At 40.0% G+C, this 467,269-nt stretch overlaps 3 protein-coding genes across 14 annotated transcripts; 2 read left to right on the top strand and 1 right to left on the bottom strand.

Moving 5' to 3' along the window:
• Positions 1-90,046: 90,046 nt before the first annotated feature.
• Positions 90,047-353,700, bottom strand: METTL21A (methyltransferase 21A, HSPA lysine). Of its 7 annotated transcripts, none has more exons than XM_073218226.1 (5): positions 352,926-353,276; positions 351,933-352,112; positions 350,223-350,334; positions 183,107-183,233; positions 90,047-90,116 (listed from the first exon to the last, which is right to left on the bottom strand). In XM_073218226.1, exons 2-5 carry the CDS (start codon positions 352,077-352,079, stop codon positions 90,062-90,064), a joined length of 441 nt encoding a protein of 146 aa, XP_073074327.1. In that variant the 5' UTR covers positions 352,080-352,112; positions 352,926-353,276; the 3' UTR covers positions 90,047-90,061. The 7 variants fall into 7 exon arrangements, with proteins under 7 accessions (XP_073074327.1, XP_073074326.1, XP_073074325.1 ...); XM_073218225.1 differs by lacking the exon at positions 90,047-90,116 and adding an exon at positions 96,541-96,668 and having other exon boundaries at positions 352,926-353,281; XM_073218224.1 differs by lacking the exon at positions 90,047-90,116 and adding an exon at positions 154,212-154,583 and having other exon boundaries at positions 352,926-353,700.
• CREB1 (cAMP responsive element binding protein 1) lies at positions 272,270-336,031 on the top strand. Of its 5 annotated transcripts, none has more exons than XM_036995000.2 (9): positions 272,271-272,789; positions 287,320-287,441; positions 293,887-294,033; positions 294,764-294,805; positions 300,516-300,616; positions 304,546-304,688; positions 314,429-314,611; positions 316,528-316,678; positions 329,903-336,031. In XM_036995000.2, exons 2-9 carry the CDS (start codon positions 287,328-287,330, stop codon positions 330,045-330,047), a joined length of 1,026 nt encoding a protein of 341 aa, XP_036850895.1. In that variant the 5' UTR covers positions 272,271-272,789; positions 287,320-287,327; the 3' UTR covers positions 330,048-336,031. The 5 variants fall into 5 exon arrangements, with proteins under 5 accessions (XP_073074323.1, XP_036850895.1, XP_036850894.1 ...); XM_036994999.2 differs by having other exon boundaries at positions 272,272-272,905; XM_036995001.2 differs by lacking the exon at positions 294,764-294,805 and having other exon boundaries at positions 272,274-272,905.
• Positions 353,701-426,133: 72,433 nt separating the features above from the next.
• CCNYL1 (cyclin Y like 1) lies at positions 426,134-461,535 on the top strand. Of its 2 annotated transcripts, XM_017658436.3 has the most exons (10): positions 426,134-426,605; positions 436,118-436,192; positions 437,855-437,889; positions 442,920-443,020; positions 446,239-446,274; positions 448,739-448,790; positions 449,644-449,763; positions 453,452-453,618; positions 459,449-459,611; positions 460,784-461,535. In XM_017658436.3, exons 1-10 carry the CDS (start codon positions 426,380-426,382, stop codon positions 460,898-460,900), a joined length of 1,092 nt encoding a protein of 363 aa, XP_017513925.2. In that variant the 5' UTR covers positions 426,134-426,379; the 3' UTR covers positions 460,901-461,535. The 2 variants fall into 2 exon arrangements, with proteins under 2 accessions (XP_017513925.2, XP_073074320.1); XM_073218219.1 differs by lacking the exons at positions 442,920-443,020; positions 448,739-448,790.
• The last annotated feature ends 5,734 nt before the right edge of the window (positions 461,536-467,269 follow it).

Raw genomic sequence — 467,269 nt, 5'->3', positions numbered from 1 at the left:
AAATATGATACTTAAGAGGAATAATTCTCCAGATTGTCTTTCTTCAAAATGTGTAAATCTAGTCAGCCCTGTTTCTAACACATTTACAGAATGTAAATGCGCTAATCTATGATTGGTAAATAAGGAAACCATGTTAATGAAACGTAAATGACCCGTTGGTTCACACCGTTTTCTGCCAGCATGTTAGCACCTTGGGTAGTAGAGTACGGCAGCTGGGTGCAAAGTGCCTGGGCCTGGCTGAATGCAGCAGGTCATGGAGGAAAACACTATCGCGCCTTCACCTGTTCTGTCTTAGAAGTGACTGTTTACATAGTTTCTCCCAATCTTTTTGTATTTTGTCCTTGTCTCCATCATCTGCAGATTCAATACTTCCTTTTACATCCCTCTTATTATGCCACCTTCACTCACTATAGTATATGTTCATTAAGAATGCATGACTTTGATTTATAAGATACTAGAATTTAATTTAAATTAGCATTTTCTTGGTACTCTGTTTACAAAGTTGCCCCTGTGTTGGTTGGCCTGCCTCAGTATTATTTTTTCCAAAAGCACTGTTATTTTTTGGTGTGGGTTTTTGCAGGACACAAGGTTTTGGTTTTTTTTTTTAATGTTTTTTTCAGGTATGCATATGTTGCATTAGAGCAAAAATATCACCCCTTGTTGAGATATGGATGTAGAATTTCAAGTTAGACCTTTTTACTAATTATTATCATAAAACCAGCCTTTCAATATATGATTCACTTTTGGCTAAGCCCTTTGGTCTTAGTCAGTTAGGGCTGCTATAATGCAAATGCCATAGACTGGGCAGCTTAAAACAAACATTTATTTCTCATGGTTCTGGAGGCAGAAAAGTCCAAAATCAAGGCACCAGCAGATCTGGTATCTGGTTTATGGACAAGTGCCTTCTTACTGTATCTTCACATGGCAGACGAAGAGGAGAGAGAGAGAGATTTGGTTTCTTCTTTGTAAGGACACTAATCCCATTGTGGGAGCTCCATGACCTCATCCAAACCCTTACCTCCCAAAGGCCCCATCTCCAAGTACCATCACATTGCAGGACAGGGCTTCAATGTATAGATTTTGAAGGACAAACATTCAGCCCATAGCACCTTTCCGTATATTATTTCATTTAATTTTCTAAACAAACTTGCCCATTCAGCAGCTACATACTGATTGCAACTGTGCCAGGCAGCCTGCTAGGCTCTGGGGACTGTGGGTAAATAAGACTTACTCTCACAGAGCTCCTTGGTCAAGTAGTTGTAATAATCACTATTGTAAACACTTACCTGCCTTGGGCCAAACGGTTGTCTATGTCAAGGGAGCACTCTAGTTCCCAGAGTCCAAGAGAATGAGGGAGCCAGCACTCAGAGGTGGGAGAGAAGATTCTCCCACACTACACACTTGCCAACACCCTCTCACTACCACTACCAGTAAAGGATGCTGTAAGCTGCCAGAGGCTCTTTGTTGATGACTTATTCTTGACTCACTCTGAACCCTCAGCTGTGTGACCCCTGCCTTCTGACCTCAGAACTGTTTGTTAGGATTTGGTCTTTCTGGGGCTTGACCCTCAGCTTTCCCTGTAATTTACTAGCTTAAATTGTTCCTCTGCTCATGGTCCTCAGCTTACTTTCTTGCCTGAGACAGGTATCCCTGTTTCTTTCTCAGCCCTACAGAACTTCTGTCTGTATTTGACCAAAGCAGGCTCCCTGCAAAGGGGGTGTTTGCACACTGGGCTCTGTTCTTGCCAAGTCTGGGACTCCTACACCTTTCCTCAGTCCTGCATGATTGCTCCTTACCAGGTTGTGGAACTGTGTCCCTGAGCCACAAAGTGTCTGCATGTCCAGCTAGTTCTTTCCATCACATTCAATTTATATTAGAGAAAAACCCTGTCCTTTGGAGGGTGTGACTTGGAAGGAAAAAAGAATGGGGCTTTTGAGCAGTGAGATACCTTCTGGCAAACCACAGAAGAGAAAGGAATGGACTTTACTTAAGAGAGAGCAGAGAATACAATGGAAGGAGAAATGTGGTGAATAGAGAGAGGGACAGAGAGAGGTTTAGTTGCAGTGAGAGGGTATTTGTAAGGGACATTGGTGTCACTGAAGACTGTGAGCCTCTGAAGGTAAGCAATAAGGAATTCCTGATGAGAGGAGTAACATGATGACTTCTCGGCTTGAGGACAGTTGCACTCCGGCTGGTTTTAGAAAGGTTTAGACCAAAGAAAGATGAAAATTAGGATAACCATCTAAGAGGCTGTTGCTATATAACTAACGAACTATCTATCTATCTATCTATCTATCCATCTATCGTCTACCTACCTACCTACCTACCTATCTATTGGTAAAGAGAACTCAAACAACTAGGGAGTTTTAGAACTATAGAGAAATATAATCTCAAGAGACATTGTGAGAGTTTTCAGGAAGGCATTAGAGGAATGTTGTCCATCCAGATCATCACTCCATCTTCAAAATGGAGACCTCAGTCTAGTGAACCTCCCAGCATTACTGCCATTTTGGAAGACCTCCAGAGAAAGGAGTGAGGGAACCACAGAATTTCCACAATGAATGAGACCCTTGGGCCCTCGCACTCTGTACCACTGGCCACAGTAACCTGGGGTTCTCTGAGAGTACCTGCTTTTCCAGATATCCAGATGTAGGGTCGAAGGACCACCACACGTCCATATGCACACAAAAAGTCTCAGGCTGTTGAGGTGCTGAACACAGAAAATGTCAGAATGCAGTTTAGGAAGTAATGTTAAAGAAAGAATTCACACACCAGTGACAAAACTCAACTGCAAATAATGTGAGTGTCTTGGTACTAAGTCTCCTGATATTGAGCAACATCCTCTCAGGAAGGAAATAGAGACCTGGTGCTGCCTTTTCCTGCATGCAGGAAGGTTGGTTCTCTCTAAGATCACTATCAATTCATGTCCTTTGCTTCCAGCATGTTATCTAAAATTCAATTCATCTAACAAACTTTCTAAGGTGACTCCTATACTTCATGTTTCTCTTGGCCTGGGAGCCCAAAGTATATTATCTACTTCAAGGAAGGAACAGAAAGATTCACAAACTTTAGAAATTTTAATATCACTAAGTTACACAATAAAGGAAATCACTATTTACCATGAAGGACCACTATACATAGCTATTTTTTTTCAATGCTTTACAAGATTCAATAACCATTCATCTTTTCAGGAGTTTAGTCTCTGCACTTTGTGATGCAACTGTGTATTAGTTTGGCACTTCCTGTTACTTTTTTTATAGTTACGCTTTTTAATCATTTTGTGATTTCCCTATTTTTTAAACTACGTTTTAAATTCCCCAGTATTACTTTTTTGGTGTTATTGCGTAATTGGTATACACTGGGCATGCAATAAATGCCCTTCCCATCAGATCAAGTTGTTAACTCAGAAGAGAAGTCAATGGTTTATAGTTAGCTCTAAACCCTTTGTGACTAGAGAAGAAAGGAAATGGGCAGGTATTTCAGCTTTAAAATGGCATGAGGGAAAAATTTTTTTTCTGTAGCAATTCAAGTAGATGATATTGGATTTACCATGTACAAGGATAATGGAAGTACAATACAAAACCCAGATGACAGTATGAAATGTATTTTGTGTGTATTCACAGAATTCCACAGAATCAATCACCATCCCTTTGATGGCACTAATATGAACTCCAATGGACATAACCCATGGACTGATGGGAAATAGCAACAGTTCTTACAGAGGCATTACCTTTCCGCTGGCTGTGATCTATGGATGACAGCCTCCCAGAAAACACATTGACACAATAGGCTGTAATGGCTCAGATGGGGCCTTTATATGATATCAGGCCAGTGATATGCAGACAATGTCTCTCTGGGAGGTTTCTCAATTGCCTTCTCCAAAGCTTTCTCTCCTGCTTTCAGGGCCTGTCCACGTGCTCTCCTGGGCTCAGGGATGTCTGCCTGTGCTCTAACGCTACCGATGCTTGCCTCAAGGCACCTCCATTACACTAACGAGCCACCACAAAGCCAATGAGAAAATGAAGAATAGCTACAGATAGAAGATTTTCTCCAATTTGCAATGATATAGGTGTAGATGTGCTGCTTATAAAGTGTAATTAAGCCCCAACAGTCATATTTGGGCTTTATTTCTTATCAAGCCCTGTTAAACAATTTGAAAACTACTTTGTCCACATCTAAAGAGACCCTGCTACCCCTGGGCCAGTTAGTTGGTCAGTCACTCAGTAAATATTTGTTAAATGTGATCATAATTATGCAAAGAATTATTATAGATGTAGAATAATAGGCTTCTACCCTCAAGGAGCTTCTGATAGTTAGAAGAGGTGAAACTGACCCATGTGTAATTATGGCTAAATTGCTAGTTTAGTGTATTTTATGTTATGGACTGTTCAATAATTACGCATTCAAAGCTGCTTAATAAACACCTATACTTCACTCATCATTGCTTTAATACAGTAGTAACACATGGCATATGACCTGGCATGGAGCAATAACTCAGGTAGTACATGGCAAGGGAAAGAGTAGATTCACCAGCAGATGATGAAACAAACAAACCTTCCTTAAATTCTTAGAAGGTCATGTGGGGAGGAGGACTGGGGAAAGAGAAAGGTAGGGAATCACTAACATTTACAAATACCAGCTATGCCCCAGACACTTCACAGGTTGCCTCATTTTCCCTTAACAAGGGCCCTATGAGGTACAGATTAACATTATCATTCTACACAGGAAGAAATGGCAGCTCAGAGATCGCCTATCTTGCCCCAGGTCACACAACCAGGAAATGACAGAGCCAAGCCTCAAACCCAGATCTGTCTGCTCCAAAGCCTACACCCTTTCCACCATTATATCTATGACACCTTCTATCATCTTGACCAAAAAAATGTATGACCACTGTCTTTTCCACCCTACTATTTAAATAGTCTTCTTCAGAATTGTCCCTGATTCTGGGCTGGATGTGAAAAGGGAGAGATCAAGCACAAGAAGACAAAAATGAAAAAGAGATTCAAGAGACTTCCTTTTGCCAATTCACAAAACTGAGGCTTGGGCTGGTCTTCTGCCAGGATCCCCAGTCTAGCACACCAGTCAGCATCCATCCTAACTGGTCAGTAGAAGCCATTGAGAATGGGACCTATTTTAAGAACACCATCCCTTATAATTCCTTAATGGAGCCCTAAATTTTGAGGACAGTAACTATTGGTTTTTGAGAAGAATAATGTTGAATTTGAATGCAGCTCTAAGTTAAAGGAAGGTAATATGATTAACATTTATTGCTGAGAGAAAACTTAAAATGAGAAAAATATCAATTCTTTCAGTTGTATTCTTTAAATATTTTTTAAATACCCTTTAGATTATTAGAAAATAGGTATAAGACTTTATGTAAAATTTTAAATACATATTATAATTGACTTGTGCTTTGGTCTAAACTTATGACATGGAGGACTTAGATTTTTGTTATATAGTTTAAAAAGATAATAACTATTCTTCTAGCTATCCCAATCCAATTCCAATATCTAACTCCTCAGAGATAAACGGCTTTAATAGTTTAGTGTGCATCTAGAATTTTTCTATTCATAGAAGAATATAAAACATATTTGAAATATGTATTTGTTTTATAAAAATTTAGTCATATGTACTACTCTGCAGCTTGCTTTTTTACATGATATACCAAGTGTATCACCCCTTATCAATATATAGGGATCCATTTTGTTCTTTCCAGTAAGTGCATGGTATTCTGTGTTTGGGTATATCTTAACTTCAAGCCTTATTGACATATATTTAGAGCATTTTCAATGTTTTGATATCTTAAATAATGCCACCAAAAACATCTTTGCTCATTTTTTCCCACTTGCATTAATATTTTAATAGCAAAAAGGTATTCTTTAAAGTGTCTTAGTCTCCTAAGGTATAATAATTATGTTAAATTATTACTTTGATATAATTAGCAACTTAATGGCAGGTAATCATCTGTTCCTATTTTATAGAAATTTATACATATATTAACTATTATTATGTATAATCTACTGACATATTACTATGTAAATATGATAAACTGGTATTATAATAATATATTTGGTGTACTTCCTGATCAGATCTAACCACCAAATATAACCCTGTATTTATAGCTCTATGGCCATTTACTTTTAGTCACAGTTGATGGGTACACCTTGCAGTGAAAATCAGCTACCATCCTAAAAGATTTCCTAAAGCACTGTCAGAACTCAGAACAGTAATTCAATATAGACTCTAGTCAGAGAAGGTTTAATGGAAGGGCTGGAAACAAGGAGGATTCAGAGAGCCTAAAAGCAGTGGAGCGGGGAGCCTAGAATGTGAACCTGAGAAATCAGGACCACGGACAGAGCAGAGATGGGCCAGTGGAAAAAAGGACACTTTGAGAGGAGTCTGAGAAAAGAGGTAGGAGAGACAAGGTTTTATGATGAGGATTTTGACAAACAGATCAAAACGTCTAGATTTGATGTAGAAATAGGAAATCAGAACCAATGCACAGTTTTCGACAATATTTAACAAAGTTGGTAGCCATATAAAGTGTGGCTTGAGGAAGAAAGAAAAGGTATTGAACCAGTAGTAAGTCCAGGGCCCACACTAGGATGATGACCCTGCAAATATAAATAAATAGTCAAGTGAGACATTCAATAGAAAAACTCAACATGATCCCAAATAATGGGCACTGCTTAATTAGAGCTTACTCTGTGCCAGGCCCTGTATAATGTGCTTTGGCAACATCATCTCATTTAATCCACCTTATGACCACCATTTGAGACTGCATAACTAACTTCATGAATGAGATATGCTGTGGCTCAGAGGGGTTAAAAGACTTGCCAAAATCACAGAGATGACAAATTTCAGAGTTGGGAACCTGACCCATGTCCAAATCACAGCCAGGAACCAGAACTGAAATGTAGGTTTCTATCACAAACATTATGGACCTTCCATTCTCCATTAGCTCATAGCTTTAAAAAGGAGAGAGTTCTTTTTCCACTGTGTTTTGCTCCTTCCATAAACTATGAAAAGGTAGTTTCCTTTAAAAAAATGACAGTTCAGTCACTTCTGGGATAGTTCCACCAGGCTTATGAAGTCCTTGGGAAGTAAATCACCTCAATACTAATACAGTACCAGTTTTGTCAGCTCACTGATGGCAACTCACACAATGTCACCTAAGTTCTTGGAACCTCACTCTTGTCATTCAAAAGGATGTAAAGTAGATGATAAACAGGTTCTTCCTAGCCCCTAAATACCACGCTGCTCTTATTCTTTGCATTTTTATTGCCAAATGACGCTGACTGGACGACTGGGCTAATGAAATCTAAATCTTACTTGTCCCCTAGGACTCAATATAATCACTTATATAATTCCCTTATGCATTCATTAAATTAATCATTTATAAATGATTAAAGACCTTGAGTACCTACTATGTGCCAGACACTTATTTAGATGCTGTAGATGTGGTAAGGAAACATTGAACTTAACTTTTAGTAGAATGATGATGCCTAACTTTTACAGAGTGTGCCCTTAGTACTTATATATAAGTTAAGCAGTAACTCATTTAATCTTTACACCAACTCTATGAGGTATTTCCTCATAAGAATGAGGCACAGTGAGAGTAAGTGACTCACCCAAGATTACACAGCTATATAGCAGAATCAGATTTTAAACCCAAGCAGTTACACTCCAGAGCCCCAACTCAACCTCAGTGCTTGGCTCAGTAATCCTCACATCTGTCCCCCAGAAAGTATGCCATTGCCTGTAAGTAGAGCCAATATTTGGCCAAGGCTGAAATGAAAGCCTTCAAGAGAGGTTATAGGTTGTGGGTTATACTTTAAAATTCAAAGGCTATGTTTAAAATCCATTTTTGACACATATTGGTCAAATTGGTGATCTTAATTTTTCTGAACTTTGGTTTCCTCATCTGTTACATGGGGATAATATAGTGTCCACCCCATGGGGCTGTCATAAGGCATAGGAAATGTCAAGTGCCACAAAGGAAGCCTAAGTACCCAAATTATTTTAAGAAAATACACTAGCCCTTTGGATGTTGGAAAGTATTTATAGATACAGAACCCATCTTGACTTCAGCCATCTAATCACCTACTTTGTTGGAGCTTCTAGAGTCTAAGATGTGCCAATTCAGAACTATAGGCATTAAAATACTGAAGTGCATTTTCATGGAATAGTAAATTCTTAGAGGATGTGGAGAAAGGGGAACCCTCCTACACTGCTGGTGGGAAGGTAAATTAGTTCAACCATTGTGCAAAGCAGTATGGAGGTTCCTCGAAAAACTCAAAATAGAAATACCATTTGACCCAGGAATTCCACTCCTAGGAATTTATCCTAAGAATGCAGCAGCCCAGTTTGAAAAAGACATATGCACCCCTATGTTTATCACAGCACTATTTACAATAGTCAAGAAATGGAAGCAACCTAAGTGTCCATCAGTAGATGAATGGATAAAGAAGATGTGGTACATATACACAATGGAATATTGTTCAGCCATAAGAAGAAAACAAATCCTACCATTTGCAACAACATGGATGGAATTAGAGGGTATTATGCTCAGTGAAATAAGCCAGGTGGAGAAAGACAAGTACCAAATGATTTCACTCATATGTGGAGTATAAGAACAAAGAAAAACTGAAGGAACAAAACAGCAGCAGAATCACAGAACCTAAGAATGGACTAACAGTTACCAAAGGGAAAGGGCCTGGGCAGGATGGGTGGGAAGGGAGGGATAAGGGGAGAAAAGGGGCATTACGATTAGCAGACATAATGTCAGGGGGGTGGTTGGCATGGGGGGCTGTACAACATAGAGAAGACAAGTAGTGATTTTACAGCATTTTACTACGCTGATGGACAGTGACTGTAATGGGGTATGTGGTGGGGACTTGATGGGGGGAGTCTAGTAACCATAATGTCACTCATATAATTGTAGATTAATGATACCAAAATTTTTAAAAAAGGAGTAAATTCTTAGGGGTCACTCATGCATCCTATAAACATTATAATCACTAGGAACAAGAGTGGAAATGTGAAAAACAATGAACATTCTATAACTATTCTCACTGAAGGGAGGCTAAGTTTCCTCTCCAATTGGGGCATGCTGAATAGTAAAGAGGCCTTGTGTTTTGTGTACCATTGGTTGTATAATGATCCTCAACACCTCAGGATCATTGTGTTGGCACCAGAACAGCCCCATAAGGGAGATTAACAGGGCTATTTTGCACTTTGATTGATTCCTTGAAACATTTCCTAGATGAGGCCATTATTTGTATTTTCCTGATGGCTAATCCAAATGTAGAAATTCAAATGGTTGGAATAAGACACATAACAAGTTTGTGACAATGAAAAGTAAAAACAAAGAGGAATCACAATACCTAGTCCCATTTTACTAAATACTAAACTACTTTCTCTTCTCAACAACTGTGCCTATATAAATAAATAAATATTCAGGCTCATGGAGCTGCAGTTTCAGCGTATGACAGAAATTCAATTAAACCTACATAGAAACAGGCAATAGATGAGAAATACTCAAAACTCCTTATAGTGGAATTATACAATGCAAGGCAGAATCCAAATCACAAACATGTCTGGTATTCACCTAAACCTCATAACTTAGCCTTTAGTAATACAGGATGTGGGCCAATAGATTAGGGTTTAAATCCTTATTTTCTTACTTTCTAGCTGGGGAAATCACTTCAACAAATTACTTCTCCAAGACTCAGTTTTCTTATCTGTCAAGTAGGAAATAAAAGTACTATTTACCTCCTCAGGCAATTATTAGAATCAAATGATAAAATGTATGTAAACTGTTCAACATGGGTCATGGCAGACAGTAAGACCTCAAATATGTTCTTATTACTTCACAGCACCTTGTATTCATTGTTTCTGATCTTATAAACAACATTTCAAGGCAGATGGTGTAAACTCCACTGTACAGATAGGGTAGCAGGACCACGGAAGTTCAGACCAACCATGTGACTTGCACCAAATTAAACAGCTGCTACATGGCAACGTGAGTCGGGCTCCAGAGCTCTGGTGTTTTGCACCACTACACTCTGCCTCTCAGAGTCACATTGGCCCCTGTGCAAGCCACAGCCCTGACTCAAATGTTAAAGTAACTCCATCCTGCCTCAGTTTCCCCTGGGCCTAGTACTCAGCTCTGAGGACAATACTCCAGCCAGACACCTTGACTAGACAAAGAAATGCTGACATAGACATGTTTACAAAATGTCTTTTGCCATAGAAACTGGCCACTTTGACAGGCATATTTTAGCAGGAAACGAGGTAGCTTGCTTTCCGAAGTGCTTACTCTTGCATCTCATAACGGAAGAAGAGCAGCATCTTTTTTTTTTATTGGCCCATAACCTTTTAGTTATGTGAGTTTGGCACAAAATGACAGCTGTTAACACAGCAGGCCACCTCTTGGCATTCCAGTGATGGCTATATTAGTGCCACCACAGGCCCAGGCCTGTCATAAGCCTTTCGTGAATCAAAGTGCCACTAATTTTCCCCTTATAAAGACCACAAGATGGTATCCAGGCTGTACCTTTCAATTTATATTGTTCTGCCATGCAGCAGCAAGATCATGAATTTTAAATGCCTACTGTGATTTGGTCCTATAACTGCACTGTGGGCCCAATGCCATTACTGAGAAAATAGTGCAAAGTAAGTATAATAGTATTTTTACAGTGAAATCTACTTACAATAAATCCTGAGGACTAAGAATAAATTCTATTCAGGATCCTCATTAAATACCAATTCCGACTTCTCCCCCTGCCCTCGCCCCCCACCCTTGTACATTATATAAGCCTTATCTGACTGTCCTCAGCATAGGACTGAAACAAGCACCCTACTGCCTTCCATACATGCTGGTAATAAAGGGAACAGATAATGGGGATAAGATAGGGGAGAAAGATAGAAGAAGAAAGAACTAGAGGCCAGTGTTGATTGTGGCTTCATTAATATTTCATTATCTGTCTCTCCAAACCAAGGCTTCCTCCTAACTTTCTTTCACAATGTTACCACAATTCTCCCAAACATCAAGCTTAGGCAATGAAACCAAACCTTTGCTTTGTCGACACTTGGCCATTCACATTCTGTGCAGGTCTATGGACACATCCTGTACAAAATCTCACATCTCCAACCTTCGTTTCCATTCCCACCGCTATCACTTTAATCAAGGTCTTTATAACTTAACCCCTGAATTATTGCAATCATTGGTTTTATCATAGAGTAGATAAGAATTCAACTCTGGGCGCCAACAAATCTGGGCTCAAATTCTGGCCCAGCCTCTTGCTAGCTGCGCGACCTTGGACAAGTTACTTAACATTTCCAAGCCCCACCTGAAAATTTGAGATAACAGTAAGTAAGTCCCTATAGGGTTGTTATAATAATCAAGATAATGCATGCAAAGTGCTTACATTATTTTTCAACTGCTTTGAATAATCCATTTCTTCCCTCTTTATTTCACTCTATATACCTAATTCAAGTTTCTTTTCTTAAAATAAGGCAGTGACCAGGACATCATCTGTTTCAAAACCTAAACCAGATCCCCAGTATTTAAGACAAACACCAAACATCTTGACCTCTTGTTCCAGGCCTTTTACTGTCAGACCCTAAGTTACTGTCCCATCCTACTTCCATTTCACCACTGTTCACAGGTCGAATCATCTTTCCCCTTTCATTTCTATCTCTTTTAAATAATCTAGATGTACACAAATTTTAAGGTCTACTTCAAAACCAGCATCCTTCATAAATGTCTTCTTGATATTTCAACCCAAACTAGTCTCCTTCCTCCATCAAACCCTGTAGTTGGCACCTCTTTCTAGTACCATGTTACAGAGTACAAATTGCCAAGTTGAGCTCCTTCTTTCATGTATTTATGTCCTATTTTTGTAATTAAATGAGATATCCTTTGGTGTTAAGCTAAGGGACCACCTTACAGGTGAAACTGACTCAGACAATGCCTTTTGATTCTTTAGTAACTAATTTCTTTTGGAAGCAGTCCAAGATATACACATCTCATATGACACCTAGGATGACAAATTTTGAAAGAAAATGCCTTTAGCCAGTTTGAACTTGGATCCACAAAAGACTAAGAAGATTTCCGTGTCCTTGATGCTGGCATGGTAGTAGCTGATGTGAGGCCAATGGTGAACAGCTCAGGCAGAGGCCCTTCTTCAAGGCAAAGGAGAGTTCTTGCCCTAGATGCCTGATGCAGGTCTCTGGAAACAGGGAAGGGCTCCCTGGGCTATGGCCATGTGTCAATGGGCAGATATAGAATCCTCATCTCATGGGGTACAGACCAAGGAGCCATTGCCCACCTTATGTGTTGAGGGACCAGAAGAAGGGAACTCCATCTGAGACAATATCCACAGTATTCCTGTTTCTGATAACAAAATTCATACCACAAAGCATGTTGTTTGAATGAAGCCTTTTTTGTATACAATGAATCACAATGAATAAGAAATAAGTAACGTACCAGTATGTGAATGTATTCTATTTTATAAGGAGATGAATTGTCCTCACCCTCCATGTCCTTCTTCCATCCTGACTAAGCAAGCCATCTGGTTTTTTCTCCAGCCAAATTGAACAATGGAGTCTTTGTCCCGATCCATTCAACAAGTAAAAAGACAAGTTCCTCATTCCCAGAAGCCACTAACTGTCGGGCATAGAGCAGCAGAGGGTGAGCAAAATCAAAGCTTCAGATGTACAGAGCAGTACCAGGAGCCAGGAGAAGGGGTAAAGGGTTCTCACAAACTGTGTGAGGAAACCAAGGAACAATATGGGGAAAACACTGGAAGATAAAGATGCCAAAACTCAAGAACCAAATATCATACCCAGGAGGAAGAAGCAAGCTAACAAGAGGCAAAGGCATTGTGACTGCTATCTTCCCCGTCTTCATATAGATCTAGAGCCCACCCTCCAAACCCCTTAGCGCTAGATGAGTTTTGGAATTCAGGACTTCCGGACTTTAGAGGTGCTGATTAAATTAGGTTTAATGCATTACTATTTCAGCAGCAAATCACATTAAGTGGGATTAAATAGAGCCAGTAAATAGTCTTATGTTACTTCAGGTAAGGCTTTGCCACCAAATGAGTTTTGACAACAATTCACAAACTAACAACTTGTTTCTTAGAATCTTGGGGGTTTTCAAATTACAAATAAGACCTATAGACAAAGAGAACACTTATAGACTAAGAAAATCCTCATGAAGTGTGAAGTTATGAAGCATGTGAGGAGCTCTCCGTACCTAGATGATTGAATCTTGGATGATGGATGATGGGCATCATCTCTACTGCAAAATGAGGGAAGTGAGGCCCCAGAAAGTTAACAATGCTCTCACAGTCATCATATAACATGCAGACCACAGCTACACGCAGGTTTAGGATTTGGGTATAGGGATTCTGCTATTTTTCACTATGAGAGTCACACTCCAAAACCATTTGTGTGCTGTGAACTCAGATTTCTAAGAAAATTTTTATTTGATGTAGATTTCACCTAACATATTCTGGAGACTGTATTGACCTTATATTACTGCTTTATTGGTGCTGCCATTTCTCTCAAATGTCTCTCACTTATTTTGTAATTCTCCCTCAATGACTTTGAGTTACATTGGAGTGACCAGGGTGTCTCATTCTGAAGCTGATCACTCACACCAGTTATTCTATTTTTTTCTAATGACCAATTTTAGGGAATGTAGCTAAGGTTATTTAAAAAGTCATTTGATTCCACAATATCACCAGCAATTAGCTGGACATAAGCTATCATAATGTTTGCAAGAGAACATTTTTTTTAAATAAAACTAATTGTAAAAAATAATTTGAGAAGAAAAGGAGATCAGGTTGTCCTCTCCTTAGTCTGCTGATGATATTTGTGTGTGAAGGTGCAATCAGGCAACTGATTGTCTACCCAACCCTGCAGTGGACAGCCTCACCGACAAACAGAACTGTCCTCATACACTGCACTGTGCTCTGTCATCTGATTCTCGCGTACTCCTGCAGCCACCCTTCTAGGCAGGGTGCAGCTGCAAAACAGAAGTACTGTGGCCTCATCAGATCAGTGACCTTGGCTCCCACTCCCAGCACCACCCTAAGGATGCCTCTCCTTTAGTCATCCTTTCGTGACCAACTCACCTGAAAGCATGTGGGGAGAAATAGGAGAGCAGAAAAGGGGAACAGAGACCACATGCCTCCCCTACCTTCTCCTCTATGACTACTTTCCCAGGCTCCCTGGGCCATCTCATTTATGACTGCACTTCTGTAACCAGGCACCATTCAGAACAATTTAAAAAGCCATGACCTCCTAGGGGATTCATCATCCAGAAGCTTCTCCAAATGTCATTGTGTCCAAAAGTGAACAGCCTCCCTAAAGTGGACAGACCCTTTTGGAAAATAAATACCTATTATTTGGGACTTGTTCTCCCCAAGTATTGGTTTTCCAGAACATAAATCATTAAGTCACTTGCCACATCTATTTCCCTTTGGATTTGAATGCTCTGAGAAGTTGGTTTCTCACACTTGATCCTATAAAAATAGTAGAGGCTGGTGTGTACCTAAGGCTGGGGGAAGAAGGAGCTGTCCTCTTGATGGCATGTGTGAAGATTTTCATTTGACTGCTATTAATAGTAATGAGGGTGATCTGCCAAAAGCTCTGTGCACCAAGATGAAAATATATGCTTTGGTATAGAGATTTCCTGTTACACTGTTGACAATTCATTGTATGATGTGATCAACTTATACTGTAATAATGGCGCTTATACATCACACTTTCAAGATGCTTTTTATTGACTTAATGTGAATATTATTGCCATCATTTATTACCAAGAAGTATCTTGTAGTAATTGAAATACAATATGGTGTCATTAATCATCCTGAATACAAAATGTTAACTTTAAACTGGTCACACTGTATTAAATGCTCCTCTAACCATAAAGCAATTTGATTTGCAAGTCTGTAAGAAAGCTGAATATTTAGGGTGTAGTGTAACTAACATTTGGAACACATTTCTCTGCTAGATTTCTCATCAGTTTGCTTTAACGAAAGTAAGTTTTATTGTTTTGTTTGGGTAGGTTTTCCCTTCCAATGTGTACTTCCCTGGATAAAATGATTGTTTGAAGTCATTTTTGCACAACATGAGAACAGGACTGTTTTCCTGTCTCTCTGTATTGACCCTGAGAACTATTTAACTACCTTATCCATATTTGGAAACACACTAGGACCTTAAATAAAGAAAGTGGTACTGTCAGACAGAAAACATCACTGAAAATGAAGTGGAGGGATGATTATAGATCTCCACCCACACATCACTCTAGCGTGTACTGCTCCAAAAGTCCCATTTGTTGTCTGGTAGTGACTGAGATTTTGTGCATTAAATGATTTGGGGGGGGATCTTCATTTCTTTTCACACACCAAAGTGTATCTAATTACAAAAATGGCTTACAACTGGTAAACACAGTAGAGGTAGAAATATTTCTTTTCTCCTCTCTGGGCTGAGTGATGCACAGTGAGAACTGCTGTTTGGTTTTGGATATGATATTTACCTTGCAGCTAAGAAACACTTCAGTCGATCTTTAATTCATCATTTACATCAGAAAATATTTCTGACATCTATCGATGTTATTAAACAGTTCAACTTTAAGAAGCAGCTTTCCTTAGCCCAGTCATTTATAAAAAATAATTCAGTGGGTAGTATTTTCATATTTTTAAAAATCTGTACTGTAATTCTATTTTTTGCTGAAAGTCTTTTTGTGGATTATAGAAGTAATGCATGCTCATTACAAATAATCTGCAAAATACAAAGACAAAATTAAGTCACACATAATACCTCCAGGCAATAATTTCAAAGGCCCATGTAACCGTTTGGAATGATATAGAGATGTTTAACACACTCATTGAAGACTTTTTCTTCTCCTTTTATTTGGAACAAATGGATGAGCATGTGGGAACTTCTGTGTGATGGGTAATAGTGATTCTATGTCATCTCCATCTGACTTTGGTCAATAGTACTTCTCTTCATAAGGGCATTTATTTTTGACCACTTTGCAAAGAGATTAAAATGAAAATGTATGAAGAGTCCCAGAACGTAGTCTGCTTTGAAAAGCTGTTTACTTGCCTTGAGCATGATTTGGGAGGGTAAAGGTCAAGGATGAGTCACAAGAAAGCCCCCCACCCCCCACCCCCACCCTCGGGCTGTCCATTCAGATGTACTCAATACTCTTTCATCTCCTTCTGTTTTTGTTGACACCAGCTGTGTCTACCTTAATCCTCCCTGTGAGTTTACATCTTTTTTCTTAATAATCTATAAGCAAACCGTAGAAAAGAGGCATGTGCTGACTAGCACGTAATGGTTGGGGAGCAGGTGATGGGAAGAAAAGGCAAAGGGAAAAGAAGTATAATGGGCAGTAAATTCCTTTTTATAAAATGTCAGAAACACATAGCATTTTTGACAAGACCTGATTTGACTTAGAGCATCAGAGGAAGCTATGATCCTTAAACCTTAACTGATACCTGAGACAAAGGAATGTCAATGAATTTCTCACAAGAGTCTCAAACTGCTTCTCACAAATTATCTTATTTGTAAGTATAATAGATGACAAATATGTTTCATGATTTTGACAGCTTTAGTAATCATAAACATTACATGCAATTTACCTAGTACATTACATGTAATGGTGGTATTTTGCACATAGGTGTCCAATAAAAAGCACTGCCTAAGTACAATGTTCTGCCTTTATTCCCCCTCGCTTTCCTAAAGCATAAAAGTAGGGATGAAATGGCATTTTGATGGGTTTCTGAATCCTTCAGTGTCTGAAGAATGGGAAGTAGGTAGTAAAAAGGAAATCAGTGCATCTTGGTCAAATCAGTTGGTCAAAAGGAATACGTAAATCATTGACAGGATAAAGAGGGGAAGGTTTAAATGAGGAAGAAAGGAAAACAAGAACAAAGACAGCAAAAATCCTGGAAATACACTCTCATGGCCAACAATCTGAAGAAGCCAATTAAGAACATACTCATTTCTTGACACCTAGATTGGTAGATTCTTTGATAGACAATGCCCAGTTGTGGCCCCACCTGCAGAAGGCAGCAGGTTGGAACCCTGCGATGAAGTTTATAGAAAAAGCGGTGTTGATGCTGTGATCTACAAGGGAGAACAGAGGGCAACAAAAGCATCAAAGGCAGAGAATACCCTAGGCGACATCTAGGGAATTTTCAGCATATTATTATTTCATTTCTCTTTCAAAGGAAAGAAAAATCTTTAATATGAACCACCAAGATGGGGGTGGGGCGGGGAAAAGAAGGGAAGGGTCACGTCTCGGGAGAGACAGGAGCCCAGGCTGGAAGTGATGGGTCGGGCTGAGATGCTGAGTGCTCTGCAGTTACCCGTGGCAACAGCCGTTCCCAGAACAGCTGTCAAGCAGTGACTTAAATGGATGACCCAAGTGCTGGGTTTGTTTTCGTTTGGTTGCTTGTTTTTTAACCCTGATATATGGCTCTGAACACTGAGGGACTCTCTTTTTTGGAAGAAATATGCTTGCAAATATTTTAGGTTCAGAATGCACCTTTTCTTAAATACCTGAGGGAAACAATTTTACCTCCAGAAGCTCTAAAGAATTGGTTAATATATTACCCTTAAAAGTCCAAGTCCCAAAATTTAGTACATCCTTGTACAAGTACTATCATTCTAATTAGTGCTTTCTGCCAGTTTTAAGAAAATAGTGCTGCATGCCCCATTTCTCCTCTCCTCTCCTAGCCTAGCAGAGGCACACTAGCTGGACCTAATTCCTCCACCAGTTATTAGCTACCTAACTCAAGGCAACCATGGACCTTCTCCATACCTCAGTTTGTACATCTACAAAATGAGGGTAATCACAGGACCTACCTCCTTGCAATGCCAGGAGAATTAAATGAGTTAGTGCAGGGAAACAACTTAGCACAATACATTGGCTCATGATTAACGTCCAGTAAAAGCTAGCTATTACTACCATTATTTTATCAAATGCAAAATGTCATCCATTGTACAATACACCATTCTTTTGTGTGCCACTAAGAAAGAAAAATTGATGCCAATAACCTATAACAATGCTTTCTTACAGTTTTTCATTTTATACTTTTGCAAAAGTTCTTTTAAACTTATTAGTATGTATTTTATCATATGTCACTCTTGTACATGCATTAGATGGGAAATGCAAGTTAGATAAATACTTTAAATGTATTCCTAAGACTTTTTAGCATTGGAGCCTGGATTCTATTGACTCTTTTTGAACTAGCGAAGGTCTGTACCAAGAACACCAGGGAACACTGCTGATCACACAAAACTGGGTTTATTAAACTTGCTGAGCAAGAGAAAGCATCACCTTGATAGAGTCTCAGCACTGTTCTCAAAAGGGGAGTCAGGGAAGGGTAGCTATAGGGTCTCAGGAAGTCTGTGGATAGTCATAGGGTGGTTGAGGGCAGAGAGTGGGGCTAGGCACGGGTAAGTCGGAATTTATAATGAGATGAGTTGCTGGAAGTCAGTTGTCTTACCTTGGAAGGATTGGTCTGAACAAGCTGGTATCAAAAGACTTTAAACTTGGTTTGCTGTGCCTACTGTGGTTTGTATAGTTTGACTGTTTTGTCAACCAGACTCCAGTTTTGCAAGCTGTGGTTTGTTTTATTTCTGACGCATTATTATCAATGTCCACCTTTATCTACCCAACATCATGCTCTGTGCCATTAGGATCACTGGTGGTGCAGTGTTTCTTACTGCCTCTAGGATTTTCTTTGCAATAGCTATGGCACCCATTCTGAACATTCCAGTGTCCATGAATGGTACAGACACACACAAGTCCTGCCCGGCTGATGGTGATCTTGATATGACTCCTAATTTCAGAATTGTCAAAATGTGAAAAAGTGGTACATTTTAGAATCAGTGAAATACAGTTATAATTGAAAACAATAAATTCTAATTCTCATCTTAGAGAGCGGAACCAACTCTATGTTTATACTCCCATAAGATAACCAGTCAATTGCGGGAGATTAGGAGAAAGATGTACCTTAAAGCAGCATAAGAGCACGTAGCCCTATAGACAGGCCCTGACACCCCCTTTATGAGCCTAAAGGGGGTTTTTATTGTTTGTTTTGTTCTGATCCTTATAAACTTAACGTTAATTTTATTTCTTCGATTTAACAATTCACTACTCTTTCAAATCTTTTTCTGCCGAGAAGGCATCTGGTCACAGAAGAAATCATCTGAATCACGCAGGCAGGAAAGGTTCAATGTATTTTGCTCTGAAATAGCTGCACCACCAAATGAGACTAGAGAGATAAAGAAAGACACTCGAAGTGGATTGGATTTTTAAGAATTGGATAGATTTGAGCTTTGTTCCATTGTAACTTTCCCAGCAGCAAAAACTAAAAATTAGCATAGTAGCTAGCAGTAAGGTGAGTCCCCAAGCAAACAGTTCATCAGGAACTTGACCTTTGAATTTGAACTCACTGTGATTTCCAAGAAGCAGTATGTGCTCATTCATGGGCTAGGTGGGGATGCAGAGGGAGAGAACAGAAAAATCTATTTCTGGTATCAATATTGGTAAATGACAGTGTCAGTCTCTGAAAGATTACCCAACGTGTCAGGAGTACAGGTCCTAGCTACATCACCTTACCACTGGTATGGGTCAAGGAAGAAATCTTGCATATTAGCAGGGCACACAAAGCCCTTTAGAGGCCCCAAACAGTGAATGATGTTGGACCTTCATCTCCCCCCACTCCTCATAGGAATTCAAATTAAAATAATACTAAGTCAAGAAATAAGTATAAAGAAACCCCAAAATGTTTTGATTTCTCCATGACAATTTTGATACTTTTTTTGAGATGTGAAAAATATGTTTTTTCTTTTTCAACAAAAGAAATGTGAGCTACCCCTGCATTGCTAATGTCCTGAACATATGCTTTGTCTGCCTGCTGGGTAATCCACACTGGGTGGCATCTTAGTTTGTTTCTGGATCAGGAAATGCTCTTGACTTTGGGCGTGCAAAATGGCGACATTTGAATAAAATGGTGAACTTTTTTGTGTTCATTTGTAAGTATTATCCCTCCCCTGCCCCTTTCCTAACCCAGTGTCAAATGGGTTGTTTCTCCAAGTATGATGCAGATTTTCTTCACTGCAGATTATTAACCCTGTTGGGTTTCTTTATCTGAAATTATCCTGGGGAACCTTTGTGTTTGAAGCACAAAATGATATGAAAAGTCAAGTTTAAAAAAAAAGAAAAGGCAAACCTGAAAGCCCAAGGCAGGCGTTGGAAGCAGGAAAATCATTCCTTGAACTCCCCAGGAGTTGATCAAAGAGACAGCCATAAATTGCAACAAAGGCAGAAATCTACTCTGCTCTGAAAGCCAGCCAGAAACACTGGAAATGTTTCATTATTTATTTCATTAATTCTGTGATAGCAATCTCTACTGACAAGAGTCACAAATCTAATCATTTATTAATGAAACGTGTCTGGTGGATTGTGCCCAAGATCTTCCTTCCGTCCCAGCCTTTGCATGGCTGAAGCCCTTTGCTAGTTGCCAGCTTATTCTCCTGCCACAGTATGACATTGGGATTTCCAAGTTCCTCACCAGGGACTTTCTCTCTGAGCTCACAGGCATATTCAAAGATGGCTGCCAGGCACAGCCCTGCTCCACGGATCAGTGTGATGGCCACTTTCCAGTACGAGTGTAGCTAACATGGTCACTTCTATTCGTAGAAAACATTCTCTGAGAATCGCAACGTGGTATGTGTGGTTTTAAGTCATGGTGTGGACAGGAACAAATTCTTCAAACTAAATTTGCATTGTCTACTCACCCTGATGCAGAGAAGGCTTAACCTGGCTCTTGACTAAGACATTGATTTTTCCTGGAAATTTCACTGTGGTTTTAGATATTTGAAAAATCTCAGTCTGTTTCCTTGGCAACTGTCTAAGCTCTATTCCTATGAACCAATGTGGCATGATTCATCAGTAAACAGGGAAGCAGCAGCCACCCAGCTTACAGGCTTCCTAAAGCTTTCCTGGAAAGCCATGCCTACCCTGAGCTGCTTCACAGGCACTGCTGTTGATATTTCACAGAGCACAGTTAAAAAAATAATAAAAGTCCCCTAACCGTGTGCATGGGGAACAACAGCGTTTATGGAGATAATGAAATGCAGAAATGAAAACCCCTCAGCAAAGCCCCCTTAGATGTGCCTAAGCTCTGTTCATTAATCTGTGATAATTAGACTTATTTGCAGAGGTTAACAGCAGTGGTACATGGTAATTAAGCCCTCCCTCTCTACCAGAGGGATTGAAGGTGCTTCTCATGTGACGCGTGTCCGGTCTTCAGGACATTTCGTGTTTGCTTTACAGCTCAGATTTCCTATAGGAGAAAGAAAGTGCATTCTATACAGCCACGACCAGATAATACTTTCTATAATGAGTGGCAGCATCAAATTTTAGTTATAAGCTCAGGACTGAGAGAGACATGTGGTTAGAATCATTGCCTCCAATCACTGACTGGCTGTATCAGCTTGGGCAAGTCGTTAAATCCTTTTGCCTCAGTTTCCCCTTTTATAAACTGGAGGTAAAAATGCCTTCTCCAGAGTGTTGTTGTGATGATTTAATTATGATAATAGCTAAGATTCATGGAACGGTTACATTATGCCATGCCCAGCTCTAAGCCACTTATTTATACCCACTAAATCTCATTCTACAGATGAGAAAATTAAAGCACAAGAAATTGAATAGCATACCCAAGACCAAGTTTTGAGAACAAATTATTTAATTCACTTTGAGATATCCCTCGTGAGAAAGTATCCTCCCAAATGGGTGTAGATTCACTGTTTTTAATAGTATATTTCCCTCTTTCCTCCAGAATAAGAATAATACTTATGCACTGAAACAACTTTATCCTCGGCAACAGTCATCATATGGGCTTAGGCTAGGTACAGTGGGATAAGCCTGTCTCTGAAGGAATCCATTAATAAAGAATTACTGGAATGCAGAAAAGAGAAGTTCCATGTCTCCCCAGTTTTAGTAATTGCATTAAATGAGTAAATATATGCAAAACTCTTAGTACAGTGCTTAGTGCATACCAAGTGCTCAATAAACAGTAGCTATTATAGAGGTGAATGTGCACAAGAGTTGCAGAAAGAGTGAACCAGATTTTTCACTTCACATATGCACATGAATATAGACATCCTCAATATTGCAGTCATCCCTAAATTCATGCCCAATGGGATTTAGATTCATTTCCCTCAAAAAATAGCTAGGTCGGTTATAGTGTTAAAAAGGAGGAAGGAATGAAATTGTATCCCTATCTTTTACTATACACAAAAATCAAATCAAAATGGATTAAAGATTTGAATGTTTAAATCTTTACATAAGACTTGAAACCATAAATCTCCTAGAAGAAAACAGGTGGTATGCTCCATGATACTGATCTTGGCAATGACTTTTTGGATTTGAAACCAAAAGCAAAAATAAACAAGTGGGACTACATCTAACTAACAAGCTTCCGCACAGCAAAGGACACCATCAGCAAAAGGGAAGGAAACCTATGGAATGGGAGAAAATGTTTGCAGGCCACATATGCAATAGATAAGGGGCTAATTTCCAAAATATACAAGGAATTCATACAATTCAATAGCAAACAAACAAACAAAAACACTAATAATCCAACAAAAATATGGGCAAAAGACCTGAATAGTCCTTTGACTATTCGGACTATTTGTATGTCAGAAGACATACAAACAGCCAACAGGTACATGAAAAGGTGTTCAACATCACTAATTGTCAGGGAAATGCAAACCCAAACCACAGTGAGATATCACCTCTCCCCTGTTAGGACGGCCATTACCAAAAAGACAAGAGACAGCAAATGCTGGCAAGGGTGTAGAGAAAAGGGAGCCCTTGCACACTGTGGGTGGGAATGCAAACGGTTACAATCACTGTGGAAAACAGTATGAAGTTTCCTCAAGAAATTAGAAAGAGAACTACAAGATGATCCAGCAATTTCACTTCTGAGCATATATCCAAAAGAAACAAAATCACTGTCTCAAAGATATCTGTACTCCCATATGAACTGCAGCATTATTCACAATAGCCAACATGTAGAAACAACTCAAGTGTCAGATGACAGACATATGAATGGGTAAATTGTTACACACACACACACACACACACACACACACACACACACACACACACACACGGATGCAGTGAAATATTATTTAGCCCTTAAAAAGAAGGAAATCTTGCCATTTTTTAACATTGCTAAAATTGGAGGGCATTTTGCTAAGTAAACTACACTGGAAAGAGAAAAACAAATGCTGCATGCTATCACTTATATGTGGAATATCCCCCTAAAAAATGTTGAACTCACAGAAACAAAGAGTAGAATGGTGGTTTTCTGTGGCTGGGCTGGAGAGTAGTGGGGAAAATAGGGAGAGGCTTTTAATTGTAAGGGTACAAACTTTCAGTTATGAGATGAATAAGGTCTGAAGAGCTAATGTATAACATGATGACTATAGTTGATAATACTGTATTGTGTCACTGAAATTTGCTAAGAGAACAGAATTCTTTTCCCAAAAGAAAAAAGAAAAGAAAGGAAAAGTATATGAGGAGATAGGTGTATTAACTCAATGGTGGGAACCCCTTCACAATGCATACATACATCAAATCATCACATTGTATATACTCTAAATATGATACAATTTTATTTATCAATTATACCTCAATAGACTGGAGGAAAATAAGGGAGGGAAGGAGGATGACACAGGGAGAGGTGAGGGAGGGGATTGGGAGGAGAGCCAGGAATGGGGCTGGGGAGAGACAGGAAAAGAGAGAGAGACAAAGGCAAAGAAAGAGAGAAACAGGAAGACCCCTTGAAAATGTAACCAAACTTTAAGTCCTGGAAAATGAAGTTTAAAAAGGTCTCAGGTCCTAAGAAGGAAAGAGGGCTTTTGCCTGTATTTTAAGATGTTACCAGACCATGTCAGATACAGTGGGACTGTAGCTGCTTAGCCTTAAGACAGTATTCATTTTTTACTAATATTATGAGATAGCCTCACCTTGGTTTCCCTTAGTCTCTATCCACGTTGTGGTTGAAGCCATGCTTATGTGTCTCATGGGCACTCTAGCATAAGGATCTCAACAGAGAAATGAAAGCCCAAAGCCTGAGCTTGGCTGATTTTCCACACACAGCTGGTACATTCATTAGCAGTTCCTGACTCCTCTCTCTGCACGAGTGTGCAAATGGGCAGCATGGCGCTTGTTTTTGCAAATCCTCTTTCTCACTTTTTTTTTTTTTTGGCTTTTGAAAGACAAGCATTGACACTTTCCACAAAGAAAGAAAATCCCTTGCAGCACCAAGGAAAGAATTCAAGGAGATTTAAGGAACGATCTGGGAAGTTCCATCAGTCCTCATTCATGTGGGAAATCAGTCCCACACCTTCCTGCCGCTGATGAGAACCGAAGGCAATCTCCAATTTGCTTTTGGTTTGCCCATACCTCACCTTTGTCATCTGACCTGAATGTGCCCTGCAAGATCAGCCTTATTCAACCTGTGGTTGCTGACAGTTATAGAACACAGGGCCACCCTGAAAGCAACACAGCCCTGATTGCTTTGGGTTTTTGGTGGGGTGGGAAAAGGAGGGTAATTTTCTAAACTGGCAACAAATGACATTTTTGGGTGGGGTTTTCCATTCATACACACACAGGAGACACAAGATTTAATTGCATCATTGTGGAAGAATAGGCCAGTTTATGCAACCATTCTGTGGTATTGAAAGAACTCCACATAGTGGTGCTTTCTAAAAAAAAAAAGTTTGTAGATCCCCACAGATTCTCAAATTTTCAGCACTGCAGATGCTTTCCACTTTCCTTAGTTGGACCAGATGGAATGTGAATTCTGGCCTTTACTTGATCTCTAACCCGTCTTTTCATGTGATAACCCTTTTCCTTAAAATTCTTTTCCCTCTAGTTAATGACAGTGGATCTAATGAAGTGAAATAAGAGATCTTCCTTCTGAGCCTTACAGAGAAGTTTCTAAGCACGATCACTAAAGTCATGTGTCTTGGGTTTGAATGTAGAGAATCTAACCTGAACAACAAAGATTGAAAGAGATAGGAAAGGATTCCTCTTGTTAAAGTAAATTAATTAGTTAGATTTATATAAGGAGACAGAAGGGAGGAAGCCAGGCTGTGTCCCACATTAATAACTCACTTGGGAGAAGCCAGATTGGATGGAAAGCAAAAGACAAGTTGGGGGTGGGCTGCCACGCCACCTCATAAGAGAAGGAGCTTCAGTTTTCCTCTCATTGCACTCTGTAACTCTTACATGCACAAACACACATCCTCATTCCTGACATGAAAATGATGTCATCGTTCTTTTTGACTCACCAACCAGACTACATTAATCCCCTACAGCGTGAGGGCCAGCAGGAGGCTGCTTAAGAGACTTCAGGCCTGTGAATAAATGATGACCCAGTGGTTAGGGGCGGCAGCCGGGAGATATTCAGGATGCATTAAAGCAATTAGCTGGAAGGGGAGTGAAAGCACAATTTCTAATCCCCAAGAAGGACCAAGCCATGCTTGGAACTGGGTGAGGAGCTCCACACCGAGGGCCGGTAAGAGCCACTCAGCAAATGGCCGCACGCGTTGGCCTGGCTTGATACTAGTGCCTTTGAGGGGGAGTTTCAGAATCATGGGAGCTCCGAAACCACAGTTGACCCCTGAACAACTCAGGGATTAGGGACTCCAACCCCCTTTGCAGTTGAAAATCTGCATGTAACTTTTGACTCCCCCAAAAACTTAATGACTAATAGTCTGCTTTGGACCAGAAACCTTACAGATAACATAAATAGTGGATTAACACATATTTTGAATGTTATATGTATTATATACTGCATTCTTACAAAAAGAACATGTTTTTCTCAAATCTATCTCCAAAACATTTTTTAGTATATTTATTGGAAAAGAACCCCTCATATTAGTGGACCTATGCAGCCCTAACCCATGTTCAAGGGTCAACTGTAATTATGTTTGCAAATCAGACTAGGACCACCCTTGTCACACATGATTCCAAATCATGGTTCGCAAACTGGGGTCCAACTGGCTAAATCTGTCCCATGGATGCTTTTTACTTGGCCAGACCATTCACTTTGGGTCAATATTAAAAAATCAAGAGACTTCACACAAAAAAAACAGCAAGTCTGGAAAAGCTGGTGTGGCATTCCGGTATGATACCAATCTGCTAGAGCTGAGTACCAGCTGTCCTCTTACACCAGCCATGTGCTCTTCAGTTTGCCACGGTCCTCAGCATCCCTTTTACTTTATACCCAACCCACTTCACTTATTTACTTACTCATTTGACATCTACCTGGACCCCTGTACTATTTGAGTTTTTGGCCTCTACTGCAAATGGCTTCTGAGTTAGGTTCAACCAGAAATAAAAGGTTAAATGCTGGAGCTCCTCAGCAGTTTGCTTACAGATACCTCTCACTTCCTGCTCCTGAGACATTTACCTCTAGCCTTGTGTGGCAGCCTAGAGTAAACATGCCCACAATTCTGTGAGGCTGTCACCTTCACAGATGCAGAAATGCCTCTCTGGCATGCATACACTCAGCTATTTCAACCTGGTCAAGAATGATGGGCATGAAGTGTCAATTAAAACAAAAGGGTAACACAACATGATTTGAAATTCAGTGATAACTGCAGGCTTGGGAAGCATGGATGCCACCAAAATAAGAACAGTCAAAAATGTCACAAACTAAGTAGAAGGCCAGCCAAAGCAACCTTAGAGATCCAGGAACTGCCTGGCATATTTTGTGACACCCACTTCACAGTGCAGCGAGATGTGAAAGACATGCCCCTACCATGCAAGAGCTGCCCAGCCAAGGTCCACAATTCTGATTTCTGTGAATAGGAACTAGCCTCTTCCATGCTGTTTCTGCTTATGTAAATCAATAAAGCTTTGTCTACACTTTTTTCTTGTTCATATGAACTTTCCATTAGAAATGTCATTTAAGACAAAGAGCTCTGATGACTTAAGGAAACCAAATCACGCATCTTCTATGAAACTTCCTCCTTCTTGCTTCTTCCCACCCTCCTCCAAACCCTCAGCTGCTTTCTCACTTCTTGCTTTTAATCTCTCTTCTTTTTCCCAGTTCTTCACCCCAAAGGGGAACTAAGTGCTAAGTGGCTACTCATGCCCTCCTCTCAGCTGGGCCATATTTCCACGCCCCTAAAAGGCATCTTCCAGACTGCTATTGGCATGAGAGCCCTATGTTAACAATCCCTTTGCTTAAAACTAGAGGACAAGGCATGCTTTAAAAATATGCCTGGGAAACCCTTGTGACTATAGTGCCCCAAAAGAGACTGCAACAGACTGCAGTAAAAAGTACCTGGGGCAGGGTCAGAAAATAAATAATTCAAACTTTCCTCACATGCTGAATTAACCTTGACTTATTTCATGCTTCCCAGCCCCCATAGCTCTGACTTTTGCTTCTTTCCAGGCTGAAGTTGGCTGGAGTCATTCAGGTGTACATTTTAATCCCTCTAGGACACTCCTTCTGCTCTATTTGGATCACATAAAATGCGAGCAGTTGGGTGAGCTTGTGCTCACCACCCTGCAGTAAGGGTTGTCGTGTGAAAGCCAACAGTGATGGGTCCTTGGGGCACCAGCCACACCCGTGGGAAATGACCACCACTGTCCTCCCACTGATATTGAAAGCCAGAGGCTGCAGCAATTTGGGATTAAGAAAATGCTCCCCTTCCCAATTTCAAACAATCATTTTTCTTTAAAGATTCTTTTTCCCAACTTCCTCACTCACATTATCCCCAAGAACAACAGCAAAAACTCTTTGCAAACTCAGCTTTTGGAAAGCAGGCAGGAATAGGGGCTCCTGTCTGCTTTCTCATGACCTCTTCTATCCCATGATACAATCACAGAGTGTGGCGTTACCTTCTCCCACATGTCGCAGGCACAAAGCCATATAGGGAAGCAAGATTTATGAAAGCTCAATTTTCACCTCAATTGTTCTTGCAGGCCTTTCTCTCTGATGAGCTTGGCAGGATGAGTGTAAGTTGATCAAGAGACACGGGTACACATGTGCGGGGCTAAAAGGAAGATGTGAGTGCACCTGTGTACATAGTATGTTTTCTTGGTCATGGTTTGAAATAAATATTGTGTGTCTTAAAGGCAGCACCATTGAAAGCAGATGGCACACAGCAAGGCAAAAGGCAATCTGGGTTTTGCCTTAAGAAATGTGTTCTTGTCATTATGATAATTTCTATAATAATTCCCTCAATATTGTCCAACAAAACTTTCCATAATGACGGAAATTCTCTTTATCAGTGTTTTCTAATATGTTAGCCACTAGCCACATGCAGCTATTGGACACTTGAATTGTCACTAGTGCAACTGAAAAGTTGCATTTCTTATTTGATTTTAATTAATTTAAATTTAAATAGCCACATGTGGCTTGTGGCTATAGTATTGGACAGTGCAGGACTAGATGTCATGTGAGAGCCTATTCTCTGTTCAATTCTCTTTTTTAGAAAACCAGTCTTAAGTAACTCTAACTCCAGATGCCTCCTCCAGAAATTCTTTCAGTGTTTTCCACAATGAGGAAGGAAGGGAGCAAACAGTGGATGAAGCCTCCTCTAGGTGCCCAGACCGGGGCAAGTGATTTCACACATGTTGGTGTGAGACTTTATAATTCTGTTGTAAATGATCTTATCCCCACTTTTAGCTGAGGAAGCTGAAGGTGATGGATTTCAGTGAATGATTTAAAGTCACTAGATGAATAGCTAGCAGAATGGGAATTTGACTCTCTGGATCCAGTCCAGTGGTCCTTCCATTTTAAATAAGCGGTGTTATTCCCAATACTATCTTCATTTCACAGAGAGGGAAAACACATCATTAATTAAAGAAGAAAGCCTAGGAATGATGGTAGCCATAGATGTTTACGGTCTTTCGCTACAAGTGTCTTTCAGGTTAAATGCACATTGAAAGTATTAAATGATGAAGCAGCCAATGAACTGGTACTTCTTGGTGCCAAGGGTGTGACAGACAGATCTGAAATGACCAGTTCGAAGCTACCGTTATTGCTGCTGAAAGATGTTTGACACCCACAGGAGGAAGAGGTGTATATTAGGTAAAACTAACACCCAAATCAAGAAATGGGAGACATTTCCAAAATTAAATGTCCAAAGAGTCAGGGAGAAGTCTCCCTTCATCCAGAATAACTCAGTACCTTGACTCTGGGTGAAAGTAGGAGAATTAACAAGGTTTGGACAGGTTGAAAGAGGCTTTTCTTCTTCCCAGGCAACAGCTGGAACCCCTGGCTTCAGTACTAACTGTGGGGCTGGTGGACAGATTTCTTTCCTCTGCTGGGTGCCACTCACCCAAGAAGTTTCCTAGAAGGTGATGTTGATTGTAATTACAGCCTCGTCTGTGAGGGGGGTAGGGGCTAGGGGTGTGTGGTCTCAATTCCCAGCCCTGCAAATGCAGCTGGTGGCTGGGAAGCTGCTGCCTGGCATTCTCTCCAGAGGGAGTCTCAGCTGGTCTTGCATCTAGAATTGTTACTTGGTTTAGTTTCCCAGGGTAGGGGCTGGGCATGGACAAGGATGAGGTGCTGGCCCTGAAAGGAGGCAATGACCATCCTACAGCCAGCTTTTCGCAGTGTGAGTCTGCCCCTACTTAGGCTGCAGAGTTCAGTTACTCCCTGGTCCCTTGCTGGCTGTTCACTTTCTACACCAATGGGCTCTGAGGTGACAAGTTCAATCCCAGTTCTGTCAAACCTGCATTTTCTTCCCTGACCTACTTTTCCCACTCTGCAGTGTTGGAACAATGCCTCCCTCTGTTCCCTGTTTAGACCCATATTTTGCCTGAGCTGGTGCAGAAGCCCAGGCCTTTGCCAGGCTTTTTGCTTTGAATCCCTGACAAGTGTTGATGGGAAAAGAAAAAAAAATCTTACAAAACAGAGTTCAGCTCTCCCACAGATGCCCAGATTCTGGTGGGACTAAATGCTCCTGTTGGTAAGGAAAAATTAAAAGGTCATGCTTCTCCAATCACACCTCTCCCCTTCACCCTCACCCCCACCTCCCAGGCACCGTGAAAAGCACTGAGGCTGCACCAAGCACACTCCTGACCCCATGAGCATCAAAGACGCCATGGCTGCATTTCCTGGCTCTAACAGCAGCCCCGTCCAAGGCTGTTCTCATCCGCACTCTGCAGAACCCCCCACCTCGGGTGAGCTGTTCTGTGAAAGGAGCACAGGCCAGCCTTTCACAAAGGCTCTTGAGTACTGTCTGTGGGACTGGCACCACTAAAAGGTTTCTCAGACTTAGGGCCACAAGGTGCTATGAAGAGAGTGCTGTGACCCAGGAGCCAACGAGGCAGCATGTGCAAAGAGTCTTTGTGATCTGTAAAAAGCAAATACAAGAGCTACAAATAAATATAGGACAATCTGACACAGAAAGAGGTGAGTGGTAGATAGTAACAATGAAATCATAGCCATCCTTTAGTTGATTGCTGTATGCAGGATTGCTCTGTGTGCTTTTACATGTATTAAATGTCTAAATGTCTATTTGTCCTGTAAGACAGGTGCTATGATCACCCTCATTTTATAAACCATGAGGTACAGGTCAGTGGCCAGGTTGAGATACACACCCACAGAGTTGGCCCAGAGCCAGTAGCTGCACTGGTGCCCTCCAGCTTGGACTCTGCGCCTCGCCCCTGTCAGCCCTCTCCTCCCGCAATCACCCTGCCCCCCTCACCTGACACTCTCAAGGACGACTTGGTCTGCTGTGTCCTTTCTGGCACTCCTGTAACCCTCCTCCCACCCCAGCAAACCCCAGCCTGGACTGCTCTGGCCCCTTCCTCCATGTGAGCCTGACACAACAGGCTCCTTCACAACACCCTCTCTACTTCAGTTATTCCACACATTTCCTCTCCAAAGAGGATCGTGGCAAGCATGTTATAAATAGCCCCTTGGGGGCAGTTTCCATGCTGGGCACAGACAGGGCCATGCCTGAGCTAACACCCTCCGGGCCTTCCTAGTCTAGCGGTGCACATCACATCACTCCCAGTCAGGGAAGCCCAAGAGGCAGAACTTCCTCCCCGATTAAAGAGCACTGTACAAGGAAAATGTTTGGAGGTGTATCCTCTTTCCTGCTTGGCCTGATGTTATGTGAGAACACAGAGCTTAGTGCTGTAGCATCTGAGGGAATTCACCTCTGATATGCTGAGCATAAAAGCATGGAAAGAAAAGTTCCATGAACGTGATGATGTCACTGAGCTGCTATACCAAGCCTGGAACTGACAACTTCCAGATATGTGGTTTGATGAAAAGCTTTTAAATTTGCATTATCAATGAAAAGTTAACTTTTCATTACTTACAGCCAGAAGCACGTAACTATAGAGGCACCTAAAAGTCATCCTGCAGAAAGGGTGCTGAGGGACTTCTTGTCCTCGGTGTTGGTCACTGCCTGCCCCACAATGACTCACACATCCTCGCTCCCTCCCCAGGAGGCCCCAGGAAAGCTAACCTGGCCATCATTTTGCCTCATTCCTTGCCCTTTGCTGTCATACTCCTTCTGCAGGGAAAACCTCTCCCAAGACCTTCCCAGGGCTGCTTTCTTCTCTTCACCCAATCAAATTCGCCTTGACAGAGAGAAGTCCCCTAACCACCCAACCTTGAATAGGCACCCAATAACTCTGTCCTGTACACCATGTGCTTCCTCATAGAACATCTCGCTCAGTTTAATTATCTTCAATGTTTAAAATATCTGTGCACTTGAGTTTGCCCATCTTTCTCACCTGGAACATCTCCTGGCTACAGCAAGGGTCCAGGCACTGGTGTGCAATCCCCTGTTGGATTTATCAAGGTGTCTCACAGCATGTCCTTCTCCTCTTCCTCTTTCTCCTCCTGTTCCTCCTTTCTCCTTCTCTTTCTCCTTTTTTCTTTTCTTCTTTCCCTTCCCCTTCTTCCTTCTCTTCCTTCCCCTCCTTCAGATCTAACTGATGCCCTTTTATTCCTCCATTGATGGTACAGATGAGCTCTTTTCCAAATTAATCTTCCCAAAGTGTTAGAATCACCGCCTGTGTTCAACAGCTGAAATCCCAGTTTGATCATTTCCAGTGAGGCTCAGTTTTTAGGATATCACTGTAAATAGGGATGCCTTTATTTTTTTTTGATGGAATGGCAATGTGAGGATGTTGTTAAGCTTCTCGTGTTAATTTCTCTGTATCTTTATGGTGGTTTTCCATCTTTCAGACATTTTAATCTATGTTTAATTATGCTCATTCCCAGAGGCTCCTTAAAAGCAAATGACACAATTTTTAAAAATCAAATAAATAGTACACATGAGGCCTGCTAAGACTTGATAGAAGCCTATCTGCTCAGAAGGAAAGAATAGCTATCATCAGAGGACCTGAGAAATAGACTTTGTGGAGAGTCATCACCTTCCCCTGTGGCATTTCTAGCCATTCAAGAAAAATCTTCAAAGCTGGAAAGGTAGAGACTTTGCCAACCTTTACCCTAGCCTCTCCTCTCAGCTGGGGTGGAATCTGCTAAACCTATTTTTCTTAGTGATCAGTTCACTGTGCAGGATAACTGTGGGTCATCTTCCCTCCAAAGGAGGCAACATGGAGTCCATTTGGTTTCTGGGAAAAGAAGAAAGAGGCTCTGTGATAGTCAGTCTGGGCAGCTAGAACAAGACTGTGTGGCTTAAACAACAAACATCTATTTTTCACAGTGTGGGAGAGTCCAGGGACGCTTCCAAGGAGCCTGAGAAGGCCAGGGTGAAGGCACCAGCAGAGGCGGAGTCCACGGAGTGCCCTCTTCCGGGTTTTCTGATGGCCATCCCCTCATACGTCCTCACACAGCCTTTCCTTTACGTATGCACGTGGGGAGAGAGAGAGGGATTTATTTCTGATCCTCATTTCATAAGAGCATTAATCCTATCAGGAGAGCCCTCCCCTCATGACCTAATCTAACCCTAATTATTTCCTAAAGGCTTCTTCTCCAAATATCACCACACTGGGGATAGGGCTTCACCATATACACTTGGGGTAGGAGCACATTCAGGCCATAGCAGGCTCTCCAGCCACTTAGTAATAATGAAGAGAGTTGACTTAAGATTGGGCATCGGACATCTCTTTCTAGGGCAATCGGGAACCTGTCAGCTTGTGTTGGCCATCTGCTGATTTAACCTGCCTGCAACCTAGTCACCCATCTTCTGTTTCACTTTGCATTCTGCCCAGGCTGTGAACAGCTTTAGGAAGACTATCAGTGAAGATACCTTACCCTTATCTCATCAAGAGTTTGGCATGAAGCTCAAGCTGGGTCAACCAGATTGCCATGGGACTTTTCATCTCCAGCAGAGCAAGGCCATAAAATGAAGACAACTTTCCTGAAGAGACTGTTACTTTCTGCTCCTCGGGTTCCAGTACTTTCTGATACTTGGTCTTCAGGTTTGGCTTTTCCTGAATGACTACCACATATCCTTCAATTAATTGCTTTTTTCCCCTTGTGGGTTGCCAGGTTAATATTTGTAACTTACAATAAAAGGACCCTAAATTACATACTTTTTAAACAATGAAGCTCAGAGCTCTACACCTGCTCCCACCACTGAGGCCTCAGGATATGTTTACGTTATATTTCCACTACTATCTCTGGTAATCAGTGTGAAAAGGCCCAAATATAGAAAAGAAAAGAAAAAAAACTGGGTCGCTCTCTCCCTGGTTTGCCATGTCATTCTCAAGTAAAAGACAAAAATGGTAGTTGCAGAAGCTAAAGGGAAAAGAGTCTTTTTAAAAAAATCTAATCTGTCTTAAAAGCCATGAATGAAATAAAGGAAACTGTGTTCATAGCACCTGACTCACATGATTACTGTGGGTCAGCCATCAATATGTAGATAGAAAGAAAATAATTGGCATAAGCTCCTTGAAATTTCTGCCTACAGCCTCCCCAAGGAGGCCTTGGGGAGAATCAGATAGCATTTGAACAGCCAGGGCTTAGTAATGAGAATTGACATTCTAGTGTGTAGTACAAAAGACACTTCCCTCCTGGAACCGTGGAAACTACTTTAATCAGCCCAAAAGTTGCTACTGTAAAAAAAGTGGGAGGGGATATAATAACCCGCTCACTTACTGTTTGTTTCTTCACCATTGCTATGTCTGGCTCCTACGGGCTGTCTGAGTCCTTGTGCCATCACCGGGGCCCACCTCATTAATGCCATTTACTCATTGCTATGCCAGAAAACCCAGCTGATTAACAGGAAGCCCTGAGCTGAAGGTTGCCTAGGTTTCAGGTTGCTTATGCACACAATTCACACTCCATGTGTTAGGAGCTCCCTCCTTTCCTCCATTCACTCAGTGATTCTGGAAAGTGGGAAATCGGCTTTGAATTGTCTCTGGCTCCTTTCTGCCGGGTCAAACCCCAGGGTGCCTATGGAATATTTGATTAGTTATAAACTCCAAACAACCATCACAAAGAAAGATAAAAGGTTAAAACCACAAGCAAGGCACCCCAGTGTGAACAGCCTGAAAGATTGGAAAAGGTAAACTGAGAAAATACTCACACCCCTCTAACAGAAGCTAAAGATAAAACAAGGCATGTTTCATGCCCAAGGCAGACAATTAAAAATTGAGTAGATTCCATTCTGAGAGGTGTATTGTAAGGTGAGGTCTCTTTCTCCATACCCCACCCCCAGTACCTGTCATCCTCTTGAGTCCAGTCTTACCTGCTGGCATGCTGCATTTTCCTTTGTCCCTTTGCTTCTAGCTGAGACAAATACCCTGTTACTAATAAGTGTGATTACCAATGCAGACAATATTTTCAAGGCAATAATCATAGAAACCTAGTGAGCCTTCAGATCCTGAGGGCTTCGGGTACTCACCTTTAGATATACATGCAAACCCCTTTGTACAAATGACCAAACACAGCTTTTAACAGTTTTAGAATCTGAAGACTGGTTGTAGGGGATTATAACCAAGGTTATGCCCCCTTCCTGAGGGCATCCTATATCAATTTACTGGTCCATATGGGGTATAAAGGCCTGGCCCTGATTCTGAGACATCTCTGAAAATCCATTCCAATTCCATAATGCCCTATGAAAAATGGTAGAAAATGCTGTGGCCACATTACAGTTCAACATCTCTTTCTGCTCAATCCTGTTTTATTTATTCCCTCAACAATGTTGATCTTCAGAATACCCCTCCCACCCATAAACTGACTGCATTAAATTTCTTTTTAAAAGCTGGAATAGACTAAAGTGGTCTTTAAACCTAACTTCCTACCCAGTCATGGTACAAATCCCCTCTGTGATATCCCTAGGAGAGAATCAAATGGCCTTCTACGGAAACTTCCCAGTGTTTGGGGCTCCACGTTCTCACACAGGAGCTAAGAGGAGGTGGTGCCACATTGGGGAGGCCAATCTCTGACCCCAGAGTAGCCATGGAACTGTGTAACGTGATAAACTAGGGACCAGAAAAAGAATAGCTTCTTCGAAGGGGCAAAGGAGTGGCATATAAAGGGATTAAAATGTGTGGTCCAATAAATATGAGTGTCTGAAAGCTATCAGAGAAGAACCATCAAAAGGTACCCTGGCATCCTTTTCCTTACAAAGTCATGCTAACAAAGTAGTAGAGTGGGCCATCCTGTCAAGAGTGGTATAGAAACAACCCAGGGAATTTATGATAAATGGCCAAGGAAATGGGCAAGAAAAAAAGGAGCTAAGAATCCAAGGACATGACAGAGAGAACCGTTAAACAAGCCTCATGCCCCTGGTTTATCTCCTTTGCACACTGAGCTCCCAGAGGCTTCCAACAGAGCTCAGCATGGTGAAGAATGACACAAAGAGAGTTTGGCTTGTCACGTATCTAGTGTGGCAGGGAAAAGTAGAAGGAGGGGCTCTGAAATATGCCAATGTCTAGTAGTTAATCAGGATGCTAATTTCTTCAGTTACTGTCTGTAGGCGCAGTCACCAGACTTTATCATGATGGCCTAAAATACTTGGGGCAATGCCAAGATGAAGAATAAGGGAGCTGGTGATGAGCGCGTGTTGGTTTTCTTTTGGTGGGAGAATCTCCATAGTTTCCACTGACATCAGAGTATGCATTGTTAGACTAAACTCCAAAAAGGGTCAGGCAACTTGCCCAAGTGTGCTACATTTCTGGCACAAGACAATAGAGAATGATGAGAACTATGGACCTCTCTCAGGCTTTACCTAGCAAAAACATGTTTAAACACTTTGCTGGCTAAACTATTGTTTGTGGCTGATGTTGACTCCCACATTGTCAATTTTCAATCCCCATTCTAAAAGATGAAGACCTATTCACATTATCTCCAGCAACCACCTGCTGTTATCATTGGTCACACTCACAATTGAACTGGTGGTCTCACAGTTAGGTCTATGTTTAATTCCATGTCAAAGAATAGCATCCCACACACCTCTCTCAGTGCCTTTGCGGCCACTGTCCCTATCACCATTTCTAGCTCAGAAAAGTAAGTCAATGTTACTGCCAAAATGGAGAAGAGACTGACCAAACAGAAAAAGAACAAAATTGAATAATATGAAGCAGAAAATGAAGGGCAAGGGGAAGACCCCCAAGATTGTTCAGATGTTATGTCCCAGCTCTGTGTAAAATCAGGCTTCAGCATCTAAGTTAGAGTCCTCATTCTTGAAGAAAAGGAAAGCATGAACATCTACTGAATACCTGGATTGTGCCAAGCAAATGCCATGTACCTTACCCAGAGGGGCCCAGAGGAAAGTGGGGTGGAGATGGGACTATAATCTGTATTTTTCCTTTTAGACCACACTGACGCTGATTCTCAGGCCACTTAAACTGCAGCTGCTCAGATGATTTTCATTATTTAACAAGTCATTAGCCCTATGAAAGCAGGAATGCAAGAACCAAAGGAACAAACCCATTCATTAAATGTTTGTAACTAAAGCTAACACAGAATAAAACGAAGAAAACGTAAGCTTAAACTGTGAAAATGTGGATGAGAAATTTACTTCTATTTCCAGTGCTCCTGAGCAAGGCTTTGTCTGACTGATGCCATATAGTGTTGGGTTCTCTGAGACTGTGATCAAAGGGCCATCCAGGCACTGAATGGAGTTAGAAGTGGAAGGAAAGGCAACAAATTCAAAATCAAAAGTAAATAGAGCCATTTCCAATGGGAACACCCAATCCTCAACACTGGAAGGTAAATGGAGGATATTTTTAAGCAGAAAGATCTTCTAGCTTGTTTCCCACTCACTTTACAGACAATGACACTGAAGTGCACAGTGGCTACAGCAGGAGACCAAGTTTATGTGCCAGTTATTACTTCAGAGGTCAGATATACTGAGCTATACCATAGCTTCCATTTCAAACACCATCTCCAATTCATTAAATAATTTTGCCTTGTTCCTGAGATTATTTGTGCCTCAGCCTCTCCCTCACTTTAAAACATTTTAAAACACTCCCTTCAATTCCTAAAACTCTACATTTATTTATTTCACAAATATGTATTGGGCACCTAATGTGCACCAAGCCCTGGGTGCTGGAGAAGGGTCGGTGGAGAACGAGGCAGATAAACGAGCTTATGTTTCAAAGGGAAAATATTTGGAAGCATTAGTTGGCCAAGAATATCAGATTTATTAATCTCCTTTCACTGAAGTTAATTTTTCCATGTAACTTAAAAGATCTTACTCTGTTAAATAGGCATTCTTACAAAAGGAACTCAGGCTTTCTTACAAACCAGATCCAAAGACTTAACGGGTTCTAATATATATCAGAATTGTTATTATCCCAGTATTACAAATAACAATGCTTAAAGCTGGTCCCAGTCACTGTTTGCACCTACCCCCTGACCTCTAGATGCCAGCCTACATTAGAATCTAACAACATGTGGAGCCCATCAGTAGAAGGGCATTAGAGATAGGCCAGGAAAGGGGAAAGGGAAAGAATGGAAGAGAAAGAATGGAGAGAAACAGCCAAGGGGAAGAAAATAATAATAAAAAGAGAAAGAGAGAGAAGAAGGAGCTAGAGAATGAAATAGAAACAGAGTATATGTGTCTGAGTAACAAGACCAGTAGAATGACGGGACGAGGTTGAGGACGCAGAGGCATCCAGAGCTCAAAGCTCAAGGAGTTCTCACCCTCAAAGTCATGCAAGAGCCGAGCCTCCTTGTTTTCCCTTCCCAAGCCCCGTGTGCACCCAGGGCTCCTAGGTAACCATATCAGTGCCACTGGTACCCAACACTGGCCTGTAACAGGTGTAATACCATCTTCACTTTACTCCTACCAGACACAGAGGCAGAACACCTACTGGGCCTCGGGTTCCTCACCTCTCATGCCATGTCTTCCCTGAAGCTGCTCTCTCATTCCAGGGCACTCTGAGCTCTCGCTCTTCTCTATTCAGGGTTGTTGAGCTGCTGTGCACATAGGGGATTGCTAATTGTTTCATGGGTGTCACTTCTGTTTCTCCAACTGGTGGGTGAGCAATGTGAGGACAGGCACCACGTCTAATGAGCCAAGGAAAGTGATGGGTACACAGTAGGTTCTGATTAAATGACTAAATGATTCATTGATTGGTTGTTTAGTTGTGATACTGCTGCTCAAGTGTAGAGCTAGAAACAGAGATAATAGCCTTTGGCTCCTTATCAGCGGGCCGCCCAAGTCATGTCCCTTCTCCTGAAGTACAGGACTTGCTCCTATCACATTTCGCCTGAGCGACTACACTGTCGCTCATACACAACAGGTGTTATGAGAAGAGCTGAGGATGATATTAAGGGGGTTTCAGCAGCCCCAGTGGACAAGAATACAGAACACAAGTGAAATACAAAGTAACTCTTGCTGTGGAAAGGAGAATGAGACTTGAGTAAACTAAAAAACTATTATCTTTGCTGCAGTAAGAGAATGCCCAGATTTCCAGAGACTTGCACTTATGGGAAGGAGAGGGGGAAGTGTGTGTATTGCAGCTGAAATTCAGAAGAACCCAATTTCCATAGAAAATTCCCATTTTCTAATCCAGTTAGATTATTGTTAGTTGAGATGTTAATCCCAACACTACAAAGGAATTACTGACATTGAATTCTCTTGAAGCCTATAAAAATAATCCTCTAAGCACAAGGAGGGAGTCAAACCACCGGTAACAGTGGGGCATGTGCTGCCTGCCCTAACCAAGCAAGCACAATGTAGCCTGTGCAGAGGAGTAGTGACCAATTGTGGGTGTTTAGGACAACCACCCTCAAACACCATTTACTTGATATCAACATCCCACATTTTGATCTAATCTTGGTATCCCCTTTGGACTGCTCCATCTGCAACCCTTTTTAAGCCATCCTCTTTAGACTCCTGTTTGGATGAGATATCACCAGTGCTTGATCCTCGGCTGCCCCTCCTCCGGCTTCCCAAGCTCTGTATTTCCTCCCACGGGCAACACAGCTCTTGTCCCAGCAAATGTGCCATGTGGCTGGTATCCTGACTGAGCCAATCCCAGTGGCCCTGTGAGTGCAGTGACTCAGCCACTAGGAAGCCATTTACAAACCAGCAACCAAAAATGCAGCACTCACCAAAATCTCCACTGGCCTGGAATGAGGTCTAAATGCGGCAGGCAGATGATGTGAGACAGACCCCTGTCCTTGCTATTATTTACTTTAACTGATTTAGCCGGGCCTGAGGGGACCATACAATTTCTGTGAAACACTGGGGCTCAACATTTGATGTATGGGAGGGAAGCGAGAAGGGGTGGCATCCTGAGTCAGGTGCAGGGAGGGGTGCCCCTTGCAAGGCGGGGCATCTGAGCAAGGCCCCACCATAGGGGAAAGAGCCTGGAGTGTGAACCGGGCTCAACAACAGACCCTGAAAGTTTGGGGAAGTCATGGTTCTGAATCAAACTGGTGGCAGATATTGGAATGCTCCCGTCGCAGCTCTGGGGCATAAACAAACCTGTGGGATCCCCACTCCCTGAACACAATACAGAGGAAGAAAGGCTCTCTTCTTTTTTTTTTTTTGGCCGAAGTTGTCAAGGCCTGTGCAATTGAGAAGGAGTGGTGGGTGCTAGGGCAGAGGCCAGCCTCTAGGCCAGAGGGTCACCTAGACCAGGAAAGAGTGGTGGCTCAGTGCACCAAAGGCCAGAGGGCTGGGGTGGTGTGCAGGCCCATGTAAGATACCCCTTGGGGACTCATAGGAATATACTTTGAAAGAGCACAGAACATGGAAGGAAACTTTGCAAACCTTTATGGAGCTAATGGAGATATGAATACCAAATATAATGGAAACTTATTCTTGCTCACCTGCTGGTAAAGCTTGGGAATCTTTTAGTTACACCAAAGGAGCAAATATTCTAGTCCCTTCTTAAGGGTGTCAGGCAATATCTAATCTACCGGACTAAGCTCTACTACCCTGTCTCTGTCCTAGGGATCAAGGGTCAGTAACTGGGGCACCATCAAGTCCCTAAGCCTCCACCATTACAGAGAAGTGGGCTCTCTCCATACAAAGAAATAGGAAGTGGTTTGTACCCACCATGTCCCCTTCACTGGCCCCCTCACCCCATCATGAAAGCCACCTCTGCTCTCCAAAGCCTTCACTGGCTCTATCAAAACTTACGGGAAGCCTTTATTCTACAGGTGTATCCAGTGCAAGCCTTGCCATCCAACAGACTCAAATGTCATCCTTATTGTGCTCTACACACTTCCAGCTAAAGCTGACAAGCAGACCTTACCGAGGTGACCTTTTCAGGTTTCTAATCATCTCAGACATGCCTCCAGTTTCCTCCCTGGCCCTCCAAGGTTGCAATCTGTTTCCTTCTGTGGTGAAGTTGGGCAAGTCCCATGGCTTGGGGTGGAGAACCATGAATCATGAAGGAGAGGCTGTGAGATCACTGAGTTTCCACTGCTTCACCCATGAGTCCCAAACAGCCTGGTGGGATCCGCTTCCTAGCCCAGAGGAGTCCTCGTCCATAACTGGTGACTTCAGGAATGTGTCTGGCAAGTGAAAAAAGTTTCAAATACAGTAGAATGGAGTGATTGATTTTTTTTCCTATGCTAGGTCGTGAAAGGGCCCTAAAGGCTGGCTGACTGTACAAATAAGTAAGCACAGAGACCCGCGTCCCACTTGCTGAGTCATTTCAATCTGCTTTAGATCCGATTTGCTTATGGTATGGAAAGGAACAAAGCTCCCAGTGGAGAGATCATGTAACTATGGACTAGAAGTCCTTTTAAATAGATGAAATTTAGAAAGAATTTGAGTATTTTATGCTGGAGAGGTAGGTTGCTGAGTGACATGGTTGGAAAGGAAACATTCCATTCAAGTGATTCCAAAGACATTTTACTAATCTAAATATTTGTAAAGCTGGATTGCTACACCTACTCTCTCACCTGCCTGAAATCAATATGTTCAAGTCAAACACAGTCATCTGCATCTGAGAGTATAGAAAGAACTTCTTAAACCTGAACTGGCAGCTGGGAAGGTACAAGAAGAATCAGACAGGGAGCCAGGACAGGGAAGCTCTTTTCCACAAAGTGAGGGACATGGAACAAGTTCTTGATCCCTTTTAGCTTCTAAATTCTGTGATTCTATGGCAAGCTTCAGATCGTCAAGATGTCATGAATAACTGTTAAATACTAAGAACAGTATATGCATCTTTTTAAAAAATATAAGCCCTTATCTGTTGAACAAATGCTCTCTGTTTCTGTTTCAGCCTTGAATTTTTCAAAATGTAGACATCACTACTGGGCCCAGAAGGCATGGGCAAGGCTGAGCATGCTGTTTTCCTCACTTTTTAAGAAGTTCCTTTGAGACACCTGTGTCAAGGCCTTTTCATTCTGAGTCATTTGAGTTTTATTAAAAAAAAATAAAACAGCACTTTAACTTTTTTTTTCCAGATACGTGCAAGTTGGGAGGCACCTAGTGCTTGGCTGGGGTGGGTCCACGGAGGCATGAGCATGTAACGTGGAAGGAGGTGCTGCCCTCTGAAAGTGCAGGAGAATCTGAAAGTCCTGGAGGTCCTGAAGCTCCCATTGGCCCAGAAGCATCTGCACATTTGTGTGGATAGCAGTATACCCAGGGGCCAATTTCTCTCAGTCCCCAGTCACTGCAGCTGGGCAACCAAGGACATGTTAGATCCTGTGGACTGACGGAAAGGCACTTCCAAGCCATGCACATGCTCTTCATGCCTCATCTGCTAAAATGGAATGTGGCAATGAACAGTGACCACTTTGGTTGTCATCCTTGATGGAGTAGATTGATTGCAAAAATGCCCCCAGTCCTGTGCCTTTTTCCCTGTAGCCACACCTTTGCAACATGACTTTGCACTTCCTCCCATCAATAGATAGAATTAATTTCCCCACCCTTTAAATCTGGGCTGGCCTTGTGACTCACTTTGACCAACAGAATACAGCATGAGTGATGGTGTGCCAGCCAATTCTAAGCCTCAGCCTCAAGAGGCTTTGACCATTTCCGCTCTTTTCTTGGACCTCATGATTAAGCTGCACTGCCAGGAAAAGGAGACACATGGCTCAGTCCCACTGTCACCCTTGTTGATAGTGAAACAACTGTCAGACTTCTGAGGAAGACCTCCCTGGGCCTCAGCCAACCTGCCACCTGCCCACAGATGCATGTGTGAGCCACACCAAGATCGACCAAATCATGCCCAAGTCAGCAGAACTGCCCAGCTGACCCGCAGACCTGTGAGCAATAATAAATGCTTGTTGTAAGTTTCCAAGCTTTGAAGAGACTTGTTACACAGCAAGAGCCAACTGATACACATACTGTAAGGGAGAGGGCACATACATGACAGGGTGGTATAACACCACCCCTTCAGGCATTCACATATTCCACAGATATTCCACATATATTCATTCATATATTCCACAGATATTGGTTGGACTCCTACCCTATAACACTTATTATTCTAGGTTCTGGCTATACCTGTCACTGAACTCTTAGAGTTTGCATTCCAATGGGTGAAGACAAACCACAAATAAATGAGTAAATAAACAGTAAAAATATCAGCCAGTAGTAAGCCAAATACAGACCATTTTAAAGGATATATGATAAAGAGTAACTGTGTGGTACTTTGGGTTTATGGCCAGGGAAGACTTATTGAAGAAATATTTAAACTGAGATCTGAATGGGGGTGTAGAACAAGCCCTGTAAAGACTGGGGGAAGAGCATTCTAAGCAGAGGGACGGGCAAGTGCAAAAGCCCTGAGGCTGGAATATGGGCTGTCTCAGGGACGGGAGAAAGACTGCAAGTCTGGAGGGGTGGGGATGGGCGGGAAACAGAGCCTAAAGACAGTGTGGGGTAGGACTGTTAAGCCAGGGAAAGAATTTGGACTTTATGCCAAATGCACTAAGCAAGCTATGGTCACCTTTTAAAACAAGGAAGGAACATAATATGATTAAATGAACCCTCTGTCTGACAGGCATTGAGTAGTTATTAAGGGGCACAGTGAAAGAAGGGAATCAGTTAAGAAGCTCCTGAAATAATGTAGCCTGGAGTTATAGCAATGGAGTTATAAGGGGAAGGAGTGACAGGACTTGGGATGAGGAAGTTAAAGGAGAAAGGAATCCAGGGTAATGCCCTGATCATTGTTCAGTAACTGACTGAGAGGAGATGGAAGACACTAGGGGAGGGGCAGCCTTGAGGGCTGGGCAACTCAAGTCTGGGAGTCTCTTAAGACAGGGAGAGGCCAAGAGTGTGGAGAGCCCCATGGGCCTGGATCCTGGAGAGGGGTCAGCACTGGAGAAGAGGTTGGGGGTCACTGGCACAAAGATGATAAAAACCCTGGACTAGATGAGGTCACCAGAAGACAGTGATCAGTAAATAGGGGTTCTCAGGACAGAGACCTGGGACAAGCCAATATTAATTGGGTGAGCAGTTGAGAAGGAGCCAGCAAAGGAGACCGAGAGGAACAGCCAGTAAAGGAAAGGGAAAATGAGGAGGTACATACTGGAACCAAGAGGGCAGACTGACCAAAAAGGAGCTTGTCGTCCATTGCGTTGAATGCTCCAGCCTGATACAAAGGACAGGAACCTTCCTGTAACCACTGAATCTGGCAATCATCCAAATATCTTCTGCCCTTTTCAGGGCAGTAGTGCATGCCAGGACCTAAAACAGATTGTACAGTTCTTTTCTGGGCTCTCTGTCCCTGCAGGATTCTGTCACTGGATAGCTAGAATTACTTAATACCAACTGTGCCCACCCCTCTTCATCCCTGTTCTTGTAGGCTCAGTTATTCCCCAAACTCCACACCTCTCCACAGGTCCAGAAATATAATAACCCTTCAGATCAGTCACTATAGATTCCCTGGAAAAAAAAAGATGGTGTCCACCTTGTTCATGCTGTATCCCAGCTCCTAGTACAGTGCCTACCCACAAATAAAGTCCTACAAACATTGAGTACATGAAAGACTGTTAAATTCTATTTGACCTCCTACCATCATTGCTGTACATGGCTAGTTATGTAACCAGACTACCACCACCTTATCCTCCTGTAGAGAGATATGAGGCATTTTTTTAACATTCTCCAAACTGAGGTTTCTTGGAGTTGGGGCCACATTTTGCTCTTCAGTCTTTATATGGTAGGATGCTGCTTCTAAAGCCAGTTCCTCTCTGCTGCTGTTGACTTCTCGGATATGGACTTCTCATTGGCTAGTAGGCCTGCCTGTCCCCATAGCTGTGACAAATCAAACCCTTACCAAGGGTCTCATCTCCCAGCACCTTGCTTTAAAATTTTGTAAGCATTTATCGTTGTAGAATTTTTTAGCTGCTTTGTAGTCATTTCACATATATGCATGGTCTGTATGGCTGGACACGAGGATGAGCCTGTCAGCTTGACGCAAAATGTTGTCTGTGCCTAAAAGTCAAGGTTAAAATACCTGGCATTAATGTCTGGAAACATCCAAATGACTTTCTAACCCCTCAAAAGGTATTACTTTTACCCTGCAATTCTGAGCTTGATGCTTGTGTGTGAATCAGTATCAAAGTTTGTACTTCCAGTAGGTCATATGGATCATCTCGCAAAGAAAGGCATTCAGTAACCATTCCAAATGAACATAGAACAACTCACCTGCTAATCAAGTGCAATTCAGTTTTCAGGGACAGTCAGGTGTTAGTAGGCGGAGCACTGAAAAGTTAACCTCATGAGACCTGAGCAGAAGGTCGTCCTTGTTCACTTTTTAAATGATTTCACCTTTAATCATTATGGTTTTTTTTCCAACTTCTAAAGACTTTAGTAAATATTCTGGGCTTACCCCTGTAACTATTCTGCTACCACCTTCTACTGTAAGGAGCTGATATTTGTTTGCCCTATGAAAGGAAATTATCACAGAAGCAAAATCAGATTTTAGCTGAAGTCAAGACACATATTAAATCTGATGCTTCTCAGATGAATAAAAGCCCCTCCACCTCTGGCAGTTTCTCCTAGCTCTGTGTAGACACTTAATAAATACTGTTGATGAAGGTTTCTCTGTCTTAAAAGGAAATTAGATTGTTCTGACAATATCTCCTCATCGCTAAACTGCTGGTTATTATCCAGCAGCCTGTGATTCTCTAGGTGTTTGCAAATTGATTGTTAATGTTTTGCATTCCTATATGTACACTGAGGTCCAGGGTCAGCAGTCACATCTACAGTCCCCAATGTAGATGATGTGCTTGTCATTTGCTGGTCTTTGGGCAGTTCATTGAATATGTACACACACACACACACACACACACACACACACACACACACACACACACAAACATACTTTTCGTTTCTGAACGATGTCCTAAGTTCTCCATTCATTCATTTCTGTATTTATTGAAATCAAACATTTATGGGCTAGCATTGGGCTAATCACTGGGGATACATCAGTATGCAAGACAGAGCAAATTCATGTCCTAATGGAGCTTAAAAATCTAGTGATTATGATTTCAGATTGTAGTTAGGACTGTGGGTAAAATAAGCAGGTAGTAGGATGAAAAGTAAGTGGGAAGGTCTCTCTAAGTAGGAAAATTTTAAGCTGAGATCTGAAGAATATGAGAGGGAGCGACAGCCTTAAAATGTGAGTGGGAAGAAGTGATGAATGCAAAGGTCCTCTGGTGAGAAAGTTTCATTTTATCTAGGACCTAATGGAAAGCAAATGGGAGTGGACTTTGGGAAGAGTTTAAAATGAAGGTGAGAGGTGTCCATCTATCAGGAGTCATACAGGTAAGGTTAACATACATCCCAGTTTGCCAAGAACAGTCCTGGTTCAGATTTTCTCCCTGTGTAATTATTGATGGAGCCACCTTTCACTCTCAAAGCATTCTAGTTTGTACAATAATTTGTATAATCACCCTACTTAAAGAGCATGTCAAAGAGTTGGGATTTTATAATATGTAAGATGGGAAATCATTAAAGGGTTATTAAGCAGAAGTATGACAGGACTGGATTTACATTTCCAGATGAATCGGCCTGCAGTCTGAAGGGGGCCAGGTGTGGCAGTGATAGAGCTATAGTGAGGCTATTGCAGTGGCCCAGGGAGAAGTGGATGCAGAGGATCCCAGTTAGAAAGTATCTTATGATTAGCAATATTCTACCATCTTTTCAAGCCCCCAGTGATGGTTCCAATAGACTAGACACTGTGCTGCTTTGCAGAAACTCCCACTCCTCCAGGACCCAGCCACTCATTCCCCCAGCAGCCAAAAATGTTAGCTTAGAGGCTCAGAGCTGAGTCTCTCCCCAGGCATTGCTGAAGGGACCTAACTTGCTCGAGGATATGCCCCCTCCCTGGTGGAAACACACATCTAATTAATTGGTCAACATAGGAGTACAAAGGCCCCACACCCTTGCCTCAATTCAGGGCATCTCTGAAGGGCCACCCCAGTTCTAGAGCTCTAGGTGGGACCCCTGAGACCTCTATTGTAGCCGCATCATAGTTCCATTTCCCCTCTGTCCCATCCTGCTTTCACAGGAGCTGTTCCCCAGAGCACTGGCCCCCAAATCACCTGCACACAAATACCCACTGCAGAATCTGTTGCCAGGGGAACCTTACCTACAATTCTGATATTAGAAGATCTGTCCATTAAAATGTGCCTTTGGTGTTATCTACCCTGACATCTCCACATCTAATAAGAGGTAAAGCTTCCTCTGGTGCTGTTCTGCTGGGTATACAAAGGATCTTTCCTATTGTCTTTTATGTCCTTTGTAAATTGAATCGCCTAGTTTGTTTTGACCTGGATAATTTTATCTGTAAATGGTTGTATTGGTTCATGATACCTGTTCTCTGTAAGCTGGCATCCTTCCTGCTTTTTATTGCATTCGAGTAGTTATTTCAGATCTTGTAAAACAACAGCTCTTCTTTTAACACCTTGATTTTTGATTACCTAAATTTAGTTTCTTCTTTTGGTACTTGAGTTATTTCCTTAGGGAATGTAAAGATCCCATAAATTCCTTTTTATTTCTTTTATTCATGAGATTATTCCTAGCATTTCTACATAATAATTTGAAATTTATTGAAATAAGTTACAAAAGGACGCCATTCTTTATAGCTCATTATTATCAAGAATGCAATATATAAGGAATTAAATCATGATCTCCCAAAACAACTACAACCAACAGAAGACAGATGCTGGGTCATTAGGGATATAATAGGAGAGAGAGCTGGTAATCTTTACAGTAACATGGCAAGTCTTCGCTCTCTCATAGGCAGAAGGATAAATGTGCGTGCAGGTATAGGGTATGGGGACAAGGAGAAGGTAGGGGCATGATCACATCCTTTGAATGCTGGGGCTTGCCGATGCATCCTGGTGAAGTCTCTTGACTGGGTTCTAGCCACCTAGCCCATCTCCAGCCTGCTCAGTGTAAAGGGCACATGGGTGGAGGGAAAGAGTACCTACATAGACTCCCATACTTTAATTCTCCCCATTCATTCACTCATTCAACAAGTATTCTTCAAGTGCCCGCCATGATGCTATGCCCTGGTAGCACTGTGGGTGGCATACAGCATCTTAGAAAACCATTTAAGAGCTGCCCCCTTGCTCCCACCACCACCGATCATGGCTTACAATATGTAAGCCTGATCCTGAATCCCAAAACAGTATAATACAAATATTCCTCTGTATTTTTCTCTTTTTAATAATTTTCCTTTTTCTAAAATTCAAAACTTCTTCTATTTCAGCTCATTTGCCCTAAGCATACTTTCTGTTGAAATCTTTAACCCTTCAATTAAATTTTCTAGCTATAGAAACATTAGTTCAAAAAGAATATCATCTTTAGTTGATCCAGAACTGAACATTGTTCATAATACTTTTCAATAACTTGCTTACACTCTAATTTCTAAAACGCTGGATATATTATGTACTCATCACCTCCAGCTTGTATTGTAGTAGAAAGTATGTGGAAAACAGAACTTTGGTCTGTCATTTAAGAACTGTTGAATCAGCCTCTTTATTTAGTTTCTCAGAGCTTCAGGTTCCTCATCTGCCAAATGGGAATTCAACCTAACTTAAAGGATTTTATGGGAATCAAAATGAATCCCAGTGGTAAAGGCTTGAATCATGCCTAACACGTCAGACACATTCTAACTGTAGGTTCCTTTTACGTTTTTGCCCCAGAACTCTTTATTCATTCATTCGACAAATATGCATCAATGGTTAAATTGTGCAAGGTCCTGCTTCAGACCCTACGGGTACCAACTGAGTAAGTAGGACAATGTACATGGTGTTATGCAGCTTCTGTTCTAATAGGAAGAGACAGAGAGTGGGTGAATACAAAGAGAGCAAGCAGTGATAAGTGCTAGGATTAAAATTAAGCAGGAAGATATGATAGGAAATAACGGGAAGGGGTCTGTTTTATGTTGAGTAATCAGAAAGGGTCTCCCTGGGAAAGTAAAATTTGAGCTGAGATCTAAATGACAAGAGGAAGTTAAGACAACTGGATATCTAAAAGAAGAGCTTTCTAGAAAGAGGGCAGAGCTAGTGAGAGCCTTAAGGCAGGAATGGACTTAGAGGGTTTTATACAAGCAGTCACTTACACGACTGAATACCATCAGGAAGGATAGTTTTTGGGGTAACAAGTGTATAGGGAGGAGGATCATTTAAGAGGCTATTATGATCATCCAGGTGAGAGATGTTGGTGGCCTGGACCACCAGGTGTGCCCCAGGGATAGTGAGGAGTAAACAGATGCCTGAGGAATCTTCCAGAAAGAATCAACAGGAACAGCAGCGGGGTTAAATGCAGGAGGAAAAGCAAGGGATCAAGGAGGATTCCTAGGTTTTCAGGTGAGCCACAGAGGTGCTATTTATTGAGAGAGAGAAAACAGGGGAAGTAGAACACTTATGGGAAAAAATACGGATTTCAGTTCTGGACATTAAAAGTTTGAGATGCCTATTAAACATCCAAATACCTATGACAAGAAGATAATATATAATTGGATATGTGAGGGTAGATTTCAGGGGAGGTATCATGGTTGAAGAAACAGAGACACAAGTTTGAGAGACATTAGCCAATGATGGCATTTAAAGCCATAGAACTAAATGAGAATCCCAGAAGTGAGGGTGTAGCTAGAGAAGAAAAGGGGTCAAAGTGTAAGTCCTTGAACAACCAACACTTGGGGTCCAGCAAAGGAGACTAAGGAAAAAAGGCCAGTATAGAAACACCAAGAGTATGAAAGTACAAAGGCCAAGGCAATGTTAAGCAATGAGGGTGTGATATACAACTGTTTTAGCCACTGGGCTTGCTTCACAAATCCCCTATCATCAGTAAACAAGCATTAAACCCAGTCACCAACCCATCAATTCAAGAGACATTTCAGTTTTCGCTTCACAAAGATATCCATATTATGGGTTAAACTGTGTTGACGGAACAAGTTATGTTGAAGTCCTCACCCCCAGTACCTCAACTTGACCTAATTTGGAGATAGGATCTTTACAGAGGTAAGCAAACTAAAACGGGGCAATTAAGATGGGTCCTAATCCAATATGACTGGTGTCTTATGACAAGAGGACACAAAGACACACTCATAGAGGGAGAAGACCCTGTGGAGAAGATGCAGGCAAAGATGGGGGTGATGGAGTAGAAGCCAAAGAACGCCAAAGATTGCTGACAAACTGCCAGAAGCTGGGAGAGAATCATGGGACAGATTTTCCCTTACGGGCTGAGAAGGAAACAACATCTTGATTTTGGACTGAGCCTCCTGAAATCTAGGATCCTAAATTTCTATTAAGCCACCCAGTTTATGTACTTCCAGGCAGCCCTAGCAAACTAATAGTCAGTCATCACACCGAAAGGGCAACCACGGGTCTTTAGTACTCTCTCATAGCTGGGTCCCCACAGGCAAAAGACAAACCGGATTTCTGGGACAGCATTAGCCACTGTGGGACACCCCCATGGGCTTTATTCTCAGTGTCTGAAAATGAAACTTTTCTGCTAGCCCTTGTAAAAGCATTTGGAACGGAATCACACAAGGTACACGCTGTCAGGTAGTGAGGTGATGCTGCAGGAATCCCGCTTTTGCCAAGAAGGGGAGGAAAGAAGGCTGCAGGCTTCATGGAAGACAGGAGACAACATGACAGAGGGAAGCAAAACCCGAGTGTGCTTATTCAGTGCAGAAGTAGCAAGGAGAACCTTCCACAAAGCAAAGTGTTTAGCCCCAAGAGGTAAACCTGCAGGAAGACAAGGTGCGGCTCTCCCCTGTTTACCCAAATTAGAGGTGACTTGCTTCCACCTTGTACACACTTTGCAAGGCTGCTCACTCACTCTGCCTATTTCTGTTCCCTCAAGGCATGTACTTTCTCTTTTTAGCCTAAATGTATATAATCCAAAAGAAAATAATGACTTTTTTTAGGTTCAAAATGTGCAAAATACCCTAAGGTGTTAGAATTCAGCTGTTTTCCATCATAAGAAGCAGATTATCCACAAATGTGTTCAACTCAGAGGGAAGGAGAGCAGTGACTATTGACTATTGTCAGGACTCCTGGGAGGTAGTAAGGAAGACATTCAGTTGAAATCAAAAGCTTTGGTAATAAAAATAGATCACATTTCCACAGTGTGTCGGGTACCCTCCTAAGTGCTTTACCTGTTAACACATTTGTTCCTCACAACATCCCTATGAGGCAGATACTGTACTTATGTCCATTTTACAGATGAGGAAAGTAAGGGACAGAGAGACTAAGTGACTTGGACAAGGAAGTGAGGACCAATGTTCTGAACCAAAATGAGCTGGCTCCAAGCAGTGTTCCTCTAAGTGCTGGTCTGTGCTACTCCACGGAACCTGAATGGAACTGATGCAGATTAGGGATTCTCCCTCTGCCCTACTTCCTTCTGCTCCCCCTCCACCCTTCTGCCTCCACCTCTGTGTCTCTCTCAGCACCTCTGTCGCCCCTCTTTTGTGTGTCTACTCTTTTCTCTTTTGACTACAGCCTATTCTTCCTGTGTGCTCTGTGTTGCCTTTCTTTGCTGAACAGCTCTCCCTACTCCTAATTTCTGCTCCCTTCAACCTGAACATGGCCCATCATAGCTATTCCATCTCCCATCAGTCACTGTCTCACTGGGATTTCTTAGTTCAGAATCCCAATGGACAAAATCCAACTGGATCTGTCCTTTGGGTGCCCCCAATCCAGTCGCCTGTGACTACATACTGCATCATAAGGAACTAAACATGGTGGCCTATGCATGCCGAGAATGTTGCCCAGCAAGCAGACTATCACCACCATGTTTGTCACAAAAAAATGGCTGCTGATCACTTCTGTCACAATAAGCCACCTACTCACCCTACCCCCAGCCAGAGTCTGAGCATACTACGTCCCTGGTGTAATAATGTTCATGCACATTGAGTGTCTCCGTGCGATGGCAATAGCTGATTACAAGTGAATAAATGAGAATCTTGTCTGGCTCCTCCAGGAGAAGACAAATGGGCTGGATTTGCAAGACATATCTGATCAACAGGGAGCCCAGGCATCAGGAGGAGGAAGGAGACAGAGGACCCCGTCATTCCACCGTGAAACTCAGCAGAGACTTGCTCTTTGATAAACCAGAGTCCTCTGTCCATTGAGGGTGAAAGCTAGAATCCAGAAGAGAAGCTGCCTGTGTAAAGAGACCAAAGGAACTGAGGCTAGGCCAGGGGCAAGTTCATCTATGACCCAGAAAGAGAATTTCAGCATCTCTGGGAGAAAAGGGAAAAGCTACCAGGAGGCTGGTCTCTTGGAGCGAGACTAAGCCACCTTGTTAGAGCGCATGGAGTCTCCACCTCAGGCTTCGGCAGTCACCAAACAAGGAACTGGGCTCTGCAACACATGCCTGCACTTGCTCACCTGAATTTATAAAGATGTTCAAAAGGCAAGGCTGCTAGCAGCTTCTTTTCTTTTAAGCTGACTCTATTCCAAATAAGGTATTTTGAAGGATACGTTACTCTGTTTCTGCATAATATCTTAACAGATTTTAACAGATATGCTATGGTGCTGGGTAGGTGTTAGTGTTGGTTTATCCCAGCCTTCTACACCTTCCAAGATCAGCTTTCCTTCTAGAAATTTTGCTCTCTTCTTTGATATACTGAATTGACTGAAAACAGGTTTCCACATGAACAAAAATAATTCTTGCATTAAAAATAGAATCACACAGGCACACAGACAGATATTTAAACAAAGGATATCAAATCTCCCATCCTGATAGCTAATTCATTTTTCAGGATGGGCAGAAACATGGAACAAATACCCTACCACTAAATCAGAATTTGTGGAACTAGTATAATGTGTTGGTGATTAACCTTGTCAGGCTATTTTTTAAATAACCCTCATTGTTTATGCCATAGTAGTAAAGGGTTCCCCACTCCCATGCAGGAAGTCCACAAGGCAATGGCTTGTTGCCATAGTAACAGAATACAAGGCAGAGAACTCTAGAGAAGGGGGAGGTCTCTATACTCAAGGCCACAGCCACAAGAAAACCCCAGGCCCCAGAGTGGTGGCAGCAAAGAGAAGCAACCTGCTATGACTTCACACTGCCAGATGGCCCCCTATTGACATAGGGTTCCCCACAACTGCTAATTATTTGCATAACTCTGGATCATTCATTTGGTAAAAAATAAAGAATTTACTTAAATATGCATTGATCTACTTATCAGACTATTTTTTTTCTTTGAATAGCCTGGTATTAGAAACTTTCTCCAAGCACTTAGCACAGTGCCTTACACATAGAAGCTACTTAAAAGGTGTGGGTTTAGCTATTTACCCATCCCTTCTTGAACCAGGTATTGCTCAAAACACAGAGGTGTAAAAGGTAGGTTCTGTCCTCAGAGAGCTCTCTGTTCATGGATAGGCAAGCATGTATCAAGATCCATATAACCTTACATGTAGCCTTAATGCTACAGCCTTGCCCAGGGGGAGAGAATTCAGAAGACAGGCACACCCTGGAGGAGAACGCAAGAAAGGGGAGCAAGGGGACAAGCTTTGTGCCACATGATCTGAGTCCCAAAGGACAGATAAGGAGCTATGGGTACTCCAGGTTTGTTTGTTTGTTGTTGTCTGCCTTCTTTGAGATGCTCCTGGCAGAGACCATTGCAAGAGCAAAGGCCCAGAGTAAACAGTAGCACCATCCATGTTGGGAAAATATATATAGTTTGCTCTTTCTAAGCAAGAATCTGTAAGACAGGGAACAGCAGGAGCTGAAGCGGGAGACATGGCGGCTTAGGGGTTAACAGAGCATGGAAGTCTCCCTCTCCTGGGAGAGCCTGATTGTATCTTCTGAGCCTTGGGAAGCCTGCTTTCTGGAAGGATTCTTAGTAGCAGGGTGGCGAATTGCTTAGCAGATAACACTGGAGTCAAGAGGACCAGTTCCAAGACTGCTTCAGACATCCAGGCAAGAGACAATAAGAGCCTGATTCTGAATGGGGTATTAGGGAGAGAAAGCGTGAGAAACATTCTAGAAACATTTAGTAAGTAAAATCACATAGCTCCTCAGCATGACTCACCATCCCAAACCCATAAGACTCAAATCTCCATCCCCCTCTCCAAATCAATTTTAATGCTAAGAAAAACCTGGTCAAGGAAGCATATGATAGGCAGGGACCAAGATGCTTCAATAGTACACTGCTTATGTACTCATTGAACCACTTAAAATGATTGTAGTCACTTTAAACCCTTTTGGCTGAGTTGATGGACAGGCAAAAATATTTCTTTCTTGGATTTATTCCAGTACACTGTTTCCCATCATCACTGGTCATGAGGGTCAGAAAAACGAAAGGAGATTTTTAGAAAGATTCTGAACAATATATCACTGCCAACTCAGAGTGGCAGGCAAAAACAAAACTGATAATGTTTCATATTGAGATAGGATCATTCCTCTGAGATTCTCCTGGTTTCACAGTGAATATTAATTTTTAGAGCATTCCTATAAAGTAGACAAGTGGCAAAGGGGGCTGGCTCTGTTTCAGTGGGGGCGGGGGGCCGGAGGAGGATACTAGGGCCTTGCAGGCATATTGGAGGCAAGCCTGAGGATAGAGTTTGGGCTTCTTGGTTTCTTCTGGTTTTATCATCTAAACCTACCCTAATGTAGTTATTATATTTAATATAGCCTCCAGATCTGCTCTGAAAAGAGGAAGCAAAGACCTGGGTAATTTTCCAGATAATTTCTTTAAAAGGAAAAAAGCAACCTCTCTTTCCTCCAAATTGTTTGTAATTGATGCGAGATAGGAAGTCTCACTGCTTTTTAATGAGTTCCCAAACTCAAATTCTGCCGTTTGATTTTTTTTTGAAATCTGCGTTTGCCTGAAATATCTCAGTAATTCCAGTGAAAGGGGAGGTTTTGCCAAAATTATGACAACGACCTCAATTTACTTCTTGGTGTAGCTACGGGAGAAGTGGGCACTGCGTGGTGTCTGGGCAGGAGGAACCAAGCCCTTCCTCTTGGCCAGGGGTACGTGGATCCCTTTTGGTGCTGGGATGGGGGTGGAGGGAAACCCCAGGCTGGAGGTGAACACCATGATCTGTTCTGTGTTCCTTTATAAATTTGTGTGTGTTCCTCATTTACACATTTTACATCTCCTCGGACTGCAGCAGACACCACCTGCTTTGTTTCATTTATACACAGGTGAAAATGTAGGACTTACACTAACAACTGGGAGAAATGACTCAATTCTTTCTAAAAGGTCAGCCTTGGACTCTGTTTATTTGTTAATATATTTATTTGAAGGGTAAATTGAGCAAGCAGTGAGGAAGCCAGGAAATAACTGCCTTCCTTGCTTTTTTGCCAAAGCACGTGTCCTAGTTCTTTGTCTGACCCTCCTCCTTGTTATGGGCTACGTTGCTTTTGTCTTTCCCTCATTTAACCACTCTTGTTCTACTCTTTTCTTCTGTGTCTCCCAGGAAGAGTCACACACCCCTGGATGCTTTAGTTTGATGAAAACCTTAGATTACAGTGTGGTCCCCGGGCAACAGTTCAGGTGCAAAGAAGTGGCTCTGTCCTGAAGCTGTGTGGGAGGGCAGCTGTGAGTCTACAGGGGAAGCCCAACAGTCTGCCTTCTCCCTGGGGCTCACAAAAGCTTCAGATCTCCAGGAGGAACAGAGGCAACTCCTCTGGGCTGGCGTGTGGGCTGCCCTGCTGTTCCTGGTGGTCCGAAGAGCCAGGAACAAAAGACGCTCACCAGGCCTCCCTGGTCTCCAGCCGCAGCTGCAGCCGCTGGGTGTCTTACACAGGCTGCTCCCCGTGCATATGCACCCCTCCACCTGGCATGGCTCCCTGCAGACGCACCCAGTGTGGAGTTCACTGTTGTCTGCGTGCACACATCTCCCCAAAGGAAAACCCCTTTCTAAGATTGAATCACTTCGTTTTTACACCTAAACAATTAGGTATGATTTCCCCAAATTAAGAGCAGTCAGTGGACTCTATCCAAATAATGGACTCTAAGAGGTAAAGGCAGGAGGAGAGAAGAGTGGGGGAGGAGAGAAATGAGTGGGGGAAGGATAGCAGAGGCTCCAGTGTCTTTGTTTCTCTCCCATCTGGCTGGAAGCCAGAGGCGAAGATCGAAGAGACCTACCCTTTGTCCACTGATCTGACAGTCATCCTGTGTTCCCACTCGTCAAAATCAAAGTGAAATGTATTCACACATTCGTGTCCTTCACTCAAAAGGTCGCTGAGAAATCAGTCTTCCTGTGCCTGGGAGAAGCAGGATTTCTCTGCAGGATTTCTGTTTTCAAGGTCACAATAAAATGAAGAGTTCCACTTTCTCTGCTATAGTCTGTCATTGTTAGCACTCTCCTAGTCCTCCAAGGAGACCAAAAGCATGTGCTCTGTGACTTTAAGGGAAGAGAGAATCCTCTGCAGGCCCTCTATCAAGTCTGGTTAGGTTTTAGCATGTAAAGTTCCAGGCCATAAATAATTCAAAAGGCATGAAGAAGATTTTCTTCATTCTCCATCTATCCCTGCCCACAACACCCCCCCCACCCGACCCCTTCCTTTCTGGCTTATAACAAATGCTAATTTAATCAACTGGCAGTAAATTGTACTGGTTGCTGACTCATGCCAGACACTGCCCCTATGGACTTCGCAGAGCTTGGCCATCTCGTTTGGAAATGAACAATAAAAAGTGCAGTCTACCTTCCTTCTTCTGTCCGCCTTTGTCTCCTCCTTTTCCTACCCACTCCCCCAAAAAGGATCCTCCACGAATGTCTGCCTGATGAACATGCAGGCAGTTCACTTGGTGGGGGCGCTGCCTGAAGGGTCTGTGCTCCGAGCAGGTCTGCGGCCTCCTGACCCCCGCACCCAGAGGTCCCCAGTGCTCCTGAAGGCTTCTCTCTGGATAAAGCCTGTCTGGCAGCGGGAAGGAAGGGGGTGCCTGGGAAGGAGAGCGGGAAGCTGAGTGAGGCAGAAAACCCTTGTTATCCAAGCTGTGAAAGCATGTGTGTCAGGCAGGCTCTTCGAAACCTCCCTGGGATGGAAGGGGATGAAGGGAGTGAGAAGCAGCTCCCATCGGAAAGCCCTTTTCCCCTCACCAAGCCAGTCAGAGTGGAGGCTCCTGGACCCCTGGGGGAAGCTGCCAAGGGAGGCCTGGAACGGAGGAATTTCCCTGGACACTAGGCAGGAGCAGCAAGCAGAGGGCTGGGATGGAGAAGATGGAAGGGAAAGGAATACCTCAAAAAGGAAAGGGCCAAGTGATAAGAATTATTCATAGGAAGCCCAGGGTCTATTTCCTTTTCCTTTTGTTCTTTTATTTTAACTAAAAATATTTATCTTATAAATAAGCATCCTCCATCCTCACCTTGGAGGGATTCCTTTCAAACCCTCTGCACCATGATCATCCAATATTTGCTGATTGCTAATATATAGGGAGGAAATGAGAGGTTGTTTACCCTCTTGTCTTCAAATGCCTGAAAGCACTTACAGCGTTCCAAGCACCATCATGCCCATTATTTTGTTTCCTCCTCCTGACCGCCTTGTAAAGTACACAGCTGACTGCATCAGGCCCAGGCCCCTGCTGCAGACAGTCTGGGCTCCGTGCAGAGGCTGCTAGATGGCACACTCACAGCCGGTGCCATCTCCACCACACACCCTGTCTCCGTGGACTCGCACACAGTAGGTATGAACACTCAGACATCAGACTTATTGATCATTAAGCAAATGGAGTAACAGCAAAACATCAGAACTTCTGGAAGGGCCTGTCTCATGTCATCACCAAACCCTAGGCATGGCGCTGACTGTCCATTCTTTTGGCCTTGAATTGTCAAAGAGTTGTTTTAATAATTGTACCCACCCCCTCAGTGGATTACAAACTCCTCCAGGCCAGGGACCTGGTGTGGGGAGTTTTTGTGTCTCCTACAAACCTAAGAAGGGGACTTGCTAACAGAGAACAAATTCAAATTTTCTGGTTGGTTGCAAGCACACCTTTAAGTGTTTTCAAGTGAGAAACCTTGCCACTGCCACCCTTAGTTTTAAATCTGCCCCCACGACCACCCCCAGTAATGTTGATTTCTTCTGTGGTCATTCCTCCAAAATGGCAGTCCTATCGCCATTGATTTGGGTCCTTTCTGGGTGTGTATGAAGGTGTGTGCATCCACACATACTTGTCTTAGATCAACTACATTATTTGGTGCCCCTCTTTGAGAGTTTTTTCTAGAAAACTCCCTGCTCACAAACCAGATACACAGTAAAGCTTCTTGGCCTTAGAACTATGAGAAGGCACAACTTCCTGCAGGAAGCCCAGAAAGGGGAACAAACAAGAAGGCCTCCTCTCCCCCAGCACCTTCAGTCTCTGCACAATATATTGCACTTTTTTCTTCTAACTCACAGCTCTACAATGTTGGGGTCATGGGGGAGCTAAGAAATATACTAGACCCCACAGCATTTTTAGCACACATTTTACTACCAAGAACGGAAGGTGTGGTTCACTCTGTCCTTATTTGACCAGAAGTCTCAGCATGGAATGCTGCCTCAGTGCCTGGGCTATAAACTCCTGGGGCGGTCGTAAATAAGCATGTGGCCTGGTATGGCTTCTTGGCTAAACGTTTGCATGATAACTCAAATGAGGCAGCAGACATGAGTCAGGAGGGAGAACTCAGCTGGAGGGGGGCAAGGGGATCTTGGGCTTCTCAAGCCCGTGAGATGGCACTTTAGCCAAAGACACTTGCTGTGTCTCCAGGGACAGACTGCAAGCCCTCCCCCCTACACTGCGCCACCTGCCAGAGCCATTTGCAAAGCAGCTTGTAAGAACAGCTAAGTGAGCGAGCCACTTGTCCATACGCCATGCATAAGGCTGACTAGGACCTTGCACATTGCTGAGAGGGACAATAAAAAGATGTTATATGTTTTATCTATTTTGAACATTCACAATTTGAATCAGGGCTATATACAAGTTGAGAACTTGAAGGTTAGAGATGACATGGTCTTGTTAGGTTAGGTCCAGGGAAACTATGAAGAGATAATAGTTATTTAATTCCAGTGATCATTGATACGTGGTCAATAATCAGTGGAGGGCCAGATTTATCCTTGCCTTCCAGAGACAGGCACCAGCAACCGGCCAGAGGTTATTAGGCCTATGTAATATGTTTTGTTTTCTCCACTGGAGGGAATGAAAGGAAGGGCTTCTTCCAGCTACTCTGTACTACCCTACATGGGTGTGAAATAAAGCTATGTGCTAATTGAATCAATGGATCCCTTCCTTTCTTCATTCATAACAAAACTCCTAGCTGCGCAGAAGTACTTCTCCATTTTAAGTCTGTGTGCCTCCGCTCCTTCTTAAGAATTATGTTAGCCTACTTGGGATGTCATAACAAAATACCATAGACTGGTGGCTTAAACAACAGAAACTTATTTCCCGCCAGTTCCGGAGGCTGGAAGTCCATGATTGAGCTGTCTACGTGGTTGGTTTATTCTAAGTCCTCTCCCTGTGTCCTCACATGGTATCCTCTTCCTATGAGGACCATAGTCACAGTGGATCAGGGCCCACTCATATGGCCTCACTTTACCTTAATTACCTACATAAAGGCCCTATATCCAAATGCAGTACATTGTGAGGTCCCAGAGGGTAGGACTTCAACACACAAATTGGGGGAGGATACAGTTCAGCATAACAACAATTATGACTTTTTTGTGTTACAGAACCAAATTCATTAGTCTCTGCATAAATGTTTTGGTAAACGTAGACCATCTGCTGACACAGGAAGCCTCGGGTCTGCCCCTGACTGTGTCTGCTTAACCCCAGGCACAACCATTCCCTGACTCACCAAAATGGGACCAAATAATTCCATTGCCTTTCAAATAGTAATAACAAAAACCTTTTTTTTTTTTTTTTTAAGTATTAGTTTTTCAGCCTGCTGTTCCACTGGGGAAGGAGGGAAGGTGGCAAGAGTAACTGTACTGGCGACTATTGACTCTGCCCTGTATTTGTTTCTGCCAGCAGATTCCCTCCCTTCGGTAGCCGGTCCCTCTGCACGAAAGCGGCTTTGGCCTAGCAGCCTCTCTATCAACACCTCATCTGAGCAGTCTATTTTGATCACAGAATGAGGTTCCATTTGTTTGGAACATAAACTGGGATTTAGCATTTGACCAACCCAAGTGTCAGGAAAACGCCAAGAGCCCAGTGTATGCCTAACTCTCTCCATTTTGTGTTGCTCTTGCTCCGGGCACCCCCAGATCCCATCAGGTGGCCTTATTGCCACTCCTCCACCCAAAAGTCACTTTAAGGAGCCTCTTTTCCTAATTCCCAAAGCATATGCCTATACCTCTTGAGACCTCTCCTTGCCAGGGAAGGCCCAGCCACAGACTTGCCCCGGAACAGGAGTGGGGGGCCTCTCAGGCAGTACTTTTGGCCTCATAACTTCACAATTGTTAAATGGCTAAGAGTCAACAATGAACACTCCTGTGACATTTTGTAATGTTTCAAAAACTTCCATTTAAAATTGTTCCAGCCCTAAACACATGTTTTGTGTGTATGTGTTGTTTTTGAAATCTTCCTCGGAGCCTGCATGTTGGAAACATTACAGATTTGGCATTTCAATCCATATGCCCGTTTGGATTCTAGGAATACACATTGGTGGGTTTTAAGAGCATTTCCTGGTAAATTAAGGCTGAGGTAGATATTGATGCTGATAATATACTCAGACAGGGAGATTAATTGGAAGCATGGGGTGGGGAAAATTCCATTTTCTTTCATTTCTCTTCTTCCTATCTCATAATTCAAATGTACATTACTAGAGATTTTGAATACTACAGTAAGCAAGTCTCAATTGACCAAGATTCCAAGCCAAAGAGGCTAACCCCAATGAATTAAGACTGTTTGTTTATCTGCTATGTATATGGCACAGAGCTATACACTGGGTGACTGGTGGATATACACTTTTCAGTCGTCTAGGATCACAGAATCAGAGTAAGGAGGCACAGACACATAAACCATAATCAATGACGGAAAGCCGGGAAAGCTGATCAGTTCCAACTAAGTGGGACAGACACTCAGTGCTATTGGGTTTCAGAGGCAGGAATGACGGCTGTAGGGAAGGGGTCTCAGAGGAGGTGATATCTGAGCCTGGATTACAGGCTTGGACCTGGTCCTAAAAGCAGTGCGGGCTCACTGAAGGCTTTGAGCAGGAAAATGACATTATAACAAAACTGGTGTCAGATGTGAGTGCCCTGGCATGGGGTCCAGGCAGTGCTGGAGCAGGTGAGAGGTGAGACTGGCTTGCAGGCTGGCGGTGGCCCAGGCACCAAGAGACTCACACCTGAGCTGAGGGTTGGCAGTGGTGAGAAGAGGAAAAGACAGAGGCTACAGGCACTCTGAAGAATGAGCAGAACTTGGAGTCTTACTGACGGTGAGGGACAGGGGACAGGGGACAGGGTCCAGGGTCCTGATCACTGGCTAGCTCTCAGAGAAGACAGCTGTCCAGAGGGGAAGGTCTAGGTCCTGGCTGGGCAGCCCCCTCACCTCCCTGCCCCTCCCCACAACCTAGATACAGTGGAATGGCCCCATATAGCAGGTCCCCAGTGGGGGTCCCAGGGCATCCCAATAAAGTAGCCCTGCCTTCTGAACAGACAGGAAGAATGTTCAGGGCACAGGGATTAATTACTTAAGGCCAGTTTTCAAACAAGAAGTCCCAGAGCTCCCTCTGGCTTTTGTAGTCCCCTCAGCTTCAACCCCAAAACCTGACTTCCACCTTGTGTGTACCAAAATGGATGTAGTCTGGCTGTGATCTTTGAGCATTCAGACTTCAGATCACATGCCTCTGTCCCCTTTTGGATTTTGTAGTGATTTGTTTGCTGGCCCTGTTAAGCATCCAGTGTCTTCTCTCCCACTTTCCAGTAACCCATATATTTATGAGTCTCATATATGATCCCTGGGGTCACAGGTCTAGGTCAAGCTCATCAGGGCACTCCATCCACCTTGCCCTTGTTGACATATTTAAGTTCCTGGTTCAAATATCCCCAAAGCCAGGCACCTCTAATAAACTCCACTTACATGAAATAACTTTCCTTTACTGTTTGAGATCTGTATTCTGGTCCTTGCATTTTAAAAGCCCCTGACACAGACTCCTTGTTTGTGTCATTGTGCAAAGGGCTCTGGGAAGGAAGGCAGAGCACTGCCTTTCTCAGCCCCACTCTTGCATGAACTGGCCAAATGACCTTTGTCAGCGGTTCATGTCTCTGGATTTCAGTTTCTTTATCAGTAACATGAGGGGTGGTACAAGGCAGCCTCTAACCATCCTTCCACTTGAGCAATCCACCATGCTGCCGAAGCCCTAGCTCCCGTGATCCTTCACCTCCTGATCTGACCTTCCAGACGGTCATGCCCCTCCCTCTGCCTGACCCCACACTGTGGCCTGCGAACACCAGCTGGACTGCCCCTTCCAAGGGGCTGAGGAACCGACTGTGGTTCCAGAGTTTTGAACACAGGTAGAAGCAGCAGAAACCGAGTCAGAGATTTCCTTCTCCAAGGGGGCCAGGGAGGGTGCTTGGGGGGGCGAGGGAGGCAGGGCTCACTTTGAGGCACACTGAAGTGCGGTGAGTAGGAGACAGCCAGGAAGGAACGTTCCCTTAACTGCTGGAGGTTCCACACTAGAGGTGAGGTCCCCAAACTTGAGCATAAAAACAGCCGGTGATTCTGAGGTGGGTGAGGATTAAGTAACACAGGGCGAGGGCTGGACATGGAGCTGAGAGCTGGTGCTGGGCAGGTGGGGAGAAGAGTCTGACCGACTTAACCCTGTCAGACAACCCTGTCTTGTGAGCAAAGGGAAGAGGTAAAGGGAAGGGCAGGAGAAGGTCCAGGCAGAAACAGAGAAGGGAACTGACCTCTCCTGGGCTGTGCTCGCTGGGTTCTTCACATCCATCAATGCATGGAGAGCCTTGAGTGTGAGCCTCATGAGTGATGGAGGAAAAGGCAGCCCCGGGAGGTGCCCTTGGGATGCAGTGGCAGGAAAGGGGTAAAAGAGGGGTCATGAGGCCAAGTCCCAGTCAGGTCAGCAGTTCCCAGAGCTCGGTGCACGCTGAGAATGATGGGCCTGGCCCTTCTGTGTGAGGGGTGGAACAGACACTTTGGATGCCCCGCATTGCACCCCGTCACCTGCACTCAGCGCACTCCTACACCTCGCTCTCCCTGCTCTTCTGCCTCAGGGCCTTTGCTGAAGCTGTGGGGGCTTCACACCAACAGAGGAGTTCATGCTCCCTGCAGCCACCTCCAGCTACTGAGAGGCAAGAGCCGGTGATCAACGCCCTGCCTCTTACTGAATACCTACAGCCGAGGTCTCCGTTATGCCTCAGTATGTTGGTTTTACCTCCTTCCCTGCCTCAGTCTCCCCATTCCCTCACTCCTGTTTCCTGGGATCAGATCCTAAATACCTGTCTCTACACTCAGTCCTTGACTGAGACTCTGATTCCCAGAGGACCCAGACCGAGACAGAGGTGAGTCAGCCTCATGGGTGTAGACCAAGAAATGCTGAGAGAACATATTTCCTTGCTGAATAAATAGAGCAGATTTCTTCTCATCTCCGTAATGACCAAAGGCTGAACCATGTCCTGGGAGGCAGGCAGGGATGCTATTTGGATGTGATCCACAGACTGTCTGTTGTAAATCCACCCGGAGAGGATGAACAGGCAGTGCTAGTTCTCAGGACTCCTTGTGGAAAACACAAACAGGAGTGACCCTTACCCACATCAGGGCAGAAGGCGCTTCCCCTTGGGAGGTTACCTTCCCCAGAACTGGGGCTGCAGCCCCGAAGCCTGAAGCAGTAGGAAGCCCAAGAAGGTGTTTTTGTTTCACTGTTTGACTCATCCTCACAATCTTTTAAAAGCCAACATAACTGGGCAGATGTAAAGTTAATTGCAGTAGGAGCTTGGCACTACGTTTACACTAAGTCAGCCCTCCAAAGCTAGAGGCCAGCACCCGTAGGCATTTTAATCAGCAGCTCCAACTAGTCCAGCACATTTGAGAGAAAGGGCCTTGTCTCAGCCACTCTTGCACTGGGTCCGGCAGCTGTGGCCTCTCTATTGCCTAGCTCCTAAGTTCTGAGCTCTGCTCCACCTTGGATGTCTCTGAGGGTCCAAAGATCACCTCCTTGGACCCGCAGCTACCATCTGTCTTCAGCATTGTGCTGCCTCCCTGCTTGAGGAGGGGCTCCTGGGAAGGTTAGGTGGCACTCCCCGCTTTCCCACCCCACCTTGGACTCTGACCCGTTGTAAACCCTGTCACACTGGGGCTGCAGCAGGTCACTGATAGGAACAAACACCAGAAAAGGAGAACAAGAGTCAAGGCCCAGCCCCTCCATCCCCCAAGTACATCAGGACTCGCGGGGCTGCTCTCCCCGCATCCGGCCATCATGCTCCTTAGGGCCTGTCCCTCCTGCCTCTCTCCTCCAGACTCCAGTGCTGGGCTGCTACCGAGATGTCCTTTTCTTCCCTTTTGAAAACTAACCAACTGACCATCTTACTATGGGTTGCATTTTTTATATTTTTTAAATTTAAAATGTAAGAAATTGTCTGAATACTTTGATAACTTAAATTGCCGTAATAAAACAACTTTAACTCTTCACTGAGCCAACACACTCTTTTTAGAGGATACCTAGGCCTTACCTTTACAAATCCACAGGATTATCTGAAGATTTTTCTTAAAGAACACAGAGGCGGAGGTACTACTTCAGAGTTGGATGCATCGCCACAACCCATTAACCCCCACAATAACAAACATGTCTTTTACCATCTATAAGGGTTGCTGAGGCTTAATCTTAAAGGGAATAAAGTAAAACCCATGACCCAATGAGAACACCTGGCATTCAATCAACTGTATTTCAATTAAAATTATATCTTTAAAAAGCACTAAAAAAACCACTTGACTTACTCTACCCAATGCTTATTCAAAGCTAGGGATTTGATAGATGCCTTAGAGGCACAATGGTCTCAAGGCCAGACATCTGCACCCAAATTTCCTTTCTGATTTTTCCTTTAACCTGGTGCTATGACTTTCAAATTTCAGCGTGAATAGAAACTAGAATTCAGTGTTGTATGTTTTATGGGTGATATAAGGGCTTTTCAAGGGTAATACTGAGTCTGTATGTTTACATTACATGTTGATTATAGAATCTAAAAATATCACTCCTAAGATGTGTCTGTTTCGTTTGTAAAGCTTTCTTCAACATGAAATCTGCTAACAGACTAGAATTTCTAAATGGCTGCAAAATTTTAAATAGTACTTCGTTTCTCTTTTGTTTTACTAGCCTTGGAAAAAGAACTCTGCCCCTTGGGCCTGGAGTTTCCTGTTGAAAGCAGTTCCTGGCCGTCAAGTTACCACTTAGCAGCTCCTCTGTGGTGCAATATAGGGAGAGAGATGGGGAGGGGGGCCTGGCTCCTTTATCAACTAGCCAGATGACTCGGGGCTACAGAACCCAAAACCACCCAGTTCACCTTGGCATTTGAAGGCAGAGATCTCCTTAGGCCCATCGTATGCATCCCTAATTTCCCAGCTTTATGTTGAGCCCTATTTCATCTTTCGCTGCTTATATCTCTTTCAGGTTCATGGTAAATGGTCTGTTTCTGTCAATGGCTTTTTCATCTATGTCAGGGAAAGGCCCATTAGACAAACCCAATGGGACAAGTTCAGAGATTTTGTCAGTTTCCGTCACTTTCAGGTCTGGCTGTGCAGTGGAGCACAGACGCGAAACAGACTTGTCAAGATGGGCTGCTTCTTCTGGAAGAAATTTATCTCAATGAGGAGAAACACGTGATGGGTGCAAAACATCAAAATACCAGCGCTTCAGCCTGGGAGCAGCGTAGGGAGCTGAAAAGAGCTGTCTGTCAATAAATTAAAAAAGGAGTCTCAATCCCCTGCGGACAAGAGGAAAGGGGAGACAAGGGTAGATATCCAAGAGTATTTGGGGGTGCTTAGCAAGCACCTGATACAAATAAGGAGGCTGTCATTTCTCATCAATAATTATTTTCAACTTAATGAGAAATTTGAAAAGCAGTATTTTATGTCTTTTTTTACCAAATAAGTGTATGTCCATATTTTCCCATTGCCAAATAAACTAAGACCCCTGCACCGCCTGCACTGCCTCCCCCGACCTTTCATATTCAACTCCCCTCTTCCTGCAGGGAGCATAACGTGCCAGTTACAGGGTCAGGCCAAATCCTCTTGAACCCGGAAGCCTCTTCTGTACGGTCTAGTCAAGCTCTCCCTCCAAGAGCTGTCCTCTGCCTTCTGCATTGTCAGTTCCTCTCTACTTGGTAATTCCTTTCAGTTTACAAACGTGCTGTAACAGCTCCCATTAAAAAACCCGAAAGCCTCTGAACTCCATATCCCCTTTTAGTTGCCACCCATTTTTCTGCTCGCCTAATAGACAAGTTCCTTTCTCAATTTCCTCTCCCATTCTCTCCAACAATCTACAAGGAATGAAAAATTGTTATCAAGGTTACCAATGATCCCCACATAACCAAATCCAGTACTCAGTTTCACATGTGCCCTAATTGGTCGCTCCATATAAAATATTATATAATATAATAAATATAATAAAGTATGACACATTTTCTTGCTTATCTGTTCATTATCTCCTCTGCCTCCCTATGATGTATGAGAAAGTCTCATCGGAAACCAGCAACTTTGCTCTGTTAACCATGTATCTCCAGCTCCTATGACATTATGTCTGGCACATGTTACAGTCTCAACAAATACCTGTTAAATACCTGAATGAGCAAATCAGTCAATCAATTAATCACCCTTAGGGGTTATAACAAGGAGGGTGGCTCTGCTGGTACCTGCACATTTATAAAGAGTAAGAATCAAAATTTATTCAAGACCTATCTGTGTTATTTCTTTAGCCTAGTATTTTGCAATGCTCTGGATGTGATGCTGTTCATTCTCAGAAATGGAGTAGTGAGGAAGAAATAGGAGGCTAATATTTATTGAGTGCCTACAACTTGGCAAGTACTGGACTTGCCGCTTCATATACATTTCCACACTTACTTCTCAACCTTATAAAATAGGTGCTATTATTATCTCCATTTTGCAGATTTAAAAAACTAAGGCAAAAGAGAGGTTAAATAGCTTGTCCACTTTCCCCCAAATATGAGTTCAGTGGTTTGGAACCAGGCAAGAACCAGGCAGTTATCTACTTCCTTAATGTGCAGCGAATTCACAGAAAATTCAAGAAACTGAGCTGATAAATATAAACATAAGTCAAAGTTTCCAAAGTGAAATACATATTCATCTGGGAATATTTGTGTTGTTGTTTTTATTGTCAAAAAACATCAAAATGTCACTAAGGTAAGTAAAACAACAGAATTTAAAGTGATTTTATTGTTTGTTTCCTTCTCCAGGAATACCCACAAGAGGCTTATACCATTATTCTTCGGATACACATAGTTGCAGAATAGCCATCTGACCAGGGGTGCCAGGAAAATACAGGGTGTCCAGTTAAATCTGAATCCCAGATGAAACAAAAATAATGGTTTAGCATAAGTATGTCCCAAATATTGCATAGGACATACTTCATATTAAAAAAATATGAATACAGTTTATCTTAAATTCAAAGGAACTTGTGCTTTTACATTTTCAATTGCCAGATCTGGCAACTCCACACCTGGCCAAACACTCGCTCACCCTTGAGATGCTTGTCTCCTCACCCAGTCAGGCAGGTTTCCTTGAGGCAGCAAGACAGAGAAAAGAAGGGAGAGAGGGCCACTTTGAAAAGACTTCGAAGTGAGAAAAGCTGAATGACCACTGCCGTGCTTCTCTGAGGGAGGGCTGGGGCTGCTTAGGGGTGCATCGTGGAAGAACTTAAGTTCACCTCCAGACCCTTTGAGCCCCACCCTCTGCCTCTCCAGCCTTCTCTCTGCTGCTCAGAGACTGAAAACTGCACACAACTCCCTTATATTCTCTGGCCTCATTTCCCCCTCTGCAAAACAGCAGTAATCATGGGTGCTGTAAAGCAAATAAAACAGGTGACGTGACTGGCTTCTGTAGATACGATGGTTAGTCAAGACCTCTCAGGCGTGTGAGGTGTGTGTGTGTTTATATCTGTGCAAACAGAGAGAGGATAGAGATGATGAGGGGAAGATGAGACAACACACACAAAATGTTTAATGGGGACACAAGATTCCATACTGACCTGTTTTTTAATGGAAATAAAAGAAACTGGATTTAGAGTGAAGTAAAAAACATGACAGCTGGGGCAAAGCAAGACTGATCTATAAATCACATTCCCTGAAGTTGATTTAAGTGGTGAACTAAAATGCACAAGAGGACGAACATATAAAGACTGGGCATAAACACAGGTTGGGGTTATGATCAAATTAAAATCACAACAAAATTAACCCTGTCAATGCCTCCTACCATGTATTTTGAAGCAGGGCAGTGCTCAGGACTAAACTGTGTCCTCCCCAAATGCCTGTGTGGAAGCCCCAAACCCCAGTGCAACTCTATTTAAGGGTGGGACCCCGAGGGAGGTAATTAGGCTAAATGAGGATGGGGTGGGATCCTAATCCCATAGGACTGGTGGTCTTATAACAGGAAGAGAGAAAGTTCTCTCTCCCCACTGCACACACTGAGGAAAAGACATGGGAGAACACAGTGGCCATCTGCAAGCTGGGAAGGGACTTCTCACCCTGACCCCAGGCTGCCAGCTTCCAGAACTGTGACAAAGTTTTCTGCTGTTCAAGCCACTCACTCAATGGTACATTGTTATAGCAATCTAAACAGACTAAGACAGACAGCAAGGAATTAAATTTGTTTGCGGGGAGCACTAACATGCATTTTTGGAGACTTATGATGTAACAAGACTACAGTTATTTAATGTCAAGTGGAATATGGAGCAAGGAAGAAAAATGCAGTCAGTGAGATAGACAAAAACAACCTAGCAACCGGAGGAGCCAAGATGGTGGCATGAGTAGCACAGCAGAAATCTCCTCCCAAAATCATATATATTTTTGAAACTACAACAAATACAACTATTCCTAAAAGAGAAACCAGAAGATACAGTACAACAGCAAGGCTACATCTACACCTGTGAGAACCCAGCAACTCACAAAGAGTGTAAGATACAAGTCGCGGCCTGGCAGGACCCAAGTATGGCCCCCACCCCAGCTCCCCAGCAGGAGGAGAGGAGTCAGAGCAGGGAGGGAGCCCAGGACTGCTAAATACCCAGCCCTAGCCATCCACACCGGGAGCGCAGACACACAGTGTGTGGTGTGCTGGATACTAGGGAAACGGAACAGTAAAACCTGTGAGCAGGTTCCCACAGCTGGTGCCCCTGGGACAAAAGAAAAGCAAGTGCCTTTTGAAAGTCTTAAAGGGACAGGAGATGCACAGCTGGACGGAAGCATCCCAGCACACTCAGCCCAGCAGCTGGGAATTCCGGGGAGCTACGGGCACCCTAACCCCCTGGGTGGCAGCACAGTTCTGAGGCCCCTCACGGTAATAAAAAGCCTCCCACCAGTTCCCCCTCCAGCGTGGCATCGCCATAGCAGAACAGCAGCCTGAGACCAGCCACACCCACAGCAGCTATGCAGATCTTCCTCCACAGCCTCCTGGACCAGAATCAGAGACCCCATCAGCACGCAGCTGCCCAGCACAAGCGGCTAGGGGTCGCCATACTCACAGGAGAGGAAGGCAATGAGCAAGCGGGAAGGGACTTTGTTCTCCCAGCTAACACACACGCCAACTGCCCACAACTACCTCTATCACCATGAAAAGGCAGAAGAATTTGATACAGACCAGAATCACACAGACATCCTCCCCTGAGAGGGTACCTGGGGAGATAGACTTAACCAATCTTCCTGAAAAAGAATTCAAAATAAATGGCATAACCATGCTGATGGAACTGCAGAGAAAAATGCAAGAGCTAATGGATAAAGTTGGGAGGGAGAATACAGAAATAAAACAATCTCTGGAAGGACTTAAAAGCAGAATGGATGAGATGCAAGAGGCCATTAATGGAATAGAAATCAGAGAACAGGAACACAGAGAAGCTGATACAGAGAGAGATAAAAGGATCTGCAGGAATGAAAGAATATTAAGAGAACTGTGCGACCAATCCAAATGGAACAATATTCGCATTATAAGGGTACCAGAAGAAGAAGAGAGAGAAAAAGGGATAGAAAGTGTCTTTGAAGAAATAATTGCTGAAAACTTCCCCAAACTGGGGGAGGAAATAGTCGTTCAGACCACGGAAGCACACAGAACTCCCAACAGAAGGGACCCAAGGAGGACAACACCAAGACACATAATAATTAAAATGGCAAAGATCAAGGACAAGGTCAGAGTATTAAAGGCAGCCAGAGAGAGAAAAAAGGTTACCTACAAAGGAAAACCCATCAGGCTATCATCAGACTTCTCAACAGAAACCTTACAGGCCAGAAGAGAATGGTATGATATATTTAATGCAATGAAACAGAAGGGTCTTGAACCAAGAATACTGTATCCAGCACGATTATCATTTAAATATGAAGGAGGGATTAAACAATTCCCAGACAAGCAAAAGTTGAGGGAATTTGCGTCCCACAAACCACCTCTACAGGGTATTTTAGAGGGACTGCTCTAGATGGAAGCACTCCTAAGGCTAAATAGATGTCACCAGAGAAAATAAAATCACAGCAAATAAAGTAGACCAACCAAATACTAACTAAAGGCAAAAAATAAAATCAACTACTCACAAAAGCCATCAAAAGAGCACAAAATAAAATACCTAACATATAAAGAAGGGAGGAGGAAGAATAAGAAGGGAGAGAAATAAAGAATCATCAGACTGCGTTTATAATAGCTCAATAACTGAGTTAAGTTAGATGGTAAGATAGTAAAGAAGCTAACCTTGAACCTTTGGTAACCATGAACCTAAAGCCTGCAAGGGTAATAAGTACATATCTTTCAATAATCACCCTAAATGTAAATGAACTAAATGCACCAATCAAAAGATGCAGAGTAATAGAATGGATAAAAAAGCAAGACCCATCTATATGCTGCTTACAAGAGACTCACCTCAAACCCAAAGACATGCACAGATTAAAAGTCAAGGGATGGAGAAAGATATTTCATGCAAACAACAGATAGAAAAAAGCAGGTGTTGCAATATTAGTATCAGACAAAATAGACTTCAAAGTAAAGAAAGTAACATGAGATAAAGAAGGACATTACATAATGATAAAGGGCTCAGTCCAGCAAGAGGATATAACCATTATAAACATATATGCACCCAATACAGGAGCACCAACATATGTGAAACAAATACTAACAGAATTAAAGGAGGAAATAGAATGCAATGCATTCATTTTAGGAGACTTCAACACACCACTCACTCCAAAGGAGAGATCCACCAGACAGAAAATAAATAAGGACACAGAAGCACTGAACAACACACTAGAACAGATGGAGCTAATAGACAGCTATAGAACTCTACACCCAAAAGCAACAGGATACACATTCTTCTCAAGTGCACATGGAACATTCTCCAGAATAGACCACAAACTAGGCCACAAAAAAGAGTCTCAGTAAATTCAGAAAGATTGAAAATTCTACCAACCAACTTCTCAAACCACAAAGGTATAAAACTAGAAATAAATTGTACAAAGAAAGCCAAAAGGCTCACAAACACATGGAGGCTTAACAACATGCTCCTAAATAATCAATGGATCAATGACCAAATTAAAATAGAGATCAAGCAATATATGGAAACAAATGACAACAACACAAAGCCCCAACTTCTGTGGCATGCAGTGAAATCAGTTTTAAGAAGAAAGTATATAGCAATCCAGGCATATTTAAAGAAGGAAGAACAATCCCAAATAAATAGTCTAACATCACAATTATTGAAACTGGAAAAAGAAGAACAAATGAGGCCTAAAGTCAGCAGAAGGAGAAACATAATAAAGATCAGAGAAGAAAAATATAAAATTGAGAAGAATAAAACAATAGAAAAAAATCAATGAAACCAAAAGCTGGTTCTTTGAGAAAATAAACAAAATAGATAAGCTTCTAGCCAGACTTATTAAGAGAAAAAGAGAATCAACACACATCAACAGAATCAGAAATGAGAAAGGAAACATCACGATGGACCCCACAGAAATACAAAGAATTATTAGAGAATGCTATGAAAACCTATATGCTAACAAGCTGGAAAACCTAGAAGAAATGGACAACTTCCTAGAAAAATACAACCTTCCAAGACTGACCATGGAAGAAACAGAACATCTAAACAGACCAATTACCAGCAACAAAATTGAATCAGTAAACAAAAAACTATCTAAGAGTAAACCCCTGGGCCAGATGGATTTACTGCGGAATTTATCAGACATACAGAGAAAACATAATACCCATTCTCCTTTAAGTTTTCCAAAAAATAGAAGAGGAGGGAATAACTCCCAAACTCATTCTATGATGCCAGCATCACCCTAATACCAAAACCAGGCAAAGACCCCACCAAAAAAGAAAATTACAGACCAATATCCCTGATGAACATAGGTGCAAAAATACTCAACAAAATATTAGCAAACCGAATTCAAATATACATCAAGAGGATCATACACCACGACCAAGTGGGCCAAGTGGGATTCATCCCACAGATGCAAGGATGGTACAACATTCGAAAATCCATCAACATCATCCACCACATCAACAAAAAGAAGGACAAAAATCATATGATCATCTCCATAGATGCTGAAAAAGCATTCGACAAAATTCAACATCCATTCATGATAAAAACTCTCAACAAAATGGGTATAGAGGGCATGTACCTCAACATAATAAAGGCCATATATGATAAACCCACAGCCAACATCATACTGAACAGCAAGAATCTGAATGCTTTTCCTCTAAGATCGGGAACAAGACAGGGATGCCCACTCTCCCCACTGTTATTTAACATAGTACTGGAGGTCCTAGCCATGGCAATTAGACAAAACAAAGAAATACAAGGAATCTAGATTGGTAAAGAAGAAGTCAAACTGTCACTATTTGCAGATGACATGATATTGTATATAAAAAACCCTTAAGGCTCCTCTCCAAAACTACTAGAACTAATATCAGAATTTAGCAAAGTTGCAGGATACAAACTTAATACACAGAAATCTGTGGCTTTCCTATACACTATCAATGAACTAATCGAAATCAGGAAAACAATTCCATTCACAATTGCATCAAAAAGAATAAAATACCTAGGAATAAACCTAACCAAGGAAGTGAAAAACCTATACCCTGAAAACTACAAGACACTCTTAAGATAAATTAAACAGGACACTAATAAATGGAAACTCATCCCATGCTCCTGGCTAGGAAGAATTAATATCATCAAAATGGCCATCCTGCCCAAAGCAATCTACAGATTCAATGCAATCCCTATCAAATTACCAATAGCATTCTTCAATGAACTGGAACTAATAGTACAAAAATTCATATGGAACCACCAAAGACCCTGAATAGCCAAAGCAATCCTGAGAAGGAAGAATAAAGGGGGGGATCTCACTCCCTAATAATTTCAAGCTCTACTACAAAGCCACAGTAATCAAGACAATTTGGTACTGGCACAAGAACAGAGCCACAGACCAGTGGAAAAGAATAGAGACTCCAGACATTAACCCAAACATATACGGTTAATTAGTATGTGATAAAGGAGTCATGGACATACAATGGGGAAATGACAACCTCTTCAACAGCTGGTGTTGGCAAAACTGGACAGCTACCATGTAAGAGAATGAAACTGGATCATTGTCTAACCCCATACACAAAAGTAAATTCGAAATGGATTAAAGACCTGAATGTAAGTTATGAAACCATAAAACTCTTAGAAAAAAACATAGGCAAAAATCTCTTGGACATAAATATGAGCAACTTCTTCATGAACATATCTCCCCAGGCAAGGGAAACAAAAGCAAAAATGAACAAGTGGGACTATATCAAGCTGAAAAGCTTCTGTATAGCAAAGAACACCATTAATAGAACAAAAAGGTATCCTACAGTATGAGAAAATATATTCATGAATGACAGATCCGATAAAGGGTTGACATACAAAATATATAAAGAGCTCACACACGTCAACAAACAAAAAGCAAATAATCCAATTAAAAAATGGGCAGAGGAGCTGAACAGACAGTTCTCCAAAGAAGAAATTCAGATGGCCAACAGACACATGAAAAGATGCTCCACATTGCTAGTCATCAGAGAAATGCAAATTAAAACCACAATAAGATATCACCTCACACCAGTAAGGATCACTACCATCCAAAAGACAAACAACAACAAATGTTGGCGAGGTTGTGGAGAAAGGGGAACCCTCCTACACTGCTGGTGTCAATGTAAATTAGATCAACCATTGTGGAAAGCAATATGGAGGTTCCTCAAAAAGCTCTAAATGGAAATACCATTTGACCCAGGAATTCCACTTATAGGAATTTACCCTAAGAATACAGCAGCCCAGTTTGAAAAAGATAGATACACCGCTATGTTTATCGTAGCACTATTTACAATAGTCAAGAAATGGAAGCAACCTAAGTGTTCCTCAGTAGATGAATGGATAAAGAAGATGTGGTACATATACACAATGGAATATTATTCAGCCATAAGAAGAAAACAAATCCTACCATTTGCAACAACATGGATGGAGTTAGAGGGTATTATGCTCAATGAAATAAGCCAGGCGGAGAAAGACAAGTACCAAATGATTTCACTCATCTGTGGAGTATAAGAAGAAAACTGAAGGAACAAAACAGCAGCAGACTCACAGAACCCAAGAATGCTTAACAGTTACCAAAGGGAAAGGGACTGGGAAGGATGGGTGGGTAGGGAGGGATGAGGGGGAAGAAAGGGGGCATTACAATTAGCATGTATAATGTTGCGGGGGAGGCATGGGGAGGGCTGTGCAACCAGAGAAGACAAGTAGTGACTCTACAGCATCATACTATGCTGATGGGCAGTGACTGTAATGGGGTTTGTGGGGGAACTTGGTGAAGGGGGAACCTAGTAAACATAATATTCCTCATGTAATTGTAGATTAATGAAACCAAATAAAAAATAAATATATAAATAAATAAAAAACATCTAAAACCACTAGTCAGTAGCATACCAAACAACGGAGTCATTTCATTACTCTCAGTGTCATTGAAGACTAGAGGTCTTCCTATTAAAAGCAATAATAAGACACAAATGCTCCTTCTACCTTTGTTGCTTTATTCTAGGATTTTTAAAAGTCTAATAATAGGGGATTGCTTAAAAACATATGTGTATATTATAAAATAAACATTAAAATGATGTAGATAATTTTTTAAAAAACCTAGCAATTAATGGAATAAATAATCAGGAACAAAGCATCTTGTCAAGTGTCAGGACCAGCATTGGGTTTTCAAGGTTTCAAACAGAAGGGATTGAGCCTAGCAGACCAGACATCTCACTTGGAGTACAAACAGAAGTTCACAGAGGCAGATGGGCTGCATGTAAGAGTATTGAGGATTGAGCACCTGTTAGAAAGGTTTGAATTCTAACACTAAAAAATCTGAAGCCTTTGATACATTAATTTATACATTCTCATTATCCTATCTCTTGGCTTATAAAGAAAAAGAACAAGGCACAATCTCTTCTTCAAAGTTCATTCATTCAAGGCATCATATTATGAATGGGAAGATTTGAGGTTTGATATGGTGGGGGTTCCTGCTCACAAAGAAGTTCAGTTCTATACAAGAAGTGCTCAGAAAAATCCAAGCAGTAGTAAGGTGGAAAAGAGGGACAAAACAAGCCAGAGTTGGGGGTGCCATGTCTAAAGGTGTGATCAGGAAAGACTTACCAGGAGGATAACCTGTGAGCAAAGCTGGAGGAGGCAGAGGCATGGCCCAGGAGGCTCTCCACGGGGAAGATGCTCCAGCCCAAGGGAAGAGTGAGGCTCTGCGGTGGGAGTGTGATTGGAATGAAAAGACAGTGATAAGCTGTTGCATCAGGATGGAGGGAGTGATGGGGACAGAAGGAAGATACAACAAGGAGACAAGGAAGAGAGTCCCGTGTAGGCTCCTGTAGGCTTTGGCAAGGTTTTTGGCTCTACTTTGAGCCACTGAGGGGTGATATGACCTGACATAGTTTTAACAGCCTTACTCTGGCTGCTGGGTTGAGACTGAGAAGTGTGTGTGGCAGGGGGTGGTGTGTGGGTGGTGGGGAGGGAGGCAGTCTCTGCTGGACAAAGGCAGAAGCAGGGAAACCAGCTAAGAGGTATTTTGGTAAAGCAAGTACAAGAGGATGGCGGCTCCCGCAGGTGTTAGTGGCAGAGCTGGTAAGAACATCCTATTTTCACTACTTTGGAACCACAGGAGTTGCTGTGGTTTGGGTGCAGGGTTTGAATGAGAAGACTGCATTGCCAAACACCCCAGTATCAATACTGGCATGGCTGCATGGCATCTTCTGCTGAGGGACCTCGATTAACTGTTTGGCCAGCCCTGTTTAAACTGGGACCCTTCCAGCACCCTCAGTCCCTCCCCCACCCCATGTAATTGTGACTTGGGTCAACGGTCACTCCATCCCTGCACCCTCCCCTCTTACCCAAGCCCAGCCCAGTGTCCACCCTGTAACCCTCCATGCCTACCCCTCCCTACATGCACTGAGGTTCCTGCCAGGATGGAAACCATGGGGATTGAAGGAAGAAAAGGCCTTACCAAGATGAGATGCATCTGTGTGGGGAGGTCAATTCCAAGCCTGGCTAACTATTAAGGGAAAGTACCGAACCACGTATTGTTGCTCTGGGATAATCAGAACCACAAGGCTGGACACTGAGAAGTAGTGCCTTTCTTGTTTTCTATGCAACACCATTTCCAGATTTCAAGACATTTTAGGTCAAAATGAGATTTATACAGTTGCCCTCTGAGAGCAAGAAGAAGTGAGGTATCTAAAGAGAGTGGTTCTCATAAACTGTTACTCTTAGTTATGATGGTTTAAACAGCAAAGAAAGGAAGAAGGAACAACAAAAAAGAGGGTACGTTCTTTCCCATTAGCTATTTTACAAAAACTGGCAATGGGATATTATCACATTCTACGCTATTTACCTGACTTTTAAAAAGAATCCAAGCCATCAACCTCCTGTGCATTATTTTCTAATTTAGAGCAGGACTTTTTTTAAGCAACACCTAAGAAGAAATCCTCTCAGGGAATGAGACTGAGCATGCTAAGTCTACCCAAACCATTTTTTGTATTAAAACACACACCATGTAAAAACTTTGGAACACAATTGATGTAATAGGTCCTGACTTCCTGCTTCTTGGACTCCTGATCAGGATTTCCAGACATGTAGAAATGCTGGGGGCTGTGTGTGCACGTGTTGTTGTTTTAAAGGATACAATACTATAATTCTCACATGAGGACATTTTCCACTGACTTCAGTTTTACTAGTATGAATCACCATCAAAGATTGTGCTAGGGCCAGTTGGAGGCATACTTCCAACCTCCTGGTGGAATAAATTATAAGATGCAATGAAGCAGTTATTTTCTAGGGCTTGGTGTGTCTTTATTCCTCCCACAAACAAAACACAAACCATCACAAATTAAATAGATTCCTCAAGGTTGAAAGAGGCTCCTTATGCTGTTTATTGTATACTCAGCAACAGATGTTAAAGGGCCAGGCTCAAGCAGAGACTTTTTCAGCGATAGGATATGAACAGGAAGCAAAAGACTTGAAGGCCTTACCCTCAAGAAATTTTGGTAGTGATGTGACATGGTGGGTGAGCATCAATTTCAGCCCCCTCCTAACTTTTTGTGTGTGTCCTCTGAGGTTTGCCAGTTGACTAAATTAATAGTTTCCCTAGAATGCTGGAGAACCTAGAACCCACCCACTGTCCTCCTGCCTTAATTACTGAAGCAGTCTTTGCAAACAACCACTGTGATGATGGACTGTCCCACCAGACACTGCGCATCACCTATGTCCCTGACGCGTACCTCTCACCTGATTTTTCCCGCACAGCTGCAGTGGCCAGATTCTCTGTCAACTAGAGTAGTTGGCCCTGCTCTTCCTATACTGAATTTCTGGAATGGAGATGTGGAGCTCAGAACTCTTGACACTGCATTTGGAAGCATCCCCAAGCAGGGCCCACTTACCTACTAGAAACAGCAGGCCCAGGGCCCAGGAAAGTCATAATGTGGCCTGGCTCCGCTTGCCTTCCCATTCTAGCCTTTGCTGTGAACAAGAGATGGAACCCCTCGGGACAGGCCCCCAGGCCACACTGCGTGCTGCACATAACTTGGAGGCCATAGGAAGAGGATGACCTCCTGACATCTGACATAGCTCTTAGAAAGTCCCTTCCTCTGTCATTTTGCCACCATCTGTCCAGCTCTGTTGCTGATCGTCATTTCACACTGTCTGATCAGAAGCAGGGTAGCAGTTGGCTTTGAGGATACCCATCCACCCACATGGCTTTTCTAGAATCTGCCCCTATCTCAAGGTCTGTTCTAAATGTCCATGTTTGAACATAACAAATAACTTCCTTAAAATTCAAAGTCTAGTTAGTGCGGCAACAAAAATTAAGAGGCTTCATATTCTTTAGCATACCTATGGCTAGAAATTTTAACTGAAGCCAGGAGTTACAAGCTTCAGTGAGCAGATTAATGGGAAATCTTGAACATTTGGAAGACAGTCAACACAGGTAGCGTGAGTAGACTAATCTTTCAGTTAGAAATTACACCTTGATAAATGGTTAAGAAAATTATTATTGAGCATTTACATACCAGTTACCATAATTTAAGTTGCATCTTATTTTAGAACTGTTTCAAAGTCTGTTTCTTACTGCAAAATGACTTCTTATGATATTAAAGTTTGTTTTAATAGTTCTAAGAACTGTTATCAGACAGCCTTGAAACTCTGAATGTCTGTTATGGGAAACTACATGCATTCTTGACTGTTGTGGTTTGTAGTAGAACCAGCACGTGTTTACTTGTTCTAATCTGTGTTTCTCATAGGAGGTTGACACAAACCAATAATCACCAATCTTGTGATATTAACTCCATTAGTTTACTGCTCCAGATCTAATCTACTCAGCCACTATGAAAGGGCTCTTAAAATTAAGAACATAGCAAAGGCATTCCTGCTCATAACAATTTATTTTATAAATATAATTAAAGTGTTGATAGCAGCGTATCTTTTAAACACAATGAGAACATGATTTGCCATATTAGTAACAAGATCCTAGGGATTCCACTGCTTTCAGTTCAGAGACGGGAACCTCTGCCTTTAGTTCTTACATAAACAAGTAAGGGAATTGAAATATGACAAGGGTAATTTTCATGACAAACTGACTAAGATGAGAGTATGGGCATGTGGACCTGCGCACAAAAATGGACCTTCAGCGGACCTCCTCCCCTGCAAGCATATGCAAGATCATCAATAAATGCGGGCTGAATCTGAATCTGATTTGCACTGAAGCTCCTTCATACAAAATGTAGCCCCTGCCAGAGACAGAGGTAACGAAGGTCCAGACCCAACTGTATCCTCTGGAATGTTATCTAACCCTACCCGAAGGCCCCAAATTCCCTTTTCTTCCTCAAGAGGAAGCTGTGAACAGGAAGCCTAACAGCAGGAGGGGTGTTCTGCCCTGACACACAGCCTTGCCCTGCTCCTTCAGGAGCCTTTCCAGGTCCCACTGCCATGAGCCTGGCTCCGGAGGCTTGCACTGCCCTCATTTGTGCCTTCTTCTAGGATCAGGGAGAATCAGTCTGCAGGCATTCCCTGCACCCCCGAATTCACATACCTGTTGTGTAGACCCACAGACGTGCTGCCCAGCTTCCCTTTCCAGGGAGGATCTGATAGGAAGAGCACCGGCAGCGACCCTTCCCAGCCGTCAGCTATTTCAGGGCCTGCCTCTGCTGCAGAGACCCTCAGCCCCAGCTGAACCCTCTTCCCTGACAGTCCACAAGGCTTGACTGACAGGAGTGCCACCTAGGACAGTGTTCGCTCCAGCTCTCCTGGCCCAGTGTTGGCCTTTTTGGGCCGTATCACAGCTGGGCTTCTTTCCCCACCCAATCCGCTTCCAGTTCCTTCCATTCACAGGTGTTGGACCTCAGGAGCATCTTTCTCAGGAAACTCCAGCTTAGCATCTGCTTCTAGAGAGTCCAACCTGGACAGCTGCTAAGTGTTCCAGTCTCTTCACATGATTACTGCCGAGTGATCAACGTGACAAATTCATTCAGATGAAGAGAAAGGAATGTCTGGGAGCTCATTAGACTACCCCAGTGGTCCTCAACACTTCAGCCTTTAGATGTGAGACCTTTCTTCAAATAAGACCTTTTGTGAAACCATAAAGCAGAATAAAGTGAAACATCTCATTTGAAACTTCTGTGGCAGGCCACAGAGTCCCAGAGAGATGAAAATCAATGGACTGAATACATCAGTGGTTCTCAACCCACATCAGGCAACAGAATCCATTGGGGGCATTTGAAAAATACAAATGTCTGGCCCTTGCCCCTGGGATTCCCTTCCAACAGTGTAAAATCCTCCAGGTGGATCTAATAGCTTGCACTGAGAACCTGTGGGCCCTCCGGCACTTCCACCCTCTGCAGGTGTCTGGCTCTTTAACACAAGATTGTCCTTTCTCCAGTATAAACATTCCAAACAGGGCCTCCACCATCCAAGGCTAGAGAACCAACTCCAGCCTTTACCTTAAAGGAGGGATTTATTTCTTAATTATTCATGTAATCCCATGGACTATATTCTCTTCCAAAAATCAAGCAAAGAAAATTAAAGATGAGCTAAAGCCCCCTCTAACTTCCCTCCACCTGGTGTTAAAGGGTTTCTCCTACTGCTCCTCAATACCATGTCTCCTCTGCTGCCAAACCTCCTAGAAATGCTAGGGGTCACAGGCCCCAAAGTTCTCCCAAAGAGAAGAGGCCACCTACCAGCAGGTAGATCCCATGCTGGCCTTTCCCACGGGAGACTTCAGCAGGACTACTGGCTTTGTTGTTACTCAAACCCTCATTTAAGGAGTCACATTGCTTAGGTTCCCTTCTACCCACCTGAAGAGGGAGACAGAGGCATTGAGAGCCCTTCTCAATTGGTTGTCCTGAATTTCCCTTTTTTCATAGGAAATTTTCATTTTCTAAATCTTATCACTAGAGGAACCAGCCAGATTTAGGCAGTTCTCAAATATGTATATTCTGGTCCCATGTTTATTCTGTCTAGCCTCCAACCTACCTGAATATTAGTATGACTGAATTTTCTCTAGTTATTTGTAAAAGAGCACCCATTTTTTAAGAATTTGGTTGGTCCTCTTTATAGATGCCCTTTTAAATAATTGATTTTGAATGGATTTTTAGTTAAAGTTGACAGCTAGTGTTAAAGTAGTATGCACAATGTTTGAGATTATTCATGGTCGACTGGTACTCAAGGGTCCTGCAGTTCTAGGTCAACTTAATTTCAGCTCCATTCAGTGCTTGGAAATTAGGAGCTTCCTAATCACCACTTTTGCTAAGAGTCCCCTCTTAGGAAACTTTGAAATACTCAATAATCTCATCTTCAATTCGATTACAAAATAATACCATCAGAATTGTGATGGAGTCAAATAAAATTGATTTGATTCTAGAGAGCCAACATAATACATTTATGCATATGTTTGTAAGAATATATGGTATTATTTTGTGGATACTATATAACAGCTTTTATTAATATAGATATATATTTCAGTAATTTGTGCTCAACTGTATATAAATATCTGATTCATTTTAGAGTAAATATTTATTGAAGTATCATGTATGTTAAGAGGACATGTTAGGAGGTTGACACAAACCAATAATCACCAATCTTGTGATATTAACTCCATTAGTTTACTGCTCCAAATCTAATCTACTCAGCCACTATGAAATCGTAAGTGTACAGCTCAAAGAATTTTTACAAGGTGAACATTTCCTCAGTAGCCAGCACCAAAATCAAGAAATAGGATGTCTTGCCAATTAGTTTCAGCCTAGGCAAGTTCACTATGAATTCAGTGAGACTGAGGAATGAATATTGAACATTCTTAGGGTAAAAGGGTTTATTACCCAGCTTGTTCTCCTGGTGATAGGTCAAGCACTGAAATTACATCTGCATACAACAGTCTGCAGGTCTGTAATCCTCCTTTGTCTCTGCCTTAGCCCAGAGCACTGAGCAGGGCTCTTTACATAGTGACTCAGTCAATAACAGCTTATTGCCTACGGGTGTGGAAGCAGTAGCCCAGAAGTAAGCTAGTTACATCATCGAGTAGTGCAGATTCAGGTGAGGATCCTGGCCATAGGAACTCCAATTTTCCCCACACAGACCAATTCCAGCACCAGAGCATCCCCCTTCGTGTCCTCCCTCCATGACCAGCCCTGACTCACTAACCTAACTTCCATCATCATCTATTTGTTCTGCCTGTTTGTATACTTTTTGTCAATGGAATTACAGTGTGTGCTCTTTTGTGTCTACTTTCTTCCAACATTATCCTTGTAAGATTCATTCATGCTTTGTATGTAGCAATAGTTAGTTCATTTTCATTGACTGAATATTAAGTATTGACTGGATATAAAATATAAAAAAATATAAATACAAGTTATTTACCCATACTATTATTGATGGACATTTGGTTGGGAGGATGCTATTATGAATACATCTGCTATGCATATTCTTGTATATATATTTTGGTAAAGATGTAAGCAATTCTGTTGTGTCTATGTCTAGGAATGGAGTTGCTAAGTGATGAGATATACATATATTCAGCTTGGTAAGTAATGCCAAACCCCTTTCCAAAATGACTGCACCAATATATATTCAGAAGCATATGAGATTTCCAGTTATTCCACATCCTCATCAATATCTGATATTTTTTTGTGAGTCTTTTTTAAATAAAATGTTCTGGTAGATAAAGAGTGGTACCTCATTAGGGTTTTAATATGTATTTCCCCTGACTATTAGTAAGGTTGAGCACTCTTGACTTTTGGACATCCTCTTTTATGAAGATTTTGTTCAAGTCTTTTGCTTAATGTGAAGCCTCAGTAAATTAAGACAATGTGTAATTGGCCTAAGGATAAAAAGATCAGTGGAAAAGAATAGAAATTCTGCACATAAATGATCACAGTGAACAGTGGGGGGGAAATGTCTTTACAGTAAATCATGCTGAGTCAAAAGAATATTCCTATGGAAAACAATTTGAACCCCTACCTCACACATTACTCAAAAAAAGAAAACTCTAGATGCACTGTAGATTTCAATATGAAAAATAAAACAAATTTTTTTGTAAAAAAGGATAATATCCTAATGATATGGGGAGGGAAAAGATTTCAAAACAAAATAGGAAAAGCACTAGGTATAAAGTAAAACAAGTGATAAATTGTAGTGCTTTAAACTTCTGTTTACAAAAGTCACCATTAAGCAAGTAAAAAGGCAAGTCACAAAAGATAGTGACAGTAAATACATTTTTAAAAGACTGATATCCAGAACAGATTCTTTTAACTGCCACATATTACTCCATAGTTTGTGTATCATTGTTTATGTTTATCCCCTAGCAATGATTGTTTACTGTTTCCAATTGTCCTAATTGTTCTAATACTCTATTTCTAATTCATGTATACTATCTAAAACAATATGGTAATGAATATACTTGCACATCTTTGATTGTTTTCCTAATGAATTACCCTGACATGGATTGCAGAGTCATGGGTAGATATAGCAGTTTCAAACCATAAAGGCCAATAGAAAGATGCTTTTTCCCAGATGGGTTTTCTCTCATCTTGCAAATTTCTGAAACTAATTGCCTGCACTTTTTGCCTGGGTCCTGCCCAATTCTTTCTCCTTTTGAGGACCTTGGCATAGCTTAACCATATTATAGAGGATTGAGGAGAAGATTTAAGAATTCTGATGTAGGGAAATAAAAGACTGAAGAAAATGTTCAGACAAGAAAACTCTAATATTCACTCAAAGATTTTCTTCTTGGTTTCTCAGGTTTCTAGAAGAAATTGTGTTTATGGCATAGTCATTGACTTTAGCAGTATGTCTTACATGCTGATGATAGGCAAGTATCCCGGGGTCTTTTGAAATAAGGAGTTTATCAAGCACAAACTTCAATTAACTGATTAAGTTTTTAGTTTACTGAGGAGAGGTCATACATCTCTACATTCTCAACATAATTTATTGAAAATGTTTTTCAAATATATCTTAATCTTCTTTCCTGCTTTGGTAAGTACAATATCCTGAATATAGCTGATGATTTCTTTCCAGGTGTAAAACTTTAAGATTTTCAGGGTCATAACTTGAACATTAATCTTATCATACATGACATTGATATAGAAGGCATGCCTGGAACATTTTGCCATCTAGTAGACCATAACTTCTTAAAGGCAAGGACTACATTCAAATGCTTATTCTTTCAAAAGAGGTGACACAGAGAATTCCAGCATCCTGAGATTTCTTATTATTGGGTTCACTTTAAAAATTAGGCAAACCTTCAGGCAGGCAACTTGACAACATGTATCACATTTCCTTTGCCCCAGCACCCCCATTCTACTAACTTATCCTAAGGAAATAACTGAGCATGAACAAAGAGTGAATGAACAAGGATATTCACTGTAAGTATGTTTATAATATTAAAACATCAGAAACAACCTAAATGTTCATTAATAAGAGATCATCAAAACACATTTTGGATCTCCATATAACAAAATGCTAAGAAATCTTGAGAAATAATGATGTAGCTTCATATATATAGATTTATATGATGTCCACAAGATTTTGAGTGGAAAAAGAAAATTACAAAATAGTATGTATTAAGTACTTTATTCCATTTTTGTCAAAAAGGTGTATATATGTATGTAGGCATAGAAGAAGTCTTGAAAAATACATGCCAATATGCTCATATGTTTATCTCCAAAGGATTGGATTATGGATGATTTTCTTTCATTTTAATACCTTTGTGTTTTAACTAAATTCCTTTACAATAAGCCTGTATTATTTGTATAATCAAAAATTAATAAAGTTATTTTTTTTTAATTTAATAAAATGTTTAAATTTTATTAATAAAATGTTTTAAATTTAGTTGCAAAAAAATGCCAACTGATAATTCTGTGCTAAGAAATCCTGAGACACCCAACTCTCTATGGACTTGATCTCATTCATCCTCACACAGAAGGGAAAAGTCTCATTATTCCTGTGTATGGCAGGGTTTCTCAACACTGGCACTATTGACATTTGGGGCTAGATAATTATTTGTTGTGGGAGATCATCACATGCCTTGTAAGATGTTTAGCAGCATCCCTGGCGTCTACCCACTAAATTCTGGTAATACAGGCCACTCCCTCCCCCCACCATGTTAGGACATCCAAAAATGTCTCCAGACATTGTCAGATGTCTCCCGAGGACTAAATTGTCCTTGTTGAGAACCACTGCTCTAAGGAAACTGGAGACCTGGAACTAAATCCCATGTTTGGCACTTACTAGCTGGGTGATTCAACTTCTCTGGGCTTCCATCTCCTCATCAACACAATGACTACATTGTCTGTAAGATATCTTGGTGCTGATATCTAGAGTTTCATGGGTTTGAAAATCATCTTGTCCAAAGAGAATGTGGTTGGTCCAGAGTCATTCAGAAAGCCAAAAGTAGAGACAAAAATGTAGCTAGGTCTCCTGGTTACAATCATACAGTTAGCCATTCATTTGTGCCTCAAATATTTATTGAGTGCCTACTATATCCCAGGAACTGTCATAGGCACTGAGAAGCAGTAATACAAATGAAAATGAGAACCCTACTTTCAAGGAGCTTATCTTTTGTTGAGAGAAGCAAACCACAATCATGTAGGTTAGTAAACAGGGGTAGTTTAGCTAGTGATAAGTGACATCAAGTAGTCAATAAGGCAATAGTTAACACTAGAATGGTGTAGGGGAGGGTTAGATAAAGTGAGGTGGAAAGACCCCCAGAGGAGTTGATACCTGAACCAAGATCTGAATGATAATAAGGACAGAGCTAAACAAAGACCAGTGGGGAGAATGCCAAGGCAGGGGGAAATGAAGTCAAAAGCAGTGAGAAGAAGACTGGGAACTGAATTAATGACACTGCAATAGCAACACAGCAATACACACATGAGACAGGAGTGCAAAGGAAACAATGTTAACTTTTATTATTAATAACATGAAGAAAGCAACATGGAGAAGTAATCTCTAATTTTATCATAGAGTGATCATAGTAGAAATTAAATCCAGAAAAAGCCCTCACATCATGGCCCTTTTCCATCATGCAATTGAAGAATTGTGTTTGGGGGAATTCTGGAAACCCCTGCCACCGAAAGCTCATCAGTGCCTTTCTATCACCATTTAGTACTAGAAGTGGGGGGTGCCAAGAAGATGTCTTGAATCGCTAAAGCAATAAATTGAGGGGATTATCTTTTTTATGGTTGGTATGCTCTGGAGGAATGGGTCCAGTAGATAAAATGACAACTAGATTTAGTTGGCAATTTGCTTTGAGTATAATGTTGAGCTTGTAAATAATTTAAAAATAGCCTGTCATTCAATTGCAGCATATCCTTTAAGAAATTTTAATCGATGCAAAACACATTTCTCAAATACAAGCTTCTAACCCCTGTGAAACCAGTCATCAGTCTAAACAAAAATCTGTGACATGGTCAGAAGAGTGTGTGTAATGGTTATGAAGGAGAGTGAATTGAGCTACAACCCCAGAATCCGATATTATGATAATATCCTGCAATTTAGGAATTAGCTATTGCGACAATATGCAATGTGGAAACAGAGCACTTGTTCAGCTTTCTGCTCAAGGGCACTGAGAAGCTGAGGTTTCAATCCACTCATCAGAAACAATCAACTTGAACATAAACTATGCATTTTGGCTGCAAATGGATTGTCTGTTTGTTATATTTGCCAAGTGCAGCACTACAAAGAGAAAGGGAGGGAAAGCTGGAAGGAGAGGAAAGACAACAACTGTCTGAATTTAGAGTATTAGTGTCACCTTGAGAAGATGAACTCAAGGACAAAGAGGCAGAACACAGGACTTGGGGGTGGGGGCTCTCTCCTGACTCCCACAGCTGCCACTGTGCTAAACTAAATGCCTTTGTACCCAGCCATCCATGTTGAAATGCAGGAAAATAGTGATCATTCCATTGTCAGAACAGGTCGCCCCTCTGCCAGGCCAGCTGCCTTCCCTCTTTGCAGCAGGAAACAGAGGTGGTGCCTTCTCTTTCTTTGCGCTTCTCCAGCACCACCCAAGCCCTCATTGCTGGGTCACATAGCCTGGTGGCCTTCTCTGACTCAGCTGTTCTTTGTCCATAGAACTTTTTCTCAAAGGAAACCAATCACGGTCCAACCTGCAGCGCCAGAAGATGCCACAGCGCAGCTCTAAGGACAATAGAAAGCTCTGTTCCTTTTGATTGACACTCCTGACGAAGACCTTTTATTTGTTCCCTGCTCAGATCTGGAGGTTTTACCTTTCTTCTTTTTTCTCTTTCCCAACATGGACATAGATTATGAAGACATCACCCTAAATCGGCAACATGGCAGCTACAGTTTGGGAAATAAACCAGCACAGTTGGAGAATAAGGACACTGTCTGAGGAAGTTAGGTAGATGTTTATTTTTACTGAACTAATTATCTTCGATTATCAAAACAAAGATGTATTAATTTTATCCCTTAAATCTTAGATGCTAAATAATCGCAAGGCTGTTAATCCTGGATAGATTTAAAGGTAATAGATAATGATGCATTATTCATAGATGTCGTACAGCAGGATATCCATTATGCAACTGTTAATCTCTAGCAATATCATTTTCATATTCATCTGTTATTATTTTATTTAAACAAAATTGTCAAAAAAATTTTGGTATGTTACCCATGTGACAAAATGTCAGTTCCTCCTTTCAGTCTAATGCATCCATGGAAACTGCATACAGATGTTGCTCCCTTCCCTCCAACCCTGGCCCAGTGTACACACACCCACTCTCAAAAGACGCGTGCATGCTGCTTGGCCGTGTTACTGACTGTTGAGTGGTTTCCAGCCTGTCTTTGTCCCAAGGTCAACCAGAATCAAGCTCCACTTTTTGTCTTCACGTAGGAAGATTTCTTCATTGGTAAGCTTATTTAAATTTCTTTTGCAGATATTGAACCAAATTGGCTCAGGCTGCAGCCTCCTGGGGCCTTTCACTCAGGGCTAAATATAAATAAGTGCTCATATAGGACAGCTTTTGACGAAACATTAAAGACGGCTCTGGTTATATGACTTCTAGATTCTCTATTTTCTCTATGAAAAATCCATGGCAGTAGAGAGAACCTTAGCCACAGGAAGGGAATAGATTTGTAAATTGCTGCCTGTGGACCCCCTGGGACTTAATGGCACAGGGCAAAGAAGCAGCTCATCTTGGCCAAGGAAACAAGATAAATAGAATTAGCCTCTAAATCAGCTCCCCTTAAAATACCAGCTGTCAACTCCCTCCTACGTTTATGAATTTGGGGGCATGTTCCTGTCACATTGTGTCTCACCCAGGATCAAGTAGCCTTGCTACTTTCAGTTGGAAAAGGGCCTTGGTTCCCCACACAGAGGCAAGGGCAAAAGCTTTGCCTTTTTCCCTTGTCGTATGTACACGAAAGAACCCAATCCAGGCCAACCAACAGTTACTGCTGTAAGCATTGTCATTGCTGCTTATTTTTAAGCTATGCTCGTAGTCATCCTTTCAAAGAACAGGGCTGCTGATTGCTGTAGGAGATTATGCACATGCCTTTTGGAAACTATCATCTGCTCCAAAAAGTGAATCTATTGATAGAGAGGGAGGGTGGGTCTCCAAGAGGAGAGAGAAGACAAAGATGGGAATTTTGCAAACCCAGGGGCAGGAGGTGGTGGTGATTTATCCCTCTCCTGTAGCCCCCAGTGGGGTCAGTCCTCTGTAGCTTCAAAAAGATTCTGGTGCTGCTTGAGGAGGGCACCAAAACTTCAAGACACAGCTCTCCATCCAGCCGAAAGTGGAGACATGCACCAACAACTTAACCTTACCCGACCCTCCACTAACTGGCCTTTTATGTGTCAGCTCACGGAGGGCGTGAAACAAACCCTCAAAATGGATAATATGGCAGCTCCACTTTTGAAATGAGCCAACAGAACAGTTAAGCAGTTGGCTCATGCTTCTGCCCTGAGAGGAAGCACCATGCAGCCTTGAAAGCAGTATGAGGCCCTCTGCTCCTGCTGGTGAGGGTGACTGGCAAACCAGTCATGTTCTCTGGTGTCAGTCATTCCTACCCAAGCTGAAAGTGGGAGCTTCAGCTGATACAGATCCTTTCAGCCTTGTGAGACTCCTCTGCACATTGCTCAGCAGGTCCTCAGGGAAAATCAGCTGGAATCATATGCAGCATGTGGGTCCTTAGGGAGAAAACATTGACAAGTTCTGCAAAGTCCTTCTCCTGGAACCCCACACACACCTTTTTGAAGCCAGAAGGAAGAACCTGAATGGAATCAAACACAGACTGGCTATTTTAGTTTTAATTTGCACCTAACTACATTGTTTGGCTGGAGGCCAGGTGAAATTCCTATTATACTTTATAGGAGCCAAACCATGAAGCTTTTTCTCCTATATTGTTGTTTCTTCTAAAAAAGAAGGCACATAAGGACCATGTGTTGGCTCATTAAAATAGTTTGTGGGGTTTTTTTTTTTTTGGCTATTGTTTGTTTAAAAATACACGAAGCTTTGCCATTGTGCCTAGATAAGAACACTGTATAATCTGTAGAAAACCACAATCTTTAGCATTCCAAAAACAGGCAAGATATCAGGATACAAACAGGCTAAATCCACACTCTACAAACTGAATAAAGGACCTCAAATGAATGAGCCAGAAAAGTTGGCACTATTCAGTCTGTAGAAAAAGAAAAATCTACTACTCACTCCAGTGTAGTAAAAAATCTAATGCTTTACTCTTACAAAGACCTTTCCAATGGTATTCTTTTCCTTGAGCTTCACAAGGGAGGTGTGATCACCCCCATTTCCAGACCTAGGCTGGCTATGGGGCTTGTCCAAGGTCATGGTCAACAGTGGACAGAACTCTGGGCTGCACATGGCCAATTATTTAACTAATCCAAGAAAATGGAAGTCATCAGAATTTTCCTGCTCGAATTCTCAGCACAAGAGCTGGCCACTCACACAAATTAAAACATACACCATAAATGACCTTGACTCCATCTGGGCCCAGGTGGAAGGAAATTATGTACGTTTATGTCTGCACTCCTCCGTCCATATTTTCAGTTTCTCTTGGGAGCTAGGGATGGAAGAGGGAGAATAAGTTGATGAGAGAAAATCAAGAAGGGCTACGTGATGAAAAGTGGGGTGGGGCAGTGATAAAGCAGGGCTGTTTCCCTCCCCCTCTGCCTCCTGGAGTAGAGGGTCTGCCTCTCCTCTAATGCTGCTTCGTTCCTCAGCAAATTTCCATGCTAGACACGTGGTGACAATATAGAAGGGTTTTCCATAAATTTGAGTTTAAAGGAGATAATATTCAATGTTAAATCATTAAATTAAATCATTCTTTACAAGACATTTTTACAATTTCAAGCTATTTTCCCATCTAGAGCTGCGTAGTAAATTAATTACTGCATTTACTGCATTAGTAGCTCATTGGTGACTCTTGTAAACATGCTTTTACTCAAAACAAATATACACAACTATTCTCTAAATGTTTGTTCACATATTTTGAATCCATTAAAAAGTACTTGTAATTTTAGGGGGAAAAGTATTCTTGGTAATTTTGTTGCTTGCCTCATTTTATCCTGGGAAGAGTTATGTTCATCCTCCAATCAGCCGATAGGATAATTTATCACAGCTACTTATGGGGTACTGGCTAATATAACTGAGGACTTTTTAGAAGTTAAGCAGGGCCAGAGAAGGAAAAGTATTAATCTAATAAAAATGACTTCAATATTTTAGTTTATATATATATATATATTAAGAAGAAAGATGAACTATTTTTTCATCCCAAATGGCTGAAAACATACCTGAAAGGTAAAATCTCATGTTAGATAAACATAAAACCATTAAGTCATATCCATTACATCTAGCTGTGATCTTTCCAAAAACATTTCACTTCACTTTTATAAACAAATGCTCAATCTGGCAAAATAATAAGAGGTAATGAAGAGAATATACTTTAGCAAGATGATGCCCAACTAAGATGGGTAGGAAGTATGATTTGGGCAAAAATGTTCCCTGTATCAGCCATCAAGAATGTGTTCCAATTCTATATGAGTAACTTTTTTGTATGTAACTTACACTTCAATAAAAAGCTTATTTAAAAAATAAAAATAAAAAGACAGCTAAGATAGCTCTCTTCCAAACACAGCTGACCCAAAGTGCTAGATAGGCTCTCCACACCTTCTGCCAAGAGAGCAGAGCCCTCTCATTTTCAGAGACTTGAGGGAATGGGCACTCACAATCCTAAGAGCCTTCATCTTCTCATACTGTTGTGGTAAACAGACATTTTTCTAAAAGAAGGGGAAAGCCTGTGGCCTCTCTAAGCCAACTATCCCTTTGTGTGTTTATATTCAGCTTGGCCATAACCCAGTCACACAAGGACAGGGATTGCTCAGAAGGGGCATCCATGGTTCTAGTTAGATGAACTGTTTGCCAAATGTGTGGATAGCCTCACTCCCTAGAAGAGATCGGGTTGGCTTTTCACAAAACAACCTGGTCGGGAAAGAGCTCACTCTGCCAACTGCTCCGAGCATCACTCAGATCTGAGAGAGTGTTGTAAAAGCAATATTACAGTGCTGCTGCCAGAATTAAGAAACACAGCCTTTAGGTTTGGTCTGAACTTTCTTCAAGAAATGCACCGAAGCTAATGCAGCCTGGTGTGATTCCATGGGGGAACCGTGGGGCTCTGCCACCTTCACCCCAACCATTGCTCCACTTGGAGCCCAGAACCTCCCCAGTAAGCAAGAAAGGGAATCTCACAAATGGGGAGATGATGGCCAACTCTGAAATGGGTGGGGGGCCCCAAATGCCAATATAAACATGGACAATCATAAGAGACAATAGATAAATGCCCTGCCACTGAGCAGGAACAGACCGGAGAACTGCAGTCCTTCCTGACTCTGGCTCTGCTGCCTCTTTATATCCGGTGTAAATTATTTCACCTTTCCCAGGAATGGGTTTGGAGTGCTCTCTGCAAGAGGAGAGGTGAGAAAGGCTGATGCTTGTGAGGGAAGACCGGCTTCTCCTGCCTCTCTGGACATGTGTCCATGCTGTGCCAGTGAGAAACATCTGTATCTAGCCTGACATCATTCACCACGACTGTGACCCTGGTTTCTGGCAAGTACATGCTACATCTGTAATCTCGAGTTCTTCTTCTAACCCTTTCACTTACTTGCAATGTCATCTTCAACTATTCATTTAACCTCTCTGGGCTGCAAATACTTCGTCAGCTAAAACTGCCCTTATTATTCTTCAAATCCTCCGAGGAGCAAGATAAAGGATGCCTGTATAAGGCTTCCAGCATTCACAAACTTAAGTGATCCTGAGAATGTCAACACCAGCCTTGCTTACTACACCCTCCCTTCTATCTCCACGTATAAGCTCCACCCATTCCACCAAGAGCATTGAGTCCTGCCTTCCAGAAGAGGTGAGGGCAGGCCATATAAAGCTCCTGAGTTAAGGAGAAGTTGGGTCACTCTCAACACCCTTTAATTTTGAATTTACCATCTCTAGCTGCTATCCACACTCCTCCCAGAGTTTTTGATCCTTTGGTATTTTCTCTTTCTTTGACTTAAACTTTAAAAACATCCTGTTAGACAAGTCCAGTATTTGAGGAAGTGATGATTGCTAAATCATAATAAAAACAAACTTTAATATACATTTTTATTATGCTTTTGCAAGGGAGGAAGGACAGTTGCGGCTACTGATGATTTAGGAAGAGAAACATAACTAAAGTGTTACAAGTTAGAGCTCAGAGAAGATCAATTAGAAATAAAAAGAGAAAGCATTGCTGAGATTATAATTTGAGCAAAGGGAAAAGCACAATTCAATTTCATCCCAAAAGGGTGGTTTTACACCAACATTTTTTAGGGAACATATCTGCGGTGAAAGTGAACTGCACCTATAGGTTGCATGCCGCCAGCACTCCCAGCAATTCCAACACAGAATTGAGAAAACACATGCTTCTCTTAGTCAAGCATGTCATTACATGTATCCAGATGAGAGGCACAAAAAAATGGTTAAAAGTTTGGGAAACTGGATCTGTACAGAAAGACTAATGGAACTGGCTTCCTACATCCTTGAGAAGAAAGAAAAGCTGGTAGAAATCGGGGCTCTCAGCCCTGAGTGTGAAGGACTCTGTGCAATAAGTGGTTTTATGAATTAACTGAAGGCAAAAGGAAAGTTATTAAAGAACAACTAGATACACTTTGCTTACATTTGAAAAATATTTTCAGCTCTTTGAGTTTTTAAGCTATAGATACTCAGAGCCATCTCTGACACATATCAAAAGAGGTACTGGGTCTGCATGGATACTTTGGAGCAAAGTAATACCTGGCTTCTGCTCTGGATTGGTTTGATTAAGAGCAAAGAAAAGACCAGGACTTTGAGGGGTACCTCTCAGAACTGCAGTTTTAAGAACTTGACTACCATTAGGCTCAGCCAGATAGAACAGTCTGATTAGAAAATAACAGTGACCTTCGATGTAGCTTCCTCAATGACCATCCAGATGTTGTCATGGGTCTGCATCATCTCAAACAACAGGGCTTTCCTGAGCTGTTAGGCTCCATAAAATAAGTTCTTCAGCCTGACTTTCCTATTTCTGTAAATGATGTCACCTTTTTTTTCAGTCATCCTGGTGTGACACCTCAGAGTCATTTAGATGCATCTGTCTCTCTTTCTCCTCCCTGGCAGTCTGTCAGCAATGCCTATTGGGGTCTTCCTTCTGTCTTTCTCATCTAATATCCATCCCTTCCTTCTGATTCTGAGGGCCAACCTCTTAGTTCTGGTGGTCATTAAGACATACCAGTAAGAAAATTAAATTTACTGTTCAGTTCTTATCTCCTAAATTCCAAATTCTTCCTTGGTTTTTCTCAAAGGGTGGCCCAAAAATCACCTGCAAGAAAATCACCAAGGGAGCTTGCTAAAAATGCAGAATTTCCAGGCCGTAGACTTCTCTCTTAGACTGTCTTGGGTTGGTTCTCAGAATTTGAACAAGGTTCCCCTGTGTGACACTTGTGTACCCTAAAGTTATAGAACCTTTCTGCTACCAGTCTAATCCAACTGCATCTTATTCATGCATATAACCAACACCACATGCCACAAACAGTTCTTTTCATTGAGCCATTCAATGTATTAAAGTCTTAAGTGTGTTCATCGATAGTAGAAAGTATATGTAAAATATGATGTACTCATACATTGGATTACTATACAACAGCAAAATGTACCAGCTGCTGTTCCACACAACAATATGGATAAATCTCATAGTCAATGATGAGCAAAAGAAACTAAAGATTAAAAAGAACCTACAGCATGATTCATTTATATGAAATGATGTAAGAACAGATTCTTCTATGGTGATAGATGAGATAATAGGGGCTACTTCTGGGGAGGGTATTGCTTGGGTAGAAACACAAAAGGCACTTTCTGGAATGCTGGAATTGTTTTATAGTCTAACCCAGGAGGTATTTCACATGGGTGTATACGTGTGCATGTATATGTGTGTTGAATAAAGATTTATTGAGGTTTGTGAACTTATCTATATGTAAGTTATTCCTCAGTTGATATAGTACAAATAAATAAATGCATTTACGGGCCACTGAAGGAGGAGAGAGAAAGAGCGCAGGAGAGAGAGACAGAAAGAAAAGGAAGGAAAGAAAAAGGAACGACTCCAAATGATTTATCACTGGCTGCAGGGTAAAATTCAAACTTCTTAGCATGTCTTAGAAGACCTTCCACAATATATCCATAACCTAATTTTTCAATGGAGGTCCCACTACTTTCCTTATGTAAAAACCCTTCTCTAATCAGATTGACATGCATGTGTTTGATTTTACCAAATAAAACTAATGGTTTCTTACCTTTCTCTTCTCCTTTTCCTGTCATTTTCTTTTCCTGTCACACTTTATCCACCTAGAATAATGTTATTCTTTGTCCACCCAAATCTTAAACATACATGAAAGTCCAATTCTGTTTCCTCATGATCCTCTTTCCTGATCATGTGTGCATGTCAACTGTGTTCTCCAAAAGCTACGTTGAGGTCCTAACCCTTGGTACCCTTATTTGGAAATAGAGTCTTTGCAGATGTAATTAGTTAATATGAGGTGATGCTGGATTAAGGTAACACTAATTCAATGACTGGTGTCCTTATAAAAAGGCCATGTGAAGATACAAGAGACACACAGAGACAGGAATACCACGTCAAGGTGGACACAGAGATTGGAGTGATGTATCCCTCAGAAGCTAGGAAAGAGGCAAACAAGGATTCTCCCCTAGAGCCTTCAAAGGAAACCCTGTAACACCTTGACTTTGGAGTTGTAGTCTCCAGAACTATGAGAGAATAAATTTCTGTTGTTTTAAAACACCCAGTCTGTGGTAATTTGTTAAGGCAGCACGAGCAAAAATAACACACCTCTCCTACCCTCGGTCACCCTCTTTGATACCTTGACTCCTAAATTCTAAACAAATCCTTAGACCCCTGTGGTAGTGAGCCTTCTGCATGGGCCACAGTGATGCCCACCTCATAGTATTAATGCCCTGTAGTCCCCTCCCATATTGATAGGACTGATCTATATTACCAATAGTGTGTTACAGAAACACCATGTGGTTTCTGAGGTCATGAAAGACATTGCTGCATTTGGCTTGCTTTCTAGACCACACACTCTGGGAGAAGCCAGGGGCCATGTCATTAGAACACTCAGGAAGCCCTGTGGAGAAGTGAACATGGTAAAAGCCATCACAACCCCTTCTTTATGAGAGTGAGCCAATTTAGGAGCATTTCCTCCAGCCCTAGTCAAGCCCTCAGATGACTAGTCCTGGCTGAGATCTTGACTGCAAGTGTGTAAGTCCTTGAACAGAACTACCTAGCTAATCCACTCCTAGATTCCAAACCCACAGAAACTATATGAGATAATAAATATCTATTGTTTTAGGGCACTAGGTAATAAGGTAATTTTTTCAATAGCAATAGATAAATAATACAACCCATATTATTCTATACTAGCTCATATTTCTTAACCATTCTTGAGAAGATTTTTATATCTCAACTAGATTGCAAACTTCTTGAGGGCAGGTATCATTTCTTGTGTCTCTCTGGTCCCCAACCATGCCCAATACTTTTATATATATATAAATTTTATATGTATATGTTATATATGTATATGTATAATATATAAATAAAAAATATAAAATTGTATATATTTATATATTGTATATAGCACATTGTACTTACATACACATACAATATACATATACAAATATACTATATATATCACATATGTGTATATATATACACACACAAAATGTGCTTCAGAAACACATGTGCATGTGAATGAATAAATGAGCACTGTGTATCCCATTAGATAAGTTTTCAGAATATTGAACTGAATCACAAACACATCTCTCATTTAAAAATAAAGTTTATGGAAACTTCTGTCACCAGTGAATCACTTAAGAAAAGCTGCATTTGAAGGCATTTTGAAGCCATTCTTTTTTCTCTCCCACCCATTTCCCTGAGTCTCTGTTGTTGCTTGTTGGCTTCTGAAATGTAGGTCACCTCCAGTGGCATGACCTAATTAGGAGATGTAATTTAACAGGAAAAAAAAAGAAGAAATCCTCTGAGATGGCAGATCTGAAACAAAGAAAAGTAGTTCTTTCATTTTATGTTTTTGGCAATAGCTTCCCTACTAAAGTTATCCCCTTTCCACCCCCAAGCTACACAATTTGTAAAAGCACAAAGAAGAAAGGTAGAAATTAGTTCAGGAGCAGCTGGAAATGATGAATTTATAATGATCACAGAAGGAGTAAGAGTAAGCTTTACTTCACTAAAGTGGCTCTGTGGGGCTGCTTCTTGGCAGTGACTGAGTGGGACTTTGGAGAAGGAAGTACTGATGGTGCTGATACAAAGAACCACACACTCTTAGGATGGGGAGAGACCTTACGGCTCATCTAATCCAAACCCTCAGGAAATGCCATGACACCTGTTGTGTTGGTACCATAATAAAATTTCATAAACAAAGCATCTAAACAATGTAAGTTTTTTCCTTCATACATTTGACACTCTTGTAGAAAAAAGGAAAAGGGTAAGGAAGCTAAGCAGAATTTGAGGGTCCATTACAAAATTAACTTCCGGCGGTTGTCTTTGGGCCAGGTTGGATTCAATCCATCTCCCTCACCTCTTCCTCTCAGAGGCATGATGCTGGGTTCCTGTAAAATGTTTAAGTGCTTTCTGAATCACCCAAGAAACACTAAACTACACTGATCACAATTGAATGCATTATTAATTATTTCTTTGAAAACTGATATTCTATGTTTGTCATTAGATGATTTCATTTATCTAATAAAATTCAAAAGCCTACTATGTGTATGACTTGCCTGATGACTGACATTTATTGAGGTGAAAACTATTATTACTTCCATTTTATAGAGGTACAGAAAGTTTAAATAACCTATGTAAAGTCAAACAATGAATAAAAGGTAAAGCCAAGCGGCAAGCCCTGGTAGTCTGATTATAGAACCTATGCTCTTAATTCTCTACATTACTTTAAATTAACTATAAAACTACATTCTTCGTCTATTTGGGATTGATGGGCATTAACTACATAGACAGCATATCTATTTCTTTCTGAAAGTACTTTCCTAATCATAGACAAGAACCCCAGTCATTTTCAGCCTCTTTCCATCCCAATGCACCCATGGGAGATGTCACACTACCACTGATACACATGGCGCATGTATTAGTTACTCTCCACATTATTAAACAGGGGATTCTGATGTGCCCGCCTACTGAGAATCACTACCCAAGAAGTGAGGGCTTCCACTTCTGGCATGACAGCATGAGAACTCTGCAGACCCACTCCTCAGCAAAGATGGTTAAAATTCTTTTTAAAACAATGATATAAATTCTGTGGAAATTATTTCTACTGATACAGCAAATAAGGAAGATTTTATTTGTGGAAATCACTAGAACTCAGGAAGAACTGTAAGAGCTAGTGGTCTTCACACCAAGAACCACACCTTCCTCCCCCACCCCTCCCCAATTCCCCACCCCCAGCTCCCAGCTCAGTGAGGCAGAGACTCTACTCCAAACCACTGCAGCCAAGAACACAGGCTCCTTCTGCTTCCGGCTACCAGTCAGAGAGCTATTTTCCCAGAAGACACTGTTACTGCTTTTCTTTCCTTCAGCTGCATGTTGTTGAAGCTGAGTACCAGGCGAGTATACCAAGGGGTGGAGGCTCCCCTCTTCTACCTGGTCCCCAGTCATAGGACAGAGGCTCTACCTTGGGAGCAGTGATGCTGAGAATACTGTGTCCCCAGTCATGCTTGCCTTTGCTTGTAGGACTGGCTTCCATGCCAAGAGAGGCAAGCTGAGGAGGCCAGGGTTGCTGGCGCTTCCCACTCACCAAGCATTCAGCTTCTAAAACAGGGGTATCACTCACAGAGGAGCACTCCATAGTCCTGGCCCAGCACCAGAACTGTGGCTCACGGATTTCACCGGGGAGAGTAGTAGTCCACAGGAAAAGAGCTCCAAATCTCTCCCCAAAGAAACAAATTATTTGCAATAGAGTGTGAAGAAATTCAAGCCTAAGGGTGCTCTCAGAAGTGTGAGTGGAGGTTATAGTGAAAGGAGTTTGGGAGGAGACTGGTAGTTATTGGAGATACATACTAAACTTCAGGAAAGCTAGTGTGCTGTAGAGAAATGGGTGAAAGAGATATCTTACTCCCCTGGGGCAAGAACAAACACCTGACCTCAGACTTTTCCCTGCAAAGGAGTCTGAATTTGATTGGATTACTCTGCAAAGTAATTTATGCCTAAAGGCACTGTTGAAAACAACAGAGCAATCAGACAGCAATTAATTGAATTTAATAGCTGGGTGGGATCAGGGAAAGAGAGAGTCAAGGGGAGCACAGTCAAAACTAAAGTCATCCCAGGGTAAGTGTGAGCACCGCACGCCTGAGGAGCAACATCAAGACTGTATGAGGGGTGGGATGGTGAGATGAAATCATCTTCACTAAAATAATCTAGCCAGTCACTAAGAAAGCAAACAAGCAAATAAAAACAACTCCTGGAGAGACTAGCACTCAGAGTTGCTACAATATATTATCTAAAATGCCCACTTTCTAATAAAAATTATGATATATGCACAGAAACAATAAAATATGAGCATTGGTGTGTTATGCAAAATAGGCATTAGAAATTGAATTTCAGAATGACAAGACATTGGATTTAATAGACACAGACTTCAAAGTATTCAATGTAAAGTATACTAAAAAAACTAAAGGAAACCATGGTTAAAGAAGTACAAGGAGGTATGATGATATGTTGCATTAGACAGAATATCAATAAAGGGATTAAAATATTTTTTTTAAAGAACAAAATAGAAATTCTGTAGTTGATAAGTATAATAACTGAAATGAAAATTTCACTAGAGAGGCTCAACAGTAGATTTGAACTGACAGAAGAAAGAATTAGCAAACTTAAAAATGAATTGATAGAGTTTATGCAATCTGAAAAAATAGAAAAAAATGAAGAAAAATGAACAGAGCATCACAGAAATGTGGATTCATTTCTTGCACCACCATATGCATAATAGGAGTACCAGAAGGGAAGGAGAGAAAAATAATCAGAAAAAAATATTTGAAGAAATAGTAGCTGAAAAACACTAATCTACACATCCAGAAAGCACAATGAAACCCTAGGATAAATACAAAGAGATCCACCAATAAATAGTAAAAATGCTGAAAGCTTAAGACAGAAAGTCTTATGAGCAGAAAGAGAAAAATAACATATTACTGATAAGAAAACTCCAATAAGACTAACAGCTGAGTTCTCCAAAGCACTAATGAAGTCTAGAAGGCAGTGGGATAACATATTCAAAGTATTCGAATAAAAATCTTCCAACCAAGAATCCTATATCCAGCAAAGCCACCTTTTTCAAAAATAAAAGTAAAATAAAGAAATTCTCACATAAACAATAATGGAGAATCTGTTGCTAGTAGACTTGCCTTATGACAAACACTACAAGGAAATTCTTGAGGCTGAAAGCAAGTGACCCCAGACAGTGATTCAAATTCACACTAGAAAATAAAGAGTACTGGTAAAAATAATTATGTAATTATAAAAGGCACCATAAAAATGCATATTTCTTGTTCTTTCTTCTCTTGACTGTTTTTAAACTCAATGTATAAAACAATATGCACATTGTGTATTGGTGCACCTATACCAGACAGAAAAGTAATACATTTGCCAATAACAGTGCAAAGGAAGTGGGTGAAAGCACAGCTTGTTTTAAGCTAAGGAAATGATTCCAGATGGTAACTCAAATACACAAGAATACACAAAAGCTAATATGACAAAGATTTTACAAATGTACATTCTCCCCTTTCTTCTCTTGGCTTCTTTAAAAAAATAATAAAATATTTATAAGTAAATAAACAAAAGAAGTGAAAAACATATCCTAAAAACTATAAAACATTATTATAAGAAATTAAAGATCTAAATAAGTGGGAAAACATCCCATGTTGATGAATCAGAAGACTTGATATTGTTACGATGGCAATACTCCCCCAAATCGATCTATAGTTTCAATGTAATTCACACCCTATTAGAATTCCATCTGTCTGTTTTGTAGAAATTGACAGGCTGATCCTAAGATTCATATGTAGTTGGAAAGGTCCTGAATAGACGACTCAATCTCAAAAAATAATAAGGTTGGAAGACTCACACTCTCCAATTTCAAAACTTGCTGCAAAGCAACAGTAATCAAAACAGTGTGATACTGACATGGATAGACACAGAGATCAATGGAATTGAACTGAAAGTTCAGAAATAAACCCATGTGTCTCTGATCAACTGATTTTGACAAGGGTGCCAAGACCATTCAATGGGAAATAAGTCTTGAACAAATGGTGCTGAGAAAACTGAACAGCCACATGGAGAAGGACAAAATATTGCCCTTACTTTACACCAAATACAAAAATTAACACAAAATGAATCACCAAAGACCTAAATGAAAAAACTACAATTATAAAATTTTAGAAGAAAATATAGGACTAAATCTGCATGACTTCAGATTTGGTAATGAAGTCTAAGATATGACACCAAAAGGATATGCAACCAAAGAAAAACACAGGTAAATTAGACTCCATCAAAAATTTAAATGTTTACACTTTAAAGCTCACTATCAAGAAAGTGAAAACACAACCCAAAGAGTGAAAGAAAGTATTTACAAATCATATCTGATAAGGAACTTGTATCCTGAATATATAAAGAATTCTTATTACTCATTAATAAAAAGACAGATAATCCAATTTTAAAATCAAAGGCAAAGGATTTGAACATTATCCAAAGAAGATACACAAAGGGTCAATAAACACGTGAAAAGATACTTAACCTTTTAGTCATCAGAGAAATGCAAATCAAAACCACAATGAAACACCACTTCACACCACTAGCATGGCTAGAATCACAAAGTTAGATAATAATAAGTGTTAGTGAGGATATGGCTAATTGGAATCCTCATTATACTACTAGTGGGAATTTTAAATGATGCAGCTACTTTGGAAAACTGGTTTTCCAAATGGTTAAACATAGAGTAGCTATATGACACAACAATTCTACTTGTAGGTATATACCTAAGAGATATGAAATGTATGTCCACACAAAAACTTGTATATGAATGTTTATAGTAGCATTATTCATAATAGTCAAAGGTGAAGATGACCCCAAATGTCCACCAACTGATGAATGGATAAATAAATGTGGTGTGGCCATACAATGGAATACTATTTGGCTATAAAAAAGTATTGATACATTCTACCACACAGATGAACCTTGACAACACTATGCTAAATGCAACAAGCCAATCACAGAAGACCATATATGATTCTATTTATATGAAATGTCCAAGTAGGTAAATCTAAGAATAACAGGAAATAGATTAGTGGTTGCTTAGGGTTAGGGAGAATGGGGACCTGGGAAGAATGGGGAACATGGGGTGGTGACAGCTAAAGGATATGGGCTTTTTTGGTGGTGATGAAAATATTCTAAAATTAACTGTGGTGATAGTTGCACATATCTTTGAATATACTAAAAAGGTATACTTTATTAGGTGAATTCTATGGTATGTAAATTATATCTCAGTAAAGCTTTCATTTCTAAAAAGTTGAGTAACACTCTACAAAAAATCTGATCAGTACTTCTCAAAACTGTCAAGGCCATCAGATACAAGGAAAGTCTGAGAAATTGTCACAAACCAAGACAGGTGAAGGAGACATGACAACTAACTGTTATGTAGTGTCCTAGATGGGATTCTGGAACAGAAATGACACAATAGGGGGAAAACTGAACATCCACATAAACTATTCAGTTTAATTAATAAGAAATTAATGTATGAACGCTAGTTCTTTAACAAGTGAAACTGGATGTGGGTGTATAACAACTCACTGGACTATTTTTACACCTTTTCTGTAAATCTAAAAATATTTGTTTAAACATTTACTTGAGTTTAAAAAAAAAGAATCACTACCCTAGATCAGTGTTTCCCAACTTCTCTTAATCCTAGGAGTTTGCCTCAGATGACTGAATTTGCCATGGCCCTTCTTTGGGGAGAAGCAATGAAGAGTGATGATTTTTAGGGGGAAAATGCTGCTGGAAAGGACAGAGGGAGGAGGCCTGATACTACTGGGCATCATTGAAAAGGGAAAAAAAAGTAGAAAAGTCTGGCAGAAATTGGTACCTGATTCTTGTGGCCGAAGTTGAGTCTTGCCTATAAACATTTCAGAGGTTAGAGGAAAGTGACTGGAGAATAGGGAGGGGACAGGCTGGCAGGTGGAGGGGACCAGAAAGCAGAAAAGGCTAAGGGTACAAAGAAAGTGCAGGACCCTCAACATTCCTTTCCAGATCTCAAATTGTCATTTTTCTCTCCACCAGACAATTCTTTACAACTGTCCACTCCTCACAAAGCACAAAAGAGAGTTAGATGGCCACAAACATCTTTTCTCCTGGTATTTCCCACTAGGCTAGTGTCCTGCTGGTCATAAGTACTTTGGGAAATGCTTTAGGACACAGTCTTACAGGAATATCTTACAGATGTAGAATGCATTTGCCAAAACAAGCCAACGTTCAGGAGACAGGATTGTAATAAAAATAGCAAGACCAGAGTTTGATCAGAATATAGAAAGGAGGTCACTTAAAAGACATTTATTGCACATTTATGATAAATCATATCCCAAGTCAGGAACTGGGGATAAGACATAAATGCACTTTGCCAACTGCTGAGAAACTCACAAAGTGAGTGTGTATGTGAGGCGAGGAGGTGAGGGAGGCAGTGGTCTGATACAGAACTCTAAAAGAAAGAAAAAGGAAAAAAACACACAATACAATACCAAAGAGCTGATAATACAGATCTAAGATGATCTCTTGCCCCTCCTTCAGAAGCTCAGGTCAAAAAATAAACAAACGTCCCCAAGACTGAGCAGAACGTAGAGGAGACACTCCCTGAGTATCAACTGTGTGCCTTTCAGAGCCATGCCTAAGACTTGACATGCATTAAATCATCTGATCACAAAACTCTTCAGGGAGGTACATTTTTAATCTCCATTTTCCAGACTGGATTGTGAAATTACAGTTTAAAGAGGTGAAGTGACTTGCCCAATGACACACAGACAGGAGAAAGTGGGATGCAGGTAGTCTTTCTCCAGATCCATGTGCTTAAACTACATGGCTGTGCAAAGGGATGAGGGTGCAAATAAACACACGGTTTTCTCATTTTACAACGAAACTTTGCCCAGAGATTTAAAAAAATAATACTGTCTAAGTCCTTCATCCTTAACTCTATCCTTACAAACAGGTCAGCCTCAGCTGACGAAGGAAGAGAGAAACAGGAGGAAAAAAGAAATGGTAAGTGTGCGTTTACCACGCTCCAGGGCAACCCTGCTCTTCCGCAAGAGGAAGGAGGAAGCAGCCTTAGCTCCCAGTTAGCACTTCCCGTGCCAGATACTGATTGAGTGAGACAGTGACACAGCGGAATGAATGAACGTGTCTTCAGAGCCATTCTTGCCGCAGAATAACTTATGCACCCACCTAGTGTGCATTTTAAGGTGGAGTAGGCATAGTGCATAGAAACAATTTCCCCGTGATAGTGCAAGGGGGGAGGGGGAATGTATGTTGAAAAATTGCCAAGGAGTCAGAGCAGTTCGTTCGTTTGGTAGAGCGGGGAGCTCCCAGCTCCTTTGGGCAGACGCCTTTCAGCTTCATCACTGCATCGGTCTTCTGGTTCGGAACATACATCTCTGAGTTCTGAACATATCCTACACAGTATGTAGAAACGGGCCCATCGAGAGTGAAGCGTAGAATTGTCTTGGCCATATTTCTGATCCAGAAGGTTTAGAGCAAAGTGGGAGTAAGTGTGGAGCCTGAGACACCTTCTAAGAGCTGCCAGTCAGCCTGGTATCACCCAGAGCTTTGGGGACCACAGGGTCTTATTCAACCCCTTATACTCAACTTCAGGCCTCACATCTCCATCTTATCCCACTGTGCCCATTCTAAAATCTAAACTGGCTCTTCTATTTGTCACCTAGGCATGTTGCTAATGTGGCCTCACATTACATTAACCTGAATATGTGAATTTTAAGAAATTATATATGAGGTGTGAATATCTTTACATAAATGTAATCCACTTGAGGAATCATTTTATAAAGTCACATTTTCTCACATTTACCAATAAAAATTCATGATAGGTTTTCTTTCTTAAGTGCCTCCCTAGTGTATATATACATTATGCACTCTGAATCAGAAAAACGTGACCTCCGACAGAAGCACATGTGTTGTGCAAATTGTGAGCCATCCGTTTTCTGAGATGGGACTTGAGGAGAGGATGTAGGATTGGATGCTCTTTAGGAAAGATGGCATACAGGGATCTAGTTACCACCGTGGATGATAATTACTACCAACAGTCCTCAGCTTATATGGGGAGTCCCTCTACTTCTGACTGTTAATGCTGAGTTCAGTTTCCAGTGGGAAAAGCACAGAACATTAGTTCAGGGGAGCAAACTAAAAAACATTGTGTCTGACCACTCTCAATTTACAAATGAAGAATCCAAAATCCAAAATGTTCAGTGGCTTATTTAAGATCATATGACTTTGCAAGTTTGGTAAACATCCTTAGACCCATAAACATTTTTAAACTTGAACTCAGCCTACAGGGCCCAATCCACTGATGACTTGAAGTGGTTATAATAATTTCCTGTCTTTCCCAACTTCAGCCGTGAAGGATATTGAATAAAAAATCAGGGTGCCAGGGGGCTGGTACAGGTTTTGTGGGACCTGAAGTTTCTAAAATTTGGAACCCTCTCTGAGAAAAGTAATGCTAAACTACAAATACAAAACTAGGTACTAAAGGAAAAGAATATTAATTTGGAATGAGGAAGTAAAACACAGCTAACTTTAAAAAAGCAAGTAAGTGCCACATCATGACACATACGAAAAAAGGAGTATTTTTATTAATTAACTTTCTTGCATGCCTCTGTAACACTTTTTCCTCTATATATTTGACTGCTTGCTCTTTGATGACCTCACAAGTGACAAAGATTTTGTCATCTTTCTTATAAAGAAAACAGATAATTCAGTCTTCCCTCTAATTTGGTTGGGCAAAATTTGTCTTTTTTTGTTGATAGTTGAGAGAAGTTTCTTCAGTTCCAGGACTCATCATGCATATTGTCATGTAAATTATTAGGATGGTTATCAAATCTGAGGACACCTTTATCAAGTTTTTTTCATGCATATGAGATACAGGATTTGGAAAAATTTTGCAGACTAGCCTGTAGCTCTGTGCATTTGCAATGCATTTTCCCCCTGCACATGCACGCACTCCTGATCCTAGGCATCTTATGGGGTTACTCTCAGAACCACCCTTAACCCAGGCAGGAGGGAATCTGCACTTGCGGAGCTATGTTCTGCCCCTCCTCCCCCTGTGTTTCCTACACGAGTCAAGGAGGCATGGGCTCTATGGGGTCTGGACGCGCGACTTTGCAAAGCCTACACCTCCCACTTCTTGATCTTGTTCCAAGTATATGGGACCCTAGAATTTCTTGCTCAAACTGGGCCTACCTAGACTTCTTCGTGGGGTATACCATACCTTCCTAAGGGTATTCTGTACTCCCAGTGTTAAGATTCCTTAGACACAGACAGAGCCTGCGCAAATGAGCGTCCCAAAGTTTAAACTTCACTAGCTTTTCAGCAAATCCACCTCTGCATGGCACCTGGAGTCTCTGTGATGAAGCTTTTTCTGCCTTGGCCCCCAGTCCAATCTGGAAGCTACTCCACCCACCAAAAGCACAGCCTATAAAAACCTCATCACCACCCTAGCATGGCAACCAGGCAGCGGAAGCAGACAGAAAAAGCTCAAGAGAGAAATGTCCATGTGTCTGAATGTAGTGAAATCTTCTCATATAGTGAAGTGGCAGCAGACGGATTGCCCGCCACCCCCTTGAGCCGCCACAGCTCCATATGGCGTCTCTCAGAGGACAGTCCCACTGTTCCCACTTGGCCGAAGCTGGGCGACTTTTCCCCAAACCTAACCCTTCCATGGTTTCTTCCGCCTTCTTAACCCCTCAGAAACACATCAGGTGCAAATCTCTCCGCCACCCCTCAACAGCCCAGGACATGGGCAAGGTGACCCCCTCTGGCCACTGTTAATGGACGGTTGACCTCCATTCTCTTCATGCATTATGCATCGGAGGCTGGGATGGCAGCGGCCGAGGAAGCTTGTCCACCCCAGTCTGAAACGACTTTGAAGACAAAACTTAAAGAGCACTTTTTAGGGGACTCTTCTGCACCAAATATTCATTTCCCAAGCAACCAGCCTCTCATTTTCTTCCCCTTCTAATCCTTTGGCCTCTGTGCCCATGCTTTCTTTCTAGCACAACCCCTCTGATGAACAAGGTGAATCCTCCTTATAAAAGGACTCGGGCAACCCTAGGTAAACCAGCAAAGTGGTCTAAGGCTTTTCCTAGCTTCCACTCCTCAGCCCCTGGCCCGTCGCATCCTCCTGGGGCCTTCAGGAGCTCTGGCTCTCTCCGCTGACCTCGGAGGTCCAACTTCCAGGCACCATTACTCAGTCATGTGTATGAGATGAACAACATCCTCAGTCTTAAGGCATGTGCCTTTAAACAGAGGACAAAGTCTTAAGCAGAAGATTTGAAGTCAATGAACTTTAGTAAAATGTCTAAAATATATTTAAGAAAAATTTCTAGGTATCTTAAAATAGGGTGTTGCATTTAATCATCAGAACACCCTGTAATGGGAAGCTATAAAGAAACCCAGAGCTTTGGGGGTAGTTAGCCAGGGTCGAGGGGGACCTGAGAGGGGGAGAGGTGACCTGTCACAAAGGTCAGAAGAGTAGGGGTGGGGGCTGGTGTGAATTCTATCTGGCTAGCTCCCCTCTCACACACACATCCCCCCGCCCCCACAAATGCCTTTGGAATGGAGGCAGTTACTGACATTGAGCCTCAGTCCAAGCCTCTCATTTTGTATTCCCTGCACTGTGAGGGGCAGCCACATGTAGGTGGGGGTTGGGAGGGGCATCTTGAAGGAAAAGGACAAATTTTAAAGGAAAGATTTACGAGGCCATGAAGATGTTTCTCCCAGACTCCTGAGTGCAGGGGTATGACTTATTTATTTTATTTTATTTTCATTTGTAACCAAAACCTTCCCCTGACTCCCATTGGCCCCAGCTGAGAGGGCGGCCCGTCAGGCGTTGATCACCGGGCCAACGGGAGACAGTGTGGTGTGATGCTGACGCAGCCCACTGACAAGCCGGCGAGAGGCCCAGGGGAGCAGCTCCGAGCCAGCAGCCAGAGCCAGGCAGGTAGGGAGCTGACAGCTGGGGAATTGCTAAGAGGCCCTGGGCTGGTGGGGGCAGGCTGCTGAAACCGTGGGCCCAGAGGTGTGATTCTGTGATGCACAAACACTGTGTTTACCCGCTTGCCTTTGAGCCTCTGCACTTCCTCAGCTCCATCAAGCTCTCCACCGTTCACATTTCCTCACCCACATGAGCCTTCTCCACCCACACAATCACCCGGTTAGTGTCCCCATTTCTATTCTGTAATGTTTCTCTCCCCCCACGCCTTTCAGAAGGAAGGGAGCAGATGAATGCACATTAAGGACAGCAAAATGTCTCTTAGTGGTCAGCTGGAGAGGAATGGTGTCTGTGCTGTGCTCAGGGCAGCCTACTGAATTAGGATCTGCAGAGCCAGAGGAAAGCACAGGCTGGGGGACTGAGGGGTGTCCCCGCCCCTCCTGGGGACTTGTGCATTCATGGTGCAAAGGCACAAGGTGCCTGAGCTATCAAGACCTCAGGTACTGACTTGTCCACAGTCTTGTGGGAGACATCCTGGGGAAAAGGGGAGCTGTGTCCCCAGGCTGGAGTTAATAGCTGTTGGGAGGGAAAGGAAGAAGCAAAGCTAAAGCCCGTGGATAAGTCCTGAATCCTCTTCAGAAAAGTGACACAGCACTGACACTTAGATGGCCACTTATTGAGATCACAGAATCCTTTCCTATACAGGAAAGCCTACCAGCCTTTTCACATAAGAACAACAAACAAAAGCAAAAGAAAATTTTACTAATCAGGTTGTATTCACCCATTTTCCCCTTTTTGTCCCTTTTCTGAATGATGGGCAAAATGATGTGAAACCCTGGCTGACTTCTCGCTTGTCACCACACAAACCATGAGCCCGCTCACACCAGACAAGGCAGTATCATAATTTTCACACCAGACAAGGCAGTATCATAATTTTCACTTATTAAATGAATAGGACAGACGCTGCCGACCTGACAGCTGTAGTACTGAGACAGATGTGGACCAGAGTGAGTCTCAGCAGTCCATGGTCACGTGCTCCCTGGTCTGGAAGCCTCATGGGTATTGCCCCTCCACCTACCTCCTGGATGAGAAGTGATAGCGTTCCCAGTCTACAGATGAAACAGCAAAGGCCCCCTTGAGAGGATGTGACCCGGTGTTGTTGTAACATCTGAGGAGATCATATTGTGAGCTGCCATTGCGAAGTGGCTTCACTTCACCACAGAAGTGGGAGCCTTAGAGATTAGCCTCTATTCCAAACTCTGACATCTGCTCCGTATAGAAGTACTTAGGCCCAGGACCAGAAGGCCTGAGTTCTACACCTAGAATTACCCTTTTAGCAACTGTGTTAATCACATCACTTAAAATCCTCCTGTGTCTCCTTATTAATTAACCCCTTGCTATGGTACCCAGGTCCCTGTATGATCTGGCTTTTGCCCATCTCTCCGAGGCGCATCTCATGCCCCATCCCTCTCACACGCTACTCCTCAGCCACCAGCCTTCTTTCTGTTCCTGAAGTCACTCAGGCTTGTTTACACTTCATTGTCTTTGTTCCTCCTGTTTCCTCTGCCTCTAATGTTCTAAAAGTGCCCAAAATCTACTAATCACTTTGCCCTTCATAAGAATTGGGTTAAGCAATAGGTTAAGACAAGTACAGGACAATAACACAATAGCACCTCCCCCCAAACAAAAAAAAGTTTTTCTGGGGAAAAGAATTTGAAATTTGATATAATTTCTTAAATACAAATGGTCATCATGAGAAAAATAAGAATCTCATTTAATGTTCATTCATTCATTCATTCAGTAGACACTTTTGGTACTGTCTCCCCTAATTAGAATTTAAGTTCCATGAAGGCAGGAACCTTGTCTGTCTTAGTCACTATCAGCACATAAAAGGTCTTAAGAAATGTCTGCTAAATGAATTAATTAATGAATGGACAAATGAATGGATGCAATTTCATGCTAATCACTTAACCTCTCTGAGCTTCAGTTCTCTCCTCTTTAAAGTATGACTAACAATAACATTCTTCCCTGCTTCAAAGTATTGGAGAGAGTCTGAAATAAAATACACAACAGAAATCCACCTTTCTAAGATACAGAGCCTGAGGCAAGGACTAAGTACTGGTGCTTTATTTGGAAGGTGCAGTCCCAGGACATTCAGAGTACAGGCAGAAGCAAAGGGACAAGAAGGACGGAAAGAAATGAAAAGTTGATGAGTTACCACATTGACCACTGCTTCATGTGACAGCACAGAGGGACCCCACCAATACTTGGCAGGAGCATCTGCAGGACGAAAGAGGACATCTTGTACAACAAAACTATACCTTGAAGAAATTCATCAAGGAAGGACAGAACATTGACCAATATTCACCCACTGGATAATTTATTGCCCCATACTTTCAGATTGCCTCATTCTGCCCCTTACTAAAGGAAGTCGTCTCCTCCTGTGTCCTTTAGTATGAAGTCGTCTCCTCCTGTGTCCTTTAGTATGGTATTTCATCCAAGTCTGGAAGTGGTGAAAGAGCCAGAATCTCCAGACCTGCGGCAGGTTGACCAAAAGTTGTGAAATCCTGTAACCCCACATAAAATTCTTTGGCTTCAGGAGGGGCAGCTACTTCAGAACAAGCAGCTGAGAGCCCAGGCCAGAGGGAGAGTAAAGATGAAAGAATCCAATGAGGGTGAGAGGATACACACAAGATATTTTTGATAAAATATCTGAAAGTGATTTGAAAATTGTAAAGCCCCAAACAATGGAAAGTGATGTTGTTTTACTAGTCTATTCCCACTTCATAGTCTCTTGAGTTGTATAAGTTTGATCAGCTTTCAACTAGTCACTATTTGAAACACACTTTTCCTTTTTCCACTGTTACTGTTGAAATAACACCTCTCTGAAATAAGCTACTTCATCTCCTCATAAAAATCTTTCTATCCAAAATAGAAACATAAATGTGTTCTGTTAAAGTGGGTTTTTTCTTGCTATGTTTAGTTTATATTATTGAAAGAAAACACAGCAAATATGAGCAATCTGTATGGAAGATAGTTTCAAATAAACCCCTTGCTTCTTGATTCTCCTTCCATCGCTCCTTTTTCACACCAGTCCTCTTACACCAGACAGTTTCAGCCTCCTTGAGCCCACTCTTATACTGCTATATTGTCTAGACAGTGAACAATTTTAACAGACCTCCAAAATGTCAGTAAATGTTAATAGCAGAGTCTGTATAATGGTCAGAACAGAAAGATTTCCTAACCTGAAATGTCTCCATCAGCAATTACATAACTTATTGACGTGAAGCCCCCTCATCAGGTTTTACCTACAAATCTGTGAACCTTACTATTTAGGGTCAGCCTGCATTGTGGTTAGCCTGAATTGAAGAGCCCATGTGTATTGGATTTTGATTGCATTCCAGAGTGTAGTAAAATGAAAGGCCTAGCACATAGTAGGATACATACACACACACCACACATACACACATAATTCATTAGTAAGTAGCTGAATGAATAGAGATAGTCTAGAGTAGAAATTAAAACATTAGAAGCATAGATTCTGGAACCAAAGTGTCTATGTTCAAATCCCACTTTATCAAAAGAAAGTTAGCATGACGTTGGCAGGTTTGCTTAACCTCTTTGTGCCTCAATTTGTCCCTTGGTTTTCTTACCTGTAAAATAGGGATAATATACTCATCACTACCTCAAAGTTGTGTTGTGATGTTTAAATGATGCATGAAATGTATGTCTCTTGCACATTGCCTAGTTCACAATGAATAGCAGAAAATATTAACTCTGATGGCAATTTTGAGTGTGCCATTAGCCCCCCACCCTGCCTATCTAAACTGCGGGAAGGAATGCTTTTCTATCATGCTATCTGCCTTCATTGGCTCAACCAACCCAGTTTACACACATGTCTAAAATTCAGTTTAAAACCTACCTTTAAAAATTTTTATAGCCAAAGGGAATCTCATACCAGGCATGGCATTTATGTTACTTTGTGATACACTGTGTTTTTAAACTGGTACTGTCAATTGATTTAAGTATTTTATTGGACAATTTTACTGTTCTTGTGCCCTGAGGCTTTTTAAAGCAGGGACCAATTTTTAAAATCAAATAGATGAATGTAAAGTTGTTGCACTTGAAATAGCAGCAGCAGAAGTGGTAGGGCCACAGTTTCCACTTGGGCTGTTTAATTATTTGCCTAATAGTCTGGAGGTTTTCCTAAAATTTAGGGGAAGAGCAGTAAGGGCTGGTAACTAAGCTCTACGTCCAACATCCTAAGGGCCCCACAGTCTACTTCCCTGAAGTTACTGCCAGGATCCTGGCCCCATGGGGGATTTGCTCATCCTCCTGGGGAGAGATAGTCTGACTTCAAGTATTTCTCAAGTCCCTTTGGCATCTAGTTGTGTCTCCCCAATCAGTGATAGAATCATGGATAATGAATCATCATTCTAGACTATTCCTGCAAACTGTTGCCTATTAACTATATTACAAGCTGCAAATCATCTTAATTTTAGTACAAAATAGCTCATTGTTCAAAATATAAATTGCTTTCTTATGGAAATAATGAAGTCATAGAACTTTAAGAGTTAGTATCATTAATAGTAGAACATTCCAACCTTGCAATGCAAATGGAGCACAAGGCATCACACTTGAAGAACTCATACCAAAAATGTTTAACCTTAATTGAACCAGAACTTGGACCTAATTTCCAGTTTACAAAAAATATAGAAGATAGAGGAGAAAATTCAATAAGCACAATAAAACAATAAGAAAAATAAGAATGTGGGAAGTGCTACAATGTAACTGGCCTAGTCCCTTAAAAAGTGAGATGTCATGAAAAAAAATGGAGGGGAGGAATCTGTCCCAGATTAAAAAAGACTAGAGATACCAAATGCAGTCATGACCTTGAATGAATCCTGGTTTGAAAAATAACAGATATAAAAGATATTTCAGAAACTACTGGGAAAATTTGAATTTAACTATCAGATGATATTAGAGAATACTGTGAATTGTCCTAAATGTGATTATAATGAAGAATGTTCTTTTTTATCCTAAAGAGATACATACTGAAGTATTTAAATATGAAGTATTACATTCAAATGACCAGTAAAACATTAACAATTTTTGAATGTAGGTAGTGAGGTATATAGGTAAACAACTGTACCATCTTTTCAACCATTTTGTGTATTTGAAAATGGTTACAATAAAAGAACTTTTGAAATGCAGATTTTCCTGTGTGAACTTCTAAAGTTGCTAACAATTTGGACCATTGAGAACTCATATCTGTACTTCAGGAATTGGAGGATGGGCATATCTTAAAATCTGGCTTCTATGTTCTGTTTGGTGAACTCTGGAATTTTTCTATATTCTTGGTCACAGCTTCAAAGGAAACATGTGATAATTATTCTTTATATGTAATCTTTCCTAAGAGTTTGGTGAGCAAACAGATCAGGTACACAATATTTCCTTTATGGAATATATCTGGTTTATTACTGATTAGACAGAGCCTATGTATTTCTCCCTCACTTCCCTGATCAAATACCATGTTTCCATGCCCTTCTGTAATGCACATTTCAAAGTCCTAGACCTGTTAAAACTAGGGTCAACTTCCTATATTTTCCACAAGCTTAGTTTCAAATCCAAGGTAAAAGAATTTCTTGGCAAAATAATTGATAAAGAAAATACATCTTGAAACCAAATACCTAGCTTAATCACTGTAGTGGGGGAGAGGACATTTATCTAAATGATGAAATAGAGGAGAGCCAGGATTTGTTTAAGTTGCCAGCATTATTGGGGTTTCTATGTCTTCTATAAGTCACAATCTTCAAAGTTGTTATTGCAATCATAACTATATGAGGTCAACAGTGGTGCTATCACTCTTAATGTGCCTGTACCCGAGTGTTACAGCCAAATCAAGAGGGTACAAGTACACATGAAATTATTCAGGCAGGGATGAAAGTGGAACTAAAAACCAGGACCTGAACAACTGAATATATTTTGAATTGTTCTTGTTTGAAGGATTTATTCCCCTGGAAAACACTTCAGTCTGCCACTTTCTGTTAAGCACCCTTCTGCTAGCAAAATGAGTCTCCACATAGCAAGACCTCAGCATGGAAACTCATCTAGGCCCCTCTTCTGAGACACCTCATCAAGAGAGTATTTTACTCCTTTCTTCAAAAAGAAAACTGGACAATCATTCCACACCATGTTTTCATTTTTCTTTTATTCTTTGGGTTTATTAAATTTTCTCTGGATGACAAGCACTGTTCTAGGTACTTAGAAAAGAGCAAATAACCAAAGAAAATCAAGATCCCTGCCTCTTGGAAATTACATTCTAGTGGGGAAGTAGAGGAAGGTTAATAGTGAATAGAGAACAGTGAAACCTAAGAGTGAGGGGGACTACCTTAGATACTGAAAGGTAGGTCCAGAAAGGCCTCTCTGAGGTGTCCTTGGAATTGAGACCATTGATGACAGGCAGCCATGTGGAGATCTGAGCAAGAGCATTCCAGGCAGAGGAACCAGCTAATGCAAAGGTCCTGGGGCAGGAGCAAGCCTGGGAGAACTGAAGAGCAGAAAGAAAGCCCGAGTGACTGCAGCAGGGTGAATGACGGAGAGTGAAATGAAATGTAGGTCTTCGTTAAGTAAATGGACTTTATTCTAATTGCGTTGGGCAGCCATTGGAGGGCTTGAAGAAGGTGAGTGGCATGATTTGATTTGCACTTGAAAAAGACCTCTCAGACTGAAGCTTTTGATCACAGACTATCTGCTCGCATTTAACCAAATTCCTCTGCTGCAATTGAAGTGCATTCTTTCTTCTTACAGCAAACAGATGCTACTTGATGCTGATATTAGTTCAGTGCCTAAGGAAACATCAGATGGCTCTACCAGGATCCCCAGAAGGCTAGAAGGAATGTAGGAAGAAAACCGGGTCATGATCATCAACCCAAATTACAATCAGAGGCCACTGATGAAAATAAAACCTATTTCCAGCACCCTTTCCCCACTGACGGCTATGCCAGCTCTTTCCTTAGTCCTCCTATAGGCTCTCATATTCTCCTCGGCTCTCAAATCTCAGCTCCCCACCAAGCAATCTGTAGTATCAGCAATTTTAACATCATGGAAGATTGTCTCTGGTATTCATAATAGGGAACATATTATTGGTTGTAAAAGGATATTAAAATAGGATGGGTGGGACTTCCCATGGACTCTCCCCAGCAAAACATCAATTTAAATGGTTATATTTGTAAGAGTAAAAATAAAGTCATTTAAATTTTCCGGAAATTGTCCTAAGGCCATAGAGCAAAAGGAGAAATATTATTCAAGATAATAAACTAAACCTCCTCAAACAAGCATCTATGACATTTCAGCCATGACCAGTTATTCCTTTAATTCCCCACTCCCAGTTCCATATTACAGAAACTGAATTTGGCATCCTCAGCTAAGAAGGTAAGGAGCTCCTAGCCCCAAAGTGCATGGCCTGAGGCTGTGTGTTCACTCCAGGTGGAGCACGTTGCCAGCAGCATTTCTCCTTCCCCTCCCCTGTCAGCCTAGTGTTGCAAAACCTCCGTTCCTAGCAGGAATGGCCTACCAGGTGTGGCTCCCTCCTCACGTCCTACACCAGTTGTAGCCTACTGAGAATACTGGGACCCTGACCACCCTTGCCCCAGGAACATCATAGAAGTTCCACATTGGGCAGGACAGTTGAGAAGGCCAGGGCTGGCACTGCCCACCCCCACAACCAGTGCCCACTCACAGAACTGGACTATAACTCCTAGCTCTGGTGCAGTGGCTCCTACCTAGGGGGTGAGGCAGACCCTAAGGATGAAGAGTTCTGCAGCTCGGCCTGAAGGGGTGGGCTGTTCGGAACAGAGAGTAGAGAACTCCAAGCCTAAGAGTGCTGTTGAAAACAATGCAGATCTTGGGAGAGGGTGATTAAAAGGAGTCTGATAGCTCCAGGATATAAGCAAAACAGCAGAGCAGCCAGAAGTGTAATAGAACCGGGGAAAGAGCAGCAGGGAAAAGCCCTCCTGGGACCACAGTCAACCTAGGGTGGAAGCCTTGCTGGCACAGGGGCTTACATGCAACCTCTGACCAGACAGTGAACAATAAGGTGTTCTGACCCAAGGAAGATTCCTAGGAAGACAGGTTTAATAATCAAATCACACTCACCCCCGACAAACTGAAAGATTATGAGCATGCTTAAGGCTGAGCCCTCTTAGGAACAATCAGAGAAAGAACCTCAGAGCTACTAGTCCTTGGCTGAATGTGAGGCAATAAACACAAATTCCCTGAACTGTGATACAGCCTGTAAGCTACACACATAGAGAGGTAGAGAGCAAAAATCTAACCGGATATGGCAGCTAAATACAACCTTGGAGCACTAAGTGGCTTATGCCAACTCAGAACGAGGGATAGCACTTAGGTAGCCAGGCTAAAAGATGAGAAGCAAGAAAGTAAAATGTGAGCATAGATACCAGAGGCTGCACACTGTGGGGGCAATAGATGTCACAGGATTTCTTCAGCCAAGCCACTAAATAAACAATTGACAAAGCCAATAACCACCACCACTCTCTAAACTATCTAGAGTTGCTTTAATATATTGTCAAAATGTCCAGTTTCAACAAAAAATTATGAGACATGAAAAACAGTAGTCAATAGCATCCAGATCTTGGTTTGCAATACCGTTCTCCAAAATGACCAATTCTAGGTCGGGGCAGGAAATATACAAGATGAGCCTGGAGCATCTTGTAATGACAGAAAATAAGCAAGTATGAAAAAAATTAAAACCCTATATTGATAAGGATATGCCAAAAGGATACAGGAGCCAACTGAAAGAGCCCTCACTGGCCAAAGTTGGAACAGTTTGAGCAAAAAAGTTAATCAAAGGCATTCGATTATAACCCATGGTATAAAATAAGTATCCATAAGTCCACACTAATACCAAAAAAAAAAAGATTGAATAATTCAATAAATGAGGGAGAAGAAACAAATTGCCTGGCAGGAGAATTTCAAATAATGTATGTAACATTTCACCCCTAATAAGGGGCCCATAACTCCTTAAACATGGACAGCTCATAGTGATGTCCTTTCAAAGAGTCAGTATGGAATGGTTTTGGGGGAGGGGGTGTTAGTAGGGAAAAGAAATTTTTGGTGGAGAAGCCTGAAAAACATTATCTCAGCCAAGTGATCAAGTTCAATAGCAATAATGATGTCATGCTGATGACAAGTACTCTTGATATGAGATCATAAAAATGGCATATGACCTCTGTGGTTCTCTTCCCCAAGTTCCAAAACAACAATATAAGCAGGAGAAAAACATGAGACAAATTCCAGTAGAGAAGAATCCTTCAAAATAGTTGACCACAGTTTTCTTCAAAATTATCAAAATCATCAAAAATAAGAGAAGTCTGAGAAACTGTCACAGCCGAAAGGAGCCTAAGGAGATGTGAAACTAAATAAAATATTGTACCATGGATGGGAGCCGAAAGGGAAAAAAAGACAATAAGTAAGAACTAAGAGAATATTGGATATATACCCAGAAGAATCAAAAGCAGGGACTCGAACAGATATTTATATGCCCATGTTCATAGCAGCATTATTCACAATAACCAAAAGGTGAAATCAACTCAACTTTCCATCAAAAGATAAAAAAGCAAAGTGTAAATGTACATGCAGTGGAATATTATTCACTCTTAGAAAGGAAAGAAATTCTGACAAATGCTGATGACATGGATGAAATTTGAAGACACAAAACTAAGTGAAAGAAATCAGACACAAAAAAACAGAATTGCTAGAGATGGATTGTGGTGATGGTTGCATAATAATGTGAATGCACAAAAGGCCACCAACTGGACATTTTTTAATGCATTAAAATAGTAATTTTTATGTGATATATATTTTATCACAAATTTTTTAAAAACTAAGGAAATCTGAATGAACTATGGTATTTAGTTAATAATAGTATATCAATACTGATTCTTTAATTATGACAAATGTACCATACTAATGTAATAAGTTAATAATAGGGAAAATTAGGGGTGGGATATATGGTAACTCTACTATCTTCTCAATTTTTTTATAAGTCTAAAAGTATTCTAAAAAATAAAACCTATTTTTTTTTTAATTAAGGTACCATTGATGTACAATTGTATGAAGGTTTCACATGAGCAACATTGTGGTTTCAACATTTGCCCATATTATCAAGTACCCCCCTAACTCCACTGCAGACACTGTCCATCAGCTTAGTAAGATGCTATAGAGTCATTACTTGTCTTCTCCATGCTATACTGCCTTCCCCATGACCTAACTATATTGTGAATTAAAGCCTAATTTTTTATAAAAATAAAATAGTGGAGAAATAGGAAACAACAAAAAGACATGAGACACAGAGAACAAAAAATCAAAATGTCAAATGTAAATCTGGTTGTATCAATAATAACATTAAATGTTAATGCATTAAATAACTCAATTAAAAGGAAGAGATTATCAGATTGGATTTAAAAAACAAGAAAGATCCAACTACATATTGTTTACAGGAGACATACTTTAGACTGAAAGATACAAATAAATCAAAAGTTAGATGGAAAAAGATACATCATGCAAACAATAGCGATAGAGTGCTAGAACAGGCTACACTAATATCAGACTAAATAGATGATGTGGTCACCCTGTTTGTTACACCAGTCTTTGTGGGACCCCATCAATTATTTCTATTTTATTGTGAGACAAAACAGAAAAGAACCAAGCCCTCTTCCTATCGCCCCTCATCCCTCATGCCAACTGAAAAATTTAACATTCCTAGGCTGCTTCCATAAAAGGAGGGCTAAGCCTTATGCCGTCTGAGGAGTGCATCTGCAGGAACTCAGAAGCAGGATGTGACCTAAAGAAGGAACGTGGCTGATGTGGCTGCCAAAACCAGGCCAAGCCAGTTTTCACCAAGATGTACCCCAACGCTGACCTTTCACCAATAATACTAAAAATCATTCCCCCAGGCAGAGATTTAATATGAACTCTCCATCTTGTCACCTTTTTTCCTGACACAGTCTTTCTAGAAACCCTCCTCCACCCACCTCATCTGGAAGAGCCAGCCCAAGGACTCATTCCCCTGTGCTGTGTGCTTCCTCCCTTGCGTGGGAGCATAAGCCCCTGTAAAGCCTTGCCCAGGCCAGACTGAGTCTGATGCTAACTCTTCTGGTATGTGGAGCTCAAGTACCCTAGGTCAGTAATACACCCACATGAAATTTGGTTCAGATGTGGAGACTAGTCACCCGTCAAGACCACACCTACACCTCGGGGGTGTGAAAAGGTTTATTACTTATATAATGAGGTTTTTTGAGGGGAGCAAAGCAGGCTTCCCAAGCTTGTCTGAAGCATGGCTGGAGAGAGCAGGAAAAGCTGAGTGACTGGGTTGTTTTCACTCTGGAGCCATGTTTGAGGGTTCCTGGGCAGTCACAACAGACATTCTTTCACTCATGGTAAGGGAACTCCAGGTAGGAGAACACCACCAGTACTCTCTCCGGAGAAAGCATGGAAGTGTCCAGCAGAGAAAGCGAGTGTTAAACATTAATAAGTCTTACTCTGAGCTTCCACACTTGAGGGGTCAGAAAAAAGGTTAGAAATATGGGGGATTAAGAGTAGAAAGGAAGCAGAAAGAGGACCACACCCCCTTTGAATAAGAGGAAATATGAAATAGGTCATTCATTGTCTTCTCTACTTGAGAGGCAAAATTATTTGCTTTGTATCAGGAAAATGTTGCAGTTGTTTTGGAAAAACTCAATTGGTTTGCTAGAGGACAGGGAACTTTTAGGGGATGCACATAGAACCAATCATAATACTTATTTTTATAACTGATATTTGCAGAGCTTGCTATATGCCAGGCATCCTGCTTACCTATGTGCACAGGAAAAACCTGACCATCTCATAACTATACCACACTGAGTAGATGGGGACGGGGGTGGAATTACAGAGAAGGTCAAAGAAGTTGAAGGAAATCCAGGCAGCATAAGCAAGGAAAGGAGAGCTTTAAGAAGAAGGATTTTAAGAAGTTGTCAGTACTGTCACATGACCCTGAGGGTGTGAGCCTTCTTAAATTTTGCACCCCACCCACTTCTCTTGCCTGTGGTAATCCTGTTCTGGGAAGGTGGGAGAAGTAGTGGGAGATGAGGACAGATAGGCTGTACCCTTGTAGGGCGAGGATCGCACAGGGTCTTGAGGGTTCTACAAAAAATGTTGATTTCTTCTCAGTGAGATGGGAAGTCACTGGAGGGTGCTGAAGAAACAGACGGCATGACCTGTTTAAAGCATGAAATTCTTTGGCTGCAGGTTGGTAACAGGGTGTAGGAGGATGAGGGCCAGAGTTTGGGGCACTGGTTAATGGGGCCCCATTGTGATAATCCAGGCAAGAAGTGATAGTAACTTGGATCAGGTGGTGGTGGGATGGAGAGAAGTAGTTGAATTCTAGATAGATTTCAAAAGTAGACTGGAAGAATTTGCTGTTGGACCAGATGTTGGAAGTGAGAGAAAGAGAGGAGTCAAGAATGACACCACAGACTTTACCCTGGGAAACTGCCCCAGGAGGTCAAGCAATGCAAGCCCTACCACACAGGCTGTCAGATTTGGAGTTCCAAAGAGGCTGGATGATCATGGTGAGAGCATTTCCTGGGGAGCAGTAGGAACCGGAGTGAGACTGAGCTAAGTTAAGTAATAAATGAAACATAAGGAAGGAGAAGTAATGGTATGAACTATTCTTGTGACTGTATGCAGAAAGGACAGTTATGGAAGCTAGGACACCCTAGGTCAAGGGAACATTGTATATGCCTCTATAAGATAGGTGAGAATTGAGTGTGTTTCTGTGCTGAGGACAAGAAGCCAATAGACGAAGAGTGATAAAAGCGCCCAGGAGAGTGCAGGTGATAATTGAGTGAGCCCCTGAATAGATGGGGGTGGGCAGGACTGCAGCCCAGAGCACATGTAGAGGGGCTGGGTCTGAACCAAGGAGGAGTTTCGAGGGCAGGAGGAAAGGAAGGACGCAGGAGTGTGGCTGTCACTGCTTCTAAGTGAAAGCAGCAAGAAATTGAGAGTTCTTGCTGGACAGGTTATGAGTTTTTTGTGAATTAGGAGATAATATCATAAGCTAAGGGTCAGGTTGCTCAGAATGAGAACAGTGAACATTTTGAATATTCTCCTGGGGAAATGTAGCATAGGATTATGGCTACAATGAAGTCCCAGCAAAACCTGGAGATCATAAATACGGTAGCTGAACATGGTTGTATGAAACAGACGTACATAGGCAGTAAGCAGCTTATGCAATAAAATTTGTTTCCAGGGACACAGTGGACCTCATCCCCATTTCTTAAGAGGTGATAAAACATGATCTACAAGGTCAAAGCCACAATTTCAACTATTTAAGAAAGAATGGTGTCCAAACTTTTCCATTTAAGTTATGCATAGACTACATCAAAGCCTGGTGCTAAAATAGTTTTAGGTCAACATCAAAGTTATCTCACTAAAGAACCCCAAATCCTCTGCCTTTTTCACACCTTATTTCGAAGACTGTATCAGCTTCAGTTTTTAGCCTTGTCCGTTTCCACATCCAATTTCTCTGATAGTAACAGATACCACACAATTATGATATGTTTAAATCTCAGCTTATTTTATTTTTTGTAATGGAGAGGATATTATTTGGTCTGTACCTAAACATAAATCTTAAAATTAAGCTATTTCATTCTTGAAACTTTTCCAGCATTCTTTAAGCTTTCTTAAAGTCTCTCTACTTAAGAAAGTCATAATTAAGGATAGTTGAAAACTGCCTCATCACTGCAGTAGTTGTATAATTTATTTTTTTTCCATTGGGCAATGGGCTTAGCAACTTTGCACATTAAGCCGTCTATTAAGATTATATTAATATCATAAATATGCAAAAAGGAAACCACTATGAAAGTTCAAAATAATAGCAACAACCATCCTCTCATATAAAACCTTTTATCTCAAGATCTCCATGCACTTTCCCAACAAGCATGAGTATCCTGCCCAACCACTTTTGCAAGGGGCCAATTAAAATGCCAGCCTCACTTTATTCCCTCACTCAACATGCTAGTAAGGGTTGCAATACAAACGCGCAATATATATAACCATGATTTTCATTCTTAATGTTTCCTATGGCAGTGTTTATAATCTTTAAGAGAACTGGACCTCTAATCTGTTAGAAGTCCCAAGTGGATGTCTCCTCCTTTGCTTTATTCTCTAGCCACAGGTGATGGGGTGCGATGGGGACGGGTGGAGGCAGGGGGCAGCTGTGGCAAACTCTTGCACATGTGACTGGAGAAATACCCGCATTTCTCACACAGAGACACACACATGTACACTGATGCAATCACGGCTAGAAATGAATCATGGCCCTTGAGGCAAGAGCCATGACTAATGCTCTCTGAGGAGCCATGGGCAGCCTGGAAAACCGGTTCTATCAGGACCATGACCAAACAAAGCACAGGTGAGCAGTGAGCGAAAGGGAAAGGGAGGAGCTGATGCATTTGGTTCCAGGGTTTGGAACACGTCCTCTTGAGATCATTCCCAGGTAATTATAGGGCGCCAGAAAGGGCACCTGAGCTCTGCTCTGAGTCACACACGATAACTCACTGTGAGACCCAGGGTGACTTCCTTTACTTTTCTGGGCCTCAGCTCTAAAAATGAGGAAATTATAAAATCGCATCAGGAAGACGCCTCTCTCTTCCAACACCCGATGAAATACTCATAGTGATTATTTCCTCAAGAGAAATAAAGAATAGTACAAAAAGTAGAGGAGGCAATTGTTCTTTGGAAAAGTGTTTTGGATTCTCAAGGAAGTATGGCAAGTTCCCCAGCATGTTTCAGCACTACTTCTCCCATTTGAAACAACAAACCAGCATAAACAGTGGCGAGGGAAAAGCATTTCTCTCCTCATCCTGAAGTCCTAAATGTCCGTGAAAGGCATTTTACACACACATATATACACTTCTGGGGACAGAATCAATAGGAGCATTTCCGACAACCTCCAGTATATCTCACCCAGGGGCTATTTCTGTCCAGTCACCACCTTCTGAAACATTATTCTTTAAAGTGTCTTTTTCCTGGCATCACGTTCCAATTAGAAGAGGTAATCAAGAGGATATGACCACTGGTGGACTTGGACCCAATTAGAAGCTCCTCACCTCTTCCCCTGTTCTGGGAATGTACTGGGAGCTGCTCCAAGAACATAGCTTTGAGAGAGTGAGGTGTTGTTGAGATCATGTGAATTGTAACCGAGTTAAGGCGTCCACTATATAAACTTAAGATTCTGGCAGGAGAGGGCAGAGATCTACTGGTCTTGCCACCACCTGAGACAAGCCCAGTAAGTTCCCTTGCTTATTAAACTGCCACCCACCAATCTGAGGTGGTCTGCCCTCTTTCTTTGGTCTCTTATTGTGCTGTGTGTACAGGGCCAGTTTGCAAATCAACAATCCCAGCGAGTCATTTATTAAAGAAGTAACAAAAATCCGTCTGTCAGCCTTGTTTGCCACTGGAAGGAGAGGTGAAAATAAATGAAAGATGATCTTCCCCAGCCTGGGTCAAGCCAAATTTAGGCCTTTAAAATAACTATAAGAACACTTCGGGGAGAACAGCCAAGGGAAGACCCTTGAGAGAGACCAGCAGATGCTTACACCCAGGCAGCGGCCGTGGTACATACAAATGTGCCAAGGTGTTCTTTCTGCTTTTGAAAACATGGGAAGAGGAGAGGGGGTGTCCCGATTTCTCCCTTTAATTGGTACCACTGGAAACCAAGTTTCTCCACTTGTAGAGGATGTCTGAGGTCTTAGTTCCTCTCTCCAGGTGGAAGAACAAAGGTCCGACTGAGTAACTGGATAAGAGAGAGCTGAGCTGCACTGAGCTGTAGGTTGATTGCATTTCAGGGTGTGCTGGTAACTGATACCACTTTGGTCACCATCACCCGCAGACCGTTACTGCAGGAGAAAACTCCTTACAGTATACTATCAAGATCCTACTCTGCTCCGCAGCCACTTCCTGGTGTTCTTCGAAAGCTGTAACAAAAAATAAAACCCCAGACACATCACATCAGAAAGAAGAGGCACTTAAAAAAAACCTTGTCAGTTAAGAGGAAGCAGGTGTCTGCACGGGGAGTTTTGGTGTGAGAGAGACAGCCATAGGAGAAAGGAGGTTGGATCTTTCTATTTCCAGAGACAACAGGAAATTGTTTTGTTGGAGATTAACCCATATCAGGGCAGAACCAGATCTGCCAATTTAGTATTACTCTTGAAGTTGATTGTTCCCCAAGTGTTCGCATAGGTATTTTCCACTTTCACTTAGCATAGTAACTGTATGTCTAAAACTGATGTTTCAAAACCAACCACATAAGGGGCTACATTGGCTCTACAAATGAACTTCCCTAATGCACTAAAAATATGATTTACAAAAATCTATGTTTTCATAGTACCTTTCAGAAGCACAGTTATTCAGAAGAAAGTGAATACTCCTGGACTCAGGCAAAAAAAAAAAATAGTCAAGGCATATAATTTAGCATGGTTCAGAGCAATTGCACATTCATAGAGAAAACAAGGACTTTATATTTAAAAACCTTACTGTTCACAGATTTTGCATTACCTAAAATCATATTATTTGCAATTGTGCTCATCCCACAAATATTGACACATAAACTACCTGCTCTTTATATATCAGGTCAACAATTATTCCATGTCTTTTATATGCCCAGAATTATACAGTCACTGTGAGAGGTGAAAAGACAGGATATACACAGTACACAGCAACCATTAAGACATAAATTTCAACTGCATCCCCCAATACATGTATTTTCAGGTCGTACATGGGTAGTCTTTGTTTTCTAGTAATCCATGTGACCTGTAGCAGAAATTTTCTTGATGATGGTCAACACAATGACCACCTATGCATGTTTGCCCAAGATTGAGGGAGTTTCTGGGATAATAGACTTTCAGTGTTAATACTGGGAAGGCTCCAGGTATACCTGGATAGGTTGGCCACCCAAAAGAGCTGAGGGGGAAATGAAGTTAGTAAATCATATTAATGTAATACTCACTGTAATTCTGTTCACCAATTCCAATGTGTGGTGGTTTTTCCCAGATAACCAAGCAATTCTCTGACACCAGCTGGGTGTCTTTCAATTTAACTTAATCCTGGCACTCTGCACCTGAAGATAGCATCACATCTCACTTAAGAGCTCAGTCCTGCAAGTCTTCTCCCTCATTTCAGATGCCAATCATAAGTCCAGGTTGTCACCTGTGCTTTTGACCAACTAGCCATAGATCAGAGGTTCCCATGACCTCCTCTTTGGTTTGATTCATTTGATAGAGCAGCTCACAGAACTCAGAGAAACATTTTACTTACTACATCATTGGTTTATTATAAAAGGGTGTAACTTCAGAACAGCCAGATGGAAGAGATGTATGGGGCAAGGTATGGGGAAAGGGTGCAGAGATTCTATGCCCCCTCTAAGCCACCACTCTCCCAGACTCTCCACGTGTTCACCAGTCTGAAAGCTCTCTACACCCCCTCCTTTTGGGTGTTTATGAAGGCTTCATTTCATGGGTGTAACTGATGAAATCATTGGCCAGTGGCAATTGATTGAACCTTCAGCCCCCACATCCCCAGAGGTCAGGGGGTGGGACTGACTGAGAGTTCCAGCTGTCTGATCTCAGCGTCGGCTCCACTGCCAGCCCTACATGCAGTCCGAAAGTCACCTCATTGGCACAACAAAAGACACCTTTATTGTTCTCATCACTTAGGAAATTCTCAGGGTTTTATAGGAGCTCTGTTCCAGAAACAGGGATGAAAACCAAATACATATCTCATATTATAAATCACAATATCACACACACATAATTGTCTTCTCGCTTCTTTCTCTCTTCTTGCTCTCTTAGGGTAGCTCTATGGTGCACTAAGATCTGGCTTTGCCTTGTCTTTTTTTTTGATCCTGAACAAATAATTAAATGCCTCCAGTACTGCCTCCTTATTTGTGAAATACCAGAAACTCTTAGATTGTAACGATTGAAAAAATGCATGCGAAGAGCCTACCACCATGCCTGATACCTGTGTCACCTTTTGTATATACAAAGCATTATTATTTCACAGATGGTGCAGTTATGGATACATCAGACTTCCAGTGTTCTGGTTACAGTGAGACTGATTTCAGAGCACACTATGGGCCAGCTGGGATTAAATCTTCCTCCACAGGGCATTGGCTGGGATCAATCGTTTGTCTTTCCATTAGTATGGCATCTAGAATTGGGTAGAGCTGAAGCAACGTCCTGTTTACCCAGAACTTTTCCAATTTTTCTCATCCAGCCTCTTCAACCAAAGTCCTTGCCTTATTATTTACATATACATCACACACACACACACACACACACACACACACACATACACACACACCATATAACATACCAGACACACACAGTCACACACACACAAAGGTTTTTATGCTGTTGAGATGGGAGAAGACTATAAACATTTTTCCCTTGGTTCCCTGACAACTGAGGAAGTATGAGGAAAATACTGTAGCCCTAAAGAGGAACTAAACAACCAGAGAGACAAGGCCAGGGGTGGAGGAGGAGAGGAAGTATTAGGAAGAGAATGTGCAGAAAGGAGTTTTTGTGTGTGGTGTGTGTATGTGTGTTTGTATTTTTTGTTTTGGTTTGGTTTGTGTGTTTTTTTTGCTACAGCGTTCCTACTAAAAGCAGCTAGGAAGCCCCCCCATTCAACGTGTATACCTCCGGGTAATTACCCTGGGGAGCCCCCCCTCAGAGAACCCTTACCCCCAGAAGCAGGAGGAAGCTGAGCTAGGTAAGTTCCCAGAGGTGGCCAGGTGGGCAATGAGCTAAAGACAGGCCGGACAAGTTTCCAGGCGGGTTTCCCCTTCCAGCTCTCACAGCCCTGAATGTGAGCTCAGCCAGGAAGAGGGGGACGCTGTGGCTGGGGATTGTTGCTGGCATTTTCTTTTGTCTCTCAGCTTCCTGTGTTTGAAATGAAGGCATCTAAGGCTTTCTGTGACCCCTCTTGTCTGGGATTCTTTCCTCAAGAGGTATTCGTGAATTTGTGAAGATTGCCAGGAAAGAGTATGAGTCATGGCTTCTGAGCAGACAGTATGAGGCTTTAGAAATTCCCAAGGATCTGACTTGTTTATAGGAAAGGAAACAGAGCTATTCTGAGCTGCCAGAGGAAGAGGAAAGCACTGCTCATTTTTTTAAAATGCTGTGTGGAAAGGTCATATAAGCAGCTGAAGTGCCAGCAAGAACCTGGGAGAGACTGTTAGCCGTTCGTCTGTCTGCACTTGAGAGGATATTTTAGGGCTTGGCATTTAAAATGCAAGACCCATGGCATTGAAATTCCACATTTAGTCTTAAACCCAGAGACTTTAGCAGGTTCCAAGTGGAGTCAGTAGGGTGGGGAGATGCGGCTGAAGGGCTCACTGGGCCTGGCCGAGGGGCCAAGGCCTGCACCTTCAGCTGGAGAGAGAGGCCCACATGCAGACATCACCTTTGACAACTTTGTCACTTCGTCTGTCATGAGCAGGCCACTGATTGTCATTCCTATGGTACAGGAAGTAAAATTTGCTCCAACCTTCTCCAATCTCCAGTTGAGACTGACATAACAGATTAACAGGAGAAACACATCCACATTGGATTTACACGTCCATGGGAGCCCTCACAGGAAAAATGAAGGCCCAAGAAAGTGACTAGGCCTAAGTGTTCATATACTAGGTTGAACAAAGGGTAGCCAGTGTGGAAAAGGAATTACGGCATAAAGGGAGAATGAGAACCAAGCCACTGCAACAAGGTCTGTTTGCACAGATTTCTCTCAGCCTGGACTCCCCATCTCGGGTGGCAAGAATGTTCCTTTCCCCTGGTACAGGAGGGCAACTGAATGTCATATCCTGCTTTTAGGAAGAAAAAGGAGGGTCAGATTACACTTCTTGCATCTACTGTTTTTTCAATCGTCTTGAACTCAAAGTAATGAATATGCCAGAGCCTGTGGCATGCCTGGACTCCTGGACTCCTTCACCACAATCCATGCTGCCTCCTACAATAGTGTTAACAACAGTGATGTCAGCTGTCATTACTTTACCTTAAAGAATTGCTCAAAGCCACCAACTTTGGAGAATGTGCCCAAGGAAAGGAACTCAGGGGGATTCCCTCCCACAGTCCTTGCTTGTGAATTGATTCACTTTCTCATGCAACTGAGTTTGGCCCTGAGATAGTCACACTCATAAAGTCACCATTTACACAATTGTTACTGTTAGCAGTGCCAGGCAGCTGACCACAGAGGTTGGTTTCCAAGGAAAAAATAATGTACTGATTATTCACTGATTTGACAGTAATTAACCTATGTGATAATTTCATAGATACTACATTTGATAAAATCAACACCTTTTCCTAATTATAAAGTTAGCATTTAAACAGAACTAGAAGGATGCCCCTTTAGGGTATAAAGGTGCTCCTGGCTTAAAATAAATAAAGATTATATTTAATGGGTAAACACTGGAAATGTTCAAAATCAGAAACAAATACAAAGAATGTCCTTTAATATCTTTACCCCTGTAGATTGTCTTGTTAAGGCAATATGTCACAAAACAAAAAGAATCAGTTTTATGAACTAAGATACTGAGGTACTTGAAAATCACATGTACATATCTGGAAAAAGTACATGAATTACCTAAAAGCTTTCATAATAAAAAGCCATAGAGTGTCTGGGAATTTACCCAAAGAAAACAAAATCACTAATTCAAAAAGATATAGGCACCCTTATGTTTATTGCCACATTATTTACAATAGCTAAAATAGGGAAGCAACCTGAGTGTCCATCAGTAGTGAATGGGTAAGGAAGATGTGGTATATATATATATATATATATATACACAAGGGAATATTATTCAGCCATAAAAAAGAAAGAAATTCTGCCATTTACATGGATGGACCTAGAGGGTACTATGCTAAGTGAAATAAGTCAGTCAAAGAAAGACAAATACCATATGATTTCCCTTTTAAGTGTAATCTAAAAAACAAAACAAACAAGCAAACAAATAAAACAGAAACAGACTCATAAACACAGGGAACAGACTGGTGGTTGCCATAAGGGAGGGCATTCTGGAGTGGGACAGTAGTAGGTGAAGATAAAGAGGGACAAACTTCCAATTATAATTAAATCAAGGGATAAAAGTATAGCGTGGGAATATAGTCAATAATACAATATTAGTATAATCACACATGGTAACTACACTTATCATGGTGAGCACTTAATTATGTATATAATTGTCAGATCACTATATTGTACACCTGAAACCAATATGATATTGTTTATCAACTACTTGAATAAAAAAGAAAAAGAAAAAAAAACATAGAGTGGCTTGAAATAAGATAAATACTATAAAGCAATAGTATTCCTTATAAACTGGCAATAGCCAGATAGAAATAACAGAAAAGGAAAGTTTTTCAAACAGCAAGAAATAAAAAGTACCTACAAAGTCAATGAGAGAGTATTATAACACTAAAAACCTTGATTGAGAGGTACAATTTTGATAATTAATGGGAAGAGATAGTTTTATTAAATGGAAATTTTCAACATAAAGATGTCAAGGCTTCTAAAACTTATTAAAATAATTCTATCCAAAAATATAACAGGACTTTTCTTGGAAGTCATTAGAATTAGCACTGACTAATTGCTAAGCTTGGTTCTTATTACAAGGGCTCAAAATTCTAAACAGGGAAAACTAGCAAAAAATATTCTTAGGGATCAATTGTGTCAGATATCAGAACATACTATAAAACATCAATAATTAAAACTGTGAGTTTCATATAAATGTAAAATTATAAACCAAAGGAAATTAACAAACACCTTGAAACAGACACTGTTTATACATATATGTCATATTTATAGATGATTTTATAGCTTACAAAGCTTTCTATCTGTATTATCTTTTGTGCTTCAAAATCATGCAGTGCAACAAGTATTATTATCTGTATTTTTTTATGAAGCAATGACTCTCAGAAATTGACTTTCCCAGTGTAATAAACCTAAGATGAACACAGACCCAAACCAGATTTTCCGACCCACCCCCAAAGCAGGCCTCTTTTTACTATGTTGTTCTCACAAAGCAATGGAGAAGGAACCTTTTTTTTTTTCGGTGGTGTTGACATTCAGAAAAAAATCAGTAGGTAGACTCACCCATTATACAATATGCCCCTGCTAAAAATAAACAAAAACCTGTAATTCTTTAAAGATTTCAATACTAAAAATCAAATTATAGAAACCTTGGCAAAAAGCAGGTCTGCTACACAGAGAAATGAGACTGACCTGGTGCCTGTGAGGGCTCCTCACTGAGCCAACTCAGGAATTAGGGAGCTAGAGCATTTCCCACCCGTGCCTGCTCCCCAGGCTCCACAACACCCAGCCACTCCAGATGATTTCCCATTATTACAAAGATGTCAAGTCCCCAAATGAAGTTGAAACATTCCAGTAAATAAGGGTTGAAAGAAAGTGTGGTCTGTTTCTAGGGAGGGACAGGGTGGTCAGAGAGTGACCAATTAGGAGCACATGTTTAGGAGTAAGACCCAACCTGAAACGAACAAAAAGGCATAAACAATAATACAGAGGACATGCTTAGTAGACGTGGCAACCATTCAACTCTGATATGGTTGCCAAAAAGTGGCCGTAGGTAGACAGCAAACAGAAGCTTTAAATGAATGGATATGACTGTTCCAATAAAACTTTATTTCTGCAAATAGGCAGCAAGAAGACCATACTGTGACAATTCCTGTGGTAGACTACTTAAAATAAGCCCAGTAAGTTATCCTAAATGCCCTTTAGATAAGAAATCAGAGGCCAAAAGAGGCTGTTCAACTTGCCCGCTTGACAGAACAAGACAGGCACAGGTATTTTCTTTAATAATTGGGCAGAGCTACAAGAGGAACTCAGGTCTTGTGACTCAAAAACCGGAAGGTGGGTAGTCTTCTCATTGGACAATCCCCTGTGACTTGAAGGCATTACTTGGTTTTGTAGATGTGGAACCTCAGGAGGTAGAATAGAACCCTAAACAGGTTGAGGTTAATGAAACATCCATTTGTTGCCTTGAACCATGAGGCGACAGTGTGGGTGATTTGTGCTGTGATCATTTCAGGAGGCAGGAAGCCACGGGCTATCTCCTTCTCAGACATCCATTCCTCCTTCCCAGACATTAAATCTCCTCCTCTGAACACGGTGTAGCAGAGTCAAGAGAGGTGTGTGTGCGGATGTGTGTGAGAGGGGCCGACAGATTGGTGGTTGTTTACGGAAGCCAGGAAATCCCCAAAACTGAAGTGATCTAGAGCAGTTCATTAAACTTCTCTGAGTCCAAGCTTCCCTGTGGGTAGAATGGAAATGTCTTTCCTCAACCTTCTTTTTTTTTTTTTAATTCAGGATGTCAAAATAATAAATAAAATTTAAAAAAAAGAAAAACTCTGTGTAAAGTACATTGGTACTTCAGGGATGCATGCGATAGAATGACATAGTCTTACCGTCACCTGGTATCCCATGACTTAGGCTGGCTCCAGTTCTCTGCATTTCCCTTTTGGCGGGGATCCTTGCCATCTTTACATTTAACACATCTCTGTTGAGGGCCCGGCACTATTAAGCTGGCGCTTTGACAACCACCTCGACAAGAGACCAGGATATATGACATGTAAAGGTGAAAGGACAGTGACTAAGGGGAGCAAATGAGCTTTTAAACAAGCCTGACACGGTCCTGCTAGTTTTCATATTGCCTCCTGTGAAAAATCTTGACATACTGGTACATTGCAATGAGTTATTTCTTCATATAACTGGGGATAGTGGCCTAACATTATTTGATCTTGTAGAGTGTTATCTGAGACTACAAACTTATTTCAGTTTAAGCTCAATGACATTTCATCAGCAGTTAACACAGCATGAGTAGCTAAAACTCGCTTCAGCATAATACATTGAGACCCCCAGGATTTTGTCGCTTTATTTTTGTTTGAATAGACAGCTCTCTGACTTCCTCTACCTTTGATGTTTCTGTTTTTGCCCAGCTTTGTGTGTTTTGAGCCATATTTTTTAATCCATTATTTCACCGTAAGATGTATTTTTTATCCGTAACCATGAAAGTGAATTCACTTCATTTACCCATGTTAGCTACGTCGAAAAAGGGAAGGCATTTCTCTCCTGGTCATGCTTATGGGAGTAGAATGGAAAGATGGAGACAGTCCTTAAGGAATCTCTGGGATTGTTCCACCCTGGCTCACCTCTGCTCTGGGTTAGGAGAACAGGGCAAACCCCCAGGCAGGGTTCATGTTGAACCCTCAGGGAATTCTCCCACTACTGAGACTGAGACCCCCATAGTACCTAGAATTTTATAATGCTTTCTTGAAACTCAGAAAGTATCAGTCCTGATCTCAATTCAGCTACTGACTCTCTGGTCTTTTCTACTTAAAGCCATGCAATTGTTTATTTTCTAGTTATAGTTTAATTTTGTGTTGTGTTAAGCTCTCCTACTTGATTTCAGCCCAATCAATAAGATCAGCCATACATTTAATCTACTTCTATTCATCGAGACAGCTGAAAAACCCCCTTGTTCTTCAATCTACTGTGAGTGAGTTCAGCCTGTATGTAAACCCAGCCCACTTTTAACCAGCTCTGTGACAGCTGTCTCACCTGTAACAGAAGAAAATACCCACCTAGGTCATAGAGTCACTGGAAGAATTATATAATAAACAAGACTGCACTGTATTTGGTGATTGACAAAATACATTTTCTGAATAAAACACAACACATGCCTCCAAAAAGAGAAGCATTAGATTTCTTGGGTGCTCTGACTCTGGCAAGCACTTTGCTGGTGCTTGGCAAGAATTCATCAGTCAGGGCAATCACATTAATAAGGATAAGCACTGGGTTTTGCAGTTCTGTACTGATTATAATTTAGCCTCCTTTTTTTAAAAAAGCTTTTTATGGAAGGATTACATGCATACAGAAAAGAGGGAAAAGTGTTACAGTGTGATGAATTTTCACAAAATGAACACACCTGGGTAACTACAATTTCCATGCAGAAACAGAATATTTTGAATATCCCAGAAGTGCCCCCATGTGTCCCATTCCAGGCTCTAGAAAACCCCCCAAAAAACTATGATCCTAACTTCTAACACTGTAGATCAGTTTTGTCTGTTTTATAATTTTGTTCTATATGGAATTACACAGTATTGGCTCAGGCCTCTCTGAAGCTTAAGCTTACCATGTAAAGAAGGTCTAAAGTTGGAGAAGTTTGTCTTTTCTAGGTTGACTTGATGAAAGAGAGCTGGAGGAGGAGAGGGAGAAGTCGAGAAACCATATAATTTGTCATTCAAACTGGGACACCTTTGAGAGGAAGGGTGGTAGTATTCATAATGATGCTGGGACAAAAGGCATAAACAGTGGCCGTGCCCAGCAAAACAGGACATGTGGCCACCTTGGTGAGAAGGGACAGTAGAAGGCAACACGGACACACAGGCAAGCCAAATCTATCTTGAAGGCCATAAAAGAGAATCCACTCACATTGCCAATGTGAGACTGGGGGCTAAGGGGCACATTCCCATAGAGTGCCTTCCTGGTACAACTCAGGTTTATTTACCTTACTGAGTTCCAGCTATGTGCAAGTTAACACAATGACACAGAGATAGCTCAGGCACTGTCCCCACCCACAAGAAGCTCACAGTCTAAGAGTGGCAGTAAGACAAGATCCCAAATAGGTAAAGTGTGGGGAAGCTGCCAATGGAAATACACAAAGTACTAATGGGTTCCAAGGAAATATACAAATTGTTCTATGGTTTCCAAGGAAGGAGAGATCAGGCCATAGGAAGACATGGAAAAAGCATGATGGGGAAGGTAGCAGGTCATACAAATTTAGATTCTGTTCCAGTGGTTCTCAGCCCCGACTGCACATTAGAATCACCTAGCAAATTTTTCAAATTTCCCATGCCTAGGCAGTACCCCCAGACCAATTAAATCAGAATCTCTGGGAACAGAATCCAGGCATAAGTGTTTTAAAAGCTCTCCCAGGTAATTCCAGCAAAGAGCCAAGTTTGAGAACCACTATTCTAAAAAGATGAGTAGGCATTAGCAGGCAGGAAAGGTGGAGAAGAGAGGAGACCGTGGAGAGAGCAACTGTTAGTTAGTATATCCCATCTCTGGTAGGCACACAGAAGAGAATCATCTACTGGGAATTAGATATGGAGGAAAAGCAGCAGGGCAAAAATAATTCAACCCCCTTCAGGAAAAAAATTAATTAATTATGAAACCATTTGCTAAGGCCAATAACAGGGATGGATGGGGAAAGGATGCGCTGGACATCAAGGGAACTCGGAGTGGTAATAAATCCATCATAAATCGTACAAGCCATCTGATAACTTCTGTTCCTCACATTAGCATCCCATTAAGCCGCCATTAGGGAGAGCAAGGAAACTGAATGAAAACAGCTTCCTGAGTTAGCACTAGCAGCTGGGAGAGAGTTAACAAGCTGGAGTCTTTCTCTGGCACCTTTAAGGCCCTGAGCTCCATTTGTAAAGGATGCTTGGAGACCCCAAACCTTGACCTATCACACTGATGCTGCAGAAATTTGGGGGGGCTAGAATTAATCACAGCAGGGACACAATTTACCGATCAATACTAGCCAATTAGAAGGCTCCCTACTGCAGAGAGTTCCCTTGGAACGCCAGAAGACCTTTGCACTTGACTTTCCACTGGGGCAGATGTTGCTGATAAAGATGGAATTAGGGATGTGTAGCTCATTTCACATCATGCCAGCCCCACCAGGGCATCCTGAGGCTGAACATTTTGGGGACTTATGCATGAGCCACCTACCAGTGGAGGCTAAAGCAAGACAGGGATGGAAATTATATCAACAATTAATTCACAGCCAATGTGCCACTTTTTCTGTGAACTTGGCCGTGACCTTCAAGAAGTCTGACAACAGAAAGTAGGAAACTGAATCTTTTCAGTGAATTCACTACTGTGTCGCTCTCAAACTCTATTGCTTTTGTTAAGTGTTGGGGGAGAAAGGAGATTCTGAGCCGTGGAGCACAGCCGGGGTGGCTGGATTTTTATCACATCAGTTTCTCCAATAGACTACCATAAAATCACCTAGAGGAAAAAGTCCTGGTAGCCCCTACTGCATCCTACAATCTGGCTCAAGGACTTGAGAGTGGGCCCCAGGACCTCCCATTCCCCATGAACTGAGGTGATATCTGTTTGACATTATTGATTACAGTTAGGCCAATATTTTTTAAATCTATTTTCTGAGTTCTTTTCATAGAGGTAATATGCCCCAGTAGACAGAAGTTTAGAAGAAAAAAATTAACTAGACAGTTCTGGAATGCAAAGTTAATTGTTCATTTTTCTATCATTTACTTTCTTATTTTTACCTTAAAAACAATATATTATTTACAGCCCTTCCAGCAGACTCTAGGACTTCAGGCATTTGGACCTAATCTCCAATTTGTTTTGTCTCCTCTTGAAAGATTTTAGTCATGGTTTCTTCAGACACCTGCTTAAGGAACACTCCTCAGCTCTTCTCTTCAGTAATCCTCTGCCCCCTGCCGCTAGGGAATCGTGCTTTTAAAATGAAAGACAAAACAAAGTTTTGGGCTGAATTTAGTAAGTAAAAGGCCTGTATCAAATCATCCTGGGATTGCCTCCCCTACCCTTACCCCAATCCACAAACCTTCTTATTTAAGTCAAACTTGATATAAATGACTATCAAACATATCCTTGAAGGGAAAAACAAACTTTTGGAAAGGCACCCTAGGAGCTATGAGTGGATATGGTAGAAACAACACCTTAGATTTTGCCATGGAAATGTAGAAGGAGGGGAAATGTTTCATGAACAGTAACATACATATATTAGACTCAAGGGGAGAATATTGGAATAATTAAATGCACCACTTGGCAGGAGCTCCCTTCTCGCTGTTCTGTCCTTCTCATCTACTCAATCCCCCGAGTGACTGACTCTCCAAGCCCCTCCCCGCCTCAAATGTGCAAGAGTCACACCGTGCACGTGACCCAAGGGATGACTCCCCACCTTCGTTGCTTACATAGAATGGAGCGATCATCACCTCCGACTTCATCTAAAAGCTTTGAACCCTCTGCTACGTTGCAGTCTGGCCAAAAATGTTTAGCCTGAATCTTATCACAAAGAAGAAATTCAAATAAATTCAAATCAAGGGACATAATATGTTGTTGTTTATGCATCCATGACAGTGGCAAAATGTTAAAGCAGTCATTGAGTCTGGTAAAGACTATCAGGATTATACTGGTTTTTCAATTTTTCTGTGGGTTAAACGTTTTTTCAAAAAACACAAGGTGCACCTCTTAATGACACAGTGATCAATCTGTTGGGTTTAGCAGTCCTCGGATTAACTATGATAATCAAAAAAAACTTTCACACTAATACTTGGCACAAGAAATGAAACAGATTATTAAACCAGTTTTTAACAAATTTGGAGATTCTTTATGAAAAGCCAAAATTCCTTTATCAGGAACAGTCCCTCAAAGGAAAATAATACTAACTTCACGGTACCAACTTCCTCATGAAGAGAATTCAGAGAAAGTTCTTCCTTCCATGATAATAAGTCTTGTTTAAATTACCTTATCAAAAGTCAAAGAGTTCTGACCATTACTGAATCATAGCACTCAAATGACCAAATGGCAAAACTTCAGGGGAAAGCCACTCCTCTAGATAGGGGAAAATCACAGAAATAATTATATTAACTACATTAACTATTAAATATATTTTCTGCAATGTGAATGACATCAACAAGGGATAATCCATTTGTTTTTGTCTAAAAAAATTGTAGCTTAAATTATATTTTAAATGTCTTGATTTAAGGTGGCCAGTTACATAATTTATATGCCTACCTACATTCCCTTACACATAAATACAGGCAGGCAGCGTGGCAAATGGACTAATCTACACAGATCGTTAGCTTTATTTACCACATGGTTTACACTTTGGTGCCCAAAGAAAGATGCTAATCAACTTACAGTTTCTGTAAAGAGATGTGTTTGATGCAATCAACAAAAATAATAGGCAAGCTTGATAAATTTTCATATTCTAATGCAAGTATATCTAGTTATATATATTTACTAACATTTTAATATTATACATTACATATTTTGTTATATTTATACTTATTTTATTTGTATATAAAATTGCCTAGCCCATATCATAAGAGAGCATTATAAAGACTAAGAAGGAAAAGATAATCATTAAGACCATCACAACTGTGTATCTATAAAAGGAAATATTCAGCATTATCATGTATTTCCAATGTGATTAACAAAGCTACTTACCTGCATTCAGGAGCATGTAGTCCATGTAGTATGCAGTACATACAGGCTCTTGGACTAATGATCAAATTAATAATTATGAGTAACTTCTCCTGAATGTTTATCTAGTGCTAGGCACTACATTATGTGCTTTGCATATGTTATGTGTTTCATTCAATCCTCATTTTGCAGAGGAAGCTCCTGAGACTCAGAAAAGTTGAATTACCCACCCAAGGTCCCACCTTTGACAGGAGGTGAAGCTGAAGTTCAAACCCAGGTTCCTAACTTCAGACCCCACACCCATGGTCATTCTAGGTGCTAGCTCAAAGTTCTACTGACATTTGGCAATGAGTGGCCCAGGACACAAGAGGGAGTGAGGACACCTCATGTACAAAAGCCACATCACAACACGACAAAATGGTATAATTTTTATGTTCTCCAGGTGTTTTCCAGACAGAAAGCTCAAATACAAGAAAGTAACTGCCCAGGACTGTCTACACAGGGTTTGCACCATTTGAGGAGTGAGTCTTGTGCCCAGGCCAGCCTCTGGCCACTGCTCTGCAGGACACTAACCCGCAGGCTGGCACTGAGCTAGCAGCCTGAGGCTCCCACCCCACCTACCCACTGTCGGCTTGACCATGAGGAAAGGCCTTTGCCCAAGCTTAGAAAGGCCCTGCTGACAGGGAAACAGATCAACCGGAAGTCTGAAAAGGAAAGTCTTTCTCTTCCACAATGGGAAGTTCAGCTAATGACGTCGGTTTTGCCTGACTTGTGAGGTTGAGGGATAATGAAGAATGAATAAACCAGGTATCGTGCCTGACACACATGAAACATGATACTAGTGGGATCATATTGTTGTTGTACAGTTTTTGTCCCTGTGATCTCTGCAATGAAGTCCAGTCATATACCTAAAATATCTCTGTGTTAATTCTGGTGCTGGGAAGAGGGGAAGATCACCACTAATACAGCCTTAAGAGTGGCAGACAGACACTATGGACCCGAGGGCCAACATCGTGCTGGGAGAAACCCCAATTATTTCTGCCCTTAAAGTAATGGTACATAGCAGAAAAGTGAAATCAATCAGACATCTTGATTAGAACATGTGACTTGTATCCGTGGGATCTTTGCCATCACAGTCTATACTGAACCAGGCATATGAAAGCCATTACATCACAAAATTTTTATTTTAACCTGTAACTCAGGTACCAAGGTCCTCAAGCTACACATTCCCCCTCTCCTACAGTATCATCAGTTTGACGCTGTATGTATGAAAAGAGTTATTCTTTAAGCTGAGATATCATTTCCAACATACTGTCTACATAAAGTTGTTGTTTCAGAAGTTATTTAGGTTTCTTAATCTGTCAGAAAGAAAAAGCTAATGTAATATTTTTGGACAGTTCAAACTACTTTTTCTTTTTTTGATGATGTTCTTGCCTTCTTTTCTCCTCTTACTTTTATATCACTCAAAAGCAAAATTTTAAATCCTTTAAGTAGAAATTGAAATCACTTCTCGGTTTTGCACAGCAAAGCTCCTCAGGATACTCCTCATTCTGTTTTTCAATGTACATTTTTTAAAGTAATAGTATAATAAACTTTGGCCTTTAAAATCTTCAAATAAATCAGTTAGCAAGAAAAAGGACTATATAATGAGCAGAACGGAAAAATCAAACAGGGATGGGAAGTCATAGAAATGTCCTAAAGTGGAGTGTGTGTATGTGTGTGTTATTCTTTTGCATTCAAGCAAGCAAATTTTGAGTAAAAATCTAAGAAATGAGGAAAATGGTAAGCTGCTTTTGAGTTTTTTTATAAGGCAAAGGTTTGTAAAGCAAAGGAAGGGAGAAAGGAGTTGTAAAAACCGGTGTCGTTCCCTGTGGCACGCATGTACACCAGCGAGCTCTAACTTGTGCTGGCCTGCTTGTCTCCATATCGTGACATATTGTCGCGGTCTGGGTCTTACTTGGCCGGAGCAGGTGGTGATGCTTCTCTATTTCTCTTCGTTCTCCTCTTTCTGCCCCTTCGCTTGTCCTCCTCCTTCCTTCTCTGTTTTCTCCTAACTCTCCTTCCTTTGCTTTTATTTTCCATTTGGGATAAAGGGCTGCTCTTGATTTGCTTACACTGTCCCTTTTCCTGGTACAGATGACATTTTGTTTAATCAAAATAAAATCAGTTAATTAAAACTGCTTCTGTGACCAAAGTTCCTTCCATGCGGCATCACCCTGAAATCTGCCACAGAGTCCCTGACACTGTTTTCACGCTCTAACGAACATAACAGCAAAGTCAAAGCCTACAGAAGATGTATCCAATGGCCACAGGTATTTGGGGCTAAGGGGAAATTACTTCTGAGAGAAGTAACGTGCTGGCTTAAATTCACTATGAAATATAGATGACTAATGTCAAGTCTTTTGCTGAAGCAGGAATTGATGTAGGGGAGGGAAGAGATTGGAAAAGAAGAGCCCTTTAAGAAAGGAGCTCTCAGCAGAAGGGAAACAACAGGCAGAAGGAAGGAGGCTAAACACAGGTCTCTTCTGTGCCTTGAATTTGCTCTACCCTTCAGTTCATAGATGTGCCAAAGTGTCCTGTCATATTCAAGGTCAAACAGAAAATAAACACCTATCTCAGAAAAATGGGAAGCAGCTACAGAATGCCAGGCAGTCATGGCCTAATTGAGTCTCAGGTTTGGGGCAGCCTACAGCGCCTGACCCCAAACTGGAACCCCCACCTATTTCCACCTCACCGAGGAGGTTGGGCAGAGCTGGAATTTCCAAGACCGTCGCAGGACAGGTGTTTGGGGGCTCACACATCCACCGCTCCCCGACAAGCCAGCCTTCTTGTACTGGCTTTGTTGTTTTACAGAACTTCAACAGTCTCAGAAATTTAAGAGTCCTAATTTTGACTCTTCCTGTCTAACTCCAAAAGTCCATGACAAGAAGCAGTTTGTCATTTGCTGAGCACTAATTTGAATGTTGCCCTTTCTAAGATGGAGAGTTGGTTTATGAAACTAGAATTTTTCAGAGACTTAGTTACCCCTTCTTCCTAAAGGTAGTAATGTACAGGAAGTAAAGAAAATTTTGCTCCCAAAGTCGTATGTTGCATTATTCCCAAATTTGGGATTACCAAAGTCCTCCTGACATATATCTTCTCCAATAATATCAATACTCTATGGTATTTATATTTATAAAGATAATCATCACTCCATTTATTGAATGCTTATTATGAATCTGGCACTTTACATGTATCAGCTCATTTTTGGTCAAAATAATCCTACATAAAATGGGAATAATTATTCCCATTTTATAAATGATAAAATTGAGATTCGGTGAGCTTGAGCTACAAATTAGTGAAAGTAAGATATGAACCTAGGCAGCCTGATGTCACAGGCCTATGAGCCTAATCACTCCACTATAATGCCTCTGTATGTACCTCTAACCACTAATTCCTCCACATGAATCTTTCACAAAAGATCAGAAGCTCCTCCCTTGCAACTTGTGTCCAGATGTACAAGACTTCATAATCTTAGCACCAAGGACACACATATAGGAAAATGGTCAACATATTTGTAAGTAATGCATGGAAGAGCCTTCCCGGACACAGAACACCGCCTCCGTTCCTTCCCATTCTATACCTGGGTCATGGCCATGTACAATGCCATAGGACAGACACGCTAAGCAAGGCTCTAAAATATGATTTACAATAGATAAAAGTTCCATTCTTCATATCTGGATCTTATGCTGACTCAAGAATTCTTTGTTAGTATTTACCTAGAGCTAATAGGTCTGTTCCAGTGGCTTTTAGACCATTAAATGGATGGCTTATCTCACCTTAACCAGAAAGACTCTCTCTCTCACACACACACATATGCACATATACGCACTCTATCTGCTTCCTTCTTGATTAGAATTAGACTATACTAGGTGTAGTTCCCAAATTTTGTAACCAGACCACTGACCCAACACTTTCCCCAGAAGCCTGCATTCTTACTGCTTCGACAGAACAAAATTTGGAGAGAAAATGGGAGCCCCTCTCCTCCGCTCCCCATATTCCTACCCTTGCAGACTGCTCTGGTTCCAAACATAAACGTTGCTCATTCTGGTCATTTCTGAAGCCCAGGTGAATTTTACCCAAAAAGGAAGTTACAGTGTTACCTTTTCAACATCAGAAAGGCAATCTTGATTGCTATTCAGTTGGTTACACCTGGTGATGATGCTTTTAAAAATGGCTAGAGGCTCTTTAGGTAATTTCAAGTGTATTTGGAATACAACAACAGTACATTTTGTAAAATTGTGTATAACAAAGCCATTTCCCTACTGGCTATTTCAGTGGACTGGAGTCTGCTTATTTCAGAAGCCCCAGGATGCCTTAAGAATATTTGTCTCATTATCTCCATTATTTTCCCCTCCAGGGAACTGTCCCTAATAAACTTTGCTATGTCTCTTCTCCTGGCTAGTTTTAATATGAGCCAAGGGAAAGATTTCAGAGAAGCACGAGTTCTTTTCTGCCTGGGCTTGCAAAATTGTCTTTTGCTGCAGATGCATCTGTTAGTAATGATTGAGACAATCTGTGCAGTGTTAAGACAACTTGTTGAGAGATTACTCTAAAAAGATCCTCTTCCAAGGAACATTTAATCTCTTAGTACTTTTTCATGACAACAGGATCTTCAATTTAACAGCCACAGAAGATCAGATGATGCTCACTCAGTAGCTTGGCCATCTTAAAGTAACCCTTGTACCTTGAGAACTTCAGGGGCCCCAAGACTATAAATACTACCTGAAAAGATACTTCAGGTTCAAGTACTGTTTCAAGTTCTCACCCTTTCTGATGGGGCACAGGATGACTGGGTTTGATAAAGACACTCTCTGAGAGGACTAAGAATCCTCTGGCATTCTTCACATGGCCAAGAAGACCTCAAATCTAAAGCCAAATTGTCTGGAAGTTGAGACATCAGCAAACCCCTAAATTAGTTCTCTAACCCACTTCCTTCATTATCTTTTTTTGCCTCAGTCTGAGAATAAAATCAGCATGGTTTCTAGCTAGAGATTTAGAGCAGCCTGGAAAGGAGTATCAGGCCCAACGAGCCCAAGACAAAACTGGAGTCATCTTTGGGTGTCCCATTTCATTGCAGCTTTATATGCCACCCTGCTCAACGTAAGGATTACAGACTCTGAGGAGTACATGGCAAAATGCTAGGAGAGCAGGAAGCCACAGGATAAACATGGTACATTTTTCTTGGAGTGTCAATAATAGGGAAATGCCATTGTTTTAGAGCATTACAAACTAGAGCAGAGCGCAAACTTGGAGTAAAATGCAAAATTCATGGACTTTTTAAATAAATCTTAAAACTGCAAATAAATTTTGAGCTCAAGGCAAGAGCTTCTAACTCCTTCCCTAGAGCTCAGGGACTCTAAATGTATATATTCCTCCTCCGTTATGTGCATTTTGATGGGTTTTTGAAAAAAAAATTCTTAATGTACCTCTCCCAGAGGCACTAGCATTTTTTAAATAAACTCTTAATAAAAAAAAATCTGTTACCAAAAGAAAAAAATAATTAAGGAAAAAGTGAAAACAAAAAGAAGTATTTATAAGAATCTTATGACATTAGCCCTCAGTACACCCCATTTTATGAAGGTGGAATCTGAGGTCCAGAAAGGTTGAGTAATTTGCCCAACATCACGTAACTCTGAAGTGGCAAAGCCAAGGCAGGCAAAGAGTAGAAATACTTGAGCAAGGAGAGCCTCGCCCAAAGCCCATGTCTTTGCCCACAGTCAACTCTCCACTCCACCATGTGAAAGGGCCCTAGCCCTCTGGGTTTCCCTGCTCTGGTGTGTATCTACAGCACTGCCAGCTGCTCTAGGAAGGATACTTTCCATGTCCCTAACAGCACAACAGTGCCCTGCCAGAGTCAGAAAAGGAGAGTGAGCTTAGGTTTATTCCTTCAAGAGACATTTCTCTTCTTTTTTTTCCCCCCAGTTTTATTCGGATACGATTGACATATAACATTTTACTAGTGTTAGGTGTACAACAGGATGATTTGATACATGAATATATTGCAAAATGGTTATCAAAATAATTTTAGTGAACATCCATCACCATACATAATTACAATTTCTTTTCTTTCTAGAACTTTTAAGATACTCTCTTTGCAACTTACAGATATATGATACAGTGTCGGTAACTCTTAATTACAATGCTATTCATCATATCCCCAGAATTTATTTATCTGATAACTGGAAGTTTGTACATTTTGACCACCTTCCCTGCTTATATAAATCTTTAATGTTAACATGTGAGGCATAATTTTTCTTGAGATCTGCTTTGTTTCATAGTCCTGCTACCTTCAAAGGATTCTGAGAAGGAACCTGAGCAGAGCTGGTACAGTGACAGAACCCTGCACTAATCGGCTGTGATGGGGCTCTAAGCTCCCCATTGCTACCACCAATTACTTGTAGGACTTTGGGCAAGTCATTTAGTCTGCTGGGTCTCAATTTTTGCGTCTGTAAACAGAATAATTACTTCCTTACAAGCGCCTCCTGAGTTTCAGAAGTTATTACTCCGAGAAGTTGCTGCTTTGCTTTTGGGTTACCTCACAACTTTAAAATGCTCTACCTTCTTTCTTTTAATTATTGGAGATTACACTTTTCATAGGTTATAGCTTTATTAAGATATAATTCACATGCCACATAATTCAAACATTTAGTATACAATTCAATGGGTTTTAGTATATTCATAGAATTATACAATCACTACCACATTTAATTTTAGAACACTTTATCACCCCAAAAAGAAACCCCATATTATTTAGCTATCACTCTCTAATCTCCCCACCCACATTCCCCCACCACCTGGCAACTGCTAATCTACTTTATGTCTCAATGCCTATCCTGCATATTTCATATAAATGACACCACACAATATGTGGACCTCTGTGATCTCCTTCTTCCACCTTGTACAATGTTTCCAAAGTTTACCCATGCTGTAGTATGTCTCAGTACTTCAATCCTTTTTATGGCCAAATAATATTCCATTGTGTGGATATAAAACATTTTAGTCATTCATACATCAGTTGATGAACATTTGGTCTATTTCTACCTTTCAGTTATTATAGGTAACATAGCTGTGAACATTTCATGTACAAGTTTTTGTGTGGACATATACTTTCATTTATCTTGAGTATATACCTAAGAGTAGATTGGCAGGGTTCTACTCCCTGGAGTATTCCTATGTTTATTCTTTTGAGGAATGACTAGAGTGTCTTCCAAAATGACTGCAACATTTTACATTCTCACCAGCAATGCATGAGGATTCCAATTTCTCCATATCCTGACAATATTTTTTATCATCTGTCTTTTATTTTAGTGGGAATGAGGTAGTATCTCATTGTGGTTTTGATATGTATTTCCCCAAGAGCTAAGGATGTTTAGCATCTTTTCTTGGCTTTTGGTCTTTTGGTTCTCTTCTTTGGAAAGATGTTTTTCTTTGCAAAGGACATTTACCTACTCTTAAATCTGGTTGTCTATTATTGAGCCATAAGAATTATTTATGTAGTCTAAGTACAAGTCCCATATCAGATATATGATTTGGAAATATTTTCTCCATTCTGAGAGTTGTCTTTTTACTTTCTTGACAGTGTACTTTGAAGAATAAAAGTTTATTGTAAGAGAAATCCAATTTATCTATTTTTTTCCTTTTGTTGCTTGTGCTTTTGATGTCATGTCTAAGAATTAATTGCCAAACCCAAGATTTAATCCTATTGTTTCTTCTAAGAGTCTCTTGGTTGCAGCTTTTACACTTAGGCCTCTGATGCATTTTGAGCTAATTTTTATATGTGGTGTAAGGTAAAGCGGCACCTTCATTCTTTTGCGTGGAGCTATCCAGTTGTACCAGCACCATTTGCTGAAAAGTCTATTCTTTCTCCATTGAATGATCTTGGCACTTTTATCAAAAATCAGTTTACCACACAGATGTGTAGGTTTTCTTCAGGACTCTCATTTCTATTTTATTGATCAATATATGTACCTTTATCCCAGTAGTCCACTGTCTTGCTTACTGCTGCTTTGTTGAAATTGAGAAGTATGAGTCTTCCAACTTTGTTCCTCTTTGTTAAGATTGTTTTGATTATTCCGGGTCCTTTGCATTTCCCTATGAACTTTCAACTCCTTTTTAAAATTTCAGAAAGGAAAGCTCTTCCAGTGTTTGTGGGCTGTAACATCTACAAATGGGTTTTGTTTTTTGCCCCCCAGGATTTAAAAGCAAAGAAATCTGAAATTTCTATGGTTCTGTGGCTTCCATATAGAAGGAATTTCCCCAGAACAAGTTAATCCAACTGAACATACTTTAAATTTGCTCTTGCTCTGTCCTCCCCTTTCCCTAATGAGAGATCCTTTAAAACTGTGCAGCTTGAGAAGCTTTGCCTGCTAAGGATGGTCTCAGACACAGAGCCGCATATTGCTTAATTCCAAGCTCTGGAGGTTGTCACTGGTTAGTCAGAAAGCAGAGGCAATGAACAAGAATTAGCCCCGTATCAAGTCAGTGATCTGAAGAAAAAAACCTTTCAAGAAACGTTCTCTGAAACCACTCTCTTATTTAAATTCTTGATCCAAGCATGACCTAACAAGAAGCTGTGTGCCCTTACCCACCCTCTTCACCCTATTGTGTGATGCAACCGTCTCAAGAATTCGCATAAAACGAGCTCATTGAGAATCAATGAAATGGTGTTGAAAGCACCTGCTGAGAGAGGAGAGGAAAGGATAGAGAGCAAGATAAGGGCAGAAAACCAATAGGAAAAGAGAACAGAAGAAAATGAAGAGGGGAAGGAAAACGGGTGCTCAGAAAGGGAGAGAGAAGCATATGGCAGGTATCAATTATTTACCATTTATGAACAATAAAAAAAATGCACTTTAACTACAGGAAGAGCACCAAATCCACTCAATAACCATTTAAAAGAATATGGAAATAAAGCACAGTCATTTAAAGGGCTGCAATAAATGTGCAATGCTCTTCGGAATGCCCCTAAAAGAATACAAGTGTTAAGCCTTGGTAAATTACACTTAAACGTAAGTGTAACATAAAAACGAAATTAGGCATACAAATAACCTCACACTTAGGAATTTTTTAAGTCTCTTCCAACAGTTAATTAGAAAAGCCTCCAAGGAGCATAACTTTTCTTCTCTCATATTCACTTCTTTAAACAATAGAGCCAAGCAAATGGCAGGAGCAAATAAACAGCTCCAGAGTGCCCAGAAGGTCTGCATTAAGTCATTTGCCCTGGAGAAAAAGAAAAAGGGGAAGAGAATAAATAGAAGGAATTGTCAGAACGGTTCCTTCACTTATTAGAGAACTGAGTGAAACCCTTTAAACAAGGCTCACAAAAATATATAGATGGCATCATAGTCTCTTTTTCCCAATTGCACATTTTAATAGCTCCAGTGTTCTCTGTGGAAGGCCGTAAGCCAATCAAAAAGTGCTCTAAAACTCCTGTGCCCATTCTTCATTAACATCCTCTGTATAACACTGTTATGTTTCCAGAACAGGCCCAACCTTTAAGGTTCCAGCCTTAAAGGGGAGAGAATCAAAAGAGTCTGGCTCCCAGGGAACGGGTATCGATACCAGACTAAAGCAGGGGACCGGGGGTAGGGTGTGGCTACTGACAGAGACTGCTGTGTTCCAGCCTGCAAATTCCACATAAAAGTTTGAGCACAAACAGGAGTTCCCTCTCATCAATCAATGAGTAGAACATGGTTTCTTCACCCTACCCACTTGGCCCCCAATCTCTTCCACTTTGGGGGCACAACACATGACACCTACATAATGTCATCAAGGTTGCAGCACAGGTGCCCCAGGACCAACGCTGAAACAGAGATTAGCATGCAGCACATTTTTAGGGAGCGCTCTGGGATCCAGCACCTGCGGGAGGGAAGGAAGCGAAATTTGGCCAGGGAGAAGTTGGGGTGCAATGCAGTCTCAATGGACATCTCAGCCAACCCTCTGGGGAGTTTTGAAGATGGACTGTCCCAAACACTATCCCAGTTAGGTGACAGGGCTGGGTCTCACTTCTCTTCTTCAGTCGCTCACTGGACGCAGCTGCCCCGGGAGGAGGGTGTAACCTTGGTGCGGCTACTCTGCTCAGCTGAGCCAACCTATGGGCGGGCAGCCCAGGGGTGTCAGACCGTCTGTCCCCAACGAGGTTCTCTGGGTCCATCGCAGTTGAGCAAACAGAATAAGTTTTTTGGGGTTCATCTATTCATTTGGGAAATATTTGTTGCATAATTTTAATGGGCATGGCCCTGATCTCTGATGACTGGGTTCTATTGATATTTCCAGCCTGTCTTCAGACACAAAACGCTAGGAGTTTTACAGTCATTGCTTCTCCCAAATTTTCTGTGAACCAGTACTATACCAAGGACTCATCTGCCCATATTACACAGAGGAAAACTGACAATGGCAGGAGCCATCAGCCAACGTCTTTTACAGGCCAGTCCTCCAGTATTTAAAAGAAAAAAGTCACCTTGGGGAGTTGATAGCAAACCTTGCCTAGAAATGTAGGTAATTTGTGGACACAGAGTTACAGATGGACAGAAAAAGGAGAGATGTAGCTAATGAGAAATTTCCTGGAGCTTTGGATTTTCTCCCCCTCTCTGTCTTCTTTCTATCTTAGTGGATGCCAGAGGGCAAGACTTAGTCCATAAATTATACTCTGACCCCATTTTCTAAATTTCATTAAAAACATTTTTTTTTCTCCTTTATCTGAAAATTCCTCTTTCAACTCTTGCAAAGACACTCCTGGGTCTGTCTTATTACCCAATAAGTAACCAGCTACTGTTCCCACTGACTGTAATCAAGCTTATACTGCTGTCCTAACAGTACACCTAAATGGGCCACAGACCGCCAGTGCTCACCCTCTTGTGTCAATTTACTTAATTAATAAGCAGAACAAAGATTTCAGAAAAGGGAAAAATTTGATTATGCAGCACCATAATGGCACTCAAGTCTCCTGTAAAGACTGAGTGGGGTCTGCCCCCTTAAAATCTCCATTTGCTCCACGACTGTACCATGGAAATGTCAGCTTGACTTCCCCCGCGCCCCCACCCCGAGGTGACCTTTAGCTGCATCTCTCAGAAATACTAAACCATTAGTCATGCCTGGGTCAGTGATGTGTCAATAACAGAATAATTATTGAAGAAAGCCTGAAGAGGAAGACGGCAGCCTCGATTCAGAATTAGCTCCACCCAAACCGGCACCACTGCGTGTTGAATAAATGAATGGCTGTCGAATAAATGGCCCCTTTGCATCTGGAGACCTAAAGACTGTTGATTCCATTTATCCAGGGGGTTATTTGTAGCTGCTAAACACCTTTTTAGACCAATAAGTGGCATGGCTTTTACTCCTGCTGACTGCAGCCCACCCTTCTCTAGTAGAACAAATTTACTGTACTTAATGGTTCTGGCATTTTGAGAGGAAGTCAGTCGGTATGGCTGTTCAGAGCACCTGCATCTTTTGCAGGACACTGGATGCAGAGAAGGACCTCTCCCCACTCCGCAGAGAGACAATCCTGAAATTCTGAAATGAGAGAATCCTCCAAACTCTACGCTAAACCTCTGGCAGAAACCAAACGGCAAGGTGCGGATAAAAGGAAAGAGGGACGGTGAGAGGCAGTGTGCCCTAACAGTGAAAGTCAGGAATGCAAGAGACACATGCACACAGAGAGGACAGGATGCCACGGGATGTGGGGAGTTACGCTGCCGCAGCCGAAGCACTACGAGAAGTGAGGAGAAAGGCCTGCAACAGATCCTTCCTCGGCACCTTCAGACAGAGCACTGCCCTGTGGACAACTGATCTTGGACGGGTAGCCTCCATGTCTGTGAGACAGTACATTTCTGTTATTTAAGCCACTCGGTTTGTGGTGCTTTATGGCAGCTGCTCTAACAAACTAATACACTGGGGTGACAACTGCAACCAGGAGCCCTCACAAGGAGTCTGGCCTCATCATCCACTTGTGTCTTCTTGAGCAAACTACTTAAAACTCCTTGCTATTTCCTATAAAACCAGAGAATAATACATGGTTTACCTACCTAACAAATATATCATGGAGTCAGAACTTTACATATGCTAAAGCACCTTCCAAACTCTCACAGAGCATTATGCACATTACATAAGCTATTAATGTGCCCAATACAGCCTTCTGTATGATAGTCACCTTCTGCCCCTAAGTTATGTACAAATTAGGGTCTTCAGCACCCCATAGAGAGCTCAAAAGGTGTTCAGAAAATAAACAAACTAACTGACATAAAATTTCCTCTTCCCAGCCTTCTGGGCAGGCAAGATAGATTTGAGTATGGAATGGGGGGCCTTTTGAGGCTATATCTAAGGTTTCCTCTTCCTAATATTACAGCACAGATGAACACTACGGCAAAACAAGGGATGTAACATACTACGTAGGCTCCAACCAAGGCCTGGTACCCAAAGTCCTTCCCACAGAGGTTCAGGGGCCCAGAGACGGAGAGAGCTGAAGCTCGGCCATGTAGGGTAAACGCTCCGTGGCAGCTTCTGTCCTGTGACAGTCTTCATTAGAAGCCATATATAATATTAATTCCCATAATGCTTGTTTTATTTTTTTAATAAGTGTGTGTTTCTACTATGCTCACTTGCAACCAGAATAGACTCTCTGGTCCCATAGGTCAAGCTATTACATGGAGCTGCATCTGAAATAAAAAAAGAAAAAAAGTCCAAGAAACAAAATAAAAAGCGAATCATTGATAATATGTACCCTCGATATGATACAGTGAAAATGGCACTTAACTTCTGTGGTCTTCCACCCAAAAACCTATACTCCTGATCTAATCCTAAGAAAAACATCAGACAAATTCCAATAGAGGGACATTCTTCACAGTACCTGCCCAGGACTCCTCAGAACTGGCAAGGTCACCAAAAATAAGGAAAGCCTGAGGAACTGTCACAGCCGAAAGGCATCTGAAGTTGTCTATATCTATGACAACTAAATGTCGTGTGGCATCCCAGGTGGGATCCTGGGACAGCGAAAGGACATTTGGTGAAAACTAAGGAAATCTAAATATGGATTTTAATTAATAACAATCTATTGACACTGGTTCATTAATTGTAACAAATGTACCACTCTAATGGAAGGCCTAGGAAAACTGAGTAAGGAATATGGGAACTTTCTGTGCCATTGTCTGGGTTTTTTTATAAATCTAAAACTTTTTTAAAAATGAAGTTTGTTAAAAAAATAAATAGGCAATCCAAATTTTGCTTTTCTTTTTTGAAGAATATTAGAGGACATCAAATTTATCACTCACAAAAACACTTCTTTAAAATCCCCTTTCCCCTTCTCTCCAACCTAAAACTTTCTCCAGAGCCTCTTGCTCTCTCAAATCTCCACACACATATATGCATGTGCACATGTGCATACACACACACACATACACACACACACACACACACACACAAGCTGCCTCATACCCAGGAAGCATGGCTTTTGTCTCTTGTCCTCCTGTGCTGACACAAGCCTATCTCCACTGCCACCATTCCCACCTGCAAGCCCTGCCCAAATGTCACCAGCAAGACTTCCACTCCAGCCAGCCAGCCACGCCCCTCTAAAGCCCAGATGACCCAGTAGTTTCCTGTGTCTGTCTTCCCCTGCTGCTCCTGGAAAAAAAGCATGAGGCATTCCCTGGAATGTGTACTTGTTCTCCAGGTCCTTCAGATTTCCATACAAGCCATTCTCACAGAGAATTTTTAGTAAGTAAAATTCTCTACCACAATATATGATAAATACTTCAGAAGTCAGAAAGCAGATATATCAGTAATTTCATTCTCTTACTACCTTAGATGTATGAAAGTGTTGACTTCAAAAAACAAATAGCAAGTCTCAAAAGACTGTATACAAAACTGGTACTATTTTGATAAAACTTAAAAATAAGCAAAACTGAGGATTGCATTGTACAGACATACCTGGACATGGAACAAAACTATTTTTTTTAAGAAGCAAAGCAGTAATAAAGACAAAATCCAGGATAGTGGTTATCTCCTGGGGAATGGGGTATGTCCTAGTGAGACAGGGGCCATGGGCTTAGACAGAGTAGGGTGAGGGCCTCCGGAAAAAAACAAAGCAAGATAATTCATTGTAGAATTTGCTTTCACCTGCTGGGGGTCCAGCTTGTTTTTTTGACTTTACCCAGGTGCTGCTTTTCTTCCTCCAGCCCTAAACAAGTTATTTGCAACCTGGGCAATGTAGCAAGCAAGCCCAAAACAATGTAGTAAAAACAGGGAGGATTTCATCTTGAAAATAAGATTGCATCTTAAAACACAATTGTGGGGGCCCGGCCTACGGCCGAGGCTGAGCCCCACTCCAGCTGGACAATGCCCTAAAGATGGCGCCTGCTTCCCTGTTGGGGATTGGCCCAGCAGACTTCCGTACCCGTGCACAGCTCGTGCTGCCCGGAGTGGCGCGTGACACCTATCCGCTTAAAGGTCACGCATGATACTGTCCCGGATTGGTTGGGTGACTGAATATAAGGGAGCCCACCGGGAGGGAAAAAGAGCTTCCCGACAACTGCTGTAACCACCGTGAGAGATTAGACAATAAAGCCTAGAGAAGAATCAAGACCTTGGGCGTGTTGCTTCGGTCCCTGAAGGGTCACGACAAGTGGTGCTGAACCCCGGGAATCGCTAAACCTCGTCGCGACCTGAGCCGCTGACCCTGGTGCCTGCCGATGAACGTCGCTGGACACCGTTCGGTCGGCTGGCCAGACCGGGAGAGGGAACCGAGGAGGGTGAGTGGATCGGCGAGTAAACTGAAAGTATACGTGGCAGGGCAGACGGCAGGCAGTTGCGGTGGGTGTTTATGTGTAGTGTGTGTGTCCTGTTAGTGTTTGTGACATTGTTTATTATAATATATGGAATGAGGAGGCGCCAGTGAAGGTTCGCAGAGCGGCGACGAAATCAAAAGGTTCGCGGAATTAGCGACGTAGTCCATCTAAATCATAACTAGGATACTTCCCCCTTTAGAGAGAGGATGGGGACGGAGGACCAGGATTGGGTTTTTCTTCGGGGCCACTGAGGGAAAACAGCCTAAAAAGGCCTGTGTGGGTACCTCAGTGGCCCCTCACCAAAGTAAAGAAGGAAGCAGCCCACACTTTAGTACAAGAACAGATAGCAGCTGGTCACCTCCAGCCCTCTACCTCGCCATAGAACACACCTATTTTTGTAATTAGGAAAAAGTCTGGCAAGTGGAGATTATCAAAGACTGTTTCTTCTCCATCCCGCTTCACCCCAGAGACTGTCAAAGGTTTATTGCCACAGGGCATGGCTAATAGCCCCACCATGTGTATGTAAAGAAGGCCTTACAAACTGTCAGGAAACAGTTTCCCCTGATAATCATCTATCATTATATGGATGACATCCTTTTGTGTCATGAGAGCAGCAGGGAGCTAGAGACAACCCTCAGGGTCAGGGTATGGTGGAACGCACCCACCTCACCCTCAAGAATGCCTTATATAAACAAAAAGGGGGAATAGGAGAAGACTTTAGAACACTGGACAAAAATGGCCGCAGTGCAGCAGAGTGGCACGGCCAACAATCCAATCCAAAACACATGCCTAAAGTTTTGTGGAAGGATATGTTGGAAGGAACATGGAAAGGCCCAGACCCAGTGATAATCTGGACCCGAGGCTAGGTTTGTATTTTTCCACAGGACCAGCAGAACCCCGTTTGGGTGCCTGAACGTCTGATACGCAGAGTGGAAAACCCCGGAGCAGAGGTACAAGATGATCGCACTGCTTCTGCTCCTGCCGTGGATCCTATCACCATTCCTACGGCAGAGACGCTGAATGGTCTGTCCCAGGCCACTGCCTCGGCAATGACAACGCAGAACGCAACCAGCGCATGAACCTTCTTCAAGAACAATTGGAACTCTTGGGGGAGGTTTTGTCTGTAGGCTGCGTCCATTCTTATACGGGGGTGTATTACTGGTATTCCTTTTCATAATTATTCTAAAGCTGCCAACTTGTCTAGACAGTTAGGCAAGATGTTAAACGCCACCAAAGCCTGGTCAGGTGTAGGTGTCATAGGAATATTGCTAATTGTGGGCCTCCTCATGCTTGGGAGGAAAGTCTGTTCCATACAAAAACAGCAATGGGGAGAACGGAAGGTCCTGTTGCAGGCCATGGCAGTGCTAGAGGAAGGCATCTCCCCTAGAGTATGGCTTAATATGCTGGATCAGTAGTCAAGGACGGGTAAGATCGGGAGCTGCACATATCAACCTAAGACAGGGCGCAGACCTAAGCTGTCTGTTGCCTGAGGACGGGTAAGAATGCCGCAGACTCCGGACAACCTAAGAGAGGCATGATCCCGACAGCCCCCTTTTGTCTCTCAACCACCTAGAAAACCCCTAGACAATGCACCACCCCAGGATTTTCTTGTCCCCTCCTGCCCTGAGCCAGGAGCTCTGTCCTTTTGTTTTGTCTCTAAAAAAGCCTCTGCCTTGCTCTCTTACCTTGAGTGTTTGTGAAGTTCGTTCTTCGACTCTGTGAATAAGAAGAACCCCGGCATCACTAGGTCTTACTTTAGACGACAATTTTATAACTTATATATATACATTACACATTCTTTGGTATGTAGCAAATGAAAATAGGTATTGTTAAAAGATAATAAGAATCCTAATTAGAGTACTGCATCAGTCAGATTCTTGCAGGCAGGGAAACCAGCTCTGGCTTATTTAAAGAGAAAATGAAATTATTAGTAAGATACTAGGTGGCTCACAGAGTAACCAGGATGAGACAACCAGGTGGGGGAGTCAGCCTTGAGCTCAGGCAGCAGAGCCCTGGGAGAGCCCCGCTGAACATAGACAGCACGGCTTACAGTGGCAAGAGTTCTTAATTGGAGTCTCCAGGGTGGGCGTACTGTCATGAGCATATTAGGTTTCTAGGGCTCTGCTGTAACAAATTACCATAAATTTGGTGGCTTAAAACAACAGAAATTTAGTCCCTCGCAGTTCCAGAGATTGTGCAGGCCTTTTCTGGAGGTGTCGGAAATCACAAGATTGGCAGCACTGTGCGCAGGGCTGTGCTCTTTCCAAAGCTTCCTTGACTCTTCCAGCTTCTGCGGGTTCCAGGTGTTGCTGGGTTTATGGCAGCATAACACCATCTCTGCCTCTGTCTTCACACGGCCCTGCATGTCTCCAGATCTTGACTCTTCTTATTTCTCTTAAAAGGACATCAGTCATTGGCTTTAGGGCCCACTCAAGTCCAGGATGACCTTTTCTTGAGATCTTTAACTTGCACTCGTGAAGACCCTTTTTCCACATAAGGTCATAGTCACAGCCACTCAGAGTTAGGACTCGGACCTGTCTTTTGAGGGACACAATTCAAAATCCAATGAGCATCCACATAGGACACACTAATTCTCTAACTCTGGGCTCATTCTGAGATTTCCAGGCCAACTATCTTCCATTCTCCTTCCATGTTCCCACCCAACCTACAAACCATCAGACCTACCCACAATTAGGGTAGATCCTGATCTCAGGCTTTTTCACTGGGACAAACTAGGCAGTGAGATGTAATGAGCAGAAGTTGAGGTATACATATCGGATCTTTGCCTCCAGAAGGAGTGGGGCCATGAAAAGGAGCTGCTCTAACCTTGCTGTAGCTCAAAATAGGTGAAACTACTGATATCCCATACATGATGTCATTCGGGATGCCCTAACCCAGTCAGTGATTGTAGCACATTAATATCTATAAGCTGTTCAGCTTTGGGACAATTACATGCTGAAGTGGGTATTTGGTTTGAGACATAAAACTAGCATATATCCGTCTCTATGGAATCTGACTTTTTTTTAATATAACAAATGCTTCTGCTATTAACCATTCTGAAAAGAAGCCCATCCTCTGGCCTTGAATGGTTGAAGGGTGGATTTCAATTTCCAAATACAACCCATTTTCTATTACACTGCATTGCTCTATACAAGGAGAAATGTAGCCCACCCCCAAAATACATGTTGGGCCATATTCAAGTGTCACATAATTATGCATGGAGAAAATATTTAACCACACTTTTCAGGTTAGTATTTTTCTTCTTATCCTCACAGATTATATAAATTTGAGAAAAGTGAGACCAAGAATAGAACTGAACCTTTTTTATTCCATTATTTCTGAATTAGGAAGAGCTTACTATCCTCTGTCTTTGTATTCCTTTTTTCTTTACTAAGAAAGTTGTCACTCATGCTGTTTCTCTGACAATCAATTCATTGATCTTCACTAAACCACTCCAGGAATATTTGAAATGCAAATAAGGTCACAGGTCTCTTTTCCATTAAAAAAGGGTCATTCAAAACAGTGAAATAATGCAGTTCTATAAATCCCCCATCTTTCTAATATGTGCATACACCAACCTTTCTTTGTCTTTAGTTTTCCTCTTTGTCGAACCAGAAAAATAAACTGCTAGCAAAAGCATATACTTATTAATCTTCCAAAACACAGGAAATCACTATACTGGAAGGATCTTTATTCACTTGACTGAAACCCCTCAATTTCTTAGACACTAAACATCACCAGACTTAGCAAAGCTCTTTGTATCTATCACCTAATCATGCATCATTCATGTAAAAGGTGACCTGGGTCCCATTAGTTGACTAGCTGATCTGAATCTTTTGGGTTACTCAGATAACTCATTTCTAGTGGTCCTCCTTTTAAAATTAATGGAATAGAACAGAATACATGCTACTTAAAAGAATAACCTGCTGGGAATTTCTCACTCAAGTAAAGCTAATTCTTTTCTATATTCCCCCCTTATTTCTCACCCTTATTTTTTCTTTCATTCCAAAGGACTGTATTTCTGAATTTATTTCAGATCCAGGAGTACAGAAGATCAATGTCAAGGCCCCAGCTGGGACTCAACACACATGAATTTGAATCAGCAACCACCCTCTGGCACACAGCTTCCTTCTCTCAAAGTGCTGTCTTTCTGCTCAAGGCCTTTGACTAAGCCCCATGGGAATAATGACCCAGTCACCCCTTGGAAGTCCTGTTGATCACAGCCTCATAGATAGTCAAGGCTTTCCCTATAACACCCTACAGATCGATGTAATCGTTCATTTCCTTATTTGCCATGCAATTATAACTAACTCCAGGTGCAGTCATAGCCTGAAAACATATCTTAGGAGACTTAAATAAATGGGCACTATCCTGTTTCAAAATTCTTCAATGATACCCCATAAATTTCTGCCAGAGTTCAAATTCTGAAGCTTAACACCTGAAGTCCCCAATGGTTGCCCCCTGCCTACCTTTCTACTGTCATCTCCCACCTCTCCCACATATACATTTTGTTTCCACCATCCTGAGCTTCTTAGTTCAACCCATGCCTCTGCATGGGTGGTGCACGAGATGTCCTCAACCCCTCCATCGCCTAGCTAACTCTCCATCCTCTAACATCAGTTTGACCTTATCCCCCAGTAATCCTTCAAAACTCACACCAGCTCTTTGCCTTCAATGACCTTGTGCTTACCCCTAAAATAATGTTTACCAAACTGCCAAGCAGGAAATGGAAATGCACTTACCTGTCCCCCATACCAGTTCACAGCTGCTTCTTTCACTTGTCAATAAGAGCATAATTTTCTACTAACTCAAGTTTAAGTATTAAAGAAATGGCCATGGGGGTTGCCTAGTATCTAAAATGAGGATGGTCAAGATGAGTAAGAATTGATGTCATATTTATCAATATCCTCAATAATAGCATCTTTAAATTAACTACAGGACTTATTGCATGATATAGGCCTAAGAATAAATCACACTATTCGAGTAAATCTTTATGTATGCAAGTTATTTTAAAGTATCAAAAATTATTTTGATTTTCCTATGTGGATTCTTTAAATCTCAATTGAAACTCTGAAACACTGCTTCTATCTATCTCATGATTTGAGCACCTCAACCAGTAGCAAAAACACCACGCTACTGAGGAATTGTTTCAGTGTTCCTGTTTTGTGCTATAATGTCTTCCTTATGTCTCCAAACACAATAGTATTTGCTTTGTTTCAGCCCCCTGTATAATCATAATCTTTCCTATTTCTTCACTGGTTTCCTGCTCAATTCCTTAGTTAGTCAAAACTTAGTTGCAAGTTTTAGAAAATACAGGCCAAACCATCTTAAGCAGAAAAACTAAAAAAAATGGGGGTGATTTTCCTGGGACATGTAAGTGAACAGTTCAGGGCACACAACTAGATCTGGTTGAAATAATGTCATCAGGAATCTGCCTCCTTTCTTTTTTTATTGATTTAATTCTCAGTCAGCCCTTTAACAAGGCATAGAGAAAACCCCATCCACAGCTCTAACTTTACATTGCCCTGTCAGCAAGCAATTCCATAATACACTGCCACATTCCTAAGAACTGAAGCAGAAGTCCCAAAGGGAATCTTATTGGCCCAACTTGAATCACATGCCCATCCCTAATGTCATCACTGGGCTAATGAGATACATTATTTTGATTGCCTAGGCTGGGTCAAGGGCCAATCCCTAGAGTAAAAGAAGGTCAGACTCATTCAAAGTACAGGGACAAGAGTCCCCATAAGACAGAAAAAGTATATTACCAGAAAAAAGGAGGAAAGAAAAGCTTGCTGGGTAAACCAAAACCAGAGACACATCCTGTCTCCTCTCCTTGTACTTTTGAAAAACAAAAAGGAAAAGCAGTCCTTAGCATCTGCAAACGTTTCTACTGAAGAGCTCCTCATAAAGGGGGCAGAGTGTACCAGTCAGGGTTCTACCAAAGACACAGCATCAATAGTGTATATGGCGATTAGATAAATAGACACACATATGTCTGTGTATATATGCATGTATATATCTACAGGTTTCCCCCACTATCTGAAAGTTTGCTTTACACCTCTTCACTTTTATGAAGAACCTGTTTTCACTAACCAAAATAAATCCAAAGAGGATTATTGTTTTTATGAAATGGTGATTGCTTCTTTGCTTTACACAATTTTGTCTTACAAAAGCTTTCACAGACCACTCAACTTTTAGACAACAGGGGAAACCCGTACACATATCCCATGTCTCGTGAAGACCCTCTTCCTGGCCTGAAGGTGGCCATCGTCTTGCTGGGCCTCACGTGGCAGAGAACAGGCAGGATAAGCTCTTTGGTGTCTCACAACTGCACTGATCCCGTTGCTAAGGGTGCAGCCATCGTGAATTAATCACCTACCAAAGGCCCCACCTCTCATAGCAGCACACTGGGACTTAGGATTCCAGCATATGAATTTGGGAGGGACACAAACATTCAGCCCATCCTAGGTTCCCATGCTCTTTTATCTCCCCTTACTCAATTCTTCCCTCCCTGACACACCCAAGAGCCTAATACCATGCCCACAGTAAATATTCAGAAATATGTGTGGACTAAATGAGCAAGTTGCATTTTAGGCATCTTACTTGCTTCACTAAATATAAATGATTAGTATTTTTCTTTTTATGTAGTTTTTACTACATCAAGTAAAATACTGAGAAAAAAATTTTGAACAATGCAAAACATCTAGCAATCTATAATACAATTTTTTCATGGATAAAAATATAGGTATTACAGCAATTTATATGCTCAATGTTGTGGACAGAATTCCCACTTGCAGTAAAATTTGTAATTTTAATTAATTTATAGGCTTTTCTATATAGCACTGCACCAGGTGCTTCTAATGTTTTCTCAGGAGACTAGCTTAACCAGGGGGAGACTGATTCAGTTATGATAGCAAACAGGATAGCCTGTAGAGTAAAATACCTTAAGACTAGATTTGAGGATTATTGTAATGGTCCAGGGCTGAAGCAGGATGGTGACAGAGAAATCAGAAAGGGAGAAGGGCTTAAAAAGATATGCGAGGGAAGAATCTAGAAGATTTGGGTTAATCCATGGTGGAATGGGGAGAAAATTCCAATGTTTGATGGCTTGAATGAGAGAATGATGATACCCTAATGAGGCCAGAGAAGGAGCTAGGGGGGTGGTATTTTGATGAGTTCATTTCACACTCATTAAGTTTAAAGTATAGAAACACCCAAGTTGGTGATGTCCATTAGACAGTTGATAACGTAGTAATGATACTCAGAAGTCAACTAGAGATTCCAGAGATTCTGATGTGGACATTGCCGCATGACAGGTACCAGCAAAATCCAATTTCCTTCACATCTTGGACTCTATGTCTGTGTGATCAGATGCATCATCTCCAGAGCATCCCCCAAAGGGAAGGTTCCTTCAGTCTAGGTTCTTGTGACTTTTACCTGAGACACTGTCTTTTGCCATAACCTGGACAGGTTTAAAAAATCAGGGAGAAAGTGGATACTATCTTTGAACCAACCATGCTTCTTCCGTTACTACTGTTTTCATCCCCCGTTCACTAGAGGTACACATTCCTCGGCAAACCCACAACAGCACACTCACACCACTCACACAGTCTCCATCTGTGTTCCAGCTTGAGGGGTCATTACGTAGGGGCAATAAATATTTATTGGGCATATAATACAGTGCAGGAACTGTGCTTACATTGAGGAAATAAAGATGATTAAGACCTACTCTCTGGCCTGAAGGAACGAGTCTGTTAGGAAGATGCAATAACAAGTAGGACAGTATGTGGGATAAAGAAAGAAGAGACGGACTCTGCGTATAGGGTTTAGGGAAGATTTATTTTTAAAAAAAAAGAAGTGCCTAAAAGGAGACCTAGAAGACTACCAGGAGGAGAAGGTGCGAAGAAACAAGGCCCTCCAGGCAAGAGGAAGATGACATGGGAAGCATAGGGTCTATGAACCACATGGTCCACTAAAGAAACTGTAAGAGACTCAGTTGGAGGTTGGCTGGCACATAGGACATGGGGCAGCAGACGGCTGGAACTGAGTCTTACAAATAAGGACCAGAAGATGGTAGGCCTTGTTTGGTGGGATTTTTGAACTGCAGGGCAACTACTATGTACAGCTAAAGCCCATTATAAGTAAATCCCATGTCACTCAACAGACTACAAGCTTGGAGTACCAAAGACTATTGCTAATCACTAAAGGTTTCTGTGACCCTTCTGGCTACAAACCACTGCCCCAGCCTCAGCCCTTGGAATTGGGGTCACTATGCTTTTCTTGTTCGTCTAACCTGCTTTCCCTCTAAGACCTCATTAGTTTCCATTCTATCTGTTCTATACCCTTTAGGTATATACTAGGGTTGTTTAATTGCAAGTAACAAAAACCTATTCAGATTAGTTTAAACCAAAAAGTTGAGTTTGTGGCCAGTTGGGCCAGCTGAGGAGTTCATCTGAACTGAGCAAATCCTCTATGGCAGTATCCACAACACATCACAAATCCTAACATCACTGTCACCTAAGCAACTAATGCAGAGAGGATTCCCCAGCCTGCCCCACACAGATTTCCTGACTGGCCTTCTTCTTCTGCATAATGCCCTAATTTTTCTGAGCTGAACCTCCCTATCAAACACTATTACCAACATTCTTTCTCTGGTCTTCAACCTGTTTTCTCCACCTAATTCTGATTTTAAACTAGGTCTGTCCACCCTTCCCTCACCGTACCTTTCCTTCACCTTCCCCAGCACAGAATTCTCCTCTTCCTCCCATCATGGATCCACTTGTAGTAAGCGTCATTTAAATCTTTTGCATTCATATTTCCATCAACTCCACTGCTCTCAATCTGATAAATCTCAGGTTAACAAAGATTTGGAGGAAGGAGTTATTTTCAGTAGCCTATGGCAGTTCTTGCTTTTCATGGCAGCGTGTTAACCCGTGTCCTCTCTTTCATGCAATTCCATGGTAACAGTCTTGGTTACTTCTGAACTGTGTAAAAACAATGACACAGTTCCGATATGCCCACATTTCAGTTAACAGTATTGTGCAAGATGAGGCCTGCCTGCGTTCTAATTTGATTAGTGGACAAAAGATTATTTCATATAGTCATACATCCAACACTCCTAGAGTCCCCCTATTCTGTTCAGCTCTCTCCTCAAGACTTTAGCATCAGAAATTAGAGAGGTTAGTGGGTGGCAGGGCTGAGAAGTTTCTCAAGGTACCTTTCTTCCTCATTTATCCTGTCAATTTTCATTGTTACTCTTTTACTGTTATCAAGTTTATGGGAGAAAAAGATGGCATCATATTAAGGCATAATTAGGATAATAAACGGGAGCTGTGGTTTGTTTTTGGACTGATTCCAGTTGGGCAGCACACATAATCTCCCCTAGCTGACTGCTTGATGATTATGACTTTGACAAAGTGGCATTATTTACTGCTAATGGATGAGATGATGATTTATTACTAATTACTCTGTTTTTCTACAATTTTTATATTACGTTAAATGAAGGATTATGGTTGGGTAATAAATATTCACTAGAAAAAATGTCTAGCAGCAGAGTTCCTGAAAGTAGACCCGGAATCCAGGGTGATGTTAATTCCTCAGGACCAGATGTTAGAGGAAACTGGGGACTAGACAGCAGGCTGCTCACCCTCCCTGCCACCTCTGCCTGGAGCTCCTCTTTCCTCCCTTCAGGAGTCCGCCCCCCATTCAAGGGTCTTCCAAACCCTCCATCCTCCTACTTTTAGTTTCACTCTTCCTCTCTCCTTAAGACACTAATGAAACTCAGGCCAAAGAGCTTAACACAGCCCTTCCCCATGGGGCATTTGGACTTTAAGAGTCTTCAGGAGGGGGACAGAAGAAGAAAACAAAGGTTTCTAGATGTAAAGAACTAAAGATAGTATTAAGATCCATTCCTTGCCAGAAATGAGGAATGTGCAGAGAAAGTCAGAGTAACAGAAGTGAATGTAATTAGATGTAAATGAAGGATCCTAACTCTTACAAACAGTAGTGAGACCTCTGAGGCAAAATGTAGGTAACATTAACCAGCTGAAAATGTCCCCTTTGGAAGAGGGACTGGTGCAGACCAGGGTGGTCCTCACTGGAGTGTGAGACTTGATGAGCTGATTTGAAAAGTGCAAGAACCATGTGCTGTTTCAGTGCAGAAGAAAGGAGTGGATATAGACAATGTTCATTAATAAAAGTCTTGAATGCTAGTTAAGGAGAGGGGATCAGAGATGAGGCAAAGATGAGCAAAAGAATAAATTGAAAGCCCTTTAAGGATGGGAACTACCTCTTTATACATCCTTATAACCTCCACAATGCCTAGTACAGTGTCCAGAGCACAGAAAATGCTCCAAAAATGTTTGCTGATTGATTTTTGTTGGCTGATTGACTAAAGTAGCAAAGAGCAATATTCAATTAACAACTAAGTTATATAAAATTTGTGGACCACATTTGTGAAAGATGCTGCGTTTTTATTACCAGGAAATGCAGTATCATCAACTTAAGCATTATTCTTTTATTTCTCTTTCACTAGAGATTTTCATTGTAGGCTAGAATTTCATATACTTCATAATTAGCGCACACAGCAGTATCTGACTTTAATGTTGTACCTATGATCAAATTTTATTGTTGAGTAAGTTGCTTTTGAGGTTTATGTTATTTTTTCTTGAGTTAATCTGTAGATCTGTTATTACAAAATGCAGTTTCTTATAGAATCTTTTAATATCTTACACTTTGGTTTGAATTCTATTTTCAGATTGTAAACATATCAATTGCTTTATTAAGTAACATAATGTAAAATGAGTTTAATAATATTTTGAATTTAATGGAATGTTTATGGGTCATTACTAGGTTGTCAGCAGAAGGGACCCCCACCCTCCACCCCAGTCCTTAGGATCTACTAGATAAGCCTATACTCTAGCAGTGGACACAAAACTGGACTCTCACCAATGCTACATGCTCAGTAGATCTGAAGAAGTGATATGTGACCTGGGTCCTGAAGGATGAGTAGGAGTTCACCAAGCAGACAGGAGAGGGTAGGATATCCTTGATAGAGAAAAATACTTTTCAAGGCAGAAAGGCTTATAGACAGAGTGACTGGGCAATAATGAAAAAAGTTACTCTAATAAGAATGTACAGTGGGTGAGTGTAGAAAGGAAGAAAAGTTAGTTAGTAAGGTTGTTTAGAGATAAACCATGCTATTATTTGCATGGAAAAACTTAAACCTATGAGCAACTGAACACTCAGAAGCTATATTTGCCAGGTTTCTCTGGAGAAACAGAACCAATAGGAGAGGAAATAAAGATAGAGATATACTATAGCTATATATCTGTACTTTTATATGAGGAATGTATATTATTTTATGTATTATATGAAAAATTGGTCATGTGATTATGGAGGCTAAGAAGTCTCCAAATCTTCTGTCTGTAAGCTGGAGACCCAGTGGTATAGTTCTGTCCAAACCCAAAAGCCTGAGAACTGATGACCCTTTGATATAAGTCCCAGTCTATGGGCAAGAAAAGACCAAGATCCATCTCAGCAGTTAGGCAGAGAGAGAGAATTCTCCCTTCCTCCACCTTTTTGTTCTATTCGGGCTCAATAGATTGGATGAGGCCCACCCAGGACAATTTGCTTGACTGAGTCTACTGATTCCAGTGTTAATGTCATCAATAAACATCCTCATAGACATAGCCAGAAGTAGTATTTAACCAGATATTTGGGCATCCTGCGACTCAGTCATATTGACACTTAAAATTAACCATCACAGAGGCTTAAGAAAGAAATATAATTATACCTGTATTTTAGAAAAATGATGCTGACACATGAGGGGATAGATGTGAAAAAGAAGACAGCTAAAGACACCAGTTGGGAGTTATCCTAGTGAGAAAGTCAGCGATGAAGTGGATGGCCTCCAGGAATAATTCAAGAGTAGAATCCACACCACTTTTAACTTAATATGTGATCGAGAGAGAAAGAAATGACTCCAACATTTCTAATCTGACCCTGGGTGTATGTGAGAAATTTTGGGTGAAATTGTTTCATTTATTTTTTGAACAATTGCCCCACCAGGCTTTGTCTTCTAAAGAACTTTGGGCTAAATTGAGTAAAGAAGTATTTATATATCATAAGGGAAGAAAAACTAACACTCTTTGAGTGCCGACTAAGTGCAAGCTTTAGGCTCAACATTCACATTTAGTTCTCACAAAAGCTCTGTGAAGTAGTTATTATACTTTTTTTTAGATTGAGAAACTAATGCACAGAAAAAAGTAATAAACTATGCAAGGGCTCATAGCAGGCATATGGCAGACCTGAAAAATTCAAACTCAGGGTTTTGGCTTTGAAAGAAATATTTTTCCCACCCTCTAATGTTGCTTCTCAGGAGAATAAAATACATCTTTCTAAAATTACATACATGTGAGTAATTTTATCAAAGAGAACTCAAAAGAGCTTTGAATTTCCATCCTGGAAATCATAGGGAAAGGAATTAAATTCTCATACTAAAATTCTGAATGCACACAAAACTCGAATGTCTCAGGATCCATTAGTAGCTTTAAAACTGGCTGGTGGAGTGGCCGTTAGAATTGTTCTGTGTTGGTTCATTTGTATTCCCTAGTAGTAGTATTAGTAGTGATAAGAGTTAGAAAGTTTATCACTCGTAATGTATATTAACCTGTAGTCAGAAAAGGACAATCTTTACAATTTCAAAAGGCTTAAGTACATTTTTTAAAAACTTGCAGAAATGGATTTCTAACAAGATATATAGATTTATTAGTTTGTCAGATTAACATATCCCACCCAGTTCTTCCAGGATGGTACAATGAGAATTTAATGCAGCAGCAATGGTTGATTTTACTTGTTGAATGATTGATTAGCACAACTGAATCCTAGTGACTGAAAATGTGGTGTGGTACCAGCCTTCCCATATCAACCCTATTTTATGGGTTTTTGAAGCCCCCAGGACTAGAAGATTCTATTCATTCATTCAATAAATATGTATTGAGCGGCTTCTGTGTGCCACTCATATTCTGTGTGCTGGCAATATATACAACAGTAAGTAAGATAGTCAGGCATCATTTACATTACACAGATGGAGAGTGGGGAGAAAAATGGGTATAACTAAGTAAACAAATATAGATAGTTCCAGATAGTTGATTCATACTGTGAAGAACTAAAACTGGTGACATGGAAGAGGACCACTATGTTGGGTAGGCAGTCAGGAACTTTTGGGATGGTTTATAAACTAAGATTTGGGAGTTAAAGACAACTACCCAGGAAATGATTTGGAATAAAAGATCTGGATAAAACTTTTCAGGAAGAAATAAGAGAATACAAACATCCTAAGGCAAGGGTGAGATGAGGAGAGGAGCTGGAACAGTGCTGCTGGAACATCACCAGGGGAAAGTGAGAGGTGGCTGGAGAGCTGGGCAGGGGCAAGTCATGGAGGGCTTTGAAGACTGTGACAACAAGGCTAGCTGTCCCCCATGGATTAATGCTTCCCTTTCGAGAATGCAAAGTTGTGCCTGGGAAGTGTCTTCCTGCCAAAGACTACATTTCCCAGCCCCCTTGGTTTCTAGGCAGGCCATCTGATCAAGTCTCACCAATGGATTGTGTGCGTTTGCATATGGTCATATTAGTGCCACAGCAATTAAGAAGTGGACGTGCCTTCTCCACCCACTCCTTCCAACCCACCACCATCTGCCAGCTGGATGAAGAAGATGCTGAGGCAGCTAGTGAGTGGCAGGACCACATGACTAAAAACTGGGTCCCTGAATCATCACATGGAGGAAAATTGCTCAAAACCAGAGTCACTTGCACTGAACATGAGTTGGAGGTAAATTTTCATATGTTAAGCTGCTGAAATTTGGAGTTTTACTTATAATCACAGCTAGACTCACCTTAATATACCATAAGGAGCTTGGATTTCATTCTAACTGCAAATGAATGCTGCTGGAAGTTTTTAGGGAGAGGATGAAAGTGATCTGTTATGTATTTAAAGATCACTGTGGCAGCCTAGGGTCAAAACCAGCTGAGAAAATATGGAAGATGTATCTACCTTAACCTGGGCAAGAACCGACAGAATTGGTAGTAACAGCAGAGGTGAAGAATGGACAAATTTAAGATCAGCTTTGGAGGTTGTGCTAAGGATTTACTAGCTGACTGGCTGTCAAGAGTGAGGGAAAGAAGAGTCAGAGAGACTCCTGGCTTGCGGCGTGGCATCCCATCCTGTTCGGACAGCCCGAGGAGCACATTTACAGGAGACATGCTGTGCTGTGGTTTGGGGTGTTATTGCACCCATTGTCTATATGAGAAAATTAAATCTCATATTTAGTAGTTGTACAAAATAAATAAATCCACAACTTACTTATTTATAGTATACGATCCAAAGGAAACCCTAAGTAACTTGTTTTGTAACCAGTGAAGGGAAAATGCTAGTACTAGATTAAGTGTTTAATTAAAGTCACTGATCATTAAACTTTCCATTATTGAAAACACAGCAAAATTAAATAATAAAACTGAAGGCTATATGAATTATATGGTGAATGATGAGATCCTGCCTAACAACACTATTGTCAGTGTGAATGTTGAGTTGGATATTTTTAAAAAGAAGTTACCATTTTTTTAAGCCATTCCCTTTCAATTCACACTGGTGTGAATGTATCTTACCTAAGTCTTGCAAATTATTGGAGATGTGAAGGATTTTTTTAATTACCCAGTAAAATCTTCTCAATTTAAAAATAATACAACCTAGTCCTGTAAAAATGCCTTGTCCAAAGGCAACAAAGTTAAGCAGTTTGACTGACTTGAAATCTAATGCTGCCAGTCCAACCTCAGACAGCCTGAAACAATGTCAGAAACCAGAATCTCAAAAGCCAAAAATCACAGGCAATCTGTTTTACTCTAGAGTAGGTTTTCTCAACCAAATAATATTTCAATGAAAATAACTGACTGTTCAACTGAAAAAGGAGTCAACATAAAGAACACTTAGTTCAAACGTTATTCAACAAATTACACTCTAATTTTTATCTATCTAATTCCTGTTTCCTTAATCATATGCTTTGAATTTGGTAATAATAGGTGTGATATTGGATTAGAAAACAAACATCTGGGCTTTCAAAGTGCCTTGCTTCAACTGTAGGAGCTGAAAAGAAGAATCTGGAATAAACATGAAAGAATATACACTCATACTTCATTTTTCATTAGATAAACATAAGACTTTTAATGCTATTTTTTTTTCATAATATGATGTTAATTGGAACTTCATCTGATGAACCAGAGCTGAGAACAGGAGCTACACACTCCATATTCCAAAGACATTCCCTGCAGAACGAACTAAGAAATGGCCAATGCCTGTTCTGGGACCTTTAGCCCATCACCCACAGACTGCTCACATAAAAGAGAGCAGATTCTTTAGAGAAATTCATGGGAGTGGATTATCTAATCCCTGTCCCATGGAGAAGGAAATGGGTGTGCTCTGCCTCCATCTCCATCTAAACAAAACACCGCACCAACTGGAAGGCGCTTCAGCACAACCACTTTCATACAGAAAGACCAGAATCTTAGTCCATGACTGAATGATCTTAGGAAATGAGGCGAAAAAGAGTTTTTGAGAGAACCTAAACTGTCCTCCAAGAGAGCAGCTGTCCCTGGAGAATAAGCAAACTGAGAAGACGACAGAGTGAGCAAGCTGCCCTTCTTGCAACCCACAGCAAGATAAAGTTATCCAGGACCTTGTGAATACCACAGAGGGGAGCCTGGCTGGCACCATCTTGAAAGGACTCTGCCTGCAGGACAATGGGGCCCCAGCACAAGAAGGCTCTGTAGGATGTAAAGCCAGAGCAAAGACTGGCAGGGTGTCGCCAGAGATCAGCCAGAGGATGCATTCCCTGTGCAAGAGAAAGATCCAACAAAACGCTCCTCAAAGAAACCCAGCTTTGGGGCATCTGCGCAGAGAGCACTGGCACCACCTCAGACACTGTCACCATCTCCTTCCTCCTTGTCAACCCGACTCTTATAAGAGTCCAGAAGCAGCATCCCTCTGAGTGGAGACTTGGAATGAAAACAAAGTGGAGACCTGGAGGGAGACCAGGCCACGTCTCACTGCCTAGTGACCTCACTGAGGGATCTTGTCTTCACTAAGCATTGGGATATCGAGCGAGTGTTGGGGAAGGAGCTGCAGTTAGATGAGAGATGAAAGACTGAAGTATTTATAATACGTTGGCCTGTGCTATTTAATACTTGAAACTGAGAGTACTTTTAACACTTTGAAATTGACTGAGAAGTTATGAGATCTTCCCTGAGAAGGTAAATCTAACCAGGTACAATTTGGACAGTCATGGCAGAAAAATAAATGTTGTTCCTTGGTTAACCCCTACCAAGTTTAGCACATTTAATAAACCAGTTAGAATAGTAATGATGAAAAAAACCACCTATGAGATGCTAAATTAAATATAAGGGACATATCCACTCACAGTCCATACATAATAATATTCCTTTGCAGTCAATCCTGTTTTAATATATCTGCAACCAGGTGACATGAATTTATAAGGGGCTGAGACTGGCTTACAATTTAAATATTAATTATGAAAAATGAACTTGAGGGATTTTTAAGGGAAAGCAAACTAATGCAAATGAGGCTAAGACCAGGAAATTGGTGTTACCAGGGAAGCATATTTATTAGCCATCTTCAATGTGCTAAGTGGTATTTAGAGGCATAAGAAGAATTAGAAGACATCATTCCTATTCTTGGAATCATCTGGACAAAATTAATCCATGCTTAAAAGAAAAAGGAACACTAGAAATGAGAATAGCAGAGCAAAGTATGATCAAGTACTATAATAAGAACAAGAGGATATACTTTTATATGGAAGTGCACGTGAAGGTAGAAGCACAGTGAAGAGGATTTGTATAATTACAAGAGGAAAAACAGACCACCCAGAAAGACAGAGGGTATTGAAAATGTTTTCCTAATGCAGTTTACAATGCTAGGATACGAGACGCAGATCCACAGTAGTCAATGGAGATTTCCACTATACAGGTATCTGTTGGCAGTCTCATTATGGAAAAAAAATGGGCATGTAAGAAATTGTTACATAGCCTTACTGAGCATTTTACTGATGGGAAGGATACCACGGGGAAATGGTTAATAGGAATTTTGTTTTTCTGATCAAAAAAGGAAAAGTCAGTTGGCAACCTAAACCTGTCAGGATGCTTCAGGAGAAGTGGCAATAGTATGATGGTGCTTGGGACTTCTAAAGTCTAAGGGAAATACATGGAGATAGCCTGGAATTTAAGAAAGTAAGTGCACCTAAAGCTACATTAATGAAATAATGAAGACTGAAATGCAACCCCATCAGAGAAATTACGGAAAATTTAGTTGGCAAAAGGATTTCTTTGAATTCAAGCTGAACCAGGACAAGAAGCCCTTTGTTTGAAACCCCAGCAGGCTCTTTGCTCTCCACAATAACCCATGGCCCTGGATTTAGGTCTACCTGTAAGACAATTACTTGGTCTGATTTCTTTTCAAACAACCTTTGAGATTCCGGGAAGACATGACATGGTGTATGGGTGGGGTTGGTGGTATAAATAACAAACCTTTGGGGAGAAATCTTTCTGCCTTATTCTCAGATGCTTCATTCCTTGCATGACTACCCTGCTACTTTGAAACCTGCTATAATTTGGTCTCGCTGTCCATAGTCAGGCCACATTCTGAGATGTTCTCCCATTCTTTGAATATAACAAAGCATTTGAAGGAGAGGAAGCACTCTAAACACTGGGGAAGGCTGTCCAGGTTAGATTTTCATCAGTTACTGCACATGAAGTTATGCTGACACAGAAATTCTGATTGCAACGTTTTTCCACACCCACTAGAAAATCCTGATATCAGCAAGCATGTGGTCTGGCAAGCTGGGAGTATTAACCTGCGGTCCCATTGGGATTCTTCACCGTTTTGACATGGTTCGGCTGTAGTTAGCAGGGCTATACTCTTCTATCACTTCTATCACAGTGAGACTCTTGCCGGTGCTTCCACCTCTAACAGATGCAAGTGACACCTGCCCATGGCTACAGCCCTCTCTGTCTTGATTTCTTTAATCTGGCAGTTTCCAGTTAGAAAGATGATATTCTTTTACATGTCAGAGGGGCAATGCTGAGATGTAAAACATACCTCTAGATCTGCTTACTCACTGGAGAAAATAACATTGTGTTTCAGTGAAATGAATTAGTCTGTCCTTTTACCACAAGATGTGAGCTGCAGATTATAATGGATCCCTGTAAAATTCAAACCAAAATTATAACTTCTGATTAAGTAGTATGGCCTGGGGTGCTGAATTCCCAGTGTGGAAACCCATCCTTGAAGAATGTGTTGGAGCCCAAGATGAAGAGGTCACATTGTTTGTGAGAACAGCACGATTTTTTTTCTTTTCATTTAACTCTTAAGCAACTAAACTCAGTCTTCCAAATTCCACAGAACCTCAAGGCAATCAAGGAGGTGTGACCAGTCAGGAAATAATCAGATAAGGGATGGGGAGCAATCAGCAGTACTTATGGATTCATCTCACATGCATGCACCATGTACCAGGCAATGAAAAAGAGCAGTGAATTACACCTATGAGACTGTTGTATCTGACATATCCAGGACTAAAGTGCACTGCCAAACTTCAGAAAGATGTCTGTATTACCTGTATAATCTAGGAACATTAACCCTTGAATGACCTCAGGTGCTATGAAAACCAATTAAGTGAATTGTTTAGGATATTTTGTTGTTAGGTAATAGAAAACTCAATTCAAACTGGAATTAATAATAAAGTTCATTTTTTGGCCCACATAGCTAAAAAGCCCAGAAATTATATAAACTTTGAAGACACTTTGATTGTGGTTTTGGCTCCAATTATGGCTAGTCTCTGGGCTATTCCTTCAAGTGTCAGCTTTATTTTCAAGCACATAATATTATGTGTCAATCTAACTGACCGTGAGGAGCCCAGATTAACCATTATTCTTGGGCATATCTGTGAGGGTGTTCCTGGATAAGATTAGCTTTTGAATTAGTAGACTTGGTAAAGTAGACTGCCCTCCCCAGTGTGAGTGGGCATCATACAATCCACAAAGGCAAAAGAAGGAGGAATTTGTCTTTTTTTGCTGCCTCGCTGTTGAGCTGGGACATTTCATCTCACTTTCTCCTGCCCTCAGACTGAGACTTACACAGTAACATCCCTGGCTCTCAGGCCTTTGAACTCAGACTGAATTACACCACCAGCTTTTCTGGGTCTCTATCTTGTAGATGGTAGATCATGGAACTTCTTAGCCTCCAAAATCACATGAGCCAATTCCTCATAATGAACATATATATATATATATGCTAAGGTTTTATATACATATATATGTAAATACATCCTCCCAGTTCAATGTATATATATTATATATAAACATGTATCTAGGATATGTTTCATAGTAACATTGTTGTGTAGTATATTGTATGTTATATAGTAACATTGTTATATAGAGTAACTGAGACATATATATATATATATATATAATTTATACCATATATATATATATATCATATCTCATATTGGTTATTTATCTTTGGAGAACTCTGACTAACACATTGACAATAGTTTGGGGTTCACATTTCCAATACCAGGCCATACAGAAAAAGAGAGAGTGCTTTCCAAGCAATGCCCCAAAGTCATAGGGCTCCCTCTGTATCAATGACACTGGCAAAGGCTGATTGATTTAGGCCAGTCAGGGGCCAGGCCTGAACCTGGAAGTGGAGGTCATCCCAGCCAACCACACAGCTGCTCTTCCAGTGATGGAATAAACACTGTGAAAGAAACTCTAGAGTGAACATTTATTTCCAATATCCAGTATTAGGAACACAGAAACTTACCAAATGCTTCCTCTTTAGGCAGAGAACTGGTAAGTTGCAGACAATGCATACATTCATCTCTGCTCACAAAAATCTCAGAATATGCAAGAGAGTTGAGGTAAAATAACTATTCCTCAATAATATCTCCTTGGACAGTTTACAAAAGGTGAAAGTTACGATTTCTGCTTCTGAGAACTTTAAAGGATTTGCTAAGCTCACAGCCCTTCTTAATAAGTTCCTGTCCCTCATTCACTGGCCCCAATGTTTGAGCAAAGTGACCTTGAAAAGTTGGCCACAGATGGCTGGTCCAAAAATGAGTACCTGATCTAATCTATTGAATAATAGCTGGGATCTACTGACGAGCCTATAAAATGGTCTAGCATAAAAAGCTCAGGGCTACAGGGGTCCTCTCGACTGGATGGTGACTAACTGACTCAGTCAGATACTCTCAGGGAGTTTAGATGTAAGAAAACATATGTCAAGTATGAAGAAATCTAACCTTCCTTACAAGCTAACAATTGAGCCTAATGAACTTTCATGGATGCTGGCAGAAGAAACATGGGTCAGAGACTAAGGAGTTATTACCCACAACGCAGGCAGCATGAGCATCATATTTGCCCCAGTTCCCCTCATCCCCTGACCCCCCTAAGTCCAAAAGGGTGACACAGAGCAGCCATGTGATGTGGTAGGTGTGCATAACAGCTAAGCAATATCAAACTTAGGAAATCTAATTTTTTATTATGGGTTACTAGCAAATCTGCCCTACCTTTGTCCTAAGAGAGACATTTTTATACCAAACAACAAATAAAGCTGCCCTCAGGTCTGGAGGGAGATAATTTGACTGGCTTCCAAATCTGTTCACTGTACTAACATCCATGAAAATCCAGACCAGAACAAAAGCTGTCAATGCCTCTGTCCACAAGACATGCAGAAATTGCATGCAGAAAATGCAAGAGACCCCAATTGTCTCCAAACAACAACAATAATGGAAAGTTGTAGAAACACAAAGGGTGGGCAGCCAGCACTACCATGAGGCAGCAGAAGTCAGAAGGTAGAGAGAAAGGAAATAGGTATGAAAACTATTTCATGGGAGCAGGAGTGAGAAAGGACATAGCATCTTCATGCCAGTGGAAGCCTTGCGGTATTTCTGAGCTCAGACTAGAATCATATTCCCTTACTGAAAGAGAATCATGCAAAATTTGTATAGAAGTTATCAGTGAATGGGGGCTGCAAACAACTGTGGGGATCATTTGGTTTGAGAATGAGAATTTCACACATTGTCCCCTGACATAGTTAACATAAATCAAGCTAGAATCTCTGGCAGTGTCAGGATTATGGGGTTTGTGGGAGATTGTGTCATGTAGCTTTGGGCTAAATACTGGAGGTGATTCACCTCAGAGAGTTAAGCACTGGGAAACCATCTCTATCACAGTAGCCATTTATGCTAAAGAAATTGATTTTGCACTGCTTTTAGCTTCCTGCATTTTATCTCTTACTTTGCATCTTAATCCAACCTTCTTCTCTAGACAAGAGGTGTTTCTTGTTATTTGTCAGTGGTAATAATAGCCAGATGATTCTAGATATATCTTTGTTAAAGTGAACACAGCAATTATCTCAAAAGAGAATACATATTTATTTTAGACACTAACTTCGCCCCTATTATTTTATTTGTCTCGTGATGGTTAGCTTATTGCACTTTATCTACAAAAACACAAATATCTCACATTTTTTGCATTGTCTGTACACTCCAAGCAGGCATCTTAAGTTATTACTACCTCTTACATCACATTAAGTATTTTATTCACTCCCACAACAACAACAATAAAAAAATACTTCCTGTTCATTGATAATTAGATGTTTTGCTTCATTTGGATTTCCCCCAACAATCCTCTGTTCAGATTCAGCTCTTATAATTAATTATCCCCTTGCTGAACAACTGAAAACTGAAGTCTGACCAAAGTGCATCTCATCCCACACAGATGTCCTAGTTACTCCACAAAAGGTTAATTAATCATAAGAGGTGCTTTAGAGCAGGAGGCGCTGGAAGAAATTCAGACCTAGTTTCTGGCAACATAGAAACACCACCATCGTGCCCGTTGCATTCGAGCTCACACTGAGAGAATCCTTTCAATGGAACAAAAATTCAACTGCACAGAATAGCTGGTGGATATAATATCATGCCTCAGATAATGGAGCATGCCACTTCCCAGTCACTGATGATTCAGAAGCCCAGACTGCCTGTGAGGGAAGTCAGCCCTGTTTATCCTCATTTAACAAAGGTATCTGAAACTCCCGAATCACAACAATGGCACAAGCAGTCTTCATTGTTCTCCTCTCTCTGGCTGGGTGCCATTCCATTATATGAATGAACCCTCCTTTCCAGCCAAACCAGTCTCCATGCCGGCTTCCAAATACACCTTCCACTTGCCCAAACTGTGGTTTTTAGTCACACTACTCCTCTCAGTCCAGGAATAGCCTTGCCTTCTTCTACTGTCTAGCCAAATCCTATAATTCAGTCAAGAGCCCGTTTAAACACCTCCTCCAAGCCTGCCCCTAGAACATTCCAGCCCACAGAAAGGGCTTCCTCGATTCACCTAGCAGCAGCTGCGGTATGGAAGAAAGAATGCTGGCCGGGGAAGCAGAAAATGTATGCAATATTGGCACTATTAAATGTATTGCTAAGAACAAGTTGTTTGTTTAATTACCTCACTCTCAGCTTTATGTTCAATAAAATGGGAAGAGAAACAACAACTCTGCAGGTTTTGTCATGGAAATTAAATAGAATAAAGTATATGAAACTGTTTGTCATTTTGTTGTTGCTCAGCACATATTTCCCCATTTACTTGATATTTGACCATTCTTGCGTTTTCATTTTCTTTGCCTTTCTTCCCTTTAACACAAGCTGTGATAGAAGATTACCTTGGTGGTTCTTAAGATAGTAACCGTCATCCAAGCAGCTGCTCTTAGGAGGAGAATAGGAAGATGGGTTCAGTTTTCCAGGAACATGGATGCATAAATCGACTATGAGATCTATGAGAAGACGTTTACAGATCGTGGGGAGGAAACTTCTGGGAAAGTGCAGAAGGAAAAGAGGTCAGGCAGGACCTGAGGCCGACAGTCTGAACCCATCACGTCCAAGCCTTGGGGGGCTATTTGGAAGCGGCTATGAATTGAAGAGGGAGAGTCCACTGCCATGGATCGTGCTGCCAGGGGTAGCACCCACAAGAGATGGCTCAGATTCTGGACCCCTTCATCAGGGCACAGTATGCTTCTGCCAACAACTCTACTGGACAGTAAGAGAGGCTGCATGTGGGTTTCTGTGTCCCCTTGGGAGCCAGGAGAGGGGGCTCCATACTCCAGTGATGCAGGCAGGCCCTCTGATGACAGCCATACATTGCCTCAGCATGTCAGCATGTCTCATAAACTATTAGCATGCCTTTTATCCCCAGCTGGACTCTAAGCTCTGGGGACTAAAAACCAATTTGAAGATTTGTTGTTTTCCTCAGGACCTAGACCCGAGTGCAGAATGCACTCAGTGGGTTCCAGCTCGGTTCTGTGGGCCTTACTAAAGGAGCCACTTCTCGCTTTCCCTCAGGTCGCCCGTCCCCTGTTTGTTGTCTAGTCATGATTTAAATCATATTAAAACAGATTCTAAATCAATGGTGAGGATTCTGAATGGTTATTCTCTCCTTGCTGAATGATTCACTCCATTTCCCTTGGAAGCTCCCACTGAAACAGGGACTCAGTGAGCTTGAGAGAAGAAGAGCGTGATATGTGCCTGTGCATTGGGGGCAAAGAGCGCAGCTTGTCTTTCAAGAAAAAGGTTCTGTGAGAAGAAGATGGCAGTTCTAGTGTATGGGGACAGTGTGGTGGCAGTACTGCTTCTGGAGAAAGAGTTTCCCACTTTCCTTGTCAACCATGTTTATTTCGTTCTCATTTGGAAGACAGTCTTGGACAGACAGCATAGAGAAGACTTCATTCCTACTCAAGATGTGAACCTGTAAGAGACACTGAAATAAATAACAATTTGCATTCGGAGCACATTCATTCAAGGGTTCAAATCTCTTTTCAAGCATGATTGTGCCCAGTCTTCAGAGATAACAGGGTACCTATCAATTATCTTCACTTTAAAGATGCCAAAACTGGAGTCAGTAAAGTCAAATATCAAGTTCAACTGAATAGAACTGGAACCCAATTCCATCCTTTTTGTATATAATTATTATAATTATTATCATTCAATGGCAATTCTGATGCTAACACAACCCACTGTGCAGAATTGAGCCAGCACCTGAAATGCAGCCAGGGAGACAATGTTTAATAAAAAATAATTCTGAGACCACAGCACCCCCAGTTTTTGAAAGCCTTAAAATAAATCCCAAATTTATTCATAATAGAAATAAATCACAGAATCCAAGGTACAAAATTATTTCCACAGCTGCTCCAGTAAATATCAGAAAAGGCCTTGCCAACTCCTCACTATTCGAGCTACGGCTGTGTAAAAGAGGACTTTTTTTAAAAAAAAAGAATAACCTTATCTGTCTTCATGAAAAGCCAATAAGCAGGCATTATCAGATTCTAAAAAGAACACATTCAATTCCAAGTCTTCTCCAACCTCCTGATTATAGTTACTTACTTTCTCAATTAGCAGGTGTTTGAAGCCCTGAAAAATGTTCTCACTGCTCTAATTTTATAATCAATGACATATATACAGATATGGATACAGATATCTAAAGAGACATAGAGACAGATACACATCTTTTCTAACTCCCTAACTAGATTGTTAAGCTGCTTATGAATCGTAACTATAGCTAGAGTCTTCCCATATCTCCCAGGTAGATAACTACTGTGGTTTGCTCATGAAGCGGCCTTCAGAAATGCATGTTGATTGATCACTCCATGTAAATATACAAGCTAATTCTGAATGGATAGAAAAGTAATGGTGAGCTTGGAACATCATCCCATATCCTTACCCTTCCAACTGTTAAAAAACACAGGACTCCAAACTACAAAGACAGTAAGATCAGTGGTTTCCAGGGCCTAGGGGTGGCAGTGGGAAGCAAGGAGGGAATGTGAATAGGGGGAGCACCTAGGATTTTTAGTTAGGGCAGGGAAAACACTCCGTATTATACTGTAATTGTGGAGACATGTCATTATATGTTTGTCCCAAACCATAGAATGTATGGAAACTGTGAACTCTGGGTGCCAGTGATCCATCAAAGCAGGTTCATCAATTGCAGCAAATGTGCCCGTCTGGTGGGGATGTGGATGATGGGGAGGCTGTGCATGTGTGAGGTCAGGTGGTATATGGGAACTCTCCCTACCTTCCCCACAATTTGGCTATGAACCTAAAACTGCTCTAAAAAATAGTTTAAAAAAAAAACAGTGCTCCTTCTGAATTCTGGGTAAAGGATACATGCTGGTGCCATGCACAACTCCAAAGGGAAGGAAGGCCTGCCTTACTCGGGAAGCCCCTGGAGCTACCCAGCAGTGAGGGTGCTCTGGAAGGCAGGAGACAGGCAGACAAGGGAGCAAAGACGCTGTAATGAGTTGGGACAGCAATTCCAGGGCCCACACTTGTGCAGACTGTAGATTTTTTGCACCCCAAATGATTTAAAGTGATGTAATTGGAGCTATATTTGGCATTAGAGAAATCTGGGTTCAAATCCTAAATCTGTCTCCTACCAGATAGGTGTACTTGAGCAAGCTACTTAATCTCTCTAATCCTCATCTTCCTTGTCCCTCAATAGGAGGAATAGCAGCCTTGTTGTGAAGATTAAATATGCTGATTCACTCAAAGCACACTGACATGAACTGAGCATTCAATAATGTTAGTTTCTTTGCCTTTCTGATTTCCTTCTCCACCAACGCATAGTTTTTCCGTAAAAGTGAGGACTGGATAGATTACTAAATGACCCCATTTCTCTTTGTCACTGTATTTCTCAACTTTTAAAAATCCACATGTCCCTTGACATGCAAAGTTTCACATTCCCACACCCCCACTGACATTTCTAACCTAAAATGTGTTGGAAAATTAAAAAGGAAAATAATCCATGAATATCCCCCAACTCTCTCTCTCCAAACCACAGAGAGCACTGTGGACAAGCCCACATGCCTGCGTGGGGGTGACTGGGTGTGTTTCCAAGTGAAATTTTCATTTGCTGCTCTCCAGTTACTTAGTCCCCACCATGAGAATTCAATTCCCAGAAGTCAGAGACGAGTCAGCTGTTTTGCTTAAAGAAATAAGACACAAATCCCCAAACAGAAAACTGGGGAAAAAAGAAATTGTTAGGTGGCTAGGTAATCACCAACATTCTTACCAGTGGCCCAAGGCAAGGTCTCACCACCTGATCGTTTTCAAGAAAAAATGCAAATGCACATGCATCTGCTTTGTGATCCAGCTCTAAGCCAACTTGCCTGGTGCTTGCTAAGCCTCTGCATAGGACAATGTGGACCCAGCCTTGGGAGGGGCAGCGAGGAAGTGAAATCCTTTGCTTCTTGTTCTATCTGCATCCTGGCAGGAATCCACCAGACTTGTTCAAATGCATTACCGAATTTGTACCATTGTTAGACAAAGGGAGCTTTGAGGCTCAAGGTGCCTATGGCATTAAAGGGCTAAGAAATGGCAGGAGAATATTTCTACACTTACCTGTTAGACTAACAGAAAGAAGGGAGCCAACAACATTTGTGTATCATACCTCTAGAGAGGTCTCATGTGAGCTGTCAGGGAAACTTTGAAAAACAAGTTTTTTAAAGAAAGGGGGAGAAAAGATGTGATGTGCAAAATAATTTTAATAAATGCAAAAAATTCAAGATCTCTACAACCTACCTGCAAATACATATCCTGGGTTACTTTTTTCATATTCTGCAATTTCATATTCTTGATATAAGCTACATCCTTCTAAATTGGTTTGGCCCATCGCCAATCACATATACACATTTATATAACCATATTCAAAGAGACTAGAAAATCCTTTTGAGTCATAAAATCTGGGCTACAGTAGATATCAGACATCTCAGGGTAACCTTCTAGGATTTGCAACTTTTCTTTTTCTGATACATACCATTATGACATATATAGGTCATAAGAAAGCAGAGATCAGCAGCTGCTTTATCACAAGAACTCACAGGCATTATAACAAAGCTAACCCATCCTTGAGCTTGGTAACACAATACACCCAGACACCCACCTGGGCATGTGCAGGCACACACACACACATTCACACTCACTCACACTCTGCAGTTCTGCTCTATCAGCTTCTAGTCCTTCCTGCCTGCCTCTGGAAGAAAGAGACGAAACATGATCCCTCAGTTACAATTTCTGTACTTGAACAACCTGATTAGAACCACAGTCTCACTTTTCATTCTGTGCTTTGAGCCATCTTCCAAAAAACTCCACTTGTGCAGGGAAAATGTCTAGAAATAGATCCTGGGGCTAAATAAACACTTAGCCTTTGACCTGAATTAAAGGCAGCAACAAGCGAAATTGGGAAACAGGTGGGCTCCCTCTCTATACCATGGCTGGCTATCATCTCTCCATGTTCAGTGCTAAGGATACAAGATGAATCACACAGACCTGCTCTCACTGAATTTACAGAACAGTGGCAGAAACAGAGAGGTCAAGAGGCAATTTCAGGACAGTGTGGCAAGTGTTAAAAGAGGAGTCAGCACAGGATTCCCTTGAGGTGCAGAGGGGAACCTCTAACTCTGGAGGGTGATTAGGGGCTAACTGGGGAGGGACAGGAAAGCAGAGCCACGGTCCACAAGGAGAGCCCAGCAGGAGCCCCTGGTCTTCTCTTGGGGGTATGAAGAATTCCACAGGGGCGTGGTGAGTCTGGCAGGAGAGCGACAAGATCAAATTTGCTATTTAGAAAAAGCACTTTGGCTGCAGTAGAAAGAATGAATGGGCAGGAAGTACAGTTAGAAGTGGGGAGAGCCAGCAGAAGGCAGTTGCAGGAGTCCAGCGGAGAGCCGATGGTGGCCTGGCTTACAGACTCGGCAGTCAGATGGAGAGAAGTGGGTGAATTCGAAGATAATGAGGAAGCAGAACCTGGACCTTCCTTCAGACAGGTGAACACAAATGGTACACCGTGTGGGGGAGGGGGACACGAGACATTCGCCTAATGCTCTTCAAAGATAAATCATCATTCTATATTTTCTCTTAGAAAATCACCATCTCTCATCCACCTTCTTCACTGAAATTCTTAATAAAAAGAAACGTGGAATCTGTCATTTATTTTGTGACCCAGAATGGTCACACAGTTCTGACCAATACGAGTGGTTTGTTTTGCAGTCATCCAACCCACATTTTCCACAGGACCTGCGCAGCTACTATTTCACTCCTGGCACTTGTTCATCATTCCACTTTCTCAAAGTGAATGGGTGAGCAAATGGCAATCAATGTTCCCAATAAAAGTTTCAGGAGATAATTACAGTGATGGGAAATGTAGTCACTACAATAGTCATGCTGGGTTTGTTGTGATGCTAGTAATCATTCCAAGTTTTCTGATTTCATGTAAATTGCAGGTACCTTTACTCCTGTAGGAATCTCTATTAATAGATAATATCATTATGCTAATAGCTGCTTAAAGTATAAGTTGAGAATTTCAAGTGATCTAAGCCAGATATTTAAAAATACTATAATAACCTAACAGATATAAGCCAAAAAAAAAATCTTATCATACTTAAGAAAATTATTTTTAAAGAGAAACACCTGCAATTTACCCATTAAAAAATATAGTTATACTACTTGGGGCTAAGTAACTAAATGTATGCACATTTTTTTCAGTTACTCAACAAAACAGAAGGTCTAAAATATTCCACCATCTGAGCTCCAGTGTATTGCTAATCTATGAGTGTTTATACATACACACTACAATTATGAAATTGTATGCATAGGTATATAGCCACTTATTCACTTATTCAATAAACATTTACTTAGCGTGTATCTTTTGTTTAAAACACTCTTCTAGGCACTGAGCAGCCAAGAATAGAATATGCTCACAGGGTAGAAGGGGCAACTTATATTTAAATAAATATGATGTTGAAATACATGCCAAACAGAGACAAGAACAATGCGCTATAATGCAATAGAGGAAGATACCCCTAACTCAATCATGGAAGGCTTCCTAGAAGAGGTGAGGACCTTAGCAGAAAAGCCAAGAGCTTGACAGGCATATCTAAACAGTGAATGGATAATCCAGGAACAAAAGGGGAGACTCTTCAAGAATACAGAGGTCCCAAAGGGAATGGTGTTGAGTTGTAAAGGCAAGAGCTCAAGGCATGTTAGGAAAGAGTCAGGAGAAGACTGAAGAGGGCTTGGTGTTCTACAGGAAGGCCACTGGAGCAGGGAAGAAGCATAGATAGGCTATCTTTGGCTTGTTCTTCAGAAAAAAAGAATTTTTGAAGCCAAGACACCATTTATGCATTTAGTGTATTACAGCTACTGGTATGGTGACCATGTTATCCAAATCATGACTTGGGGTAGACTATTAAAAAATAGACTCTCCTTAGAAATGCAGGAACCATCCCCCTTCCCTCTAAGCCCGTTATCTTGTTAACTCAGACTTACCCTCAGCTTCAGCATCACTTCCTTAAGAAGTACTCCTTGACCAGTCCCATTAGTCATTGATCCACATTCATGCTTAGCCATGCTGGGAGTACACGCGCAGGCTGCTCAAAGGCACCCTTCCCTTCCCTCCACTCTCTGTATGCCCAAATGAGCACACACACACATGAAGTGCTGAAAAGTCCCAACACTTGCGAAGGGCTGGTCAGTATTACCTGCAAGATTCAGTCAAATATCTGGCTTATAGTTTTCATAGGAAATAATGTATCCAACTAAGTCTAGCTGCACGGTCCTTGCCTAAAACCAGGGCACTGAGACTCCTTTTGACTAGGAGTGGTGAGGAGTGGCACCGGGAATGTGGGGAGCAGTAGGGGAGCAGGAGAGATACCGCGTGAGGGGCCCAAGTGGAAGGACAGTGGAGGGAGAAAAGGGAGCCCCAGGAGAGGGGAACACTGCAGAGGAAGGGGCAAGGGCACTGGGTCTGTCTGTCTGACGGCACAGAGCTCCAAGTTCCACATGGAGAAAATTCAGAGATGGCCAGCGGCCTGGCAAAATAAAAGCCATAGAAGAATTTCCTGTCCGAGTCTGGTTTTTCAGCTCCATCGGGAAGTAATGCCGTTTTAACATTATCACAGTTCTTCCACCTGCATCACCCTTCAAGTCCTAGAAATCAGTCCTGCCCCTACTGAATCCGCAGCTTCCTCACAGGGGAGTTGGCAAATATCTGAAGCCCCACTCAATCAAGGCAGCACCAGTCATCCATATTTAGGGATTTTAATCTTTCCACATAAATCACTCCCTCAGACTCCTTAATCATGGGTGACAACTTGCAGTGACTGCATCTCCTGCTCTGATTTCCCTGAAAGGTTTTGCAAGCTAAGCAGGGTTAAGCTGAGTCAGTAACTTAGACTGGAAGATGCGAGAACCACACAGGAAACGCACAAAGTGAGTCATCAGACAGCATACATCTCTTTGAACCTCCGCTTCTCTCTGTCTCCCTGGGTCTAGGAGCCCACTGTTTTCTGAATGAGGACAGCCCACCAGTACTACCATGAGCACCCCTGGCCTGCAGAAACGGGAAGTTAGAGTAGGATCCCAAAGCCCTTTCAGCTTTAGTATCCTCTGTGTGCGCTTATGCTCCCAACTTCCTTTAAGGGGAATATTGCATATCTGATTGCATATAATCAGAATTATATCAGAACCAGTCAAGTTAGTATGGCAGGAGGACATTGCATCAAACTGGGAAGAATTCTAGATTTTAGAGTCCTCAGCCATAGCTACTGGGAATGAAGCTCTGTTCCAGCCCTTTATTATTCTGAATTTAACCTACTATAGTCGGATACTTCCTCATCTATTAAGCAAGTCCTTTTGGTGATAACCTCTGTTTCCTCGGCCTCTGATTGTGATGTTAAGATCTATGTAATTCTGTGTCTTCCTTAGATCCACAGATACAGGACAAGAGAGAGATCTGCACATGCCCATTCTGGTACTAATAAGTAACACTTACCTGAGTGTTTAATTATAATAGGCACTCTTCTAAGAACTTTATTCATAATAACGCGCTTTATACTTCTTGAGAACCCTACAGGGGGATGAGAAATTGAGACACAGAGAGGTTAAGGAACTTACCCAACGTCACACAGAGAGCAAGAGGCAATGCTGGGATTCGAACCCCAGTATTCTGATGTCAGAGCCCATGATAGCCACTCTGCTGCTGCTACCCCGGGACTGCATGGTATCACTGAAGTTTCTGTCTCTGAAAGAAAATTGGGAACATGATAAGAGTTGACAAGGAAATGATTTTAATTTTTTTAAAATTAAGACAATAGAAGATGATAATCTCTAAAGTGAGAGCAAAAGCCACTGGATCTTCACAGGTCACACAGGTCTCACTTTCTCAGTGAATTAGAGCAAAAGTCAATTGCCAAGGTGTCTAATCCTGTAGGGGTAGAGCTGGGCTACCACTAAGATGCTGGCATATCTGAGGCACGTATTGTGCTGGACCCCCTGCCAACAAATGCCAGTAATACTCAGCAGCTCTGGGGGCCCTTTCTGAGCTTAGGTTATCTTTATGATGAAACCGTTTGCCCAGATTTTGTGATTTCCTCCAGCAATGGGGAAGTACAATAGAATTAAAGTAAATAACTGGGGACTTTCCTCAGGCTGGGGGCTGCTTGCAAACTCATAAATGATCCAGACTAGAAAAATTAACCCATTCCTTCACAAAAGTAAAAATTGGAGGGCCGGTAATCCATACAGTGAAAGACCAAGGCACATGGAACCTGAAGTTTGGCCTGGTAATTAGTGGTTCAGATGCAGGCCTCGTGCTTGGATTCAGGACCCACTGGTGCCCCTTGCTAGCTGATGACCATGGATAAATCACTTAACCATTCTCCACCTCCATTTTTTATCTGTAAAGTGGAGTATTACTTGAGCTTACTTCATAAGGTTGTTGTGAGATTAAACAAAACATGTAAAGCACTTAGCACAGTGTGTAAGATGTAATAAATGGTCAATAAATGTTAACTTTTATTAAGGCTCAAACAAGGACTCCCCTGATTCTTCTAGCTGCCCACTGTCCTCACTGATCAGCATTCACTACTAGAAGTGCTTCTAGTAGCAGGTACTTCACTGCTCACTATACGCATCTCATGCATATACATGTATGCACTAAATCATATGACAGACTAGAATTTCCCAGCCAGTGCTAATGCTTTAAATTGTCCAGCTGTGCTGACGAGTCCTCATTTCCAGATATAAGCAAAATGGTGGCGTAATGAACTATGAGTTTGCTCCTAGGGAGAGTAGCCAACTGTTGCCCTATTTAATGCCAATAAGACCTTGACATTTCCTGCTTCTGTACAGCCTTGCTCTCATAAAGCAAACCCAGACCACAAGTCTAGCCTAGCTAGAGAGTAGATATTAAATTAAACCTAGAATTTTAAAACACTGCCCAGGTCTTTCTCAACAATTACAATCCTTTTAAAGCATTAGATTTTCTGTATGAGCTCCCCAGAAGTTGCAGAATACAACTAGGATTGTTGATCCTTTTTCTAAATCTCTACAGTCTCTTTGGCATCGTTTTCTGTTTACATTCTCTCAGGTATAAATAATACTTGTTGCCTGGGATGGGGTTCTTATTTTGCACAACAAAAGGGTTTTCTGGAAAATGTGACTAGAATATAGATGTCTTATACACTTAGATGTATTAAACAGCTACATTCTAAATTTCCTAAGAACTTCCTTTTCATGAAAGAGAAATGTTTTTTCTCTTTTTCTGAAAAAACAGAAGCAATTAAATACAGAAGCCTAATGACTAAGAGTACCAATGACATCCCTTTCTCTGAATTCTTCTGTTGACCTGTGGTCTTTTCTAGGCTATATTTCAAATTGTTGAACATGTTACTCTCTTCTTCATTTGGATGGGAATACCTTTTGCTCCTCCCACAGCACCTAACAATCTCATAAAAGTAGAGAAGTGACCCAATAAAAACTTCTTGATTGCCTAAAAGTAATTTTTGTTTAATTAATTCATAGAATGGAGGACCAGACAGGTAATTGAATAATGAAGCAAGATGGGTGTGAGACAATATGGAGTAGTGGGGCCTGGGGTAATATGAAAAATACATGTCCCATGTAAGGGGATAGCAGGAGCTCAGCTCCAGCTCATTCTTGCCATGTAGCAATGTAAGCCTTGTGTTACTCAATGTTCCAATTGTTAGAGGAAGATAGATGCTTAATGTGAAATCTTCCAGCTTTTATATGCTGGCAAACAACTTTTTAAAAAACTTAATATAATACATGCTCAATATAATGCATCTATGGGCCAGGTTCAGCCTGGAACCAATAGTTTGCAATATCTTTGTTAAAGGAAATTCCTGAACCAGGTTCATTCCAAGACCAACAGCTTGCAATATCTTAATTAAAGGAAATCCTTAAAAATTTTCATTATTAATTTAGACTTCCCTTTATCTATCTTCTACACCAGACCCACCTTCAAGCAACTCAGTAACTATGGCCTCCGTCTCCTCCTATTGCCAGTCACGGCTGGGCTGGCTCTCATAGCACGACTCATCCCTGAGTCAGTACAGAATGGCACAAACCACACATTCACACAGCTCACTGAACCCTTTGATGGCATCGTACAAAACTGAAATGATCGTAATTGGCAGAGAAGGTGTCCAGGTTAAATGTTATGACAAACCTTTTAAAGGCCTGGATGATTTCATGACTCTAGTGTAGCCCCTGCAAAGCCACCTAGAGAAATGACATGGATAATCAAGTGTCATGCTTCAGATGTCAGCTGATTGTCTGCAATGGGAGAGGCAGAGTGGGAAGGAATATTCCATTCTCTCCACCAGCTCCAAATTAGTTGGTATATAGTAAAGATTCCTTCTGTCCTATGGAGCCCAAAAACATATTTCTGCTACCAATAATAGGTTTATATTCTTACCAGAATTTATCAATTTTCCTTTGGCATAAAACCCTGTCTTCATTCACACCTTGGAGCCTGGATGAGGCTCAACACTTTTTCTAAAATGAAATACTACTGAAATTCCCTAAAGATGGACCCCAGGTCATATCAACTTTTCTATCTCCAGCACCTGGCACAATACCAGCCACAGAATTAAGACTTGACAAATATTTATTTAGTCAATCAATTAATGATGGAATAATTGAGCTCAATCCCTGACTCAAAACAGCCATGCTTTATAGGCATGCTGGGGAAGGGGATGAAAGAGGAGCAAGAAGATCAGCATCTTTAAATGCAATATGCACTGCTTTGTCTTTGTTTTTAAAATACTGTAGAGAATTGTGTGGTAATTTATCTAATCCACCCTGTCAGGAAGAATCTGAAGACAGAATCTCTGCCTCCCTGCTAAGTCTTAGCATGTGCTGATTTGAGGTGGCTCCAGAAATGAAGCTACAACAATCAATTGCACTATTAAATCAAAACTTTATGTTCCCTCGAAAACCTTTAACAAGAGCCTCAGTGTCAGAGGAAAAGATGCTGAGACATCAGAACCATGAAAGAGACATTAAATTTCTTCCCACCTGCAGCCCTGTAGATTCCGGTGTCTGCTCCCCAACCCTGCCAAGTTTACAGCTCTTTAACATGACACTGAGCTTGACAGAGAAATTGCAGGTACTCCAGTACATATCTGCATTGCAACAGATGTTGGCATCACGTTTAGAAGGAAATTGAATTACAGATGAAAAGAGCTTGGGAGCTGAGAGCATCTGTTATAGGAATCTGGATTTCAGAGAATGCATTTGAAAAATAAGTCTCCTCAACTTCCGAATGAACTAAAATTGTTCATGATTCTCATTTGCCATTTCCTCTCTCTCTCTCTGTCTCTCCTTCCCCCACTCCCTCCCTTTAGAAAGAGTGAGAGGAGACAGAAGTTTTTCCACACTGTCAAGGTGAAGAATACATTAAAAACACTTCAGAGAGTAATATGTGGTTTCTATAAGTAATGGAGTGCCAATTAGAAATGTTAGGATATTCTTGAGATTCTTTTCAAATCATCTTAACATCCATGCCCGAATAAAATGCACCATGTTGTCTGGGGATTTTTAGAAGTGACCTATCATGCTTGGTCATCCTAAAACACCAGAACATGCCATGTGACCATTTTTGTTGCCTTTGTCCATTTTGTTTTAGTTAACATGAAAAGGAACCATGCAATCCAGCTAATTATTATCATTACACTCAACAAAGACGTCACTCTTTGAGCAGCCACCGCTGCTCCTGGAGGTGTCCTGTAGGATTCACAAAGGATAGTTAATGGCTCTAAATAAAACTTCCTAATAAATAGGACCCTTCAACAACATACAGGACACAGCTCACTCCTTACCAATCATACTTCAACTATGACTCAACTCATACCTGACGGAACCAGTTGCAGTTACATGGACTGTAGGCTGCAAAGGAAATGACTGAAGGAACACACACATTTTTTACACAGGTCCAACAGCAGCTTCCAGGTTCTCACACCTTCCATTATCCCGTCTCACCTCAATTGTGAAAGATGGATGACTGATAGGCTCTAATCCACAGGACAGTATAATCTGTGGCCTCTTAGGCTCACTTGGAGACCTGCTCATGCCTAGCCCAGGGTAACTGTACCTAAGTGCCCATAAGCCTGCTCTGGGACTTTAGTCCAGCCTGCCCACCGTCCTCCATGACCACTACCATGAATTGGTTCATGTTCTCTAAAAAACTAGTGGATATCCAAGGTCTTTCCGTGTTGCCCTCAATATAATTCCACACCAACGGGGCCAATTCAAGCTTTCCACAAACCAAAAGTGGATGGAAGAGAGAAGAGAGGAAAGTGGCAGGCTTTACTCCAAGACAGAAAGCAATTCAGCAAGGACAGTTTCTGTACCAAGGAGGCAGGACCGCTAGAGGACCAGGGGTAGCTGCTTAAATACAGTTGTGCAAAGAGCGTTTTCAATGACCTAATGGAAATCATTGGAACTGAGAGCTGGGATCAGTTATCCACAAAAATAAAATTTATACTTCCTTTTATAGGAATACTGAAGAGGCTTCACCAGAACTCCCTGCCCCCTGTGCAGTGACTCCCCACTTGGGAGGCAGTCTCCCTGTGCAAACGAGCAGAAATCAGGATTCCTCCGGATGACTGGTATGATACTTGCCCACCCCTCTAATCATGATGGATGTGGCAGTTTGGGCACATCTGGCTCAAGTCAGGAGTATGAGGCAGTCACATCTGGAGGCTGGCATTATTTCATCTCTAACTTAATAGCTGACTTCCTAGTTCTGAAGCTGACAAAAGACTTGAGCGCAGAAGGATGAAGGGATGATCACTAAACTTTGTTGGCTTCCAAGCACTCGCTCCTGCCTTGGGGAAATTTATATCCTATTCCATTGAAGACACTGCTCAAGTGACAGTCATAACTCAATAATAGAGCTCACAAGGTTTTCTAAAGATTGGCATTCTTACTATTCTTACTGATATTCCTTTAAGCTACAGTTTGGGTCAAACCTATACTGCAGAAATTTCCCCGTTATGCCACCGGCTCAAGGTCATCAGTTCACTAACGAAAAAAATACCCACTCCCACTTTCAAAATTCACAATCCACTTTCATTTCCTTTGTCTTCATTACCTTTATTGATCCTCCCACTTCTATTGCACTGTTCCGAGATCATTTTTTTAATTTATTTAGTTTTTTTCGCTTAGTTTTTAACTAGGACAGTCACAAGAGGTCTCTGCTAAAATTTTTCTTTGAGCCACTGCCATTATAATACCTTACTTTTTACCATCTTTTTTTTGAATAACATTGTCTGTTAGGCATATCTTTATCTTCTTCATATATAAACCCCTCATTTTAAGACCCTTGTTCTCAGTGTTTACAATTTAATTTCATAATCTTTGCACAAAGCTTGATGAACCAAAAAAATTCACTGCAAGACTCAGTGCCTGTTTATTTATCTTTGAAATGGAATATTCTTTATGGGGATCTAATATGACTTTATTAAATATGAAACTTGGAAAGTATAAAATGAAACACTATGAAACTGCTCCCTGTACAATAACTTTAAATGAATTTAGCCCATGCCTCTATAGATGGCACCAAGGGTAGCTACTCACGGACAATAGTAGCTGGATAACAGAAGACGTTACGTGACAGCCTGAGGCTCCCAACAAACTGTATTCATTACCTGTGGAAACATCTAATAAGCTCCTACTATGTGCAAACCATGAGGCAAGGCTCCAAAGGGGTGAAAAAGGAGCTTCCAGACTATCCTTGCCCTCCTCGTGGCTAATCATCTGTGTGAAAAAGCAGACCCCCAGATGTAATATCAGAGAGCAGACCCAAGGCCAGAGGGAATGTGGAGAAAGTTAAGTTTGAGCCAACCCTGAAAAATCAGATTCAAAGCAGACTACGAGTATTGGTTGTGTAGGATTTGAAGCCTGCTACCCAGGTCTGCAGCTAGGGAAGGGGACCTTATGGTTGGGGACCATCCGTTACAATTTTCTGTATTTCTGTATGAAGAAATGCAGGTGAGAATACTCCTGCTGGTCACCTCTACAAAATACAGACAGAGTAGGTGAGCCTTGAAAAGTGTTTATTATTTTATTAGTCCAGGTCTCGCAGAGGGAAAGTCAGAGAGCCATGACGCCAGTGGCCAAGTTCTGAGAGTGGGCAGGCAGGAGGGGCAGCTGGCCGGCTGCGCGGCCCATTTCATCGCACTGGCCAGGGGCCTGGAGCCCCAGCTGCAGGGGTCAGGAGCCGACGGGAAACCCAGCGCCTTGCCGCTGACCGCGCCGAGCGGTCTCCGATCCCCTTCGGTCACTCTTCAGACCCAGCAACCCCTCCCGCAGCATTTCCAACAATCCACTTCCGACTACCTTTTTATGACTTTACAACACAGTTTTTCCTCGAATTTTATGGCATTTCATTAAAGCCGCCAGAAGGTGATACTGCCCCTTTTCTAGGAGCGAAATAAATTCAAGTTTTATCGCTTCTGGAAATGCCTGAACAGCTGTCAGGACATTTGATAGATTTTCTCAATTACAGGACTTGTGGAGCATTTTATACTTACATCTGCACCAAGGCCCAATATAGTAGATACTCGTCTTGCCTCCCTTGCTTTTATCTCGTGCATCTTTTTCCTTTTAATGACCAATTTGTTATTTTTTCCCTTTTATTTCTGCATACCTTTTTTCTTCTGCATTTGTTCCTCTTTTTGCTGTTTGTTTCAGGGAATGATGTATTTCACATATAAACTTGCATTCTTTGTAAAAGAAAAGGGATGAGAAAAAAAAACCCTAACTATGATCTATAGAAGAAAAAAAAGTAAATTAAAATTTAAAAGCAAATTAATGTTCCATGGAGGAATTTACTGTTAATACAAGGTACACTTTGCACATGCAGTATTTATTAATGTGACATGACATATGTCGAGTTTTTTTCCTAATGGGATAGAAGCTTTGAACTGTGTGACTTTTTACACTAATAAGGCTGTTCATTGGTGTTTTTCTTCATTATCAACATAGAGAATATCAGCTTTCAGTGACAACAATTTTATGGATTATTCAAACTGCAGAACCATTGTCCCAATGGATGCTAAATAAATAAATAGCTAATGTGTAACATAGACTGTGCCGATAGAATATACAGACTGTCGTTATGGTGATAAAATTTATTTCACAGACTTTGAATGTATCATCTTGTGGGCAGAGCAGAAGTTTCAGAAAGTGAATGGATGATCAAAATGTCTTTTCTTCATAGAAATGGTTTCACTTATATAACATTTTAAAACATTGCAGTACTTCTGCAAACATTACCAAGTATAACCTCCCCGACAATGCTGGAGGGTAGGCAAGAGAAATGTTATTATCCCCACATCAGAGATAAGAAGAGAGGCTCACAAAGGAACAGTGTTTTGCCCAAAGTCGAAAGGAGCGTCTTATGATCAGTCCAGATCTTCTAAATCCAGAGCTGTTCCTCTGCTGTTGATCTTCCACAGTATTTGACTGTCTCAATAAGAAACAGTTAATTCCTCAGTTTCTATATAGAGCACCCTAAGAAGACCTTCCATGTGACTTGAAAGTCTTCAAAATGCGTCCACATCAGGCTCTCTGAATTTTCCTATTCTTTATACCATCACCCTGTTTAATTTCTTATAGCCTAAATCACACTACAAAATAGCATCCCTTCTTCATTTTCTCATCCATTTTTTTTTCATCTGTTTCAGTTACCAAATGCTGTGTAATAAACCACCCCCAAAAGGTAGTGGTTTTCAAAAACAACAGTGTATTATTTCTCTCAAGTCTGTGGTTGACTGGGCTCAGCTGGGTGGTTTTTTGCCCAGCCCAATGTAGCTGAGGTCACTTGTGTGGTTTTGTTGAGCTAGGGGATTGGCTGGGACTGAAGCATTCTAGACAGATTGATCCTTCAGGTACTTTCTCGATGTGGCTTTTCAACATTCAGCCATGGAGTCCAAGCTTTTTTACAAGCACTGCAGCTGGTTTCCAGAAAGGAACATTCCAAGGGCTAGAGCCACAATGTGCAAGCACTTGTCAAAGCTTCTGCATGCATCCTGCTAATAATGTCTCATTGACTATAGCAGGTCACATGGCAAATCCAGAATCAATGTGCGACAGGCCTACCCAAGGATGTGAATGTCATATGGCTGTTGCAACAAATTACACATATTTGGTTGCTTAAAACAACATAACTTTATTCACTCACAGTTCTGGAGGCCAGAGTCTGAAATCAAGGTGTCAGCAGGGCTGTACTCCATCTACAGGCTTTAGGAGAAAATGCATTTCTTGACTCTTCCAGCTTCTGGTGGATGCTGGCATTCCTTAGCTTGTGGCTGCAACACTCCAACCTCTGCTTCTCTTTGTGTGTCACATTTTCTGTGTGTGTGTCTGGGACAAAACTCCCTCTGTCCTCTCTTATAAGAACACAAGTAATTGCACATAGGGTTCATAGGATATCTTTTGCCATATAGGTAATATTGACAGGTTCTGGGGATTAAGAAGTGAATTTGGGGGGTCATTTCTTCAGCTTACAGGTAGGTGCCTTTTAATTTACATGTCCTTTTTAGTGGTGTGCCTGCTGTTTTGTCCACTTTTCTATTGAGTGGTCTGCCTTTTTCTTATTTGCTTCTTTATTATTCTGAATGCAAATCCTTTGTCAGATAGAAGTATTGCGGATTCTTCTGTCACTCTGTGGCTTGCCTTCCCACTCTTCTAATAGTGTCTAGTTCTTACTTTAATGTAGTACAATTTATCTCACTTTTAAATAAATTAGTAAATAGGTTCAGAGAAGCCCAGTGACTTTTCCAGGATGTGTGTCTAACTAAAGGGAAGTGCTTTTGCTCAATCTTGTGTTCATGTTAACAAAGTTCAATAATGAATGAATAGGGCTTTTTAGTGCTATAAAACCATAGTGTATGTCTAAATGTTTCCTTTGGCATTTAGAGTTTTTTTTTAATAATGGAATAATACATTTTTAAATTCAATTTTAAAAATTTGGTTTCTCAAAATTCCTGCTGGCTTCCTTACAGAAATTGACAATCTGATCTTAAAAGTCTTGATTAAGAAAAGCAAAGTAGGTGGACTCACACTTTCTGATTTTAAAACTCATTATAAAACTACAGTAAATAAGACAGTGTGGTATTGCCATAAAGATCAATCAATGAACTATAGACCAATGGATTAAATTTTAGAGCCCCAAAATAAACCCACATATATTGGTCAACTGATTTTCAACAAGGATGCCAAGACATTCCATGGGGAAAGAATAGTCTTTTTAAAAAATGGTGCTAGGACACTGAAAACCATTGAATTGTACACTTTAAATATGGGAAGATGGACAAACATATTCTGTCTTATTGTTTTACAGTAAACCATCTTTAAATCACATTCTATTCATTTGAAATTTATGATAAATTTAGCAGGATATTATCTGACATAAAAGGTTTATCGTGTAAAATGAATAGTGTAAACATAAAGTTTTATGAAAAATGTTGAAGAAAACTAATTATACTTTTATAAAATGAAACTTTTGTCTACCTCTATAGTTTACTTACCAGTTTGCATTATAACTGTCTATCTATGAGTCTCTTCCTAGACAAAAATCCTGCCATAGAGAGCTCAGAACTTCCTTATTTGTATATTTCCAGTGCCCAGTGGAGTACCTGGCAAATAGTATGCATTCCTTCAATAAATATTTACCAAAGGCTCACTGTTTCAAATACCATACTCTGAATATTTCTGAATCCATTTACCTGAAAGCAACTAGTATGCATATCAAAATTCATTCTTTTTGATATGCTTTTTAAAAATGGCTTTATTTCATGTTTCTGTAAGTTACTAAACTTCATAACCACACATTTTTACAAAATGTATAATTTAGACTTTTCACTAAAAAAGTTTAGTCTTTTTAAAAGTTTGTTTCACTGTAGTGTTTTCAATTTTGGTTTTAAATACGCATATTCTTAGATGCAGACTTCTCAACCACCATAAATTCACTACTGGATTGGTCATTAAGACCCAAAAAATGTATGAGTTGGAAGTAAATGTAAATAAACTATTGGTATTATTTGCTTTAGAATTATGGTTAGTGCTTGTTTGGGGTAGAAGATACACAGATGTTTGTTAGAATATCTTTTGTATTTCCTGCATATTCTTTTATTTTTTTGTAAATTAAAAAAGGAGAGAACATTGGGAAACTGCCTTGATGGTATTGAGTAAGAAGCTGTTCTGGACTGAACAGTCAGGATGATCTGGCAGCAGGAAAGCCAAGGACGAGTGGGCCAAACATACAGCAAGGACATCAGTGAAAGACATTGATGAGAGGTCTAGCACAGTGAAGGCCAGCATTGGGCTCACCTTTTAATTGCATGTCATAGCGAGTTGGTGGTGTTTTTCATTGATGGATTTTTTTTTAATGGTTGGTTTTTATATCTGTTAAATACCTGGAAATCACCTTTCAATTCAGTCTTAAATACATTCTCTATAAAAAGACAGACACACACATAAAAGATGAGCTTGCTGTATCAAGCTAGACTCCCAGTTCTTCTACAGCCTTCTTTGTGTTTATGTCTTCTGAACTTTCTCCCAATAGTTCTTAAATTGCTTAGAATGTTGCAAGGAAAAAATACATAGATGGATAGGTAGAAATTTTTATAATACCCAGGGCAAGAGCAAAAAAAAAAGAGAAGTCCTTCTTGATGGTAATTAGCTTTATTCTGCACATGAGATTGTATTACCCTTGTCTTGGCAGGCAAAGGTTACCCTTCTTCATAAATTTTATCCCACCCACAGACCAATCTAATAATAGTAAATAATTTTCTCAATTCACAATTCTGCTTTTCTCCAACCGGCCCATTATTTCTATATTTTGCAATAAGCTACTACAAAACTGCATGTTTCATTACCAATTCAACGTCTCTGAAAATGTTGCAGCCCTAAGTCAATTCCTTCCCCACCCTGCATCAAGAGTGCTATATTCCTCAGTCTTTCACACCATAAAATCTCTATTCAATAAAGAGTGGTTAATTTTTGATCAGGGAAGTGGGGGTTGTAACATTTTTACAACACTGGCAATATTGCCAAAGCAGAGAAGCAATATTTTATTTGTCAGTGCGGGATGGTAGAAAAAACATCAGACTGGGAGACAGAGGATCTAAAGTCCTATTAGCTGTGCAACTTCGGGCAAGTCCCTTCATCTTTCTGAGCTTCAGGTTCATCATCTATGAAAATATCACCTATCTTCTAAGGTTATTTTGGGGCACAAATAAAGAAGTAAAAGTATTTGAAAACTGTTAACAGCTACACAGACATGGACAAATATTTTAAATTACATGTAACTTTTTAAAGGCCCAGCTTGCATTCTATTGGTATGTGGTTCTACAAACCTAAAGAAAACCCCCAAACTGAGCCTGCAGTATGCACAACCCTTATTTCCCATTTGTCCCCAAAGAAGTTCTCCTGCTATCTCGTTGCATGGGTTGTCTTTGTTTTTGTTTGTGTTTGGAATTTGGGGTTCATGTTGTCTTGTTTGGTATTTTGTTTTGTTTTTTTGTTTTGCTACCTGAGTTATTGCTCTCGTAGCTTTCTTCAATAAAGAGAAGTGAAAATTTTCATAGGCAGAAATTCATCTCCATGCATGCTATCATTCCATCATTTCCCTGCACTCACTAGGGAGGCAGCCTACAGAACCTTAAACCTTTTTTTAAAGACCCAAGTGATGTATGAACATTCATTTCCAAGCGCTCCCACTAGAGCCATTCTAATCCGGGGAGCTCTGGGGACTGTTTGAATGCAGTCTATATGAAGTCGTTTCTCAGGCACTTCTCCTCACTGTCATGTAGCCAACAGGCTGAATCAACCACATGCAGTAATGAAAACATCCTGTATTTATAGGAGTATTTCTCCAAGGAACATCCTTCAGCAGGAATGCCTGAAAGAGTTCTAAGAATTGAAGGACATATTTCAGACATGTCTAACCTGTCTCCAAACCCCTATAAAAATGGTCAGGATACCAAATTGTGCCTTTCCCCGCCTTGTGCTGTAAAATGAAATGGGAGTTGTTTGGCTTTATGGCTCTCCATGTCATTGTGTCTTTTTGCTATTACATGGGTGTAAAAAAATAAATAAAAATAAGCTATATTAAGCATTATGCCCTGTCACCACCTCACCAAGCAGCTACATAACTTCAGCTGTGACTTTGTTTCATATTAAGGAATTTTTCTAAACATCAGTCTGTACAAAATAGTCTACACACATATAATTTTACAATTTTTTTCCCGTGACCAAGCTCTTGGCATCCAGAAACACTGTAAGGAGGAAGAAAAAGATATGGAGGATTCATTGCAAGCCAAAATTTACACCTTCTTCTCCTTAAAGGGAAGGGGAGTTAGACTACATTTGCTTTAAGATCCTTACAGAGTTTAAATTCTTGAAATATATAAACAAAGAGCAAACTCAGTAGTTAATCATTTCATAAGAAGATAAAATAGTTATTTTTCCAAAGCTTTCCTACAGGGATCCTTTATTTAAAGTAGGCTAAATGCAGAAAGGTGCCCAGGATTTCTGGGACAAGTGATTGTCCATTTCTCTCGTCATAAGCAGGAGAGCAGGGGTGCTGAATTCTCCCAGGGGAAGGTGTGCACACACTAATGGCCCTCAAAATAGGCATATATTCAGAAAGGTAGATAATATATCAAACTCCACTTGGAGATAGATAGAGATAGAGTTAATCCATTGACCTGGATCTTTGCCCAAGGGTTGGTGCTGACCCACATAGTGTAATTGTCAACCATCTTCTTTGCTATCCTAGCCAGGTTTGGAGGCTTGTTCACAATTCTGGACTTCTTTTCTCAAAACACAAGTTTAAAGAAGTGAAGCAAGTAGAGATACAGAGTGTGCCTTAATCATTATCTAACACCATGAAGACTGAACAGAGCCACTACATCTTGAATATCTGCTATGTGACAGGGGCTGGAAAGATGTATGTATTGCCATAGTGCCATGTGGCTGAAAGTGGTTCTCTGTTCTTTCCATGCCCTTTGTCCCTTCCTACCTTCACCTGAAGAAGGGACTTCAGCATAGTTTCTCAAAGCCATATTACAAGAATTGGAAATATGAGCTAAAGGATTCCTGCTCTGAATAATTATGGCTTGGGGAACACCATGCCTATACCATGGAGGACCTTGAGAACCATTCCAGTGATCCACCATCATCACCTTCTAAAGATGGAGACAGGGACAAAATTTCACCAACCTTGGCCAATCCTACTGCCAGGAAAATGCAGCAATAGCATGGGTGGAATTGGGGGAGATGACAAAGGAAAAAAAAAAAAGAGAGAGAGAGAGATCAGGAAAAAAAGTCTGCTTTGGTACCCAACAAAGACTAAGCCCAAAAGGTGACCCAGTGGAGAGAGTTCTGCATGTCACTTTGGACTTTGTGTGTATTCATGATGGTGATCTTACACTGGGCTCTTTTAAGTAATATACTGTTTCTCAAGTCTTTCTAGATGTTGCTGAGTTACAAGATCCTTTTTGCAACCTATAAGGTCCAGAAGAAGAAACTGAAGCCCAGAGAGGTTTGTAATTTGCATAAGTGCACAAAGCTAGCAAGTAGCAGAGCTAGGATTCTAGCCCAGAGCTGCCTGACTCTGAAGGCTGTGTATGTGTCAGTAGCCACACAACACACCTTCTCACTAATGGCAACACTCCTGCTATGCTTCTGCTGTCCCACTAATGTACACGGGTCAGATAAAAATTCAGTTTTTGTCACTCTTTAAAACAGTTATTTGTGTTGATGGTATATTTATTCACATATTCCTAGGTGCACCATAGTATTTGAAATAACCTCTTTCACTATTCATTTCACATTTTTCCAGCACATAGCTCCTGAGTTCCTAAGCTAAGCCAGGCATTGTGCTGGGTGCTTTAGGAAGTCACAGTCCAGTGGAAGAGATCACATTAAAATGAAAATAAGTACTTGGTTTCCCATGGTACAGTAAGGCATAACCAAGAAATTAGAGCTTGCTTATTGAGCTGCAATCCAAAACCACATTATTGGGCTATAACTTCCTATTTGATTGACAAGAAAGGACTGAGCAACTGTCCCAAGGTCAAGCATCTAGTCAGCAGTAGTTCACTTCACTTACTTTATTGTCTCTGACATACCATGTTTTTATGATTCACCCTCTTTTAATAGCCTTATGCAATGTTCAAAACATATTTTATGTTTTACAGACATTTTTAAAATTTAAGGCCAAAGAAGCAAAAGCATCAAAGGCTAACATTGGGTTAGATCACATTCTGACTGCCAGCTTTAAGGACAGAAGACAGCCTACAAGGTTTGGCTTCCCCCCAAGCATGTTTCCAGGCTGTGGATGCAGTTAATTCTGCCCTAAATGCATGCTGTGTCCTCATCTCCTCAGTAGCCCTCTATCTGCGCTAAGACTTAATTGGTTCGGGTTGGGTAATTCATAGTGCCTCATTAGGGCATCAAAACACATACTAGGCTCTCTAGTAATTTTCTCCCCTGAAAGAACATTGATTGGCTCCTTCATTGGGAAAGGAATTAGCTAAAGGACTCTTGGGTTTGTGCAAAGAGATTAAGTCCACAATGGATAATTTCAAAGTGTATTCTACAATCAGATTTCTTCAAGCCTATCTGTCGATCAAATTCCTCCTCTTGCTAAAACTTCTTGCACACTTACCCAGCAGCAGTTATCTTGCAGAAATTATACAAGCTATATGTATCTCAGAGTTTCACTTGCCAATCTCTCAGTTTTCTTTTGTCTGAGATGAAGTTTGTTAATGCACTGATAGGAAAACCACCAAAAGATGGCTTTTCTGCTGATCCTGATTATCAACAACTCTGCCTCTTGCACTGGCTATAACAGTTTCAGTCAATGCCCTGTCCGTATCCACTCACCTCTACACACCAAAGGATGCTAACTGTGAACACCTACAATTCTCTGCTTATGTTTTCTGGCTTCAAGAGACGCGTCAGCCTTCCTACAGGGCAACTGGAAGTGCTGGGGTGTTGATGGCCCTGGAATCAAACAATGACAGAGGGTGTTTGGTGGAAAAAGATCCCAGCTTCCTCAGCTCTCAGCTGAGAAAAGTCTAAGGTTTGTTCTGTACTCTCTTCTAGAGCTCCTGGACAGAATAAGTGCCAGTTGCCTGAAGTGGTACCTCGCAGGATAACATACCCTCTATCGGCTTCTTTCCTTCCCTGTCTCACTGCTTCCCTCCACTGCAAGTGTTTCCTGGCATCGTCACCCAAAAATATCACTTCGACTTGAACCCTTGTCTCAAGGTCTGCTCCTGAGCAACTTAAAAGAAAATACTTAGCATGGTCCAGTCAACCCTTGACTGTCACCATCTGACATTTAAATCTTGAGATCATTGAGACAACTTTCCTGCTGCGGTGAGGGCACAGATTTCTCAAGTGACTCTGTGTCTGCCCTACAGACCGTATACATCTGGTTGGATCTAGGGAACAATGGAGTAAACTCACTGGGGAGCCTGTTTTCATTACGGTTTCCCAAACTTCCTGGGAAATACCTTATCTAAAAAGAAGAAAATGTTGAGATCTACCAACCTGGTCCAAAGACTTTGGTCAGTATTAGTGGAAGGAGAAGATCTGGGTTGGGACAGTTCTGAGTAGTGTATTAATATACCTTCTACATACTTTTATTCAGGATATTGTTACTTAACACCCATGAGTTTCTGAAGGCCCTCTAGTGGAGAATGGTGGAGACGAGGAGAGGGAGTAATGAAAAAGAAGCAAAATAAATTAGAATAAATGAAATGGTTTGCGTTCCTCACACACAGAAACTTGCTCCTTTTTTTTGATATCCTACCCATGTGTCATGGGGAAACATTAGTAAAACTTTTATCAGCATCCCATAAATACAATGTCCCTGACAGTAGCCTGCCTTGGTACAGTCAAGACATCCAATGCCTAAAAACCTGCAAACTCTTTTCTCAAAATTACATTCTGGGACTTTCCCACTGAGAAACAAAACAAAGCCATTCCTTTTTCTCCAATCATAGAAAATATGCATTAGGCAAATTGCCACGGACAGTCTTGAGCAGGCTGACCTGCTGGTTCTCTTTCTTATCCCTTGCTTTCTTATAAAACTGATATGACCCCTTAGTATCAGCATGAACAGAATTGTGAATGGGACCTACTCATGGGATTATGGATTCTGAATCCTCCAGAATTGTCCCATAATGCCCCTGTCAGTTGGTTTTGCCCTTGGGTATCTAATTTAACTGACAAATCTGAAGAATCACATGGAGGAAGCCACTTCCCCAGAGACTTCACAGATGGGAACCCTGCAGTGAGTAAGTTCTTCCAGCGAGTTTGACATTAGCTTATGTTGAACAGTCTCCTGACAGGTCTGCTCATTTCTTAACAGCATAAAACAACTCACTGTTATTAGGCATGAGTCTCTCTTGGCTTGATAAATACCATGGCCCCATTTCTGGCTGTTTTTATGGCCATCCTAAAGGCATCTGAATATGGCATTTTACATTTGGCAGATGTGGACCAACAATTTTTTCTAATTAATCTTGGAAGCCTCAGCCTTAAATGCACAGGGTCAAATACACCAACAAGTGAAGGATATCCAACTCTCTGGACAAGTGCACTTCTGAGGGTGAATGGAGGTAGAGAGGGCATTCATATACTGCCTGAGCACATGTGGGCATATTTTGCAAAATCAACTTAGCTGCAAATTTAACCTGAAATCGAATCATGCCTTGGCATTATGCCTAGCAGGCTTTATATAGTTGTTAGTTTCAATCACAAGAACAATTACTTCAAGTTATGGTGCAAATCGGTTTTAAAAGTCCTCAAGCCAGCAAAGTCTTCCCAGAATCCAGCTAGCTACAAAAATCAGTAGATAAAAGAAATGTAATATTTCACACTTTTCAGCTTTTATTAATATTTTTTCAGTCAACTGGCAACAGGCACGGAGCCCTGGCACCACACCAAACACCATATGTATGGTACTGGGAGAGCACAAATGAATAAGGAAGACATGACCCCATGGGCTCAGAAAACATGAAGTCTACAGGGAGAGGCAGACCATTCTGAATCAGCATGCCCAAAACTGAAGAGAAAATAAAGAACTCTGTGTAAAGATGAGATAATCAATGCAAAGTACTTAGTTCTGCGCCAAGGAGGCCCAGAGTAAACACTAAGTAAGGAGTAGTTATTATTTTATCAGAAAACTGACATTCATAATTGCATAAATATTGAGAGAGAACAAGCTCAGGTTGGAGGGGATGAGTTCAAAGCAGATTATAAAGGCTTGGAAAGTCACATTGGAGCAGAGAAAACACAGGGCCCATTCCTACCAGAGAGAGCTGCTTAAACCACAGCCTAGTGGGCAGAAGTGGGTTGATTGCATGGAAGGGCAGCAGATCTGGCTAACCTCAAAGATTCCATCAGGGAAAAGTTAAGATAACAGGTTATCAGACTAGGAAGGTGGGCGTTCGCCTTAGCAGCTCGGCAAAGAAGTTTAGATTTAATAGAGTCAGAAAATAAGGCTCTACTGTCGGTTCTTTAGGTAGGCATAATTTTCAGAGCCCAGTGCAAAACAAAAATGTGGGGGACCCTTGTTCAAAAATTATTAAGAATTTTAAGACAATGACAGGAGCGCATTAAACCAAGCGTAGGGCTCTCCTAAGGTAAATGCACAAATCACATGCTGAGAAACCAGCCCGTCTTTCAGAGTGTGGTGGTAAAAATACTTCCTAAAGATTATGATTCCAGCATCTATTCATGAGATGCATTGGAAATGGGAAATAGCTGCGGTAAAGATACCCACAAGGTATCTTGTAATTGGGGTCTGGTATTTTGACAAGAGCCAATGCAGAGAAACCTCTGGGAGATGTTGACAACAGAAAAGATGAAAGGCATAAGGGAGAAAGAGGGTTCAACATCACCTCAAAAAGTAAAAGAGAAAATACAGTAAGAGTGCTCAACTTATTTCATTAACCAATGATATCATTCCCTCTTTAAAACTGGCTGACTAATGTCCCAGCACACTGAATGCTAGCACTAGGTGGGAGCTCCAGAAGGGCAAAGGTTTTTGTCAGTTTTCTTCATTTTTTGTATACCCAGGTGCTTGGCATAGAGTAATTACCAAACAAATATTGAATGAATAAATGAGCCTGTTACTAGACTCCTAAGAGACTCTGTTTCTATCATAAATTAAACTCCTTTATCCTTACCTAAAGTCAGTTACTTTCCCAAACCTGTTAATGCCATTTGTATTTGTTATTGTAATCATATGACTTAATCAGTTATGGAAAACAATAAGTATATAAATGTGAAGAGAGTTGTTTTTATTAAACTTGGTTGAGTCACTGAAAAGACTCAATAAAGGCAGGGTATTGGTGAAAATGCTATCAATTAGATGTGGAAAACACAACCATAAAAGAATAGGGGAGAATAAAATTTTAGAATTCGTGTCCCAGATTGCTTTGCAAGGAACTCTTAAGTTCTTATTCCACTTTAAACAGACTAAAACTGGAAACTGCAGCCTATTGGGGGTGTGTTTAATGCAAGGAAGACATGCACATGTCACCCAGCAGACTCACTCAAACAAAAGGCTTCGGCCCCACATCAAAAGATAGGTAAAGGCTATAATGTATATGTCACGTTTGAGCAATGTATTTATCATTTCCTTGCTATTTCTACTTCAACTGAGATTTTTGTTGTTGTTACTTATTGTTCCCATTTATTGAGCACCTACTACATGTCAGGCATAGTAATACCTGCTCTACTCATATTATCATGGACTTGAGTGGCAACCCTGCCAGATACCATCTTTAGTCCCATTTCCTAAACAAAGAATCTGATGCTCAGTGGCTTAGTTAGTTTGTTACTTGCCTCAAGGCTCACAGAAGGTGCCAGAGCTGGATATAAACCCAACATCCTTTGGCTCCAAATCCCCAGGGTCTTTCTACCATATCACACATAAGTGATTTGCTCAAAGTAACTGAGGTCTTCCTACTATAAACCTCACTTTCCAATACATCAACTAAATATTTTAATAAACCGACCAACCACTGGGTCTGATCACATCAGACAAGAATAAACCAAAATAAAATTGAATAAATCAATGAATACATAAGCAAAGTTAAAGGAAATAAACTGAAATGTCTGCATTTTAAGCCAATGGCCTAATTTGGGGTTACATATATAATATAGCTTATAGGCAGCTTATCTGTAATATTACAGGTAATTAATCTATAACATAGATTACAGATAGTTATAGATAATTATATAGATTATAACTAAATGTTACATAACTTAGTTATAAATAATAGATATATATTTATATTTTATATTTATACTTTAATTTCTTTATTATTTTACCCTTATATTTAAGATATATTTTACTTTCTACTGATCTTACTATTTATAGTTCATCTCCTAGGAAGTCCCTTCCTAATATTAAGTTACCTGGGAGGTGAATTTTAATCAGAATGCTGATTGATAAGCACAAGTAAAAATTACTGTGGGAGGATGTTTTATGCAAATTCTAGAAAAGCCCAGTGAGATATTTCTAATCCATAAATCAAATACACTGCTCTGATGACCAGATAATGAAAATCCCAAATGCATTTTTACATCAAAAGTATAAAGTTCACTGGGATGTAAAAAGTGATAGGAACAAAACTGATAAGCTACATGTAACAGGCAGATGGCCTCCTACAGATGTCCAAGCCCTGCTCCCTGGAATCTGTAAATATGTTTCTTTACATAGCAAAATGGGCTTTGCAGATGTAGTTAAGGTTATGGGCATACATTATCAAGGCAAGCCCAACCTAACACATGAACCCTTAGAAGCAATGAATTGTATTTTCTGTCATATACCTGTTTGCATTTTCTACATCTCAACACTGAACATTTATTTCTTGTATAGTTGGTGTGGGGGGGAATGTAAATTTACATAAAAGTAAAAAAGGGAAGTAGAAAATAACTCCTCAAACTATTCGACCTGGACATAGAGCAGGGTGGCTGAGGTGGGCAGAGGAGGAGGTCGCAGAAACTTTGTCAGGACTATTTAGGTTGCAAGTGACAGAAACCAACTTGGGTCATGTGCCCATTCCTGGGCCAATCACAGTTTCCAGAAGGGTGGTACACCAACAGTGAGTAGAGAGCCACCAAATCCACACAGAGCATGGGAGAGGCAGACACCCAAAGAAGGAACGGGACCCTTCTTAACAGAAGAAGGAGAAAAGAAATGCATTCTAGTCAAAACATGCTCCCTTTCCATGTCCTCAACCCTAATAGAAAAAGAGGCATGGTCAAAGTGCAGGGGGGAGGGGCAAAAAGAATGTGAGTAGGAGCAGTAAAAATCAGGATGAGCTCAGTTTTAAACACATTCAAGTCTTTGTGTCAGAAGCTGATCCCAGTGCAGATGCTCTAAAGGCAACTGGAGTAGGTTACTAGGAAGTAAGGAGATTTGCAGATCTCCTGTGACTGAAACAGTTTTGTTAAGATTCTTTCTATATCAAAGGACCAAAATCCACCCCCACCTGCTTTAAATCAAGCCACAAAAAGGTCTAGGGTGAAGAGACTCAGCTGGATTACCTCCTCAGGGCTGCTTTCCCTGGGCCGCTTCATCCCCAGATGAGAGGACCACCAAGACCTGGGCACCCAAACTACCCTGTCAGCAGTGCCGTGACAAAGACCTCTGCCTTTGTAACAGTCCCAGAAACAGTCCTGGTGCTCTTTGGACTGCCTTTAGCCACATCCTGAACCAATCTCTATGGTGAGAAAGAAAAAACGCCATGGATGGGGCCAGCCCTGAATCATATGCTCAGCCCTGGAGCCAAGAGGAGAAGCCAGCGAAAGTGTGTCAAATGAAGGTGAACAACAGACTTAAAAATCGGGCCCAGAGAAAAGTTCTTCTCTCCTCTTTTTTTTTTAACCTCACCCCAGTTCCAGTTTCCACCCAGTATATTGATTGAGGTGCCTGTACCTTCTGCTAACCACTCCATGACTGCTCACTTACACACCCAAATTAAATTTGTACCTCCTTGTCATTTCTGTACTACTTCCTTGTTGTTACAATCTAGGGAGTAGTCCAGTGTCTTGGACCTCAGTTTGACACCGGTTCTTCCATAATGAAAATCCTAATGCAGCTGGTTTTCCTCCAAAGGTGTGCAAAATATATTATGCTCCTTTGATCAAAATTATGCAAAGAACCAGATGTTTACTTTTCATTATCTTACAAATAACAGTCAATGTGTGAATGACCTACCTGGCATTTCACTGTCCTTGTCCTTTGAAATGAATGTGTTATTTTTCTCAGATTATTTTCTTAGATGGAATTTGAACATACTAACACAGTGTTTGGTTTTTTATTGCTACAGTAACAAATTACCACAAGTTTAAAGGCTTAAAACAACCCTCACATTTTATTTCACAATTTCCATGGGTCAGAAGTCAGGGCAAAGTGTGACTCATCTGGTTCTCTGGCTTCAAGCCTCGCAAGACTGAGTCAAGGTGTGGGCAGAGCTGCATTCCTTTCTGGAAGCTCTAGGAAAGAATCTGGTTGTTGTCAGAATTTCATTCCTTATGGGTGTAGGACTGAGGTCCCATTTGCTTGATTGCTGTCGGCCGACCGCTGCCCTTAGCTCCTAACGTCCCCTCCTCAGCCCTTGCAGGTGACTCCCCCACCCACACTCAAACACTCCCCACACATGCTTCCTGTGCAGATGCTCTCTTCTGCCTCCTATGCCACGGCACGTCTCCCACACCAACTAGAGAAAATTCTGTTTTGCAGGGCTTCTGTGATTACATTGGGCCTGTTTAGCTAATCTCCATCCATAATCTTAACTGCAGATGCAAAATCCCTTTGCCATGCAAGGGAACATAGTCACAGTTTCCAGGGATCAGGGCTTGGACCCCTTTGGGGAGCTGCTCTGCCTAGCACATATGGCTTATCAGCTTTGTTCCTCATCACTTCCTCTCCTCCAAAGGAACTCATACTTATGATAATAAAGGACACTGAGTGTGGGGACTCCATTATCTGGTCACAGCAGTATATTCAGTTGTGGGGTAAGGATATTCCATTGGATTTTTCTATTGTTTACATAAAACACCCTCCTAAGGCAATTTTTACCCTATGCTCACCAATCAGCATTCTGATTAAAATCACATTCAGGTAATACAAATAATTAAATTAATAGAAATTAAAATATGTTAAATGTAAGTATGAATTAATATAAGTTATATTATTAACATAAGTTAATAATATAACTTACATATAAATGTAAGTTACAAACCCATATTAAGATAAATTAAATATAAATTCAAATGATAGCATTCTGGTGTCAACTGGAATTGGTAATATGATCAAAAGAATAATCATAGTAGGAGATCTTAAAATGATCTAGGAGAACTTAAAACGTCCAGTGTCCCCACTCCAATCTGGTGGCTCCAGTGAGGTCACGCCCTGAGAGAATGTGTCACCAGAGCCGTGCATGCAGGGGCCTCACCACAGTCCTTCTCACCACAAAGTCACCACTGAAGAGAGAAGTTGAAAAACCACATTTATCCCAATGTTGATTGCTATAGCATGAGCATAGGAGCTTCTCCAAGAATGTCTATCAAGACAGAAGAGCCAGTAGCCCAGGAATTGTGAGAAGACACTGGTTATTAGTAGGTAGGGATGAAGAGATGGTAATGGACATCACATCCAGGGAAGACAGAGGCATTCTGTAAGAGGTGCTCCTTAACTAGCCTGCCTCTCTCAGCTTCTTGGCTGTAATAGAGACCCACACGGCATCTCATACAATTCCCTGAATGTTATTTATCAACAAATTTATAAATATAAGTAAAGGATCCTGCACTGCAGAAGGGGTACCAAACCCATCTACATATATGTATGCATATACATGTATACACATAGTATGCTTGTGTGCATTATGTAAGTAGATTCTATGGGGACTTGGAGTTAATGTACTACCCCTTAGAGCTCTGCGGCATCCCCTGACATCTGTGTGGCCACTGGGTCTGCATCAGAGTCCTCAACCCTCCTCCCTTTTATATCCCTGCCATCTTGGTTTTTAAGCAACCATATTTTTATATTACCTTATGACACTAGAGGGACGGAAAAAAATTTCTCTTCCTCCCCTTTAGGTCCTTTGGCTGGTCTAATAATTAAGTTGACATACAACAGAGTAACAGGAGAAAAACAAATTTAATTTTGTATGTATGAGAGCCTCACAGGCAGTCAGGCAGTTGAGGAACGCACACCATCCTGAGCTAAGGAATGGGATTAGAGGTCTGGGCTTCAGAGGGCAGAAGGTGATTCACAGGAAGATAACCAGAGTGGACTTGGGGTAATCAGATGTTTTCCCTGCCATGTGGGTAAGTCTTTCAGATTTTTAAAAAAAAAAATGGTTTTCTCTGGTAATATAGCTCTCTTCCTAGGCCAGGCCTTATCTATCTAAATTCTTTTAAGCAGTTAAGACAGAGGCAAAAGATTTTCCTGAGTCTCCTGGGACTTGATTGCCTTCAGCTCAAAATATTTCACATGCCAAAGTGGCACATTTTGGGGTAGCATATTCTGCTCTCCTTTGACACCAAATATTACTTTTCCTTATTTATTACTGCTAAACTCCAAGAATGGGTACTCCCCCCTCCACTGCTTCTTCATCACATCACATCAGAATTCTTGGAATTGTATTTTTATCACTGTATTATTTTCTTCTGTATTTTTTTAACCTTTTCTGTACTTGTTTGGTTTATAGTTTTTTATTACTGGATTATTTTTGTCCCTGTGCTAGAATTCATGCACTCTCTGTAGACTCGTAAACCACTAGTTCAGGAACAGAACCAGGAGGTCAAAGAGGAAATAAGAGCCACTCACCAAACCCCAGCTGCAGCTGGACCCCATGAAAATATCATAGAACAGGTCTGACTGCCTAGGACTTTCATAAAAGCTTGATTTGCATTAGATTCCCCTCCAACTTTTTCATAATCTAAGCTTCCTGCCCTGTGTTAATTATATTTCTGACCCAAAACCAACAAACTAAGAGGCTGCATGTTGTGATGGAAAGTGTACTAGACCAGACGCCAAAATCTGTGAGATTTAGGGCCAGCTCTGGAGCTAACCAGCTGTGCGACCTTGAACAAATCACTTCAGCTCAGAACTGTTGTCCCCTCCCTTCTCCAATGAACAGTTAATAAAATTATGTTTATGATTCCTTCCCAAAGTTATACCATTCTCTTGTCCTGATTCCCTTTCTCCTATTAATACACTACATAAACAACATAGTCTACAATTGTTATAAACCAGGATAATTTTATTACTATTTATTACTGAACATAAATTACCAATCACGAACTATATAACACTAAACACGAACACTACATGCAATTTCAAAAACAACTTTGTTAAATTTATTTGAGGTCGGATTCAGCAAATGAGGTATCTAACATGCCATAGTGGAAGTCAACTTTGATTTTAAAACCCAGCAAATAAAAACTGGATCTGAAAAACTGGAGCTATGAATTGCTGGGGTCCATCATCTTTATGAAAGTAGAGGGACTTAGAAGTACCATTTGCCTAAGAACTGGGCAGACAATCTGGAGCAAGAGGGCGGGGGCAGGTAAATTTTTGTGAAAAATTAAAGATACATTTTCCACAGCTGTTTGATTTTTCACACTGTTGAGTTTTGAGGTTACAGTATTTAACTCAAATATGAAACATCACTAGGAAGGAGGGAATTCATTTAATATTATGTTAGTTGTAGAATTATAACTAGGTGTAAAGCAAAGAAAGTAGTTATCTATTATTCATTCCTTCTGAATAGACATTTCCTGTCTGTGAATATAAAGCATGACTAGAATTCATCTGCTGAAACTCAGAGGTATTATGAGAGAACATCTCATTCTCATTTGATCTGACCTTGTGTACAGTAATGGAACTCTTTTAAAACATGATCCTCGTCTGTTCGCCTTACTTTGCACCCCTGAGAATTGTTCCTACCCCTGGCCTCGCGGGAGAGAAAACTAACCATAAAGGGTTTCAGTGACTTGCCTGAGTCATCCCAAGGCTATCTCTTTAGCCAGTCCTGAACAGATCTGGCCACAGATTAGTCAAGTCAGTTTTCTGTATAGCTATATGTGATTGCCTTTATTTCATGAAGAATTTCTCTCAACTGATATCTGAGCCCACCCAGCCAGCATGTCAGCTTGACAAGAAATCAACATACCTCCTTGTTCATTCCAAGTGTCTCTAGCTGCTGAGTGGACCTGTGAAGATGGCCTCTCTTTAGCTTGGTGACAGAAAAAAGAAGTGTCCTGGCTAGAGACATTGTACTGAACATAGGGGTACTGGACGTCGGACATACATGAGCCTCGGGGTCAGCCACTAAATCGAGTGCCCTGTCTACTGACCAAGGCCTTGATCTGGCCCAAAACATAAACCCCAAGCTGCAAAGAACCTCAATAAGCAAAGATAAGACTCCCCTTGGTTTTCTTCTTTTGTTTTCTCCAATTATGCACTAAATCAACTTTAAAATTCAGTCAGATTTGACCTAGAATCTAATCAGACAGCCAGTTTTGACCCAGAATCTAATCTACTCATTTTCTAAAAATTATTAAATCAAAACATTATCTCATTGAATTGTGCCATCTAGTTCAAGCACTCCAAAAATGGATGGCTAGATGAATGGCTAGATGGGGGAATAGATGGGTGGGTGGGAGGGTGCACAGATAGATGGATGGCTGGATAGATGGGTGAGTGGATGGATGGATGGATGGATGGATGGATGGATGGATGGATGGATGGATGGATGGATGGATGGACAGACGGACAAATGGATGAAAGCTGGATAGATAAAATGGATAAATTTCCTTTCCTGGACTCTGGTTACTGGCTCCAACCTCTAAAAGCTCATAAAGTACCTTTTCTTGTAGATACCCCCTTGTTAACATCCTGCACTGATTAAAAAGTGAATGTAAATTGTCTCTGAGAAGCATTTTATCATGTTCATAAAAAGTCTGATATAAAGTAGTAAAACAAGAGTAAACAAACCTATAATTTGGAGTAGCCACCTTGGGACAATAACAAGGTTTTCCAATCTCCCAGATCATAATTAACAGTATAAAGAATTAAAGGGGAGTTCAGGAAGGAGTGCTTACACCTTTTTGTAAATTTAAAAACAAGTAATGTTCTCCATTGCTGTTCTCCAGGTTTATTCAAATTTGGACAATTAGGACAATTAAACATAAACAGAGACAGTTCTAAAGAGGGAGCTGCAACAAAGCAGAATAATTGCTGGTACTGGGCTATCAAATTTACATAAAAAAAGATTAAAAAGCTGATTTACATTTAAAAAACAAGATCAGGCAACATCTAAAATAGATAACACAACCCGCTGAGAAAAGCTGTTTTCATCAATAAAGGAGAAGCAAAGGTGATTATATATAACAAAACTAATCTCCTATATTGCTTTAATCACCTAAAACCACTTTAACTGTTTATTTGGGAACTGTTAGGTGAAAAAAAATATTGCATGTAAAAGTGTCTAATTTCCAGGTTGTAATGAAACAGACACCATCAAGATCCTGCTCACACATCCTCCATCACCTGCTTTCTTCGCTAGATCCTGTCTTCTCTTGGTTGTCAAATTTTTCACCAATAGCAAATCTTCTCTTTCTAGAACTTGAAAGTTTGCCATGTAATTGGCTTAACAGATGCTTCCAGAATAGCAGCTCTGTTTATTGTTATAACATCTCAAGAACAAAGTATATTGCAGAGCTTCTTCCTTCCTGGAGTGAGTATCCACATGGCATTTTAACATTTTTTAAAAAACATAGGAAGAACCTAATTACCTGAATTTTAACATGTGCTATCACCAGATCCTTTGTTAATATTTACTATTGTGTGTGTTTTTTCAAGAATAGTTATTTATTCATTAGTTCGGCACATTCATGAGTTGAGCTGGAGGAATCAAAACACTTAAACAGATCTCAAATTTGGGGAATCAATTACCATTAATATATATTGTTGTTCTTAAAGCTTCTTGTTAAATCACCCTAGAAGGTAAGAAGAAAATTACCATTATCCCAGTCATGAATTTGAGTTAAGAAAAACAAAAAGGGAGAACAGAAAGGAAAAAGAATTTAGAGAAATTGCCATTTCAGTACATTTATAAAGAAGCAATAAAATGTGATATCAAAAGCTTTCAATACACCAAATGACAGGGTTCAGGACATGCTATCCAAAATATGTCACCTTATTACAGCAAATATTTAAGCTGAAGGGGTTTGAGAAATAGCAGGTACAAGAAACACTCTTGGTCTTCCCCATCTCCCCTGACGAAGGTCCTAAGACCCTCAGCTGAGAGGTGCCCTCACTATACGTGGAGGAGAGGAGCTCCCTTACTTCCTGAAATGGACGGATGCCTGAAGAATCTGAATAAACACACCTTGCTATGTTCACCTCAGTTAACTACCCTTAGCCTGCACCCCTTTGTCCTAGCACATTTTCCCACAACTTTCTACTCCTCATCAAATCTAGTATAAAAACACTCAGGTTTAAATGTTTCTTCAGGTCCTCATTTCTTTATGAAGGCTCCCACATTGTATCAACTTATATTAATAGTTAAAGAAAAGTATATGCTTTTCTTTTGTTGCCCTGTCTTTTCTTACAAGGGCCCCAGCCTAAAACCTAAAAAGGTAGAAGGAAAAGATATTTTTCCTCCCATATGCAATAAACCACAGATCAAAGAGGAATTAAAAAAAACCTCAAATTTAGGGCAAGAAAGAAGACAGATCTGACTTCATATTGTTTAACAAATTCTGCCCAAACTTGTCCATACACTTCTCTAGACCCTATGTCTCAAAATTCTTCATATGAAAAGAACCCACCCTGTTATTTACATGGAACAGTTTCAATTCCATGTATTTGTGAAGCAGGTAGAAAGTATGTGGATGTTATAAAAGACTTCAACTATTTGGCTAAATTGGGCATCACTTTTTTTTTTCTGTATCAAATGAGTCCTGTTTTCCTTTCATTCCTATTGTAAATGGGAAATGTGATCCCATAAGAAACAAAAAAGAGGGAGCTTGTGGTCAATATATATATATAAATATATATGGTAAGAAGGTAGTCAGCACTGTAGCCTCTCCTGCATTGTCATCCCAAGTATATTGAAATCCCCAGAAGCTAAAAGTATCTTGTACTGTGAAAAGGCATAGATCAACACCTCCCTCTATAATGTCTATAAATTTGTGACTTCCAACATCTGATTTATTTAAAACACCTATAAAAAGTATTATAAAACGTAAAGGACAAACAAATTTAAAGACAAGCCTTCAATCCTCATATACAAGAATGAAAAAAATAGCAAAACAAGAAGTGATATAATAACAGGATTCCAAAACTTTAAACCTCTCCTAATATTTGTGGTTGTACTAAGGATGTCCTTCCATGGGAATAGTCCTTTCTAGGGACGAGAGAAGCCTGGGATTGAATCCAAGAGAAAGAATGAGCTAAAACTAGATTATACCTTCAGTTTTGCCACTAATGTTCTCCAGGACTTGGGGTCAGTAGCTTAACCTCAGAGTATCTTAGCTTACCCATTGGCAAAAGGACCTCTGTGGCTTTCCTGCCAATTCTAAGAGGAAATAAAAAGATGAACTAGAAACTGCAAGTCACTCTGAATCCCTTGAACAAAAGTCCTATAAATATTTATTACTATTGTTATTATTACAGTAAAACATGCTTCAGCCCCAGACACAACTATCTCAGCTACACATGCAATGCAACCAGAGAGAGGAGACAAAAGCTTACTTTCACTAAGTAGCCGTATTAACTGGGATCTAGTCTGCATTCACCTGTGTGATATTTTTAAATGTCCACTGTATGCTAATGTCTGAAATATATAAAAGACAAAACCTGTACTTGAAGAGATATGCAAAGTAAAAGGGAAGACAGGGCAAAAACATACAGAATTATAAGACATAAAAACCGATAACAAGAAATGCTATAAACAAAAGAACAAACAATGCGGATGCATCTCACAGATATCACTGAGTGAAAGAGGCCAGATACAAAGGAATACACACTGTATGCTTCTGTTTGTGTGAAGTTCAAGAGTGGGCATGACTAATCTGTTTTTGGAGGTTAAATAGTCGGTTACCTCTTACCAGTAGGTAGATGAGAGCGGACTGAGGATCACGGGTCCTGAAAATATTCTAGATCTTGATCCAGGTTGTGGTTTCCTGGGAAAACACATATGTAAAAATCCATCAACCTGCACACGTACAATGTGGGCCCTTTATGTAGGTAATACACAAAAGGGTTTTTCTTAAGTTTTAAATAAAGAAAAGCTTGATTGAGCATAGGTCTGTGGAATTATAATGCATAAATGTCAGAGGGATGAAGGAATGACTGGCATGGGCAGAGAGGGGCAGGGTTCCTCCGAGAATGTTTTAGGAGTGTGGTTTCTGTGTGATGAGGGACTTGATTAGGCGAAGAGGAAAGGGGGCAAGCATTCCTCACAAAGGAATATCAAGAGGTTCCCAGATTGTCCAAGACCATGTTTCCAAGCCATCAGAAATACGCTGGGCCTTCAGCTACAGTGGAAGGTTCAAGACGGAAAGATCTGGCCAAATGCTCTCAACAGAACAAATGGCGAATTGTTTCTGTGACTCAAGAATTTTGGTGATATAAACTACCCCAATGGGGCTTAGGGCCAGGATATCTGAAGTTTTCCACAGCTGATGAAATTCAGAACTCTAACAACTGTTTACACCCACAGCCGCCTCTGATGCAGCCACCCAAATGGCATCTATTTATTCCAAGAGCATTCTGAGGGCCAATACCCAGCCGGCTGCACGCACATACGAGGAACCATCTCTCTCCTCCATCTCTCACACTTACCACTTCTTCAACAATAAGATCAGGGGAAGGGCTCGGCTCCCTGAAGCAGAGCCTGAGACAGGGATTGGGGTTCATGATTTACTGAGGTTGTGCTTGGAAGAAAAATGCTGTCAGGAGGTGAGGGAAGCAGGGTGGAGAACAGCAGGGATCAAGAGTGGAGGTGGGGAGGCTCCTGCGGAGGTGTACCCTTGTAGGCAAGGAATTTGTCCATCATTTACTACAGGCTGCGTGAAGAGGACTATAACCTTCTACAGAGAGGTTCCTGTTTGCCCTGCCAATTCTTTGGAGAAAGAAACTATATGATTTTAGCAACCAACACTCCCAGAATCTGGGGATGGTGTGCCAGCCTGGTAGAGGGATCTAGGCTGGGCAGTGTCCACTACACCAGTCTTTAAATTAGCAGTTCATGTTGACAGTCCAGCCAGCCCATTACTTCCACACTGTCCTCATGATTTGCAGAGCCAATATCTTAAAAAAAAAAATCATTGAGTTTTCCTGCAAAAGAAATCTCATTCCATACAAAAGATGGAAGTTGGTTTTGTGATACTTGATACTTGCTGACTCCTGAGTTAGCAACAAGAGTAAAACAAAGTGATTATAATTAGCACTAGTCCGTGGCAACAGGCACAAATTTGTCTTCAGAAGTGAATTTCCTTCAGATTCAGATCCCAGGAAATCTGGGAATAAGAAACAGAATGAAAGTTTGGGAGGGAGATATAAAATGTCTTCTCTCAAGCCATAAATCATAGAAATTGAATTAGATCATCTCAAATTGAGGGACAGAAAGCCCATTGTCGATCCATTTTATGACACTGGCTGACACGGGTTCCATCTGTGACTTGCTGAGTAGTGTGACTTTGAGTGCTGCTCAGACAACACACGCACTTAACATGAAGACGCGCATAGCAATCCCGGAGGATGAAGGAAGGAGTGAACAATGATTCTGCCTAGAAAGTAAACTCTCAGGCACAAGCATAGACATTTCTGAAGCCTGCTCTCTGTGTCTCTGTTAAATTTTGCTTTTTGCATAGCTTAAAATTTATCAGATCCTATTCTCTTCCCAGCCACCATCAACACAATCAAATCATTTTTATCAGAGCCATAGATCAACACTGGAGACTAACCGTGGTAACTGGATCAGTCAGGGTCTAGGTAGGGTAATGGAGGAGACGTTAGTGAAGGGTTTATCTGTGGGTATGAGTAGGGTTAAAAGAAACCAGAGAGGAGGGTGAAGCACCCTAGGGGCTAGCAACAGCAGAGCTGTCTCCAGCCAGGGCAGGGGGACTGAAGCTGCAGAGAGGGGCTCCGAGAGGGCACCGCAGCCTCTGGGAAGCAAACTGGGTGCATAAATACCCCAACCACTCTTCTGATTACCTGTCCTTGCCCCCTTGTCCAAATCCATCCAGAAGCCAGGGAACCCATGTATTCCTCACAGGGCACAGAGCAGGTTGGAGGGGAGTGGATGTGGGGCAGCACACAGATAACATCGAGCACGTATCCAACAGTCCTAAGCATGGAGTTGCTACCTTTTACAAACAGGTTGAAAGTTATAGTCTTAAGGGGTAAGAAAACATAGCTCCCTTCAATTTATTCCTCGTGGGAAGCACTTCATGTATTATTGATAATAACAACTGCCATATGTCAGGCGCTGTACCGGATGCTTTCCTGTTAGTTATTTCATGTTATTCAATCCTCATGATAACTCTGTGTGGTGGATAAAATGAGCTTCATTGTATAAATGATCAACTTGAAGCTTAGAGGGGCCAAGTACCTGGCTTCACATCCACGGGGAAGTGCAGGGGTCCAGGTGAGACCAAGAACGCCCTGATGTCGTTACCACGTGCTGTGCTGACCTTCCCTGTCATCACAGGTGCTGCCCTTGTTCAACACACTTAGAAGCTCTCTTACTAGTTGCTTTTAGGAACCTTATCCCCACCCTAAAACCAGTTGCATTGTTTTATAGTGACACATGTTTAACAACAAAGGAAGATGGTGATGATTCACCCTCATCATGCTCACCAGATGTTAAGGCCAGAGGACATTTGACTACTTCCAAAAGTCAAATTAGATTCACCCTCAAAGGACTAAGGATATTAAAAATAGGCTTTTAAAGATAATTTCAAGAGAGAAGTCTCAAAAACAGCATCTATCATGCTGGACATCGATTCAGAAAGTGGTCCTTTAAAACCAACAGCGGTTTTCCAATGGGAGAATCCCAGGCCTCCAAAAGAGGCCCACGGCTTATTTATAGGCACTGGAAAAGTGGAAACAACCTAAATCTCCAGAAATAAAGCAACGAGTGAATAATTGTGTTTGTGTACTCCCTACCTCCTCCTCGCCCTATCCTTCATCAGATGGAAGCTGACACAGGGACCAGAATCTGCGTCTGTTGAAGGAATGGTGGAAAGAAGGAATGAATAGAATTCCTTTTCCTCCCTAGAGCATAACCTTTGTGCAAATATCCCACACCTTTGGTGTCCTTTGCATGCAGAGGAACTGGTAATGAAAACACACAGTGCTTTTTCCCTCACATGAGGCCAGCAAATCACCTACGAAAAAATAAGAAAATAAATAGTCCCTACTCCTTTCATCATCTCCACCACACCCCCCTGCCAGCCTCCCGGTCTCCTCACACACTCAAGCATCAGAACAATCACCAGCTCTGTCTGGCACAGACCTAGCATCCTTTCCTTGCAAGGCCATCCAAAAACTAATGAGTATTATTACATCTCCTCCACAGCCGTATAATCGCCTAATACTACAAGTGCTAAGAGAGATGGCGTTTTGCTGGTTCACATCTAAAATTTAGACAATCAACCATGAATGCCTCAGGCTGATAACATGCTGGGAGAAGCAATAATAATACGTCTGGCCAGATTTCCGTGCCAACTGGAAGGCCCAGGTTGGGGAGCAGATGTGCTGTGGAGGTGATACATTTGGTTTTCAGTGGGGAGGGTCTGCGGGTCTCATCTGTCTTCCGCACCCCTACTGGTCAGCTCAGAGCTCAGTGCGAAGACCAGCTGCTTAAGGACCTGCTCCTGTGCGTATCCTCCAGTCAGGGGGAAAGAAGTGTGCCCAAGGAGGAGACAGCCCCAAAGGGTTCTGTGCCCCTGTGGCACTCTCAGACTTTGCTCACCGGCTCCTCTTTGTGGTATGGAGTCAACCCTTCCTTCCCCCACAGCCTGAGTTCGGTGGCATTCTTTTAGGTGACATCAGTGTTCCCCCGCTGTGTGGGGAAGTCAGCTCCTGCCTATGGACTCAGCCTACAGATTCCATGTCTGCTGGAAGCCACAGATGACCAACTGCAGAAGCAATAGGCCTCTGTGGCTGCCAGGCTGCCATGTGAGGGGGACCCTGAGCTTATCAGCAGCATCAGGCATGATAAGTACCTATTTGCCTGACATCTCAATCAATAACTTTGTTATTGTTTGCATTATCTGATTATAAGTTTGGTCAATATACACAGCTAATAGGTAACATGAGCTGGGATTGCATTTCAATTATTTTTTTAATTTAACTCTCTCTGTGCCAGGTAGGAGTCACTAAGTAAACCTCAACAACCCCATTTCTTTTGCTGAGTTTTATAGAATCTCTCCAAGACGTGGGCTGCTTTGAGACAAGGAAATTAATGTTGCCCCTGTCTAAACCAAATTAAATAAACCCTGCCTTTCTTTGCTATTATTTTTATTAGGTTTTCACAGGGATGGGCAAGTGGTTGTGTGTGTGTGTTTCCTTAATGCACCAGAGAGAAGAGAATGAATGTGTTAGTGGGTGGATCAAAATGCACAATGCATACGGTGTTAGCTGAGTGGAAAATGTGTTTGGGTCTGGAGAGGTTCTGAGTCCCTCTACATGATTAGCCTACAATATATATGGCAACATTGTACTAAAAATAAATATTCTTGAATCAAGTCACAAATCAGCTCCATGCACCCTATCAGAAGGGCCCTGGCTGTTGTCGTGTGAATTACTAGCAGATGGCCCGGCACGCGGAGATGGCTCCAGCTGGCCTGTCACCCTTCTCGGGATTACACAGTGCTCCCCAATGAGATCAGGCCCAAAAGGTTATGGCTAATAATAAAATAAAAGAAATAAAACTTGTAGTAACAACAGTGTGCCATGCACAGAATGCTTTGATTTTCTTGTCACATTAAAAATATTTACTGGTTTCTCCAGTCCAGATTTAGTGGCAACCCCAAGGATAGCAGGAATAAACAAATTACTCACCAGAATCTGCCTGGGAGTATCCTCACGTACTTCATCATTCTGCCTTTTTGGTGCTTTTTTATTTTTCTCTTTTGATTGGTTCTAATGAGTTATTCATCAATAACTGCATTGGCAATGGGGTATAAACACACAGATCACAGGAAGATATCTTTTGCAAGAAATTAACTTTAAAAGCGTGCTACAGAATTTTCAAATTGCAAGCTGCTGCTTCATGCACTCCCAGAACCCCAGAGCCAGCCTTGGAGGGCGTCCAGTCCGGGCCCCTGACTTCACAGCTGAGGCCCAGAGAGGTGCGGGACTGACTGCCCACGTCAAACATCTCGGCATCTCGGCCCTGGGTCTTAACTCCCTGCCCCTAGCTTGCCTGCTCTGCTGGTTTCCATGCACCTTTTAATTCTGGTGTCTGTACTTTTCCTCTTCAAAGCTCTCATCAATTTCAGAGAGGGCCTACGAGAATCAGGGCGGCTGCTTGCAGGGTGACAAATGCTTGACCTTCATCACAGGCCCTGACTATGCTGCTCAGACCCGCTTGGTCATTTGTAAGGGAGAGGAAAGCAGGAGGAGAGGGGCGGAAAGCAAGGAGCCTGAGAGGAAAAGAGATAAAAAGGAGAGGGGAGTGGCTTGTGTCTTCCTTCTCAGACACAGGAGATGTGAATAAACGCATCCCCACAAAGCCTCGTTCCCTGACTATTAACTTAACCTTAAGCCCTAACAAGAGGTGATCCAGCTAACAAACAGACCCAAAGGGGCTAACAGGGCTGAAATGGATGCAGCATGGGAAATAAGAGTCACAGAAAATTATGAATGAAAAACAAGTGTGATCAATATATGACCATAGATGTAAGGGGGTGGGTCATGAATCCTTTGTCTCACAGCACGGCTGAGGGGGTCAAGAGGCACTGCCTCCACAGAGGGCCCCCTGGAAGTCCTGACTGTTCTAAGCCGAGGGAGTGTGAGAAAGCAGGTGCAGGAAGGACTCTCTGACCTTCCTTCCCTCCACCTTGCTACCCTGATGCAGGTCATGAGAGCCTCATGTGAAAGGTGCGCTCCCCACACCTGGAGGAAAGAGGGTGCCTCCAGATCTCCCAAGACAGACGACACTCAGGAGGATCCCAACCTATAGGCTTGGCTAAGTTTCCCCTGGAATAACACATTCAGCTCATACGCTGTCCTGCCCTATCTTCCCACACCCCTCCGCTCTCCATCAAGCCCAGCATGAAAACACTCAATTTTAACCCCTTCTCCAGGTCTTCATTTCCTTATGATGGCTGTGTGATTTACAGGAAACTTAGATTAAATAAAGGCATATGCTTTTCTCTTGCTCACCTGTCTTTGCGTTAGTGTGGTTTTCAGGCCCAGCTGGGGACCCCAAGAGGGCTGAGGAAAACTTTTTTCCTCCCCACATCACATTCATCACCAGAACCTGCCTGCTCTCGACTGGACCGTAAGATTATGACCAGGCCCAGCACCAACGCTGATGGGCTTGACTGAATTGAAGGGACTTCTCCAGCCTTTCTGTCTTCTGGCTAAAACAAAATACCAGGGGGTCTTATTTATGTCCTACTCTTTTTCTTCCAGTCGTGGGTTCCTATTATTAAATTTGGGGAGGCGAGGAGAGATAAGGTTCTTGAGAGGTGGTCATGTAAGCCCATGAAGTTCAGAAGGAATGCTCCGAGAGATGAGGGTCCAGCCGGGTTGTGTGGGGCGCCTGGCATCCTCGGCACCCAGCCTTGCTAACAGCCTGCTCATTGTCCCTCCATGGAGGCCTGCTTTCATTACTGCATTCTCCACAGGCTAGAACCCCAAATTCTCACCAGGTTCCCCCAGTCAGGAACTGGTAGGTTTTAGTTAATGACTTACCCTTTCAAATACAGAATTCTGATGTAGGACTACCTGCAGGCTTCCCAAAATCTTGCAGCAAATAACAGGATTATGCAGAAATTAAGCTCTTTTAAGAAAGGCTGTCCTTTGCACTATAATCTGAAACACAGCAGTTCAGACATTCTGGTCATCTTCATACACATGTTTCTTACACACAGAATGGAGCTGGGAGGTCAGAGCTGCTGTCTGTCTCTACACCCGATTTCTCACTTTTTAGGCTGGCAGAGAAGTGCCTGATTCTGGTATATTTACATTTATCCTACTCACACACTTCCAAGTTCTCTGGCTGCCACATTACTTGAACCGGGTCAGCTCTGGGAGGGAGAGGTTTGCATTTCCTTCCTGTAACCTCAGGACTGATTTAATTAAGCATCTCCTCCAGCTCTGATTTATAGGTTGAAAAGTGTTCTCGCAGCAGCCCCATCTATGCGCTGTGTTTTTCAATGAGCTGAAATGCAGTTAGTTAAATTGAAACACCATTCCGAGTGTCTGCTGCCACCCTGAGAGCAGTTTCACAAGCACATTCATCTCTGAACATTTAACTGCAAAGAGCTGCATAAATGATGGTTGTTCTCCTTGGTAACTTAGCATAGTCTTAGAAATCAGATGAGAGGATGGTGAACACCCCCTCCCACTTCTACCCCAGGTTCTGGAAGGGCAAAGCTTTCTCCCCAGCCTCCTGCAGTGAAGAAATAACCTTTAAACTTATTTTATAAATCACAAATTCTTTTTTTCTCAAGATTAAAGCTAAATATAAAAAGCCCTCCCATGTAGCCATGGGAAGGGCTGAAGAAAGTAAGGGGCAGAGAGGAGAAAGAATGTCACACATCATTGTCCTAAGTCTGTCCCAAGTGACTTTTGTTCTACCATCAGGCCCCAGATGTCCTCCTGATCCCCAGCCTGCCACCTAGTAATGAATGAAACCAAATTTCCCAAAGGAAATGCCCTCTCCTAGTCTCTCTAAACTGTCAACCTCAAAATGAAATCTGACCAAAGAAACAAATTAGATAAATTGCAGCACTAAGGGCTTTAGATTGTTCAGATTTGTTAGCACTGAGCACAGTCACCTGCAACCTGGGACAAAATACAAAGGCTTCCTTCCTTCAGCTGTTCCTGCTCCATGTGGTAGAGTTTGTACCATCATCTGAAGATAATGGTAAGAGGCTGTGGGAGACACAAGTACTCCATCAAGGGCATCAACCCATTGCCCACAGAAGCCAGGCGAGTAGCATGCATGAATGGAACTGGGTAGGTGAGAAGTCTTATGTGATCTCTTTGGATTATTAACATAGGCAATTCATTCAATTAAAAACAAAATAAAAACCCTACCACTGTTCCCTTTGATATTTATTGAGCACCTTCTATGTGCCAGGCTTTTTAGAAATCCATTTTAAAGAACATCCCACAACAGCCCTGTGAAGTAGATGGATGCTCTTGTTACCTTCAGTTCCCTGAAGAGGAAAAGTGAGCCTCTAAGTGAAAGAACCACCGCCTGCCCACAGGTGAGGCCACATTTTATCCACCACCCAGCCTGCCTGGGAGTTTCATAGGTGAGAAACTGAGGTTCACTAGAGTTAAGTAATATGGCCAGGGCCATAAAAGAGCAGGGAGATTTTTAAAAATAAATCACCAAACTACAGAAACTGAGAGTAGAATGTGAGAGAGATGGGAGAAATGTAAGAAAAAACAGGTATGAGGTAATAACAGCCTTGTCCTAATGGGCGCCTAGACAAAGAGATAAAGATGTTTTGTTGAAAAATTTGTGAATTTTCAAGCATAAGTTATGCTGCTTCTATTATTATTCCTTGTGTTTGAAACCAAATTGTGCGAGAACCTCAAAATCACATCTGCGAGGTTTAATTTAGCCTCCATTATTTGATTTGTGTAGGCAATGCTGCCCTCTCACGGCCAACTTTTTAATGACATGATCCTGAGTTTAAAATCAGAACGTTTTCATGTTCCTAGTTTTCCCAAAGTACTCAGAAGAATTTTGCATCCATTTAGCATCACGTGTGAATATAACATATTATTTACATAGCATAATGCCCTCTTCACATTTTTATATCTAACCTGGGATTGAGATTGAAATATTTTTACATGTGTTTTGTAGAATATTGGAGGAGATGAATGGAAAACAATTAGTGCTACTGGGCTCTGAACTTTCAGGATTCAGTTCCTCAGGGAGGAAATGTTTTTCTCATAACAAAACTTAGAAAAGCTCCAGAACAGAAAAGGTTTAGGGTCTCTAATCTGAATACAATCTAACAATCTCCTTAATCCATTCCAGGGAGAAGGGTTTGTTATAAGGAAGCAACAGATCAGTTCATAAATATATTTTTAGGAAAAAAAACAACTCTTTGTGATTGTGAATAGAAAATAACCTTCTGGTTTCCTGCAGGAACAGATCACCTGTAATTATATAGAAATCACAGACCTGGAGGAGGCTGTCAGATAAGTTTCCATACGAAGGGCGGACATTGCAAAGCAATTTTTCGGACCTGAGTTGTAACAGTCCTAAGAACCACCTAACAGAAGCCTGTTGCGTATGAGCCTGTGCCATCAGCACCTGTCCCAGGAGAGGGCACATCTGTTTGGGAGCCATGACATGCACAATAGGTAAACAGTGGCCCAAAGGAGAGGAGATGCCTTTTATGGAAATGGTGAGGGGTTGGGGAATGGTGGGGAGCATTTTGAAAACAGGAAGGACTCGGGCCATTCTCAAGGACCCTTTTGAGGAATATTTTCAAGTGAGAGGAAAATTTTCACCCACCACGTCAATTGTTCTTCTTAGTAGAATTCTAAATCAGAAAAATATTTCAAGGCCAACAATCAAATATGCCAAAAGCTGACCAAGCCCTTCAAGGCACTCTTCACTTGCTAATATGCTAGGGTGGGCTATACTGTATTTCTATTTAATCAAAATATTTTATTTAAAAATCCAAGTTTTGATTTTTCAGTAAAATCAGAAGACAGGCACCAGTGGGCCGTTTTCCACCAAAGTTGAGCAGTGGCTGCCCCTTTCAATGGAGCATGCCCACTATGATTTAAGCACAGTCCCCCCCAGTCCCTTACAAACACCCAGCCCATCTCATTGATTTACAACAGTTGCCTGTGGTTTCTAGGCCTTTCAGTTATACACTTTTTTCCTCTTGCTTGGAGAGTTTATGAGAGCACACATTTATTCCCTAACAGAAAGAACGTCTATTCTACAGAACTCAGCAAATTTAAGTAACACTGCACGATGAGGTCAAGGGAGGTGAAGTTTATGAGCACAAGTTCCGATTTACCTCTTTTTGTTTCCCTTACACTTTTCCTCCATTGTCTCTTTTCATCATTATAATTCTCCATACAGGTTTTAGGCATTATTTGAGTTAAAAGTTATCTCTAAAGCACCTAAAGTTTTGATAAAGAAAGTTTTTATATAAATCTATATTTGAAATAATTAAAGCAGACTAATGGAAAGCACATTGAATTAGGAAGCAGAAGACCCAGGATCTTATTCAAACATTTTCCCCTGATAAACTCTGTGGCATTAAGTAATCCAATTAAACCCTCTTTACCTTTTAATACTCCATAAATAAGAGAGAATAATACTTGTTCCTTCTGCCTCGCCAGGATTTGGCAACTGTAACCATAAATCAGAAGGCATCTGATTCTACAAAAGAAATGTATCCTGTAAAGACTATGATAGATTTACCGTGATGCAACATTAGAAAGAAAGTAAATACTAAAACGTTATCCAAAGTGGACTTTACGTAAAAGGAATCTGTTGCTACATAATCGTATCTTTGGAGAATACACATAGAAATGTTAATACCAATTATATCTAGGAAATGGGATTTGGAATGATTTTTACCCTTTTGGCTTTTACCTATTCTTTTACTTTCTCCATAATGAACATGCATTAGCTGTGTAATAAGAAATACATATAACAAATAATAATAATAAAGACAGATTGGGAGTCAGAAAATAAACCTTACACTTTCAGTTTTAATGGACTTGAATAATCAGTGATTTCTACTGCAACCCTTTCTAAAATTTCTTCTTTTATAGTTAGTATAGCTCTTATGTTAGAAATCTAAACATTCGAATACTCCTGGGAAATAGCCTCTAATATATGGCTAGCTAGCAAGCAAACAGGACTATGAGTCAAAGTGAAGTTTAAGTATCTGTTTTACGCCCTCTCCTTACTAGTAGTCATCTAACGAGAATCAATTAGGTGGATGGATCCAAACACTGCAGGAAGTTAACTCTCTGATTTCACCTTTTATTGCAGATAAGATGTATATAAACCTGTGCCTGGGTTTCTACATCAGTAGGGAGGGAGATGTTCCCCAGACGGGGCCCATCTGACATGTGGGGTCACAGTTTTGGTAGTCACGCTGGAGGAGGGCTGCTAACTGGCATCTGGAGGGTAGGGACCAGGGACACTACTGAACATCGTGTTATGCCCAGGACAGCCCCTACAACAAGAATTAGCAGTGCTGGGGTTGAGAAGTCTTGCCTAAATGAAAAATGCTCCAAGTTCCTATATAAGTGTCATGAGGGTCTTCCTGGAGTAACACGGATGAAGGTTATCAACTCGGTGCCTAATAATCAAAATGGGTGTGGCACATCCAGCAAATTTAAATAACCCAATAATTTTATTTCACACATTGTTCATCATACAGTCCATTTCATAACAGCAATTGCTTGCTATTGAATGAGATTGTTTCTTCTTAAATTCCCACATATTTGAACGGTATAGAAGCTAACACCACAGAAGACAAATCAAGGGAAGAATTGGAAAGAGCTCTGTTTGTCACTAATTTACATTCTCCCTACCCAGGAAGATGAGAGAGAGAATAAGCTAAATGCTTTGCTGGAATAAAATAAAAGCCACACCCACAATATCAAATATGCTGATGAGACACCACTCCCTTGAAATTCAGAAAGAAAAATATTCTCAAGAAATGTGGAAGCCCAGGGCTGTACAAATAAAAAAAGAATTTAAAAAAAAAACATATTCTGAAAAGCTGTGTCAGTAACAAAGAAAGAACAACTCTACACAAGAATTTTTAAAACTCTTAGGTTGAAGCAGAACAAAAGCAAAAAGATATATTTAGACACAAATGCTGTAATTATTTTCCTTTGAAAAATTACTCTCCAGAAATTTCTCTTATTGGGCAAATAAAGGGATTTTAAATGCATTCTCAGATTTGTTTATTAGTTTGGATTATTGTTCCACTTTTGTTTGCAAACAGTGTAAGACAAAACTGGGCTTCATCATTCAAGGAATTCTATAGGATAAAAACTAGCAAATTATTTTTTGGTTAAAAAATTTTACTCACTTTTAAAAATCCTGTCAGCACACAACCTAGATATAAGTCATAAAATAAGAATTGGACATAAGGAGAGAGAAAAGTTTCATGGATCCTTTGCCTTTATTGTCTTTGAGCTAAACCCTTGATATTCATTATTTATATGTTATGTTCATAATAGATATTATGATCAAAATTCATTTGCCTCATTATTCCCTTTTTGACCCATAGGTCACAGAATATCCTATTTATAATTCTGGCTCAGAAAGAAATTCAAAAAGGGGAAGAACACAAAACAGCCTCACTGCTTCACTGATTAACAAGCTGAATTGGGCCTCCAAACCCCTGACCTCATTCTGGTTTTGATACAACAGAGAGAGAGAGCTGGACATTCAGGAGAGGTCTGGGTAGAATGTGGGCCAAGCATGTGCTACCAGCTCTCACGCAGTTTAGATACCAGATACCGAGCGAAAAAAATAGATACAAGGATTAATGACAGGCCTAATAAAATCCATTTCAAACCGCTGCAGGGGTAGGGTCAAGAGTCCCGAGGAGAGTCCAAAAAGGGACATGTGACAGCTGAAATCAACATCTCTCCTGGCAGGTCCCCTTGCTTCACTTAGGCACCCAGCTCAAGAACCCATCAGACTGGTTCAAGGCATTCAGCTCATGGGGCTGTTTCTCCCAGCCTCCAAAGCTGTCTTAGCTGCCCCCTTTGTCCCCTCTGGCCCAGTCACAGATGTCAGCTCAGACATAGGCAAAATATGTGACGAGGGGGAGGGGGGGAAGGAGGAGTCAGGGATGGAGGCACACATGAAAACATGCACAGGAGAAAAACAAGCCCATGTTTCTATACTGAATTTTTACTTCTAAATTAACAACTGAAACACCATATAATAGTAGCTAACTTTTATTAAGTGTTTACTATGTGCGAAGTTCTTTCTAAACAATTTACATATATTAACTCACTTAATCTCCACATCAGAGCTCTGTAGTTTATGCCACCACCACCCATGTTACAGATAGGGAAACCGAGGCACATACCCCTGGTTACACAGCTAATAAATGGCAGACCTGGAAGAGGAATCCAGGCAATGCTCCTTACTGTCTTACATAGCCTCCCACCTATCCAAAACCTAACTGGATGACTGTCGGTATATCCTGTATTTCATAGAGTAACTGAGAAGCAGAAAATCTATGCAACCTCCCCACAAATCCTTATGCCATAAGAATCCAAGTGTCCAACACCTCCGTTATGTTTTTCTGAACCACTGATCACATATAACCAAATAATTTGATGAAAACATCCCTGGAACCAAGTCCAGTTCAACAGGTACTTTAACATTATGAATGAATAGAAAACAAAACACAAATGAAGATAACATACCCTTTGTATCAGTTGGATTGTTCTTTAATTATTTCATGTTTATGAATGCCTAAAATTGCAACTATAAGCCCCTCAAAGGCAAGAGCATATATTTCCTTTGTAAATACCCTACTATATTTATGTGAAGTATGCGTGACAATTATTAGTAAAATGAGTCAACCAATCTATCAATCAACCGCGTTTGTTTAATATAGTAGATATAGGAGATGAAAGTCATAAGAGAAATAGATGAATCTTAACTTCTATTGAATTTGGCAAAATGGATAAAGTAAATACTTTTAAAATCAAGAATCAAAGCATTCTCCCCTTCTTATCAAGAGAATTCAATTCTATTTGGGGTGACAGAGTACTGTTTAACTCCCCATTCCCCAACCCCCACTTCCTATAGATTCCCTTTGGTTAGAGGTGACCATGGCTGGTAGCGAATGGAGGCAAAATTCACATGGTGGAGCCTCCAGGGGACCATCTTCACAGACCTCAGCCATTCACCGGGGTGCCTCTTCCTCCTCCTTTTTGTTGCCTGGAGCATTAACACAGTGCCTGCCGGTGGCGGAGCCCACGTGACTGGAGCAGCTGAAGGAGCCTCAGGTCTGGATCGCCCCACCCAAGATCCCCGGTCCTGGGAGGAAAACACCCAAGTTCCTCGTGTAAGGCAAAGAAGACAGTCTCTCTGCTGAACAGAATCCTAACTGCCGGGGACTGCTTCCTGGGTCTGTCCCTTCTCTCCCCTGACTGGTTTTGAGGAGAACCTGTCTTCTAATTCTGCCTCTATGTCCACAAGCAAGAAGTATGAGAAAAAAGAAAAGAAAAACTAAACAAGATACAATAAAGCATTACTAATTGCACATTATGTAACTCTTACAGGTTTGATTATTTTTGGAAATTATTTGGAAGGGAAACAGTAGATTTGTTATAACATTTCCTCTTGGCATGTCCCCCCATCTGTTTATTTTTTACACCTTTTGATGAAATCACTGTTTGTGTTATTTTCCTCTTAAAGTCTCTTTAGTATGAAGCTTTCTCCCACTAGACTTTTCCAGTTAATTTTAACTACCATTTCTTGCTCCAAAACTAAACTCTACCATGGCATCTAGGATCTTCTAGACCACAAATGGATTTGAAAGGTTATGTACTTTATTAGAGTTGAAATGTATATCATTCTGAGTCATAGTTTGTTCCCCTAAAAAGTGAGACAAAAGTTTTTCTTCATAAAATTGCAGAAGTATCACTAAAGGAATCAGCATGTCCTTTCAGATATTCAAATACTAACCTAGTCATCACTTAGCCTTAGACTCACATAACAGGAAAAAAATTTTAGTCAAGCTCAATATTTTTTAAAACCGCATATTTATTTTGACTTCAGAGAAGTTTAAAAACAGTTCAGAAGTTTAAAGAAGTCAAAAAAGGTTAAGGAAGGTACTTTAAAAATTAAAAGTTAATACATCAAAATGTCTCAAATCTGCAGTCACAGTTATTCATAAATCTCAAATGAAAATACCATTTCACGTTGTTTAATTGACTGATTATTGTGAGAAAAGTTGGTTTGAGATTATCAGTTACCAGAATGACTGCTTGATTTACTCTAAACATCAATACTCCTCATCTTCTGGTGTGTGGACCTAACTTAGTCATAGGAAAAAATATTCCAAAATAAACTTACTAAATGAAGAACCAAACTCAGAAAAACTTGTCTGGACCCTATTCAAGTTATATAAACTCATAAATAACCAGGAGATGAAGTCTGGGACTGATGGATTGCTGCACAGCATGGCAAATCTATTTTCCAGGACCGTCTCTGGCTTTCAGAAGCCTGAATTGCGTACATCTCTTAAATACAAATGACTGCACCAGCCAGTCGGCTCCAAAAACTCCCCCGTCCTCTCCACTGTCATGATTAGGGATTTCTTTCTCCTTTTGTCTCTTCTCTCCCCTTCTCCCCAACTCTAACCTTTGTGCTGTTTCAGGACAAATCTGTAGGAGCAACAGAGGAGACAGCAAAGGAAAATGTGAGAAAGAAAGGGGAAATCTTCATCAGCCATTTCTCCTGTCCCTTAATAACTCCATATAACCACTGCTTGGGGTGGGGCGGAGGAGGGCACCCTCCTATCACGGCACACAAGGTCCTTCATGATCTAGTCCCCACGTTGTCTAATGTTACATAATTGCCCAAATCACCTAATTGCTAAAGGCATCCTGCCCAGCTCATCATGAGCATCGGCCCAATATGGGGGCGGCTCATCCCTGATGTCTTCTGCTTTGAGTCCTTCCCATGGGCTCTTTCCCCATTTAACATCTTCCTCTGTAAACTGTGAGCAACTTGAGAGCAGAAAACATCTTTCAGCTGTATTTTCAGGCCCTAACAGCCTTGCTCAGTAACTGGCTCAAAAAACAGTTGGTGCTCAAAAAATATTTGCTGGAGCGTAAATGAATGGCCGGAGGACTTCTCCAATTGCCTATTCCCAGAGCCCTCACTCACTCTTCCCCCACTCAAAGTTACTCTTAATGATAAAGAAGGAAGGTGAAGTTAATTAAGCTGCTTATCTAAAATGGAAATGAAGGTACTTAGATCTTCTTGCTAGCCTGAGACCCAGAGTGATCAATGTTATGTATCTTGGTCTCTAAACGGAAGAAAAAGAGGGGACACAGTGTCACTGGAGAGGCCCAGACTTTCATTTAATGGGTGGAGCTTTTTAAAAGAACAAAGGTGAAGATGTGGCTATAAATAAATAATAGCCAACATTTAGTTAGCCTTTATTCTTGCTAGATACTATTGTTAATATGCTGCATCTACTGTATCCTTTAAAACTTGAATTAGCTTTATGAGGTCTTAACTTTCTGAGTTAGAACTCAGAACACACTTTCTCTAATCCAATATCCACTTAACAGAGTATTACAAAGCATTTGTTAAAAATGTGTGTATATGTAGAATGTAAAAAAAAAAAAACACCTGAACTCATAGAAATGGAGAACAGTAGGTTAGTGGTTATCAGAGTCTTAGAGTAGGGATGGGGGGAAATGGGTGAAGGGGGTCAAAAAGGTATAAACTTCCAGTAATAAGATAAATAAGCCATGGGATGTAATGTATAGCATGGTGACTAAAGTTAATACATAGTATTACATATTTGAAAGTTTCTAAGAGAGCAGATCTTAAAAGTTCTTGTCACAAGAAAAAAAAGTGTGACTCTGTGAGGTGATGGGTATTAACTATACTTATCATGGTGATAATTTTCCAATATATACATGTATCAAATCATGTTGTACACCTGAAAGTTATACAAAGGTATGTGTCAATTCTATCTCAATAAAACTGAGGGGGTACACAGAGCAGTTCCCAAAAGAAAAATAAATAGACGTGATAGTTAGGTAGATGCTTTGAGAAATGTGTATATAATTAGTAAGAATAGTAAAAGTATATGCCATGATAATCTATAGCCATACAAACCTATCAATGTAATAAGGCCTGAAAAGGAGTGCCCAAAAATGAGAACACTTGGGTGGGAATGTTGAGTAGCATCTTTTTTTACATATACTATTGTTGTTAAAAACTTGTAATATAATTTAATATGTGCCTCTAATGAACTACATCTACGTTTCAATGAATATGAGGATCCACACATATTAGCGACTCTTAGAGAATTCTTAAAATTCTTAACTTCCCTTTTACCTTTTATTTTTAGTCTTGCCTTTTTTTAGTCCTGCCTTTTCCCCCAAATCTCCAAACTGAGGGCTTGCTTCAGACATGGAGAAGAGAGGAGGGAAGGAGAATTAACTCCTGTTGAGTTTGGTAGGGAGACAGAGCAGGGTGGCTATCTTAGCCTCAGCCTCCATCTCTCCATCAGCCCCCCCACCCCACCCTATTAATAGGGACAATGAATGCCGGCTCCACTTGTGTAAAATGGAACCAAGACAAAACACATTCTCCTAACCAAATCAGTACCCACACCTTGCCTATACGGAAATTCTGGAATCACCAGTGGTAGTGTCAGCTGTGGGGCAGGCCCTGAGAGGTTCCACGGGACTAGGGCCTTTTTCCCCAGTGGAAAAGAGGAGAGAAACTCAGGTCAGTAAAAGAGGAAGTAAAAAAAGTCTTCGCAGAAAATCGGTGAGGGATGACTCTAAGGCCGTCCAAGGATCAAGAGTTGTTCCAGCTCAGAGATTTGGACTGGCAAGTTTGGCCCCCATATCTTCTGGCCCCAAATTCCCATGCCATCTGCCCACAGAAACATATACCCCAGACTGTTCTGCTAGATGGGGATCCTACTGCAGCCAACCTTGACTGGCTCAGAGATGTGAGAAGCCCTATTCCAAAACCAGGCTGGGAAAGGTGGTAGAGGGAGACTCAGGCCAAAGCTACTGGGAGGACGATCTGCTCCTGCCTGTCTAGGTCAGAACAAACTTTCCCAAAGGACTCTTCTCAGCCCCACTGATCTCGTTCCATCAAACAAGCAGGTTGTGAGGTTAATAGGTTTTTCTGGGGCCTATAAATCACATCCATCTCCTAATCTCTACTTCCCCTCACTGACTTTCTCATTCAGTAAATACAATGGTGTGAAAAGTGGGTTGTGACTTGTAAAAATAAGAGCTAACATTTACTGGTGTGGAAGGACACAGGTGCCTAGAAATCGGGGTTACCCAAGAGTTTGGATTTTACATGGAAGGTATAATCAAGGGAGCAACATGCTCAGCTTTGCTCTTTACAAAGATCTTCTGACTACAGAGGGGGGAACGGATTGCAGGGGAGCAAGGGAGGAGGCAAAAAATAACAGGGTCTGGAATTAGCACAGGACTAGTCAGAATGGATGAAGTCAAGCCATAGAGAGGCAGAAAACCAAGACGCCTCAGGATTATTGCCACAGCCTCCTTCCTGGGTTTCTCATCACCACACCTTTTTCCTTTCAATGAAACCCAAGCATCACCACCTGATGAACCTTCCTTAAATATTACTTATCACACTGAGGTGCACTGGACAGCCCACTGGTGGAGTGTGTTTGCTCTACAGCCAAACAGCTGAGGTTCAAATCCCATCCCAGCCACTTTACTGTGCTAGTTTCCTCATCTAAAAAGTAGAATATTGACACTAGTGTTCATATCACAGTGACTCAATGTATACAAGAGCACTTGTATCATTATTGGTATAGGGTCATCCTTCAATAAAAAATTGTTTACTATTATGGAGTTCCTCCACCCAGACACCTTCAATAGAAAAACTATTTCCATTTGCTAGCATTTCAAGACCTCTCCAGATCCTTCACAGTCCAGGCCCAGCCCACTGCCCAGCCTCATTAAGTTCCATTCCCCAGATATGTCCCATAAATACACCAACCCAGCACCTGCGTGCCTTGGTCACGCTCTTTCCCACATTTCAAATGCCTTTCTTTTCCCCATCAACCCTCCCCAGTCCTTCTGTCCCTAAATCACCACTTTGAGAAAAATGACTCCAAATTCAGGGACTGGCAACCATACCCTGTATAATCATTTTCCCCCAAGGAGGACAGAATGCCATTCCTACCAGGAAGCTATCATTCCAGAGAGCTCTCAGAGCCACTCAGATGCATACCTGTCACTGCTTTCTAAATGCTAAGCACTCACAGAGGGCCCAGAGCATAAACTAGTCTTTCCCATGCTTGATGGAGCATTTTGGCTGCCCCGAGAAGCCCATAAATAAAAAATAACTTTGGTACAAGTTTTCATCAGGACTATCAGCTGTGAAATATTTAAAGGCTCTCTTGGGTTATTAAACAAAACCAACGTTGTGTGTTGAAAAAGAGACAGGACCAAAAATGTATGAATCAATTGACCAAGATATATTTTAGGGGAAGCAAAGTCTTACCCTAAGCAGGACTTCACGCAGCATGTGTCCTGCGCTTCATGACCTTTTGTTTCCCTTTTATTGTGGTATGACTGACAAACAGTAGACTGTGCAATGTCACAGCGCACATTTGATAAATTTCATGTTCTTTTAACTGCAAAGCTTTGTAACACTCGGCATTTGTATTAAACTACTTAGAATCCTCTCATATTTTCAAGCGTGATAGCGTAATGATAAAATCCAAGTGTGCCTACAGCTAAGCTTTCCACATTCTGTGACTAGAAATTCCTCTCGCTTGGGAAAATGTGTTCTAGAATTTGAAATTCAGAAACCAAAAGGATTTCTTTTTCAATGAAAAATTATAGCTTTGCATTTTCAAACCAGGACATTTAGACACTTGACTTGCTCTTGGCTAGAAATAAAAGATTTTCTCTAAATTTTGCCCCTCACTAACTCTAAACTCCCTAAAGATGGCATTCAGTTCAACAGAAGGAGTGTGTAGACAGAAAAAGAACTTTTCCACATTCTCAGAGAGGCTCAGAATGAAAGAGTACAGCACACAGCACAAGGCACCAGACCCCAGCAAATGTTTACTTTTTAATTGATTCACTTACTCAACTAACATTTACTGAGCCTCAGCTTTTTACTGGGCTGATTAACTCTGCCCTATCAGCAGCTTACAAACTGTTTTGAAACATAAGATACAAACTGTCAGCCCCTGCAGTGACCAGCCTGCTTAGCTGAGCCTCACTTGTTAATGACTTTCCCCCAAGACCTGGCTCTTGTTTCCTGAGCCCATAGCTGCTGGCCAGTGTCCAGTTGTGAATGGACTCATCATCCAAACTTGCCTAACCATTTAGAGTCATCTTGAGCACGTGTCAAAATTACAAATTCCTAGGCCCCAACTCAAGCCTATTTGAATCAGGAATTCTGGGGGAAAGGAGGCTCTCCAGATGAGGAAATGAGGCTCAGAGAAATTAGATTATAGGCTGAAATCCACACATGGGAGCACAGAACCAGGAAAGAATCCAGATCCATTCAGTCCCACCTTCTTTATTTTATAATTAGAAATATGAGAAGGTAATGAGCCATACTTGCTTCAGCCCCAACCCTTGTGTCCAGTCACAGCCTCCTTATTCCATTTCCCAGTGTCACATGCTTCCATAGTCTCCTCAAGAATGTAGTCCTGGGTCACAAACTCAAATGCCCATGATGGACAGAAGTGGCACAGCAAATGACTGAAGCAGTTTGAAGCAATGCATATGCAACATTCCAGACACTCTGGGAATCTCCCTTCCATGGCCAAGGGAGCAGCTATAACTCAGCTCCCACCAGCTGTTCCCCAGGGAGAATGCAGACTTCACTGAAAGATATAGATTTTCAGGTAACATCTCAAAATATCACTCCCATGGTACATTATTCTAAATAACACACCATCTTAGAGATGGGAGAAATACAGTCTATGGCTGATCTTGAAGAAGCAAGTTGTTAAGGGTCAACAGCTTATGGAGAAGACCATGAGGCAGGTGGGTTCTGGGAGCTGAGGGCCTCAGTCTTCTAAGCCAGAAGAACTGAATTGTGCCAACAACCCTGTGAGCTTGGAAGAAGATCCTAAGTTCCAGAAAGATGCAGCCCAGCCAGCATTTTGACTGCAGCCTCTTGAGACCCTGAGAAGATGACCCAGCTAAGCCATGCCCTGACTCCTGCCCTACAGAAACTGTGAGATGATAAATATGTGTTCTTTTAAGCTACTAAGGTTGTGGTAATTTCTCCTACAGCAACAGAAAAACAATATGCCCTCCTAGGTCTGTCCCTCAAACTCCTGAGGCTCCCTCTCTCCATGCGCCGTCAACATTTCCACCCCTAACTACCCTGATCTGATCTGAATGTCAAGACAGAAATTAATTTGACCAAGTTGATTTATCATTTAAGATTGACTTCTTCCTGCTAGGGATTCTTTGCATTTCATAAGAGAGGACTTGGAGAGAGACAGGCTAAATCAGATATACAATTGATTCAAAGTGATAGAATTCCAGAAAATTGCACAGAAAGGTACAAGTAATTTGATGTCTGCAGATTGTTTCAGTGGGCCTGAAGTCATACCATCGTCTTTACCTGGGAAGGAGTTCAGCCCAGCCAAAAATACTCTAAGCAGTGGGAACAGGAGCCAGGAACCATATTGCCACTTAGTAGGAAGACTTACAGGGGAAAGATTCCATTCCCTTCTCTGCAAAATAGAGTAAAAACCTCCCATTCCTACCCCAAAAGGCTGCTGTGAGGGTCATGCCTGTTGATGTGTGTGTGAGAGGTAATAGCAAATATATATTAGTCCCTGCTCCCAGTTACTGGCATAGAGCTCCTGAAACCCTTGTACTTTCCTGCATGGTAGCAGTATCTTTTGTTCTAATGAGATGACTCTGGGTAGGATCTTGGATGGTGGCTCCTGGATGAGGACTGCTCACGGGAAAGCCCAGGATGTAATTACAGGGTTGGAATATTCAGTAGCCGCCTCCCAATTCTCTTGAGAAAGGAGAAGGGCTAGAAATGGAGCTTATAACTGACCATGGCTATCCGATGAAGCCTCCATAAAAATCCTTATAGTATGGAGTTCAGAGAGTTTTCAGGTTGGTGAACACATCCACATATCAGGAGTGACCCACATCGACTCCATGGGGACAGAAGCTCCTGCGCTCAGGGCCATCCCAGAACGCACCCTATTTAACTCTTTACCTGGCTCTTCATCAGTATCCTTTATCACATCCTCTAATAAACTGGTAAACATAAGTGTTTCCCTGAGTTCTGTGAGCCGCTCTAGCAAATTAATTGAACCTGAAGAGGAGGTCGTGAGAACCTCTGATTTATAGCCAAGTTGGACAGAAGTTGTGGGTAATCTGGGGACCTACTGCTTGCACATGGCATTTGAAGTGGGAGAGGGGGTAACTCCTGTGGGACTGAGCCTTTCACGTGTGAGATCTGACCCTCATTCCAAGTGGATAGTGTCAGAACTGAGTTAAATTGTGGAACACCACACCAGTGTCAGAGAATCGCCTGGCAGGGCCACATGTTTGCTGGCCAGAAGTGTCAGAGGTGAGCATGACAGTCATGTGAGAGAAAGGAAAAGCACAGGAAGGAAAAGACTGGGTTTTCTACTCACTCTGTAAGTGAAGAAACATACTCAGAAAAATAGAATGAAGTGATGAAGCAATCCCAGATCATCTAAGCCAAAAAGACCCTGGCACACACATTCTGATTTCCGTCCTGCAGCTTTAGCACTGACCTTACCCATGTCTGTTGCCACATTTCTGTTTCCTTGCCACCTCTCAGTTTCTGCCAAAGACTGACATTCATTACTCCCAGTTCGTCTCATGTCCCAGCATGTGATAAATCAGGGAGAGAGGGGCCTCCGGGAAGGTCACACGGATGTCTGGGAAGTCTCCATACACTAAACCAGAAACAGCCCCATCAAACTTCCCAGGCTCCAATCAAGAAATCATCCCTAGTGATACCCAGAGGACCGAGTCCTGCAATCCCAAGCAGTCAAGCCCCCAAGAGTTCTAGAACTTACCCTCATCCAGCAGGGATCCACTGTGCCCAAATCCATTTTCCAATGGCAGGAGCAAGCAACCACTTTACTGTGATGGCTATATGGCTTATAGTGAAACCTACATTAGGCAAGGAGTTTTATTCGATTTAAAAAGAGAAAAAAGAAAGTAGGGTGGAAGGAAAGAGTATGATTTATCCTCTTTATAGATAAGCAGCATAAAAACACATGAGAAAAAATAAGCCCCTCTCATTTTAAAACTAGGGGCTGAAGCCAAGGAACACATGACTGATTGGAGGAAGGAAAGAAACTCTCCGTTCCTCAACAAAATTATTAAATTACATAATTTAAATGATAACAAAATAGCAACAATACTAAAACAGCCATAACAATACTAAACATTTACTGAGTTTACCTTGTACCTGGCACTGTGCTAAACATTTTCCACACATTGTCTCACTCCATTTCACAACAGCCTTGAAGGACAGGTACCATTACTGTCCCAGTTCAACTGACGAAGAAACCAAGGCTTGGTGAAGTTAAGTAACTTACACAAGTCATGCAACTAGCAAATGATAGATGTGGGTCTTGAAAAGAGCTAGCTGTGTCTGCTTCCAGAGCCCATACTCTTCACCATCATACCAACTTGCCCCTCAGAATGGACATGCACAGCTGTGCCCCCATGCCCCGGAAAAGCCGAGGATGCTGCTGACCACAGATCTGTCCCTGCTTCTCCCACCCTTGTTCTTCCACGAGCCTTGCCAAACATGCCTGAAGAAAGGATTTTCTCCCCAACCTCACAGTGACTCTCCCCTCTTCAGAGACAGAATAATAAGCCCCAAACAATAGCTATAAATATTAACATAATGTCAACATCATTGGTTCTTTCTCTTCTAGAAATAAAATATTAATTATATACTCTAACCTTAAAAGAGTCCATGGGCTTCAACATTTTCAGAATGTGAGAAACTTCTTGATTGAGGACAATCTAAATAATTCAATTTCCCCTGCAACTTGGTGCCAAACAAAGGGAAATAGTGGTGGAATTCAAGGAAAAAATTGTTGGCTTTGCTTGGAACAATTTCCCTGTGTGTCCAAGACTTGACCCAAAAGCAATACCATTTTATATTATTGAGGTATGTTGCAAGACAAGATTGGATTTTTATTGCTTAGCATCTTCTTTGGTCTTGCAGTTAGTAAGTAATAGAGAATCTGCAACTAATAAGTTTATAGTAGCACTGAAGAAAGAATCGGGTTAAAAATTATCAAATGTTTGTGACCTGCAATTAATATTTGCAACATTTGGAGAATATGAAGCTTCTGCAGAAATGAGAGTGAAAACAGTAATTGGAGTAACGGTAGCCTCTGTATGGCAGAGTAGATAATCATTAACTGGCATACAGAAGCCCCCAGGAAAGGGTAGCTTTGTTGCTGCATTCTCAAGACTGGCTCTTCCACAAAACAGGTTTAGTCCTTCATGTTAAGACAGTTTCCTGGAATACAGTTTGGATGTATATCTAATTATAAAGAAGGAAGGGAGGAGGAGGTAAAGGAAGGGATCAGAAGGAAGAACTGAGGGGAAGAGGAAGAAAGGAGAAAAAGGAGAAAAGCAAAAATGTGGACTCTGAGTTAAATCCAACATGGGCAAGTAAAATTTGTATAATGACAATGGAAAGATTTTTAGAATTCCATACATGAAACCTCATGAAATCTAGATATTAAGAAAGGCAAAACCGAAAAACAATTGGATCAGTATCAGAATTTGACATGTAGTTCAGAAAATTGTAATAGCGATGTTTAAGGTCGCAGGAAGAAGCAGAAGAGCATGGTAACAGAAATTATGTTGGATGGTATTTGTCTATTATAGGTAAACTAAATAACAGGTTTCCAATTTTTGGTTTTCATAATAAAAGCTATTTTTTGTTGAGTGCCTTGTGTACCCACATCTGCACTAAACACTATTTGTAATACTCTATTTGATTTAATCTTCCCAACAAGTCCACCAGATAACTACAGTTATCCTCAGTCATACATGAGAAAACTGAAAATGAGAGTGGGTATGCTGTTCAAAGTTGCTCAGGTAATAAGAGACAGAGATGCATGTCTGTGCCAGCTTCATGTGATGAGACCACTCCCAAACCTGCTCAATCAAGAGCTTCACCACCACCAATAACAAACCACAAGGATACTTATTGAGCAATTTATATAAAGTGAATTCCCACCACAATGCCTTGAGGTGGTAACTATTGTTCTCCCATTTTACAAAAAAGGAAACTGAGGCTCAAAGGGGCTAAATAATGCCCAAGGTCACCTGGCTAGTAAGGTGGTGGAGTGGCGATATCAATTTAAACAAACCAATTCTGTGTACTAAACCACTGCAAGTTTCAATATTCCATACAATTCAGAAATACAACAAACACTTTAAAATACTCGTACAAATAAAACAGAGCTAGTGTTTCAATAAGTGTTAATAAATGGCTTGCTCTATTGCACTCTAAACATGAGAATTAGCATCAAAATTAGATCAAATTCAGTTACACATAACTTAATGCAAAGACCTGTTGGTTGTGTTTTATTTTAATTTTCTCATTTTGATGGAAATAAGCATAATGAGTTAGTTGTGATAAATCACATTAACAGTCTATTGGAGTTAGAAATACAACAGCCAAAGCAATGGTGATTAACAAATTAAGAGAAACATTTTAAATAGAAAACAGTAAAGGAGGTGCCTGGAAACCCTTTCCTTCTACAGGCTCTGAGGTATATGTGTATTTGTGGATGCACATAACCTGGGCTAGTACATCTTGGAAACTGATTGGGACTTTAAGTATATTTGTCTGGCAACAAACAGGAAAAATAATGAACTTTGAAGAGCTCAGCTTATCTCTTCTTTTCCCCTCTCTTCCTGCACTTTAACTTTCACAACAAATTGGTGAAGTTATATGTATTTAACTAGCAACTGAGAGATACTCTAGAAGGAATACATTTCATGAAACATGAATTAATCAGGATAAGATAGGCTATGCCGTATTAAAACAAGAGCCAGTAACTTAACTCAAGAAACTTTCATTTCTTGCTCATGCAGGATTATGTCAACAGGGCAAGTCCCCAGGGCTTCTGTCCATCTTTTGGGGACTCAGCATTCTAGGCTGCTTCTGTCAGATGGCTTCACCATCTCAGCACATGGCCATCAAACTCACAGTGGCAGAGGAAGAGCGGGAGAAAGGGAGCTGGAGCATCACACATAGGCTCTTAAATGCTTTGGTTCAGAAATGCCGTGTCATCAGACTCATAGGTGAGAGGCCCAGAAACATAGGGGAGCACCTGCATGCTGGTGAGTAGTAAATGCTCTGACATAGACCATTATCTGCATGTTTCCTTAAAACTAGCACTGTTCATAATAACATTTACATTAATTACTTTTGTGTCTTCTCCCCATGTACAATGTTGAACATACAGTAAGCACTTAATAAATGTGTCTTAAATGTAGTTTAGGGGCATGTGTATCAGTTTCCTTTTGCTGCTGAAACAAATTACCACAAACGTAGTGACCTGAAACAACACAAATTTATTATCTCAGAGTTCTGGAAGTCAGAAGTGCAAAATGGGTCTCTTGGGCTAATCGAGGTGTCAGTAGGGCTACCTTCTTTTCTGGAGGCTCGAGAAGAGAATCCATTTCCTTGCCTGTTCCAGCTTCTAGGGGCTGCCACATTCCTTAGCTGGAGACTCCCTTCCAGCTTCAAAGCCAGCAACGGCAGGTCTCTCACAATGCCCTTTCTCTATTTCTGCACTTTTTTGCCTCTGCCTTACCCATTTAAGGAATCTGGTGATTAAGTTTGGTCCACCAGATAATCCAGGATAATCTCCTTATTTTAAAGTTGGTTGATTAGCAACTTTAATTTCATCTGTAACCTTAATTCCCCTGCCATGTAATATAACATATTCACAGGTTCTGGGGATTAGGACATGCATCTCTTTGGGGGGCCATTATTCTGTCTATTATAACATGCAAGACAAAAGGGAAAAAAGGGAAGACCAGAGGACGAAATAACAATGAATGGACAAAATGGAGTTCTACCAGTAATAAGATTAGAGATATGTAAGGATTGGTATATTAGACTACAAGATTCTGGAACAAACCAACGACAATCTCTATTCAATGCTATTAGCTAGTTTCAAGTGCCCCCCCCCCTCCACGCACACACACACACACACACACACACACACACACACACACAGTAGTAATATCCTGGTTAGCTGATGCCGCAGCTAGGATATAATTAGTTGCTAACTAGATAAACTAAACAAGAAACAGATGACATTTTGTCACTTACAGAATTTTTGTAGTAAAGTTCCCAAATTCCTTTCTTCCTGGAAAAGGATTATTTTCTTGCCCTTTCCATTCCAGCTCACCTCTGACATTTCTGGAAAACGTTTAGGAGGATAGGAAGAAGTCTGAACATGTGCCTCCCCACCTTAACCTGTCATTGTGCAAGAACAGCTAGTAACTGTCCAAGTGCACTCCGGAGTTGTAGCGCTGCAGGTCTGATTTCGAGGAAAAGACTGGTCGACACCGCCCCCTTGTGCAGAAAGGGAGAGGACTCATTCCCTAGGGCCACCCAATCAGTCTGCTGGAACAAATTTCTTGTCTAAAACACCATGGAAACTGGTTGTTTGGGTAGTGAAGTTCCTCAGAGTTTTAGAATCAACTTTTCCATCATTTGAAACCTACTTACTGAGAAATCTCTCTAAAATATATTTATTACACAAGAAGAATAATCATACTGAGTCAATAGTGCAGGGAAAGATACAATAGCATAAAATCAATCCTTCAATTCCTTGCTTTGTAAAGAATATTCTGAATGCAATTTTAACAATTCTTTCCGGCTATGAGCATCAGTTATTTTACTGTTGCAGAGTAGATATTACACTAATATTTTTGCATGTTTATGACATTTTTTAAAAGGATTTTTGGTGATGGTTGTTATATCACCTCCTCTGCTGCTGCCAGCGGTAATTTTTTGCTTTTGTCAGGGTGGCTTCCTTTAGCAGCTTCCTTCCTCTCCTTATTTGCTGTGGAAATAGTAACTAGGATACCAAGCTAGCTAGGATTGTAAGTAAAATGAGGTTCAATGGGCTCCTAATAAAGCTCTGTCTTACAAGTGAGGTGTGAGATTAAAGACAAAACCAGAAGACTCCTCACAGAGCATGGCCCTTTCCATCCAGACTTTGTGACTGCTGGGCATCTCTCTGGCCACCTAGAAGTGCTTTTCCCTCTTTTCTAATTTTGTTCTGAGTAGGTTAGTGGGAAATAGTTCTGCTTTGCCAGATGAAATATTGCTGTATTGTTCAATGTGTCAAAGTCATGAAATGGGATAAAAGCTCCTCAGCCCTGGGATCAGAAAATTTTTTTTAAAAGTCATGCCCCTTTCGATGTTTATGACAACTCAATAGAAAACCAGGGCTGCAATCTGAATGTCCATTAATAGGGGAATAGGCAAAGTGTGGCTCATCCATATAATGATGCAGTTGTAAACGGTGTATACCATATACATACGGGGACTGGAAAATATGTTCATTGTCATATTATTTAGTTGGGGGAGGAGGGAGCATGCTGATTAAAAAAATGTTTCCCTCTTTGGGCCCAAGGGGACCAACCCCCACAGCCCTGTCCCACACAGTAGTGTGTCTGCATGTTAGCCACCCGCTCTCCCTATTTCACTCCCACCATCCTTACTCCTGCTCCCTGCAATCATCTCGCCGAGTCGCTGCACACAAGCCTTTGAATCAGCCTCTGCTTTTGAGTGAAGTCAGATAAAGAAAGACACTGTCAAATGAGAAAGTGATGCTAAGAGCTGCTGTACCCCTCTTGCAACTCTGAAGGGAAGACCAAGAAAACTACACAGCAACTGACCCCAAACTATGGCATCATTGGGCCACAGAACCACCACCTACCTTTAGACATCTTGTCCCATTAAAACAAAACAAAACCTTATAAGTCACTCACAGTTGGGGTTTTCTGTTATTTGCAACCAAAAGTACTTTAAATTACACATGTGGCCAAAGTCTTCTTTGGGGATCTTTTATTTAAAGCTGAAGGCAGAGGAATAAGTACTCTGTGTGCAGAAGCCTGGAAGTGGGAGGCAGGCAGCTTCTAGAATGCTGGTCTAGAGAAGCAGAGATAAAGACACTGGGGGTCCTGTGGTTTAACTTATGCCAATGAATTCCTCTTTTTGCCTTAAGTAGTTAATGTAGACTTTCTATCACTTGCAGACAAAATTCATGCCTAATTTAAATGTGAGATCATTCTTGTTTTACAAAAGAAAATGTGGGCGTATGTCATCTAAGCATGATGTAAATGTATAGTCATCTAAGCATGGAAAGTATGAATGGACACACTAAACAACTACAAGCAGCTATTTCTCTGGGAGAACTGGAATAGGGGAGAGTAAGAAGGATATGTGTATCACTTTTACTTTATAAATTTCTCAATGTTTAAACTTGTTATAACCAGTTTGTGTCATTTTTCTAATTGTACAAGACTAAAAACAGCAGAAACTCTGAGATAGTGTGTATTGTTTTATGCTGTTAAGTTTGAGGTATATGGCAATTGAAAACTAATGTACATGAGTCATTAAAAAATTGAGAACCACCCAATAAACCTCAGACAGAAAACCATAGACCCCGATGCCCACATAAAACCAGTAACAATGTGCTGAGTGAGGAACTAATGCTGGAAATTATATCCAGTCAGCCTGTGGCGATGGCCCCTCACCCCACACACCTACATATATTCCATTATTTCTTCCCAAATCCAACCCAAATAAGCCCACATTCTAAGTTTAAAGGGAAAAAAACATAAAGCAGTGTGGTTGCTATACAAACGCAGGCTTCAAAGCAAGCTCATCTCATCACTTTCCAGCCCAATGCATTTTTCAACAGAAAACTAGAGCTGCCACAGCTCTGTGAGTCTGTATAAGTAGCCTGGAGTGCTAAAGGAGGTGGGAGGTGTGCTGGGCCAGCCTACACACACAGGCTGATGGGATGGAGCCAGGACCAGAGATGATGGGGTCACGGGAAACGGTTACAGCTGGCTCATCCCCAAGCCACTTGGTAGATGGACAAAATCATATAATCGCAGGGATGTGACACTCTCAGGGTGGAGACGCTATTGGCAAGGGGAGCACAGACAGCTAAAATAAAAGCAGGTGCCACTTCCGAACAATGCCAGTAGAACCCAGAGTAGGGGCTGGAGGATGACAGAATACAAGGAAAGGACCAGCAAGATCTTGTCTGAGGCTGGGAGGTTCCAATGATACATGAGACCCAGAATGCCAGGCAGGGAGACTGAAGCAGAAGTTCAGGGGTAGGAATAGCAGAACTCCTGTGCATACTTACTACATGTCAAGTACCTTAAACTAAGATTTCATTCAATTCTCCCAAAAACCCTGTGAGGAGGGAACTTTTCTCATAGCCATTTTTCAGATGAAGAAATTAAAGCAGACCGAAATTACGTGATTTGCCCAAAGTCACACAGCTAATGTATTAGTCAGCTCAGGCTGCCATAACAGAATACCACAAACTGGGTGATTTAAACAACAAAATGCATTTTCTCAGGGCTCTAGAGTCTCCAAATCATTATTAAGGTGCAGGCAGGGCTGGTTTCTGAGGAAGCCTCTCTTCCTGCCATCTTACTGTGTCCTCAAGTGACCTCATTTAACTTTAATTACTTTCTCAAAGGCTCTATCTCCAAGTACAGTCAGTCATATTGGGAGTTAGGGTGTCAACATATGAACAGGGTGGAGGGGTTTAGGGGCACCCAATTCAGTCTATAGGAGCTAATTGTTGCAAACACAGACAGTGTGACTCCAGAGCTGAATATTTTTTGTGTGTGCATTATTTGTGTTATATTTTGTTGAGGTATAATTTAAATATTATGATTCAATTGGTTTTGAATAAAGGCATATGTCCATGTGACCCATATTCCTAGCAAGAACTATGTAGTAGTCTTAACCATTACACTCTACCTGACTGTCTGCTGACTGGAGTTGCTGCCACTGGTAGCTTTCATGGCAGCCTGGAGTCATCCTTCCTGCTGTAGACACAGGTCCACTGGCTGCAGGACTTGATTCTGAGCTCCTTCCCACCAAACCAACATGGGTCCAGCCCTCACCTCTGCTGCTCTGCTCCAGATCCCAAAACACTGACCCTCGTGAGCCATGGTATTTCCCAGGATATTTCTACCCCTCCCTCTCTGCTTAAGGCAGTGTCTCTGGCATCTGCTCGGTGGCTGCAGCTCCTTCTAGACAGACCCACAGTGGTTTTCCACCAGATGACCCTAGTGCCTCCTCTGCTTTCGCAAAAAAGCACCTCTTCCCTGTTAACCTCAGGTTAAACGTGGCATCAGCTTCCTGCTGTTGCTGTTCTCGGGGTCATCTCAGCACCCATTGTTTGGCTTCTCAGCTCTTCTATCTCCTGAATAAACAGTTACGTGCACTAAATTTCCTTTGTTTCAAATAATCAGCATGATTTCTGTTTTTCTGATTACACTTTAACAGTACAAGTCCCCCCCCTCCCCCACTATCTGAAAGTACAGCAATCCTATGAAACCTTTTCTCAGCTGAAATGGTGTAAATTGGAGAAGCAATTACCATTAATTATATGGACATTTTTTAAAGCATTCCCAGACTCCAAAAATAATGTCTGTTAGGCTTTTCTGGATACCTTAGGACACATCTTGCTAACAGATGCACACAGTAAATTGAGATAAAGCACAGATGCTCAAACACAGTTTAAAGCTATGGCAGTTTAATGCTGAAATGCTGAGTGTAGCTCCCTCTCCAGGAAGAGGCTTGGTGGGCCATTCCTACTGCTCAAGGGGTACACTGCCTCCCTAGAGACTTGCTGCAACATAAACACCGACCCTTCTTTTCACTTTGGGTCTTTTTTGTAAAGCAAATATCCTCTTTGAATTTCTGTTAGTGAAAGCAGGTACTGATGTAGATCTGATGTAGTGGTGTAATGAAAACTTTTGAAAAGCAGGGAATACCTGTATAGGGATATAGTACCTGTCAGTACTAGTTCAGCAACTGGTGCAGTTCTGGGCGTTAGTCCTAGGTATCCTTCAGAGATTGTATTTGCATTTGTTCTCTACGTGTTGACATTTTGTTGGTCCATCTTGTTAACAAAAGAACAGTTTACTCCAATTCATTCATTGCCCATGGCTCACCTGTTTTCCAGGTGGACCTCTGCAAGCTGTCAAGACCAGAGATGCTTTTATCATCTGGTTCTTCAGCTCTTGTCATGACTAATTGGATTTGTCAAAAAACATGTTTGTCTATATGATGTGGTTTGGGAGAAAAGAGTGACAAAGGAGAGGAAGACAGGAAGCCCCCACACCAAGAAGGCTTCCACAGCCTGTAGGTATCCCCTGGGATCCTGCCAACCGCTGGGAGGTGGAGGTGGACACAGAGGCTTAACGGTGGCAAAAATGTCTGGACAGCTCTCGCCCCAGTTTTAGCAGGCTCTGGTTAACTGTAAAATCCATATTGAGTAGATCTCCATGAATACTGCCAAGAGACCTCCATCTCTAGCTCAGCAGCAAAACTAAGTCTTGTCTTCCAAGAGCCTTTGGCTTTAAGGGGAAGAACCAGGAGGCAGGTTGCACCCACTGGCTCGCTGGCCTGTATCTGGGGACTTCTGATCAGTAATAGCTGTGAGTCGGGTTTCCTTTCCTGAGCTCACACCCAAGTAATGGGCCATTGGCCCTCCTGACAGCAGGAGTAGGCACCCTGCAGGCAGGGGTAGAAGGAAAGCCAGGCAGTTCCCACTTCTCCTGCACTCTCTACATGATAAATCACTTCATCCCAGAGAAATGTTGTGAAACAACCTGGCAGCTAATGGGAGAAACTAACCCAAAAAAGAAAGGATGAAGAATCCTGTTAGTCACAGAGCTTTGCATCGGAACCACGGAACAGGCTCTGCTTTCTGTGGAAATAATAAAATCACAGTACTGTACTATATGAGCTCCTCAAACAAAAGCTCCCTAGACTGCAACTCTCTGGGGCTTCTCTTCTGAGTTGGATTTGGATTTCACTGGATAAAGGCATACATCAAAAGGAGAGACCAAGTACTTTTTTGTTTTGTTTTGTTAGTTCTTTTTTTTTTAATTTTTCATTATGGTATTACTGATATACATTCTTATGAAGGTTTCATGTGAAAAAATAATGTGGTTACATTTACCCATATTATTAAGTCCTCACCCTACCCCATTGCAGTCACTGTCCATCAGTGTAGTAAGATGCCACAGATTCACTGTTTGCCTTCTCTGTGCTATGCTGTTTTCCCTGTGACCCTACACACCATGTGTACTAAGCATAATACCCCTCAATCCCCTTCTCCCTCCTTCCCCACCCAGCCTTCCACACCCCTCCCCTTTGGTAACCACTAGTCCCTTCTTGGAGTGTCTGAGTCTGCTGATATTTTGTTCCTTCAGTTTTGCTTCGTTGTTATACTCCACAAATGAGGGAAATCATTTGGCACTTGGCTTTCTCTGCCTGGCTTATGTCACTGAGAAACCAAGCACTTTTAAGCAAATTAAATAAGTAAATGAGCTTGCCATGCAAATGAGGAAAACAGCCTGTGGAGCAGCCTCGCTCTGTGGTAGGCTCAATACCTGGTGCACAAACAGCAAAGCCTCCACCCAAGCTGGAACTTACCCACAGTGGACCTGCGACTTCAGAGGCCCCATAGAATACCAGTGTTGTCTTTTAGACCCAGGAAAATAGGGTGAGAAGGAAGGCCTGGAAGAAATACTTCATTCCAAAGGAAAATCACAAAAGTTAAATGTTACTATAAGAGAAAAACCTCAAAGCAGACAGCTGGAGCTATTTTAAGGGTACAGAAATACTCTTTGTGGGAAAGTGTTTAGAGAAAAACAGAGTGCGTGACCTCATATTATAGGAACAAAATGTTCTCTCCAAAATAAAAAGCCTGTACATTTTAATATCACTTAAGCCTAAAGCATGCTTCCCAAGCAGTGCTCCATGTGAAGTGAAATTTGGCTCAGTGTCTCTACCTTACCATTTTTTGTCCCCCCAACCATCTCACCTGACTCCTGCTCTCAGCAGCCCCTTCCTCCAAAGGCATCAGGACTCTCAGAATTCTCTGAGAAAAGTGTTCCTCTAAATTATTCAGAGTACAGTGCTATTGACCTCCCAGCCTTCTCTTCCCAGAAGCGTTTGCTATGTAAGGATCCAGTGAAAATGAGCAACAGTTGAAACCAACACTGAATGACTCCAGGTAAAATATTAGACACTTGTAGAGGTTTCACTGGGGGTAGGAGAGTCTTTTATCCACACCCTAAGTGACACTGCATATAAAAATATATTATAAAATTGACCTTTTAGAGATTTGAGATGGCGGCATGAGAGGTGAAAAGGAGAATTCCTCCCAAAACCACAAATAGTTTGAAAATGTAGTTAAACGATACAACTAACCCTAAAACAACAACAAGAAAGAAGGCTGAACTGGACTGCATACAGACTTCATGAACAGAGCAGACCTCATGAAACAGGGTAACGTACGAAAGCCTTAATCAGGTGGGACCCAAGCCCTTCCCCCACCCCAGCTCACCAGCAGGAGGAAGAGAAACGGAGCCTGGGAGGGGGTGGAAGCCTGGAACTGCTGAACACTGAGCCCTGGAAGTCTGCTTTGGGAGCAGAAACCTACACTGTGTGGTGCTCTGGACGTTGGGGAGCTCAAACAGGTGGAGTGCTTGAGAGACAGACTGTGGCCATTTGTGGAGGAGACAGACTGTGGCCATTTGTGGAGGAGAGGATCCACACCCCAACACGCTGGGACAAAATAAAGACAGGTGGTTTGAGAGGCTTCCTAGCAGTGAGAGGGCTGCTGAAGGGGTGGAGTTTACACGGAGCTTGCTGCTTGGGGAGGGGAGAGCTGGACAAGGTTGTCTGGGCACACTCTGCCCAGCTGGATAGGAAGTTTGAGAAGCTTCAGGTGCCCCATCCCCTTGGCTGGCTGCTCAGCTCCAAGGCTCCCCACTATGACACGCAGCCTGCTGTGCCTTCCTCCTAGCTCACCAGCACTGGTTTGCAAACAGGCAATCACTGCGCTGGCGTCAGGCCAGCCAGAAGGAGGCTCCGCCTATAACAGCTATAGACACAAAGCACAGAGGCTTATACCTGTGTGCTTGGCCGACTGGCTCTGGCACTTGAGACAGGCATCACAGACAGGAATCAGGAAACAGATCTTTCCTCCCCAGGCACCAGCTCCGCTCCCCTACAACCCCCAGCCTCACTCTACAGGCTGAGCAGCTCCAGAGACTGGAGCTTCTGGGCACTAGTGGGCACCACACAGAATTATGAAATGTCAAACAAAGATGGTTCAGACCAAAATCTCACAAACCCCAGAAAAAGGGCCTAATGAAACTGAACTCACCAATCTGCCTGAAAGAGAGTTCAAAATAAAAATCATAAACATGCTATGGAGGTACAGAAAAATATTCAAGAACTCAGGAATGAATTTAAGTCGAAGATTCAATCATTAAGAAATTCCATATCTGAAATGAAACACACAATGGAGGGATTTAAAAGCAGATTAGATGTAGTAGAAGAGACAGTAAATGGAATAGAAATTAGAGAAGAGAAATACAAAGAAGCTGAGGCACAAAGAGATAAAAGAATCTTTAGCAATGAAAGAATATTGAGAGAACTGTGTGACCAATTCAAACGGAACAATATTCGTATTTTAGGGGTACCAGAAGAAGAAGAGAGAGAAAAAGGGATAGAAAGTATCATTGATGAGGTAATTACTGAAAACTTCCCCAATTTGGGGAAGGAGATAGTCTCTCAAGCCACGGAGGTGCACAGCTCTCCCAACACAAGGGACCCAAGGAAGACAACATCAAGACATATAATTAAAATGGCAAAGATCAAGGATAAAGACAGACTTTTAAAAGGAGCTAGAGAGAGAGAAAAGATACATACAAAGGAAAACCCATCAGGCTATCATCAGACTTCTCAACAGAAACCTTAGAGGCCAGAAGGGAGCGGCATGATACATTTAATTCAATGAAGCAGAAGGACCTTGAACCGAGAATACTATACCTGGCAAGGTTATCATTTAAATTTGAAGTAGGGATTAAACAATTTTCAGATAAGGAAAAGTTGACAGAATTTACCTCCCACAAACCACCTCTACAGTGCATTTTGAAGGGACTCCTATAGATGGAAGTATTCCTACCGTTAAATAGATGTCAACCAAGGGACAGACAAAGAGCAAAGAAAATGATTCATAACATACAAAGAATGGAGGAGGAATAAAAAGGAAGAAAAAAAAACCTTTAGGTTGTGTTTGTAATAGCACACAAAGTGAGTTAAATTAGACTGTTAGATAGTAAGGGAATTACCTTTGAACCTTTGGTAACAGCGAATCTAAAGCCTGCAATGGCAATAAGTACACACCTATCAATAATCACCCTAAATATAAATTGTCTGAATGCACCAATCAAAAGACATAGAGTCACTGAATGGATTAAAAAACAAGACCCATCTATATGCTGCCTGCAAGAGACACACTTCAAACCCAAAGATATACATAGATTGAAAGTAAAGGGATGGAAAAAGATATTTCATGCAACTAACAGGGAGAAAAAAGCAGGGGTTGCAGTACTTGTATCAGACAAAATAGACTTCAAAACAAAGAAAGTCACAAGAGACAAAGAAGGACATTACATAATGATAAAGGTGTCAGTCCAACAAGTGGATATAACTATTATAAATATCTACCCAACACAGGATCACCTACAAATGTGAAACAAATACTAACAATTAATGAGGGAAATAGAATGCAATGCATTCATTTTAGGAGACTTCAACACACCACTCACTCCAAAGGACAGATCAACCAGACAAAAAATAAGTAAAGAGACAGAGGTAATGAACAATGTATTAGAACAGATGGACCTAATGGGCATCTACAGAACACTCCATCCAAAAGCAACAGGATACACATTCTTCTCAAGTGCACATGGAACATTCTCAAGAATAGATCATATACTAGGCCACAAAAAGAGCCTCAGTAAATTCAAAAAGATTGAAATTGTACCAACCAGCTTCTCAGTTCACAAAGGTCTGAAACTAGAAATAAATTACACAAAGAAAACAAAAAAGCCCACAAACACATGGAGGCCTAATAACATGCTCCTAACTAATCAATGGTTCAATGACCCAAATAAAAACAGAAACAAGCAATATATGGAGATAAATGACAACAATAATTCAACACCACAAAAATCTGTGGGATGCAGCAAAGCCCATGTTAAGAGTGAAATATATTGCAAAACAAGCGAACCTCAGGAAAGAAGAACAATCCCAAATGAACAGTCTAAACTCACAATTAATGAAACTAGAAAAGGAAGAACAAATGAGACCCAAAGTCAGTAGAAGGAGGGACATAATAAAGATTAAAGCAGAAATAAATAAAATTGAGAAGAATAAAACAATAGAATCAATGAAAGCAGGAGCTGGTTCTTCGAGAAAATAAACAAAATAGACACACCCTTAGCCAGACTAATTAAGAAAAGAAGAGAGTCTACACACATAAACAGAATCAGAAATGAGAAATGAAAAATCACCACGGACACCATAGAAATACAAAGAATTATGAGAGAATACTATGAAAAATTATATGGTAACAAACTGCATAACCTAGAAGAAATGGACAACTTTCTAGAAAAATACAACCTTCCAAACGTGACCCAGGAAGAAACAGAAAATCTGAATAGACCAGTTACCACCAAAGAAATTAAACTGGTAATCATAAAACTACCTAAGAACAAACTCCTGGACCAGATGGTTTCACTGCTGAATTTTATCAAACATTTAGTGAAGACCTAATACCCATCCTCCTTAAAGTTTTCCAAAAAGCAGAAAAGGAGGGAATACTCCCAAATGCATTCTACGAGGCCAACATCACTCTAATACCAAAACAAGGCAAAGACACCACAAGAAAAGAAAATTACAGACCAGTATTCCTGATGAATGTACATGCAAAAATACCCAACAAAATATTAGCAAACCGAATTCAAAAATACATCAAAAAGATCATCCATTATGATCAAGTGGGATTCATCCCAGGGATGCAAGGATGGTACAACATTCAGAAATCCATCAACATCATCCACCACATAAACAAAAAGAAGGACAAAAACCACATGATCATCTCCATAGATTCTGAAAAAGCATTTCACAAAATTTAACATCCATTCATGATAAAAACTCTGAACAAAATGGGTATAGAGGGCAAGCACCTCAACATAGTAAAGGCCATATATGACAATCCCACAGCCAACATTATACTGAACAGCAAGAGGATGAAAGCTTTTCCTTTAAGATGAGGAACAAGACAAGGATGCCCACTCTCCCCACTTTTATTCAACATAGTTCTGGAGGTCCAGCCACAGCAATCAGGCAACACAAAGAAATAAAAGGCATCCAGATTGGCAAGGAAGAAGTCAAACTGTCCCTGTTTACAGATGACATGATATTGTACACAAAAAACCCTAAAGAATCCACTCCAAAACTGCTAGATCTAATATTTGAATTCAGCAAAGTTGCGGGATACAAAATTAATACACAGAAATCCGTTGCATTCCTGTACACTAAGGATGAACTAGCAGAAAGAGAAATCAGGAAAACAATTCCATTCACAATTGCATCAAAAAGAATAAAATACCTAGGAATAAACCTAACCAAGGAAGTGAAAGACCTATACTCTGAAAACTATGGGACACTCTTAAAAGAAATTAAAGAGGACACTAATAAATGGAAATTCATCCCATGCTCTTGGCTAGGAAGAATTAATATTGTCAAAGTGGCCATCCTGCCTAAAGCAATGTACAGATTCAATGCAATCCCTATCAAAATACCTACAGCATTCTTCAAAGAACTAGAGCAAATAGTTCTAAAATTCATATGGAACCATGAAAGACCCCGAATAGCCAAAGCAATCTTGAGAAGGAAGAATAAAGCAGGGAGAATTACACTCCCTGACTTCAAGCTCTACTACAAAGCCACAATAATCAAGACAATTTGGTACTGGCACAAGAACAGACCCATAGACCAGTGGAACAGACTAGAGAGTCCAGATATAAACCCAAGCATATATAGTCAATTAATATATGATAAAGGAGGCATGGATATACAATGGCACCCTCTTCAATAGCGGTGTTGGCAAAACTGGACAGCTACATGTAAGAGAATGAAACTGGATTATTGTCTAACCTCACACACAAAAGTAAACTCAAAATGGATTAAAGACCTGAATATAAGTCATGAAACCATAAAACTAAGAAAAAAATATAGGCAAAAATCTCTTGGACATAAACATGAGTGACCACTTCATGAACGTATCTCCCTGGGCAAGGGAAACAAAAGCAGAAATGAACAAGTGGGATTATATCAAACTAAAAAGCTTCTGTACAGCAAAGGATACCATCAGTAGAACAAAAAGACATCCTACAGTATGGGAGAATATATTCATAAATGACAGATCTGATAAAGGGTTGACATCCAAAATATATAAACAGCTCACACATCTTAACAAATAAAAAGCAAATAATCCAATAAAAAAATGGGCGCAGGATCTGAACAGACACTTCTCCAAAGAAGAAATTCAGATGGCCAACAGACACATGAAAAGATGCTCCACATCGCTAATCATCAGGGAAATGCAAATTAAAACCACAATGAGATATCACCTCATACCAGTTAGGATGGTCAACATCCAAAAGACAAACAACAACAAATGTTGGCGAGGTTGTGGAGAAAGGGGAATCCTCCTACATGCTGGTGGGAATGTAAATTAGTTCAACCATTGTAGAAAGCAGTATGGAGGTTCCTCAAAAAACTCAAAATAGAAATACCATTTGACTCAGGAATTCCACCTTAGGAATTTACCCTAAGAAAGCAGCAGCCCAGTTTGAAAAAGACATATGCACTCCTATGTTTATCACAGCACTATTTGCAATAGCCAAGAAATGGAAGCAACCTAAGTGTCCATCAGTAGATGAATGGATAAAGAAGATGTGGTACATATACACAATGGAATATTATTCAGCCATAAGAAGAAAACAAATCCTACCATTTGTAAGAACATGGATGGAGCTAGAGGGTATTATGCTCAGTGAAATAAGCCAGGCGGAGAAAGACAAATATCAAATGATTTCATTCATCTGTGGAATATAAGAACAAAGAAAAAACTGAAGGAACAAAACAGCAGCAGACTCACAGAACCCAAGAATGGACTAACAGTTACCAAAGGGAAAGGGACTGGGGAGGATGGATGGGAAGGGAGGGATAAGGAGGAAAAGGGGGCATTACGATAAGCACACATAATGTAGGGGGGTGGGGACATGGGGAAGGCAGTATATACAGAGAAGACAAGTAATGATTCTATAGCATCTTACTACGCTGATGGACAGTGACTGTAATGGGGTATATGGGGGGGGACTTGATATAGGGAGAGTCTAGTAACTATAATGTTCAAGTATTTGTAGATGAATGATATCAAAAAATAATAACAATAATAAAAACATGTTTTCCATTCCAGTGGGAAAAAAATTGACCTTTTAGAGCATTAGTTCACATTTTATAGGTGTAAAAACATTATCTTCAAAATGGTGACTTTCAAAATTAGAGATCACAACTTTCAATAAAAATAGTCATGTGTCTACAGAAGGCCAGCAGAAAAACATTTATAAACTAATCTCCACACTGAGTTCCATGTTTGAACTTTTATGCCAATAAAGGTTTGGGAAGTTTGTTTCCATCACCAGCAAATCTTTCAAAAATCTTGTTTGATCTTGGCGCACTTCTTTTCTACCACTGTGCCAAAAAATTTGGCAACGTTTCATCTACATTATACTCTGGTCCGGATAAGGATAAAATACAATGAATGACGGGTCTATGTTTGTAGTTAATTATAAGGATTCCTACTAGAATATTGTCGCTCTTATTGTTGACTATGGTAGACTGTTGCCAGAGACAGCTATGAGAATCGCTCTCAGCTGCATGCTCTTTCTTGATGTGTCAGAATGCCACTCTTACCCTTGAATCTGGGCTGACTCTGCGTCTCACGTGGATTGACAGACTCTGGTCGGAGGGACTCTGCAGTTTCTAGGCTTAGGCCTTAAGAAGCCTCAGAACTTCTGTTTCACCCCCTGGAGCCCCAAGCCTCCATGTAAGGAAGTCCAGGCCACACTGCTAGAAAGAGGCTGCTGGAGGAAAAATGAGGGGCCCAGCTGACACCAGTTCCAGACCTGGGAATGAGACCATAGTGCATTCTCCAGCCCTGATCACGGCCAGCCAGCACATGTAGGGCAAAGGCATACCTTCTCCACTGAGTCCTGCTCAAATTGCAGATATGCAAAAATCACAAAACAAATTATTACTTTAAGCTACTGAATTTGGTGGTAGTTTGTTATGCAGTAGTAGGTAACCAAAACACTGACCTTACACAAAAATAACTAAGTTGTATACAGCTGTCTGGATTTGACACATCAAAGATATTTGACCTCAAAAGCATAATTTGTCTCAGTACAAAAATGTAAAGGATCAAAGTCTAAATTATGCTCTGAAGCAGAGATTGCTCCCCCAAATATCCACGTACCCCTTCTTCTAAGGCAGTGGTTCTCAAAGTATGGTCCCAGACTCCCAGTACTAGGTTCACATGGGAACTTGTTAGAAATGCAAATTCTTGCCTCCTGCTGAATGAGAAACTCTGGCATAAGGACCAGGAAGCTGTATTTGAACAAGCGAGGGGAGGGCATATAGGCATGTATTCTTTGTACTATCTGCTCACTTTTTCTGTAAATCTAAAACTGTTCTAAAAACTACCATCTATTAGTAAAAGAAATATGTTAAAGATGTACGTATATTAACTCTTGTTACATACATAATAAAGACTGAGATAGGCACTATGATGAGCCCTGTTTTACAGATACAAAAGAGTACATTCAGTTTCCCTAAGACCTTGGGACTTAAACTGTATGTTTCTTCCACATCAAAATGTATTTGATTCAGTTATTTAAACAATATATATCGATGACTGTGTGCCAGCCAGGGACTGAGTGTAGGTGATTCTATGAAGAGTTAAAATTGAGAAGGCAGATAGGGCTCTGTGTCTGCCTGCTGAAATGTAAAGGACACAAGAAAACATTTTAAAGAGCATACAACTGAAAATGTGTTATATTTACATATTGACAGCACACACACTCCTCCAAAAGCTAGAAACAACTGAGCTTGACATGTAATTATTGAGAATAATTATTTAATAGGAAGCCACCAGATGGCACATATTGTTTAAAACACGTAAGTGGTACATCATAAGTTACAAAACTGATTCTAGCATGCCTTTGTGTCTTATCCAGGTGCCAAAATAGCTGAGGCTTTGTTTCTGAGGACAATCCCAGATCTACACTGAAAGAACACTTCAAATGAGAAAAATGTCTGTATCACTACATTCCTTTCTAAAGATATTCACTGTAAACTCCCTTAACTACTGTTTTGACTAGCAGAATCTCAGCACTTCATTACTGGCTATTCTGTTGACCAAAACAAAGATTTGGCAATGAGGCTGGTCAGGCTGAAATTCCTTGCCTGTGTAGTTTGACCGTGCAATGTTATCAGAGCTCATTATAATAACATGGTACACCCAGACACAAATAAGCTTTGCTGAAAATATTTTTGCAAAGTGTACTATCTATGATGGGCTTGGCCTTCATACTATGAACTGTAATCAACAGGTAGTGTCAAATCTAAATTTCCACCTGAAATAACACCCAAAGGAGTACTTTGCATCTTGGATTTCATTGCATCTCATGGTTCCTTGAGCAGGCTCACTTTATCCTTAGAAGTTCAGCTGTAGCATTAGGTCCTTCACAAAATCTTTCTTACTCTGCTCAGTGTGGGCCCTTTCTCTGCACTCCCATGGCACCTTGTGCTGATCTCAGTCATAGGATTTATCACAGTTCAGTATAATTCAGCAAGTATTAAATGAATGCCTATACAGCACTGTTCTAGGCACTTGGGAATCATCAGTGAATAAATCAAAGATGCCTGCCCTTGTGAGGAAAAACAGATAAAAGGCAATAAACTATAATAAATAAGTACATTTTATAGTATGTTATACTGATAAGTGCTATGGAAAAAGAAAATGCAGAATGGGTTAAGTGGGAGGGTGCAGAATAGGGTACAGGGGGAGGTTTAGATTGCAGTATGAATTAGGGTGGCCAAGCTAGGCTTCAGTGAGAACAGGAGATTTGAGCAAAGATTTAAAGGAGGTAAGGGAGTTAACTCTGTAGATCCTGGAGACTTTCAGGCAGAGGAAAGAGCCGAAGACCCTGAGGCGCTAACATGCCTGGTGAGATTGAGAAACAGCCAATGAGTCTGGAGCAGAGTGCCCCAAAGGCTGTAGGAGGAGAAGAGAGGTGAGGCATGGAGCATCAATTACGTAAGGCCTGGAGGGCCATTTCAAAGCTTTTGGCTTTTACTCTGAGGGAAAACAGAAGCAGGTTTTGAGCAGAGGAGAGACAAGGTCCGATTTAGTTTTGCAAGATTCGCTCAGGCTACTATGTTGACAATAGAGTGGCAGTGGGGCCAAGACAGAAGCAGAAAAACCTGTTAGGAGGTAATTACAGGTGATGGATGATGATGCCTCTGGCTAGAGAGGTAGCAGTAAAGGAGGGCAGATGGGAGCCATACTCTGGATTTAGAATCTTGGTGGATTGGATGTGAGGTAACAAACAGAGGTGAGCCAAAGATGACCCTATGGATTTTGTCCTGAGCAACCACTGCAATGGAGTTCTCATGACCTAATGGGGGGAAGACCATGGAGGAAGAGGTTAGCATGTGAAAAGCAGGACTTCTGGAAAGAATGTGGATTTGGTTCTCATCTGAAAATGTTCTGTTGATACTTTCTGGTAAGACAGAACAAGCACAAGGAGAGTGGGTGTCAGTGGTTTGAAAGAAAATCTGGGACAGCAGAGGGGCACATTTTAGGAGAGCTGTATTTCTAATTTCCAACACTTGGTATCACAGAAAACATTGTGACAAAAAACACAGAAATCAATGTCTCTGAGTCAAAAAGTGATTCTGAAGAATTAGACACTGAACTTTGGAAAGTTCTATTTTATATATGCCTGAGAATGGAATATGATTGTGAAAATCTGTCTTAATGAGTCCAAAATTGTTTCAATAAAAAGAAATCATTTTGGTCATGAGAAATCAGTGCATAAGAGTTTAACTGGCAGGTTTTTTCTTAATGACACAAAAACTATCTTTTAATTTGATGCCATGAAATATGATAGGAATACCTAATACTTACTAATTGCTAACAGTGAGCCAGGGACAATGCTGAGCAAGACACATGGATGTTTTCATTTGATCCTTCTAACAATACAATGAAGTAGTTACCATTTCTCCTCTTTTTAGAGAAAATGCAAAACAGTGAAAAAGAAGTCTGTCTTCTGTATGTCCTATGCAATCTTTGCACCTTGCAAATTTTTTCTTAGAGAAACATCATTGACCACATATTTAACACTTCTTCACCTTTAAGAATTGTAAGAATAAAATCTTTAGCAGGGTCTCTTCCATGCCTGCTTGGTGTCACCCCAAGAATGGCTGTTCTCTCTGCTTTTCCTAGACCTCTAATTCCAGTCTTATGTGTCCTGTGTTCTAGTTGTTGAGTTTGATTCCCTCTGAGAAAGTCAATAAACAGGCATAGAAGGTGGTGGGCTACAGCAATGAATAACACTTTGCCCCTGGGCTCGAAGCACTTACAATCTAACAGGTTAGACAGAAAAATGCATGGAACATATACTATGTAGCATGTGCTAGGTGCTCTCCTGCCTTGTGCAGCAAGGTCTAACAGTGAAGTTGACAATTTAGGGCAAGCCCTAATAGAAAGAAAGAGGGTGGTTTTTTAAACTCCTTTGACTTCCTGCTAGATCAAGGGCAATTCCGGTAATTTTGACCGTAACTCTTTAATACCTTGTATCATGTAGGCCACAGGAGAAAACACTATTTGTTTAATCTTAGACTAAAGATGACAGATTAGATTACATAAAAGTCAAACTAATAGGATATATTGTATGTCAATTACAGTTTGGTTAAAAAAAAAGTCCTGAAAATGATTCAGTTTCAGCTTCCCGGACAAAGTTCAAGAAACTCTGACACAATTACAAAAGCATTCCACTGTGTTCAGCTCAAAACCACAGCTACAAAAACTATTTAGGGCTGTGCCTGAAGATAGATACTAGTAACATTTACAGAGTGTTAGATGGTAACATATTAGACAATAGCATCTGCAGATTCCTCAGATGATTCTGCACAGTGCAATTGTACTCAGAGGGTAGGGGTGGGAGGAAAAAAGGATGTGGTCTTTCCTGGAACATCAGCCTAATTAGGAAGACTCCATGAACCTAGAGCAAGAAGCCACCCTGTCAAGAACCAGGGCTGTGAGCATACCAGATTCCAGCAAATTCATTTCCATTTTACTGATGTTTACACCCTCATTCATGGTTTGAGAATATGTGTACTGAGGACCTGCTTATTTTAAGAGTATATCAGAACTGTGAAGGTATGCTCCCCATGGATTAGAATGAAACAATGTTACTTTTCTGATCTACAAATGAAACAATCTGGTGATATAAAATCTACTAGTGAAAGGGAGGTAATAGCTTGTATGTCCTTCTCTAAATTCTGTTGGCAAAAAGACATTTCCTGGAAGAAACAACACTGGAGTTAATGCCACATACAGAAACATACAGTAAATTATTCTTTTTTGAGAGGCCCCTTTAAAAATTTGTCAAATACTAAAATGTAAAAATTTAGCTGACAGGACTGGATTCCTTGCTAAGAAGTCTATGCAGAAAAGGGACAATGGCAAATCATGACATTGAAAATTTTTTTATTTTTATTTTGGTATCATTAATCTACAATTACATGAAGGACATTATGTTTACTAGGCCTCCCCCTTCACCAAGTCCCCCCCACATCCCCGTTCACAGTCACTGCCCATCAACATAGTTAGATGCTATAAAATCACTACTTGTCTTTTCTGTGTTGCACAGCCCTCCCCATGTCCGCCCCCACACACTATACATGTTAATCGTAATGCCCCCTTTCTTTTTTTCCTGCCCTTATCCCTCCCTTCCCACCCTTCCTCTCCAGTCCCTTTCCCTTTGGTAACTATTAGTCCATTCTTGGGTTCTGTGCTTCTGCTACTGTTTTGTTCCTCCCATTTTCTTTTGTTCTTATACTCCACAGATGAGTGAAATCATTTGGTACTTGTCTTTCTCTGCCTGGCTTATTTCACTGAGCATAATACCCTCTAGCTCCATCCATGTTGTTGCAAATGGTATGATTTGTTTTCTTCTTATGGCTGAATAATATTCCATTGTGTATATGTACCACATCTTCTTTATCCATTCATCTACTAATGGACATTTAGGTTGCTTCCATATCTTGGCTATTGTAAATAGTGCAGTGATAAACATAGGGGTGCATCTGTCTTTTTCAAATTGGAGTGCTGCATTCTTGGGGTAAATTCCTAGAAGTGGAATTCCTTGGTCAAATGGTATTTCTATTTGAGCATTTTAAGGAACCTCCATACTGCTTTCTACAATGGTTGAACTAATTTACATTCCCACCAGCAGTGTAGGAGGGTTCCCCTTTCTCCACAACCTCGCCAACATTTGTTGTTGTTTGTCTTTTGGATGGTAGCCATCCTTACTGGTGTGAGATGATATCCCATTGTGGTTTTAATTTGCATTTCTCTGATGACAAGCGATGTGGAGCATCTTTTCATGTGTCTGTTGGCTATTTGAATTTCTTCTTTAGAGAACTGCATGACATTGAAATTTTTAAGGGCTCTCATTTGCACTTGCTGCCTAGGGATGGATACAGGTGAACAGATTTAGTCTCTCCTTCCCCATCATCCTTACACTCCCAAATGAGAGACCTCTTTCTAAATTCCTTGTAGAAGAGGGGAGAGGGGAAGGGAATAAAAGTCTAGATAGGAAGCACTTTTGAAAAAAAGCTCTTGAAAAGACAGCATTCCTCCCCCAACTCCTTACTGATGGAAATGTGTGTGAAAAAGAAAATTTGAAAAACACTGATTAGGTACCTGACTACATAAATCAAATACCTTGATATGGTTAGTTTTAAGAGACACAGTAACTCCTACCTCGTAAGCTAACCTCGTAAGCTAGCCTTTCCCTATGCAGAGATAGGATACCTCTCAGGGAGTGGTTTTAACCTCTATATCCTGTTGCTGAGTTTAGGTAGTAACAATTCCTATCAGGCATGAGTCAGTTGTACTGTTTTCCAGTGTTACCGAGGCAAGATTCATAACTTAACTACAGCAGAGACCAGGAGGGTTTTAACAAGATGAATGTGAACTTTAGTATTAAAATTGACAGAATTACTGAGCACATCATCCTTTTTATTCATATATTGAAAGAAATGTCACTATTCTGGAGAAGAAATGTGCTCCAGTACTTTTGAAATACATCCTATGGTAAATGGTATTTTGCCTTATCACAGTAACACATCAGTTTTTAAGATTCCAAAGACATTTAGTGTGCATGTTTTCTTTTAATAAGAATTGGGTAGCATAGGCATAAAGCCTGAGGAGAAAGGAACAAGAATCTAATGAACCAGTTTTAAAAGGAAGAGAATACTTACCTTTTTATATTACTATTACGAAGGCACTAGATATTTGACTACTGACACCAGCATGAAAGTCATGCAGTCAAAATGCAGATTTTGGACAGGACTGAAAAAAAAAGTAAGCTTGTTATTCTTAGAAAGTCAAATGTCTCTATCTTCTCAGGGTTATTAATGCTGTTTTCCCACGGCTTCTTGGAAAACACCACTGTTTTCTTTGGTTTCTTTCCAGGTGCCTTATTGAGAGGGCAAGATGGAGGATGAGGAGAAGGTTGCAAACAATTTTATTACAGAAGGACTGGGAGACTGACCTCTATATGCTTCTGTTCTTTCTACATAAAATTTTCCTGAATATAATTATAGAGGAGGAAGGACGGTCAGAAACTGTAGCACTTGTCCTTTGCTGATTGTTCTAGCACAATAATTCTCAAATATTTTCATCCTACAGCCTTACTTTTATATCCCAAATCAGTGCTTCTAAAGCTGTGATCACAGAACCAAATTTAAAAATTTTTGAATCTATTACAGACTTTTGCAAATTACAGTAAAAATTATTTTCTAGAAAATTTTTCAGAAAGGATTCAAAATAGAAGCCCCCAAGTTTTGTGCTGTTGATTCCAGCACACATAAAAAACCACTGATTTGCTATTAACGTTTATAAATGCTGACTCTCAGTTTCTGCACTTACTTCATTGCAAACAGCTAACTATTCCCAACTGCAGTTTGAGAAGAGCTACCTAATCACAGACACATACACTAACACAGGACACATACACATTACAGATGCATACACACAAACACATCCAAGTAGAGCTCAATTTATTTCCATTTAAAAAATAATTTGAATTTGTATAAATTACTATATTGCATAGTTTCAAAAAATTCACTTCGTACAAAAAAAGCTGAAGAGAAAAGCAGTCTCCTACCCTCCGCCCCCATCAGAAAAGCTATTAATGCCAGTGCCCCCCTCTCCCAACATGACTTTCCTCCTGGAGCTCTGCTTTTTCTCCTTCTCACTGCTGCTGTCCTGGGAATTCTCTTTGCCCCCTTTTTATTCAGGAGTTCCCTTTCAGGTAGACTGTAGTATATTCAAAATACTTCTGTGTTGGGGTCGATCACACTTCCTTATTCATTGATATCAGGCTTGGCCATGACTTGTGATGTTCCACCCTATGGGTGGATTTTACATCTCCACTATGTTAAACTCAGATGTGACCATGTGACTTACTTGGTCAGTGACAATGTGTCACTCCAAGGTAGGCACTCAAGAGACAGATCATCTCTCTCTTATAGCTCTGCTACAAGACAGGCAATGTCCCAGTAGAGGATGTTCCAGGAGCCTCAGTCCAGTTGTGAAGGTGTCAAGAGCATAACTACATGAAAAACATGTTGGGTGAGTAAGAAATAAACCTGTGCTGTAAACCGTGGAGAGCTTCATGTTTGTTACTGCATCTTAGCTTAAACTGACAGATAACTGTTTCTATCTTCTTTCTTGGTTTACTCCCTCATTTTGGTAATGCTATCTTCCAGTCATGTCCTGAGAAAGGGGTCATGACAAGCAATGACCTAGTATGCCTGAAAGTAAGAGAATACTGGGTTTGAAATAATTTCCCCTCAGAATTAGAAAGCATTGGTACATTGTCATCTGTCTTCCAACGATGCTACTGAGAAGTCGTCATTCCTAAAGCCATTTCCATTCCTACTCCTTTGTATGTGCCCACATCTCTTCCCAGTGGCTTGTAAGTTCTGTTTTTGTAACTGGTGTTCTGAAATTTTATGGTCATGTGCTCTGACATGGGCTTTCTGGAAGAGAGTATCTATTTCAATCTTAAAGCTCATGTTTTTCAAATCCAGGAAAGTTTCAATAATTTTCCCCATTAAGATCATCTTTTATTCCCTTTTTTCAAGAACCTAGTTTTATCAAAGTGATACTCGCAGTTTAGTCAACAGCCCAATCCCTGAATATTTATCCTTTCCCCAGAGAGACAGCCACTGTGAATTTTTTACCTGCTCACTGGAATTGACTTCCATATCTCTACATATACTTTGTGGCTTGATCTTTCTGCTTTCGGCATTATTTACTGATTTTTTTTATATGGATAAGAGAGTTTGTCCTCCCTCTTTGCACACCCCCCACATACATGCTCCTATCACTATATATCGTAACTTTAATTAGATCATAATCAGTATTTACATTATTAAGATGTCATATTTTAGTTATATTTGAACCATAGAATAAGCTATTATTAATTTGCCTCTCTTGCCCAGCTTCTTATTTTTCCTGAAACCCTCCACCACTTGTTTAAATCTCATCAGGCATTCGTACATTCCTACACATCAGACTTTCTGTTTGGTTGGTTGGTTAGTTGGATAGTTTGTTGGTTTCTCTCCTTCATACAGAACAGTTTCTTTAAATTCATTCGAGTACCTCCAAATGGAGGCCCTTTCTCTGCATTTCTCAAAATAGGAGGACAGAATATATTTTAGGTAGCAGTTTGTTAGCTGGCTTTATGAATTAAATATGTAGTGAATATTCTTTTCCTGGTCTCTGTAAATGTGGTGAAGCAGATATGGCCTCAAATTCCTGGATGCACCTGGGTGTCTGTAGGCAAATTGGCTTCCTTCTCATTGACATCCCTTTTGCAGGCACACAGGTATCACCTTCCTCCACTCTGCCATGTCAGTTACCTGTCTTCCATCCATCTCACCTTCTAAACATGTGTTGGATTCTCTCAATTGCTATTATCTCCTTTTCTGTTTTTTGCTGCCTGGAGAGTTGAGTTGATTTCTTATCACCACTGTAACAAATTACCACAAATTAAATGGCTTAAAACAGCACAAAATTTATGATCTTTTATTTCTAACAGTCTGAAATCCAAAATCAGTCTCAGTGAGCTAAAAATCAAGATATTGGCAGGGCTGCATTCCTTCTGGAAACTCTAGGGGAGAATTTATTTCTTTGCCTTTTCTAGATCCTAGAGGCTATTTGTATTCTTTGGTTTGTGACTTCATCTTCTATCTTCAAAACTAGCAATGGAGCATCTTCCAATTTTTTTTCTCTAACTCAAACTCCTGCCTTTTTCTTGCCCTTATAAGGATTGTTATGATTACACTGGGCCCACTCAAATAATCCAGGATAATCTCCTCATCTCAAAATCCTCAATTTAGTTATATCTACTAAGCCTCTTTTGCCTTGTAACATGCCCATAGGTTCCAGGAATTAGGGGGGTATCTAGCAGTAGATGTGGGAGGACATTGTTCTGTCTAATATGAGGGTTTACATTTTTCTTACTCCTTTAGCTGTGGTGTCAGGAAAGAGCAAGGCAAAAAGTATGTATTCAATAACCTCGTTTGATAAAGAACCCAAATAGTGTGTGTCCTGGCTCAAATCTCTGAGACTCTGCTTATATCTATTTGTGAAATAGATATAAATAATGATAGCATATAATAGAAATAACTAAATATCACTAAAGCTCTCAATTCACACGTGAGATTAGGAAAGTTCCCAGAATTCTTTCATAAACCCTAGGGGCCACTGTTTGGGAGAGTAACTGGTGGAGTAGAAATGGGAAGAAAATGAATAAAAGTGGAAAACAGAACAAAGGCGGGGGCAAAAGTTTTTCTAAGAAGGTGCATGTGATAAGGTTATGAAATATGCTTGTCACTCAGGAGTATGTGTGCCACCCATAGACCAGTGCACGAGGATCAGAGATGGAACGGGAAGTTAACATCATATAGGAAGAAAGCAAGCTAAATTTACTAAATTCAAACTCCAGTTCTCAAATGTACAGCTTTATCTTGCACAAGGCAATTAGGTACCATGGTTATATAGGTGAGGAAACGAAAACCCAGGAAGTTATATCTCAATTTACATGAGTGTGAAAGACTCTAGCAAGGCCTCACAGAGCAGTTGAGTAATAGCTGAATCTGACGCAGAAAGAGGCACCAATTGAAAACTAGCATTATGGCATAGGCAATGATACATGAAAATCTAACAGCTGGAAGGCAAACTAAAAGAAAATTATCTCTTCCATTTCTAAACACATGGACGTGCCTGGCCACAATAAAACTTACCTTAGTGCATAGATAAAGTGTTCTATGGAAATACCACTTTCATACATTCAAAAATTTTTAATTGAACTCTTCCAGTGTGCCAAACGCCCTGAAGACATTAAAAATATAGCAGTGAACAAGGAAGACACAATCACTGCCCTCACAGAGGTTACAGCCTTGTGGGAAACTAGACAATTAAAGAAATAAGGACAAGTTAAGTGTGATAGGCACTTTGATGGAAACAAAAACATTGAGTTTAAGTACTTAAACTAATAGGGTGTTGGTATGGGAGGGCGAGGGGAGTTAAGCAGGGTGACCAGAGTTCATGATATGCCTGCCCTTCAGAGCTCAGTTAGGGTAGGAGTTGGTGAAGCAAAAACGGAGGGGGAGTGGTTGGGCATTGTTTCAAGGAACCTACTCCTTTGCCTAGAAAGAGTGACAAAGTACCTTGGAAGCTAGTTAGCCTGATTCTTTTGTCATGTATGAAAATGGCAATCGGGCTGATACCAGAGAAACGTGCTTGGGACACTGTGGTGCTTTCAAAATGATAGAATTACACTGATGGGATGATAAATGCTTTGCTTTCTCTTTAATGCAAGGTCCCCAAGCTTTTCATTCTATAACCAGGCAGTGGAGTACGGTGGATAAAAGTGCAAGATCTGGGGCCGGACCGCATGGGTTCAGGTTCTGACTCAGCCACTTACTAGTTTCAAGATCTCAGTAACATTTCTTCATTCTTGTGTGAGTTAGCTTGCTCATCCATAAAATGTTGCTATTATTAAATATTTTTTCCTCATTGGGTTATTATGAAGATTAAATTAGTTAATGCATCAAAAAGGTTTAGAACAGTGTCTGGCATGAAGCAAGCATGAAATAAATTTTTAACTGTTACTGCTACTGGTTTTAATTGCCATCTTGCAATTGTTAGGAGAATAAGAGGCCATTTGACTTTGTTTTCGGCTTTAAGCCACAAGGAAGAGAAGAATGCAGCAATACTAGAAGATTACCATTTGGTCCTCAAAATAGTAATTAAAAGCGACCAGAATCTTGCTGATTAGTTCTGACCTGGGATATGGGAAGATTAGAAAGTTTCAAAGAGGTCCTCATCTCCCAGGTTGTATGGGACTGAGATAGAGATGGCAGAGAATGTGGCCATGCTGAAATCAAGCCCACAGGAAGGCAATACCTCAGTGGAACCACCATGATTCAATATGCAATACAGAAATTAGAGGCAATTAGCCTAAGTGGGGGAGCATCTGTTTATGCTAACCACATGCTAGGAGATTAGTTTCAAATCCAGAATTTCAACTGCATTCATGCAACAAATATTTGAGTGCCAGCTATGTACAACTGTTCTAGATGTTAAGGATACAACAGTGAAAAAAGGGACAAAAGTCCCTGTGCGAGAGAGGACAGGTGGACAATAAACACAATAAATGAGTTAAGTAGAGCACACCAGAAAGTGATAGGTGCTATGGGGAAAAATAAAGTAGCAAAGGGAGATAGGGAGAGAAAAAGAACAGAGAGAGTGGAGTGGAGAGTGGACAATTTTCATCAGGATAGTAAGGGAAGGGCTCGCAGAAAGGGGGACATTTGAGCGAAGACCTGAGGAAGCAAGGAAGATGTGAAAATGCCTGGAATTCTGAGCAGAGGGAATGGCAAGGGCAAAGTCCCCAAGGAGAGTGTATCCAAAGTGTCTGAGGAACAACAAGGTGGCCAATGTGATCAAGCAGAGAAAGAGAGGGGAATAATAGCAGGAAGTGAGAATAGAAAGGTAATGGGGACTTGTAGGCCTAATTGAAAGAATCATGGCTTTTACTCTGAGTGAGTTGGGGAGCTACTGGATAGTTTGTAACATAGTCATGATGTGGTTGGCTTTCTGTTTTGAGAGCATTGCTTCAGCTGCTGTGCTCAGAATGGAATAAAGGTTAAGTGAGGCTAATACAAAGTCCTAGTCAAAGGTAACAGTGGTTTGGCCCAAGGTGGTATCAGAGGAGATGGGGAGAGTGGTCGTGCATTTTGAAGAGACAGCAGCAGGATTTGATGGCAGAAGGGATATAGGGTGCAGAAGGGCTGCTGAGTTGGCCTCTGCATGGAATATGGAGCTGCCATTAACTGAGATAGAGAGGGTTGTAGGTGGAGATTTTTGAAGGGAGGGGAATCAGGAGTTTAGTTTAGGATACAACAAAACGGAGAGTTCTAGTAAACATCCAAGTAGAGATGCTGAGGTAAGGGGACACACAAGTCTGGATCTGAGACTAGGGGGTTGTGAGCTAATTTATCATAGTTAAAGCTGTAAGACTGAAGAGACCCCTACGGGAGAGAGAATGGGAACAGAAGAGGTCCAAGGATAGAACACTATTAAGAGGTCAGTAAGCAAATTAAATTGAGAACAATGACCACTAGTGTAAGACAAAAACCAGGAGACTGAAGTGTCCTGTAAGCTATGTGAAGAAAGCGTCACAGGAAGGAGGGAGGGAGCAGTCCGCTGTGTCAGATGCTGCTGATGGGACAGGTGACTGGTTAAACAACGGGGAGAGCACATCTGGTGTAATGCTGGGGACAAGAGCTAGTTGAAGTGGATTTAACAGAAAACAAGAGAAAACGAATTGGGACAGTGAATATAGATTCATTCAAGGATATACTTACAGAGAGTAAAAAACATTGGGACGGTAGCTGGAGGAGGAAGTGTAAGTAGAGAGTTGTTATTTTGGTTAATGTTAAAGATTAACTTTAAGAAGCAATATATGAATTTACACAGGGAACCGGTGAACAGAGCAGGAGTAGTTGTAACAGATCAGTGCTTTCTCTTCTCTGTCGAAAAACTGTTTGGGATGTACAATTAAAATCACAAGATTCCTTCATGAGCATTCTTCATAACTACTCCACCTTGCACTGATTCTAGCTATGAGGAGGCTAAAGCTTCCATCCACACTGCAGGGGAACAATTGCTCAGTGTCTCAGATGTTTACATCAGTTGCAGGATACCTCTCCCTTTACCAGTGCTGGAGAAACTCTAACCATTCATTCATTCTTTCATTCAAGAAATGTTATTGAGCACCCATTACGTGCCAGTGACTCGGGATGGAAGTTAAACACAAAATTTTGCCTTTATAAGCTCATGGTTCAGTAAAGATGTAGACAAGCAAATGAATAGTTACAATGTAGTTAAGTGTTTAAAAGACATACATGTACATGTAAGGGACCAAAAAATGAAATAGTTAACTACTTAGTAGGGGGAATATTAGGCTACTTCACTAGTTTTTTTCTGTTATAAACAGAGGGATGTTAGGGATTTCAGTTGTCTCCTGATCCAGAAATATTTATTGATATGTATCACATTAAGATCATGGGAAGTCTTATGAAATAAGAAGGAAACCTATTATATACCTCCTGATTTTAACTGCAAAAGTAACCAAGAAAATAAATCTGAACAGTATGAACCACCTAAGACTGAAGACAGGCAAACTGGAAATTCAGTCAACAAAAATTGCTTACAGTATATTCTTAGTGTAAGCTATATTCACATAGCTTACAATATATTCTTAAAGGAATATATTTTAAGCATCTATTTTATATCAGGGCATGATTCCAAGTGTTTGAGCTATATCAGCGAACAAAACAAAGATACTGTTTTTTAGAACTTGTGCAGGGGAGCCAGTCAACAATAAACATGAGAAGTAGTAAAATAGTATGTTTGTGGGTAATAAATGCCATAGGAAAAAATATGAACAGGACAAAGGGATTCCAGAGAAATGGGCTATGTATGGAGGTGGTTGAGGTGGGTGTCAAGTTGCAGTTTTAAAGACAATGGTCAAGGCCTCAGTAAGAAATGAAATTTCAGCCAAGACTTGAAGGAGGTGAGGGATTTAGCTGTCTTAATATTGGGAAAAAGAGCATTTTAGCCACTGAAACAGCTCCAAGGTGCTAAGGCAGAAGTGTAACTGATGTATGGCAAGGGCAGAAGTAAGGAAACTTCTTAAGAAGCAACTGTAATCCAGCAAGAGCTTAAAGTATTGTAGACCTGGTGCAGTGGAGTGTTAATCAGTTTGCGGATATATTTTGAAGGTGCAGGAATAACATTTCTTAAAGGAATAGATGTGAGGTGTGAGAGAAAGAAAGGCACTAAAACTTATGTCAAGATTTTTAACCTCAGCAATTAAGATGGGAAAAGCTGTGGATGTAGATGTGAGGGGGAAAGTCAGCTCAGATTTGGACATACCAAGTTAGAGATGCCTATTAGGCATCTGTAGTGTCTCAGATTCTCTTGGCCTCCTTGCCTGTGGCAACTCTGGCCACTTATGCTGTCCACACCGCCGTGGCTAAACAACCTCAGGCAGTAATCACCTGACAGTGCTGTGTTTCATGTTTAGGCCACACATCGCACACAAGAGACTGTTTGGTGCCCATACAAAATGAAAGTATACGTGTACTGGGGAGGAAACAGTGTTAGCATCCCATTGACTGACTCTTGACCTCCTCCCCAATACTTTTCTGTACCCTCATTTCCCTGGGATTGTAGCCCCTGATAAAGATGACAGCACAGAAACTTGTGCTTCAGGTTTTGCTTTCTGGGGAAATCCAGGATAAGACAACATTCAAGCAGAGGTATGAGCACTAGCTGTTCAAATGAGTCTGGAGTTTGGACTTGGGGTTAGGCAGCAAATTAAGTCATGAAAGGGATGAACTGGAATAGTCAGGCTTCATGGAACTTGAGTTGTGAAAATTAGGTTCAACAGCAGAAGAGAAATATAACCGGAAAAGGAAGCTGTGGTTAGAGAAAAACTCTCAGGTATTACTTTCTCTTTGAAGCCTTTTATAATCATCTCTGAGACCTTCCTCCATTCCTGGACCTCTCTTGAGGTGTCTATCTTATCTTACTTAACTTTGTCAAGTTTTATCTATGTGTTCTTCTCTACTTTCATCTCAATATTGACCATATTTTCCAATTGAAAAACTGAGTGAAAAAAATGGGGTTTTCTTCCAAGTCCCAGAGACAAAAAAATAAATAAAAAGATGCTGAAGTTTGACATTTCTAGTTTATTTCTATGGGATGCTAGAGCAGCATAAGCGAAATTGGTAGACTAGATTTCAGATCTGGAGTATATCCAAAGTTTTCAGTGAAATAACTTATGCTTGAATGAACAGGTGACTGAATGAATGAGTGAATGAAGTTAGGTGAGAACAGAGGCCAGGGGAACAAAAGTCAATTAATACATGATTAGTACTTGTTTGAGTCCTGCTGGTCTGACAGTAGGGCGGTCTGACAAGTGAACAGCGGAAGTGGGCCTGCAGTCACAAAGCACCTAGGAAGTGGTAAAATAACAGACATGAAGAGATGGGGCCTAAATGAAGGTCAGTGTAAATAGAAAGAAAAGGAGGAACTTAAAAATAAAAATTACTTGGTGGGTGATAAATATAGGCTATGAGTAAATAATTCCAAGATTTTGGTATCATGTATTGGGCCAGAGTAAGAGTAGGGAGATGATAAGCTCAGTTTTGAAAATGTATTTGACACAAGAGTGAGCTATACAAGTAAAAGCTAATAATAGACAATATTTTGATTATTACATGCCAAACACTGTTCCAAGTACACTTTCCATGAATGATCTCATTTAATAATCACATTAACACTATGATGTAGGTGCTATTATCATCTTTTACAGGTGAGAAAATTGAGGTACAAGAAAGAACAGTTTGCCCAATGTCATACAGCTAATAAATGTACAAGCCAAGATTCAAACCCCAAAATATTAAGAAACTTGGCCTGAGATCACACAGATACTACTTATTCAATGAATATTTAATGAGCACCACGACATTTTAGACTTTGTGCTGGTGCTAGGGAGCATGAGGGAAAGCTGGTGGTGAACAAGAGAGATATGCTCCCTACCTGCACAGACCTTACATGGGTATTAAACAAACAATTGCATGTGTGATGAATCAGAAAAGTGGTAAGTTACACTTAGGTAGGAGGAGTGGATGACAGAAAAAGAATTCCAGGAGAGGGAATGGCATGTGCAAATACATTGAGGTGAAAGCCTACAGCAGGGGGGAAAAGGGAGACAAGAGCCTGGGAAAAACACAAAGACTAGTATGTTTGAAGTGCAGAGAACTGGGGAGACAGCTGGGGAAGCTGGGGAGAATGACAAGCCCAAATGGTGGTGGGCCTGGTCTCCACCATATGGAGCTATGACTCCATAGTGTTCAGTAAGCAAAGGAAGCGTTTGAAGTAATCAAGCAAGGTAGTGAATTGGTTGGATTTGTACTTGTTAAAAAATTACTCTGGCAGAAGTATGGCAAATGGATTGGAATGAGCCAAGAGCAGTTTTGTAGGCCCTGGATATTTACTACAGGACTTGAAGCAAAAGATGAAGGTAGCTTAGGCTAGAGTGGAATGAAAAAGTGTCCACAGGAATGAAGAGAGGTCACAAATTCAATTTTTTTTAAGGCAGACAGGTCTAGGTAATGCTGTTGTGTGTCAGAAGTATCTTAGGTTTCTGTCATGAACTAAGTCGATGGACAGGATGCTCTTTACTGATCCAAGGGCTACGCGAGGGGGGTTTTAGAAGGAATATGATAGATTGACATGTCCCAGTTATCCAAATGGTAGTACAACAATGGCAGTTATAAATATGAAGGTAGAGTTCAAGTGCAAGATCTAGGCTTTAGTTATAGGTTGGACAGTCTCTGGCAGAGGGCATGTGAAGCTACTGAAAAGGATGAGACCACCTAGGAAAGCATATGGTGGGACTCAAGAAGAGGGCTGTGCTCAAGCCGGATTCCAGTACTTAAGAGGTGGATAAAGGAGAAGCTGGTTGTTAAGAGAGCAACCAGAGAGGTAAAAGGAAAACTCTGATACAACAGCAGGGGGAGAGTATCTTTGGTTGAGGGTGTGGTGGTGTCAAATGCTAGAATAAGGTCTTGTAAGATGAAGACTGAAGTTTGTCTGTGGGAATTCAAAGCTGTATCAGGTGAGTAGTAGTAACAAAAGTTTGACAGGAGACGTAGTGGACTGGGACAAGAGAAAATATCCAGGGGGCAAAAGACAGTTGGAGTTGTGGTGGGAGAGGGATTTAAAGAGAAATCTTTTTAAAGAAATGAGAGACCTAAGCGTGTTTAAAAACTAGACAGGAAAAGCCATAGAGAAGAAAGGCTGGAAGTAACAAGGAAAAGGGGATACGTATCTTCAGCTCAAAGTCCCTGGGAGAGCAGGGAGGGAACCAGAGTACCAGGAAGGGCTCTGTAACAGGAACCGACAAGAGGCGGAGCTCAAACTTGAATTATCTCTGCAAGCTTTGGAGACATGTTTGCCTTCTGAGACAGAAAGAGAATTATAAAAAATATGAAAGCCCGGGGAAAGAACTGTAGAGTTTAATAAAAAAGAGAATGAAGAATCAGTAGCGTGACCTCGAGCGACCCCTGAGAAAGCAGTTCCAGTAGCTTCGAAGCAACGCTAGTCACACTGCCGGGTAGAAAACCGCTGTGGAAAGAATGCGACACTGAACGGTGCCAAAAAAAGGCGGCAGGTGGGGGAGGGGTGGGGACCTATTCCGAGGGTGGCGAAGAGCGACCTCGGTCGGTGCAGGCCTTCGCTCGGAGGCCCCGAGGCGAGATGTCACCCACAGTTCGGGTTGCGCGCTGCTGGGCTGAACCCCCCGAGGTGCCACAAGTCTCGGAGCCTCTGCTGGCTGAAACGAACAGCCCTGCTGGCCGCCGCCAGGTTTCCCCGCTGATTCTCGGAGTGGGGCCGCCCGGTCTGCCGAAGGCCCGCGAGCAGGAAAAACCCTTTCCACGGGGGCCTCACGATGCCCCGGGGCCGCCCTGGAACCTCTGGTCCAGACCCCCGGCCAGGGCATTGGGGGCGTCGCAGGACCGCAGGAGCTCTTCCTCCCCAGCTCGCAGGACCTGGACACTCAGACGCGTCTCCCACGTCCTGGCAGCGTTTGAAAGTTCCCGGGGCCGGCGGAGCTCAGGAGCTCGGGGTCAGCCCGCCGCAGCCGCCCTAGAGCCTGCCGCTTATCCGCAAGGACAAGTCCGCACGGGGGTTTCCGTCGCCTAGTCAACACCCCTAGGGAATTCCCCACAGGGATACACACAAACCCCACTTCCTCCTTCAAATTTCCGACGCCGGATGGGGCTTTGACCCCTCCTCTCTTGCCCATCCAGGCAACCTTCGCTTTCCCACTCCCTGCGGAGCGCCTTTGCTGGCCCGAAGGAGCCCGAAGTCCTTCGACAAGTTCCGCCTCCAGCGCGGGGGGCGGGGCGGCTCGAGCTCCTCCGGGCCGAGCTCGGCTGTTTCCGTGCGCGGCCGCTGCGCACTCGGCACTGGGCGGCGCTGGCTGGCTCCCTGGCTGCGGCTCCTCAGTCGGCGGCGGCTGCTGCTGCCTGTGGCCCGGGCGGCTGGGAGAAGCGGAGTGTTGGTGAGTGACGCGGCGGAGGTGTAGTTTGACGCGGTGTGTTACGTGGGGGAGAGAATAAAACTCCAGCGAGATCCGGGCCGCGAACGAAAGCAGTGACGGAGGAGCTTGTACCACCGGTAAGAGGAGCAGGAGGAGGAGGCAGGAGCCGGAGAGAGCCGGGGGGACGGAGGGGGTACGGGCAGGCGCCGGACACCCGCGCTCGGGGCCTTCCCCTCGCAGGAGGGGCCGCGGCAAAGATGGAGCCTCCGCCCGAGCCCCACAACATCGCCGCCGCTCGCAGCGAACAAAGAATAATGGCGGCGGACTGGAGCCAGCGGCGGCCGGGGCGGCAGCGACTCTGCCTGCAGCCAGCGGCGGCGCTCATGGCGGGGGGCGGCGGGCGGGGTGGGAGCCGGCGGCCGGGGGTGTGTGCGGGCGGCCGGCCGCTGCGAGCTGGCGCCCGCGTTCCCGCCGCCGCCGCCGGGCCGCGCGCCGAGCCGGGAGCTCGGAGGCGCCCCGGGGGAGGCCGCCCGCCCGGCCCGGCGCTGCCCCCTGCGCCGCTCGCCCGTTCGCGCGGCCCCCGCCGCCCGGCTCGCCCCCGGCCCGGCCCGCCCGCCCTGGCCCGGCCAGCCGCCGCCAGCGCCGCCGGGGTGCCCGCGGGGGGTGGAGTGGGAAGAAGGCGGCAGTCGAGGGCAGAGGAGGTGAAGGTGCCTGCCTTCCCGGTGGCCTCCGTGTCTGCCATGCTCGCTTCGCGAGGGGAAGCGCTGCAAACAACGCCTGACCCAGTCTTCTTTCCACTCTCTTTGTGCAATAAAGTTCGAAACCAAAGGTTTCCTCTCGTACTGTATTTTATTCCTGCCCTTTCCCCCTGCTCCCACCCCACCGGGGAGATGCCGTTTTCTGTATTTCCTAGTTAGTTAAGATAAGGAGAGCTCGTGCTTTTTAAAGTAATTTTTAATTCTTTCCGTCACCCTCTTTTTTTTTTTTTAAATCAGTACTCTTGGAAATGCATTCTTTTGGGGAGGAAGAGGGTGCTAAGAACAACATCTTGTAATAACTTTTTAAAAACTGTTGAGATCCTGTAAAAGGGAAGCTGGTTTTTTTATACAGTTTCGGTTTTAACTCTTTTTCAATAAGGTAGTTACCACTTGAGGTCTATCATTCTGAAACACTTTTGTTGAAATGAATATTAGTCGATGTACTTTTTGTTTTACATCGCTTTTCTTGGCCAGTATGCCAACGGGTCCTCTGGATCTCTCACTCTTGTGCTCCAATGCTTATCATGTTGCCCACGTATTTCTGTCTAAACTTAAATAAGGATTAATACTAATTGTAAAAATTGATATTTCAAAGTATCCTCTGTCTCCCATGCAGTAGGTAACTCAGACTGAAACTGACAATAATTTAAGCCACAAGCTTTTTTTCCCCCCTGTTGGGAAAAATGGACAGCAGAAATGTAACTGACAAGTGAAAAATAAAGACAGTTTTTTGAACATCTGGAATATGACCTATTTAACTTTGTCGTATATTCTTAAGTTAGAATTTCATCCCAGCCTTAGCTACATCTGTTCTGCCTTATAAAGGTCTAGTATAAAATATAACTTTGGGTTGCCAGCTATTGAACCATCGACACTCTGCTCATTTCCTGATTTATAAGTAAGCGGTAATTTTAGTTGTGCCACAGATGAACAGGTTATTTGTTTTCTTAAGCAGACTGACCTGTCACGGTATGATAGAATTGTGATTGATACATACAAGGTTTCTTGTTAGGAATAAATATTGATGGTAATAGAAGCACGGTCTTCTGACTTCATCCAAGTCAGTTTTCCAAAATCTACTTTGCTGTTTTTTGCACATCCTTTAAAAACCACATTAGCTATTTGTCATTGCTGAGAAACTCAATTAAGATGCAATAAAGAGGGTTTTCCATGAAGATTATGAAGATGGATTTATTTTCAAACACTGAGGAAATTACAGTATTGATGATGTTATACATTACTGTTTTTTGTTAATTTAAGAAACATTTTCTGCAAGGCAGCATCAGGTGGGTAAAATTTTTTTTCCTATACAGAGACAATGATAATGACTAAGTGAAATAAAAAAAGTTTTCAGATGGATTCTTTCTTTAGTCTTATCCAAAAGTCTTTTAAATTTTATTTATAGATTCATAATCTGTAATTATAGCATTTCCAGGTGAAATTTTTCAAACTTTTATGTTTATTAATATTTGAATGTCCACTTGGAGCATGGTACTACACTCCTGTGCCCTCCCAGGCAAGGATCAGCACAAATCACAGTTCAATCTGATTGAATTCTTTCTTTTAATGGATACATGTATTCAGAAAGTAAATTAGTTTTTGACACAAATTTACAAAATGTTAAAAGGGCACTTTTTGTGGAAGTTAAAACTCCAGTTTTACCCCTTTTGAATTTTTTTTTTCACAGAAGAGCCTCAGGACATTTAAGAAACCTGATCAATAAAATGGTACCTTCCCTTTTCTGCTTTTTGAAATTCATTTTCTTGATTATATCCGATCAATAGAAATGTTCATTTCTTTATAGAGAAGTAGCTTTGCCTCTCATTCCAAGACACTGGGTTTTGTTTTTTGAGGTATAATATTATAGTAAAACTATGTATCCTCCACTTCACCTCATTTAAAAAATCTTTAAACATCACTTTCATATCAGTTAAGTTACACAAAAAAATCATTTATTTGTAACAATGCTTACAGTGTATGACTGAAATTTATAATTTTGTTTAGTCTATAAATACCTTGTCAGATATAGTTATATAGACTTATTTATAGCAGCCTATGACATAGTCTTCCAGTGATGGCTTCTTTATTGGTTAGAGCTCAGATCTGAATTTAAGGATATAGTAGATAATCAGGGAATTTTAAAAAAAATGGAAGGATTTTTTTTTTCTTATGTGAGCTCATCTCTACTGCAGTTTCACTTGAGACAACAGTTTGTGGCAATTGAAATACTCAGCACTTACTGTGACAGAATGTAGTTAGTGGAAAGAGAGATGGGTCTGGAATCATAGGCCTGGAATTGAATTCTGTTGCCACCGCTGTCGTGTACCTACCCTCAAGGAATTTTGTGGCCTATGGGAAGTTTCTTTATCTTTTTCAGCCTTAGTTTCCTTATCTGTTAAATTAGAATAATTTAACCAGTCACTTTATAGGGCTCTGAAATAATTGTGAAGTACCTCCTTAGGGGTTTGATGACAGCTATTCATTTTTTAGCTGTTTTAACTTCCTGGCTGTGGGACCTTGGGCATGTTTGTTCTCCATACCTCAGTTTCCTTGGTCATAAATGTACAATATCTACCTCATAGAAATATTGGAATTAAATCAGGTAATGCATGTAAACTGCTTCAAGAAGTTAGTATGTATTAACTGCCAGGCATTTCACAAGTGCTCAACAAATGTTCCCTATTATTTTAAAACTTCATATTATTATTACTATGTTTAATACACTGGGTCAGAAGCTGTAGTGAATTCAAAGATGAATTGGTGTCTTATCTCTACCCTCAAGGAACTTTTGAGGACATGATAACTAATAAGACAGAATATTTGTTATAAGAAAGCAATCAAAGGAAAGATTATTAATTGCTAAAGTAATGGAAGGAAGGACTATTTTTTATTTCCGGTTTTTTTTTAAATAAGTAACTCATTCATACAGTCTATAATTCAAAATATAAAATGTAATATATAGCAAAGTCATGTTCCTCTGCACCCCATTATCCAAATCTTACCAATTTCTTATTTGTCCATTCAGAGGTATTCTATCCATACATAAGTAAATAGTGTGTAGTGTGTTCTTACCCCCCACATACCTTTTTTTTTATTGCCATGGCAGTATGCTGTATGCACTATTTTTCATCTTTTTCTGACAGTATGGTTTAGCAGTTGGTTTGTTACATGAGTACAAAAAGAACTTTATTTTTTTTTAATTATGAGGCATCTCATTGAATGGATGTACCTGTGTTTATTAACCAGTTAGCTGATTTTATTTTTAAGTCTTAAATGACTTTTTAAACTAAGAGGATGTATTATGCCTTTATTTCTTTAAATAAAGACATTTTCTTTGAATGAGAAACACCAGTTTGTTACAGGAAGTTGTTATTTGAACCACCTTATTACCTTTTTAGCTCCAGTTTAAGTTTTAGTGAAATGACCAAATGTACAGGAAGAGGCAGGTAAGCTGAATTAACTCGCAAAGTAAATATAGTCTGAATTTAACCCTTCTGTTGAGGTTTTTATGGCCCTGAACAGACTACTTCTTTGTATTATCTCAGGCAAAAAAGTCTCCATAGTTTACTCTCTAAATGAGCAAGAACTGATGTAGTCTAGTCTTTTTTTTTTTAAACAGACTGTTCTCATGGGACATTATTACCTATGCTGACTAGTGAGTTTCACCTGTGGTTGTCTACTGAGACTTTACTGCTTTTGTTTCTTTTCTTTCTTTTTTTCTTACCGTGGAAGTCCTTGGTCAACTAGTTGGACCAAGTAATAGTCATTTCAACCAGAGCCACAAAGTAAGCAGCATTTAACTATAGAACATTTTAAGAATATACACTTATAATGTATTTATCTTTAAAGAACACACACTGTATGTTTTTTAGGTTGACTAAACTTAGAAAGTGATAAGTAATTATCCAGAAGCAGGAATGCAAAAAAGTCCCTTATCTTTCAAAAACAAGTCATTACATAAAGCTGTTATGGGGCATCCCATTCTTTGTATGCTCAGGTTGACAGTTACATATGCTAGTTTTTAATGTAAGAATTTGCCATATTGTTATTTTGAGCATTTACCAATATTTTATATAAAATGTATGCTATTTTTTACCTCCTCAGTGACTAAAATGTTTACAAAGCACTTAACTTTGTAGATTTGGGGAGATACAGACAGGTAATTGAAATCTGTAGAGGCAGAAATTTTCCACCTGGAACATGTGTGGGCTACTGGGGAATTAAATAATTTCTCACAGTATTATGGAATCAGTGAAATTACCTTTTGTGGTGAAGGTAAAGATCATGCACTAAAGCAGTATACTGATAATGTGCAAATGACTGTTTTCCTCTGCCTATTTAATATATATGCTAATTCAGTAATTAAATAAGAGGTTAGCCCTGGCCAACGTTCTGAAGCTGTAAGAAGAAAGTATGGTTTAAAACTTAGTCTTCACTATCATATCTCTAAGTGTAGGTTTTGAGATATATTTGAAACTTGGATAAGAATAGCTATTTTTCTTATTCAGAATGCTTCTCTTCCCTTAACATATACACACTGTTGTCTCCTGTTTTGTGTTGTTCTACATTCTTTCAGCTCTGCCAGATATGGCATTATAAAGATAGGTTTTCTTATATTTCACCCAGTTTTGCTCATTTGTCTTCTAGGTTACCAAAAAGAAGGGGGAAAAAGATAATTACTCATACTCTGGTGTTATTCCAACAGATAAGTAGGAGATAGTATTTTACATCTCCAGTGACAAAAAACTACCTTTAACTATATATTTAACCAATTCTTGAGTCTAGTTGGGCATGAACTCAATTTAAGGGAAAAAAAACCCAACAGTAGTCCTTGATAAATTTTTAAATGCCTGAGTAGCATTTTTTTTAGTGTGGAGATAAGTTAATAGAGGCGTCTACTATAAATGATACGGGTTGTCTGAACAAAGATGAAAAGCACATTAACAGTTTTCTTCCTGCTGTTGGATTAATCTAGGGTCTCCGTAATCTAACAAGGGGCACAGTTTGGAGAGTAAATGGTCTGAGAGACTGGTGGTGAGTTTTTTTCCCAAGAAGAGAAGTAAAGACTGACATTTGGTTAGAGGAGAGAGAATTAAGTAGGAAGTTAAAATTGCTAAGTAATGATCTTGGTGTAAGAGTAGAGGGTGGGTCTAAAAGTTGATTTATTTCTAAAAGTAATAGGAAATGTCTTCCTCAGAGATAAGTGAATCTTTGAAACTTAGATTTATTTCTTCAATTTTGAGTGTTTTCCTAAATAGCTAGTTGCCTGCATGTAATATCTGGTGATAATTATAGTATAGCTGTAACTAAAAATTTTGTAAGATAGCTAAAGCTGAATAACCATTATTTTTGAGAATTGTTATCCCTATTTGTATAAGTGATTGGTAATAGGAAACTCAGAAATATTTTTTCATTACTAAAGGGAAAATTATTGCTCATTCTGAACTATGTATGCTCATAAAGGGGTATCTTTTTTTTTAGAGGTATCAGTAGTAGCTTTATTGTTTGTTGTGACCAATAATATAGTAATACTGTGGTTTTACTTATTGCCTATATGTTTATTTACCAATGTATTCATTTATTCTGTGGATATTTATTTACCAGCAACTTTTTTATATACAGTGAAATAATCACAAAATTTCTTCAGTCAAGTATTTTTATAGATATTAAATGAAGCATTGTTCTAGTTGCTGTAAAAAATCAAGCCTGAGGATGTGACTCCTTCTCTCAAGAAACCTATGCCTTAGTGAAAGTGACAAAAATAGTAGAAGATACATGGCAGAATATCAGTTTTTCATTACCGAAGGACTAAAGGGTTTAGAAGAGTTTAGTGAACTGATGTTAATTCTTTCAGGATTAAAGATAATAATACCTAAACTTGAAGTGAGTCTTTTATCAGTCTTTTATCAGATAAATCTTTGCTATTGTCTGCATGTCATTTTATTAGTTTTGTAGGTTAACTAATGGCTGATTTTAAAATACAGTTCAGTATATCTTTGGTTCCTGGAGTACTTGAGGTTTTTCTAGTAAGAAACATAACTAAAATCTTTAGCATATTGCTCAGTAGTCTGTGCGGTTTCATTGACAAATATGCAAAGAATTCTTCGCTTTTTGTGATATTAGAGGCTATATAGTATATCCCTAAACAGTCTTGAAAATTCCTTACAAATCTTTGAACATTTCTAGGTCTCTATCTGTGAAATCAGCTAAAAACAGGACTCCTTGTGATTCCTACTATAACGTGCTGTTTCATTTCAGGAAATTTGAATGTTCACTCGAAATTTCATGTTTAATTTGTAAATAATTCACCAAGAATAACATTTCAAAGTGTAGTGCAAAACAACTACCAAAAAAATGTTGACTTTATAAACATACTTTAAAGTAACGCTTGGACATTCATTTTGCTTGTAGTGATTTTCACATAGTACCTCAGGTTTTGTTGAATAAATGGAATAGTGGGCTGTAAGTATTTAACTTAAGACATAACTTTTGTGGGTCCTTACAGCGTCAGCATTAAGCTAGTTTATGAAGCAGAACTTAAAATATGAAGACAGTTTCACTCTTCAGTCAACACAAAAATTGCTGTTCTAAAAGTAACTGTATGTAGGAGGTGTCTGATCCTTTTTTCCCCTGAAAAAAATTCAGCTCCAAAAATCCATTTAGTAGGACTTCACATATAAAAGCTTATATAGGATCACTTCTTTAATTAGCTCAAGGTGTAAAAAACTGTAAATGTGGTGTAAGGTAGGTGTTTGGAAAGAAGGGAGAATGGGAAGAGATGAGATAAAATGTCTAAAATAATGCATAGTCATGGTTGCTGCTTTGCTAGGCAACACTGTTTGTCTCTTGGTGACCAGATATATGAAGGCTTATTTCAGAGCCTTACGTTAGTCTTACCTGAGAGAAAACAAGGAAAATACATTCTGCCAATACTTAAAAAAATGACTTTGATTTTAGAAAGTATTTACTTACTAAAATATACTACAGAATTAGTCACACAATCTCAGATGGCTATCATAAATCATGCAATACCTTTTCTATTAATCAAGTAATGTTTTTTTAACTCCTGTTGAATACTTACTTTGATGACAGTATCTTGTAGCACACATTATATATTTAAAAATACTAATTAAAAATAGCATTCAGATACTTTGGTAACCACAGAACTGCCATAAATCATAAAATATAAATACTGAACTTAAAGCAGTTTTCAGAGTAGAACAAACAAATCAGTTAATTAATTTAAGTAGCATTGAAAAGCTTCCCCTTTGCTGTTTGCTGCTTTCTTTTTTGGTAGTGGTAGTTGGATTAGACTGGTATGTATTAATATGAAGAATTTATGAAAACATAAGCAAATTTTCAAGCTTTTATTTTTGTCTTATAAATGAATAAATCTCACGAAATTAAAATCACACAGAATTAACTTCATATTCACCTTTTCTTGCCTTTCTCTAAAGACTGGAGGCTGAAGTATGGATTTGTTCTCCAATTAAGGGAGAAAGACCTTGGAGGAGCATAGGGAAAACTATTTCTGAAAACTGTCAGAATTTACTTAGCGTGATAAACATGCCTTTTTTTTTTTAAGTGTATCACACTGCCTGCTGTGACTCTTTCTATATAAATGTGTATAATCTCATTTTGTTAAGGTGTGATCAGTCTAATAAAATTTTTGTAGTTGAATGTGTGTTGAGGGGTGTGTGTGTGTGGGTGTACGTGTATACATACCTACACATGACATTTGAATGTTATTTTCCCATGTGGTCAGTGAAGATAGGCTGTATTTAATAACAAGAATAATTTATTGTTAGCCTCAGAAACCTGGAGCATTGCTAAATTACCAGTATTGATTGCATACATCTCAGTTCTGCTGGACTAAGTATATGAGAAAGATAAATGACAAGTATTCAAGGTTAATAACCCTAAAAAATTGCATGGGGCAGGGGAAGCAGAGGAAAAGAGGCAGTGCAACATAGCATAGTTATTGATTCCTGGAAAACTAAAGTGTGTTATGTAGCATCTGCACATTTTGCTAATCGTAACACTTAAGAAAATTAATCAAGATGTGGAAGGTGTTAAGGATGTGTTAACAAAGCTTTCAAACAGTTACCCTAAAAACTAAATAGACAGGTACAAAATAAGTACATAGGAAATTGTTGTATCACCTGTATATGTTTCTGCCTATGCCTCTGTATTTTTAGTAACACATTAGACTATGACAACAAAATAGTACTTTAGATTTAATACATGTATCTAAATGTGCCTTTTGCTGTAGCTACCCTGGAAGCTTTAGACTTACGCTTGTGTGATTTCCCTAAGTCCCTGGGCTTTTGGATTGGTGAAAGGTTCAGGAGGAACTTGGTAGGGTGCAGGGGAGGTTATTTTCTCATTTATAATTAAGGTATTTAACATTTAAATAAAAACAACATGTATTCGTATGTTCCATCAGTTACAAATGTATTTATTTCTTATTCGGAGTCAAAATTCAAGTTCTTTTCCCTCAATACTTACTACCTCTTATCCTAAACTGGATTAAATTGATCGTAGATAGAAGGGATTAAAAAGTAAACCAGGTTGTGGGGGAGACGGGTTTATTATTCATATACTGGAACTACAGTGTTCAGGATTGTAAGGACTGGGGCACTTATTAAAGGCCAAAATATTTAGGAAGAAAAACAAGGTCAAGATCTGCGATATTCTTTCTATTTGTTTGATGATTGTTAGGAACAATCATAAGGACTTGTTTTCCTGTTTGATAAGCTTTAGTTAACTTGGTGTAGAGACAGATTGATGCAGAAATAGTGCTGCCAGAAATGTGTCTCTGATTGGGATGGTTTAGTATAAGTGCTGAGTAGATGAAGTTCAAATAGTACTTCTATGAATTAGAGTTACACTTGTCAGCTTTTATAATATTGAAAATCCCTCCAGTATCCTTGTCAGCTTTACACTTCTCACCACCCGATTTGTTATATATTTTGTTTACTTTCACTCCCCTGCTCCCACATATAGAATGGTAATTACACAAAGGTAACTTTTTAAAAAAACTGACTTTATTCCCAGTAACGTGAACAGTGCGTGGCATATAAATGCTCAGATAAGAAACTATAAACAATCATAATGTATATAGTATAAATTGTTATAATTGAAGATATTGTTGGTTTTACTCACTTGTGGTGCCATACCTCTGGATGTATTGCTATATAAAATAGAAGTAAAAATCTATTGCGATACACGAATTCTAAACCCAATAACTTATTTAAAAGGATGTCATCCGCATCTTGCTTTGGAGTGACCCTTCTGTATTACCATTTGTCTTTTCTCCTTGATTCTATACAAAATCTGACACCAGCCATTGGCTCACTCATTTCTCTAAAGGTCTACTATAATTTCAGACTTTACTCATACCATTTTTCTTATCAGAAAAGTAATGCTCCTTCCCCAAATTTATTATCAGTACTGGATTCATCCTGTGCTTCTTTGCAATTCCACCACTCTTGACTATTGCAGAACATACTCTCTTCTACATGTCATGGAAACACTCATTTGACAATTTACAGGGATGTTTATCTAAACTGCATTTTAAACTTTTAAATATCTACTGTCATTTTTGAGCAAGGGATAAAGAAGTGCTACAACCCTAGTCAGATAACATATTTGAAAATTAAAAAAAGAAAATATTGAAGCTATTTAATAACTATAACAACAGCCAATACCAGAACAACATAATGAGTAAAAGAGACACTGTGCATCATGTGAAAGAATATTTATTTAATAATGTGGTCTTGTAGGACAGATAGACAGACAGACAGAAATAGTTCTGTATTTGCTTAAGATCAAGAGACTAGGTGACCTGTTCTTAGGATGTCATCTTTATATATTACTGTATAGTAAAAGGAAATTGTTGTTTTGTGGTGTCAGTTCCTAAGATCAGAGCATTTCAAATTGGAAGAGATTTTTTAATGCATCTATTCTGTTTTTACAGGTGAGGAAACTGAAACACAAAGTTTAATTTGTCCACTGACCGCTTGGTGACAGATCTAGCTCTCCACCAAGTGTTAGGTTCCCTCTCCCAGCTACTGACAGCAGCATTCTTTATTTGTCTCAAGATTGGCTGAATAATGCTACGGAATCATTTTGCTTTTTATTTTTCATATTAAGAGGTAGAATTCTAAAGGCCATCATAGCAAAATGGTATGTATCTTTGTGGAAGGGCTTAAAATTTTTTATTCTTTTAGGCATGACAGTATTTTGAAATTTGTTAAAATTTCATACTTTCCAAATGGTTGCATTAAACTTTTGGAGTTAGTCATAAAAATCTCCAAACCTGAAATGTCCATCCCAAATTTTAAAATTAAAAATTACTGGAAGAGCAAGAATCACAAACTGTCAAGCTAATACTAGATTTTTAGAAATCCCTAAGATCCATTCTCTTTCTAATGGTCCAGAACCAATATTTATATAATATTTCCTCTGAATTCTTACATACCTGATCTTATTTTCTTATTTTATAGTAGTAGTCAGTCTTCTTCACTTTCATGTTTACATTCCCAAAAAGCATTTGTTTGTGTAATGATTTAGGAATTTCTGTTCTTTGTACGACTTTGGAAACCCACTTAGTGGCTCTGTTAATTGATCCTGTATCTGGATACTTTACTGCTGTCTATACTGCTCCTGCGTTAGAGGATTTGAGGATTGCATACATCATACTATGATACCATAGCATCTCTTCTCTTCCCACTTGAAGATATAAACAAACAAGAACAAAAGTTTTCAAATTCCAAATTTAATGCATCTAATTTAAATGCTAGTCTAGTTGGGAGACTGCTATTTAAGTACCTTTAAGGTGATAAACCAAAAGAAAATAGTGTCTGTTTTCGTGGAGTCAGTGAGTTTCTCATCTAAAACAAACTATTCTTCCTTAAATAATTCTTGCCTGCACTTTGAGAAGAGCCTGAATTTTCTGATGAAAGACAGTATTTGTACTGTTGCCCAGGTAGTTGATAATCTACTCAAGCTAAGAGTATAAAAATCAAGAAAGCTGTCCCCTGCTCAGAAAAAGGATTGACAGTCTGCCGGAATGAAAGGGTAATGAAACACAGGCAGTTTACCTGGGGGAGCCTATCCATTGTAAATATGCTTTCTTTTAAAAAGAAAGACTATCTAGTTGGGGAGGGAAGAAGGATGCAAATCTTTGTCCTGTGTTTTGACTATGTCCTTGTAGCTCTAATTACCTATGTCAGCTGATGGTTTTGTTCCTTTATTATAACAATGTCAAATATTTTTCTGAAACAAAAGTTGTAATGATGCCCTATACCTTAAATGTAAAAAATAAATACATAAGCAGCCCTGATACTGTAAATAAAAAATGAAAAATATGATGTGTGCCTTAGATTGCTTTTAATTAAACGGTGTAGTTGAAGCTGTATGGATGACAGCATAGATACAAAAAGTGTGGCTTGGAAAATAAAGTCTTTTCAAAGTTGTTGCATACAGTCTTCACTCTCATTAAAATGGTGACTTGGGAAGAAGCTGCAGAAAAGTTTATGGATTTCTGCTCTTACTTAGCTTGATTCAGTTCAGTACTGTCCTCAAATGGATTCATTTACTTATTGTTATTAAGATTAGGTTTTTTTTCTTGCTTTCACATGCCACTTTCTCCCAGACCAAAAGTTTGGACATTTAGGATAAATAGACTGTTCTGTCGTTGATGTCACTTTCTACTTTTGATGTCTGTCTTAAATTTATTGTTTTAAAAGAGCACAGATTGTAACTATGTGATTCAATGAATTATCTCAAGTAATAAAAATATTTTAATTATTTTGAAATGTAGGGTAAATAGTCAAAATCTAAGCAAAAATAGTAATTTCATTAAAAGTTATCTGGGATTTTAAAACCAAAATTATGATTGACATAATAGCTTTTGGTTCATAGTTTCAAACGTTATCCATGACTTGAGCTTTTAAAATTAAAAATTTTTTTAAGTTGTACAAATAATCCTGAAGCCATGTTCACTGGAAGAAAAAAATACTAAAAATGAAAGTATGTAAAAAGTAAAAGGTGAAAGTCATCATCCTGTATTGTTCTACAGTTTAGTGGGTAACTTCCCACACCTTTTTCCAAACATACACTTTTATAACAATTTGTTTTACTTGTTTTAACATAAATGGAATTTTGTTTTACAGTAGGTTCTCTGACTTGCCCTTTCCCTCAACTCAGTCTGTCATTACCTGACAGGTAGACTTCATTATTTGCATTGTTGTAATTTCTTGAATGGTACTCCTAATGATGGATACATATTTTCAGTTTTTACTGTTACAGAAAATTCTACAATAAATATCCTTGAGCATATATCTTTGTAAACTAGCCAGTAATAAGAGTTTCCTATTGACTAGTAGTTTCTTTGTATTCTAGATGTTACTATGTTGATTATATGTGGCAGATATTTTCTCCCTGTGTCTTAGTGACTTTTGTCATATGACATTTTAAATAATTATGTAGTCAAGCCTGTTGATCTTTTCCTTTGTAATCTGTGTTGTAGATTCTGAATTGCTAACTTATTTACTTCATTGCCACAGGGATATTTTTACTTCCATTTTTAACTGTCACTTGTAAAACACTTTCTTTTTATAGAATCCTGTGAATGATGGTAAAATGTAAACGTATGGGATATGTTTTTATGGCATGTAATAATCACCTAAGGATCAGTGACACTTGATTATCAGTTTCACAGTTATAAAATAAACTTAATAAATTCTGGAAAAGCATTGGGATTTTTGTGTTATTTATGGAATCACTATAGGTAGTCTTCACTATTAAACTTATTTTTGACAAGTAAAATGCTAGGTGCTCAATGATAATAGTAGTACACAGATAAGAGGTAGTCTTTTAGACATGATGAGATATTTAGCTTCCCCAGTTATCAGAAATTTCTTAGACCTGCATATAGCTGCTGCTGATAGGAATTGCTCTCCACTTACTTTTGCTGCCATCCATTGCCAATTATGAAACAAATATACTAATTCCTTAGCAAAGCAGGGTCTGTATGTAACTAAAAAAGAGAGTCTTAATTAACTTACCAGAATTTTGCAGTTAAAAATTGTAAAAGGTGTTTTATTGTGGGTGTATATGTGCGCACATGTGTGGAGTGTGTTGTACACTATACACAGGGTAAGCAGTCAGAACACTGATGCTTTCAGTGTTGGGAGCCTCTAATTTGGCTCTGTGGCTTTTTATCCCAACTTTCTACCATGATACTTCACAGCTGGGCTCTTGAAACTTGGACTGATTTTTTTCTTATCAGTGTAATTTCCTACAAAAGAAAGTAGCTTATAATTTTTTTGCTCCTTCCTCAGAATAGGAGAACACTCTTACAGGAGGTACCATGGAATCAGTATGTTATAGACCTTGTTATCAGCTCACTTCTCTCTCTCTTCTCTCCATACCTGATAATACAGTTTATAAAAATTGTAACTTCACTGCCGCCCCTCTTTCCCTTGTTAGTAGGGGAGATTCATGGAAGACAGGAATCCTTTTTTTCTTCTAGATGGAGTAATACCGCATTGAGAAGAAATTGCAAGGGATAAGAAAGTTTTTTTCTTTTTTGAAGAGATTAGAATTTGTACAGCACAGTAGGTTTGGACAAGTTGACAATAATTTGGCTACTCTATTTTAACTAGATTTCTGAGTGCATTTGCTAACCTGACCACATATACCTATTTATAACTTGAGATTTGCCTTTAAAGTCACAGAAGCTCAAAGCACTGTAGTGCTTGTAACACTCTTCCATATTATTGTAGGTAACTAAATGACCATGGAATCTGGAGCAGAGAACCAGCAGAGTGGAGATGCAGCTGTAACAGAAGCTGAAAACCAGCAAATGACAGTTCAAGCCCAGCCACAGATTGCCACATTAGCCCAGGTATAAAATAACATGGAGAGATTCCAAGTTGTGTCTCTTCCAAGATGAATATGTTTTAGACAAGAGAATTTAGTTTTTATACTAAGATATACATATAATGAGCAGACACATTCTTAGAATGTTAAAATTCCTGTTTACTTAGTATTAGCCTAGTTTTAGAAATGGTAATATTAACTCAGTAACATAACCGAAGAATATATTGTTAAACACTAATACACTATTTGTAGTGACATGATTCAGAAATAATTACATTTAACTGATGTTAGATTAATTATCTTTCACATAAGGGAAGAAAATTTGATACAATAACTTTTTCTCTTAGCACACATTTATTTTGGGGCATGGGAAATGCAGAAATAATCTGAAAGGCAAAGTTTACATGCTTAAGCTGAAAAATAGGATAAACAAATTGACAAGTAAATTTCAAGAGTAGTAGTTTTGTTTCCTGTATATTTTAAATATAATTCATGATTCATTTGTCACTGTCTTAGATATCATATCTCTAAGGTTATATTCTCTAATTTTTGTTATGTATATATTTTTCCCCGAATATTTTATTTTATTAACTATTTGCATATATATGAGTGAGAAAAAGGGGTTAATATAAAAATCAAATAGCAAACATAAACCTTCTAGGTAAGAGAGAGATGATACTGCCTCTTTCAGATGCAGGCTCCCAGGAGATAATACTACTAGCAGAGGCTCTGTTATGTCGAGCTTCAGCTTCTGGAAGAGTTTAAAAGTTCTAGGTGAGTCACTGAGCAAGAATGACTCTTGGAAAATGGAGGGCTAACCACAGATGGTTACCACGCTGAGCTAAAGTCTGGGCCAAACACTGGACTTCCAACAGGAATACAGTCAGAAGGAGTAGGCTGCTCTGTTGCTCTTAAAATCACTGGGGCCTGCTACCTCCTGCCCTCAGAAGTGAGGCAGAGCAGAATTCATTTGGGAATGATGTAAATATACTTGGATGAGGCAGGTATAAGAACGAAGGAAGAGAGCCAGGACTTCAGTACCAGTCAAGGCAAGCCTGTACAGATCAGAAAATGGACTCATCCAAGTGTTCAGCCCTCTGATTTTTAAAAAAAAGGTTCAATTCCAGCAGGGATCCTGGTGATAACAACCTTCAACATACTTGTCTCTTGGGTCACACTATTCTGTCTGGTCTGGCTGTCATCTTAAGTCTGCTCTGTAATGTCTTGGAAATTATTCTCCCCCCACTGTTTTTCTCTTGCAGAGTTCTGTGTTCTTCATATAGCAAAGCTTGTTCTTCAGTGGTTTCTTGAGCAAGTTGACTGGGTAATGACTTCTTGGTAAAGAAATAGTTTTTCTTTCAAATTTTGGAAGCATTGATCCACAGTTAACCTCTGGTGTTACTGTTTAAAAAGACTAAATCCATTTCTTATTTTCTATCTGTAGTATCTTATAAAAATTCTCTCTGTTCACAGTTCTTCACTATTTCATTATCAGGGCCTTGGTTTGAATCAGCTTTCATCCATTGTGCTATGTTTTCAGTGAGCCCTTTTATAGTAGAAACTCATGTGTTTAATTCTAGGAAATATTTTTAAATTTTTGGTTGATGATTTTTTTTCTTCCATTTTTTTCTCTCTAAGATCCTTGTGATCCAGATGTTATACCAATGGGACTGTTTCTTTAGTTTTTTTTAAAAAATCTTTTCTGCCCTATTTTCTGTCTTTTTGCCCTGCTTTCAGGAGATTTCTTCAACTTCACATTCTAACCCATCCATTGAATTTTTTATTTCTGCTGTCATGCTTCCAGGAGCTCTTTTGTTCTCTGACTAGTCCTTTTGTGTTTTAATAGCATCCTGTTTATGTTTCATAAAGGCAATATTTTCACTTACCTCTGAGTATGTTGTTTTGTTTGGTTTTAAGTTTTCTTTTCCCCACATAGATTTTCCTCTGTATAATTTTCACTCCCTTCATTTGTTTTGGTCTCCATCTATCATATTAGAAGCATTCCTCAAATGTTTGATAGTTTGTGATTGTCTGCTCAGGTTTAAAAGTAGGAGGCCAGAAAACTGAATTGAAAACTCTGTGGATATGCCTGGGGCCTAACATCCATGAGTTGTGAGCTTTACTGTAGGGTGATTGTGACTTTTTAAATATGTTTTAGAAAGATATTTCCCTTGGCGATGGTCACTAGGTCTCCCAGAGAAAGCTTTACTAGTCCCTTGCTTATAGGGTAAAAGCCTAGGAGCCAAGTATGAGAAGACTGGGGTCTGGTAGCCTACCTTCAGCATTGCCTGGTATAGACAGTCAAGAGACCCTTTAGTCAGAAAGTAAATCTCCTTTTTTCTGTTAGGGTGGGGATAAATTTGTTGTTCTTTCACAGGGAGTTGAGGAGGGGATCCATTTGCTTCTCATGAGAAGATCCTTCAGCCAGCCTTTCTTTTGTAGCTGTTCTCCAAAGGGTCTTAGATCCTGGCCCTCTTAAGGATTTTGTGGCCCAATCAGGCTTTCCTGGTCTCATGAGTTGGCCTTTTGAGGTCCCCCAAGTTTATTACCATTCATTTATTTTCCAGCCTCCATAACTTGCTATTATCTCCTTTCCCATTCTCCTATGCTCGTGTGATTATGCCTTAGAAATAAAATCGGTTTCATGAGGTTTAATTGAAGATGCAGGAAGAAGAAAAATTGGATGTGCATGTTCAATTTGTCATTCTCACCAGGCAGTCCTGTAGCACTTAAGACGTTTAAAAGCAAATGACATGATACTTGTTTTAGGAAAGCTAGTATCTGTTCCTGTTTGTGCTTTTGACACCATATGTTTTTTTTTTTTTGGTATCATTAATCTACAATTACATGAAGAGCATTATGTTTACTAGGCTCCCCCCTTCACCAAGTCCCCCCCACATACCCTTTCACAGTCACTGTCCATCTGCGTAGTAAGATGCTGTAAAATCACTACTTGTCTTCTCTGTGTTGCACAGCCCTCCCGTGCCCCCCAACACTATACATGCTAATCGTAATGCCCCCTTTCTTTTTCCCCGCCCTTATCCCTCCCTCCCTTCCCACCCATCCTCCCCAGTCCCTTTCTCTTTGGTAACTGTTAGTCCATTCTTGGGTTCTGTGAGTCTGCTGCTGTTTTGTTCCTTCAGTTTTCCTTTGTTCTTATATCCACATATGAGTGAAATCATTTGGTACTTGTCTTTCTCCACGTGGCTTATTTCACTGAGCATAATACCCTCTAGCTCCGTCCATGTTGTTGCGAATGGTAGGATCTGTTTTTTTCTTATGACTGAGTAATATTCCATTGTGTATATGTACCACATCTTCTTTATCCATTCATCTACTGATGGACATTTAGGTTGCTTCCATATCTTGGCTATTGTAAATAGTGCAGCGATAAACATAGGGGTGCATCTGTCTTTTTTCAAACTGGAGTGCTGCATTCTTAGGGTAAATACCTAGAAGTGGAATTCCTGGGTCAAATGGTATTTCTATTTTGAGCATTTTGAGGAACCTCCATAGTACTTTCCGCAATGGTTGAACTAATTTACATTCCCACCAGCAGTGTAGGAGGGTTCCCCTTTCTCCACAACCTCACCAACATTTGTTGTTGTCTTTTCGATGAGACACTGTATGTTTTTGATATAATTTCTTCTCATAATTCTGGTACTTGTCAGCCTTTAGTACTAAAAAAATAAAATTATCAAATCCAAGATCATTGTGATTCGATCAATGAGCAGGAAAAAACAAATTCAGTCTAACTAGTAAAGGAAGAAAATCAATCTAAAACAATAATGAGATACCTTATGTTACTTTTGGAATTTACAGAGATTTTTTTTACAGTGGGAAAAGAACTATTGGTTTTGACTAAGAAATTTTAAACTTTTATGAATTTAAAAGTTTGGGTTAAAGAATGATCACTGTACCTTTCTTATATAGGCAAATTAGAAAATAAATATCTAATAAGGAATTTATTAAACTGATTACTATTATGCAACCATTAAAATATTAAAGATTATTAATGGTTTGAAAATATTTATAATGGATTCAAAAGATAAAATAGATTCCATGATAATGTGTTGTAATAGTTGTATGTATATACACACATTTAAAAATCTAGATCTGAAGCAAAAATATTAACACTGATGAGCTGAGTAGTAGGAATATGAGTGATTTTTATCTTTGTGTATCTGTTTTTTATCAACATAATGAGAGAACCCGTAATGTAGAATGATCAGGGTAGAAAATGATTATTCATTGAGTTAGCATGTTATATTTACCCTAGAGAATACTGAGGACATAATAATTGCTTTAAATACTAGAAGAGAGTTTAAATGGAATTGAGATGAGATACTCTAATTTAGAGTTGTAGTTTTCAAAGTTCACTATAGGAGAAAGTGTCCTTGAGTCCATCAGAGATTCTGACTTTATAAACACAGGCACCACACCCTGTATAAATAATAGAGATCCATGAGCCACATTTTGAAAACCAAGTGAAACTAAGCAAGATTTATAGTGGTCAGAGAATGTGTTTCATAACGACTTCCTAACTGTCCAAAGTTAGAAGCGCATGGTTGTAACCTCTACTTTCAATAAAGGTCTTCCCTGCAAGCTTCATAGTCACATATTTCACTGCCTGCTAAACATCTCTGCAGTTCAGATATCAGATCAATTCCATCATGTTCCATCCCTCGCCACACCCAGCCACCCAAAAGAACAGTCCTTGCTTGTGCTCTTTATTTCAGTTGATGGCATAGTCTATCAGTTCTTACCCAGATATAAAATACGTAAGCCATCTTTGACTCCTCTCACCTTCGTCAACCAGTCATTCATAAAGCCTTTCTGGTCAGCCTCCTTAATTTGCATTGAATCACTTCTAATTGCCATTGCTCCCATGACTAGTGCCTTATTTCTGGCCTTTATCACCTCACCTTTACTATATAGGTTTTCTCAGTTGGTCTTCTCACCTCTACTTTTTCTTTCTCTGAAATAAGTATCTTTTACAGTGCACCTAAAGTGATCTATCTAATATTAAGATGCAAACCTCGCCATAGTGTTCAGGAGATCAAAAGCCTTTCACTGCCTTTCCCAATCTCCTCAGGATTAAATGTAAGTTTTTTGATGTGACATATATAAGGTTTTTCATGACCAGCCCAGTTAGCCCTTCCTTCATCGTTTTTTTCCATCCACACTTCTTATGCTTCGCTGGTTCTGACTGCTGCTCATCTTTCTCTGCCATGTACAGACCATGCTGTTTTCTTTCAGTGCTACCCTCCCTGCCTGAAATTCTGTGCCACTCTCCCCTGCAAGTCATAGTTACAGACCTAATTTGTATTCTTTGTTTCAAATTCACATTCTTCCCTCTTATGTGGGGGTGTGGTAGCTTTCCTCAGTGTATCCATTTCTTTCACAAACCTCATTACTTAACTAAATTCTGCATACCTGTGTTCTCTCCTCTCTTCCTTCACATACATACACAGTAATTTTCTTAGGGCCAGGGACCTGCGTCTTTCTCATTTTTGTAGTTTTCAGCTCTGACATTGCTTCTGGCACATAGATCCCCAATACCTGTTTACCAAATGAGCAAATAAAATTCCTACCTCCAAATGTGTTTAAGCATAGGAACAATAAATACCATTTGACAGACAGTATGACAGAAAGCCCCTTTAACTTGGATATTGACTCATAAAAGTTGCTTTCTCTATACCTCAGGAGTGCTTTCTCTTACATTCTCTCAACTCTGCTCCTTTATTCCTTTAAGATGAAATATTTAAGAAATAGGGTATTACCAGTTTAGTGATTTTGGGGTAGAGGATAGAAATTCTCAGTCTATAATACTAGTTAATACTTTCTCATTAGTGAAAGTCACACTTAAAATTACTTTAAAAGAAAATAATCTGCTGTATATTTTAGGATGTATTGTTTTGACTTAATAGGTAAGTTTTGCCCAAGTTTGAGAGTAGTTATATTTTTGAACATGGCTTATTTAACACATGATATTCTGAAGACTTTTAGGTTTCTTCAAAGCTAGCATATCTTCTGACCTTGGGTAAGTTACTTCATATCTTTGAGCACTTAGTATTTCTGTTTCTAAAATGGAGATAATCTTCATTATCCAGTCCTGATTCCCTCCAAAAGCAAAGTAAGAAATTGGATGTGAAAAACAGATGGGAAAATGTAAGGCACCATACAGATAAAGTGGTATTTAGTATTCAAAGGACGTTTGTGTTACATATTTTGAAATTACATTAAAATAGTTATTTTGTTTTTTGTTACTTGGGAGTTGAAAAGTGGGGGGAAGGCATTTGTAGTCTTTTTTAAAATTTTAATTTAATCAGTTTCTTGCTCACCAATGAAATATACTTATCTAGCAGAAAGATCATCTTTTTGCTGCTAAAAAGTTGCTTCATATTGAACATGAATACTCCCAAGGAAGTATCTGTAATGGTAATTTTTTTCCATGTTCAACACCATAGGTATCTATGCCAGCAGCTCATGCAACATCATCTGCTCCCACCGTAACTTTAGTACAGCTGCCCAATGGGCAGACAGTTCAAGTCCATGGAGTTATTCAGGCGGCCCAGCCATCAGTTATTCAGTCTCCACAAGTCCAGACAGTTCAGGTATGTGTATAAAAAGTTCTGCATCTACTTTCATAACTGTTGTTTATAGCCATATTTCTCTCCTTTCATTAGTTATAAATATAGGAACATACCTAGTTCATAGTTTACAGTAAAGGAACATGCATTTATGTAGTCACCTTATATATAGGAGCATACAAACAAGAAATACAAGAAAATACAAGTTATAGGAGAAAAATTGTTGGGGAAAATCATTTAGTAAATTGTATAAAAAAATGAAAATGTTTGGGAGAGACTGTAAGGCTAGTGTACCTTAGTTAAGGAAAATTGAGACACAAAAATACTGACTTTGTAATTATTTAATGAACCTGCAATTGGAAAAAAATTAGCCCTTGTCAAAAATTAATTAATAACCTTGCCTAAGATAATTTGAATTTAGAGACTACATAAAGCATCTGTAAAACCAGCTATATTTAGGTTTCTAGGTTAAAGTATATAATTTTGAAATAATCATATATTCAGGAAGTGTACCTTAAGAATCAATGATTATACTATACCTGTTATCCTATCCTTTGAAGAGACTGTTTCTTTGGGTTGGATCCAAAGGGAGAAAACACACGTGGATCTCTGAAGGTGACTACTGTACTTAACTGTAGGGGAACTAGAGCACTATACATCATTGCAGTGAGCTTACTGGAAAAAAAGAAAGATTGAACGTCCAGTCAAGTAGGCCATAACCCCAGCCTCCCGTTTCCTATTTTTTGCTTCACAGTCTTCCTGTAAGGACTTAAAAAGACTTTTCTCCGGAACTCAGGTGAGTCCTAGGTCCTAGATTTGGAGATACCTATTTTTAGAAAGGAAGGCGAGAAATCATTCTTTATGTCTTTGTCCTTTATAAACATTGAATTCAAGGTTTTAGTAAATATCTTAGATATTTTCTAAGTCTGGGCCAAACTTAACTACCTACCTTTCCTTTAGTCTGTTGCTTAATTTCCCCAAGTATCTTTTCTCCCCTTGTCCAAATGGTAGTTGAGCGTTTCTCAAACACTTTTAGAGAAAGGAAGCTCTTATCCTCTGAGGTAACCTATTTATAATCAGGAGGAATTGCTAAAATTCCTGTGGTGAACCAGAATAAATGTTCCTAAAACTTTACCGAGTGTCCCCAGTTCTATCCTCAGAAACTAGTTAAGCAAGTTTAATTCAAACCAGTCCTTCTTCCTCATCTGTAGCACCTTTCCCAGTTTTTTAAATGTCTAAACAAATGCCTATTTTTTTTTCAGCCATTTATTTATATTATATGGTCTAGTTTTGATTCCTTTTCACCATCCTCATCTTGTAGATGAGAGTTGTGTTTTCCTTGAGTATGGTAGCCAGATACCCATTGTAGAAGGAAGTGCCTCCTTTGTCCTGGAAGCATTCTATTAATGTCATTGAAGAACATGCACATTGTCAGTCATATTGTACTCTGAGTCATTGAGCTGCTGTTACACACCTATACCCTTCTGTCCTTGTGCATTTCATTTACTTGCGCACTTAAGTGGGGAAAAAAGAAAGAAAAGGAATGTTTACATGTAAAGTCATTAAGCTGTATGAATTACCATACTGAGAGATACTGGGAATGGAATTTGTTACTGAGTAGGAGAGACACTGTTGCCCAGGTAAAGACTGAAGAATTTGATATTTCTGTGGAATCACACTGTCAGAGCAGCAGTCTCCTATCCTTTACCTTAGCTGTTATTACTAACTCCTTACTAATATCTTTCTCTTGATAATAGTGGGAAGAACCTTACTTGCTCAGGCCTCACATTAACCTTTACATTTTTTTCACTTACAGTAGATCTTTTTTTCTTATAAAGAACACACAAATATTGCCAATATTACAGCCATAACATTTGTCAAGATTATAATTTTTAGTTATAATACGTGATATTTAATTTTTACTTGTATTCTTAATTTTAATCTTTACTTCACAACAATAATGATAACTTCGACCTGGGGTTATATGACCATTAACTTTATAGAAATATGTATTCATCTTTTCAAGAACACATTTTTCCATTAAGGTGAACTATGATTATAATTGAAATCCTGAATTCTACAAATAGACCCGCAGATTATTATTATTTTTTCTTTAAAGGGCCTAACTCAGGGAGAATCTCTAAACATTAATGTTAGCTGGGTAACAGTGATTAGTATTAATAACTAGGAAGTGGTTTACATCTGAAGAAATTATCAAACAAGGAGAGAAATGGTCTTTCAAACTTGTAGAAGGGAGAATATATTAGTATTCTAGAACAGCGTTTCCAAAATATACTAGGTATATAGTTCTCTTGATGTGAAAATAAGATACAAGGACATCTGTTTATATTAAGTTAATATTAGACACTAAGCTATATTAATATTCATATTTGGCTTGATACTGGTGACCTAACTTTATCCTTATGTAAATGTGGAAGTCAAATATTAACAGATTATGTGAGAATCCCTCACAAAAATAATGGGAGTTACACAAATATTCAGAAGCCAACAGTGGTATTTCTCACTTTTCATTTGTTAGTTTTGGATGCATTTTTAATACAGTGCAGTTTAAATGTGTCAGAAGATTTATGGACTATTATGCCTTAAATTATTATATTCATTCCTTCAATGAATTTTTATTGATCACATGCTATGTGCCAGTCACTGTTCTAGGTGCTATGTATGAAAGACAGCAGTAAACAAAATATTTCTTCTCTATTCTCATGAAAATCATATTTGAATGAAGAGAGACAATGAAAAATAAGTCAGGTGAGGATAAGTGCTGGGAAGATGATTAAAGCAGGGTAAAGGGATAGGGAATGATTTGAAGGGAAAAGTATTCTATTTTATGTAGGGTGGTCAGGGAATACTGTAAATGAACCAGAAGGCTGTGAAGGAGGCTAAGCCATACAAATAATACAAGCAAGTCCAGCGATTCGGAAGTGAAAGCATGTCTCAGATGTCAAGGAATGGCAAGAAGTGTCTCAAATAGAGTGAGCAAGTGAGAGGGTGATTGGACATGAAATTTTTTATAGAATCTTTACAATACTGTGTAATGTGATGGGACAACAATAAAAACCTTTTGCGCAACAGATTCAGTGGTTATCGTGTAGCAAATTATCTGAGTTATCTAATGTAAGAAAGGTCTAGTCATTTGTTTTTTACATAAGACAAGTGTTCCAAAGTTTCTGATCTTTTTAATGATGGCAAGCAACTTGTAAGGGATATATTATGGATATTTTTGAAAAACAGAAAGCCCTTTCAACTGTCCTTTCTAGGAGAAGTGACATTTTAACAATGCATGAGAGAGTAACTGCTTTCTGAAGAAACTTGAGCTGTGGAGAGAGCCTTTTGAAAATAGAAGTTTGGAAATGTTTCCATACATTTTTGTTTTAACTGCAAGCAATGTAAATCTGTCACCTAAAAACTGAAATCAGTATACTTTTAAAATCCTGGAAACAGAATTTTCTAAACTATTGAGTCTTCTAGAGTTTCAGTAGGTGTTGAACTTATTTATTAAAATTTGAGAATGTAACAAGATGAAATACTAGATAATTCTCATCTAAAGTTTGTATAATTGGTAGATAAAAATGAAAAGTGATTGTTTAGTAAGCCTAGCCAAAAATGCGCTTTTATGTCCGTATCTCATTGAGTTCTCTTTCTTAGCAATAGCAGGTGTTAAATCATGATTTTAGAAGCCTGAGCTTAGAATCAGATTTTTGAGTCCTGTTATAAAATACTAAATGACTTTTTAATAAAGCATATTAAATCACATCATTATCACTGTCATAAAAAATGAGATGATTTATTTTTAAGATATTTACAAATATATTTTAATACTTATACTATTTCTGAACGCTATTTTGTTTTATAAATAACACTTAAAATTTACTAGCAAGAAATATATATACTATTTTTAAGGGAGGTGTGCAGATCAAGGGAGTTTTGGAATCATTCACTGTTGTAGGTGCTGTAGACTTTAATTGAATTTCTTATCCAGTGAGTGAAAAACTACCTAAACCATGAGTCTGGACTCACCCTGGGGACCGTGTATAGTTTGAGAAAACATTACTATTACAGTTGCTTTGATTTGGTTGTAGTCACTATATATTTTATTTTGAAATTTCAGATAATAGCAAAATAGGAAGGTTTTTTCCCCCCCCTATGGGTTTTAACAAACCAAAACTAAGCTGAGAAATACAGATCCAAAGCTTCACATATATAGGTGGTGGTTTGGCTTTTTGAATATTTCTCCACTTATAAGTGGCCAAGGTTAAAGACTTATTTAAGGAGCTTAGTAATTAAGAAGAGAGGTGGTCCTTGGAAGTAAGGACCAAAGGGGCTCTATCATTGGAATATGATGGTGGTCTCTGATACTTATAATTGGGATATAATTTTTCATATGGTTTTTATGAACCTATTACATATTTAAAATATGTATTAAGCTATAATAATTGTTACTTATAAAAAGGACTCTGCATGATTTTTATTAGTGTCAGAAATGTAGGTCCAGTGTTTTGTTTGTTTGTTTTGTTTTGTTTCTGGTATACATCGCATAGGAATTGGCTTCATAGTTCTAAGGTCCCGGTGGATAGTATTCCCAAAGGGGAAATGTTACATCATTATGTGGTATTGAATAGTGATGAATTCCCTGTACATTTAAGAAGTTGTAGTCACTGCATAGTGATGTTAATTCCTTCTGTGTGAATTGACAAAATGAGGAAAGGGGGCTTTTTTTCAACTGAGAGCAATAGATCACTGAATTTGAAAAAAAGAATAAAAGGCCATATATGAAAAAGCAACAAATTATTTCATTTTAAAACTGTTATGAGTACTTTATGTAATATATTTTCAAGTTGTTGTTTTAATGACTTCCAACTTCAGAGAGTATGCCTAAGTCACTATGTGTCCTTATAAGGAGGTTGTAAGGATTAGAATCAGGTGAAGAAGACAGAGTGATAGAGGAACTAAAGTTCTAAGGAGTATTAATGAAGGTAAACACTTTTGAGTTCAGTCTTGTTATTCCTTGAAATTCTGACCCTCTGCTAAGGCCTTTTCACAGCCTTTCTGCTCTGTATCTATGCGGAAGTCTGTGCAGAGACTATGCTGAGTAGGCTAATTACAGCAGCTACGGATTAGTAGGAAAATCTGTGTGCTCTTACTATAGGCAGTAACTATAGCATTATTACTCTGCAGAGACTACAAACTAAATTTAGACTTTCCTATCTTTTTACCCATCATTTCTGAATGCACTAAGTGTTGCCTGTTAATTTTTAGGTCTTGAAGACTATACTTCTTATACTTTAAAGGGTCTTTACTTTATTGTAGGTGTATTTTGTGAAGCATTACTAGATATACCTACTTTTCATTTTAAAGTGAGTGCTTATAACAAAGCCCTGTCAAAATGAGTGCCCTGTCTCCAGAGCCCATAGGCTCAGACAACATACAGAGTACTTTTGGGATTTCTCAGGTTCCTTTGAACATGTTTTTTCTTACTGCCATTGCCATGAATTTTGACATGGCCCTAACCCATGTGGACCCTTTTGCTTTGGTTAAATCTAGTTCGCACTCTAACAGCATCATGTGCATCTAGTTCAGTAAAGAGCAGGAGGCTCCTGCTGATGAGACTAGGGAAACTTTGCGGTATAAATTTGACAGACATGCTTGCTTAGGTGAGTGAACTGCTAGTCTACATATGGTATAAAAACATCTTTGGGTTGCTGCTTCTGACAACTGTTTTGAGATTGGAACCAAAAGGATTTTGATGCTCGCAAGGATTAAAACCAAAATGGCAAGTATTGACAGTGTCTCTAACTAGTTTTTATGACCTGAGTGAGTTACTTAGCCTCTTGGTGTCTTAGTTCTTCCATCCACAAAATGGATATAATAATCATACTTACCTCGCACCTGATGTTACTGTATTAATATATGTATGTGCTTTAGTATAGTATCTGGCACATAGTAAGTTCTCAATAAATGCTAGTTGCTATTATTGTTATCTCACATAAAACTTTTGTTCAACTTATCTTCATTACTTTTCTATCTAAGGATACTTTCCAGAAATGCAGTTCTTTACCTTGAATTTTTGCTTAATAAAAATTGTAGAATGCCAACTTAGTGGAGATTCTTCCTAACTTGCTAGAAATGACCATTGGGAACATGGTGGGGAGTTATCATTCTTACTTGTAAAATTGCAAATATATTCATAAATATTTTACACAGTAGTTAAAGGAAAATGTATGCAGGCCACTATCAATTTACAACCAAATATTTCATCATTTACTCTTTCCTTCATGTTAGAAACTTTATTTTACTGGTAGTTTTGTTCTGAAAACTGTAAGCAGACAATGACAAGTGATAGTGATGCATTTGGGATTGATTACATGAAGTCCTGAAAGAGGTGAAGCTGAGTATGTCCTTTTGTATTTGACCTTTTTCTTAAAATTCATAAAAATTCTGTGGGAACTAAATTTGGTTATCAAGGTAAAGTTCTTCTTTATTTTCAGATTTCAACTATTGCAGAAAGTGAAGATTCACAAGAGTCAGTGGATAGTGTAACTGATTCCCAAAAACGAAGAGAAATTCTTTCAAGAAGGCCTTCGTACAGGTATGGAATTTCATAGTTAAAGGAATTGAGAATCAAAGATGCACAGGAAGCATTGGTTAGTTGCAGATGAAGAGATGTTGAAAGAACATTTAGCTGCTCATTCAGAGCCACAAAGATTACTTCCTTTCATCTTGAGTTACTTCCCGATGTAAGATGAGTTTATCATACAGAATAAGGGCCCTTCTTACTCTGAACAGTCCTGGGTAACACTGATATTTTTTTCTGCTTCTGTTTTTGTAGACTGTGCTGGCTGCTGCTTTTCTGTTAAAAAGTTTGGAACACATTTGATAAGGTTATAGCATTTTCTAGTTATACATCAATTCTGAGACTATGCTATTTACCTACCTATTAACACATTTGCAAACTATTTCTTATGCCATGGTACTTAGGAGATAACTTTTTTTATTAGTAATTATTTCAGGGTAAGGCATCACTGATACCCCCTAATTATAGGGGGACCTTAGTAGTGTTTGTGTGCAGCCATAGAAGTTACCTAGTCTATGCCTTACCTCCAAGATGGACCACAACCATTTCTTTATATATAGAAATTGGACTCCATATTAAGTGTCTCCAGGAAGAGCAATTCCACAGATCTTCATAAGGTTACTTCAGAGTTGAATAAACTTCAAACTCATAATACTCTTTGTTACTAGCCTAAATTATTTCTGTGTATATGTATTTCTGTTTTTGAAAGTGTTGGTTGGTTTTTTTTTCCACTAGGCAACTAAGCTAGCCCTTTTCTCTATCGCAGTTAAATTAAGGATCCTAAATAAATATCAATAAATTGATTTTGTGGTCTTAGGAAATTTTGTTACCAAGTATGTGTTGAATGCATTTATACTCATAATTTTTTTTAAACATAACTAGTTTTAGATTTTAACTTTGAAGTATACCTCATGTTAGTATATATCACATTTGATCCTAAAGTAGATCCAACCAGATATTAAGAAACAAGCTACATGGCTTTTCTGTAAATAAATCCTAGGCAAATCTTAGATGTACACCTTATAAAATAAGAGCTTTATGTTGAAAAAATTCTTTTATTTGCCTTGACTGACTTATAGCCTATATCCCAGTAAGGATCATTTAAATAATAGCACCTTAATAATCAAATAGAAGATGCCTGAGACCACACATGTAGAGAAAGGGCTACTTTTATGCAAGATAATGGTATTTTCCCTTATAGTCCTCCACAGTGGAGTGTACCATTATTTCGATGTAAGTTTATGAATCTTGAAACCTTGCCTCTGTGCCTTGATTATAACAAGATCTTTAACAGAGTCCTTATGATAACACTTGTGAGGTTGGAGAGATGAAGATTAATTGATAATATTAGATGTTATTTTATTGGAACATCCCAACTTTCTAGTGACTTAATTTATACCCAGAGGAAGTCTTTAAGGTGTCTCACTTGGTCTCATCTGGCTTACCAGCAGTTCAGCTGGAAAGCATAGAAGCCATACTTACCAGATTTGTAAATGACAGAACCCTGAGGGATAAGTGCCCTAATGGATGAGAGAACAAGTACTTTGAAGGATCATAGCAGCCAAGGGAAATAGATGAAACAAATAGGTAAGTGTTGGTGACTATCAAATTTCTGAACCTGGATTTAAAATAAAACTGGATTTTCAAATACAGGATTCTATATTAAAGGTTCATTTTGAAAAGATAATTATGTTCTTTAATTATCATTGATGAGATATGGTTGTCCAAAAAACCAATGTGCTCTAAGGTACATGGGTAAAAACCTAATGTCTAGATTAAGGGAGAGAAGTATTCCCACTGCTCAGACCACATCTGGAATATATTTCAAGAGAAAGTGAACTCCAAGTATCTCCAAGGAGAGAATGACTAAGATGATCTGGAGCAACAGTTTGAAGGACAGGAAAGAGAAGACTTAGAATAGTCACTGGCTTCATTCAAAAGACAGGTAGATTTATTTGCAAGTCTAGAGTAGTTGCTTTTTCCAACCACAGCTCACAGTAAGAAACATATCTTTAAAGTCCTCTACATAGATTCAGAAAATTACACATATTCACATGAAAAAATATATATGTATATATACAGGTACACATACACATATATACCTAGGATCTGGAGCAAAAGATCAAAGCAGTACTCACCCTAATCATGTGATATTCAACTATTTTGTTGTCAGTGGTGGGTGCAACATACTTGATTTTTTTCATGAGGTGCACATGAATAGTGGCTTCAGTTTGAAAAACATGCTCTAGAAACCAATACTGCTCAAGATGTGGTCCATAGGTAAATCAGTGTCTTGATAGAAATACAAATTCTCAGGCCCCTACCCCATACCTATGGAATTAAAATCTCTGGTGAAGGGACCCAGGAATCTGTTTTAACATCCTCTTCAAGTGCTCCTTTTGTATGCTGAAGTTTAAGAAACAGTGCTTGAAAGAAGTGATACCCAAAGTGGACTAGCTGCCAGCCCACATGCTATTAAAGAGTTAAATTTCTCATTCACAAAAAGGTAAGAGAAAATCATCCTTACAATCAGAATAGAGTTTACTAAATGAGAATGTCAGATACAGAAAAGAATGAGGAAGAAATATTGGAAAGGGTAAATAGAATGAGGGGAGTTAAAAAAAAGTGGTGTAAACTAGATACAAATAGCTGATGAGAAACTTAATAAACTGGAAGAAAACCAAGAAAGTAACTCAGGATGGAGAACAGAAATAGGTAGAAAGTATGAAAGACTGGTGAAAGTTACAGAGAATAGACTGAGGTGCTCTAGTAGAAGCATTTCCAGGAAGGAAATTAGGATAAAGGAAATACTTAGAGATAATAGAATATTTTCTACAATACCAGTAAAGGTAATTACATAGGTAATTATAAAAGCCAGTATTATAGTTTTGCTTCATATAACTCCTCTTTTTTTTCCTGTGTAATATGAAATGTAATGCATAAAACAATAACCACATGTTAATGAGCACACAACATAAGAAGATGTAATTTGTGACAATAAAAACATAAAGGAGCAGAGTTTTGGTAGACTGTTAAGGCTAAGTTACTAATTCAAACTGGTTTGTTGGTAATTTAAGATGTCAAAAATTGCTTGGATTAAGGATACATGAGCAGATACATGTACATTTTCTTATTCACTTTCTTATGCAAAAGGGACCATGCTATATCCATTAATTGGATGAACCATAGTTCATTCACTCGTTCTTCTAATATGGACATATATATTGTTTCCAGTTTCTGCTGTTAACAACAAACAGTGCTGCCATGAATAAACCTTATGCATATGTATTTATCTTAAGGATAAATTATTAGAAATTAAGTTGTGTAAACACATGTAGTTTTGTTAGATGTTACCAAATTCCTTCCATATGAGTTGTGCCAGTTTTATATTCCCTGTTAACAGCAGTGTATGAGAGTGTCTGTTTTCTCACAGCTTTGCTAATAGAATATATTATCACATTTTTTTATTTTTGCTAATCTGATAGTTGAAAAGTTAAAAATCAGGTTTTTGGTCTTTTTTTTCCCCTCAGTTTTTATGAGTTCTCTGTAAACTGGGGATATTGGCCCTTTACCTGTAATACATATAAACATTTTCTCCTAGTATTGTTTATCATCTTTTAACTTTATTTTTGGTGTTCATTGCCATGCAAATGGATTTTTTTTCCTGTAGTCAATTTCATTAATCTCTACTTGCAACTGGATTTTGAGTCATAGGCTTTATTTACATTCAGGATAAAGACAAACACATGTTTTTTCTAGTTATCCTATTCATTTTGACTTAGAGATCCCAGATCAATTTTTGGTTTATTCTTATAATGCCTTACATTTTAAGCCTGTGTCCTAAGTGCTAGCAGCTTTCTGCCAATTTTCTGATCTTTTCTTATTTGTATTTAGCCAGCACATGTTACTTTTATTTTCATTCACCTAGTTCTCTGTCTTTTTAGGAAAATTTTGAATGACTTATCTTCTGATGCACCAGGAGTGCCAAGGATTGAAGAAGAGAAGTCGGAAGAGGAAACTTCAGCACCTGCCATCACCACTGTAACGGTGCCAACGCCAATTTACCAAACTAGCAGTGGACAGTATAGTGAGTACTAGAAATTTATGTTTTGGGAAGTGAGACAAAGAAACTATGGCTGCATTCTCCTTAAAGGAATCATCCAAGTACCAACTCTTTTCTCATTCTTGGCTGCCATTATTATATTTCCTTTGCTCCTTTATATGCAAAGTTCTGTAATGAAGGTATTTCTTTTTCTTTAGGATTTTAGGTAGGTGCTCAAGATGTGGACCTCATTGTTTTGTGCAGATGCTTAGAAAGTATTTTTCAAACCATTACTTAAAACTTGAGATTTTAGTCCTCATATAATACGTGATGTTAATAGACAACATGAATTTTTTCAGAGAAAAAAATCATTTTTTTATGCTTAAGGCCAAAAATGGCATCATTAGGCATCTATTTTAATAATTCATCTTCCTTTCAAAAATTAATATTTAATATTTTGTGTGGTTGGAGAGGCTTGGTTGCAGTCGACAATACATTCAATTATACTTTTCATATGAAAGGTACTGTAGTGAATTATGATAATGTAAACATAAAGACTACTGAAATTAAAGGACGCTTTTTGCCTTTTGGCTCAGAGAAGGCAAAGGTTTCTGTGCACATTATCAGTTTCCATTTCTGCACTGTCTGACAAGTCTCTCCTCTGTCTTTCACGTAAATCTATTGTAAAGTACTTCTGAGTTCTGCTTTTGTTTGATCAAGGGTATTTGTGTGGGAATGGTACTTTTTTCCTCTTTTCCCCAAATCTTTTTGCCCCACAGAGTGCCTCCCACTTGATTTCTTCATTTGATTTGCTGATTAAATCCACTACTGCCCATTATATAGCCCCACCCCCACCCCCCACACTTCCTTAATTACAAATTCAGTGTACTCATTAAAGCTCCTTTCTGCATTAGTTTTCTAATGCCCTGGACTGTCTGTGTCAGAAATGTAACAGTTTTACTCTCAAGTTAATAGTTTTCCAGGTATAGCTTTATCTTGGTTTACGTAACTCTAATTTGCATTCCAATGTATTAAAAACAAATTGCCCAGGAGCCAAGATGGCAGCATGAGTAGGACAGCAGAAATCTCCTCCCAAAAACATATATGTATATATATATTTTTTGCGTTAATTTTCTAGCTGTTGCATTATTTAAAACTTTTCTTTTTTTGAGGGCATCTCTCATATTTATTGATCAAATGGTTGTTAACAACAATAAAATTCTGTATAGGGGAGTCAATGCTCAATGCACAATCATTAATCCACCCCCAGCCTAATTCTCATCAGTCTCCAGTCTTCTGAAGCATAACGAACAAGTTCTTACATGGTGAACAAATTCTTACATAGTGAATACGTTCTTACATGGTGAACAGTACAAGGGCAGTCATTACAAAAACTTTAAGTTTTGATCACTCATTATGAACTATAAACAATCAGGTCAAATGTGAATATTCGTTTGATTTTTATACTTGATTTATAAAAACATATATTTTTGAAAATACAACAAATACAACCCTTCCTAAGAGAAAGACCAGACGATACAGTACACAACAGTCAAGCTACATCTACACCTGTGAGAACCCAGCACCTCACGAAGGGGGTAAGATACAAGAAATGGCCAGGCAGGACCCGAGTGCGCCTCTGACCCCAGCTCCCTGGCCAGAGGAGAGGAGTCAGAGGGGAGGGAGTGGGAGCCCAGGACTGCTAAACACCCAGCCCTAGTTATCCACACTGGGAGCGCAGACACACAGTGTGTGATGTGCTGAGTACAAGGGAAACGGGACAGTAAAATCTGCGAGCGGGCGCCCCTGGGACAATAGAAAAGCGAGTGCTTTTTGAAAGTCTTAAAGGGACAGGAGCCTCACAGCTGGACGGAAGCATCCCAGCACACACAGCCTAGCAGCTGGGAATCCTGGGGAACTCTGGGCCCCTAACCCCCTGGGCAGCAGTGCAGCTGAGGCCCCTCATGGTGATAAACAGGCCCCCACCCGTTCCCCCTCCAGCGTGGCCCCACCATAACAGAACAGCAGCCTGAGACCGGCCATGCCCACAGCAGCCACGCAGAGCCTCCTCTGCAGCTGCTCGGGCCAGACTCAGAGATGACTACCTCTATCACCATGAAAAGGCAGAAGAATTTGATCCAGACCAGAATCACACAGACATCCCCTGACAGAGAACCTGGGGAGATAGATTTAACCAATCTTCCTGAAAAAGAATTCAAAATAAAGGTCATAACCATGCTGATGGAGCTGCAGAAAAAAATGCAAGAGCTAACGGAGAAAGTTCGGAGGGAGAATACAGAAATAAAACAGTCTCTGGAAGGACTTAAGAGCAGAATGGACGAAGTACAAGAGGCCATTAATGGAATAGAAATCAGAGAACAGGAACGCAGAGAAGCTGATGCAGAGAGAGATAAAAGGATCTCCAGGAATGAAACAATATTAAGAGAACTGTGTGACCAATCCAAACGGAACAATATCTGCATTATAGGGGTACCAGAAGAAGAAGAAGAGAGAAAAAGGGATAGAAAGTGTATCTGAAGAAATAATTGCAGAAAACTTACCTGAACTGGGAGTGGAAATAGTCGCTCAGACCACGGAAGCACACAGAACTTCCAACAGAACGGACCCAAGGAGGACAACACCAAGACACGTAATAATTAAAATGGCAAAGATCAAGGACAAGGACAGAGTATTAAAGGCAGCCAGAGAAAGAAAAAAGGTTCACCTACAAAGGAAAATCCATCAAACTATCATCAGACTTCTCAAAAGAAACCTTACAGGCCAGAAGAGAATGGCGTGATATATTTAATGCAATAAAACAGAAGGGCCTTGAACCAAGAACACTGTATCCAACACAATTATCATTTAAATATGAAGGAGGGATTAAACAATTCCCAGACAAGCAAAAGTTGAGGGAATTTACCTCCCACAAACCACCTCTACAGGGTATTTTAGAGGGACTGCTCTAGATGGAAGCACTCCTAAGGCTAAATAGATGTCACCAGAGAAAATAAAATCACAGCAAATAAAGCAGACCAACCAAATACTAACTAAAGGCAAAAAATAAAATCAACCACCCACAAAAGCAGTCAAAGGAAACACAAAAGAGCACAAAATAAAACAACTAACATATAAAGAATGGAGGAGGAGGAATAAGAAGGGGGAGAAATAAAGAATCATCAGACTGTATTTATAATAGCTCAATAAGAGCTAACCTTGAACCTTTGGTAACCACAAATCTAAACCCTGCAATGACAATAAGTACATATCTTTCAATAATCACCCTAAATGTAAATGGACTGAATGCACCAATCAAAAGACACAGAGTAATAGAATGGATGAAAAAGCAAGACCCATTTATATGCTGCTTACAAGAGACTCACCTCAAACCCAAAGACATGCACAGACTAAAAGTCAAGGGATGGAAGAAGATATTTCATGCAAACAACAAAGAGAAAAAAGCAGGTGTTGCAGTACTAGTATCAGACAAAATAGACTTCAAACCAAAAAAGTAACAAGAGATAAAGAAGGACATTACACAATGATAAAGGAGTCAGTCCAACAAGAGGATATAACCATTATAAATATATATGCACCCAATACAGGAGCACCAACACATGTGAAACAAATACTAACAGAATTAAAGGAGGAAATAGAATACAATGCATTCATTTTAGGAGACTTCAACACACCACTCACTCCAAAGGACAGACCCACCAGACAGAAAATAAGTAAGGACACAGAGGCACTGAACAACACACTAGAACAGATGGACCAATAGACATCTATAGAACTCTACACCCAAAAGCAGCAGGATACACATTCTTCTCAAGCGCATATGGAACATTCTCCAGAATAGGCCACATACTAGGCCACAAAAAGAGCCTCAGTAAATTTAAAAAGACTGAAATTCTACCAACCAACTTTTCAGACCACAAAGGGATAAAACTAGAAATAAATTGTACAAAGAAAGCAAAAAGGCTCACAAACACACGGAGGCTTAACAACATGCTCCTAAATAATCAATGGATGAACGACCAAATTAAAATAGAGATCAAGCAATATATGGAAACAAATGACAACAACAACACAAAGCCCAAACTTTTGTGGGACGCAGCAAAAGCAGTTTTAAGAGGAAAGTATATAGCAATCCAGGCATATTTAAAGAAGGAGGAACAATCCAAAATGAATAGTCTAAAGTCACAATTATCAAAATTGGAAAAAGAACAAATGAGGCCTTAAGTCAGCAGAAGGAGGGACATCGTAAAGATCAGAGAAGAAATAAATAAAATTGAGAAGAATAAAACAATAGAAAAAAATCGATAAAACCAAGAGCTGGTTCTTTGAGAAAATAAACAAAATAGATAAGCATCTAGCCAGACTTATTAAGAGAAAAAGAGAATCAACACAGATCAACAGAATCAGAAACAAGAAAGGAAAAGTCACAACAGACTCCACAGAAATACAAAGAATTATTAGAGAATACTATGAAAACCTATATGCTAACAAGCTGGAAAACCTAGAAGAAATGGACAACTTCCCAGAAAAATACCTTCCAAGACAGACCAAGGAAGAAACAGAAATCTAAACAGACCAATTACCAGCAATGAAATTGAAATGGTAATCAAAAAGCTACCCAAGAGTAAAACCTCCGGGCCAGATGGATTTACAGTGGAATTTTATCAGACATACAGAGAAGACATAATACCCATTCTCCTTAAAGTTTTCCAAAAAATAGAAGAGGAGGGAATACTCCCAAACTCATTCTATGAAGCCAACATCACCCTAACGCCAAAACCAGGCAAAGACACCACAAAAACAGAAAATTACAGACCAATATCCCTGATGAACATAGATGCAAAAATACTCAACAAAATATTAGCAAACCGAATTCAAAAATACATCAAGAGGATCATACACCATGAACAAGTGGGATTCACCTCAAGGATTCAAGGATGGTACAACATTCGAAAAATCCATCAACATCATCCACCACATCAACAAAAAGAAGGACAAAGATCACATGATCATCTTCATAGACGCTGAAAAAGCATTGGACAAAATTCAACATCCATTCATGATAAAAACTCTCAACAAAATGGGTATAGAGGGCAAGTACCTCAACATAATAAAAGCCATATATGATAAACCCACAGCCAACATCATACTGAACAGCGAGAAGCTGAAAGCTTTTCCTCTCAGATTGGGAACAAGACAGGGATGCCCACTCTCCCCACTGTTATGCAACATAGTACTGGAGGTCCTAGCCATGGCAATTAGAAAAAACAAAGAAATACAAGGAATCCAGATTGGTAAAGAAGAAGTCAAACTGTCACTATTTGCAGATGACATGATATTGTATATAAAAAACCCTAAAGACTCCACTCCAAGACTACTAGAACTAATATTGGAATTCAGCAAAGTTGCAGGATACAAAATTAATACACAGAAATCTGTTCCTTTCCTATGCACTAAAGATGAGCTAGCAGAAAGAGAAATCAGGAAAACAATTCCATTCACAATTGCATCAAGAAGAATAAAATACCTAGGAATAAACCTAACCAAGGAAGTGAAAGGCCTATACCCTGAAAACTACAAGACACTCTTAAAGAGAAATTAAAGAGAACACTAACGAAACTCATCTCATGCTCTTGGCTAGGAAGAATTAATATCGTCAAAATGGCCATCCTGCCCAAAGCAATATACAGATTTGATGTAATCCCTATCAAATTACCAACAGCTTCTTCAGCAAACTGGCACAAATAGTTCAAAAATTCATATGGAACTACCAAAAACCCCGAATAGCCAGAGCAATCCTGAGAAGGAAGAATGAAGCGGGGGGGATCTCGCTCCCCAACTTCAAGCTCTACTACAAAGCCACAGTAATCAAGACAATTTGGTACTGGGACAAGAACAGAGCCACAGACCAATGGAACAGAATAGAGACTCCAAACATTAACACAAACATATATGGCCAATTAATATATGATAAAGGAGCCATGGACATACAATGGGGAAATAACAGTCTCTTCAACAGATGGTGCTGGCAAAACTGGACAGCTACATGTAAGAGAATGAAACTGGATCACTATCTAACCCCATACACAAAAGTAAATTCGAAATGGATCAAAGACCTGAATGTAAATCATGAAACCATAAAACTCTTAGAAAAAAACATAGGCAAAAATCTCTTGGACATAAACATGAGCGACTGCTTCATGAACATATCTCCCCAGGCAAGGGAAACAAAAGCAAAAATGAACAAGTGGGACTATGTCAAGCTGAAAAGCTTCTGTACAGCAAATGGAGCTAGAGTGTATTATGCTCAGTGAAATAAGCCAGGCAGAGAAAGACAAGTACCAAATGATTTCACTCATATGTGGAGTATAAGAACAAAGCAAAAACTGAAGGAACAAAACAGTAGCAGACTCACAGAACCCAAGAATGGACTAACAGTTACCAAAGGGAAAGGGACTGGGAAGGATGGGTGGGAAGGGAGGGATAAGGGGAGTTAAAAGAAAAGGCGTATTACAATTAGTACGTATAATGTGGGGGGAGACACGGTGAGGGCTGTGCAACACAGAGAAGACAAGTAGTGATTCTACAGCATCTTAGTACACTGATGGACAGTGACTATGATGGGAGTTGTTGGGGGGACTTGGTGAAGGGGGGAGTATAGTAAACATAATGTTCCTCATGTGATTGTAGATTAGTGATACCAAAATAAAAAGCAAAACAAAACAAAACAAAAAAACAAATTGCCAAGTTGCAGACTTTTTAGTTCTCTCAAAGCTGGATCTTTTGACCGTAAGTAGAAGGAAAGCATTTTGGTTAAGCTTGTTGTCCACTCTGTACTTAGTATATCGAGTTCAATCGTCCTTTTCGTTCTTAAGTTCTTTGTTGGCAGAGATAAACAGGTACTATGTATATACATGTATGTGTGTATTTTTTAGCCTTGTATCCAAATAATTTGAATTACTCAAGATGTGTGTTCCAAGACATTGATACATGCCCTTTATTTTTCCCATGCTTCAATGTACCTGAGGAATATAGCATACTGATGCACTTAATTGCAGCGATTCTCACTTTAACTGGAAAACTTGCTCTTGAGGAAAGAGGCAAATCAGAGTTTCACTTAGGGAATTGAAGTTTAGGAAAGTAGATGTTTCATTTGGCACACCACTCTCCTCTAGCAACTGGAAATTGCTAGTTTTAAAGATTACTACTTTTGAGGTTTTTAAAGCCTTATTCATTATCTTTATGTACTAATATAGCCTTGATGGAACAGATTTAACATTATGTTCTTGATTGTCATTAAGAATCAACATAATCACTACTTAAATTTACAATATTCATGTATTTCTTAACTTACAAAACAAATACATGGTTGTGAAAATTCAAATGGTAGAGGTTTGTAGTATTAACAAAAATTAAAAACCCTTCCATCCCTCTCCAGTAGTAAGAGTTTGTTATATATATCCCTCCAGTTTTTTTTCAGTTCATATATACATATACATTATCATTTATTTTTATACAAGTGAAACCTTCATTATTTATATGCCATAGACAAATATATGCACATATTGTTATACATATCATTTCTTTAACAACTGCATTGTGTCTCACTATATAACATTTATTTAAACATTCCCTCCCCCACACACACTGATGAACATTTAGGACAGTTCTCCTGTTTCCAACACTATGTGAACATACTTATGTATGTAGTAGGGTCTTAGTGGGATAGCATCCAAAGAGTAGAATTGTTGAATTAAAGCATATCCTGCCCAGTTGCCCTTCTTGTATCTGCACCAATTTGTATTCCTTCCATAAATTTTTTTTTTTTTATTAATGCTCTTCCTAGTTAATCCATTACTTGGTTCACTGTCCTCAATAATAAAGTCTTGTTTGAGATAATCTTAGGTAGAAAAACCTGTATCTATCATTTTGAACTTGAATTTTTTGTCTTACTAATAAAACTAACCCATGATGTTTTCCTCTTTAGTTTGGCTAATCAGGATCTCAGCTAAGTTTATGTTTAATTGTATTCTTATCTTATTCTATATTTTCTGGTAGAATCATTACATACTCCTAGAGATACATCAGTTATTGACTTCTGTCTTTTTGTTTTAATGAATTTAATTTCATTGAAAGCTATCTTAAGTTCTTTTGGAATAATCAAGTGTTTAAGTAAATATCACAATGAAGAACCATATTTGATAGGATCAGGTTTCAGTCTTCAGAGCACTTTCATGTAATTACAACTGTACTTAGTAACTAGAACCAGGTGTTTTTACAGAGAGATAACAGATTCAAATAGTAGTTTGGTGATGGAACTTGGGCTATAGAACCTAGTTACTTCTTTCCTCCCACCTTGAGTTTATTGATACATAGCCAAGAAAAAAGCTTTGTGTATCAAATACAGTGGAATTGGCTTAGTAACTCTGTATGAGAAATTGTGACTTGATTCTGTCAAGCTTCTGATTCTTTCAGGTTATCCTGCAATATAAATCTCAGAATAGTTCTTACATACTCCTTTCTTTTCTTTTGTCTAAGATACATAAAATTCAGGGGATTAGCTAAAGTGGGTGGATCATATATACCATTATCTTAATTTCTACAGGTCTTGTTAAGCCAGATCATAGCCATTTACTGTTATTTCTGGATTAGACAGTAGATAATCAGTTTTCCATATACAGGTGACTCTGGATATTAGATAACAAGAGCTGGCTGATAACTGATCCCAAACAAATTCCCTTGGAACAAACAAAAAGTAACATGCTTAAGTCAGACATACCAATTTACTCACTTAAAATCAGTAATGCAATTTTGTATATAATACTGTGGTTTTTAGTCCTCTTCCTCTGGAACACTTGAACTTTAACAGTGAGAGTGTCTAGAGAAGGACCCAGTCACCTATCTTGATGGCTAGTATCTAAAGGATTTTCTTCTTTTCAAGTAAGATAATAATCTTCTATTTACTTTTTCCATGCACTGTAGCATAAAGGTAAATTCAAGTTTTTTAATGAAGAGAAATATCTATGAGTGTGAGCCAAAGTTGATTGCTTTATAACATGAATGACAAGTGTGGTTAATTACTGGATAATCAACAACGGATCCTTGGATATGTGGGTTAGAAATAGTACATTTTTTTTTCTAAATGATCATTTTGAGCTGTAATGTTAAACTCATGAGAGTCTTGGTGATAAAAGAGTTCCATAGAACACTTCAGTCGTGATCTTATTATAGTTTTGGCATTGCTAGCTGAGTTAGAAAACAGAATGCACTACTGAGCTGCTTTATTAATTATGCATTACATCAACCATTTATTCGTTGCCTATTACACGACTATTTCTGTGCTTAAATTAAGTACATGAAGAGTAGAGAAGAAAAATCACATTTCCTACCCTCAAGAAATGTATGTACTAGTGGGGCAGCAAATACTGAGCAGTTAAAATCTTACATAGGTAATGCTAGAACTCTGAACCAAATAACTTGAGAAGGAATCTATTGTTTTCTCATTTATCTGTTTTTAAAATTTGTTTATCTAGTTTTAAAAAATTACAATGTGGTTCATAGAGTGCATTTCTATCACAGAAATTGAGTATGGGCTTCCTGAGCAGAAAGTTACTTTAATATACCAAATCCTTCTCGGTGATATCATTTGCTGTAATAATTTCCCCTAGATTATGTCTTACAAATTATTTTACCTTGAATTTAGTGTGTTGTAAAAGTCTTATAAGGTATTAACTAAACTTATAACAATAAAATCCATTGGGTTTTAGTTGCCATTACCCAGGGAGGAGCAATACAACTGGCTAACAATGGTACCGATGGGGTACAGGGCCTGCAAACATTAACCATGACAAATGCAGCCGCCACTCAGCCGGGTACTACCATTCTTCAATATGCACAGACCACTGATGGACAGCAGATTTTAGTGCCCAGCAACCAAGTTGTTGTTCAAGGTAAGAGAATTGAGAATTCACAGGTGTGGTAAATCCTTTGCAAGGTTGAAGTTTTATAAACTCAGAAAATGTAAGTATCATACTACAAAGCAGTATTAAAATGTAGTTAATTATTCTTCATTATAGATAGTATTTTCCATGAACTCTTCCATTATTCCAATTGGACCAAAATGTCATGGCATAAAAACAACTATTTTTAGTTTTAAAAATATGTAATCTATCTGTAACACCTTTAGCATTTAGACATAGAAGAAATAGAGTAGGTTAGAAGGAAAGACTATGAAATCAAGAGTTAGGAAAGCTAGATTCTAGATCTAACTGTGTAGATTTGCTATCTGATCTTGAGTAAGACTCACCTCTCTGGGCCTCATTTTTTTTTCATGTGTCAAATGAGAGTTTGACTAAATCACTGATGAGAATCTTTGAAGGTTCGAAATTCTGTTTCTCTACTTATAGCCAAAGAAATTTACATCCTCATTTCTAAACTGATGATTTTTAAAATTTCAAATGAAAGCATTATGTTCTGAGAAATCATATACCAGTATGCAAGTCTACTGGTCTGTGGAAAAGAACTAATAGTTAAATCTTTTGATGAATTATAGAAATAGCTTTTTGTGGGGTTTTTTTTGTTCTTTTTTTTTTCAATTTAAATTTTTTGTTTTCTTCTTGTTTGTATCAGGAATATTTTTGGATGGGAGTTGGCCATTTTTCTTTGAATCCATTTGCATAGTTTAAGAATATGATTTATGGCAGATTGAAAATGTGCATATTGAAGAAATAATCTGTTTCCAAAAATATTTTCACTAATATAATAATATTTTGCCTTTGTTAGGTAATGACTTTTATGCCCCTTATACCATCAATGATAATTTTTAAATAATCCTAAAACACCAACTGGAGAGATTCATAATTTATTTAAAGGGCCCTAATGTATTTACAGAATATATTCTGTTACTAAACAAATAATATTTGAAGAAGATAATATTTTGCTTATTAATGGGAGTAAAACACCTTTTCACTTTACATGCAGGTACTCAAAAATTGTAAAGCAGGATGTCAGTGAATTTGAATTCTGAACGTCAGTTTGAAGATGGTAACATGTTTAGTATATAAATCTTTTCCACTCAAACTACACATTTTAGTTAGTATTAATAACAAAATATGGATAATTTTATAAAGACCTTCCAATTCTCTTGGATAATATTAGGTTCTTTATTCCTAGGAGGGCATATTAAGCTGTTTTTAGAAGCAGTTTGACAAATAGTAATTGTGTTTCTTTTCACAAATGATGGATCATTAGTTTGAAAAATAAAACTTGTTTATTTACTATTATTTACATTAAAACAATGTTAACAAGTAATATAATTGGCATCAGATGGTACACTTTTTCATACTTTCAGTTTTGTTTCACTTAGAAATTTGTAATAGTTGACCATAATGCTTTATTTTCTCTTCCATTTTGCTATTTTACGAAAAATCATGGTCGTTTTTATGTCGTGGCAAGAGTCTACTTGAAATTTTTTATTATGAATTTACCAATATCAAAGGAAGACATTGAGGACTATACTCTATCTAGGAAGATCATCCAAGCTGTGCCCTACTTACCTTTTAGACTTAAGGTTGGTAAGCATGTTAACAACAGAATAGAACTGCATTCCAATGATAGATAAATGTATGACCCAGCAGACATAGGTTAAGGTCTCTTTCACTTAAGTATCTATACTAATAGATACATTAAATTGGGAATTATTTCTCAGTAGAGACCCAAAGACCTGATTCTTTTTAGTCAGAGTCATCTGTTCTTTTTTCCCCCTTTTAATCCAAAATGTATGTTTAGATTGGTGATTGATACACGTAGTTATACCAAGTCATAGTGCTTCAGTGTCTTAAATCATGTTCACTGTTTTTCTTTTCAGCTGCCTCTGGAGATGTGCAAACATACCAGATCCGCACAGCCCCCACTAGCACCATTGCCCCTGGAGTTGTTATGGCATCTTCCCCAGCACTTCCTACACAGCCTGCTGAAGAAGCAGCACGAAAGAGAGAGGTCCGGCTAATGAAGAACAGGTACATACATTGCACTTACTTAGATTGTTGTAGGTCATGTACATCTTTATTCTGCCAAACGTGTCTGTTACATCTGCTGAGGGGGATTTTTACATTGAATTGTTTCTGGTGGAATTTTGATGGCTCTTGCTAAAACTTCACATAATAAGCTGTACTTATGAGATGGCTATTGGGATTATATGTCAGTCTTTGATTGTAAGTAGTTTTGTTTTCATGCAGTTTCCCCATGAGAGATACAATGCATACCTTTGATATATTGTCATTACGCTCTAACCACTTAGCTAGGTTATTGAAAAATTGTTCCTTTTCATGAGTAGTATTGTTCAAGAAGATCAAGGGCTTCGTGTATGTATATTAAAATGTTTTATTTATATTAAACTTATTTGTAATAAAGTAATATATGGTTAGTCCATTTTTAATGAATATTATTTTTACTCAAAATAATAATATAACACCTAAGGATTCTTCCAAAACAGACTACTTCTAAGAATACCTTTTTATTGACAAATCTTAAAATAGTCATCAACAATGAAAATGATACATATCAAAAATATATGAAATGTGAGGAAAGTAATTCTCATAAATTCATAGGTATAAATGGTTTTGTCATCAAAAAACAGGATGGAATATTCTCATTTACTTATTTCCTTAGTTTTTATTAGCTTATAATTTAAATATGTAGCTTAGGATTTTAATGTGAAAATTACTTAAGACAAACTGAAGAAAATGAAAATAAAGGTATATAAAGATATAACAAGTTTGAAGTTGGTAAAAATATTCCTCTGCTATTCACCCCAAGACTTTCAAACGCTGTGATAAAACTGACAGAAACATCTATACTGAACTTAAAAAACATGGAGATTCAAGTCTAGGATCTACCCCTTCTGCAGTAACTTTGGAAGAACATACTAACTTTCTAAAACTGTTTTCTCCTTTGTGAAGGATCCACACCACCCAAAGGGTTGCTCTATTGGTCAAATAAGATAATTCCTCTGTAAGCACTTTGTAACTGTAATGCTATGTTGAAATGTTTGTTTTTTTGCAGTTTCATGTTTCTTCTCAGATCAACCTTTTGTTCCTAAAATATTCTTTGCTGTTATGGAGTGTTAATAAATCACATCTAAGCTATGAAAAGTGGCAGAGCTTTTTCTGGGACATTAGGAATAGAGTTGGAAACAAGCCCAGTGACTTTTACTTGTACTCCATTAATCTGTGGTTTTCTTTTAAGTATTTAAGTTATAATAGTAAGCAGAAGCATAAATGCTACATTCATATTTAAATGTATTTTAAATATGAATAAAGGTATGCCTTTAAGTCTTTTCAGTTTTAAAATGTAAGGAAGCATTTAATCCTTTTTAAAATTAGAAGCAAGTTTGATTAAGAATTCTCAAGTAAAGGCTAGGTTGTAAAATTTAGGAAAATAGCCCTTACTAAAGAAACTAAAGTTCTAAGCAGACATGGCACAGTAATAAGAAAATAAATCCACAGTAGAAGGACTTTAGATTATGTCTGTGTAGTTTGGTTCTGTGGAACAGAAACACTTCCCCTTATACAGAAAAGACTGAGGGGTGGTGTAATAGTAGTGGGTTGAGGAAGCAGTACTGTTACAGCTTCTTGTCTCCTCTGTTGTATAGATTCCAGCCCAGAAAGCTGCCCATTTATGAAAACTTGTTCATTTGACTGGCAGACCAAATTCCCTTTTTTCTCTATTCATCTGAGTTATGTTATCCCTCCACACACACAGCCCAAGGGACAGAGAGGGCACACATAGGTACAGTTCCTAAGAATGTTTGCTTGCCTCTTTTCAGGAAAGCTACCTGACTTACCATGGACTCTTTAAATACTTTGCTTGCATTTATTTTAGTTTTCACTGTAAGGAAACTTCCCATTGGCCCTGCTACAGCTACAGTTCCCTTTTCCCTTTATTCCCAGATTACTGCTGATTCTACTTTTTCAGCTTCCATTCATTAGAATCTGGCTTCTGTGACCAACAGACCACTCTTATATCTATAAAAAGGTACAGATTTCCTCCCACTTGGCACATAGAGTATAGCTGACCCTTGAACAATGTGGGCCTTCAGGGCACTAATACCCTACACAGTCAAAAATCCATGTATAATTTTTGACTCCCCCAAAACTCAACTACTGATAAGCTACTGTTGACCAGAAGCCTTACTGGTAACATTAATACATGTTTTGTATGTTATCTGTATTATAAACTATATTCTTACCATAAAATAAGCTAAAGAAAAAAAATGTGTTTTCAAATTGTCACAAATCTCCAAAAATATTTTCCAGTATATTTCTTGAAAAAAATCTGTGTAAGTGGACCTGCTTAGTTCAAACCCATGTTATTCAAGGGTCAACTGTATTCTCCTTTACCTTTGGGGAATATTTGACAGTTCTGATTATTCATCCCCTTAAATTCTTCTTTGGCTTACTTACCTGGTTTTCTGCCTACTTTTCAATTTTCCCTTGGAACTTTTATCTATGACCATGTATTTCAGGCACCATCTATACGCTGATACCTCCTAATTTTTTTAGTTCTACCTACAATGTGGTAGAACCTATCTCCACCTTACAGAGGAGTTCGAGTTTGTAGAGAAGTTTAAATAATTTGCCCAAGGTCACACCTTTTAAATTGGTAAAGCTGAGATTGGAGCCTGGATCTGGTGACAAATCCTGTGTAGATGTTACTTCTCAGACTCCAGTATACAACTGTCTCCTGCTCTGCTTCTCAAACCAGAGCACATGGCAGTGTGCTAGGGATACGTAACAGCAAGAGATAAATATGGAATGTTTTATTTGAATGTTTATTTTGCTCAAAAATTTGAGAGAAGTAAACATTTTTAAGGTAAAATAAGAGATTTAGAAGAAATTCACAGCAGCAATAGTTGCTCTGGGCTACCCATATTTAACTAAATCCCCGTATTTAGTTTCCTCTGCCATTATGGGTACTTCAGTGGAAAAGTTAGAGAAACAGTGCTCCTGAACATATTCACTAGAATGAATGTCCCTTATCACCTCAGACACCTCTCTTAAACATAAGGATGAGGAAAAAGTTGTGATTTCCATTTACTCAGAAATGAAGTGGTAAACTGTCTAAAAGAGTATAGGTGGTTATTATATGAATTCATGTTGCTGCAGTAACAAAAAAACCTTCCAAAATCTCAGTGTCTTAGAAGGACAAAACTTTCTTCCTCACATTAACATTCTGGCAACTGCAAGCCAGCTGTTGTGGCTCCACATGCTCCCAGCTGAAGGAAGAGCCCCTCTTTGAGGCATGACATTCTTACAGCAAAAGGCAAAGGGCAATGCTTTTTAAATCATGTCCACTTGTGTAGCACTGGCCAAAGCACAGGGAAGGACAAGCTCCCGTCAGTGGAGGGGGGGATGTGCACTCCTCCCGCAGGAAGGGAGGAGGACAAAGTTATGAAAGTAATATAACCCACAGCCTTTGTTTTATAATTTTAGAGTGCAGCAGGATTTACAGATACCCTAAAGGCAGAAGTAAAAAGGAAAAGGGCAGATACATTTGACCATATAAAAAAGGAAAACCTCTGTTTAATCAAGAAAAAGATAAAGTAGCAAAACAAACCACAAACTAGAAACAATAACAAAGTCAAAAGACTAAATTGAGTTAAGGATGTGGGTATGCAGATTCATAGAAAATGAATTAGCAATTGGGAAAAAAAGGTGAAAAATTCCAATCAGTTAAAGTGTATACTATGTAAATAATAAAGTACATTTAACTTTACACATTGTAAACATAAAACCACCCATTGAAGATAAAGATGTGTTTTTATTGAGATAGGAAGATGTTCATAGTGGAAAAAAGCAGATTACCAAAGACTATGTATATTACAATCTCATTATTATTTCTTTATTTTTATTAAACAAGTAAAACAAGCTCACTATAAGCACATTAGAAAACATGAGCTAAAAATTTAATCACTGCTAATTGCACCACCCAAAATGTTAACATTCTGCAGTATAATTTTTTCCCCTAATGTAAATATTCAGAAATAAATAATACATTTTTAATATACAGTTTTTAACTTTATTTTTACATTTATGGAAGCTTTTGAAAATTACAGTAGATTAGGGAAGAGTTGTAAAAGTACAGAGTTCCAGATGTTCTTTCTCTGGCTTCCTTTAGTTTTAGAACAGGCTACATTTATCAAAACTTAGAAGATAGCATACTCTCAAATACTATGTATAATAACTAACGTAGTACTGCATACTGTTGTGCGATTCTGTTAAGTGAACTATACATTTTATTCTGATTTCCTCAGCCCACTTCGATTCCTTTGGTCTTCCAGAATCCAATCCAAGGTACCATGTTGCATTTAGCCATCATGTCTTCTCATCTCTTCCAATCTGACAGTTTCTCTTTCCTTGTCTTTCATGCCGTTGTCACTTTTGGAGAGTGGTTAGGTTTCTTTTAGAATATCCCTTAACTTGGACTTGTGTGTTTTCTTATGATTAGACTGAGGTAATGGATTTTGGGGAAGAATTACCACACAGGGTATGCTGGGCCCTTCCTGTCACATCATATCGGGGAGCACATACCAGGATGACTCTTGGTGGTTGATGTTAAGTTTGATCATTTGTCTAAAGTGGTATCTCCACTGCACAGTTGCCATTTTCTCTTTTTATACTCTGTTCCTTAGAAGTGAGTCACTAAATCCAGCCCACATTCAAAGGAAGGAGATTAAACTCTATCTCCTGAAAAGAAGAGTATCAAAGCATTTATGGTCATAGATGAAAATTACCACAGTAATTGATGTACTTTGGGAGAGATTCTTGGAGACTATGCAAATATCATTTCTCTTTAGAGTTTTGCCCACTGATTTCATTATTCACCAGTGAATCTTATAATAATTACTACCACCATGACAGTCTAATGAGGATTTTCTATTTCTCCATTCTTTCTACAATTCACTGGAATTCTTCTGTAAGGAAAACTTGACCCTTCTTTCTCATCTGTTTATTTACATCAGTATGGACTTAAGGATACTTAAGTTACTCTTTGGGCTGTAGTTCATTATTATTTATTTGTAATGTTCGGATTATTCCAGCTTTTGTCATTGGGAGCTCTTAAAAGTTGGTTTCTGGGTCCTTTTAGCAACTCCTATTTTCTTTAAGCACATCCTTACTTTCTGACACTACAAGATGGTCCAGGCTCAACCTCTCACCTTTTGTTTTCCCTGTCTTAGCCTTAGAATCAGCCATTTCTTCATTGAGCCCTAGTTCCTTTCATTGGATAATGGTATTTAGAAATCAGTAACTGGGCATGAGGTGTGCTTTCTTTGCTCCTGGGGTTTCACACTTGTAGGCACTAGCCTAGGTGTGCACACATTTGTATTTCCGTATATTACTAAAATAAATACGAGTTCATATTAACATTTTTTACTCTAATCTGTAAGCAGAGGGTTCATTTTAGCCTTACTGCTTTGCTTATTTTTAACTTGTTTTCTTGATAGGAACTTGGCTTCACATTAAGTACTGTTCATTTACATATTCATTTAATTCTAGTGTGCATATAAAATAGTTTCAGAATTGCTAACTTGTTTCCCTGTGAGAAACAAATATATCAAATAAAACACAGTATTTATGTAGAGTTCTTGGTTTTCAGCCTCAAAGTACCAGGGAAAACACTGTCTTCAAAGCTACTTAGGTCTGTTCCTTATTTCTCTACTCTCTTCAGTGAGGTTATGTCATTTGCTGGTAGTATAATTGGATTTGTCACTGTCTTCATTTGATTCTGAAATTGCATGTAGTTCCCTTCTTGTGCTATATAGATATATGGGTTTTGACAGATGTATAGTGCCATGTATCTACCCCCACATTGCCATTCAGAACAGTTACACCACCCTAAAAACAACCCCTTGTGATAACCCTTGGTAGTTGGCCTCTACCCCCTGCCCCAGCTCCTGGAAACCACTGGATTGTTTTGCATCCTCATAGTGTTGTGCTTGCACAATCTCGTATAAATGGAATCACTCGGTATGTAGCCTTTTGGATCTGGCTTCCTTCACTTAGCAGAACACATTTAAGGTTCATTGCTAGTGCTGCATGAATCATATTTGGTGTATCCCTGGTTTCCGCTGTATGTGTATACTATGAATCTGCTTATCCTTTTACCTTTGAGTTCATCTTAGTTGCTACCAGTTTTGGAGGAGGATGAATTAAGCTTACATACTGGTTGTTACATGAATTTTCAGTACACTTGAGTAAGTATCAAGGAGTGGGCTGGCTGGGTAGAATGGTATGTGTATATTTAACTTTTTAAGAAAATGCCAAACTGTTTTCCAAGTGGCTGTATCATTTTGCATCCCCACCAAAAATATATGAGAGTTCCAAATGCTTTGTACCAAATGATAAAAAGTTTTATGTTTTACATTTAGGTGTTGTGAGCCCTTTTGGGTTAATTTGTAGAAGGTGTGAGGTGTGTCAAGGTGCTTACAATTTTTGTATGTGGACCTCCATTCTAGTGCCATTTGTTCAAAAGACGATCCTTTCTCTATGGCATTGCCATTGCACTTTTGTCAAAAATTGACCATATTCATGTGGGTGTGTTTCTGGGCTGTCTAGCTTGTTTGATTGGTTTTGTGTCTTTTGCCAGTATACCATGCTGTCTTGATTACTGTAGCTTTATAGGAAGTTTTGAATTTGATAGTGTGAGTCCTCCAGTTTTTTCTTTAACAGAATTGTTTTGGCTATTCTGGTTCCTTTGCTTTTTCATGTACATATGGGGCTTGCTTTGTTGATTTTGATTAGGATTGTGTTATAGATGAAATTGAGAATTTATAGATTTAAATACTCAATTGTTCATTGCTGTTATATAGAAATAAAATTGACTTCTGTATTAACCTCTTCTAACTATTCTAAATTTACTTAGTAGTTCTAGGGTTATTTGGGGTCTTCTACATAGACAGTCATGCTGTCTGCAAGTATGGACAGTTTCATTTGTTCCTTTCTAATCTGTATGCCTTTCTTTTTCTCATTTTATTGCAGAGTTTAGGACTTCTGATAGGATATTGAATAGGAGTAAAAAGAAAGGACATCATTGCCCTGTTCCCATCTTAGGGAGAATCTTAGTTTTTATGCTGTTTTTCACAATCAGCACAAACTTAGTAGTTTAGACAACACAAACTTACTACTTTACAATTCTCTAGGATTGAAGGCCACTATTGGGTCTCACTGGGCTAAAATTGTCTTTTGAACAAATGGTGCTAGAACAAAAGTCAGTAGGACTGTGTTACTTTCTGATGGTCCTATGTCAGACTCTTTCCTTGTTCTTTCTAGCTTCTAGTGGCTGACCAGCATTTCTTGGCTCATGGCCCCTTATCTCCATCTTCAAAGTGAGCAGTGTTGCATCTCTCTCTGTGTCTATCTTCTGTAGTCATATCTTCTGCCTCCCTTTTCCAATTTTAAGGAACACATGTTTACATTGGGCCCACCCAGATAATCCATCATAATTTTCCTTTTTTAAGGTCAGCTGATTTCCATCTGGAACCTTGATTCCCCTTTGCCATGTCAGGTAACATTATCACAGATTAGGATATGGACATCTTTGGGAGACCATAAATATGATGATAGCTGTAGGTTCCTTGTAAATACTCTTTATCAGGTTAAGGAGGTGCCCTGTTGCTGGTTTTCTGGGAGTTTTCATCATAAATGCTTGTAAAATTTTGTCAAATGCATTTTATAAATCTATTGAGGTGATCATAGTTGATTGAGGTGAATTGCGATGACTGATTTTCCACTGCTGAGACATGTATGCAGTTCCTGGGATGGACCTGCACATGGTCGTGGCATGGTGTCATTTTTACATATTGCTGGATTCAGTTTGCTACATTTTGTTGAGGATTTTCATGTTTACATTAATGACCAAAAGGGGATTTTGCTTTGCTTTGCTTACAATGTTTCTGAGCTTTTTCTTTTTTTTTTATCAGTAATGCTGGCCTCATAAAATGAGTTGGGAAGCATTCTCACCTATTTTCTGAAAGAGGTTGTATAGAACTAATATTTTTTATTCCTTAAATATTTGGTAGAATTTGTCAGTGAAAATCTGGACCTGGAGTTTTCTTTGTTTGAAAGGTTTTTTTAAACCACAAGTTGAATTTTCTTTTAATAGCTATAGGCCAGTTAAAACTCTCTCTGCTTTATTGTGTTTTGGAAATTTATGTTCTTAAGGACTTGGTCCATTTCTTCTAAGTTGTCAAATTTATGGACATAGTGTTTTGTAGTATTTACTTTTAATCCTTTTAATGTTTGGGATTAGTTAGAAATTTTATTCCTAATGTTGATAATGTGTGGCTTCTCTCTCTCACACACACACATTTTTTTGTTAATCTGCCTAGAAGTTTATCAGTTGTGTAAAACAAGCTGTGTGGACTTAGTCCATGGTCCATGGGCTGTAGTTGGCCAACCCCTGGTCTAACCCAGGTAAAAGACAAAACAGAGTAGAAAATCAAGACCTATGCATGCTATCTATAAGAATCTCACTTCAAATATAAAGACATAGGTTAGAATGAAAAGGATAGAGAAGGGATAGACCATGTAAATAGTAATCAAAAGGAAGCTGAAACACTGTCAGGGATAAAGAACGTTTACATAATGACCCCTAAGATGACATAATAATTCTACATGTGTATGCTTCTAACAGAGCTTCAATATGCCTGAGACCAAATATGATGGAACTATAAAAGGAGAAATGCACAAATCTCTAATTGTAGTTAAAGACTTCAAAACTTTTCTCTCAATGATCATAGAAAATAAGGATATGGAAGACCTAAATGACATTATCAACCACTACACCTAATTGACATTTATATGATACCTATACATTTAAGAGAATAGAAATAATACAAAGTATGTTCTTGGGCCATGAAACATCTGGGAAAATCCCCAGTTGTTTAGGAATTAAATAACTGCCAAAGATTTCTAAATGCATGAGTCAAAAGGAAACCTCAAAGGAAATAAGATTTTGAACTGAGTGCAAATTAAAATATGACAAAAATTTGTGGGATATAGCTCAATCAACCTTTAGAGGAAAATTTATACTCAAATATTTACATTAGAAAAGCAAGTCTTAAATCAGTTATCTATGTCAGGGGTTGACAAATTGCATCTCACTGCCTCTTTTTATAAATAAAGTTTTACTGGAACACAGTCACATTCAATCATGTATGTTCCATGGTTGCTTTCATGCTACAACAGCAGAGTTGAATAGTTGTGACAAAACCCATTTGGTCCAAAAAGCCTAAAATATTTGCAGTCTGCCCCTTTGTTAAAAAAGTTTTGCTAGCCTAACTTCCATCCTAAGAAACTAGAAAAAGAAGAAATTGAAATCACTGGAATTTAAAAGAGAAAACCAATAGAGAAAAATCAACAAAACTAAAAATTGGTTGTGATGATCGAATTGATTTTCTTTGAAGGCAAAGGAGAAAAACAAGTAGCTTGGAAGGGCTGAAGATGCTGAAAATGGAAAGAATAAATGAAACAATTAGAGTATCATATAGAGGCATATAGAATTCTTAGAGGAGATGTAAAAGTATGTGAAAAACCTTTTTCTAAAAATGTGTATCAAATCAGTTTCAGTATATAGGCCATCTGTTTTCAGGAATGCTTGGAATCATAAAATCCTATTTCTGTACTGAAAGAGACATCATAGGTTAATCTTCATACCATATCATCAGGCCAATCCAATAGAGGAGTCCTTTAATTTTCTTCTGTCCTTAAAAATATTTAGAAGAAATTTTTTGAGTAGCTTTGAGAGGCAATCTCTAAGCTAAGGATTTCTTTAAATGTTTTATTTAAAGTTCATTTTAATTTTGTATTCTACTCCAAAATATGATAATGCTTATTTTTTATGAAAAATGCTTGCCACCCCTCTGCCCCATCAGTTAAAATTGGTGCTTTAGAAGGACATGGCACCTTTATTCCCTGGTTTTGCACACTCCTTAGTACAAAGCTGATGGTCTTAGTTTGAGACATACTGGTTAGTTCCTTCTCTTTTAAACAGATGAGGAAAGTCCTTGAATGGGAAAGGACCTCCTGGAAGCTACACACCTTGTTAGTGTCAAAGCTTGGATCTGAACCCCAGTTTCTGGATGTTTAGAATTCTTCCTAGCATATCATATTATATTAAATTTGTATCCAAATTTGTTTGTTTTAAACTGTGTCTAACTTGAGCATCATTCTGCAGGATAGTGTTACTTGAAATTACTTGGTGTTCTCCCTAAAAAAGTAATGTATAGTCCATTTCAGTCTGGCACATGATACATAGAAATATCCTTTGGGGAGAGTCTCAGTTCACAATATATTAAAAGGATCAAAGAGGCCTTACATTAAAGAAATAAGTAAGTTTTCTTAGCCTAGTGTCCAGTATTGTTGTTTTTTCTTTTGAGATATAGATATTTTAATCTTCAGAACACTACAGTATACTGATTTTGGTGGAACAAAGTTGGGAGATACTAACCTATAGGATTATATTAGTTTAACATTGGAAACTAGCCTGTAGAAAAAGTATTGATGTGGGCACTTGTAGACTAGATTTTCAGATGATGGGAGAAAGCAAGGGAAGCAGTATCAGTCAACCCTGGCTGAAAGTAGATTTATAAGTATACTTAACATCCTACATGCCCTCTATATTGTTAGAATTCACTACATAGAGAACATGCAAAATGACCTCTGAATCCTTCCTACTATCATCCTTTTGATCACTCTTGGCCTCTTATCATTTCTTGGCTTTTGTTCTTCACTATTTAGTGGAATGTTGGGACTTTTTTGAAGTGCTTTTTAAAAACTGAAATATAGTTGGTAAACAATATTATATTGGTTTCAGATGTACAACATAATGATTCCACAATTATATACATTACATACATTTTTAAACCAATTTTCTCCAATGGTAGAATGATTGACATGGATCATATATTGTCCATATCTATTAGGGATAATACATGCAGGTTTTTTTTTTTAATTCAAAAAATCAGCTTGCTCCTTTTTTGTGGACTGATGGGCTATATGGGGGTAAAAATATTAATGGAATTAAAATATGCTACCGTTTGAGTTATCTAGAAATAATAGCTAACACATGTAGCATGTGAAATGCCAGCCACTATTTCATGTGCTTTCCATATATTAACTCCTTTAATCCTCATATAAAACTCTTGAGGTAGATAATAATCTCTATTTTATACTCATGAAACTAAGGTTAAGTAATTTGCCTGTGGTCATGTAACTAGCTAAGGGGTAGAACCACTTAAACCTAAGAATCTGACACTGAAGATAACTTTTATCTGCTGTACTATACTGCCACTGTTGTGTTTATAAATTGCTGCCCCCCTTTTTTTAAATTTTATTAAAGACTTAAAAACCTTTTTGCTTTCAACTCTTAATATTCATTCAACAATAAGTACCTACCTTGTGCCAGTCCCTGTGGTCATGACTGAGGAGATCCACAGAGTTAAAGAAGGGTTTACTAGTTTAGACTTAGTGGGTTGTTAAAAAATATTTTTTATTTAATTTTTAATCTGTGTTAAATTTTTAAAAGTAATTCTAATTGTGGTAAAAGAAAAAGATACAAAATTCACCATCTTAACCATTTTTAAGTGTAACAGTTCAATAGTGTTAAGTATATTCACATTGTTGTGCAGTGGATCTCCAGAGCTTTTTCATCTTACAAAACTAAAACTCTACAGTTTCCTTCATTTCTTACTGTCCCCCTAGTCCTTGGCAATCACCATTCTAACTTTCTGTTTTTATGAGTTTAACTATTTAAGATATTTCATACAAGTGGAACTACATAGTATTTGTCTTTTTATGACTGTCCTCAAGGTTCATGCATGTTGTAGCATGTGACAGGATTTCCTTTTAAGGCTGAATAATATTCACATGAATATATATATGTATATACCACATTTTTAAAATTTATTCTTCTGTTGATATTTGGGTTGCTTCCGCCTCTTGGCTGTTATAAATAATGCTTTTGTGGATATGGGTGTGCAAATCTCTTTTCAATATTCTGGTCTAAATTCTTTTGGATATATAACCAAAAGTGGGACTGCTGGTTTATATGGTGATTCTATTTTTAATTTTTTAAGGAATCGCCATAGTGTTTTCTATAGTGGCTACACCATTTTACATTCCCACCAACAGTGTACAAGTGTTCAGATTTCTTCACATCTTCACCAACACTTATTTTTGGTTCAGGCTTTTTTTTTTTTAGTAGTAGCTATCCTAGATGGATGTAAGATGGTATCTCATTGTGGTTTTGATTTTTGTTTCTCTAATGGTTAGATTGGAGCATCTTTTTATGTGCTTGTCAGCCGTTTGTGTATCTTTGGAGAAATGTCTATTTGAGTCCTTTGCCCATTTATCAGCCAGGTTAATTTGTTGGTGAGTTGTGGAAGTCATGATATATTGTAGATATTAACTCCTTATCAGATACAGGATTTTACAAATACTTATTCCCATTCTGTAGCTTTCCTTTTCACTCTGTTGATTGTGTCCTGTGATGTGCAGGAGTTTTTAAGTTTGATATAGTCCCATTTGTTTATTTTTGCTTTTGTTTACTATGCTTTTGGTGGCATAGCCAAGAAATCACTATCAAATCCAATGCCCTGAAGTCTTTAACCTCTGTTTTCTTTTAGAAGTTTTATAGTTTTAGGTCTTTTATTTAGATTTTTATTCATTTTAAGTTAATTTTTGTATATGATGTAAGGGTCCAGCTTCATTCTTTTGCATGTGGATATACAGTTTCCTCAACATTATTTGTTGAAGAGATGTTATGTGAGATTTCTTTTTAAATGCCATGAAATGAGTTTGTGAGATTTTTCTGTTTAAAGGATGTTTTTCACACCGAATTTAGCCTTAATATTTTCTTACTGAAATTGATAGAATTTCAAGTTTTACAGGTATGATGCAGAAAATTTTAATAATGTTTAGTGATTGTTCAGCCCTTTTTTTGTTTGTGGAGTTTTCACATTTGGATTTTTTATAATCAAACTTGTATGGTATATTAAAATTAAAGTTTTATATAAGGTAATATCCAAGTCACACTGTATATTTTTTCAAATGTCTAATCTATAACATAGTAAAATGTTTACTGGTTTGAGCTAAATCTCTTTTTAAAAAATACTCTAACCCAAAAAAAAAAAGATAAAGAAAGAAATGTTGCATAATTTTTTCCTGTCCTTTTTTTGCTTGTAGGGAAGCAGCACGAGAGTGTCGTAGAAAGAAGAAGGAATATGTGAAATGTTTAGAAAACAGAGTGGCAGTGCTTGAAAACCAAAACAAGACACTGATTGAGGAGTTAAAAGCACTTAAGGACCTTTATTGCCACAAATCAGATTAATTTGGGATTTAAATTTCACCTGTTAATGGTGGAAAAAGGACTGCCTGGCTTCAACCGGAAAGATGAAATAAACATTTTATTTTCTAAACATTTCTTTTTTTCTATGCGCAGAACTGCCTGAAAGCAACTACAGAATTTCATTCATTTGTGCTTTTGCATTAAACTGTGAATGTTCCAACACCTGCCTCCACTTCTCCCCTCAAGAAATTTTCAGCACCAAGGAATCATGAAGACCCCTACCCTCTTCAAGAAGTAATAGTTTGTTTACTTGTAAATTGATGGGGGAAATGAGGAAAAGAAAAAAAATTTTTTTTAATGATTTCAAGGTTTGTGCTGAGCTCCTTGATTGCCTTAGGGACAGAATTACCCCAGCCTCTTGAGCTGAAGTAATGTGTGGTCCGCATGCATAAAGTAAGGTTCAGTGAAGAAGTGTTGATTGCCAGATTGACAATTTCACATGTTCATTGTGAATTATGTAAAATTGTTAAGACACATCCCCTCTAAAAAGGAATTTTAGTGTGGTTGTTGAAATTAAGAATGAATCTGGAGTGCTATGTACATTCTCTTCAATACGGAAACCTTGTCCTTGGTTCTTAAAAACATTCTGTATTAAAACTATAGCTCTTCCATAGGGCAGTTGTTACTTCTTAATTCAGTTCTGTATGTGTTCAACATTTTTGAATACATCAAAAGAAGTAACCAACTGAATGAAAAAGCATGGTATTTGAATTTTAAATGAATCAAAGTAAATAAAAGTACAAAGCTTGTTTTAGTACTAAATTCTTAAAGAGATGCTCATTAGTAAACCAACCACTTGAGTTATAGAATAAGGTTTTTAAATAAATGTTTTTGTCATCACCTTCAAAATATTTATATTGTCACTCATTTACTTAAAAAGGTATTGCTAAACTCTTACCATTTGCACTTACATTCAACCACCAACAGGAAAGCCTTTAAGATGTTAAAGTGATATATTTGTTTATAAACTGTTATGTGTTATTGAAAAATACTGATTTTAAATATTTTCCATATTAACATGCTTCAACAGAGTATCTCTAGTGAATTTTTTAAATGATATAAGTTGTAAGGATAGTTTTAAAAAGTATAGTATTAGATATGCACAAGGAAAGTAATTTTCTTCAGATATGTTTGAATGACTGCTGTACTACAATATTTCGATTGTCGTGTTTACAAAACATTCATTTTCTTCTAAAATAGCTATTCTTTAGCCTTCCAATATGCTATATAAGCCCTTGTTTTCTACTAAAAACAAGCTACCAATTTAACTCCTGAGTATAATAGTCTGTGTTTGAATGTATCATACATTGTTCCCAGTACTACTTTTAATTATTAGTTACTCATTTTATTCACTAAGCCTGATAAATCTAAAAGCTACCCTTTAAAAGAATAACAAGGCAGATTTTAAAATTGGAAGCTGACATAATGTTAGTTATAATTTCTCATTTGAGGTTATTCCCTTTAAAACAGTCTAGAAAATTAATGTTTTCTGTTTAGTCATGGATTATTTTTAGAAGTTGAATTTGTTGATATCTTAACAAAATATGCAGATATGGGTGTAATTATTGGGTCCATTTTGAAAAGTAAGATTTTTAATTAATACTTGTAAATGGTGTGTTTTTATTTGTAACAAAACCATTGTCTTTTTTCAAGGATGAAGGAGCATCATTCTAAGAATTAAGTAATGTAGTCTTAATATTTGGACAATTCACCAGATTCTCAAGAAGGCTTTCAAACAACTGTAGTTTGATGTTTATCCTGCTGAGGGGAAAGTTATAGCATAAAAATGATTTGTATAGCAGCATAGATATTTTCCAAAACTGGTTTAACAGAAACAAGCAAAATCACAAATCTGTTCACAAATTAGAATTCCTTCTGAATGAGTCAAAATGTCAAAGTCAACATTTTGAACATACAGGCTTTATAAATGAAAATTCCCAAGTATTTAGCAAGTTAAAGTCTCTAAAGTTAAATGTTTTTCAGAAGTTGAGGCTTTTTATTTAATTAGAAAGTTGGTGGTCCTCTTAGTTCCTGATAAAACAAGGCAATCACATTTTTTAACTTAAAAAGACCAGATTCTTTGTACCTTGAGGATGGTTGCACTGGTTTGAAGTCATTTACTTAATGGTGAGGTTTAGAAATGTATTCTGTTGTTAATCTGTTTCTGACCCTTGGAGAGACCTGAAGATTTGAGTTTATACAGATAGAAATCAGGCATCTTTTGTGTAAACTTTTTTTAAATGAGAATTGGAGAAAAGGTGTTTGTTTTTAAGCATGCAATTTTGAGAATCTTTATTAAGAAAATGACATAATAAAAAAAAAATCTCATAGCCAAGAACATGTGGCCACATTACCGGTAAGTTTTTTCTCTTCATATTGGCCAAAAGGGAATGAAAATGTTATCATAGGAATCTGTACTTATGCTACTGATTTGCCTAGAAAATAGCAAGTTTGGTATTACTTTGCAAATAATAGGGCCATGTGGCACTTTTATCTATAGGACAGATTAACTAATACAAATGAATTGGGAGGGGTTTATTTTTGATATATTTGTCATGAGTTTTCAAGCTTTGATAGTGTTTAACTGAAAAGTGGTTTAGAAAGGGCTAGATCCAGTGTATTCACATTATTAAAAAATGGATATCAGATGTAATTTTAAGTTCATTGTGTTTCAAACTCAAGTACCATATTGGCAACCATAATATTGTCACAGGTGCTCTGTTCATTTAGATATCCTTAGGGGGAAAAAGGCATTTGTATAATACATGTGTACATATATATATATGCATACAATATATAATCTGAAGCTCTGAGAGCTCTTAAAGTCAGGAATGCTAAGTATTATAGTATATTGAGGTCAGATGAAATTTTACATTTTTGTGTGTTCTATTGCATCCCTTTTGGTAGTTTCTTGGACTGCATTACTCCAGCACTCATAATTGATTTTTGTTTTCCAAGTTTCTTCCAAGTATTCTATTTTTTTATTGTTAGTTTTCTTTGGCTTGATACTTTTAAATATGTTGCTAGTCACTTGAAACAACTCCCCCTCCCACCCCACCCCTTTAAGTATTTCAATTTTATGCTTTGTCTCTGGCAGCTAGAACAGTGGTAAGAACATTTTGAAGATAGCTTCCAAAAGGTACCACTGATTTTTCAAAAATCATCCTGGGGGAGGAATTTTGGTGTTTTCATTTGAGCAGGGATTTTGTCAGAAAATGTGTTTTGACAGTAGGTCAGCAGCAGTGCTAGTATCTGAAAGCACAATACCAGTCAGACAGGCTGTCTGATTAGAAGTCATCTGGCTGAAGTTTATCTCTGTCTCTCAGGCCTAATCCCTACTATCATTTTGACCATTTGGGGTGACATGTGGAATCATACAAAGGCTTAGGAAGAAACAACAAGTTTAACACAACATGCTTTTATTTACTTGAAGCAACTTCAATTTAGATTTCTTTTGATTTTTAGTATGTTTTTAATTATGTGATCAGCTACAGTCATAAGTTGGTCTCTATTTTGTAGTTAAAAAGGCTGCTTCATTTTTCAGGATTAAATAAGGCTATTATCTTTAAGATTCTGAATTAAAGTGGGTTTAGAAACAATGCTTTACACACCTTTTCAGTTATATTCAAGAAGCTTTATTTTCTGGCCTTTGTAGCCCTGAAATACTGTTTCCCATTGACCTAATACAAAAGTTGTATATTTATTTGGATTATATTTACATTATATTCTTTGTAAATGTTTAGTGTAACTTGCACTTTTAAAAATGACCCAGTTTGGGTATTAGGAACTTGAGAAATTCCCCCACCAATTAACTGTCAACTGACTTTTTATGTCTTTCTCCTCTCTTCAAATCATGTGACTTAGTGAAAGTAGAAGCTTTGATGATTAAAAATACTTTAGCACCGAAAAGCTAGCCTTATAAATAGCTCTAAAAGAAAAAAATAATAAGTTAGATTTGACTAGCCTGGTTGGTAGGTTTGAGCCCTAATTTACTGTTTCATCATGGATAGATTTAGAAGGAAGAGCAACCCAAGTGAATAAGTATTTCCAGTTTTAAATGAGACTATCCTAACCCCAATATTAATACTACAGAATGCCAAGATATCCATGGATTTATTCAGAACAGTAAAAGATTTTTAAGGTAATTATTGTCATCATGGACACCACATGTAATGATTTCAGTAAATATTTTTCACTTTAAATTAGCTTTGTTAACATCAAAGAAATGCTGCCTAAATTTTGATTGGTTTTAAATGCAGATGGAGAAAGTGAAGTGTACTCATTAGTAAGCCTGTGGATTAAGAGTTGTGAGATAAGTTTGCTCACTCAGTTGTACAAAGCACAACCAGAACTTTTGCTGGATGGCTTACATACATCTTGAATACTTTTAATGTTGTTATGTTGACTTTTTTAAGTTGACTGCACAGTCACTGTATGTACTAGGAACTGGTTTCCTTGACTTTCTAGAATCAATGGCTAGGAGAGGCACTAATCCCTGAGGGGTTGAACATATCATGAAGTTGAGTCAGTATGGAAGAATTTCAAATAAATCAAACAGGGTGCTGAAGTTCCATCTGTCTCTTCTGCTTATGATAAGTTCTTACTGTTTAGTGAATGTAGCTTAAGCCTTTGTATGTGTCCTCAGGGGCAAACTTTAAGAGGGACCAGAAAATCTTTGAATAGAGGGATTATATTTCAGGTGTTTTAGCTTGAAATTTATTTTTTAAAAAAAACTAAAAATAGAAAAAAAAAAAGAACAAAGCCTGTGAAGCAAGTTGATATTATAAACAGGCAGAGTTGTTTAGTACTGAGAAAAGATATTGACCTGTCTGCATTCTGGTACTGTGGGTGCAGGTCCTAGCTGGGTATAACATGATACATTTTTAATTATTCTCACCAGCAAGTAAAAGAAAAATGAACAATCTTGAGGAAATGTCTTTGAAAAGGTCAAACAGTAGGAAATTCCATTTTTACCTACTATACACAGGCATACCTAATACTTGCCTAAAGAAGTATGGCATTCCCAAGCTTCTGTCTGAGGAGCATCTCAGAGATGTGAGAGTAAATCTGAGGTAGTTTAAAAAATTGGTAGGGAAGGAAGAAAATCCCTGCAGATGATGATCTTGTTAGTTGGCCAAGTGAAATAATCTATTGTTTGGGAGGTTTATTTTCTTAATTTTTTAAAAGTGAATTGGTAAACGCTTTATAGACGTATTTTTATCCAGGTGCCACTTCAATTTGTGTATGTAATAAAATTATTTATATTAAAGTGGGAAATAATTTGTCAACTTTCTGTTAGTATAGATTTATTAGGGGTGGCAAAGAAGAGTGCTAGCTAGCAGTTTTTCCATGTGAAGTTTTCCCCAGCTGATTTGTCCATAGTTGTCATTCCTGCCCCCAAAAGGAATTATTTCTAACCTAGATGTATCATCACTTGAAACTTTTTAGAAACAATCAGGGAAGTTTCTAGAGAGAAAGGTGTTTGGGTTTTGTTTTGTTTTGTTTTGTTTTTCTGTTTTGGTTTGTCCTTGAGGATTGAGGTGAAGAATACCTCCCCCCAGAACTATCAGCACAAAACAGGGTATTGAATTTTAACTCTGATGTTGCTATTGGAGTTGAATACTAAATAAGTAACTGTAATGAGGGAAATACATTTCTAATAAAATTCCCTACATTCTAGAAATATCCCTGTTTTAATTTTTTTACCTAAATCTTTTCTGTGCTTTTATCTGTGTAAAGAGAAAAAAATATACTTAGTTATAATGCATTTTATTAACACTATGTACATATTAGCTACTTTATGTTCAGAATGGTAGCAATTGCTTTGTATATTACAGTGATCCTTGTGAATTTGTGAAATATTGTCATAAAGTACTTTTTCTTACTGTAATCTTTGTGGTATCAACTGTCATAATGCCCTTTTTACACATTTATGTGCAGTCACATAAACATGCTTTTAAAAACTCTGTAAGTCTCTTTTTTGGGGATGGGATCTCTATATTTTAATTTTTGCTAGTGTTAGCTATATTTCCTTGGACTTATGTTTTTTTGTTAAATGAGCAAAAGTTGTTATTAGAATATATCACAAGCTAGTGTTGCACATCAACAGGAAACTAATTCAAGCAACAAGGACATATCTTCAGTTACTTCATTTTGCTGTATTTCTGATTTTTAGCACAAGATTTCTTTGTTCAGTAAGATTGAACAGTGCCTATTTGAAGATTTGGAGATGTTGCTGCCCTATTGAAACAACCAGTGGGAGATACAGGACCAGCTGTCTCGGATGTCATAAAATGCATGTTTGCATTGGAAGAACAGTAAGAACAGATAACTTCTCAGGTCCCCTTTGTAACTAAAGTTCTGTGATCATATAAAATGGGACGAAAGGGGAGGGGATATGGTTAATCTGTTCTTTGCTTAAAGCATAATAAAAGATTCTCTCCTATACTATATTGATCCTGAAGATAAGCAGTTGCATTTATTCTAAGCACTCTTAAAATTGCCGTGATGTGTTTATTAAGCCTGTTACACCCACCATTGTTTGAAGGGATTACATGAACTTTATAATTCTACAAAGAGTGACCTCATAGTTACTGTACAAACACATTTTAAGAGTAAAACAGCAAAACTAATCATACAAGAACAACAAGTAGAAACCATGATTGTGCTGAACAAATCATACTTGTCACCCTACTTTACTTGTAAGCCACGTTCAGGTGCTGGGGCCTCCAATAAAAGCACAGTGCCTATCTTCAACCATACCTCTGCTGTCACTTGCACATTTCACAAGTATTCTTTGAGGACACTTCTGGACACTGAAAAGCCCTAGTCCTCAAGAAACTAAGACATATGGCCAAAGAGACCATTCTAACAAATTTATCCAATTTTAGCTCTGATCTCCAGACTCATATTTGTCGTCTACATTCAAATTGCAAGACAAGTCCAAAATTTCTAATTTCTCCTCTAAATCTGTTCAGCTGCTTTCTGTCTTGCAAATGATGCCACTATCCACTAAACTGCTTAAGGCAAAAGCCCAGAAAACCATTGCTTTAATCAATGTTATCCTTTCTCACTGCATTTTAATTTCTCCACATCTTTCTTAAGCACATTGACCAAATTGGGGATAAGAATGCTAGTGAAGGCCTAAACAAGTGGAGAGGAAAGGTCATTTCCAGGAGTTTGAATGATACTTGTTTTCGAGGAGTGATTCATGGAGCAAAACGGACTGTTTTAAAATGAACAATTTAGTGCGTTCACAGTGTGCTACTTGCCACCTGTATCTAGTTTGAAACATCTTCAAAGTAAAACCCTGTACCCACTGAAGAGTTTCCATTTCCTCCCCCTCTCCAGCCCCTGGCAGCCAACTCTGCTTTCTGTTTCAATGGATTTGCCAATTCTGAATATTCACATAAATAGAATCATGTAATATGTGATTTTTTGTGTCTGGGTTCTCTCACTTGGCAAGTTTTTGAGGTTCCCCCACATTGTTGCATTTATTAGAGCTTGATTCTTTGCAACTGAGTAATTCCACAACATAATATTCCACAAAATATATAATTTGTTGCATGCCACAGTTTGTTCATCAATCTGTTAACGGACATTTGGATTTCCACTTTTTGGCTATTGTGAATAGTGCTTTAGGGACATACAAGTAACATACTTCCCATACAAGTATTTGTTTAAGACACTGTTTTCAATTCTGGGTATATACATACTTAGAAGTGGAATTGCTGAGTCATATGGTAATGCCATGTTTAATTACTGGAGGAATTGCCAGATTTTTCCTCAGCTATTGCACCATTTTATACTCCTACCAGTAATGTATGAGGGTTCCAATTTCTCTGGCCAACACTTGTTATTTTGTTTTCATAAAAATTACAGGCATCCTCATGGATAGGAAATGGTTTTAGTTTGCAATTCCTTAGTGACTAATGACACTGAGCCTCTCATGTTTGTTGGCCATTTGTATATCTTTGGAGAAATGACTTGAGCAAGTCCTTTGCTCATTTTTAATGATGTTGAGTTTTACAAGTCCCTTATATATTCTGGATACTAGACCCTTATCAGATAATTTGACTTACAAATATTTTCTCATTTTTTAGGTTTTCTTTTCACTTTCTTGGTAATGTCCTCGTATATTTTAACTTAATCTTTAAAAGTAATATGTCTATTTGGAAGAAACAATGAGCAAGCAATAAAAAGCAATTTCCTTTGTATCCTTTTAGGGACAATCTGTGCATATACATGAAGATGTATATTCTCACCTCCCCCCTCTTTTTATGTAAGTGGTGCTTTTTTTTACTGTGTGTCTTTGCAACAGTTCTATTTCAGTATATCTGTATCTGCCTCAGTCTTTCTAAGGAGTGTATAGTATCCCATTGTACAGACATATCATGGTTTATTTCTCCAGTACCTCTTTTTGTGGACATTTAGGTTGTTTGAAACTTGACTGTTACAGTTATACCCAAGTTAGTACAAATATATACAAACTAGTGTTATCTCCAGGATAGATACCAAGAAGTGGAAACTATTAATAAATATAGTTTCCTTCATATTTGGAGATTACTTCCCAAGCATTTTTAAGAATCTGCTATATTAATACATTGGTTAGTATTTTTCTATGTCAGACTTAGCACTATCTATATTTTTTAGAAAGAAAAATTAGAAGTAGCAGAACCAGCCTTATAAAAGGTTATGAAGTAAGTAGACCTTTCTCACCTCTGTTACACTGTTTCTCCTAATCTCCCTCAGAAACAGTTATTCTCAGCTAGGAAACTTAATTTTTCAGTATGCCATCTTCTTAGTTAAATTTTAACTGATTTTACAGAAAGGAAAGCATAACATTTAAAACTTAAAAAAAAAACCCTAAATATTGCAGATTTTTTTTCTGAAAAGAAACTTATGAGCTAACAAATTTTCAATTTTTAAAGTGACAAGAACAATAAAACAACCGAGGACTGTCTTGATTTCATGTAGTTCATGTCACTAAGGGAACAAGTCTCCTGGTTCCCAGAACACGGCTCCCAACTCACTGCAGTGTCTGACTTCAATCCTGGTAACTTGAAAATGTTTCTCTGTCTAGACAGAGGTTCTGGGAAGCAGAATTTTGACTCTGACTTTAAAATAAATTACATGTCTGTTTCACCAACTATTATGTCAAGCCCTATATATCTAGGACTGCCTACCGTATTGGATATATTTTCAAAAGTATCTCAGAATTTTATTTTTGTTTTTTTAACTTAAAAATTGACAGAAAATGCTTATCTTTCAGCCACCATAAACTAAAACATGGGGATTAAATGGAGTGATGTTGGAAATTAATTTTTTATATACATTTATGATAATTTTGTTATTGAGAAATTACTTATTTTGATATCCCTGATTATTCCTTACCTTGGGCAAGAAGAAATAAAGCACCGAAATTAGACTATTTAGTAAGGTAACTCATCAGTAAAGCAATCTGTTTTTTATGAGCAAATGTTCATTGAACTCCCTTTATGAAGAGGGCACTGTGTTAATACTTGAAATATATGAGATACAGTCCTTGTCTTGTAGGAGCATGAATTGTACTTGGTAAAACATTCCAGGTAATGATGTTATTCTGCCTTGAGTTTTCAACTCAGTGTTCAGTTAATTTAGATGAAGTATTTTAATTAATTAGAAATTTGGTCCTTTTGTGTGAAAGAATAAATGTTCCACTAGAAACTATTTGCAAATAGTACCAGGGCTTCAGATTGTTCTATCATGAACTAACACAAGATACCTTTAGAGGTAATTACTTAGAAATCAACAGCATTCTTCAGAGTGGTAGTTCTAAGAATCTGATGTCATACATATATATTTTAACATAGCATCATGGCAGCAATATTGGACTAATTGGGGAAAAACTTACTGATACTCCCTAGATAAGTGTAACAAGTCAAAGAAATTAAGCAGTGTGAGAATGAAGGCTTAGTACAGTAGGTTTAGGCTAGGTTTCTATAATCCTTAACCTGAGGATAAAATAAGCACCATTTAAGCTACCTTTATGAGATACATCACTACTTTTAACCTGAGTGAAAAATGTCTCAGCTTTGTTGACATTTATAGTGGACACTGGCATACTATCCCGATGTAGCCATCCCCCCACCCTCCCTGAAGCACTGTTTTCCCAGCTTCTGGGAATGGTGGCTAAGAGCTCTTGCTGAGTCCCTCTCCAGTCCAAAGTTATTCCCCTTGAAAGTAATGACTAATCACAAGGTTATGAAGTCCCACCCCATTGCCTTCATATGTTCCAGCTGAAGGGCCATCGCAGCTCTGGATTCACTAGGGACTTTCCTGGCTGCATCCCAGCAGTTTCTCCCTCTTTCCTAGTTCTGCTTTTACTCCCTCAGAGATGTTCATCTTGAAAGCATTCTCATTTAAACTTCCTGCACCCTAACCTCCATCTCTTAGTATACCTACCTCCCCAGAGAACGTGATGTGCAACAAAATCTTAAACCCAAAGTCCAAAAAAAAAACACACTTGATTTTTGCTTTAACAAACTATTCCTGCTGACTTTTTCTTGCCTTTTATTTTCTTACATCAGGAAAAAAAAATGACCTTCAATCTTTTCTGATTCGTAATGTTTTATGAAGATAAAAAACAACCCAACCACTGCCTACTTCACTGGGTAGAACCTCCATGCACCTTGAAGCTGTCCACCCACACCCACACCCCAAATCATTTTCATATCTATCTTCAACTTAGGAATGTTAAAGCAAAGGAGCTGAACTCCATTTCTAAGAACCTAAACTGGATTGGCTTTTCAGTACAGCGTTGATGATATTGCAGGGCTTTTGTTTTTGTTTTAAAGGACCTTTCATGTTCATGGTACAGCACTGGCAGTTTATATCTTTGGTAACCTATGGGTGTTTATTTCATGTGCATTTATCAGAACTGTGTTGAACTGATACATCACAGGATTCTCAGAACTTTTAATTCACCTTTATTAAAGTAAAACCTATTTAAAATATATGTAGAAAATAATGTCCTGGGTATTTTCACATACAAGACAGTCATTAAAAAGTTAAGAGGAGGCCCTATTTCTACTGTTTTACAAAGAGATCATCTCTAGTATCAAATACAATCCTGGGATTATGATATTCCTGTGGTCTAAGTTTGTTTAAGCAGTTGTTTTAGCTTTTACATTGTACAAAAAATAAAGGGCTATGTGTGTGACTTCCTTCATAAACTCTATCCAAGATAATCATAAAACAGTGTAGCAATCTTTTAACCCAGAGATCAGTACCTTCTATATGGAATGTATCTTTTTCACTCAATAAATATTTGGCTATGATTTATGAGATACTGGGAGGCAACTATGAAAGAGGCAGAAACATTCCTGACCCTCAAGCAGCTTACAGTCTGCTGGGGAATCCAGACATTGAATAATTACAAGCAAAATATGGAAGGAGCTTATACTGGGGAGGCTAGCCTCTCATAGAGGGGTTTCACTGTCATCCTACGCATTACAGGAAGGCAGGGAAAGCCTATGAGAGAAATACAAAAACATTTGAGAAAGGGGAAGGCTGAAGGAAAAAAAATTACAGCTTTTGATTTGAAAAAGATAACCTATTCATAGCACACAGTGATCCAAGATTTTAGGTGCTTTCAAAAAGTAACAAATTTTATTTTTACTTCTTTGTCTATATACCTAAATCTGAAATTAATCCAAAAAGCAGAAAATGAGGCCTCAGAAAACACATCCTAATCTCAAACAACCAAAAGTATAAGACTTCGATGGGGCAGACAAAAGATTTCAAGAGCATTAACAGCTTAGGGAATGTATGTTCAAACCTCTTGTTTTATATTCAGAAAATTGGAAAACTGGGCTAAACTTCTATCTCAGAATGTGTTTAAAATAATTTGCATGATTTAACCTCACCAAAACAAGCTCACTGATTTGAACACCCCTTTATACCAGCCCTTTGTCATATCATCAGTGAAAAGTGTTTATTAAGAGGGGACAGTATGGTATACGGAAACAACATAAACCAAAATCTTTTACTTTCCTTTAATCTTAATTGAATTTCAGAGTGAGTACAATATGACTAGAAAGTTACAGCAATGGGACAAAGATCTGCGATTTTAAAACTGCACGTGCTTTGTTGAGAACTTTGGGTTAGACTTTTTGTACAGTAGACATTTCATCAAATACTGTTAGATTCCCAGTCCAAGGCTTTAATCAACATGCTCAATGACATCTTATAACCAACTATAAGACATCCCTCTGGTTTCTTTTCTGTGCTTTGTAAATATGTACATCTTTTTCGGGATCATAGTGAACCTTACTCACGGTAAATTGCCTCTCCAACATGGCTAAGAAGTTGTTATCCCGTTCATAGCGAATTCGGCAAGCTAAAAGAATCACGGAGTGGTTGCTACAGAGATGTTCCAAAGTTTGAAGAAGATCTGTGAATGTTTCTTCTAAATATATGATATCAGCTCCAAGTATCAGGTCAAATTCTCCAGGTAAAAAACTCCCCAAATTTTGCCCCCAAGTCAGCTCCTTAACAGAAGCTTTGGGTTGGATGTCGGGAGGTAAGTTGACTTGGACGTTTGATTTAAGAAATTCTAATGCTATTTTTCGATCCGTGATAGTCACGTGAGCACCTAGAATGTGGGACAGAAAGTCATGTACACATCAGTACAACTTACAGGTAGAGGGGTTAAGGTGGGTGAGGATCCCTGAATATTCCGCCTGATATGCAGATCGTGCCCTTCATGGACGGCTGCAATAGACCAGAACAATGGCCAGTAGTTCCTTCTGTGCTGCTTACTGGTAAAGTGAGCCTTTGATTTGCCTCTCTGACACACTTGCTGTTTGCTAAAGTTGTGCCTATAAAATGCAGGGTCCATTTTATAGTGACAGCAATCTGAGGCTTGTGAATTCTTCAAGGAGAGCTGGCCCACCCTCCACAAGTGTTTCTCCCTATACTTCATCTGTTTATTCATGATTTTCAAGTCAGTAGGCTTGAGGGTAAAATGGAATCCAAGAAAGAAAAGCTAGGGAGTAAATGCTTATGAAGATGGTAAGATAATAAAAACAGAGAAAGTCTATTTTCTTGAAAGAATCAAGAAAGAAACTAATTGGCTACTAAGAAATCACAGTCTACCTCTTCTGCAGTTACGGGGCAGACAGCCTATTTGTATTTCTGTATTATATATATGTAATTATTTGATAAACTTAGAAATTACTAGATTGTATTCAAGTACTGTTGGTTAAAATGTGAGATCAAACTCTCTAAATGCTGAGTTTCTAAATGCAGTGTATAAAATCAATGAGGCAGTATTTTATTAATCTGTTTCTTGTGGGTTGTTTACCATAAAGGCCCAACTTGTTTAACCAACAAGGCTGAGGGAAGACTGCCCTAGTAGTTGCCCTGAACGAGCAGCCACCACAGGAATCCTGCCCTGAAACCTAAGCCACACTGTAGGAATCTCCAACTGAGGCTGGCACCCAGCCTCCACCTAGGGGCTGGAAAATGTACAGCTTATTGATAGTTGTGTGGTAGGTGTGAACGAGTGTGGAAGACGACCTAGATTTGTTGAACCAATAAACAGAATGAGTGACATTAAGGACTGGGGTTCAAGTCTAGCCTTTAAGCTAAGTTATGGGTGGCTATTCATTGTTTTGATGCTAACTGCATTAATCATTGAATAGAGCTTAGATGGTTGTTAATGAGTTGACTAGGTGTGGGAAACAAGATACTTGGGAATGTAATTAAATAAAAATATATAATAAAATACAAACAGGTAATGCTATTATTGTTGGGGAATAAATTTCATTCATTTTGTTTTTCAAGGGTGAAGTGTTTTTGGTGTTTTAAATTGTTTTTAGTTCTGGGCCTGAGAGGTAGAAGTGTATTGAGATTTTTATTTGAAACATGATCAGTAGTGTTACCATCATTGAGATAATAGCAATTTACCATGCTGATGGCATGTAATAAGTTTTAAACTCTCAACTTTAACATAAAAGGTTAATGCTATTAGTTTCTTAATGATATTACACTATAGATGCTGATCATTTTTTGAAATATTTTAGTAGAACTTATTCAAGGACAACTGGTATGAAAGTGTGGTTTGACCTGCAGATTTCTGACCATTGTCTGCAGTATAAGCCTGTCGTGTGGACATCAGGGTTGCCTGTGTTAGTTGTCTAAGAATAGCATCTGTCTTTAGACCTAAGGAAGTGTTGGAACAGCTCACGAATGTGAGACATCTTCTGATGAGATTAGCATTTGGTATCGCTATAGGCAGGACTCCGCAGTGGTCAACCTGTGGTAGTAATTGCCCTGGTTTCAGGTCCTGTGCAGGAGTGATGTATGAGTCAAAGCTTAAGTGTTCATAGTTGGTGTACTATAGCTTCAGTATCACGGATGACCTGTGGTTTTTATAGTCAAGGATTACTGATCTTATCTATTATGTAAAGATTTCATAGTTATAGGAAGGCAATTAGGATTAAAATGATAGCTGATAGGATGGTTCAATAGTTTCTACTTCTTGTGTATCTGTAGTGCTTGTTAACTCTGAATGTTAACATTAATGAAATAATACAAAGAACTAGTGAGCTAACTAGAAAAATCACTGATCACAGAAATGGAGTTCTTCCATAAAGGGGGATGTTGCATCTTCAAAGCTAAGTTGGAACTGATGTGCCATGGCTGATATAAAGGGTTTGAACCTATACTTTAGCTTTGACAAAGTTATGTAGTTTTTACTAATGTCACTAATGTTTACTAATGTTATTGAGAAAGTCATAATGATTAGGATGTTGGCTTAAAACCAGTTTTAGAGGGTTCAGTTCCTTTCTTATTGGAATATGTTCTTCAAATGTATCATATGGTGGAGGGGCAAGAAGGCATCCATGTGGTCACTGGAGATGAATGTTAGTTTCTAGTATTACCACTTTTCGTTTAATTGCAAAGTCTTCTCAAACTATAGAAATCATTAATATTACTGCTGCTAATGAAATAAATAAGCCTGTGGAAGAGAGAGCATTTTATGGTGTTTATGCATCTGCCAGTCAGAGTAACACCGTGGTAACCTGGAAAGGCCCAGAAAGTGCTGTGGAAAGAAAGTTGCATTAACTCCAACCAGTATAATTTGCTTTAGGTTGTTATGTTATACAGCCTCCATCTGAGGTTGTAAATATGTGATCCTGTTTAATTTTGATCCTGTAAATTCTAAAATTTTAAATTATGTTTCATTCTTTCATAAAAGTATTTCTCATTTGCATCCTTCTTCAGTTACAAGCTTCATAGGCAATTCCTCACAGGCTTCCAGACCAGCTGCAGTAACACCATGTCAGCAGCAGCTTGACTAATAACATTAGGACTGTATGTAATTCAGCTTGACATTTATAGTGTGATATTGATGAAAATGCTCAGGTTGTTGTATTTTATAAGCATGCACCTACTACTTTGGCCATTCATTCCTAGGCAGCATGCTGCCTGAAGAGCAGATTCAGTGATATTTTTAATCTCTCCTGATAATAGAAATCATAGTCAGCCTTTTCCTGGTTTGACTTAGAACTTTATTTCTGGATTCCTTAACAGTCTACAGAATACTGCTGGCAATACTGGAGTGATTTAGTCTTTTGCATATCACCTTGGTGTTTATTTTAACAGCTCTTAAATGTAGACCTTTTCTAATGCCCGTCCCAGTGATTTCTGAGGCTATTTTTAATCTGCTAGGTATTCCAGGAATTTTTACAAGATATTAATGTCAGTTGGCCATTTCCCCAGAGCATCCATCAGTTTTACAAAAATCCAAGTGAGAGAAAACTCCTACCCTCATAAAGCTAACATTAAGTGAGGAAGTCAGGCAATAAGATGTGTTTTTAAAAGTAGAATATCCAGTATGTCAGTTGGAGATATGTGCTATGGAAAAAAATGAAATGCCAGGAAGTAAGGGAGGTTGGTGTGAAACAGACTGGGTAGAAAGGGAAGACCACCCTGAGAAGAAAATTTAGGTAAGGGCCTGATGGAAGTGAGGGGGTGGCTGAGGGCGTGTTAGGGGGACCAATATTCCTGGTGGCAGGAGGGCAGTGCACAGACCTACAGATGGCAAGGAGGAGGAGGCAAGTGGAGTGACTGCATCAGGAATAAAGCAGCAGGAGATGAGGTCAGAAAAGTACAGGGGAAGGAGACAGATCGCCCAGTGCCTCACAGGTGGTGTTTCGAGAAGGCTTTGACTTTTTCCAAGTGAGAAAGGAAGCTGCTGAAGAGTGCTAAGCACAGTGCCGGTCATCTGTCTCAGGCTTTAACAGAATTCCTAGCAGTGTGGCAGGGCCAGAAGCAAGGAGACCTGCGTGGAAGCCACCACAATGATACAGGACGAGGAGGTTGATGGCTTAGAGCTTGCTTAACCCCCCACAGGCACCCACCGCAGGCCATGTCCCAAATACAACCGGCCCCCCAGAGCCCACTGTCCTGACTCTCATGGGAATCACTCCCTCACTAGTTACTTGAGTTTTATCACCCAGATGTCCATCCCTGAACATTACAGCTTTGCCTGTTGTTTAGTTTGGGAGGAGGAGTACAGAGGATGTCTTAAGAGAATGTCTTAACATTCAGTTTCCTTTCTATCTTTTTTTTCCCATTAAAATTTAGGGAAGAAACAGATCACTTGTCCTCCAGCTTCCCATGCCTGGATTTTGCTGACTATATTGTACAGTTTAGCATGTTCTTCTGTCCTCTCCTGTAAATTTGTTAGATTTGAGTTTGAATTTTTGAACAAAACAATTTCAGAGGTGATACAGTGTTTTTGATCAAGAGGTATGTAATATCTGGTAGGCTCTATTTTTGTGACATAAGCAGCTGCCAATACTCAGTGCCCAGATCCTTAATTCACTAGCTTCTTTGTACATTCATATGTTGGAAAATGTTCATAAAGAGAACCTCTTTCAATCACTGTGTGGTCACGCATTTTGTACAGGAACTGTCTGACTAGGAAAGGCAGGGCAATATTGCTCCTCCCTCCCCTTTGATAAGCCAGATTTCAAAGAGCTGCTTTCTCAGCACCCTCCAAAGAGGACTAATTGAATATATTTCATTGTTGTATCATGAACTCAATGATTAACATATTTGATGTATTTAAATCCACTGCCATTATCTTTATTGATATTCAAACTATCCCATCTTTTGCCAGTGGACTTGGGTCACAATCCCGAGTCACCCTTGACAGCTTCGTTGCTATATGGTATGGCAAGATATTCTAGAGCCATCTTACATATTTCCTGCCACACACCTACCTACAAGCAACCACTTAAATTTTAATATTTTGTGTTTAGAAAGAACAACAGGAAGCTTGTAAGCTGATAGGAATGATCAGGCTGAAAGAGGCAAAAGCAATGCTGCGGGGCAGAACCCCCTGGAGCAGTGTCCTGGAAGAGGTGAGTGGGATGCCCTCAGCAGGATAGACTTCTCATCGGCGCCGAGCATCAGGAGCAAAGACAGAGGCTGTGGGTCCAGGTGCAGGTGGGTAAGAGGTGGTATGGGAGGCTGCACAAGTTCTCTTCTGATTGCTCCAGTCTTCTCAGTCAAAGAAGAAATGTCATCAGCTAAGAATGAGAATGGAGGAAGGGGCCCAGAGGTCAGAGAGCAAGAGAGGAAGCAGTGTGACTGCTCAGCAGCACACAGAGCCTCCTGAATGAGCCTGGCAGCAATGACTCTCTCCCAGCCACTCTGAGCGGCCTGGCACAGGCCCAGGACAAGCACAGAGCTGCATGTGACCTTGTTTTAAGCCTTATGAAGATGATGAAGGATGAAGCAAGGACGGGCTTGGTGTTAGCAGTATGTGAAGATGGTGATAGAATGACAGATTTATGCTGGGAAGGAGAGAAGGGAGGCAATGTCCAGTTCATAAAAGACCAGTGGAAACTGAGCCAAAAAGACCACATAGCCCAATGCCGCTCCCTTGGTAACGGAGAAAGAACATGTAAACACTTGTCCTCACTTACAGTTTTGTAAGCAATGCCTAAACTTATTCAAACATGTGAGCACCGACTATGTACTAGAGACACAGATATGAGCAAGAACATCCTTGCCCTCTAGGAACTCAGAGTCCCATGAGGGAGCATGAGGGAGAGAGACACAAACATAACTGTGATGCAACATGGGAGTAAAATATGGGAACGTGGGTGTGCCATGAAATTATGTGGTCACAAAGGAGAAATTCTTCCAAGAGGAGCAGACGTCAAAGAAAGATTTTGGAAGGAAGGGAAATCTAAGCTCACACATAAAAGATGTGGCCCTAACCAGGGGGCAGGGGTAAAGAAAGGGCACTCCAGCAGAAGGGCCAGGCCAGGAGCAGTGTGCACCCCTGGGACCGCTGCCTGGCAGCCTACAGCGAAGCCTGCGGGTCCTGCAGGCAGTGGGGGACACAGGTCACCCCATCACTGTGGCCTCTTAGCGGGTCACTCTGACCCCCTGGGGAGAGTGGGCCCCAGTTTCCATCAGGAAAGTACACGTGAGAAGACAAAGCAGAGATGAAAGATCAGGTGGGAATGTGGGTATAATTACAGAGAAGATAGGTGATGAAGGCTCCACCCAGGCAGTGGGAATGGAAAGGGAGAAATGCAACCAAGAAGTAGTTGCTAGACAGAAAGACAGAATCATTAGAGCTCAAGGGACAGTTGGGGTTGGGGAAGGCACACCAGAGTCGGCCTGCATGACTGCTTGGCTAGTGATGATAACTCACAACAAAAGAGAAAGGTCGAGTTTGGTAAAGGGAGGAAGAGTTCAAGTTTAAATATGTATTGCTTGAGGTGCTGACGAATAGCTAGGTAGAGACGTCTAGTTTTCAGTTAAACATATAAATAAAAGTCCAGTGGAGACTTGAACTAGAATTATAGAAAACTAAAAGACAGTTTCTTCCTGAGCATTAGATTTTTAGACAGTGGTCCCCCAGACTTGGTTGAGCATCAGATTACCTGGGAAACTTTTAAAATCCAGATTCCCTGACCTACCACAACTCACGAAACCCTATCTTTATTTTTGTTTTCTAAGAATAGTTTCCAAGTATTGCAAAGGCTGGAGAGATTTTCAAACTAAGAACCAGCATGTAAGAGTCAGAACTTGATTCAAACTTTGACTACATAGTCCATTAGCTCTGTGACTCTGCGCAAGTTACTTAACCCCTACTGTTAAGCCTTCACCCCTTTCTCCTGGCTAATGCCACATAACCTCTTGAAGACACCTCCAAGTAGGCTTACCATGCAGACAGGTGGTGAGGATGGGAGAATGCAAAGACACAGCACACAGAACACTGGAACCACCCAGTAAACAGCAGCTGTTTTTTTCTCTATCAGGTAAGTTTCATCGCCCTATGTTAACGTTCTGCATTGCACTAAACCTTTTTGGGGCTTTTTATGTAATTTGCTTCTCCTCCCTCTCCTCCCAGGTAGGATTAAAATGGAAGCTTCCTGAGAGCATGACCTTCCCGACTTGCTCACCTGCTCTATCTTCTGTACCTACAAACGTGCCAGGCTCTCAGGGTGGGCGTTCAGGAATAAGTGACTCAGGTTATGAAAAATGACAGTACTTTAAAAAGGAGATCAATCTCTTCCTGACATTTCAAAATCCTGTCTATTCTAGTTCTCTTTCCATTTTAAAGAGATGAACTTTTTCTTACCCTCAGGTTTCAACATCAAAACTTCTCCACCCTAATATTTTGTGACCACTACAAATAATTAGTATGAAAATCATGTACTAGCAGAGAAATGCATATGACATGATGCTAAAGGAAATGTGTGTACATATATATATATATATATACCTGCACACAAATACACACATCTGTAACCATTATTACAACTGTGATTAAAAATACAGATGGATAAAAAAGAATGGAAGGAAATACACCAAAATGTTAATTGTAATTATGCTGCACAGTCAATGAATAATTAGAATCTTTGGAAGGTTTTCCCCTCCTTTTCAGACTGTTTCTAAGACTATTTTTGTAATAGAGTTAACATCACTTTTATAATGGAAACATTAATTTTCATGATTTTCTAGTTTGTTTCATCTCTTATTCCAGAACTATTTGAGTCTTTACTGTGTGGCAGGTGCTGTGCTAGGCCCAAGGCACACTGAATGAGACATGGTCCACTCACAAAGGCGTATCACACTCACCCAGCAGGGCAGCCACTATGCCCACCAGCCCCGTGCCAGCACCCAGCTCCACGGCAGAGCGGCCCCTGAGCTCCACGGCTCCCATCTCCAGGTATGTGGAAAGCACAACAGCCTGAGTCAAAACACAGCATTATGATAAAGGTCAATAAGAGCTTCAAGAGCTGAGGGGTTTCAAGTAGGCTACATGCCGGCAGGAAGGGATCACACACCCCTCTCCCACTGCAAGGTTCTCTTCCCAGCTTCACACACCGAGCTCAGCCGCTGCTGGGACGGAACCTCCTAGAGCCAGCAGACACCACGTCTGTCCGACAGCATGGCTACCCAGGCCCCACCAAAGTCCCTAACAGGGACAGCAGTGGTCAGTAACACTGCCCACACAAGCTGAAAAATTTAATTTAGTTTGGGAAATTTAATTTCACACTGTGTCACAGCACTTTTACACTTGAGGTTTACAACACTACTCGAGCAGAGCTAACGTGACCAGTGTGATTTTGCTTGAGGGGCTGCCCCTTTCCTCAGTTATGCTCAAGTCAGCAAAGCCATAACATCACCCAGAGGTTCTTGGAGCTGTGCTCCTTTTCTTGTGTCCCTGACAGTCATCACCTCACAGGATCTCTCACCATCTATTATTGGGCATCAAAAGAGAAGTTTTGGTCAAAGTTTGAATACTTGATGTGTGTGTGAGTTAGCATTTGCACACAATTCTATAAATGCATTACATATTTTAAAAAAATAATAGTGAGCAATTACATACATTATGAAATGCTCACTTCAGGATTGTACTGTTAACATAATTTAAAAATATAATTTGGTTTTCATGCCCACATACTGTTAGTATAGTTAGCAATTCCTCTTACCAATGAGCATTTAGGAGGCTCACCCATTTCATTCCTCACTACTGTATCTTTATTACTGGTTCTGGGAATACTTTTTACATAGTTACCTTGGGCTAGATTCCTAGACGTGGTATCACTGGGTTAGAATATATTAAGATTTTTATTCCTAAATGTTTCTCTAACATCCCTAAAACAATGCTAAAACTGTCAACTTTTATCTATGCCAATTATTTATCCAAAATTAAATGAGCTCCCACTGAATCCCAGGTATAATGCTAGATGCTCAGGGCAAGTCACTGTCTCAAGCAGCTGACAGAACAGTAGTGGGAGAGGAAGAAGTGAAAAAGCAATTGTAGTATAATTTTGCAACGATTACAACTATGGAAATTGAAAAGATTATCTTTTTGGCCTTTACCATTTGACAATATTCTTTGTGCGATACTTTTAAAATTAAACAACTTAAAAATTGACTTAATGAGTGACCAGGGCTGTTAGGGGCTCCTGCTCTCCCTCCAGTCCTACCTCTTTCCTACTGGGTAAGTGACTGATGAGTCATTTACCTTCCCTCAGTTTTCTCTCACTAGCCCTTAAAATGCAACCTATTTGCTGGGGGAGGAGGCAGGAAAGTATTTCTAATAGACACAAATTTTTTTTGGAGGGGGTGGAGGGATGAAAATGTGTTAAAACTGAGCTTGGTGATGGTTGTTGCATCATTCTGAATTTACGTTTAAAAAAATCACTTAATTGTACACTTTAAAAAGGTGGAATGTATGGTATATGAATTATATCTCTATAAAGCTGGTGTTTTAAAAAAATAAAGACCAGTCTTAGAATCAACTGCGGAGGTACTCAGAGATCCCCAGGGTTTACTTACCGCGTCCCAAACCACTGCTGCGACTCCCAGCTGCCTCCAGTCCTGCCGAATATGGATCGTGTGATTTGCAAAGGAGAAGGTGGCAAGAGGCTTGTGGAATTTCTGCAACCCCATTCCTGCGGTCTCCTCATAAGGCACCAGGGCCATTTTGCCTGCGCCCAGCTTTCTGCTCCCTCAAAGCTGTTGGGCAAAAGAATCCTGAGTGACCTCCTGGCCAGAAAATGCACTCTCTCTCAAGTAGCTCCAAATGCTTTTCAACGTCGTTTTACAAGCTCAAAAGAAGAAACAGGTGTCTAACTGTCAAATTCCTTTTGTATGGCTTTTCCTCTTATAGGAAGTGTAGATGTAGCTCTGAATTCATGGCTAAGGAATGTCTTTGGACAAAAAGAACCCAGAACTGTACAACTCTTGCAGGATGATGCCCTCCACACTCCATTACCATTCCGTGAATTCGCAACGGTTTATGAGTGAGCGAGGCAGGGGTGAACGCCCAGCGCCGCGCAGAAAACGCTTTCTAATCTGCCCAGGCCCACGCGGACTGCAGGGCGACCCGCTCGCGGGAGGCTGTTTGTTTTGGCCTTCCCTCCACCCCTTCTGAATCAGTGCGTTCACAGTGACAACCACGGTCCCGCACCTGCGCTCGACCGATCTGATTTTCCTGCTTTTTGACCCCAGCTGGGCGATTCCCTCGTCTCGAGTCTGGGCGTGAAAGACACTCATGGATTCCGTGTCGCTCGTGGGAGGAGCGAGAGCACGGGCCAGGGGCCTGCCCCGAGTGCCCCAAGCCTGCCCCCCGGCCGCCCCCTAGGGGTCCGACAGGGGCGCGCTCCCCTCCCGCGGCCCCAGAGCTCTGGATCCCGGCGGGGTGTGGGGCGGGGTCCGGTCCACAGCGCCCTCGGAAGCCCCGGCCGCACGCCGGGGGTGCCGCCCAGGTGGCCCGAAGCGCCGCCCGCAACACCCTGGGGCCTGAGACGAGACCTCGCCTCTACTCACGGTTGCCGGGTCGGCCGCCGCGCGGTGCTCTTGGCTTTCCCCACCCCGCGGTCGGCTGCGGAAACGCCCGGCCTTAAAGGGCCCAAGAGCCGGGGGACGGGCCGGGCGGGGTGGGCGGCCCTCGAGGCAAACACGCGCTTCCGGTCCGCCACCCGCCAGACGGGGGCGCCCAGAGCGAGGGGCCGGGACGGCGGGAGGGACGCTACAGGGGCGCCCCCGTGGGTCCCCAGTGCTTAGGCTGCCGCATCAGTTCCCCTGCCGCCCGGCGCTGCGCGGCGGGGAGAGCAGGAGCGAGGTGCCGGGCCGGCTGGGGCGTGGACAGGGCCCTGGACGCCGCGGGCGGGGGGCGGGAGGCCGCCCACCCGGCGCGGGACACGTTCTCACGCACGTTCCACTTATCTGCCTGGGAGCTCGTTCCCGCGCTTGCTTGCTTTTTGTTTCTTTTCCTTTGTTTTTTAAAATTTGCTGCGTTTTAGTGTTAAATTTGCCCGGTTAGCCGGTGTAGGAGAAAGTTCGCTCGGAAGTATGTGTGACCACATTCGTGCTCGCGTCGCCGAACGGGGTCCGAAGCGGTGTAATCGCCGTGCGGTGGCAGCAGCGTGGGAAAGGGACGGAGCCCCCATCAGCTAGAGCGTGAACCGGAGTCCGCACGTGCAGCCCCGGCCTTGATTGTTAAGACAGGGCTGGCGGGCGCGCGGCGGCCCCAGACCCGATCCCTGGCGGTTGCTGCAGACCCAGAGTCCCACTCTACTTCTCCCGGGCGGACAGCTGGCGCCCCTACCCCTAGGACGGCTATTGTGGCCCCCGGGCTGCGGGCGCTCGGAAGGCACGCGGCTGGAGTGCGCCCCCACCAGCGTAACCGCGCGGGACGCCGCCCTGCTGTCGGGCGGCGTCCTTCCCTTCCCGGAGCCTGGCCCCAGCCGCTCCTCGCACCTGCCGCCGCTCTGCCTCGGAGATCCGCAGCCCCGCGGGCATGCACCGGAGCGCTGTTCTACTCCGGGTAGCGGGACTCTGCCACCGGAAAGCCTCGGTTGGTGTGCGGTGGGCGTGAGCATTGGTACTTTTAAGAGCTTCCTGGGAATTCCCGGAGGGACCAGACCAGCGGTAAGACCCTCAGGCCGGGCCTAACTCCCTGCCTCCCCGCTTCTGCCATCCGCAGGGAGCGTGCCGACTTCTTTCCCGGTTTCTTTGACCTTCCAACCTAAGGCTGGGGCCGCAAAGGTGTCTTGAAGTGAACTTTGAAGGGCTTTTGCCTTTCTTGTTTTTGCATTGCTCAAGTTTATTTTTAAACTTGTATGTAATAGAATTTATCTTTTGGAGCAGTTTTAAGTTCACAGCAAAATTGGGGGGAAAAATAGAGTCCCATACACTCCCTGCCCCACACGTGTATAACCTCCCCCATTCTCATCATGCCACCCCACCAGAGTGGTACATCTGTTGCACTTGAGGAACCTACACTGACACATCATTATCACCAAAGACCACAGTTTATCTTAGGGTTTACTTTGGTGTACCTTTTATGAGTTTGGACAAATGTATGATGACATGTATACACCAGTACAGAGTGGTACACATCCCTAAAAAATTCTCCTGTGTTCCACCTATTCATCCCTCCCTCCTTCCTCTGTAACCCCTGGCAACCACTTATCTTTTTACTCAGCTCTTTGGTTAGATAACAAGGAATGTGAGGACTCAATCAGATGGTAAGGGTATGTTGTGTTTTGTAAGAAATCCCCAAAACTGTCTTCCAAGGTGGCTGTACCGTTTTGCATTCCAACCTGCAGTTACTGAGAGTTTCTGTTGTTCCACATCCTTGACAGCATTTAGTGGTATCGGTGTTTTGGATTTTAGCCATTCTAATAGGTGTGTTGTAATTGTTATAATTTGCAATTCCCTAATGACATAGGATGTGGAACATCTTTTCATATGCTAATTTGCCATCTTTACCTCTTCTTTGGTAAGGTGTCTGTTAAGGTCCAGCCCATTTTTTATCCTATTTTATTTAGTTTCCAGCTTTATTGAAATATAATTGACTTATTTGAGTTTAAGGTGTACAGTGTGATGATTTGATACATGTATATCCTGCAAAGTGATTACTACAATCAGTTAACTCATCCATCACCTCATATAATTACAATTTTGTGTATGTGTGTGTATTTATGTGTGGTGAGAACATTTCAGATCTATTCTTGTAGCAACTATCAAGTATATAATACTGCATTGTTAACTATAGTCACTACGCTGAATGTTAGATGAACTTACTCATCTTATAACTGTAAGTTTGTACCCTCTGAACAGCATCCCCCCATTTCCCCCACCCCTAGCTGCTAGCAACCACCATTCTGCTCTGTTTCTATGAGTTTGGTGGGTTTTTTTTTTAAACATTTCACATATAAGTGAAATTATACAGTATTCGTCTGGCTTATTTCATTTAGCATTATGTTTTCTAGGTCCATCCATGTTGTTACCAATGGCAGGATTTCCTTTTTATGGCTGAATAATATTCCTCTATATAAATATATATATATATATATATATATTTTCCTTTATCCATTCTTTTGTTAATGGACCTAGGTTGTTTCCATGTCTTGGCTATTGTAAGTAGTGCAGGTATCTCTTCAAGATAGTGTTTTCGTTTCTTTCAGATATATACATAGAATTGGCATAGCTGGATCATATGATAGCTCTATTCTTTTTCTTGTACATCAAAATCTCATTTACTGGGGAGATAGAGCACTGGAGGATGGGCCTGGGTCCTTCTTGCTGCACTGCTTGTTCATTGATGCTACTTCCTGAGTCCTGTGGCTTCATGTTGGGCAGCTCTAGTGCCTGGAGAAGAGCTCCATATGCAGGGCCTCAAATGTTTCATCTGCCCAAAAAGCCAGCCCAACAGTGGCTGGGGATGGCAGCCATGCAGTTTGAAAAGTGAAGCCACTCTCATCCGATGTCTTGCTGTTATCCAGAAGCTAATCATCCTTGTTCAGCCTCTGCTCATTGGACGACTGCTTGAGGATGCCATTGATGATGTGTTTCAGCTCCAGCACAGTGCTTGGCTCCTTGGTCAGTGAAGAGGGTGGTCTTGTGGCCCTGGAGCATGAGGAACATGTCCACAGTGGCAGCCACCTCTCCCCTTCATGGGTTGGCATGGCTGCTGATTGTTCCATTTTTAATATCTTGAGGAACCTTTATACTGTTTCCTGTAGTGGCTGCACCAATTTACATTCCCACCAACAGTGCTCGAGGATTCCCGTTTCTCCACATCCTCGCCAACACTTGTTATCTCATGTCTATTTAGTAATAGCCATTCTAACAGATGTGAGGTGCTATCTCATTGTGGTTGTGATTTGCATTTCCCTGATGATTAGGGATGTTGAGCATCTTTTCATATACCTGGCATTTGGCCCATTTTTAAATCTGATGATTTTCTTCTTGTTGAGTTTTAAGAATTGTTGGTATATTTTGGGGAACAGTCATTTATTAGATGTATCTTTTGCAAATGTTTTCTCTCAGTGTGTGACTTCTTTTCATTCTCCTGACAGTTTCTTTAGCAGAACACAAAACTTTAAGGAAGTCCAACTTATCAGTTATCTCTTTCATAGGTTGTGACAATGGTGTCACATCTAAAAAATAATTGTCAAACCCAAGGTCTCTAGATTTTCTCCTATGTTACTGTCTAGGAGTTTTGTCACTTTGCATTTTAATCTATGGTCCATTCCCAGTCAATTTTTGTGATGGGTGTAAGGTCTGTGTCTAAATTTTTTTTTTTTTTTTGCACATGGCTATCTAGTTGTTCCAGCACCACTTGTTGAAAATACTGTCTTTTGTCCATTGTATTGCTGTTGCCCCTTAGTCAAGTCAGTTGACTTTATTTATATGCATCTATTTGTGGGCTCTCTGTTCCATTGACCTGTTTGCCTATTCTGTCATCAGTACCACACTATCTTGGTTACTGTAGCCTTATAGTAAGTCTGGAGTCAGACAGGGTCAGTCCTCCAATTTTATTCTTCTTCAATATTTTATATATTTTTTCTTTTTTGGTCTTTGCTCCCTCTCCTTTTCTCTCTCCCAGTAGCTCCTTTCTCTCTTATCTCCTCTACCTCTCTCTGCTGCTTCTGCCCCTTCACTTTCCTTTTCCTTTTCCTTTTTTTTAAGACATTCTCTTCTTATTTTCCCTTTCCCTCTCTTGTCCCTTTCCTTTTGGGAACCAGGATTGGGTACAAGAAGTATGGGCTTTAGGGCCAGAGAAACTGAAAATATAAATTCTGCCTCTGACACTTTAATTAGTATGAACTTGAGCAATTTCCAAACCTCGCTAGACCCCAGGCTCCTCAGCCATAAAGCCTGGCACCTCTCCTCTGTCCCTTCTCCCTGTGCTCCATTGTTTCTGCTGAAATCATACCTAGGACTTTACAAAACAAAACCTTCCCAAACTCTCTAGCATTCCACTAACCTAGGACATTTGCTTCATTATATTTACTTGCAGTTTATCCAGAAAGTTGTCATTTAGTTTTTCTCAACCATAGTAGACAAGAAAGTTGTTTATATAGCCCTACCGATGTTCTAATTGGTACCAACTGGCTCAGGAAGCACCAGAAAGAATATTTAGGAACACATGCAACTTGTATAGCAGTGTAGACATTAAATAGACCTCTGTTTTTATCAAAATAAACCAAAACATCCAGTGGTTCCCTGTGAATAGTTGAAAATAAGTTTTTAATCCTTGAAAAAAAATTGGGTATGCAGTAGAGTGTATTAAATAGCCAGTCCACCTTCTACAGGCCTGTCCTTGATGTCCCTTCCTGAGGAAAGGCAGTCTCCCCACCTCTTTGAGGTCAGGCTTGGCCTTCTGACATGCTTTGGCCAATAGAAGGTGGATTGAAATAACCCTTGCTGCCTCTGAGCAGGCATGTGAGGTGCCTTACACAGCTGTGTCATTTGCTCAAGGACCGCATGTCCCAGATTGGGGCACTCCCTCACCATAGGTCCCCAGGGGGAGCAGAGCTATGGCTGACCTGTGAAATGTGTGAAGCTTGAGTGAGAAATGAACATTTGTTGAGGAAACCCTTGAGATCTCGGGGTTGTTACTACAGTCTAACTCAGCAAAAGCTGACCGAACACAGGTCTGTGAAAAAGGGAAATTTCAAAACTTTGGTAGAAGCTTTTAGTACAGGTGGCTTCTTAGTGTAGCTTCTCAGTAGACCCTTTTTTGGAGCTCTGCCTAGCTCACAATGACTCCTTACATGCCCTACACCCGGGCCCACAGTGTCAGCATTCGCCTAACACTACCAACCACCTTTATGCAACAGTGACTTTAAGTCATGAAGACAATTCTCCTCTTTATAGTCTTGCTGGGATGTGCAAAAGGGTAGATTGACTTTCTGCATTACCTGATTCCAAAACACAGCTCAACCATAATATAACAATCTATAAATGATGTGCTTTTATGGGACTGGACTTCTTTCCCTGGACTGACAGCTAGAACAGGAACATGTGTGGATATGTCCTACAGCCCAGTATTTGTCTGGCTTATTTCATTTAGCATTATGCACTGTGCACCTTCAGTGTGCCAAGCACTGTCATACCAACCCAGCCCCCTGCAGGAGCAGATTTAGGGTGGGACAGACTATAAATATGTACACTCAGAGGCCTTTGGTTAATAGCTTTTTGTTTTTATCCCTGAGACTAAAATAGCCTTTCCCCAAACATAGGACACCTCACCAGAGAATAAGGTGGAAGGGTGCTTACTCTCTTGGCCCTCCTGTTTTCTGGAATGTACCAGGTCACAGTAGAAGCAGCCACCTTCGTACAGTGTGATCCTACATTGAGTCAGGTGAGCTGGGTAAAGGATTCCTTCTGTGAAGTGAGAATTGAGTGTGGCTGTTGGGTATTTGTTGGTATTATCTTTCTTAGCCCAGCATCCAGTCCCCATTTTGCTGGCAGCAGTTCCCTTCTACTAGTGGTCAAGAGCCCAGCTTCTGGGACCTGAGGGTCCAGGTCACATCCCAGCTCTGAAACTTACCGGCCATGAGGCCTTGGGTAAGACAGTCACTGCTGCCTCAATGTCCCCATCTATAAAAAGGGGATAATGTAGATATTAGTAAACAAGAGAATAAGCTAAAGTTAAAACGAGTTAACTCACTTAAAGTACTTAAAACTACCGAACAAACAATAAACTTGGCGTAGCTTTGGCTTTTCTTGTGGTGTTTGGGGTGAGGCTGACCTCAGCCCTGGCTCTAGGACCATGTCCCAGGCCTGGCCAGTGGGCATTTCATTCCATCTGGCCATGGCTGGTTAAGAAGTGGGCATGTGACTGAAGCTGGGCTTACCTGTAGCCCATCTGAGATTTGCTGGGCATCTCAGAGAACCAGGCTGTTAGGGAAGGCTGAGGTCTTCTTGGTTATTTGGTCCCAAGAGGGCTGACCAGCAGAGAATGGAGCCAGTAGAGTGCAAGGGGAGGGATGAGCCGCCTCCTAACTACCTGGATCCAGCTGGCTCGGAATTTTTTTTGAGCAATTAATTTCTCTTACACCAGTTTAAGCTGCCTTGTGGCCTCTGCAGAAGAAAAGCAATCCTGATACATTTGGTGTGGGATGGTCCCTTGAACAAAGGAGATAGGAAGCTGTGCCCCTGCGGGAAGCGGGCTGCCGCCAGGCTCCTAAAGGCTCTCAGAGCCTGGGAACATAAGTGTGACCTGAATAAATTTCTTTTTCTGGCTTAGGCTGGCTTGAGTGCCTGCTACATGCAACAGAATCCTGATGAATATTATGTTTTCTGTTGTTTGTTTGTAGGAAGTAATGTAGACAGACTATGAATGTTTTATAGCGTTCTCACGTATTATCTGGTGATGGCTAACTTGCTATCTATCATATTCGCCAAGCAACAGTTATCCTAACAGATAGACATGTTTTTGAAAGACAGAAGTCTCCTCTCCACACTCACTGTCAGCAGATGACTTTAGTTAGCCCAGACCTTGGGAAATGTTGGCAAAATGGAAGCAGGGTCTCTGGCTACATCTTTCTGCCCAGTGTGGGATGAAGAGGCAGCCCCTCTGCATACCGAAAGCCCCACTTCCGCCCAGCAGCCCCAGCAGTGCAGTGAGAGCCCGGCGAGTTTGAGATTGCAGGGCTTGACCTGGAGTCCCGCTTCATGCAGCCTTGGACAATCACTACAACTCCTCAAGCCTTGGTTTCCTCATCTGTAAGTGGGGTTGATAATACCTACTTCACAGGGCTGCTGTGGGTGCCAAAGGAGGGATAGATAGCAGGTAAAAGCGCCTTGACCATTGTCATGTGCGTTACTGAGTGACACCTTAGAACTGAGAAAACAGGCTTGGCACCAAGGACTGGATTTCACTCCTGGCTGTGTCCTGTCCTAGCTGTATGACCTTGACCACTGAATTAGCATTTCTGTGCCTCATTTTCCTCATCTGCAAAATGGAGATCTTACCACACGCCCCCTGGCTTGGTGGGAAGAGGAAGGTGATCACCACACGCTCAGTGCTTAGAGCAGTGCCTGGCCTATAGAAGGCATCTATTAAATATTTGCTGTTATTTATTTCCTCACCCCTGTCTCTTGTCCCAGCTTTTTCCCAGTTAACAGGATTTGTAAGCTTCTTCCCCTTCAGTGCCCATATTTTTAAATCTGTTCAGTCACTGCTCATGTAATCCCAGGAGTGCCTTCGAAGGAGTGGCCACGGCGAAGTGAACGCCAGGGATGAAGCCCATGGTTTCCTCTGCTTGGCCTTCTTGGTGTCCTCCGCAGCCCTGGCTGCTTGCTGAGGTCTGCCAGGACCTGAGGACACTGTGTAGGACTTGTATTGTTTGCCATGCTTCAGTTAATGTGTCTGAACTTGAGGATACTTAACCATGTAGCAGGATCTCGCAGTTTCTCCCTGAATACCTCTTTCCTCCTCTGAGGCAAGCCCCTGTATCTCACGGCCCCACCAATACCAGTATACCTGGCAGCCATGCTGGCAGTTAAAGCACAGTAGCTGCCTGCCTGCGGGCTGCCTCCCCAGCTGCCCTTGCGGCCACCCCACAGCTCAATGCCCTGCCTTGCCAGATGATAACTCTGCCCCCCTATCCTCCTAAAAGCCTATTGCCATCACTTTGCCTGCACACGACCTTTATAGCTATGCATTTCAGTGGCTCCCCGTTGCCTACAAGTTCATGCATCAAAGACCACATTTTTTTCCCTTACATCCTGCCTTGTTTCAGAAAGTATTTAAGGCAGCATCTCATTATTATTTTAAAAATCTCTGGTCTAACTACAAAACCAGACCTTCAAAATAGTCTCAGAGTACAGACCAAATTATTAGCTGGTTTTGTTCAGGTCACCTGTTCATTTGCTGGTGGTGTCCCTGGGTGGCAGCTGCTCCGGCCTGGCACACAGCACAGCGACAGCCAAGGCTCCGCTGGAGGATCTTAGGTTCCCTGGGGCTCACAGCACATGAAGTTGTGTGTATCCATTTCCTAGAGCTGCTGCCCTCACAAAGTACAAGCCGGATGGCTGATAAAGAGCAAGGATGTGCTGTCTGGAGACTAGGAATCTGAAATCATATAGGCTGGGACGTGGCCCTCCAAAGGTTCTGGGGAAGAATCCTTTCTTGCCTCTCCCAGCTTAGGGCAGCCCTTCCTCTGGCAACGTAAGCCCAGTCTCTGTCTGTCTCCACATGGCAGTCTTCGTCCTGTGTGTCTCCCATTCTTCATAAGGACACTTGATTTAGGCTCCATCTTAATGCAGTATGACCTGTTCTTTATGTGGCCACGTCTGCAAAGAACCTGTGTCCAACTGAGTCACTTTCCCAGGTACTGTTAGGACTTCAGCGTATCTTTTGAGGGGACACGATTCAACCCACAATTGTCAGCAACCAGAGCAACAAGGACAAACAAATGAGGACAAAGTTTTAGTGCAAATGCCTGTTATTTTTTTAACTCCCTGGATTTGCTTAACATTCACAATTGTGTAGTGGAGACCAGTATAGAAGGGTGATCGAGAGCATCTGTATGAAATCCTGTCAAGATCAATTTGTCCCCTTTTTTGTAAAAATACATCATTGGATTGTTGGGAAGAGGTGGTAAGTAAATGCGTCATAAAGTGGAACTAAAATGTGTCATTTGGCATGTATAGCACCTGCATATAGCAATCTCTTAATAAGACATCTGTTGTTACCTCAGTAGAGATAGTTAATTGTTTATTCTAGTTCACTGTTTTTTATTTATCATTTAGAATCTTAATTTTTTCAAAAAGCTAGAATATTTTAAATGCTTTGTTACAAAGCCTTACATTGAGTATTACTGTCCTGGGGCAGTCCGTTGCTGTCATTTTGTAAATGAGCTACTCTACACAGATCAGCTCACCTTTTAAGGTAACAAGGATTGCAAATATCAAGTTATTTCAACATTGTATTTCATTGCAGTGAACTATGACTTCCTCTCTCTGTGAAAGTAAAATGGATTATAAATAACAAAGTTTTGTGACAATGTGTAGCCACTGCAGTGAACTGGAAGAGAGTGGCTACTTGATTCTATTGAACTGAAATTTACCATAATGACGGCACATGGGGCAACACACCAAGCCATTGTCCAAGTTCAGGAGCTATCTTTTTACACAGTTTGCAGTTAAAATGAGTTTTATTACCATGGAATTTCATCTGTAGTGATTTTTCATTAATGTGGGCCGAGGTATATTGATTAGACTACAATCTCCAAAAAGTAGAATCCTTCACTGATTGAATATCGTGTTGACAGCAAATTTATACTATTCTTGAGAAAGAATGGAGTTGAAGAGAAAAGGAACAGGAAACAGATTTCTTTGAATTTGTTGTTAATGTTCCTCTCTGAGTCTTTTAAGAATGCTTGATTCTAATCCAAACTACTGTGGTTGATGTTTTAAATTAACTTTTCATTCAATGTTGTGATACACATTAGTGTTACAGTTGTGCTATAACCTGATTTGAAAGAAATTGAGACATAGGCATATTTTAAAAGATGTTTTTAAACTGATACTCTTACTATACACTGGAGTTTTAAATGTTGCCAGAAAACACATGACCTTGAACCTCTAACCCAGCAGCCGTTCTCAAGACTTTAGTCTCCAGATTCGTTATCCTCTTAAAATTAATGAGGACCCAAAGAACTTTTGTTTGTGTGGGTTACAACTATTGATATTTATCATATTAGAAATTTTAAGTTTTAAGAAATTAAAATAAAACAATAAACTATTTAATTCATTTTAAAGTAACAACAATGTAACCTCCATTACATGTTAACATCCTAGCAATGACATCCTATGTAGGGAGCCTCTGGAAAAATCCATAGCTCGTTCATGAGGAAATGAGAGTGAAAAAGGTGAATAAAATCTTAGTGTTATTATGATAATAGTTTTGATCTCATGGATCCCCTAAATAGGTTTCAGGGTTCTCCAGAAGCTTCACAGATCACATCATACTTTGGAGAAACATTAGTCTAAACTGTTCTTCAGCCTTCTTAGCAGAGCTATCTTCTTTGACTAAGCTATTGTTACTCAGAAAATAAGTAACAAGAATACTTGTAAAACAATTTCTAACACTGAATATAAATATATAATTGACATTTTATCAATTTTCTTTTCTTTAACATGGAAGAATGTAGGCAACACAGACTTTTGTGTTCTGAGGGGACCGTGGAGGCTGGAGCCGTGGGTTCTAATCCCAGCTCGGTTACTTAGCTGTGTGGCTTTGAGTGGGTCACTTAGCCTCTCTCAGCCCCATGTCCTATCTGTAAAATGAGACTATTTACCTCACAGGCTTGCTGTGAGGATTAACTGAAATAATCTCAGTAAAGGAAGACTACTTTCCCAGACCCCTTGCAGGTAACTTGGGGCCGTGTGCCTGGTTCTGGTCTCTAGGACAAGGGCTGTAACACCCCTGTCTGAAAACTCTCTTGTCCATCCTTATGTTCTCAGAGGTGGACAGGAGCTGGATAGATCAATAAATAAACCTTTGTTGTGTTAAACCACTGAAGTTTGGAACTTATTCACTATTGCTGTGTAGCCTGGCTTGTCCTCACTAATACACAAGGCTATTTGAGTGAAGTGGAAGAAGAGAGCTCAAGGGTTTGACATTTAAATGGAAATTTTAAAATGGGATGTTTAAAAGACTAGAGGATTAGAAGGGAACAGCTACCTTAAAGGCAGAGGGGGAAGCTTCCCAAGGGAGGGAATAGAAAATGCAAAAGCCTGAAGGCAGAAGGGAGAAACTGCCTTTAGAGACCAGCCAGGGCAAAGAGGAAGTGGCAGGAAGAGTCAGTCAAACCCAGCTCTGAAAGCTGTGAAGCACCCAAGCTCCACTCACAGCTTACCCCCCACAGGAGAGGCATTTCTGCATCATCACTCATTCCTGGGCTCCTCTGTGAGTCATAGAGCCTTGGGTGCCCCCTACCGACAACCCTTTCAGCACTAATGGACAGCCAAGACTTAGTCTTAAGGATATTCATTCAAGAAGCCTAAGGAATAAAGCTCAAGTGGGTGCCACAGAAAGATAATAACCAAGTACAGAGTTCTGGCAAAACCAGATTCACCACCATCTTTCTTAAGTTCTCCTCCAGCTTCTCAATGTCAAAGTTTTCATGGGATCTCACTGCAGAGTGAAAAAGAGGACTGCCCAGTACTGCACTGAGGAATGTGCGGCATAAATAGCAACATCTGGATTTTCCATTTTGCCGGTGAACTCACACTTGTTCACAGCTGCACGGCAGCTGCAGCTGGGCCTGACGTTCTTGTTCAACAATAGAAGCAGCAGCCTGGGGAGAGGTTTCCAGTATTGTGTTCTCGTGGGTTTTGCAATCATAGCTGTGGTTTATAGAGAACTGCTGAATACGTGTTTATTGAGTGAATGAATGTCACAATTCAGAACCATCACACAAAATCGTTGCCCACCTCACTACAAGAGTTTTTAAGTTCAAATTCCACTATTTGACACCTTTGAGTCGATGCTGAAGAATTAGAAGTCACTTTCATCTTTTGCATCTGTTTTATCAACCTAGGGTTCAGTAGTATCCACAGGTGTGGTATATGTTTGCTTAGGAAGTTATTGACTATCTTTTGACAATTCCAAGAAAAGGCATGGAGCCATTTGCCTTTTTATACTGTGCATCTTAATTTCTGTGTAACCATAAAAGTGGATACATTTTAAGTATGGCAGATCAAAGGATATCAAAGGGAGAATCTTGTATTATCAAGTGAGAATAGTTCCAGATTTACTCCTTAGATGGCACAGAGCATCTGGACTTCAGTTTTCCTGATGGGATGTGATGGGGTGTAAGGAAGTTTTCTAGATGGGACAATGGAAGTGGACTTGCAAATGTGACCAGGGAGGAAGCAGCACCGCCAGTCCAGGGCAGGATGCAGGCAGCTGTCTCAGACTAGCAGCCATTGGACAGTCTTGGCTTACAGATGTGTTTTGTTTGTCCCATACCAAAAAATATCATAAAAATTAAATTTTCTGGCTTCCTTTGAAAATTTTGAAATATCTGGCAAAACTGGGCCTAAATGCCCACAGATAGCAGCGAGTTGGAGCTGAGCTGCCTCTACCCCCTTTGGGTGGCACACTCTCTTCAATTTACTACAGCCCCCCTCCACTCCTTATTGCCTGTCCCTTGGCCAGCTTCATCCACTGACAAAACAGTTGGGGTCTCTGAGGGGAGTCTGTGATAAATAACATCTCTCTTTGTTCTTCTGTGGGTTCTAAACAAGCTGAGAAATAAAACAGGGAATAAAGCTGAAGGCAAAAATATCCACTTTATTTACTGAAAGAGAAGAGGTTGGAGGGCATGAATTATATCTGCAGGCAAAAGCAGGCTGACTTACCCAGCTGGGTTCCAGGGGACACCGGCTCAGGGCTAGCCTTCTATGTGATTCTTACGTCATGGAGGACCAGCCAAGGGCACAGGCCTGTACCCAGAAGGAAAAAGGGTAGAACTGAGCCACATGCCAGGAGTATAGTCTTCCCAAAGCATGTCAAAGGGCAGAGAGACCTGGAGTGACAATCAAGGAGCCCCTCACTGAATGGCCCCGAGGCCCTGGGGGCTGAGGAAGGCTGAAGGGAGACTCCTTTAAATGCCAAGCAAGGACACCCCATTCCCCCCTATGGCTGTGTGATTTTCTTCGAGGGGCTTGCTTCTAGCTTAAGGTAAGTAAATGTGGTAGCATTCAGCAAGCATGGAAACAAAGCTTCTAGAAAGAAGCAGAACCCACTGTCTACTGGAGTTAACCAACTGGAATGAAAAGTGTAGGGAAAACAAAAGTTCCATGGCCAGGATTCTCACCTGATCCTAATCTTGCCCATTATGTATGTGCAATGATGTAATACTTAGCCCACTGTGCGGGCACATGCTTATACACCACTTGGCAATAAGCCATTAGTGCTGGTATTGCTATAAAAAGAGTTTCCCTGGTGCTGAGAAGAGAGCAGAGACTGGGGAGCAAGAGTCTGGAGCAGCGGCAGAGCCTGGGGCGGAGGCTGGAGCCAACGCAGAGACTGAAGCAGGCTTGCTGCAGGCAGAGGTGGGCATGATTCTAGCTCTTGAATTGCCACCCTGAAAGTAAAGCTTGGTATGAGCACCTTTTTACCCCTAACGTTCCTTGGTCATTTTTCAGTCTCACCCAATCCACAGTGAACTTGCCCAAGGCCAAAACCCTCAGGCGAAACATTTGTCACTTTGCCTTGTATGGCCCAATCAGGGTGATTTACCATCTTTCCCCACTAGATGGCAGACATGCTGAGCTCCAACCGGTGTTAATGGCAGTGGGAATGAAAAATGCCATTTATAACCCAAAAATCATGGCTCAGATGAGGAGCCATTTACCTCAGGAATGAGACATACTGTGCTTCAGATGGCTCCCCCTTTCCTTTTTGGGCCCCTAGTGGCCATTCTTGCCCCTCACTTAGGGCAACCCATAAATGAGGTTATCTGTACTACAGCAGATTTATGAGTTTATGAGAGATGGAAGGGAGTGTGGTCTGCTACTGAAAGGAAGAGCTTAAAGTGCCCTGTGAAGGTCACAAGGACCCAGATGTGGGCTTATTTGATAAAAGCAGGAGCAGACAAAGACAAATTGAATGGGATGTCAAATAAAACCTTACTGGAGCTGCGGCAACAGTTGAAGCCAGAGCAGCAGTTTCAGCAGTTGACTAAGGCAAGGACCAAGAAATGGAAGCCAGAGACAAAGGCACAAGTCCATCCCATGTGCCTACAGGACTTCCTGCTGGAGGGTAAACCAACCTCACGTGTACCCTCACAGGAAGACGGTTGGGTGATACTGTTTGACTGAGGGGAGGGTCAAGGCCACCCCCAAAAGCCATGGAATGGCGTGGCACAGATGCCTACACTGGCTAAGTGGGGCACGTAACTACAGCAGCATAGTGCCCTCTCTACTAGCTCCTTGAGTGAAGAACTCCAATACTTATTGGGGCCAGTGAAAGGCAGGAAGAATTTGCTTTAGAGCCATTAGTAGCAGAGAATCCTCATTGGGAGAGAAGAACCCCTATATCTGAAGATGCATGGTACACAGATGGCTCCAGCCATGGGCAGCCCCTGCAATGGAGGGCTGTAGCTTCCATCCTAAGCTGAGACGTATGGATGGGAGATGGTGAGGGAAAGAGTGGTCAATGGACAGAGATGCAGGCAGTATGGCTCGTGATCACCCAGGAGCCCTCCCCGATAGTTGTCTGCACTGACAACTGGGCTGTCTGTCTATCAGGGCTTGACTCTGTGGCTACCAACATGGTACCATGCCAACTGGATAGTTGGTCACTGACCCCTTTAGGGGCAAGAATTGTGGCAAGACTTATGGGCCTCTGGGCAGACTAAAACAAGAAATGACAAATCAAACACATTGGCTCAAGTGCTTTTGCTAGAAGGAAAGCCTGCCTCTGATATGGCCCAATGGTTACATCAATGTTTGTTGCACACAGGGAAGAAGACAATGTGGGCTGTAGCCCATTGATGGGGCCTGCCTTTAACCTTTCAAGAAGTCTGCAAAGCCTAGCAAGAGTGCATTGTGTGCTCTAAGAGAAGCTTACACCAAGTCCCCCAGTAACATGGGACAATAGCTAAGGGGCTGATACACCTTATTATGTGGCAGATAGACTGTATTGGGCCTTTGCCCATGTTAGAAGGGTATCGATATGTCATTACTGGTGTAGACACAGCTACTGGACTTCAGGTTGCTTTTCCTCCATGTTGTGCATACCAGCAAATGACCAAAAGAGGCCTGGAGTGTCTCTTTGCAGCCTGTGGCCAACCACAGGTAATTGAGGGTGACCAAGGCACCCACTTTACTGGACATACACTATAAGAAGGGGTGCAAAAATTAGGGATAAGGTGGAAGTTTCATGTACCATATAACCCTACTGGGACAGGCATAATACAGAGGTACAATGGTCTATTAAAATCCGGCCTGAAGTCAGACGATAGTCTATAGGGATGGTCAGTCCACTTATGGACAGTGCTACAGCATTTTAATGAGAAGCCTTGGGAGGAGGCATTGAGCCCTGCAGACCTGCAACATACATTGCTGCCTCCCCTATACAACTGCAAGTACAAAGCACGGAGGAATTGTTGAAGCCAAGGTTTGGCCACCAGAATATCTTGCTGCCAGCACCAACTGCAATAAAACTTGGAGACTCTGTTCAATGGATGAGACCTTGGACATTTCAACACATGGACTGACAGTGGCTGGCCCTCCTGGCACCTTGGGGACAAGGCCTGGAAGTTGGCTTCCTGTGTAATGTCATTAGTAATAGAGAACCCTTATGAAGAATGAAGTAATGGCAGAGAAGTAATGGCCCCCAAAGATAAGAGTAGTATACCCTAAATGACTGAAAGGTATAAGCATCTTACTGGGGAGTTTTGTTTTATCATTATGGCCAGTGCATGCACCTCTAGTAGCACTATACATAGACCCCTCAGTAACCCCTGAGGGAGAGGGACAAAGTATGGTATACCAGACCCAGACAGGACCTCCTTCCTGCCACTGTCCTATCACAGGCCCACTCTCTTGCATGCATCCTACCCGATGGACAAGATTTGCCTATGCTAGTGTCATTAAGGTATGTGTCTTATTGCCCTTAAGGTTAATCTCCTCTAATGTCTTTGTGGATTGGGCAATACCCTAGCAAAAAATGCTGCTTGCTGCGTGTGCACAGAACTCCCTACTGGTTCTGCTACCCACCTCCCATGGAAAGTGTGATTCGTGGACTCAACTGAGTAGAACTGGTTTGAATACTGCTGGAATGACCACTTCGTGGCTATTGATCTCAGGTTTGAGGACAACTATTATCATAATTTCTGTTGTTATTTGTATATTGTTATAGCCTCTGTTACTGTTGTGGGATCTGGTTACAGTGCTCCAGCTTTACTGTACAAGGACCATCGTGGAAGATTGTGAGGCGAGAACCCTGGAGGGGTGGAGTATAGGGAAAACAAGTTCCATGGCCCAGGATTCTCACCTGATCCTAATCTCACCCACTGTGTATGTGCGATGATGTAATAATTAGAATACTGTGCAGGCACATGCTTGTATACCAGTTGGCAGTAAGCCATTCCTGCTGGTGTTGCTATAAAAAGAGTTCCCCTGGTGCTAAGAGAGCCTAGAGAAGAGAGCAGAGACTAGGGAGCAAGAGTCTGGAACAGAGGCAGAGCCTGGGGCAGAAGCTGGAGCTAAAGGCAGAGATTGAGATGGGCTCACTGCATGCAGAGGCAAACACGATACTAGCTCTTGACCTTCCACCATGAGAATAAAGCTTGCTATGAGCCCCTTTTTACCCTCAATGGTCCATTGTCATTTCTTGGTCTCTTGACCAAGTTCATTAGTTCATTGTATACTTGCCCTGGGGGGCTAAAACCCTCAGCCAAGACAAAAGCATTGGAAACAAAGACAAAATAAAAAGACAGAGAACTGCAGAGGAATCCAAAATGCCCTAATGAGATAGATTCTAAATTCAGGAAATCCAGCAAGCTAGAGCGCTACTGGTGACTGGTGGGTCTCAGGCCATTGGCTGAGGTACAGGGATGAGTTTAGGCACCACAGCACATTCGTGACCCTGCACTGTAGTAACATCAACCTTCAGAGACCAAGAGATGAGACCCCAGTGATTGCAAAGGGCCAGTGGAGGGGTTCCAGGACTGGTGTGCTGGCTTGGAAAGCTTTCCCCTGGCCCTGCCTGTCGGCCTGCTGCAAGTGTGCAATTACCCTTGACGGCAGGGAAAGCAGGGTAGGTGGGAGCTGTGCCTGGTTCCCTGGAGGAAGCCCTTCCAGATGCCCCGCTGGCCTGAGAAGCCCCCCATTGAACTGGGGGAAAAGCTCCCCAGTGCCCCTGCCCTGAAGGTGGTCGCTCTAGCCTGAGGTGTCCTCTTTACCACACAGAGCACACAAGATGGGGAAGAGGACATGACATCGGCATCCACAACACCATGTTCACACTCCTTGGTCCTCAGGTTTTCCAGAGACCCGAAGAGACATGGGCAGAACTTTCCCTAAGGGGCTTCCTTGACTCCTGGTTTGATGGTGATGCCCCCTGCGGACAGACCTAGCTCACACCTACATGGGGTTGTATTCACTCAGTTGTTCTGGAAGACATCAACTGTTGAAAATTCCTTAATAGGAAATGCTTTTAGAAGGAACATATGGAGAATCAAAAAGGGGCTAAATATAAATCTGTATTTACAGAACTGAGTAAGGAGCAAAGAAAAGCTGAACAGAAGTTGCTGGATGGGGAAGCTTTCTCCTAAAACAGTTCTTTTCAGTGGGTGTGGGTGTGCATTTTGCTATATATGTGGATTTGTAAAACACTAGAGTTACCTATAATTTTTAAAAAATCAGCTTATGATGCCAAAAATAATTCTGATGCCAGTTGCATTATGGAAATACCTGAGGTGATATCCACCAACCTTCATCAGAAATAAACCCTTTTGGTTGCATTACAGACTTAGAAATGATCAAATAGAGCATAGACTTTAAATAGAAATTTCAAATTTAAGACTCTTTTTTAGGTAGTTAAAGCAGCTACAATGCTAAGGAGAAATGAGTTACATCAGGAATGCTGAAAGAAAAAAGAGGCAAACTTTGAAGTTAGGGCATAAACAGGCATGAAAGAAATTCCTGTGGCCTAAAGAAGGTGAGAAAGGAGTGAATGAATATTTATCAGGCAACTACTATATGCAAAATGGTTGGTGGGCATACTCTCGTTTAGTTTTCATAATGTTGCTAAGCAGAGAGGATGATTTATCCCCTCTTTATTGACCAAAAATCTCAATGTCAAAGGTCACTCTTGCTACCGTTGGCAGGCTTGGGGTCTAAAGCTAATTCAAATACAGTTGCCGGTCTCCACACCCCTCGTCTTTCAAATACAGCATGGTCCTTCAGGATGCATCAGCAGGTCTTGGTCTTCTCATTTTCCCCATAGTTTTCAGCTAATATATTGGAGGACCTTTCTTTCTTTTTTTAGGGAAAGATATTTCCATGAAAACATTTGGTAATAACTTTTACTGTAAAGAAATCCCCTCATAACTTGTATTTGTGTATTATTTCTTTTGTTATTTGAGTTAAATATTTACATTATTTTGTATGTATATTTCTTGTACAGAGACCTTACATGTTTACACAGTATGATCTGATGTAAATACTCTACTCAGTTGTATCGTGATGCAAAATCTAACAGCAAAGGGTAGGTCCTGACAAGGCTGTCAAGCTTTCCTTTACTAAATGTCATGGCAATCTTTGAACAAACAGATTGATTGCTGATTGTGAGGCAGGAGATAATGAGGACAGTGGAAAAGACTGCCAGTATCTCATTTCTCTGGATTCAGCCTTGTATAAAGTTCACATCAGTGGGCACTGGGCAGGTTACTGAGCAGTAAAGTGCCCTTCAGCTCCCCACAGAATGTGCTGGTTCATATAGCCAGCTGGTCAGTGGTGGAGGAAATGTAGCTCCCTAAGAATTGTGTAAACATCTGCTCAGACAGGACACAATCCACTTTCCCACAGAAACCTTAAAGCTCCAAAGTCGGGGAGCCCAATAGGCCCATCACTGAGCAAGAAGGAACATTGGAACTGCCAGTTACACATATCTTTTTAATCTCACCCTTGGAAATTGTCATATGATAGGTTTATATGTATTTAATACATTAGTATTACAGTATATAAATAGACTTTATCAGTTAATAGAGATATATTGGAAAGGCATGCTTGAAATTGTTTGCCAACATAGATTCGAAACCATAACAGCTTCATGACTCTGTCTAGAGGGAGGTGAACATCAGTGGAGGTGGTGGCAGTGAGAGCCTGCCCTAAGTACCTAAGATCAAAAAGATAAACCTGAATTTCCTGGATCATGGTGCAGAGAAAGGAGAACCTGTCAGAAGCAAGGTCCGATCGGCTCTCTCCCCGATTTTCTTCTTACTAATGAGGATGACACCTGGTGAGATTGCCTGAGAAGCAGGTGGACTGTGACAGTCATGGAACTGGCCTGTCTCTCATTCCCAGAGCAGTCCCAGGTTGCAGCCCCAGGACCCAGAGTGACCTGCCCTCCTTCCCAAAGTGATTAGCTCTGCTGATCAAAGGAGGAAATGGCAAAAGACATTAAAAAGCCCAATGTCATTTGTCCTACAAGAAATGCATATTAAAAGTTAAGAGTACCCTATCTTCAACTGTCAATTATATAGATTTAAACAAGTCAATGGTTGGCCAGGTAGAAATAAGCATTCCCATATACACCCAATGGATGTGTAAATTGGCAAAATCTTTCTGTAGAAGGTTTCAAAATACTGACCAAGGGTTTTAAAAAAATACAGATCTACCTACCCATCAATTTCTCCCTTGGATAGTCTTTGATGGAAATAATCAAATTTGTGAATAAAGGTTCAAATACATAAAGCTTGCTATTCAACCACTTATTCATTCTATACACACTTACTGGCATCTTTCATGAAGCAGACTCTGCTTGATGCTGCAACACAACAAAAAATATACAGGGCTTCTGCTTTCCTGGGGGTTATTAATAACCATTGCACTATTATTTATAGTAGGAAAAAATCAGAAACTAACAAAATGATCAAAATTAGTATTTCTTTTTGCATATGTGAATTACTTTGCTGCCATTATAAATTGTTTTGTAGAAGACCCTGGAAAATATTCATGTTAGATGGTTGAGTGGAAAAAGCAGTTAACAAAGCGGTGTATACAGTATAAACTTCTTCGTGGCCTTGAGTGCTCAGAGAAGGGTCACAGCTCAGCCTTCAGCCCAGCATTTGAGACAGAGGTAATTTAGAATGAATGGACTTCCCTTTAGTGAGGAGCAAACAGAACAAAACAAAAAGCACTGGGAAATATGCCATCATTTCTTCCTCCTGCATGAATATTTTCTGAGGATGATTCAAGGAACAACTAGAAAAGTGGGTAACAACAGCATTGATGGAAGATTCTGAAAGGTCATAAAACATAAGTACCTAATCCAATATTTAAAAAGAATCTCCAGTAATCAATAAAAGGTCCCTAAGAGAAATGAGCATGCTCATACATTATTGGTATGACAGTGTGTTGTTATAAAACTTTGGGAAGGCAATTAGCAACATCTATCAAAATTCTTAATGTCACTGCTGTAACCTAGCAATCCTACCTACAGGAATATACCAATAGAAGTACTTATGCCTGCATTAAAACATTTAATCAGGAAATTCAAATTAACCAAAATGTACACAGTGGGTGTCCTATATAAAAAGAAGGGGAAAAAAAGATGCAGAAAGAATATTTGAAGAAATAATGGCCAAAAAATTCCAAAATCTGATGGAAATTATTAATCTGCACATTTAAAAAACTGAACCAAACTCCCAGTGGGATCAACTCAAAGAGATCCACACTGAAATATATTGTAGTTAAACTGTCTAAAGCTAAGAAAATGAGGAGAAAATCTTGAAAATAGCAAGAGAAAAATGATGCATAATGTACAAGTGATCCTTGGTGAAATCACAGCTGACTTTTCATCAAAAAAACATGGAGACCAGTCATCAACGCAATGGTATATTCAAAGTGCTATAACAAAAAAGACCGAATTGTACATTCAGCAAAATATCCTTCAAAAATGGAGAAGACATTCAAATAAACAAATGTGAACAAAACCTCAGAAAATGTGTCACTAGTAAACTTGCCCTACAGGAACTACTGAAAGGAGTCCTTCAGGATACATGAAAGGGCACCAGACAGTAATTGAATCCACACAGAGCTAAGGATCTTGCCCTTGACCCTACTGAGTACCAAGATTGTTGAGGAAAAGGCCAGACATACCACATGCTTGAGACAGCTTTATCAAAGGCATCTTACTTCTACCTTCTAGGACAATATCATGATATAGAGAGGAACATTTGGCTTTTCTAATTGGTCCCTCACTTCTGGGTTTCCCCTATTTTCTTGGGAATGCATCCACTTAAAAAAAAGAGAGAGAGAAGGAGCACCAGTAAACACAGCCTAGGTCAATATAAATAACAGTATAAATGGGTATTGTGTGTCTGTGTGTATGTATAACACTTCCTATCTGATTTAAACAGCATCTACATGAGGCAACAATTATAAAACTGTATTTATAACCTTATTAAAATGTAAATATGTCATTTCTATGACAATAATAATACAAAAGAAGATGGAGGAAGCAAAGTTACAGTGGAGCAAAGTTCCTATATACTGCCACAATTAAGCTAATGTTAATCCAGAATAGATTGTTTTAAGTTAAGATGCTAATTGAAACCCCAAGGGCAATCACTAAGAATAACTGAAAAATACATAGTAAAATAAACAAGGGAATAAAAATGGTCCACTAGAAAATATCTGTTTAATACAAAAGCAGGCAGTAATTAAGGAATAGAGGAACCAAAAAAAAAAAAAGACGAGCTATATGAAAAACAAATAATAAAAAGAAAAAAATGAAAGAGACTAGAAAATGATGGAGAAAATCAATGAAGCCAAAATTGCTCTTTGAAAAGATTCGTAAAATTGACAAACCCTTAGCTAGACTGACCAAGAAAAAAGAGAGAAGATGTAAATGAAAAGGGTGACATCACCACCGATCTTACAGAAATAAAAAGGATTATAAGGGAATACTATGAATAATTGTATGGCAACAAACTAGGTAACTTAGATTAAATGCATAAATGGGTAAGTTCCAGGAAGACGCAAAGCCAAAACTGACTTATGAAGAAATAGAAAACCTGAGCAGAACTATATCAAGTAAAGATTTTGAATTAGTAATTTTAAAACTCAAAGAAATTCCCAGGTCCAGATGGCTTCACTGCTCATTTAAAGAAACATTTAGGGAAATAATACCAACCATTCACAAGCTCTTTCAAAAAATAGAGGAGAGGGGAATATTTTTCTATGATGCCAGAATTACCTTGATACCAAAATCAAAGACATAACTAAGAAGAGAAAACTAAAGATTAATATCCTTATAAATATACATGCAAAAATCTTCAATGAAATAACAGAAAACAGTTCCAGAAACATATAAGAATTATACCTGATGACCAAGTGGGATTTATCCCAAGAGTCAAGGTTGGTTTAACATCCAAAAATAAGTCAGTGTAATACACCATATTAGTAGAATAAAGGATAAAAACATGATAATGTCAATACACACAGGAAAAGTATGTGATTTCTAAAATTCAGATGGAAATGGAGGACACCTAGAATAGCAAAAACAATCTTGAAAAAGAACAAAGTTGGAGGATTCATATTCCTCAATATCAAAACTTTACAAAGATATAATAATTAAGACTGTATGGTAATGACATAAAGAAAGACTCATAGGATTCAAGATGGCAGCGTGAGAGGTGAGACACAGAATTCCTCCGAAAACCACAGATAGTATGAAAATGTAGTGAATTGATACAACTAACCCTACAACAACAACAACAACAACAAAGGCTGAACCAGACTGCATACAGACCTCACTAACAGAGCAGACCTCATGAAACAGGGTAAAGTAGGAAAGCCTTAATCCAGTGGGACCCAAGCCCTTCCCCCACCCCAGCTCACTGGCGGGAGGAAGCGAAACGGAGTTGGGGAAGGGGTGGAAGCCTAGAACTGCTGAACACCCAGCCCTGGAGGTCTGCTTTCAGAGCAGAAACCTACACTGTGTGGTGCTCTAGACATTGGGAGCTCAGACAGGTGGAGTGCTTGAGAGACAGATTGGGGCCATTTGTGGAGGAGGGAATCCACACCCGGCCGCTCTGGGACAAAGGAAAGGCAGGTGGTCTGAGAGGCTCACTAGCAGTGAGAGGGCTGCTGAAGGAGCGGGGTTTGCACAGAGCTTGCTGCACGGGGGAGAGGGGAGCTGGACAAGGTTGTCTGGGTGTGCTCTGCTCAGTTGGTTGGGACTTTGAGTAGCTTCAGGCACCCCATCCCCCTGGCTGGCTGCTCAGCTCTGAGGCCCCCCACTGTGACATGCAGCCTGCCAAAACCGGTTCACAAACCTGCAGTCTGTGCTGGCATCAGGCCAGCTACAGGGAGGCCCCACCTACAACAGCTAGAGACACAAAGCACAGAGGCTTATACCTGTGTGCTCGGCTGAATGGCTCTGACACCAGAGACAGGCACCACAGACAGGAATCAGAAAACAGATCTTTCCTCCCTCCAGGCACCAGCTCTGCACTCCTACGGCCCCCAACCTCACTCTACTGTCTGAGCAGCTCCAGACTGGAGCTTCTGGGCACTAGTGGGCAACACACAGAAATATGAAACGTCAAAAGAACATGGTTCAGACCAAAATATCACAAACCTCAGAAAAAGGGTCAAATGAAACTGAACTCACCAATCTGCCTGAAAGAGAGTTCAAAATAAAAATCATAAACATGTACAAAAAATACTCAAGAACTCAGCAATGAATTTAAGTCAGATATTCAATCATTACAAAATTCCATATCTGAAATGAAACATACAATGGAGGAATTTAAAAGCACATCAGATGTAGTAAGAGACAGTAAATGGAATAGAAATTAGAGAAGAGGAATACAAAGAAGCTGAGGCACAAAGAGAAAAAAGAATCTCTAACAATGAAAGAATATTGAGAGAACTGTGTGATGAATCCAAACGGAACAATATTCATATTATAGGGGTACCAGAAGAAGGAGAGAAAAAGGGATAGAAAGTGTCATTGAGGAGGCAATTACTGAAAACTTCCCCAATTTGGGGAAGGAGATAGTCTCTCAAGCCATGGAGGTGCACAGATCTCCCAACACAAGGGACCCAAGGAAGACAACATCAAGACATATAATAATTAAAATGGCAAAGATCAAGGATAAAGATCTTTTAAAAGCAGCTAGAGGGAGAAAAAAGATCACATACAAAGGAAAACCCATCAGGCTATCATCGACTTCTCAACAGAAACCTTACAGGCCAGAAGGGAGTGGCAAGATATATTTAAAGCAATGAAGCAGAAGGGCCTTGAACCAAGAATACAATATCCAGCAAGGTTATCATTTAAATATGAAGGAGGGATTAAACAATTTTCAGAAAAGAAAAAGTTGAGAGAATTTACCTCCCACAAACTACCTCTACAGTGCATTTTGGAGGGACTCCTATAGATGGAAGTATTCCTAAGGCTACATAGATGTCACCCAGGGGATAGACAATGAGCACAGAATATGATTCATAATAAACAAAGAATGGAGGAGGAAGAAAAAGGAGGGGGGAAAAAAGAGAACCTTTAGGTTGTGTTGGTAATAGCACACAAAGTGAGTTAAATTAGACTGTTGGATAGTAAGGGAATTACACTTGAACCTTTGGTAACTACAAATATAAAGCCTGCAATGGCAATAAGTACACACCTATCAATAATCACCCTAAATGTAAATGGTCTGAATGCACTAATCAAAAGACATAGAGTCACTGAATGGATTAAAAAACAAGACCCGTCCATATGCTGCCTACAAGAGACTCACTTTAAACCCAAAGACATATAGACTGAAAGTAAAGGGATGGAAAAAGATATTTCATGCAACTAACAGGGAGAAAAAAGTAGGAGTTGCAGGACTTGTATCAAACAGAATAGACTTCAAAACAAAGAAAGTAACAAGAGACAAAGAAGGGCATTACATAATGATAAAGGGGTCAGTCCAACAAGAGGAGATAACTGTTATAAATATATATGCCCCCAATACAGGAACACCAACATATGTGAAACAAATACAGAATTAAAGGAGGAAATAGAATGCAATGAATTCATTTTAGGACACTTCAACACACCACTCACTCCAAAGGACAGATCCACCAGACAGAAAATAAGGACACAGAGGCACTGAACAATACACTAGAACAGATGGAACTAATAGACATCTACAGACCTCTACACCCAAAAGCAGCAGGATACACATTCTTCTCAAGTGCACATGGAACATTCTCCAGAATAGACCACATACTAGGCCACAGAAAAAGCCTCAGTAAGTTCAAAAAGATTGAAATTTTACCAACCTACTTCTAAGACCACAAAGGTATAAAACTAGAAATGAATTTTCCAAAGAAAACAAAAAGGCTCACAAACACATGGAGGCTTAACAATGTACTCCTAAATAATCAATGGACTAATGACCAAATTAAAATAGAGATCAAGCAATATATTGAGACACATGACAACAACAGCACAAAGCCCCAACTTCTGTGGGACACAGCAAAGGCAGTTCTAAGAGGAAAGTATATAGCAATCCAGGCCTATTTAAAGAAGGAAGAACAATTCCAAATGAATAGTCTAAAGCCACAATTATTGAAATTGGAAAAAGAAGAACAAATGAGGTCCAAAGTCGGCAGAAGGAGGGACATAAAGATCAGAGAAGAAATAAATAAAATTGAGAAGAATAAAACAATAGAAAAATATCAATGAAACCAACAGCTGGTTCTTTGAGAAAATAAACAAAATAGATAAGCCCATAGCCAGACTTATTAAAAGAAAAAAAGAATCTACACACATCAACAGAATCAGAAACGAGAAAGGAAAAATCATGAACGACCCCACAGAAATACAAAGAATCATTAGAGAATCCTATGAGAATCTATATGCTAAAAAGCTGGAAAACCTAGCAGAAATGGACAACTTTGTAGAAAAATACAACCTTCCAAGACTGACCAAGGAAGAAACAGAAAATCTAAACAGACCAATTACCAACGAAATTGAATCGGTAATCAAAAAACTACCCAAGAGCAAAACCCCAGGCCAGATGGACTTATCATGGAATTTTATCAGATATACAGAGAAGACATAATACCCATTCTCCTTAAAGTTTTCAAAAAAATAGAAGAGGAGGGAATACTTCCAAGCTCATTCTATGAAGCCAGCATCACTCTAATACCAAAACCAAGCAAAGACCCCATCAAAAAAGAAAATTACAGACCAATATCCCTGATGAACATAAATGCAAAAATACTCAACAAAATATTAGCAAACTGAATTCAAAAATATATCAAGAAGATCATACATCATGATCAAGTGGGATTCATCTCAGGGATGCAAGGATGGTACAACATTAAAAAATCCATCAACGTCATCCACCACATCAACAAAAAGAAGGACAAAAACCACATGATCATTTCCATAGACACTGAAAAAGCATTCAACAAAATTCAACATCCATTCATGATAAAAACTCTCAACAAAATGGGTATAGAGGGCAAATACCTCAACATAATAAAGGCCATATATGATAAACTCACAGCCAACATCATACTTAACAGTGAGAAGCTGAAAGCTTTTCCTCGGAGATTGGGAACAAGACAGTGATGCCCACTCTCCCCACTGTTATTCAACATAGTACTGGAGGTCCTAGACATGGCAATCAGACAAAACAAAGAAATACAAAGCATCCAGATTGGTAAAGAAGAAGTCAAACTGTCACTATTTGCAGATGACATGATATTGTACATTAAAAAACCCTGAAGACTCCACTCCAAAACTACTAGAACTAATATTGGAATTCAGCAAAGTTGCAGGATACAAAATTAATACACAGATATCTGTTGCTATACACTAAGGATGAGCTAGCAGAAAGAGAAATCAGGAAAACAATTCCATTCATGATTGCATCAAAAAGAATAAAATACCTAGGAATAAACCTAACCAAGGAAGTGAAAGACCTATACCCTGAAAACTACAGGACACTCTTAAGAGAAATTAAAGAGGTCACTAACAAATGGAAACTCATCCCATGCTCTTGGCTAGGAAGAATTAATATTGTCAAAATGGCCATCCTGCCTAAAACAATCTACAGATTCAATGCAATCCCTATCAAAATAGCAACAGCATTCTTCAACAAACTGGAACAAGTAGTTCTAAAATTCATATTCATATGGAAACACCAAAGACCCCGAACAGCCAAAGCAATCCTGAGAAGGAAGAATAAATTGGGGGGGATCTCACTCCCCAACTTCAAGCTCTACTACAAAGCTACAGTAATCAAGACAATTTGGTACTGGCACAAGAACAGAGCTGCAGACCAGTGGAACAGAATAGAGAGTCCAGATATTAACCCAAACAAATATGGTCAATTAATATGCGATAAAGGAGCCATGGCCATACAATGAGGAAATGACGGCCTCTTCAACAGCTGGTGTTTGCAAAACTGGACAGCTACATGTAAGAGAATGAAACTGGATCAATGTCTAACCCCATACACAAAAGTAAATTCAAAATGGATCAAAGACCTGAATGTAAGGCATGAAACCTTAAAACTCTTAGAAAAAAACATAGGCAAAAGTCTCTTGGACATAAACATGAGCGACCGCTTCATGAACATATCTCCCCGGGCAAGGGAAACAAAACTAAAAATGAGCAAGTGGGACTATATCAAGCCTAAAAGCTTCTGTACAGCAAAGGACACCACCAGTAGAACAAAAAGGCATCCTACAGTATGGGAGAATATATTAATAAATGACAGATCCGATAAAGGGTTGACATCCAAAATATATAAAGAGCTCACACACCTCAACAAACAAAAAGCAAATAATCCAATTAAAAAATGGACAGATGATTTGAACAGACAGTTCTCCAAAGAAGAAATTCAGATGGCCAACAGACACATGAAAAGATGCTCCACATTGCTTGTCATCAGAAAAATGCAAATTAAAATCACATGAGATATCACCTCACACCAGTAAGGATCACCACCATCCAAAAGACAAACAATAACAAATGTTGGCAAGGTTGTGGAGAAAGGGGAACCCTCCTACACTGCTGGTGGGAATGTAAACTAGTTCAACCATTGTGGAAAGCAGTATGGAGGTTCCTCAAAAAGCTCAAAAGAGAAATAATATTTGACCCAGGAATTCCACTTCTAAGAATTTACCCTAAGAATGCAACAGCCCAGTTTGAAAAAGACAGATGCACCCCTATGTTTATCGCAGCACTATTTACAATAGCCAAGAAATGGAAGCAACCTACAAGTCATTCAGTAGATGAATGGATAAAGAAGATGTGGTACATATACACAATGGAATATTATTCAGCCACAAGAAGAAAACAAATCCTACCATTTGCAACAACATGGATTGAGCTAGAGCATATTATGCTCAGTGAAATAAGACAGGAAAGACAAGTACCAAATGATTTCACTCATCTGTGAAGTATAAGAACAAAGAAAAAACTGAAGGAACAAAACAGCAGCAGACTCACAGAACCCAAGAATGGACTAACAGGTACCAAAGGGAAAGGGACTGGGGATGATGGGTGAAAAGGGAGGGATAGTGATGGGGGAAATAAAGAGGGTATTATGATTAGCATGTGTAATGTGGTGGGGGGACACGGGGAGGGCTGTGCAACACAGAGAAGACAAGTGGTGATTCTATAGCATCTCACTATGCTGATTGATAGTGACTGTAATGATGTTTGTGGGGGGAGGCTTGGTGATGGGGGGAGTCTAGTAAACATAATGTTCCTCATGTAGTTGTAGATTAATGATACCAAAATTTTACAAAAAACAGCAGTAGATTCAGACACTGAGAAAGTGACTGGTGGTTACCAAAGGGGAGGGGACGGGACAGATGGGGGCAAGGAGGATAAAGGGGCACAATAATTCACAATCACAATGTAAGTTAGTCACTGGGATAGTAGTACAGCAAAGAAAATATAGTCAATGATTCTGTAACATTTTTCTACATTGATAGATGGTAACCACACTACAGGGGATGAGAAAAAAAATGTCAGAGCTAAACTATAAAATTTTGGAAGAAAATGTAGGAATAAATATTTGTAATGTTAAGTTAGGAAATTCTTTTTTAGATACAGCAGCAAAAAGCATAAAGGACTAATGAAAAAATAGAAAATGGGACTTTATGAAAATTTAAAATGTTTGTGCTTCAAAGGACACCATCAAGAAGTGAAAAGAAAATCCATAGGATATATTTGCAAATCATTCACCTGACAATTGTACCCAGAATATATAAAGAACACTTACAATTCAACAATGAAAATGATAACCCAAATAAAAAATGGAAAAAGTATTTGAATAGACATTTGTGCAAAAATATACAAATGGCCAATAATCACATGAAATTATGCTTAGTATATTTGGTTGTTAGGAATTGCAAATCAAAACCACAATATGATGCCACTCCATATCCACTAGAATGGCTATAATAAAAAAGGCAAAATAATGAGTTGGAGAGGATATGGAAAAGGTGGAATCCTCATAAATTGCTGTGGAAATATGAAATGGTGCACCCACTTTGGAAAACAGTTTGGCAGTTCCTCAAAATACTAAATGTAGAATTATTATATGACCCATCATTCCATTCCTAGGTATATATTTGAAAGAAATGAAAATATATTTCCACATAAAAACTTGTATACAAATATTTATATAACATTATCTGTAATAGAAGAAAGGTAGAAACAACCCAAATGTCCATGAAATGATGAATGGATAAACAATGTGCTCTGTGAATACAGTGAACTATTATTCAGCATTATAATACTGAAATACTGATACATATTACAACATGGATGAACCTTGAAAACATGCTAGGTAAAAGAAGTCAGTCACAAAAGACAGTATGTATGTATGTATGATTGTATGTATTGTGTGATGCTATTTATGTGAAATGTCCATTATAGGGAGATCTATAGAGACAGGACATGGAATAGTGGTTTATTAGGACATGGAGGTTGGAGACTGGGGAGTTACTGCCAGTGGGTATGGGATTTCTTTTTTGGGGTGATGAAAATATTCTGAATTTAGATTGTAGTGATGGTTGTGCAACTCCTTGACATACTAAAACTACTGAATTGTACACTTTAACTGGGTGAAGTTTATAGTATGAAAATTATATCTCAATGATACTATCTTTGAAAACAGTCTTTAAAGTAAATAACAAAGCAAATTAATACATTAGTATAATTTTATGACAAGGTGATAATTTCCTTATGAATTATATGCATGTTTTAGGAAATATGCTTCAAAGTTTTTCATTGTAAAAGGATTACTAAAGTTTTCGTTCTATTTCTTTATTGAAGAATTGTCTCTATTTCTTCATGTTACCTCGAGGAACAATCCTAATTATTAACAACTTAGTATCCTTTCCTTCCTCCCCAAGAAACCCCAGTAATAGGTAACTAAATTATTGATCCAATAATAACCAGAAAAATAACTGCTAAAACAATGGGTTTTGAACTTTTTGACTGGAACCCATACTAGGAAAAATTTTATTTTGCCTCATAGTACATGCCAATATATAAGTATTTTAAATAGAAGCTTCATGAGTTAGTATTTACCTACTACTATGTATAATACCCCATGATTTTTTCCCCTATTTATTCTATTTTATTTCATTTTTGGAAATGCTGGTAAATTGATTTTTGTGAAACAGTAATGGACCCCCAAAAGTGGGTCTAAATCATAGTCCACTTGTTATCAGAAAGCATGGGTTCAGCTTGTTTTAGGAAAAAAAATATGTTTGGAAAAAATTATCAGAAACGAATGTATACATGTTCATTAATATTTTATGAGAAACAATCTGATGGTATGGTAGGCCAGCCAGGTAAATCAAATGATCTTTGCATGAAGATAAATTCTATGAAAATACCTGAACAGAGACAGGAACAGGGGTCCATGCGGATGCTTGTTTATTGAAATGGAGGAGAAATAAAATTGGTGAAGGAGGTTAAAAAAAAGGAAGCACACTGAACGGAGATTAAAAAGTAACTCCAGAAAAGCTATTTGCCAAATTTCTGGTTACTTAATCACCTTCCTCTTACTCTTCAAGCTTTACACTCTGACTTTCTAATGCAATATCCAATCATTATGAATTATCCTGACGTTTGATTTGGAGGGCTGATGAACAAATCTTGTTTTGGCCTGATGACATTGTGGGCTTAGAGGTAACAGATATCTATCTCCCTTTTGTATACTTAGCTCAACCTAAGAAATAATAGCAGCAATGATAACACCATCATTTTACGGTAAAAGTCTAATAGAAATGAGAATGAAAATGCTAGTGGCCAAAGGCCTCTATCCACTAATTATGTCTTATTTAAAAATTAACCCAATATCTGACAGTCAAAGAGGAATAGCTTTCATCTTGCCATTATTTGTTCACAGTTATGCCATCCAGTACATATAACCAGAAGAAAACCTGGCACCCACATTCAGCTCTCAAAACATGTCATTTTCCCTTTGCCAAGAACAAAGGGACAACTAATCTCAAAGTGTAAGTACTTATGTAAAACAAATGACTTGGGCATGGGAGTTGGGGGGCAGGGATATTTTTTAAGAAAATAGAATTGAAAAAGCATTTGGTGTCATCAGATTATCTCAAACTATGTATAACCTGATTTACATTTCTTTGTCTCTTAATTTTTAATTCAATTTAACAAATTCTTTTTGGGCACCTACAATATGAAATGGAATGAGCCAAACACTGAAGGATACCAAGTTGTATTAGTCAGGAAAATGGCTCCAGCTCTGTAAGAAAGGACATCAGATTTCAGTGACTTAATCCAGTGGAAGTTAATTTCACTCTTAACAGTTCAATGATGCTGTTCTAGATCAGCAGGCAACTTTCTTCCACCTGGTGATCCAGGGATTCAGGCTCCTTCTGTCTTGAGTTCCTGTCATGCTCTAGGGTATCAGAATCTTGGCAAGAGGTGGAGGAGTGAAGAAGGCATGCACACTTTTTAAAACGCCGAGCTCAGAAGGAACACCCCATACTTGCACTTGCACACAGACATACCTGGATGTATGGTCTGAGCCACATTGTTGCAACTACCTTACACTCAAGAAGGAGGGGAAAAAGCTAGAGATTTGTGTCATTCATATTGCGTAAAATGTAGCTATCACCTTCAAAGAACCTTTCTCAGAGTAGAGCAAAAAGTTCACAGGACAGAAATGTCAGTGGAAGAGGTGGCATTTGAGATGATCCTTGATTAACAAAAAGAACTGCCAGATAGTGTTGGTAAGAGGGGCATTCCAGATGGAGTGACCGGCACTAACAAAGCATGGAGGTGGGAAGGGAATGTTGAGTAACTAGTTTTCCAGGAACAAAGCTTTGCATAGGGGAGAGATCAAGCTTAAAAGGTTGCTTAGGTCACTGTTATGTAAGGCCTCGAATGTCAGAGCAAAGAGTTTGAATTCCACACTTCCATTATTGTGATTATAATGCATTTTTAACACAAAGGCCCCAGAACAATGACAGCATTAATCACTGACAAATAACAGTCACAGAGCAGACAATACATTCAGTATGAAGGGATTTCATTTTTCAGATGGTAGCTAATGACAGCATCATATTGCATTCATGGGCGGTAATAGATTCCAAAATTTTGCATTTGTTCGCATGTATCTTAATATTCTGAAATACAATCCAAACATTTCCAATTCACTCTTGCTCCTTCTCCCAGGATTATTTCGCACAATTATGTAGAAGTGCCAGGGGTAGCCTCACACCCTGACATCCCAAACTAATAGGGGAGAGGATCCTCGCAGCGCAATGAACTCTGAATACCGACACCAAACACTACACATTCCACCAAATGATTTCCCTTTACCTTCAACAGACAGCACAGTCACAATATTAGGGTGGGCAATGACGTATGACTCATACTGGAAATTTCACAGGCATAAATATTTCTTTAAAAAAACTTCAGCTGCAGAGAGATCAGAGGGGCACATACAACAGCATTGGGTAGCCTTCAGAAGGTAGTAACTGGACTAGCAATAACACTTTTTCTAATTCTACACAGACACAAACAGAGCAAAAAGATACTCATGCCCAACAAAAATCCAAAATGGTAATGGTGGTTATTTCTTTGTCATGGGATAATAGATAGTTTTTACTTTGGAATTTATTAAAATTTTTCTCCCTAGTGAGAAAGTATTACTTCTCTGATTATGGTAAAAATTCTTTCCATCATTTAAGAATATTTATAAAGAATTTAAGTAAAATAAGAGAATATGAATAATATTCGGTGAGAAAAATGCTGTATTATGTAAAAAATATAATATTGACTAATTATATATGAATGTGTGTGTATATATATATACATATATATATATATATACACTCAAATATTAAAACCATTTAACCATTTGCCCAACATACATCTGTTTTCTAAGGCCTATAATGAGGTACAAAATGAACTAAGTCTAAAATCATGTTTATCGATCAGTGTTAGGATTATTGGAATATGAATGATGGATAATTTTTTATCCCTTTCACTTATTATTATTTTTAATATCTAATTTTTTTTAATTTTCAACTTTTCAGCACTGAGCCAGTTTTACTTTTATTTTCAGAAAAAAAGCCACTTAAAAAATCAAATGAAAAGAAAAAAATCTCTGCAGAGCATGATTATAGTATTCTAGTCACTGTACAGTTTATAAGTTATGTCAAGTTGTCAGCTTCCCCATTTGTAAGTGAAGGGGATTGGACTAGATGGTCTCTAAAATACCTCCCAGGTCTAAAAGTCTCTAAGTTATGAAGCATATAGCAGACACCTAGTAAATGATTGTCAAAACAATGGACCACATTTATTGTAAATCTAAAAAGACTGACCTTCGGGTTCATGGTGTAATTATGAAAGCATCAAAAAAGCTTGGCTAGGAAAAACTGGGTCTTGTTTTCTTCATATGAAAAGTGGGAATAATAACACTTCTCTCAAAGGAATCAAAAAGGGGTTGGAATACAATGACAAATCTGAAGGCCTTCGCGTGTTGGCTGACACTCGGAGTAGATGCTAGTAAATGATAGTTTTCTCCATTATCCAAGACTTGGTCAGTATATTTGCCATCTGTTTGCAGTCCCTGGATCTAAACTCCCATTTTGAACCCTGCATCTGGAATTAGACGGTGACCTTTGCGAGGACTAAGCCCGTTTCAGCTTTGGGAAGCTGAGCCAGTGGCTCAGGCAGAGCATGAGTGCAGCGCCTGTATGGCTGGGTCCTCAGGGCTCTCCAGTCCTGCGGGAGGGGGACCGGTGGCCCCGAGAAGCCTGGTTGCGTGCTTCCCTCTGTGCCTGCTTGCTCACCTGCCCGCCAGATTGTCTTCCTCCTCCCCTCCCTTCCTTCAGAAAATATTTAACAGTACAGATTACGTGGCAGTCTCCATGCTTGGCATCAGAGTTTGAATATTAAATAAGATATTGGCTCTGACCTTAAAGAGTTTATAGTCTGGTAAAGGAGACAGATAATAATAAAAAATCATAAACCCACATAGGCCCATGTACAGGACCTGCACACGGGTAGACTGATAACCCAGAAGAGGGAGAACTCAGTTCTGTCTGCAGGGGGTAATGGGCTACAGGATCTGGTGAGAGAAGGCTTCTCAAAGGTAATTCCCTTAAGGTGATTTTTCTTTCCAACAGAAGTAGGTTTTGCTCCAGCAGTCAGGAGAGATGGGTGGGAAGAGGAGCCCCTTACCAGGACATCACGTGGAGCTATCAGTGGTGGGGCCCCTCCACTAGGAACCCTTACAGAATTGAGCTTGACAAAGAGATGGGGAGACGGGAAACAAGGCTTACAATCACTTCAGGAAGGATGTAGACTGTGCTTAAAAATTAGGAATAGCAACTCAACAAAGGAAAAAAAAACCAAACCCAGTCAAAGAATGGACAAGTGATGTGAATAGTCATTTTTCTGAAGAAGATATACAAATGGCCAGCAAACATGAAAAGAAGATGCCCAGTTTCACTAATCACTAGGGGTTGACCATTATAAAGTAATAATAATAGTAATAATGTATTGGTGAGGATATGGAATAATTGGAACTCTTGAGCAAAGTTGGTGGGAACGTAAAATAGTGCGTTTGCTATAGGAAACTATATGGCGATTCCTCAAAAAATTAAAACTGGAACTACCATTTGATCCAGCAATTCAACTTCATGGGATTTACCCAAAAGAATTGAAAGCAGGCTCTCAAAGACATATTTGTATACCTATGCTCACAGCAGCATTGTTCATAAGAGCCAAGAGGTGGAAGCCACCTAAATGTCCATCAGTGGATGAATGGCTAAACAAAAATGTGGTAAATATGTACAATGGAATATTATTTAACCTTAAAAAGGAAGGAAATCTTGTCATATGCTACAGCATAGATGAACCTTGAAGACATTATGCTGAGCAAAATAAGCTAGTCACGGGAGAACAGACACTCCGTGACCCCACTTATATGAGGTATGTAAAGTTGTCAGACTCACTCAAGCAGAAGGTAGAATTGTGGTTGCCAGGAACCGGGGAGAGGGGTAAATTGGGTGATGTTGTTTAGTGGGTGTATCATTTCCGTTTGGCAAGATAAAAAAGTTCTAGAGAGCTGTTGCACAATGCATATATAATTAACACAAATATACGATACAGCTAAAAATGGTTGTGATGGTAAATTTCAAGTCATGTATTTTTTTGCCAGAATTTAAAACAAAAGAAAAAAGAAAGAATTGGGAACAGTCTCTTTAGTTCAGGGGTCCATTCCCTGAAGTCTTTTAAAACCGGGAGGGGCATGGCCACACCTGCCTTTTAGATGGCAACCTCTGTTCACGGATTGGTGGTGGGCAGACTGGAGCTTGGGGGGATCAGCTGGAGGGCCTGCAGTGGTCCATCTAGGGGTTGGTGAGGATGTGACAAGCTCAGAAACAGCAAGGAGATGGGACAGCACACAGGAACACAGGTGTGGCTGGAAACTTCTGCCACTCTCCTGAGGGTATGTAACCATGGACACTGTCCACCTGGGCGATTTGGGGCATTATCGAGCTGGGCATGTTGTTAATATCGACCAGAGCAATCATTTGCTTCAAGAGGTCTCCCTGTCAGGAATTCACATTCACTGCTTATGATTGTTGCCCTGTATGACTCTGGGACAGGGTCCTCTGCCTCTTTTTCTTTTCTCTTCTTTTTTCTTTCTTTTAAACAGTAGCATTGGTTCCCTTGAATACTGTCATTCATATTCAAAATTGTAACTCTCCTAAAGCCAGTAAGAGGGAGTCCTGATTCAGGGAGTTTCTCTAGAAATTCAGTAACTTTCCATTTAGCTTTCTTTTATCTCCCTTCTGTGGAATTTCCCAGCAATGATATCATTCGCCAGAAATGCTTCCTGGGGGAAACCTCTTTGAATCTCCACATTTGAGAAAAGCTGCAGTGGTGAATGCTTTGTTTAGTATCCCTGTATCAGCATGTGACTTCTGGAGACTGAGTATGTTCCAGTAAGTGGGTGAGAGGGACAGGGCCACCCTGAGATTCAGGGCTGGGAGTCAGATAGGGTCCTTCCAAGTGAGGCACTCTGTCAGGTAGTGCACTCTTGGCACAATTCAGATTTTGACGCAACAAAATAACAGTTCTCAGTGGTTGGCTTTAAGATTACTTATGAGATGTGGACAGACTGAATGCCGCAGGCCAAGATTTGTCTCTTCTAAATTAATCATGAATGACCTTTGCAAAATAATGTTTGTCAAAAATCATCTTTCATGTGATAGCTGACAAACCATCAGTCTTGTTTCCATCCTGATATTTCATTTACTGCTTGTTTCTGTTTTTGGCTTCTTTCTGTGACTTGGTTTATATGTTTAATTGCTAAGCCTGTCTGAAGCTTTTTTTGTATGTAATGTAAATTAAGTTGTTTTTCAGTATTGCTAGCATTCAGAACTAAATCTGGAAGGGGTTTTACTTCTCCATAAAGCAAATAATTTATGTTTTTTACAAACTGCTTTGTACAGTATAAATGTGAGGTAATTTAGGCCAGGGGAAAATTTTTTTTCATTCTTCCTATCCCTTGGAAAATATTTCAAGTACAGTAGTAGCATATCTAGTTTTCTTTGAAGGTACTTTTGGATAGAATCCAGGAAAACTCTCCTTTGTAAAACAGATGTATGTTTCATCTGAAAACTTGGTCGCTTAAAGAAATTAACTACCAAGGATGTTTAAGTGTCTAAGTCAGTTACTGCAGTACAAATTATATTCAAAAGAAGTTTCATGCTGAGAAAAACCATGTAGTACATAAGACGAATGCCTTCACTGTGATTATCCTCTTCAGGAGCTAGAAAATAACTGCTTAGAAAGTTTATGCATGAAGGTAATTGCTGTTTAATGGAGAAAAACTGGAGAAAATAATTATAAGAGTAAAGAAGATATTTCCTAACCATCTGTCATTTAAAAACAAGAGACAAAAAAGAAAACATAGTATGTTTTTCAGAAAGATTTGGAAGTCATGCCAAAAAGCAATGCTCTGATGGTACATACACAAAAGAAATTTCCATGAAGAAATCTGAGATTACTATGTGTAAAAGGTCGTTCTAGAACCATCGCCACGGTGTGTTTTACTATTCTGGTCAATCACCTTTATTTGACATTTGTACATAGCCAAGGTGGAAGAACACACCCAACTGAGATGTCAGTAACTGGATGCAAGGGCTGCCAATAGAAAGACATTTCCTCCTACCAGGAAAAAAAAAAAGGTGGCCATGGAGAAAGCAATCTTTGAATTTCTTATTTTGTTTAATGCATTAAAGAAATATTAGTAAGCTAAAAAAGTCTGTATTTATGAGTCTTTATAGGCTCTATTCAGGTACCATTTTATTGATGTTCCCTTCTGTTGAAGCTAGTATTCTCAAGTCTGCAGATATTAGCCCCTGTAATGGGCTTGTCTGAGTCCTCCAGCCCTGCCTTGGAGGTGCTGATGATCTGGATACAAAGGAAGAAGCCGCACCACGGATTATTCAGTGTTACTGGTTTGCTATTGTTCAATAATATTGGATTTAATAACCAAACAAGACAACAGTACAAGAGATGTTACAAGGCAGCATGTGATTAAGGGTGCAGCTGGAGGTAATCTCCCTCCTCTAAACTTCCAGAGCACTTTGTGCCTCTTATGGCACTTTCCCCTTTCGCACTGATGTTAATGTTATTTCTCTTTTCCCCCTACTAGAGAGTGAACAACTTGAGGGCTCCAAGCGAACAAACTCAAGGTCTGATTCATCTCTGACCCCCCACACAGTGCCTTGCCTAGGCCTGCCTAGCATTGCTGCAAGTAGACATTTATCATATGAATAAAATGAGGGACACAAGAAGTTTGGGTGTGAAGGCAATGGGGGGATGGGCATGAGTTTGTATGAAGATTCTCACGAACAAAAATAATTTAACACAAACAGTAAATGTCTGAAGTGGACATTGTTTTTAGCTCAGAAGCATCTATGCATCCTTTTTCGTGGTGAGAACAGCTTGATTTTCTTTTGGGGAACCACCACTCCCTTACGCATATCCTTGGTGCACCTGTCATCGAGGGGGCCTGCCTTGATAATCACACTCTGGTGGAGATGGAATAAGGCAGAACAAAGGCAGAAATTGCGAGCAGCTGGGTAACAGAATTTAGCTTATTGGCCTGCTGTCCTTTGCCAGAGTAAAGGTGGCTGCCCGAGCTTTGTCACTCCTCATCAAGAGCAGAGTCTGCGTCCTCCTTACCTTTGAACCCAGGCAGGTTCTGTGATTGCCCTGATCACTGGAATAAGTGGAAGTGACAGTGCCAGTTCCAGTGTCTAGGTCTCCATAGACTTGCAGCTTCTACTTGTCCCCTGGAGCCCTGAGCCACCGTTCAGTCCAGCAGCCCTGAGACGGCCATGCTGTAAGGATGCTGAATCTAGCCATGTGGCATGCCCAGCCAGCACCCCCTGTTCCAGCCATCCTGGCCCAAGTGCCTAACCTGCGAGTGAGGAAGCCTTCACATGACTCAAGTCTCAGGAGCCATGTGAACTGTCCAGATGAGCCCATCAACCCCCACACCAGGGGCGGTAACAGTAAATTGCTGTGTTTAATCTACTATGTTTTGAAGTGATTAGTAACGCAGCAAGATGATTAGAACACATACAGGCTCCCAGGTTTTCAAGAGACTGTTATTGTTCAACTTTTCTCTTAACTATTTCAAGAGTCCTCTTCTCCCCCACGATGGTCACAGCCCTGCCTTGTGTCCCTGGGTTGATATGAGGGGAAAAAAAGGATTAATAACTGTAAAGCACTTCAGACATTGCCTAGCATGAAACAAAGTGTTAATCTCTAGTCCCGTGATCTAGATGAGTCAAAAACTTAAACAGGTTCAGTCAGAGACTGCGACCTGACCACTCACTGTTGGCCTGCCCAGTTTAAACAAATATTTGAATTAGTGGCAATCACTTAAAAACCTGAAAGATTTCATAGGAATATCTAGAATCTGGCTTAATGCAAAAATGGGACAATCTCTTGGCCCTGGGCCTGCATTCCTGCAAGGCACCTGCTTACTGGCTCTTGCTGACCATGGCTCCCCACTCTACCTGAGCCTGTGTCATCCAGCTCACCCTTGCCCCAGCCCTCCCTGCACTTAACTATACCACCTTTGTTCCTTTGCACTTGCCTGGCCTTATGGACATTTGAATTTGGAACTCAAGGAAGACTGGAAAGATAGGAAAGAAGAAAGGAAGAAAGAGAGGGAGAGAGGAAGGATGAATTAAGCATGTGGATATGTTCTTTCTGACTACATACAATTATACCAGCAAGCATTTTAATAATCGAAACATGCTTTATTTGGTAGGAGGATCAAATCTGCCTTTTAGAACAAGAACCTGCTTCAAACACTGAAACAAAACAAATGTTTGATTGGAGATGTGTTCTCATTCAATTGCTTGCAAAAAATGATTTCTTCTCTGGGAGATGTTGTCTCTTTAGGGAAAACATTGGGGGAAATGTCTATGAATGTGTTGGTAAAATGAGGGTAGGCCAAAGTATTTTGAAATATTTTCTTTACTGAAAAAAAAAGAATTTTTTTTTTTTACAGAAAATATTTATTTAAATTATTTGTCTCTCCTTTGCAGTTTTACTTTTCTGTGTGGTCTCTATCCGTATTAAATTTCCCTGCCAGAGGTAGGACTGCTATCTTTTTAGAGAGGGAATTTTCTAAATTTGTTTGAAAGACGCCATACTCCTGCAGTCCTTTTAGGATACTTTTCTTGCTGCTTTGTCCTAAATTATTAGAACTACTTAACTTTCATATTAAGTAGTTAATACTTAACTTTCATACACCCCATGAGGGGCTGTAGTTGTAATGCAATGGCACAATATGAGTTTGAAGATGTCCTGTCTCCCACGTGGGTGCATTACAAATCTGTCTCCCTTTTCCCATCCCAGCTCAGAAACAAGGAGCTTCTCTGTCCGTTCCAAGCTGGTAGTTGAGGCCCTGGCAGTCACATGCACCCATCTGAGGAGCTGAGTTTCCCTCCAAGCCAGGGCCTCAATCTAATCTATTGGCCTGAGAACACTGTGGGCCCAAAGAAGGAGCCTATTTGTTAGGATTCTAGTGGGCACCTCCCTGGTCTCAAAGGGGAGAAAGTCCACAGTTTATATTATATTTAACAATTTGCCAGTCAGTTCATCACCAAGGAAGTTACAGGAACATTAAAGTAGCCTGTGTAAAGGTTATTAAAGTAATATAAACACAAAGAAAAATTGGAAAATAAGAATAATAGAAAAAAATCACTTACGGACCCATCATCCAAAACGTAATCAGGCTCAACATTTTCATGTAGTTTCTGCCAAGCTTTTTTCTTACAATATTAATAAAAATCATAGTGAATAATTTTCAATTTTGATCTCTTCATTTGACATGCTCTGGTAAGCATTTTCTCCTGTTATTACTAACCTTCGTAGGCAAAATTTGTAATGGCTACAAAATATTTCAAGAAGAGATCATCTATGGAATGATCTCCCTGATATTTGTACATTTAATTCATTTCTAGTTCTTATAAATAACATTGCTATGAACATCATTGTATATAAAGTTCTTTATATATTTAGAATCATGTCTATATGCCAGATCCCTAGGAATGGGATTACTGAGTCAAAAAAATGGAAAATTTCATGGCTCTTGATTGATTAATAAATTGTTTTCTGAAATGTTTTAACCAGTTTAGACTGCTACCTTGAATGTATGAGGGAATATGTTCTCACCTTTTTACCAATAGTGGGTATAATCAATTTTTTAGATCTGAAATTGGTTAGCATGATATTTCACAATTTCAATTTATAGTTCCTTGACACTCTTCAGAATGAATGTTTTTCCATTTGGTAAGTACTTATGTTTTCAAGTTGAATGTCATTCAATATCTCTTATGCACCTAAATATTAATACTCTAGTGTTTTTCTTATATTTTGTAGGCACATTATATAAGGTGATGTCAATCTGCTGTTATATTTTTTAGGAATATATTTTTCTAGTGGTTTGAATTTTAGAAAATATTTTATTCATATATTATGAATAGAGAAATATTTAGAGAATAATATAGCAGTCATAAACCTACACTCAACTCTGTCAAATAATATTTGCCACAACTTCAGAAATGCTGCAAGAATAAAAACACTACAAATTATAAAAATGTATAATCTGTATGATACAGATTTTTTGAAATATGTTGAAACTTACTTTGTGACCTTGTATGTTCTCAGTTTTTATATTTGTTTCATGTATGTGTGAAAAGAAGAAACAGTCTCTGTTTACCTCTTGCAGAATTCTCTACTTCCCTACAAGACACAGCTTGTTAGAGTTACTTTCTAAATATTCTGTATCTCCTAAAGTTTTTGTCTTCACAATCTAATAGGTTCTGAAAAGGGTGTTTAAAATTTCCCATGATGGTTTTTTATTTGTAAGTATTTCTTTATCATCTCTCAGTTTTTGCTTCATCTGTTTGATAACTGTTTTTGGGTACATAGAATTCATGATTGTCTGGGTAGGTTCCCAGGAGAAGGTTAAAATGGCAGGAGCACACTTGAGTGTTTGGGGCAATAGTATTTACTAACTAATAAGGAAATGTTCAGGGGTGATGTATAAATTTGCCCCCTAGTATGGCATGAGCCAGTCAGCCAGAACTGACACTGAGCAGCCTCTGCTCATACCTGTGTCATAACTGGGTGTCACCCCGGCCTGGAGGTGGCTAAACACTTAGTCTTATGCTTTGCTGTTTGAAAATGTTTTCATTTTTATGTACATACTGCAAGAATTTAGCAGTGTAGACATGTAGTTTCCCTCAGTTCCTTTACAATATTTACTGGCTGCTTTGAGCCATCTGATCAGAAGACTGTTATTTAATTGCACCTAATCTGCCCTTTATCTGTGATAGCCCTTCCAATTTTCTTGTTCTTGATGTTTGAACATACCCTGTAATGATCTACCTTTTTAACCTTTTGGTATATCTAACAACACATTTTTGATATAAGAATTCAGCTCTTTCCCTTTGTTTTCTTCTTCTGAAATTTTCACAATCTAAATTCAGTACCCTTTTGTTGTTCTGTTATTTTTCTTTTTGTTGGCTGTGAACTGGGAGAATTTCTCCTTTCCAATTCAGTAATCCTCATTTTAAATATGTCCAGAGAGGCGGAGCCAGGATGGCGGCGTGAGTAGAGCAGCGGAAATCTCCTCCCAAAACCACATATATCTATGAAAATATAACAAAGACAACTCTTCCTAAAATAGAGACGAGAGGACACAGGACAACATCCAGACCACATCCACACCTGCAAGAATCCAGCGCCTCGCAAAGGGGAAGAGGAAGGCCACAAACCAACAAGAAGGAAAGCTCTCCCACCTGTGACACGTACCAGCTCTGCAAACTATCTCTATCACCGTGAAAAGGCAAAACTACAGGCAGACAAAGATCACAGAGACAACACCTGAGAAGGAGACAGACCTAACCAGTCCTCCTGAAAAAGAATTCAAAATAAAAATCATGTACATGCTGACAGAGATGCAGAGAAAAATGCAAGAGCAATGGGATGAGATGCAGAGAAAAATGCAAGAGCAATGGGATGAAGTCCGGAGGGAGATCACAGATGTCAGGAAGGAGATCACAGAAGTGAAACAAACCCTGGAAGGATTTATAAGCAGAATGGATAAGATGCAAGAGGCCATTGAAGGAATAGAAACCAGAGAACAGGAACGTATAGAAGCTGACATAGAGAGAGATAAAAGGATCTCCAGGAATGAAACAACACTAAGAGAACTATGTGACCAAGCCAAAAGGAATAATATTCGTATTATAGGGGTACCAGAAGACAAAGAAAGAGGAAAAGGGATAGAAAGTCTCTTTGAAGAAATAATTGCTGAAAACTTCCCCAAACTGGGGGAGGAAATAATCGAACAGACCACGGAAATACACAGAACCCCCAACAGAAAGGATACAAGCAGGACAACACCAAGACACATAATAATTAAAATGGCAAGGATCAAGGACAATGAAAGAGTTTTAAAGGCAGCTAGAGAGAAAAAGGTCACCTATAAAGGAAAACCCATCAGGCTATCATCAGACTTCTCGACAGAAACCCTACAGGCCAGAAGAGAATGGCATGATATATTTAATGCAATGAAACAGAAGGGCCTTGAACCAAGGATACTGTATCCAGCACAGCTATCATTTAAATATGATGGCAGGATCAAACAATTCCCAGACAAGCAAAAGCTGAGGGAATTTGCTTCCCACAAACCACCTCTACAGGGCATCTTACAGGGACTGCTCTAGATGGGAGCACTCCTAAAAAGAGTACAGAACAAAACACACAACATATGAAGAATGGAGGAGGAGGAATAAGAAGGGAGAGAAGAAAAGAATCTCCAGACAGTGTATATAACAGCTCAATAAGCGAGCTAAGTTAGGCAGTAAGATACTAAAGAAGCTAACCTTGAACCTTTGGTAACCACGAATCTAAAGCCTGCAATGGCAATAAGTACATATCTCTCAATAGTCACCCTAAATGTAAATGGACTTAATGCACCAATCAAAAGACACAGAGTAATAGAATGGATAAAAAAGCAAGACCCATTTATATGCTGCTTACAAGAAACTCACCTCAAGCCCAAAGACGGGCACAGACAAAAAGTCAAGGGATGAAAAAACATATTTCAGGCAAACAACAGTGAAAAGAAAGCAGGGGTTGCAGTACTAATATCAGACAAAATAGACTTCAAAACAAAGAACGTAACAACAGATAAAGAAGGACACTACATAATGATAAAGGGCTCAGTCCAACAAGAGTATATAACCATTCTAAATATATATGCACCCAACACAGGAGCACCAGCATTTGTGAAACAAATACTAACAGAACTAAAGAGGGAAATAGACTGCAATGCATTCATTTTAGGAGACTTCAAGGCACCACTCACCCCAAAGGATAGATCCACTGGGCAGAAAATAAGTAAGGACACACAGGCACTGAACAACACACTAGAACAGATGGACCTAATAGACATCTATAGAACTCTACATCCAAAAGCAACAGGATATACATTCTTCTCAAGTGCACATGGAACATTCTCCAGAATAGACCACATACTAGCTCACAAAAAGAGCCTCAGTAAATTCCAAAATATTGAAATTCTACCAACCAATTTTTCAGACCACAAAGGTATAAAACTAGAAATAAATTCTACAAAGAAAACAAAAAGGCTCACAAACACATGGAGGCTTAACAACATGCTTCTAAATAATCAATGGATCAATGAACAAATCAAAATAGAGATCAAGGAATATATAGAAACAAATGACAACAACAACACAAAGCCCCAACTTCTGTAGGATGCAGCGAAAGCAGTCCTAAGAGGAAAGTATATAGTGATCCAGGCACACTTGAAGAAGGAAGAACAATCCCAAATGAATAGTCTAACATCACAATTATCGAAACTGGAAAAAGAAGAACAAATGAGGCCTAAAGTCAGCAGAAGGAGGGACATAATAAAGATCAGAGAAGAAATAAACAAAATTGAGAAGAGTAAAGCAATAGCAAAAATCAATGAAACCAAGAGCTGGTTCTTTGAGAAAATAAACAAAATAGATAAGCCTCTAGCCAAACTTATTAAGAGAAAAAGAGAATCAACACAAATCAACAGCATCAGAAATGAGAACGGAATAATCACGACAGACTCCACAGAAATACAAAGAATTATTAAAGACTACTATGAAAACCTATATGCCAACAAGCTGGAAAACCTAGAAGAAATGGACAACTTCCTAGAAAAATACAACCTCCCAAGACTGACCAAGGAAGAAACACAAAAGTTAAACAAACCAATTACGAGCAAAGAAATTGAAATGGTAATCAAAAAACTATTCAAGAACGAAACCCCGGGGCCGGATGGATTTACCTCGGAATTTTATCAGACACACAGAGAAGACATAATACCCATTCTCCTTAAAGTGTTCCAAAAAATAGAAGAGGAGGGAATACTCCCAAACTCATTCTATGAAGCCAACATCACCCTAATACCAAAACCAGGCAAAGACCCCACCAAAAAAGAAAATTACAGACCAATATCCCTGATGAATGTAGATGCAAAAATACTCAACAAAATATTAGCAAACAGAATTCAAAAATACATCAAAAGGATCATACACCATGACCAAGTGGGGTTCATCCCAGGGAAGAAAGGATGGTACAACATTCGAAAATCCATCAATATCATCCACCACATCAACAAAAAGAAAAACAAAAACCACATGATCATCTCCATAGATGCTGAAAAAGCATTTGACAAAATTCAACATCCATTCATGATAAAAACTCTCAGCAAAATGGGAATAGAGGGCAAGTACCTCAACATAATAAAGGCCATATATGATAAACCCACAGCCAACATTATACTGAACAGTGAGAAGCTGAAAGCATTTCCTCTGAGATCGGAAACCAGACAGGGATGCCCACTCTCCCCACTGTTATTTAACATAGTACTGGAGGTCCTAGCCACAGCAATCAGACAAAACAAAGAAATACAAGGAATCCAAATTGGTAAAGAAGAAGTTAAACTGTCACTATTTGCAGATGATATGATACTGTAGATAAAAAAAACCCTAAAGACTCCACTCCAAAACTACTAAAACTGATATCGGAATACAGCAAAATTGCAGGATACAAAATTAACACACAGAAATCTGTAGCTTTCTTATACACTAACAATGAACCAATAGAAAGAGAAAGCAGGAAAACAATTCCATTCACAATTGCATCAAAAAGAATAAAATACCTAGGAATAAACCTAACCAAAGAAGTGAAAGACCTATACCTTGAAAACTACAAGTCACTCTTAAGAGAAATTAAAGGGGACACTAACAAATGGAAACTCATCCCATTCTCATGGCTAGGAAGAATTAATATCATCAAAATGGCCATCCTGCCCAAAGCAATATACAGATTTGATGCAATCCCTATCAAATTACCAGCAACATTCTTCAATGAACTGGAACAAATAATTCAAAAATTCATATGGAAACACCAAAGACCCCGAATAGCCAAAGCAATCCTGAAAAAGAAGAATAAAGTAGGGAGGATCTCACTCCCCAACTTCAAGCTCTACTACAAAGCCATAGTAATCAAGACAATTTGGTACTGGCACAAGAACAGAGCCACAGACCAGTGGAACAGATTAGAGACTCCAGAAATTAACCAAAACCTATATGGTCAATTAATATTTGATAAAGGAGCCATGGACATACAATGGCAAAATGACAGTCTCTTCAACAGATGGTGCTGGCAAAACTGGACAGCTACATGTAGGAGAATGAAACTGGACCATTGTCTAACCCCATATACAAAGGTAAACTCAAAATGGATCAAAGACCTGAATATAAGTCATGAAACCATTAAACTCTTGGAAAAAAACATAGGCAAAAACCTCTTAGACATAAACATGAGTGATCTCTTCTTGAACATATCTCCCCGGGCAAGGAAAACAACAGCAAAAATGAGCAAGTGGGACTACATTAAGCTGAAAAGCTTCTGTACAGCGAAAGACACCATCAATAGAACAAAAAGGAACCCTACAGTATGGAAGAATATATTTGAAAATGACAGATCCGATAAAGGCTTGACGTCCAGAATATATAAAGAGCTCACACGCCTCAACAAACAAGAAACAAATAACCCAATTAAAAAATGGGCAGAGGAACTGAACAGACAGTTCTCTAAAAAAGAAATACAGATGGCTAACAGACACATGAAAAGATGCTCCACATCGCTAATTATCAGAGAAATGCAAATTAAAACTTCAATGAGGTATCACCTCACACCAGTAAGGATGGCTGCTATGGAAAAGACAAACAACAACAAATGTTGGCGAGGCTGTGGAGAAAGGGGAACCCTCCTACACTGCTGGTGGGAATGTAAATTAGTTCAGCCATTGTGGAAAGCAGTATGGAGGTTCATCAAAATGCTCAAAACAGACCTACCATTTGACCCAGGAATTCCACTCCTAGGAATTTACCCTAAGAACGCAGCAATCAAGTTTGAGAAAGACAGATGCACCCCTATGTTTATCGCAGCACTATTTACAATAGCCAAGAATTGGAAGCAACCTAAATGTCCATTGGTAGATGAATGGATAAAGAAGATGTGGTACATATACACAATGGAATACTACTCAGCCATAAGAAAAGGGAAAATCCTACCATTTGCAGCAACATGGATGGAGCTGGAGAGTATTATGCTCAGTGAAATAAGCCAAGCGGAGAAAGAGAAATACCAAATGATTTCACTCATCTGAGGAGTATAAGAACAAAAGGAAAACTGAAGGAACAAAACAGCAGCAGAATTACAGAATCCAAAAATGGACTAACAGGTACCAAAGGGAAAGTAACTGGGGAGGATGGGTGGGCAGGGAGGGATAAGAGGGGGGAAGAAGAAAGGGGGTATTAAGATTAGCATGCATGGGGGGGAGGGAGAAAGGGGAGGGAGGGCTGTACAACACAGAGAGGACAAGTAGTGATTCTACAACATTTTGCTATGCTGATGGACAGTGACTGTAATGTGGTTTTTAGGGGGGACTTGGTATAGGGGAGAGCATAGTAAACATAGTATTCTTCATGTAAGTGTAGATTAAAGATTAAAAAAAAAAAGAAAGAAAGAAAAGGGGGATTACTCCTTGATAGGATAAAACTATTGGTAAATCAAAGATTAACACATGCTTTAAATATCCTTAATTTTGATCACTTAAAGGGTGTCAGATGATCGGCTATGGAGGTACTCTTTTCTGATAATATTACTTTCTCTTAATAAAAAAAAAATCAGTTACTGTGTGCTGACCTCCAATGAGTTCTGCACAGTGGTATAGAGGGCATGTCAAAGTGTGGGCAAAGGGTCTGTTTGTTTTTATGCAGAAGATCAAGGCCTAGCTTGGCTACCCAGAAAATGAACAAAGATACGATATGAGGAGGAGCTTCTGGCATCAGCACTCTCTGGGGAACTCGTGCCGGGGGATGATCATCAAAAAGCCTCCAACAGGGATCTGGGCGATGCTGCGGCTGTAGCTGCGTCCATCCCACCGTTTCCTGGACTTGCCACTGGAATGAGGAGGGAGATGTCTAGGCTGGCATGTGCATACAGTGAGACAACGAATTTGAGTGGATCTGTACTGTTGGAACTCAACCAGGAGGTGGGAGGGGTGCAAGTTGTAGCGCTCCAAAATCTTACGACTATAGACTATCTACAGTTAAAAGAACATATGGGATGTGAACAGATCCCAGAAATGGGTTGCTTTAATTTGTCTGATTTCTCTCAGACTGTTCAAGTACAGTTGGACAATATCCATCATATCATAGACAAATTTTCACAAATGCCTAGGGTGCCTAACTGGTTTTCTTGGCTTCACTGGAGATGGCTGGTAATTATAGATCTGCTTAGTTTATGTCACCGTATTCCTATTATGTTAATATGTGTGCATAAGTTAGTTAGTAGTTTAAAACCTATACATGCTTAAGGTACTCTACAAGAAGATATGGCAAAGAAATAATCAATCCTCCCATGTTTTCTTCCACATGCTACCTCTATAGCTTTTCTTCTTCCTTCCTAATTACAACCCTTAAATAGAATTCGTGCCTCATATCGAATTTACCGAGCATCATAATTCCTCCAGGTGGTAGAGATACCTCGAGACAAGTGCTGGGCATAGAAGCCACAGGGCATAAATCTGCAAAGAAGTAAAAAGCTAACCTTTTCAAACACTATGGCTTCTCTCTCACTTACCAACTTTACATTTCCCTGTATGGCCCTGGAAGATGACTGGTTAGCCAGAGATGGGTAAGATTCCTCAAGGGAGGAACAACCTAAGACAGGCACAGTTGCAGGGGGGCCATCAGGTGAGAAATCGGGGAACAACAGTGGTGAAGCTTAGAACCTCAACCCCCTGTTTTGAGAGAAATCTTCTGCATCCGTGGATGTTTTATTGCCCTTGTCTAGCTTGGATTAGCACATAGTCTACAGGCACACACATGATCATCTACAATTGCTCTCTTACAACACTAAACTATGTTTTCTACCTTTATCTTGCATCTACCTACCACTTCAGCATTTTATTAAAAATAAAAATAATAATAATAATAAAGGGAGAAATGTGGGATCCACATATAAATCAAGTATAAAAGTCAAACGAATATTCATATTTGACCTGATTGTTTATAGTTCATAATGCCTGATCAAAACGGAACGTTTCTGTGATGAATGCCCTTGTACTGTTCACCATGTAAGAACTTGTTCACCATGTAAGAACTTGTTCATAATGCTTCAGAAGATTGGAGACTGATGAGAATTAGGCTTGAGATGGATTAATGATTGTGCATTGAGCATTGACCCCCCTATACAGAACTTTATTGTTTTTAACAACCATTTGATCAATAAATATGAGAGATGCCCTCTCAAAAAAAAAAAAATATTTCCAGCCTGAAGTTCATTCTTTCAACTGATTTTCAATTCATTTTAATATCTGTATTTTTTATTTCTGTTTGCTCCTCTTTTAGATCCACCTATTTCTTGTTTCATTATTGATTTTTTTTTTTTGCTTCCTATATTCGTGTTCTTTTTTAATGGAAAGGTTATCTTCATTTATCTCTTTTAGTGTGGTCACACATTTATTTTAAATTCCTTATCAATAGTTCCATAGAATTTTATCTGGAGTGAATTCATGTTCCATCTGGGGAAGTGAGGCAGATGCTCTTATGTTGGGTATTTTAGTGTGGTTTTGGAATTTAGTTTGCGGGAGGCTCACTTTTAGTAGAAAGGTGTTTAGTCTTTTATGTATTTCCTTTCTTTTCCCTTTCTCTCCATGCCCACTCCTTATCTGACAATGTTGCTTTTGCCATGTAACGCCTGGGGTCCCCTGGTTCCAAACCAGGGGTACATGGGAGTATTTTGGTATCCCTAACTTACTTTGATAGTATAGATAACACAGATTTCTTCACTGTATTGCTCTTGTCTTTGAATTCCTGCTTCTCAACATCTGCAGCTTCCTAGGAATCCATGGCTCTAAGCAATGTGTAGGCCAAAGTTTTTTTGAGTCTCGTAGTCCTTGTTCTCAAAATTCTCTGAGGCTGTACAATGTTAGACTTCATTAACCTATGGGAGCTGAAGCTGTGGACATGGGATGCAAGGCCATAGGTGTACAGCTGCAATTCTGTTCTCTTCACAGTGGTATTTTTTGTTTGTTTCTGATCCATGGAGGCATTTATGTTTATGCTTTTTGGACCCAGTTATATAATTGTGATTTTCCCTTTTATGTCCTATTTATTGTTGCCATGTGTTAGGAACAGGTGTGGGGACTGAAGGTGGGAGGGGATGTTTTATCAGGGCATTAAGCCACTGCACCTCTTGATCTAACATCAGTTGTTTACTTCTGCTTATATTTAATATGCAAAAGTTTGGGACTTATATGATCAAATATTACTTCATTCCTCTTTTGACTCCTCTTCATACTTCTAACCTTAAAGGACCTTTTCCTCCACACATTGGATAAATATTCATGTTTTCTACTTTGTCTGAAGATTTTGCTATTTAATTTTATCTTTAGTTTTCAAATTCTACTTAGAACACATTTTATTATAAAGTATGAGATAAAACTTTTAAAGGAGTAAGATTTTCTCAACACCACATATCAGAAAGTCCTTTCTTTTCTAATTATCATTTCCTAAAGTATTCTGTATAATAGGATTTATTTCTGAGCTGTCTGTTCTGTTCAATTAATTTACCTCTCTAGTCATCTTCCAAAAACATTCTGCTTTAATTATTGCAGCTTGCATATGCTTTATATGTTTTAATATCAGTTAGAATTTGTTCCACCACATTATTCTTTCTTTTTTCAAAATGTGTTTTAAATCTTGTCTACTTTGTTTTTCTCAGTAAACTTTACTTCATTTTTCTATTTCAAAAAATCACATTGGGATCTTTATTAGTATTTGAATTAAACCCACATACTAATTTGAGGAAAATTTACAGAAGTATGGCATGCATTAATATGTCATTTAAAAAATCTCCCATTAAAATGTTTATTTTCTTCTTGTAGGTCACATTCATGTCTAAAGATAATTCTAGCTTTTTAATGCTTTATTCCCTTTTTCCATTGTTTTTAGAAAAAATTACCTGTGCATAAGACAACTCTACTTTGTTACTGCCTTCTACTTCGGTGGGAATTTCTCTCTTTTCTTACTAGTGAAAGCACTTAGAGGTATGAATATACCTCTTTGATTCTGAAAGAATCTCTTGCCCTTTTCAAAAAATTATGTTCACATTTTATTTGACAAGCTATTATGTAATTTTTAGTTTTTATTTCTAAATAAAAACATTGCCTAGTACATGGGTAGTAAGGATGGACACAGAGAAGGCTGGAAGTGAGCTGGGATGAGATTTTGGAGATCCTGGGTGTTAGGCTAAGGAATTTGGCATTTATAGTCTGCAGGAAGTGGAAACCCAAGTTCTAGATTTGTCCTTAAAAAAACCTCAACTTCCGGAGCCTGTGAAATTCCTGTAAAAGCTCTCTTCTGTACTGTAGCCCATTGGAAGCACAATGTTATATTTGAGAATCACTATTTGTTCATTTCCTGTAAGACATGTTTGAATGTAAAATGGGAGGAAAAGCCTTGTATTTAAGTTCCTTCCTGATTTTTTTCCACAAAGGGAGGGGGCAACATTGCACATTCATCTTCCACACCTGAACACAAGTAAAATGCCACATCTATGCCCAAGTGTAAAACACAGTCACAGAAATAGCACTGTAACTATATACCCAGAAAAGGTTTTATATTGCTAGAAAAGCAAAGTTACAATCAGTGGGAGATTCTTTGTAGTGTTATCTGAAACCTGAGAAGTCTGTAGTTTTGGTTGTTTGCCCAGTAAGTTGAAAGGTTTTTTTTTTTTAATCTTGGGTTTAATTTTTCTTGGTCTAAGGCCCAATCTATCACTGGTGGTGAGTCAGAAGGGATGCCTTAAATAGTCCTTGTGCAGTTATCTGTGTTCGTGTTTTATCTTCCTTGGATGGCCAGGACTGTTTCTTTTTCATCTACTTATTCCACAAAAGCCCAACAAAGTGTTCCAATAGTAAATGTTTGCTGAATTATACGAAAAGGTTTCCACTCATCTGTCAAAAATGTGAGACAGCAGATAGCATTTTGTAATGCATGTACTGATGTGAACTTAAGGTTGGTAGTTAGAACCCTAAGGCCACAAGTAACCCAGAGATTTCCTTCTCTTTTTTCCTTGTCTGGGATGTGATGAGCAAATGATAAAAAGAAGTTCTGGTATTTTGAAAATATTTTTCAAAATATTTCTAGAAAACTAAAAACGTTTACTTAAAGAAAGCAATCATCATTAACTAAGAAGACTGAATTACATATGAAATAGTGCTCAAATTGTCCCTTATGTGATGTGTGGAAGCCCATTCAAGTGGCTTCTGTGTGCTTTTGACATGTTCTGTTTATTCTTTGAACACTTGTTTTCTGGTACAACAGAATATTCTAGGCTTGTGTAAATGGCATTTAGAAGCCAGATCTGGGTGCTAGATGTATTCCTCACTATTGGGATATTGCTGGCCAGTGGATAGCATACACACATATACACAGGCAGACATTTATGTCTAGAATTATTTCTACCCTTACCTGTATATATTGAAAACTATATGTTAACCCTGGTATACCTTATTCCAATCCAATGTCTTTTCATATTGTTCTCAAGTAAGAAAAAACAGGCTTCCATTATCCTTAAAGTGTTTTCTTATTTAATCAGTTCCCTATACAAAACTGTAGTGGGTTGCATGGCAGTCCTCAAAAGATACGTTCTCCATCCTGACACCTGGAACCTGTGACTGTGACCTTATTTGGAAAAAGGGGCTTTGCAGATGACATCATCTTGGATTACCTGGGTGAGACTGAAGTCCCGTGACAGGTCTCCTTGTAAAACACCTGGGAGAGACGCCCAGGGAGAAGAGGGGGAGGTCATGTAGAGGTAGAGGCAGAGACTGGAGTTCTGCAGCCGCAAGCCCCAGCTATAGCTTCCTGAGACTGGAAATGGCAAGGAACATTCTTCCCTGGAGACTTCAGAGGCACGACTGCCCTACAGACACCTTGATTTCAGACTTCTGGTCTTCATATCTGTGAGAATAGACTTCTGTTGTTACAAGCTACCGTATTTGTGGCAATCTGTTGTAGCAGCCCTTGGAACCTCACATCCCCTCTGCTACCCCATCTCCCATGCCGAGGCCCTCCTTTCTCTGCTCCAGCTCTGACCCAGTTGGGGCCACTTCCTGCCTTCCTCACGGATGCCCTCCTCACCACACTTGAGCTCCAACACTCCACACCAGGCCACCCTCTGGGTGGATGCCCTGCTCATAATATTGCCAGATAAAATATAGAATATCCAGTTAATTTTCAATTCCAGATAACCTTAAAATTATTTATGCAAGATTTGAGACATATTTGTACTAACAAATTACTCGTGTTACCTGAAATTCAAATTGAGCTGGGTGTCATGCTTTGTGTTGTTGGCTTTGTCACTGTTAAATCTGGCAAGCCCACCTTCTCACCCTGCTTCAGCCAGGACCTCCACCCCCACTACACCCAGCCACTTGTCCACACCACTGCCTCTGTGTGCTACTGCGGCTCTGACTTCTGCTTGGGCTGCCCCTCTGGCAGCCTTTTCTCTCCACTCAGACTCTGGTGGCTCATGCTGACCAGACCTGGTTGTCTGCTAACTTAGTTAGCCCTTTGGACTCATCTATGTAATTTTCGTGAAGTTATAGGGCAAAAATCAAAACTCAAGCAGAGGGGCCAAATAAGAACCAAATTAGAAACTCAAACTTAGGGAAGCAGCTCGATTTCCCAAGTGCTCTCTAATTATGTTTCTCAATTTACTGTCAAATCAACCATGACCATAAATTGAAGTGCCATAGTGGGAGGGGACATTTCTGATCAAATAAGTCACAGATCTAAGCCAGCCAGTCAAGGTATAGCATGCTCTTTTCAGTTTTTATAGCCTTGGGAAGCCATAAATCTGTTATCAGACTGTGAGAAAAATCCCATATATTAGTAGTTACATTATAGCTATGCCAACCTAATAAATTCAGATGCCTTTTATATGTTAGGATATTTTTCCATGACAAGTGAGGTAAGTAATGTTTGTCTTTCCAAAGATTTGTCACAGTCATTCCTGCATGAATCACACTGGTTCATCTGTTATGACTTAGAAGATTGTTGCCAATGGTCAAAACAAGCCAAAGTGATAAATGTGCAGTTGGCTCATGTGAAAGCCTCTGTAGGCTCATTTCAGTAATATCAAGGGCAAGATTTATGGTAGTAGGGCAATGATGTGTGTGGGAATTTCAGTAGTTGTGGAAGTGAGACACACAGGAATCAGCAGAGAGGGTCAGACCCATCTATTGAGCTAATACAAGGAAAGTTTAGAGAGAACCACTGGATCAAGATCACGGCTGCAAAAGGGAGGCTTAAGCCAGGAAAGTTTCAGATCAGTGCAAACTTAGATACTCCAGGTTTGCTCAGTGGAAACCTGAGGGCCTTTAGCAGTGGTGGCTTCTGCCATGAAATGAGTAATAACTCTTTCACCTTTCCCTAGTGGACTCTCTTATAGCCAAAGAGATGACAGGTGGCAAAAAATAAAGCTTACAGAAATTTTGGTGATGTCCTACACAGGAAGAAATAAATTTTATGATTTTCTTTTTTCAAAAAGACAATTCCTACCATTACTCTGTTGAGGTGACATGTAACTGAGGAAAACTCATTTTATTGACGTAGAAAGAAATCCTATCGATGAATTGCCCCTGGATTGGCTTATCTGTATTCAGTCCTGGCTTAAATTTTTCACCACTGATAAGGAGAGCATGGGTGCAAATGCCGGAGATCTCAGAAGCAACAGCGGTCACTGGCATGAAGAAGAGGCACAAGGTCAGGGGTGCCCCATTAAGGTAAGCTTCATCTTTCCTCTGCTGGACTCTTTTTTCAGCTCAGGACTGGACAGTTGGGGAGAGAGGAAGCCCAGTTTATTTCCCTATTATGGTAACTGGGCAAATGTACAGCATACTTTATAAATCATGTTTCATTTGGGTGAAACTGCACTTTGGAATTAATCACAAGAAAAATCTTGGTAAAGATGTAGAAAGTAAATGTAGTTTTCTGTTTGTCATTATGAGGCAACACATTTACTTTTTAAGAGTAATTTGATAACAGTTTGGTGTTGAGGGTATCTTCAGATGATGATTAAGAGGGTCCAGAGTACCTTTGCTTTTTTGCCCACCTCCACATACATGAAAGATGACATTCTTAGAGCATTTCTACCCAGAGTTTAAGGAAATTAAGATCATGCTATTATTCAGAAGAACCTTGAATTTATTTTAAAAGGTGAAAAAATTTTTTAATTTAGCTGCTCTGTTGTTAAAGACTAACCTCTTGTGACCGTCCTCAAAATGTATGGCAACATTCTGGGTATGCTAGTAATATAGTCTGAGATGCTCCTAACAAAACCTCTTGAGGACTCAAAATCCAGGTGAGGCAACTCTTCCCACTCCAAACCATAGGAGTCCTGGAGAAGATGCAATAACTTTAAGAATATATATATGTTTTGAAAGGAAATACCTAGTCAACAGAACAGAGGATGGAACTCAAAACTAGAGCAACATATGTATGAGATGACATCAAAGAAGTCCCAGGGACCTGTACCCACACACAGGTCCTAATGGCCATGGGCTGGCATTTGGTTTCCATGCAAGGCTGAGGCTGTGACTGAGGACACACACCAGGGAGGGAGCTGGAACCAAGACCTCAGCTTCAGAGCAGAGTCCTGGGAGGGCTGCCCCTCCATGAAAAAGAACATTAGACGTGCCACACCCGTGGCCTAGAGGAAGCTTGTGTCCTGGGCACAGGACATAATTGAAACCTCACGCAACATCATAGGATCTGAATTTATACTGTCCATATGATATGAGAATTCCAAGCCCAGAAATTAGTATGAAAATGGGTCCTCAATAGGTTGGAATCCCTAAAAGCCACCACAGAAGCAAACTCAAATCGCTCTTTCAGGGCACTTTGAACTCAAGACACACGGAGCATCTAAAAGAACAATGCACCTCGCTAAAGACATGCTCACTGCTAAAGACAGCAGACCACATGAGGAAATGATCGACTGTGAGGGAGAGTCAGGAGGCACTGAATGGGAGGATAGCACCCCAAGAACTTGAGATATTAGACAGTAAAATAAAACAATCTAGAGACAAGCAAATAAAATGTAAGGAGGAAAGATGAAATGAATAGGTTGTTGAGTAAAAAGGAAAGATGTTAGAATGTAACATTGCCTGCATTCCTACGAAGTCACTAATTCATAATGGATTCAAATTAAAACCAAAGAATTGAAGGTAACTTTGAAATTTTTTGATCACTATGCTTTGGAATAGATTACCTGCATGGATTATGGAAATTCAATTATATGACTCTCATACAATTGTATTTAAAACCACATGATGGATTTAATTTAGATTATAAATGCATAAACTTTTCATTGACTTTGAGCTGCTGTATCAATACGTTTCTCCATAGAAATGTTTTTCTTGCTTTTGAGTTTTTTCTCATTATCAAAATAATATATCTTTATTATTTAAGATAAATTCTGAAAACTGGAAAAGAAGCAGAAAAAATGAATGGACTCACTACTCTGCAACACTATCAACATTTTAGTTTATTCCTTTCTAGTTTTCTTTCTTTACAGTGTGTCCTTACAGAGCTGACTTACATGAAATACAATTTAGTATGCTCTCTATTTTATAAATTAAACATTTAGTCATAAGCATTTCCCCATGTCCTTAAAACTTGTCATCAACATAGCCAAAATGGTTGTAAACTATATCCTCATGAACACACCACTTGTTTCATATTCTGTTATTATTGCCTGTTTAAATTGCTTCCATTGTTTCATTGTTATAATTCTGCAATAAATATTTGTGCATAAATCTTTGTTTATGGGGTTGATTATATCTGGAAGCCTTATCTATGATTTTTAAATCAAGGGACAAGCCTTTGTCTTTTACAACTCATGTTTTTAAGTGTATTTTAATTCAGCAAAATTTATTGAGTACTATGTGCCTGGCATCTGTTCCCTATACACTTGTTATTGTGTTTTTTTCTCTGATTGTTAAAATTATCACATGTGCTCTAGAAAATTTGGCATGCATGCACACACATGTGTGTTTCTGTTTAAAAAAGGAAAGAGGAAGCATGAGGAAATTCAGCTGCCTTCTTTGTTCAGCTTATAGGATGGATCTAAGTCAGCAATGAGAAAACTCCAATTGTAAGAATTTTTGTGGGGCACTGAAAAAGTTTGCAAAACAAGTTTACTGGCTAAATGCAAAGGTGATGGAGTGTTGATTTATTCCATTTGATCTTTAGAATGTATCTGTGCTAAACCAATAAAGTGAATTGTATTACCTCCTTCCTGGACTTTCTTCCTATTATAACTTTAAAGATTTGATGACAACTTTCGTAGCTATATTTGAAAATCATGTTAGCTCACTGAAATGTCTATTCAGTGAAATCATATACCTGTCCAAGCTGCATTTACAAACTCCAGCTTTTCATTACATCTTTCAGCTAAGAGAAACAACACTCAGCTTGATCAAATGAGCCTCATGTACCCCATAGCAACAATTTCCTGGAAAACCTAAATTTAAAAAGAAAATTAGGTTAAATTAAACCTATTTCAAAGAGACCAACAACTTTTTCTGTCTTATGCACATAGGTAGATATGCTATTTTGCATGTCTCTTCAGATTCTGCAATAGCTGAGGAAAGAATGTAAAAGTCCTAATGCTAAAATCTGGAAATAAGTTAAAGGGTTGTAGATAGAGCAAGGAGAAAAAAATCAAAGGACAGTAAAGTTCTGTTATTGTAACATCTGCTCCAGTGTTTGGTTCTAGCACAGAGCTCTAACTGTCCAGGTACCACCTGTGATTATGTGGTTATGTGTTTGCAACACTGAAAAATCTTAGGGGGCGCCATTCATAGTCAGCCCTGGCTGAGGACTCAAGCATTGTTAATTTGTGATTATATATATATATATATATAAAATACAACAGGAAATATATACATATTATATAATATATATTATACATGTTGTAAATATATATAATACCATCAAGAAAATGAAACATCCTTTTTTGCAGGAGAAGTGTCTTTTGTACAGTACACCAGGCTGGCCTTGCACCATTGCCCAATTGCAAAAGGTTGCTGTCAAAAGCTAAGGCTCTGAATATATGTCAAAAAGTAATTTAAGAAAATCTAGAAATGACTGCAACTTAGTACTTAAATTTTAATTCCTTAAGCAATGTTCAATGGTAAGGAAGAGGAAACTCAAAATGAATAACAGGAAAAACTAAAGTTGCAAGAATAACTCTGCAAGAATAGTTTCTCTGTTGCTTCCATTACTTGGCTGTCATTTGAGCCTTTTCAAGCCACTGGCCTTAACAAACCACCTGAAAAGGTGTGGAATCTCAGGACCCATGAGGATAGATTCTGAGCCTATGTCTTTAGCCTGGGCAAGCTGGACAAGCTCATAAAAAGTTGGCCTTGTCCCAACAAGACTGGTGGATGCCGTCTAGAACTGGCTTCTGAAGATGGAAGCCTCACCTGCCCATCTTTACTCTTTCTGGGACCAACACCCTGGAAGGTGCGGGGAGACAACCAGAGAAAGTGCTGACTAGTTCTCCACCACATCAGAGGGTGTCTGATGTGCAGCACACTGTTTATGGGGAGTTTCTCCAATTTCAGCGCCTGAATAATTGGATTCTCACACTGTTTATTTTCTCTCAGAGTCACTATGCACCTTTAGAAGCCATACTAACTTCTCCTGTGCAATAAAATGGAAAGAATATGAGCTTGGGAGTCAGGCAAGACCAGGTTTTGAATCCCAAGCATGTGACTCTGTCTTACTTTCCTCATCTGAAAAATGCAAAAACAATGAGCTTCTCAAGGAGGAATAGTTAACACATGAAGATCATTTGATACAGTCCCTGGCACACAAAAGTCTGGAAGAATATGTAGCTAGTGTTGAGTAGCTGTTTAGTAAGGAAGAGACAGAGCCTGCAGCCAGACAAGATGGAATCTGAATGTTGACTGGGTCACTTTCAGCTGTCTGGCTCTGGGCAGGTCACTTCAACTCCTCTCAGTTTCCTCATCCCTAAAATGGGAATTAGGAGGCCCTTGCTCTGTGGGGAGTTGTGAGGAATAAATAAATTAATACACAGCACCTGGCACATGGTTAATTCTCAATAAAAAATCTCAGCCTTTCACTAGAATAGGAACTAGCAAGTTATTTTATCAAGCTCATAAGGTTATCAGGAAGTTTATGTAAAATAATCCATAGACGTGCTTAGCAAAGCTTCTAGCTCATATTAAGTACTCACTCAGAGTTAGATATTACTTGGTGATTATTTATTACCATTGTTTTTTCACTATATTGAATAATTCCATAGTATAAGACAAAATTTTACATTTCTAACAACAATGATGTATTAGCAGTAATTAATTAGATGCTATCATGAGTTGGTGAAATAGTATTTTCACATATGGCTGAGAAAATATATGAATTGAAAAGGCTTACAATAATATAATTAAAGAAAACACATTTATTAGCCTTTATGGACATGTCTTACTTTGCTACTTTCCAACTCTTTATAGTACAGATTTTCTGAGTTTTCAATTTTTTGCCATCTGAGTTAGTTAAGGTATATATATTTCCTTCAAAGTAATTTGAGTCAGTCTCCTAATATTCAGTTAACTGGTATTCAGCTCTGGTATTTTGAAACAGTGTCTGTTGACACAAATATATTTGGCATCACTGGAGAACTTAAAACTACATGCAGACACTGTCATGCATGATCCCTCAGACTCAAGATGACAGTATTATTAAGGAGTACAAGTGTCACTAAAAATTTTTATGCTGTCCTTCCTGTACTGAAATATGGGCATATTGGTGTCTGGTTAGCAATAGCAGTTACAAGATTAAATTGTAGTTTTGCAAACATTCTTAACAAATTACATGCTTTGCTATTTTGCTCAAGGAAATAGGAATGAGAATCTGCTAAGACATGCAGCAAGATGTGTAACTTTTTACTCACCTTCTGATTTTTGAGATGACCATGTGGGGTGGAAATCAGCGCCCTTACTCTTTTCATCCCATGGAAATATCTGACTCTCACTCAGCGGGGAAGCTATGGATTCACACCTGAGACTTTGTTTTGGTCTTGTTTAGATAGTTCCAGTCTAGGAAATTCCCTAATGGCTAAATTAAATAAAAATCTAAGAATTCAGAAACTGACTGGCATCATCACAACATTTGTGGCTCTGGATCTTCTGCAACATTTTATTTTTCTAAGTAAAGAAGTAACATGAGGAGGCCCTTAATTGAATGTCCAGACTTTGTCACCTTATCTTGGTTTCAGGTTTTCATAGGGCTTTACAGAGGTCAAGACAGGAACAGACCACTTCCGTATTAAACCAAACCAAACCAAACCAAAATGAAAAAGAAGAAAAAGAAATGCCAAAATAGAGTTACAGTATTTCCAGTATGTGTTGAATGTCAATATCTAAGAAGCAAACAATTTCAGCCCATACATGCACACACATACATGTTCAGCTTGATATAATTATGCCATTTCCAAGATGACTAAAGGAGTTATTAGGGTATATTTATTAAAAATATCGGTCCACTGTCATGACAGACATGGCCTAGTAAAAAGACCCAGAGTTAAGGTGGACGGTGACGTCTTCAAACCTTCCAGTGCTTCTCTGTAACTATAGGCATAACTGGGTGACATCGGTGCCCTTTGTGACAGTGAGGATCCAGGCCGATTTCCCCTGGCATTTGCACTTGGGAATTCCCAGCTTACATGAGTACCACTGCCTGTCTTTGCGATGTGAGCTCTCATCTGTGGTCCAATGACCACCCAAGAGTATGGGCTGAAATGGCATACTGCTTTTTTCCAGTTCTACGGGTCTACTGTTCTTTGAAAAAGAGAACCAGTTTGATCCCTTGTTTTCAGTGAATGAACAGTCAAAATGCAGCCTACAGCAGAATGACAAGTGTACACTGATAGACTCAATAGGCCTTGGGTAGGGGGCCATGGAGCACATGGAGAGAGCAGAAGGCAGTAATAAGTACATATATTCATAAAGGAAGTTCCTGATCAGGGCTCTTTCCATAAGAGAGGACCCCATGGTAGCATAAGAGGAGTCTTTAAACTAACAAAAGCTTCCTGAGAGGAGCATGCTGGTCGAAGTTTGGTCCAACTCTGGGCTCTGTTATTGCCCACACAGCCATTACTTCTGACTTGACTGGGCCGAGTAGCCATGACTTCATTCCCATATCTGACTAATGCACATTTTCCACTTCCCTTAACTTTCATTTGCAGATATCCGAGGAGGTTTTCATTTCTCCATTTCCTAGGGGAAGCCAGGAATGAGGGATTAGGGAGAGAAAGAGAAAGGAGGGAAGAGAAAGGAGAGTAGTCAGCAGATGGCAGTCGGTGCCAGTGAGCTAGAAAGGCTTGAGCTGGGGTGGAGAGGACCTGCGGACTGGAAACCTGGGTGTAAGACCCAGGGAAAGGAGACAGACATATGGGAGGGGAAGGAATAGCAAGCTGCTGGCCTTAAAATGGGGAAGGAGAGGTCTTGCCAAACGATCCTGTGGAGAACTCATGGAGAAGTCTGAGGCTGGTTTAAAATGATGGTTTATTAGACTGAGGAGTAGGCTGGCCAAGTGGAAACATGGGGGTACAAACAAAGAGGGCTTAGGACTTGAGGCCAGTGTCCCTGAAGCCCTTCCCCCTGCCTTTTATTCTGAACCTTTAAGATGTACTGTCAAATAATTGATTAATAAGAGGCTTACAAATTTTTCCATACATCTCATCTGGGCTCCACACAGAAGCCAAGGAGCTTTGTTAAAATATGTTAGATCCAATGGCTCGCCAATGGCTTCCTATTTCCCCAAAACATAATCTGAAGTCCTTTCCAATGCCTGTAGGTGCTTTAGGACCTAGAGGTGCCTGCTTCCTCACCTCCTGCTATCCCCATACCTGCACCCCCATCACCCTTCCAGGCACCTGGCCCCTTTGCTTTCCTCTAAGGCAAAGAGCTAAACTCTGTTGTCAGGCCTTGGCACTCTCTGCTCCCCAGATGCTACAGGGCCTGTCCCCTTTCACTTCATAAGGACCTTGTTCTCTGTCCCTGCGTTTCCTAGGACTGCCGTAACTAATGCCACAGATTGGGTGGCTTGAACAATAGAAACTCATTTTCTCATGTTCTGGAGGCTGGAAGTCCAAGGTCAAGGTGCCGGCAGGGTTAGTGTCTTCTGAGGGTCCTGGGAAAGGGATTTGTCCCAGGTCCCTCTCCTTGGATTGTAGACAGCCTTCTGCTCCCCATGTCTGCCCTCTATGAATATCTGGGTCCAAAGTTCCTCTTCTTAAAAGGACACCAGTCATTTGGATCAGGGCTCACCCCAGTGATGTCATTTTAACTTATTACCTCTGTAAAGACTATTTCCAAATATGGTCACATTTTGAGGGACTGGGAATTAGGACCTCAGCATACGAATCTGGGTCTGGTTGGGGACACCTTTCAGTCCATAACAGCCTTTTATGAGAAAAGAATCCCTGACACGTCCAACATAGGGTCCCTACTTAATGATACATTTATTCACTTCTCTCTATGTTTACATGCAACACCAGAGGGCCAAATTCTTTGTTTTCTGTACTAATATATCTTCAGTGCTCAGCTCACTGCCTGCAGAGTAGTAGGCCCTCATAAATATTCATGAATGGATAAATGCATATTAAGAAGCCATTACAAATTACTCTGCAAAAAGAGCAGTGACAGAGAAAGATGTTCAAAGTCTACTGTTAAGTGAAGAAAACACTATTTAAAAAACTGCATGCATAGCCTAGTTTCATTTTAAAATCATGTACATATAATTCATCTGTATTAAAATAAAGCTTTGAGAGAGATGCAACAGAACACTAACAGTGTATAAGGCTCTGGGGGTGGGATTTTTATTTTGATTTCTCTTGTTTATGTGGTATTTCCTGATTTCAGTGAATACATACTACTTCTGTAAGAGGAAGAAGACAAGAAAGTCAATAGAAGATATTTTGTCATAACTTCTAACTGGCTGTGGAGACAAAAAAAACAGTGTTGGCAAACACAGTGAGTAGGCAACCTCTCAGAGCCCTGGGGCTGAGGACACAGCCTATGGGGTCTGCCTAGTCCAGATTCAAGTCCTCACCCACCACTTCCTAGATTTGTCATCTCAGGCAGATCTGTCACGAGTACCATGTCTCAGTTTCTCATCTGTAAAATGGGTCATAATGGTACACACAAGACTTTGGCCTGCTCTCATTTCTGGCCCAGACTGGAATTTGATTCTTTCAGTCTCAGTGATTTGAAAATTTCGGGACACCAAGGGTCAGAGACTAGTCCAAGGGTTGGGCTCTCTCTTTACTCTCTTTCAAGGCCAAGCAGTATCCAGACACCCCTCACACTGCTTCTTGGAACAAGGCCTGTCCTAGGGGGAGGGGAGGTGACTCCTCGAGGCACTTGCCACAGGTGTGCCAAATTTAAGAAGCCACCAGAACCTCTGTAATCAAGATAAATAATACTTTAATGGAATGTTTTTAAAAATAAAATGATGTAAAAATTCTATAATGAACAGAATATCAACAATTTTAAGAAAGACAGGATTAGTATTACTGATTTCTCCTTTGCCTCAGGCCCCATTATGACTTAACAGAGTACTGCTTACAGCCCACAGCCTGAAGGTAGGGAACGTTCAATTATTCAAATAATTAATTACTACTCAGTTATAACTATCCAAATTATCTAGAGCCTCGGCCCTGGCATTGCCCCCTCTGGGACTGGCCTGTAAGGATACCAGTAGGAAATGCATGTTTTTCTGACCCTGTTTATTTCTTTGTCCTCTACGCCTAATCACAGTTGCTCTCTGATCACAGCCCTCTTACTTCAGTGAAAACTGAGGGACAAGTGTCTCCCTATTCTTTTATAGAAACATAAAATGCCAGCAAATGATGATTTCTACCCACAAGAGGGCAAAGCAGAGTTTGTGGATGTCACAGGCTCCTCCCAGATATGTCTGGAGAAGGGCACTTGCTTCAAAAGCAGGCAATAGGCAACAGCTGTTCATTCGGTCTACTTCCCAGGAGAAGGGAGAATCTTTCTGTAATGGGGTCAGATGTGTCTTCCGTGCCATGTGGAGAGTTCAGCTGAGAGGCTTTCGTGTTACTGTATCATGAGATCTGTGTGGGTATTCATTTCTGTGTGTAGAGCATGTCACAGTGCACACTCACATGGAGACTGCTAGTTAAAAGTAGCAATGATAACATTTCTAGTCTCATGCGATGGTTTCATTTTACATAGGACATCTCCTTGACTGAATCTGTGGATTCTAAGTTGCTCCAGCAAACTAATCACTGGAAAAATGTGATGCTCTCAGCATGTAGATTTTAGGAAATTCCCCCTATTGCTCTTCTCAGTTTTATTTAATGGATACGTTATTTTCAGACATGTAAGTTGGGGTGACATGAAACACACATAACCTGTGGGAAATTTATTTCTGAAGGCATCTGTGTTCTTCCCAGCTACTAATTCTCAGGGACTAAGGCGGGAAGGGCTTGTTTGGTTGCCAGTAGGCATAATGGGTAGATTTGGTTACAGTAAATTCAGCATAATCCATTGTAAGGAGATGGTCCAGATGAACTTCCTAACAGTGAAGAAACTGGCTTTTAGGTTTTGTTTTGTTTTTTTCTTTAAATGAAAGAATGTTGTCTCCCCTTCCACCTCCCCCATTCTCCTGTCTTTTTAGATTAATGTGTTTCCCACAACAGTGGAACACACTGGGAGTGTATGTCTGTGTCCAGTAAGCAGTCTGACTACTCTGAGACCACCATGCTGTGGGCGATGCCCAGCCAGTCCCAGATGTCCCAGCCTTTGCAGGCCAAGCACCTGGCATGTGAGCAAAGAAGCCTCCCTGGACACTGCAGCCTCAGGAGGCGTAACATGGAGAAGAACCGAGGATCCCAGCTGACATCCAGAGCTGCCTCTCCAGCTGAGTGGCCCCAGGTGAGCAGTCGATGCCAGGTCCAGTTGCCAGATCACCCCCATCTAGGCCCTACATGTCCTGGAGCAGGGATGAGCAGTTCCTATTGTGCTCTGCCAGAATCCCAGACCCACAAAATTGTGAGCATTATAAAATAGTTGTTGTTTTTTTAAAAAAATGCTACAGGGGAGCAGAAACTAGAAACAGGCACAGAAAAGAATAGAGAATACTGAAAAATAGGGGATAGTTATAACAATTCTCAACTTGTGATTGTCGATACCCTCAAATCAACTTTTCCATATATCCATTTCTTCAATAAAAGAATACTGAGACAGCTGCAAGCCAGACATAATTAATGCTATAAAAGTGCACATTTTTTGCTTAGTGCAAAAAAAAATAAACGAAATATCTCACCATCAGGGAGTGCCTAGTTTAATGTGGGTGTCAAACAGGTAAACAGTAACTGTACTGTGTTCCACGAGGCTGCTCGGTAGTAAGGCTTTGCAGGAGCTGATGCTCTGAAGATGCCATATTTTACAGCCTTAAGGGGATCAGAAATGCATTGCTGAGGAGGCTGTTTGAGAGGAGTCTCAAAGAACAGAGGTTTACCAAATGGCAACATGAGGCCGCTCTAACACCATGGTTGCCAAAAATAGGGCAAGTTTAGGTTCGGTCACTGGCTTCCACTGCTCCCGTTGCCTCGGTTTTTTTCTGGCTTTCCTGGGCAAAGGATTGACTGCATAACCAGAGTACTTTCATCAGAGGATATTCTGTTTTATCTGTATGACAAGTACTGTTGAGAAGAACTAGCTCACCTAGGCTCAGCGGACAAGCATACTGCAGAAGCCGGGCCTGCCCAGCAGAGGGGCCAAGGCCTCAGCCCCCGAGAATGCAGTCGAAGTTGATGTTTTTTTAAAGTGTGCTCTCTCTTCAAATGTGTCTCCTAAGAGAAGTTTCCTCCTATATCCAGTTTGCTGTCCTAATCCCATCTGATACAAAAATTCTAGAGATACTTCAGGATGGATGTCAGGCTGTGAGGATAAACATGGATGTGTTCCCCAGATAGGTCAACAGAGGTCTCATGAGTAAACAATTGTATCCTAAAATCTGTGAGCTTTGTTTGCAGGAGACAATCTTGGTGAGAAAGACTTCAGACTTTTCCCTGCTGTTAAATTTAATGAAATGCCTCCTACAGCATTTCTAACATCAGCTTGATTTGAGGAGGCTGCTGTCAAAAAAGAAGAAACCAGGGGAACATGTTAAATCATTGCAAGAAAATAGTTCCAGCTTCAGTAAGGCAACTTGACCAAGGAATCCATTTTAAGAGAGTAAAACTGACACCTCTTAAAAGAACCAAGGTATCACACAAGTGAAGCAAGTGGAAATAGTGAAACACAAAATTGCTGGGAAAAAGGAGCACTGGCATGATTGGGAAAAACAATTGAAAGCATTTAATGCATTCATTTATACCCTGTCATGTTCTAAAGTGCATTTGTCAGTGGGTTTAGTTCCTGGGCAAGTGTAGAGGGTAGCTCTCTTACGAAAACCGAGTCAAGTGCAGACCCCATGCTGTTACAGTCTTTGGAGCTGAACAAGGCTCTTCCAGAAAAGAAAGGCTCTTCCACCCGCTCTTGGTGATCTAAAGAAGCACTAGCCACGGGCTGCTAAACCATGAAACAGCAGAAAAGAGGAAAGTCCCCAGAAAGGCCAAAGGAAATCCTAGTCTCTCTTAAAACTGCAGGCCCTTCTTAGAACCTGTCTCGGAAAAGGCCCTAATGTTTGGAATTATAATCACTGTGCAAGTTTGGGGCGGGAACTGACCTGTCCAATGAGCATTAACTGCCCCAGTGTTATGGTCAACAAACACTTTTTTTTTTTAAGAGCACCAGTTCGAATAAATTAACTTTCCCATCTCAACTGACTCACCTGGCAGAGAGAAACTCACACAGTATGAAAAGAGGGAAGGTGGGAGAACAGTTCAAAAAGAGTCTAAGAGACAGGTGGAAGAGGATTCGATAGTTCAGTAAAATATGAGCACTGGCACTGTGAAATGCCCCACTTACTAAAAAATCTAGATTCTAATTTTCTAAGAGCAGGAATGAAAGGAGTCAAGTTGTTCCACATCAAATCAAATATATTAGTAATTCTTCACATTTTTGTTCACATATGCCATGGAGAACATGATGTGAGGGTGGACTTTCTGCCAGAAAAAAAATGTACATATTACTTACATACAAAATCCTATTCTATAAGAACAACTAGTAGCAATACTCAAGATGGAACCAAATTAGTCACAACACACACATATTCTGATCGCTTGATCACCATAAAATCTTTCTTGCATCAAACCTAGTTTCATTCTGTAGTTTAAGCCTCTGCACTTTCTCTCTCCTCTTAAGAAAAGATCATTACAGAACCCCTTGTACAGGTTTTTCATATATGCTTGTAAAGGGCTATGAAATTTTATCACAATCATTCTTGCTCTAAGTTGAAATTTCTCCAGTCTTTCCTTAGAGATTGTGGCATAGCATGCTCGTTGTCTTCCAATATCCAGTTGTCCCTTTTGCATTAGTTACACGGCTACATGACTACATTTTCTGAGCCTCCCTAGCAGCTATGGCTGGCCATGTGACTATGCTTTAAGCCAGTGATATGTAAGCACTGTACTATGTAGATTTTCTGAAAAACCTCCATTTTATTCTTTCACTCTGCTGTCTGGAGTGAAGATAAAATAGCTGGAAATCAGTAGCCATCCTGGGCCATGAGTTTGATGTATGACGGACAGCACTATCTGTTGACTCCCTTTTACAAGATGAATTTCATAAGAATAGGCACCTGTTAATCTTGGTCAAAACAGCATCCCCAGAACCTAAAAGTGTATGGCATGTGCTAAGGGCTTAGATATTGAACAGGTATTGAATGAATAAAATGAATGAATGAATGAATGCGTTTACTCCAGATCCAGCTAAAACAGTAATCATAAAGTCCTCCAGCAGACATTCAGCCATCAGTAGGCATACGCAAGGTCTCAGGCTCCATCACAGAATTAAACTCGTGCTTCATTCAAACCACATTCTCCTCTGCTTCCTTTGCTGTCTCAAGACACGCCACTGTCATAAGAAGATAGGAGATTTTTTTCTTAATGCTCTCCAATGTTCTCTTCAAACAAAATATTTTCAAATCTGTTTTTATAACAGTGTTTTCCAATATTTTTCTGCTTAGCAAGTTTAAAATTCTTGAATTTTCAGGGTCATGAATATCTATTTTTGTGTGTGTCTGTTGTTAAATACAGGCAATATTTTGTAACTTAACCAGAGGGGTCGTCTCAAGTTTACAAGAATTATCCAAAACGGTATCTTATGACATTCCTAGACCTCAGAGACAATATTATTGTTATCATGGAATGCAGTCACCAGATCCTAAGGATTTAACAGGATGTTGTTCACTGAAACCTGAACTTCATTGAACCCTTTCCTTTCTCATTCCACTGTGGTTTCCCACATTTAAATATATTGTCTATTTTTGTCCCTAAACCTTACTTATATATTTTAAACAATTAAATATTAATCATCCCTGCTTCACTGATTTTTGATGTGACCTTTTTCTCCTGCTATCCTAATGAAGAACAGTCCCTCGAGTCCTTTTTTTGGTCCCTTATGTCATTAAATGTTCACACTTTTAACAATTATATGGCGTTTTGTTCTTAATTTTGTTTTGACTTTCCCCCCAAAGTTGTTGCTTTCTTTTAACTGTTTGGGAGAAAAAATTAAATGCCCCCTCTTCTACTTTTGTGACATATACTATACCATGCTATCTAGTATACTAGAGCTCCTTGGTTTTTGCCAAATTTCTTTTCGATTTATCCACCTTTGAGCGAAGATATTATTTGGTTTTTGTTAGGTATGCCAAACTTTTCTGAAGTGTAGATTTCTCTACACATTACTCTCTTTCCCAAAGTAGCATTCCAAATAGAAGCTTATTAAAGTAGAGAAAAATAAAGACATCAGATGAGCTCTTCCTAAGCTTCCTCCCCTAACAGAGATGTCTCTATGGCCACACAGGTCTTTTTTCCCCTCTGTGCTTTCCTGTCAGTGCAAAGCTAACCTAACCTAACCTGCTTTGGAGCCTATCCACTTCTGCTTTCCTGGGGACTTTGCTTGTTAATTCTCCCTTCTTCTCCAACTTCAAACTTTTTCTTTCTCCATTGACTCTTACTCTTTAACATATAAATATTGTCACATTTTTTCCCATAAAAAAAAAAGCATTCTTAACTGTATATCTCCCTCTAACTACTTCTGCAGTTCTCTTCTTAGCGAAATGTTTGGGAAGAGCAGCCCTCAGGTCTTATCTTCACTGTCTCACATCCTATTCACTTCTTTACTCATTGCCTGCCCTCTGGCTCACTTGCATCCCAAGATGGAGTTGCTATAGACAATGGCATTTGTAGCTTTCCTGCATTTGACTGTGTTTAGGGAATTAGACATTGAGTGCCCCCTGACCAGGCAATATGCTAGGTGCTACCAATAGAGAAAGAAGTGAGAGGCAGATGTGATCCCTACCCTCATGGGATTCACCTGATCAGCCATTCTGATTAATACTCAGGTCCCTTGACTTTCCTTTTCCTTGCTCACTTCTGCAGCCTTCAAGTAAATGCCACTTGTCTCTCTACTCTCCTTTATTATTTTTTGTCCTGTCTTATTAGACACATCTTCTCAAGGCAATCACTTCTATACCCATAGCTTCAGTTACTTTCTATATACTCTGATAACAGTACAATTTTAAATGTTGTTTTCATTTAACAGTTTTTTTTAGATAGGATGCCTCATTTACTAAAACCACAGATTACAAGTTGTTGCATGAAATAATCACTAAAAAATGTGATAATCTTAGTGTGTCAACTTTAGGAAATTTCCCCAATTACTTTTTAAAATTTAACATGTATGTTATTTTCAAAAACATAAGTTAGGATGTCACAAAACAGACTTAGCAAAAGAGGCATATATCCAACTTTTAACCAGAGCGCTCCTTTTAGATGTTCATGTTCCACTTAACAGTCAAAAATTATCTTCCCAAACCCATTCCTTTTCTTGCATTCTCTATCTGGGGCAAGTCACCACTGTTTACCCAGATCCCCAAGCAAGAACCCTAGCAGCCATTTTTGCCTCCCCTCTTCATTTCTCCCTCCATATTCCAGTCATCAGGCACTTCCATTCCACCTCCCAAATGACCTCAAATCCTTTCTTTTCACTTCAGTCCTTGCCACTGCCTTTAGTTTGACTTCTCTCCTGGATGACTATAAAGTTTCTGAATTTGTCTTGGTGCTTCCTGCAGTCCTCTTTATTGTGCAGAGGATCTCACTATAAATCTTCTCATAGCAACTCTTCAACATCACATCATTCAATTGGTCCCAAGTTTCCAGTATACAATTCAAACTTTTTATCCAGCATCTACTCTGGGGTCAGATAGATCTAGGTTTGAATTTCAGGTTTATGCACTTGCCAGCAGTGTGACCTCAGACAGGCCCTTTGAGCCTTTGTTTTCCCATCTTCCTGAGCTCACTGAGGGCAGGAATGTTTCACACAAACAGCGCCTGGCACAAAGGAGAAAATGTGGAATGAAAGGAGACCTTTTGTTTTTCTTTTTTAACCAGTCCAGCTTTTTATTTAACTATTATACAACAGCTTTTAAGAACTGTTTAGTAATCAGCAGCCCATATAGCCATTTAACATACCAAAACAGAGTATGCAAGAGATGCATCACATAGGTAGGTACCCAGGGGACAAAGGTTCAGAAGTTTATAACCTGCTTTGAATATGAGAAGAGCCACAATATTGTTTGTTTGAAGGGAGAACATTTTAAAATCCACACCAAAAAAATTGTTCTTCCTTTTTTTAAAAAAATTAAGGTATCACTGATACACACTCTGTGAAGGTTTCACATGAGCAACATTGTGATTTCAACATTCACCTGTATTATCAAGTACCCCACCCCAACCCCATTGCAAGCACTGTCCATCAGCATAGTAAGATGCTATAGGGTCACCACTTGTCTTCTCCATGCTATACTGCCTTCCCTGTGACCTGCCTATATTGTGTGCTAATTAATTGTTCTTTTTAAAAAAATCCTGACATACAAGCCACCTCTTTCCAAGTTTTACTTCTACTTTTATTTTCTAATAATCAGCCTGTGGGGATCCACGCTTTCTGGGATCAAATCCTGGACCAACATCCCCGAGCAGTCATGTGACTTTGGGAACATTACTTCTGCGGCTCAATTTTTCTATAAAATCTGTAAAATGAGGATTGCTTTTGCGGGTTAAGTGAATACTTCACTTGTAATGGTCATGTAAGTGCTTGCCCAAAGTTAACTATCATTATCATCATCTTCATCAGATCAGGACCGTGGTATCCCCACTTTGTGGTTCTCAGTTTTGGATGAGAAAAACGTGCTTTATGCGTTGGTTTTGGCCAAGGATGGAAAACCTGGAAACTCCTGCCGTGCAAGAGAGAAACGGGCGGGAAAAGCGAGGGGGCGAATCTCAGCGTTCGGAGCTGGGAGGGACGAGGTCGGTCCCTATTTTACCGGTGAGGAAGTGGAGGGGTGACGTGTCATCGAGTCTCATTCAAGACACGCAGCCACAGCTTTTCATTGAGTAGGACCAGGGCCCCGGGGGTTGTTATGATCAAGTTACGGGAAAAAAAACGAACACTTTTTGGGAGGCAGGAGAAGAGGAGCATTTAGTTACAAAAACGGTCAGCAGTTCGGCGTACCTAAATTGGGTGGACAACATATGAAATGAGTCAGCTGTCAGGCCCGGTGAAACCAAGTTGCTAACGGAACCGAACCTTTATACTAAAGGGGGCTTTCTATAGAGCCCACTGACCAAGGTGCTTCGATTAACAAATGCCTGCTGCTTTTCCCGCAGGACCGGAAAGATCCGGGCTGCACGCGGTCAATGGAAACTGGAGTCCGAGTTTCGCCTCGCGCGGGGCGGAGCAGCCGCGGGCCGGAGGGAGCGGGGGGCGGGGGGGGGGGGGCATTGCGAGTCACGTGTCTGTGCTCCGAGGCGGGCACTTGGAGGGAACTCTGGGCGTGATTGGTCCCTCCCAACCAGGTGACCAAAGGACGCTTTCCGGTTGGCAGGCGCCAGCCAAGCAAGCGGCCCTCAGTCGGAGGCGGTGACGGAAGGAGGAGGGGCTCCGTCAGAATTCTCTCTCCGCAGTGGCTGCGCCTCGCGGCGCTGGTCGGGTCCCCACCCCTTTTAAATGAGCCGGCTGGTCGCCGCCCTCGCATGCTAGTCAGCTCTGGGGAGGCGGTAGTGGCGCTGCGGCGGGGGTGCGGCCGGGGCCGGAGCCCTGCCCGCAGCCCGGCGGCGGGGTGGGCGGGCGAGCAGCGGGCGAGGCCGCGCCTGCAAGCGCGGCGCAGCCCCGGCATAGCCCGGAGCTACGGTTGCCGGCCACGCCATTGTTGGGGGAGGGGGTGACTGCCGAACGCGGCGGAGTCGGTGGGCGACCGCTGGCGGCGGCGACAGCGAGAAGTGGAGGCGCCCCATGGGGAACACGCTGACCTGTTGCGTGTCCCCCAATGCCAGCCCCAAGCTGGGCCGGCGCGCGGGGCCGGCGGAGCCAGACTACGAGTCTGAGAGCTACCAGGCGGCGGCCGGGGAGGCGGTGGCAGCAGCGCCGGCGCCGGCGGCCGCAGAGCCCGCGGAGCTGGATTTCGGAGCCGGCGAGGGCCATCACCTGCAGCACATCAGCGACCGCGAGATGCCCGAAGGTGAGGCGGCGGGCGCCCTCCCCCGACGGAGCCGGCGCCGTCCGTGCCCGGGCGCACCCCTGGCCCCCGCCTTCCCGGGTCCCCCGGGAGAGAGCTGCCGCCTCGGGCTCCTTCCTGCCCGGAGCCAGCTTTCCCGGGACTGGGCACTGGCGACGACGGCTGGCTCTGCCTGGCGTCCCCACCCCGTATTCTTTCCCCAGTGCGCCCGGCCAGTTTCTTTCCGTCCTCCTTAACCCGAACGCCCAGTTCTTCTCCCTGTGCCCGTTTCCCTCCCCGGCCTGAGACCCTCCAGTCCGCGACCCTTCTTGTTTGTGGCTCTGTGGGACCTTATAAAGACTTTTTGGTGTATTCTCTCCCTTTTCTCAATGAAAACCTAAATACCCCACCTAGGGCGTATCCATCCCACCTCTCTATTCTTAAACCAGATGGTACCTAAGTGAAGGAACCAGGCAAGGGCTTCATGTTACCCTTCCTCCCACCCGGTAAGGTAGTTGATACACGGGACGATTCAGATGAAAACATTTTAGGGTTTGTTATTTAAATTCAGAATAGAGATTGACTAGGAGAATCTAGCTTGTTTTCTTAAGTAGGCTGGTTTTTCAGTCGCCTCCATAGAAGCTGCTTTATTCCTTTGAAGTAACTATAATTTGGACACGGAAAGAAAATGGTGGGAGAGGGGGCTTGAAATAACTCTGAACAGTGTGAAATGTTACTGTCAGAGCTACAGAGAACAGTTTTTTAACCAAAGGAGAACCTGTCTGGTTCTGATTACTTAAAAATTCCTACTTGGACACAAATATGACTTCAGCCCTATTTAGTGACTTAACATTTCACTTACACGTTGCCTTTTCCAAAGGAGAGCTGGGGTGCTCGTGAGACTGTTGGCCAAAAGTTTCATAAAAGAAAAAACATAAATTTAGACTTTAATTTGTAGCATAAAGGTTTCGGAGTTAAGATCCCAGATACTGCGCAAGAACGTTTGATTCCCTGCCCCCACCCCCCACCTCCGCTAGAATCCTGTTAGAATCCTGTTCAACGTTAAGATTGTTGAGGTAAAAGTTCTTCAGATTAAATGGCTGGGCGCGGAGCGCGGGGCGGGGTGAGGGGGTGGAGAAGAGAGGAAATGTTTGATTTTTTGCAATTTTGGAAAGGAATGTTTTCTAAGTAAAAATAATTCTGGGTAAAAACGTGGCTCTTTAATGAAGACTGTGTTTTTGAAGTAGAAAACATTGTATTATAAGAACATTGTATACTTAAGCCCCATTCCCATTTGTTTCATTTAAATGTCAGGTTATTTCATGGAAGAAATGTCAGCTTTTCTGCTATTTAAGCTTTAGTTGGGCTCTTTATTTTTTTACAAGTCATAATAATTAAGCCGGTTGTTTCACCAAATGATGGGCTTGGCTGTGTAACTGGGAAGTACTCCCTTTTCAGATATTAACATGTTGTGAAAGAATGAGCAAATAATGTGAATTAATTGTAACCTTTAAAAACAAAGCATGCATAAGTACTTGTGAAAACTTCTGTTCTCTTGGTGCTGTAAAGTAAGCCTCTGAGTGATTTTACAAACCAATTAGTAAATGGATTCTGCTGAATGAAAGACTAAATAGGACCTTTATGTAATTCTTTTAAGATTAAACAACACATTTTCATGTGTATCTCCTTTGGCCCTTCCAACTACATATAAGGCCTGTGTATATTCTTCCTATATTGCTGATGAATAAACCAAGAATTAGAGATCTGAAATGACTGTAACATAGCTACTGAACAGAAAAGACTGACGTGGAGGTGATACACCAAATTAATTTCTTGCGGTGCTTAAAAAACTCTTTAGAATGCATTTTATATTTTATAATTTATCCATAAGTTGGCCTATCTCATTTTACTCCAGTCTTGATTGTTTCCTTCAGTTTATTGTACACAGCTCAGAAGCAACATTTACCTCCCCATCTAATGTCTACACATTCACTGCAATGGATAAGAATAAAAATAGAAGCCATGAAATAGCCTAAATTTACCAGTCAGGTAAATTTGTTGATGTATTTTAAAGAGCTTGTTCCAGTGACCTCTAATTGACGCTGAGAATGCCCTGGATAGAAGGACATTAGGCAAAGCTGGTAAGAGGGCAGGTAAGGTACCAATTTTAATCATAAGACTATGGTAAGGAGTGCTAAGTCAGAAAAGTTGAAAAAGAGTTCTTGAGTACAGAACTTACGTTTTTATGTTTAACACGAAATTTCAATTTTTCTTAAAATTGTTTTTTGGCATTCATTAAAGTGATGAGAAACCTCAGTTTCAGCACTTGCCTTTTAGTAAGTTTCCATAGAAACAAGGTCAGAATACCAAATGTAAAGTATAGGCACATTGAAAGTTTGCTTTTAATGTCTTTATTTAAATTTTTTATTACTTTCCTTGGAAACTGAAAAATACCAACTTAGATGTAAAACATTTTGGCTTTTTACAATGATGAATTATTTGGTTACTTAGACAAAGTCATACATAAATTGTGTGCTACTTTGTTGTTCTGAAACATTTCAGAATATTTCCGCGAAAGAACCTAGTATAGATTTCCGATTACTCAAAATAATTTTTCTACTATTTGCCTTTAAGTATGTCTAATGTAACTGAAGGTAGTATCAGAAACAAAGATACTTAAGTCTTATTATCCAAGTTTACTATTACACCAACTTTTCATATAGCTGTTTATGTTTTGACCTAACGAGCTTTGCTAATATAGTGGCTAAAGGTGCTCTGTCAAGTGGCCCCTTCCTCCCCCTCCGCATGAGGTGTGAGTAGGGAAGAATTGGCAATATGCTGTGGAAAAACTTCTGAGCAATAGATCTTTCCTCTTTCCAGGAGCTATTTTAAACCCTCTTTTTTTTTTTTAACTTTTTTTGATGGCAATATTAATAAGCATTTGATGTAGAAGTTTAGAAACTATAGAAAAGCCATTCACTCAATCATAACATTCAAATTTCTATTACTGTTTTGATGTGGATTCTTCTTGAACCTTTGGTATGCATTTGTATGTAAAGGTCACCATGTGCTGCTTTGTAACTTACTGTTGCAAAGAGAAGTAATGACATAAAGCTCCCACACCTGCTTGACACCTAGAGAGTGCTCCAGGGCGTATTTCCGTGCAGTTGCATGCAGCTCCACTGCATGCCTTTTAATGACCGTTCAGTGTAGCATCCAGTGATTGGAGCATCATTCATTTCCCCACCCAGTATTGTTAGGCATCTTTTGTAGTAAAATCATACACAGTCCCATTATAATGCTTTTTCTGCAGATACAGAGAAAAACTGAACCATTGTACCTCCCTATAGAATGCAGATGGTGTACTGTAGGATGAATCATTTTGTAGTCAAGATATTTGAACATTAAGGTTACCATTGGTTTTTTACTGGACATTAGAATTCCTCTCTTAGGTTTTTTTTAGGTTCATAGTAGCCTGTCCAGTGTCTATAATCTGAGTAACTACTCTAAGAGATCTGAAAGTAATGTTGGTCTTACATGATATATCAAAGGACAGCATTAGAAGAAATCTTAGAAGGTGTGAGAAACTTGGGAGAAACTTAACTGGTTTGGGGTACACTGAAACACACACTGGGCAACATTCCAGATGCAGGACAAACAGTGCCTCTATCCTAACTCAGGTCCTTATATTCTAGAGGGACCAGGGAGAGACAACACTTGAGTAATCAAGAACATCAGATAGTAAAGTGCTAAGAAGAAAATAAAAGAGAGTAATAGACTGGGGAGGAGGGCAGTTTTACATGGGGTGGCTAAAAACAACTGCTCTGAAAGTGGGAGGGAGCTGTGTGAGGATGTGGGCAAAGAGGCTTCCATGCAGAGTTCCTTAGATGGGAATATGCTTGGTACAGGCAAAGCCCAGAAGAACACAGGGATGGCTGAAGCACAGTGGAAGGGATGCCAGGAGGAATGTGGTGGACTGTATGCCTAGTGGGCCTTGAAAAATATCTGCATTTTAAGTTGTAATGGGAAGCCACTGGAGGATTATGTGCAGCTTGAATGATGTTAACTTAAAAAAAAAAAAAAAAGACAGTAGCTGCTGTATTGGAATAGACTATGAATCAGGCAAGGGTGAAAGCAGGGGACCAGGCAGAAGGCTGGTGCAGTAGTTCAGGAGAAGTCACAGTGGCTTGAACAAAAAAACAAGGGCCTAAAATAGACTGACTGAAAGAAATTAAGTGAATCTAAATGTAGGTGACAAATGTAATGGACAAGTCACAGGAAAAGAAATACAGGTGACCCTTGAACAAGTCTTCACACATAAAGAGTAATGCAAAATAAAACTACATACTATATTTTCTGTCCTGTTGGGAGAAAATTCATAACCTTAACACTACATTCTTTGAGTCTATGAAGAAACAGTTACATTCATATAGTGCTGGTGGAAATGCAAAATGGTCCAACCCTGTGAAGGGGAAGTTGGCACAATCTCACAACACTCACAACACTGCAAATGCAGTTAATCCATGTTGAGGAATTCAACCTGAAGATGTATACCATAAACATGAACCCACATATTCACAAAGTTTTGTTGCATTATTTTTTAAAGCAAAATATTGGAAATTACTCAAATGTCCAGTAAGGGGGTGAAACAAATCGGTACATCCCCAAAGTTAACTGTGGCACTGTAATAAAGACTCTGACTTTACTGCTGTGAAGTGATGGCCAGGATTTGTTACCTGAAAAAGTAAAGACAGGACATAATGATAATCTACTGGAGAAGGAGGGAAAATATGTATTTGCTTATTAAAATAAAAACACTGGGAGAAACTCTTGCTGATTGTGTGTTACTCCTTTCTTTTAATGGGGAGCCAAAGCTGGTAATTACTTAAGATATTTGGATGTGGGTAATGAGTGGATATTTCATACACCTTCCAATGAAATGCTGATTGTTCACCTTTTGCTTTTGAGTTAATGAAAGGTTTGTTATTTTGCTTTATATAGTATATATAGATAGTTCTTGCATTTCATTTGATTCTCACAGTGTTGCATTAGTACAGGAATTAATGTTTTCCATGTGAGAAAACAGGCTCTGAGAGTTAATGAATTAACTTGTCCAAAGTTTTAAAAGTGAGATGATAGCTTATTGTAAATTCAGGTATCAGGCATATAGTAAATAGCCATTATAGAAAGACTCATGATGTGGGCTTTGGTTGCTGCCTTTTTTCTTCCCTTTTACTAGTATATTAAAGTAACTAAGCTTTAGAATTAAAACAGTAACGTTGCATAATGTGAAATGGAGGTAGTAACCTGCAAACTCAGAAATGTTCTTAAAAGTCCAAGAAATTAAAGTACTTTTTAGAAATACAGAAAGGAAGAAAGGTGTACTTCACTATGTAAAATGTCACATCTCAGTCATAGTCACTAAAATGAGGATAGAGGGCTAAAGACTGAGAACCAGTGTAGAGGCAGGTGCCAAAGAGGTCTGGAAGCCAGAGTTAGGATCATCAGGTGGCAAGAAAAGCAGAAGGCAGGCTGAAGTGAGCACTAAGACTCGGGGGGACCCAAGATTCTGCTGTGTGTCCTCTGGTGAGGCAAGCCAGCTCAAGGCCATTGGGGAGGAATTACCTGACTAGGCTGGAAAGTGGGGGCTCAAAGAGGTAAAAATCAGTGTACGTGGTAATTGTAAGGCTCAAAATGATTGTGTGATGGACCATAAAACTTACAATGTATGATACAGGGATGATAGTGTAGTTCAGTAAGTGCAGGGAAACCTTAGGTAAACAGGTACCTGTAGTTGGCACAGAAACTGCTGTCATCTATTTAATTGGAATATATTGAAATCAATTCTGTCAGATAATTTCTTGGTTACTACCCTCTCCCTCTAATACTTTGACAAGGAAAATCATTTATTGATAGTTTATGACTGCATAATTTTATTACTTTTAGCCTTTAATAATGCACTTCATTTATTGTAAGTTGCCTGTGTTTTCACATTTTTAACATCTGTGCAATAGAGATGGATCTTACAATTTATAGGATCTTAGATAAGGGGAAAAGCAGTATTGGATATCAGTGGTGCTTTATGGATTTCCTCTGAAAAATCCTTACATTAAGACCCAAGTTTAATATTGAAGTCACACTTTTCCAACTCAACCTATCATGCTGTCAAACTAAGTTGTAACTTAAATTGATAATAAGAAAGCAGTGGGTCTTCAAATACAATTTTAATCATAACCCCTAATCATGAGCTCAGGAATATTTCTCTTCCATTAAAACATTCTTAGAGGTTTCTAAAGAAATAATTTTTGGAAGGATTCACATACAAGATGCACAATTTCCTGACATATCTCTAAATCACTGTGCATGTTGGTAAAAGTGGTAATGCTTTGCTTAATAGTTGGCAATCTTTGTGATAGTAAAAATAATATATTATTTATCATAATCTCTAAGTTCTTGGGAGAACAATGGAGAGTGCAGAAATATATGTGAGTTCACTAATATCTTAATTATCCATTCTATAAAAAGGAGCAAAGTGGCATTTGTCATTAGCAAAAAACACATATAAAAACGTAGGCTAGAGAGAGAAGATTGATGTTTTCTGAAAACCCTAATGAATACATACAAATGATAGGCAGCACATCAAAGTAGAAATAGACTGTTAACTATGGGAAAATGATCAAACTGTAATCAAAGCAAAGCAAAGCAAATTAGAGACACAGTGAGGTTCCTCATTCACATCAGTAGAATTTTTTACCTCTCCAAGTATCCAAACCTGGAGTCAGAGCTAAAATTGGTATGGTCGGTAGTATTATACACTTAATATACCCCCACTATCTTTAAAAAGTAATTTAGTATTATTATACATTGAACCATGAAAACAATCTAACCTTTGGTCTAGTCATCCTATTTTGAAGATCTTACCTGAGAAGATTGTTTAAATACTAATCCAGAAAACAACACATGTGAAGGTTTTTCTCATAATTTTATAAGACTTGAACTTTATAAACCTAAACCTCAACAATAGGTGGATGGCTAAATAAAGTATAGCAGTAGCACTTGATGGGCCAGTATGTATCCATTAAACAGTAAATGTGCTGCAGTGGGGTGGAGATCACATGTCAGTAACAAAAAAGGGCTTAAGTGGTATATTGATTAGAGATATATTTTTTTTAAGTATAAGAAAAGCAACTAAAAGTAATGGTTGTGAGTTTATGGGTTATTTTTAAACAAAGCGTTATTTTCGCTCTTGCAAATTTTGCTCATCACAAAATATTTGTTAAAAGACTGAGCAGCAACTTACTCCTATTCCCAGCTTTAGTGTGATTATCAGTACTGCTGATTAACCACATCTCTCTGAGTAGCAGGTTAAGGAAAATCTTACCGAAAAATAGCTTAATTTTAAGTATTAAAAAATGTTTTTTTTAATTAAAAAAATATGTATTGACTTGTATAACCAGAGTTCACCAAGTTAATTAGGTACTACTTGACCCAGGAATTAAACGATCTCAGAACCTAAGTTCACTGTCTTCTACTGATCTCTTGAAAAGGCTTTTCTCTCCGTTTTGGTAAATGGAGTGAGTGTCCAGCAGCTCCAGACTAGCTAAAGATCCTAGGGTACTCCTATGCCTTTCTCTTCCGGTTCTTGGGAGGACTCAGGCCAATCCCGGGGCATGTGCCCACCCCAGGTAGGGTCGAGGAAGTGCCAGCTCTTTTCTTGTCACTTGGGCTAATTTTGCTTTTCTAATGCATGGTGTCATTTGTCCCAGCTTCTTGATTTTTGTAGATACTTAGTAGCACATTTTTTAGATCCTTAGTAGCACATTTTGCTTTGGTGGGGCGGAGGAGGGAGGGAGAGATAGTGTGTGTTTTAAGCCTGCTCCTACTTTGATTTTGGTACTTATTTTTCCTGGACTTCTGTTGAAATTTTCAAGTAAACTTTATCATGCCATAGGCACTGTATGTAATATGGCTACTTTTGTCAACATTTCTACTTATTTTTTAGATTCAAATGTAGTGTATTTGCTTTCTTTTTGGTAGGAAGTAGTCATGAATCCTTTCAGAAGCCTTAGGTTAGAGGCAGCTGTGAGAGTATCTGCCTGCCACTTTGTGCACAACTTAATTTGAATTTAAATAGCCAGCATTGTCTCATTTTTTAAATATGTGGAAAAAAATTTACGTGAGTCTTTTGCATAAAAATGTTGAATGGTTTCTGCCGAAGGCAGTTTGATAAACTTCAAATTCAGTGAGAAATTTCAGTGAAGAACAAAACATCTGGTATAGCTAAATAAATTTTTCATGCTAGCAGTACTATTAAAATGGATGGTTCAGATTCCTAACTTAAAGTGGGAAGTCCCAAATTATGTTCCTGCAAGATTCTAACTTTATTACTTGGTGGAAAAAAAGGAATGTAGGTAGATAAATTTGTGAATGCTGAGTTAAACAATATCCACTACTGGACTGATTCATTTTTAGTATATCTGTGCATTTTGATTTTCTAAGATCCAGGGATACAGTGTATTTCAGTTTGACCATCAAATTCCCCTTAAAAGTAGGACGGTTGTTATGTGGCTTGGGGAATATCAGCCACTATTCTGTCAGGATCTTGGTCTAGTTTCTTACAAGATTGGTTAAGTGGTTGAGGTGGACATTGCTGGGGAGTGTTCATAGGTTGTTGTTGTTTTTAATGACAACTTGATTATCCCATATGGTGGCAGACTTTGTTTTATGAAAAATCTGGTTCCTGTTTTGTATTCTTGCCTAAATAGAGGACTATCCCACATTGGTACAAGGGGAACTACAGGCAGACATGCCTTTATGTAGGTATGGCCAAAATTTTTCACAAGCATTCTGTCATCTGCTCCACAAAGTACTCTTGTTGAAGACCCATATTAATCATTCAGTATGGAAGGAAGAAGTAAGAGTTTAGCTTTGGAAATTGAGTGCAAAAGTTTAAAAACACTTACTCTCATGGAAATGTTCCTACAGAGTAGAACATTGAACTTTTTTGTAGTCCTCTTAAGTCTGCCATAATGTATAGCCCCCAAATAAATGACAGCTAATTAAATGAGTTCATTTGAATACAGTTAGAATCAGCCATTTGATTGTCTAAAGAACACTTGCTAAAAGCAGCTATTGGTTTTTGACATGTATTATATATTGAGCTGGTATCCAGCAGTAATTGGCCACAGCATAACTGGCTTCTTGAAACTTTCTGGAAGGTGTCAGTATTTTTTAACTGATAAGTAGAAGGGGAAAGACACACATATGATTCATCTAAAAGCTGCAAAGATTATTTAGGTACAAGTTAAAAAAAGTTACAGCCTGGTTTTATTCCACATATATGCAGAGATTCTACAATTGTGCAATTTCCCAATAGAATTTTTATATTGCTGTCTTTACTAAAGCTGGCTTATCATTACTAAAATTCTTCCCAAGACTGTTAAAAGTGATTACAATTGATGTGTAGCTATTTTTAAAAGTCATGTATTTTTTTCCTCACCTAAATTATCACACCTTTCTTTCTTTTTCCTATACAGACTTAGCTTTGGAATCAAACCCTTCTGACCATCCAAGGGCAAGCACAATTTTCCTGAGCAAATCTCAAACTGATGGTAAGACAGTATTTTTTTCCCCTGAGAAAAAGATTGAGAACTGTTTTTCTTTTGTATATAATAGAATGTATTTTAAAAAACTCAAACATTGATTTAAATGTTTCACTTTTTCATGTATTCATTTGTCGTATTTTAATATGTGATGATAAGCTTTTCTTTAGTTGTCCCTGATTTAGTGAGGAGACCATGTAGACCGTCGACACCTTTTGCCCCTTCTTTATAAACATAGTCGATTGGCCACGTGATGTAGATGTGGTCTTTCTGCATACTGTTTTGTCCTTTTTTCCCTTTGCTTCAAAGAGCACACATTTGAAAGATGAATGAGAGGATTTAGGTAACAGGTTTTTATTTAACAAATCAGAAGAATCAATTGTTTATTTATGGGGATTGAATCTGTGAGTTTGGCCCCACTTTACACAGTGATTAACCAAATGAGTCTATCTTAAATCCAGATTTATGCTACTCAAAACTTTTAAGCTACTTGAAAGCTTCTCATCCTAATGTAATTCTGTGCCCAGGATATATCAGAGCAGACATAACCTATGGGTGTCCTAGAAGGTTAGCCTCAGCTTGTGAAACTTGTGCACATTCCCCGTGTCCTTCTTTTAGGATGAGAATCAGAACTGTACGATGTTTTCTCTCTCCTGCTTGCCTGCTTATTTTCCTTAATGTTATGTTAAGTCCTAGTTTATTTGCTAAAAAGCCACATGTGACCAAGTTTTTCATCACATACAAGTGAGGGTTTCATAATATTTGAAGTAGTGCAACACAGTAAAAAAATGGGGGTTTCTAACCTGCATTTTCATAGTGTGTGTACTTTGTCCATCTTGATCATTTATGGTTAGGATCATTGTATTTCTCAGGTTCTTCCAGATCCATGAATTGGTCATGTAAAGAGAGTGTGGAGACAGTAAAAGAAACCCATACCCTTTCTCCTCAGTTGTAAGGAACCGGTGCCTATGAAGCCATCTCAAGTTAGAGGGGCAGTGTAAGAAACAAAGTGAGGTGCAAGACCCTCTTTGGAGCTTTTATTCTTCTGGTGGCCTTTGTTAGAGCAAAATGCTTTTGTGTGCTGTCCATATGTTCATGTAGGTTAGTGCACTCATTTTAAAATGTCAATTTGAGATAGGTTACTTTTCGGTTGTGTATGATCTGTTAATTTTTTCAGTGAGATATTTTAGTAGATTACCAATAAGTGGTTTAGAATGCTTCCAAGGATACTCATGTATCTAGAGATTAGTTTTTAGCCAGAAACTGGCTCTTAGAGCTATCGGCTGTTAGTCCTGGTAATTAAAGTAAGCTATGTAGAAATGTAGAATTAGCAAATACTACTGGTTAGTGGCTCAGATACCCACTAGGTAAACTTTTTATTAGCTAAATTTCTCACCTGGTCTGACTTGTTTTGCCCTTTTGTACATGCAGAGTTTTTCACTTGTACCTAAGATAGAATGTCAGAAAGTAAAAATAAATTTTCAGATTTTACTTCATGGGACTCAACTTGCTAGGTGACTGAATTATAAATTTTGTTGGAAATTATTTAAAAAATAGAGTGGAATTTTATCTCATTTTGTTGTTGGTAATCCATCAGACAAATATCAACTATTTTTTATTTTTCTATGGCATTTGTATCAGAATTGATCAGTTAATTTTTTTTATTCTTAGTGCGAGAAAAGAGGAAGAGCAACCATTTAAACCATGTAAGTAAACAGTTGAAAAGTTAATTAAGAAATCAATAATTTGAATTAAAAGTGTTTGCCATGATTCCTAAAAAATATAATGGACCCAATGCTGTTAACATGGACCTCTTTCTGTAGATTTTCTAAATCTCTTCCATTTTTTTGCCATCATTTTTAAAACTTATTTTTTAACCAGAGTAACAAAAGTATGATAGCTAAGTTAATTGCACTCTCTCATTGACTTCCCATGATAGCAGGTGAAAGCTTCCTCACTCTGTGGTGGCCTTATTTCCCTCCCTCTATTCCTTCAACATAATCATGGTTTTTATTAAATCAGAATCAATATTTGCTTTATTATGAGTATGCAGATACTGTTCACTGCTGATCCTTATAGTTCTCTGCCTATGCAGACCTTGTATACCCTTCATTCTGTTTCTTAAATATTTCTGAAATTTGAGCAGCTCTCTACTTCTCCTGGATAATCCAATCCCCCCTTTCTTAGCCAGTATGATCTCACATAGCCAAATATAGTAAGTCACTCCCTGGCTGGTCTTCCTGATTTCACATTCTTCATTTTTTTGTGGAATTAATTTCCTATGTTCACTCTACTGTTTTCTGACAGCTTTTTTTTCCCTCCAAATATAGCTTTTGTCATATACCTATCAAAAATATTTTCTGTCTTCTAAAATACATTTGCTCTGGGTTTTTTTTCTTGGGGACATCCTTCCCCAGCTTTTTGTCATCTTATTCCAGTATGGACTGGTTTGCCATAGGCTGGCTCTCTGCTTATTTTCCTGGGATATCTCTCTGAAGTCATCTGGGATCTCACATAACTGTTTGTTGGATCTTGTGTTGGATCCCCTGTGTCCTAGATTCTTTGTTTCCCTCTGTCTTGATAATCCCTTGTTTTACTGGAGCACATTTTCCTGGGAATGGGCTGAAGAACTATGCTTCTCTGAAACTCCCCTTATTTGATAAAGTATGGTATTCTACATTGAAGCTAATTTTTGCAGTTCTAAAGATAGTTCTCTACTGTCTTCTCAATTACAGTGTTGCTTTTAAGTCTATTGACATTGTATGATACATTGTACATTACCAATTTTAGTCTACTTAATCCGCCCCCTTCCTTCTTTGGAACCTTTTAGCCTTCCATATGCCTGGGATTCTAAGATTTCATGATAGGGTTTGGTGCGGACTTTTTACTTTCTTTGGGACCATTAAGTCTGCAGACTCTTTCTCCTTATATTGTTTTTTTTCCTGTCTTTGGTATTTTCTCTGTTTCTTCTTCTTCTTTTTTTTTTCTGGTAGTCCTATTTCTATTTAGATGTTAGACCTCTTAAACTAGTATTATTATATCTTTTTTCCCCCTCCTATTTTCGATTTTGTCTTTTTGTTCCACTTCCTGGAGATTTCCTTGACTTTATATTCTAACCCTTCTACTGAAACTTTGTCTGATTTTTAATTTATAGAGTTCTCTTACATTACGTCATTTTTTTTTCTTCAGCATTTGGTTCTTTGACAAATGCAGTTTCTTGTTTATCTGAGGATGTTTAAGGATTTTGGGGGTAGGTTTTCATCTGCTCCTGAAATGTACCCTGCCATCAATTCCTTTTTCCTGTCTTGATCTCTTACTTGTTGGAGGCTTCCCTCAAATGTGTGGTGGTCGTCCCTGGCTGTCTCTTAAAATCTATTTGGAAGCATCTTGGGTGAGCAGGACTTGCTAACTGATGGGCCTCACTGCAAAGAGTTGGAGGCCAAGCCTCTGAATTCTAAGCCCACCTTGGGTTCTTCAGAACAAACAGGCTTTCTCATCCCTGTTGGAATCGCTCTCTGTGGGCACCAAGGTTGTGCTTCATCTGTCTGCCATGTCAGTTGTTGCTCCTTTATGTAGTCTTTTCATCTTTCAAGCATTAAAAGTCATCTGTTTATCCTATGATGTGTATAATCTTCTTTTATGCTGTTAATTCTAATGACAGCTTTGAGAAGAGGGAGAGGAAATAGATTTGTGGTCAGATCACCATGTTTAATTCAAAACTTAGAATCTATATTTAAAGTGTAAATCTAAGCTTAAAGTTTTAATTTAATTATTAATGATATTAACTCAGACAGTATTTTTGGTTATACCTATAATTAGCATATTAGTTTTCTACTAAAACCTTGATTAAGAGTTCAATTTAATGCATAAAATGTTAAGAAGTTTTCAAGTTAATTAAAAGACATTAATTCTTAATAAACATATCCAAAACTTGTGATAAAGGGGAGAGGAAAAGTAAAATTCAGCTTTATTTTTTAATGGGTTAAAATAAATAGTATGCACAGTGGGAATGGTCAGTGGGTGGGAACAAGAGTTCAACAGGTACTTGGCCTTTGATGGTAAGTTTTGGATGGTGACTCACTAGACTTCTAGATATGATCATTTGCTAGTCTTTGCCACTGCACCTTAAGTCCACTAAGTAACCCCTTCCTTTTTTTGTAAAGATTGTAAAAGTCCACCTATTCTGTTAACACTGAATGAAGATAAAAACTGCCTATTCTAGTGACAAACTGAAATAATCCCCATGAGCATTAAATTGTCAGTAGTGTTTTTTTGCTGTTTGACTTTTTTTTGGTATTTGCATTTTATGTCCTTATGTTTGTCAGTATAGTTTACTGAGGTTGTGAGCAAGCAATGGTAAGGCTTTAACCAAAAAGGATAATTATGTCAAAGTTTTAATCAACATGAGGGGAAAGTAACGTGCTGTCAACTAATATCCAGGCTTTGCTCAGAGGCATATTTCTTCCATCCTCTAGCAAATAACTAGATATTACTAGATACTGACAGAATTTGAGTTAGTTGGGAGCAGGCCTGTGCTGAGGCAGGAATTGTTCAGTGTTTTGACTGTTGCTGATTCACTAAATGAGCCCCTATAGGGCTGTAAGACCACATCTAATTAAAAATTTTAAATGTTTTAGTACTAATATTTTCAAAGACAAACCAATATACATTCATAATAGGAGAGAAATGTTTAATAGAAGAAAATGAAAGCAAATATTACCCACAGCTCTACCAAGTAGTCTACATTTTGGTGCACTTTATTGGTTTTATTTACCCCATACATAGATTTTGGTTACCACTGACTTTACTGTGGTGTAGCATATGCCTTGCTATACTCCAATTGTAGTGACCTTTAAAGATAACTTTCTTCCATTTAGAATAGAAGTTTTTGAATGAATTAATTTTCATTTTTCTTGCTGTTTTTTTGAGATTCTCAAAGTAAATTACACATTAACTAGATCATTTTAGGAACATATCAGAGTTTTAGATATAGTTAAAATATTTCTAGCGTATAGGAGAATTTAGTCTTCCACGTAGTGATACTTTTCAAAAATTATAACACCTTGAACCTTTTGTTCATGTGGGATTAAATGACTTTGCAGTAAAATACCTGATACAAGCAAAATGGCATTTTTATATGCCATATAGCTATTTCTGATTATTGGCTACTGGGAGTTTTTTAAATGTTCTGTATTTTAAAAAGCATCAACTAGATTTTCTGCTTGACCCATCTTTTGTGTATTTATGGGTACTGCTGATGGGAGAGTGTGACACCATGGTAAAAACTTTTATGTTAATAGGAGGAAGGAAGGCTCATCTGAATTAGTAAAAGACAAAAACAAAACACAACCAAAAAAAACATTAAAGTTGTTGGTATTCTATGGTTTAAAGAATGTTTCTATTACTTTCAGCTAATTACAGTGACTGAGATTTGGTTATTGGCCTTACTTTAAGGAAGAGAATTGCCCTGACATAGGCTAGGCCTTTCAGTATTTGACTCTTGCTGTATTCTTGGGCTCTTCCCAAACAAGTGGATACTTCTAAAGTGTTTTAAAGATAATTTATTCTCTAGAGGGTCTCAAAAAGTTTGCCGTCACCTCTCCGCTACCACTGCAGATAAATTCTCACTAATTTGTACCTGTAGTAAGATTTACATTCCAATTATAATTGACTTTAAGTCAATTGTCAAACATTTATTGAACCTCTTAATTTATCTCAGATTCTGTGCTCAGCAGCTGGAGCTAGGAGTAGCAGGAGTCCTTCCTTCTCGGAGAAGCTTACTTTCTTGTGTGTGGTGTACCCTGCAAACTGTTGATAGCGTGTAACAAGTGGTAAATTAGATGTGTAAGTGTGCAGACAGGGAGAGGTTTTGTGGCATGGCTGCTGGCAAAGGTATTCTGGAGGTAGATGAGGTCAAGCTCACTGGGACAAAAGAGGAAGAAAAAGGCATCATAGGCAGAGAGCAGTATGAGTGAGGCAGGAGAGTGTCCTGATGAGTCAAATAAACAATAGAAATAAAAATTTGAAATAAGTGAAAAGTATTCTTTGAGGTTCTCACTTGAGTAATGTAATGGCAGTCTAGTTTACATATACAGTGAAAGGTAAATTCTCAAGAGTTGTTTTATCTGGTTTGAGATGTGAGAGAATCTTAAAGCAATACTTTCTTCTCCAGATAAGGAAACTGAGGTCCAGCAAGACTGAAGACTCCCTAGTTTGTGAGAGATAGAGCAGCCTGGCACACATAGCCTCTGACTCAGAAACATTTGTTTCATCACACTGTCTCCTGAGCTAATACATTTATTACTGGCTTTTATTTCCTGCAACAGACTGTTCTTGCATCAATACTATGTAAGGCATTACATTTTATTGTGTAAATAAATAATAGAAATAGAAAATCTCAGCTGCTTTTCATTGCTTAAGAAAAAAAAACACTGAAATCTTATTCTAGATTTTTTATGTTCTTATAATGGGAGTTTATAATAGGATGCTTGCCAGGTTTGATTACAGGTACTGTATCAAGGGCAGCATTTTATAACCCCTTCCTCAAAACTCCTCCGAGGAAGTTAGAGTAGCCAATGGGTTTCCCATAGAGCTGCACGTGTAACACACTCAAGCAGTTCATGGAATATAAGAAAGATCTTAATGCTTTATCATGTGACATTTTAACCAAGGAAAAAACACACTTTTATAGGTTTAACTTACTGTGACATTTTCTTCTATTTCCCTTCCCCTTCAGGTATCTCCAGGGCAGCTTACTAAAAAGTATAGCTCATGCTCAACAATATTTCTAGATGACAGCACAGTCAGCCAGCCTAATCTTAGAACCACAATAAAATGGTGAGTACAACTAGGTTGCCAAGGGCTGAGTGATAGACTCCCTTATGCTAAACGCATTCTAGCCAGACTCGGTCATTTCAGTCATTTGATTGTCCTTTTCAGTGATCAGGTTGAGAAACTGGTATCAGTTTTCAAGGACCTAAACATGAATCTTCAATTTCCATTTTAATCTTAGAATGGCATGGTGAAAGGGCAGGCCAGTTAGCAAATAAGAAATCCCACAAAAGTATATATACATCTTTATTTGATACATTTTTGTTAAGACATTGTTGAACATAATGAGGAGAGGTGCTTTTTATTTGATATTTCTAGGAAAACTTCTTTATGAGCTATGGACCTAAAACAATGTGTATTACTTTAGAAGCTACTCTTGGAAGAAGGAACAGCTTGTCCCCTACTGGCAGTAGACTGTATCCGCATTTAAATTTAATTGGATTTTGTCAGATTTTCCCTATTGGCATTTTTTCCCCCAACTATTTCTTTGTGAAAATTCACTTCTTCCTATTGTCCAAACATGAGGAAAAATGTATCAAAATTAGTCCTAAAGAACAAATTTTCAAGCTTAATTTCTTTTTGGATGAAATTTGTTCAACTTAGGTTTTAATATCAATAGATACTTAATTGACAAATTTTATTTTTATATTACATTCAATTAATTATTTAAATCTATATTAATATGTAAATATATTTGATTTAATTTATATTTAATATACATTATATTTAAAAATAACTTAACAAATTAATGAATTAAAGTACTTAATTCTTTAATAGATATGTGTATACATATATAAATATATTTTCAAGACACTGTATCAGTCTATAAGAAACCACAGCAGAGAACAATGAACGACATCAAGTTTTGAAAATATAGCTATGGTCATCAGGTTTATACTTAAACATGAACAGGGTTCTGTTGATGAAAACTGTTCCTTAATTTCTGGGAAATCTTCATAGTCTGCAACTGGAGATGCACTTTCAAAACACCCTAAGATAGATCTTTCACGCTTTTAAGAGAGGAAAACCAAAACAGGACCCCACTAAGCATTGTCTAAGGAATATTATTAAACTGTTGATTTTGCAGAACACGGTTTGGGAAATGCTACTTGAAAATATAATATCCTTATTCCTAATTTCATTTTTCAGTCTTAAAAACATAATTACCTTATAAACTTAATTTTATTTCTAAGGCATCAGCTTTTTTAGCTAAATAATTATCAGTAACTTCTACTTTAATTAAAAAGTCTCAATCATAATAATGTAAGTTTTCCTCTCTCACTTATAAAATAGTTGAGGTCAAATTGTGTTGCATCAAAAGTTGAGCCCTGACTGTCCAAAGTCCTGAGCTTTGGCACCTATTGAGTAATCACTGAATGTTTTCACTCAGCTAAGAAACTAAATCTGTAGGTAAAAATCCACTCTACTTTGGCTTGAGTGCCCAAGCCTCTTTTGAATTCAGGAGATTCTGAGTTTCAGTATATAATTCAAAAGTAATTTTAAAGATTAACCTTGCTCAGACAAGTAGCTTTCATATTTTTCCCCCCAACTTACTGTACTTCCAAAAATTAGACTTAAGTTCTAATTTGCTCCCATTAAAAAAATAAGGGTTTTAAAAATGGTCATTGAGTATATATTCATTATTGGTGAAATAAAGGTTAACTAAGAAATTAATAGGTTACTTAGCTTTTAGGAATTATTTTGAAAAACGTTTATCTTGAGGGTAGTAGTGCAGTTTTATCAGTGGGGTAGCTGAGCCTTCTTAGAACCATTTAGGCAACTCTTTTCAAAATACATGTCTCTGCCCTAGTAAACGTAATGTTCTTCATGTAATTGTAGATTAATGATATCAACAACAACAAAATATATATGTCTTTGAACACACGCATTCTGCCTGCTGCTACCTCTCTCCCTCCCTCCCCTCTCTCAAGCCTTTTGATAAGCTGAGGCATGCTTATGTCGACAAAAGCATCGCCCAGTGATTCTGATCTTAACCCTAACTCATTCATTCCCAAACTTTGCTACACACTGCAGTCACCTGGGGAACTTTTAAAAATGGTCCAAGTCATAACTCAGTACCAGTTGAATCAGAATGGCTTGATGGGAAAGCCAGGCTGTTTTTAAAGCCCAGGTGATCCCAGTGTGAAGCCAAACTTGGGAACTGTGGACTGGTTAGAATGTAGGAGAAAGAGAACTGCTTCTGACTATTGCTGGGATCTTGGGCAAATGTTAAGCCTTTGTTCCCTTATCAGTAAAATGGGTTGTTTAATGTCTCTAAGATTCAGTGGTCCTTTTCAGCATTTAACTTTAAATTCTGTAATTTTAAAATCAATTTGAAGATGAAACTGAAGCACTATAGAAGTATCCATCTTTGATGCTAGTAATATTGTAAGCCTTTTTACAAGTGCTAATATTACTATAGGCCTAGTTATAAAATTCAGATTTGCCTTCCCTCAATGATTTTGAGCTTCGTTTTAGACACTGAGGGCAAAGGGAAGTACATAAGAGAACCTCTTTGTTGCCTAGTACACAACATCTGTGAATAACTTAGGAATACAGTAACTTAAAGAAAGTCTACATCTGTTTGTTAATATTCCATTTAAATGAATTTGGGAATACTTGTCAGTAATACACTGTGTAGTATTGTGCTGCATAGTTAGCACTGCTTATTTCAGGGAGCTGGACCTATCATTGATTTTACGGGTACTTACATTTGCTATTAAATTTTCTAATATTATGTAAAAGTAATTTTAAATAATTTTATTTGGTGTAGCAAACTTTATTTACATTTAGTAAATAGTGGAAAACAGACGGATTAAGTAGTGAACTAAATCAACTGAAGTGCAGGGCTAGCTTTTTTTTTAAGCATAAAAGCTACTGTATGGCTTAAATTTAAGCATGTATACAAATAAATTAAGTTTTTTAGAATTGAAGGTTCTATTAGAAGAAGGGCAAATGACAGGAAATAGGTACTAGTTTATGTATTATAAAGATCACCTGAAACCTGTCTTCTACGAGCATATTACCTAGCATTTTAGTTCTCCTATTATTGCTAAAAGCTTAACTAAAACAAGAGAGAAGGTGCCCATATGGTACTGTTCTGAATTAGAGGGTGTCAGGACCACTGGGCAGCTGGGAAAGGTCTTCCTCAACCCCCTTTTAAAAAATGTCTTCAAACCTAACATGATAAAATCATTTGTTACAATTTTTTTTTTCCTCCACAGTGTGACCTTAGCAATATATTACCACATAAAGAACAGGTGAGCTCTTTTAAAACCTGTCTTGTTATTCTAGCTAGTTAATTTGCAAGGTAATCAAGTTTAGTGTTAGGTCATAACTGTGGACATTATTAGAGTACACTGCAGAGTGCTTTTATTACAATAATTGAAGTGAATCATTTGTTTTTGTCTTAGGCCTCAAGTTACTGAGGATCCTGGGAAGTATTTGTTTAGGTGGATTATATTTATGTTTACTGTATCAGAAGTTAAAATTGAGAATTTAAAAATTAAATCCATTGTATATCAAAACAGGGTTTTCATGGCACTATTGAAATTTTGAGCTAGATAATTCTTTGTTGCAGGGGCTGTCCTATGCCTTACAGGATGTTCAGCACCCTTGGCCACTACTTCACTAGATGCAAGGAGCACCACCCTCCACATTGTGACAGCCAGAATGTCTCCTAGCATGGCCAAAGGTCCCTCAGGGACAAAGTCACTCCTAATTGGAACCCCTGTGTTAACATAAATCATATTTTTTATGAAAAATAACTTATTTTCCACAACAAAAAAATTGAGTGAAAAATGTGTCATTGATTTACATTTTGCAAATCTCTATAATGTCTGGCTTAATAGAAGACAACTAAGTTGCATACCTGACCTGTCTTTAATCATTTGTTTTGAAGAAAGAAAGTGAAGAAGACCCAGCCTCATGCAGATATATAGTTGGAAAAAGACATATTTTTAAAGCCTTCAGATAATTGGGGATATTCTTTGATCCATACCAAAGGTCCACAAGTGCTAGTTTCTTAAATTAATACCTTACACACTGAATGGATCTTTTACTTATGTGATACTTACATGTACATGATATTATGCACTGCTTATTTGGAGATTATCGGTTTATATTTCTTTATAGTGTCAAAAACTCATTTTTGTTAGTATCACCACCAGTCTTACCAGAAAATTTGTTCAAGTATTGAGCAGCTGCAAGCTCACAATAGGTTGAGCTCACAGTAAGAAGATACAAGCTTTCCCAAATCCTGATTTTTAGCTTGGTAGCTTAAATTTTATCATTGGCAACAAATACTTTCGTTACTTTCTTTGAAGTGACAGGCTCACTTTATTTTTGAGAGAATGACTGTTGTACTTTCAAATAAAGATGGTGTTCTATGAAAAAAGTGGCCTGTTCCACTCACAACTAAGTCACAAGTGCTTTTCCTTTATACAGCTGTATTTCAGTGTGCAGAAATGCTTAATGTATACTTTCCACTGTTTCAGAATATTAAAAAGAAATATCAAGGTTTAGTAACACAAGCATTTCTCATTGCACATAGCACGTGTTAGGCAAATTGAAGGTGTGTGGCAGCCTTGTGCTAAGCAATAGTCTGTCAGTGCCATTTTGCTAACAGCATTTGCTCACTTCACATCTCTGACACATTTGGGTAGTTCTCGCAATATTTCAAATTTTTTTGTTACTATGTTACGGTGATCTGAGTTCAGTGATTACAACTTTGCTGAAAGCTCAGGTGATCGTTAGCATTTTTTTAGCAATAAAATATTTTTACATTTAGGTATATACATTGTTTTAGATACAGTGCTATTGCACATTTACTAGACTACACTAGAGTGTAAACATGACTTTTATATGTACTGGGAAACCAAAAAATTCATTTGACTTGCATTATTGTGATACTTGCTTTATTGTGGTGGTTTGGAACCAAGCCTATGATATCTTTGAGGTGTGCCTGTTTTAATTTTTACTGTTCTATCAGGGACATTCTTAAGTAAAGTAGAATTTTTTTTCAACTGTAGGTGTCATCAAAGAACAGAATGACTAGTAGTACAAGTTTGTTACCACTGCTTTGATTCATGCTCAGAAACCAGCAGTTTTTACCCACTTTTGTTTTTATGTAATCACTGTAAATGTCAAACAGTGTAAAAGCAGATGTCTTGGTATTCCTATAAAAACACTTTGGCCTTATGGGCCTCTGAAAAGGGTCTAGAAGAACCCCAGAGGCCTACAGACCACATTTGGAGAGTCACTGTTTTAAATGAGCACAGAATGTTTGTGTGGTGAATTTCTAAATAAAAACACTGGTCTCCTTTAAAAAAGAAAGACATGTTTTTAACTTACATTCATTCAAGTTCTGAAGGCTATGTTGCCCACCACGACTGCTTTATAAAATGCTCTTGTGGATTCCAGTGTGAGGGTAGAGGAGTGAAAGTGTATTTGGTTCACGAGCATTGCCTGTTAGGGAGGTGGACGGTCAGTGCTTATAAAAGCAGCTCTGGCTGGTAGTTGTAGAAAAGATGCCACATAAAGTGATGTGCTTAGTAAAAAGAGGTCAGGAAACCCTCTTAAGATCAGAATCTAGAAGAATTTGTAAAACTCTTTGCTATGTTGAAGGTTAAGCTTCCTTTGCCCTTGTTTCTACTCCTAGCAGATAAGTTACTAAGATACTAATTCCTGGAATTAATTTTTTAAATGTACATTCTTATTTTATAGAGATGCAGATAGATCCTTGGATATTTTTGATGAGAGATCACATCCACTCACAGTAAGTGTCATTTTTATTGAAGTTGTATTTTTCTGTCATACAGTTGTTTGTTCATGCTGGTTTGCTTTGCAATTAATTATGAGAAGAAAATTACTCCCTTCAGCTCGAAGTCAAAATCATTTTCCTTTAAGTCTTCCCTGCCCCATGTTTTGTCTAATCGTTTTGCAAAAGGAGTGTTGTATAAGGAATATGACTGTAAGAAGTGAGTTGCAATTGTGTATATAATTAGTGAGCTAAGGTGAGTAAATGCACCCAAATAACAGAAAATGTACCTTTTAAAAGATAATTTTCAGTAGCATCCAACAATGTAAATATTTGTAGCTAAACCCAATATGTTAAAATCTCTATGAAGACAAGTAGAAAACTATTTACATTTTAAATCAGAAAGACAAAAATTTGAAAGTTCACTTCCTCAGGTGCAGTGTAGCCACATGTGGCTGGAGCCTACTGTACAGGACAGTATAGCCTTAGAGCCTTATGGGGATAGGAAACTGAAAATGTTTTTTCAAAATTGATTGCAGAGGATGACATATATGGTGATCAACAAGGCTTTTGAGCCTAAAAATAGTTTACATTTGAATGGAATTCTGTGGGGGAAGGGTGGAAAGGAACATTTATAAATTTTCTGAGGTTTTGTGCTTATATTTTTTTCTTTACTGAATTATTGTTGAGTATTGAATCACTATGGTATTCTAAGATCCCATTGTTTATATTTAAAAGGACTAAAAGACCCGTCACCAATCAAGATTATCTTTAGGGACACATGTGTACAAGTGTGCAGATTATTATCTTATTGGTGCTTAAGAATTTTCTTCAGTGGATACTTACTTATATTACATTTTTTTTCTTTCAGCGAGAAAAGGTTCCAGAGGAATACTTTAAGCATGACCCTGAGCACAAATTTATTTACAGATTTGTTCGTACTCTTTTTAGTGCTGCACAGCTGACAGCTGAATGTGCAATAGTAACTTTGGTAAGATACTTCTTTTTTCATAAAGCATCTTTAAATATTTCAATCTTATACATAGGATATGGTCCTATTTTTCAAATAAAAGTAGGCTCCTGAAATGGTCATCAATACGTCATTAAAAGAAACTTACCAAAAAGAAAGTAAAATACACACATTTGAGCTTAACAATCATTATTATTTAAAATGTTTCCATTGCTTTTCTCATCACAAAACAATTGCTACTGTAGGCAGCAGGAGAGATTTCTGGTTTTCCTTCCACACCTCAGGACACACTTGCACATGCAGTGTACACACATACACACATACAAGGTGTGCTGGTGAGGCAGAATGTGGGCAGTAACACAACTTTCTGGCCTATAGGCAGAGACTGATTCAGTATAAGGCTAAACCAAGTCCTAGACTGTATTCCCCTGATGATTCTGTGTGTTCTGATTGAGAACTATGCCCTAAATTCCTTGGAGGATGGGTGTTCACCCGTCCTTGCTGTTGTCTTGTGCCTGCCTGTAAAATTGCCCAGTGTACTTAGTAATTACAGTGCCAGTGTACTTAGAAAGGCTTTGCTAGTTAGCCTGCTAAGGTTCAACTGTGTTAAGGACCTTTGCATCATTCACGCAGAATTTCTATGGTAAGAGTCTAACATTTGAATAATGAATAGGATCTATAAAGTGATAAAATCTTACTTTAGAAATTTTCAAGTGAGAGGTAGTTGGGATTATTTTACTCCCTCTAAGCGAACCTATGGGGGAAAGTCAACTGCATGGTCTGGAGGGAAAGACTGCTCTGATCAGTACCTACACCTTTAGTGTCCAGTTAGGATTCAGGAGAGGAGGCTTGTGGTTTGAACAGAGATTCTCCAGGGCACTGGATCAGACACAGGCCTCTCTGTGGAGGCAGGAGTGGGACCTCTGTATGGAGAGTTGGGTAGTGTAGGAAGGACAGCACCTAGGTTGGAAGAGGGAGGGGGATTTTTGTAGACAAGCTCATACCTGAGACATGGCAGAGTGGCCTAGTAATTGATTGCGCATATGGAATTGAAGCATGAATCTGAGCTAGAGGTAGGGTGTTAAAAGAGTAGCTGTTCAAATGCAGAGAAAGTGTGTAGAATAAAAGGTGGATAGAAGATAGCTCTGTAAGGACTAACAGCATTTAAGGTACAAATCCCAGAGGAGTGGTTTAGAGTGGTAGGAAAACCAGGAGAGAATAATAAAAGATGCCAAGGTAAGAGAGGTTTAAGGAGAGTGTGGTCAAAATGCTAAATGCTGCTCATTCCATAAATAACCACTGAACATGTACTCTGTGTCACTGTTGTGTGGTGATAGAAGAGAGAACAGGTTGGATAAACTTGTATTTGTGGATCTTATATTTAAAGAGAAAGTTTTGTTTTTTTGCTTTTTTTCAATGAGTGTTTTTAAAAAGCTGAATATTTCAAGTAGTAGTAAATACCAAGAAGAGAAAGCAGGGTAAAGAGATAAAGTGGTTGGAGAAGCATACTGATTTAGATAGAGCAATCAGGAAGAGGCTCTTTAAAAAGGTAAAATTTGAACTGTGACCTGACTAAACTGAGGAAGATAAGGAGCTCTGGCACTGCAAGCAAAGGGGACAAGAGCCAGACTCTGAAATGGGAACATGTTTCGCATGTTCAAGGAACTGCCACATAGCTAGTAATCAGAGTGAGGAATGAGGGAAAGAATATAGGAGATGAGGTCACAGAAGGGCAGCAGCTTATCTCATAGGGCCTTGTAGCTCATGGGTCATGGGAAGAGGGTAAATTGTTATTCCTCTGATGGAAAACCCTTGGTAGATCTTGAGCAGGGGTGTGAAGTGCTGTTAATTTGAGAAGCTCTCCTGGCTGCTCCCAGGAGAAGAGACTGTAGTTGGGAGTCAGAGTGGAGCAAGAAGTCAGAAGGCAGTGACAGTCGTACTGGTAAGATGTTAAAAACAGAATAGAAAGCTCTCAGATCATCAGTGAAGGTAGAGATAAGAATTATCAACAGATTGGAGCAGGATAACTCAAATGCAAGTTTTAGCTCAGGAACAAGGCTAATGGCAGTGCCCTTTAGGTATGAGGGAAGGCGTGGGGAGTGGAGAGTTGAAACGCAGGGCTCTGGTTTGTATGTGCGAAAGCACCTATGACCTTGGCCAGAGTGTATTCAGTAGAGTGGCAGCTGCAGGGCGCAGAGAGGTGGGTAAAGAAGGGAGTGGGCAATAAGCCAGCATCAGGGCATTTGCTGTGAGGACAATGAGAGGGAGCATTCTGAGGGCCTGGGGGTGGGATGGGGACAGCATAACCACATTCATACTGGGAAAATCTCTGGCAGAGAGGGAGAAATTCTTCAGAAAGAGGTAGTTGTGGAAACAGTTCTGCAGAAGTGGTATGGGACCACTTCACTGAAAGCAGAGTTGGCTTCAGTGAGAAGAAAGAAACCTCAGTTCCACTGGCAGAGGAGGACAAGTGGTACACGTGCGTGTCAGGACATACCATGCTTGCCAGCTAACAGACAGGAAGTTGAGAGATTGCCAGTGTTCTCTAAGTGCCTCTAGTTAGTCCCATGAAGTAGAGAAGTGAACCTGGATTAATTCTTAGGGTCCTTGAGAGCGCTGAGTTATGGGGAATGGGAGCAGAATTTCACTAGGAACATATAATGTTCAATAACCATTTGTTTTTGAAAACACAATTAAGTTTGGAGAACATTGGTAAATCTGAGGCGTCAATCTGATAACCTTCAGACAATAAAGATACTCTTTAAAAGTGGACTTTTTTCTTTTTGTCAAATGGAATACTGTCCAGAGCATCCTCTAAAGTAACAATAAGTCAGCTCTCTTCTGGAATCCACACTCACCCAGTCCTTTGTAGAATAGACATTTGATACATGTAAAGGAAATCATGACAGTCTTCTCACAAACTGCCTGGCGGATTTGGATGAGCCCCAGGGCTGGAGAGACTGGCAGCTCTGTTACGGCCTGAAAACCAGTAGAACTGAACAAGCTGCAGGTTATGGAAGACAGAAACGAATGATCACAAGTGATGATGGAGATGTGTTAAAATGAAGGGATGTGAGAAAGTACCATCCTTTTTAGGCATGTGTGTTCCTTAAAAAAAAGGTTAAGTGAAGCCCGGCCCAAGCATACCGTCTGAACCGCCTGCTCTGCTGCGCTGCTCCGTAGCCACTGGGAGGCGCCCTTGTCCGCGAGTTTGTAACTTCAAGCTGGTGCCACGAAAGGACTACTTACTGTGAACAGAGGAAGATAAAAATGTGCTCAGCATTACAAGGGTTTACATATTCAGTCAAGTGTATGTTCAAGGCGAAACCACCATATAACCACCAGCAAGGTATGGCCCATTGCATGTGGTAGGCTCTCAAGTATTTATTGAATAGCTACAGTCCATGCTGGGCCTGTGTATACTGCTTTTTATGATGAGTAGGAAGGTAATAACACCATGCTTGTGTTCAGGATGCCCTTTGCTGCGATGTCCATTCATTCCTGTGACCAAAATTGGGCTGGAAATTGACATGGCATAGCAGGCAACAGAAGTATGTGACCTGGCCTCTAGCTCTGGCTGGCTGAACAAAAGTCTCCAAAACCTAAGAATAAAAGGCATGTCAAAAACATAAAATCTGTCATTTCTAACAATTCTTATCACAGTGCTTAAATGGGACTAAAATCAAAGACCAGTGCTCTATTTTTGCAGGTTTACTTAGAAAGGCTTTTAACTTATGCTGAGATCGACATTTGTCCCACTAACTGGAAAAGAATTGTTTTGGGAGCCATTCTTCTTGCCTCCAAGGTTTGGGATGATCAGGCTGTATGGAATGTGGACTACTGCCAGATCCTCAAGGACATTACAGTTGAGGACATGTGAGTTTGTAAGGTTTTGGTGAACTTTCTAACCATTTTACAATGCCTCATTTGTTCCCATAATGTTTACATTTTAAGAAATATTTTTAAAGGTATGTTGTGCGGAGAACTGAAATAAGCATAAAATTACATATTTCAATCCAGCTGTGGTATAACAATTCATATTTCCCATCATTAGTTGGTAGGTCTTGATGTGTTAATTGTAGTAATCTGCTTGATAAATTGGAATGTATATTTTGGTATTTTTTTAAAAGGATTTTACAAGCTCATTATCAAAACAACATGGTACAGTAAATGGTTTCATGGTTTTATTAAAGATGCCTACCACTTCCAGTACATTATTTTTTATTATTTTTTATTTATTTATTTTTATTTTGGTATCATCAATCTACAATGATATGAGTGACATTATGGTTACTAGACTCCCTCCTTCACCAATTCCTCCCCCCCCCCACAAACCCCATTATAGTCACTGTCCATCAGCATAGTAAGATGCTATAGAATCATTACTTGTCTTCTCTGTGTTGTACATCCCTCCCCATGCCGCCCCTACATTATGTCTGCTAATCGTAATGCCCCTTTTCCCCACTTGTCCCTCCCTTCCCACCCACCCTCCCCACCTTTCCCTTTGGTAACTGTTAGTCCATTCTTGGGTTCTGTGAGTCTGCTGCTGTTTTGTTCCTTCAGTTTTTTCTTTGTTCTTATACTCCACAGATGAGTGAAATCATTTGATATTTGTCTTTTTCCACCTGGCTTACTTCACCCTCTAGCTACATCCATGTTGTTGCAAATGGTAGGATTTGTTTTCTTCTTATGGCTGAGTAATATTCCATTGTGTATATGTACCACATCTTCTTTATCCATTCATCTACTTATGGACACTTAGGTTGCTTCCATTTCTTGGCTATTATAAATAGTGCTGCAATAAACATAGGTGTGCATTATGTCTTTCTCAAACTGGGCTGCTGCATTCTTAGGGTAAATTCCCAGGAGTGGAATTCCTGGGTCAAATGATATTTCTATTTTTAGTTTTTTGAGGAACCTCCATACTGCTTTCCACAATGGTTGAACTAATTTACATTCCCACCAGCAGTGTAGGAGGGTTCCCCTTTCTCCACAACCTCGCCAACATTTGTTGTTGTTTGTCTTTTGGATGGTGGCCATCCTTACTGGTGTGAGGTGATATTTCATTGTGGTTTTAATTTGCATTTCTCTGATGATTAGCAATGTGGAGCATCTTTTCATGTGCCTGTTGGCCATCTGAATTTCTTCTTTGGAGAACTGTCTGTTCAGATTCTGTGCCCATTTTTTTATTGGATTATTTGCTTTTTGTTTGTTGAGGTGCATGAGCTCTTTATATATTTTGGATGTCAATCTTTTATCAGATATGTCATTTATGAATATATTCTCCCATACTGTAGGATGTCTTTTTGTTCTATTGATGATGTCCTTTGCTGTATAGAAGCTTTTCAGCTTGATATAGTCCCACTTGTTAATCTTTGCTTTTGTTTCCCTTGCCCGGGGAGATATGTTCATGAAAAAGTTGCTCATGTTTATGTCTAAGAGATTTTTGCCTATGTTTTTTTCTAAGAGTTTTATGGTTTCATGACTTACATTCAGGTCTTTGATCCATTTGAATTTACTTTTGTATATGGGGTTAGATAATGATCCAGTTTCATTCTCTTAAATGTAGCTGTCCAGTTTTGCCAACACCAACTGTTGAAGAGGCTGTCATTTCCCCATTGTATATCCAAGGCTCCTTTATCATATATTAATTGACCATATATCTGGACTCTCTATTCTTTTCCACTGGTCTATGGGTCTGTTCTTGCACCAGTACCAAATTGTCTTGATTACTGTGGCTTTGTAGTAGAGCTTGAAGTGGGGAAACGAGATTCCCCCCTGCCTTATTCTTCCTTCTCAGGATTGCTTTGGCTGTTTGGGGTCTTTTGTGGTTCCATATGAATTTTAGAACTATTTGTTCTGTTCGTTGAAGAATGCTGTTGCTATTTTGATAGGGATTGCATTGAATCTGTAGATTGCTTTAGGCAGAATGGCCATTTTGACAATATTAATTCTTCCTAGCCAAGAACATGAGATGAATTTCCATTTGTTAGTGTCCTCGTTAATTTCTCTTAGTAGGAGTGTCCTGTAGTTTTCAGGGTATAGGTCTTTCACTTCCTTGGTTAGGTTTATTCCTAGGTATTTTATTCTTTTTGATGCAATTGTGAATGGAATTGTTTTCCTGATTTCTCTTTCTGCTAGCTCATCATTAGTGTATAGGAAAGCAACAGATTTCTGTGTATTAATTTTGTATCCTGCAACTTTGCTGAATTCCAGTATTAGTTCTAGTAGTTTTGGAGTGGAGTCTTTAGGGTTTTTTATATACAATATCATGTCATCTGCAAATAGTGACAGTTTGACTTCTTGTTTACCAGTCTGGATTCCTTGTATTTCTTTGTTTTGTCTGATTGCTGTGGCTAAGACCTCCAGAACTATGTTGAATAAATGTGAGGAGAGTGGGCACCCTTGTCTTGATCACAATCTTAAGGGAAAAGCTTTCACCTTCTCGACGTTAAGTAGAAGGTTGGGTGTGGGTTTGTCATATATGCCTTTACTATGTTGAGGTGCTTGCCCTCTATACCCATTTTGTTGAAGAGTTTTTATCATGAATGAATGTTAAATTTTGTCGAATGCTTTTTCAGCATCTGTTGAGATGATCATGTGGTTTTTGTCCTCCTTTTTGTTGATGTGGTTGATGATGTTGATGGATTTTCGAATGTTGTACCATCCTTTGCATCCCTGAGATGAATCCCACGTGATCATGGTATATGATTCTCTTGATGTATTTTTGAATTTGGTTTGCTATATTTTGTTGAGTATTTTTGCATCTATGTTCATCAGGGATATTGGTCTGTAATTTTCTTTTTTGGTGGGATCTTTGCCTGGTTTTGGTGTTAGAGTGATGCTAGCTAGCTAGCTTCATAGAATGAATTTGGAAGTATTCCCTCCTCTTCTATATTTTGGAAACACTTCCAGTACATTATTAATGGGCACACGTCTGGCCTTTGAAATAAGTGTTTGGACACTGGTAAGGTCTTGGGGCCTCTATAGACTATTGAGAGGTTATAGATTCAGCTGGCGTCATACATTTGCTTCTGCTGGTCGTTCTCTCCTTTTTATTTGAAGTTCTGTTAGAAACCATGATACAAAGGTAGACATACAAAGGTCTCAGATCCCTGTGCTCCTGCCACCTCCCCTATTAGGAGTATATTGCATGTGTTTAAAAATAGGTCTGATGAGGTAGAAGTTCTTACCTCTCAGGGTGCTCAGCAACCACAGCAGCACTTTGGCCTTAGGTTAAGCACGAGGGTACCCCTTATAGATGGCATGGTAACGTGGGAGCGCAACACCAGACCTCATAGGGGCTTTCGGTTTGGCTACCCTGGCTGCTGTGAAGGCCCTGAGGGGTAGCAAGCAAGATGAGCTGGAGAGGACTTTTCCAGCAGGCAAAGTGCCCACTTGACAGTGAAAATGTCTTCATTGGTGGCATTTAGGAAAATGTGAAAGAATGTCTCCTGATTCTATTGAACAACATAGGAAGATCAAGATCATGGCAGGTAGTGACAGGAGTTTGTTTTTGATACCATGCTCACTTTGCAAGATAAGACTGACATTCAGAATTGCCCAAGTGCTTGTTTACATCTGAACTTGTGACTAACAGGAGGTACCAGAATTGTTGGTAGCTGTCAAAGTGGCTTTTGGTGAAAATGCCCACTCTGATAATAGCGTAAACTGAGTGGTCATCTAGATGGTGCTTGCAGCCATCTTGGCAAACAGTGTGACAACAAATGAATTTGAAGTGAACAGAGGTACTTTTGGAAGTTGTCTGTCATCAGTCTTCACACTGACCCCTTAAAGGGAGGAAAATTGGTAAACATGAACACCAGCCCTGGCATGATGGCAGCTGAGTGTCTCAAAACCTGCAGCTGAGCTGGCTAGTGCTCTGATTGTAGTTATAAAATATGTGGTTTTTCATAGCCCCAGGAGCCGTGGTGGCAGTGTCTAGCTACAGTAAGACTAGTTATAAACAGTGCTTTTTGTGTATGAACAGAGAAACACCAGGAGCTGTGTTTATAATGGTAGGCTGCTTTTGTTTATGTTCTTTGGAAATTGGACAGCATTACAACAGTGTTTAATGTACATTGGTTTCATCTCCCTGCTGTTGACTACATTTGTAATGGTTTCATTTTGAGTCTAAATTGAAAAGTTGTTGTCTACCAGCTCTTTCTTAAAACTTCCAGCATCTGTCTTGTTAGAGTATACGTCCCTTCGAAAGAATTAGTTAAAACTGAGCAGCTGCTATTCAGAAAATTTGCTGTGCCTGCAAATGGTATGCTATTCAGCCATCTAGCCATTTAAAAAAACAACAAAAAACCCAGAAGATACATATTCTGTAGGCATAATGCTTTTCTTCAGTGATTAAATCTCTGTTAATAGACATGTTAATCCTATGAAGTACTGTATTTCTACACAATTAAAATGTATTAGTGGAGAAAATATAAAAGGAAGAGAGAAGTGCATTTATTCCTGTAGTAAATTAAGTCCTGATTAGCTGATTATCAAAACATTATCTGATTTACATTTCTATAGGCTTATGGCCACATGAACAGGAAATTAATTTTGGAAGAGTAGGTTCAGTAGGATTTAAAGTTCAACAAATTAGAAAACCTCATCTCTGCTCATAGTCTGACTGCTCTCCATACAGGAGAAAATCAAGCACTTGTTGACCTATCCAATATATAAAATATTCAAACTTTAAAACCAAGAACCCAAAAAAATATGTTATAAGCCTCTCATATTGTTCAGTTATTTATCATTTTTATGTAATTAACTCTGTAAAGGGACTACTATGAGAGTGGTAAGGTTTACTCTTTATACTTACATTTGGAAAGTGGCAGCTGTATGGTCACATAGCAAATGATGGCTCCTAGCATTTTCCTTTCCCGATTTATTGAAGGTGTGTTCAGTTTGGGGTAGTGGATGCTGAGCATCTTGGGGTTGCATCCGCACATCAAAAAGTAGGTTTAATCTAGCCAGGATGTTTGTTAATTTTTCTGTCTTCCATAGTTTAAAAAAGTGTGTCCTGTCCTGTCACAGTGATGGTTTCTCGCCCCAATAAGATGATGGGTAACAGAAACTTGCATTCTGCCCTTTGACCTAGCTCCATGTACTGGAGCAGGGGGAGGGGATTCCTTTTCCCATCGAATATAGCTTATTTATTTATTTGAGATGAATCCTTGTTGCCTCAAGAGTTTTCCCCCCTCAGAGATAATAGCAGTGGCTCTTGATGGATCCATTTGTTGCCGTGGTGATGTGCCCACTCCTTTTGTTGGTGCCTGGCTACTTCAATAAGCCCCTTCGTGTTATCGGCCCAGTGAAAATGTCTGCAAGTTCTTCAGAGCTAATAAACAGCGTGCATCACTCCTTTCATCTGATCACTATAGTGGGGCCTGTGAGTGAGCACGGAGCATGAATCGTATAGCTGCACTAATGGAACTCTGAAGAATGAGCCCCTGAGTCAGCAGTGTGAGTGCACAGGGGGCCGTCACCTCTTCCCCCTCGTCTCACACCCAAAGTGGTGGGCTGCAGAAAGGACCACAAATAGCTGTACCTTGTTGGACATTAGTGTATTAATCCAGCTGGGTAGCTTTTATGTGTTTCAAAATAGAATTTAGAGCTATCCTTACAGCTCAGAATGATATTTTTAAAGATAACTCAGTTGACTAAAATTGTCCTGTGTTGCCTTTGTTGTCTCCTCCTCCCCCAGGAATGAGATGGAACGGCAATTTTTGGAGCTACTTCAGTTTAATATTAATGTTCCTGCCAGTGTTTATGCCAAATACTACTTTGACCTTCGCTCCTTAGCAGATGATAACAACCTGAATTTTCTATTTGCTCCTCTTAGCAAAGAAAGAGCACAGAACCTAGAGGTAAGACTGCAAAATCACTCAGTGGGGTTTTCTGTCAGCCACCAAAGCCAACATCTGTGGCTGAAATCTCATTAAGTGTGATTAGGAAAACGGAAAGCTTCTAAATTAACACACTGAAGAGCTTAATAACCCTTTGGCATCATATTTCCTGGGTGTTTTATGATTTATACAAAGATCCACATTATTAAAATAATTACAGATATCTTCTGTGTCCATAATTCGGAATATTTTAAATCAAATTTAATCTGTTCTTAAGGGTCCATTTGAACCTCTACCCTTCCACATAACCATATGTGGACAATTTATTATATCTCCAATCATATCTACATACAGCCTAGTTACCACTCTTAACTGTCTTTTACTCAGTTTGCAAATTCATGTTTGTTTTCTATATATATCACAGTTCACTGCCATGAGTTTATTAGACAGTACATTAGTGGCTAATTTAGGAGAGACTTTATGTAGTTCAGATGTATAATGTGTGTTTCAAATACTGGATGTAGAAAGTATACGGATTATTAATGGAAATGGTAATGTACATAAGGCTAATATTTATGGCTTATGACTTGAATATACAGTAAAATTATTCACAGCTGAAATGGATACATTTAAAGTTGACACTTTTTTGTGATATTTCAGAATAAGACATTTTTCTACCATAATTAATGTGTAAGTGAAATTTCACCATTTGGTGCTTCAGACCTCTCAGAGCTTCCAATAAAATGCAGCACACACCTGCCTCATTAAAATTTGCTTGGAGTGTATAGTAACTAATGAAGACTGGGTAGAAGTTGACTAGCTAAAAAACACTGATTTCCCCAAGTGTACGTGTGATATGGGAACAAGTGTACAGGTAACAACAGATGATACTGCTGTCAGGAGCCTGTCACAATACCTTGGACACCATTGGGAACCCAGTTTTTAAGTAACTAGGTTCCTCCTTGGCCTGGCTACCTAATCATAGCCCTGAAAGGATACCACCTGAGTGAGCTGGCAGAGAAGTAGCACCCCAGAACCTGGGAGTGTGGACCTCAGCCATTCAAAGTAGCACAAGCTATGACCTGCCTAAAGGAGTGGATGTGTGGCTTATCAATGATGCTTTTTTTTTTAAGGTTGAAACACTTTTTTTTTTCCTTAATTGAACCTGTGTTCTATTTGATTGACTCTCCCAGGCCATTTCCAGATTGTGTGAAGACAAATACAAAGACTTGTGTAGAGCTGCTATGAGAAGGTCTTTCAGCGCTGAAAACGTCATTGGTGTTCGGCACTCTAATGCCATCCTCTCTTAAGGGAGAAGTAAGGGGTTGTAACGTCTCAAACCCCACATCTACAAGACTGTGGAAATGTCACCTCTCCTGCTCAAAAACCAGCAAAAATAGTATTTTCACCTAAAAGAAAGACCTCTAATTCAAGAGACTGTTGGACAGGAAGCACTGTGTTCACAGGAAAGAATGGGACCTTGTCAATGCAACACACTCTTCTGTCCTTTTTAATGTAAACAGAGTTACAAAAACCACTCCAGAGTGATAGCTCCCAACCCACACACAGATATTTGCTTACTATGTAGGCTGATAACTGTGAACCATATGAGGTTTTTTTAATTAATAGTTTAAATTTTTAGACTTTGAAAACACTAACTATATAACTTCTATGTTTTTCCTATTTTTCTTGCCCCTGTTCATTTCTATTTTCCTATTTTATTTGCCCCACCCCAGTATTGCTGCATATTCCTATAGAATCAATGCAGTATTACCATTAAAAACATGGGACTCCTAATAACTCATGAAGCCACTTAGGAACAGACAGTAGCATTGTTAGGAATTGAAGAGTTTTTCCTCCCTATTATATCATCAAAGCTGCCAGTCATTATTAGCAATCAGTTTAAACCAAAAAGCTGCTGAATAAACACTTGTCATTCAGATTCTTTGCAAGCACTACTTATTTGCCTATTGCCAAGTTTGGGATCATAAACAGAAAGTATCAGTTATTGTCTGCTTTTGGGTCCATGCTACATTTTTTGTGAACTATAATGGTGCTTCTCATTTTCTGATGATTTTCCTCTCTGTTAAATACATGTATTAAGAGCTATTTTTGTGATTCCAACCAACATGGTAGTCCAACAGTAACGAGCAGGTAGTGAAATAGAAGGTGTCCTGCCAAGTCTCAGTGAAATTTTAAGCTTTAATATATATATGATGTGCTTGGGCCCTTCAGGCATTGCTGAAGAAGTACAAATGCTACAACTTAGAAAACATCACTGCAAAGGTTAGTTACATTTCTTTTAAACTTACTTGGTTTTGTAAATTTTAAACACTAAGCTTTCAATTTTAACTTTTTGTTTCAGTCCCTCTTCAAGATGGCAAACATGGGCTGAAACAAAATTAAAATTACGAGCTTAATATTTAAAATTTACAAAACTAAGTTAAAAGAAATGTAACTAACCTTTCCAGTGATGTTTTGTAAGTTTGTAGCATTTGTACTTCCCCAAGTCTCAGAACTCATACCCTACTAGTAAGCCTCTAGGGATACCTTCTGTCTTTATGGGCATGCCCATAGGCAGGCTGTTTACCTACTTTTATCGCCTAAGTTTACTTTTTCTACATCTGGTAAAGGAAGATTATGAAGAGCAGTGTTAATTCACATGTAATAAATTGAAAGGAACTGGATCCTAGTAGTAGTGACATGAGAGTAGATGATATGAAACAGCTTTTCTATCCTATGTGTCAACCTGGTTGTGGGCATCTCACTGTGGGCTTTTTAAGAGGAGACATAAACCTTAGGAACCTTTACCTCATGCTTTAAAGGACAGAGAGTAAGTAATCACATTTTTAGGAGATAGGTAGCATCACCAAATTTGAAATAGTAAAAAAAGATTAGTGTTCTCACTATATAAAACTTTTCTCCTAACTTCTCCAATGTAATCCTAGGAATTTTGCGTACTGTAAACAAAGCATTTCTGGGCCAGGAATACTTTTTCAGTATAGCAAGGCTTCACATTGTATTGAGTGCTGCAGGTTCCATCATTTTTAAAGGACAGAGACATAAATGGCAATGATATATAAAATATTACAATCTACCACCTCAAAAAACATTCTTTATGGAGTTCAGAGCCTGGAGATTCAAATATTGATTGCAGTTTTATTTTGAAAACAATGCTACAACTTATGTGGTTTTTCTTCCTCATGTTTATATTAAAAGAAAAGCTAATAAACTCTATTTTAATTAAAATATGGTTAGAATGTTTGTAACACTTTTCTTGATTCACTTAGCATTACATCTCTGCCTAACTTTTTTCAGTAAGCTAATGATACATGACCATTTATGAGTTGGTTTGACCACTACTAAAATGTAGTGATTTATTTCTTTGGTAATGCTCTCTTCAATGAAAATAATTTAGTATGCTTAAAATCACTGGCCACAGTACTTAGGGGCATAGTGCATTAATTAGATGGCATCTTTGAATAGTCATTATTGTGCCAAGATAAAATTAGGTAGACTACGCCAGGAGAGGAATTACAGGAATACTGTGGAATCAGAATGTGAGTATTTGAGGATTTTAAGTAGTTACACAGGAAAGAAAATGGAAGATCAGGGAACTAGAATTATGGCTGCTGTGAAGAGAAGCAAGTCACATAATTTGACTTTAAAATGCTGTCTTCAAACTTACATTTCCATTAGAAATATACCAAATTTCTGTAGGTTTCTTTAAATCTAAAGCCATAGTCACTCAGCTTGCGTAACAGTAAATCCTGACAGTATTGCTGTATTTTCATCCACATTAATTTACTACCTAAGGTCAAAACTTTAAGTGATCACTTTATTCTTAATAAGTTTCTGACTAGGACAAATGATTGAATTTAGTTTAGAAGGAAAAAAAAATCACAAACCACTCATTTATAAGATAGTTTGCACCCTATAGTAATATGCTAGTTACTAAGTAGAAATGTTGATATATATGAGTAGTCAGAGGTTAGAAAAAACATTTGGGAAGGGACACTGGACATGACTCTAGCTTAAAAACAAGTTGGTAGGATAAGCAGAATCACTAGCAATTGCTCTTTTCCCCTTTAGCTTCAATGCTAGAAAGCAATACAGCCATTATGATAAATGGGAAATTGAGTCAACCTTGGGTAAAAATGTAAACATTACTAAAAATAGGTTCTTTGACAAATGTCCTGGGGCATGGGAACTATAGGGTGGTAACTGGCACTTTTCTCAGGGTTTTATACTTAGGAAGGGCTTGTTCCCTAAAGTAGTAAGACTATAAAAGACTATCTGACATTGCTTCAGTTCAAAATTTACTTTCATTTTTAGTTTTTCTCCTCAATGAAATTTTAACTGGCATATTGTGAACTGAAAATTTTTAAGTATTGTTTCTTTATAAGGAAAAGACAGGTCTGAAATACATGTTTAGATCAAATTAAATTGCCACTTTTATAGATTAAAAGTGGTTGCCTATCATAATTTCATATGGTTCACCCTAAAACAACTATATAGGGTCCAGTGTTTCTGGTCAGAGAACAGTGGCCCTTTCACATTTACTTTTACTGGATCCCAAATGCCCAGACATTACTGAAATCCAACAGGAGTGAATCCTGGTTTTATGACAGCTCAAGGTTCATTTTCATTTCTTGATTTAGTTTCCCTATAACTATAAATACTCTATTCCTGGATTTTAAAAGTGCCGAAGCCAGTACTTTCTGGAAAACAATTCACCCTGTATTCAGGTTATGCAATGTTTTTGGAAAAGTAGCTACAGCTTGTAGGCTAGCTCAAATCTTTCATCACCCAAGCCTTCTAACCACATATAAAATGACTATGACTGTTCCCTTACCCAGAAGCTGCATTCTTGACTACAGAACTACTTGGAAAAGCACTTGACACCTGGCAGAGACTCTCCCAGGTAAGTGCTAGCTTTTATGCAGAATCTGCAGATCACACCCAGCATCTATCAAGTTAAGGATTATGTTACCTAAAGTCTTAACTGTTAGCCACTTAACTGGCCAGATCCGCTGATGTTGCGCCAGCAAGAGTACAAAAGATCCAGAAGCCCTTTAGCAAAGCCTGTTCCCCTAATGCAAAGGTGTAATCTGTTTGGTTTCTGAGGCAAATTCCACTATTCTAACTGGGTTTGGCAGACCAGACATGTTTTTAATGTGAAACAAATTTTAAGAATACTAGTTTGTGGTTTAGGATCTCTCTGGTACAGAAAGAACTAGGAAAGTAAAACAGTATCCAAATTAAGAGGAATCTCCAATCCAGTGAAAAAGGGTCAACATTCTTTTAAAAAGGAGGTTAAGAGATGACTGTAACTGTTGTCACAGGGAGCTGATTAGAGAAATTCAGTGACAGCCTCCAAGTCTACCTCTTTGAGAATATCAATAGAAGCTATTTCAAGACCTCCACCTACTCTGAAAGCTTTTTCTTAAAACACTGTTCCTTCTTAGCATTCTCAGTTCTACAGCTTTTACTTACCTCTAGCCCCTTAAGTGGTGGCCCCTTTATTGCCTCACAGTGGAAACTGAAAAAGGCAGAGGCCCACCTCCTACTGCTACTAGGGGCCCACCCTCAACAAGATCCTCTCAGCCTTCCCCCCTTAGACCATTCTGCTAGTGCCCAATGTGGCAGTGCCTGATGTCTGTTACTACTGGGACACGTTTGCAAATCATCATCACCAGATTCCAGGAAATGCAGGATTTATGTGGCTCACAGGCTAACTGTCCCCTTGTTATCTTCTTTAGCCACCTGTTTGAGCCCTCCTGTGCTCCCCAAAGCAGGGTCCCCTATTTCACTTGCTGACTGCTCTGACCTGCCCACAACCTTAAATGTATCTATCTCCTTAGTCTAGGCAGCGCCACCACCCTTCCAAACTCCAAAACTCACTTCATCTAGCATTAGGAATATGCCTTACTTCTTAAGGTAACCTCTCTCATCTAATGAAGGGAATTCTATTCCACAGTCTCTTATACCCACCCCCTCTGCCTATTTATTCCCTTCTGCTCCAAAATTGCATCCATCTCCCTAATGTAGGCTGGGGCTTTTTGACCTTGCTCAGTTCTACACATGCCCTAGTGTTTCTCAAGATGTGGTCCCCTGACTACATACCTTTCACCAACTGAAAGTACATACGAAAAACAAAGATTCTCTATTGTGGAATCCTGGAATAGATAAAGAACATTAGTGGAAAATCTGGTGAAATCCAAGTGAGGTCTGGAGTTAAAAGTGATGCGTCAATGTTGACTTCTCATGTTTTGACAGAGGTACTATGTAATATGTTAACATTAGGGCAAAAGGGGCAAGGGGCATACAAGAACTATGAGTTACACTTGCAACTTTTCTGTAAGCCTAAAATAATTCCAAAGTAAAGTTTACTTAAAAAAAAAAAAGTTTATCCGGCCCCAGATCTACTGAATCTCAGTTCCTGGAGCTGAGGCCTAGGAATCTACATTTTTAAATAGGGACCCCGAATGATTCTTATGCAGACTCAAATTTGAAAACCTAGTCTTTCAATTCTTTTTCCATTTCATGCCAGAACAGCTGCTTGCCTCCTTCCTGTATTTACCTTAACTCAGCCTTAACCTGATTTAATCCTTTAGATCCTCTTAACTCTAATAGGTACTATTATTATTATCCCCTTTTCACAGATGAGAAAACTGAAGTACTAGAAGGTTAAGTAGTATGTCTGGGATCACACAGCCCTTAAGTGGTGGTAGAGCTGGGATTTGAATCCCTAGCAGTCTAGCCCCCAAGTTTATGAGCACAACCCTCTACCGCCTCCCAATCCTGTTTCCATCAGTAACAAAGAGCTTGGTAACTACATCCCTAGAAGGAGCATTACCAGTACTCCTCTGGTTACACCTTTTTCTCCAACCTGCTAAGTCCTTATGGTCCTGTTGTGGACTATGGCTCTAGCTTGTGACTTTGCCCTTTTCCCCTTTTCCACTGGAGCAATGAGAAAACACTGGGAAGATGGTCCAACTAGAGTCCTGTACATGTAAAGGTACAGTTGCTCTTCCTTCACGATCCAGCTCAACTACTGTATTTTCTATTCTTTTTCTTCCAACTGCCCAAACTTGTATACCAATCTAATAATGTTCATTGACATTAAATTACATACTCTCATATTGTCATTCACCTCTTAATGGATTTGTCTTATCTTTCCCAAACAACATGTTGAACTCCTAATTACCATATTCCAGCACATACTTAGGCCTCAGAGCCCTGCTGGAGAACACTGACACTGACATGCTACACATTAACACAAGGTGGTTGGTAGACCAGCGACCAGTCTGCATTTTGCCAAAGCAGCAATCAGTAGAAATTACTCTGACAACAGTATCTGTCTAGATTATCAAGGAAGTATCAACTCTGAATCAATTTTATATCCTCTTATCTGGGCTCCCTGACTTGTACCGAGAGCTTAATACCAAGTTGTGGATCTAGCTGCTGAATGATCAAGTTTTGGGAGTTTCTGTCCCCCAACCAGACAGAACAATAGCACCACCTCTATTCAAACAGGTTCAGTACGGAGTAGAGAGTTGATACAACAGGACAGGACACAATCTCAGGCATTATCTCCGTTCTTACGTGTATTTCTCTTCATTTCTTCAAGTGAATCATGAAACAACCACAGGATCGGCAGGATAAACCTATGAAGT

The sequence above is a fragment of the Manis javanica genome, chromosome 12 (genome assembly GCF_040802235.1).
Source record: "Manis javanica isolate MJ-LG chromosome 12, MJ_LKY, whole genome shotgun sequence".
Classification (NCBI taxonomy): Eukaryota; Metazoa; Chordata; class Mammalia; order Pholidota; family Manidae; genus Manis; species Manis javanica.
The sequence above is the reverse complement of the archived record's forward strand: the minus strand, read 5'-3'. Positions and strand labels throughout refer to the sequence as shown.

Coding starts and splice junctions, on each gene's coding strand:
- METTL21A (XM_073218223.1), bottom strand. CDS start 352,079: ATGGCCCTGGTGCCTTATGAGGAGACCGCAGGAATGGGGTTGCAGAAA. Junction 350,335..351,932: donor CAGCAGTGGTTTGGGACGCG/GTAAGTAAACCC, acceptor GTTTTGACTCAG/GCTGTTGTGCTTTCCACATA. Junction 342,700..350,222: donor CATAGTGGCTGCCCTGCTGG/GTGAGTGTGATA, acceptor CCCACATTCTAG/GTGCTCACGTGACTATCACG.
- CCNYL1 (XM_017658436.3), top strand. CDS start 426,380: ATGGGGAACACGCTGACCTGTTGCGTGTCCCCCAATGCCAGCCCCAAG. Junction 453,619..459,448: donor GACATTACAGTTGAGGACAT/GTGAGTTTGTAA, acceptor CTCCTCCCCCAG/GAATGAGATGGAACGGCAAT. Junction 459,612..460,783: donor AAAGAGCACAGAACCTAGAG/GTAAGACTGCAA, acceptor TGACTCTCCCAG/GCCATTTCCAGATTGTGTGA.
- CREB1 (XM_036995000.2), top strand. CDS start 287,328: ATGACCATGGAATCTGGAGCAGAGAACCAGCAGAGTGGAGATGCAGCT. Junction 304,689..314,428: donor AACTAGCAGTGGACAGTATA/GTGAGTACTAGA, acceptor ATTGGGTTTTAG/TTGCCATTACCCAGGGAGGA. Junction 314,612..316,527: donor CAACCAAGTTGTTGTTCAAG/GTAAGAGAATTG, acceptor TTTTCTTTTCAG/CTGCCTCTGGAGATGTGCAA.